This window comes from Acomys minous, assembly GCF_964271855.1.
Source record: "Acomys minous genome assembly, chromosome: 17".
NCBI classification, from domain to species: domain Eukaryota; kingdom Metazoa; phylum Chordata; class Mammalia; order Rodentia; family Muridae; genus Acomys; species Acomys minous.
Window position 1 is genome coordinate 53,260,135 of NC_140500.1, and position 505,207 is coordinate 53,765,341.

General features: G+C 49.8%; 3 protein-coding genes and 1 long non-coding RNA gene across 20 annotated transcripts; 1 reads left to right on the forward strand and 3 right to left on the reverse strand.

The window, feature by feature from the left end:
• Window positions 1-20,930: 20,930 nt before the first annotated feature.
• IQSEC1 (IQ motif and Sec7 domain ArfGEF 1) lies at window positions 20,931-358,489 on the forward strand. 14 transcript variants are annotated; one of them, XM_084765762.1, is made up of 16 exons: window positions 20,931-21,217; window positions 133,069-133,098; window positions 227,777-227,821; window positions 322,227-322,518; window positions 326,334-327,580; window positions 336,967-337,128; window positions 339,461-339,583; window positions 340,727-340,893; window positions 344,804-344,943; window positions 345,307-345,336; window positions 346,595-346,720; window positions 347,655-347,754; window positions 348,926-349,087; window positions 349,688-349,864; window positions 353,942-353,991; window positions 355,079-356,007. In XM_084765762.1, exons 1-16 carry the CDS (start codon window positions 20,958-20,960, stop codon window positions 355,577-355,579), a joined length of 3,612 nt encoding a protein of 1,203 aa, XP_084621888.1. In that variant the 5' UTR covers window positions 20,931-20,957; the 3' UTR covers window positions 355,580-356,007. The 14 variants fall into 14 exon arrangements, with proteins under 14 accessions (XP_084621888.1, XP_084621894.1, XP_084621889.1 ...); XM_084765775.1 differs by lacking the exon at window positions 355,079-356,007 and adding an exon at window positions 357,022-357,212 and having other exon boundaries at window positions 20,937-21,217; XM_084765768.1 differs by lacking the exon at window positions 227,777-227,821 and having other exon boundaries at window positions 20,932-21,217.
• On the reverse strand, window positions 344,964-355,072 carry LOC311588252. Its single transcript, XR_014776124.1, has 3 exons — window positions 354,363-355,072; window positions 353,833-353,973; window positions 344,964-345,062 (listed from the first exon to the last, which is right to left on the reverse strand). It is a non-coding gene; the product is annotated as an uncharacterized lncRNA (long non-coding RNA).
• Window positions 358,490-373,746: 15,257 nt separating the features above from the next.
• Window positions 373,747-410,856, reverse strand: SLC41A3 (solute carrier family 41 member 3). Of its 3 annotated transcripts, none has more exons than XM_084766157.1 (11): window positions 410,715-410,856; window positions 403,847-404,083; window positions 388,316-388,423; window positions 386,893-386,964; window positions 385,279-385,423; window positions 383,567-383,713; window positions 381,832-381,976; window positions 379,315-379,394; window positions 377,908-378,042; window positions 376,019-376,167; window positions 373,747-374,709 (listed from the first exon to the last, which is right to left on the reverse strand). In XM_084766157.1, the coding sequence occupies exons 2-11, from the start codon at window positions 404,051-404,053 to the stop codon at window positions 374,497-374,499; spliced, it is 1,401 nt and encodes a 466-aa protein (XP_084622283.1). In that variant the 5' UTR covers window positions 404,054-404,083; window positions 410,715-410,856; the 3' UTR covers window positions 373,747-374,496. The 3 variants fall into 3 exon arrangements, with proteins under 3 accessions (XP_084622283.1, XP_084622282.1, XP_084622284.1); XM_084766156.1 differs by having other exon boundaries at window positions 403,778-404,083; XM_084766158.1 differs by lacking the exons at window positions 403,847-404,083; window positions 410,715-410,856 and adding an exon at window positions 393,712-394,205.
• A 4,482-nt stretch (window positions 410,857-415,338) lies between these two features.
• ALDH1L1 (aldehyde dehydrogenase 1 family member L1) lies at window positions 415,339-468,728 on the reverse strand. Of its 2 annotated transcripts, none has more exons than XM_084765943.1 (23): window positions 468,624-468,728; window positions 463,541-463,690; window positions 461,182-461,416; window positions 460,362-460,527; window positions 458,541-458,642; window positions 457,814-457,903; window positions 456,859-456,996; window positions 454,144-454,269; window positions 451,033-451,124; window positions 446,752-446,899; window positions 445,815-445,934; window positions 444,470-444,597; window positions 440,205-440,355; window positions 438,887-438,957; window positions 436,175-436,280; window positions 433,284-433,371; window positions 426,156-426,249; window positions 424,164-424,263; window positions 422,754-422,852; window positions 420,033-420,198; window positions 417,491-417,596; window positions 416,134-416,333; window positions 415,339-415,617 (listed from the first exon to the last, which is right to left on the reverse strand). In XM_084765943.1, exons 2-23 carry the CDS (start codon window positions 463,665-463,667, stop codon window positions 415,562-415,564), a joined length of 2,709 nt encoding a protein of 902 aa, XP_084622069.1. In that variant the 5' UTR covers window positions 463,668-463,690; window positions 468,624-468,728; the 3' UTR covers window positions 415,339-415,561. The 2 variants fall into 2 exon arrangements, with proteins under 2 accessions (XP_084622069.1, XP_084622070.1); XM_084765944.1 differs by having other exon boundaries at window positions 468,589-468,721.
• Between the last annotated feature and the right edge of the window lie 36,479 nt (window positions 468,729-505,207).

Consider the following 505,207-nt stretch of genomic DNA (forward strand, 5'->3'; position numbering starts at 1 on the left):
AAAGCCTTGCTCTTTGCATGTTCACCTGTTAGATATATTTGGCCATATCTTGGTTTGCTTCCTATTGCTGTGATAAAATATGACTAAAACCAACTCGAGGAGGAACAGGTTTATTTTATTTTATAGGTTATAGTCCATCATAGAGGGAAGTCAGGGCAGGAACCCAAGGCCATGGAGGAATGATGCTACTGGCTTGTTTTCCAGGGCTTTCTCAGCCTACTTTTTTAAATGTACTTCAGGATCAAATGCCCAGGTGCCATCCCCCCGTGGGCTGGTCCCTTCCACATCAATCATCAATCAAGAAAATGGCCCCACAGGCTTGTCTACAGACAATCTGATGGAGGCGTTTTCTCAAGGTTTCCCTCTTCCCAGATGACTAATAAATATCACGTTGACAGAAAACCTGAACAGCACACAGGCTGGGTGGAAAACCCTTCGTTGTGAGTCTGAAATGTGGACACAGGTTGAGCAGAAGGACCTATGTTGAGGACACCTGAAACCTGGAGATGGGCAGCAGTGCTGGCCTGAATCCCTCTTCCCAGCCTCTTGGCCTCTGTGTGGCAGCCTCTGCAGAGAACGAAGGGCTTCCTACTCAGAGAAAGTGTGTGTTGGTCACGTGGCTTTCATTCGCACGCACAAGGTTTGTCCCAAGGTTCTGCCACGGGCAGGAATCCCCGTGGTGGTGGAATGGACAGATGGGACTCTGGTGTTCCCTCCTCATCCCATGAGCCTGCTTGCAGATAGTACCTCGGAAGAGAGGGTGGTTGCCCACAGATCCTGGCATAGAGTCTGTAGTTAGGCTGCTCAGGAGGACCATGTGGCCAGACGGGACAAGATTTTAATTTATGAAAGAAACAATTCCCCAAACATTTTCATGAAAAAATAAGAACATGTTGTTATTGTTAAATATATTTATTTGAGGGGGTCATAGGACAACTTAAATGGCAATGGTTCTGTCCTTTTATCATGTGAGTTCTGAGGGATCCAACCCAGGTCACCAAGGCTTTGCAGTGAGTACCTTCAGTCAAGGAGGATGAAAATTTTTCAATAAAACTCCACATTAAAATTCCTTTCAGTCAGGGCCAGGCATGGTGGCGCATGCCTTTAATCCCAGCACTCAGGAGGCAGAGACAGGCAGTTTGAAGCCAGCCTGGTCTACCGAGTGAAGTACTGGACAGCCAAGACTACACAGAGAAACCCTGTCTCGAAAATCGGGGGGAAAATCCTTTCAGCTTTGTTGTTTCATTGTTTTACTGAGACAGGGTCTCACTGTGTAGCCTTGCATAACCTGGAACTCTTTCTGTAGACCAGGCTGGCCTTGGACTCACAGAGATCCATCATTTTCATGAGTGCTTGGATAAAGGTGCGCACCACTACCCTTGGCAAATTTTTTTCATAAAAGAAAGTGACAGAAGAGCACACATACCGGCGTGATAGATTCAGTGTCCGTCACGCTCTGCAGACAGCTAATTGGTAGTACAACCTTGGGCTTCTGAGTTTTATGGGGTTTGGTTTGGTTTTGGCACTTTTTTTTTTTTTGCTTTTTTCCCCTAAAGGCAGATGAGAAACTATAACTTAAATCTCATTTAGCATCTGCCTTCTGTCTCATTTTTCTCATTAACTAATAAATTTGGAAAAAAAAATTTGGACCAAAATTACTAAAGCAACTTTTATTCTTTTTTTTCAAAGATTCATTTTATTATTTTAATTATTTTTTATGTGTATGGGTATTGTGCCTGGCTGCACTGTGGACATGCCCAGTGCCTGCAGAGGCCAGAAGCAGGCATTATTGGGTCCCCTGGAACTGGAGTTGGCATGTAGACACTAAGAATGGAATCCAGTTCCTCTGGAAAAGCATCCAGTGTTATTAATAACTGAGCCATCTTTCCAGCTTCTTCTTCTTCTTCTTTTTTTTTTTTTTTAATAGTGTGTGGGGTGGTGTGCGTGTGGCTGCAGGTGCTTGTGGAGGTCAGAGGTCAGATTCTTGGGAGCCTCCTGGTGGGCTTCTCTTTTCTTGCTCAGGGTCTAGAGCAGACCACAAACTAGTACCAATCAAAGAAACGAGAGAGGCAGAAGGAGAAAAGCTCAGCCTTTAGGGAGCGAGCTCTGCTCTGCAGCGGCACTGAGTTCTGATGAAGAGCTGAGGTCTGTGTTGGTTTGGGGTTTTTTGGCGGGCGGGTGTGGTTTGAGGCAGGGTTTCTCTGTGTAGCCCTGGCTCTCCTGGAACTTGCTTTGTAGACCAGGCTGGCCTAGAACTCAGAGATCCACTCGACTCTGCCTCCCAAGTGCTGGGACTAAAGGCATGCACCACCATGCCAGGCACAAGAGCTGAGTTCTTAATGTGGAGCCATTGCACAGGGAGCCAAAGCCGGGCAGTGGCTTGGGACTGGCTATTACTTTGTTGCATTTTATGTTGTATGTAGTTAGCAAATAAAAGTCTGTGGAGGATTTCAGCAGCCACCTCATCAGGTGACCACTTTCATTACTGAAATGAGTGGCTTAGTATTCACTGAAAGCAAATAAAAGCTAATTATAAGACCCAGGAAACTGAAATCTGAAGACCGGCCACTTACCCAGTCTCCCAGCACAGGGGCTTCTCTGGAGTCCTCAGTGAAGGCCAGGTGAACTGGGGCACAGGGCTGTGGGGCAGGCCACAAGGTGTGAGTAACAGTCTGGTCTCTGTTACCAGGTGGGTGTCCTTGAGCACTTTCTATCCGAGCCTTAGTTTCCCTCCTTTGTAAGTTTTCTGTGTGTGTCTCGTGGTTTGGATCCTAAACGTCCCACAAGAGCCCATGTGGTACGGGCTTGGTTGTCAGCCTGTGGCACTCACTTTCAGGAAGTAGTAGATCCACATGAGGTGAGGCCCAGAGGAAGTAAGCTAGGTCCCTGGGGATGTGCTCTGAATGGGCTGTTGGACCCTTGTTCCTCCCCCTCCCCTTCCCCTCAGTATGAGGTGAGCTACTTTGCTCTACCTCATGTTACCACAATGGGTCAAGTGACGTAGACTACAGCCATGAGCCCTCACAACCCTGCCTACCTTGTAAGCGGATGCATAGGGCTGTTTATGTGGTGACAGAGGAGCCTGTGTTGAATATGACTTTTTCTCTTTCCTCTTCCTTGGAGTTCCAGGACCATCATCCCCAGTTCCTGAGGCCTCAGTACCCTCTTCAGGACTTGTTCCTTGAGTGGTACCCTGAGCCACTTTCCAGACACACAGAAGTAAAACAGTAACCAATCCAGTCTTGACAAGGTGAGGTTGATGCGCCAGATACACACGCCCACAGAGCAGGTCAGCTGGAGAGGGAGCCTGTGCACGTTCTCAGAACACACGGCTGATAAGACCCGCTTGATAAAATTCCACATGATTTCAGACCAAGTGGGTTATTTAATTTGATAATTAAAACCTATTTTATCAAGTCACGTCATAAAATAATCTAATCACAGTTAATCCTCATTGTGTTTCAACTTGTCAATGGCTCAATAGTTTCTATTTCCTTTTAATAAAAATATACCACTAAACACAGGAAGAGAAATTACAGATGCCACTGAGAGGAGCTGTGAGGGGATGCAGTTTCATCAGAGTTCGGAGGGAGCAAACAAATGGTTGTTAAATCCCTCCTCTAGGCAAGAGGGAAGCACGGATGGTGCTGGAGCCTGCATGTGAAGTGTTTGTTGACAAGGGAGGAGGTGTGTGTGAAAGGGACCTCCTCAGTGGACAGCATGGATGGTCAGTTATGGGAAGAGGGACAGGGCTGTATTGCGGAAAATCTGAGTAGTTGTCTTCTCCTTGCCCGTTTGTTCTTTTAAAAAAAACTTTATCTTATTATTTTATATGTACAACTGTCTGCATGTATGTCTGTGCATCACTTGCATGCCTGATGCCGGTGGAAGCCAGAGAGGGCTTCTGGTCCCCTGGAACTGGAGTACAGATGCTTGTGAGCAGCCATGTAGGTACATGGAATTGAACTCTGGTCCTCTGCCAAAGCAGCACGTGCTCTTAACCACTGGCCATCCTCAGCTCCTGCCCTTATGTTCTTTTTTTCTTTTTCTTTTTCTTTTCTTTTCTTTTAAGATTTATTTGTTTATTATGTATGCAGTGTTTTTACCTGCCTGTTCCCCTGCATGCCAGAAGAGGGCACCAGATCTCATTCTAGATGGTTGTGAGCCATCATATGGTGGCTGGGAATTGAACTCAGGACCTCTGGAAGAGCAGACAGGGCTCTTAACTGCTGAGCCATCTCCCTAGCCCCGGCCCCTTATGCTCTTTAACCAGGTTCCCTTGTGCTCTCTGGGCAAAAGGAAGAGGCCAGGCTTCTGGTGTGGTATTGCCTGCCCTGCCAGGGCCTCCGTCTTGACCCTGAACTTCTGGGCTGAGGATGTAAGAGGGGACATAGCTCGTGGTCTGTGTATCCCTTCTCCCTTGGCCCAGTTAGCCCATCAGAAGAGGCATCAGAGACTTCTACCATTTTCTCCTCTTCTTTTCTCCCTTCTCCTCTCCACGCAGCCCTCCCTGTTCCACTGAGAGTCTTCCAATCGTCAGCTCACAGCATTCAGATAGTGCTCAAAGTTGATTGGAATAGAAAACAGATAAGCAGAGAGAAAATCGAGTGCCCACTGCCTCTGACACAGGCTGCCCATCACTTGGCATGACTGAACTTTAAACTGATATATCACTTACACAGTTTCATGGGGTTTGATGTTTCATTACATGAACACATTGAATACTGGAGATCATTAAAATTGTGGCACCTGCCACCTTCACCATCCATCATTTCTATGAGATGACAACACATAAGATTCCCTCTTTTGGCCTCTTTGGCTCAAGTACATTACTCTCAGCTATGGTCTTTCCAAGCAGACAACACCATAGAATAGTCTTCCTGACACACTGTAACTTTTCCTATTTGTTTGGTTTAGATTTATTGATACAGGGTTACTTGTTGTAGTCTGGCTGGCCAGGATCTCACTATGTAGCTCAAGCTGGCTTTAAATTTCCCAGTGCTGGCATTATAGATGTGAGCCACCATACCTGGGTTGTAACTTGTTTCTCTTTAACAACCTTTCCCACACCCACTCTAGTGACCCTCTACTTTCAATCTTTTGTACAATCTCTACACGAGATGGTTCACCTGGTACCTGGCCTATGCTTGGCTCATTTCACTTAACACAATGATCTCTAGCTTCTTCCACGATGTCACAGATGTCAGGGTTTTATCTTTTTTGTTTGTTTATTTTTGTTTGGCTGAGTTGTATTCCACTGCACAAATAGGCCACATTTTCTTCTGCAGTGCATTAACTGGCAGGTTACTTCCATGTCCTGAGTGCTGTGACCAGGGCTGCCAAGTATGCAGGTGGCTCTTCTCCATGCTGGCTTCACTTCCTGAGATGAATATCCAGGAGTAGGATTGCTGGGTCATGTGGTGCTTCTATTTTTAATTTTTGAGGAACTTCCATGCTGTTTTCCATAATGGCTGTACTAATTTACATTTGTTCTTCCAAGGTTTTTTCCTGTGTGAAAATCATTCATATATATATATATATTTCCCACAGAGAGGAATACATGTCACACAGATATGTCAGCAAGCTGTAGAAATAGTATAACCTGTGTTCATCATGAAAATGAAAATAGCCCATGGGCATTTGCTGTATCAATAAGTGTGGGTCCTTATCTTTCTGCCATTCTTAATGTTTATTTAACACCTACTGTGTGCATTATGTTTGCCTCTAGGCTTGCACTAGAGTGCAAAGGATCTGTTCTGGCCTTAAGAATGCCAACAGTCTTAGCCAGGCATGGTCTTGCACACCTTTAATCCCAGCACTCGGGAGGCAGAGGTTGGTGAATTGCTATGAGTTCTAGACCAGTCTGGTCTACAAAGTGAGTCTAGGACAGCCAAGGCTACACAGGGAAACCCTGTCTCAAAAGACAAAAAAACAAAACAAAACAAAACAAAAATGCCAACAATCTTAAGTGGAGAGAAAGGTAAATCAAGCTTCACAGCACTACCAGGACTCTGCAGACAGGATATACTCCCAGAAAAGCGTGTGATTAGGGAGGGACTTTGCCTGATCAGGAAGAGCTCTCCAGGGAAGCAATAGACAGTCTGGGATTTGACTGACAGGCAGCTATTAAGTAAGGACAGAGGGGAGGGGAGGGAGCTACAGACGGTGGGAAGAGCTTGGGCAGAGGCTTCTGTCTGGAGGGAGTTTGGCCACTGTGGCTGACTACAGAGTGAGGGAGAACATGGGAGAGGAAGCTGAGGTGTTAGCAGAGGCCAACTGCAGGGCACAGGTGCAGCCCAAGGCAATTCCCCCGCCCCCACTCATGAGCACTTAGCCCCACACAGGCAGTCTATACTTCTCTGCTTATTTCTCATCAACACCAACTCTTCAGACAGAGCCAAGGGTCTCCTCCATCGGGTCCCACCTCATGCCCTTGCGAAGACCCTCCTAAGCCAGCCACACCTACTCTAGGGTTCCTGACTATAGCATAGCAAGGTATCTGGTTAGCCAGGCCTAGCCTGGAGGGGACCAAAGCTGCTTTCCGCAAAGCCTAGGATGGTGGAAAGCAACTGAGCATCCGTGTGTGTGTGTGTGTATGTGTGTGTGTGTCTGGGGGTGCATCCTGGAACAGGATCTGGGAAGCCTCTGCTCCTCCCCAGCTTTCTGGAGCTCAGGGAGGATACAGACCAGACTCAGCTCAGGCCTGAGACAATTCTGAGAATGGCCTTTCTAGGGAAAGGAGAGGCCAAAGCCAGACATTTTGTTGGGGGCGGTAGCAGGAAGGGCTGAGGGCAAGAGAGTTCTGAGGCTGAGTGATTAGGTGGGCCAGGCCTTCTGCTGGGCTTTTAGAAACAATAAAGAAGGTGGTAAGGAGAAGCCTGGGCCAGGCTGCTGCTTCCAATCTGCAGGTTCCAGTCCTGGCTCCAATTCTTACAAGCTGTGTGACTCTGAACAAGTTGCTTGACCTCTCTGTGCCTGCTACCTCATCGAGGAAATAGCACTTCCATAAGATCTATGTATTTGAGCATTATATGGGTTAATTAAAAAGAGTGTCGGATGTGTGGAGAATACTCTAGAAAGAAGAATGGCTGTGGTTTTGGATCTTAGGTGTTCCCTGGAGGCACATGGGCTAAAAGCTTGGTTACCAGTCTTAGTGATGTGGAAAGGTATAGAAACCTTCCTTCCCACCATGATGCAACCACAGGCAGGACTGAGTGGCCAGGGACTGATCCCTCTGAGGTCATGAGCCAAGATAAACTCTTTCTCCTTTAAGCTAGTCTCCTCGGGCATTTTGTCACAGCAATGGAAAGCTGACTTGAGAATTAACAGTATCACTGATGTCTGTGCCGTCTGCAGCTTCATGGACATTCTGTGTTCTTTTCAATTGTTTTTTCAATTGTCATAAGAAAAATCATCTATGAAATCATACGTCTTGTGATTTGTACTTTCGTCTATCGTGTATTGAAACATACCTATAACCATTAAAGTGATAGAAGTGATATTCAAGGCCACCCGTGACATTGTCCCAGTGACACGTGGTGTCATGGGTGGAACCCTGCTTCCTTCCCACCATCTTCACTTTCTCCTTGGCTTCCTGCCCTTCCTACATTGCTTGACTGAACCTGTCCCCCCACCAATCCACGAATAGCTGCTTAAGTGAATGTGCGGCTGTGTTTGAAGGGTCTGATAGAGGCCTTGGGCCAGCCACTCGCTTGTATCTAAGCCTCAGTTTCCTTGGTTGCAGAAGGGGAAGAAGGGACACCCCAGGCAGAGGTACATAGAATTATTAAATGACATCACTCGTGTGCGCTGAGTACCTGCTAAGTGCCCACCCACTGCTAGGTAGACTCACAGGTCAACTTCTTCCCCAGGGTTGACATTCTAGTGGGGATGGGGTACATAATAGAAAAACTGGTTGAGAGGCTACACTCCATGCTACAAGAAACATCCAGCATGTGCAAAGGCCCAGAGGTAGAGAAGCAAGGAGCCTGGGTGCTTATGGACCAGCAGGGGGCAGTGTGGCTAGAGGACAGGACCCAGGTTAAGGAAATCCAGCTACACTGAAATCGCAGGTGGAAAACCAAGGGTTTTGTTTTGGTTTGTTTTTTTTGTTTTGTTTTGGTTTTTTAAGTACAAGTATGTTCCATGTTTCTGGGACACTCCTGTGCTTAAAAAGAAATCATTTGTTGTTTATTTGACATCCCCATTTAGCTGGGCATACCGTATTTCATCTGACAACTCTAGGCTGGAAGAGGGAGGGGGGGGGGACGTGGCTGAATCAGCAGCAGGCAGGGCCAGGCAGCTGGGGATGCAGCTAAATGTCCTTCTAAAGGTCTTGCTCACCAGGAACAGAGCCTGAAGCCTCCAGCAGGGCCAGGAGCTCCAGGAGGGGCTCAATGGGAGGACCCCACAATAAGCAGTTCCTGTCACCCACGTACAAACAGCCCCACAGAGGATGAGTCATCCCGAGCAACAGGCAGGAAAGCACTGCATCCTGCTTCCAGAGGCGGAACAGCCCTTCTCTAAGGGAAGGCAGGGAGGGTACTGAGGTAGTAGAGAGTGGTGTTAAAATTAGAATAACTGTGTTCTCATAATTAACGATGCAGTAGATGCCGGTGAGTGGTAATGGGCTGCTTCCTGGACTGCCAGGTCAGCTGCTTGAATATTCATGGGGAGTTGAGAAGGGTCCTCTGGGACTCCTCTGCCTGCTGGCTTCTAGGAGTGCTGTGCAGATCTCCCAGGCACCATTGGTAAACCTCAGGCCTGAGCTAACCTCCCTGGGCCTCAGTTTCCCCATGTGAAGAAAAGGGAACTCTGTCTCAGGGAAGGTGGAAGAGCGATCAAGTCCAGAGCAGGATCTGGAGAGGTGAGGGCTAGGGCAGGGGGGCCTAGCTGGTCCTTCTAGAATCCGGGGCTTGTCCGCAGGCAGATAGACTCATGAGTAACCATCCAGTGAATGGACACATGAAGGAGAGATTTTTGCAAACCTCTTGTTTTTTTTGAGGGCACAGCTATTTTAAGACCTTGTGCCTGGGCCCAGCTTGGCATTTCTATACCTCGTCACATCAAACATATTAAAAGGCACCCACTTGCCTCATTAAATAAAATTTATGTAGAGCTTCAGAAGACTGGAGTTGAGATGCAATTGACTAGTTGACTAATGTTACATTCCGTGGATATTTAATTAAACATTTATTCATTTTGACGTGTCAAAGTGGTATTTTTTTCCCTCCCTCCTTCCCTTACACCCCAACTCAGATGCATCTGTGGACTGATGACAAGTTCCTGGTGGAGCTGCAAGGCCCCAGGGCCCAAGGGAGGGGGGGCACTATGTGAAGCCTTGCTGTCCCCAGCTGTGCCTTAGGTGTGAGCAGCAGACCTGCAACCTTGGGCTTGTGGCTGGCACCTACCTGCAGAATAGGCTCCTGGGAGCAGAGTGGGGAAGCTGCTGCAGCCCCAGGCAGTGATTGGGAGGTGTGTGTCTCTCAGCATTTTATGCTGGAACCTTAGAGCCCAAGTTGATGGGACCATGAGGCATAGCTTTCGGAAGATGAGTGGGCCATGAGGCTACTACTCATTAGAAATTTGTCCCTTATCAAGAGGTGAAATCAGGGTGGCCCTGGCCCTTCACCCGAGTAAAGACATATAATTCATCCCGCCCACCTGTCTAGCTCCAGTGTCCTGCAATATACAGGGAGCTCTTCCCAGACACTGGCCAAACCAGTACTTGGATCCTTGACCTCCCAGCCTTCATAGCTGTGAATGGTGCATTTGGTTTTAAAGGACCTGTAGTCTAAGGTATTACCAATACGCAGGCGCCTTGCAGATGTAGGTGGCCTGGACTGAGAGCCAGAGTGGCAGCTGCAAATCTGCCCACCCGGTTTAATGTGAGCCAGGATACAAAAGAGTCACTGGGAGGTTCCTCCACCTGCCTGAGTGTCTGGGCTCATAGGCAGGGAGACATCTATGATGACTCTTAAAAGGCACACACGGCAAGACATTGTGGCTGCATGTTGTCCCCTTTAATTTCATGGCTTACAGTGCCCTGATGGTAGATATAATCATGCCTAATTTAAAGGTGTGCTAGCAGAGAGCTGATATACTAGGGGCTAGGACATGCCAAAGTCCCTTGAAATTATTTGAGGACAGAATTGCCTTAAATAGCATGGAAGGAGAAGGAGAAGCAAGCCACTCTTATCTTGTGTCTCTGGCAATCCTGTGATTGTGTGAAGGATGCGCCAGCAGGTCCCAGCCTCTGCTATCTCTCCAGCATCACAACGTCTAACTGGTTTTGTTTTTTTGAGATGGTGTCTGTGTGTGTGTGTGTGTGTATAGCCCTGGCTAACCTGGAACTTGCTATGTAGACCAGGCTGGCCTTGAATTCTTGGTGATCACCTTGCCTCTAAGCTTCTGCTATTGGGATTATAGATTATAATTGGGATTATAGATGCGTGCTACCACATCTAGTTTTATGTGGCACCGGGGAACTGAACTCAGGGCTTTGTGCACACGAGGCAAGCATTCTACCAAATTCAGCTACATTGCCAGCCCTTGAATCTCTCTCTTTTCAACCAAGAATGAAAAGGTCTCAAACAAGTCTAGGCTGATGGCATTTTCTAACAGAAAACATATCTCCTTTATCTTGGGCCACAGAATACCTTCAGTGTATGGCAAGGGACTTTAACTGCCATTATATACTAAGTACATATTGGTAAAAAAAAGGTGTTTTGACTGTTAGTTAATCTTATGTGCACATATTTGTGTGGGTGTGTGTGTACATATGCAGATATGTGGAGACAGAAAACCACCTAGAGTACCATTCTTCAGGAGCTGAACTCTAATCCCAGGGGAGCTCCTAAACTACTTTTCCTCTTCTCCACATGTACAGCTTTGTCTAAACTCTCTGCCTTTTTATTGCTTGTTTTGATTAACTATTTTTTTTTTTAGACAAGGTCTTGCTGTGCATTTCTGGCTAGTCTAGAACTCACTGTATAAACCAGGCTGGCCTAAAATTCAGAGATCCTCCTGCATCTGCTTCCAAAGTGCTGAGATTAAAAATATCTGCTACCCCACTTAGCTAGCTTTTCTTTTCTTTTTTCTTTTCTTTCTTTCTTTCTTTTTTTTTTCTTTTTGGTTTTTCAAGACAGAGTCTCTCTGTGTAGCCTTGGCTGTCCTGGACTCACTTTGTAGACCAGGCTGGCCTCAAACTCACAGCGATTAGCCTGCCTCTGCCTCCCGAGTGCTGGGATTAAGGGCGTGTGTCACCACCACCCAGTTACCTTTTCATGTTTTAATACAAGGCCTCACTATGTAGCCAGGCTGGCCTGGAACTGTGATCCAAATAGTCGGGATGACAAGTGTGCACTATTCACATCCAGCTATTAGTCTTTGCTTTTTTATAGGTGAAATGGAGACATTTACATTTATTGTAGTTATTGACCTGTTTGGGCTTCCTCATCTCATCTATCTGCCTTTTGTTTTCAAATAATCAAAATTTATGTTTTCATTATTTTTAAATCAGGCAAATTGTCCCTGTATCATCTTGGAAAAGATGGCGTCTATCTCTGCTCCTCTAGTGATTACTGTCATAGTTTTCAACACAGATGTACAGTTTTATACTCATGTTGATGGTGTAACAGTGTGTGTTTTATCACTTGGGCATGATGGGTCAAAGACAAGACAAGAGAAATGGGATATGTGCTAGCCCTGTGCTAGGCACTGTCTTTATGTGTCCAGATCTGGTCTCACTTTACTCTCAGAACAGCCTTGTGAGTGGAATTCAAGGTCTCATCTATAAAGGGGGAATGCTGGAGCTCAAAGAGATGAACAATATAAAGGCTCTTCAGCTGCTGTGACAAGGCGGGATGTCCCAGTGTTGCCTTTTTATGTGGCTCATTCATCCTCTATCATGTACATTTTCAGTATTCCTCAGGGAGAGTCAGGCACTCTGTACAGCAGAACAGAGTGTGAGGGGACGGGAACATCCATGTTGTGTCCTCTCATGCCTTCAACACCCCCTCTGTGTATGCATGTATGTGTATGTTTATTTGTGTGTAGGTGTATATATATGTGTGTGTGTTGTGTGTAAGTGTATATATCTGTATGTGCATATATGTATATGTATATTCACATATGTATATATATGTGCAAGTGTATATGTGTGTATATACATGTGTATGTGCATGTACATGTTTATGTGATGTGTGTATGTGTGTGTGCACATGTGTGTTCTAGGTGACTTGCAACCCCAGGAGCCTTGCATGATGCTTCCCTGAACACAGGCTTTACTGGTTCAGATCTCAACCAGAAATTCAGAGGTGCCATGGCCTGGTGATCTCACATGCTTCCCAGTCATTCCTTTCCTGATTTGCTCACTCCTTTATCTGCTGTTGAGCAGCTCTTGGCAGCAGTGGGCGGGAGCTATGAGTGCAAGATTAGTCAGCGTGGCCTTTGCTGCCTGAACCCAGTTCAGGAAGTGGGAGACAAGCACAGATCAGCAAGCTCAGGAGCAGGTCTTGCTTTGAAAAGTGACCTGTAAACACGGAAAGACAGCTTCTGGACTTCCTAAGCCGAGGCCTCTAGTCTATTGTTATTTTGTAAAAATGTGAAGTACTCATGAGGAACGTAGAATTATTTCCTCTGGATTGGACACGACCTTGGCCATCTTGGATCAGAGGGTCTGTGATCACTAGTGAGACTCTCAGGACATTGACTGTTAGCCTTCCCTCTTGGAGAAAGATCATAGCTCTTGGGCCTTCTGGAGATTCTCACAAGGCCTCTCCTTCCTGACTAGAGTGATAACTCTTTAAAGAAGTTGTCCTTGGGACTTCCTGGTGGCATAGTTGCATTCCTGTCCCTACGTTTCTATGAGTAAATCCAGTAAATCCACTGATTCACCACCCAGGTTTGGGCTTGTTGGTGCCCCAGTGGGTGAAGGTTTACTTTCTTCTGCAACCTCATCACCACCTGCCGTTGCCTGTAGTTTTAATTCTTGTCACCCTACTGTGTGCAAGGGTATTTTATGACTTAGTTTATATTAGTAATAGCCAGCTATACCAAGCACTTTTCCATGCTACTGTCTCTTCCTTTAGAAATATCTCTTCAGGTACTTTGTTCATTTTAAACTGGGTTGGCTGTTTTTTGTCTTTGTTTTATAAATTTTTATTGATTCTTTGTGAATTTCACACCATGCGCCCCCCAATACCACTCATCTCCCTGTTCCTTCATATCTACTCTCCACCCTTGCAACCTCCCCCAAGAAGAAAAATTTAAAAAAAAACTTGTTGTGGAAGCATCAGTGTGTCACCATGTGTCACACAGTATTTTTGTCCACACATCTTTACTTGCAGATGTTTACTGCAATGAGTCACTGGTCTGGTTGGGGCTTCTGGCTTCTGTTACACTATCAATACTGATCTTTATTGGACTCCTTTCGGATATCCTGTTGCTGCCCTGTGTCATGGAGGTTTTACGCCCTTGGATCTGCAGAACTGGACCCCTCACATGCTCCAGAAAGTCATAGATGGGGTGGGTGTTGGGGCGAGCCAAATCAACACCCTGGATCTGGTCCTAGTTGGTAGCTGAGTTGGTGTGCCCAGCTCTCTGGCACCCACACCACCGGGCCAAGCTCTCCAGACTGCCTAGGCTAGCTCACCCAATGCTGTAGCTGGCAAGGGGTGGGACCGCTTCTTCCATGCTCATGTGCTTCTCAGGTGCAGGCTGGCTCTCTCAAGTGTTGAGCCAGTGAGGGGCAGGGCCAGCTCTGCTCAACCCTTGGACATCAATGTGGTCCCAGGTAGCAGTCCAGACCAAGGACAGCCGAATGGCCTTTGGTGGTAATATGGCCATGAATGTGATACAGATGCCTGATGCTTCATGACCACAGATCCAGACATGGCCCTCAGCAGTAGCCCAGCCCAGGACTTCACCATGGCCTCAGGTGGCAGGACAGGCAACTCACAGTAGGCTGTCCCTCTTCACTCTCAGGTCTCCAGTTCCACTTCTCCTCACAGTGATCAAACCATTCTGCTTCTTTTTTCTCTCCACCACATAGCAGTGGGTCCCGCTGCAGGTGGGCCATGCAGCCAGCAGGCCTTTTGGGTTGTTTGGATTTTCTTTTCTTTTCTGTTCTTTTCTTTCTTTCTTTTTTTCTTTTCTTTTCTTTTTTTTTTTAGACAGGGCTTCTCTATGTAGCCCTGGCCTTCCTGAAACTCGATTTGTAGACCAGGCTAGCCTAGAACTTAGAGATCCTTCTGCCTCCTGAATTCTGGGATTAAAGGCATGTGCCATCACCACCCAGATGTCTGTTTTTGTTTTGTTTTGTTTTTTAAGAACGATTAGCCAGGTATACTGGTACACACCTGTAATCCTAGCGCTCAGGGGTCAGAGGCAGGCAGATCTCTGTGAGTTCAAGGCCAGCCTGGTCTACATAGTGAGTTTCAGGATAGTCAGATCTTCATGTGTGTGAGAATGTTGCCTGCATATATGTGTGCATGTGTACCATGTGCATGCCTGGTACTCAGGAGGCCAGAAGAGGACCTCAGATCCCAGGAAGCTGGAGTTACAGGACATGAGAGCTAGGAACTGAATTTGGGTCCTCTGGAAGAGAAGCAGGTGCTCATAACCTTTGAGCTGTCTCTTCAAGCCATTTTGCTCATTCTTCAATTAAGTGTTTGTTGGAGTGTAGTTTGGTGCTTTGTATTTGTTAATTGCTTGTGCCCCATCCCTCAAGATTCTTACTTCAGACTGTCACATGCCCCAAATATTGCTGTTTAACCTTGCCTCCTTGTTTGACTAATTAAGAAAGCCAGTACTAGGGCAGGGCATGGGGAAGGTAGGCGTGGCAAAGGGAGCCGGGAGACAGAACCACAGAGCTAAGTTTGGTGGAGAGAGCACATGGCCCGAGGGGTGTGGATGGAGGAAATGGACAACATTAACAAGTATTTTGGGAGGTAGCCAGATAGGAATTATTAGAAACAGATGTCATGGGGTAGAGGCTGGGAAATAATGGAAGGTAGTTTAGGGTATTACTATTTGCCTAGCCCAGGTGAACCAAGGCTACTCTAAAAAACATGACAGGTGTCTGTATCTTTTATTGACTGATAGACATTAGAAAATACTTCCATCATAATTATAAACCTAATAATAAACATTTATTAGACTATACTTTTAAATTAACAACAGTTGTTTGTATTACTTTCAGGTTATTAAAGTTCTGTAAATAGTCTACAGTCTACATGCAAGGTCTCTGTTAAATATATAGTTTGCTAGTATTTTTTTCAAGGCTAGGGCTTGCTATTTGCTTCCTTCTTATCTGTCTGTCTGTCTGTCTGTCTGCCTTTAGTGGCCTTTCACTGTGCTGCCTTGTCTGGCCTTGGAGCTTAGCTTCTCTAACATCAGCTCCTGAGTACAAGTATGTGCCATTAGACCTGGTTGCCTTTTCCTTTCTTTTAATTCCTTAAAAAAAAGTTTAAAATGTGTGTGTGTGTGTATGTGTGTGTGTGTGTGTGTGTGTGTGTGTGTGTTTGTCTGTGTGTTTGTCTGTGTGTGTGTGTGTGTGTGTGTCTGTGTTTGTTGGGAGTGGGTGGGTTTGTGTCTATAAGTACAGGTGCCTGAAGAGGCCATTGTTGGCCAATCCTGGAGCTGGATTCATAAGCACTTATGATCTGCCTGATGTGGGTGCTGGGAACTGAACTGACTTTGCAAGAGAAGGTCATACTTTTAAGGGCTGATCCGTTTCCTAGCAGCATCTTTTAAAGAACAAAGCTCATTTTGTGAGAGTTTAACTTATTGATTTTTTTTTCTTTAAAAATGTGGTTTTTGGTGGTATGTGCATTTGATGCTATGTTTGCCATTGCCAACCTCAAGGTCAATGATTTTCTTATTTTTGTCTAGAAGTTTGATATTCTTGCCATATATGTTCAGGTTTATGATGTAATCCAAGTTGAACTTTATAGAATGCGCATGCCTGTGCCATTCTTTGGCACAATATCTGCTGAAAGAATCCCCTTTCTCTTGGTTAGCTGAAGTAGCCTCTTTGTCAGATATTGGTCAGATATGCATAGGTCTACTTCTGAAAGGGCTTCTGTGTTTTTAATTTGTAGTCTATCTTCACACTCTTTATGATTATCCTTACTTATTATAAGTCTCAAAGTCAGGTAGTGTTTTTTACTTTTGGAAATTTGGGAGAGCAGTTTTAATTAGATGGGACGCTCCTGCATATCATTATCCATCAACAGAGTATCTATGGTCATTAGAATGACCAGATATCTAAATGTCCTGGTTAGGGACCATAGCACCCTTCCACCCAATGAGAATCTTCGGTTTAAAGGAAGGCTAGAATTAGCAACATTAAGTGAGACAAAAACAGAGCCAGCCTTTCCAGGTTCTGAGGAAATAGATTTTTAATCTGGAATTCTATACCCAGCCAAACTATCAATCAAAGGAAACTGCAAAATAAAGTTTTGCAAACTGCAAAATAAAGTTCAAAATACTTTCAGACACGTAAGGACTCAAAGACCTTCTCACAGGCTGTCTCTGGGAGAACTACTTTAGGATGTACATTGCAAAATAGAAAATGAATTCAAGAAGAGTACACAGGATCCAAGAAACAGTGGACCCAATCCAGAAGTATAATGCCAAGAAATCCCCAATGAACCATGTAGCAGGCCCAGAAAGCAGCCAGCTCAAGTTCTAACTGTGAGCCAGAGAGCTCCCAGAAGATTTTTAAGGAGCAAGATGTATTTTCCACTCCAAAGATAATATTGAAAGAATGGGTTTTTCTCGCTGCATAGGGATAAAAATTAATGATTACAAACAACCCATTTTCTTTGTCATCTCCTAAATCTTATTACCTTTATTTTCTTTGGCATGCTTACGTGTTCCTCCCCCTCCTCCTCCTCCTCCCCTCCTCCTCCTCCTCCTCCTCCTCTTTCTCCTTCAATTCAGTATTCACTACTTGGCCTTTCATTTACCCAATTATAATACTGAAAAAGGAAGTTATTGGTGTTTGGGATTTTATGCTTAAAGTGAGAGGACCTTAAGTCAAATTATAAGGTGGAATACATATCCTGTAAGTCCTAACAAGAAAAAAGTGAAGGTGTGACGGCAAAGATGGGAGAGTGGGTAAAGATGGATGCCCCCAGGTGACTCCCGGGAAAGACATTTAGATGTAGAGCTGGCTGTCCAGGTTCTTCTGGGCATGCTTTTGGGTGTGGCACCTACTAAGGATGGAGAGAGTTGTGCTGAATGTGCTGGTGCAGACCCTGCAGAGGCCCTGGTGGTCCTTTCAGGAGCTTTGGTGCTGGCATGGACCCGCAACATGGCCCATTGAGGCAAGAGGGCCTGAATGTGGAACTTTGTATGAACCAGTTTTGGGATAATAGTCACCTAGGAAGAGGAGATAATTTCTACTTAGACCTGTCATCATAGGGTGATTTCCCAAGGGAAACTGAGTTTGGAGCCATCAGCTGCCAGCACGTACCATGACTACAGCATTGTCCTAAGGTGCAATGCACTGTGGGTGGCCACAGCAGCCAGCATAGCGTGCTTGTGGGAAGCTGAGGGCTCTACTCTTTTTTCTGTGCACCATGGAATGTAAACAAGGGCTATTTCCTTTAGTTCATTATATTAGAACCCCTCTGTTTTTATCCTCACCTATCTGACCTGATGTTTGTCTAGGTCAAGGACAAGGGTATCGATATACGCCTACTGTCCTTGAGCTCAAAACATAGCTTGAAGTCAGCCAACATGGGAACATTACACAACAGGGATGGGCAAGTGCCCTCTACTGGGGCTTCTCTTTAGCTCTTGGAATGCTCACTAGAGTGTCATTGCACTCCTCCAAGATGGTCTCATTATTGGGAGCCCCAGACCATAATGAAATTTCTATGCCCCTGATAAAATATTAGGATATCTAGACAGCAACAGTGGGACACCAACCTACTCAAGGCTCTTCTGAGAACAGGCCCTGTGTGGCCACGCACGGCTTACCCCCTCACTCTCTGTCTCCACTGGAAAACATCAAGAAATCAGAGGCCATGTCTGTCTTGCTCTCTACCCCCAGATTCTAGCCAGAGTTGATACCCAGGAACATTTGCTAGGCGAATGTCTGGCGGATGCTCTTTGAGGGTAGGGTAGACTTTTCCTGAAAGTTGGTTCCTGCGTGACCCAGGACAATGGTATGTGTGCCCCTGTTGTCAGGCTCTCCATCACCTCCTTATGTACATCTTGCCTCGGAGCAAATGACCTGGAGAAGGTCAGGGTCCCACAGAGACCTGGGGTGTGTGGCTAGTTCCTCTCAACCCCTCTGAAGCTGCTGTCAACTTCTGCCCTGGTAATGCCTGAAGGCTCCCTATTTGTCAGTCTGTTCTATGTCTGTGTTATCACAGGGTGGCAAGTCTCAGAGAGCAGGGAGGCGTTGCAGAGACAGAAATGGAAGTCTGCTCTAACAAGAGCTGTTATTGGGGCACACAAACACGGGGAGACCACGTGGGCAGTGAGCATGGGGCACTGCTCCTCCCTTCACTGTTCCTCACTGATTGAGCCAGGGGTTAGAATTTGATTTCCTTTCACTCCCAGACACTGGTAGAGATACAAGCATGACTCCAAGGTTAGGTCTCCCTTAAAATAGAGTGAAACTGAGCCATCTTTTGGAGACACTCTTGATATATTAGAACACAATTGCAAAAATTGTTAGTGCATTTTAAATACAAAAATCAAAATGTTAAATGGGATGTAGCATGACATTGCTTTTCACAAGACTGTTACAAGATTTACAAAGGAAACATGATTTTTTTTTTTGGAGCATGTCAGTTAGCCTAGTAAAAAAAAGGACAACAATAAAGTTTTCATTTAGAGTGATGTATACATAGCATCAGGTTGAGGGAAGAGTCCTTGGTGACTTCGAGGAGCCCAGGGATGGCCCTATCATTCTCTCCTCTGTAGGCATGCTCAAGGAGCTTGCAAGGAGAGTTTAGAGATACGTCAACAAATATGAGTCAGTGAAGGCAGTGATGTGCCAGAGTAATGCCAGCCTTAACAAAACCATGCCCTCAAAGTGTAGATAATAAGGTTTAGAAATTTCGGAGATGCAGTTAAGGCTTTACCCAGAGGCAAATTAATAGCCTTAAAAGCATTTGCTAGACATCAAGAAACAAAGGAAATAACCTTTGAAACCAAGAAAACAAAACAGAAATGAATTTAGTTCAAAGAAATCAGGGATATGAAAATTATGAAGAGTTGAACAATCAAGAAGTAGTATTATTGCCTGTGAGGAAACTGAGCCTCAGATCAAGGTAAATTGCTGTCCTGTTCCAGTGCTTTCTGGCTACCTTTTGATTGCACAAGGAAGGGGCAGTTTGTGAGACTAGTGTCTGCAGTGGCAAAACAAATCTTGTGGTTTTTGCAGTTAGGCTTGTAAAATATGACAAGCTTCTCATGAGTTGCTTGTTTTTCTGTTCACCGGACCTAAAATCATGGGTCAGTAGCATGCAGGAAGGTAGTTTTCCTCATTTTTTAAAATTAACCTTTATACATCAGGGTGGCTGGCAAGAGTGGACCGGAAGTGCTGGGCTGGGGGCGGGAGGGCGGTGTCTCCTGGCTGAAGAGCTGAAGGTCTAGGGTCTCTGGGTTGGGTGGTGGGAGACTGAGGGACCAGGATGAAGAAGCTGGAGTGCTGAGAAGCTTGGGGCCAAGGTGCTCAAGCACACTGAAAGACAAAAGCTTGAGAAACTCTGAAAAGACACCGCCTGGCTTACTAAAGGGCTGAGGGGCGGGGCTGAAATGCTTGGAGTGCTAAGGTACCTGGGGCCTAGAGACTGAGGCACAAGGAAGGATGTCAGTCCCAGGAACTGAGTGAGGAAAAGGCAGAGAGGCTAAGGTGGAGGAGCTGAAGAGCTGAGGTGCTGCAGAACAGAAGGCTAAGAGTGGGCATGGGGTGGGAAACTGAGGGGCTTCACTGTAAGGGGGCAGCACTGAGGGACGGGGTCGGGAAATGCAAGGGGCCTTCTGGGGGGGGCACTGCTGAGAGTAAAGCGCTGAGGGACTAGAGGAGCCGAGGGGGCGTGGTTGAGCCCCAAAGGACTGGAACTTGGAGCCTTAGACGGCCCTGTTGAGACTAAGATGCAGGGCAGAAGAGCTGAGGTACCCATAGCTGAGGGGGCGGGTCCGAGGTGCTTAGTGGGCGGAGCTGAAGGGCAAAGTGCTGAAGAAGCGTGCACTGAAAGTGAGGGGCTGCTGTGCCGAGGGGGCGTGGCTGAGGGGCATAGGGGGCGGGACTGAGTGACTTGCTGGACAGAGCTGAGGCGCTGAAGGAAGCCGGGCTGAGGGACTAGAGGATAAGGGGGCGGGACTGAGGGATTTAGGGGATTGGGCTGAGGAGGCAAAGAGGCGGGGCTGAAGCTAAGAGTAACGTGCTGAGCCGAGGGACCCGCGCTGAGGGGGCGGGGTTCTGGGACCAGGGGCTTTGTGGGCGGGGCTGGGTCTAGGCCGAGGGGCTTAGGAGCTGTGGCTCTGAGTTGCTGAGGCACCGGAGAACCGGGCTAGCGGGGTGGAGAGGCGGGCCCGGCAGGCGGCGCCCTCCCTCACAGGCGCCTCCCCCGTCTGCGTTCGCAGGGCTCCCGCTCCTTCTCGCGTCGCAGCCGGCACTTTGCAAACTCCTCGTCTGCCCGCGGCGGCCGCAGCTCCGCGCCCTGCCGACCCCTGCGCGTCGGTGGGGCAGCAGGCAGCAGGGTGGCGGCGGCGCGGGGGAGCGGGAGGCGCCAAGGCACTGGGCGTCCGCCGGCGGAGGCGGGAGCCAAGGCGGAGCCGCGCCAGCCCCGCGCCGCCGCGCCCCCCGGGCCGAGCCCCGCTGCCGCGCCGCGCCGTGCCGCGCCTCCGTGCCCGCCGCGCAGCCATGGCTGCGCCGCCGCCGCCCCGCTGCCCGCTCGCCTGAGGAGCGGCCATCCGCCGCGGGGACCATGGCGAGCGCCGCCGAGCCCCCCGGCACGGCGGCCGAGTACCTGCAGGAGCTGACCCGGATCGTCGCGGCGCAGCAGGAGCTGCTGGCGCAAAGGCGGCGGCGCATCGAGGAGCTGGAGCGCCAAGTGGCGCGGCTGAGCCGCGAGAACGCCGGCCTGCTGGAGCGGCACCGGCGACACCTGGCCGCGTGCGCTCGGCGACCGGACCCGGGCCCTTCGCCTCTCGGGGCCATCCCAGAGCTCGGCAGCCGCCGCGACAAGTAAGTGCAGAGCGGCCGGATGTGCGGGCAACGCGCGCGAACTTCTCAGGGGGCTGTGGAGTGAGTCCCTCGGCCGGAGCCTGGCGCACCCGGGACCTCCCGGAACTGCCATCCGGCCTGGCCTCGTCGCGCGCGCGGCTGTCGCGTGCAGCGCCCGCCCGCCCGGGGCCACCGGGGCCGCCGGGGCCACTCTTGCTTAGTGCTCTCCACACCGACACTGCGCCGTCCAGCCCCGGGGCCTCGTCCTCCTCCCACAAGACACTAATTCCCCTGCCTCGACCCGAGATTACCCCAGCTATTTCAGACCAAGGATTAAGGAGCCGCCGAGGAGGCGCAGCCCCACCGCCCTGGCCCCTGGCGTCCCGGGAGCTCCAGCCTGCAGCAGCTTCGCCTCCTCTGGGTGTTGGTGCCAACCAAGCCTTGCTGGCAGTCTTCTGTGCTCTCCTGGGCGGGGCTGGGGGCTTAAGTGACGCTGGGGTGGAGTTGTCAGGTTTGCTGCTGTGAGCTTTCTGCCTATTCCTTCTGCGATTGCCTTTGAAACTGTCAGGGGTCGACTAGAAAAAGTGTTCAATGTGGTCAGTAGCTCTAGCACAAGCGACCTGAGAGGCTTTGAGCATGCAATGCTGGAGGAAGGAGTTACACTGATTCCAGATAGGGAATCTGATTCCTTGGAGTGGGAAACCAGTCATTGGGGACAACGTTTCCCCTACCCCGGGTCCGACTGCATCCTGCTATGGACAAAGGACAGAAGGCCTGTACAGCCTGCTTGGAACACTAGTTGTAGGCATTTGTGCTAGGGTTGGTCCACTCTTTGGTAGAGGAGAGTTGTGTTTGTAGGGTGGTGATGGTTGGTGTCTGAAGAGCCAGAGTACGGCTGAATTCCTTGGCTTTTTAGGAGGCAGGATGGAGTGTTACAATCAACCCTTCTTTCTGTTCACTTGAGAGGTAGAGGATTTGTGGCTAGCTTCTAACTGGGGTCACTGATGCAGAGCCTCCCCTGCTGCTTGAGAGAACAGAGAGGGAGCTCTTAGTTCTGAGGCTCTTCACTAGTCCCTTGCACAGAGGTCAGCCTATGCTATCTACAAGGATGCAGAAGAAAGTCTGGTCTGCCGAAATGAAGTCCCTCGCAGCTTAGGGAGGTGGCACCAGAGCAGGGACACACATTCCTGTTTTGATAGGGAACAGTGACACACGTTGGTCAACTGATGCCTCACATCACTATCCCGGGAGATACATATTTTTTCTTTCAAAGTCACCCCTACTGACCAATCTGAGTATGTGTAAAGGAGAACTCTGAAGGGGCAGAAGTTTCTCTCCCAGGCGTGGGGAATCTTCGTTGTCCCTCCAGTCCGTGGTCTTGACTGAGGAGGTCAGGGGGCACAAATGCGGAAATTTTATTTCATAAGCTTTCAGCCTTGAGACAATCCGGCTTCGCTTTCCCCCTATGAGAGGCATAACTAAAGCCCGTGTCACCTTAAAAAAGTATAGCGTCACCTTTAAGGAAAGCAAGTGGCAGCACAGTTCTTGTTCTATGGTCTAGGTCCAAGGCAGTTTGCAAACTTGAATATGCACACTAGGAATCTGGACTTGTTTGCTTAATGTGGATTCTGACCCAGCAGGTCTGGGGCAGCCTGGAGAATCTACTCTTCTCCCAAGCTCTGGGACATTTTATGTTACTGGCATGTAGACCTCATGATAAGGGACGAGGATAGGGAAAGGAACAGGAGGTTCCCTTCAAGACAGATCATACCAGCTCTGTTTTCCTGCCTGTACCCCATTTCCTAGCCCTTTAGGAAAAGGAACGCCAATTCCGTCCTCCCCTGGTAGGAGCCACCCAACATCCTCTAGATCTGTGAGATGGTATTTAACTCTTGTGTGCTTAGGGCCCTGGGGCGTTAGGGGCTGCTTTTCCAAACATAGTTTGGTTGTGTGAATAAAGTGACTGATGTGAAGGAGTGTGTGATGACTCATGCCCCCTTGAGAGCTTTTATTAAGTGCTGTTGTATACAGAACCATCAGAGATAATATCTGGAGAGACAAGAAGAACCACAGAAAAGAGGAGATAAATAACGCTACATAAGGAAAAGAATGTGGGAAGATGAACTTGGGGCTAAGGCTCAGCTCTGCATATCCCAGCTGGTGACCATGGGACAGGTCACAGCACCTTGCCTCATCTCAGCTTTTCTTAAATGCACACGAAGCAGGAATCAGCTTAGCTGCCTCCCATTCTTTTTCCCTAGGGTAGGAGAGAGAGAGAGAGAGAGAGAGAGAGAGAGAGAGAGAGAGAGAGAGAGAGAGAGAGAGAGAGAGGAAGGCAATGGGCACCCTATAGGTACTTCATGCTGGCGAGATTTTTCCCATGTCTATCAGTTTCTCAATTCTTTGGATTAGCTGAGCCCAGACAGGAGGTGGGAACTCAAAAAGCTAGGGACAGGAGATGTGCAACGGGGGAATATGGAACTGTGGAGAAGGGTTGCTGGAACGGACAACTGTTATTAAGCCTGAGTTTCCAGAGGTGACGGAGCAGTACAAGGCCATGGTCTGGGGGAAATGGAGCTGGAGGACTGGGCTCTACTTTTCCCTACCTTTGTGTGTGGATGATGTCATTCCCAGGCCTCCTTGTCTGTATATAGTGGCTCTTATAAGAGAGGGTCTGACAAGCACGCTGGCTGAGCAAGACCTGACTGACCTTTTCCTAAGTAGCTGGTAGCCACAGCAGCCCCTGAGTTAGGAGCTTCAGTGGTCCATTGCTTTTCGTGGGACAAGAGCCTCACCTCACCAGACACAAGATGCCTCAACGAGCTAGAAGCCTTCAATCCCAGCAAGCCTTAAGTTCTTTCTCAGAGGGCTTTCTTGCATTCCCGACAGTTAGTGCCAAGGATCACTACTGGTTCCCAGCACTGGGGGAGCCACTTGAAACAGGGAAGAATTTCAGTCGTTCGTGGGGCCTTTGCTAGCTGGCAGTTATTTATTTCTGTTGTTACTGATGCTGATTTTTTCCCCCTGACATCAGCACTCATATGCAGCGTGCAGTCAGCTGCATTCTAGTGATTAATTTCTGGAACCACATTCTCCTCACTAGAGCTTGGGTACCGAGTAGGTGTACAGAGGATGTTGCTTGAATGGGTAAAGCCTGGGAGGGGAAGGGTTACTGGAATCATCATGTGGCAGGTACTGATGGATATACTGAAGCAAGTTTAGGAGAGCATGACTGTATCCCGTAAGGGTTTGCTGCATGCTCACACCATGTGTGTCATCATCACTCCTGCCAGGCGGAGAAAGTTGCTGCTCCCATTGTACAGATGTGAAACGTAGGCTCAGAGTAGTCACGTGCCTTGTTTAAGCTCTGGTTGTAAGCCAGTGTTGAATCTCATGCTGCCTGGCTCCTGATCCTCCTCCCCTACTGCCTGCCTTTCACACTGTGGGATGATCAGACCACTTCTCAGGATTCTTTTTGGCCAGTGCTTATGGGCACGTAGCGTGTATGGATCCCTTCTACCCTATGAGATCTTGTCACCAAGGCAGCGCTGGTTGTGGTTTGTATAAAGGGGAAAAGGTAGGAGAAGGTGACCCGTTTTTAGCTTTTGATCTCCTCAGGTTTCTTGGCAGAAGTAAACACCAGCCTCAAGTGGCTGAGAGGCCCAGTGGAACGGCCTCTTCCGCCTTCTCATCTGCTCCAGCCCTCAAGGGCTGTCACATCACACATCACTTGGAGAGGGCATTTTTCTGAAGCTCTGAATCGGTGACTCACTCTGGGGGTGGTTTTCGGTGGCATTCAGTGTCTGTTGACTTACCAAACAAAGTGCTCTTCCTGGCTTTATGGTGACATTAACCGTGACGATGGTGCTTCATTTCAGGGGGCATGCTCAAGGGTGGCCGTGGAACAGGGGGCGGCAAGACGGAATTAGACTGTCCTAATTGGCAGCAGGCAGATGACACAGGGAGCACTACTTTGGATGGTCCTGGCAAGGAGCCTTTGAGTTGTGTTGTTCCTCAAAGTGGCTGGGAGGTACCAAAACTGAGGTGCAGGGGCCGGGAAGCTGAGTGCTCTTCTGTGCAGATTCTCTCCTCCCTCTGAGGAAAGACTAGAAGCCCGGGAGAGGATGCAGGGGCCTTTTTCTCCTCAGCTACGACGGTGGCTGAGAAACGGGTGGCAGGAGTCACTGTGTTTATGCTTCTATTAAATAATATTCTTGTTCTCTCAGCCGAGATAAAGCCTGTATCCAGTGCTGGGAAGATGTCCCTCTGTCAGGAACAAGCTGCACCACACTTTGGGACACTTGTCCTAGTTGGACAAAATGTATTAAACTGTAAGGGATCAGGGTGAGCCATTCTTATTTTTCCAGCAGATGGTAGAGTCCGCAGAAAAATGAGGGAGTGTTTCTCTGAAGCTCTCTCCCAGCCGTCTGACAAGCTAAGCAAATTATTATTTTACAACCCAGAAAATAAATCAGGGACTGCTTCTTTATCTAGCTGGCGCTGAGAAAAACAGTGAGCGGTGCAGTATGTGAAACGCAGTTGAGAGCTGCGGATGCTTCCCATGTGAGTGTTCACACTGGATACAGGCCACTGTGCCTGCAGACACCTCAGCCCCCAGGGCTCTGCCATGGGGAGGGAAGTGTGAGCACTTGGACACAGAAGTCAGGCATTTGGAGACATTCGTATGTTCGACCATCAGGATGGCTATCCATCAGTTCTTTTGTCTATGATGTTGTTTTGACAGCTGATCGAGTTGTCGGTGCTTTCCTAATTTTTTAAATATTTTATTTTTTATAGAAGAGCAACACTTGACTTAACTTGGGAAGTACACTGTTCTGTGCTTGTCAGGGTGTCAACAGGAATAATTACCACTAAGCAACTGGGGAAACAAACATAGACAAACTGGGAATTTGTCAAGAACTGGAACCCAAGGTGAAATTGACCTATCTGAAAAAGGGGGGAGGGCTACTGATGCAAACTTGAGTTTGAGTTCAGTAGGTCTCCTGCTTATAGCCCAGATCTCCGTAGACTGTAGACTTAAGTGTGACTGAGTGACGCAGATGGAATTCCTGTGTGCCAGGTCTTCTCTGTGGAGCTAATAACTTGGGGTTATGCAGAGTGCACTGGCCACTATTACCTATGGAAAGGACTTCTGTCTTCATTAATCAAGCATGGCAGCTTTGATATTGCAGCTCCCCCATCACCCCAACTGCCCTAGGCTTCTTCTAGAGGACCTTTAGGGCTTTCTTGTGACTAGTCCCTGGGCAGTTGGCCCTCCTCTAGCAGTGGGTTGGAAGGCCCAGCCCTTACTGTAGCTGTTTTCCAGTGGCTCAAACTGTCTAAGTCCCAGCCTCTCCGAGCCAGTCTTAGGACACATTTGAGAAGCCACTTCTCTAAGGGACCAGTTGTAGGAGCTGCCTGTGGTGTCTGCCACCAAGGACTCAATAGATGGTAGCTTTGGAGCAGGGCTAGCTCGGGCACCGAAATTGCCTTTGGGGATTGTTTAGCTCCAGTATTTTCACACATATAGAAGAGAAGAAAGAATCACGCAGAGCAGAACACTGCTTCCCCTTCCTTCCCTCTAGGTTCTGCAATTAAAGTTTTTCAATATTTGCTTTATTGCATACCTCTGTACCCTTGAGGGTGCTTAGAAGCACATGGATGGGAGTGAACATTTATGAAGTGCCTACTGTGGCCCAAGGATGGGGCTCAGTGAAACAGACATGTGATTGCCATGTCCTCTCTTCACCCTGTTCCTAGGCCGCAGAGGTAGGCAGGATTCTTGTTCTCTGTTAGGGCAGTTTCCCTACTGCCTTCAGTTGGAAACATGAACAGGGATAGAGCTTGGCTTGCTGTAGGAGGGGGGGACAAGCAGTGTACAGGCCCAGAGCATCTGAAATAAGTGCTCACCTGTGGCCATCAACATAGGCTTCCTGCAGGAAGTGTCATTTGAGCTATGGCCTTAGGAACAAGAGAGGAAGAAGAGAAGCATGCATGTACTATCTATCTACTACTACTTCTTCTTCTTCTTCTTCTTTTTTTTTTGTGTACTTAATACAACAGAGTTTGATTCAAACTCTTTGTGAGACATACTGTCTTCATCTGGTTAGCCTTTAGTTACAGACTTTTTGCATATTTTAAAGTGTCAGAGACTTAATATTATTAAAGCCAAATGGGTTCCCTAACCTGTCCCCCCTAGAGCAGAACTCTCTAGAATGTTCGGCTTCCCTCTTTTCACAACCCACCATATGCTTACATCTCTGATTAACCTTTCTGTGGCCTTCTTTTCACCTAGTGCTAACCCTGAGGGCCTCAGAGGCTATCTGGGAGGTGTCTTTGCATATTTTGTTTGATTTTTTTCACCCATACGCTGGCTTCCTTGTCCTCCCTGACACCTACAATGAACCCAAGGGCTGGGCTGAGGATTCAGCAGATGCCACTGTACTTGGATTTTGCCAACATTGTTTAATGGATGATCCAGTGGGGATGCAGAGAGTACCAGCTTAAATAAGGAGAGCAAAGGCATTCTTAGAGCTGCATGGCTGCGGTTCCTTACTCAAAAATGGGAGGAAACAGGGCTGGGCAGATGGTTAGTAGTTAGGCACAATTGTTGCTCTTATAGAGGACCTGAGTTTAGTTCCCAATACCTACCTAGGCAGGGTCATAACTATGTGTAACTTTAGCTCCAGGGAATTCAGTGAGGGATACCTACACCCATGTGAATGCACACTTACAGATACACATACCTACTCATAAAATAAATCTTTTTAAAGACTGGAATGTATTATTCACACCCTTAGTTATAATGTTCAGTCACTATTCACTATCACGATTGGCTGTTTATATTGTCAACACTTGCTACAACTCTATGGTACAAATGAGGAAATAATGCGGAGAGGCAAAGGTGGTGGAGGAGGTGGCAGTTTGAGGGGGAATCAGCCAAGGACATCAAATGAGAGGTATTATTTTTTAGAGACTACTTTGAATGTTAGTCCATTAGGTTTAAAAGGTAATCCATGTAATAGTAACCAAAAGAGAGATAGACTGGTTATACCAGCCAGGAATGCTGGTGAACATCTTTAATCCCAGAATTCAAGAGGCAGAGGCAGGCAGATTTCTGTGAGTTTGAGGCTAGCCTACTCAACAAAATGTGCTCCACTCCAGCCAGAGCTACACAGTGAGGCCTTGTTAAAAAAAAAAAAACTCAAATAGGAAAACAAAATATTAAAATTTGAGAAAAAGACTGCTACTGTAAATAAGGACATTCTAAGAGGGTTGGTCCCTCAACAAGACATAACCATAACAAACAAACATGCACTAGACAACAGAACCTCAAGATAGTTGAAACAAAAACTGACAGAAATAAAGGAGATACAAATAATTCAAGAGCCAGGCAGTGGTGGCGCACGCCTTTAATCCCAGCACTCGGGAGGCAGAGGCAGGTGGATCTCTGTAACTTCGAGGCCAGCCTGGTCTACAAAGTGAGTCCAGGACAGCCAAGGCTACATGGAGAAACCTTGTCTTGAAAAACCAACCAACAACCAAACAACAACCAACCAACCAACCAAAAACAATAACAAACAAATAAGAACAACCCAAATAATTCAAGAATAATAGGCAAGAACATCAGTACTTGACTTTCGACAGTGAATAGAACCAGACACAAAACACGTACTTCCTCCTTCCCCGGAGAGAATGGGTGCAGAAGCAGGAACTGGTCAAGGATGTTGGCAGTGAAACCCAGACTCTGGCGCAGAAGCTGAAAAACATGGATGCAGATCTATGACAAACTGTGTGGATACCAGGGAACCAGCCCAGAAACTCTGTGGGATCAAGTTGTCTTTATGTTTCTAAATGGAGCCCTGTCCCCAGCTTCACAGCTTCTCTCCCCCTCCCCCATCTCTTCTCTCTCTCCCTCCCTCCTCCCCCTTTCTTCTCTCTCTCCCCCTCTCTGTTTGTGCATGTGTGTATAGGTGTATGTGTTTGTGTGCATGCATGTGTATGCAAGCAGGGGTCAATGTTGCATGTCTTCATCAATCCCTTCTGTACCTTATTTTTAGGGACAGAATGGACTGGGTCTCTCACTGATGCGGGAGCTCACTATTTCAGCTAACCAATAATCCCGAGGTGCTCCTGTTTTTTACCTCTCCAGTCTTGGGGCCTATTTCTGATTTTTTTTAAGACATGGGTTCTATGGGTCTGAACTCAGGTCCTCATGATTGCACGTCAGGCACTTTACTGACTGTCCTACCTCTCCAGACCCTCACTAGACTTTAATGAATAATTAGCAAATGAAAGAGTCAATAATTCAATGACTCAACCAGCCATCCATCCACTTACTCTAAATGTTCTATTTGGTACTGTGTTCGCTAAGTTAAACTTATTTACTAAATTAAAATTTAGGCCTTAAGCCCAAACACTATTTTATTTTACCTCAAGACTTTTGAGTCCAGGTCTGTGCAAGGCCTGGGTAAGCTATTCTTTGCTGTACCATCAAGGGAAGTTGCTCTGTAGTATTTAATTGGAGATGAGCTTGTCTGGAGGATAACTAAATGGCTTAACTCACATGCCTGGAAGCTGTGGAAGGGTCTAGAAAACTGGGTTCAGCTGGAACCACTGACTGGAGTGTTCATATGAGGCCTCTCCACCATGGTAGACTCTGGGGAGTCAGTCTAGGCAGAGAATGTTCTGAAAGGCCTGGGAGGAAGATGTGAGACTCCTTTGGACATAACTATTGAAAGTTCCAGAAGGCCACCTCTGCTAGTCCTGTCAGTCAACCAGGTGGTAAGGCCAGCATAGAATCTTGAGCATGGCACTTGGCTGTGTCCTAGTTAAGGTTACTATTGCTGTGCTGAAACACCATGGCCAAAAGCAACATGGAGACAAAAGATTTTCCTTGGCTGACATTTCTATATCGCTGTTCATCACAGAAAGAAGTCAGGTCAGGAACTAAAGCAGGGCAGGAACCTGGAGGCAGAAACTGATGCGGAAGCCATGAAGGGGTTCTGCTTACTGGCTTGCTCCTCAAGGCTTGCTTCCTCCCTTATTATAGAATCCAGGAACATCAACCTAAGTTTTGCACCAATCACAGTGGGCTGCGCCCTCCCCATCCCTCACTAATTAAGAAAATGCCCTATAGGCTTGCCTACATCCCCTTCTGGAGGTATTTCCCTAATTGAGGTCCCCCCTCTCAGATGACTATACCTTGAGCCAAGTTAACGTGAAACTAACCAGCACAGCCCCTCTTTCTCTGTGTCTTTAGTTTCCCACAGTAGGTTTGTTTAGACCACACTCTGTTACTCCCTTTTCTCTAAGTTTAGTGATGGTTCCACTATGGCTTACTCTCAGATAGGACTCAGCTCTTGCCTCTCTGTGCGCGTATCCCTGTTCTGTTGTAGGGGCTTTTCCATGCAGAGCCATGGTGTTAGCTAGCTTTCTGTTACTGTGGCTCACTGTTTTTCTGAGGTTTCAACTCACAGCTGTTTGGGCCTATTGCTTTTGGGGTTGTGGTGAGGTAAAGCATGTGATAAAGGAAGCTGTGACACGTGCCATGTGCCAGGACGGCTGGCAAGAGAGGAAGAGACTGGAGTCCCTCAGTGTCCTCCATGGGCACTCTCAATGGCCTAGTGATATCGCACTAGGCCTCACCTCTGAAAACCTTCCTCATGGGCTGGGAGCAAAGCTCTTACCACATGGCCTCTGTGGGCGTTGCAGATGGAGGATATAACGGTCACTCAGAGAAGCTGGTCTGAAGAGGCTAGGGCCCACTGGGCTGAGGGTGCTTCCCATGTTTGGGATCTGACCCTTGCCCTGGATGAGGACTGGCTAGGGCAGGCAGGATCCTCTACCCAGTCACTCTGAGAGTGCTTACCCATCTCATCTTCATTTCCCACACTCAGAGCTGTATTTTTAACTCCTGCCATATGGTGAAGCAGCCAAAACACCCAGGAGGGAGTCTGGGGAAAATCATATTCATGGATGCAGTGTTGATAACGTCAGCCACGAGGGTCCCTGTTTTCATTCCTGCCTCTTCCCTCCTGTTACCTCATTGTGAGCAGCGCCATCCTGCTGAGCTGTCACCCAGCTAGGGACACGGGGAACATCTTCAAGACCTCTGGCCAACTGGTAGGCCCCATGTTGGAGAGGATGGCCACACATGATAGTGGGTCCTTGAGCTTTTAGGGACATGCTGTGGAGTGTTCTGAGTTCTGGCCTTCTGAGATGTAAACAGGCAGCAGGCTGTGTCCTCCTCCCATTTATCTTCCTCCTCCCGCTTTCTCTCTCCCTATTTTTGTCTCTTTATATCTGCCTTGGATAGTGCTGTGCTTTCTACTGTGTCTTCTGAAAGGTCTTGTGTTGCAGACCTAATTCCTAAGGTCATATATGCTAATAGTGCTTGAAGCTGTAGCCTTTGGGAGGTAGTTGGGATTAGGTGAGGTCTTGAGGGTGGGGCCCCATGATGGCTTTAGAGGCTCTGTAAGAAGTAGAGGAGACTCGAGATAGAGTGCTGCTCTGTTTCCCAAGTACTAGTCTCTGATGTGTTATAATCCAGCACTGGCCTCACTAGCTTCTCGCTATTATTATCTTGTACATGCCAGCTTCTAGAACATGATCCCAATGAACCTTTATTCTTTCTAAAGCAATTCAGTTTCTGGCTTGCTGATAGCAACTGAAGAGGGACCAAGTCAGCTACAGACACATATATTTGCTGACATGTTATCTGTTACTCACAAACATGCACCAGGCAGAGTGGCCGAGCATTGGTTGTATTTGTTCTGTGCTTTCCCACATGCCCAACACTATCACTTCTCTCAGACGTGCACCCTTTTTGTGTTTCACACCGTTCTCTCTGTCTAGAAAGCTCATCCCACACCCCTGTTCCTGCCTTTTGAACCATTTTTGAAGGACAAGGTCCTTATCTTAGCCTCTTTTCTGTTTTTTTCACATATTAGAATAAGTCTCCTCTTTATATGTATCCAGTTTCCACTTGAAGCACTGGGTTCTCCTGGCAGCTTCCCAGCTCTTATTCCTGTTTGCCTACCTCCTCTCTCTCCCAGGGTGGGGACCAGTCACACCCTAGTCACCTTTCAGTGCCTACTTCCAACCACTTGTGTTTACCGCAACATATTTCAAATATATTATGGTTGCTTTGTGTGCAAGACCAAGGGTTTCCAAAGTGGTTCATGCATGCCCCTGGTGTGAATATGTTGTTGAAGAACAGGATAAAACAAGACTGGAACTTTCGTTTCTGTGCATCATTGAGTCTAACTCCACAGCTTGTTTTTGCTGGGCTCCTCAGTGGTAAGTATCATGTCAGAGAAGTCACATCTTTTTTATTTTTTAAATTTATTTGTATTTTTTAATTTTTTTATTTAATTAACTTATTCAGATTACAACTCAACTGTTATCTCATCACTTGTATCCTCCCGTTCCTCCCTCCCTTCTTCCCGCTTTCACTCTATTCCTCTCCCCTGGGTCTATGACCGAGGGGGACCTCCTCCCCCACCATATGGTCACAGCCTGTCAGGTCTCATCTTGGTAGCCTGCTTATTCTTTCTCTGAGTGCCACCAGACCTCCCCATCAAGGAGAAGTGGTCAAATATGGGGCACCAGAGTTCATGTCCGAGTCAGTCCCCGCGCTCCACACAACTGTGGAGAATGTGCTGTCCGTTGGCTAGATCTGAGTAGGGGTTTGATGTTTACTGCTTCTATTGACCTTGGTTGATGCAGTAGTTTGAGCAGACCCCCTGGGCCATAGATCCACCTATCATGATGTTCTTCTTGTAGGTTTCTAAGATCCAAGAAGTCATATCTTCATGTCTCTTATAAATACATGAATTCATTTATTCACTGTCTCCTAAATTTTTCTTCTGTTTGGGGAATCTCATAAAACAATTCTATGGTTTGAACAAACAATGGTGGTGTATGCCTTTAATCCCAGTACTCTGAAGGCAGAAACTGGCAGATACTTGTGAGTCTAGGTCAGCCTGGTCTACATAGTAAGTTCCAGGTCAGCCAGGGCTACATAGTTAGATCCTGTCTCTAAAACAAGATCAAAAACAAAAACAAAAGGGAAAAGATGAAAAAGACTACAACTGTTGCAGTCTTGCATTCTACCTCCAGCACTACAAAACACTGCTGATAACAACAACAAAAACAACAACAACAACGTCTCTGACCTCCATTACAGCTCAGTTTTAGCTGCTTTCATCGTCTTTGCCAGCTGCTTTTCTGGCTTGAGGGTGCCATCAGGAGATGGTCTCAAGCACACATTGAGTACTGCCTCTGTTGACTGAGTAGTTTTATCCGCACAATTCCGCCTTATAGATGAGAACATGGAGACCCAAAGAAGTGAAGCCTCCCTCCTGCCTGGGCTGGGTATGGTACTGGTTTGTTTAACTCCCAACTAGTGCTGTTTGTCTTTTTACAATGTCTGGGGCCTACTGTACACCTATGGTCCAGCCCTTGGACTCTGCTTTGTAGCTGGGTGAGAGATGGCTTCTATTTCTGTGATTTCTTCAGAGGATAGTTCTGCTATCAATAGTCTCGTGGTTGTTCCCAGTAGACCCTCTAGTCACTTGAACCCCTGTGCAGGAGAGGTCAAGAGTGTGTCTGGGAGAGCTCAGTGAGAGGCTGACCCGAGGCACAGGGATGGGTCGGGGTGGGGTGGGGGGAGCTGGTTCACCACCCACTTCCCAGATTTTCAATTTACCACATGCAAACAACTCCGTCTTCTTCCACTGGAGACCAGGGAGATGGAAAAACACTTGCCCCTTCATCATGATGACAAGTTGTTGTGAAATGCAGTTTCTTTGATCCCTGTCCTAAGCTGGCTTTTCAGGTTGGACTTAGCCCTTTCTGGCTGTTCTAACAACCCTGTAGTCTGTGTGGCTGCTGAACCACAGTTGTTGCTTTCTTGAAGTCTAGAAGGCAGTTTAAGGCACTGACAGATTGGGAATTTGGTGGCCCTGCTCTCTGGTTCACAGACGGCAACGTCCCCCTGTCCTCACATGGCAGAAGGGGCAATGGAGGTCTCTGGTATTTTTTGTTTTTTGTTTTTGTTTTTGTTTTTGTTTTTGATAAGACCACCAATTCTGTTTGTGGGTGATCTGCTTTCCTGACCTTATCACCAACCATAGACCCCATTCTTAACTCCATCACATAGCCAGTTAGGACTTCAGCACATGAGTTTTGGGGTACTTAGACCATGGCAAGGCCCAACCTAATCGTCAGACCTTCCTGCCCCTCGGCCCTGCTACATGGTGAGGAAGCAAGTGCTTCTCTGAGCCTGTCACCTGTGGGGACTGGGGAAGGAGCTTGCTGGAACAACTACCCTGGCTGCAGAGGCAAGTGGATGTGGAGAAAGATAGCCCCAGGGTCTCAGCTCACACCTCTGTACTGCCCTTTGGGGACTCAGTCTGCTTGGCCTGTGTGATATTTGTGTGTTCAAGTGTGGCATCTTATGCCTAAATTCATCGCTTTTCTCCCTGAATAGTTCTCTGCTGGAACTTGACTGACATCCATCACTTCCTCTCCCACATGGAGGTTGGGGCTTTTGACTCTGCTGGCTCCTCACAACCTGCTCCGATCTCCAGAGTCTCCTGGTTTAAGAAGCACATCCCTGTCAGGATCTGGACCTTAGAAGCCTGCAAACTCAGCCTACCTGGCCACTTAGTTGGCCGACTTCTGCGTTGTGCCTTTGAAAGGTCAGGGCTTAGGTAGTTTCATGTGTGATTGGTCCTCGGAGATTTCCCAGTCATGAGACCTCAGGGATGTCTCAGGCTCAGGTTCTCGTTTCGCTTGGAGGTGAAGGGCTATGATGCTGAAATTGAACACTGTCACTTCTCGGACCCTAATTTGCCAAGTGTGGTTTGGGTTGAAACCGAATTGCTCAGGTGGGTGGGTGGGTGTTCAGAGAGCTGTGGCTGGAGGCTGGCTCCATCCTGCAGAGTCTAGGAAATGCTTCCTCATTTGGAACATGGTGACTCCCCGGCAGGCAGAGCCTGTGGTGAGCTATGTATGGAGAGGAGACAGAGAGATATGAATAAAATTAGAGGCAGAGATGAAGGAAGCTGGAGAGACAGAGGAGAGGTAGAGAAGGCAAGATAGAGAGACCCAAAGAAACAGGGAGGGAAACAAGGATAGAAAACAGAGGGGAGACAAAGATCTTAGATGGAGAGAAAGATGGAAAAGCAAAGAAACAGACAGAAGGAGGTAGCCTGGGAGACAGGCTCCGTAGAGGCAGAGGCTGACAGGCACCAGGCACTGTGTCTGGGTTCACCCTCCTTCCTCCCATCCTCCCTCCCTTCCTTCCCCCATGCTGAATTCGTCATTAATGCATTCATGTATTCCTTCACCTAACAAGCCCTCTCAGAGCACCTCCAAGTGCCAGCCTTCTTGCAGGGGGAGGCTCCATCCGTCCTCAGGGTGCCAGGCTGGTGGGGCAGGAAGGAGGTGGGTGAGTGGGGAGGGGGTGCCAGGCACATGTCAGAAAATGCCACACGTCTGAAGGTGATGCTCGTGCAGGTTGGCTTTGACACCGGTGAGACTCTGTACAAGAGTGAGTGAGCCTGGGGTGGAACGGAGGCCATAGACCTGCTTTTCCTGGGTGCCTCACACCTACCGTTTGCCCTGCTACCTGGGTGTGCCCATTCTGCCCCTGTGTGGGTTATTCTGAAGCCTAAAGCTTTCTGTAGGCAGGGGTGGGCCTGCTGCCGCTTGGATTTGAAAACCAATTTGTGTTTCAAAAGAGGAAGTGTGACAGGCAGTCAAGTGTCAGGCAGTGAGCCTGAACCTGAGACTGGGGTGGGGGTGAGGGGGAGGCAGAATGTGGCTGTCTTTGCTTACTTGCTGGGGCCTGGGCAGCTTGGACATACAGGAAAGCATGTTTCCAGCTGGCCTTGCAAAGGTCCCCCTGCATGGGCCCTGCTACAGGCCTACTCGGAAGCAGAGCTTTGGGGCTATTTATATCCACTCCAGCAAATCTTTTGATCGTGATGATCCCGGGCAAAGCTTCTGTGATGCTGGCTTTTGCATGCTGTCCTCCCAGACTGACGTGAGAAGGGAGAAAACACGATCCCAAGAGTGGCAAGGATAGGCGGCCTCCTGCCCACACCTCAGCTTGGGACCTGAGAGTCTGGCCAGCCAGCTCACACCCAGCCCTGTGTGACACTATCTTCTCACTGTTTCTCTGTACTTAGGGCAGGGGATGCTATCCAAAACTGACATTACTATGTCTCAGGTATCTTTGTTTATTTATTTATTTTACTCAGAGGAAGATTGTTTTAGTTTTAAAAATTGTGGAACCGAGAAAAATGCTCAGTGAGTAAAAGCACTTTCCCCTTATGCCTGACAACCCAAGTTTGAATCATCAGAACCCATGTAAAAGCCAGACTCGTACATAGCTCAGCTGTCTAATCCCAGTGGTCCTATGGGGTTGCAGAGACAAGAGACTTCTCAGATGCTTGTGGGCCAGTTAGCCTGCGTACACAGCATAAAAACAACAGAGAGACCGACCCTGTTTCAAGCAAGGTGGAAACTGGGGACTGACACCTGAGGTTGTCTTCTAACCTTCACATGTGTGTAGTGGCACACATACACTTGTCTGCATTCATATACGCACACATGCACACAACCCCAAATTGCGTCAAATCTATCCTGGACAAAATTTATAGAATTTTCGCTATCTTTAGCTGTGCGGCCCAGTGGTACCGAGCATGCTCACATTGTACAGCTCTCGGGATAACCAAGTGCTAGAGCTTGCCCGTCTTCCCAAATGGAAACCCTACACCTCCTGCTCTTGGCTCCCACTGTGCTACTCAGTGACTACTCTAGGGATGACGTGTAAGTGGGATTCTCAGCTTGTCTTCAGTTACTGGCTTATTCCACTGAGGAGCACAGCCTCGAGCTCTCTTCCCCTGTTACCATTCTTCTAGAAATGGAGTAAGACTCATGACATACCTCCACTAGAACTTGCTTCCTCCAAGGTCAGGGACTCTTGGAGTTCCCACCTACTGCTGTCGGGCATGCTGCAGCTGTGCAGGCAAGTAAAGACCCTCCTCTGAAGCCAGGCTTTCAGTGCTCAGGGTGGGTACCAGAGTGGGAGTGTGTTTGGGGGGTATATGCCAGGGGTATCAGATGTCACTCATCCCCACGTAACATAGGCATTGCTATCTGGATGAGGAGTTTGGATGAGGAACGGTGGATAAAGATAAAGGTGGGCTCAGGGCAGCCACTCGGTTGGTCAGTGGATGGGTAGTTATCCTGAGAGGCTTGTCACTCTCTCCTTCACTTCTTTCTTCAATAGGGAACTAATTATGACGTTTAAACCACATTGCCTTGGACTAGGGGCAAAAATAGAATGAGATCTATGGAACTGTCACCCAGCTTCTCAATCACCAGAACTTTACCTTTCTTACTTTATTTATTCCCTCTGCCTTTAGCACGTTCCCCCATCTTGGGGCTTTCCATGTGGTTGTAGCTATTCCCAGGCCTTTCCTAGTCCCGTCTCTCACCACTGTCCCCTTCTCATCCCTATTTTCCTCCTTAGCACCAGTCTCTGAGCCATATATGGATTTGTTTGCTTATTAGCTGTCTCTCAGGGGATGTGTGTCATTGGAGGACAGTTTTGTCTGTCTTGCTTACTCCCGTTTTCTCAGCAGGTGATATAGTAGGCCTTCGGAGCAGCCATTCATTGAGTGACTGCTTGCATACTGCTGGCATTCTCTCACTTCGCTGCTGGTTCTGCAAGACCTCACACTGCATCCAAGGAGCTGAGGGATACCTTGGCCTGGTCTTGACTTGTATAAGGGGAAGCCTATCTTAGTAGCCTTTTACCCTAACATGCGTGGCCCCATACTCTGGATGGATAGTGATGAAGTCTCCACTGCTGCCATTGTTAGCTGGGCTCTGCTGGGTCTCTGACTACTCCTAATGCAGGGTTCTTTGTGTTGGGTGGGGGCAGCTATGTTGACACTATGGTCCTAGCTGTAGTTTTCAGGTGTCTCGCCCTGACTACAGCAAATGATAATTTCACTCAATTGTTTCTTTTCCCTTTAACCCCTAGTGCAGAGGATCAAGCTAATCACACTGGTTGGTGCCAGGACATTCATCATTGCTGTCCAGCTAAGACCTCTTCATCCCTGTGTGGCCACTTATTTCCCATCACCATGTATATCTGCTCTACCCCCTGATGTCTAAGCTTTCTTTTCTGCTGGACACTGTCCTTGTTCGTTGTGTTCTCATTCTATGAGTACTGTCATTTGTATTTTGGCTTCCCGTGAGCTAGATCCCCCTTATTCACTGTTGTTTCCATTGGCTGCTATCTGGCTGTGCCCTTGGCTTGATGAAGGCTTCACTCAGTCAGGCCTGGAGTTCTTACCCTTACCCCAGGTGCAAATGACCTATGCTAGCTAGAAGTCCAGTGCCAGGCCACAGGCAGAACATTTCTTGCAAGCTTACTCTCTGGCCCCTGTGGGATTAGATCTGGTCAGACTTTCTTTTGAATCCCTTCTGTTATCTACACTGAATGGTGCTCCTCAGTTCATAGGGAACCCTTCCCCAAGGCTTTTCCTATTTCCTGCTTGTGCTGTGTGCTCAGGAGTGTTAGGTTCATTTCTGACCTGGCTCTGCATCCAACATTTGTTTTTCTACACGATCAGAACCCTAGGGAACCCTAGTATGCTACCTGACTCTACCATCCTATACCCCAGGGATAGATGCCTAGGTTACCTTTATTATGAGTTGTGTTCAGTGTGGCATCTTCCTGTATGGTGCCACAGGCAACAGTGTGTGGATGCCCTTGGGGCTCTGAGGGTACAGCATCTGGTCACCACAGGACCACAGACCGCATGAAGTCGATCATCTTGAAAATCATTACCAGGTGATGTTTTTGCCCATGTCCACATATGGCAGTGTTACCCCTCCCTTCACTCATTCAAAAGCAAAGACATGGCTCTTCTGGCTCTCAGATTTTCTGCAAGTGCCTGTTACTCCAGTTTATCTCTTGCCCTTCATCCCTGGTCCCCCTAGGGACTGCTCTTTCTAGCCCCAGGTGATAGCTCACCTTCCTGCTCTCCCACCTTTGTATGGACTATACCTCTGCCTCACCTATAGCTCGCAGTCAGTGACTAAGCCCAGATGTTTCCACTGGGAAGCCTTACTAGATATGGTTTGTCCAATGTATCAGATTATCCTCCTAAGGCTTCTGGAGACATTCATGTCTATAAAATAAGCAACAAAATAGCCTGGAGAGCCCTGTCTAGGTCTCTCTGCAAGGGAAACCTTATCCTCTATGCTTTCTACTTGGCTATGTAGTCCTCCTACAGGAGGCAGTATGAGAGGAAGTCATCCAAAGGGCCCTGCAGATTGATACCAGTGCCCAGATGGAAAAAGGCCTGGGAGTCACACAGCTGGCATCTCTAGCTCTGAAACAGTGACTTCTAGCCTAGGCCATGCTGGGGAAGCCCAGGTGTGGGCCTCAGTCCTCGCCTGGCTCTTTGTAGGTCTTTCCTTCTCTTGCCGCCTCAGTTTCCTCACGTGTGAAATGGGCTGATGACCTGCCTTTCAGGAGTCCAGAGTGTCAGGAGGGCTTGTCCTGTAATTCCTCAGCAAGGGCCCGGTTCCCCTGCCTTTGTTGCAGTGTCTGGTGACCCTTCCCCACCCCAGAGTGGCTAGGCTGGGGGTGGCACTAAGTGATTGGACAGTATGAGCCCAATCTGCTGGTGTGTGTGTGTGTGTGTGTGTGTGTGTGTGTCCCCACAACTCAACGTGTGTCCTCTGTACTTCACAGAGGCTTTCCGTGCCTCAGTTTACTTATTTGCAAAGAGGGGACAATGGGATTCCTTCTCAAGCTTGTTGAAAGTGAAGACCCCCCAAGATGCTGAGTAAAGAGACTCTGGGATTTAGTGTGGTCAGTAATTGGCTGTCCTTATTGTTGTATCCACCAGCATTACCATTGTTTACTCATGTGACTTTAGGCACCTGAGGAAGTGAGCCTAAGCCATGGAGGCCCATTGCCCTTTGTGCCCAGCACACCAAGGGGCAGGCCTGGTTGAGGTCCTGGTTGAGCCACAGGAAGGAAGTCTTGTTCTGGACACCTAAGTAGATGCATAAAGTGGCTTCATGCAGTGTCAAGAACTGTGGCTCTCCCCAACATGTAAAACACTCTGACTTATGAAATTTGCTAAAGGCAAAACTATCCAGATAGTCTGTAAATCCATAAAGCCCAAGGTAATTGGTTTTTATGCTGGGCCTGGATGCCCTGCCTGAGAGATAGTACACAGGGTCATGCTTAACAAGGCTTGTAGCACAGAGTGCCAAAGATTACAGAGGGAGCTGAGCTGTGAATTCCAGGGGTTTGTTATTCCAGAGGATGTATCTGGAATAATGGAGTGAGGTTCATAGGATATGAGGTCATCTTCTCTGCCCTAGAATTCCAGGGGCAGATGCATGAATACCTATCCCTGTAGCCCAGCCGAGAGCAAGGCAATGGAAGCAAATGGCAGAGAACTAAGTTCTGACAGGGGACCTGGGAGCGTTTTGTCTGAGATGAGAAAGAAAGTGGGTTCATTGAGAAGCTTTTGGGAATTATAAGAAGGCTTGTTATGGACATAGGTGACACTGGAGCATGGCAGCCTCAATAGAGGTCCCTCAGTCCATGTGTCCAAAGCTCTAGAGCTTGGGATGGCTCTGTAGGGTGGTCCCTATTCTAGATGAGAGGGCTAGCCTGTGTCCTTCTGGATTAGACACTGAACAAGTGTGTCCCTGTGGAGGAAACCTTGGTCTTGGCCTGTGGTAGCTCCTTCAGAGGCCTAGCTGAGTCTCCCAAGCTGGGCCCTGTTCCCTTAGCTGCCAGGAAGGGTGGCTGCTTCTTATCTAGTTCATGCCGCCTCATTTGCAGGGCTTTGGGCTTGAGGTCAAGGTCAGCCTCTGGGCCATGGGGTCTGCATGTCTCTGTATTCTCAGCCCATGTTCAATACCAGGCACAGAATAGAGATCTGATCTGGAGTCAGGGAAGAGTCAAGGGTGAACCTTGACCTTGGATGCAACTACTAGATCTTGTGCAATTCTCATTTACAGGGATGTACTCTTTGGCTGCCTTACCCGGATACACCCACTCTGAGTAAAATCAGTCCTTCAGTGAAAAGCAGGAAGTCCTTCCTCTTACTGGACAGAAATCAACAAGGAAGCTCATTGGTGGTTAATGTCAAGTGTAACGCATAGCTCGTTGCTATTGATTGGGGTTTCCGCATCACTGCATAGATGCTCCTCTTCTAGCTCCCCTCCAAATGTCAGCTCAGGAATTAGGGAACTCCATACCTTTCTGGTTGCCTTCCAAGAACGTGTCAGAAAATGTCAGACCAGGGAATGTAGTTAACTAGCATCATACAGATTAAGCCTTGGGGTCTGAGGATTGTACCTCTCTGTTGCCCGCTCCCCAGCTCCATCCACTCTTCTGCAACTCCTTCCCCTGCTCTCACTCCTATTCACCCTCCAGGCCCAGAGAGCTTGAAGCTGCACCCCGGGATCCTGCACCTGGCCAGCCTCTGGCAGGGGCAACTTTAGCTAGAGCAATGTGGCTTCCTACAGAAGTCTCCCTGCCAGCACGACTGTTCTAATTAGTCATATTTTGAAAGCAGATCTGCTTAATTGCAAGCAGTTCTAAATATTGGTATATAAATAAAGTCATTAATAACAGTATATGATGAAACTTCTCCCGCTGAGTACTACAACAAATAGGCCTATTGACCGTCTGGGGCATCTGCCTGCCAGAGGTTGTCCTGCTTGCCCCACTCCTGGCATCTGTTGATGATCAGAGGTAGAGATCAATGGAGTCTCACATAGAAGGGCAGGAGCAAGGAATGAGGGGCAGTAGACCTACAGAGATGGTTCCAGAGCAGTAGCATTGAACAGCAATAGTACCACCTGATAGATCATCTCCAGTCATCAAGTTAACATGTGCTTAGTGAAAACAGTTATGGCTTTAAGCACTCCATCCATCAGCCTGCCTCCACATCCTCCCCCATTCAGCTGCCTGGCCTCTGGGAGTGATAATGCTCCCTGTGAATACTGTGCCTTTTCAGTGACCTCTTTCTGTACGTGTACCATTGGAGTTTATGCAGGCTGGCTACTGGGCTGCTGGTGAGCATGGTGACATTGGGCTGTACCTTGGTTTCCTCCTTTGAAGATTACGTATGACTGTATCTGTCAGGCACAGTTTGGGATTGCTCATTTGAAGGTGTCCTCACCAAGTACTTACCATGTGCCAGGTTCTATTCTAATGGAAATCTTGAGTGTCCTGTATGGTGGAGGGTGTGGTAAGAGGGAGGCTGGCAAAGGCCTTGGGGAGGAATTAGAATTTTGTTCTAGATGCTGCTGGACATACTTGGAAATACCAGGCTTGGATAATAAGGTCCAGCTTGTCATTTTAGTAGCAGAGGGATGTGAATAGGCTGAGGGTGGTGAAGGGAAGCTGTGGTAGGGCCAGAGAGGGCTTGCGAGGGAGGGGGTGTCACTGGACAGAAGCATGGGTGTGGGGCTTTTGTAAGACAAGGCTTAGAAGCCTCCAGATGAGACTCATGTGATAGCATCATGAGGACTCCGGGGATGCTGGCTTGAGTAGCTGAGAGTGAGGTCGGCTACTGCCCAGTTGAGGGTGACAGGAGTATAATGAGTATAATGGGCACTCAGTGTGAGGTGTCTAATCTTTCTTTATTGGTTACATTTCATACTCCTGGTGTCCTCTGATTCTGACATCTCTCGTGTCTAGATATTTTTAAGTTCTCCTTGTTTCTTTTCTTTTCTTTTCCTTTCTTTTCTTTTCTTCTTCTTCTTCTTCTTCTTCTTCTTCTTCTTCTTCTTCTTCTTCTTCTTCTTCTTCTTCTTCTTCTTTCTGTAGATGCTATAAAGCACCTATGATGTACTGGAAACTTGTGTATGGGGTCTTTGCAGCAGTGCAGCACTTCTGTCATATGGATGGCTCTGTACTGGTGTGTCACTTTCACCAGTGCAGTCCACAGTTATGTGAGGGCTCACTTCTGGTGTTAGATGCACTGCTGATTGGATAGATGTATATAGAGCTATGTGCACACCATTACAGCTTCACTCAGAAGAGTGTCACTGCTCCTAAAATCCTCCGAGCGCCATCTGCTCACCCCTCCCTTCTTCTGAGCTCTGGCTGCCATGGGTCTTTTTTTTTTTTTAACTGTCCTGTGTTTTATCTTTTCCAGAATGTCAGCTAGCAGGACAGTATGTAACTTTTCAGAGTGCCTTCTTTCACTTAGTCATATGACCTAAATTGCTGTATGTTTCTGTGGCTTGATTGCTCTTTTCTTCCCAATGGCAAATGTCATTCTACTGTCTGGGTCTGCTACAATTTGTTTCTCCACTTGCCTGCTGAAGGACGTCTTCCTTGATTGTTTTGGCAATCATGATGAAAGCTGCTGCAAACATCCATGTGCAGGTTTCACTGTGACCCCAAATTCTTAGCTCCTTGGGGTAAACACTAGAGTGTGTTATTGTTGGTATGAGAAAGTTTAGTTTTGTTAGACACTGCCAAATGTCTTCTGAAGTGGCAATACCTGAGGTTCTAAATGTTGGATTCATTATAGGGCTCCGAGTTCACAGAACTTCACCAGCTCGAATGCCATTCCCTCATATCCTCAGCCTTCTCAGACTCAGAGGAGCACACAGAGTGCCCCCCTTCCCCCCAAAAAAACTGAGCACAGAGAAGATGTTCTCAAGGGTCTCTGAGCTTCACTAGACACCAGGCTATGCAGTATAGCCAGGAAGTATGCTGGTCTGGCTGGTCTGGGCTTAGTTGTTCTGGGAGCTGAGGTGGCATGTTTGGCTCAGCTAGGGGCCATGTAACATGGGAGCTAATGGACCTGACAAAAGTGTGACCCTGGTACTGTGGGGTTCAAGATAGTCTGGGAAAATGGGTGTGTCTTTAGAAATGATCTGTCTTGACATAATTTCAAGCCTTCTTGTGAGCATTTGCTTGCTTGTGTTTTTTTCTTATCTGTAAGGATGTATGTTTGGGCATGTTTGTCCCAAGTCCTCAGTACTTTGGGGTATATCTGTATAATTGTAACTTGTTCTTCTTACCGTGTCTACTTGTATTAACTTTAACCATTTTTATGTGCCAGCATAAAACGTTCACTGTATGCACGTACTGCCTCATTCTTGTGAAAACACTCCAAAGTAGGTTTTGCTTACCTCCTTTTGTAGGATAGAAAACTGGGCACAGAGAGGTTGAAGAGTGTGCCTGTGAATACCCAATTCTGTATGGCAATCTCAAGCCTGTTCTTGCTTGGGGAGCAGAGTCCAATTACTGCTGGTACCACATACTCTCCTTATTATGGCCCCCTCTCTTCCTCCTACCTTGCCTGTCTGATGAATACCCTCACTTTTGGTTCCTGTCCCTCTCTTATGATACCCTGTGTTTGCCACCTGACAGGCCTTACATGTTGTCTTCTGGGGCTTGTTTCTGTCCATTTTATTTTTCTCATTGTCACCTGGGCTCCCCGAGGGAGTGTTTCTGATTGGTTCTTTCTCACTCCAATGAAAGCTCACAATAGGACTGAAGTCCTGGGTGGTGATGGTGGTTGATACAGAGTAAACACTTGACATTATGAGCTGCAGCTGCCCCTTAACTTATAATGGGGTCACCTCTGGATAAACACAGCTTGAATTGAAAATACTGTTGGTTTGGAAAGAACATTGAATACATCCAGACTTCCACCCATCCTAGAACGGCAGCACAGTTCTCTGTGGAGAGTTTGTTGTTTTCCTCTGTGACTGTGTGACTGGGAACTGTGACTTGCTGCAACTGCACCACAGTTGAAAGAGTGTCATACTGCATAGCTCCAGCCAGGGAAGTATCCAGATGCTAAACTGCAAGCATGGCTTCTACTGAGTGTGTATTGTACCATCATAAACTTGAAATATTGAAAGCTGAGATCTCTAATTAATGTTATACCATTGTATCGAATGTATGATTATATGTGATGCAATTGTAAGCCATACATAATAGTTAAATTGCATTAAAATGCATATACTATGGAATTGACCATATTAACTATTTCAAGTGGACATTTAGTACAGTGTAGTCACAAGATCCTATTGATACAGTGACATTTGTAAAACCTTGTGTCATGTCACCATCACCACTTGCCACTTTAGCATGTTTTTGTCATTTTAGCTAGAAATTCCTCCCATCAAGCAGACACCTATTATTTATACATAGTCATGTTGATTCCCTCTAGACCACTGTGGGATCTACCTTTTCAGCCTCATCATTACTGGCTTTTTAGATTATGCATGATAGGCAGCACCTAGGTGCCAGTAGACTCTAGTGGCATCTGCTTTATGGTCCTAACAATTCAAAAGAAGCCTCTAGACCTTGCCCATCATCTATTCTTCTGATTGGGAGCACATGGTTTAAGGTTTGAAGCAAGTTGGAAACCCAAGTACCCTATTATTAAAACATCTAAAGCTTTTGCAGTCACTGGCTACTATGAGTTATCAAGTCACCTGACTTAGGTGGAACACCTGGCCTTGAGCTAACTGCATGGTACATGTAATTCAAGGAGATACCATGTGATTGTAGACACAAATAGTACCTTTCATGCACAGGGCCTTAGGTGTGGGTGACTGAACCCTGTCCATAGTTCAGTATAGTTTCTCAGAACCAAGACACCTCCTCTGGGCACTGTCTATCTCATAAGGCCACCCTGAAGGACCTGACATCCATTATCCTGTCTGCCTCCTCCAGGAGAGAGAAGCAATGTCCTTTGACTCTTTTACTGTCAGAACAAGCTAAGTCCTGTGTGGGCTCTGGTTAACTCTTTTTGGAGTTGCCACTTCCCCCGATGGCCAGTGTGTTGAAGGCTTGGATTCTACCTTAGTGCTATAGAAAGGTGGTGGAATCTTTAAGAGGTGGGGCCTGGTGAGAAGAAGTGAGATCACTTCAGGGATGGTAATCTCTCCTCTTGTTTTGCTTCTTGGCTACCATGTGGGGAGTAACTTTGCTTTGCTACATGCTCCTGACAGCCTGTGTGTGATGGTTTAAATAATGTCCCCAGAGGCTCATATATTTGAACTAGTCACCAAGGAGTAATACTATTTGAAAGGATTAGAAGGGTTAAGAGGTGTGGCATTGTTGGAGGAAGTGTGTCTCTGGGAGTGGGTTTTGGGGTTTCAAAAGATCATGCCAAGTCCAGAGTCTCTGCCTACTAGATCAGGATGTAGCTCTCAGCTATTGCTCCAGTGTCTGCCTGCATGCTGCCATGCTTCCTACCGTGATGATAATGGACTAAACCTCTGTAAGCCAGCCCCAATTAAATGCTTTCTTTTATTGTAGTTGCTTTGGTCATGATGTCTCTTCACAGCAATAGATCAGTGACTAAGAAACTACACTATCTTATCATAGGCCCAGAAACAATGGACTCAAACAATTATGGAACTGAGCCCAAACAAGACTTTTCTCCTCTTAAGTTGGTTAGCTCTGGTATTTTGTCACAGGGAGGGGAAGTTGACTAATAGTCTAGTCAAGCACATTTTGCATGGAAAGGAAATAATCTGCCCCTCCCCTATGCTATCTTCAGTACCAGAAAGCCAATCTTTAAGTGAAAAATTTAACATCCAAAGTACCCAGTGAGCATGTAGAAATTCTACTGAATTTCTGCATCCTCTACAGCCTTTCTGGATGTTTCTGAAAGCATGTGTGCTCTTATGATCTAGTGAATAGTGAAAGAAATCAGAGTGAAGCCATGTGGATGTGACTAGTTTTCTATGGAATTTTATCAGGATTCTGGAGTCACATGAAGAAGGCTATTTAGTGTGTAGAGGACACACAGGCTGCCCACAGTTCCTATCTAGGTACCCTGCACCAAGCCACACAGAAGTGGCTTACTCAGCAGCCTGGGACTCATGTACACAAATCTCTAAGGTAGAGGTGGGCAAGGGCCAAACAGGATTGCCAAGCAGGATCATCAAAGCATTCTTTCTGCCAAGGGTGGTAATATACACCTTTAATCCCAGTACCCAGGAGGCAGAGGCAGGTGGATCTCTGTGAGTTTGAGGCTAGCCTGGTGTACAAAGCAAGTCCAGGACAGCCAGGGCCCTGTTACACAGAGAAACTCTGTCTTAAAAAACAAAACAAAACAAACCAGAGGCAGGGATTCTCTCTGTTATGTGCAGGCAGTACAAGTTAGTACCACTTTTACATGGATGGAGGAAGGGAGTAGGGAGGAAAATGACTAGGAACAAGTTTAAAGTTCTCTTCACTTAGTGATAGGGAAGTGTCCTAAGGAACACATCATTAAGTGGCTCTGTCCTGTGAATGTTTAAAGAGACCTAGGTGGTGTGGGCAAGTCATACAGTGTGGTTTTCTTCTGTGGTCACCACAGGCTTTGCAGCTCGCTCTCTCTTGCTCCCTCTGTCTCTCTGTCTCTCTCTGTGTGTCTCTGTGTCTCTCTGTGTGATCTATATGAATGATATTTATGCATGCCTCAGTGCACTTGTAGAGGTCAGAAGCCAACCTCAAGTATTGGTCTTTCCCCTTTTCTTTGTTTAAAGCATGGTCTTTTGTTTGCCCTCACATGGCAGGATAGCTGGCATGGAAGCTTCCAGAGTCTGTTGTTTCTGCCTCCTTGCTATAGGAGTGCTACAGGAACACTGGGATTACAGATGTGCACTACTGTGCCCAGTTTTACATGGGCTCTGGGGGTTCATACTCAGGTCCTTGTGCTTGTGTGGTAAATGCCTTACCCACTGAGCCATCACCATCCCCCAACTTTGTTTTTATAATCAGAAGAGAAACACGCTAAAATAAAGATGCAAAGTGTAGACTTGTCAGTCATAAGCCAATAACACAACTGATTGCTCCCAGTTTTTAGGCACTCTCTGTACTTGTCTGTGCCAAGTGCCATATTTCTGTACAATGGCTAGGAGAGACAGGTAGGGGTGGCCATCCAAACCATAGGATGGGAAGAGTGCATCTCTCTCTGAGGAGGCATAAGAACCCTGTCAGCTCCACTGTAATCTTGGCTTTGTAGATAGGGCCCTTTGTGATTTTATGAACTCTCAGAGTGTGTTCTCCTGCTCTGGGGCTTGTACTGGTTTTTCTTCCAGCCTGATATAGTCTATGAGAACGCATGCTATCTGGCATCCTATGATTACCCTTTCCTGAGAGATTTGGCTACATTAGTGCTCAGAACCATGGCAGACATGTTTTGGAGGTCTTCCTGTTTTGGCAGAGCCAGGTATCCAGCTGGAGGTGTAGGGACCAAAGGAAGAGGTGGGTTACTGGGCGCTGGAGACAGGACCTGTCCATCACACCCTCATGACTGCCAGTCAAGCCTCCTTGCTCTACCCCAGCATCTCCAGGCAGAGACCAAGGAACCCTGATACATGCTACCTTCTTCTAAGGGAACAAGCTCGAGTCCATGTCCACTATGTGAGTAATTACACCAGGGCAGAGGTGTAGTCTCATGTGGGTGGAGTTTCCTTCCTAGTTTGGAAAGCAAGGAACTAGAGCAAAGAGAGACAAAAAGGCCACAGCAGAAGTCTGACTGGACCTCTACGTGCACACGCATGGAGACTGCTGTCAGAATCAGCCCCTCCATCCTCAGGTAACAGGGTGGAGGGATGCAGGACCCTGTGCAGGAGCTGCCAGGGGAGAGGTGAGAGAGGAGGAGCAGGCATGTCTGTTGTGGTCTGTCATATGCACACCTTTCTGCAGACTCCTGTCTTCAGCACCCTGCCTTCATGAGGCACCACTGCTTAGGAACTCTTGGTGTCAGCCCTGTCCATCTGTTATGACTACTGCCTTCAGTGGAAAAGTGTGGTGTTGCAGCAGCTTTTAGTCCAGTAAACCCTGGCTTTTGATTCCCTCCTAATTGAGCTTTTGTTGTGCAGCTGAGCTTCAGGCCTCTGTGTGTCTCCCACCTGCAGTAATCTCCCCAGAAAATGAGGCTATTGATACTTCAAAAATAGAGTTGCTTAAGACCATCATTACATGTATGCTCTCGCATTCCACGTTTAGAAAGCAACTGCTGACTGTTCCTTATCTAATATTTTGATGGATGGAATTTTTAGGAAAATGGCTTTGTATTTCGTTTTCTCTGTGGTAGCATAAAGACGGGTTTGTAACAATTACTGAAGCTTCGTTGAACCTTGATGTGAGCTTTTCCACCTCTCTCTTCACTATTACTGCACCACCCAAGCTGAGCTGGCAAAACGCACGTTTTAATGTTGCCCTGACTGAGGCAATTAAATTGAGAAGACTCAGCTGGCTAGTGGGTGCCTTTCCCCTTATGGGGGGACTTGCACTCTCAGCAGAGTCTTACACTCTGGGTTCAAATCTTGGCTGATGACGTTAGCTTCTGCACTATTTGGCAAATAGCTAGAATACCCTGTACCTCAATGTGTACACCTGTAAAATGAGATGGCAAAGATATCTATTATGTTATACCGTTTGGGCCTGAATGAGTTCATTGTTTTTAATCACTTTAAGTAGAATCTGGCCCTGCTCTTCAGCATTAAGAAATGCCAGTCAAAGCCACAGCGTAGAACCAATTCTCAGGCATTAGCTACTGTCAGAAACACTGAAAGCAAGTCTGTCAATAAAGCTGTGGAGAAAGCAGGAACCTTGTACATTGTAGTACGAATACAAATGGTGCATCTGCTTTGGAAAACAGCACAATGGTTCATCAAAAATTTAAACAGGGGTTGAAGGTGTTACTGTGATAGACATTTATTTAATGTGTGTGAGGATCTGGGATCAATCTCCTGCACATCATAACTAATACAACTGAAGACGGGAATGAGCCTGCACCCCAGCAATCCCACACCTGATTATTCACTCAGAGGAGCTAAATACAGAGGCTTGGAGAGTTATTTGAACACTCACATTCCTCATAGTGTCGTTTGCAATGGCTAACAGGTAGAAGCTGCTCAGATGGCCACTAATGGATGAAGAGCAAACAAAGCATATGCAGCAATGGAACATTACTCAGCTTTAAAAAGGAGCTCTTGACACAGGCTATAACATGGATGGACCTTGAGGATGTTATATTGAGTGAAACAAGCCACATATAAAAGGCATGTGTTATGCTGGGCGTGGTGGCACACACCTTTAATCCTAGCACTCAAGAGGCAGAGGCAGGCGGATCGCTGTGAGTTCAAGGCCAGCCTGGTTTACAAAGTGAGTCCAGGACAGCCAAGGTTACACAGAGAAACCCTGTCTCAAAAACAAACAAAACAAAACAACAACAACAACAACAATAAAATAAAATAAAATAAAATGGTGTGTGTTTTCTGGTTCCTCTTAGGTGAGGTCCCTTGAATGGTGACATTCACAGGTGTAGAAAGTAAGTAGCATGGTGGTTGCCGGGCCCTGGAGTGGGGATGTGTTTAATGGTGACAAAATTTCAATCTGGAAAGATGGGCAAGTCCCGGAGATGAGGATGGTGACAGTTGCACAGGGTAATAAATGTACTTGATGCCACGGAGCTGGACATTTCACAATGGCTACCGTAGGCTGGTGAGGTAGTCTGTGGGTGAAAACACTTGCCATGCAAGTTTGATGACACGAGTACATACCCAGATCCCATGGGAAAGAGAGAATCCAGCTCTTCATAGTTGTCCTCTAACCTCTGCTTGTGTGCCATGGCCATATTTTCATATACACTTTGTCCATGCCCACAGTAATAAAAGGAGAATTAAAAAAATAAGTCATGATGCTCAACCTCATGTTATGTGTATTTTATGTGCTGCATTTGTGGGTTTTCAAGCTGGTTCTGTTCATACATTGTGGACTACATGTCCCAGGCTCGTTTTTTTTTGGGGGGGGGGCATGATGGTCTTAGGAGATGAACCCTCTGGTCTTTAACCTTAAGGAGGGAGTGAGGTACTGCCCAACCCTGCTGATCTGGGGAGGCTGCCTTGCCCTGGCCTTGTTTCAGGAACCTTCTGTTGTGCTTTGATTCATTAGAGTGCAGCTGAGTGACAAGGGTCTCTGCCTGGGTATTGAGGCACATCCTTTTCACATGTATACCTTCTCAGTCTCCTCACTCTCCTCTGCCCTGCACTTGTTTAGTCTTTCAGACACTGTGTAAACATGATGGTTTCCTTCTTCTGTCCACTGAGATCTGTCTCTGATGGCTTCCTCAGGCGGGGAATTTAGTTCCTCAGTATATTCGTTAGAAGGTTCTTTTGACAAGCACCATCCACACCGTCCCTCACTCAGGAAACGCTTATTGCATCTCTACTTCTGCCATATCCTCTTCCAGCCACTGAGCGCTTACTGCTGTGCACAAAGTACTCCCGGACTTGCACTGCAGTGAGAAGTAGACAATAATGGAGATGAATATGGCTAATATTTAGTGCATTTGGTTGGAAGTGTGCTTACGAGATAAACAGAACAGGGGCAGGGAGAGCCGGAGGCTGGTGAGCACCGTTAGAGTCTTAGAGTCAAAGTGAAAAGTCATAGCGAGGAGGGGTGAGCAGTATGTATACCCAGGCAGAGGCCCTACCTATCAAGGCACAAGTTGAGGGAGGAGAGTTCACGCGGGTTCCTGGTGGACTCTGCCTTTCTCCTTACTGGCTGGCAGGATCCACAGCTGAACATAGAAAGGAGATCACTTGGATCCAGAGCCTCGTGAATGCTTTCAGAGGAGACTTGAAGGGTGTGTGGGCTACCAGAGATTCTACTGGAGTAGTCGAGGTAAAAGAGAACTGAGATATGGCTTAGCTGGTAGAAAACTTGCCTAGCATGCACAAAACCTGCAGGACCACCTATGCCAAGTATGGTGGCACATGTCTATAATCACAGCACTTGGGAGGTAGAGGCATGAGGATGAGAGGTTCAAGGTCATCCTTGGTGACAAGGAGAGAGTTTTTGGCCAACTTGGGATAATGAGAATCTGTCTCAAAAAGAAAAAAAAAAAGTAGAGGAAAGAGATGGCAGTGGCTTTATCAGAGGCAGCAGGGGAGGCTGGATTATTGACATCATGTGACGTAGTATCAACATCTCTGGCTGAAGCTGGTCGCACTCACTGTCTCCTGTACTGTTGTCGTTCCTATGGCTGCCGTCTGCAGGGGGCATGCGTTTGTTCTGGCCCTCATCTGCTGTCAGGCAGTGCATCCCATTTTGGTTGAGCCTTCATTTTTGCCACTTTGCTGACGCTTGGTTCCTGTTGCACTATAGGTTTTCCTCCATGGTTGGTCCAAATTTGGCTTGTCTTTTGAGTCATCAGATCTTTTGCTGTTTTCCATGTTCCCTGAAAGATTGTAACAAGCCCTAGAGAGGCCAAGGATGATTTCCGTGCCTGCATTGTATTGCTGGCAGTGTGAGCTGGGCTATGAAGTAGTAACCATGGCAGCAAGAGAGATGATGCGGAGTTGGTTAGTCTTGGTGGTCAACTTGATTGGATGGAGAAGTGCCCAGGAGATTGGTAGAGCACTCTTCTGGGTGTGTCTGTGAAGTGTTTCCAGAGCTGATTAGCTAAGGCTCCTGGAGTGTGGTGGCACCATCCCATAGTTTTGGGGTCATGATGGACTAAAAGGGGAAGAAAGCTTCCTATGAGCACAGGCATGTTCTCTGCTGCCATGTAATGGACAGCACTGCTCCACCCGGCTGTCTGCCAACAGGTCCTGCCTCACCTCAGCCTAGAAATGGCAGAGCCAGCCAATTATTGTCTACATCCTTTGAAGCCACAAACTCAGACAAACCTTTCCTCCTTTAAATTGTCAGGGTAAGTAGTCTAACATATGCCGCTGTGCATCACAAGCAAAGCCCCAGGACTTCAGATACCTAAGGAGAGATGAAGCTGGGCGCTCGTTATGTAAATGGGAAACTGAGCACTAGAATGGCTGTTTGCACTCATACTACAATCTTTCAGCAACAGAACTACTAAGGACACCCAGCTGTCTCAAGCCTTGTCCCATGGAGTGATGGTGGCAGCAGTTACCAGTCATCAGGAGTTCCTCAGCATCAGGTTTCTGGCTTGTGCCTCATGTCATTTCGTCCCACACTTCGCTGTGACCCAGAACCTCTAGATGGTTTTTTTTTTTAAAGGAGTTGAGTCTCAGAAAGATTGGGGTGATTTGCTTATGGTCACAGCAACACCTGGGATTAGAACCCAAGCCAAGGGCACTGATTCTTCATCACTGAAACATGCTGGGCTTCTGAAGTCAACCGGAGTCACTGAGCGATGGTGAAGCAAGCCGCTGAGATGTGTGGTTGAATACTCCGTGTGGAAGCCATTAGGAAACTGTTTTCTGCTCTAATCAGCAGTGTGAACCTGGGAGATGGGGCCCACAAATGAGGTGGGCTAAAGTCTCATGCAATAGCCAACTTTATTCAGAGCATCAGACAATTTATACTCTGAGTGTTAAGAAGAGTCACCAGAGTAAAGTGTACAATCACAAAGACAAACTGTGCCTGGCAAAAAAACAAACAAACAAAACACCCCGTATTTTTTTGTGTCATAGAGGCGTGTAAACAAATAACAACAGCCAGTTGTGATGAACAGTCTGAAGTGCACTCGCTGCTATCTTCTTCTCCCGGAAGGAACAGGAAAGCACATTCCTGAAACAATTCCGTGGTTTTGGAGAAAACTGAGATCACAAGACTTTTGTCTTGTTTTCTTGCAGTTCTCCCACAAGCACTCAGAATTCCCCTCACACAACTTTTCAGACTGTGTTCCAACAGGAAACCACAAGGAAATTCCAAAGGGGGATCTATTTCGTTTCAATACTGTGTGGTTGAAGTCTCACTCTTTGGGAAGCAGAGAGCATCAGAGAGTCAACACGCACTGTTAGCAGTGAGTGAGAGACAGGCCCTGCTGTTTGGGCAAGTCTGAAATAGAGCTTTTCATAGGGTAAAATGGATCAGGAACACAGACTCTGGAACTACGGTGGCTTGACTAGGAAAGTGATCTACCAGCTCGAGGCCCTTGGAAAGTCCCCTCTCTGTGCAACTGTGTGAGACCTCATTCCTAACATGTTAACCTCTTGAGTCCTGTTGAGCTGAATGAGTCTGTAAGATGCATGTATATGCAGAGTGTGTAGTGGTAAGCTGTTGTCACCTAGTCGCCAGGCTCTGAGGAGGCAGAACACGTGTGGGTTGCAGGTCTCAGGGAAGGCCTCCTGGAGAACAGGGCAGAGAGAACCAGAACGTGGAGAGAGGATAGTGTTTCCGTAGAAGGGAGGCTTGCAGCCGCCTCACAGGGTGCGCGTGTGAGCCTGCTCATAGTGCTGGGAGCTAGAAATCACACACTAGCCAAGAACAACTTGTGCAGTAAAGAGTTTATTTACCTTACAAGCTACAGTCCGTCATTGAGGGAAGCCAAGGCAGGAACTCCAACAGGGACCTGGATGCAGGAACTGAAGCAGAGGCCATGGAGGAGTGCTGCTTACTGGCTGTCTTTTCATAGGACCATGTGTCACCTGCCCAGAGGTGGCACTGCCAACTGTGGGGCTGAGCCTTCCCACATCAATCGTTAACCAAGAAAATGTCCCCACGCATGTGCCCAAATCTGATAGAGGCAGTTTTTCACTCGAGGTTCTCTTTTCCCAGGTAACTACAGTTTGTATCAAGTTAATTAAAAAAAAAAAAAAACCCAACCACCACACAAGGGTATTATGACATGAAAACTTAAACCCTTACAAACTTGAATTTGCCTCAGGCACAGTGCTGGGGATTGACTGTTGAACATATGACTTATGGTACAAAATGCTGCAGGGTCAATGCAAACACCTGGAAATAGAAGATAGCCCCTAACCATTTTAACAGGGCCTCCAGGACATAGTGACCCTGAGCATTCCCATGAGCCATGGAAAGTGCCGGGCTGGGACCCATAGCTCTGGAGATGACAGAGAGTTAGCAGAGGAAGCCCGGGGAGCCCCTAAAGATCAGCTCACTTATCACATTTGCACTTGATGTGGAACTGAGAGGGCGAGAAGGCCGCTAATGTGATGGAATCAAGATCATAAGTGATGTTGACACCCGCACTGCTGGGCAAAGGCTCTCAGAGCGAAAATTATTAGAGATAAATATCTGCTCCAGCTTGCCGCCAGAGAAAGGGAGAAGGCAGCTAAGTCCCAGGGGACGACAGGGAGGGCCGAAATGGAGATGGCAAAGGCAGGGCCTACACTTCCTCGGTGATCTGCCCCTCAGTGTAGAAGAGGGTGACAAGGGAGATGACACTGTGGGAGCCCAAGTTTTCATCTGTGTGCTCACCCAAGCCTGCTGCATGCGCTCGATGACATCCCTGGACTGAAGTGGGTACCTAAGAGGTCTCATAGGCAAGGCTGGGAACACACAGGATAACCCATGAGAATGGCAGCAGAACAATCCCAGTGCCTTCAGAGGGTAGGAGAGTCAGGTGTGGGGACCTACCCCAAGGCAGTGCCTGCAGGCAATGCGTTAGGCAGTTGTCTTTAGTACATTAGAGAGTAAAGGAGGGTGATGATGAATGGGTCAATAGCCATCCCCTGTAGGTCTCTCCAGGAGGTTCTAAGAAAAGTAGGTGTGGGACCAAGGTTTGCCTTGGGTAAAACAGCTGCTGGCAAGCAGGTACCTTCAGCCCCTGACTCTCAGCTGCTCCATAAGCACCATGTGGGTGTCTTAAGACATCTTTTATGAGGAGGGTGTATGGATCAGAGTTTTGGAGGAACAATACCCTGATCAGCCTTGGGAGCCAAGAATGGAAGAATTCTCCCCATTTGCTACAGTCGGGAGTTGGGACCCCAAAAGGACTCACTCTAAGGGTTCATTGGCTGTCCTATTCTAACTAGGGGAAAGGACCTATTGGGTTATAGAGGGCTACCACCACCTGACCATTTAGAAGCCATCTGTATATGTGCCATCGTATACTTAACAAGCCATATCTCGCCTTCATGAGAACCTGTTGTTCATATAATTAGCATTATGCTAATCATCATAGCCTGTGTACTAGACTGGGGACACAGAGCTGAGGGTGGCTTTTGATTGTGTGCCAGTTGGTCGTGCTATCCTGGGGATTCCCAAGTTAGGGCTGAGGGATTGCCCTAGGGCTGAGTGTGGTTTTAGCCACCTGTCACACAACAGGCTGTCTAAGGTGAAGGCTTGAAAGTGGAATACAGACACTGAAGCAAGAGGCGTCTCTGCCACTCCCAGTCTTGCATTCCTGTTTGCTTGGTTTTAGTCGTAATGTGCCTAACATGAAACCCACATTAAGTAGCACAGAGCACATTTGCTGTCCCTCTCCCGGACCTTTTCATCTTCTCAAGCTGACTTCTCACCCACCCTCCATCCAGTTTGGTGATCCCCATCCTAAAACACTGGAGACCTCCTGAGAGTGTCTTCTGCAGTATTTGTTCTCTTGTGCCTTGTTTCTCTCATGGTATGCCTTCCAGGTTCACCTGTAATGTAACGTGTACCAGGATTTCCTTAATAGGGCTGAATTACATTGTCTTATGTGTGTGCTGCATTTTGTTTATCTACCCATGCAGAGATAGGCCCTTAGATGTGGTACTATTTATTTAATGTTCTTTGTTGGTTATTTTTTAAAAAGAGGATTTATTTATTTATTTATTTATTTATTTATTTTTATATGCTGAGTGTTTTTTCTGAATGTATGTATATGTACCAAATGCATGCCCAGTATCCAGGACAGTCAGAAGAGGGCTTTAGATTTTATTGAACTGGTGTTGTAGATGGTTATGAGTTACCATGTAGGTGCAACCAGTGCTCTTAACCTCAGAGCTATTGCTCCATCTCCCTCTTCTTTTGAGGCAAGGTCTCACCATGCAGTCCTGGCTGGCCTGGAACTTGCTGTGTAGACCAGGCTGGTCTCAAACTCACAAAGAACTGTCTGCCTCTGCCTCCCCACCCAAGTCATGAGATTAAAGGCATTAGTCTGATATTTCTTTGGTCTCACTTTGTATTCCTACCTGACCAAAACTCAGTATGTAGTCTAGGCTGGCTTCAAACTCATGACAGTCCATCTGCTTTACAATCCTACGTGTGGGATTACAGGTGAGAGGCACCAGGTCTGTCTAGAAGAGGATATTTCTTTTGCCCCCCTGGTTATGGCATGTGTCATGCACTGAGACTTGGGGCCGGGATCAGTAAGGAATGTCTGGGCAGGTGGCTCATAACCGTGCCTAGAAGCCTGGGTCACGTATTTATAGAGTCAGCAGAGTGATCCATTCTTTGGGGCCATGCTTTTCTGAGCAGAATAGACATCCTCATTTGTCTTCTCGGCAGACATTTATTTACCACCACTGTTTGTCAAGCCCAGGGTGTCCTGTGTGAGTGACAGATGAATTGCATTTACTGGTAATTACTAGAATATCTGTAGATAATAGTTGCCATTTCTGTTGTTTTTATATTTTGCACTCTTTATAGAGGATGATTTCTAAGAGTTAAAAAAAACTTAGACATTGTGTTTAATTACTAGTTGCTTTTTTCCCCCCTATTTTGCTTTTAAGACAGGGTCCCTCTGTGTAGTCCAGGGTGGCCTGGAGCACTCATCTTCCTGCTTCTGCCTCCCAAGTGCTGGGATGGCAGGCATGTGCCACCACATCCAGACTTGCATTAAAAAAAATGCTTTTTGGGGGGGGGAGTGACAGTGGTCAGTGGAATCAGACCAAGAAGAAGTCAGATGAGCCAGTGGCTTGTCTTTAGCTCTGGTCACAAAGGGAGGCTACCTCTGTTTGTGGAACAGTGCCCGATGCAGCACAAATAAGTACCAAGCAATACATCCTACCTCACCTGATCTTTCTTGGTGCTGTGCAGGGATTGTCTCTACTCTGAAATTGAAGGGACACTGGCCTCAAGGGGCAATGGAGCTGCCAGGGGCAACCCAGCAATGGTGTAGAGCGAGAGCTCTTGACAACTGCCTGTGCTGTCAGACTGCCTTTTCTAGAAAATTGGATGGAGCTCTGGGAACAACTGTAAATCCAGATATTACTACCATAGACGGATGAGGGAACTGCCTCATTCCTTTATCCTTGACCATGGAGAGGGTCGCAGCTCCTGGTGGGCAGATCTGCCACGGGAGCACTTCCTCCTAATTCCTGAGAGCCAGAAGCTGTTTCCCACTGAAGCACACCTGCTTGACTCTGGCTCCTGCAGCAGCCTGGAGGCAGGCAGAGGCAAAGTGGGCTTCAGGCCAGCAGCACTTCCCTCCAGCCATCTGCAGCTGAGAGCCACCTTCAGGAGAAAGCTTTCGTTCCAGGAGGCTCTATTTGGAATGTGATCTCAAAGTTCTTTTCTCTCCTGGGATGGGGGACAGCTTGTGGCTGAGGGGCCCTGGCAGGCTCTCTGTTGTGCCCAGATCACACCATATGTAATAGGCTACCATGGAAGCCTTTGCTGGATACATCATGGCTTGCTCAGGGTATGATGGTCCACTTGGCTGTCCATATGACTGGATTGAGAGACACCTGGGAAAGTGGTAAAGCATACTTCTGGGAGTGTCCAGGGTCTGAATAGAAAAGCCACTCCCTGCATGTGGGTGGCAGCATCCACTAGGCTGGGGGCCTGGATGGGAGCAATCAGCAGAACACAGAGCTGCTGACATGTGTGACACTTAGTTCTTTTCCACCAAGTGATTGTTTGTTTTTTCCTGTTGCCAACACCCATGACATCAGCCTTTGGACTTGGGTTCACACCAGTGACTCTCCAGAGAACTTCCAGGCCTCCAGCCTTGGGATGGGGCTACACCATATGTCATTTTTATTCTGATTGTATTTACCTCCAGTTGATTCTGTTTTTCAGGAGTTAACAGTGGGCAGTGTTCTTGTGCACCACAGAGGATTACCCAGACCCTGTTGAGAATGTGCAGGCAGTGCCATGGGGGGAATGCTGTTAAAGATGGTATGCCATTGGGCCTGGTCCTACAAGATATAACTTCAAGTTAGGAGCATTTTTTTGCCTCTTGTATTCGGGCCTGTGCTAGGCTAGGGGCTCATGTATGCTTTCTTTTGTGCTCTTCAGTTTTAGACCAGCTCCTAATGTGTTTAGGACAGTTTTAAAAGCCACATTACCCAGCAGGAATGCACTGTATAGGTTAAAGGCCAGTAGACTCTCATGGTCTTAACATCCCTGTCCCTCCGAGGATTTAGAGTTTATGGGGGCCCCAAACTTGCCAAAAGGCACCCTCCCTCCCCACTGTTGATTCCTTTTTCTTTCTCCATTTGAACCAGCTATGTGGATCGCACTGTCCTGTGTGTGGGGTCAGTTATGCACTTCCCAAGCCCACATACGGTGCTCTGTTGGAACATAAGGTACTTCCAGGGCTCTTGTGGGATTTTTTGCCCCTTCTCGGGGTTTTATAAAGGCAAAAAAACCTTTTCCCCTCTTTAGTAAAGTGTCTATTCATAATCGTGAGTACTAGTCTCTAGATTGTGACAATTGTATTGTGACAAATCTATACTAGTTGTCACAACTGTATTGTGACAACCATACTAGTTGACCTTGTCCAGTACAAGAAGCAGGGTGTGACTGACATCCCTTGTGCCTTTCAGAGGAGACACTACACAGGGGTAGACAGTGGCACGATCATGGAAGAGGCAGGCTGGTGGGTGGAAGGACCTGGCTTGTTCTTGTTGGCTTTCCAGTCTGGGCAATCTGAGTGTCAGGGGATCCCCACATGCCAGTATTGCCTCTGGGCAACCCAGCAGCTAGGAGCCACTCAGGAAGCATCTGTACTTGAAGGACCACCTTGTGCTTGGTCATCCTGGAGATGGCCAGCCTATCTTCACAGTGCAGATGTTGGGATTCAGTCACCCAGTTCACAGCCACCAAGACAACAAGCTGAAGTGGCTCCCAACCGATCCAGACGGTCTCTCTTATGGGTATTCCCTGGTGTCCCCACGCCTAGCTCCACTTGGCCTGCAGCTCTTGGTTGGGAGTTGTACAGTCTTGCATTTTGCCCCTGTGGGTTGTTTCATTAATGCATCATAAAGTATATTCAACATATAATTGACACTGTAATAATTCTGAGGTGTCCAGCTCAGAGGCAGTAAGCCCAGTCAAACCATGGCGTCACCGTCAACTAAGCCACCTCCAGAACGTCTCTTTTCCCCTCCTACAGTTCTGTGTCTTTTTTACTTTTTAAAACATTTTAAAGCACTTGTTTACTTCTTTATTTAGTGTGTGCATGTGTATATACATGCATGTATGTGGGCATGCCTGTGCCATACCACACAGGGGTGGGAGGAGGTCAGAGGACAACTTGTAGAAGTCAGCTTTCGCCTAACCCTATGAGGGGCCTGGGAATCGAACTCAGGTTGTCAGGCTTGGTGGCAAGAGTCCTTCCTGCTGAGCCATCTCAGAGGCGCCCTCTTCACTTTCATCTGTAGGTTATTATTGGCTTCTGTGCTGAAGATTGCACATGGGTCTTGTACTTTACCACCGAGCCAACTTTCCTTGCCTCTTGTTGGCAAAAGTTCTACATACAGCTATTTCTCCTACCTTAGGCTCCCATGGGGTACTTGTGAGAGGGAGGCATCTGGTGGGGTCCTCTGCCCTCAAGGCGCTGCTTCTGATGGTCTGAGCTGCTAAGGGGCCTGATGTCCCATTTCTGAAGTGTAGAGCCACTGGAACTGGGTCAGAATGTATTGGGTCACCCTGTCCTGAATCTCACAGACCCACACTTCTCATGAGCAATAAGGACATTCAGGACACAGCTCGACCCCTTTGCTAATTCAGAAGAGGAAGGCAAAGTGCCAGAGAACTTGCTAGCCTGGAAAGCAGCTTAGGGGAGAGGCTATGACTTCAGGGGTTGGGGAAGGTGGCCCAGGCAAAGATTGCTACTAAAGGACATCAGAGCTGATTCACCTGCTCTTTGTTGTTGATAAAGGGCAGAAAGGAAGTTGTTCTAGGTCATTCTTGGTCAGGTAACAGAGCTTAGTCCAGGCATCACAGCAAAGGAGTTCAAGTAGGCCTTAGGAAACTCCCAGTGCTGGTAAAACATGCTTTCTCCAGCCTGCTCATGCGTGGCCTCTTTACATTTTCCAAACCTGATGTTTGTAAGGCCGCAAAACAAAATGTCTCATTGTTAGTGAAGCCACAGGACTGCTGGACCATCAGTTTTTGTGCTGCAGGCCCCTTTGGAGCCTCTCTGAACTAATAGACAGGGAAACGGACTAGTTTGATGTGGTTGGTATCTCTTGGGCCTGTGTTCTAGATTCTCTGAACCTGAAGTCCATCCATATACAGATGATCTCAGCTGTGTTACCATATTTTGATTTCTGAGGCCAAAGTGACATGTTCTTTACTTTTAGTATAACATCCCGCAACATGCACAGAGCTTTAGTGTGAAGTTGGCCTTGAGCTAGTGGAGTTCCCCAACCGGTGACTATGTAAGTGTTCTGAGCACATTCAAAGTGGGGAAGTCTGAGTTAGGATGTTGTGGTTAGGCCAGCTAAATGCATTTTTGCCTTCATGCTATTTCTAACTTATGATGGGTTTTCTGGTGGTGGTGGGGGGGCATGAATCCACTGTAACCCAAGTCATTTTGAAGATCTTTGCTTCACACTCGTCCGCCAGTAGTGTTTTTCTGGGTCATTTATGGCAGGTGTACTTGGTTCAGTTCAGTTGTGAGCGCTTCTCTAGTACCAGGCACTGGGTTTCTGTCTGGGTGCAGAGAGTGCAGGATGCCCTCGCCCTTTGGGTGGCCACAGCCCGTTCTTCCAGAGGGATAACGGTGCCGAAGCTGAGAATGGCACTGATCAGGCAGCTCATGGTCTGAAGCTGCTGCAACCCTTGGGACCCCTGCAACTGCCCCCAGGTTCCTCATCAGACTCCCTGTCTTCCTGCGTTGGAATCAGCCCCATGTTGTTGTGTGTCTGTGGCCCATCATATCCCTTCAGGCTCGAGAGGTCTAGCTTACTTTGTTTCCTGTATTTTGAGTGCCCTTCCGCTGGACAACCTCCAACAGTGACTCGGGTGTTTTTGTTTGTTTATCTAAATTATTTTTTGATTTATTGTAAAACACACAGGATCTAAAGTTAAGCATGTTCACCATTTATACATGTGCAACTCAGCAGCATGATGCACACTCAACTTCTTATGCAGCAGCCCCTGCAGCTTCTCTCCTAGACTTTGCCATCATCGTGGCCTGCAACTTTGACCATTTTGGTCACTGACTCCCCACCCTGGCCACTGATACTCATCACACTACTCTGGCTCTATAAAGGAGGTCTTTGGGACCTTCTTCAGGGAACCATGCAGTATTCTGCAGCCACCTTGCACAGTGCCCTCAAGTTCCAAGAATGAGGGAAGTGACCTTGCTCTTCTCAGAGACTCAGGATTTGTGGGATTAATTTCTCCTGAATCTTGAGTGGCAGGGAGACTAGAGAGCCTATGAAACAGGAAGTTCCCTTACCATTCCCAAACCAGTATGTTTCTATCTCACTTGTTTCCTCCAAGCCCATTCAGGTAAAGGCCCTAAGCCCTGAGCTGGCTCCTGGGTCCCAGTGCTGTGCAGGGCTGGAGCCTGCTTGGAGGCACACCAGGCCAAGACTGAACTTCTATCTGTGGTATGAGCCAGAGCCTCCCAGTGGGTGGCAGGGTTTCCAGGGAATTCCTCAGTTTTAATTTAATGCAACCACAGGAAATTCATAACTTACTCCAACGTTGTTCCTTTGAGACACTAATTGTGTTGCCTGCCTCTGCCCCAGCAGGGAAGATTTGCAAGGAGCAGTGGCTTCCTCCCAAGAGCCCCCACATCCTTAGGGCCAGACAGATGGAGAGGCTGGTGGGCAGAGTATATCCCTGTAAGATCCGCCCCTTCCTGGGACTAGAGATAGTAGACATTGGACATTTCACCACACCTGGTTTTGTCAGAGACCTAGGGGTCTATTCTTGGCTTGGGTGTGGTGCAGATCCACATGGTAGGGTCATCCTGGGGAAAGAGACCATCCCACCTGGATTAGACTTGGCAGGGAGGTCTGTACCTGGTACATCAGGAAATCAAGGCAGTGCAGAAGATGGCTCAGGCTCCTGAATGAGGATGTTTGTGTCATCAAGCAAGTGTTGATGAAATAATTAATTTAGATTCTGGAGTGTGGGGAGGCCAAGACCCAGCCCTAATCTTCTGTAGGAAGGAAGGATGGATCTAGTAAGAGTGAATAATTCAGAGAGAGAGAGAGAGAGAGAGAGAGAGAGAGAGAGAGAGAGAGAGAGAGAGAATATTGGCCTGAGACTAGGGACTATCTCTAAGGAGACTGTGGCTGAGCAGAAGCCTGATGGAAGAGACCAGTGAACCATGAGGATATCAGGAGAACATCTCTGCTCTCATGGCCCAGAGTTAGGAGCCTGGGGGTACACAAAGGTGAGGGGCCAGGCTGTGTGCGTGCTTGAGATCTGGGAGTCATGAAACATTATGCAGAAGAATAATGGGATCCTGTGTCTTTTTACTGGATCAGAATGTGGGCATTGGTGCTCTGGGCTGGCCTGCCCATCGTCAAGTGTCAGATGAGCATGTGGAGATATGAAAAGTTCCATTAGGCTGCTCAGAGCAGTGTGAGCCAGAATGTGACGCAGGCTTGTCTGACTACCCGTCCTTGTTCCCCCCTCTGCATGCAGTACAGGTATCATGGTGGTGCAGTAGGGCCACCCCTCAGTACTTCTCTGCAGTGGGTCCTGGGGTTGATACCAATGAAGCATTAAGGAAACAAAAGGGCATGACATTGGTTAGTCATGTGTCTATGACTTGGCAACTTCCAACTGCAGGGTCATGATGAGTTCTTGATATCATCCTAAAAGCTGAGCTCTGTGTGTGTGTGTGTGTGTGTGTGTGTGTGTGTGTGTGTGTGTTGTCTGCTTCCTTCTTAAAGCCATGGCAGGTGCTGCTTCTGGCCTCATTTCTATACAGCGTCTTGTGAGCTGGTACCGACCGATTTTACAGATGGGGGAACTGACCTTAGAGCTTAGTCTTACCCAGCTCACCCACCTCCAGGACAGGCTGGACCTGAATATATTCTGCTCATATGAATCCTGTGCTCTGCCCTTTAGCCTGGTCCCTTAGCCCAGAACAGTTTTATCCCAGCAAACTGACCGTGCACAGCTCTGTGTGCTGCTGTGTGCTGTGGACCAAGTTCTGTGGACACACCAGAGAATCTTGTGTCACTTGTCCACACCTTGATTCTGTTATCTGGATAAACTTAAATATAATCAGTGGCAGAAAACAAAGGAACAAGCTAGGCACTGGAGAAAACCCAGGACTGGGAGAAGGCTCTTTGTGCATTTCCTGAGTGATGAACCCCCATTACTCTGCTTTGTGTAAATAGAGGCCCTATCTGCCACCTAGATGCAGGGGAATTGGGTGTTGTCAGCTCCCACACCCATGTGGCTGTTGTCATGTCTTCTCTGTCCCATTCTAGCTCATGACCTCCTGGGTGGCCTTTGAATTGGCTGTGCAGCCCTTAAGGGGAGAGGGTTTTTCTAACAGGAATGTTTGGACCTTGTGTATGTTTTAAGTTTCACCAACGGGCCCCATTTCCCAGCAAACTCTTCTCTATGGAGGCAGCCGATGGAAAGTAGGGAAAGCAGGACCCCTTAGGAGCACCAGGCAAGTGCTCTTACACAGCCCTACCAGGACCTAGTATCTAGGGGAGCGGTCAAGTCCCCTTCTTGGTTCTCTATGCAGGGGCTGTGGGCAAGACCTGATGCCATTAAGAACACTCAAGACCAGACCTTGGCCTCCCAAAACCTGGCCAAGGGCTCTGTTTTGTTTTTACAAAGGCAGCCTTTGTGTAGGCCAAGAGGTTAGGGTAGGGATGGGACAGAATCCATTGCATCAGGGGAGCCCAAAGACCTGGTACAGAAACTACGAAGGCACATCCTGAGGAGGTTAGGTACAATAGCCCCATCCTTCCAGTTACTTCCTCAGCTCTACTAGGGTCTCCCTCATCCTCTTTGCCTCTGATGATATCATTGTCAGAGAAGATAGAGAAGGTTCTGGAGTCAGAAAGACCTGAAGATGGGTGAGGGCCCTTGTAAGGTAGTGAGCCCCTGTCCTGTATATGAGCAAAGCAGCAAGTCCAGTGTGCAGCATGAAAGTCAGGGAAGAATCAGGAGCCTTGGGCCTTTCTCTGCCCAGTGCCATGGCAGGCCACACACTGTGGCCACTTAGAACAGGGCTGTGGCACCAGAGCACCTGGGTACCGATCTCATCATCACACACCCCTGAGACTCCAGCTTCTTATCTGTCAAATGAAAGTGGACAATAGCACCTAGCTCATAGCAGTGTAGAGTGAAGTAAACTAATGTGCTAGGCCCAAGGCATTCAGCTTTCCTCTCTTCTGGATATTCTCCAGGCTGCTAAGGATGCGAGGATGGGAGGGCAACTTTGAGGCATCTTGGAACCACAGTTTACATACTAATGAAAGCATGGCAGAGGCCCCAGATGTTGATAGAGCTGGCAAGGTGGCTGATTGTATTTAGAGTACTATAAGAGTGTCAGGGTGTGGCTTAGTGCAGCACTTGCCGAGCATAATTGAAGCTTTGGTTTTAGTCCCCAGCACTGCCAACATATAAACCAACATACAAACAAATTCAGGAAGATTGGTGTTGTCAGAAAACTTTCTAATCAGCATGTCCAGGCTTGGGAGACAGTGACAATGGCTTGTGAGTATGTGGACACTGTGATCTAGTCATCCACCTTGTCTCCATCCCTGTCAGTCATGACCTTATTTCCCAGCCCAGCTAGAAGCTACGACCTTATTTCCCAACCCAGCTAGAAGCTGCATCCTTGCTCTCTTGCCCTTGAACTTCTTTGCAGCAGGAGCAGAGAGAACATCAGCTGTCCCGGCACTGTGCCAGGACTCTGAGCACACTCTCCCATCCATCCTCACAGGGAACATTGGAGTAAGATCTACTTGTCTTGCTTCCCAGGAAATAAAAACTCGAGAAAGCCGCATTTTAGGGCCCCACACCTAAAAGGTGGCAGAACCCGCTTAGGACCAGCTGTTGTAAGAAGGACACGCTTTCTCCCTGCTCTGCCCATTGGCAGAGTGCTCCATGAGATGGAGCTAGTGGCTACAGAGGAACCATGAAGGGGGTCTAAGGACAAGCGACAACAGTCTCCTGGGATTGCCCTTGTTCCTTGTTCTGTGCCTGTTTGCCCCTGCTGCCTCCTTTCCTCTTCCTACCCTACTCCCATCATTGTTCAGGGACCAGTGGCTTGAAGCATGAAGGAATATGCCTGGCCCTGCAGGGCTTCTTGGCATCAGCAGATGCACCTGCATCCTGAGTCCCTTTCAGGACTTTTTGACCAAGTCCCCTCCTCCTGCAGCAATAGCCTCATACCCCCAGTGATTCAGGTACCAGTGATTGTATTGATGTGTAGTGTGGGGTTTACAGATCCCAGCTGGAAGGAAACAGGGATGTTTCTAAAATCAGATGGAAGTACCAGCAATTGGATGTGCCACATAGTCCTGCTATGAGTCAGGTAAGGGATGTGGTTGTACCTCTCAGATGCCAGCACTGAGGGGGACATGGCAGTAGGGGGAACCCCTGGGGAGCAGCCCACAAGGCCTCTGTGTGATGAGCCAGGTAGTCCAGCCTTCTTCATTGGGACCCTTGCTGCTCATCTTCTGGGTTTCTAACTACACAGAGGAAACTGATGGATATCCTTGGTCAACAAAAATCAAATGGAGCCTGCCCCAGATCTGTGGGCTCTGTAGAAGCCTCATTCCATGCAGCTGCCCCCTCTACTTTCGTCTATTCCCAGGACCTCAGCAATAATCCGCCTCTCATAGCCGACTGTTGTCGAGCTCAAATCACATTTCAAAATAAACACCGTGCGGAGCAGTCGGGAGGAAAGAGAGATTTATTAGCTTTCATGGGGTGAGAGACCGCAAGGACCAGAATAATAGGATACATTTCTCATTAGTTGTAAACGCTGGGAAAGAATTAAAGGAACACTAATATTTTCTGTCTTGAACCAAGCACCGTGAGGGTTATGAAGTGCAGGGGAGAGAAGAGAAAGAAAAGCGATCTCACACGTGGGACTTGGGGTCAGGAAACCACCAAGCAATTTCACATGGTTTCTCTGCATTGCTCCAGATATAACCCGTTGTGTTCTAGCTGGCCCAGTCCTGAAAGTGTGTATCGGTATCTTCAGCAGTAAGATGAGATTAGAGGAAATTCAGAGTGCTGCCAGCAGGGAGGGTGGGAAAGGTCTCCTGGTGAGGCATGCACATCCTGTGTTGCTTCTTGTTTCTGTCCTTTCCCTGGAAGCTGCTGGCCCAGGTGACAGCAGTGTATAGAGGACACTCACACAGGGCAGAGTGCCTAGAGGATGCTCAGCAGCAGTGAAGAACATTATGGGAGGCCGAGGAAGGGAGGTGTCCTCGAGAGTGAGTGGAAGGGGAAACAGTTCAAGCTGTAGCCCACCATAGCAGGCAAAGCCTAGTCTGATAGTCCATTTGGGTTTGGGAGTTCTAGGGTGAAGGTTCAGGGGACAGATGGGAAGGATTGGTCCTGGAGGACCAAGGAGCACCTACAATGGCTTGTTTCAGATCTGCAGGTACTGGGTACATCCCAGAGCTGTCTCTCCTAGGGACAGACATTGCGTCTGTTTGTAGAAAGATGACAGGTGAGCTCTCTCTTGGAGACATGTGTGCATAGGCACACTGCCTCACACGCACAGATGCACGTGTGTACACAATCTGTTGTTCAAGTCCAGAAGTGTAAAATAAGACAAGCTCATGTTTAAGAGTTACAGCAAAGGGGCTAAAAAGATGGCACAGTGGTTAAGAGCACTCACTGTTCTTGCAGAGGACCCAGGTTCAATTCCCAGAACCCACATGGTGGCTTACAACATCTGTTGCTCCAATTCTAAGGGACCCAAGACCTCTTCTGTTCTCCACATGCACTGCATGCATTTGGTATACATAAATACATGTGACAAATAACCATATACATAAAATAAAAATAAATCTTTAAGGAAAGAATCTAGCATTTTTAATAATTGATAATTTTTATAATTTGTAATAATTTCAAAAAAAATGCCATCCAGATTTGAGCAGCACAGGCCTGAAAACAGTCTGCCTTGTGTTGTTGCTAACAACAGCAGGTGCCAGTTGTGAACCACAGCTGATTCAGCCTCTATCCTAAACACTGCACTAACACTTAGTGCTAGCCTTCTGACCACCTGCTGGGGAAAAGGGAACACACTTGCTTGGCACTAGAATCATTGCGTTTTACAGGGGTGGTACTAGGAAACAATGTGCCTTGCCTAAAGCCATCCGTTACAAAAGTGTGGAACCAGGACCCGGATCCTAGGAAGTTGCCTGGTGGCTCCTGCCCGTTTCTGGCACATGAGTGTCCTTAGGAAAGGGTTGACAAATCTGTAGATTAAAAGATGGAGGCAAATGTGACAATGTGGAAGAACTAGTGAGAGGCTTTGGAAAGAGAAGGGTACACAGGGACCAGGAAAGAAATGTGAGGGCTACTATGTGGAGTGGGAGTGAGAGGGCTGGGCCACAGTTAGAGGCTGCACAGTGGTGGACCAGTTATGCTGTGCTGACTCACACCGCTGTCCAGTCAGTACTAGGAAACACAGTCTGTGAAGCCATGCTGCCACCTGTTTCCAGAATTCACCCAGATAATCAGACAGAACTCTGTCCCCATTAAACTCCCTTCCTCTCTTCAGCTGTTGGGAGCTGCCACTCTACTTTCTGTCTCTATGAACTGATGCTCTGGGGACAGAGATTGTTTGGGTGGATCGTGGTTAGTCTGTCTATTCTGGTTGGTCTGTCTATTCTGTCCTGGAATTCTCGGGTAAGCTTCTGTTTATTATTAAATACTGAACATGTGATTGTCCATATGGTTCATCCAGTTGGTGTGTGAAGAGCTGCCTCTCTGTCTCTCTGTCTCTTTCTCTCTCACTGGCAGTCTTGGTCAGGAGGCCCTGACCCTAGTCCATCCTCTGTGTTTTTTCCCACTTAACCTCCCTCCTATTTTGTAGACCCTTAGCAGGCCAGGCTGGGATTTCTTGCTGCCAGTCACCACCCTCTTTAGTAGCCTCCCAGCCACTTTCCCTTCCTGGAAGGGACTGTTCCCATCACCAGCATTTCCTGAGGCAGCCTTCCTGTGAGGGGGTGACGGTGTTGGAGATGGTGGAGCTGGGCATCAAGCGGATGGCAGAACAGCAGACTAACACTCACTGGGAAGTCCCACCTCTTCTTTGTCTTTCTGGGCCTCTGTTTGCATCTATCCACATTAAGGAAGTGGAGAGACTGAGAGTGAGTGCAGGGCTGCTGTGGTCTGAATGTGCCCCCATGGTCCATTGTGTGTGAAGGCCAAGTCTTTCAGGCAGTTCTGTGGGAAGTGGTAGATCCTTTGGGAGCCTGGAGGAGCATGCTTGTGTCATGAGAGTGTGTCTGCAGAGAAGGTTGTATGCATGACAGCTTTTACACACATACACAGCCCCATTTACCCCACCTCATGATCCTGCTGGGTGTGCCATTACCTATTGCCCTCACTAGAGACTAAGCCAGTGTCCAACCCTTACCTGTCTTGCACTTCAGACCTCTAGGACAGTAAGGTAAATGCTCCTTTCAGAAGTTAGTTATCTCGGGTGACTTATAGTCAGACAACAATGGCTATTGCAAGGGGTGTCAGACAGCCTTTCTGAGATGGCAAATACCATGTAGCCTCTACAGTGACATCATAGCATCCCTCCACAACTTGTTAAAGACCTGCACAGACCTTCACTGTGCTAGAAGGTAGGGGAACAAGGTGTACAAGGAAGGAAGAATCAGAGCTGGGTAACTGATGTGTATCTGAAACATCCATATTTGTGACCACATTGACAGGGACAACAGTGAGACTTTGTACCTCAATTTACAGGGAATGGTGATGTGTTTGTGCCTCCTGGAGATTATGTCACTACACTGGTCTCCAGAGTTAAAGGCTTCCACTTCCATTTCTTATAATGGCAAAATCTGGCCCATTGTACACCTGGCAGGTGGCACTCCTGGGGAGGGGAGACCCAGAGGAGAAAGGACCTAGGGATATTCTAGCTGTGACTCACTGTGCTACCCTGGATCCAGTGAACGTGAACCGTGAGCCTCAGCAAACCTTTACTTTCTATAAGGTGATTGTCTCTGGTATGTGCTATAGCAGCAAGAAGCTGATGGGCATGCTTGGGAAACATCTGCAAACAGCTGCTGTGTGATCATCACTCTTACTTAGCAGCCAGCCTGGGCTAGGGTCCTGGCACCACAATGTCACATGATATCAGTGACAGACGGTGGTGATGTGAGACCTTGATGGCAGATTGCCATGATGATGGCGCTTTCTGTGCCTAGTTTATTTCATTTCTAAGGTATCCAGGCCTGTTAAAGGCATAGGCAGGACTTGAACTTGGGCTGTCCAGAATTTGATGCTGCTCTACTTTGCTGGCTCACTGTGTGAAAGCACATACCTAAGAGGGTATGTACCCCAGTGGCGCCAAATCATGTCACAGACCCATGTATTGATTATATGACATGTACTGTGTACCAGGCTCCATGGTGGGCTCTAGTGTTGGAGTCACAGACCGACAGACAAATTTGAGTTTCCAAAGAGGCAGCTGGAGGTTCTCCTAAGCACCAGAAGGAGAAAAGGTGCTAAAACTAGAGAGACTGAACTGCAGCAAACAGCCTGCAGCCTTGCTGAGTGGTTTGCACTGAAGTCTGAAGGCGGGCGCAGGAGCCTGTTGTCACTGGATGGAGCAAACTGTTTTCCAAGCAAAAAGCATCGTGTGCAAGGGCCCTAAATATCGGCATGCCTTTACCTAGTTGGAAAACTAAGATGTCAACAAGAGCCTGGAGAGATGGCTGTTTTTTAGAGGACCCAGGTTCCAGTCCCAGCATCCACATGGCAGCTCGCAAATGCCTGTATCTGTAGTTCCAAGGGAGCCAATGCCATCTTCTGGCCTTTGAGAGCACCAGGCATGCAAGGGGTGCACCAAAATACAGGCAGGCAAGACACCTCATATGCATAAAATAAAAACAAAAAATAATAAAAAAAAAAAGAAAAGAAAGAAAAGGCATCAGCAAGGCCAGAGCAGAGGCCAAGTGAGGAAAGAAGAGAGAAATGAGCAGGCTCAGATTCCACAGTGCTTCAGAGGGCATGTGAAGGGCTTGGGAAAGGTTTTCAAAGATTTCAGGTTTTTTTTTTCCTCAAAAGGAAATTAGGTCCTTTGTAAGCTAAATTAAGAGTTTGGCTTGTTTTCAACTTCACAGAATATTTCAATGTAAGATCATAAAATAATGATTATAATGCCTGTCGTTGCCAAGTGTCTGGTGCCTTTGTTTCTGTCTCACCTGAGGCCATTGCTAGTTCTACTTTTCTGCTGGGACTGTGGCTCACCTTGTGTCAGGGCAGCAGAGACTGCCTAAGAACCCCCAGGAACATATTGCCTTGTAGACTGTGTCTTGCCTCTTTTCCCTTTACCCTACCTTCCCACTCCACCCTGCTCAGTACTGTTTTATTCTGTTTCTGCAAACTGACTTTTTTTTTTGTTTGCTTCTTTTCATATATAAATTAGAATGTGCACCATTTGTCTTTCTGTGCCTAGTTTATTTCACTTAACATAATGTCCTCTGGGGCTCATCGCTGTGTGGCACAGGGCAAGAGCTCATTATTTTTAAAGCTGTATAATATTCCATACCTATATGGACCATTAGCATGAGTACTATAGGACATTAAATTGTGCTACCTTTAGGATTCACGATGAGCAGATTTTAGTCGCCCTAGCCACAAACAAAATAGGTGAAAGGTTTGGGTGGTGAGAGGTGCAGCTGAGAGATGGTGTATCTGTGAACTTGTTTCAGCTTCTAATCTTTTGACTATTTGCATGTATTCTGTATCGTCATGTGTGTATCTTTATATATACACATTATATGTCAGTTGCTTCTGCTTCTTCCATTAAGGATCTTTAGAAGAGTATCTGGCACTTCCTACTGTAATGAGTTCCATGAGCCTTATGAAGAAAGAGCAGCTCAGAGCCCCAGCTGTTCCCAGACTGTGGCAACTGTGATGCTCCCCTGGCTCCAGGCAAGAAGAAAACGATGTAGTTCATAGTTGCAGCTAGTGGAGCAAGGCGCCCTGCTCCTTAGTGGGGGTGTAACTCTGCTCATGCACAGCTGTACATGAGGGGATCCTGGACAATTAGGAAGGCAAGGAGGTTTCAGATACGTGTTGGGGAAGGCAGATAACAATGGGTTGGCTCCTGCCCTTTGCCAGGCTGCTAGGATCTCCAGGGCAATGGGACTTTTGGATGGGCAGCCCAAGCTGGGAGGTGGCTTCAGGCCTTGGCCTGCATCTGCCCGCACAAGTTTGAAGCTAGGCAGTCACACCTCAATGTGTCAATTGGTATGCCACGCTGTCTTATGGTTCTATCCTGCTGCCTGGCCTCCCTCAGTCTATCCCTTTGGGCCTATTGCAGTCTGCTCAAGAAACCTGTTCTCAACTCCTGAAGGAGTCCTCAGGACCCCTCAGTCGTTAGCACCTGCTCAGAGTGATGGCACCATAAAAGTGCCCTTCCGCACCCTGCATCTTGCTGTGTTCCTTCCACCGGCTCATCGTACGCAGACTTTGGAAGACTCAAGTGTTCTTCACAACTCCTGCACCTTTCAGCTGTCTGAGGGTCTTGGAAACTAACTTCTTTAGCATTGTCTACTTCCAGCCTCAGCTTTACTCCCTGTGCTTAGCTTCAGCCTGGCTCCTCCCTGGTGTGCTGTGCATAAGCAGGCTGCTGACAAAAGTCTGGATGGCACCACTCATGTCTCTCTCTTTTTGGCCTCTTGCTTCATTCAGGAACTGTTAAAGCCCTGTAAGATCTTGTCCCTACCACTCTGTTGATGTCACAGCACATTGCTCTTCGTTTTGAAACCACCCTCCACGTCCCCCATGAGTATATGGAGTACAGGAGTGGTTTTGGCCACTAGAGATGTTCAGTAATTATTTGCATGGTACAGCTATCACCAGCTTAAACATGGGTAGATTGAGGCAAAGAGATTAGGGATGTGTTCAGGTTTATGGCAGGCTCTGGACTCAAATCTAGGCAAATGGGTTAACAATCCATGTTCTTGGTTCCTGTATTGCCTCTCAATTAAAATTTAGTGACTTAGCTGGGCATGAAGGCACACGCCTCTAGTTCCAGCACTCAGGAGGCAGGGGCAGGCAGGTATCCGTGAGTTCCAGGACAGCCAAGCTACATAGTAAGTCAGCCCCCCTCCCTCCACAATTGAGGAGGTAATGAATCCCAACATCCTTCTAATTTCTTGCGTCCTATATCATAAAGTCTTTTCTTGCTTTTGATTTTCTTTCCTGTCTGTTTCTTTGCATTTTATGTTCCCTCTGATTAGGGAGCATCTCCACATTAGAAAAAAAAAACCCATTTCTATTTATTCTGTAAAACCCAACTGGAGGCCTAAGCAATGCCTCTGGGGAAGAGCAATGGCTGCTCTTGTGGAGGACCTACATGGGTCTGACAATGGACTGTAACTCCAGTCCTAGGGGATCAGACATCCTCTTTTGGTCTTTGAGGGTACTGTATTCATGCACTTAGTACACAGACATAAAATTAGCCAAAATACCTATATACACAAAATAATAGAATAATTTCAAAGATTAAAAAGCAACTGGAACGGCTCTCTACTAGGGAGTTTATGCCCCTCCCCTTGCTTTCACTACCATGTGGGTATGACTTGGTCATACTCCTTAAAATCTATTTTCTAGTCTTTTTAAATACTCATTTGGCCTTGAGTCTCTCGGTAGCAGAGGTCTATTTGTCATCTTAGACTCTCCCAGCCTATGCCTAACACATATGAGGAACATAATAAATATTTGTTGAGTGAGAGACTCCAGTGTTCCCTGGCATTTACCAGCCACCAAGTGATGCTATGCGTGTCAGACACTGTTTACACGATACATGCTCATTTTCATTCTGCTCATGTCTTCCAAAGGAGAACACACAGGGCCAAATCCGAAACCACTGAAAACAACAACATCTAGATGAGGCTTCCCACACCATTGCTGGGGAAGCCAGGCCTCTGGGAAAGGCTGTGTAGAGGGAGTTAAAACAGTTAACACTGATGTGCAGTTATATGGTGTCCCCAGCAGCAAAAGACATGGCAGAGACTAAAACTAACCGGTCACAGGAAGCTCTCCTTAGGTATTTCAGGCCAGCCATGCCCCTGGAGTGTACAGAGCCCCTGGTTATGTGATACATTGGCCTCTCTACAGAGGAACATCATTGGTAACTAACTCCCTGGCAAGGTCTCCTCCTGCTGTTTCCCTGGGACCAGCAGAAGGCTGATGTTACCTGTTGCTGGCAGTATTGTTAATGGTAAATAGTTCTGGCTGGTGAATGGCAGCTGGGAACATTAGTGGCCCCATACTTGGGTTCCTCAGAGCACAGTGGCTCTAGGCTGGGTTGTCTCTGCTTGGGTACCTGGATTCTTGCCTGGTGGAATTGTTACTGACGTACTGGCTACTAGGAGACAAAAAGGCTTTTGAGCCAGGGTGGCTCTCAGACCTGTGTAAGTGTGAAGTGGCTCTCTTTGTACCTGGATGGTTACAGTGGGGAAAGGAGTGACAGTGAGGATCATTCCCAGATAGCTGTGTGAGCGCTGTGGAAGATTCTTGATATGACCTTGCTGGCCAACATGCTCTTGGCCTCAGTAGGTGGCCCAAAGTAGCTATTTGTTTCTGAACATGTATTGAACACCAAATATACTCTGGTGGCCATAGTAGGAATAGGACACAATACCAGCCTGTGCTGGCATTGCAGGGAGAGGGGATGGTGGATATGTCACATAGAAGCATTGGGTAAGGGACACTCAAGACTAAAGACTTCCTCATGGTACACAGTGCCCTTTCTTCCATGGCCACAGAAATGTTCCTTACCCTGACTGACCCTGAGGCTACGGTCTTGAAGACCTGTGGTCTCAACAAAACTGGTACCCTTTCACCCTCTGTAGGGCCTGGCAACTGAGTCAGGTCTGCTTGCTTCCTGTTGATGGGAAGGGCTTGGGCAAGGTCTCTTTTCCCTTCCTCCAGCTGGGCTGGGCTGCAGAGAGGTCTTGTTGGCCACGTTGGGGTTAGTCAGTCACATGGTCTTGCCAGACTCTTACTTTGTAGAAGGCTGGTTTTGCCCAGTAGCCTCCTGACAGCCTGAGGAGTTTCTTATCTCTCCTTCTCAGATATGGAGCTAGAGGTTCAGAGAGGTGAAGTTAAGTTTTTCAAGGTCACCCAGCAGGTCTGTAGACTAGGAAGGACTCAGGCCCTGGAGCCGGCTGACTCATTGAATTGTGCTGACCTCTAGTTTCCTTCTAGAGCTAATTAGTATCCTGTGATTCCACATCATGGCCACCCTAGGAGGTGGCCCTGGGCAGTGAATTTCTAGGACACAAGATGTCCCCTCCTTCCTCCTTCTGCCTGAGCTTGTCAGTTCAGAAACACTGAACTGGGCCAGGTGTACAGACTGAAATGGGCCCCAAATTAATAACCTCTTCCTCCTCCCTCTCACACCTCTGTTTTGACTTCCTCTGCAGACAGCTTTGGCTTCCCAGTAGTTCAGTGTGTCGGATACTCAGATCCAGTGTGACAGCTGAGAACGTTGGTCGGGGCGGGGGTGAGGTGGGGGTGAGGTGAGGGTGGAAGCCTGTTTCTCCACCTTCTGCACAGCTGCTGGCACCTGCCACCTCACCGTCCTCCATCTCCCTGACATGAAAGGACGGTTAGCCCCTAAGTTCTGCCATGGCCCCTGGCAGAGGGAGGATTCTGCTCAGAATGCAGACTCTAACTGTTGCCTCTGAGGAAGGGGCTCGAAAAGGGTGCCAGCACTGCAGAGAAGGACAAGCAGAGCTAGAATGGTCTCTCGTCTACGAAAGGGACTGGGTGCTTATAGTCTTTAGGCTCCTATCCTCCCAGGGTGCCCTCTGTTGGTATCAGACTCCAGCTGGAGTGGGATGGTGTAGGGAGTAGAGAGCTCTGGTTTTCCACAGCATTGGCTTCCTGGAGAGCTGCAGAGGGCCAAGCAGGCCAGCTCTCTTCCCAGAAAGGCTGCAGGGTACAACTTAGGAGACTAGACCTTCCAGCCTTGGCCTATGCCACAGGCTTCTAGGGAATCCTTAGTCTTTTTTTTTTTTTTTTTTTTTTTTTTTCTGATGAAAGGTCCCTTTGTTATTCCCAGTCCAGCACAGGCAATGCCCAAATGGTGGAAGAAATCAGGTGTCTGTGACATGATCAGGAAAGACAAGTGTGGTCTGGCTCTATAGTAGAATATTATTTAGTCTTAAAAACAGATATCCTAATATATGCTACAGCATGGACTTTGAGGACACTCTAAGTAGTGTAAATTGCCTACTAATTCTGAGTGATTTACTTTGCAGGAGTAGTCAGATTTATGGAGACAGAAAGTGGAATGGCAAGTTCTGGGGACAGGAGAGGGAAAAGAAGAGTCAGAATCTAGTGGGGACAGAGTTCCAGTTTTGAAAATGGGAAAGGTCTGGAGATGGTAGGGGTGGCTACACAGTGTGAATTGTCTCAGGCCAGAAGTTCCACATGTAATGTGGTTAAGGTCCAGCTTAAGCAACATGTCTCTCACTGGTAAAAAAAGGAAGGCCCCTCTCTGGAGGCTGCAAGGCATAGGGTTGGGTACTTCTCTCCCTCCTGCCCTTCTACCCTGGGCCTTCTGTCTCTGGAATGGATGTCATCTTGGCTGAGGAAACTCATGCTTCCTGGGACATGTGATAAATGTGTAGATCCCGGAGCCATCTGGCCCCAGGTCATTTGTGAACCCAGTCTCGTTCTGCAGACTGCTAATTGCAAAGGGATCCTTGGGTCTCTAGCAGATGCTAGCACTGGCACCTCTGTGAGGAGGTCTAGCCCCTCCGATGCATGCAGTCACCAAGCCATATGCCACCACACTGGAGCTGCTGGAGTACCACTCGGAGGACCCAGAGCCAGGACACATTCTATGCATGTATTCTCAGGGCTATGGGACCCAGTGTGGTATTTGGGAGGTCTTCACTGGCAAAGTAAGACGGAAGGCAGTTGGGTGGGGAGATTCATGAAGATGGGCTTCCTATGTGGCCTCATCTATCAGGTTCTACACAGGCCTCCTGGGAGATACAGGCAGCAGAGAGGTGGCATCTGTGTGACAGCCAAAGAGCAGTCCTGAGGCCCTGTTCTAGCTTTACCATCTCTCTGGCTCTGGTCCTTTCTGAAGGATTCTTGGGTCTGTTAGAGAAACTGTGTCTTCTTCTGGTGCATCCCGAGGGCCACCGGCCAGAAAAGCAGCTGAGCAGCAGGCCAAGCAGAGGGGCCTTCTTTCATACTTAGGAAGGAACATCAGAGTGTTCTCAGCATGACGGGGGCTCTGGGACAGTCGCTTCAGAGGCAGAAAGGATGTCTGCTTTTGCAGCAGCTTCCTGCCACCTTTGTTTAAGGCCTCTCCTATGACGTCACTTTGTGTGGTCCTTCCTGCCCAGAGGTGGGTATGAACCACGGCCTCAGGGTCAGATGCACTGAGGTCATCCTGGCTGCCCTGCTCCCAAGCCGAAGACCCCATTGCTGCTCTTCTCCGGATATCCTTTATGCAACTGTAGGATGGAGTAGGCAGCTTGAGAAGCCAGTTTGAGAAATAAGTGGCATCCGTGCCGGAGGAGTGTCCCCAGAGCCAGGAGCTATTAATAGAAGCAGTCTTTGGCAGTGGACTGTGTCCATGCGGCTGTAGATGCAAGTGGCTCCAAGAGCAGTGCCAGGCTAGATTGTGAATGAGGCTGGGTGTCTGCGTAGCCTAATATATGGGTATCTGAGTGGGCTTTACGCTTTGACCATCTCTTTGGTGGGGGCACTCCTTAGGGTTTCAGGGGGTGGCATATGTGAGTGTTGGGGCTGCTCTTGAGGCCGTTATAAATCAGAGTAAGCCAGTAGTAGCAGCTGGAAAGCTGTACCTCATTTCTTAGCAGAAAAACATTCATTTATTAGTTATTTAATTTAGTAAGTACCAGGAAGGCTCCTCCTCCTTGAGTGTGCAGAAGTCCTACTTCAGGGAGCTCCCTATGACAGTCATAGATTGGGAGAAGCCTCCAGTAGAAGCTCATGGGGTACGAGGAGAGCAGCGAGATGTAGAGAAAAGGAACTGCCGAGAGCAAGCCTTTGCCATGGGACTGCCCTTCCCCAGCCCGAGTTTCAAGCTGACTGTATTGGTCACAAGCCACCCTTTTCATAAATGCCCAAAATGCTTCCAAGTTCAACATTTTTGGGCATTGAGAAATCCAGGTGAGCTGGGTGGACTGGGTTTTTTTTTTTAAAGGCCTCAGCCAGCCTACTCATTCCCCACCCCACCCCCACCCCCACCCCCCACTCCCATGCAGCAGGCACATGAGTGGCAAACCCCAGTCTTAGGTGTCTTTGAAGATTTAAACTGCGTTCTTAGCCTGTGTATGTTTTCAGCTTAGGATTTGTGCCCCAAAAGGAGTGAGTGAGGCCCAACCGCAGGGAGCTGCTGGTCCCCAGGTCTTTGTTCTGGGCTGCAAATGTCTGCTTCTTTTCAGATTTGTAGCAAGGAGTCACTGTGCTAGAACTAAGCAGCTAAGAAAGAACAGAAATAGGCAGATCCCAAAGATAAACCCCTGAGCACATGGACAGCACCAGGGTTGCTGAAGTGAGCTGTACACATGCCCAGGATCGTGTGAAAAGAGGTGCCATCTCCCCTTCTCACGACCAGAAGTCAGCACATAGTCCCCCATCCTCACTCCTGTGCTGTCCTGTAGAGATGGCCAGGCCTTGGGCAGGCATCACACTGCTGCCCAGCAAGTGCGAAGCCGCAGGGCGCATGGCAGGGTCTGCTTGTCGTTGAATTATTTAACATCTTAATGAGTCCATTTTTCACATCCTCCACTGGTCCCACAGGAAAGCAGGGCGGGCAGTTGGTAAAGTGGCAATGAATATTAATAGAGCCGCTGGGAGGTGTGTCTACTTAATACATCTCCCTACCAGAGCAGGGCTGCTTATCCTAACTTCCAACCATCAGGGTCCCAGAAATGTTTTTCTGGGGAGACCCCCTGAAGGCATGTGGGGATAATTTGTCACTGCTAGTACTTCCTGAGGCTCTTCTAGTACATTTGGAAATGGGCATTTTAAACATCCATGGTACCAGATGTGGGGACAGCAGCACCTGTGGTGCAGCAGCACCCATGGTAAAGGACTGTGAGTGTGTGTGTATGAGGGTGGTGAATCCCCTGGACCCGGAGTTAACAGACAGTTGTGAGCTGCCACATGGGTGCTGAGAACTGAACCTGGGTCCTCTGGAAGAACAGCCAGTGCTCTTAACTGCTGAGCCATCTTTCCAGCTCCAGGCTGGAGCCCGCTTAAGCACAAGTATGAAGTGGTTAGCAGAGGCGACAACCCTGGGGAAAGGGTGTGATGACTCAGGTTGGGGGAAATTCAGAGCTGGTGAGGTATAAATGGGTGTGGAGGTGCTCCACTTCTGCCCTTCTTGGAGAGTTATTTCCTCTTGGTTTCTGGATAGGAACATTCTGGAAAGCATTGTGACTGGATCTCCAGGTAGATTCATACAGTGAGACACTGCTTGGTCTAAGAAAGAAGAAGCTCCTTATGGAGCACCTGACAGGCAAAGCTGTGTCGTGGGTAAACTTAACACAGCATTGAATGAGAGAGCCAGGACTAAGGCTGCTGTCATGGAAGTTCTGTCCGTAGAGACAGGAGTGACTGACTGCTTGCCAAGGGTCAGGGATCATTAAAGAAAGTGCATCGTATGTCAATAGACTTGAAAGGTTTATCTTTAGAAGAAAATGTTTTCAAGCTGATTTATGATAGGGGTCACTACATAAGGATTCAGCTCAGTGGTAGAGCACCTTCCTAAAAATCTTGAGGTTTCCACCACCCAGGGGAAAAACTCCTAGCCAAACACACACACACACACGCACGCACGCACGCACGCACATGCACACACACGCATGTCTCAGATTATAAAACGGTGGTTCTCAACCTGTGGGTCATGACCCTTGTCACATATCAGTTATCCTGCATGTTAGATATCTAAGTTACACTTCATAATAGTAGCAAAATTAGTTATAAAGTAGCAATGAAATAATTTTATGGTTGGGTGTTACCACAACATGAAGAAATGTATTAGAGGATCACAGCATTAGGAAGGTTGAGAAACTTTGTTATAAAAACAAAAACAAAAACAAACAAACCTGAATCATGGTTACACTAGTTGGAAAATAATTTTTTAACCACAAAGAATAAAATAAAACTATCCCTAGTCATTTGCTGCTAGGGAGAGAGTTTCCTTTTGGGCTTTTCTCCATGTACAAATATATCAGGCCGTGCTGTCAGGTTTTCTAGTTAATTTCATCTGCTTGATGGTATGTTATGTCCTATACTTTTTTTTTTTAATCCTTGGGATGCTAGGGCCTTGTAAATGCTAGGCTAGTCCTTTACCACTGTGCCACAGACTCCAGCCCCAAAGTCCTACATCGTTATTAATTCTTCAGTGTAACCCAAAGTTACCAGAAAGAAAGATTAATACACGTGTAGATGAGTAGGGACAAGCAGAATTAACTATGTATGTGTAGGCTGCTTGTACAGATGTGTTTTGATGCTCTGAAGAGGAGGGAGTGTATTGGGTGTTTTGCCCATCTGTTCCTCAGGTTCCACTGTCTCCTGCTTTGCATGTCTCCTGTCTTGGAAGTCAGTCCCCCTTCACCTGTGCTCATGCTGCTGCCCAAGTCCACAGATGGCAGGGAAGCACAGCCGGAGACCAGTGAGCCAAATGGATGGGAGGCTGCGTTTCATTCTTCCAGCCCTATTTCTACTGTTCCTCTGTCCCCAACCACAGTTGGCTCCATGTAGCCCTTCTGGGTTCTGGGTTCAAGTGGATGTTCCCTCATCCGTCCTCTAGGATGGGGTGAGTTGGTCCTGCTGCAGTAGGCTGGGTGCTTTGATGTCTCTGCTTGAAATCCTGACCTGGCCTATGTTGCAAACTTGCTCACTCCAGTGACCCTTGCAGGGCTACTGGTCCCTGCTGGCCAATATGTCCTAAATGATGTGGCTACATGGAGCTAATGACCTGTGGGGCACCCATCCTGGAGGACATTGCTCTCTGGGAACCTTTCTGCAGTGTTGTAACTTCCTATGCTACGTGTGAGACCTGATTATGAACAGGGAGTCCTGCTGCTGAGCATCTGGCCACTGCAAATGCTACTTTGGATCAGTGTGATGGTGGTGCTCTTTAGATGTGTGGCCAGAGGACCTGTCCTGTCAGATGGATTTTCATTAGATACCAAACAGACAGACCTCTGAGCTCTGGCAAGGATGTAGCTGCACGGCTCTAGGGCACTGCATCTGGTGTCAAGGAATCATTAGGGGTAAAAAAACCAAAGCCCAACCCCCAAAACCTCAGTCTGTAAGAGCCAAAGACAGCAATTTGATCTGGAGGCCCCAAGATCAATTTCTTTCTGGGACACTGACTATGATTATTATTTTTGTTTATGTGTATGTATGTGTGCTTCAATGGGTTTGTGTACACCGTGTGTGTGCAGGTGCCTGCAAAGGCTAGAGGGTATCATATCCCCTGGAGTGGGGTTTCTGGTGGCTGTGAGCTGCCTTGTGGATGCTGGGAGCCTAACTCAGGTTCTCTGCAAGATCAGGAAGTGTTGTTAGCTGACAATGCTTATTTTGTGAGCTCTTGAACATGCCCTGCCTAAAGTCTCCTGGCCCAGATGGCATCCCAGCTCTGTCCCACTTCATTTGTGGCCATATCATTGCCCTCTGAGGTCTGCTGTTCTGAAGCTGTTTGTTGTGGGCTGGCACAGGAGGGGTTGAAATTGTCTGAACATACAAACCACTTAGGCTGCACAGGGGTGAAATACAGCAGCCTTGTCTTTCCTTCTCTAGGCACCATGGACACATCGATAAATCATCCATGCTGAGAACGTTTTATAATGTCTTGGTGCTTTATTATCTGTGTGCATTTGCCTCCCTGGCCCCAAAGAGGCGTTTATTAACTCCTCTAATTCAGCGAGTGCATCGTCTGGCTAATGATGTCTCTGCAGCCATATGGGGTCACAATATTTAAAGCATAAAGATCTTTAGGGGCCGAGAGGCAGCTCCGTGGGTAAGAGTGCTTGTTGTATGGGCATGAGGACCTGAGTCTGGATCCTCAGAAGCCTTGTAAAAAGCTGGGTGTGGCTGCATGTACTTATAACCTCAGGGTAGGGGTAGGGCAGGATTGTTGGTGTTTGCTGGCCAGCCAGCCTAGCTGAGAAGACATTAGAGATCATGTGTCAAGGGAATAAGGCTGGGCATGATTGAGGAGGGGACACACACACAGACATGCACACACACAGACATGCACACACACAAAGAAAATAAATATCTCCTGCCACCCTGCCACCCTTTGCCTTTCTGAAGGAGTTTGAAGGGTAACCTTTGCACAAACCTACCTGATGGACATCAGCTAGGACCTGGAAGATGGACACTGCTGCTTTGCTGTACATGGAATTCAGGCCCCAGGGGTTTATTCTGCTCATGCTGAAGACTGCCACTAATTTAATCAGTGTGTCCTTCTTGAGTCCATCAGGCAGCTGGCACGCAGCTTGCTCTGTCCTCCAGCAGGTCCTCAAGGCAGCCGTTCTGCACCTTGGCCAGTAGTTTATTTTGGAAACTTCCTTTCCCTAGATCAAGGGTTTTGTCTTCAGTCTCTTCAGGCTCTTTTCTTGCATGGTGTGAGACCCTATCTTTAGGACTTTCTGTCTGTCACAGAGACCATGCATCCTACTCTGATGGTACAAGGGGAGGTGACAGCTGATTGGAGAGTCACCTTTTCTTCATTTGCCAGATGGTGAAGGAGAAACCAAGTCCCCACCATCTGCATCTCCCTTCCCCCAGCCTTTGTGAAGCACAGCCAGCACCCACCAGCATTTATAAACAGTAGGTGCTCAGTCATTCTGCCAGTCCCCAAATACAGAGCAGAGCCCTGCCTCAGCTAGGCACTGGGGGCTCACAGTACACTGAGATGTCATTCAGCCAGACATAGGCCTGTCCACACTGTATGACTTTAAGACAACCAGAGTGCAGCATTTTGTAGAACCTGGAACACAGTGCTTAGTTGCAGATAATAAGTTTTATTCTTGTCAGTTCTGGCAGAAATAAACATTGCTCAAGGATACCAGTGATTGTGCTTCATCTGGAAGCCCAGAAAACCAGTGTACAGACACGCTCACCTGAGAGCTCAGGTCCACCCCATGTAGATAGGTGCGGGGTGGCTGCTGTCCTTGTGGGGTGGCATTGACAGGAGCCACTTCCCATCTCTTCAGACTAATAGCAGAGGTCCAGCCAAGGGCTCTCGGTGAGAAGCCTGCTGCATGCCTGCCACACAAGCAGTGACTTGGGTTTCCTTCTGGTAAACAGGGCTTGTCAGGAGGGCCTTACTCCAACTTTAGGGCCGTAGCTCAAGTTCACTGCAGTGCTTCTGTGTCCTGCTAGCTGGGGATTTAGAGTAAGAATGGACCACTCTTGTACCAGTGTGCAATGTGTATCACTTGTAAACCAGGACACAGTGTTCTACATCCTCAGTTGCTTTGGCTCATAGTCTAGGTGTGTTTAATGTGCTGAGGGATGATTGGGTTTATAAGGATCTTTTATGCCCCCAAACAACTCAAAGTGAAGGATATTTAAAGGAGGCCTGTTGTCGTGGTGTACACCTTTAATCCCAGCTCCGAGGAAGCAGAGGCAGGACGATTTCTGTGAGTTCAAGGCCAACCTAGTGTACATAATCAGTTCCAGGACAGCCTGGGGCTGCATAGCGAGACCATGGTGGTTTTGTTTATTTGTGGTTTTGTTGTTGTTGTTTTTTGTTTGTTTTCAAGTTTAAAGGAACTATGGATAAAACCCCACTGTAGGGTAATCAGCTGATTATACAATTCATTTGGAACTGTTAGTGCAAGGGCTCCTGGGGGAGAATGGAATTGATCTCATAATCCTACTTTCAGAACTCACAAAAAAGCATTAGTGATGGAGACGGTGCAGTGATGACCTGGGAGAAGGGCAGTGGTGAGTGGAGTAGGACTAAGTGTCCAGGAGGGACCCTCCATCTCTGGCCTCCTCTTGACAGGGAACCTGGGTCTGTCCAAGAGGGAAGAACAGCCATGAGGCCTCTGCAACAAATGGGGCTGGACACTTGGCTCTCTACTTGAAATGAACGGATTTACATTCTTTGCTTAGGCCGAAAACCAGAGCCTTAAAGTGTACCTGTAATTGAAAGAGCTAAAGATGATAAAGGTACTTGCATGATAGCTTCTTCAACAAATGGTGCTGGTCTAGCTGGATGTTTACAGATAGAAAAATGAAAGTAGATCCATATTTATCCCCCTGCACAAAACTGAAGTCCAAGTGGATTAAAGACCTCAACAAAAAACCAGATACACTAAATCTATTAGAAGAAAAAGTAGGGGAGAGCCTGAACTCATTGGCATAGGAGACAACTTCCTGAACAGAACACCAACAGCCCAGGGTCTAAGGTCAACAATTAATAAATGAGACCTCATGAGGCTGAGAAACTTCTATAAGGCAAAGCACACCATCAACAGACCAAAGCGACAGCCTACAGACTGGGGAAAGATCTTCCCCAACCCTACATCTAACAAAGGGCTAATATCCAAAATATATAAAGAACTCAAAAATTAAACACCACCAAACCAAATAACCCAATCAAGAAATGGGGTTCAGAGCTAAACAGAGAATTCTCAACAGAGGAATATTGAATGGCCGAGAAACACTTAAAGAAATGCTCAGCGTCTTTAGTCATCAGAGAAATGCAAATCAAAATGATTCTGAGATTCCATCTCACACCCATTAGAATGGCTAGATCAAAAATTCAAGTGACAGCACATGCTGTCAAGGATGTAGAGAAAGGGGAACACTCCTTCACTGTTGATGGAAGTGCAAACTTGTACAGCCACTTTGGAAATCAATCTGGTGCTTTCTTGGAAAATTAGAAATAGGGCTACGTCAAGACCCAGCTATTCCAGTCCTTGGAATATACCCGAAAGATGCTCCACCACACAACAACATGCTCAACTATGTTCATAGCAGTCTTATTTGTAATAGCCAGAATCTGAAATTAACCTAGATGTCCCTCAACTGAAGAATGGATAAAGAAACTGTGGCGCATTTACACAATGAAATAGTACTTATGAAATTGCAGACAAATGGATGAAACTAGAAAAGATTATTCTGAGTGAGTTAACCCAGACCCAGACAGATACACATGGTATATACTCACTTATGAATGTATATTAGCCTAACATGGATGTCCTCTGAGAGACTTCAGTTAGTGAGGGATCGGGACAGATCCTGGGACTCGTTATTGGACTCCAGGTGAGAGGGGTATGGAAGAATGAGGAGCTAGAAGGACCCAGAGGGCCTAGGAGCCTCACAAGAAGACCATCAAGACTGGCAGATCTGGACCCAGGGGCCCTGCACAAACTGCTGTACCAACCAAGGACAATGCATGCAGTAAACCTAGACCCCATATTCAGATCTAGTCAATGGACAGCACATTCGCCACGGTTGTAGAGAGAGCAGGAACTGCCTCTTACATGAACTGTGGTGCCCCTTATTTGACCCCTTCCCTTGGTGGGGAATCCTGGTGGCACTCAGAGAAAGGGGAAGCAGGCTATCAAGATGAGATCATATCGTGTGGGAAGAGGTCCCAGGCCTAGGGGAGGGGCATAGGGTGAAAATGGGAGAGCAGGAAGGTACAAGTGAGGGGATAACAATCAGGATGTAATCTGAATAGCTTGTAAGAAAAAATAAACTAAATTCAGTGTAAAAAAAAGTAAAATAAAAAAAAACAAGAATAATCTTCTTGACATGACACTTGGCAAATAACTTTTAGGTATCACATCAAAAGCATGATCAACAAGTACAGGAGACAAATTAAATTGGATTATTTAAAGTCTAAACCGTTGGCGCCTCAAGAAGTACTATTTAAAAATACACACATACATAAAACAAACAAACAAACAAAAACAAAAACAAAAAACTATCAAGAAAGTGAGAGGACAACACTCGGAAACCAAGGCCAGGTCCACAGGACCAGCAGGCCTATGGAATCTGTCACAGTGAAAGGGCTCTGGGAACTGGCAGGGACTGCCATCCCAGAGCCCTTTGGTTTTATGGCTCCCGTGAGGAGTAGACTTGTAGGGTAATTCTCATGTCCTCAGTCTGAGCTAGGGCACTAGGGACAGGGCTCCTCATTGTCTCTGCCTCCTGCATTCTGACTAGCTGCCTGGCTCCATTTAGAGTGCTTGGGCACTGCTGGGCTCCTTGGACACCTAGACTTTTTACAGCAGGCACTGGTTTGTCTGGGATTGCTGTAAAGTTCACTTATTGCCATTAAAATTTGTCAGGGAGGGTTGGAGAGATGGCTCAGAGGTTAAGAGCACTGGCTTCTCTTTCAGAGGTCCTGAGTTCAATTCCCAGCAACCATATGGTGGCTCACAATCATGATCTGATGCCCTCTTCTGGCATGTAGTCATACATGCAGACAGAACACTGCATATATAAATAATAAATAAATCTTACCTGGGTGTGATGACACACAGCTTAAAACACAGCACTCAGGAGCCAGAGGTAGGCGGATCTCTGTGAGTTTGAGGTTAGTCTGGTCTACAAAGAGAGTTCCAGGAAAGCTAGGGCTATTACACTGAGAAACCCTGTCTCAACAAACCAAACATACAAACAAAAAGTTTGCTAGAGATGCTGCTGGAGAGGTGGTTGAGTGGTTAAGATCACTGACTACTCTTCCAGAGGAGTTGGGTTCTATTCTTAGGACACACATGACAGCTCACAGCCATCTCCAGTTCTAAGAGATCTGATACCTTCTTCTGGCCTTCTCAGGCACAGCACACACGTGGTGCACATACAGACAAAACACCCATATACATGAAATAAAAATAATTAAAAAATTAAAATCTACCAGGTGTATGTGGAATGTTCTTGTCACCAGCATTGCTGTAATTCTTATTAATAACTATGACTTATTTGGACCTCTTCTGTATAAGGGTATGCCCTAGAAGTAGGAATCCTATTGCCTTGTTTAATGAAACTCTTAATTAGAAAATGTGGTTATTCTGCCTTACAGACAAGCAGAAAGAACCGAGAGAGGTTAAGGAACCTGCTCTTGCCCAGCTTGCCATAGTAGAATCTTTTTTTTGATTCCGTGCTGTGTGACTCCAAAGCCTCTGCTCATTTTGACACACAAAGCTGCAGGCACTCACAAGAGGGCAGGGTTCTGTGGGTGTCAGAGGTCTGCTGGTCAGTGTGGGCGGTGAGCATTTGGAACAAGAGCAGTGTGATAGTGTCTACCAGTATAGCAAGTGCTTCCTGAGGATCATGTGGTGGTTGTGGTTTCAAGAATTGTATCAGTCACCAGGGGGTGGGGTGAGCAAAAGGCATCCCAGGAGGAGGGGTGTTCAAGGGTAAGGCCTGGCACCTGGGTACCTCAGTTTGATTGAACATAGCTACTAAGCAGAGCCAGGTGGTAGCAGAGTATGGGAGTGAAGCCGATGGAGTTGGCTTACTGTGATACTGATGTCTGTCCTGGAGGTGAAGGAGATGGCTGGGACTTGCTCCTAAAAGCAGCAGTGGGGGATGGATGCCTAAGAGACCCTGGACTCTGAGTCTGCATCCTCAAAAGGCTGAGATGGGCCAGGAGAGATGGGGTCTTCGGGAACCTGGAAGGTGGAGTGAGAACCTCAGCAGGGTAGTGCTTCCTGCACCCATGCAGAAGTGTTGCGAACACTTTCCAGGGACTTCTGGGTTCTGGAACAGCAAGATGAACAGCTTACCACCAGAAGGGCCTTCCTTACTCAGAGCTGTGGAGGTGGTAGTGAGGTCCCTGTCACCACAATATGAAGGCAGAGGCTGGGTCTCCATTTTCCCAGGCTGTGCTCCTTGCACACAACAATTAATTCTGGGTACCCTGTTCTCCCCACCTTCTTTCTCTCCTTTCCTTCTCCCTCCCTTCCTTTATTACTTTCTTTTACAGGAACTATGAACTATGAAGTTAGAGGTCACTCAGCAAGCTTAACCATGTACCCACTGGGTGCCAGGCAGTTTGGGAGCAGAGCATAAAGGTTCCCAGTGCCCATTAGCACCTAGGAAAGTGATAATATTTGTTGAACGATTCTTATAGGGAGGGATGTAGCTGGGGACTTTCCATGGTATTTATGGATTTGAGGCCTTCTCCTTTCCATCAGCCAGGCAAAGGACCTTTGGGTTCCCAGCAAGCCACACCCTCTGCATATTCCCATAGACAACATATGTTGACAGAGATTTGGGGACTACTGACTTTCTCTTTCCCTAGGAATGTCCCCATCTGGGTCAAAGAAAAGTGAATACACTGCATATTAGCTAAGGGGCCTGAATGTTCACTTGGCTCCTCAGACGTCCACACTGCGATGTTGCTAGGGAAGTCAGGGAGAGATCTGGCCCTCACCTACAAGGCTTTGCATGTTGTGCTGTTTCTGCTGCCGCTTCTCTGTGTGAACTGGAATTCTCTAGAGTAGTTATTGGGGCTCCTGGGCCTGAACCCCTGAAATACTAATGAATCCCCTCCTTCCAAGGACGGCACATAGCACAAGAGAGTGTGGTGGCCTGGGATTTGGTATCTGTGTGGCTAGGAGTAGGTCTGGGATTCAAGACTGTCTTTCTCAGGGTGGCCCAGTAAGGCAAAAACAACTGCCCACATATGGATTTGTTCCAGAGTAGACTAGATGCAAAGCTAGAGGTTCCTGAAGGCATCAAAGCTGAGGGCAGCTTATGCCAGCTGACAACCTGCTCTGCGGTGGTGCCTCACATTCTAGCCATCTCACTGGGTCCTCATGGCTGCATGTGTTCCTGCAACTCCCACTGTACTCACAGGGAAACAAGTCTAGGGGTCAAAAAAAAGCACTAGTGGCATTGGTGGGGCTGGGATTCAAGCCTGGGGTGGTGGTCTCTGAGGCAGATAATCACTCACCAGTTTTTCCTGTCTTCCGTGGGGCTGAGGCTCCAAGAGGTGAAGTGATTGCTCACAGCTACACAGCAGGTATGTGATATCGCTGCACCTCATGAGCGTCTACTGCAGGATATTAAGTAGAGTGTGGGTAATAGCCTCATTCCATTCTGATGAGGGAAATGAGGGGGAGGGAAGGGGCATAGCTGCAGGGATCATGAGAAGGAAACAGCTTCAGACCTGGACTCAGGCTGCACCCAGCTTTGGGAACTGCGGCAAAGCTGCAGTGTCCAGTATAGGCCTGTACTTCTGGACTGCAGGTCGCTTGTGTGTGCTCAGTCTATGAGGAGTGAGCTATGGCTAGGACTTAGAAAAGCCCCAGGACATGAGATATCCGAAGTCCTGGATACCAGTGACCTTTGAGGGGGTGGGCTTATCTAACAGGGAACAGAAACAGCTGTGAGCTTCTAACAGATCCAGACCCTAGGCTCATGGAAGGTAATTAGGGTCTCGGGATACCTCTGGACTGCTAGAGCGACACCTCCTTGGAAACAGCAGACTGAACTGTCCAGAAGGAAGGCCCAACACAGCCTGCACTAAGGAGGTAGCATGCCTGCAGAAGTACCACAGGATGGATCTGCAGCTGGTCAGCAAATACTGGTTGGCACTTTGGGCCCAGGGGAAAAAATTCATTACAGGGAACTGCAGCACAGGCATGTTTAATCTCTGCTAATTTAACCATATTAGCTAGAGAAATGGAAGTAGAGGGTGAGGATAAGAGAGAAGAAGGGAGGGAGAGAATGAGGAGGAGGAGGAGAGACATAGACACACACACACACACACACACACACACACATACACACGGGGGGGGGGGAGGTGGGAGGGAGACGGAGAGGGTTAGAGGGAGAGAGAGAGGCGGGAGAGAGAGAGAAGGTTAGGAGGAGAGAGAGGGTTAGGGAGAGAAAGAGGGGGAGGGTTAGTGAGAGAGAGGGGGAAGAGGGAGAGGGGGTTAGGGAGAGAGAGATAGGGAGGGAGAGGGAGAGAGTTAGGGTTAAGGTGAGGGCAGAGGGTTGGGGAGGGAGGGATGGGGGGAGGGAGGGAAAGAGAGAGAGAGAGAGAGAGAGACAGAGAGACAGAGAGACAGAGAGAGACAGAGACAGACAGACAGACAGACAGACAGACAGACAGACAGAGACAGAGAGACAGAGAGAGAGAGCGCAAACAGCTGTGATGGTGGAAGCCATCTGCATCCACTTCCTAGCTCATGCTACCCAGTACGAACCAGGGTCAGGCAACAGAGTCCAGGATCTAAAGATACAAATTTTAGCCCTTGAGCACAAGCTGGTTGACTCTTCTGGGCTGCATGAAGAAGACAATAGCCATCTCTCTGAGGACAGATGGCACAGGAGACACCAGGCAGCTGACATGTCTCTGTGTTTCTCCCTCCAGTCTGGGGAGCTGCACCTTTTTAACCATACTCCTGCCGGGGGCCACCTTGAGAGTTTCCCATAAGTACTCTCACCCTGGCCACTGGTCAAGTGTGAACTGTGGTAGGCCTGGTCTTGCTTCTCTGTGTGACTTGAGGCCTTTTCATCCTGGGGTGCCTGTGGGTCCCCCAAGGGAAGGACGGTGAGACTCAGAGGGTAGATACTGCGTGCTCATATATATGAAGCAAGATGAGACCAGGGCCTGGGTCACTTCTGAAAATTCAGGAACTTGTAGCCATCCCTGGCTGGTGTCAAACATGAGCTGACCTGAAAAGCATCAGAAGTGACCCATGCATGGAATCATGGGCCAAGATTGAGCAAAAGTTGTATTTGAGGGACCGAGGAAGAGCTCAGACATGAGAGAAAGTGTCCCCAAGTGGGTTCTGAGCCAAGAATTTCCCAGGGGACAGTAATGGGCAGAGGAGCATCATGTGTAGAAGGCCCAAAGACTTCTAGGACCTGAGGTAAAGACAGTACTGTGGCCATATCCTAGATGGTGTCTGTGGGCCTCAGTACTCCTGTTTATCCCTACAGAGGTAAGTTTCAGAGAGGCTTCCTCCTTTAAGCCGTTTCCCAGACATCCCTGCTCAGTTACCCATTAAGTGCTGTCCTGTCCCTGGTTAGTGTATGGCCTCTGTTCAGCCTTTATATTACTATGTCCAACTGCACCCACCTCTCTTTACCATATTTATGTCTACCACAAACATTTACCTGGACCTTAAACCTGAGAGGTTTGGCAAATAAATTGAATGGCAAGTCACAGAAAGATATCCTTAGTAGAAATATTTGCTTATTCATTTACTCATGGTGCATTTATTGGGCAACTGCTGTGTGTAACTGGGGTACAGTAGTGAGAGTGCTCTTCTCTCTGGACCTTATGTCATGGTCGGGCAAGATGAATGTAGTAAGCAACAACTCAGAAGGCAAGAGAGGAGGTGGCTGAGGTACAAAGATCACACAGGGGGTCCTGAGAGCATAGCTTAGATATGATGATCGGAGAAGCTGCTGGGAAAGCCAGTGATTGCACAGTGAGTGGCAGAAATAACTTTAAGAGGGAGCTAAAAGAAGGCCATTCCAGAGGAATGAGCAGCCAGACAGCTGCTGTGAGTGCTGGGGTAGAAATGCTTGGGGGAACATCCTGGTGGCTGGTGTGGGCAGAGCAAGTATGGGGGACAGACCCAGATTGTGTCAAACTTTAATTTATGCAGAGTGTGAAGGCAGCCCATTGGCAGGTTGGAAGTAGGCGGTGACATTATCAAAGTGCTTTGTGGGAAGGATCCTGGAGCAGAGTTGAAATGGCAGCTGGGGGTGGGGCATCCAGAAGGGAGGATATTCTTGTGACCAGATAGAGACAGGCAGGCTTGGTCAGGGTGGTGACTGTGGGGAGAAGAGGAACATGGATGATGAGGTCTTCGGGATGAAGGTGCCAGAACTTGCTCATGGGGTTGGATGTGTCCCAGTAGGGAAAGAAACAGAGACTCCAAGGTGGGCTGGGAGGGGTGAGACATGAGATGAGGGCTTGGTTTGGGTATGGTTTGTAGGGATACCTACAGGATGCCAAGTGAAGGGGTCAGATGAGTGGTCAGGCACACAAGCTGGGCACTCATGGCTTCACAGCAGCTGAAATAGCAATGACAGGGGCTGCTACAACTGCACCCATCTATAGCAAGCTTAGGTGGGGTTCTCTAATTGCAGGCTAGATACAGAAATACCGAGGCTCCCAGTTTGCCCACCCAGAACCTCAGGGGCATGGGATACATTCATTAGTTTGGGTGTGTTGATGGCTTACTCCTGTCAGTGGTCCATGCCTGGCCTCATTTAGCTAGTATGATATTATGCAAAAATGCCCCACCCAGCTCAAAAGCTATATAATGTATCATGGGTCAGATGCATCTTGTCATGGGATTCAGGGTTGGTGTATAGCACCCCAGTGTAACTTGGAAATTTGGGCTTCAGCGTGTTGTAAATAGGCTAACCTAATATTGATGGTGTGCAGTCCCCCTGAGTGTTGTGCCTCCTGCTGCTGGCAGCAGCATCTGAGAGGATCTGAGTGCTAGTCCCCCAGACTCAGCCTTGTGATCAACCTTGTTTCCTCTCCCAGTGGTGATAGACAAACCAAGAAGCCATGCTAGCCCCATCAGAAAACATAGAACACCTGCATAGATCTGCCTCAGGAACAGGGCATGCAAATACACTGGAGGAGAAAATAAAGTGAGGCAGAAAGGAAGAAAGTTAGAGGGAAGGAAGGAGCAGAAATAAAGAGCCCAACATAGACTCGTGAATGTAGGACAGCTTCTTTTTAGGAAATGCATGCTGAAAATTTTAGGAGACATTATAATTCTGGTCACTTTTTTTTTTTAAAAAAGCAAAAACGTGCCAACATGTTTGCTGAGTGTGTTCTTAGTATTAGCTTGAAGTAGGCAATATTGCTACCTTTGTGAGTCGAAAATGGGTTACGTTGTTGACAATATGATATGATTCACCTTAAAGGTATCCTCATTGTAAGAAAGCAAAACAGCACCTTGGGGAAAAAAATCCTGAAAGAACAGAAGGCATTCCCTCATAATCATTTCACAGTCTAAGGCAATTAAAAGGAACTCCAATTGAGTAATTCAGAATTAGAAGATTTAAATAAAAGCCAGAACGAGATGAAAAGAAAGAGTGAAAACTGAAGGAGGAACCCGCAGTCAAAGCAATGCTCTTTAGGCGTTCAGACATAAATTAGTATGGACAGAGCATGTGCTCCTGCATAGGCAACAAGGAATGATCAGAAAGGGAGACAGTGTACTGAGTGAAGCCGGGCTGCGGTGGCGTGGGAAAAGCAGTCCACTTCCTCCAGGGGGGAAGCACAGGTGACCCCCTCAAGGGTTATAGCGTCCTGATATGGGAAGTTGTTAGGGGGACTGAAGTGATCTGCTCCAGAAGCCAAGAAACAATCAAGTTAATAGGTCAGATAAGCCCCTGCCTTTTGGATAAAATCCTCCACTTATCACACCCAAGGCAAGATGAAGGCAGGAACCATACCTGTAACTTCAAGTAGAGCAGGCTGGTCTCTCTTCTGCCAATGACAGTTTCAGAGGATGATGGAGGTGCGTGGGCAAGGCTGTGGGTGGTGGAGTGTCCCTGAGAACAACACCCACAGCCTAGATTTGGCTTATGCATAAAAGCAGCTAGCATGTTTTCACTGGGACTTGAAGAGAGGGAACTTCCTTGGAAAGTCCACTTAAAAGTGAGATGCATTTGTTTGGTAATTAAACCCAAATGAAGATCTGGGAAGGGAGAGGCTATGGATGAACGGGGCTTGAACTATTAACCAGTTCAAACCTGAAATGAAGGAGCAGGAAAAGGAAGAACGCACGTGTTTTAAAACACGAATGGTGTACAAATGATGATGTAGCCACAAAAATTGGGAAGTGGGCGGCTGGAGAGATGGCTCAGTGGTTAAGAGCACGACTGCAGACGGGGTGTGGTGGCACATGCCTTTAGTCCCAGTACTCAGGAGGCAGAGGCAGGCAGATTGATATGAGTTCAAAACCAGCCTGGTCTACAAAGTGATTCCAGGACAGCCAAGACTACACAAAGAAGCCCTGTCTTGGTCGGGGGAAGGGGGAAGAGCACTGACTGCTTTTCCAGAGGACAAGGATTTGATTCCAAGCACTCATATAGTTTCTCATAACCATCCGTAACTCTAGTCCTAGGGGATGAGACATCCTCTTGTGGCCTCCACAGATATTGCATGGCAAGCGTGTGGTACACAGGCAAACCCCTATACATGTAAAATTTAAAAAAAAATTAGAAGAAAAAAATTAATAAGTGGATGGAGCATGATGTCCTGTGTTCTCCCCTAAGCTTGGCTTTTATACCTACTCTGTAGCCTCCACTCTGCATATTTCCTTCCCTTCAGCACTATTCCACCAGGGGCCAAACTTCTAGCACATGACTATTTGGAGACAAACTGCATTCAAAGCACACTAGAAGAAGGTAGGGGTGCATGAGTTGAGTACAAAGATGGGAAAATATGTGGATGGATAGATGGATGGATAGTTGGATGAAGTGATGGAGGAATGATTGGATAGATGGATGGATAGTTAGATGGGTGAATGGAGAGATGGAGGGATAGTTGACTATATGGATGGGTAGAGAGGGCATGGATGAGCATATAGATGGATGAGTTGGCTGGATGGACAGGTGGATGCTGAGTGGATGGATAGAGGGATAGTTAGGTGGATGAATAGGGGAGAGAGGGATAGGTAGATTACTGGGTGGGGAGATGGATGGAGGGAAGATAGGTCCAGGCAGGAATCAGCTCAAGCAGCATTTCGTACAGATGACAGGCCGTGTTCAAGTTGTATCGCTGCCCTTTCATAACATTGGGACATGACCCTGAACATTTATATGCAGATTTATGATTCTGAGATTGGGACAAGTGACCGAACAAGTCTGTGCTACTCAAGTGCAGCTGGAGGTATCTTAGAATGGTCCCTGGTGTGGTGCGGGGGCTGATTCTGAGATAAATAATGTCTGCTTACTTCTATATTCAGGAAAGTGTCAGAAGTGTGTGCCGGGCTAGTCCTCTGAGGAGAGAGGCGGTAGCTAGGAAAAGCAGGAAAATAATTTCTGAAAATAAAGTTATGACTAAGGTGTATCTGGGAGATTAGAAAAGATTGGAGAGCTGGCTTGCCAAGCTGATACTGAGTGTGCTACACAGCACAAATGGGGTTTCACACCCAGCTGTCCTGTTCAATTTGCACAAAACTCCAAAATATTCTCCTGTAGACACTGGGAAACTGAGGTTCAGCATCCATACCCCTGCTCACTGTGGCCACCCTGAGGAGCCCAAACCTTACCCTGGAGATATGAGACCTGTTGCACATGCTTGCAAACTGTGCTCCACTGCGCACTGAGGTGGCTATCAATCAGGACTCAGCTGTTCTTTCTGTGCTTGGGATTCTAGCGTCATTGGTGGACACAGCTGCTCATTTCAACACAGTATTGGCTCTACCATGTCCCTGTAATGGCTCTGATGCCAGAGCTGCTTATTGACCTCCCCTCCAGTCCTGGTAGTCACCATGCTGCTCTTAGGGTTTGAGTAGTGACTTAGTCAGGGTTTCTGTTACTGTGAAGAGACACCATGACCATATCCACTCTTATAAAGGAAAACACTTAATTGGGGGCAAGCTTACAGTTCAGACGTTCAGTCTATTATAATCATGGCGGGGAGCATGGCAGCGTGCAGGCAGACATGATGCTGGAGAGGTAGTCGATAGTTCTACATCTGGATTGGTAGGTAGCAGAAAGAGTGAGTGACACTGGGTGTGGCTTGTCTGAAACCCCAAAGTCCACCCCAGTGACACTTCCTTAAGCAAGGCCATACCTACCCCAACAGAGACACACCTCCTAATAGTGTCACTCCCTAATGACCAAGCATTCAAAGATATGAGTCTACGGGGGCCATTCCTATTCAAACCACCACAGATAAGAAACATCTGCCCAAAAGGCTTTTATGTGCTATAACCTCCATTTTCATTGTTCAAATGTGAGGTTTTTATTTATTTTGTATGTGGGCATATGTAGCAGTGAATATGTGCATGTGTATGGGAGCCAAAAGTCAACTTCAAGTGTCATCCACCATCTCAAAAAAAAAATGTGTTTTTTGTTTTGTTTTGTTTTGTTTTTTTGAGATGGGGTTAGAGTCCTGGGGCTATGGGTTTGGCATAGCTAGCTGGCTGGCCAGTGATCTCTAAGGAGTCTCATTGTTTTAGCTACTTTTATATTGCAGTAAGTAGACACCATGACCAAGGAAATTTATAAAAGAGAACGTTTAATTTGGGAACTTGATTACAGTTTCAGAGAGTGAGTCCATGACCATCACAGCAGGGGGCATGGCAGCAGGCAGGCAGGCATGGCACTGGGGCAGTAGCTCAGAGCTTACATCCTGATCCCAAAATTGGGGGCATAAAGCAAGCCTGGGCTTTTGAAACTCCAAAATACACTCCCGGTGACATATTTTCTTCAAAAAGGACACACCTCCCTAACCTGTCCCCAAATTCCTCCACCTATTAGGCATTAAGCATTCAAATTCTATGAGTCTGTGAGAGCCACCCTCATTCAAATGACCACAGTCTTGTAGCCTCCTCCCAGTGCTGGGATTACAAGAGTGAACTACCATACCTGTCTTTTACATGGGCTCAGGTGCTCATGCTTGGGCAGCAAGAAGTTTACTGGTTGAGCCATTTCCCCAGCTTCTGGAGATAGGACTTTTAGCAAATGATTGAATTATAAATGCCCTGGCCTCATCAATGTATTCATTTGGTGGTGGATTAATTATTGGGAGGTCGTGGAAACTAGGAGGTGGGGCCTACCTGGAGGAAGTAGGTAAATGCTAGCGTGTTCTAGAATGATATGCTTTGTCATGCCCCTACCCCTCTTTGTTTTCTTCCTGGCTGCCATGAGAGGTCATTCTGCCTCATCTCAGGCCCGAAGGAGTAGATACAGCTAACCTAACCTCAGACAGAAGTCTCTATACCTGTTCTTGGAAATAAATCTGTTCTCCTTTCAGTAGTTTCTGTCAGGTATTTGCCAGTGACCAACAGTCTGAGGAGCACACTGTCTCTGTGGAGTGCTATGTCCTTTGTTTCTGGCTTATTTCATTTAGCACAGTGTACTGTATGCTAGAATACTTTTCCTTTGTAATGTTGAATTATACACTAATATGTGGATAGGCTACCGTGGGTTTATTTGTTGATGACATTTTGTTACTATGATTAATGCTATGTGAACACAGCTGTTCACATACCCTTGACACTCAGCTTTGAGTCTGTGGGTACATGGGAGAAGAGAAATCACTGATCCCACAATGAGTCTCTGTTGGAGTTTTTTAGGCACTGCCAATGGGGTTTCTGTAACAGTTGTACTGTATTCATTACTTTTCTCCTTGCTGTAACTGAATGCTTGACAAGTAACTTAAGGGGGCTAGCAAGATGACTCAGCAGGTAAAGTCACCTGATACCAAGCCAGAGGACCTGAGTTCGATCCCTGGGACCTACACCATACAAGGAGAGAACAGACCTAGAAGTTGTTCTCTGATTTGCACATGTGGATACACAAAATAGATACACAAATGAATGTAATAAAAAGTATACAACTTAAGGGAGGAGAGATTGACTTTGACTCTGCTTCAGGGGATACATGCAGACCATTATGGTGGGGAAGTCATGGAGGTCAGGGCAACTGATAACTGTGGCATGAGAATGGGAGGTGAGTGGGCATATCATCAATCAGAAAGCACAGAGATGGGACTAAACAATGCTATTCCTCCAATCAATCCATTTCCCCTAGAGAGGCTTCACCTCTTAACAGTTCCACAACCTCACCATTGTACCACCAGCTAAAGATCAAATGTTCAAGCACAGGAGCTTGTGGGAGATTTCACAGTCACAGTGCAACATGTATCATTTAGCCCTATCAACATTAGCATCTTAGCTAATACTAGTTACTGCCTTTGTTTTGTTTTGTTTTTGGTATATTCAAGACAGGGTTTCTCTGTGTAGCCTTGGCTGTCCTGGAACTTGCTTTGTAACCCAGACTGGCCTTGAACCTACAGAGATCCTGCCTGCCTCTGCCTCCCCGAGTGCTGGGATTACAGGCATGAGCCACTGCATCTGGCTGTTTTTTAAAAATTAGATTCAATTTATTTTATTTTTATGTCTTTGAGTGTTTTGCCTGCATGCGTGTATGTGCCAGGTACCTACAGAGGTCAGAAGAGGGCATAAGAATCTCTGGAACTGGGTTTAGGGATGGTTATGAGCCAGTGGGCATGCACACACACATACACACACACACATGCGCGCACTGGGAATTGAATCAAAATTCTCTGCAAAAATACTCTTAACTACTAAGCCATCTCTCTATCATCTATCATTTTTTAATAGTAGCTATCTTAGTAGTTAGAAGATTCTAACATAGACGTTTAAATGTGATAAATATGAGTAGATGGGTGAGTGGATGTGTAGATGGATGGAGGGTATATGGATGGATATACAGATGGTTGTTGGATGGATGGTTGGATGCATGAATACATGGTTGGGCAGATGGATGTGTGGATGGAGTATGGATGGGTAGAGGTGTGGATACAGATGTATGTATGGATGATGTATGGATGGGTAGATGGGTGGTCGCCTAAGTGAATGGATGAGTGGTTGGATGCACAGATGGATGGATGGGTATATGAGTGGTTGGCTGGATGAATGGATGGTGTATAGAGGGATACATGAGTGGATGGATGGTCGACTGGATGGGTGGATGGGAGGTTGGATGCATGGTTGGATGGATGGATGAATAGATGTATGGATGGATAATGGGTGAACGGGCTGATGGTTGGCTTTGTGATTGAGTGTATAGATGGACAGATGGATGAATAGCAGCAATACCTGTTTATTAAAGCAAGACTCCTCCTTATGGTGGTTTAAATGAGAATGTCCCTCATAGGATCATATGTTCGAATTGTTGGTCCTCAATGAGTGGGACTGTTTGGGAAAGATTAGTGGTGTGGCCTTGTTGGAGAAGACGTGTTAGTGGGGTTGTGCTTTGGGGTTTTAAAAAGTCTATACCACCCCCCCACCCCCCCGCCTCTGCTGTCTGTAGATTAGGGTATAAAGTTCTTAGCTACTACTCCAGCACCATGCCAGTCTGCTTCTCACATGATGGTTGTATACTAGCCTTTAAAACTGTAAGCAAGCCTCCAGTTAAATGCTTTCTTTGATAAGAGTTGCCTTGGTCATGGTGCCTCTTCACAGCAATAGAACAGTAACTAAGATATCCCTCTTTATAGAAACTTCAGGTGCTGGAGTGTGCATTAGAAAGTAATGGAGTATTTCTTTTAAGATATTTTGTAAAAAATTTTCTCATTTGTCTTAATTAGCAGGATATTTAAATTTGTGTGTATGTGTGTGTGCGCGTGTGTGCATGCGTGCGTGAGTGTGTGTGTGTGCATATACACCTGTTTGTGGAGGCCAGAAGTGAATGTTGAGTGTCTTCTTTGACGACTTTCTATCTTATGTTTTCAGGCAGGGTCTCTCATTGAACCTGGAGCTCTTCTTTTGTCTAGACTAGCTAGCTAGCGATCTTCAGTGATGTATCTGTCTCTACCTCTCCCAGTGCTGGGGTTATAGATGTGTCCATCATACCCAGCTATTATGTGGGTTCTGGGGATTTGAACTCAGGTCCTCCTCATACTTGTGCAGCATGTGCTTTACCAACTTAGTCATCTTGCCTGCTCCTAGGATGTTGACGTAATAAACCTCTTCAAAAGCCATAGCACTTATGGCTACAAATGACTTCTTAACATGGATGCACAGTATAGGGGCTGAAGAAGTGAATTAGTGTTTAGAGGACAGCCCACCTTATGGAATCCTGGGAGTGTAAATAGTGCTCTGTCAACAAAACCATCACTTGAAAACACACACACACACACACACACACACACACACACACACACACACACACACACTGCTGCTGCTGCTGCTGCTTCCCTTCAGGGTGCTGAAAGCTGTGGCTGTGACAGACACAAGGCATGTTATTACACCAGTCTCCCCAGTGTCTCTTCTCCTCATCTTTTTCCAGTAGGTACACAGGAATGACTTGCAGAGCTCAGGACTAATCAGTGATAAAGTGGACGCTCCAAGAGCTCAAGTTTAAGCATCACACACTCTATCGCTAGCCACGCGGCCATGAGCAAGAACACAGCTTCTTTGAGTATTAACAACCTCCCAATAAGAGTAAGAATAGTCAGCCTCCTTCTCTCTACACATCCTGCAGATTTGATGAGGCAACTCTTAGGCTGTCCCCCAGAGGTGAGTCCACATGGTTTCTTGTTACTGATGTTAAAATGAGAACTGTGGAAACCAGGCAAGCACTCTTACGGCCCCTTTTCTGGCATATGTCAAAGCCTTCTACAGTTAACTCAGCACTTTTACATCCATTATCTTTGTTAGCCCAGGTCTTTAATTATATTAGTTACTTTTCCTTTGTGCTAACTGACTAAAATGATTTAAGGAAGAAGGGGGGTTGGCTCACAGTTTGAGGATACACTGGGGGAGGTATCTTGCCAAGAATAGCTCTGTCTGTGGTATCAGGAGAGTGCTCACAGTTTGTCTATGATCATAACGTAGACATAAATGCTAGAGCCCGGCTTCCTTTTCTCTTTTTATTCAGTCTGGGACTCTAATCCATGGGATTGTGCTACTTATATTAAGAATAGGTCTTTTCTCTTTATTTAAACCTTTCTGGAAATACACTTATAGATACAGAGGTATGTTTCCTTGGTGATTTCAAAGTCTAATCACGTTGACAATGAGGCTTAGCCTCACAAGTACACCCTTATCAACTTGACATCCAAACACATCACTGGAAACCATGACATATTACCTTTTGCTCCTAAAATATCATTTTCATCTCATAATAAAAATGCATTCAGTCCATCTCTAAAAGTTCCCATAGTCTTTTAACAGTATCAACACTGTTCAGAAGTTCAAAGTCTCTTCTGAGACTGTGAGACTCCCAAGTAAAAATAAAAACCTAATTATATAGTTTGAGTATACAATGGTACAAAGGCAACAGTTCCATTCAAAACAAATATGAAAGGGAATATAGTAAGGAAATATTTGGCTAAAGGAAGACTGAAACTCAGCAAGGACAAACATTGACTCTTGGCATCTCCATGTTCAGCTGCTGTGACTCATGGAAGAGTCATCAGGTCTCCCAAGGACTAGGCTAGCCCCACCTCTAGCTCTGGTGACTTTAGCTTACACAGACATTCTTGGGTCAGCCCTACTCCATGCTTGCAGTTTTATTTAGCTGATAGCCTGTGGTCCTGGAATTGCCAACATCTTGGGGTCTCCATTACAACTTGCACAGCTTCACACAGTGATCTCTCAGGCCCTCCGTGCAGGAGCCCCAACTCTACAGCATACTTTGTGGCCTCAGCAGTATATGTGGTGTGTACAACATGTCAGGATGATATGTTTGGTGTGTGTAGTATGCATATGGTTTGTGATTATGGTGCATTTATGCTCTGTATGGTATATATAATGTTATGTGGTATGTATTGTGTGTGATATATGTGTATGTTTTATATGGTGTGTACAATATGTGTGGTATATGTATGACAATATGTCATGTGTAGTGTATGTATAATCTGTGTGGTGTGTTGGTGCATGGTGGCACTTGAGGTGATAGCATTGAGTAGAAATGGTTATAGTGGTTGTATCTGGTCCTAGTCCCAGTTACTTTCAGAGAAGCTGTTCATTTGAGGGACCATGACCCTGAGAAGCAGCAAGGTTGCCCTCAAGTGACCTTGGTTAGGAGATGTTCTATCATTTACAATAGCAGATTCCTAAGGGTAGCAGGTGGGACCCTAGGTGTCACTGCTTCTCTGGGCAAAGAAGTGTGGACCCCTGAGCAGATGATGCAGAGCAACCTCAAGTCCAGGACAGAAAAGGAAGCTGAAGACGATGGCAGGTGGGCCAGAGTGGCAGGCAGAAGACATGTGGTGAATAATAGGTGACTAGCTTGTTGGTACAACTTCAACAAGACATAGGGAGGATTGCGTGGGATGCCCTTGCAGTTCTTTGTGAGGAGTCTGCTTGGGGACAGGCTACTACCTGTAGAGTTTCATGGGTGAACCCCCTGCATGCCCAAAGTGAGGAAGTGGGGTGTGCCTCAGAGTGGCAGTTTGGCAAGCATGCATTTACTGAATCCCTAGCCCTTGTGTCCACTCATTTCCCAAAGAAGATAATACCATACAACTTTGTAGATATCACCTCTTCCAGGCTGTCTTCTTGTCCTTATATTCTATGCCTAAGCTGAGTTATACACCTCTGCTCAGTCCTAAAATATTTTGTGTTTCTTCAGAGTGTGTGTGTGTGTGTGTGTGTGTGTGTGAGAGAGAGAGAGGTGGGGAGGGGCAGGGGATGGAGAGAAAGAGAGGGAGAGAGGAGAGAGGATAGTTATGACTGTCATTCCTCAGGAACCATGCACCTTGTTTCTTGAGACAGAGTTTCTTACTAGTCTGGAGCTTGTCAAGTAGACTAGACTGGCTGGCCAATGAGCTCCAGGGTAGCTCCACCTCCCCAACATGGCATTGTAAGCACACACTGTCACAACAGCCATTTTCTTTTAACATGGGTGCTAAGGATCAAACTCTGGGTCCCTCATTTTGCAAGGCAAGCACACTTTACCAACTGAGCCATCTCCCCTGCTCCTGGTCTCACTCTTGACAGTGCCTAGTTTTGCCCCCTGCTTTTTAGATAGATCTCTGTCCCTGGTGCCACAGGCAGGCAATTCTTGGCTGTCGAATGCATGGAAGATTAAATACACTATTTTCATGTAAATGTGTTTTTATTATCCAAGCAAGAGAAAGCATTACAGGAAATCTGGATGGGAGAGGGTAAAAAAAAAAAATGACCCATCAGCTTTCCCAGGCACAGCTGTGGTCACAGTGTGCACTCCCCACTGTTCCGTTTTTTTCACAGTACCAGGAAATGTGGGCTTCTGCTTTTCTTTAGCTGGAGAAGCCACCCCACCGAGGGGCACTCTGGCAGGCTTAGGGCTCACCTATTTCAGTATGACAGAATGCTTTGAGGTAGGATCACAGCTGAGGAATGGAGGGTTACGTCAGATGGATAGGCTATGCCAAAGGTCACTCAAAAATGAGTATGCACAGCCAACAGGCACTGGAGCCAGGATTCCAAGTCTGTCTGGGTCCCAGCTTTAGGTTACCACTAAGTCTCCATAGCGTTTCCCTACAGGGCCAGAATGTCCCACTCCCAGGCTATTGCAGCCTGTAGTGTTCCAGGAGTCTGACACCATCAGGGGCTGAACTTCATGAAATGTGATTCTTACACTAAATAACATCCCTGGTCCCATGGTCTCATTGGTTGTCATGTTCTCAGGATGTGCGACTCATGGTGGCTTACTTTACACTGCACAAAATGTCCCATACAGATGATTCTCACTATAGTGCCCTAGTCTGTGAATTCATGAGATAATCAACAATTTCTTATAAAATGGGCTTCGGATCAATGGTTTGGTCATCATTAGCCAATAGGCTTAAGATATATTTAAGGGGGCTAGGCCAAATGTGTCATTGACTTGGTGGTATTTTTCAATTTATGTTGGGTTTACTGGGATGTAACCCCATTGTAAGTCAAAGAGCATCTGTAATTACTCTTCACTCTGACTCCTTGTGTTGAGCCACATGGGTACAGCTGCCTTCAGGGGAACAGTGAGCAGCAGTCTTTAGCTGTGCAATGGCTGTTTAAATGTTTTATGCATAGAAGGAGGATGCAGGCTTACGCTTTGGGGAGGGGGTGGGGGAGCCTACAAATGAGCTATTAGAATCAAGAGACGAGCAAGTAAATGAACTTTTAATGTCCAGATGAGCTTGCTGGCCACAGGACTAAATTGCAGAGGTCCTCTAGGGCGAAGAGCCGGAAATTGTCAGAGTCAGAGAAGACAATCAAGGTGAGCCTGGTAGCCCTCAGCTGCTTTGGCCCCCAGTTCAGCACTTCTTAGCAGGTTCTTCTCTATGTAAAATTCATTTCTTGTTTGAGACCATATATGGTAACAGTTTAGAAGCCCTGCCCTTAGGCCACCCAGAGGAGCACACATATCCAATCTGGGAACGCCATGCTCCACTCCCACCTATGACCTTGGTCAGGTCACTAGTATCCTCTGAGACTGGGGCTCCCTTTCCTCTGGACTGGGGAGCTTGCTACTAGCAATCTCATGGCTGGGTGACCTTGTGCTAAAGTGTAAGGAATTCACCTTCTCTGGGGCTTAGCATGAATATGGAAGGCAGAGCATTGTTTCACTTCTAGATCCCCAAGTGGATTCAGTTGGGAGAGTGGTGCTGGCAAGAAAAAGCCATCCCTAAAAGCCTTGATCTGGAGAGCATAGGGTAGTGGCCGCTTGGGGCTTACCTCAGCTTCCTATGGACTTGGCCTGATAAAATCACTAAATAAGTCACTAACTCTCCCTCTTGGAGCATTGGGGTTACAAGCATGAGTAACCTTGACTGCTTTCATAGGCCCCTCTGAACCTTAGTGTACTCACCTGTAAAAGGGACAGACAGATCGCCACTAGGTTAGGATGCTGATGCCTAGCTTATCCTGGCACTGTCAGAACCACAGTTTCATCATTGTAAGCTAGGACTTGCCTTAGTATCTCCTGAAGCAGTGGGGCCAGCAGAGCCTGTGGCGAGCAGCATCTGGATGCCATTGAACATGGCAGCTAGCATGGTTGTGGGAGTCTTGACTATCCTTCAGCACATGGAGCCCAGGCTGGCTTCCAACTCACCGTGTACCTAATGATCATCTTCAACTTCCGGTTCTCCTGTCTGTCTCCATCTCCTAAGTGCTGAGGTTGCAGGCATTCACCACCTTTTATCTGGTACTGAGGATAGAACCCAGGTCTTTGGGCATGCTCAGCAAGCACTCTGCCAAACACGCCATATCACCGCCCCAAACTGGGTTCCCCAGTCACATCTGCAGGTGTGACAGAGGGGCACGTAGGTGGTAAATGCTGGCTCTTGGCAGACTATGGAAGAATATCATGTGTTCCCTAGTTTGGGGGGCCATGTGGGTGCCACTTATCTAGACAGTGTCCTCAATTACTGGTCTGTTGCCACATCTTCAGGAAGATGATTATGAGCATCTGAGTAGTGGGTTGGAGTATCTGAAATTTTTTTTTAAGTCTCACTTGTGTGTAGGAACATATATTTTCCATGATGAAGAAGGAAGCTGTAGATTCATTTGTAGAAGGGACACTTTATTCATAATAAACCTCAAGACTTCTGCACGGTCCCTATAGAGGCAGGTGAATTCCCAGGCTTCTAGGAGGTGGTGGCCTTTGATATTCTTGCCACACTTATCCTAAGGCACCCAGGCCCTCTGAATGGAGGCTGCGCTCTTGAGAGTGCCCCATCTCTAGCCCTTCAACCCTCCCTACCATCTGTCCTGGAGAATACTTTCTTGGTTGTGAGCTAATCTGGGACTCCATGCCACCCCCACCTGACTTCTGCTGTCTATAATATGGGGCAACCCTGGTGAGGCACAGGGAATGGGCCCTGAGGCTGCTGGTTTCCAGCTTTCCACCTAGCCTGGCTTTCTTACCCTTCCCCTCAAAGGCTAGGGTTTGGAGGTAACCCCAGGACTCCAGAGCAGTTGTGGTCAAAGAAACCCTCCCACCTAGATGAGATCCTTTCCTCTGTACAGGACTCTCCAACAGGCTGTTGATAAACTCAAGGGACAGGGTTTGTTATGGAAAAGATGTCATATTCTCAAAGTGGGTAGAAAGTAAGCCTAATCACTGGGAATGAAGCAAGAAACACTGGTAAGCTGCTCACCTGCCAGCTCCCTGGCTGCTTACCAGCAGATGGGTCAATTGGTAGCAGACAAGTAAGTACACAGGGCCACCTGCATGTTAGTGCAGGCTGCAGGGTCAGAGACCTGGCTCCAAGGAGGGAGGGGAGAGAAGAAGGGAGAAGGAAGAGAGAGGAGGAAGGAAAGGAAAGAATGGAGGGGTATAGGAAGGGTGATGGAGGAAGGAAGAGATGGTTAGAGGAAGGAAGGAGAGAGAAAGGATGTGGGTGCGCAGAGGTAGCTTCTATCTCTCGTTTAGGGGCATCCTTTCACTTGTAGGCACTGTGGCCCCATACTTTGCTGGCTTTGAAAGGTAATACCACCTGTGCCATCTTTCGTACTCTCTGGGTGAGGACTGCTTGTTCTTGAACTACAGGGCTACCAGCTGGAACACTTGAAGGCTGAAGGTGACTCCATGCTTCCTGACTTCATCACTCATGTGTTTCGCTGTGTTGTTATTGTTGTTGTTGTTGGTGGTGCCTTGTCATGCCTAACTCAGATACTGGGCTGGAACATTCCCAGGTCTCCCCATGTGGGCTAGGATCCTTCAGGCATCATGACTGGGTTCCTGGGGTGAGGATCCTGACAGAAAGAAGGATCAGAGAGAATGAAAGACAAGGCAAGCAAAAGAAAGCAGTAAAAATCTCTTATTAAAAAGTAAGCCTTTCATTTGGAGACTATTATAGATTCATGTGGCCTAAGAAATAATACAGAGAGGTCCATGCACTCTGTACTCTGATTCTCTCAATGGTCACATCTTACAGAGCTAGGATGCCATCTTCCAACCTCCCCAACTTTGCTTGCCCTCATTTGTGTGTGTATTATGTGGAGCAGCTTTATCATATTCACCCTACCACCAGGGCACAGAACATTCCAGAAGCACAGAGCTGCCTCTTACAGCTACATTTACCTTTTTCCTACCCCATCTCCTGCAACTGCTGATCACCATATATATGGCATAGGCCTGGCACAGAGCACACCTCTGGTCTCCAGCTTACTTCAAACCAGCTCTAGAGGACTCAGAATGCCATTGTGACAAGCATGCTAAGCAGGTTTTACTGTGCCATATTTAGGGAAGGGCAAGAAAGAACAGTCATTGTTTTTGGTGCAGACATATTTTTTTCCTTAGCATTTTGGGTGACTGTTTCTCTGCATCCTCACTAGCCTTTGTTTGTGACACTAGTTTTCATTTGAGCCACCACATTGAGAATGCAGTGGCACCTCCTTGTGTGGTCCTTGTTTTTTTTTCTGGGATGGCTAATGATGCTCAACATGTCATGTGCTTAGTTGCCATCTGTGTGTCTCACAAACTGCCTGTTCATGTCTTTTGTCCATTTCTCAGCTGAGTTTCAGATATTCTTTATATATTTTAGATACAACTTCCTTGTCAGATATGTGGCTTGCAAATACTTTACCCAGTCAAATCTTGTGTTTTCATCCTTTTTGTAGTATCTTTCATTTAAAAAATATATTATAGGCTTAAATAAAATATGCAAAACTTTAAAATTTTATAAAAACAGGCTGGATATGGTGGTGCAAACCTTTGATCCCAGCACGAAGGAGGTAGAGACAGGGAGAGTCTGTGAGTTTAAAAGGCCAACCAGGGGTACACAGAGAGACCTTGTCTCAAATAAAATAACATAAAACTTTATTTAAAAAACAAATAGGAAAAACTTGTATTTATATCTCAGAGTTCATAGATACAAGGGCATAACCCACCAGAGGAGTACTGACAACTGCAGTTAGAGTGTGATAGTGTGATAGTACCTGCCGGGTTATCTAAACATGGGGTTCTGGGGATTCTGGGGATTGGTTAAAAGACCTAGTGTGTGTGTGTCTGTGTCTGTGTGTGTGTGTGTGTGTGTGTGTGTGTGTGTGTGTCTGTGTGTGTGTCTGTATGTGTGTGTCTGTGTGTGTCTGTGTGTGTGTGTGCGCGTGCGCGCTTCTAACAGTTTCTTCCCTTTCTAAGAAATAAGAATGACAAGCCAGCACAGGGTCTCGGATGACTGGACAAGCCGCTCTGATACTGAGTCTCAGATGTGAGTGTGAAGGAATAGTAGGGAGCTGAAGGGACATTGAATGAGTGCTCTTGACATTAGAGGGCATGCGAACTGCATACAAGGGGCACTGTGCAGGAAGGATAACCTTTCAGTGGTATCCCATGGCTCATGAGGAATTCCACATGGCTTGTGAGATGCCTGTGATCTGTTCTGTGTCATCTCACCAGCTGTGCTACTCCTGGGTTCCTGGGAATTACTTATGCACTCCAGCCGAACAGACTAGTTTGTCATTTGCTCAGTACAACCTGCGGGCCCTATCTTAGCTCCTTCTCTTCTCTATTCCTAAGAATTTCTGTCTGTCTGCTGAAGGCATATCAGGATGTCACCTGGTTCAGACAGCCCTCCCTCACCTCCAGGCTGAGTTAGTTTGTATCTTTGTTCCTCTGTGCATAGGCCCGCCACAGAATTTCAGAGTTGTAAGTTCATCCATCTCCCCAAGAGTGAGCAGGGCCTGGGTATCGCTCTGCAGTCAGCACACAGTAAGAGCTCTCCACACATCGGTGCGGTTTTGTGTGTAGTGCAAGGCACTATTAAAATGCAAGTTCCTATTAGCGATAAGAATGGTTACAGTAATTACCTTATGATCTTGGGCTCCCGGAGGCTGGTGGTTTGTTTATAAGGCTCATGTCTGCCTGAAGGGCCTCTTGCGTGCTGGTTAGAAATGGATGCTGATTACAGACAATTGGCTTCGTGTCTGAGCTGAGGTTTTGTTTCTCTGTGCTGTTCTAATGTATAGAATGAAGGTTAGGCTCTGTTTAGCCCATTACAGTTTTGTTCATAATCTGACGATTGTCCTTGGAGTTTCCTGTGCACAGACCCTCCATTCTGCCTCTGTTAGCCATTGTCCTCTGAGACACACCTCATTCTTGACCCTTCTTTGTGGCAACTGTGATAAGTAGCAGCGTTTTGGCAGGACAGAGGGTGTGTGCCCATAGTCAGCGCAAGGAAAACCTGATGCTGCTATGGTGGTTTGGGATGTGTGTTGTGAGTGAGAAAGGACCTGATGGGGCAGGCTGATCATGGAGGGGGTATGTGCAATGTCAGGGGGAGGAAGACCTGACAGAGGCATGTGGGTTAAGGAGAGGGAGAGATATGTGGACTTTGTCATCAGGAAAAGGCCCTAGCAGAGGTGTGGGGGGGGGCGGTCATAGAAGCATTGCGTGTATTATCATTAGGAAGTTATGGAGGAAGTGTGTACGTCATTAGTGGGAGGAAGACCTGGCAGAAGCTTGGAGCTTGGCGTACACTGGATCAGGAGGAGGTCAGAGATGGGTATGTACCTTAAGTAAGTGGCTATGGGAGGGTGTGTGTGCCATCAGTAGGAGGTTATGGGGTGTGTGTCGGGAGAATCAGTGGAAGGCTACAGAGGGGTGTATTTCCATCAGTGGAATATCACTGAGGGTGTGTGAACCATCAGGGGAGGTCATGGAGGGCATATGTGTGTCATCAGGGGGAGGTCAGGAGGACCAAGTGGGGACAGAGAGAGAGAGTAGAATCATCAGTGGGAGATCATGGAAGGGATGCATATAGGTCATCAGTGGGAGATCATAGAAGGTGGGTGTGTCATCAGTGGGAGGTCATGGAGGGGTATGCTGGTATTAGGGAGAGAGCACAGAAGGAGTCATGGTAACACTTATCCTTGCCCCACCTGCCGAACCTCACCTGTACTTGGCTGACAGAAGACTACAATGAGGGGCTGTGTATCAGAGGCCAGTGTGAACATAAACTGAGGGAAGAACTTTCTATGTTCTAGAATGGGTAGCCTGGGAGTTGGGGTCACTCACCCAGTACATGGGCAGCCAGTCTCTCAAGGAGAACTGCTCCTGTAAGTGCGGTCTTAGCAAATGCATGGCCAAGAGCATAAAGGTGTCGTCCCCTAGAAGCACATCTTTCATTTTGCTTATTTTTCTACCTCAAAAAGATTGAGTTTCTAAGGCAATTGTGTGAAGAAGGATGTTGCAGCTGGCAGGTAAGGATGGGAACAGTGATCCTAGCAACTGTCATCCCTGGGTGCAAATGCTCATTTGAAAGATAGAAGAGACTTGATAAAGAGCCAGGGAACCCTGTTTGTTTTTTAAGTAAAAGAAGCAGGGCTGGGCTCACCATTCCTTCTGTTACTAGGGTTGTTTGGGACAAAACCTAGGCCTTGGCAACATCAACATACTAATTGGGCAGCCTATTTTCTATAGGCCAGACAAGTAGCAGTGAAAAGCAGACAAGATGGATTTCTTCAAAGTGACCATAGTGGGAAAAGGAACAAAGAGATCCAATGACCACCTTCCTCCCAAGCCCATCTTCAGAGTCCCTGCCGTGAGGTTTAGGTTTAAAGAGAGGGCTAAGATATAGACCTGGCAATAAGCCCTAGTCAAAGTGTTGATGTTGACCCATCACTGTCTAGGCTCCAATCTCCTGCAAGGTGGTCTGCTGGTTGTCTACACTGTGTGAGACATCTGTCCGGGAGACAAAGTCCTCAGGCTGGCAGCGTTGCCCTAGGATGAGACTGCTGGGGAAATTCCAATTCCTAGGGCCCATTGTCTCAAGAATATGTTAAGTGGAAGGGAGGGACACAGGTGTCTCTTTAGCCTACCTTCAGCTCCTGGATGGTTTGGTGATTGCTTCAACTTCTTCCTATGGTGACTTTCTCCTTTGAGGCTCCAATAGCTACAGGCTTGCAGAAAGAAAAAAAACCTTTACTTTCTCTCTCTCTCTCTCTCTCTCTCTCTCTCTCTCTCTCTCTCTCTCTCTCTCTTTTTCGAGACAGGGTCTCTCTGTGTTAGCCTTGGCTGTCCTGTCCTCACTTTGTAGTTCAGGCCAGCCTCAAACTCACAGCGATCTATGTGCCTCTGCCTCCTGAGTGCTGGGATTAAAGGTGTGCACTACCACGCCTGGCTAAAAACCCTCTTCTTGATTCATACACTAATCCCAAAACTAGTCTGACCCTTACTTAGATGGCTGTCCCTTTTCCTCAAAGGGGCATGGCAGTTTGGAGCATGAACTTTGGAGCCAAATAATACTTGGAGCAGATTCAAACTTGACTTTGCCATTTAAGTCCTCTGTGACTTTGGGAAATTCCACAACCTTTCTGGACCTGTTTCCACACTTGTGAAGTGAGGCAAATGATGGTCTCTTTACTTGAAAGATTTTGTTGCCAAGATGAAAGGTATTAATAAATGAAATCTTAAACTACAACTAACACATTACCAAGTCATCTGCTATTCTTACCGTGATCACCCTGAGCCTTATTAGGTTTGGGATGTGGCGGTGGGGTTCAAGAGGACACCAAGATGGATAACTGAGAAATAGGAGTTTATTAGAAGAGTTATTAACCGCACAGATGGATAGAGGGGCAACACCATGGTGGGGCCTCTGAAGAGAATGAGAGTCAGTGTTAAGCTTGCTTCTCAAATGAGAGACCCTGACACCAGGATGTCTGTTAGCCGGTGAGTCACACACACACAGTGCCTCATTAGGGTGCCTATAGATATCTGTGAAAGGCAGAAGGGAGGCTGCTGCATTAATAGCAGCTGAATTCTAACATTACCTACCTTGGGAGGTATCAGGCTCCAAGAGCTGAGCTGAGAGGACACTTGCTGACTCCCGGAGTAGAGGAAGGGTTCAGCCCCATATGCGTATGCAAGACAGGCATGGGGGGCAAGTAGAATGGTTCTAATTGTAGCCTGCACAAGAGCACTGAAGGAAAAGCTGCGGTGAAGTATGGCTTTGTTCCTCGGCAAATACGGTGTCTGAAATGAGGGACAAGGCAGGCCAGTATGTTGATGCTTGTTTTATAAATTCTATTTTATTTGGGGTATTGAGGCCCCTACCCCCCTTTCACCAACCCCCTAACCCTAGGTAAAAGAGAAAGAAGGTTAGTAGAGAGAGGGGGCGCAGACCCCTTTACTTTTCCCGTGTGTTTAGGGTCAGTTGGGTTCTTTGGGGGCAATGCCAATCTCCAGCATCAGCAAATGCAGCAAGCAGTCTTCTCTGTGCCATTGGATTAAAATGTTTCTCTTAGTCTGTCTCCAAGTCACCACACCGTCTGTCTCTGGTCTCTCCAAACTGTTACACATCACACGCCACCACCACATGCCACACCTTCTCTCTCCAGGCTCTTCTATTTATCCTCCTCAGAGGATGCCCCTCTCCATGAGGCAAGCCATTACCAAATGGCAAAGACCACACCCTACACAAGACAATTATGAGCAGTGGACATACTAAAGCCCAAACTAAAAATCCTACACTTGGGATTAAAGAAAATTATATTTACAGAACACAACTGAGTTTATAAAGAAATCAAAACTTCCGTTACACCAGTGCCTTGTTGTTTGAAAGCTTTTTAGACTGGTCTCTGTACAGTGGCTCCAGAGGACTGAGGCGGTTGGTGCTCTGGTTCAGAGACCTTTGAGTTATGGGCTTAGTCCCCAGAACTAGCTGCTTCTAGATGATGCTGGACCTCTTGAGAGGTGGAGGCTAGCTGGATGTCTTCGGGCCACATGGTGCATTCATTGAAGTGGGTTTTGGTTCTCAGGCTACTCTTTGCCTCTTGACCACCAAAAGCTGAGTGGCATTTACTTTAAAGGGTCAGAGCTGTGATTAACTCCACCATGATGTTCTGCTTCACCAAAGGGCCAAATATGATAGGCCAGTTTGACTATGAACAGAAGTGGTCAAAGCCATTAATCAAAACAAACCTTTCTTCTTTTTAAGTTGGTTTATTGTAGGTTTGTGTTATAGCCATAAGGCTCTGACAAACACAGCATAGCTTCCTTTCCCTCTCTTTACTGGCTCTTGTTATGTAACCAAGGCTAGCTTTGAACTCATGATTCCCCTATCATGGTCTCCTGAGTCCCTAGATTATGGTAGTATACACCACTATACCTGTCCAGTGTCTTTGAAATAGACATGTCTATTGTCACCTACATTGTGCCAGACATCACCCTACTTCACAGGGCATGGCAGTGAATAAACTGGGAACAACCAATCACTGCTTTCATGGAAACTGCATTCTAGTAGGAGAGATAATGACCAAGTCAAATATAGTCATGATTCAAATGTTTGTGTTCCATAATGTTTCGTGTTAAAGCCATATTTAAAACATTCAAACAAGCAAAGCATATGTACTTGTCAGATAAGTACAGAAGGTGTTTGTTGCACCAGGTGCTGGGTATCTCTTCCTCCCCCTTTTCAGTGATTGTGTCTTGTAGATATGTCGATGACAGTGCCAGAAAGATACAGGAGAATTGAACTGTCTACAAGTCTAATCTATAAGCTCTTGGAGGGCCTACTATATCTTTAGCTAGCAGAGTGCCTAACTTGATCTAGAGCTCCAATATGGTCTGTGGATGACTGAGTGGGTGAGTGAGCAAATGCGTGATCTAATGAGTATGTGAATAGGTGTGTAGGATCTTGGATGTTCACCATAGGCTCATGTACTAAAAGGCAATTCCTCAAGGTGGTACTATTTATGCATAGAGTAGAACCTTTAAGAGGTGAGGCCTGGTAAGAGGTCCTTAAGTCACTGGGGGTGTGTTCTTGAAGTTTCCTGGTGACCCTGGTTCCTTCTTGTAGAGCAATTTCATCCATGTTAAAACATTCCATCCTGGGATGGAGAGATGGCTCAAAGGTTAAGAGCACTGTCTGTTTTTCCAAAGGTCCTAAGTTCCCACAACCACATGGTGGCTCACAATCATCTATAATGAGATCTGGTGCCCTCTTCTGGTGTGCAGGCACACATGTGGGCAGAATACTGTATAAATAATAAATAAATAAATCTTAGGAAAAAAATTCTATCTTTCAGGGAGCTCATAAGATTCAAAAAGTAAACAACCTTCTAAGTCCAGGAGAGCTATAACTCACAAGATTCATGAATTCCCCTCCTCAAGGCTGGAACACAGCAAAGGACTGCTGCTGAGCAGATCTTGAGGAGAGTCTCAGGCCCATGGAGATGCCTGCCTGTGTGCAGAGAGCTCGAGGGAGGCAGCTTCCATGAGTTGTCATCTGCGTTGGGGGTGGGCCTATTGGTGATGTAACTGCATTTGCTTCTGCTCCTGTAATTACCTCACTAAACTGAATGGCTTGCTGCGTTTGGTAAAATTGTTATGTTGATCTGTCCTCAGTTCCCAATGTGTGGAACATAGACATTGGTGTCACATGACTTTGATCTTTCATCACTTCCTAATATATAGTGCATAGACTTTGTATCATGTGTCCTCAGGAAAGGTCTGACAGCACTTCTCTCTCTTGTTTCCTAGCTGATAAAAGGGTTTTCCCCCCTCTATCCTGTGCTTCCACCATGATTTGCTCACAGGCTCAGAAGCAATGGTTCTTCCTTATAAGCGGATTGTTCTGGGTATTGTGTGACCATGATGGAGAGATGACTAGCAGACAGATAAATGGACGGAAGGGCAGATCGATGTGTGCATGAGTGATTAGGTGTGTAGATATATGGAGAGTGGTGAAGAGAGAGAGCATAGATGAAGGAGTGACACGTAGATACATTCTAGTCGATAAACATACTCTTCCACCTACATGTTTAGGTGTGAGGGGGAAGGTGGGTCCCTGTCCCTGTAAATTTGGTGGCGGAGCTCACACACAATTGAGGACCTGGGTCCCTTGCCTATTGGATGTCTCCTCTAGGGTTTGTCGCTTGGGATTCTCAGTTTCAGATAGATTCCATCCTGGCAGAACTCCTGCCTGGCAAAGGGTCAGAGCGGTTATGCTGGACATTGGGAATCAGGCCAGTTTCACTGTTAGGGCCTTTCACAGTAACTCATGCTCCACCAGAGAGTGGCCAGCTGAGATTTCGTGTAGGCTTCTGTGCATAGTGCTCAGCCTGTTGGTTTGGGCTGAGGATAGGGGGTCCTCTAGGAATAGGGAGGACATTCAGCCCTAGCTGGAGACTGGTTTTAAAGAAACTGCAAAGTAGGCAAGTTGCGGAAATGCCCAAGAGCCCGCTTTCCCAGCCCCTTCCCGCCTGCATGACTCCTTTCCAGGTGCTGGGTATTTTAAGCTGCTGTAAATACCATTTTTGTCAGACTTTCGTCTCTGGTAATGATCGTCTGTGTACAGATCTTCTTCTGCTCTTTCCTTGATCACAATTCATGTCTATGAAAAGACCGCTTCCGTACTCAAGCTTTGCGGTACTAACAGGACTTACATACTGAGACAGGCACGGTCCCCGGGCCCAGGGAAGAAAGAGTTGGCTGCCCCCGCCCGCAGGATGTCAGCATGCCATGGAAGATGGTGCATATGTTACAGACAGAACAGAATTTCAGGAGGTGTTAAGTGCAATTAAGGGAGATTTGCTAGAGTAAGAGCTTTGAATATGAAGCGCTCTTTGGCATGGCGTGTCTGAGAGTGGAGTTGTTGGCTGAAGAGCCAGGTCTGGCTCAAATCTGGATGGAAGGAAGGAAGGGAGAAAGGGAGAGATGTACAAAGGCTTTGCAGAACAGCCAGCAGGTGCGAAGGCAGGTGCAGAGGCCCTGGTAAGGAATGTGCCCAGTGCATCCAAAGCCCTGTGTTTGTTCATGGAACTGAGATTGCATTTCCAGGATAAGATCTCACTTATGAGTAAGGCTTCATCCAGGTCTGTAATGAGTCCTGGCTCCTATCTGTCCTGGCCTACCTGTGCCATTCTGACAGTCCTTGCTTCTCTTCCAAGGACCTCTGTACCCAGAAGCTAGGCTCCATCCCAAGAATGTGAAGATATCTAAGCTAGGCATTGTGATCCTCGACTGGACTGAAGGCTTGATTTTAGCTGCTGGGGCACGTGAACGCTTGTTGTACGGAAGACTTGGCTTAGATGTGGGCTATGTCAGTGACTGGTGAAAGCCCATACTTGGATCTGTATAAGCCTCAGTTTCCCCGCTGTGCACTCTGTCAGTGACTCCAGTAAGCCTTGGGTAGCTCATACCTCTGAAAGCTCCTGGCTAGGAGCTAGTTAAGTTCTACTTTCATTTCCATTAAGGATCAAGGAAGGGTGAAGAATGGAGGATGTGCTTGCTCCCCTGGTGAATGATTCATGAGCATAGGCAGCTGCTTAAAGACACACTTAAGGACAAAACTGGAATAGTCTCGTGAAATGAAATATTCCCCAAACAAGTACCAGTTCCCAGAAATGCACTGGCTGTGTGAACTTAGCCCCCAGAAGCAGTTCTGCCTGAGATGCTATTCTCCACACCTGAGGGGGATCCTTGGTAGCTGCCTGGTGCTCAGGGCTGGACTGTTGGTTAAAGCAGCTGTGGGAACCTTTGAGGAGCTGTGGCCATCATCTGTGCCTGTGGGACAGCTGAGGACAAAGCTCATCCCCCTGCCAGGAGTGAGATGAGGCATGTAACCAGTGCAAAACAGCCCAGGAGATAAAAGAGGCAGACCTGAGTAATGGTGTGAGGACCCATTGCTCATTGGCTCTTCTGCAGGGCAGCAACAAGAAGCTGCCACCATCTTAGGGTAGGAACCTGCTGCAGGTCTGCCCTGAAAAGGAGTGGAGGAAAACATCCCCAGAGACGTGGGCAGAGAGTTGGCGTTGAAGAGGAACCCCATCAGAAGCAGCTGATGCCTCTCCTTGGAAGATGAAGTGCAGCTAGGCCAAGGTGCTTCCCAGCAGCTAGGGTGCTATGGATATGGAGAATTTTCTCTAAGACACCCCTGCTTTCCCAGCTCCTCAGGTGACCGCTTCCTCTTGGAGCACATAACCCCCACAGTAGATCCCTACTGATTGTAACAGTCTAGCCCTTCTCCCAGGGTGTATCAACTATTTTTGGGGGAAATAAAGCAAAAACTCAAGAGATCAGTGAAAATGAAGCAGTTTTTAATACAAATCTCTGCAGAAAGGGATGCCACATAGAGAGAGAAACAAAAATAGCTGGCGTTCCCGATGGTGAGCAATTCCTGTCCTCTTCTCCCATAGGCCCAGACCTGCTCCTTTTCCAAAATCTCCATCTTATTGGTTTAGGACAATCTAATGACTATCTTGGGGCTTGAAACTGCTCCCTTTTCTGATCATAGTGGACAGCCCATAACTCTCCAGCCCTCAGAATTCTGAGACAAGCAGGCACTAGGCATCTAGTAGGGGAGAGATGGGCCTGGCACCTCCTGCTGTCTGTAACTGATGAAGAGTACTAAGCATAGTCCATAATGAAAATAGACGCTAACAAATTATTTCTATACCATGAGATGGCTGTCTCACTCAGGTAATGAGCTCCCTGTTTGTGGGCACCATCTAGTTGTTCTTTCGTCCATTATTACACTTTGTGCTTTCCTAACAAAGTGTTCAGTGAGGTGCCTCTGTATGTCAATCGAAGTTTCAAGCCCAGAGTCCTGCAGAGAATAAGCAAAGACGAGGCTCTATCCCTCCTGAAAACATTCAGGAATGAAAGCACAGCTCAGTTCTGGGGAGCATTTGACACCCCAATGACAGGAGAAGGTCAGGAACTGTTACAGGAAACTCTCTGAGGAGGCATCTTTTAGAGGAGGCTTCAAAGAGCCGCAGGCACCAGCTTCCTTCCAGAAGAGGGGAGAATGTTCTAAGGAAGGTAAGAACTGGCATTGTCCAGGGCCGTCCTGCAGGGTGGGGAGGTGGGACCCAGCAATGGCCTCAGAGAAGCTGGGTCAGATCTCAGTGAGGACGTGAGAAAGCAAGGACCCAGAGAAAGCCAGAATGGCCATGTGACTCCAACTTGGTCTTGCCAGCTGTGGTGGAGGTGGGGTGGGGACAGGAAAATGGAGGGGTGAGAACAGAAAGTCTGTTTTGAGGCTAGAGACTGAGGGGGTGATTCCTAGGGGAACTGTGTTGGAATTGGCTAAGGGCTACCTGAGTGGCCCTGTGGTGAGCAATCCCAGAGAACGGGGCTGCCCAGCAGGGACTGTGGTGACCCAACACATGCTACTTTTATGTTTATTGGTGATACTGATCCTGTGGCTGAGTGCTTGTGTCTAGCCCCTAGTTAACCCCAGAAACCTTATCTCAAAGCAAGGTATTGGAAGGCCAGGCTGCAGAGAGGGGGCCAAGGGCTGGGTCAGAGCTTTGATGTGTTGACTAGTGGCTCTGTAAAAGAGACTACCACAGAGAGCACTGGTGCCTTTGGTCATGCAAGGGCTGAGGTAGAAGGCTCCACTTCCATCTGTGAACCAGAAAGCAGGCTCTTGCCACACGCTGGATCTGCTGACACCCCGATTTAGCCTTGCAGCTTTCAGAACCGGGTGCAGTCAGTTGCCCTTGTTTATAAGCTGCCCAGCCTACCGCATTGTGTTAGAGAGCCCAAATGGACTAAGGCACGCAGAGAGCCACTAAGCCCAGAGAAGGTCTGGGAATGGAAGGGTTAGCCCCTCTATTTAGCTGGAGGAGTGTAGGAGATTTTGTGGGCATGCTCTTATCCACACGGGCTTCGGAGCCTTCCTGGCTAACACCCAGACTCTGCAGCCGGAGGACAAGTTTAAGGAAAAAAGACTTGCCCAAGGTCACACTGGTGGGGGAGGTGGACTAGAGCCCAAACTCTGGGCCGCTGCCCAGGAGCCCTTGGTCCATGGCACATAATGATTCTAATAATAACTGATTGGACACGTGCTACACTCGGGCAGTTTGTGCTCCCTTAATGAAGTGAGGGTTTGTTTCACAAATGAGGAAATAGAGGCACAGAAGTAAAGTATCTTGCCTAAAGTCCCCCCACCCCTGGTAAGAGGCTCAACAAGAATTTAAAATCATTGCTTATTGTGGGCAGCTCCTGAGTGATATGGGTAGCTGAGTGCAAGTGCATATTTGAACAGAAACCACATGGCGGGGGGGGGGGTCGTGCAGTGAGGGGAGGAGTGGGAAGCATGAGGGTGGGGAAGGGAGTCCCCCCACACAGGTGCACTTCTCTTGCTGAGAAGGGCCCCTGAAGCAGAGACCTGAAGAGCTAAAGAGATCCTGTGGATGTCGTCAGGAAGGGACCAGGAGGAAATGATGGAAAGAGCAAAGATGAGGTCAGATGGGGGTGGGGGTCATAGATCAACTAGGGTCCTTTTAGGTTACAGCTGCATGAGGGCCAGCCACGAGGTTGCTAAGCAGAGGAGAGCCGGGAGCAATCGTTTGCTGTGATTGCAGAGCAGATATGGGAGACAGATTAGAGAGATCATGGGGCAGCAGAGGGTGGGAGGATGACTGTGTGACTGTACAGGGGAGGCATTGTTACCTCATGGTGATAGTACTAGCTTCTGGCTGACCCATAGGACAAGGCCTCCCTGTAAGCCTCCCAGGAGGCCACACTGCCTAGCCGCCGTGATCTGGTCACATGCAGGTCCCTTGCCTGGCTCTTAGAGCAATATATACAAGAATTGGATTCAAATATGGGTTCTAACCAGGCCAGGAGCATGGGCCTCCTCCAGCCTGGAGGTGGGAGAAGCTTGGTGTCTTCTGCACACATCCCATATAGCACAGTGACAGGGTCATGGGCACTTAGCGTATGCTTGGACACATGATGTGTACCGTCCCTTCTGCCCCTCACAGATATCCAACAGGTGAGAGGGGAAGGATTTGGGGAGGCAGGCAGGTGGCCATCCAACTAGAGGTTTGTATTGATAGGCATGCTTCTGTCCTTGTCTGTCTGGACAGGTTATGCTGGTGAGCAGAGGCAGCTTCCTCTGAGGACCCACAGGACACATGGACTTAGATCCTGTGCACTAGGGCTGCCATACTTGAATAGCTTGCCTGAAGTTCCTCACTCAGATGGACTATGGGGCCGCAACACCTGCATTTCTAGTGAGTTCCCAGGTGATGCTACTATTGCAGCTTTTTCCAGACCCCACTTAGAAGCACCCCAAGGATGACAGTTGGAGAAACTTGAGGCCTCAAGTGATAGGACCCCCTCAAGGACCAGACCCATTGATTTTTCAGAGTGCCAGCTGTTGCCACAAAACTCTTTGAGTAATCAGGGATCCTCATAGCAGGGTCTGACGCAGGACTCTTCCCTGAAAGAGGCTTCTGGGATTTTCCAAGGCTTTTCATTTGTCAGAGCCAAGACAACCTCACCCTTGCAGAAGCCAGATTTCCCAGGAGCCTGCGGCCCTTTGTCCAGCAGGGTGAGGCTACTCCAAACCAGGTCTCAATGGCAGGTACTAAGCTAAGTCAGATTCTGGGGTGCCTCTGGGATGGTGACCACTGCCTGCGGCCTGTGGTGGGGAGAGGATGAGCTCAGATAGGTCTGCTTCTGTGTAGGCAAGGCCTTATCCAGCCAGTGGAGGGAACATGGGCCACTCAGTGTAGCCATGGCATGTTAAACACCCTCAACCAGGTGGCCATCCTAAGGGAACACTCGGTTGGATTTCAAGGTGACTGACTGATCCAGGGAAGAAATGGAAGGGTCTTGGCAGTATTTCAAGTTTTGTCCACACCAGTGGTTCCCTGAACTTCTTTTAGGGGAGAACAAAAGGTGAAGTAAAGCACTAGGGAAAGTTTGCAGGCACCAGGGCTGTCAGAGCCATCCTGTGAGGTTGCCACCTGTAGGAACTCAGTTGCAGAGGTTTGCCCCAGAATGCCTTTGCCTGCAGCCTAGGGGAAAGGCCTTGGTCTCTGGCTGAGGGTGAGCACTGGCAGAGGACTGTGCGCAGGGGACACTGGGATCCATAGCACAGTGTTCACCTTGGTGTCACTGGCCCTGAGCAGACTCTCTGGTTTGGGGCCCTGTGCCATCACTTCCCAGTCATGCTACCCCGAGCACCACTTCCCTCACCCCCACAGGGGACAGTAGCAGTTCCACCTCTCAAAGCGATCCTGTGTGGAGGGAGTGGATTTTAGACAAGTGGCTTTGAAGTCATCAACAGCTTTTGAGTCAGAGATTCATCACCACAGCTCGGTTCTTCTCTCTGGCTATACCGCTGTTCACTCTAGGAAGCTGATGTTACCCTTCAGGTATACTGTTTTTATCACTTCACCCTCTGCTCAGGAACCCGCTTCAGCTTCCTCTTGCTTGCATACGCAAGTGCCCTGACACCCTCACCTTCTCTTTCTTATCCTGCTCAGAGCTGGCTTGATGCATACAGCATAGCCATTCTTACCCCCTTCATTCGATACTTATTGAATGTGGACAGACTCCCCTGAGTTCCAGCCTTGCTCTCGTCCCTCCTGGCCAGTGTGGTAGCTGCTCCCCAGCCCTCGACTCACCCCTTACCGCAGCAGGCTGGAGGATGAGAGGCCACTGTCTTCAGAAGTTTCACCTGAAGTAGGAAGAAAGGAAGGAAGGGAGGGAGGGAGGGACGGAGGGAGGGAGGGAAGGAGAGAGGAAGGAGTAGCTATATTTCTTATCCCCACAGAGTCACTTGTAAGGAAGGTTGTGTCCTTTGCAGAAGGGAAGGTTCCTGCCTATTCCATGTTGAGGTGTATGGAACTGGCCTGGGCTAGTTGTTATGCCTAGAGCTCAGCCCAGGCTTCTGGAAAAGTGGACATAGTATAGTATGTTCCAATTTTCCTGGTGGGAGTGACTTCTTGTGGTTCTTCCAGGAGCTTCTTAGACTGTCCCCTGACCCTGAGGCTCAGGGCACTTGCTCTGTCTGGGCCCCACCAGGAGCTTCACACATGGAAATTTTAAGGCAGCTGTTATGGTTTGGATCTTGCCAGTTCCTTCCAAAGCCCATGTGTTAGAAGCTTGGTCTTCAGCAGGCAACACTAGTGAAAGATGGCTGAGCCTTTAAGAGGCCTAATAGAAGGAAGTGAGGTCACTAGACTGTGCCCTTAGTTCCTGGTCTTTCTAAGGAGCTTTTTTTGCTATGTGCTTCCGCGACAGGGTGCTGAGCTGCCACAGCCCCAAAGCAATACAGTTTAGCAGTTAGGGCTGAACCGTCTGAGGCTGAACTGTGGCTTTAAGAAGCCCTCTTGACAGAGTCATCCCAGGAAGAGATGAGGCAGAAGTACAGGTAGCCACTTTCCCTCCTTGAACTCATATGGGCTTCTTACAGGGTCTCAAACTGGCCACCACAGCCTTGCACAGCAGGCCTGCCCTCACAGTTAGGGCTAATGTGGCTTAGTGGGCCTGTTCCTCCTTAGTCCCACTGACTCAGTGAAGTCTCTCTGAGCCTCGTGGAGCCCTAGGGGAGTTAGTGCTCTGCTGGACTTTAGAGGCCTAGCAGCATAGCTGCTTGTGTGTCCACTGTCTTGTGATAAACATCAGGAGGGAAGGCTCTGGCTAGCCAAGATGACAGGCCGAGGGAGAGGTTTGCTGGAAAGGTTCAGATGCCTCAACAGGGCTAGACTCCAGGAACTCAGTGGGGATGGGTGGGCAGTGTGACAGGACAGAGGCTGAGTCCATGAATATATGTCCACCGAGGGAACTAGGTGCCTGGATGAACTCAGCATCTGTGGCCTGGTGAAGAACCGGACTGTGTGACCCCAAACCCACAGATGATGTGGCAAAGGCCACTTCCAAAGCAGAACCAGCCTGGTGACCACACTGCTTCCAGCTTCCCAGGGGGCTGCTGCCTGGAGAGCTTGAGTACAGAGCTCTTAGCTGCCCCTCTGCTAGGGACTGCCTTGGCAGGACCTGGTGAGTCTCATATCTCTTGACCTCTCCTGCTGTGAATTTAAGCAAATCTTACTCTGTCCCTGGTTAGACATGGACCTTTGAATGCAAGAAAGTGAGAGGGTTGGCTGAACTTTTCCCTCCTTGCAGTAATGGAGACCTGAGCCTCAGAGTCCTGACTGACAAGTGCTCCCTCACCAGCACCAGGTAGACTGGACTCCAGGGTCATGGGTATTAGAACTACCTCGGGAAGGAATGTCCTCTCTCCCACCCCTAAACCACCGTGGCTCTAGCACCAGTCACACATGTGTCTGGTGCCTAGGTGCAGGGGCCCATGCAGTGTGTCCCTCAGGGGTGCCTGTGTTTGTCACACAATCACTGAGGACTTTGTCCCTAGTGACTGCCTACATGGTTTCTCTCTATGAGTTTCAGAATAAGAGACATTTGTGGCCCTTGGGGCTAAAGATGGAGCAGGAACTCTGGGAATGACCTGAAATCATCTCTTTAGATGCCTCTGGAACCTCCTTATGAGAACTACAGATTTCTAAAGGCCACTGATTTTCAGACAAGGAGGATGGACTGAGAATGCGGCCCATACACCCTGGCCTCAGCCAGAGACCTCACAACAGTGCATTGTTTAGTATACTAATCACAGGAAGCTCCTCCCGTCATGACTACTCTAAAAACTTCTTTTATCTTTTAAGGCATATTTTTTTTTTCAGGTAACCTATATGAGCTTTGCCCAGAGTTAATGACTTCACCTGCCTGAAAGGGTACCCTGGTTAGGCCTAAAGTGGTAAGCAAGGGCAGACTGTATCCAGCATACAGCCTAGGCAGTGAGGAGAAGCTGGCCTTGCCTGCATTCTCACATGGCTCCCCCACACAGATGAGTTTGCGACTCAGCAAGGAGCCACAGCCAATGAAAAGAGACTGGCTTGGTAACAAAAGCCTTTTTTAAAAGTTCTGAGGTGCTACCAGGAAACGGGGATAGAGGTGAGGACATCCTATTGAGACTCTAGATGAGGAAAATATAGAGGATAGGCAAGTAGGGGGACCCAGAGGGTCCTAGAAACCTACAAGAAGAACATTATGATGGCTAGATCTGAGCCCAGGGATTCTGCTTGATCTAAGGCACCAACCATGGACAAAACGGGCAGTCATCATCAAACCCCTACCCAGATCTAGCCAAGGGACAGAACATTCTCCACAGCTAAGTGGAGACTGGGGACTGACTTTCACAGGATCTCTGGTGCCCCATATTTGGCCATGTCCCTTTGTGGGGGAGGCCCAATGGCACTCGGAAGAAGGATAAAGGACTACCAAGAAAAGACTTGATACCCTAGCACCATATTCAGGGGGAGGAGGTCCCCCACAGCCACAGTCATAGGGAAGGGGGATTGGGGTGAAAGTGGGAGGGAGGGAGGAATGGGAGGATGCATGGGATGGGATAGAAAATGAGATGTAATAGGAATTATTTTTAATTTTCAATAAAAATGTGTTAAAAAAAAAAGTTCTGAGGTGCTGGGGATGCAACCCAGGGCCTTTTATGCTCTAAGCATGTGCTCTTCTGCTGAGTAGGTCCCCAGCCCCAAGCTCTGCAGTAACCACATGCGTCTAAGATAGAAGGTTGAGTCACAAACCTAAGTCCAGCTGATGGGGCAATGTGCAGGTACCATCTCCAGGTCCCTCAGGTCACAAGAAAGGGCCAGGATCCTAAAGCCACATACTCCTCCTGCCACATTAGGAAGAAGGGTGTTTCCATGGCAGTACAACCAAACCTGGGTCCTATTCCTCTTTGGTGCCTCATCTCCCTGGTAGCAACCACCTCAAGGCTGAGTTCAGAGTCAAGGCCTGGTGGGGCTGTACTCCCCCACAGGGCCTTCCCTCCAGGGAACAGCAAGGCAAGAGTCACTGTGACTGTGCAAGCCAACTTTCTGTCACTATGAGGAAATAGCTAATATAATCAATGTCCATCTGTGTGACCTGAGCCTATGGTGTTCCTTCAGGAAAGGGAAGACACTCTTAGAGCTGTGATATCAGGAAGCAACTGTGACACAGGGAAGACTAGACAAATGTGGTGCGCCCCAAATGCTGCCATCTTTTTGTTGCTCAACTGTTTCTGCTTTTACTTACAGCTGTTGTTGATTTGTTGACTAGTGCAGTATACAGCTGCTGTCACAGGCTTTCACCTGAGACTTGGGAAACACAGTGTAGGTTCTTTTACTTGCCTGCTGTGTGGCCTGGGGCAAGTCACTGAACTTAATGGAGAGGATAGCACTGAGAGCCTCCTGCTGCATGTGGGGAGATGCTGGCATAAGAACAGAGTAGATATGGTGCTATTGATGCACCAGGAGAACAAGAACAAAGTGAGGACTGGGGAGAAGTGAGTGGCAGATATAGTGTAGCTGGGGATTGTGCCACACTGAGTGTGCACACAAGATACACACATGAATTCATATGCATACTATCACACACACATTTGTGCAAAATACAGACATAACCCGCTCACTCAGCCATATGAAGATAATCTCTAGAGCAGCAAGGTGGGGACAAGCTTGTGCTTCCTGCTGGGTCTGTAGCCAGTGGGCCAGGGAAGGCACTGGGGAGGGCAGAGGCATAGTACAGGAGGCTGTGTCAGTGTGTACCCCAGGCACTGACCACTGATGGAACCAGAAGGCAGCATGAGGATGGGATGCCAGAGGCCTGTTTTGGAAATTTGTTGGAAATCCACACATGGGACCGTTCAAGCTTTCTAGAATTGAGTCTGATCCCGGGATGATAACTGGATGCTGTTTAGTCATGGCCAGGGCTGGTGGGGCTGCTGTAATGTTTCTAGTTCAGACTCTTGGGGATGTAGCATGGAGATGCCTGTGAGCATCCAGCACAGCTTTCTTTGAGCTGTACTTCTGAGCCACTAGCTGAGGCCATCATTAGACACGGGGACTAGACTGCCAAGCACCAAGATGTTCTCTGCGTTGTATTTATGCTCAGAAAGTGGGGGTGCATCTACAAATGAGCAAGTTATACACAACATATTTTCACCTTCCTAAGGTCCCAATGACACACAGGCACAATCCCACCCACATTCACTCTGAGGAACCACTGAATTTATTGGGCTTCCTTATAGAGTATGGATGTGAGGTTACTTACAGAATTATGGGTTCTCCCACTCCAAGAAATCCACACTGGAAAGTCTTTACCCAGCAGGGATGGTGGCTTTCCTATTGCCACAAAGATGGAGCCCTCTTCCCTTAGTCTTCCTCACTTTATAAATTCTAGCCCCTTCCTGAGTCCCTGAGGCCACATGCTATTTGGGCAGAATTGCTGGCTGAGGGATGGGTGGGTGGGGAGTGCCTGGCTACACAGGTAAGGATCCAGTGACCCTCCCCACACCTCCTCTGCAGGAATGTCAGTAGTCCACAAGCCCAGCCGTGATAATCTTTAGCGAGTGGGTCCTGATGATCCCCAAGGTGGAGATGGTGGCGGTTTGGCTCAGAGGACAGTTCTGTACAATAGCAAGAAAAGGTGATATACCTACTGGCCTGTGACACTGCTGCTGCAATTTTCTGAAGCATTCCCCAGTGGATCCACAGGGAACATCCTGATAAGTAAGACAGACCCTGCCTGCCCTCTCTGAGCAGAAGGCAGTAAGCAGCCAAGACAGCTTGCTTCAGATCATGACGTGTCCCTGTAAAGATAGGTGGGGGAAACAAGGTAGGGAGTCATGGCTGGATGGACCAGGCTATTGAGAGGAGGACACCCAGAGGGTTCGTTTCCTAGGAAGTGGTATCTGAAGTGGAGTGTGCATGATGGGAGGGGAACATGTAATTCAAGAGCCAGGAACGGCTTTCAGGCAGGGGGCAGCAGTGTGGGTGCCTGGTAATGGGAGACATGGAGTGGAGTATATGTCGCTGAAACAGGCAGCCAGCAGTATATAAGACCGCTAAGAAGCTGGGGAAGAGGGGAGGGCAGACCTGCGTCCCCAGGCTGTGGGAATTAGGGTAGAATTTGGATTGAGATCTCAGGGCAAAGTGCTCCAGAGTGGATGGAGAGGGGTGTGCCTTGGTCTGGGAGGCTGAGGACCTCCAGATCAAGGTGAAAGGAATGCTGTTTTAATTCACATTAGGTGAGTGAGGCTGGCATAGGACATTGTCAACCATGTCCCTTCCACTACAGCAAAAGATGCATAGGAAAGCCAGTGTGCCATGGAATTCAAGAGTGTAACAGCAATGACCTCATGTGGCAGATTACACTTGATTTTTACTTGTTTTTCTTAGGCTTTTCTGCTTGTCACCATACAAGGCTGGTGGTGGCTTCAGATTTGAATTTATACTAATCCTGGCACTTCACTGCAGATGGCAGAATCCCTTCTTGCCTAAGGGGATTTATTTGTGGGTGTTAGGACTGAGATGCCAGTACTCAGGGGACCAAGTTTGGATCCCCCATAGTGGAGAACAGCCCAGCCTGAACAATTTACCCACCCGGCTGTTGCCATGGAATCCCACAGTCTGTGACGCACAAGGGTGGACCCTGGTGTCAGCTGCTGTGTGAGAAGCAGGCACTTGTATCCTCTGCCACCCAGAGTCTCTCTCTGCACTGCTGTGGGTCGCTCATGTGGACCTCCTTATTTGAGTAGGCACTTATTCAGAGTGGGAGAGCCCCGTGAAGACCCCAGTGTCTTGGAAATGAAGATTTCAGTTTGTAGAGGCTGAAGTCCAGTAAGGTCCGGAAGGACTGGGCGTGCCTCCTGCCAGTACCTGACCTTTGCTTGCTGAAGCCCCTGGCTCCCTGTGTAGCAGGTGAAGCAGAGACAACTTGACGCCAGCCAGGCTGATCCACCTCTCCACCTTGTCCTTGTCCTTCTTCCCCTTTCAAATCACTGCTCTCCTCCTGGTCTCTCAGACAACATGAACTGTAGCACCTGAGACCTCAGCATATATACAGTGAATGGATCATTTTGGCTTTGAAGACCTGTCAGCAAGTGTGAGGGTGGCCCCTCTAACCTCACACCTGTGCCCCTCTGTTTGGAAATCCACCCTATTCTGGGTGCTCATCTTCCTTAGAAGGAGCCAGAGAGGGTTCAGGGATGCTTTTGATCCTCTGCTTCCTCTTCTCATGCTCACATATGACAGAATCAGAGTCAAGTGCACACATACCACATTCCACACATGCAGCCCATGCAGCCATCAAACACATGGACATGAATTGGCACACATGCATGCCAACATGTGCATATTTATGTGAAATGAAGACATACACCCATACCCACACAGGCATACATGCCTACCTCTAAGCTCTCATATTACTCCCTGTGCATAGAAGGATGCCTCCATGGGCACGTGTGTGTACACACCTGCATACAGATCACAGAGAACTCTTCTTCCTCAGAGTTTCCACAGCTTTCTGCTTCTTGTTTCTATATTGGCTGCTTCTGTTCTTGAGCCAGCCAGCAATGCAAATCAATGGTGCTCAGGGACATCTTGTGAATGTGAGATCACTGCTTTGCCACAACTTCCCATCACAGACATGTCTTGACTTGCTCCATGTTAGGCCCATGTGTGGCTTAGCTCTTCAAATGCTGGAGCTGTTCCAGAAGGCTCCACTATCCATGTAAGCCTGTGGTCAGCTCAGAACATCCACAAAGCAGCCTCATGCCTGGGACACCATATAGTCTCCATTGTACCTGCAGACAGGTAGGGGGGAAAATGCAGCCTTGTTGGCAGCTAGTATATGCCGAGCACCTGGCTTTTTTATTTATAATATTCTTGAGAACTGTTGTTTTCCTATATAATCTGTAAGGAAGCTCAGGCACACGCTGGCTGAATGGCTTTAGAATCCACATGGAAGCCAGTCAGGAGTAGTACCAGGCTGTATCCTAGACAGATTGGCAGCTCAGGGCTCTGCTTTGTTTTCTGGCATCTCCTGCCCTTGCAGCATCCCAAGTTTTTAGGGATCCTGGCCGATCTGGCCTTGCTATAACTCAGCCACGTGGGAAGACGTCTGCCTGTGTGAGCCCTGAGGCAGCACAGTGGACATGATGGGCATTTACTGAGTGGACAGACAGCAGTGAGAGAACCTCATGTGGGGGCTAGGTAGAAGCTGCCTTCAGTGTGCTATGTAAGCCATCTATTGGTTGTATGATACAAGACCCCAAAATGATGAAGATAGCAAATGCCTGCCATTTCTATGTTTGTTGAACTGCACCCACAGTTGGTGGCATCCTAAAAGCAGTAGCAAGGAGTTCACATGAAAGCCTTCCCTACAGAGATCAGACTGGTTGTGATTTCAAAGAGAGTGGCCAAGTTCTCTGGCAGCCATACAAAGCAGTCACAGGAGGACTCACAAACACTAAAGGGAGCCAGGTTATGGAGATGTTCTTTCTAGTTTGCTTTCTGTTGCTATGATAAAACATTCTGATCAAAAGCACCTTGGGGAAGGAGTTTATTTCAGCTTACAACTCCCTGGTCACAATCCATCATCGAGAGAATTCAGAGCAAAAACTGAAGCAGAAACCATGAAAGAATGCTGCTTACTAGCTCGCTCACTGTCTCACACTCAACTAATTTTCTTATATAGTCGAGACCCACCTGCCTATCAATGGTACTGCCCACAATGGGCTGGGACCTCCTACATCAGTCATCAATCAAGACAGTTCCTCTCAGACTTTGGCCATAGGCCAGCCTGACTGGGCTATTTGTCGGTTGAGATTTCCAGTTGACTCTAGGTTGTACCAATTTGACAATAAAAACCAAGAAGCACACAGATCCAGACAAATTGACAGCTAAAATTAGCCACCACAGGAGGACATATGAAACTGCTCAGGGTCAGAGTTAGTTTTAATGTGTGGCAGCATCTAGGGCCATTTAGTGTTCGAGCAACAACTTAAACTACTTCCTCATGACTTGGTGGGGTTCAAGGCCCCAGCTTAGAGACCAGTCTGTTGGGGAAACAGGAAATTGTTGAGCTACAGGCGAGTCCAGTGCATTGTGTTTCTGGGTAAGGACACAGAAAAAAGAGGCATGGAAGAGGAGGCCATCTCAGTTTGTCAAGAGTCCAGTGGTAGCATGGCCAGGGCCTCTGTCTCTGTTCTTAGTCATTGTGCTATTGCTGTGAAGAGACACCATGACCAAGGAAAATCTTAGAAAAGAAAGCATTTACTTGATGGTTACTTACGGTTTCAGAGGTTTAGCCCATTACCATCGTGGGCAGGGAACATGGCGGCAGGCATGGCAAGCATGATGCTGGAAAAGTAGTTGAGAGCCACAACCTGATCCACAGGCAGAGCAATAAAGAGAGAAATGGGGTAAGAGAAAGAGGGAGAGAGGGAGGGAGAGAGGGAAAGAGGGAGAGAGGGAGGAAGAGAGGGAAAGAGGGAGGGAGGGAGGGAGGGATAGATAGATAGATAGATAGATAGATTGGCTGGGCCTGGTATGGGCTTTTGAAACCTCAAAACCTTTGGCCAGTGGCACGTGTCCTCCAACAAGGCCATGCCTACTCCAACAATCTACACCTTCTAATCTTTCTAATCCTTTTCAAACACTGCTACTCCCTGGTGACTAAGCATTCAAATATAAGCTTATGGAAGCCGCTCTTATCAAATCACCACAGTCTCCCAGGCCCTATGGAGAGGGTGTTGTCATGATGCTGGGGCTAGAGATAGCATGGAAAAACTTCTGAGCTCAGCCTTGAGGCTTTGATTGGAAGCCTCAGACCTTTCCCATATGTACCTCCCCAGAGGCTCCGAAGTCAGGCAGGGTTTCATAAGACAGGGCAACCTAGAAGGAAGTTAGGATTGAGAAATATGGCTGCACACGTGTGTGTATATGTCACACATTTGTTCTCTTTCTCACCCCGCTCCCCGTTTTGTCCCCTGCATACTTTCTCTTCTCTTCTAGCTGTGATCAAATGGAAACAAAGTGAAACACAGGAACTCTTGGTGTCTGCTCTTGGGGGTTGCCTTTCCCATAGCTGTGGTTGGTTTGTCTTCAGGCTGACAATGGCTTCATAGAGTCTTCAGCTGCCTGGTGCTCATCGGGACCTTGTCCCTAGTCCTCGGGGGCAAGGAGACCACTTGGGCCTTTTGGCCATTCCCACCTTCCGTGACCACCTCTCCTGCCTGTGGAGAGCAGTGTGACCCTTGCTTCATGCTCTGATACCCATGCTGAATTGCTACTGAGGAGGCCGGTGCCTTTTTGATAGTATTTATGCACTTGGAACGTTTATTGCTGGGAACCTCAGCTCTTCCTCCTTATCTAAGGCTGTGCTTTCTATGGTTTAGTTAGCTATGCTCAACCACAATCCAAAAATATTAAATGAAAATTTCCAGAAAAATATCATGTTGTTTATTAATAAGAAACGCTTGTCATTTAAAATATTTATTTTTATTTATGTGCCATGTGTGGAGGTGCCCACGTAGACCAGGTGAGGGGATTGTATCCCCTGGAGTTGGAGTTATGGGAGGTTATGAGCCACTTGATGTGGGTACTGGGAACTGCACTTGGGTACTCTGGAAGAGCAGCAGGTGCTCTTACCCACTTTGCCTTCTCTTCAGCCCTCATGCTGCGTTTATAATTACATGCTGATTAGTGTGATAAAATCTTATACCTTTCTCTTCCATCCTGCCTAGGACATGTCCATGCTCTGACCCCTTTGGACAGTATCCATGCTGTTTATGCTACCCCATTAGTCCCTCATAAGCTGTCCCACTTAATCAGTTCTACAGCAATATCACAGTTCTTGTACTCAAGTGACCCTCATTTAGCTAAACAGTGGTTTTGAAACATGAGAGTAGTGACACTGGCAACAGAGACGTACCAAGGAGCAGCTATTAAGTACTTGCTCTGAGTGCAAAGTTCTTGACGTACTAAGGAAAACCATAGCCAAGGTATGGTAAGAATGAACCATCTGTCTGCAGTCATGGAAAAGAAAAAGAAATTGGTGTGTTTTCTGTCATATCTCACACTTCAGAACTCATAAGGATGGAAAAGACACTAAGTTATAGCAAATGTTAGACTTCACATCCCCATGACAAATGTCGAAAGCCAACAGTTTAAAGGAAGGAAGACGTGTTCTGGCGCAGGGTTCCAGAGGGCTCCATCCATGGTGAGCTGGCTACTCTGTTCTGGACTGTGGTGAGGCAGAACATCATGGTTGAAAGGTGTGGTGGACCAAAACTGCTCACATCACAGTGGCACACAGGGGAGTAACGGGCCTGGGCCTGGGCAAGGGCCCACATACACCCTTCAAAAGCAGAGCCCTAGCAACCCACTCCCTCCAACCAGGCCCCACCTCTGCAGCCCCAGCAGCTCCCAAATTTGAATCCACCAGTGGATCAAGCCATGGATCAAGTCAGAGCTTTCAGAATCTAATCACCTCTGGAGACAGTTTCACAGACACCCTGGGGTGTGCCTTAGTAATCCCAGGCCTCTTGTTCCGGTCAACTGACAATCAAGATTAACTATCACATAGGAGCTGGTACCAGCTGCGGTGTCGGCCATCTTCTGGGGCCTTAGTACACATCTACCACAGAAGAAAGGGGACACTGTATCTGCTGTCCCTCTCATGGCTACTGCATAGTTCATGGAGAAGGCTGAGACTGGTCAGGAAGGCACAGTGCTAGAGAAGCTGTCTTGGTCCTGTGTGTGCTGAAGAGCTCTCCACTGATGCTCCAGCTTCTTCTGCTCACGTTGCTGGACAGGCCTTGGGCAAAAGGATAAGCTGTCTGACTTCAGTTAAGTACTTAAAAAAAATTCTCTTTGTTTTTTGGCAATAACACAGATTGGAGCATCCAACTATTAAATTCCTGACTGTGTACTGTGGTGTTTTCTCCTTAACCTGGGAAGCCTCCCCAGGGCTTCAGTCATTATGGGATTTAACCCCAAGTCTCCTTCTTTGAGTGGAGAAAGAAGGTGACTCTGTTGACACCTTGTGAGACTTGTGCCATAGAATCTAATGTCCAGCTGCTTGGCATTTAGTCTTGTCTGTTCTGAGAAGTGACTGTCATTGATTTCTGAGTTCTTGCAAGTAGAAGTGGCAATGGTAATCACTCAGGGTTCTTTCAGGGGACACAGGGGGGCCTTCAGCCTCCTCCTCACTTGTTCATTTACCTAGCTTCTTTGGTATGCACCTTGCGCAACATTTCCTTCTCTGAGCTTGCCACCAACTCCTGGGGTGACGTGGGTCCAAATAGTGAAGGGAATGAGATCCCAAGAGTTCTGGAGGGGTGACTATCAAGATGGAGTCAGGTGAAATGAACAGCCACCCATGCTGGGGCTGTGCTGGGGACAGGACTCAAGGATAGCTGAGATGCCTGTGTATCATATGGGTCCCTCGAGTGGAGGATCTAGTATCTAAGTGTGTGTTCTTCTCATTGCAGGTCTGAAGAAGAGAGTTCCCGCAGCATCAGGTATGTGCTCCATCTACCTGTTCTGTATTTCTGTCTCAAGAGTGGCCCTCAGAAACCATGTGCTTTAATTTCTTCCCTGTGGGTCCCTCTCCTACCCTGACCACTGCTCCATCTCTGGTTTGCCGTTCCAGGGGCCCTGGCATGCTGTATAGGAACACACAAACCTATGCTTAATGTGTGGGCTTTTCCTGGCTTAGAGTGAGTTCCAGGCTACATGCATTGGTGGTTGTCTGTCCTCATTAAAGTCTGCTAGTGTCCTACTGTACTTAAGCTGTGACTAGTTTAGAACCAGAAGTTTCTGTGCTGTCATGGCTGGGGCTGGGCTGGCCACAAAATGATGAATCTTTAAGATGTTGGTTTGATACAGACTCTCACCACTTGACTATCACATGCGTGCATCTCCATGGTGCAAGGAATACAAGGAGTTTGCTGTCCCTTCCTGCCTCGCCTAATGATCGTGTGGATGGACATGGTGTACTGTCTGCAGTAAGAACAGTGACTAGGGCTGGAGAGACGGCTCAGGGGTTAAGAGCACTGGTGCTGTTCCAGAGGTCCTGAGTTCAATTCCCAGCAACCATCTATACTGGGATCTGGTGCCCTCTTCTGGTGAGCATGAAGATAGAGCATGCATGTATATAAATAAATAAATCCTTAAAACAAAACGAAATGAAACAAAAAACCAGTGACTGGGCCAAAGGGTGGGGCAGGGCTGAGTAGGAGCTCTGTATGCCAGTGCCTCTGTCTCAGTCAGGGAAGCGAGAGGGTCATAGGGACCATCATGATGGGGAAGGAGAGACATCGAGGCAACGTAAGAGCCTGTGGCTCTGACCCCTTTGGACAGTTGATGCATTTCTAGGTGATGGCTTGGTGGAGCTGGAATGTCAGTTGAAGGGTTTTCAGGCACCCTGAAGATGAGACGTGGAGGGCAGATGGGCAGCAGCTAAGGAGAGAGTTTGAATGAAAGGACTGTCTCTAGAGCTTCTGAGCCATCCTCCATCAGGATGCAGAGGCACACCAAGAAGGGCCGAAGGGAGAGACCTAAAAGGGCTGTGTGTAGTGGTGAGGGGATTCACTTGGGACAGACAACACAGTATCCAGGCTTGCAGCAAAGGGAGCTGACATCAAAGAGGGGTAATATCCTGGGTGGCAGAGACAGGGTGGGGATGGAAGGGGGGATTAGGTAGGTGACTAGAGCAACTAGAGCAATCAGTGAGGCGGCTAAGTGGCCCTACTGTGAGAGGAACAAGGAAGCTCTTGTAGTGGGGGAGAAAGACCTCAGGAGGAGTGAGTGGTTAAGGAGATGGCAGGCAGAGAGAACCTGTGCATCTGTAGCTCCTTTTCCACAGGAAAGGGCAGATGGGAGAAGATAAAGGAGGTGGAAAGAAATAAAGGCAGCAGTAAGTTGACCTCTTGGGCAGCTAGGAGCAGGGGCCTCCTTGCCATGTACCTAGTGATCCTCCTGCATGAGCCATATTCTATACTAGTCACTCAAACAATTAGCTAAAACTAAAGAGCAGTCTCAGGAGGAAGGAACCCGACTATGGAGTCGGGACTGATTGATGTCTGGGGGTGTGGGTTTCTCCCATGGGCTGAGAGCTGGCTGCGTACTACCTGCTTAGGGTGCATGTAGCTTAAGGCAGATTCAATGGATGGCAAAAACCAGCTGTCTTTGCTCACAGTGAAGGTCACACACCCCCAGCCAGGACACTGCACCCTGTCAGGGGCCCTACTCGGTGGGGGTGCTCTTCCTGAATTCCCCTGATGCAAGCTGCCGCCTTCTGGCAGATTCTCCGAGCCTCTTTAGCAGGGAGCTGTTTAGGGCATAAGCGTGTTTGGGAATTCATGTGCACCACTTTTCCCCAGGCAAAAACGTTGCAAGATCAGATGTATTCATTTTGCACAAATGAAATGACTCATTTTTTTCTGAACAATTTTGCAAACGCAGGACTTTGGTCATTGTTCCTGGGACCATGTGTCTACTTTTGATTCCATTTAGAGAGCGTTCTGGAGGCCCTGAATTTGAATCCTCTAATGATGTTTTATTGGAGGGAGGGTGGCTTGGGAGAAAAGAGGGTTGTCGAATTTGGATTCTAGAGGAATGGAAAGATGCAGGCAGGCTGGGAAAAGGGGCCGAGGCTGTTTAAAATGCAAACATTTCGCACAGGTCAACCTTGCACTTTTTCTTTTACTGGCTGCTTGTCAAACCCTTGAGATGAACTTTGCTGTCTGTGTTCAGGAAGAGAATGAAATAGCATTCAGTGAGGGATATGCCTCATCTGCACAGCCCACCTGCCTTATTGTACAGCCCACCCCACCCTTCAGGCATCTGTGCTTGCTCTGCTCAGCTGTCATCAGCTCAGGGAAGTTGAGGGCAATGGCTGCCACATGACTCCTCTCAAAAACTGCAGCCTTCTGGTGCAGAGCACACTAGTGGTCCCACCACAGAGCCTTTGCATAGCAGTGCAGCCCATTGTGCCTGCTGAAAATTCAGACTCCCGAGTCTGGGGTGCCTAGTGGGACCCAAAAAAGTTGTACCAACAAACCCCTGCATAATTAATTCTAACAGGCAGCTCCTTGAGGGAGTGGCTGCACCAGCCCATCACAGGCATTGTCTAGGCTTGAGCATGTGCTTACTTCATAAGTCTAAGCTCATGGATATGTGGAAAATTTGCTTCTGACAGTGAAGAAAAAAATTTTTTTTCCTGAGACAGGGTTTTTCTGTGTAGCTTTGATTGGCCTAGACTCACTTTGTAGACCAGGCTGGCTTTGAACTCACAGTGATTTGCCTGCCTCTGCCTCTCGCCTGGTGGGATTACAGGCATGTGCCACCGCGCCCGGCAGGAAAATATTTACTAAGGTGGTTCTGTGCAGCTTGTCCCTCTTTCTTGGGCCTCTGAACTGTGACATGTTTTCCAAAGGCAGCATAGAGAAACTCGGAGTTGGGAACAGGGGCTGGAGGATTGCTCGCCTGGAGATTGAGCGAGTGGGCTCCGGGAGAAGCTGGACTTTGTGTGAGTGAAAGCAGTTGGGCAAAATGGATCTGGTTCTGGTGAGCATCCCTTTCTTCATCCACGATGGCCTTTTAAGTTACCTGGGCCCTTTTCTTCACCTCCAAACTCCAGGTGAGAATATATCTTTGTTTCCCTCAGGAGGACTTAGGAAACCTGCTATATGTTGTAGACAATTCAGGATGTATGTTAGTCAGTTTCCATTGGAGTGACGAGCACTTGAGAAAAGTAATTTAGAGGTAGGAAAGATTTGGTTTTGTTTGTGGTTTCAGAGGCTGCCATCCAGGGTACATGACCTCATTACTGTGGGCCTCTGACAAAACAGAACATTAAGGCAGTGCTTTAATGTGGTGGAGAGAGGGAGGGAAACACTCCACACAGAAGCATGCTGGAGTGACATTCTTCCTCCAACTAGGCCCCATGCCCTAAAGTTTCTACTACCTCTCAATATCCTATTAACTTTTGAATCCTTAAATGGATTAATCCATTGATGAGGTCACAGGTGTTATGATCCAATCACCCTCTGTCTTAGTTAGGGTTTTTATTGCTGTGATGAGACACTACAACCAAAAACATGTTGGGGAGGAAAAGGCTTATTTGACTTATACTTCCACGTTGTAGAAAGGAAGTCAGGGCAGGAACAAGGAAGGAACCTGGAGACAGGAGCTGTTGCAGAAGCCATAGAGGGGTGCTACTTATTGGATTGTCCCACATGGGTGGCTCAGACTGATTTCTTATAGAACCCAGAGTCACCACCCCAGAGATGGCACCACCCACAAATGGGCTGGGCCCTCCCACATCAATCACTAATTAAGAAAGTGCTCTACAGGCTTGCCTACAGCCTAATCTTTTCTTTCTTTCTTTCTTTCTTTCTTTCTTTCTTTCTTTCTATCTTTCTTTCTTTCTTTCTTTCTTTCTTTCTTTCTTTCTTTCTTTTCCTATAGCCTAATCTTATGGAGACATTTTCTTAATTGAAGCTCCCTCCTCTCAGATGACTTTAGGTTGTGTCAAGTTGACATAAAACTATCCATCACATCTTCTAAAGGCCCTATCTCTGAACCCTATCTGCCATGTTGGGACCAAATCTTGAATACATAAGCTGTCAGAATGCCTTTCAGACAAAAACTATAACATAGTGTACACAGACATAGCATAGCATTATGGAATGGATTCAGACAATTCTGAGTTTGTACCTGTTCTTCTCTTAAATTCTTTGTCAACTGGGGTCTGATGCTGAACAAATCTGAGTTCACACTCATTACGGAGTATTTATTGAGCACATAGCATGTGCATGCCTTATTCTCACCATGGTCATAGAAAGCAATGAATATAGTGTATGTGTGCTCCATGAAGGCATGGGAGCAAGGATTTCATTCTCAAGGCCAGTGGGCCAACTAAGACACACAAAAAGGGTGTAGGGAGCAGGTAGTATGTGTCATGTATAGTGGCTGTGTTACTTTCTCCTTTTCTTTTTATTTCTCTACTAGTCTTTCCTGGCACAACTCTCTGAATGTCCAAGCAGGGTTTGAGGGAGCCACTGTTGTCATGAACAGGAAGTAGAGCCTCATCTTGGAGAGTTTTTGTTTGTCTCTCCACCATGCAGTCTCCTTCCCCTCTGGGATTCTGATTGAAGTTTCTGGGGACAGTCTTGATTTCACAGCTTGGCTTTTCACCTTCTATCTTCTAGATTCTGAGTACCACACCCCAGGAAATTTCCTCAGGAAAGCCTCCCATTTTACTAATCTTCCTTTCAGTTGTATCTAGAGTGCTATAAGGCCAGAGCACTGTGGGTCTCCAACTGTGTTATGTGACTTCTCCTGGGGAGACATTAAAAAAAAAAAAGCAGCTATTCACTCCAGGTAGGACATTGATGACAACCCAAAGAAATTTCTATCCAAATCTCTTCCAGTGAGCCATTGAGTTTATTGGGTTCACCTATATAGGCTGGTGCTTGGGCAGCTTACTCACCTTAGCATGGATGGCCGATCACAGAAGCTACATCCCTGGAGCTCCCTGTGCAATGTGCAGGCAGCTGAGTAGTCTCAAATCATTTATCTCTTGTATATTTTTTAGGAGAACCTGATACGGAGGACCCATGTGTCTTGAAATGGTCTGAGCTTATCACATCATAGGTTTCTGTGCTTTCTGAGCCTTGTTGGTTTTGTTGGCTTCCTTGAGTCTTATGAGCCTCCTGCCTCCCTCCAGAAGGTAATGTTTCAACTAGAAGGAAATGACTGCAAGACACACACCCTGATGTACAACACACATGATGTACCCGTGTGTGTGTGTGTGTGTGTGTGTGTGTGTGTGTGTGTGTGTGTGTGTGTGTGTGATTTGCTTGATTTGGGGGACACCATTGGACCATTCCTTATACAAGTAGAAACATGTTATAGGAATCAGAATAGTCAGGTGCCTGCTTAGGATGTGGTCCAAAGACACTGGTGGTGTGGGAAGCTTACTGACATGCTCAGTGGGGAATTGACTGGGTTACTAAATCTGCCAAAGGAGCCTGTCTCTGAACCCTTGTAGCCCTCATTTTGAGTACATACTTAGAAAGTGATGTCTCTCTCTGTGACCCAAGATCAGGGGTTGAGCGCGTGAGGACTCCGGAGCCATATTGTGAAAGCATATGGGCTGCACTGGGAGGGCTTCATTTTCCAGAGCGTCAGTTTCCCCCACTTCACACAGAAACAAGAATGCCCTATTCTCAGAATGTCTCTGATCTTTCCGTTTGCTCTTGCTCCACCTCCCTGGTCATCACACTTTGGCCTTCTGGCCTTCCTGCTCTGAGCTCAGGAATGCCAAGTACCTCTGTTCTTGCCATTCCCTTTGCCTAGGACATGTTTCCTGAGATTCTACCCATGCTGGAGGTTCTTTGGTAGGCAGTTCTTCTAAACAGACAGCCAATACTGCTTTCGATTCATTCTGCCTGTCTTTTGTTATTGTTGCTTTAGATTTATTTTTTAATTATGTCTATGTCTGAGTGCGTGTGTATGTGGTGTGTGTGTGTGTGTATGTGTGTGTGTGTTTGTGTGTGTGTGTGCGCACATGAGTGCAAGGGCCTACAGAGACCATAGGCATTGAATTTCCTTGGAGCTGGAGTTTTAATGTGCACTGAGAACTAAACCTGGGTCCTCTACAAAAGCAGTATGTGCTCTCGACTACTGAGCTTTCTCTCCTGCTCATGTCTGTCTTTTGAGTAGAGTGTCAAATCTCTTTCCACTTATATCCATTCCTCATAAGGAAGGACTTCTGCCATTCACTTCTTGCTTTCTGTGTCTTTGCTTCTTTCTTCCGACGGGATTGTCTTCTGTTCTGTTCAGCTTATTTTTATAGTGAAACATTTTATTCCTATCCCTTTCATCTCAGATGTGTTGTATAGCTGTTTCTTTGTGGGTCCCACAAGGGCGCACTTAACATTCAGTGGTCATCACTCTGCAGTATAGCTTCAATAACACGGAACACTGCCCCTGTACAGCTACGTCCTGCCTTCTCACTTAACAATGTCAGAGAGTTACATGCATTTGCATTGGGCATTCAACATCAGCTTAACCCTGTTTCATTTTCTATACTATCTCCTAGATCACGTAAGAAAAAACAACTGCTATTCACCTTTGCCAGTGGCCGTTAATTATTTCTAGCTCTTAATTGCTGTCAAATGTCCTTCACTTTAACCTAAGGACTCCTTTCATTCAAGAGACAACTAGAGGAGGCCAAGCTCTTACTTATCTGGTGCTGTGGTTAGAATGACTGTAGTCCTCAAAATCTCCACTGAGACCTCTCCTCCAGCTTAAGAGTCCTGAGGTGAGGCTGTAGGAGGTAATGACACAATGATGCTTTGCCTTCTGGAATAGAATGTGTTGCCTTTGAGAAAGAGCTTGAGTTCAGTTCTTCTGCCTCATGAGGAAACAATGCCCTGTTAGAGAGAGAGAGTGTGTGTGTGAGCCTTCTCCATGCACTGAGTTCCTGGGTGCCATGGTCTTAGACTTACCAGCTCCTAAAATAGTGAGAGATAAATGTCTGATGCGTACAAAGTTCCCAATCTAGGGTATTTTGTTGTAGCAGCACAGAGGGAATAGGGTATCTGGACACGCGCCACCTCTCAGTCCTGTTGGGAGGACCATTTCTCCGGCAGTAGAATTCTTCCCTATTGCTTTTGTCTTTCATTACTGCTGCCTTCTGAGTAACAGGGCTTCTGGTAGGAACCTGATGGGGACCTTTTGAAGGAATTCAGAGAAAGCTCTTCCTTCCAGCCTCTTAGACGGCAATAACGCGCCCTGTGGTGTCTTAGGAGACAGGACATTTGTGATAGTAGCACAAGGTTCATGAAGTGCCACCATACTTTTGACACCCGTCAGGCTGGCATTAGAAGACAAACTGGATACTGTGCGTGTAGAGTGATGAGGTCTCAGAGTCAAGTCTTAAAGCGTCTCAGACTCAAAGGAACTAGGACACTGAAGCTGCCTACTGACATGAGTCTCCAAACAAGTGAATATCAATCTCCATGACACACTGATACAAAAGCTTCCATGGTCCATCATCACCACTACCACCTCCACCACCACCACCATCATCATCATCATCTTTATTATTATAGTTTAAAGGGTCTTTGATGCCAAAAGAGAAGATGACCACTATAGGATATACCAAGCTACTATTAGTATGTTTCCTGCTTTGCCTCCAGAAGCAAACAACCAGGGGATTACAAATACCGTTTATTGTAAGAGGCAGGCCAGGCTGAATTTCATCCATACAGTGGGAATTGTGGCTAACTTACTTCTTTGCTAGGTTGGGACTTTGGGTTTTATTTTTAGGGTTTTTATTTTCATTTTTTTCTTTCAGGTTTTAATTTGTTTATTGATATTTTTCTTTTTTCTCTTTATTTCATTAGCCTCAGTACCATGGCTAGGAATGATGTAGTTGGTGTTGGTGAAGCACACAGGTCAGGGAGACCACACCACTTTATAGGCTGCTCTCCTGCAGGAGACAGAGGCGGCTGCTAGAGGGTCTGCAGGCAGATAGTGGGCAGATACACTTGTAGATCTGAAGTCCAACAACATCCCCCTGTATGTTGGAGCAATGCCAAGGTCAGCAACTTTGGCCTGGACACCACGTGTATAGCCAGGTATAAGCTGCTCTGGTCCTGAGGAACAAAGCTATGAGCCCTTCATTTTCTTCATAGTTATAGAGTGTAGCCAATTTAAAGGGACTAGCAACAAGTCCTCTGTAGAGAACATAACATGCCATTTTCTGCACCATCAATTCTTAGGCTTGGGCCCCAGACATAAGCTCACACTGTCACAGCACATCATGGGCACTAGAGTTCAGGCACTTTTACCCAGTCAATCTAGCAAGATACTCACCAGCCACCCAAAACCCATAATCATGCTCATAATGATTGACATGGTTATGACCCTTGCAGGATCCAGGAACCTTTACCAAAAAACTGCATACCTTGTGCTCCAGCATGACACACAGAGAGTAACTAGACTAGCCCATTGAGGGAAGTGGAGAGGGTTGGGGAGGTTGGAAGGGGGTGGCTAAGAGGAATGCCACGTGTGTTCTGAGAATTTGCCACTGACTTCTGGCCTGAAAGGAACACCCTGGACTAGGGAACAAAGTGGTTTCAGTAAGAGAGGCAGACAATAGGAATAGCCACAGAACCAAGATGGCAGGTGGTCAGCTGTACGTGTGCATTTTAACTGCATGTTCTCAAGGCTAGTTTTGATTGGCAGTCATTTGAATGATTTATGAAGTGCACATGTTGTATAGATATATTTACATACTGTGGGATGGTCATCATGCAACATGCCTATCACCTCAGAAAGAAATCTTGCCTTGTGCCACTTATGCTGAACCTAGGAGGCTGAACCAGAAGTGAACAGCAGGCAATGGTGGCCAGAGGCTGGGGAAGGAGGAGACCTAGAGAGAGCGGCGTAAATGAAAGGGCACAGAGTTCCAGATAGGAAGAATCTGTTTGCAGAACTGTGCCACTGCAAGGTGACCACAGTTAAGAGTAATGTCCTGAATGTTTCAAAGTCACTTGAGGAAGTCCATTGAAGGAGACATAAACCTGTTTTTGTTATGGTCCCAAGTGTGGGATGGGGAATGGTCTTGTGAGAGAACAGGTGATGTTAATCCACTAGAAGACAAACTACCTCGTGCAGGAGTTTGATTGTTGCCAGCTGAAAAGATCCGTGAACCGACTCTGGGAGGAGATATATATGTGAGCCGAAAAGAAGAGGCGGAGCCTTTGAAGACTTGGGATAGTTTTAGCTGTTCATTGCTCCACTTGAAGACGCTCCTAGAGAGAACCACTCAAGGGAAGGCTTCAGGGCTCCGGGCTCCTGCTGAGGTCCCAGGTTCTGGTGCTCCAGGTTCCAGCAGAAGAAATCCTTCCGATTACGCCAGGAGAATCGTTCCTCGAAACGGTTATCCTTACAGTTTCATTATTGTATTCTTTAATCTTCTTTCCCGATTGTTTCGGTTAGTCGGGTTATAAGTGAGGTACTCTTGGTCAATAAGTTCGTATTAAAATATATTTGTTAAGAAAATTGAACCTACAGTCCATTCCACATGTTCCCTGCATTTTAAGTGTTAAAGTAGAGAATGCTGAGCTCTCCAAATCCTGACACCATAGTGTTGGGAATCAGCAGGCATAGTGGCAGGATGAGCCAGGCAGGAAGACTAGGCTTCTTTTGTGTATCTGGCGTGCCTGGGCCAGAGCTCTCCATCTAGTGCAGGAAAGAGGTATGCAGACTGCAGAGGGCATCAGCATGGTGCCCAGCCTTTCAAAGCACCCCATGCCAAGAGCACAAGCTGAAAGGTGCCTGAGATGAGGTCCTGCTGGAGCTGAGAAGTCATAGACCTGGGGCACTTCCTCTTCTCTGGCCTCCTGGATTACAGGGAGAGTGACGGTGGTCTTTGATGAATTCTGTTTCTTATAATGATGGAGCCAGTGCTCCTGAAAGACGATTAAAGGTTATTCTCATCCTCAGGCCACACTCCACTCTAGCAACTGGCCCTCCTGTGGTCAGTGGCTAGCACTGTAGTACTATGGAACTCCCAGAAAACTGAAGGAAAGGTGACTCGATCATGACTTACAGAGGAAGGCAGGCCCTGCAGGAACAGCTGGCCCAGTGGTGACTTGGCTGAGGGAATAAGAAGGACCAGGAACAGTTAGAGTTCCAACCTGAAGAATGGGGAGAGCATCATGCTTTTCACTAAGGAGGTGGGAAAGGGCAGCCATGCCTGAGAACCACAGGGCCCTTTAGAAACCAGGACGTCTGTTTAGACTCTCAGAAAGCCTTACTGCAAGTCATGCTCCTACTTCTAATACCAGAACTCAAAAGGTAGAGGGGACAAAGCTGCTCTGGAAGAAGGCCAGTTGCTTTCCCTTGACCTCTAAACTCCTGCTGTGATAGTTCTTGGAGGGCTCCTGCTTTGCTCTGCTGATTTCTATGCATAGGGCATTGAAAACAATGTGATTTGAGGCCATTTAAGTAATACTGCAGTGACTACTTGAGACCCAGTGGCCTGTCACCATCTCTGAGGCAAGTCGCCTGGAAAGGTTGCATACACTGGTTTCTAAACAGCTATGTGTACTAGGTGTATTGTATGCATCTACAAGGCATGCAGATGAGCCAGGACCCATGGCATCTTCTCTACCTATACTGTGGACACTGGTCTGACTCCCTGCTAGCAGAATATGAAGGAGATATTATTTGTGCCCGAATTGGACAGTGTCTGTGGGGCCTGCCTGTGAGGAGCAGGGATGAAGTATTCTTACCTCAGTGAGATTTCACTGTATCTAGAAAATACATGATTTTCTTTCTGATTTTACAAGGGCTTGCAGATAACAGTTAGTCTTGAGTCTTAATGGATACTTTGGAATCTTCTTACAGCGTCATTTGGGGGTGAGTATAGGCATTGAGACCCGCCTGTACCTCTACTTGTGTAGCTTGTCCCTGGCCTACCTAGGCCTAGTCTAAACTCTGCTTTCATTCTTACATTTCTCCGACCTGCCACTGAACCCGGGGGCTGGTGTGGAGTCCCGTCAGCCATGTGCTAGCATTGTTTAGTGAGTGGTGCCTTCTGGCCTATGGCCTTCAGCTGATCAGGAATGATGGATCATATACCCAATCGACTAGGCAGACAGACTATCACACGGTGGAGACTTCAGCAGGGGGCAGTTAGGAGTGGGAAAGGGCACCTGGTGATTCTCATTAGCAGTCTCCATTTCTCCCTTAGACCACTGTACTTGTCACCCTTCTGTGGTTGTGACAAATGCCCAGGGTGAGTAACCTAAAAGGAAGAATTTAATGTGGCTCTTGGTTTCAAAGGTCTCGGTCCAAGGTCTCCTGGCCCTATTGCTTTGAGCCTGTGGCAGCATAGTATGTCATGGTGTGAGTGTGCGATAGAGAGACCACTCATCTCCTGGGAAGCAAAGAGAGTAAAATTAGAAGCTAGGCTCTAATGCCCAGTCAAGGACAACTTTGTTATCTGTCTTCTACTAGGCCTTCTCTAGTGCCCACCACTCCCCGTAACACCTCAGGCTCAAACCCAGCCTTTAACACATGGATCTTTGAAGATCCAAACAATTATAAGCCCCACCTCCCACCCTAGCTGTCTTGTAGCTGTGAAACTGACTGTCAGAGACTGTAGCCTGCCCTCCTCCTCTGAACCATGTTGTAGTGAAGGCAAAACTTGCCCTGCATTGGCAGTGAGTATACTTCTGGTCTTCCTGTGGACAGAGGCAGATCTCCATCTTCCCTCTGCCTGTCTTGCTGCTAGAGAGAGGGGGTAGACTCAGATGCATCCATCTGGTAGGAGTGAGGGCAGCTTCTGATTGACAGTGCCATAGAGCGGAGGCATTTTCTGGCACAGCCTGGGAGGAACTGTCTGCCCCTGATAGACACAGGGGAGCTGCACACTTTCATTTATTGCTGTCTTCATCTTTTATCCTGGCTAGCCCTGCAGACTTGTTGGGACTTCTCTTCTGTCCTTTCCTTGGGACAGGCTACTCTATGGACTGTACTGCCTGCCATGCTCAGCTCTTGTTTCCGTGGGGTGATGACAGTGGGACTAGATCCTTCTTCACCCTTGTCCTGGCTCTCCCACAGAAGACTCACAGGTGAAAGCCAGTGTTTCCAGCACAGGGCATTTAACATCTTCTGGGGCAGTGGCTGCTTCCTCCTCCCATGCTGCTGTATCCCAGGCTCCCCTGGAGATGAAGCTGGATAACACCTGCAGTTCCTAATTAAATAACTGTGTGAGGGGGAGCAGGACAGGCTATGGTATTGTAGCATGACTAGATTATCGCTAGGGAGAAGCCATGCTCCCTGCTTAGCTGACAAGTTGAAGCACTTAATTAGAAAACTGACTGTGTTCTGTTCAGGGCCAGACTCAGAGGTAGCGCTCAGCCAGGCCAGTCCTCTATGGACATGGTGCTTCTGACCTCTAAGCACTTCCATTTTTTCTTGAAAGTTCTTGCTGGCCCTTCACCCCAGCATGCAGGTGCTTGGGAATGGGGGTGGTAGAATGTACTGGCGGAAATCTCTAGTCTCAGTGGTATAGGACTGTATTGTGCTGTGGACAATGGGTGACAGCGTGGTATCCATTGGTTCCTTGTCTCTTCATTCCCCAGTGTTTGCAAAAAGCTAACAGTATAGTGTATGGTTGGCAGAGTGTGGGCATGGCCCAGGAAGGGACTCTGGAGAGCAGTTTTCTACTCACAGTTCCAGGAAGGGACAGTGCATCCTCATAGGACCTCACAGAGTCTATAGCACGGTGCAAGGGAATGGAAGGCCCAGGACTGTTGCCATGTCCTGCGGGAAGGAATAGTAAAGGTGAGCGGCCTGAGGACAGGCTAGTTTGAGTGACTTCTCTGACCTCTGTAGTATAAACTGTTCTAGAGGATGGGACAGAAGAGACTGACCCTAGTGTGGCAAAGGAGGGGACTGGACAGATCAGCTTATATTTAGAAAGTGCATTCCCAAGAGGGTTCCTCTTACAAGGGATGGGTAGGTGATAGGGAGTCAAGAGGCCAAGGTCAGAGAATTCCCATCACTAGATTGCCTTTAATAAGCAGTATCTAGCATGGACACAGCGTGGAAACCAGAAACACTAGTGAGGACATGCCTCCAATGCCATCTCTTCAGAAGGTCTTCCTTTGCCTGTCCTATCAGCAGAGAGAGCCCCCAACTATCTGTCATCATCTCCTGCTTCCCACACCATATTCAATCCCATGCCCTAGTGTTTAGCACCTACCTATGCCTCTTGTACTACCAGAGAGAGAGTCCTCTACATTTTCCTGACATCATGTGGTCTGGGCCTCCAGACCTCCCTCACATCTCTCTCAACATCATCACCCGTGCTCTGGCCCATTCATCCCTATCCCCATCCGACTGTTCTTGGAGTTGCTTCCTCTATGGCATTAGCCCCTGATCACATTACCTATGTCTTAATTACTTTGATAAAATGTCATGACCAAGGCAACTTATAGAAGAATTTATTTTGGGCTTATAGTGTAAGGTCATCCATGATCATCATGGCCAAAAGTATAGCAGCAGGTAAGCAGACATGGCACCGGAGCAGTAGCTCAAAGCTCACATCTGGAGATGCACCCACAAGGCAGAGAGAGAGAGAGAGAGAGAGAGAGAGAGAGAGAGAGACAGAGACAGAGACAGAGACAGAGACAGAGACAGAGACAGACAGAGACAGAGACAGAGACAGAGACACACAGAGACAGACAGAGAGAGAGAGAGACAGACAGACAGACATTGGGAATGGCATGGATCTTCAGAAACTTCCTAACTTCATATCTTCCCACACCTCCTCCAACAAGGCCACACCTCTTAATCCTTCTCAAACAGTTCCACCAACTGGGAACCAAGCATTCAAATATATGCACCCGTGGGACCATTCTCAGCCAAACCATCACAGCCTGTCATGGTCATTGTCAAGTCTTGGAGAGCAGCAAGTGCTTCTTTCTTTCATTGCTGTTCCCACAGCCCATTCAGTAGCTGCATCCAATGTCAACTCAGTAAATATTGAGTGGAGAGCTTCCGTCACCCCTGGTGCGTGTGTTGTCTACAGTTCTGACTCACTGCAAGCATATCCACTGTGGTTCCAGAAACCTGCAAAGTGGGGAGAGAAGCAGGAGGAGAGCCCTAGTCTCAGGAGTTGACAGCCCAGTGGGGGAGATCTAGGAACATGAGCTAGGTGGCATCACCTAGAAGTAAAGAAAGTCACAAGAGACTTGTGGAGGCTCCTAAAGGTGTTCAGAGAATAGGCATTACCCAATGTCCTGGGTTGCGAGAACTACAAATGCAAAAGCCCTAAGGCCATGGCAAGCTACACACTGCAAAGTTTGAGGTTGGCATCTGGAGTCTCAGTTTTAGTTCAGTTATTTATTTTTGCTTTTCTTTGCAATCCTTTAAATTTTATCTCATCAACTAGTTAACCCAAATCCAGGCCAGAAGTCTGCTGAACTCAGCAAATTCTACATCAGGATACAAAGTGGGAAGTTGGGAAAGCTCACATTTAAGGAGAGGCCAGGTGGCCAGTTAGAACGAGGTGTGGCGGGTTGGATAAGGATGGTCTCTGTAGGCTCATATATTTGTCCCCAGTTGGTGGAACTGTTAGAAAAGATTACAAGGATTGAGAGGTACGGCTTTGTTGGAGGAAGTGTGTCACCATGGATGGACTTTGAGGTTACAAAAGCCCCGTGCTAGGCCTAGATCTCTCTCACTGCCTGCCTGCCTGCAGAACAGAATGTACTTCTCAACTGTTTTTCTGGTACCATGCCTGCCTGCATGCTGCCGAGCTCCTTACGATGATGATAATGGAATAAACCTCTGAAACTGTAAATGAGCCACCAATTAAATGCTTTCTTTCGTAGACTGTCAGGTAGCGAAGCCATCTCTCCAAATTGTCTTTTCCTCTCACAAGTTAGCACATGTCCCTGAGAACATCCTTGAGGAGCCAAACTAATGAGCACACAGCACATCCAGTCACTGCATGGGGGTCTTTCCCTCCTGAACGGCAGTGGCATGAGCATGTGAGTGAGGGACAGCCCTCTCCTAAAGTGGGTATTCTAAACCCTTGGCTCCCACTTTGGCAGAACTACCATAAAGGAGCCTTGATCACTTGCTACTGAAACCATGGTAGCCGGAAGGGAAGGAAGTTGGACATAGGTTATTATAGTAAGGTGATGGCTGAAGGGACAAGCTTATGCCTTGGTGCAAGGGCTGAGAGCATGGTCCCTGAGAGAAACAAGAGCTGAGGCTGAGGTTGGGAAGGATCAGGGGTCAGAGGAGACAGCGAGGCAGAGGACAAGCTTAACAAGCAAGCTTCTCTGGAGTGATCAGGTTGTCCTTTAAAACCAGGATAGGGCTGGTGAGATGTCTCAGGAGACAGGGGTCTTCGCTGTCTACCCCTGAAACTTGAGTTCAGTACCAGAACCTTACACAGTAGGAGAGAATCAATTCCCACAGTTTCTTCTGACTTCCATGTGGGTGTGCATATGTAAACCCCCACCTCCACAAACACGCTCTCTCTCAGGACTCTTTCAGTGGCCAATGGCATGGAGTTCAATACAAAGTGGCTTGGACAAGCAAACATGACCCAATTATCTCACTCCTGGCCACTTACCTAAGGAACTCCACACCTTACCATAGAGACATTTACACTCCCATGTCCAACACTGTTTTATTCACCAGAGCGAGAAAATGAAACCAACCTAGTCGTCTATCAACAGATGGATAACGAATCTGGTACATATATAAAATAGGATAGTATAGCTATTTGATATATTTAGCTATAAAAGAAAGTTAAATCACAAAATTTGTATGAAAAATGGATGGGTGTAGAATGTATAATATTAATTAAGGCCATACAATCTCAGGAAAAAATCTGTATGTTCTCTCTCATATATGGATCTTAACCTATAATATATTATACATGTTATAGTATACAATATTTATAATATAACAATACATATATTTAAATGTATACATGGTACAGTATATAATGTAGAAAGAAGAAAGATATTAAATATTAGGTGATGAAGAAGGACTGAATGTAAATGAACACTTGAGTCATGAAAGGATATAAAGGAAATTGTTTTTCTAGTTTTAACTGTGTCATGGAATTTGAGGGGTAGGTGGTGAATAAATGCATAAAATATATATTTGATAGTGAAAGTGTAAAATCCAGCATGAAGCTGTACAGCCTCAGAATGGCTGTTCTAACTGTGCAACTCACTGAGCTATAGTGACTTGAGATCTGGTAATTTCACTATGTGATTTTTTTAAAATCTTAAAGTTACTTTTAAAAACAATAAAGTTGTAACAAATCTTCATAAAACAAAACAACTTAACCTGAACATGGTGGCCCAACTCTATAACCCCAGCACTCTAGCAGAGGAAACAGTTGGATCAGGCATTCAAGTAAAACTTTTTGCTCTGTAGTGAGTTTGGAGCCAGTCTGAGCTGTGTTCAGGCCTGTTTCAAATAAATGAATAAATGAGTGAATGAATGAGGAGAGAACGAAAGGCTGAAGAGATAGGTCAGTCTGTAAAGTGTTTGTATTACTAGCAGAAGAACCTTACTTTAAGTCTCAGAACCCACATTTAAAAAAAAGAAACGCGCGCACACACACACACACACACACACACACACACACACACACACACACACACGCCAAGCAAGCAAACAAAACAAAAACCAGGTTGTGGTGCATGTTTGTAATCCCTGAACTGGGAGGCAGAGGCAGGAGGATGCCCGCAGTGGCTGGCCAGCCAGCCTACCCTAGTCCATGAGCCCTAGGTCACTGAGAGATCCTCCTGAAAGACAGTATTAAAAATCCTGAGGAATAATACCCAACATTATACTCTGCCTTCTTGTGCACATTACACATGGGTGTATATATGCACAGACTCATACACAAGCAAAAAGGAACTGTAAACACTCTTCCGAACTAACAATGTTTCTGTAAACCATTCAGGACCCAGGCTACAATATGCACACCCTATGTGCAGTGGCTACAAAGGTGCCTGGGGGACAGAAAGAATGCGAGAAAAACAGTCATAGATCTGACTAGAAAAGGGAAACAGACAACAGGGCCCAACTTTGGTGCCACCCTCCAGCTTTGGGAGGTACTCATCTGCACTGTCAGAGCTGGCAGGGATTCTGGGACAGTGGGCATCACCTGTCAAGCTCTCCAGGAGCTGAGTCACGGCTGAGTCCATGCTAAGAGTTGGTTGTGTCCTTCTCAGACACTTGTGTGTGGCTTTGAGCATATCCTTTCTGCTGATGGGTGGAGAAGAGCTTCCAGAACCCTCTGAACTGTAGAGCACCATAACTCCACTTCTCTCCGGCACGAGGCGGCCTTCAGCACTGTGGACAGCGACCACATCTCTGTCATGGTGCTGTTCAGGCCTCTTAAATCCCAGATGTGGCAGTACTGCCTCTGTGGCTCTGCCCTTCACAGCTCCCAAGCTACACACAGACAGCATCTGAGGACTCAAGCCTTTTGTTCCTTCTGGCTGGCTAATGCTGCCACTGCCACTAAAGCAGCCCAATGGGCTGTTCATGGATTTCCAAGCTCTCCCATCTCTGATGGCAAATCTTGGGTCTCTGAGAAGGGAGTGGACGAAGGCTACATCAGGCACAGTGAGGAAGATGGAAAGGACCCACAGGATCGCCACCATGTACATCCCTGTCTCTGACCGCCTTCATTCCTTCTTTCTTCCTCACCCATCTTTCTCTGTCCCAGCTGAGGCAGACAGTGGCTCTGGGAGAGAAGAGGCCCAATAGTGTGGTGTTTGGAACCCCTCTGAGATAAACCTGTTAGATGGGAATACATTCTCTCCTCACTCTGACATTCATGTTAGCTCACTTGACTGCTCATCACCTTATTAACTCATCACTTCCCCCATATCTTTCCTTTTAAAGATGTGCGTGCACACGTTCATGTATGTGGAAGCCAGATGGCAACCTCAGGTACTATCATCAGAAAACATCATCCACCACCCTTGTTTGAGACAGGGTCTTTCATTGGCCAGCAGCTCATCAATTGGCCAGCAAGTCCCAGGACCCACCTGTCTCTTCTTTCCTCATGCTGTGATTCCAACCATCTACTTGCAGGGTTTTAAAAAAATTTTTTTATTATTAATTTATTCTTGTTACATCTCGATGGTTATCCTATCCCTTGTATCCTCCCATTCTTCCCTCCCTCCCATTTTCCCCTTATTCCCCTCCCCTATGACTGTTCCTGAGGGGGATTACCTCCCCCTGTATATGCTCATAGGGTATCAAGTCTCATCTCGGTAACCTGCTGTCCTTCCTCTGAGTGCCACCAGTTCTCCCCCTCCAGGAAACATGGTCAAATGTGAGGCACCAGAGTACGTGAGAAAGTCATATCCCACTCTCCACTCAAGTGTGGAGACTGTTCTGACCATTGGCTAGATCTGGGTAGGGGTTTAAAGTTTACCGCCTGTATTGTCCTTGGCTGGTGCCTTAGTTTGAGCGGGACCCCTGGGCCCAAATCTGCCTTTCATAATGTTCTACTTGTAGGTTTCTAGGACCCTCTGGATCCTTCTACTTTGCTATTCTCCCATGTGTCTCTCATCTAGAGTCCCAATAGAATGTCCTCCTCTTTGTCCCAGTTTCCTGGTAAGTGAAGGCTTTCGTGGGACATGCCCCTTGGGCTAGTATGCAGATTTAAGTGAGTATATACCATTTGAGTCCTTCTGCTTCTGGGTTAACTCGCTCATTATGATCATTTCTAGCTCAATCCATTGATCCACAAATTTCGGGAATTCCTTGTTTTTAATAGCTGAGTAGTATTCCATAGTGTATATGTACCACAGTTTCTTTATCCATTCTTCTACTGAGGGACACTTAGGCTGTTTCCATGATCTGGCTATTATGAATAAGGCTGCTATGAACATGGTTGAGCAAATTTTCTTGTTGTTCTGGGTATATTCCAAGGAGTGGAATAGCTGGGTCTTGAGGAAGCCCTAGTCCCAGTTTTCTGAGATAGCACCAGATAGATTTCCAAAGTGGCTGTACTAGTTTGCATTCCCACCAGCAATGAAGGAGTGTTCCTCTCTCCCCACATCCTTGCCAGCATGTGGTGTCGCTTGAATTTTTGATCTTAGCCATTCTGATGGGTGTTAGATGGAATCTCAGAGTTGTTTTGATTACTTGCAGGATTTTTAATGTGGGTTCTGAGCATAGAACTCAGGTCCTCATGCTAGTGTGGTAAGCACTTCGCAGGCTGAGCCATCTCCCCATCTCTCTCTTTTCTTTAGTGTGTGATCCTTCTCTTTTAGCAGTAGGAATGTTTGCTAGGGGAGTGCAGGGAACTCAGGAACAGTGCAGAGAGTGGCTAAGTTCCCAGAATCTTAGAGCATGGCATCTGGAGCCCAGCCTGCCTCACTTTCTTGCCTCCTTGGGCCACATAGTCTCTCATGTCCTCTCTATACACAACACTGTGTCCTCCTGTCTTCATGTTCCTTGGCTCTTCTCCATGGCCATTGCCTGACCCTAGTCTGAAGTGCTGTCTTCTTTTGCCAGGAAAACTGAAAGCCTCACTTTGCTTGCCAAATCCACCCTGGCCACTTCCCTCCCTTGTTCTTGACACTGTGTCCAAAGACATTTGCACATGTTGGAAAATGCGTGTATTAGCTTGTTTTCTATTGCTGTGATAACATACCATGACCTAGAAGCAACTTGAGGAGGAAGGGGTTTATTTCAGCTGTGGGTGACAATCACAGCCCATCATGAGTGGTTGTGAGAGCAGGAGTGCAAGCTGGAATCTGGGAGCTAGAACTGAAGCAGAGGCCATGGAGGAATACTGCTTACTGGCTTGCTCAGCTAACTCTTTTAAACACCCAGGACCACCTGCCTGGGGATGGCACCACCCATAGTGAGCTGCCCCATCCACCATCAGTTAAGAAACTGACCCTGCAGACTTGCCCACAGAACAGTCTGATAGAGGCAATTCCTCCACTGAAGCTCCCCCTCCCCAGATGATTCCCACTGTGTAAGCTGACAAAACAAACAAACAAACAAACAAACAACAACAACCCTAACCAGTACATTGGGTTTGGTGGTTTTCTGTGTTCCTGGGAGTTGGACATGGTAGGATATGGCCTTGGGGCTTGGGCCTTTTGAAAGGGTTGTACAATCTTTTTCCCTGTGTCAGTTGTTCCTAGCAAAGGGTTGAGAACTTGTGCTTGGGATCGGAAGCATTAGAGACGTCCTGTCCATCAGCCATCATGACATGCAGCCACTTGTTGCTCAGAGTAACCTGTCTTGCTGCATGCCACACACAGCCTGAGAGTGCTAGTTTGTGACCCATCTGTTGGGGGCCCTCTGGTCACAAAAGCATCTTTTCTTCTTGAGAACATTTGCCTGTGCAACCGTATCATTGAGAAGTCCCCTTCCCGTCCAGTTCACGCATCCCTCACCTCAGGGCTATCTCAATGTCAGTGTGACGCTCTCAGAGAGGGATGGTTCAGCTTGGGCTCAAGGCTCCTGGGGTTTACCCTCACTGCTGTCACATGGCCTAGTAGAGTAGTCCCACAAAGTCAGTGGCCAACAGCTCGTTGAGGTTTGATGAGACCTGCTCCTTCTTAGCTATGTGCCAAATCCCATGTTGCGGGGCTAGTCTCAGGGAAAGTGTCAGACATGAGCCTGCTTCTGTAGACCCGCCTCTAGTCAGGGAAACAGAGAAGCAAGCATCAACATTCAATCCCACAGCTGCCGTTCTAGCAGGAATGTGTGTGTACAAGGTGCCAAGCAGAAGGGAGGCAAGAGATATTGCCAGGGCCAGGAATGTTGGGGTGGCCTTTAAGGAAAACTTGGAATCTTCCAGAAGGGGAGTTCATGGGATGGGTAGTGGGGTAAGCAAGGATTAAGGTGCATGGCTTATATTTCTAAGGCTTGCAAAAGGTGAGGGTTGGGAGCAAGGGGACCTCTACATCCTGTCCCTGAGAACCGGAACTCACTCAGTCTTAGCATCTAAATGAGGAGTAATGGGGCTGTTCATACACTTTGTGAGAAGAAGTACCTGCCTAGTTCACTTCCTAGGGAGGAAGGCTGTGGGCAGGTGTGAGTATGATCTTTCTCAACTGGGTGTGAGGCAAGAATGGGGAGCACACTCAGAAAGGGCACAGTATGGAAGACTGTGTGAAGGTCCTTTCTGTCTGCCCCATCACAGGAAGGCCAACTCAGGGCAGGTCAGCTGCATGTGCTCATGGAGCCATAGTCGGGGTGCCCTACGTTAATGCATGAGCTGTGCCTGACATGTGGGCCAAATAGGTTGTTCTCAGGGACAGAAAAGGTCACCAACATAAGGCAGGTAGGAGCCTGCCCTCCCCGAGTCAGGAATGGGGAGAGTTAGTGGCAATGCACAGCAAGGGCCTAGTCAGCTCTAGGAACTTGAGTTGTGAAGTAGACATGGAAGAGCCAAGGCTGCACACCATAAGCATCAGGCCTTCTCGTCAGAGTGGACTCTAGACAGAGGGGGCCTGCTTCTTGGAGTCATTAGTGCTTGCTTGCTGTACCTAGGTTCCTAGGCCCCAGCTGATGGATCGTCTGGGTCAGTGGTGTGCTTTGTTTTCTGACCTATGAGAGTGGCTGGGGTTAGGTAAGGAACTAAATCTTGATTTGCTCGTGATTCGCAAGGCTAGGAAGTCCAAGAAGGTAGTGTAAACATTTAGTGTGGATTTTGTGCTGTAACATCGCATGGAGAGAGGCTGAGGGGCAGGAGAATAAGCCAACAAGTGGGGCTGAACTCACTCTCATTAACACATCTATCCTTGTGATAACTAACCTACCCCTCTCAGGGAGCTGTGCGTCCACTCATGAGAGCAGAGCCTTCAGGGCCTAGTCACCTCCTGACACTATTGCACTGGGAATTAAGTTTCCAGTAACTGAACTTGGAGTACATGCATGTTCAACCTTAGCAATCAACAACAAGGGAGCGTCACTTAGTTCATAGTATCTTATCACTATTAGCACCCTACAGTGCCACAACTGAGGACTCAAAACAAGTGCTGCTTACCATAAGATTCAGTCATGGATTAACAATGTCTATAGTGGACGAGGAAGACATGTTATGCCTATTGGCCATTTGTCATGCATGTTGTAGAACATAGCCTCATTTTTCATATGATTTTGCTCTGTCTGTCTATCTGTCTCTGTCTCTGTCTATCTGTGTCTGTCTCTGTGTCTGTCTGTCTGTCTGTCTGTCTGTCTGTCTGTCTGTCTGTCTCTGTCTCTCTCTCTCTGTCTGTCTGTCTGTCTCTCTCTCTCTCTCTCTCTCTCTCTCTCTCTGTGTGTGTGTGTGTGTGTGTGTGTGTGTGTGTGTGTGTGCCCAGTTCTGATCCTTCTGCCTTCTGGTCTGCTCACTCTACAGACCTCCTGGTGCTTGTTGTAATGTGTAATGAAGAGTGTCAACACAGAGAAAATGCACGTGCCACATGTCTCCTTTGCTTCTCTGTAGCTAGTGTATTCTCCACACTGCATTTGTGTATTATAAAGTATAATAAAAAACATCAGGGATTCCCTACCCAGCTCCACAGCCGTAGCACCCCTAAGCACTCAAATCTCCCCGTGTGTTCACATCTTGTCCTAGCCCAGAGGTCTTTCTTTGCCTTTCTTGTGTTAATGTGCTGCCTCCAAGTGTCTAACCATCTATTGTTGGGCTGTTACCGGGCGTTATAAAAATGGCAGCCTCAAGGCAACTTCTAAGGTTTGCAGTTTTACTAAGTATCTTACTGTTCTAGGCTTCATCTGTGCCCTTGCGTGGTGCTGTGGTTTCCTTTTACCAGTGTAAAAGTTTATGGTGAGAATTTGCATTTTCCTGTTGGTGGAGATTTGAATCATATCATGCGGGTTTTCCCCCTGTTGCTAAGAGTGTGGTAGTGAGGTATTCCCTGTGTGCCTTGAGCACTATGTGAGAATGGACCTGCAAAGTCAACACACATGTGAATGGTAAAGCTGCGGGAATGATTTTTCAGAGCAGCCCTACTGTGTTGGTTAGTTTTTGTCACTTGACACAAACCTAGACATATCTGGGAAGAGGATGCTTCAGCTGAGGGGCATTTTCTTGATTAATGATTGATGTGGGAGAGTCCAGCCCTCTGTGAATGGTGCCAACCCTGGGCTGGTGGTCCTGAGTTACATAACAAACTGAGCATGCCATGGTGAGAAAGCTGGTAGGCAGCATTCCTCCATGGCCTCTGCTTCACTCCCTGCCTCCAGATTCCTGCCTTAAGTTCTTGCGGTGATTTTCCTCAATGGTGATTTACAACTGTAATCTGAAATGAGCCTTTTCCTCACCAACTTGCTTTTGGTCATGTGTTTTTCACAGCAATAGAAAGCAAACTAGGATGCTTACCATCTGCGCTGACAAAGGCACTTGACCTGTGTCCTCTCAAGCGAGATTAATGGGGTAAAAGGCATGTCATTGAGATCTTCATTCTCAATTTCCTGCTTGCTAGAGATAATGGGTGTCCCTTCTGGTGCTTGTTTGCTGTGTCCTTTTCCTTCTCTTGAGAAGTGCCTATTCCACCCTTTTGATTTCTTATGTGTCTGTCTGCAGGAGCTCTTTGTGTATACTGGATACTGCTCTTCACTGCTTCCCTGTTCCAGAACTCTGCTTGCTTGCTTGCTTACTTTCTTTCTTTTTCTTTCTTTCTCCTTTCCTTCCTTCCTTCCTGTCCTTCCTTTGTATGTATGCATGCTTGTGCCTCAGGATGCACATGAAGTCAGAGCATAACTTGTGGTCATGGATTCTCCTTTTTTTTACCTTTATGTTGACTGTGGGGATTGAGTTCAGGCCTTTAGGCTTAGTAGCAAGTCCCTTTACTACCTGAGCCACCTTGCTGGCCCTGTTTGGTGAATATAAAATTTTAACTTAACTGCGGTTAGATTTATTGATTGGTTTCTGCTGTGTGAGCTCTATATTCTTCATTGAGAAGTCATCCCAGCCTCAACTGTATCTCCCCCTCACTTGCTTCTCCACATATTTTTGTCTTTACCTTTCACCTTAATGTGTCTGGAATTGGTTTTGAGTGTAGAAGGAAGCCAAAATCTACTGTAATTTCCCCCATGTGGCCATACAGGGGTCCCAGGAGCATTTGCAGCATGGGCCTTCTTTCTTCAGCTACATATCAAGTCATCTTAAAATCCCAGGTCTCAGGTCCTTGGATCTTTCATGAGCTATACAGCACTTTCTGTGTCCCTTCCCATCTCCCTTTTCTTCCCATTGTGATTTCTGGCTTATGTGAATCTTGTTGTAGGCTAGTGTGACCTTTCTTAAGCATTTATGTGAGGATGGAGTGGAGGAGGGGTGGCTGTGTGCTGATAGCTGTCCTGGTCGAGCTTGATCAATACATGGAGACACAGGTCTGAACCTCTGCTATGTCTGCACACTTGGCCCAGAGGCTGTACACAGTTGGACTAATCCAGTCACTCTATTGTTTTCTGTCTCCCTAGCTCCTACATCTCTGCTCAACATGGAAGCCATTTTGGCTTATTTCTCCAAGATTCTGAATGCCTGTTTGTAGGTCCTCTTTCTTTGTCTCCTGTCTCCTTTCTACGTATTATAGCCTCCTTCCTTTCCTTTCCTAATCTCCTTGATTGCTAGCAAGATGGAGGACTCAGGGACAGAATCTTGACATCCTGGAGTGTGGAACAGAGGTCTGTCCATGCCAGTGCCCAGTGATGGACAGAGCTTAGGCCTCTGATGACATATTCCCCAGGCCATCAGCTCTCTCAGTTCTTTCTACACTCCGCTTTTTCCTGGTGTGAACAGTATTCTAGGCTGAAGATACTATATATGCAAAGGTCCTAATGCAGGGTGGGATTTTGTAGGTTGGAAAGTGCTATGGCTACAACAGAGCTGAGAGAGAGAGGGGAACAGCAAAGTGGGTATTGCTGGGTGAAAGTAGGTGTCAGCTTGTGTCACAGGAAACTCCTAGAAGGGCTGTGGAGTCTTCATTAAGGCTCAAGAGTGGGCCTCTGTGGGCCTGGGGTTAGGTAGGTCAGACTTGCTCTACTAAGCTTCCCTGTTAGCCAGGCCCCAGTGCAGTCCAGGCTGGACCATGACATCTCCCTTGGGCCAGAAATTTAAAGTGTTTGCAGTTTGTAACTGTCTGTTGTATTTAGAGACTGAAGCATCCCAAAGTCATAAATTACCTTGAACTAGTTTGCCAGTTCCATGTGACTTGGGGCAGCAGTTCTTCTAAGGCAGCCACTTATGTAACTGGCTATATGAGGCCTAGTCCTTTCAGCGAGGCTGGGCAGAGCTAGGCCTGGCAAGGGCACTGGCCACACAGCACCTGAGGGGCTGACACAAGGAGATGCTGCAGGTTTCCTCAGTCCCTGTCAGCCTCACTGATGTTGCCATGGAAACTTACTTCCTGCAAAGATGTTTTGTGAATTAAGTAGGCTGGTACTCCTTCTTGTGTGGTATGAAGAAGCAGAGTGTGTCTGGCCCAGGGCCTGGATGGCATCCCGTCTGAGGCATCACCCAGCATCCATTTGTACCCTCCCAAAGATGGGGAGCTCAGCACCACTTCCTGCTGACTCAGCTCTGGGGACACTGTTGGAATTCAGGCACATGAGACAGCCTGGGCAGAGTGGAAGACAGTTCTAGGGGTCCTGACCAGCTAAAACCAGTCTGGCTGCTTCAGCCTTTCTTCCACTGTCACAGTGCCTCACATCAGCCCGGTGTGACAAGGTTACCATAGCTGCTGCACTTTAAGCCCACCAAGGCCAAGACAGTGCTGACACCACATGTCATTACCAAATCTGGCAAGAGAGCTGTAGCTCAGTTTCCTGTCCCCCAACAGAACTGCCTGCTTGTTGCCCTCTGATACAAAAAGGTGACTTGTCATTCTTGGGATAGCAGGGGTGGGTGGGAGGAAGTAAGACAAAAATAGTCTTTGCTTGTAACATGGGGTCAAGTTGGAATCTCCAGGGTTCTTTTTTATTTCCTGGAAAAACAAAACCCATCTGGTATTCAAATCCAGGCTTCAGATCAAATGGGACTCTTGAAACCTCCAAAAAAGGACAAAATTATGAATCAAATTCTCAAGACACTTGCCATCAGGCAGTAACCGTCAGTGGCTCCTGAAAGGTGGGAAGCCGACACAGGACCTCTGTTTTGCCATGCATCTACCCTGGAGAACATCCAGACAACATCCCAGAAGAGCCAGGCTGAGCTCAGAGACCACTGCTGATTGGGAAACTGGGATCCAGAGTCTGGGAAGTCTATGGCAGGAAGGTTCTCTAAACCAAGAGCCAAAGAGAACCACACTCCTGGAGAAACCAAAGGTGCATAGGTTTACCCAAGGAGTCAGCAGATGCTGTGTGTGTGTGTGTGTGTGTGTGTGTGTGTGTGTGTGAGAGAGAGAGAGAGAGAGAGAGAGAGAGAGAGAGAGAGAGAGAGAGAGAGAGAGAGAGAGAGCGAGCATGCCATTGGAGCCCTAGAGCTGAAGGATCATCTAGATTAACTGTCTCAAAGATATCACAGTACCTGACAGTCACAGACAGACAAAGTACCAACCTGGAAAAAAAAAATCTCAGGATTCACAGAACCCTAGTATAGGTATTCTGGAAATCTCTCCTAGTGGCAGGAAATGCTGTCCCTTAAACAAAGCACAGATCAGTTCCACTAGGTATCTTGATGGCAGGACCCTACAGATGCATCTGTTTCCACGTGCCTCACTGTGACAAAGGTCAAGATGTAGCCGGATACAGAATAGTCAGGCAGGTAAAATGCATGATGGCTGTGACTAGAGAGTTCTCAGGCGCGCGCGCGCGCACACACACACACACACACACACACACACAAATGGTGAGACAGCACAACCCATATAAAGAGCTGTTAGACAGTCAAGACTGACCCCAAATGGGCATTGCTGCTATAGTCGTTGAAATATAGGTAATGCTTCTTTCTGTATGGAAATCAACACCTAGAGATTAAAAATACAATGATATTATTTTAAAACCCAAGTAATCTTTTTTGGTGTGTTTCTTTTTAAATTTATTTAATTATATCTCAATTGTTATCCCATCCCTTGTATCCTCCCATTCCTCCCTCCCTCCCGCTTTTACCCTATTCCCTTCCCTTATGTCTGTGACTGTGGGGGACCTCCCCCCCCCCACTATATGCTCATAGGCTATCAAGTCTCATCCTGTTAGCCTACTCATCCTTTCTCTGAATGCCACCAGGCCTCCCCACCAAGGGGAAGTGGTTAAGTATAGGGCACCAGAGTTTGTGTCAGAGTCAGTCCCTACTCTCCACTCAACTGTGGAGAATGTCCTGTCCATTGGCTAGATCTGAGTAGGGGTTTGATGTTTACTGCAAGTATTGTCCTTGGTTGGTGCCTTAGTTTGAGCAGAACCCCTGGGCCCAGATCCACCCATCATGATGTTCTTCTTGTAGGTTTTTAGGACCCTCTGGATCCTTCTATTTCCCCATTCTCCCATACTTCTCTCACCTAGAGTCTCAATAGGATGTCCTCACATCTATCCCAATCTCCTGGTAAGTGAAGACTTTCATGGGACATGCCTTTTAGGCTAGTGTCCAATTATAAGTGAGTATATATCATGTGAGTCTTTCTGCTTCTGGGTTAACTCACTCAGTATGATTTCTAGTTCCATCCATTTTTAGTTCCATCCACTTGTCAACAAATTTCAGGGTTTCCTTGTTTTTAATAGCTGAGTAGTATCCCATAGCGTAAATATACCACAGTTTCTTTATCCATTCTTCGACGGAGGGGCATTTAGGTTATTTATAGGTTCTGGCTATTATGAATAAGGCCTCTATGAACATGGTTGAGCATATGTCTTTGTTGTGTGGTGGAGTATCTTCTGGGTATATTCCAAGGAGCTGAGTAGCTGGGTCTTGAGGAAGCCCTATTCCCAGTTTTCTGAGATAGCGCCAGATAGATTTCCAAAGTGGTTGTACAAATTTGCATTCCCACCAGCAATAAAGGAGTGTTCCCCTTTTTCCACATCCTCGCCAGCATGTGCTGTCACTTGAGTTTTTGATCTTAGCCATTCTGATGGGTGTAAGATGGAATCTCAGAGTTGTTTTGATTTGCATTTCTATGATGACTAAAGACGTTGAGCATTTGTTCTGTTTCTCAGTCATTCGATATTCCTCTGTTGAAAATTCTCTTTTTAGTTCTGAGCCCCATTCTTAATTGGGTTATTGGGTTTGGTGGTATTTAATTTCTTGAGTTCTTTATATATTTTGGATATTAGCCCTTTGTCAGATGTAGGCTTGGTGAAGATCTTTTCCCAGTTTGTGGGCTATTGCTTTGTTCTGTTGACAGTGTCTCCTGCCTTACAGAATTTTCTCAGCCTCATGAGATCCCATTTATTGATTGCTGACGTTAAGGCCTGGGCTGTTGGTGTTCTGTTCAGAAAGTTGTCTCCTATGCCACGGTGTTCCAGGCTCTTCCCCACTTTTTCTTCTAACCAATTTAGTGTCTCTGGTTTTATGTTGAGGTCTTTATTCCATTTGGACTTGAATTTTGTGCATGGTGATAAATATGGATCTACTTGCATTTTTCTACATGTAGACATCCAGTGAGACTAGCACCATTTGTTGAATATACTATCCTTGTTCCATTGAATAGATTTGGCTTCTTTGTCAAAAATCAAGTGACCATATGTGTGTGTATTCATTTCTGGGTCTTTGATTCGATTCCATGGATCAACCAGCCTATTGCTGTGCCAGTGCCATGCTGTTTTAATTACTGTTGCTCTATAGTACAGCTTGAGATCAGGTGTGGAGATGCCTCCGGAGGATCTTTTATTGTGTACTGCTGACTGGCAGGAGGTCAGTGAGGTGGAAAGAGGGAAGGTGGATTTAAACCTTAATTCATTCCAGCAATCCCATTAAATATAAATTACCTAAGTACTCTAAAGGTAGTGGGAAAAAAAAATATATATATATATTTAGGACAGGGTTCTAGCTTATGTAGCCTTGCTTGGCCCAGAACACATATAGACTAGGATGGCATTGATTTCAGTAATCCTCTTGCCTTTGCCTCCCCATGCTGAGATTATAGGCTTGTACCCCCAGGCCAGACCAGAGTAGACTTGCTTTTGTTTTTTAAGAAAACTAAAATAAAACAAAATAAGAACTATATACTGTCTATAAGAGCCAGTCTTTACGTATGAAAAGATACAAACAGGTTAAAAGTAGAAGGCTGGGGAAAGTGTCATATTAACACTGATCAAGAGGAAGTGGAATGGTCATATTAATGTCAGATAAAGTAGACATTAGAGATGTCCAGATATACAGGATATGACTAGAGATGAAGGGTTATCCCATGATCATTAAGGAGTCAACTTATGCAAACAAGAGTGGCAGTTCTGAAATCTTAACAAGTGCTAGACATATAGGAGAGAAGCTGGTAGGAAAGCAAAGCTACAGTCACGGTTTGAGACTGCAGTTCCAGCTTTTCAATATTTGCTAGAACAAATATAGAAAATACAAGTCAGTGGGGATGTGGAAGGCTCAAACAGTACCACCAACCTGCTTGATGCAGCTGCCACCCCACCCAATAGTAGTGGACACATTCTTCTCAGGTGTACTGGGAGCACCTGTGCCAGGGTGATGGCTAGTACTGTCACCTTGACAAGGTCTAGAATCACCATAGAAACAAGCCACTGCCTGTGTTTATGAAGGATTATCTAGATTGGGTTAATTGATTTGGGAAGGCTTATCGTAAGTGTGGGTAGCATCATCCTGTGGGCTGGAGTCCCTGACTGAGTAGACAGGAGAAAGCAAGCTGAGCACCAGCATTCATCCCTCTCTGATTCCTGACTGCAGATGCAGTGTCACCAGCTGCCTCGTGTCCTGCTGTCATGACTTCTTCAGAATGATGGACTGTCCCTCAAACTGTCAGGTAAAACTGATCCTTCCTTGAATTGCTGTGTCAAGTATTCGATTACAGCAAAATAGGAAAGGGTTACCAGACCCTGTGTGGCAAAATAAAACTCACTGCATTTAATAGGAGTCATCATACAGAGTATGTGCTCTGGCCACAGTTAAGGAAAATTAAAAATTAATAACACAATATTTGGAGATTTGAAATTTTGACAACCTATTTTAAATTATCCATAGATCAAAGATGAAAGCAAAAAAAAAAAAAAAAAGAATTGTGAGCTAAATGATAATACAAAGTATACCAAAAGTGGTAGGATTCTGGGCTTAATGTTAGAGGCTTTCTTAGCATGTGCAAAGGCCTTGGGTTTCATTCCCCACACTACAATAATGATAATAATATATGTGAATATATATGCACACGCGCGCGCGCGCGCGCACACACACACGTAAAATGGACAGGCTTCCACTGAAGCATTTGAGAGCACCAAATGGCAATGTTGTAAAAGAAAAATGATGTTAAATCAACAAGCTTAATTTTCACCTTAAGAAATTGTTCTTTGAGTGGGATATGACTTTCTCACATACTCTGGTGCCTCACCTTTGACCATGTCCCCTGGACGGGGAGACCTGGTGGCAATCAGAGGAAGGACAGCAAGTTACCAAGAAGAGACTTGATACCCTATGAGCATATAGAGGGGGAGGTAATCCCCCTCAGGAACAGTCATAGGGGTGGGGAATAAGGGGAAATTGGGAGGGAGGGAAGAATGGGAGGATACAAGGGATGGGATAACCATTGAGATGTAACAAGAATAAATTAATAAAGGAGGAAAAAAAACAATAAAAAAAATAAAAAATAAAATAAAATAAAATTGCATTGCAAAAAAAAGAATATATTAAACGTAAAGAAATAGAAGAAAGATTAATATGACAGCATAAATCAATGCAACTGAAAGAAATACAGAAGTTTAGTAAAATCGAGCCTAGTTCTTCCCTTATCTTTTCCTCCTTTCAACCATTCCCGTGTAACCACACATTTGCTCTTTCTCTCTCTCTCTCTCTCTCTCTCTCTCTCAAATTCATGGTCTTGGGCCTTGTTTTTAAAATGCCATACACATGCTCCTATACACCTACATATGTAAATATATTCTGTTCACTCAGTCTCTATAATGTTACTTGTATGTCTGTATATGATTCCAAGGCTGACCGCTAAGTATCAGATAACCAATTTGAGAACTCTTCCCAAAAAAGACTATTTTCTCCCACCTCAGCATTCCTTATTTGTTAGTAGTTGTTTGTCTAGGATTGAAGCTCCACGGAATTTCCACCTTCCATGTTTGTCGGTGTACGTTTCCAGGTCGTGTTTAGGCAGCCAGATTTGGGGACTTCCTGAGTGTAGCTCCTCTGACAGTTCTAGGAGTTGTATTCTTCTATCAGACATCTTGTTCTTCTGTGTTCCTTTGGCTCTCTTGATCTTTCTGTTTCCCTTTCCAAGAGGTTTCCTGAGACCTAGGTGAACTAGTTGTGTTGTAGATGGATCAGTGGGGCTGGGCACGTGTGCAGACACAGACACACACACACACTCACACACACACTCTCTCTCTCTCTCTCACACACACACACACACACACACACACATACACACACACACACACACACACACACACACACACACACACACACACACACACGTTCTCTGCATTTTGGTCAGTTGGTTTTCTGTAATAATCTCCATCTGTTGCAGAGAGCGGTTTCTTTGTTCAGTGAGAGCTCCACTTATCTGTGGGTATAAGCATAAATATTTAGATTGCAGTTAGCAATTAAGCTGTGTTCATAAAGTAGCTGTTGTAGGTTTCCCTCCAAGAGCTATGACTTCCCTAGCCCTGGGTAGTTGCTTAGGTTTCCAGGACCGGCTATGATTTCCTTCTTGTTGAGCAGGTCTTAAATTCAGTTAGAGAGCTGTTAGTTACTGTCAAGATCTAAGTGCCACTACTGCACCCTTAGAGTTATCATGCCGTGCCGATCGTCACTGTGGTTCGGAGGCATCATAGCTGGGAAGGACTATTGGTTGCTTCTCTCTTTTGGAAGCTTGCATGGCATCTTCTGGTACTATAAAAGCTAGCTGATCCTCAGGGAGAAGGCTTTCAGGTCAGATCAGCTCAGATCCTCCAGATTCTGTGTCCAAAGCACATAGTGTCTTCAGTAGCCTTGTCTCTCCTGGACTTGCTGTGTAGACCATGCTGGCCTCGAACGCAGAGATCTGCCTGCCTCTCTGAGTGCTGGGACTACAGGTGTGGACCACCATACCAGGTAGTTATTTAAAATTAGTCAACATAAAATACTTTTGTTTCTGGGTGTTGTTGTTGTTGTTGTTGTTGTTGTTGCTTTTACTCCCAGCACTCAGGAGGCAGATGCAGGTGGATCTCTGAGTTTGAGGCCAGCCTGGTCTACAGAGTGAGTTTCAGGACAGCCAGGGCTACACAGAGAAACCCTGTCTCAGGTGTGGAGGAAGGGAAAAACAAAAACAAGCAAGCAAACAAAAAAAACCTTCCTGTTAGACTGATCTAGACCAGAAGGAAAATAGAAAAAGGAAATATACAGACAGCAATATCAGAGATCAGACCAGTGTAACAGCAGAGTGTAGTAGAACTTTAAAGTCTAATCATGGAGGATTCTAAACACATTCATGCTTAAAAACTTAGAGGCAGCTGGACATGGTGGTACACACCTTTAATCCCAGCACTCAAGAGGCAGAGGATCTCTGTGTCCAAGGCCAGTGTGTTTTATATAGTAAGTTACGGGCCAGCCAGGGCCACACAGTGAGATATTTTCTAAAACAAAACAAAACAAAAAAACCCAAACAGCAGCAGCAGCAACAATAACAACAACAAAACTCTCTTTAGACAACCATATAATGAACCATATAGTGAACACTTGCAGTCAACCTACAGCTGCTGTCAGACTTGCAGGGGACAGGCAGGAGTTTCTTCTGAAGTCTGGGAGCAAAGCAAGCATGTCTTTCTCCACTGTGAGTCAGTAGATCGCCGGAAAGCAAAAGAGAAATTCAAAAGGAAGACGTAATCCGTGTCTATGTTTAGCCAGCATGATTGTGTGCCCTGAAAATCCCAAGGAATCTTCCAAAAATAACTCTGAGAACAAATAAATGAATTCAGTAACATTACATAATACATGATTATTGCAAAAAATGAATTATATTTTGTGTAACAATTAAAATGTTTAAACTTTGAGCATTGAGATGGCTCTGCAGGTAAAGGTCCTTTCTTCATAATATCAAGACACCTGAGTCAAACTCTGGAACCCATGAAAAGATTGAAGGAGAGGACTGCCTCCACAAAATTATCCTCTGACCTCCAAATGTACACTGTGGCACATGCACCTCCCCTCCCCTGACACGTGCTTTCATGTATTTCCATACTCATAAAATAATAAATGGAAAGGGCTTAGGCCTTTGGAAACCAAAATTAAAAGGCATATGTGAGCTTGTCAGTGGTGTACACTATAATCCCAGCACTCGGGAAGCTAAGGTAGAAGGATTGCTTGAGCTCAAATATTTAAGACCTGTCTGAGCAGTATAGTGAGGCATAGTCTCAAACAACAACAAAATAACAACATTTGTAATTGCTTCTAAGAAAACAACATACTTACACACAGAACTAGTGGGGCATGTTCAGGGTCAGTACACAAGGCATGTTCTGAGTTTGAATGTTTAACAACGAAGATTTTAAAAAATGCAAAAAGAGTTGGGGCTAGAGAGATGACTCAGTGATGACAAGCAACTGTTGAAGAGCCAGGAATGATTTCCAGTACTTACATGGTGGCTCACAACTGTCTGAAACTCCAGTTCCAAAGCATCTCACCCCTTATTCTGGCTTCCCTGGGCATCAGACACATTTGAGGTACACAGACAATTAAAAAAAAAAAAGCAAGCAAGCAAAGAAATGCTAGTGACATGGGCAGGCATACCTTTTGCATAGATGGAGTGAATGCAAGATGGTGTGGGTGTCAGTTCTCACCAGTCGGGTTGTAGTTGTTTGTGGTCTAGGTGGAACCATCCAGAGCCCAGGTTCCTCCTATAGCACCAAATGCCAGCATGTGGTGAGCGGATGTCTCCTACCCCATAATTCTGAGAGGCAGGGACTGTTGTGAGGAATCTACAGATGAAGGATCTGGAAATGGATGGCTGTTCGGGGACACAGCTTCAGAGGCATGAGTGGGATTTGAAGGAGACTCTGTTCTAAGACTTTCCTCTGTGGGGGGCGGGGGGCAGACTCTGCTGACTGCACAGCCCTCCACCAGAACTCCCAGGCATCGCAGAGAGTGGATACAGGCTTGTGAGTGACAGGGAATACCAAAGTGCCCTCCTGTTGGCTGAAGACAGGGAAGGTCTCTGAGGAGTGCTTTGAGTGACAGGGAGTCACTGCCACGGAAAGAGCTGGGGTGATGTGTTCCAGAAAGCAACAGAGAGCAAGGGCTTCTTTGGCATTTTTGAGGAGGACATGAGAGTGGACGCTAGGCAGAAGATTTGGTGAATAAACAAGGCTGGAGTGGAGCCAGGCTAGAAATGCTGCGCTAAGTGCAGCAAGGAGCAGTGAACTGTGACAAGCAGCCAGTAATGGCATCTGAATTCCTGCTAAGAGCCCTCTAGTTTGTGTTGCTTAGGTAAGGAGGCAAGGGGACCTTTTGGATACATCTGAAGAGCCCTGGCCAAATATGAGGCCTCTGGGACAGGATATGATGTGGAATGGTGAGGGCCACATGTGGACTTGGGGGACTGTATTATGGTGCTGTGGAAGAACAGTACTTGAGGGTGGTGCTGGGAGGAGCAAAAGCTGAGTAGGGTGGGGGAGGCACATTTCCACTGGAGGCCTGGCTGGAGTTGCCCTACAGTATAAGGGATAAGCAGTTCCTTCACTCTACAGAAGAGCTCCAGTTTTCCCAGGTGTCAGATGGAGAGCTCGGAGCCTGCCGAGCTTGTTGAGTTCACAGGTTATCCTTGTCAGAGCAGAGGCTCAGAACCCATCAGATATGTTTCACTCTTCCAGAAGGAGAGACAGGCCCTGGGGCAGGGTGAAGCAAGACTTCCCATGGCCAACGTACTATCTGATATCATAGACGTCTGGTTAGAGTTCAACATGCTGATTTAGTGTGAGCTCCAGGGAACTCCAGGAGGCTGGACCCTGAAGCAGTTCCTATGTCCTAACACAGACAGGTGACCTGGTCTGTGACTTGGCGGCCCCTGTGCTCTGCAGTCATGGCTATGGCCCAGTCCTAAGAGGCATCTAGCTCGCAGCCTCATTTAGCAAGGCCTGTCCTGTATTACGGATAGAGGAGATGCCATATAGGGGACCACACTGGACCTGTGCTTCACACAGCCAGGTGGGGCTTGCTTGGCAGTGTTCCTTAGACTGCTGTGGTTCTCAGAGCTGCAACCCTCAATGCAGAAACAAATGGGCCATGTTCCAATATAACTTTATTTACAGAAGCGAGCTAAGGGCCATGGGGTTGCGTTGTTGTTGTTTTTAATCTGTTCTGCATACACCAAAATCTGATAACCTGAAATCTGGTGGAGGGTGACTAGAGGCTACAGAGTACTCATCTGGTTTGAGCCCTTGCTTTCCTCCCTACTGTTGACCTTTCTTATCTCTGGGCTGAGTCAGAGATCTGCAATGACTTTCAGCCCTTTGACTGAGAAAGGCTGACCAAGGGATGTGTGCATACCCACACAGGCTGAGCCAGTCACTGCCGCTGGCTGTTGTGACCAGACTTCCTAAAATACCAGCAGTCCCACAGCCTTGGATGATTCGGAGTCAGAGGAGGTCCTAAGGTGGACACTGAGCCAGGCCAGGCTATCATAGCCTTGGGTGTCACTTTCTACTGTGCTGGCCCCCAACGATATTGCTAATGCCCTTCATTAGAAGATGACAGGTGCCGAAATAGACTTGAAATGCTAGCGTTGGGAGAGAGCTCCTCCCGTCTACTGGACACAGTCTTCATTACCTTGTGGCAGTGACCTTTGAAGGCCTTTCGTGGAATTAACCGGGGCAGATCCCTCTCTGCTGGGTTTTTATCTTAATCATTTGCTCAGCGGGTGTATATTTGACATGTAATTGTCTTCCTAGGGGAAATTAATTTTCAGGGCTTTGAATAGTCTTTATTAAAATAGAGAGAACAGTCAATTCCTGCTTTGCCCCAGAGCTTGAGGGCACTCAGCAAACCTCTGGAGGGACTTGTGTTCCTAGAGTGGCACAGGGTGGCCAGTCTATGTATGCCACACCCACAAGGATGTGATTTGAGTCCTGACACTGAAGAATAACCCTGTGTGACTTTGAAAGGCCTGTTCCTCTCAGAGCCTTGGGGTCCTGGAGAAGAAAGTGAAGCCTGTTTGCATGGGCCTGCTCATATGTCAATGCTTCCAGCTGTGAGGGGACCAGCCTGCAGACCTCAGCCCCATCAGGCCATTATGCTGCCTCCCCTGCCCCACGCCTCCTGTCTGTAGGTCCCATACAGGCTCAGGTCCTCCCTCCAACACATACAAAATGAGCTTACTCTACTGACTAGCCAGAGGGGTCTTGATAAAACCTGGACCATTCATGCCTCTCCTCTGTTCAGTACCCTGCTGCCATTTCCTCCTCATTCAAAGTCCTTACAGTGACCTCCATGGTCTTGGTCCTTAGTCCCTTCCTTTCCTTAGTCTCAACTCTTTCTTGTTCCCTTTATTGCCCCAGGGCCTTTGCTTTAGTTGTGCCCTCTGTTTCCTCATGGCTCCCTCACCTCCTGCAGTTTTTGCTCACATTTTTTTTTTTTAAATCTCAAGGAGGCCTTTCCCCACACACTTACCTGCATCTGTAACGTGGCCCCTCCCTTGCAGAGGACTGACTAGTCTTTACCTTGCAGATTAAGTCAGCCTGGAATGGAAGCTGAGCTCTGTACAGGCCTGAACCAGGGTAGACGTTGTGACCACTCAACCTCCTCTTGTCTCCTGAGCTTAGGGAAGGGGACAGTTCTGAGGCTGCATGCCTGTTACTCAAATCCAGATGGTCACCTGATCTGTCCCCTTGGTGGTCAGAGTCAGCTTCAGCAGGCCTGGCTCACCATCCCTTCCTGGGTTGTGCTTGGCTGATCCAGCACCCTGCAGCACCTCCTTGCTGCAGAGTAGAAATGACAGACTCCCTCTCTCTGCCTTCTTCAGCACCTTGTTTGTTTTTGGTTTGGTTTGGTTTTGGTTTTGGTTTTTCGAGACAGGGTTTCTCTGTGTAGCTTTGGCTGTCCTGAGTTCACTTTGTAAACCAGGCTGGCCTCCAATACACAGAGATCCACCTCCCTCTGCCTCATGAGTGCTGCTTCAGCATCTTGTAATTGGCTATTGTTTTAAAAGAAAATCCCAATTGTTCAATTTTACCAATAAAGACTCAGGAGCCAGATGCTGGGTAAAAAAAAAAAAACCTACTAGCTCAGAGAGGCAGAGAAAGCACCCAGCTGACCTTCCTACTTGGCTTACGTATGCCCCAAAAGGCTCACTAGCTCTGCCAGGTTTTTCTTAAGTTAACGTTACCTCCTTTTGGACTAAGCTGCTCTCATGAAGGAAAAATGAATTGATATTAATCAAAGCGTACCACTTGGGAGCTTTGAGAAACAGCTAAGCCCAGAGATGTTACTTTGCCAGCCAAGGGCCACACTGACAGACAGCAGCAGACTGGGCCTGTCACTGCCCTCCTGCCTCATGTACTACCTAGTGTTGAGGGAGGGAGGGCAGAGTCAAAGACCACAGGTTTTGGAGGCAGAGAATCCTTGGCTGAGAGTGGCCTGCCCCTGTAGAGCCTCAGTTTTTATAAGCTGCAAACTGCAACAGTGACAGACACTCTATAGTGGTTCAAAGGATCTAGAGATGTGGAGAGGGTGGAGAGGGAAAGAGGGTCTGTGCTGGAATGAGAATGGTTCTCAAAGCCCAGTAAAACTGAATGCTTAGTCCCGAGTTGGTGGAACTGTATTGGGAAGGATTAGCAGGTATGGCCTTTTTGGAAGAGGTGTGTCAATGAGGGTGGGCTTTGAGGTTTCAAAAGCCCAATCCAAGGCCATCCTCTCTCTTTCTGTTTCCAACTTGCCAATAAGCTGTAAACTCTCAGCTACTGTTCTAGCACCATGCCCGCCTGCCCGCCTGCCTGCTGCCTTGCTACCCACCGTGATGGCCTCAACCTCTGAAACTGTAAGCAGACTCCAATTAAATGCTTTCTTTATAAGTTGCCTTGGCCATGGTGTCTCTTCAGGGAAATAGAAAAGTAACTAATCCAGGGTCTGAAGGTCACTGCTGCTGCAGACTCCTGGCTGTCTCAAGCAGCCAGGTCCCTAAGCACAGCAGCTGGCGGCAGTTCCGTGTGCTCAGTGCCTCATAGTGTCCCTGTGCCAAGGGAATGTCTTCTGAGGAACACACAGCAGAGCCAGAAACTGTTTTCACAGCTTTGGGGGGAAAGCAACGGATCCACTAGGGACAAGTCACTGGGGATGTCCCTCTCGCTGCCCAACAGAGCTCTGGGAGGTTGAAGAGGCTGCCATGGATGACATCCCTTCCTAGGGGGAGGTTGGCAGAAGGTCAACATAACAGACCATATCATGTCCCAGATGCCCTCCAAAGTTTGGCTCCATTGTAGGGTCAACACCCAGGTCCTAGCCAGACTGCTTTGCCCCTTCCTCTGCAACCACCGGGAGCCAGGCTGTGTTAGAACATACTGAAGAGAGAACCCCAGCCCTCTCCACATCAGCCTGTTGTCTACATTGTGGGTATATGAAAGGTTTACCAATTATTTCCTAAAAGGCAGCAACACAGGGGAAAAAAACTAAAGCGAAAACAGCTTTGTTGGCCTTTCTTAAAGTTTGTCTTAGTATGTTTGCATTGCTGGAATAAAATACTAGAGGCTCAGTAACTTACATAGGAAAGGGGGTTACTAGGCTCGATTCTGGCAGCAAAAGGTCCAGCTAACATAGTACTGGCATCTTTGTGAGGGTGCCTCACTGCATCATTGCATGGAAAAGAAACTGAAAGAAAGGCAGCCTCGTGTAGAAGGAGGCAAAGAGTGAGTAGTTCACTTTGAAACAACCCATGGTGTGAAAACTGATATAGCCACTGGGAGCCCCAGAGAAACACCATCCATTGTGAGTGTGGCACCTGTGACTCCAACAGCCTATTAGGCCTCACCTTTTGAGGACTACCAGATCAGTGTTGCCTCACTGGGGAACAGGCATACACACCTCTGCGGGACAAACCATATCCAAGCCACAGTAAAGCCACTTTGTAGTTTATTACTGTCTGTAGAGTGTATTGTGGATTATATGGAGATGGGGGGGCATGTAATCTAACATCAGGATATGTGACACAACTAACTAACTATAGTTAGTTTTATACATATATAGTTATAGCAGGGAGTTAGGGAATGTAAAACAAGTAACTAACTATAGTTAGTTTTGCAAACGCGCACACGCACACACACACACACACACACACACACACACACACACACACACACACAGTTAGTTAGCTAGCTAGCTAGCTATTAGTTGGTTATTGAGATAAAGTCTCACTGTATAGCCTGGAACTTACTATATAGACCACGAAGGCTGTACCTGCCCACCCCAAGTGTTGAGATAAAAAATATACATCCACATCTGGCTATTTATTTATTGTATGTGCATGTGTGCATGTGCGCAGGTCAGAGGAAAATTAGCAGGCGTTGGTTCTCTCCTACCATGTAGGATCTAGGGATTGGCTTGAACTCAGGCATGGGGCTTAGTGACAAGCACCTTTCCTGCTAAACTGTCTAGCCTAAATTATTTCAGTTTTAATGTATTGCCAGTGTGGTGGTGTACTTCTGCAATCCTGTCTCTTGGGAAGCTGAGAGAAAGACTGACTATAGCAAGTTTGAGGCTAGCCTAGGCTACACAAAACTTTGTTTCTCTCTCTCTCTCTCTCTCTCTCTCTCTCTCTCTCTCTCTCTCTCTCTCTCTCTCTCTCTCTCTCTCACACACACACACACACACACACACACACACACACACACACACACCCCAAGCCCATAAAACAACAATAACACAGAATTTTTAGCAGAAACAAGTTTGTAGCTGAAGAAACCAGATTTAAGCTCGTTTTTCCCTGGGATTCTTTTAAAGGTAGAATGGCAAAGACAGCTTCCTGATCAGTCATTACATGGCCAGATGCTTTAAGGCATTTTTCCTTAGCTTTTAAAAACCACAGTAAAATGTCATGACCATACAGTTACCATTTTAGCCAGCTATAGTGTGCATACATATAATATTAATATTTCGAAGGAAGAGACAGGCAGATCTCTTGTATGGGACCAGCCTGGGCTTCATAGTAAGACCCTATCTCAAAAGGAAGGAAGGAAGGAGAAAAACAATTTTTAACTATATTTAAGTTCAGTGGTGTGGTAGTTAATATTGTCAATTTGACAGGATCTCAAATCATCTTGGAGACATTTCTAGATTAAGTTCATTGAGATGGGAAGATTCACCCTAACTGCCAGCTGAATAAAAAGGAGGAAGCAAGCTGAGCACCAGCATCCTGGTCACATGAATGTCCTGTTTTCCCAGCACAATTCATGCCAGACTGTCTTTTCCTTCATGAACAGCCTCCTTACCTTTGTCAGGACTCACTGGACCCTGTTTGTGGAGGGGCTCCTTGCTTTCCTGTGCTCTGTCTTTCTATAATTAGCAAGGCTGCTCTGGCCACAACCACATCTTTTTGCACATGGCTACAAGGAAGGGCAACTCTACAGGGAACAGTATCATTCACGTTCCCAGCTCCAAAAGGGCTGCCTTCCCTCTGCATCCTCAGCTGCATGGTGGGGCTCTGAGGCATGTCTCCTCTTAGAACAGTAATTCCATATGTAATGTCACCTTTATGACCTCCTTCAAAACTCATCTGGTCCCTAAAGCCCTGTCTCCAAGCATCATGTTCCTGGGTCCGAGGGTTCCCTGTCTGAACCCTAAGTTCCATCTACAGGAGGCAGTTGCTCACCACAGAGGGAAAACTGGGGTGCAGGCTCTCAATGAGTCAGCAATGCTCCCAGAACAACACTGCCAGGGAAGGCGAGGCTCTGGGAGCTGCCAACCATTCTTTCACCAAGAAGGGGCCAAGCAGCAGCTAGGTGCCTCCCTCCCTCCCTCGGTCTTCCAGTTTAATGTAACAAGAGTCAAAGGCCTGGGCCAAGTGGTGTAGGGGTCCCTCACTGTGCTGCAAATAAGCGCTGCAGGAGCTAGAAGGCTACATTCAGACCCAACTGCAGGGAGTTTAAATGAAGCCCCGAGGGACAGAAGTAGGAGTGGAGGGTCATTGGTACTGTTGTGTCTTGGTGTGCCTCACTAGGCAGCCCATGCTTCTTGGCTCTCGTCCTTCTGTTATTCCACAGCCAACTACTCCCTGCTTGCAAGTGACAGTTGGATTCAGCGTCCTTCAGGATGTCAGAAGGGGGCTGTTCCTGATGCTCACTCTTAAAATGGGTTCAAAGGGGACACTGAGGTAGACTGACCTCTTGAAAAATGTGACGTATTAGAAGAGTTGCTAGTGCCATAGACAGATAGCAGCATGGTAGAGGCTCTGAGGAGAGTCCAGCTCCATGTGGCAGAGTGGGAGTCAGAGAGAAAAGGTTCTGTGCCACGTGACTGATGAACAGTCTGTGTAGTACTGCACACAGTCAAACTGTCTCTGATTGCTGGATGGCAGGGGAATAAAAACAGGCCTTGCATTTTAGGAATGAATGTGTGACCTTGAGGATATAGGGGAAGTAGGGAGGAGAGCTACTTCAGTTTGTATGCACCCATCCTATGGGGTGAATCACAGTCTGTTAACCTAGGGCCTGTACACAGAATCAGCTACAAGGGTGGGAAGACCAGCAGCTTGGTCTGGGTTATTTTGATTTGTCCAGTGGCTGAGGTAGGGGACACTGGTCCTCACTCTGCATCTGTCCAATTATTGGGTCCCATGGTACTTCATAGTGAGATCACATGGCAAAATCACATCACTTGCATAGAGTCTAAGTGATGAGGGAAAAAAACGCAGAAAGAGAGGAAGAGGCTGGCACGCCATAGTCCCTGTAGGGAGCCACACCCCCCAGTGACCTTTAGTCCTCACTCTGGGTCCATATCTAAGGTTCCACCACTCCCGTCGGCATCAGTGGGGACCATACTAGGACCATTGTGCCTCTGGAGACTTTCCAGAGCTAAACAGTTATGTCCATTTCAACTGAGTCTAATCCTAAGACTGTTTGTGTTGGGTGTGCAAGGGGCACCCACATAGCTGCATGGACAAGGCCCATAGTAGGACGACATATGGTCTTGTCTGGATACCTCTGTTGGAGTCATTTAGTACCTGTCTGGAATTTTTGAAATTCCAAAATATTTTAGATTTACAGGAAATCAAAGCAGCAGTGCAAACAAGAAGAATACCTCCTATATGCCCAGAACATTCCAAATGCCCAGAAAACAAACCTGAACAGGCCCTCAGAACTGCCCTGCATGTGGCTACAGTTGCTTCTCCTGAAGCAAACAAACTGTAGAGCAGCAGTGTTCTTAGTAAGTGGCAGAGTATGGATTTGAACCTGGGTGGTAGGGGTCCCAAATGTCACATGCAGCCCACCTTGGTATCCTGATTGTGATGTATATTTACCTTACTAATGCTAAAAAGCCTGGTGCCTGGTATGGGGGAAGAAAGGGAAGTGGATAGTGGATAATCATAATACTATGCCCTTCCCCAGCCGCATAGGCCCTCTTGTTACCTGTGAATGCATTTACCATGCTGTCTCCAGGTAGGCCAGCACCTCAGGAGCTGTCATTCCTACCACTCCTCAATCCTTGACTCCCCAAGGAATATGCTTTGTCCATACTCTGGGCATCAACTTCCGTGCTGGCAGTGGCCCTGCAACAGCTTCCAGTTTAGAATTGGCATCTGTGGTCAGGACCTTGAAGGATGGACATGTTTGAACTTGAAGAAGGCCTTGCCTTTGTCGCCTGCATCCCTTTCTGTGTCTACTGTATTGGCTTTCTGCAGAGTTGCTGAATGAGGCTTTGTTCCACAATCCAACAGAATTCTTTTCTTTTCATTTATTTTTTATTTTTATATATACATTTATATTATTACACATATATAAAATAAACTACATATAGCAAGAAGAACCACGAGCCGGGCATGGTGGTGCATGCCTTTAATCCCAGCACTTAGGAGGCAGAGGCAGGAGTTTGAGGCCAACCTGGTCTACAGAGAGAGTCCAGGACAGCCAAGGCTACACAGAGAAACCCTGTCTTGGAAACAGCAGCAACAACAAAAAACCAAACAAACAAACAAAACAAAACAAAACAAAACAAAACAAAAAAAAAAAGAAAGAAAGAAAGAAAAAGAAAAGAAAAAAGAAAAAAAGAAGGACAAGAAGAATCACAAAACAATCAGGATTTTTTTTTTTTGTTTGCTTTTAACTTGGCTTTTTTTTTTTTTACTTTTTAAATAATTTATTTGGATTACATCCCAATTGTTATCCCCTACTTGTATCTTCCCATTACCCCCTCCCCCTTTCATGCTCTTCCCCTCCCCTAGATCTGTGACAGAGACCTCCTCCCCCACCATATGATCACATACTATTAGGTCTCATTTAGATAGCCTCCTTCCCCTTCCTCTGAGTGCCATCAGGGCTCCCCACCAAGGGGAAGTAGTCAAATAGGGGGCATCTGAGTTCATGTCAGAGGCATTTCCCGCTCTCCCCATAACCATAGAGAATGCTCTGTCCATTGGCTAGATCAGAATAGGGGGTCTAGGTTTACTGCACGCATTGTCCTTGGTTGGTACAGCAGTTTGTGTAGGACCCCCTGGGTCCAGATCTGCCAGCCTTGATGGTCTTCTTGTTGGACTCCTGGACCCTCTGTGTCTTCTATATCCCCATCTTTCCATACCCCTCTCACCCAGAGTCCAATAGCAAGCCCCAGGCTCTGTTCCTAACCCCTGCTGAGTAAGGCTCTCAGAGGACATCCATGTTGGGATAATATGCACTCATAAGTGAGTATATACAATGTGTGTCTTTCTGGGTCTCAGTTACCTCACTCAGAATGATCTTTTCTAGTTCCATCCACTTTCATGCAATTTCATGATTTCCTTGTTTTTAATTGGTGAATAATATTTCATTGTGTAAACATACCACAGTAAATTTCTTTATCCATTCTTCAGTTGAGGGACATCTAGGTTATTTTCAGATTCTGGCTATTACAAATAAGGCTGTTATGAACATAGTAGAGCATGTATGTGTTGTGTTGTGTGGTGGAGCATCTTTCTGTTATATGCCAAGGAGTGAAATAGCTGGATCTTGAGGTAGCCCTATTCCCAATTTTCTGAGAAAGCACCAGACTGATTTCCAAAGTGGCTGTACAAGTTTGCACTCCCACCAGCAATTTTCTCCACAACATGTGCTGTCACTTGAGTTTTTTGTCTTAGCCATTCTGATGGGTATGAGATGGAATCTCAGAGTCGTTTTGATTTGCATTTCTCTGATGACTAAGGACGTTGAGCATTTCTTTAAGTGTTTCTCAGCCTTTTGATATTCCTCTGTGGAGAATTCTCTGTTTGGCTCTAAACCCCATTTCTTAATTGGGTTATTTGGTTTGGTGGTGTTTAATTTCTTAAGTTCTTTATATATTTTGGATATTAGCCCTTTGTCAGATGTAGGGTTGGTGAAGATCTTTTCCCAGACTGTAGGCTGTCACTTAGTTCTGTTGATGGTGTCCTTTGCCTTACAGAAGCTTTTCGGTTTCATGAGGTCCCATTTATTAATTGTTGACTTTAGAGCCTGAGCTGTTGGTGTTCTGTTCAGGAAGTTGTCTCCTATGCCAATAAATTCCAGACTCTTCCCTACTTTTTCTTCTAACAGATTTAGTGTATCAGGTTTTATATTGAGGTTTTTAATCCATTTGGAATTGAGTTTTATGCATGGATCTACTTGCTGTTTTCTACATGTGGACATCCAGTTAGACCAGCACCATTTGTTCAAGACGCTATCTTTTTTCCATTGTACAGAGTTGGTTTCTTTGTCAAAAATCAAGTGCCCATAAGTGTATGGATTTATTTCTAGGTCTTCAATTTGATTCCATTCATCAACCAGCCTATTGCTATGCTAGTGATGTTGCTATGCCAATTACTGTTGCTCTATAGTACAGCTTGAGATCTGGGATGGAGATTCCTCCAGAGGATCTTTTATTGTACAGGAATGTTTTAAGTATTTTTTTCTTTTTCCATATGAAGTTGAGAATTGATCTTTCAAGGTCTTTAAAAAATTGTATAGGTGTTTTGATAGGGATTGCATTGAATCTGTACATTGCTTTTGGTAAAATGGCCATTTTTACTATGTTAATTCTCCCAATCCATACACAAGGGAGATCTTTCCATCTTCTGATATCATCTTCAATTTCCTTCTTCAGAGACTTGAAGTTTTTTTTCATACAAGTATTTCACTTGCTTATTTACAGTTACACCTAGGTACTTTATATTATTTGTGGCTATTATGAAGGGTGTAGTTTCCCTAATTTCTTTCTCAGTACAATTGTCATTTGTATACAGGAGGGCTGCTGACTTTCTTGAGTTGATTTTGTATCCAGCCACTTTGCTGAAGGTGTTTATCAGCTGCAGGAGTTCTCTGGTGGAATTTTGGGGTCACTTATGTATGCTGTCATATCATGTATGAATAGGGATAATTTGACTTCATCCTTTCTGATGTGGATCCCCTTGATCTCCTTTTGTTGTCTTATAGCTCTAGCTAGAACTTCAAGTCCTATATTAAAGAGATATGGAGAGAGTGGGCAGCCTTGTCTAGTCTCTGACTTTAGTGGAATTTCCTTGAGTTTTTCTCCATTTAATTGGATGTTGGCTATTGGCTTGCTGTATATATCCTTCATTATGTTTAGTGATGTGCCTTAAAATTCTCTCCAAGACTTTTAACATTCATGGGTGTTGGATTTTGTCAAACGATTTTCAACTTCTATGGAGATGATCATGTAGGTTTTTTTCTTTCAGTTTGTTTATATGGTAGATTACATTGATAGATTTCTTTATATTGAACCATCCCTGCATGCCTGGGATGAAGCCTATTTGGTCATGGTGAATGATATCTTTGTTGTGCCTTGGATTTTTTGTGAGTATTTTTCCATCAATGTTCATAAGAGAAATTAGTCTGAAATTCTCTTTCTTTATTGGGTCTTTGTGAAGTTTAGGTATCAAGGTGACTGTGGCCTCATAGAATGAGTTTGGTGATGTTTCATCCATTTCTATTTTGTGGAGTAGCTTGAAGAGTATTGGTATTAGCTCTGCTTTGAAGGTCTGGTAGAATTCTGCGCTAAAACCATCTGGCCCTGGGATTCTTTTGGTTGAGAGACTTTTGATGACTGCTTCTATTTCTGTAGGAGAACTAGGACTGTTTAATTTGTTTATCTGATCTTGAGTCAACTTTGGCTAGTGGAATCCATAAAAAAAAACATATCCTTTAGATTTTCAAATTTTGTGGCAAATCAGCTTTTCAAGCAAGGCCTAATGATTCTTTGTATTTCTTCAGTGTGTTGTTATGTCTCCCTTTTTATTTCTGGTTTTGTAGATTTGGATAGTGTCTCTCTGCCTTTTGGTTAGTTTAGCCAATGGTTTGTCTAGCTTGTTGACTTTCTCAAAGAATCAACTCTTGGTTTTGTTGATTCCTTGAGCTGTTCTCTTTGTTTCTAATTTATTGATTTTAGCCCTGAGTTTGATTATTTCCACCTGTTTACTCCTCTTGGGTGTTTCTGTTTCTTTTTTTCCTAGGGCTTCCAGTTGTGTCATTAAGTTGTTTCCAACCTCTTTATGAAGACACTTAGTGCTATGGACTTTGCTCTTAGCACTGCTTTCAATATGTCCCATAAATTTGGGTATGTTGAACCTTCATTTTCATTGGATTTTAGGAAGTCCCTAATTTATTTATTTCCTCCCTGACCCAGTTGCTATTGAGTACAGAGTTGTTCAGTTTGCATGTGTGGGTAGGCTTTTTCTTATTTCTGTTTTTGAAGTACAGCTTTAGTCCATAGTGGTCTGATAGGATACAAGGTATTATTTCAGTCTTCTTGTATCTGTTGAGGCTTGCTTTGTGACCTACTATATGGTCAGTTTTGGAGAAAGTTCTATGAGGTGCTGAGAAGAAGGTATAGTCTTTTGGGTTTGAATGAAAAGTTCTGTAGATATCTGTTAGATATTTGATTCATGACATTGGTTAGTGTCATTATTTCTCAGTTTAGCTTCTGTTTTGTTGCCCTATCCTTTGGTGAAAGTGGGGTGTTGAAGTCTCCCACTATTAATATATGGGGAATCAATGTGTGGTTTAAGCTTTATTAATGTTTCTTTTACAAATGTGGGTGCCCTTGTATTGGGGGCATAGATGTTCAGAATTGTGGTGTCATCTTGGTTGCATTTTCTTTTGATGAATATGAAGTGTCCTTCCTCATCTCTTTTGATTAATTTTGATTGAAAGTCTATTTTGTTAGATATTATAATGGCTACACCAGCTTGCTCTTTGTGTCTGTTTGCTTGGAAGATCTTTTTCTAGCCTTTTACCCTGAGGTAATGTCTATTCTTCTGGTTGAGATGTGTTTCTTGAATACAGCCGAGTATTGGGTCTTGTTTATGCATCCATTCTTTGAGTCTGTGTCTCTTTATTGCAGAGGTGAGAGCATTGATGTTGAGAGAGATTAATGACCAGTGACTGTGACGTCCCTTGATTTTGATGTTGGTTCTGGTAGTGTGTTTGTGTGTTTGTCTGGGTTTTGTTTTGCTACAGTGAAGTTCTCTATTTCCTGTGCTATCCTGGTTGTAGTTAGCCACTTTGTGTTGGAGTTTTCCTTCTAGTAACTTCTTTCGGGCAGGATTTGTGGATAGGTACTGTTTGAATTTGTTTTTGTCATGGAATATCCTCTTTTCGCCATCTATGGTTATTGAAAGTTTCGATGGATGTAGTAGAGTGGACTGGCATCTGTGTTCTCTTAGGGTTTGCAAGACCTCTACCCAGGCCTTTCTGGCTTTTATAGTCTCTTCTGAGAAGTTGGCCTTTTTCTCTTTCCACTATTAATATTTTTTCTTTGTTCTGTACATTTTGTGTTTTGATTATTATGTGGTGAGTGGATTTTCTTTTCTGGTCTATTCTATTTGGCATTCTGTAGATGTTTTGTATGTTTATATGCATCTCTTTCTTTAAATTGGGTAAATCTTCTTCTATGATTTTGTTGAAAATATTTTCTGGGCCTTGGAGCCAGGCATCTTCTCTTTCCTCAATTCCTGTTATCCTTAGGTTTCATCTTTTCATTGTGTCCTTGATTTCTTAGGATGTTTTGTGTCAGTAATTTTCCAGATTTACCATTTTCATTGATGGTTGCATCAAATTCTTCTATCGTATCTTCTATACCTGCTATTCTTTCCTCCATCTCTTGTATTCTATTGGCAATGCTTACCTCTGTAGTTCCTGTTTTCTTCTCTAAGTTCTCTCTTTCCTGGATTTCCTCTGTTTGTGTTTTTATCATTGTTTCCATTTTCATCTTCAGAATATGAACCATTTTGTTTATTTCCTTTACCTGATTGTTTGCATTTTCTGAATTTCTTGCAGTGATTTCTTCATTTCCTCTCTATAGGCCTCTGTCATGGCCTCTCTATGGTCCTAATCTGTTTGGCTGCACTTCCTGTATTTGTTTACAAATTTTATTCATTTCCTCCATTATCGTCTTCATTATGAAGGACTTGAGATCATTTTCTTGTGCTTCAGTTGCATTTGAGTTTCCAGGGTTGACTTCTTTAGGATAACTGGGTTCCAGAGATGCCATATTATTTTGGCTGCTGTTGTTTGTGGTTTTTACGCTGGCCTTTAATTATCTTCCTGTTTCTGACGCTGGATGGTAGTTTCTGGTGTTCTTTGCTGGTTGTTGAGAGCAGTTCATTGATGAGTGTCTACAGGTCAAGACTCCTCACCAGTGGGAATCAGGGCACCCTTCCCAGCATCAGGCAGGTGACCTGGGTTCAGCTCCAGGGGACTTTGCTCCACACCCAGGGCTCCCCACTGGGCCAACAGATGCTGGTTCAATCCAAGAGAGTATATGTACAACCTGCTGTCCTCTATTTGGCTGGGCTCTGGAGACCCTGTCCATAGCCACTGGAGCCCTGGGACCTTGGTTCAGTCTGCCAGAGAGTGTGGGTACCAAGTGCTAGCCTGTGGCATTTGGCTGGGCTTTAGTGTGTGAGTCTGGGCCTGCTCAGGCCCTGGGGCCTTGGTTCAGTCTGCCAGAGAGTGTGGGTACCACACCCTAGTCTGCTGTGTTTAGCTGGACTTTGGAGAATGTGTTCACAGCCACCTGCTCCCCTCCCCTGACAGCTGGGCCCTGGGTCCCTCTGTGGACTGGTGGGGTGATCAGAAGTCAGATCTATCCCAGATCCATACTCTGGTCCCTCCCCTGGGCCAGTAGACACTGATGCTGGTGCTCTATAGCCCACAGTTCAGTCAGAGAGAGAGAGAGAGAGAGAGAGAGAGAGAGAGAGAGAGAGTGTTCAGGTACTGCCCAATAGCCTGCGTTTGCTTGGGCTTTGGAGACCTTGCCCAAGGCCACCAGACCCTGAGGCTTTCTATGGATTGCCAGGGTGATCTTGAGGTCAGATCCACCCGTTCTCCTGGGTTCTTCCCTGGGCCAGCAGATCCAGGCTCTGGCGCTTCACCACCCACAGTTCAGTTCCAGATACAGAATCTGAGACATAGATTGCAGATGCAGCTCACAGGCGGGTATGTGTCCAGACTCTGGGTACTGGGCACCGGTCCTCAGTTGGATGGCCTGAGGCCAGACCCACCTGTGCTCTGCACCATATGGACCCCTCTCTCTAAGGGCTGTCCAGGTCTTGTGGTTCGTAGCTCCCAGCCAGGTCCCTAGGTTCCATCCTGCCAATCAGACACTGCATGGTCGGTGCCACCATCTTGGATCTCCCCAACAGAGTTCTTGAAGAGACTCTAGCTGGCCTGAGCATGGCAAGCATGGCAAGCATGGCTCTGGCAGACCTTGCCCTTCACCCCCATTCCCTCTGCCTTGCTAAAAAAAACATTAGATTACATTCCTAAAGCTAATCACCAAGATCTATTCTGTTATTTGGCCAATTCTTCCTCCTAAGGCTATTATGGCCCAGCTATAAAAGTATTGAAGGCAGAGGCAGAGGCAGATAGATCACTGTGAGTTCGAGGCCAGCTTTGTCTACGAAGCGAGTCCAGGACATCCAAGGCAACACAGAGAAACCCTGCCTCAAAAAACAAAACAAAAACAAACAAACGAAAAGATATGCGCATGTTCAAACACTGCACTACTCTTTCCAGCTTGGCCTTGCCCCCCTTGTTTGTTTTGCTTTGTTTTTTCTGATACAGTCTCACTATGTAGCCTCAGCCACAGCCTCCTAGGCTCAAGCAGTCTTTCTGCCCCAGCTTCTCAAGTAGCTGGATCTTGAGGTACTTAACATCCCAATGTGGAACAGCCTGCCCTTATTGACTGCGGTTGTGAAGCTCTGTTCGTGCCAATAAGTCCTGACTAGCTAGTGCATATATTTAATGAGGTCTCTAGCAGGCTTTCTACCTGGAGCTGCTGAGATCCTATCCTATTCTAGCCCTGATGGACAAGGCTCTTCTCCTTGGGGACCTCCCCTCACATCACCGAGGCTGGCTTCCCAATTTGTAGGAATTCTCTGGAGGTCATCTGCAGGAAGGAGGAGGGGACTGGGAGACCTAGTGTTCAGTAAGGAGCTCACAGATGGCAGCCTGTGGAAGTGCCAACCCAGCTGATGTCTGGGCAGTGTGGGCGTCCATGTGGATTGAGTCAAGATATGCATACGTTTCCACCCATAACTCTTCTGCCCAGAATATTCCTGAGGTAAACTCTCTGGGACTTAAATCAAGCAAATGTCTCATGGCATTGCTTTATGACTAAAAAATGTTGGCAATAGTCTTGACATCCCAAAATAGGGGCTTTGCCTTATAATGCACATTATAACACATGTAGAGAGGAACCATTAAAATTAGGGTTGTGGAGACTTGAGAGGTGGCTCAGCAGTTAACCATATGTTCTGTTCTTGGAGAGGACTTGAGGTCTATTCCCAGTACCATGTTGGGTGGCTGGTAACAGTTTGTAATGCCAGCTTCATGCAGTCCAACACCTCTGGCTTCTGTAGGCATCTAGAGCACTCTTGTGCACAAATCCATACAGACACACATGCATGCACACAATTGGTTAGACATGTAGCACATGGCTGTACTTCCAACATTGGAATCCGGAGACAGGAGTATTGCCACAAGGCCAAGGCAAGCTATGGCTACATGGTGAGAACTTATCTTAAAAGAGAAAAACAATAGAATTTTTAGTAGATGCTAAAGGATACTCATGAAATAATGGATAATGGGAGAAGCATAGCTGATGGAAGCTAAGGTGTCAAACCGACAGGACAGGACAGGACAGGACAGGACAGGACAGGACAGGACAAATGTTATGGGAGGCAGCTGGCCCTAGGTGTGGGCTGTGGGTGGTTTGGATTTCTTAGAACTTTTTGTCAGTTCTATTACCCACCCTCCCCCCACCCCCACTATGTGTGTAGGCGAAAGAACAACGTCAGGTGCTATTCCTCGGGCACTTTCTACCTTATTTTTTTGAGACAGGTCCTCTCACAGACTTGGAGCTCATCAGGTCAGCTAGATGGGCCATCCAGGCTTGAGAGAGCCTCCTGTCTCCGCCTTCCTAGCACTGGAATTACAGGCACATGACATGATGCCTGGGTGCTGGGGACTGAACTCGGTTCCTCATTTTAGCACTCCTCACCTCTATTTTCTGGGTCTAGTTATACATAAAGCATCGGGTGGCATGAAGCACCGGTTCTCAGTGCCCACAGCTCAGTATGGCGCTGACCACATAGGCATGGTGTGACCTTATTCAGTGCTGTAGGGAGGGAACAGGATGCGGTGGGTCCCCATAGGTCTTTCAGGTCAGAATCAGAGGCCAGCTGACAGGGTTAGGGACCATATCCCATTCCATGCCCCCCCCCCAGACTTGAACCAGGGCACTAGAGCTGGAAGACCAGGGTTTGACTGAGTAGGACTCTAGATTTAGGTGGTCATCATCAGGGCCCAGGGCTGAGGAAGTAGCATCCAGTGAGAAGTAGAAAGAGAAGAGAGGAAGCCAAGATACAATGAGGGCCTTTACCAGCCAGGTGCTCAGCAAACCCTCCTCTTAAAAATCAGTACAGAAACAACTGCATTCAAATCCTAAATGTGTCCCGTAGCTGCTGGGTGGCCTCAAGCAAGTGACTTAAGCTCTCCAAGGTTCAGTTTCTTCACATGGAATATAGAAAAGTCAGTGAATTGGTCACTGGCAAGATGAGACAGAAAACGCCTAGTGGAGGAGCTAAGGAGGCCTAGGGTGCAAAAGACATGAGTTTGCTTTTTCTGTAATCAAGATTGGCTGTTCCTTGCCGAGTGTAAGGTGCTGGTAACCCTGCCTGCCTGACCCGGCAGTCCTGCAGTGTCTGAAGGCCTCCTGCACTCTACTGCTGGTGCCTCAGCCCTGGCCCTTCATCTGGCTGTCCTGGTGTGCCGCGTCTCCTCTCTGGTGCTCCGTTTTCATCACATGTGGAGGATCCAGCACTTTCTCCAAGGTTAGAGAGGACAGCAGGGCACAGGTACGGGGGCATCCAGATGGTAGAGGCAGCTGCTCTGTGGTAACAGGAACGTAATGGCGTGGCTTTAAACAAACCTGCCATTCCCTGGCCAGAGAGCCAGGAGCTTGTGGTCTGCTTCCAAGCCTGAGGAGGAGGGAGGACATGATCTATTGTGCTGCTGAGTACTGGAGGGGGGTTAATTAAAAAGGTGGCTGGAAGATGAATTTCTGGAGACACAAATTGGAAACCAGTGGAAGCTATTGATCTGCTTAATGGGAAGCCGATGGAGTCAGAACAGGCGGTGGCCAGACTGAGGGCGGGCACGTGGACGAGTCCTTCCCCTCAGCTGCCTTCTGAGTGGGGGCATGAGCAGGAGGGTTGGGGCAGGGCCGGTCCTGACATCCTGGTAGGGAGCTCAGAGATGTCATCCCACCCCCTTGTCACCTCCAATGGCCTGATTCTTGACAAGTTGACGAATGTCTTCATGCTTTGGCCCTGTCATCTGGAAGCTCCTGATTCCTGGGGTGGTGGAAGGTACCGGGAAGGGATGAAGGAAGGCGAGCATGGCAGGCGTTAAAGTTCTCAGTGCTAAGGGAAGACCATGGGGACCCTAATTGCTGCCCTCCATGTTCACGTGTGTAATGCCAGGAAAGTCAGAGGGCAGGGGATCTGATGGCCAAAGGTACCAATAACAGCTGAATGTGAGAGGCATCAGCCACTCCCTGAGTCCCTGTCACCCTGAGCAGGCCCACAACAACATGGTGGGATGCCACCTGCCTGGCCTATGTTCTCCAGAGCCCTGGAACGGGTAGGACCCAGGCTTCATAGGAATCCTCTGAGACAGGAAGGATTACAGAAGGCTGCAGTCAAGCCACTCTCCTCTCCTAATCCCTGCTGGACACAAGCTCCTAAGACAGAACTTGCAGGAGAAACTTGCCCCAGGGAAGGAGGCTACTTCTGGCCTCTGTGTGTTGGCTCCTGGACTTCACAGGGTTTGGCTCTAAGACAGAATTGGCAGCTGGGTGGGCTGCATCAGTGTCCTTCATAGATCCCCTTGGTCTGACTCCTTTTTCTCCCTTGCCCCACAAGTCCCCTGTGAGAGCCTGATGCTCCTTACTGATGCCCACCTCCTGTGCCTGGCTGTCACCTAGTGGGGCACTATTGCCAGTTCCCGCCCCTCTGCTTCTGGGCCCCACCCTAACTCTGATCTGCCCTCCCAGCAGCAGAGGGAGCTTTTAAACACTAAATCACCCTGTCACTGTCTGGCTTGAGACCCTCACATAGCTTGCTGCTACAGTTAGTATAATACCAAACTTCTTTACGGCCTCACACCAATGGCCTCTCAACCTCATGGTCTCCCCGGCTCTCAACGTACCCTGCCTCCTTCTTCGTCTCCTTTTGCTCAGCTTAGGCCCTTTTTGCCAGCACACCAGCCGTTCTTCATCCTCAGGATCTTTGTACCTACTGTCCCTGCTACCTGGACCACTTTTATCCAGGTCTTCCCATGTTGGCTGGTCTTCTTCAGGTCTCTGATAAGGCTGCCTCCTCATGGAGGTTCTCCCTGACCACTCCTGGAAGCTTCCAAGCTGACTGAACTCCCTCTCAAGGCAACCTTTACATGCACTTATTAATTGGTTTTCTGTCTGTCCCTCTCCCTGCTCAATCCCCAGGGCCAGGGTTCAATAAACATTTGTAGAATGAATCAATGAACAACTGCAGATCTGCAGGAATTCTGCTGGGAAGGAACCTGGCTTGCCTGCAGCCCTGGGCCCTGCAGGAGTCACCAGTTCTTGGTGGCACTGTGCTAAGTCCCCAGATCTGACCTGAGAATCTGCATGCCTGGAGCACCCTCAGCTCCTGGCTCCATCTAGCTCCAAGCCTCACAGATAGAGTTCCCAGAGATGTCCTCGAAACCTGACACCCATGGGTGAATGGGAGGAAAGCCCCCAGGGTGCCGACTCCCATGGAGGTTGTGACTTCCTTTCCCCAGCATTGGGGCCAGAGGATACAGCATGTGCAAAGGCTCCTGCCCAGGAAGAGTATTGTGTGCAAGAGCCTATTTTAGAAGGAGGGACGGAGGGAGACATAGAGGTCTGGACCCTATTCTCTGCATGTTCTGTCCTAAGGAATGACAGACCAAGAATATGGACATTTTGCCCCCACTCCTTGCTCCTGCGCTTGTTGTCTGCTGTAAAGCCCACAGGATCATCCTACTCTGTGCCGAATCCTCCAGCTTCCGGTGCCCCATATTTGACCACTTCCCCATGGTGGGGAGGCCTCGTGACACTCAGAGAAAGAATAAGCAAGCTACCAAGATGAGACCTGATAGCCTATGACCATACAGTGGGGGAGGAGGTCCCAGGAGGTCATAGACATAGGGGAGAGGAATAGGGTGAAAGGGAGGGAGGGAGAAACGGGAGGATACAAAGGATGGGATAACAATTGAGATGTAATCTGAATAAATAAATTTAAAAAAAAAGAATCTTCCAGCTTCACCCAGAGTACAGGCCAAGTCACCCATGTCACCCTACTATCCCTGTCATATGCCACCTCCTCACCTTTCCACTAGCTCTGCTCTTAAACTTCCCCCGCCCCCCCACTGCCTTGTCACACTGGCCTTATACTGTCCTCCAGTACTGCAGGCATGTCTCAGGGCCTTTACATACACTGTGCCCTCTGCTAGGAATGCTGGCACAACACATAAGGGCCTACCTCATGAATATTCTGCTTTTTTTTGGCCAAGGTGAGTGGGCGGGGTTAGGGGCGGGGCTTTGATGCTGTGATGCAAAGGAGACTTCCTGCCATTTGGGGGAGTGGTCAGAACTCTGCTATATTATGGTCACCTGCTGGAAATGGAGCCTGCCGGTTCCTCTGAGCCCTTCTAAGAGCCACTTTCAATTCTAGGGTGGTGGCAGCTTTAACCAGAACTTAAAAATGTTCATCTTGTTCTTCTGAGGTGATGGTACTCTAGGCAATGACCTGTGACCTTGCTTACTACCTAAGTCATTCCCTGTAGTGACGTGGAGACTAACACTGTGCACTGTATTACCCACGAGTCTCTGCAGCCCTTGCCCGCCATTTGTGGGACACAGCAGTTGTGGGACACAGTTTGTGGGGTACCTCTTTTGGACTCACGTCTTGGCTCCTTAGGGACCTGTTGTCTTTGTCCCTGACATAATGGTCATTTTCTGGTATCTGAAGAGGTTGTGTAGTAATTGCATGTCTGGTTCCTAATCTGCATCCTGTGGTATGGCTGTTGAAAGTGGGCTATTGAGGGGATTTTAGTATATGCACAGGAGAATCATCTCAGGCCAACTTTAGAGCTGTCTCCCAAAAAGAAACCCTGTGGGTATCAGCTGCCACTCTTGTCTCCCGCCTCTAGATTGCTGGGAACCAGGAACAATATTTTTTGTGGATTTGACTGTTTTAGGAGTTTCATGAAAATGGAGACATCTACTCTGATCTTCAGAGAAGACTTCTTCCATGCTGTGTGGTGTGAGTTTTAAAAAAATACTTATTTTTAGTTTACATGTATGGGTGTTTTGCCTGCATACATGCCTGTGCATACATTCCAGGAGGCCAGGAGAGAGCACTGGATCCCCTGGAACTGGAGTTACAGACATTGTAAGCTGCCATGTGGGTGCTGAGAATCAGACCTGGGTCCTCTGCAAGAATAGGAAGGCTGTTAACCGCTGGGGCATCTCTCTACTAACCACTGAGCTCTGATGTGATTTTTAACTCTCCATTTCCACTACCTCAGGCCCTCTGCACACTGCCCACCACCTCAAACACCCTTCCCTGATGTCTCCATGGCTCTTTGCTACCCACATCAGTGTGGCCTTCCCTACTCTGACACTCTCTCTCCTCCCCATCCTCCCAATTTATACTTGATTTACTTTTATTCATAAACTTTTCCTTGTTTAGAACAGTCTTCACATCTTCCCCTATCTTATGAACTCCTGTGCATCCTTTAGGACCCACTTTCCATGGCAGCTTCTCTATGGTGCTATCAGTTTCCTGCCTTCTATGCCCCCAGTTACCTAATTCCTATTAGATTTTAACTTGTCTGCTCCCTTGTCGATACTGTTGCTAGTTGGCCTCCCTGAATACTCAGGGACTAGGTGGTATTATTATTATTATTATTATTATTATTATTATTATTATTATTATTATTAATTTACATCCTAATCATAGCCCCCTCCCTCCTCTCCTCCTTGTCCCACCCTCCTTCCCTCTTCCCCTCCCCCTCCCCTACCCCTCAGAAAAGGGGACACTTACCCCTCCCAGCACACCAGGACTGAACGCATCCTCTTCCACAGTGGCCTGGCAAGGCAGACCCAATACAGGGAAGTGATGGAAAAGGGTGCAACAGAATCCTTGTCAGAGACAGCCCCAGCTCCCGTTACTCAGGGACCCACTTGGTGACCAAGTTGCTGATGGGGTACATATGAGTAGGGGGCCTAGGTCCTTGGTTGATGCTTCAGTATCCACAAGTCCCCCCCCCCCCCGCCCGTGCCCAGGTTAATTGGTTCTGTTGGTCTTCTTGTGGAGATCCTGCAGGGACTATGTCTTATCCTCCACTCTGTTCTCAGTGCCCAGAAAGATGGCTATGCATAATGAATGCTTCTTCAGAGAATGACTGTTAAGTGAGTGAAGAAATGCTGGGGTCTTCTGAACCTCCTTACTGTTCTGACCCAGCCCAGAGTGCAGTGAGGCATGAGCCACTTTGTGTCGGTGTGGACATAAAGGACATTCTGGGGTCAGCTCAGGGACGCTCAGCTTTGGTCTCCAGAGCTTGCATGGATTTGGAGCACTCTGGGCTGAGCCCCTTCAAGATGTATAGTATGCAGGACACTGGAGCAGATGGACACAAATAACAGACTCGCCCAGCTTCCCAGTGACAAATGGCGGGTGATGAATGTTGGGTCTGTGCGTTATTCATCAGTTTAAAGTTGACTGCACAGCCAGAGCGATTCCCGAGGTGGGGTAAGGATGCCCCCTCCTTCCTCATCAATCATCGGCCCTGCAGGCAGCTACTGAAGTGGAAAGAAAGTGGGGCCTTCAAGGCCCAGTGATGTTTCCTTAGGCCTGTGACCTAGCAGTGGTATGAGCATGTAGATGGGGGTGGGCCAGCTCCTAGGGGAACAATGAGGCTCCAGCTGGCCAAGTGGCAAATGCACAGGGAGCCTGGTGCTGGGTCTGGACATGCACAGCAGGTAGCCAGGCTAAGGCCAGCCCCAAGCTGTGGGCTGAGATGTGGATTTGAACTCAGCACCCCCCCCCACACCCCACCCCAAGGCACTGTGAGGAGTGAATTTCCTTACCCTGGTCTAACTGTATTCTCTGTGTATGGGCCAGCAGCCAGGGTGCCCTCCCAGGGTCTGAGAGGTAGAGGGCAGCCCAGGACATTGCCTGGCATGGATGGGGGAGGGGGAAGAGTTCTATTAGGGGGAATCTAGCTGTTGGACACAAGAGCCCAGTACCTGTCCAGGAGGGTGACGGGGCTAGGACTAAAGCAGTGCCTCCTTGCTGGGACAATCTTCTCAAGCATCAGGGAGATGGCCGTGCCTCTGCACAGGCTATTTCTCTTAAGAACATGACACCTTAGTTATCACTCCCAGAAAACTCTTATGCACCTATCAAAGCCCACCTCCCATAGCACCTGCTCTGCAGTGTCTTCCTAGTGATAGGTCAGCATCCTGCCTTCAGGCTTGATTCTTGCTAGACTCAATCTCTAGTGAGAGGGTCCATGCCAGTCACCCAGTGTGATGATAATCAGTTATGTCGAGTGACTGAGTGAAGAAGCAGGTAACTCGATGGATGAGTATGTCTCCCACACTTGCCCTTGCTTTGAGGTTATTGAGAGACCACTGTTTCCCACACTTAAGACTACACTCCTGAGGGACGGAGTCGTGGGTGCAGTCCATTTCTTTGTCTCTCATTGCCCAGGTCAGACTTTGGTACACACTTGGTGCTCAATAAATGTCTGCATGAATGGGAAGAAAACAAGAACTGGAGGCTGATGCCACTCTCAGGAGGCTGGTCCACACTTACTGTTCAATAGGTGTCTGCACAAGTGAGAAGGAAACACAGTGACAGCAGGCTGAGCCCACACTTGGGAGGTCCCGTTGTGTCAGGCATGCTCCAGGCACTTCTGCCTACTGCTTTGCCTTGTGATAGCTGGCATCAAAAAAATGGTGCCAGCTATGAGGCAGAAGGTCTGGAGAAGTTGGAGCCAGGATGGGAACTGTCTAACTGGGGACTCAGAGCTTGCACTGCCCTGTCGCAAGCCTCCTGGGGATGGAAATACAGTGAGCATGGCCTTACTCTGGCCTCCCCTCCAGCCTCCCTCCATGCAGCTGGCTCAGCACTTTTCCTTTGGGGCTGCAGACACCCCACCTTCCCAGCTCCTCCAAGTGCAGCTGCAGCCCCTCCCACCCTGCCAATCAGACTCCCATTGTCTCCACATCTGCCTGTGCTGCAAATTGCCAGCATGAGTCTCACTCAGCATCCTCCACGGGAGGACATCCCGGCTCTTTTCCACAGTACCAGTTCCTAAAAGGCTGGTGATTGCGTCCTCAGTGTCCCACCAGGCCTACCAGAGGGGAAGGCGATGGAAAAAGCCCCAGGTGTCTGTGGAGAGGGATGAGGCAGTTGACGAACACCCAGCAGGAAGGGGTTGTGGCTGGAGATGGTTCTGGGTGCATCAAACAGGGAGCATTTAGGAATGTCCTCTGCTCCATCTTCCTCTCCTGCTGCTGCTGTAGCCAGAAGGCAGCACATCCCTAATGTAGCTCATCAGAGATGCGTTCCCAGAGGGCCAGGCTCATTCCAAAGGTTCTGGGCCAGGAAGTCTAGATAGACCCAAGAGGGTGCTCACAAGTCCCCTGAAGAGCACATGGTGATTGGAGACCAAATACATACAGTATTCAGGCCCCAGGGGGCTGCAGGAAGAACAGAAATGGGCTATACTAGGGCTACCTCCAGGGAGGAAGTACAGCAGTGGTCAGACCTGCCCAAGGAAAACCTTCAGGCCTGCTTTCCTGTGGGGTATAGCTATCAAGCTGTGTGAGCCATGAATGAATTGTAGAGGGAGGGAGACTACTCAGAGAAGTTTAGCCCCACCCAGATCCTGCCCTGGGATCAAACTAACTATGCACCTACATCGCTACTAAGTAATGAGCACAGCCAGCCCTGGGGGACATGCTGCACCCAGGATAGATGGGTGATACTGAGAAGCCTGCTAGATGCTGAACTCTAATCTCCTGCTACCCTAGAGTCCCATTTAGATCCAGAGAAGTCCAGTGCTTTCTGAAGGTCACACAGCTGAACAGGCCCTGCAGGGCTCTATAGAAGACCAGGAGCTTACATTTGAGGCATCCAGTGAACCTGGGTCTGACCCTGGGCCCTCTGTTGGCAGTATGCAAGAGGCCAGTTCCCTAACCACAGGGCTTTGTTTCTGCATCTGTGCTGTGAGGCAGTAGTGGAGCCTTCCTTTCTGGGCTGTCCGTTGGAAGTACCTAACACAAGCCTGCCCCAAGGTGAGTCAGGGAAGAAGCTGAGCCAGATATGATCTTGGGCTAGGATGCTCATATTCAGGTGGGAACAGAATGAAAGGTCCAGGAACTCCAGCTCCCACTGCTGCATCTAGCAAGCCCTTTGACTCATAGGTGAACACACCAAGCAGGGATGCGGCTTTGAGGTACCTCCTCTAGCCTGTGTTCCTGCATGTGTCAGTGGGAGGTACTGTCCGGAGGAGCAAGTGGTCCAGTCCATGAGCCTTTAGGCTTAGCTGATGGGACATAAGATGACATCACAGTTAGCACCATCTGGGGTCTCAGCCTTGTATACTTCCCTGTCCTCATTCTCAAGAAATCTGTAGCTTAGTGACAAGGTGGCCCCCATCTTCCACACCCACATTTCTGAATCCCAGAACCCAGAAGATCCTGCCTGGGATGCTTCTCATTGGCCAGATTCAGGTCATACCCCCATCTCTGAGTCAATCATTGAGCCCAGAAGGCATGGAGGCTTTAGCCAGACTAGATAGATCTCGTGCACATCTTAGGCCTGCAAGGGGGTGGGGGTGGACCTAGGAACAAGAGGTGACCCAGCTGAGCCCTTGGATAGGATGTGGCAAGAGTTCTAAGTATCGGGGGCCTGGAAGCATGCCTGCAGAGGATCCAATCACAACTGGAGCCTAGATGCAAGGAGAGGATCCAGCCTTAGCTGCCTACATAGTCCTCAGTGCCTGTATCAGAACCACTAGGCATCAGTGCTTCCTAGGTGCCCTTGGCCACTAGCTACACACCACATGCTGGATGAAGGAGCCTCCTGTGGGGCAAAATTACATCATCTATGGGTCATCCCAAGGTAGCCCTGTCTTCCTGTGTCTCTACTTATCCATGGGCCTCAGGATAAGGTCTGCCCAGGAAGAAGCCTCTCATTCCAAAGCAGGAGGGCTGGCAGCTTTTTTTTTTTTTTTTGTGGTCGTGCCTTGTACATATGGGGCCTAGGCTTTCCACCTTCAAGGACCCACTAGGCGCCTATAGGCAAGCAGGACTGGAAACCTCCTGTTCTCTCTGTCCCTAAGCCTGGACAGTCTTAGGAGTTATAAGGACAGAGACTCTGACTACTACCCAAAGAGGCTCTTTTATTATGTAGAGTTTGCTACAATAATGCCAGGGGTTGAGATGCCACTGAGCATTTAGGGCACAGAGGACTGGGAGTTGGAACTCCAAAGTGTTCAACAGGCTTATTTGAGAAAGTTACATTTGAGATCATAGCTTTGGGGAAGGGAAAGGACACCATGGACATCAGACAGGATAAGCACAAAGGCCCTGAGGCTTGATAAAGCCCTCTGCTTGCTAGTGTGCCTGTAGCAGAGTAAAGGGACCCAGCATCTGGACTTGAGTACAGAGGAGTGGGCCAGGGCCTGAAGGCCTATTGTCTTCCCCGTTATGTGTTCCCTGATCCATGTCTTGTCTGGATGACAGGCCCCACTGAGGGTTTGGAGGAGGAGGTAACAGAAGGCATTGAAGTTATCAGAGAGTGGCCAGTAAAATAACCTGAGCATGGGGGAGGCTGGCTGCAGGCTGGTGGAGGAGCCCAGCTGCTGGAACCCAGCAGCCTGGCTGCTGTGGAACCAGCCTTGGGGTTTCTGACTTTCAATGAGACTGAGGCAGCCAAACACTGCCCTCTGCTGGGGTACCCGTGTATAACACTCAGGGAGTTCCTGGGAACTGACAGACCTCAGACCCTTCAAGCTTCTGCAGCTGCTCAGCCTTTTTTGTCTCTCTTAGCCCTAGAACAAGATTCTCATACCCTCCACCCTATTCTAAGCAGTTTCTTCTGATCCGGCACAGTCCAGAGTGGCTTGACCCTAGAGCAACGCGTGTCATCGTGACCTCTGTCTTGTCTATGAGCCTCAAGGCTGCCTTGGGGGGGAAGAGCAGGGCGGGGAAACACAAAATAACCACCTTGCTTCCACCCTGCTTCAGGGTGGCACAGTCAGGAGTCCCCAGGCCCTGCCCATCTTTATCAACCTAAGCCATCTCTTCCTGCTCATCTTCTGTGGGGGAGCTGAAGTTCAGAGAATGCCCCCAGGGGAGTGACAAAGTCTACCCCCCACCATGTGACTCACAGGAGTCACCCTCTGCTTGCCCACACCTCTATCCTAGACGTGTCTACAGCATCTAGGTTAGAGGAGAGGGCAGGGATCTAGACATGGAACAGAGTAGGGCAGGCAGTCCACCAGGCCACAGAGCCAGGGTATAGCCCAGCAGGAGTGACTCAGCTGAAACAACTCAGCTTTGCTAAGGGATTCCAGGACCCTCCAAGCACTGACCTACCTCTGCAGTAACTGCAAAGGTTTTCATCAGCGAGGGCAGGAAGCCAGGAAAGGAGTGAAGGGGTAGGGGTAATAGGTGGGCCCACGGTACAAGCATGAGACCATGAATATTCATCCCTTGGTACAAAGTGAACACCTTTGTACATCAAAAGCCTTGCCACTCGAGCCCCACATGTGAACAGCCCCTAGTTCCACAGCACCTCTGTAGGCCTGGATGGACTGTAGATATCTTGTAGTATCTAGTATGAACGGTTGTTCTGCTGTTTAGGTTAGGGTAAGGATAGGAACCTGGCTTGCTCTGCACAGGTGCACTGTATTTAGGCAGTATGTCCAGTCGGGCTGAGTCCAAGGTTGCAGAGCCTGCTCCAGGCCTTAACCAGCCTGGGTCACAGGATGCATTATATGTTCATCTCTCCAGTGTCCTGGAGGACCAGCTGTGTGCTGGATGTGTGCGTAGGGGGAGGGGGCACGCGCAGCTTTGGATCCAGCCAGTGAATTCAGACATGGTCCTCCAGCCCCCATCAACTCAAGGTGACACCCTCTGAGAATGACAATGGGCCTGTGGGTAGTGCCACAGAGAGGGATTGTGAGGGGCTGCAGGGGCACAGGTGGGAAGGGGACTTTGCCGGGCCCATGTTGAATGAACCTGAGACTCAAATGACAAGTGGGAATTAAATGAAGGGAGTTGTGTTGGGCCAGGGGATCTAATGATTACGGCAGCCTGTGAGCAGAAGAGGTTCAAGTCAGCCAGAGGGCACACTTGAGTTATCTGCCAGCATACCCACCGAGTTTCTCTGTGATGAACGTGCCCCAGTATGAACATGCTCGTGTGTGGTCTAGGGCTAGTGGTGCTATGCACCTGGGCTTCATTCATCCTGCCTGGTGTGTCCAAGTGCTAGTGGGAGAGGGTTATGTGTTTGAACTTGGGATCCTAGTCTGAGATCTTCAGAGTGCACTGGTTGATAGGACATGGGGTCTCCAGCTGTGCCAGACACCTGAATATGCCGAGAGGAAGAACACAGTGGGAAGCAGGAACCGAAAGGATTTGGAGACCTGGCTGCCCTGCAGACCCCATGAGTTTTGTCCTTATAGCACGCATGGCAGCCGTGGGAGAGAGAAATGAAGACAGGGAGTGTGACAATAAAGGGGAGTGGGCCCTAGTGCAAGGACTCAGTGTGAGACTGTACTTGGGACCCATGTCACATTTATTCACTCTCCTCTCATTCATCAATTCACAGCATTTATTGATTAACTGCAGTATCCCAGGCACTAGGGTCACAGTCTTGAACAGAAAGGATCAAGACCCTCTCTTATGAGGCTGGGGCCTGAGCTTTCTGTGCCCTCAAAGCCTTCCCCCTACCTGGCCCACCAGCAAAACTCCCATGGAAGAAGGGCAGAGAGGTAGGACACTGGCTTACCCAGGTAGTAAAGTGTGTGCTCTCCTGGGCAAGATCCTGGCATAGAGATGGTGGAAGGAATTCACCCCAGACAAACTGCCTGAGCTCCTCCAGCAGAAACCTGCTCTAGGCACCAGAGAGACAAAGACCGTTGGACTCTGGCCTGTCAGGCCCTAAGTGCCATCCTCACCAAGCACCACAAGTCCCCTTCCTCAATCTGTCAAGGTTTAGAAAGGAGGTAGCATCCATGCCTTAGACAGAGAAACCAGTGACCTGCTGGATTCCCAGAGCCCAAAAGACTCTGGAACCATGCCCACTGCCTATCATTACATTACACGGATTCTTTCTGCAAAAGGTTGTGCAGCCTACACATCTCTGGGACACTGTTGGCATCAGTGACTAACAGCTACTCCATGCAATTGTGCAGTGCACAGGCTATACCACTTGCCCTGCCCAGTGGCCCTGTCCTCACCTACCTCATTGCACACACCCCTGGTGACACTGGTGAACATTAGTCATAGGTCACTCTGTTCTAACTGGACCACTGTACATATTCATTCATCTGGTTTTCTTTTTTAAATATTTTTTTATTTGTGTGTGTGTGTGTGTGTGTGTGTGTGTGTGTGTGTGTGTGTGTGTGAGAGTGTAGGTGCCCTCTGAGGCCAGAAGAGGGTGCTGCATCTCATGGAGGTACAGGTGCTTGTGAGCTGCTTAACATGAGTGCTGGGATCTGAACCCCTGTCCTCTGTAAATAGCAAGTGCTCTGGATCACTGAGCCGTCTCTCTAGCCCCACTGAACTGATTTTCGGTTAAGTCACTTTCAACCTCATAGACCACAGGACCTAAATAGGTCCCCATCTGCTTCCTAAATAAACCAACAGGCTTAATAATTGTTAGATGGCTGAATATTTTTGTAATGACGCATTTTTGTGTGTGAGAGAGTGGCTCTCACAACAGAAAGTTGGTTTATCTTTTTTCTTTGGTGGAGAGTGAGGTGAACTAGGGATTAAAACCAGGGCCCAGCCCATGCTAGGCAAGTACTCGGCCACTGAGCATCACCCTGACTACGCTGTAGAACATTTGAAAAAGAAGGCATGTAGTTCTGCAGTTGACCAGTAATCCCATAGCTGAGAGATGGCAACTTTTCACTGTGTCATGTCTCATCATGTGCCTTTCCAGAAGTTTCTACAGCCTGAATTTTTGTGGCATTGTGATGTTCAGACTGAGCATACACCTTGCTAACTTCCTTTTTTTTTTTTTTTTTTTAAATTGGTGGTTGTTGCTGAGAGTGCCCCCAAGGAGGGCCCTGTGCTAGCATCCTGCAGTGGTGTTTATGGTAACATCCGGGAACCCACTCTGCTGTTGTCCATACTGCTGGGCAGGTGGCAGTGAGTATCAGGCAGGCGCGCTCACACACACACACACACACTCACTCACACACTCACCAATTTTTGTTCCTGTTTTGTTTGCTTGCTTTTTCTGAGAGTGTTCTAGTGTTATCTCGGATTCTAGAGAAGAGAATCAGGGCCTGAGTCACCCTGGCAGTAGGGAACAGTGACAGGTCCCTGGGAAAGGGGTGGTGGGGCTGGGAGCATGTGCCTTCTGTCTGGCAGCGGCCATCAGAGGACAGGAGCAGCACAGCCTGGGGCCAGGATGCCTGCTTTCTTCCCTCCATTCTAGCAGCCTCACTTCTGCCCCTTCCCTTCCAAGGTCCATTTCTCCATCATTGTCCCCCACTTTCCTAGAGCCAAGGTTCCACAAGCCCTCGTGACTTCCTGATATTCATGTCCCTCATCTCATACTTGCCGGTCACTACCAAAAGGAGGGGCCGTCCCACCTCTTACCTTGTACCACCCAAGTGTCTCATAAAGGTACATGAGGTCACTGTCCACTCAGAAGCCCACAGGAACCTCTGTCTTCTCTATGTTTCTGGTCATGTAGGCCTAACCTGCTTTGGGTAGCCCATGCAGTACTGGGTAGCCCTGGTTGGGGAGAAAAACATGTTGGTTGGTGTTGGCCTGGACTGGATGCTGCAGCCTCCATGGGAGAATAAGTGAGTATGCCAGGCGCTGGCTTAAGAGGACCTGCCTGAGAGGTGGGGTAAATGGGAAAAAGAGGGGGTGTTACTGAGTGCTTAATTGTAGGAGCCTGAATTGGGGGTATGGGGCAATTCAGGCATCCACCCTATCTGGCACCCTCACACCAGCCCAGGGTTCTATGACTGGCACTCGGCTCCCCATGCTGTGTGAGACCATAGGGATCAAGTTTGTTCCATGGCAGTGTTTATGTGGATGTCTGTCAGTGGAGGGGACCGGCTGACACATGAGGTACATTGACCGTAAAAAGCATGCAGGAAGTCCTGAATGTGACCCTCAGGACCCCATAAACCAGGTATAGTAGTGCACACCTATAGGCTAAGCACTGGGGATGTGGAGGCAGGAAGATCAGAAGTTCAAGGTTACCTACATCTCTACTGCATTAGAGGCCAACCTTGGCTACATGAGCCTCTGCCTAGAAAAATTTAAAAAGTAATTGAAAAATCCTTCAAACTTAAAGCCCTCAGACAAGTTCAGTTCAGGAAGCAGAGCTCCCGGGCCATGGACAAAGCTTGAGGTCACTGCCTCACAGCTGTGACAACTGGGGAGCAGCACAGCCCTGTTCAAGGTTGAGAACTTCCCAACCCAAAGTCCACAGCTGATGGTAGAGGTGGCTCCGAGTCTTGACCACTGGACTCACTGCCTCATGAGAGATGGGGCTTAGAGCATGAATGGGAAGACCCCCAGCCTAGAACCACTGCATCTCAGGTGTGGTCCTATATCATTCCGTGCTCCAGCCTAAGTTCTTGGAACTTAACACTCAGCAACACCCCCTCTTGTTCCAATTCACCCCACCTCCCAGACTGGGCCCTTCACGCCAGCTCCCGGCTCTGGGCATGCCCTCTTATTCCCTCTGGAGGCTGCAGCGTCCAGTCCAGGGCAACACTAACCAACTTGTTTCTGTCCCCAGTCAGGGTTACCCAGTACAACTGGGCTTTTTCAGGTGTGCCTATGAAGCACCATCACCAGCCTTGGCAAGCTGGGTCCAGCCTTGACAATCTGGGTGCACCTCGGAGGCATGCCTGGCAAGGGAGGAACTGATGCCAGCCCTTGTGTTCTCAGATGCGCACTCCTTCCCAAGGGTGCCCTGAAGACCTTCCTTAGCTATCTCAGAGTAGGAATCTGATCTCCCCTAAGCTAGGGGTCGGAGCACCCAGTGATATCTGCTGTACTGTGTTTGCTGAGAATCCAGAAGCCCACTGAGCATTTCCAGAGGTAATTGCTTAGAGGCCCTGCTCCTTTCTCTTGCATGTGAGGGGACGGGCTGTAAACAGTGGAATCCCTATCTCAGCCTGCCCCACAAGGTCTCCTGCATTTAGAACACTGGCCACAACTATGTTTTGGGAGGCATGTGATGCGCAACTGCAGCATGAAAGGGCCTATGCTTTGCAGAGTCTGTGATTCAGCCTTCCAAATGTGATGTTGAGCAGAGAGCTGGCTGCAGAAAAAGGACACACAGTATGAGGCCACTTACGTACAGCTCCAAATACTCACAGTCAACTACAACTGCTCAGGAGGCCTGTGTGTGGACAACTGAGTGGGGAAGGTTCCCTACAGATCATTCATGCACACATGGGAGGTTGGGAGCTGGGCTGGGGAGAGGATGTTACAGGGTGTGACCCCCACCCCTACCCCGCAAGGCTTCCAGTATATTTATCAAGTGTTTTTTCATTACAGGCAGCTGATGCATCTGAGTTCACAGTGTTCATCTTTATGTCTTTCGGAGATTTTAAAATATTTTAATGTCATAACCATTTTCAGGATCCATGAAGTACTTTCTATTTCCTGCATGCATGCATATGTGCATGAACACATAGGAAAAGAGCTAGATGGATATGCTTTGGACGGATGAGAACCATTTCCTCTGCAGAGATGAGCAAGAGTAGCAACCCTGGGGCTGAGGGGAAGAGGAATGTACGTACTTCATGAATAGTCTTGGGGGGGGGGTTCGAGACAGGATTTCTCTGTGTAGCCTTGGCTATCCTGGACTCACTTTGTACACCAGGCTGGCCCCGAACTCACAGCAATCCCCCTGCCTCTGCCTTCCCCAGTGCTGGGATTAAAGATGTGCACCACCACGCTTGTTCATTCTTGATGGGCCTGGTGAAGCACACCTTTATTCCCAGCATTCTGAGAGGTGGAGACAAGCAGATTTCTGTGAATTTTAAGCCAGCCTGGTCTAAACAGTGAGATTCAGGTCAGCCAATGTTACACAGACTCTGTCTCAAAAGAAAAGATGTTCTTCTTATTTTTCTGCAATTTTCATCTTACTTACTGAAAGTGTAAAGCTTCAGAAAAGGGGAAATACAATGCTGGGGCTTGAAGCATTTGTGTTCTGGTGGCTGGTACTGGTAAAGGGGTACAGACACTGTAGCTGCACAGTTAGGCCTGTGATCACCTGAAAGGGGGATGGGCTGCTGTCCCTGTGAAGATGGTGCAACACTGAGATGCATGTCTGCCTGCCTGGAATGACAGACTGGCAGATCTCCTTGTCACGTGCCAGCAGCCTTCTCCCTCTTCCCAAATGCTGTTTTGCTCCTGCCTAGGGGACAGATGGCCACAGGTTAGAAGACAGAGACACTCTGCCTGAATGTCCCTGTCAGCCTGCAGGTTGGAATTTTCCAGTCTATGAGGTAAAGTCCTAAGACAGGAAGTTTCTGGAATCAGCCCTAGAAGCTGCTTCTTCTCCCAGACTGCAGGGATGAGATGGGGACATGAGTCCAGAGCCTGGCTATGGCGTGCCTGGTGTCAGCCTCAACTAGGTGGACTGATGGGTGGTCCTGTCTTACTGTCCTAGCCAGGGGCAGTCATGCCAAGGCTGACTGTCACTCTCTCCCACCTCAGGCATCTGGTCACAGCTGAAGTGGACAGGCGCAGTCTGCCGCAGCACTTCTGTGACTTTGAAACCTCTTGTGCCCTTGAGCTTCACACCACCACACTAAGACTAAGCAGTCTGACCCTCACTTGGAGATAGCATACTTTTGACTCCCTGTTACTTCCTTGAACTCAGGAACTTCTGGGGTCTCAAGTTAGAGATCAGCTGGAATGCCAACTGTCTGGCTTTTGGAGTCTCTTTTACCTGACCAGACCTAACTTGGTGCCAGGCAGAAAGCGCCAGGTGTGAGAACAACTGCTGAGAGCTGTCCTCAATGCTTTGTCAAAGTCTGAAAGCCTCGGTAGCTTGTTTCTGAGTGTGGAGGTCTTTATCACTTACTCTACTTTAAAATCGAGTATAACCGAGATGTGTGTGCCTCTCTGGAAGAAGGGCCAGAAAAGATACAGGTGTGTAATGGATGTCATGGGTCCAAAGAGAGGACGAGAAGGAGCCCATAATGAGGACTTCATAGCAGAGTGCACTCAAGGTAGCCAGTTCTCCATCACAGCCTCAGTTTACTTATCTGTGAAATGAGAGTGGGAAAAGAAGCTCCTCTTTAAGAAGGTTGAAAAGGCATTGCTTAGGCACAAGCACACTGGTGGGCTTGTATTACCTCAGTGTTAGTGCCATCTTCCCACTGCCTCTCTGAGAGACTGTGATTAATTACACATCTTTCTGATATGTTCTCAGCTATGAAAACAACAGGACTCCTTCTGATGCTGTGGCAGTATTTTGACCTTGATAAACTATAGTGCAGCTCATTCAAGAAAGAGAGATTGGGACCATTTACTATGTGCTAAGCTTACATAAATCTGAATTATTCCTATGGCAGCATTCTTCTGAAAGGGGCAGGCCATGGGAAGACTGGCTATTTCCAGAGTCCCCTGCATTTGGCCACCCTGCTACCTCAGCAGTTACTATGCTGCACACAAGGATACTCTGCCCAGAGAATGAAGTCCTCCTTATCTGGCCTCTGTCCCTCTTTGCTGTGCAGCTTTCTGTAAGTTGCTCCCTGCCTCTGAGATCCGTTACCTCCCTAATAAAAAAACAGAACTCAAGAGTGAAGCACCCCTCTTGCCCTAACTTCAGTCGATCTGAGAGGCTAAGAGAAAGAAGAAAATAGAGTCAGCCTGGCAACTGCCACCCCCAGCCACAGGAGTCACACTCTCACTGCCTCATCTTTCCCTGTGCCCCTCCTCTGGACTCAGGCCAGACAAAGTGCTGGCTGTGCCACCCTCTGTCTGTTAGTCCTGAATGAGCTCAGCAAGGGCCCCTTGCCCCAAGGTGTGTGAGTTAAAAAGCATCCCTTATGTACAGACTCAGCTGGGTTTGAGATTCCTGACTGACACTTGGTAACTAAGCAGCCTGCTCAAGGAGGTGTGAGGTACACAGAGGGGAGAGAAGGTGAATGTGCCGGAGAAGAGAAGCAGGCATTTCTCACCTTCATCTCCTCTTTGCCACGTTGCTTGTGCTAATGTCTCTCAAATCCGTCTAGCTTCTTTCTGCCTCAGGGCCTTAGCACAAATTTTTTGACCAGAAACTGCCCACCGTAACAGTCCACTGGGTGAGGGTTCGTGGAGAGGCCTTCTTTTCTCTGCCCACAGGTCAAGAAGATGGTTCCTACCTCCCCCTTTTCTCTTCTGCTTGGTTGAAGCCTGGTCTGATTGTCAGGCACAATTCACATTCCGACTTTCATCCCTCCCCCACCCGCACCCATCCCCACCCCCGCAGCCACCGGTTAGAATGTATCCTTGATGAAGGCAGATGCTCCGCAGGCACACTGGAGTTGATGGGAAGAGGAGGAGGAGGAGCGAGGAGGGGCACCACAGCTAGAACAGACTGGCCCCAGCCCCGGCCCCACTCCCTTTAGGTCATGACTGGCAGCAGTGACCCAAGCTATGTCATCTGCTATGCAGTTACTGTATGTGGTCAGCCCTCCAGAACCAGTTACACAACTGTTATGATCCCATTTTACAGTAGCGCATCTGAGAATCACAGGAGACACTGTGCTTGCCTGAAGTCTCATGGCCCCTAACTCCAGGGCACAAGATCTCCCGAGCGCTTAGTTTATTTAGTGGCTTCTATGTTTCCATGCCAAGAACGAAAAGCTGCCCTGGAAAGCAGTGCCATCATTACATTCTTTGGGCTGTGAGCGCATTTTAGCAACGGATTTCCAGGTTTCCAATAAGGGCCAGAAAGAGCTACCTTGGTCTCAGCGCCAAGGCTCTTGATTTTGCAGCGGCACCGCAGGGCGGCCCTGTTTGATGCTGCAGTTGCCGTGGCAACGAGCACTTTGGCGATTGGTCCAGCGAGGCCGCACTACGTTGCTCCTGGAGGGAGGGGGGCGCTCCTGCACTCCTGTCCCTCCTCCGGATGCTGCGAGAGCAAACCGGCACAGACACCCCCCTCCCCCAGCTCTCCCCTCCTCATCCCAGCGCACTGCCACCCCGGATGTGCAGGAGGGAAAAATCCCAAGGAAGTCCCAGGTAGCAGCGAGGCAGACGCCCCCGCCCAACCTGGCGACCATGGTGACTTGCCGTCTTCCCAGGCTTCTGGGCACAGTGTAAACCCTGCGTGGGAGGACCCGTTTGGAGCCCCCTGCCACACATTACACCAGCTTTTCTAGTTGAACCTGCTAGTCCTGGGAAAGTGACTGCCCTTGGCTTTCATTTTCTTCCTTTCCACCTCGCTTGAGCATCCTGCTCCTCCTCTGAGCCACCTTGAGCCTCCTCAGCCCAGGCGGGAGAGAGAGAAAGAGAAGGAAATCAGACTTGGGCAGGATGGCTTGCCGAAGACGCTATTTGTGAGTATGGGAGACAGGTTTATACTAACGCCTGAGGCAGAAAGGACCGCAACTCTTTGGAGCGAGGGGCTTGGTTGAGGGTGGGCGGGTGGCTGCTCTGCAGGTGGCTTCAAGGGGGAGCAGGCTTGCCTCCAGTGTTTGTCCCCTGCGGCAGAGGCAGAGGCAGTGTTGTTGGTGATGAGGAGAAAAAGGATCTTAGTCAGCAAGTCTTCCTTGAGCTGTGAAAGTCCCCTGCTGAAGCAGGCACCCACCTTCTAATCCATAAACGAGGGTCCCAGACTCATGGCCATGGTCTAGACTTTTGGCAGTGTCCCTGGCAGGCCTGTTAGGGAAAGCTTTGATGTTGAGAAGCCCATGGCCTGCAGCCAAGCCAGGTGGAAGGCCATCAGCAGTCTGAGACAGTGGCAGGAGATGGCATCTTCCATAGACAGGTGAAGGTGACAGCAGTGTCCAGCTGTCAAGTGCAGGTGTAATTTGCTGGTACCGGTACCAAGCACCCGTCTGCTGGGCCTGATGCCAGCAGCGGAGGTGGAGAAAGTCGGGCTTAAGGTGGTGACATCACGGGACTAGGTATTTATGGAAGCAAAGCTGTGTTTGGTGAAGCCAGGCTTCCCAGGGGGCAGTGGGATTCAAATGCTAGTTTCCTTCTAGGCTCTCTGGGGGCTGTGCAGCTGCTGTTCTGGGAAGAACAACCTTTTCCCCTTGTGGGCGCTCTAGGCCCGGGAGACTAGATGAGGTTTGAGTCTGGTCTCTACCTGCCCTAGGCTATCTGTTTAGTGCTTGGATGCTTCTAGGGACAGTTAAGTGATCTTGGATCTTGTGAGGTTAGAAAGCAAGGTATGGTATTCTTGAATTGGGATCAGCCACCAGGGCTGGGAGAGGGGGCTTGCAACAATTTGTAGGAAGTCATCTGGGGGATTCAAACTCTCTCAAACATTCCTTGAACTCGCAGAGGCCCCAAGCCCCACAGTAATCCTCCAAGCCCTCCTTAGGCCTTGCCTCCTCCCCTCCTGCGAGGGGTGGTTCCCATGCTAATGAGCCTGAAAGAAAGTAAACATAGCCCGTGGCTGCAGCAGCAGGCTGAGCTGCTAGGCCCTTGCTGGAGCCAGACCATGGCTGCTGCTGGCTCTTGGTCTGCGTTTTTCAGTGGAAAAGGCTGTGAGTTGTTGGGTTTTTTGTTTTGTTTTGCTTTTTGTTTTTGGTATGAGGGAACGATACAGGGTCTTTGCTGTCCGTGACAAGGCCAGAAAATAGTAACGCTTTCCCCAACATGGGACTTTGCCTCACCTTTGGAGAAGGTGCTTGCCAGGCAGCAGACTTCTTTCTACCTGCTGGTATAGGAGTCTCTGGTGTCGGAGAAACCGACAACTTGCAGGGGCCACTAAGCTGCTTGTGGAGGGAAGATGTCATTAGCATGAAATCTGACAATTGTCAAGGAGAGCAGCTGGGCCCAGGGCCACCTGAAAGGCTTTACTTGGGCCGGAAGGAAGATAACTCCGCCCCTATTTTGAAATAGGGGAAGCTGAGGCTGCAGGAGTCACCCGTGGAAACTTGGCATGCACTGGCCTAGGCATGGGGCCTGGGCTTTTCATGGAAACCGTTTTGCCAGGATCACTGCTTCGTCGCATAGAGTCCACTATGCGTCCAAGGTTCACTCAGCCTGTCGAGGGCCAGGGACTTGTGCCTGAACACACAATCTTAGGCAGCCCTGTTGGCAGCACCTGTCTGGAGATCAGTGGTCCCCACCTCCCTTCCTTGGAGGTCTCTCCATTTTTCTATAACTCTTGGGGCTCTGTAGGCCGAGCTATCTCTAACCCCACCTCCTCCTACATTTTGATGCTGTCAGCCATCCCAAACAGATTGGCTGCAGAGGACTGAAGATCAGTTATGGCCTCTGCCCTTGCAGAGGGTGTGGAGTCAAGCAGGCCTTGCTGGTTTACCTGCTAGGCACTCAGCAGTCTCTCTGCCCACCATTAAATTCCACTCGACCAGGGCAGGGTCCAGCCCGGCACAGGGACTCTCACTAACTGCTGCTCCAAACTACTGGTTCCCCAGGCCAGTCGTGTAGAATGAGCTGATGGCTGTCAGCTCAGAGCAGTCTTGTGCCTGGCCCTGCCTCCCTCAACGGCTGCAAATTAATATGATCATTCCCTTTATATAGAGCAAGAAACTGAGGTACAGAGAGGAAGGAACCCGACTGGGGCTCCTGGAGCTATGTGCTACTGTGGCTTTAGCAATTCTGCCCCTCCCCCAATATGCGGCATCCCAGACCTGAGCAGCCATGTGTTCCTATGTGTCACTCAATCAAGGTGTCCATTGGCCTAGAAGTGCTGCCCCCCACCCCCGTCAAACAGACACACTGTGTGTCCTATTCCACCTTCCCACCCATTCTCATTCCTTTTGCCCCCTGAATATCCTACTGTGTGTCACTCTGAAAGGTAAACATATCACCTAGAGAAGTGGGTCCTCAGTCGCCTATGGAGGTGCCCTGGTGATGGGATAAAGGTAACAAAAGCAACACATATAGCATCTGAGTAGAGAAGTCACAAGGCCTACACTCCTTGACCAGGCTGCCTCTGACAGTTTAATCAGCTTAGTAGCACTGTGAGGAAGGTACCCCACCCTGACTGACCACAGCAGCATCTTCACCATCACAGCTGAGCTGGAGTGTTGGCTAGGCACATCCAGGGGCTCCAGCTTTATGCAGTAGGGTTGTAAGGATTTGGAGAGCAAGGTGCTGGCTGCCTCTTCCCATGCTGTGGTCCACCCATCTGTCCACTAACTGGATCATTTATTCACTGCCTGGAACTTCCTGGCACCTCAGGACTAAAGCTGCAGACCTCCCATCCTTCCATTCTCTAACTTCCCCACTGGTCTTCCATCTACCTTGCCACCATGTTCAGCTTGTTGGGTGGCCAGTCTGCCAGTCTGCCTTACTACTAGAATATCAGCTTACCTGATAGCGTTAAGCCTCAGGGACCTCCAGCACCTAGAAAAGTGCCAAGTATATCACATGCCCAAAGGATAAATGGTCAAGTCCTGGGTGGTGCCACACATTGTCCTAAATGGGGACTACAGAGCTGTGAACTACAGGCTCTTGGTATGCATTACCTCAGTCCCAAAACAGAGTGGTCTCCACAGTTGGCTGAGCCCTGAAGACTGCAACTGGCATTTGCTACACAATCAAAGAGAGCAGGAGCCTCAGAATATGCAAATGTCATGTCCCTTAGCTCATTGGACCACATCCCTTAACCCTAGGAGGTTGGGCTATTCTTACCTGCATTGTGCAGACCATTCAACTGAGTCATAGGACAACTTGTCCCAGGCAGGGGTGAACCTGGGCAGTCTTCACCCCAAAGCCAAGCTCCAACCTATTATCATGCTGAAGGGAGTTGCTGAAATGGCAAACACTGACTGAGTGTGAGGAAAAGGGACAGATGAACTAGCAGCATGGGTAGGGCCCTGTGGCCTGGTTCCCAGTGTCACAGCTCAGTGTGGACTGAGCAGAGCCACGGAGGGTGGGGCTAAGGTTGCAGGAAAGTAGAGGAGCAGGATCCTGACTTGCCCCTTGGCCACAGTGAGCAGTTGGGGCAAGCTGCAGGAGTCAGGCTAGGCTGAGTAGCTGTACGTTCTTCCTTGCAGTTAACAGTGACCCCATGTTTCTCAGGATGAGGCACTTTGCTTATGGGGTTTTGGCTTAGCTCGCTCTCGGATAACTTAAGGCTTGTACTCTTGTCCAGCCCCTACACCTCTGCCATGTTGAGTCTGTGGTTGGCCCATTCTGCAGGGAAGTGACTTGCTCAGGTTCATAGCCAGGAATTTGCCTGGCTCCAAACCCAATACCCTCCTCACCAATTGTCATCTGTGCATCCTTGGGGCCAGGGCTGGTAGGTAGGATTCAAAGGAAAGGAAGGGTCCAAGGGTGGCCAAAAGGCCTAGGTGGCAGGACACTGGTCAGGTGCCCCTAAGAAGTACCTGCACGTCATGCCCTTACCATCACTTTCAATAAATCTTTGTCCAGATCAGCTCTATAGAACACAGGATTTAAAATATTTATTTGTTTCTTCATTCATTTATCCATGCATGCATTCGTTTGTTTATTTATTACTGTATGTATGATGGGGAGGCACGTGCCATGGCACATAAGTGGAGGTAAGAGGACAACTTTGTGGAGTCAGTTCTCCCCCTTCCACCTCCTCTTTGTGGTTTTGAGGGTTCAACTCAGGGGGAGCTGTCACTGAGTTGAGGCCAGCCTGAGCAAGATGTCGAGCCCCCTGCCTGTGTTAACCAAGATAGATGTCCAAATGTGTTTTGTGTGACTTGGTTATACATTGAGTTTTCTAGGAATGTGACTGCTTTCGAAGTCAAGGGAAGATCAGATTGTGATATGTTGGGAGCTCTGCCAAGAGCTGTCACCACCCAGGGCATTATGTCCCCAAGGGCAGCAGCCTTCCTGGGAACAAGGTTACCCCAGCAGGTGCCTGTGGGATCAGTTGGCTAAGAGTGGCCACTGCTTGGCAAATGGCTGTTCACTTGACTCTAGGTCTTCCCCTGCCTGCAGTGTTCACGTGGAACAGGCTATGGTTTTGAGGTGGTGTGGGAATGGGCAAGCTTTATTGTGTCTGCACTTCCTTTCAGAACACAAATGGGCAATGCAAATTGAGGTGGCATAGAGTAAGGGGTCTTTGCAGTGATAAGGTTATTGTGTTTAGTCTGGTTTCATAGCCTTGGATTCAACCACCTGTAGATAGAAATTGGTGGTGGTGTGGGGTGTGTGTGTGTGTGTGTGTGTGTGTGTGTGTGTGTGTGTGTGTGTGTGTGTGTGTGTGTATTTGGGGGAGGGTGTCATTTCCAGAAAGTTCCAAAGAGAAAATCTCAGATGTGCCTGGCCCTATACCAAGCACTTCATTGCACCCACAGGAATCCATCGATGTGCAGACACTCTGCTGTGGCTTCCTCTCCTCCACAGGTCTTCTATCCCTGCAAACCTGGCTCTTTACTGTTAGTTACCTCAAGTGTGTGGGCCTGTGATGGTCACATCTGCAAACAGGCTTGCTCCTGATGTATGGACTTTTCACACCATTGTTCTTCCAAACAGCACAGTGTCACCACTATTTCCACAGCATCTTCCCAGCATTTGACATGTTGTATTACCTGGAGATGGTTTTAAAGTATTTGGGATATTAGGCATGGTAGTGTATGCTTGTAATTTTAACATTCAAGATGCTGAGGCAGGGGGATGGAACGTCTAGGGCTAGGTATCTGAAGGGGTCCTGCAAGCCACTCCTTTTGAGTACCAAGGGAACAACCATTCTTGATCTCACACCTCCACTGTCTTCCTGACTTCTCTTATCCCTCCTGTCATTTCCTCTATGCTCCCCATCCTTTCTAGCAACCCACTCTGGGGCTGCTACAGAACCAAGCCAGGCTGTAGAAGGTCCTGGAAGCACAGAATGGAGCCCAAACTACTATAGAGAAATCACCCCTGCTAAGGGCAGCCTGGCCCTCTAGTCTCTCTGGCTGCTCTTTCCTGCCCTGCTCCGTGTAGGCACTCCATTTGGCTCCTCTGTTTCCTGATACCCATTGTCTCCTCTCTTCACCCCAGGACAGCAAGAGGTGCTGGAGGGCACAGAGGTCTGGATGGACAGGACAAGCAGACAGGCTGGCCATCTGCAGGGTGACTCCTGAGAGCCACATGCTCCATGGAGGCCTGCGCTGGGGCACTTCTCCCAGTCTCTAGGATGAGAAACTTGTTTCCGTGTGCTCCTGGAGGCTGTGCCTTGATGTGTGTGTGTGTGTGTGTGTGTGTGTGTGTGTGTGTGTGTGTGTGTTCGTTCGTTCGTTCGTTATTAGTGCTTTGCCATTCTACCACATGGACACTCTACTCAAGGGATGAGCAAGACTGAGGAGCTTGTGCGCTATGGAGTTCTGAGGTATTACTGTTTGGAGAAATGACTACAGTGTTGGCAGGAACTCGCAATATTATTTTTCCGTAACTGCAGATGAGTCTAAAATTATCTCAGAGTCACACATTTGATTTATCTGGTTTTTGTTTTGTTGTTTGGAGAGGTTGGTGCTGGGAATGGGATAAGTGTGTGATATAATACCACGCTGCACACAAGCCCCAACAAATTCACCCTTTAAAAAAAACTGAGGCTCTGAGGACTGGAAAGATACCAGAGACCTTAGTTTGGTTCCCAGCACCCATCTCAGGCAGCTCAAAACTACTTGTAACTCCAGCCCTTTTCTGTCCTCCACAGGTACCTGCACCCACATGGCATACACTCATACAGAAACTGTGCTGGGTGGCTTTTATGTCAACTTGACACAAACTAGGATAGTCATTTGGGAAGAAGAAACTTCAGTTTAGAAATGTATTTACCAGATTAGCCTATGGTGCATTTTCTTAATTGGTGGTGATGTAGGAGGGCCCAGCACATTGTAGGTGGCTCCACACCTTGACAGGTGGTCGTGGGTTGTATAAGAAAGCAGACTGATCAAGCCATTAGGAGCAAGACAGTTAGCAACATTCCTCCATGGCCTCTGCATCAGCTCCTGCCTCCAGATTTGAGCTCCTGCCCTGCCTTCTTTTGATAATGGACTATAAGTTGCTTTTGGTCATGGTGTTTACCACAGTGGTAGGAGCCCTTACTAAGACAGACACATACACATATAAGTCAGTAAAAATTTTTAAGAAAAATATTTTTTTTAAGAGTTGAGGCTCAGATGAAGGGTCTATTGGCTCAGACCCTGGTGACTGTGGAACAGAGGCTGGCTGCCTCTTGCTCTCTGTCCCCTAAGATACCCTGTGGTTACCACTCTTTGCTACCCTCTTCCCTATCAGCTGAGACTACTTTACCCTCTTTTCCAAGGCTCAAGCAGTCCCAGCCCTTAAAGGAAATAGTATAAGCCCCTCTGGAGGCTAGTAGATCTGACTATCAGTCAGCTACTGGAGCAGGATCTGGCCCACTGTCCTTGGGCACTTCCCAGAATTCCCAGCCCAGCCCAGCCTGAGGGTTCCTCTCAAGAAAGCCTCCCCTCTCCCCTGGGCCTGTGAGTCTGCCTGGCTGTCAGCCATGCCTGCTCTCCCTCTGCCCAGAGCCACATATGCTAGTGATGGTACAGTCCCCACGCTCTCCTGAGCCTGCTGCCGCCACAGCAGGCGGCGGGGACAGAGACAAACTGAACACTCCCGCAAATGCCATTTTGAAGACAAAAATGGAAACCAGTCAGCTAAAACGAAAAGGTTACGGGAAACAAGGCCTTTTGATGGTTTTGGTGTTCTACAAATTGACTATTCTGTGAATTGGCTTTCGGCAAATTGCCTTGTCTCAAACTAAGAGGGAGGCGAAGCAGGGCCAGTGAGCTGGACTGGATTGGGGTTGTCAAAGCCAGGTGGGTGTGGTATGGGTTAGGACAAGGCTCGCTGGACGTCTGCAGCCATGCCCTACCTCCCCACTTTGTCTCGCATCCTGGGATCTACTTGAGGTGTGTGCAGAGCGGGAGCACAAGTGCCTATGTTTCACACAGCCTGGCCTCAGAGGGGTGGAAGCCAACTGGGGTTGAAAGATAGGGAGGCTGAAGCATGTCCGGCCGCAGGATGTCTCATTTGCCCCAGCAGCTCCATTCCTCAGCACAAAGACATCTATTTGGAGCGGCTCGAGAGGGGCATGATACATTTTTAATTGCCGTGGTGCTTGCTGACATTCAAAGCCTGTCTCTTGGCAGCTACTGCATACCACTTAGTATTTCCTCCATTTGTTCTCCAGTGCCATTAAGAGAAATGTCCCCAGATGTCTCAGACCCCTCACTCTTGGTGGGACTTCAGTCCCTGACTGTCTCCAGAGCCGAAGAGTGATTAGGCCACCTTGGCAGAGCTCCCAGGACCAGATGGGGTCCAGTATGTGGGGATAACTCAGACCGCTCCTCTTCTCTCCAGGAAGCCGTTCTCAAGGACCTTGAATCTGTTGCCTGTTGGCAGTTGACTTCAGTAGGGGTCTTAACTTTTCTGAATCCATTTCCTCTTCTGAGTTTCCACCTTTGTGGGGTGGCTGTCAGAGCCTGTAAATAATGTCCTTGCCTGGCTGTCCCCTGGCATCTCCTTAGGTCCCTCCCCAGTGTAGCATGGTTTAGGAAATACTAGGCCATAAGAAACATGAGTATCTATTGAGCTGAGGGAACAGATGTATTAACCAGGGGTCTTTGGGTTGCAAATGATCAACTCAAGTAAAAAGCAATTCAAATGGATGCCACTAGTAGGCAAAGACCTGGCTCTTATAATGGCTGGGCTACGCACAGCAACTCCCAAGGCTTGGCAACTGTCCCATGAAGGTTCTTAGCAACTTCGAGCCCACTGGCCAGCCCTGGGACAAATTGGCTCCCCCAAAACAACCCCAAGGCTGAAAGCCAGAAAGTCGTGGACTGGCTGCTTCTGCCATCCGAGAACTAGATGCCTGGGCAGCCCTGCCTGAACCACTGGACTGGAAATATCAGTTAGAAGGGAGCCAGGGGAGTTTGGGCACATCAGAACTGAGCCTGCAGCTTGCAACCTGCCTCCCTGGCCCCACCCTGGGCCCCATGTGGAGTCGGAAAGTTAGGCTACAAGGCAGCAAAGCTTGGGACCCCATGCTGCCTCCAAAGTACCACAACTTCCTCTCCTCTGCTGGCTGGGGCCTATACACAAGAACCCTTTTCTTTCTGATTCATCTTTTCCATTGGTATTTCTACAACTCTAAGCCATGCCAAGGGTTGTATGTTCCTCAAGAAAACTCATCGTTTATTCTAGACAGACCTCAAACCCTTCCTGGCGTCTTACATCGGGAAGCCCCTCCCAGCAGGGTTGAACCTTCCTGATGAAAAACAGAGGAGAAGAGAGGTGGCATGCCCCCCTGCTGACTGCCTAGGCCTGAGGCTGTTCCTGGAGTCTTAAGGAAGAAGACTTCTTGAATAGTGAGGTCACAGGCAGCCTAGGGCACTGTGGCTGGCGTTAACATCCCCCATGCCTGACCAGGCGGGGAGAGCAAGAGGGACTCAGGCTGACCCTGGAGCATCTACAGAGAAGAATGGAAATTCAAAAGGGGCAGGATCCCCTCGGATTCATACCCTTTTAGAGTGAGGACCCCTGTCATCAGAACTCCCACTTCTTCTGGAGCATTAGTGAGGGGTCCCATGGACAGGGCAGATGCTGGCCTGGCTGACGCCCTGCAGCATTCCAGGTTAGGCTATGCACAAGGCCGCTGGACACGTACCCTTGCCTCCCTTCTGTTCTTGTTCTTCAATCATATCCTTGGCTTTGCCATTGGCCTTGGGAAGGTGATTTGTCCAGTGAGTCCCTTAGAGAGTAGGGACTCTTCCCCAGGATCACCTGCTGTAGTGGGAGGCCAGGTTATGGGGCTGAGCTTGAGACTTGTGTCTGTAGGGCTCTCAGATACAGACTCAGCATGCCAATCACCCCTGATTCTAAGCATATCTAAGGCTTACTCCCTGCTCTCAAGGACCAGCCCCCAGCCACCCTACACCTTGCCCTGCTTCTAGCCACACCTGTCTCCTTTGGGACCTTTGAGTCTTTCCTTTTTACTTCTGGGACTGCTGCCCCCAAGGCCAACTCTGGCTTTGAGGCTGCTGCTGAGTCTTTTTTTTTTTTTTTTTTTTTTTTTTTTGGTCTTTTGAGACAGGGTTTCTCTGTGTAGCCTTGGCTGTCCTGGACTCGCTCTGTAGACCAGGCTGGCCTCGAACTCACAGTGATCCGCCTGCCTCTGCCTCCCGAGTGCTGGGATTAAAGGCGAGCGCCACCACGCCCGGCTCTGCTGCTGAGTCTTAACCAGTCCTCCTGCAGTGACTTTGGACCACCTCAGTCCCTCAGGTTCCAACTGGTTTTTTCCTGAAAGTTCCTAGTTGGCACACAGCACCTGGAGTTACTGTTCTGCTTGTAGATGTCTCCGGACCAGTGGAGCCATTGGAGAACATAGGATGCTTCCTGCGAAGGGAAGTGTGGTGGATTCAGTACACATGTGTTGAGTGAGCGCAGGATAGTCTATGGGTCTCTTGCAGCCTGTAGCCTGCATGTCATCTCTTTCTTTTTCACACATGCTTGTCTATTGATACATGTGGATCAGGCCTAGGCTGGAGGTGAATCTTGGTAGAAAAAGCCAGAGGGACTCTGGTGGAGACTAAGGCAGCTGTTGAGGCTGAGGATACCAGTACCCCACTGTGGTTGAACTCAAGGTGAGGAGTGAGAGAAAAGAAATCCCAAAGACCTCACTGACCCTGGTACCCATAAGTACCCATGGCAGTACTATCCTGATCTCATTGACAGAGTGTAAGGAGATTCCAGGAAGAGTCTGCCTGTCTGGGACTGTCCTCCCCTTCTCACTGGACTCCGTAAAGATGCCCCTACCCCTGGCTCAGGACAGGTTCTCCTCTCTAGTGCTACCAGCCTCCCTGAGGCCAAGGGCACCTGGGGACCTCTGCCAAGGCCACTGCCATCTGCTAAGAGAAGCTCTGCCTCTTGAACAGAGCAGATACTGGGGAACAGTGCCTGCTGCCACACCATCTTGCACCCCAAAATAGAAGTGTATGCACCCCACTAGCTTGGCATGTAAGGCTTGATCTTCCTGCATCTGCTCCTTCCTTCTGGTTCCAGTCAGGGTGCTTGTTTATCTTGAGAACACATTAGCATTAGGGTGTGAGACTCAGAGGGCCTGGCCCCTGCAATCCCATGCACGTTTTCCCTTGGATACTGTTGACTTGGCAGGAGAAGGACCATTTAACCCAGAACTGGGCGTCTTCTACTAGACATAACTGTATGTTCCTTCCTCCTTAGTTTTGAACCATGAGGATCCATTAGCTATTAAAGAATTCAAGGGTAAAACTCACGAGTTGGCCTGAGGTGAGTAGTGTAGATTTCTGAAGCTTCTAGAGCCCAGGAAGCCTGCTTATAACAGCAGATGGTCTTGGAGTTAAGGCTGGCTACCTGGCTGACTATGAGTGGTAGGGTGGCTTCCTCACCTATCAGCTGGCTAGGGAGCCTTGGAGAGGCCTCTGACTCTCTGAGCATTGGTTTCCTCAATCTGCAGTGTGGGAGTCAGAAACTCCAGTTCTGCTCAGCGACTGAATAGGGCCATCTCAGCATCTCAGAGTCTAAGCAAACCTTGTGAAAGGCCAAGAAGACCCAGTGAGTTGGTGCCTATGTATTTGCTCTGCTGCTGGGTGGCACCTGAAGGTTTGACATGTCAGAGCGTAGTGGTCTGAGTGAGCTGACAAGCAAGGCCTTTTCTTCCCTGCACTACATCTGGTGTCTTGTGGCTCCTCCTATCAGTCAGTAGACTAGGCCTGGAAAAAGCAGGATGTGGTAGTTCCAGGTATGGGGACTACCAAGGCCACTGGGGCACAAGCCTTGCAAGGCCCTGCGATCTATGGGAAGGCCTCTACTACTGTAAGCCTGGGAAGGGACTGGATGTATCTCAAGCCCTGGGCAGTGAGGGGATTTGGATTCCTTGCGAGTGGACCTAGCCATGTGGGCCTGCCTGTTCAAGCCTAGCCCAGGAGTCCCAGCACAGAGCCCTCTTCTCAGCTGACCACCTATTCTCAGAGCTCAGTGAAGGCTCCCCTTTCTGGGACTTTCCTAGGTCTGTTTATTGAAAGTGGGTGTCTTCTATTCACTTAGGGTCCCAGTGTTCTGTGGCCACCTTGCTGTGTGCTCTTTTGGCTATGCACCTGTCTACAGGGTAGAGGTTATATCTCACCCACTCTGGCTTTGCCTATTGAGTGGGGTTGTTGAGTCATACTAGATACTCTGCTCAGATGGGTATTTGCGGTCTTCTGTGTCACTGGGTGGCTGGGATGGTGAAGTGCACTGTCTTAGTTACTTTTAAATCACTGCAATAAGATGCCATGATCAAAGCGACTTACAGAATAAAGACTTGATTCGGGGGCTTACAGTTTCAGAGGGTGAATCCTTGACCATCATGACAGGAAGCACGGAAACAGGCAGGCAAGCATGACACTAGAGTAGTGGCTTAGAGCTTATATCTTGATCCACACATGTGAGGCAGAGATCTAACAGGGAATGGTGTGGGTTTTTGAAACCTCAAAGCCCACCCTTATCCCCAGTGACACACCTCCTCCAACAAGGCCACATCTCCTAATCCTTCCCAAAAAGTTCCACCAACTGGGGACCAAGCACTCAACTATATGAGCCTATGGGGCCGTTGTCATTCACACTACCGTATGTACTCTCAGCAGTCCCTGCCCATGGCATTTGCTTTCTGTGCTTTTAGTTTTTCATGAACAATCAAGGCTTGAAAATATTTTTTAATTAATTAAGTAAGTAAGTAAGTACTTTTGTTTTTTCTGTGATGACTTGGCTGTCCTGGGCTCACTCTGTAGACCAGGCTGACCTCAAACTCACAGAGACCCATCTGCCTCTGCCTCCCTGAGTGCTAGGATTACAGGTGTGCACCACCACGCCCAGCTAAGGCTTGAAAATATTAAATGAAAAACCCCAGAAATAATTTGGTAGGTTTTCTGTGACTTCTGTTATAGTATGTCGTGGTCATTTCTGAGTGTTTCGCCTGGATCTAATGGCCAGAAGAGGGCACCAGATACCCTAGAACTAGAGTGACAGGTGGTTGTAATAATGTGGGTACCAGGAACTGAACTTCTGGAAGAGCAACCAGTGCTTTTACCCACTGTGCCATCCCTCCAGCCCCAGTAATCATGGCTCTTAACCCTGTCTGCACATGTTCTATATACTATGTGTTGAACGTGTGCAAATAGGAACACCCAACACCTTGGCTGTGTGGACAATGTCCCTGTGTATAAGAGGCTGCTTTGGCACTGTGTAGGTACTAGGCTGGACAAATAAAGTGACTCACTGTCTAAAATTGAACCCTCCCATAGCTGATGACCACTACCCTAGGCTAATCTCTTCTCAGCGTAAAAGAGAGACCCAGGCCCATTGTCCAGATGCTGCCCTGTCTCCCTGGGATCCCTGCCTCTTGCCACATACCCAGTCTAGGGGTATCTAGAGGTGTCCTCCTCGGAGGTTAGACTTTTCCAGACTCTGGCTGAACTCTGGGCAGGGCAGCCTGGCGGCAACAAGTAGTGTAGAGGCCAACCTAGGGACAATCATCTCCCTGTGCCTGTGGTAGGGCCCCCTAGCTGGTAGGCAGGGCTGTCTATGAGCCAGAGCCAGCACAGGAAAGCCAATAAGTCCTCTTTGGCTGTCTTACCCGGAGGCCTGAGGATGAGGCTCAGGGCCAGGCAGGATGAAGGATGAGTCTGCCCATTGGCACCTCAGACTCCCTGTCCAAGGCATGAAGAAGAGCCTGTTTACAGCTGAGGAAAGAGAGGCATGGACAAAGGCTCATAGTTCACAAGACCAGCACTGGTGCCAGCCCATGCTGAATCCCAGTGCACTGACCGAGGTCATATCCAGCCCCAGTATGTGACACTGGGCCAGAGGCCTAGGGTATGGGATTGTGAGGTGCCCACCCAGCCTGGTGTAGGCCATGGAACCATGATTCCCTGTTGTGTCTGCACCTCGGAAGTCCTGGGGACGGAGTGACAGTACCTACCTTGTGTCCCTAGCAAAGGGGCAACTGACCTCTATGCTAGGCTATCAGCTCTCCTGTAGCCACAGAATGGCCAGGAACACAGGCTCTTGACTGCCTTGTCTCAGCATAGCTAAATAGTTCTGTAGAATGCCGGCACCTGGTACCTATATGGAGGGCCTAGGGCCTGGCAAGGAGGAGATTTGGGGCAGGATGGCACATAAACAAGGAAACTTCTAGAGCCCTGGAAAACACTAGGCTTGCTGGAAGGGGTGGGTCTGACCTTTTATGCAGCCATGTGAGTTACCCAGGGCCATAAAAAACATCTCCACCCTGTGCCCACAGTTCCAGGGACGGCCCTGAGGGAGCCCTGGCTGAACACAGGCACCGCATTGAGTTGTCGCCATGACCTGTTGACCAGGGAGGTAAGGGAGCTAAGCCAAGCCCACAGCCACCCCAGTGGGCTAGGAACTTTGCCGCACACCCCATAGCCACAAAGGGTGGGAAGGAATGTGCCTCCAACCCCTAAGCATACAGTCAGTGGGGGGCATAGTGTCATAGAATGGACATCACAAACATCACAAGTATTCACAGCCCCATGTGGCTCCCTGAGACCAAAGCCAGGAGAAACATCCTGAAGCAGTCACACTGTGTCTCTAGGGAGTTGGGGCGCAGGGGGACTGATCTTCTCATGTGCTTCGTAGTGTGTGTGTGTGTGTGTGTGTGTGTGTGTGTGTGTGCATGTGGAATCCAAAGGTTGACATGGGGGCTCTTCCTCTCTCCTTCTCCACCTTAGTTTTTGAGACAGAGTCTCTCTCATGGAACCTGAAGGTCATCTGTTGGTCAAGAGCAGCTGGCCAGTGAGGCTAAGGGTCCTCTGGTGTCTGCCTCCCCAGCACTAGGATTCCAGGGCTCTGCCACCATATCCGGCTTTTTACATGCATGTTGAGGGTCTGGACCCAGGTCCTCATGCTTGTATACAAGCACTTTGAAAGCCAGGGCCTTGTATGTTCCTCGGGATCTAGTAGGAAGTAGGGGAGGCGCTGGAGAGATGCCTCAGGGGTGAAGAGCACCGGCTGCTCTTCCAGAGGACCCGGGTTCAGTCCCCAGCAGCCACATGGTGGCTCACAATTGTCTGTAACTCCAGTTCCAGGGGATCTGACACCTTCTCACAAGCACATGCCGGCAAAGCACCAATGCACATAAAATAAAAATAAATAAATTGAAAAAATAAGAAGTAAGGGAACGAGTTACAGGAGGCAGTGGCCTCCCTTCCCTCTGGAAACTGAAGCAAATTCCCTCTATACAACCATCTTCTGTGGTCTGACTGAATCTTTCTTGCTTTTAGCATTCTCTGAAATAAAGATTCAGCTTGAATAAGCATCAGCCACTTGGAGTTTCCACAGGTGTGCTTTGAGCCAGTACTTAAGGGGAGGGAGCTCAAAGTCGGCCCCTCTCTCTCTCTCTCTCTCTCTCTCTCTCTCTCTCTCTCTCTCTCTCTCTCTCTCTCTCTCACACACACACACACACACACACACACACACACCTACCTACCTACCACCACCACCACTGCTGCCACCACCACCAGCCATCACCCATAGTGGGCCAGCATTGGCCAGTGGGCCTTCTTCCTGCTTCCTGGCCTCTTCTTCCCAATTGCTTTCCATGGGCTCCCTGTCTATTTCAGGAACAAGCTCCATCCTCTCTCCACCTGACACCCCACAGCTCAGAGCTTCTACCCAAAGGAAATGAACTGAAATAAGGAATACTGCTAGTGCAGTACCAGTCTTGCGGGGGAATGAGGTCCTTCACCCCGTTGCCATGGGGTGCACAGAGCAGGCAGCAGCTCTGGAGTCAGTGTGGTTTGTTGTAATAATAAACATACTCTCCCATAGCAGCCAGCGGAGGCACCCTTGGGCTGCCTCTCCCAGAGAATGGAAGCTCTGTGCTCACAGTCTGTATCCACAGGCTCATTTGCCACAGATGCTGCTGGACATGGCCCAGATGCTCCTGCTGTTAGTCAGCTTTCGAGGCTACAATAAAACTGAAACCGTCAGCTTCTAAAGAAAAGCAGGCTATTTTGGCTCATGGTTTTGGAGTCTCAGTCCAAGGTCACTTGACCCCATTACTTTGTTTTATGGGTTTTTTTTTTTAGATTTATTTACTATGTATACAATGTTCCACCCACATGTATGCCTGCACACCAGAAGAGGGTACCAGATCCAACATGTGGTTGCTGGGAATTGAACTCCGGGCCTTTGGAAGAGCAGCCTGTGCTCTTAACCTCTTAGCCATCTCTCCAGCCCCTGTTTTATTTTATTTTCCTGTATTTTTATTGTTTATTTTTAACTTTATGGGTATAGGTAGTTTACCTGTATGTATGTCTATGTACCATGTGTATGCCTGGTGCCCATGGAGGCCAGAAGAGGGTATTGGATCCTCTGGAACTGGAGGTACAGATGGTTTTAAGCTGCCCAATATGGCTTCTGGGAATCAAACCCAGGTCCTCTTCTTTGAGAGTAGTAAGTGCTCTTAGCTGTTGAGCTGCCTCCAGCCCGTTTTGTGATGAGGCAGTGTGGCATGGTGGGAAGTCTTTGATAGAACAAAATAATTTGCCTCATAGACAAGAAGCAAGATAAAAAGAAAAAAAAAAAAGGGAAGAGCCCAGTGTCCCAAAGACCCCTTTGAGGGCACACTCCAGGAAAATGCAAAAATTCTATCACCTCTGAATTACACTAAGCTGGCACCAAGCCTTTATAGATGGGCGTTGAGGGGCATTCAGTCACCAAACTATTGTATCCTACAATGGTTAAGTCAACTGTGGCACATCCATGTCATGGAATAGAATTCAATAGTGAAAAGAAATGTGACATCTGGATCAGTAAGTGAGGAAGCCAGCCTTAGCAGTCACATCCACATATCTGTGTAATATTCTCAATAACACAGTTACAGAGATGAGCAGTGGCCAGGGGTCTAGGATAATGGAGAGGCAGCATGATGGGCCTTTTCATATAAGGCCACCCAGATGACAGGATTACACAGCCATACACACATGCATGCACTCATGCATGCACAGAGGCTTGTATACCATCATAAGTTCTGTGGACTGACTGATGTCCTTTTTACAGTGACGGTGACACTCTGCAGCTAAGCAAGGTATTCTTACTGGGATACCCAAGGTGTGCATGCAGGGACTCCCTGTATATTCTGTGAGTCTGGGGCACCAAGGCTCAGGAATTGTCCCTGAGGACCCAGAGCATTCTGTCAGGGACAGAAGCATTGTCCACTCCTACACTTGGTGAAGGAGACTAAGGCCAGTGAGGACATCTATGAGAGGTGACACTAGCTCCTTGGCACCCAAGACCTGGGCTCTTGGCTGCTGCCAGTTGGAGGCTGGAGTCCCCACACTGGTTTTCACCTGTAACATAAACAATGAGCTGTTATGTACATATAGGAAGTGGTGCACTGTAAGTTTGAGGCTTATAGACCCATCACAAATGAACAAGTGTGTTACCAGCATCCAGACCCCAGAGCACACCAGCCCTATGCCCCATCCCCCGTCCAGTTCCTGGAAGCCTCTCTGACTCCCAACCACAGAACTGCCTGGTGTGCTTTTGAACTGTGTCCATGGCTGGTGCCTCTTACCAGAGAAGAAACATCCAGTAGGTTCTGGAAAAGAAATAGATGCTGCCTTCCCAGGGTGCTGAAGAGCAGGGTTGGGGACAGAGCATGGAGCAACAGTGCTTAGGATAGGAGCTGGGGCCTCAGGCTGGCCTGGATGCCTTCTCCAGGCTTGCAGGAAAGGGGCTGCAGAACCGGACTAAACTGACTTGGAGCCTGGTCCAGGAATCCTCAAAGACTCTGGAGTCCCCAGGGTAGGAAGCAGCAGCTCTGAGGGTGGGGGCAGGGAGTAGAAGGAGCTCTGAACAGGGGCTGGAAGGGATATGGGCTTCCCCTACTCCCTGGCTCCATATACAAACAAAGAGTGTGCACATACAGGTAAAACAAATCTCCATTCAACAGAATTAATGTGCTGGTAGAATGTGTTAATTTGTATTTTATTGTAGACATTGTTATCATAATTAACATATGCATGACTTATTTTCATATGTGTCAGCCTTTGGAATTCTGCCTTCTCAATTGTGAAATTTAGACTTCCTGGCATTGTTCTGAGTCCTTAAAGAATATTAAGCCATTTAATATTTCCCAACACTACCAAGGGGGAAGCTATGTGGAGGCACAAACAGGTTAGCAACCTAGCCTAAGGTCATACAACTAATGCGGAACAGCTGGGATCCGAACACTGACCTGCCCCTAGGCTCTGGAGTTTAAGGCCTCAACCTTGCAGGACTGACATCTTGATATTTTAAGCACGTCATAGTGATCAAGACATTGTAAGGTCTCTTAGATGCCTTTAATGGCACTTAGAGCCAGCTTGTCACTTCCCCCTCCACAATCCCAAAAGACTTAGATGAATTCATATCTCATTCAGGGTCTAGGCTGGGGTCCTAAATGCGTGCATGCTGAAGAGGAAGCAGTAAGGAAGGAAAGGCAGGAATGGGCCCCCAGACCCAGGACCTCAGGGCAGTCTGGCCACAGGGTGGGGGACAGAGGCTTTCAGGTTGGGATCCTCTCAGAGCTGGGCCTGGTTGCATGCCAGAGGTCACCAAGACATGTATGGGCTGTGGAATGGTCAAACCAACCCCTGAGGAATCTTCTGAGGGGAAAGGACATGGGTTGAAGAAGTCAAGCAGAAAGCTGTGTGTAAAGATGACAGCAAGGGTCATGATTCCTTGCTAAGTAAGCTCTTGGCCCTGTGTCTTGTCCCACAGTTCCCTTGTTATATAGGGACTTTGCTGACTGAGCTTTCTGGTGGGAGGGTATTGCCAAGTCCATGTCTATGTGATTCTAGGACCAAATACATCCCTAGAAAAAGAAGTGAGAAGGGAACAAATAAAAGTCTTCCTGGCGTGGAAGCAAGGTAGGCAGTAGGAGAGGGCTGCATAAGGGAGTTACCATTTGATATGTGAGTGGGGCTTTCAAGAGTGAATAAGAGTGTACTGCTGGATGGACGGGAGAGTAGAGTGGTGGTGCTGTAAATATACTGCTCCCAAGACTCTCCTCACCTACAAAAAGAGAAAATGACTCCTGTGCTTTATAAGGCTCACAGGGGGATTGGATTAAATGGTTGACAATGGAACCCCTGGTGAGATGGACTTCCCACTGAAAGCTAGATGTTGCTGTGGTCTCAGCAGAGGCAATGATGGGGTTAGAATCAGCTGTAAGGGTGGAATTCCTGTCCCATGTCTAGGTGACCAGGGGACCTGGCACCATTGGAAGCATCTTGTTACCTCACCGTGGTATTACTTTACATGGGGTGCCTGCAGCTGATCAGCCAGACTTGGGGAATGGGGACTGGTCCCCCATTTAGGTAAGGCTCCTGAAGGCCAACTTGCCACCCAGCCACCCATGTCATCATGGATCCTGTTTACCAGCCCTGCCCACTGCTTCCTCAATGCCCTGCTGGCCATTCTGGAACCCATATGGACTGTGAGCATTCTAGAAAATTCTGGACACTCTGACACTGCCCTTCATGGTTCCTCCTCTGCTTGGAATGTTCAGTGCACCTTTGACACTGTGGTAAGGCTGTCCTAGGGCTGGTAGTGTGTAGACCCAGGAAGATCTGGCTCCAGGGCAGAGATAGCTGTCATTGGCCTTCAGCAGAGAAGAGGTTCCAGCAAGGCCCTAGTGCAAGGACAGTAGGAAAACTGAGGCTGAAACTTGGATTGCTGATATAGGCACCCAGTATTTGGAATGCCCTAGCCCCTGGTAGTCACACATAGCCTCACATAAGAGCAGTAGGGAGGTCCTGGCCAGGAAATATGTATAGTGCCCACTGCAGCAGAAGAAGGTATCCTGTGAGGGAAGGCAGCATGGCATTAAAGGCAAAGTCAGTCCCAGGAAGTCTTAGTCAATGTTCTGTTGTTGTGAAGAAACATCATGATCAAGGCAACTCTTATAAAGGAAAGCATTTAATTGAGGGCTTAGTCCATTATCGTCAAGGCAGGGAGCATGGCAACAGGCTTGCACGGTGCTGGAGAAGTAGCTAAGAGCAACATCACACACACATGCCCACACACACACACACACACACACACACACACACACACACACACACGCATGCACTCACGCACACACTCATGCACATACACAGAAAAAGAGTGGGAGAGAATAGTCATTGGGTCTGGGCACATAGGCTTTTGAAACCTCAAGAGCCACTTGCAGTGACACACTTTCTCCAACAAGGCCATACCTCCTCACACCCCAGTGACAAAGCATTCAAATATATGAGCTTATGGGGGCTATTCTTATTCAAACCACCACATTCCACTCCATGGCCCCAAAAGGCTTAATAGCCATATCATAATGCAAAATGTACTCAAAAGCCCCCATAGTCTTTCACAGTCTCAACATTGTTTAAAAGTCCAAAGTCCAAGTCTCTGAGACTCATGACCATCTTTTAACTGTAAGCCCCTGCAAAATCAAAATAAAAAAATATCATATACTTTAAAAAAAAGATTTATTTACTATGTAAACAATGTTCTGCCTGATGTGTGCCTGCCCACCAGAAGAGGGCACCTGATCTCATTATATAGATGGTTATAAGCCTCCATGGGGTTGCTGGGAATTGAACTCAGGACCTCTGGAAGATCAGACAGTGAGTGCTCTTAACCTCTGAGCCATCTCTCCAGCCCAAGATCACATGATACAGAATATGCATTATGATTCCCAAAGGGAGGAAAGGGAGCATAGTGAGGAAATACTGGATCAAACCAAGAATGAAACCCAACAGAGCAAACCCCAAATTCTGTATATCTCTGTCTGTTGTCAAACCACACTTTCAGATCTCCGACTCCTTTTAGCTTTGTTGACTGCAACACACTTATCTCTCTTGGGCTGGCTTCACAACAGGTCTATTTCTCTTCTTGGCAAGTCTTTCACGACTTTAGCATCTCCAACATCTTGGGGTCTCCAACACAATCCAGCAATCCAGACTTTACCTTCACAGCTTGGCCTTGGCCTCTCTAGGCCTCTATACAGGGACACCTTCGATACATGTGTGGCCTCAGCAGCTTTCTTTAGTCCAGTGCAAAGACTGCACACCTCTTTCTTTTAACCTTGACTCTGAAGCCAGAACCACCAGGTGGAAGCTACCAGGTTCTGCTGCGGGAATGTGGCCCCCCTCCTTCAATTACATTGTATCAGCTTTCTGTTGCTGGCTGTTTACTTCGCTGCTTAAGCTTTTCTTTAATTCTTTCTCACAAGTTGGAAGCTTAGCCCAGTAGGGTCGTGCCCTGAGGTCACCACTCTATTCCATTTATCATTAGGCTTTTCTTTAAACTTTTTCTTTTCTAGAGCACTGAGCGTGTCTCCGACGTTACATTTCTTGGTGCTACTTTTCTCCTCAAACTACATTTTGTGTTTTTCTTGCTCAGTTTACTTCTTTTCATGATAGATATACATAAGAGAGACCACAAATAACCATGCAACACAGACAATACTAAGTTATCTTGAAATCTCTTCTGCCAATGTCTTCAATTTGGCTTCAGGCAGATTTTTTTAGGACAAGGGCAAAAGCAGCTACAATCTTTGCCAAAATATCATTAAGGATGGTCTTTAGACCACTTAGTGATATCTTTCCCCTCTGAAATATCTTGAAATGAGCTGTTGTAATTCACATTGCTGTCTGCACCACTGTTTTCCGTGTTCCTACTAGTGTGACCCATTAAAACCCATGAAAAGCATTCAACCGCTTTCCTAAAACAAACCCACATTCCTACAACAAGCAGCATGGTCAGGCCGGTCACAGCAATCCCCAGTCACTATTCTGTTGCTGTGAAGAAACACCATGACCAAGGTAACTCTTAGGAAGGAAGGCATTTAATTGAGGGCTTATGTTAATTCCATCATGCGAGAATAAGATCACTGCTACAGCTTTTGAACCAATTTTGAAGCAAGCTTTAATTAAATACTGGTCAGGAAGATGGACTCTGGCCAGGTCCATTTCAAGGTTCGCAGAAAATGGCCACAAGTCACATTTTGCAAAGGCTTATAATGGCAGGCTATGTATTTCCCATCAGGTCCAGTCAGGGGCAAGCATGTATGCTGACATACTTCCAACTGTATACCTCCCGCCTACATCCATTCAAGGGAAAGCAGATATCCTGTTGTATTTCCTTGCCTACGTACCTCCTATCTATGCACGATCAAGCACATCTTGTCAGTTGGGTCAAACAAACTTATTTATGAGAGTGAAAACTTGTGGCTTGTTATCTTATATAAATAGCCTCCAGGACTTCAGGAAGTATCTGTCCTTGGGCAAGGGGCTTACAGGTTGGAGGCATTTTTGTTTTATGGATCTCTTAGGCACAGTAATTAAAGCATAAAACATAATTTTGGCTCTCACATTTGCTTACAGTTTCAGGAGCTTAGGTCATTATCATCATGGCAGGAAGCATGTTAGCAGGCAGGTGTGGTGCTGGAGAAGTCACTAAGAGCTACATCCTGGGGGGGGGGGGGTGTGGTGGCGCACACCTTTAATCCCACTTGCAGGTGACCAGTAGAAGGTACCAACTGAACCCCCTCGTCTGATGTTGTAGGACACAGGGGAGCATCTAGAGTATGGTTCTGGGCAGGCAGGGCAAGCTTGCCTCCTTACTGTTTACTTTTTACACACAGGGAAACTGAGACGGGATGGAAAATTATACCAAATTTATTTCACAGCTGGTCCACGATGGGGTCAAGATATGATACTAGTGTGGTCAGTCCCTAGTGTTACCCCATTAGCACAACTGCAGTTTGATCAAAGAAAGAAGTTGGGAACCAGGCTTTGGGGCCCAGAGCTAGAAGGCAGGGCTGTGGGGAGAAGTGGGGGAGGGGGGCATGGGCTTCTGCTTTCAATATGGAGGTTGTAAAGCTTGGGCAGGACTCTTTAGGGAAGGACCATGGCAGTGTCCTGTCGGCTATATGCAAGTTTTAATCCTAGCCCAGGGCTGGATGTAGCTCAGCAGCCTACTTATGTATGCCTTGCTTATGTATGCACTAGGACGTCCATCATGGTTACCAACATCCACATTCTTTCTTTGGGGGTAAATATCCCATTCCTGAGAGCTGTTGGACCTTGCCTGCAGTACGTCCTCTTCCCAGCCTTGGTTTCCCCATCCGAGAAGGGAGCGGATAGACTGACCTTGCCAAACACCCTTTGTGCTAGCACCAGGCTGAGGCATGGGTAGCGGCACAACCTCTGGGCACAGCAGAGGGAGGTTAAAGCACATGGTTTCTTGTCTGAGGCCACCCATGTGACCTGAGCGGGCTGGGTGCCAAGGGGCTTGCCGTTGGGACTATTAGTAACCCTGTCTCGCTTTTACCACCCCAGGAGCTCCCTGGAGACCGGAAGCAGCCTCTCCACTGACCGATACAGGTACTGTCCTGCATCTGCCTCTCCTGTCTCAGGGCCACCAAGGCCTGCATTTTCTGAATGAATGCTCTTGGGGTGGAGAAGAAGCCTTGGAGGTGGTGAAAGTTGACCTTCCCAGTAGGAGGTCCCCCAGCTCTCCTAGACACCAGAGGAAAATACACCTCCAGAAAATACATACAGTTAAAGCAGACCCCCCCAACAAGGGCTTAACCCAAGGCCTCCCCAAGAACAGAACTGAGGTTCCCCTGGAGGTCAGCCTGTGCTGAGGCTGATTGCTGCAAGATCCATGGCTGGAGTCCCCTGAGGAGCAGCCTAGAGCAGGCAGTTCCCATGACAACCAAAGCTGGAGTCGGTGAGAGCCAGGGATTTCCATTGATTGGCAGTGTGTGCGAGCTGGGGGCATGGCGCTGCTGCCTCTGTATGCTTCAGACCCCAGTGTTCTTATCCAGGGTCTTCAAAAAGAGTGCACTCCATCTTCACCCACAGAGCTTAGATACTCAGCTGAGCATGCAGCGCAGTTGGTAATGGTTGCTTAGCATGCGGAAGGCCTGATCTTCATAAATCAAGAGTGGTAGTGCACACTTGCAATCCCTGTATTTGAAAAATGGAGGCAGAGGAGCTAAAGTCCCAGATCCTTCTCGGCTGCACAGCAAGCCTGAGGCCAGCCTGGGCTACTTGAGACTCTGCCTCAAAAACAAACAAATAAATCCAACACCTACCCAAAGAAGGATTAGATATTTGTCCCCTGCCCTTGCCAGGGCCTGAAGAACATTGCTCCCTGTATCATGTGCAGAAGAGACTCTGAGAACTGTGTGTGCGTCGGGGGCGGGGGGGGGGTCGTGTTTTAATGTGATGTGACTAGGGTTGGGGTCCATATGTACTGTATTACAGAATTTGAAGTTGGCTGTCCCATTTGGAGTTGTATTGTGAGCCACTCCCAGAAAAAGACCCAGTGTGCAGGACTGAAGGTGCAAGGTGGGGGTGGGGATGGCCACTCAGGAACTGGCCTTCTGGAAGAAGAGAGGAGACTCATGGGGTGTGAACCCATCACTGGGCACACTAAGTAGGGTCAGACCTGTATGTCAGGATACAGACAATGTTATATAGAAATGTGAAAGCTACAGTAAGCAATTCCTGGCCCTTGAGTGTGCACATAGCAACGGGGTAGTCTCTGTTCACATTTTCAGATTTGAGCATTGCCCCAAGATGTGAGGATCAAGAGCTGTGTGGTACACACCATAATGTACGCAATCCTGTTATGTACACTCCAGTGACACCTGCTACTATAGCAGATTTATTTAATGAAAGCCAGTGAGATAGGACAGTCGTGTCCCTTTGAGGGACACTTCTTGTTCAGTGTCTGCCAGGAAGACAGAGCTGGGATCTGAGCCTTGGGGTCCTTGTGTACATGCTGTCCCAATTCCACCCACATGTGTGACACACTTGACACACCAGTATCTCATGCACTTATCAGACTCTTGCATACATGAGATCCAGAACGTTTTCAGTATCCTCACACTTGCCCATGGGCTTCCACACACCAGTACCAGGGCATGCCAGGACTATAACCCACTTTGGGACATACACAGTCCATGCTCACACTTGCATGCACTCACAGTTCCCACTCCAGGCTGACTCGGGGTACCCTCATGTCTGTGTGTATCATGGCACAGCTGTGCCTGGCCCCAGAGAAAAAGCATCAAGAAACTCCTGTGAGCAGCTGAGCCTCTGTCACTTTCTCAAACCCAGTAGAGTTGCTAAGAGCAGTATCTTCATCTGCATGATCCACTTTGCCATCCCAGCAGTCATGGGGTGCCTACTAGAGGAAGAGCCAGAAAGCTCTGGAATGAAGGGAGAAAGGGTGGATGGAGCTCTTGATTCAGAATATGTGAGAACTGGGTGAGGCCGGCCGAGTCCCCCACTGACTCAGTATGGCTGTACAGTTCACATCAAAGCTAGCCCGAGCTCTCTCCAGACCAGACAGAGCCATGGCTGGGTTAGCCCTTTGCTCCCTAGAGAGCAGAGCTGGAGATCAAAGGAAGGCTAAGGCAGTCAACTCCCCCCCCCCAAAATCCGGTTCCTAAGTATCTGTAGGTGTCAAACCCTTAGGATACCACAGCCGAGGTCCTGTCACCCTTGCAGAGCTTCTGTGTGTGTGTGTGTGTGTGTGTGTGTGTGTGTGTGTGTGTGTGTGGCCTGGCAACAAAGACACAAACTCCTCTCTTAGTGTAATATACTGGGGAGGGAGTGACGGGGGCTGTGAAGGAAAAGGGTAAATGGCAGAGTGACCAGAGGGCAGCTAGAGGAAGTGGTTCTGAGGAATGCTGGTTAGCCTTGGAGGGGGGGGCATGGGGAAGGGGAATCTGGGCAGGATCAGCATCTCTGCTGGGAACAGCTAGTACAAAGGCCCTGAGGTGGGGTGTGTTCAGCATGTTTGTAGCACAGCAACAAAACAGGTACAAAATGACATCTGCCGGAGTGTCTGCCACCTGGCTGTGGCATATGACCTGCTTTGGAATCCTCACAGCCCCCTTGGGTCTGCCAGAGCCAGCTCCCTGTGCCAATTCCGAACATGAGAAAGATGGACCCAGAGAGATCAGAAACACTGGACCGGATGCATGACTCGGACCCAGGGCCCATGACTGCACCCCTCCAGCTGCCTGGCTTCTGTGGCCTTCTTAAGTGACACAAGTCTGCAAGTCCCTGAGAAAGTGTGTTTCAAGCTCTGGTGGAGGGGTGCCACAGGCCTCTCCCCGCCCCACCCTCCCCACCAAGGTTCTGAAGGCTCCCTCAAGCCTGGGAAATCAGAAACAAAGGTCCCAGCCAGCAATTGCCGCCTTTCACAGGCAGAGCCAGCTTCCTCTGCCACACACGTGAGAGGGAAGCCAATGTCCTTGTCCCAAGGAGGGGCTGGTGGTACTCCGGGTGGGGGAAGGGAAAAGCATAAACCACCTTGGCAAACAGGCTCATCTCTCAGGCAGATGGCCACCTCGCCTTCCCTGCCTGCCCCCCAGCTGTCTTCCTGCTTAGGAAGCAGAAGGTCCTGCTCAGCTCTGAGAATGCTGGTGTAACCCTCCCCCTCCCCCAGCCACAGGCCAGTGCATGCAGTGGAACTTGCTCTGGCTCCTGCAGCCCAATAGCTCCAGGGACCCACTCTCTAGACCCACTTTCTCAGCCCAGCACTCCCAACAAGGGAGTCAGGGCCTAGGATCCTTGTTCTGAACCGAGTAACATAATTGATAGCATCTAATCCGGTAGCATAATTTGGTAGCACTGCTGGTGACTACCAAACATTTCTCCAGGCATTACCCAGTCATCTCTGGTTGAGAACCACTGTTCTAGATGCAAAGCTTGCTGGTGGCCTCAGGTGAAAACACCCTGCCAGGACAGGTGCCTTGCTTGGCTTTGTACAGGATGGATCTCCCCTAGGAGCCAGGCCTGTAGCTCAGGGTGCACAGAGCTCAGACTCTTCGAGCATCAGGTCTCTCCTGGCTGCTGGACCCGGAACTCGGTGTATACATCTTGACCACAGGATGTTCCCTGAGCCTCTGTTCCATCATCTGTAGGGAGAAAGTGACCTTCTTTGTAAAGATGTGAGTTGATACAGATTTGGAGCCTAAGGTGGCCAAGTGAGTGTGGCACTTAGGAAAGTCCCTTGGGTTCTGAGATTGTCCCAGTCGCCTTCTAAGGTCCTTATACTTCACCCTGCTGGTGGTGGAGCAGCTGCTGGTGCAGACATTGATTGAAAGATGTGGTCCCTCCTGGGGGGGGCGGGGTGCACTCCAAGCTGATAAAGGAAGCTGTGGGTCAGATATAAAGAGGCAGGCATCCAGGAGGAATCACACATGGCGACAAGGGAGGCGGTGCTGCTTTATTGAGACATCTATGAAAGGTAGGCATCTGAGAAGTGATGGGGGTAAGATCTGGTGGGAGGCATTCCTAGCAGAGAGAACCGCACGCTAGGCTAAAATGCTGCATCAAGAGGGAAAAGGGGGACAGCTAGGCTGCGTGTCTGGGTATCAGAGGAGTCAGACCACTGGCAGAGTCACGAACAGTTGCTTGGTAAGGAACACTGCCTTTATTCTGAGTGTAGCAGTGAGAGTGGGGGTGGGGGTGGGATCATGTTGGTGTCTGAACCAAAATGATGCATTAAGGTCCCTGGCTGGTATGTGAGGAATAGGCCACTGGGGTTGGTATAGAAACCAGCCAACCAGCTAAGGGGCAAGAAAGGAGACAAGACAGAGGGTGGATTCTGTTTCTGGGCTGTAGCTACCAGGCCTCATGGTCCACGGAGTCCTCCACTCAGCCTGGGAAACAATGCCTCTGTTTGGCCATGGCCCCCTCAACTCAGCCACTGCCCTCCCACCCTCCCTCATTAGCCACAGGAGTCTCTTCCAGCAGCCAATGAGCAGCTGTCATTGCGGTTCCATTTTAGATTTTATCAATGTGTTCCTGTCGCCTGGGCAACGGAGCTGGCGGCCTTGTCAGTCTTTTCTACTGCCTTTCAGAGCCCAGTTACCCCCACCACAAGCACCATGTGGCTACGTGGTGAGTTTTCAGTCTTGCAGGCCAGGCAGGGATTCCTCCACACGTAATTTATCTGGCAGCAGAGGCCACTATCTGTCTGTCACCTGGACCCCTCCCTCCCTGTTCCCCTCAGCCTGTCCTGTCCCTGCCATTCAGCCAAGGCAGGTGGGTGGACACTGGCTCGCCATCAGAACCCTGGCCTAGTTGGAAGAAGAGCTGGCAGAGAAGCTGCAGAAGCCACCGTACACAGGCTCCTCGGGAAGATGGGCAGGGGGTCCCCGCAGCTTAGCATAGCCAAGGATACCCTGGCTTGCTCTGGGGACCCCCACGGGAGCCCCCAGAAGCACTGGGCACAAGAGAAAGCAGCAGCGTGAGCCTACCCAGTGAGAGCGTGCACGCGGATGAGCTGCAGGCTTTTGTGCTTGCTGCTCTTTGTATTGGAAGCGCGCACTGTGTGAGCTGCACCAGGCAGGGCTGGGCCATGTGAGTGGGGGCCGTGGCAGGGACCAGCAGCCAGGCCTCCACCTCCCAGCAGCCCCTTGCTGTGTCTCTCTGGAGACACCACTGCAGTCCACTAGAGACTGGAAAGTGAAAATGCTCAAGTTCAAGGCCTTCTGCCTGGATTACTGGCAGTTCCTGTGCCTGCAGCCGTTGCATGGGGCCTATAAAAGGTAAGCAGACCCTTCTTTGCAGAGGACCTGGGCCTTGAGGGCATTGGGACCTAGAAAGTTTACCCCGAGTCTGTGCAGCTGCAAGACTGTCTTAGCTCAGCTCAGGGTCCCCGTCACTGGCCAGGAATGTTGGTGGCACTTATCACGGTCCACTCTGAAACTTGCCTTAACAACTTGGCTCCTTTCCCTCTAGCCTGCCACTAGAAAGGGTTCTGCAAAGGCATGGTTCTTTGACTTTGCTAAAGTACAGCACTGCAGCACAATTCTTGCTTCTGGGTCAGCCCAGGGAGCCGGTGAGGTGCTGAACAGGTCTGACTCCCAGGAAAGCAATGACAGGAGCCAGAAGCCCCTAGCCTGTAAACATAGTATTGGCTGACTCCACCACTGAGCACAGAGGGCACACTGGGGGATACCTGGCCTGGAGGTACTAAAGTTGAAGCATCTTCCCTCCAAGTGCCACCAGGGGCAGGTCATCACTTTTCCTCTTTGAGTGCCAGTTTCCCCATCAGCAGGGATTTGGACCTGACAACTGTAGTGAGCAGGACTTGAGTGTTGTCTTCTTATAGTGACAAGGACTGCAGAGGCTGCAAGCCTCTGTGTGTGTGTGTGTGTGTGTGTGTGTGTGTGTGTGTGTGTGTGTGTGTTTACAATGGCTGTGAGTATGTGTATAGGGGGATTGTAAGTCTTTGTGAATATCTGTGTAAAGTATATATAAAGCATTTAAATGTGCTTGTGTGCGTGTGTGTGGTCTCCATGCACACCTTCCTTGAGTCACTCATGCTGTGTCCTGCAGGAGGGTACCCTGTGGCCATGGAAGGGTCATCTGAATGGCTATAATTACAGACTTCGAGGAACAAACTATCTCATCTACTCTAGGGGGATTACTTTCTGATCTCACCCTGTGAAGTCCATGGCCATTAGTATGCACACAGTTCTGGGAAAGTGTGGGAGCTTTACTTTCACTCCCAGAGTGCTTTCTTGGAGGAGGGTACTGAGGGTCCCACAACCACCACAGAAAGGAAGTCTGCATACTTGGGTGAGTGCCAAGCAGTGAGGCCTTTCCTGCATCTGATTACTCTAGCCACATTAGCTCTAGGTGCCCATGCCAGGGCCTCAGCACACAGCACATGCAGCTGGAAAGACTTTTGTCTCTCAGGTTGTATGTGTAGCCCCTCCAGGGCTGAATGCCCTGTGTGCCCAGTACCACCTGTGCCTGATCCTCACCGTGTGTGTGTGTGTGTGTGTGTGTGTGTGTGTGTGTGTGTGTGTGTGTGTGTGTGTATGTAACATTATACTCTGTTGCTAATCTCAGCCAGAAAAATGTAGTAAAGCCCTTCATGAAAGGGAGTCAAGTGAGACACAAACACAGAGCTGTGGCCTATGGCCTGGGGATTAAAACTCAGGTCTCTCTGTTCTGAGGCAAACTTTCTCAGTTATCTTTAGCTTCAGGCCATGCAGATGCCAGGGCCCTGGGACAGGTAGAGAGGAAGGGGATCAGATCCTGTCAGCTATAGAAGGTATGTGGTCAGAGCTCTGACAGAGTAGAGGGTCTGGGCCTGAGTTGGGTTTCCAGAAGTGACCTCTTAGAGTGGGGGCCATGTCTGAGGGTTTATGCTGGGGGTCCCCAGCACAACACAGGACAGGCCTAAGGACTTTGAAAGAGCAGAGGGTCTTCAGGACATGACAAAAGCCACAGGGTATCATCAAGGATGGATGTTGTACTATAATCACTGGAGAGCCCATTAAGGATCTTGGGTGTGGCCAACCCAGGTTTACACTCAGGGCCACATGGTCCAAGAGCAAAAGACCAAGCCAACAGCAGCCCCTCCCACCCATCTGTGTGGCAGGCTCTTATTCCTCCAGGGCTCCCAGCCTGCCAAGGGAGACCCACTTACAACAGCTGCAAGAGTCTGCAACATGAGGGAGGCCTCCAGGAGGATCTGGGAAGGCTTAGTGTTGGCGATGACATCTGAACTGCACCTGGGGGTAGGCACTGGATTTGGTTGCCAGGACAGGGACAGCACCGGACTGGGAAGTACTTGTGTGTTTAGAGTAATCAAAGGTGAGGTGGGAGCACTGGGGAATTTCAGGGAAGGAGGTTATAAAGAAAGGCAGGATGGCCATTTCAACGCTTAGGCCCTGACACCTGCTCCATTGCAGGCACTGACTCTGAGCACCGACTCCATGTAGTGGGGAATGGGTACATCCCACTTTCTAGGTGAGAAAACTGAGGTATAGGGAGATAGATATACTGGGGCTGTAGTTGCAAGGCTGGTCAGTAGTACAGCCATAAGCTGCTTGCTGCTCACCGAGTGCTGGTGGCCATCACTTTGGTGACCACCATGCCCAGGGCAGGGGGTTAGTCCTCTCTCCTTCTACTGCTCACCACACCAGGATATGGTGTATCATTAAAATGGGCAGGAACTTTGGATGCAGCCAGCTCCTGCCTGGGCTGGAGCTTTGGGAAGTCGCCCTTTCATTCTCTGATGCTCTTTCTACTGGGGAGACTCTAAAGTGGCCAGGTCTGCTACAGCTACCTCTAAAAACTCTTTGGGGACTATGGAAAAGAGCATGAGAGTGCCGGAGGCTATGTACCTAGTGGGGCTTAGCAAGTAGCTGCGCAGCCCCAGGGGCTCTCCTCACAGAGGCTTTGAGCACAGCCGCTTGGCGGTTTGCCTGATGCCATATTTCCTTGTTTAAAACTGCGACCCAAAACTTAAAGAGTATGAAAAGGGTGTTGTGCAGACAATGCATAATTAACCACTTCTAAACACAGGGTGTGCCAGGCTCCCTTGAAGCTGTTAATTATTCTTCATTAGTGATCTTAAATTAATGTAGACTGATTCTGGAGCCCCGCCAGTGGCTGGGCCTGGTTGGAGTTTGTGACTTCTTTCAGCCAGAAACCATATCGCGCTGTTCAGGAATGCTTCTGCTGTCTGCTGCCGTGGGTAGGGAGTTACAGACCCTTCATCCATGATAAGAGAAGGACCTTCTCCTCCCAAGTCCTCTGGCTGGTCAGATCTGGGGCCACTGTTAATGAAATAAGCCAGATACAGGGAAAACAAAGGAAGAGCTTTCTGTCCCCCAGCTTCCACAGGATGGCCCTGTGCGTACTCTCAAGTCTCATCTTGCCTACACCCAGACCCCAACAGGACCTCAGGTCAGGAGCCTGCATTTCCAGGCACAGTTGGTAGCTTTGCTAAAACAAAAGATGAGTTTCCACATTTTAAACTTGAAATACAGAGCACTGTGCTCTGCTATTTGCTTTAAACGTTTTATCGTAAAGTATATTAACATAAAACTTGCTATTCCAAAGAAAAATAGGTGGCCTAGTGGCAGTGCACACCTTTAACCCCAGTACTCAGGAGGCAGAGGCAGGCATATCTCTGTAAGTTCAAGATCCACATAGTGAGTTCTAGGACATCCAGAGCTACTTGGTGAGACTCTGTCTCAAAAACAAACAAACAAACAAACAAACAGTTTTTATTATTTCATCATGAACTGGGCTCAAAACACCATCCTGCCTTAGCCTTCAAGTGCTAGGACTATAGATGTGCATCACTGTAAATGCCGCCATGATAATCAATTCACTGTGCCCTGTGGAGCACATTCACACTTGTGCAGCCATCCCCTCCCCCATCTCTAGAATGTTCCCAGTTTCCCAAATCAAAACTCTGTCCCCATTAAACGCTGATCCCCATCCCCTCCCATGGCCCCATAGTGCTACTTTCTATTATTGGGCAACCCCCCTACACACTGTTTTGAGGGTTTCCATTGCTATGAAGAGACATCATGACCAAAGCAACTCTTATAAAGGACATTTAAACTGGGGCTGGCTTACAGTTTCAGAGGTTTAGTCCATTATCAGCATGGCAGAAAGCATGGCAGTGTCCAGGCAGGCATGGTGCTGGATGAGCCAAGAGTTGTACATCTTAATCTGAAGACAGCCAGGAGGAGACTAGAGTTCCACACTAGGCGGAACCTGAACATAGGAGACCTCAAAGCCACACACCCTCCCCACCCCCCAACCCCGCAATGATACACTTCCTTTAACAAGGCCACAACTCCTAAGCATTCAAACACATGAATCTGTGGGGGCCATATCTACTCAAACCACCACACCCACCCACGTTTTTATCCTTGAGAGGCTTCTTTTTTATATATATATAAATTACTCCACATTTTTTTAAATACATTTTTATTAATTTATACATATTACATCTCAGTTGTTAGCCCATCCCATGTATCCTCCCATTCCTCCCTTCCTCCCACTTCCCCCCTACTCCCCTCCCCTCCCCTAAGTCTGTGTCTGAGGGGGACCTCCTCCCCCTGAATATGCTCATACGGTATCAAGTCTCTCCTTGGTGACCTATTATCTTTCCTCTGAGTGCCAACAGGCATCTCCGTCCAAGGGAGATGTTCAAATATGGGGCACCAGAGTTTGTGTGAAAGTTAGATCTCCTTCTCCACTCAACGGGACATATGCTCAACCATGTTCATAGCTGCCTTATTCATAATAGCCAGAACTTGGAAACAACCTACGTGTCCCTCTATAGAAGAATGGATAAAGAAACTGTGGTACATTTACACTATGGAATACTACTCAGCTATTAAAAACAAGGAATTTCCAAAATTTGTGGACAAATGGATTGAACTAGAAATTGTCATAATGAGTGAGTTCACACAGAAGCAAAAAGAGCTAAATGGTATATACTCACTTATATCGAGACACTAGTCCAAGGTGTACGTCCCCATGAAAAACTGTACCTACCAGAATAGTGGGTAAGAGGGGAGGACATCCTATTGAAACTTTAGGTGTGAGAAGCCTGGGAGAAAGAGGAAATGGAAGGATCCAGTGGGTCCTGGAAAACTACAGGCGAGTCTGGGCCCTGGGGTCCTCCGCAAACTGTGGCAACAGCCAAGGAAAAAATAGGCAGTAAAAACCTTGAACCCCTACCTTGAGAGGCTTCTTATTCCATTCGTTATACTGTCTTCAAGGCCTTTCTACAGTCTAAAATATGCAACTGCTGCCTTCCTTTCTAACGCTGAATCTACTGGACGTCTCCACCCTGTTTGCTTCTATCTCCTGCGAAATTCACTCTTAGTTATGAGGCATGGGGGCAAATGCAAGTCCCAGGACTTGGGAGGTAGAGGCAGAGGCAGAGGAGTATCTGTAAGTTCAAAGCCAGCCAGGGCTATATAGGGAGGCTTTGTGTTAAAAAAATAAATAAAATTGCAACTTGTTTTTGCATTCAGTATTTTGAGGGTTTGTTTATTCAATAGCAGAGAGAAAATTCCTTGTGTGCACTAGGCAAGTGTTGTTCTACCACTGAGTTCTAACCCCAACCCATTCATTCAACAAAATAGCTGCACATTTAAAGTTATAGTCAGGGCAGTGATTCACTCTTGCTTGTGCTTCCTAGCTCTTGAGCTGTGGCATTCCTGCGCATGTATGCTGGGTGTGTGAGTGAGAGCCTTCAACTTTGCTGGGCTTAGCAAGGTCACTTTCTAAAGCGGTTGTGGCGGCATGTGGGTGAGCGTTAGCTCCACATTCTTGCTAAGCTGGGTATTAAAAGCCTCGTGATGTTTTTATTGTAAAAGTTAAGAGGAAGAGTGAGATGAAAAGTGTGTCAACGGTGTGGAATTGCCTCAGGGGCTCTCAGCATTCAGCAGAGTGGTGTAATGTCACTCGCTTAAGCTTCTGCTGTGGGATTCCAGTTCCCTAGGAGAGGGACCTCAAGGGCCCCCCTCCCTGTTACATGCTGATCTTGTAGCCTCTCCTCTAAACACACTGGTTAGGGGGACGAACTCACAGCATACCAATTGTCCACTTACTTCCTGAAGGCTGGCTTCACAAGACAGAACACTAAGGTGTAAGGTTGCTCCCCAAACTATGGTCACCATATAGGGCTCAGAGGCTCCTGGGGCATGGCTGAAAAGGGGCTTGACAGGGCCTTAAGGGAACACAAGCACTTCCAGCTCACCAGGTCTCAGCGCTTGGCTCCCACTATCCAACCCAAGGGCCCCTGCGGCTCATGGTAATCCGTCATGATAAGAACTCTCCCTGGCACTGAGATGTAGGTGTTATGTGTTGGTGCTACTTGAATGAATGACCGCTTGTCTAGTAAATACTGCTGGGTTGGACTTGTGGCTCGGTGGCAGAGAGCTTGCTTAGCATGCCCAAGGCCAAGATTCCATCCCCACAACTGCATGGCAGATGGGTGGGTGGGGACCACAAAGTGGTGGTTGCTGCTCTTCTGGAGGACCTGAGTTAGGGGGCTGGAGAGATGGCTCAGAGGTTAAGGGCACTGACCGCTCCTCCAGAGGTCCTGAGTTCCATTCCCGACAACCACATGGTAGCTCACAGCCATCTAGAATCTGATCTGATGCCCTCTTCTGGCCCGCATGTGTACATGCAGGTAGAGCACTGTATACATAGTAAATAAATAAATCTTTTTTTAAAAAGAGGGCCTAAGTTAGGTGCCAAGCACCCATGTTGGGAGGCTTACAATAGCTGTTAACTCTAGCTCCAAGTGATCTAACACCCTCCTTTGGACTCCACAGACAACAGAACACGCACACATGCGGGGTGGGGGAGGGGGAGAAGAAGGAGAAGGAAGAAGAGGAGAGGAACGGAGGGAGAGAGTTCTTATTGCTTTGAAGAGACATAAAGACCAAGGCAACTTATAAAGGAAAGCATTTAACTGGGGGTTTACTTACAGTTTCAGAGGGTGAGCCCATGGCCATGATGGCCAGGAGCAAGGCAGCAGGCAGGCATGGCACGGGAACAGTAGCTGAGAGCTTACATCTTATCTTTTAACTGGAGGCAGAGACAGGGCCTAGTGTGGGCTTTTGAAACCTCAATACCCACCCTCAGTTGCATACTTTCTCCACCAAGGCCACACCCCCTAGTCCTTCCCCAAACAGTTCCACCAATAGAGAGCAAGCATTCAAGTGTATGAGCATATGGAAGCCGTTCTCATTCATACTACAATACACACACAGAGACAGATGCACACACACGAGCTCGTGCATATTCCCCCCCCCCCTCTCAAAAACTTACAAAAAAGAAAGAAAAGAAAGCCTAGCAGTGGTGGCGCATGCCTTTAATCCCAGCACTCAGGAGGCAGAGGCAAGCGGATCGCTGTGAGTTCAAGGCCGGCCTGGTCTACAAAGCGAGTCCAGGACAGCCGAGGCTACACAGAGAAACCCTGTCTCAAAAAACAAAAAACAAAAAACAAAAAAACAAAAAAAAAAAAAAGAAAGAAAGAAAGAAAAAGAAAAGAAAGAAAGAAAGTGGGCACTTAGGCACATGCCTGTAATCCCAGCACTTGGGTGGGAAGGCAGAGACAGGCAGATTGCTGTGAGTTCGAAGCCAGCGTGGTCCACTAAGCGAGTCCAGAACAGCCAAAGCTACACAGAGAAACCTTGTCTCAAAAAGAGCAATAAGTATATTTAAAAGAAAAGAAAGACAGACAGATAATTGCGGTCCCCATATTTCAGACCCGAAAGAAGATTGAGTCTAGAGAGACTAAATTACTTCCCTGATGTTACAGAGGTGTCGTACAATCAGCTTGCCCAGGCTAGGCTGCTTTAGTCGTTATCCATACTGATTAAACTCCCTGGATCTCTGTAATATTGCCGTTGCTGTTACTACATAGCAAATGAATGCAGAGCCTAGTAGTTTAAACCAACAGTTCTTGTCTTTTGAGCAGGGACTGTTTTATGTACTGTCCCCTGGGGCGTCTTGAGGCCTGTGGTTGGATTCCTAGAAGCACCCCATACCCCATACCTACCCCATCTTGCCTATTTGGTTCTCTCCTCGTAATCCAGGCTTCCTCACACCTTAATGCAGCAGTTCTCAACCCGTGGGTCCCAACCCCTTTGGCAAACCCCATCTTCAAAAATATTTATGCTATGATTCATAACAGTAGCAAAATTACAGTTATGAAGTAGCGATGAGAATTTTATGGCTGGAGGTCATGACAACATGACGATCTGTATTAAAGAGCAGCAGCATTAGAAAGGTTGAGTAATGCTGCATGAGAAAGTAGTACAAAGGGGCGACTGAGAGGAACAGCCCAGTAGAATCTTTGTCACTTTGTGTGTCCAGACTTTAGAAGACACCTGTGTCACATTGCACTGTCACAAAGTCCTCCCCACTGGCCTGGTGCATGGCGGTGGGCATTTTTGGAAACAGAGTTATCCATGTTGATTGCAGCAAGTCACTTTCTTACCGTGATGTTCAGGTCCCTGAGCTGAAATGAGCTTAGGAAGGTTGCTGATGCGGAGAAAGGGAAAAGGTACTGGAAACCCAGTTGGTCCTATGCAAGTGCAGGTGCTCTTATCAATGAAGTTCTAAGTTCAGACCAAGGTGATTATTGAGGAGAGAAATCACTTCCTCCAAGAGAGGGAAGGAGCTGAGTTATACTGTGGAGCTGGGAGAGGGCTAACCAGGCTCACAAGGAAAGGCAGTGTGCCCTGGGGAAGGATTTAAGAAGAAGAGTGTGAACAGGACACTTGTTAAGGGCTGTGGAGAATGCCCAAAGGCACCAGTCATGGTGACCCACACCTTTAATCCCAGCTCCGGGAGGCAGAAACAGGTGGATCTCTGAGTTTGAGGCCAGCCTGATCTATAGAGCAAGTTTCAGGACAGCCAGGGCTGTCCAGAGAAACTCTCTCAAAAAAGAGAAAGAAAAGGAAAGAAGGAAGGAAGGAAGGGAAGGAAAAAGAAAGGCTACAGGCAAGGGAACAGAGGATTATGGAGGCCCTTGGGAGTTCAGGGACTCCACAGGAAGTTAGGAAAGTAGAGCCAGGGTAGGGAAACTTCACTCTGGATGGTCAAGTGCAGCCTCACAGCACTGAACAAGACCTGCACAGCTGTGTTCCTTCACTTGGGTGGTTAAGTCTTAGGGCAGTTTGATTATTGGTGTTCAGGCAGTGTCCCACGACTTCACACACAGGAACAGAAGCAGGAAGAAGCCTCCATGAGTGACAGCCTTCTGGTTTCATGCCATATCCCTGCTCTATGTGGGGGATATAGAGTCTGCTCACTAGGGCTGAAGAGGGGCTCCTCAGAGGGAGTCTGCTGCAGGGCAGTGTCAAGTGCTTTGGGCTCTTGCCAGCTGCCCTCTCACTTGAGGGACTTTGGCTAGTTGTCTGGCCAGTATGTGTCAGAGGCAGGGGAGTGGGCAAGTGGGAAATCCAGCCGAGGGTCAGTTTGACTGAACTGCCAGGGTCTGGGAAAAGCTGATGCAGGCACCGCTCCAGCCTAATGAGGGAATACAAGAGAGGCAAAGGACAGAGAGGGGAACCCACATCCTCTGGGGACACAAGGATCTCCTGGCCTCGCTAGTCTTACCAGCTTACCCAGTTATACATGGAACCAGCCCCTGGGGTGAGGCACTGTAGTCCAGTCCAGGCTCTGGCAGTGTACTCTGGGTTGGCAATTTCCCTGTGGTGGTGAGGTGGAAAGGTGGTATTGAATTCAGGGAGATCTGATGCATGGGGGCATTGTTGCTGGCCAAGAACTCACTGAGTTACCACAAGAGACGCTTGGTGCCTTTGGCCACTGCCAAATTGAGCAGAGGGAAGACCATGCTAGCCCAGATACCCAGCTGGTGCAGAGAAGGAGGACCCTTCCCCTCCTGGGGCCTGCTCTGTGCTGAATTATCATCCTCCTAACTTCTCATATCGGAAGCATAACCCCAGCTCCTTCAAAATGTGACCTGGTTTGGAAATCAAGTCTTTAGAGAGTTAAAGTAAGAAGGGGGTCGGGCGGTGGTGGCACACAGCTTTAATCTTAGCACTTGGAGGCAGAGGCAGGTGATTGCTATGAGTTCAAGGCCAGCCTCGTCTACAAAGTGAGTCCAGGACAGCCAATGCTACACAGAGAAACCCTGTCTCAAAAAAAAAGGGGGGGGGAGGGTGATTAGAATGGGCCCTAGTCCATCTCCCTATAGGAGGAAACATGGCACAGATGCACACAGGGAACACTGCTGTGAGGGTTGGCTGCAGCCACTGCAATGGGCCACAGGTGCCAGGAGTTTACATTAGAAGTATTTGGACACCCCTTCAAGGACACACTACATGAAGTTAGTATCTGATCTGTGGGACAAAAAAAGCAGGTGGCCTTTCTTATTCGGTGGCCTCACCTTGTCCGTTGAAGGCCTGAATAGAGAAAGCTCAGTAAAGGGGACTCTTGCCTGCCTACCCATCAGCTGGGATGTCATCATTTTCCTGTCTGACATGCTGACTGAAACATGGACTCTGGGGCCTGCACTTGTTGGCTTTGTAATCCTGTGAGTAGGTCAGTGGATGGATGGATGGATGGGTCTATTAGATAGATAGATAGATAGATAGATAGATAGATAGGCAGATAGATTCATACATACATACATATATACACATATAAAAATACAGACATATACAGTACATATGCATATAAATAATAATGATGCTATACACAAAGCAGGCAGAAAGGTTCCAGGGGAAAAAAAACAAAACAAAACAGCCCCACTGGCACCTTGATTTGAATTCTATAGAACTCAGGAAAGGGGCTTTTTTCATGTCAACCTCCAGGCTGTACTAGATCAGGATCATTATGAAAAACAGAGCCATGCCTCTTAGACTCCTGGCTGAGGGGCCACAGCCAGCACCCACCTCATGGCAGACAGCAGCAGGGCAAGGAAAAGTGAGAATGGAGCTCATCTTTTTCTCAGGCGTACACTCCCAATATACTCACCCTGTCCCCACAATGATAACAGTGTTGCTCCATTGAGAGGCCAGGCCTGCAGGAGGCATCACTTCTCCCAGACCCAAACACTATTGCTCTAGGGATGGGACATGAACTTGGGAAACACATTCAAACCATAGCTCAGTCCTTCTAAACCGGTCCTGGGCTTACATCTGACTCCGTGAAGTGGGCATGAGGCCCCATCTCCAGCATATCCTGAGGCTGTGGAGCACAGGGCACGTGTACAGACCCAGTCACTGCAGACTCCACGTGCCCTGTGTGTAGAGGCATTAGGGACGTGGTAGAACATTCACCCAAACATGGAATTTAGGGGGATGCCAAAATACCCAGCCACGAAGTAAACAACACCATGGCCTGAAGCAAGCACAGGCTGTGGCTTGTCTCACCACCCTATCATTGTGTAATGGGAACAGTTGAAGAGGCCACAGTGTGCAGGCCTGAGGCCCTCGTGTGCCTGCAGGGCTGGCTTCTGAGGGGTGCTAGTGACATGTGAGCAAATCCATCCTGTAGGCTATACAGAGCTTCATGAACTCAGTTCCCTTGGCTTAGAGCATGAGAGGCATCTTGGTGAGTGGTGTGTAGGGAGGGGTATGTAGTACATAGGGGTATGTGGTGCCTAAGTATGCACAGTATAGAGGAATGTATAGGACAGAGAGATGTAGTACCACAGTACTTGGTCTATAGGTGTATGCAGAGATGCATATTTTCCTTATGTCTAAGGCTCCAGTGTGGCCTCACCTCATGTTCTGGCTGGCCCTAAGCTGACCCATATGTCCTGCCTGCAGGACCAAAATGACAGGCCACAAATAGGGCCCATGCCCATAGGATCAGCTGACTGTTCTCCTTGGAAGGCCACTCTGGAAATGCATAGTACCCTTCATGTTTGTGTGCTTGATAGATGAGTCAGGAGTGGGGGCAGAAACACTAGGTCAGTCAGCAGCTCTTCTGAGATCTGAAGAGGAGCTGGCCTCCTTGAATCAGTACAGATGTCCTGCTGTGAGTATGTCCTAGCATGCCCTTGCTTTATGAAAGACACTCTACAACAAGAGGGTCTTGGAGAGAGAGAGAGAGAGAGAGAGAGAGAGAGTGTATGTGTGTGTGTAGTGGTGGTGGTGGTGGTGGTGGTGATAATAGTAGCAGCAGCAGCAGCAGCAGCAGTGCCCCCTGCTAAGTACATGGCTAGAACACTGCCCAGGGAGAGCACCTGAGAGGAAGTTCCCGGAGTTAAGCTTAGCCCTGAGTCTTTGTGCAACTTTCCCAAATCTGCACTTACCAAAGCTTACGACAGAGGATAGAGCTCAGAGAGTGGGTGGCACCTGCTCTTATGTTCTGATCCTGCTAGAGGCCTGTAGCTCATACCTTCTCTCCTTCAGGCCTCAGATCCAGGGCCTTCTTTGTCACCCTGTCCCAGGCAGTGCCACTTTCCACTCCCCTTCCACATTGCCCTCCTTTGTTTTCTTGCTTGCCTTCTCCACCCTGGCAAGTTACCTAACCTGCTTGCTTAGCACCTGTGATATTTGTGCGCTGCTTCCTGATGTCAGTTCCAGAAACAACGGATGGGCTAACCGGAACCTGGAATCTGGCCTACACTTGCCTCATGCCCCGCCCTACTGAGAACTTTCGTGTTGTCATCTGTATCCAGCTGGGAAGCTTTTGAGTTGTACAGAAGGCTCTGAGGTGCTGCAAAGGAGTGGCCCCACTAAGCCCCTTCTGCTGCCTGACAGAGCCACTTTAAGCCCCTGAGCCAGGTTGAAATGACCCCCCCCCCCACTCCCTCATCTCAAGCTGGTCGCTGCTCTTTGGTCAGCAGAAAACGTGTGGCCTTTCTAGGCAGTGCTGCAGGAGGAGATGGCTGTGGTCGGGTTGTCAGCAGCACCTGCAGGTGATGCGGTCCGGGGAAGTCAGCAAAACGTGGATGTGGCCATGGTCAAGTCAGTAGTAAGCTGGCAGGAAACGTATGTGCTGAAACTCAGTAGCGTCTTCTAGTTTTCATGGTAACCTTCTACTTGCAGCAAGGACACTCGTTTTTTCCACTGAGAGGAGGGAGGTAAAGTTTCTTTTTAACATAAACATGTTCAGTTGGGAAGGCTAGCTCCCTTGCAGCTTTGTCTACTGTTGTTAACTTCATTATGAGAGCTTGGAAGCTGCATGGCAGAGTCTGCACAGGACTCCAAAGTGAATCAAGCAGCTACCTGCCGGCTAACGTGGCTCGCCATACCAGGGCTCCTCCACTCACTCCACACCACACTTTTGTTTTTGTTTTTGTTTTTGTTTTTGTTCTTGTTTTTGTTTTTGTTCCACTTTCCAAATCATCTCTGAAATGTCTCCACTGTCCCTGTGGTTTCTGTTCATTCTAATTAGGTAGTGGGAGCACAGACAGTTCTCTTCCCTTCCCCTCGCCTCTTCTCCCTTCCCCTCCCCTTGTCTCTCCACATTTCCTCACCCTCCTTGTCCCAGGCTGACATGGACTCACTGCGTAGCCAAGGCTAGCCCTGAACTTGGAAGAGTATTCCTGACAGTCTCCTGAGTGCCAAGTGCTGAGAGTCTGGGCTTGCTTTTGTTTTGTTTTTTGTTTTTGTTTTTTTGGTTTTTTGTTTTGTTCTTGTTTTTGTTTTTTTGTCTTGATCCTTACATGTTGCCACCTCCCTTCAGCACACCCCACCTTCTGGATTGACAGGATTGGCAGTTCATCTTCCACAGATGTCCTTTAACCTGTGTCTGTCTGGATAGCTCCTGCCAACATGAGAGATGATGGGCCCAGTCTCAGGCCAGTGTTGTAAGTGATGTGGTTTTAAATAAAACATGAAATCACCAGGATGGTCTACTGAGTGTCAGTGTCTGAAAGGACGCTGAGCACTGAAAGGACAGTGAGGAGAAGGAGGTTGCAGAGGAGCCTTTACCAGCCGGCTGATGTGTGTGTTGGTGTGTGTGTGTGTGTGTGTGTGTGTGTGTGTGTGTGTGTGTGAGAGAGAGAGAGGGGGGGGGGAGAGAGGGAGAGAGAGAGGGAGAGAGGGAGAGATGGGAAAGAGAGAGAGAAACAGAGCAGTAGATGGGAGAAACAGAAGGCAAGGAGGCCAGGCAGGATGCAGCAGCCCTCTTAGAAGGGGGCTTACACACACATACACGCACATGCACGCACGCACACAAACACACACACAAGTACACAAACCAGAAGGTGGTTCCTATCTGGGTCCCTTAACTTTCATGACCTCTAAGGACCAAAGAATTTAGACTCCTCAACACAGATCAGAACCAGAAGAGTGGCTTTTCTCTTTTACCTACTCGTGGGCAATGGAGTGAGTGCTGGCAACAAGACAGATCAGGGCAGACACTGAGAAGAGGCTTCCACGGTGACTGTGTTGCATGGTGGCTGTCTTAGAGCAAAATCCGTAGGCTTATGTGCATGTGTCCAGACCTTTCTACGCCTTAGTCTCTTTGCTCTATAGCAAAGTAATAGTGCCACTTCTGGCATGAGCTGGAGCGTGTGAGGTTGTGGCACAGAGCACTGGCTACAGTGAGCCAGCAGTGAGTGCTCAGGGGAGAGGCAGTGCTGCTGTTACCCTGGCATGGCTAAAACTCAATCCCTGGGAGTTTCAAAGAGCTGCAGGGGTGGGGCTGGTCAGGCTTTTGAGACAGAATTCCTAATTCATGTAGAGAAGGTTGCCCATGCCTCAGCCCCTCCTACTGGCTTTAGTTCCCACAAGGCCCCTGGATCCATCTCTCTCCTTGTTTTATGGGTGAAGATTCAGGCAGACAAGGGGCTCTGAGGACCTCATGGCAATATAGCTCAGCAGCATGACAGGACCAAGGTCTCAGATCCAGGGTCCTGCCAGCAACTAGAGCTGCATGTGTCCTTGCTGTGTGACCTTGAGCAAGTCAGAGCACCTCTCTAGGCCTCTCTCTGCCTCCACATCCAGCAGAGTTGAGTTGGACTAGGCCCCCTGTGGCTTGGGACGCCTTATTTCCCTGTTTGGAAAATGGAGAGAACCAGAAGGGCTAGCTCCTGTTTCCACTGATGCCTCATGGCAGGCTCTGCCTCCCAGGTTCCAGCTGCTGGTGAGTCCAGTCGGTCCTGGGCTCTGGTTCTATCCTGACACTAGGTAGCACGGTTCTGTTACCAAATCTCTAAGTGACTATGGCCCAAGCTCCCTTGTGTGCTCATCGCTGTCTGTGCTGCTGCTCTCTCCCAGTGACAGAACGCCATCTGACCATGCAGTTGTCCTCAAACTTCCTGCCTGACCAGCCCTTGGGGACAGCTTGAAAATAGCTCAGATTGTGAGTAGGCCTCGGCTCCAGACCCCACCCCAGATCCACGCTAGTCAGGCCATGTGTCCTCACTGGCAAAATGAAAGGCAGAGGGGATCAAGTGAGAGAACTGTCCGTTTGTTACTTCAGCTGTCACTGACTCATTAGCCCCTGCTCTGGGCTACCCGCTCAGCTAGGGCAAGAAGAACTGAAGCATAGCCCCCTCTTTGCCCTAACTCTCCCAGTCCAGTATTTTCAATTGTGCAGTGTGTTCCAGAGGGGCCCCCAGGCATTCCTAGAGCTGGAGCAATCAAGGGTGGCTTCGGGGTGGTGATGGTGGTGGCACCTAGGTCAAGAAGCCGCAGAGAATACAGGTGACTGGCTTACATGTTTATTATCTCACTTAATGGGAATCACTATATCTGTGAATTGAAATGAGAGTTTATTGTCTACACTTGAAAATCAGCTCTGTTACCCTTAGCCCCTGCATAGGATGCTCACCCCTCATCCTCCCTGGCCTGTTCAGCCTACCAGTGTGTATGTACGATCCCTGAGCCAAAATCTGCCCTTAGGCTCAGTTCCTGGTGGTGCCCACCCCTCAGGGAACAAACAGGACATTTTCTGTGCCTGGGTGGTGGTGACTCCATGGGCCATGTGAGTCAGGGTTGAGGGTGAGGGCAGCTCTCCACAGAGTTTCCATGCAGACCTGCCCTCCTTCCCCACCTCATGCTATGCCGTGACTCCCCCATGCCTTCCGGAGGATTGAGGGAGGACTCCTTCCCGAGCACCACCCGCCCTCAATCTTCAATCTTCTGTGACAGCCAACCCTCATGGAGGACACCACACTCCAGCCCACACTGCCCTGGGCCATAACAGTGAGAGGTTACCTTACATCCCCAGGGTCACTCAGTTCTGTGTTGCCCTCTGCCTCGTGGCCAGGATGGTGGGATTCCTGCTCCCATACTTCAGGGGGCCAAACTGAGGTGCATAGAGGCAGGGTACCTCAGATATGGACTAGGAAGTCCATGATGAGTAAAGCGTCTGTCCTGTTCCTAGAAACAAGCCTCTGCAGGGCAGGGGTAGTATCCATGGTCAAGTGGGTACCCTCAGTTTCCTTATCCCTAGCATGTCATGTCTGGGGTAGAGACCAGTACAGTGTGCACAGTCCCTGAAAGAGAGGGGAGGGCAAACTGTCACCAACTGCCCAGGCTGAAGAGTACAAGGAAGGCAGGTATGGAAATGGTCAGGGAGCCCAGCATACCCCAGATTGTGCTCCTGGGTGCTCCCCGTAACAGCTGCTACCCTACTCAGTTACTTTGCACAGAGGCATGGATGTCCATAGATACGAAAGGAGCTCCTGACCCAGGCTGGACAAGAGTGGTGTCTGTAAGCAGGTGAAGTTGAGTGGCAGAGCATGCTCAAGGCCATCCCCAACACATAGGAAAGAAGGAAGATGGGCCCTCCTGGTAGACTTACTAAGTTCCTCTCTGTCTTCAGTCTCAGCCTGACTTTCCCTCAGGCACTCTTAGCTCCTCAAATAGTCTCCTGCAGCCCCTAAGCCAAGCAAGCAGCCTTCAGAAAAGCTGGGGATGTGGTGGCCTTGGGCAGCCGTGCTTCCTGGCTATAAATCGGGCAGATGTGGAACTCATGGTCAGGAGGAGGACAGAGTATAAAGAAGAATGCAGTGGCCCCAAACCTCTAGGGTATTGATGCCAGCCCCCCACCCCGCAGGGTCCTGGCCTCTGGTACCTGACAATGGCATCATCTGTCTAACCAGCTCTTGGGCACAAGATGCTTCCTGCCCTCTTCAGCAGGTAGCTACCCTGGATAGCATCTGCTACATAGCAGGTGTGTAAGGTACAGGTAACTAATACCTGTACCCCCAGCTAGTGACAAGGGTCCATGGTGCTAAGTAAGCCTAGGACCAAAGCATCTGTGCCTGAGCTGAGGGGCTAGGAGACATAGGAAAGTCAAGCCCAACAGACAGTCTGGGCAACACAGGGCCTCAAATTTGTCAAGAGACACAACAGATTCCTATCTATGGATGGAAACAGGGAGTGGGGACCACATGAGATACAAAGTACTGATAGGCTGGGAGGAAGCTCAGCAAGGAAGCTGAGCGATTGACATCCCTTGTTCCTGGGCAGTGTGTGGACCAGAGGCTGGCCTGGGGCAAAGGAGAGAGAGGGAGGGTGCTGGACAGAGAAATGGATGGGTGATAGACAAATGGGAGATGGCTAAATGGATGGATGGGAGGGGGATGGATGGAGGATAGGGGGTAGTTCGTGGGTGGATGGATAGATATTGGGTAGATGCATAGATAGAAGACGGATGATGAATAGGTGGGTGGATGATTGGCAGATGGAGGATGACGGGTGGGTAGATAGATAAGGCATGAAGGAGGGGGTGATGGGTGAGTAGGGGGAGGATGGATTGGTGGCAAGATGATGGATAGATATATGGATGATCCTAAGGAAGGAAAAGAAAGAAGAGGAAATCAGCAGATGAAGAGCACATTGAGTGGTGATAAATGGAAGGAAGGGAGGAGGGGAGGGGACAGAGGGAGGAAGGTGAGATGTGTTGGATAACTTAACCCAAGAGCCTACAGGTGGCACACTGGAAAGACAGGTGGGTAGATAGAGAACTGAAAACAGAAGCTGCTTTGCCTCTACCCCATAAGGCCCTGAGAAAACTCAGCTGTCAAGCATTCCCACCATGATGTGAGCGCTGCGGAGAGTGAGGCTGAGAAGAGCCATGAACTCAGAATGTCCTGAGATCGGGCTCCGTAAGGTTTGGGCAGCCTTAAAGGGCAGTGAGCCTGCCTTCGCTGGCGCTCAGTAGAGACCGGCCAGGGCCTTTTGTGAGCTCCGATGTCACACCGGGCCTGTAAGAATGGTTTATGAAGCTTCCTATGGCAAAAAGGAGAGAACTTCTGTTGTTGTTGTTGTTGTTGTTGTTGTTGTTGTTGTTGTTGTTGTTGTTTTGGGGTTCTTTTTGGCTTCCAGAACTCCAAGGGAAGCCGTTGTTGAGAGCCATCTTGTTTTCAGATTAAAAGTTTAGGGAACGAACGGTCGGCAGCTGCAGAAACTCTGCTGTGGGAATCAGGCTGGAATCAAGGCAGGATTGTGATGTGTGTAGGACAGAGCCCTAGGGACAGCAACAGCGGTGCAGAACAGTGTCTGCCCCTGAGCCTCCAGGGACTTGGTGCTCTGGTGCCCACTGGACAGGACAGTTATTTGCAGGCCCTGGGCCCCTTGCCCTTTGGGGTCTTCCTGGGGGCCCTGAGTAGAAAAAAGCCCTCCAAGTGGGCGGTACCCTGTGAGTCACTGTCCCCAGGGGCCCCTGCCTGGGAAGCCCCAGCTGCCAGGCCTAGGCCAGGCCCTGAGCAGCTGTCAGGTGGGTGGGGCTCCAGCTGGGCCTGGTCTGGAAAGGCCCCAGGGGCTCAGCCCCCCCATGGTCCACTACCCAGAGGAGCCTAGCCTCACCCCTGGCTCTATAGAATAGTTGGTTGGCATTCAGAATCTAGTGTCCAGCACTCAGGCTCAGTCCCCTTTCCAGGCCTGTGACCTGTATGCCTTAGCTTCCGTGCATGGTCCACAAAGCTATTGAAATCCACTTTATGAGCTATGAAGAAAATCAGATGGTTTTGCTCGTAAATGTTGGGAATTCCTGTGTCCAGGCTCCTAGAGATCATGGAAATCAGGGGAACATGGGCCAGAGAGGAGAAGACACAGCCAGTGAGTGACACATAACAAAGGATAGCCCGACAGGAGCTGGAAACTCTCAGGGTCCAGTGGAATCCCTGTGAGCAGACTGCTATCCTGAGACACAGTCCCAGTTTGGATTTCTTTTCCTCTCTATCCAGGCTTCTTCCGGAGCCAGCAGCAGAGCAGACCCTTCTCCGTCGTTGTGCAGGCAGGGCTGTAGCCACGGGGCGGTGTTGGGTTTAGGCCTCTGGGGACTGGTGGAGGATGTGGGCCCGCCCTCGCCTCCACAACCTCCCTCCCTCAGCATTGCCTCTCCAGTCCCACCCTGGCCTCTGGATGAACAGGGCGGCCCCTAGGCTGTCAGAGCCCCCACTTTCCCTCACAGTGGACGCCCCCTCTGTCCCGCCCCAGTGACTCACTGCTCCCCTGGCCCTCCGCCACCCCTGTCTCTTGGCAGGCAGCAGGCAAGGTTGTGCTGAAGCCACAGGGTCTGGAGTGTGAGGGCCGCTCAGCCGCCAGGGTCTGGAGCTGAGTCCTCCAGCAGCAACAGAGGCCAGCCTGGGATCGCGCCTGTCAGGAACCTGCAGTGACCTGAGGGAGTCAGGGCCTCCCTTCTCCCCGTCTTTGGACCTTTTGTTTTTCATCGTCATGAAGAAAGAAGTGACCTGAGAGCCCAAGACAAGAGCCAACCCCTCACTGGGAGGAGGCCCAGGGTCCAGGGCAGTGCCAAAGCCCCTCAGACACTGCACCTCGCTGATCCAGGCATGAAAGGTGATGGTGGTGCTGTGTGGGGCCTCATGTGGAAGTACTGCATCTCCGTGAGGACCCTCAGGTACCAGGGACAGGGTGTGGAGGCGGCTTTGCCCTAAGTGGGCCAGGTGAGGGAACCTGTGTGGCTTGGAGGTTCAGGAAGGAGCAGGAATGGATGACAGGAAAGGCTGAATCTGGCTGTCATCCTCCAGATAAATGTGGAGTCTAGTGGTAAGGAGGGAGGCAGGAAGGAGAGTGGACCAACTATCAGGGCTGGCGGCTGCCGCCTTGGGAAGGCCACTGGGGGTACAGTGAACAGGAAGCACTTGTTGCATAACAACCACTGGCTTTGAAGTGGGACTTGGGTGCCCCCCACTCCCAGCCTGTTAAGTGTGGGGAAACAGGGATGGTACTCTCTCCCCCAATGTGTAGTGGACGATAGTTTCTCTACCTTCCATGTCAGTTACCCCATGGCAAGGAGCAAAGTCCAGAATCAGGTGCAAGGCTGCCGGTGTCAATCTTAGACCTATGTGCACACTGACTCAACCTCTCAGGTAAATCATCCTGTCTGGAGAGGCTATTAGGATTGGTGTGAGGATTAAATGTGACCCAGCCCCAAGTGCCAGCAGCTGCCAGCTAGTATCAAGTGTAATCACCTGCAGCTGCCTTTTACATCCATCACCCTATCTCCTCAGAACCGCCTGGAAAGTGTCCCTGTTTAGAAAGGTAGAGGAAGGTAGAGCAGAGTTTTAAGAACCCCCGGAGAGAGAGCCTAGGGACAGGGTTCACCTGGGCAGAGGGTGGAATGCCTGGGCTTGGCTCCACCTTCTGCCGCATCTGATAGAACCTGGCTGGAGCAGGAGGGAGGAAGACACAGGATCTTAGGCAAGGCTGGGCTGTGTCCTCTGAGGATGGAACCAGAGGGTCTGTAATTTGCATGCAGGAGGACCTAGAAGCGCCACCCAGTGGGGATATGCCTTGGAGTTTTGAATACTTCCTATCAGTGCGCATCTTCCTTAAAGAGAATGTTTTATAAAGAATAAAGGAGTAAAGGGCCCTTTCTCTTTCCAGGCTCACTGTCTGGTATATCAACTGTACAAAATCCTCCTCCCATTCTCCTCTTTTCCTCTTTTCCCTTCCTTCTTCTGTTTCTTCTTTCCCCTTCTTTTCTACCTTTCTGCCTTCTTTCCTCCACAAAGTATTTGTGCTATCATATAGGAAACACTAGTTAGTTAAAAAAGAGCATAATTCAGAATAAGATGTCATGTTGATAATGATGATGGCAGTTAATAATGGACAAAAAAGGTATTCAGGTACCTGGGGGTACTTCAGCTGAGGTAAAACCTGCTGAGCTCCCTAGAAGCCCATGGGAAAGGGAAATGCTGCTGCACAGTTCACTCCCACTTTAATAAGAAGCACATGTACAGTAGCCACAGTTGCTCTGCTACAAGGCAAGACTTGTCTAGAGCCCTGGATGGTGGGCCTTGGGCCCAGACAGATTTATCATTTCCAGGCCAACAGTGAGAGGCATTCTGCTTGGACAAGGATGCCAACTGGTTGTGGGAACGGAGAGACAGAGTCCAGTCCCAGAGTGAGTCACTGGCCACCTTCCCCTGCTTTGGTCTATGGTGGACTTCCTGGGTGGGTAGCTCAGAGGCCAGGCCAGGCAGGGCTGAGACAGGGCCCGATCAAGTGCCCAGTGTTCTGGCTGCACCAGCTGCAGTAGGCTTTCCTGCTTTGTTCTCTCCTGGGGTTTCTAGGGGTTGGCTCACTGGAGGATACTCAGGACTTGTTTGAAAATGTAGTGGGCCAGCATGAGGATGGCCCTGTGCCTTGCACTTCTGAGTAGCTGTTTGTACAAGTAGTCGCTCTGTGCCTCAATCTCCTCACCCACAGAATGGGAATAATGTAGAACTCTGTGGGAAGGTAGGAAGTGCTTGTGGCCACTGATAGTTAACCCTGATGGGTGGTCATTTTCCCATTGGTGATGGAAGAGCAGCTTGGACTGGGGGTGGGCACTGTGATCTGCTCTGGCATGCCCAGTCCTACACTCAGCCCCCATAGGTACCATGTGTCCTGTGCTTAGCTGAGGAGGATGGGCTGGGGGTGGGGTGGAGTGAGGCTAGGGGGTTATTCAGGAATAGTGTATTCTTTCCATATCCCTCCCTCCCCTTCCCCCAGAAAGTGAGGCCACTCCCCAGAGCCAGATACGAGGTGAGCCAGCCCAAGCAGGCTCTGGGGCAATCCCAACCCCAGATTACCAGGGGAGACCCAAATCCACAAATCTGTGGTGGGGCAGAACTGGCAGATGCTGGAGGACAAATTGAAGGGTTGTGATGGGACAGCACATACTTTTCCACTTGCGTCTTCAGATTTCCCTCCGCATGAGCCCGTCATCCCTGGCTGAGTCCCACTCACATCTGGAAAAGCGTGAGGTGTACATAGAGCTGTTACTGCTGCCGGCCCTGGTTCCCTGCCAAGGGGATCGAAGGCTCCAAGACAAGGTCTCTGTGGGGACCATGCTGGCTCCTATTGGCTCCTAGGCAGGACAGCAGGGGGTACAGGGCCATCTGGGTCCAATGCCTCAACACTTAAAAGATGAATCTTTAACTGTTGCTGGACTTTGCTAGGCTGTTTCCATACCCAGGGAGGGGAGCAAACTGAGCCAGGCTCCAGGGCAAGATTAGCAACGGGCTCTCTCTGGTAGACGGTGCCAGTGGAGCAAATAGGTGTGACTCCTCCCTTCCCCTCCCCTCCTTTCCTTGAGTCTCCGTGGTAGCTGAGGCAGTGGGCAAAGAAGAAGAGGAGGGAACACAGGCTCAGGAGGGGCTCACTTGACTTAGAAACTTGGCTTAGCCTTGTGAAAATCACTTTGAAGACATTTGGAAGCCAGTGACAGGATGCCTGCAAGAAGCTGGCCCAAGTGAAAAGGTACCTGTAGCTATCAGTTGTCAGGTTTTTTTGGTGGTTGCGGTGGTGGTGGTTTTTTGGGGGGTGTTTTGTTTGTTTGTTTTGTTTTGTTTTGTTGACAACTTTAACTCCAAGTTGCTTCACCAATGAGCTTCATCTGGTGACATTAGTACTGTAAGTGTCCTTCAGCAAGTGCTTAATCCCTCCCCCTTTCTCTGTGGGTCACCCTTGCCCTATACCTCACCTGGGTTTGTCCACATAAGGTTGCATCCCCAGCCTGTCTCCCACGGGCCATATCTTCAGTATGTTTCCCATCAGGCCATATCTTTAGTAGTGTGTTTAGCTTTAGCTGTCAACATAAATGTAGAGTCACTTGGGAAGAGGGAACCTCAACTAAAGTATTGCCCAGGTCGAACTGGCCTGTGCTCATGTCCGTGGAACATTTCCTTTATTGCTAATTGACACAGGAGGGCCCAGCCCTCCTGTGGGGGGGGGGTCAGTGTCACCCCCAGGAAGGTGGGCCTGAGCTGTGTAAGGAAAGTAGCTGAGCAAGCCAGTGCGAACAAACCAGTAAGCAGTGTTCCTCCACGGTCTCGGCTTTAGTTCTTGCCTCCACTTGAGTTCCCACCTCGACTTCTCCCATTGATAGAAAGTGACATAGAAGTGTATCCCAAATAACCCCTTTAGTTCCTTCACGTTGCTTTTGGTCAGAATGTTTTTATTACAACAACAGAAAGCAAACTAGCACACTCAGCCAGTTCCCCAAAGACCTTATTATTCTCACCCTGTCTCCCATCAGACTGAATCCTCAGTCTCCATCAAGCTCAAGAATGAATGACACATATTAGTATATCTGGGAGAGAAAGATGAATTTGTCCCATGAGAGCCCAAAATGCAGTCACATCGTCTAGGCCAGGCTGCCTCTGGGCACACAAGTGCTGACTAGGGTAGGCTCAGAGGAGTAGACGTGCCCTGAGCCTTGTAGGCCCATCTCCCCTCCTGCTACAGCTGTCTCTGGCCAGAAGGGCTGGGAGCAGATGGCACCTAGGCCCTGAAAGCATCCCAGGAGCTCTCTGGACAATCAGCCATCTGGTGCCCCCCACAGGAGGCCCTGAGCCTGTGCTCTTCCCATCCTGCCCTATGCTTGCCCAAGGAACCAATGACAAAGGGAATCTCTTTCCCACTTGGAGCCTCCTCCTGCCTTGCTGTTGTGCTCCTTCTCCTTGCGGGGTGGTTGGCTCTGCACTATGGATCCCAGCCTACCTGCTGATCCAGCCTGCTGAGCCCACACTGGCCAGAATTCCCCTAACTCCTCCCTTCCTAGATACAGATTAGGCAGTCCTGTGCCCCTGAGCAGGACATAGAGCTCAGTGTGGGGCAGGAGAGGAGACTGGAGGCCGAGTGAAGCCACCTTCTCCTTTCCCCCTCTGGGTGCTGCCCCCATGGTACTTACCCTCCATTGTTCCCTGGGTTCAGCCTTGCAGGTCCCCCTGTGCTGCAATGTTCCACTCTCTACTTCTCTGCTTTGTCTTTAGTTTTGAGACATACACTTACTTCATAGCCCATGCTGGCTTGGAACCCCCTGGATTTTAGGGCTGTGTTCCAAGATAGGTCCTAATGAATCTCAGTACACAAGTGCAATCCCCTCTAAGCCATGGCACCAGACCAGCACCTCAGGAGAGGTTCTCACAGGAAACAACAGCCAACATTACTCTAAGAAGGCCACTGTTCACTCTGCAGAGGACCCACTGGGGCCTGAAGTCAACCTTTTTTCCTTTGCCCAAGGCCATATTAGGTGGCCGTTATTCCCAGAGTGTACCACTGGGGAGGCCAGGAGCAGCCACTGCATGTGGGGGTGCCCCTTCTTTCCATACAGAGCATTTGCTGAGTACCCACTATGTGCCAGCTCAGTGCATGCCAGGAGCTTGACTGTAGCAGTGAGCAAGGTGGAACAGCCAGGCCTCAAGGAGCAGACAAGTGGGAGAGACAGGAAACAGACAAGTGAAGATGTCATCAGATAGGGAGGAGGGTCACTACCAAGAATGCAAAAGTGGGGGAGTGACAGTGACAATCGAGCCAGCCAGGAAATCCTCGTTAGGGCTTCTGTCAGGATAAATGGACCCAAGATGTGGCAGGCCTACACAGTGAAATGCCTCTGGCCATAGAAGGAGTGAAATCTCATCCCTAGCTACAGCCTGGCTGACCCTGGAAAGATGTGCCAAGTGAAAGAGGCCCATCACAAAGGCCACATGCTGGCTGACTCCATGCATAGAAGTTTCTAGAACAGACATGTCTACAGAGACAGAAAGCAGAGTGGGGGCTGCCCTGGCCATGGAGAGGCTCAGAGAAGCAGGTATGGGCTTGTTGTGGAAGGAAGGTCAGTCTGAACCAGGATGTGGTGACAAGCAGGAAGATTCTGAAGCATCCATTGGCTCACTTTAACCGGGTGAATTACATGACACAGGAATTGCCACTGAATAAAATGCCTTCTACAAAATGAAGTGGGGGGAAAAAGAGAATATTGGTCTGAGCAGGTGGCCTTGAATGGAGCTTGACCAAGTGAGTGAACTGAAGAAGACCTTTGGGCAGAGGGCACAGCAAGTACAGTGGCCCTGAGGCTCAAGCCACCTGTATGTTTGCAGATGTAGTTGGAAGCCAGGCAGTCAAGGAGGAGTAAGGAAAGAAGTGGGCAGGGCCAGCCCCTATGGAGGACATGTATATTTTGGGGTTGGAGAGACAATTCATGGGGTTTTCTAGACAATCACTCTTCCATGAAGAAATGAGATCACTGCAGGGCGGGAGGCAGATAGCAATAAGGAGATGATGGCCATTGTCGAGATAGGTGACACTGTCACTCAAGAGAGGCAGTGAAGGCTGCAGATGGCAACAGTGAGAATTCAGACAGGAACAACTGCATTCCCCACTGGAGTGGGAATATGGGGGTTGTGGTGTGAAGTGAAAGCTTCCTGGATGCTAGGCCTGGATGTGGCCTCAAGGAAGTGGGCACAGTTAGCTGAAGCAATGGAGAGGACTCGCCAGTGTGGCCTTGAGTGGGGCTGGGCCCCAGAGAACCCTCCTGACCCCAGAAGATGAGGATGGCCACCCAGCCTTGGCAAAGTGGCACCCCACTGCATCCCACTTAGCCCGAGCTGGCTTCAAAGTAAGTAGGGCATTCTCTTAAGGATAGCCACCTTACTTAGCCTTTGTCGGGCAGGCTCAAACTGGCCCTCAGTGGGACCATAGTACCCACGTGGCCAGAAACCCAGCCGGGGTTTGGCATTCTGAACAAAGCAGGCTGGCCGAAACTCGAGTGTCCCGAAACGCGATAGGTCACAGGAGGCTGGCCAGTGAGCAGCTGCATTATTTATTGTCTGTCCAGTGAGGCTGTTTGAACCAGCCAGGCCTTGAAGGAACCCTCTGGGCAGTATCTTGTACAAAGTAGGTGTGGGCCCCAGGGTGCTGGCCCCCTCACCCTGGGCGGAGCTTCCTGGATGCTTGCTGAGCAGAGAGGAAGTTAAACGTCAGGGCTGTGGTAGGGAGGTCCCCTGGTAGGGAGGGCCTAAGGTCCTTCGTCCCCAGGGCCCAAAGAGGCAGGCCAGACACTGGCTCCAGGGAGATCTCCAGTCTTCCCCTGTGACACCGTGAGTACCACTTGCCTCTTCTGGGAGCCTGTGAGGGGCTGGTGACTCTCAGAAGTCTATGGGGTTAGCAGTCAGGACCTCTTTCGAAGGCTCACCCTGTTTCTAGTAGCTGTTTTGAGTAACTACTTTTCTCTGCCTGAGAGACACAGTCTCAACCAGGCCCTGGAACCCCAGGTGCTTCCCCACAACTACCAGAGGGCAACATCAACTGCTGGGGAACTTCAGGGACGTTAGGCCAGCATGGGCCTGGAGCTACACACGGCCCCCTTGGCCTACCCGTCTATAGGCGTGTACAGGTTCCTCACAGCCTCCTGAGAAAAGGCCATTGGCCACACCTACTCCACAGCTGAGTAAACTGAGTCCCTTAGGACACAGTGGCTCAGGGCTTCTGGTATGTGGCCTAATGTGCTTTCTGCCCCCACTGTCACCTTTCCTTGACCTCTCGGAGCATAGTTTGGAGTCTTGGGGCAGAAGGAGACCCAGCCAGGCCCAATCTGGGGTTCCTGCCTATTAGGGGAAATCCATGCTGGGAAGATCCTGCCTCGGGCAGTCCCAACCCACACCCTGGAGTATTTTCTCCAGGTGCCACATATGGTTCCCACCTCCACCCCAATCAGAAGCCACCTGACCAAAGGCAGTTTAGCCTGTTTCATTTCTTCATTTCTTTCTGAGCCAGTCCAGGATAGAGCCTGAGGTTCTCAATCCCAGGGCTGGGAGAGTGTTGGAGGACAGTCCCTGAGTAGTACTGTACCCAGGGAAATACATTTTGGTGTGGGGGCTACCTGGGCTCATCTACGTCTCTTCCCTGATCCTATCCAGACCCAGGACACCCCAGAAAGGGAGGCTTTCAGTGTTGGTTACCTGTGAAACCACCCTCAGAGACATGGGGACATCTGTCTGGTGTCATTTGGCTAGGGGAATGTTCAGGAGCTAGAGTGCAAATCTGGAAAGATTCTAGGCCTTCACTTGTGTGCAGTCTTCTGTTTGGGTGCCAGGAAAGGAGAGAATGTTCCATCATTCCCCTGTTGTTGGGTCTGTTTTTCCATATGCCAGTGGCTGGGCTCCCATCTGAAGATCCGGGCTGGATGGTGGAAGCTGGGCTGAAGGAGTAAGGATATCCTCGCAGCTCTTGGAGCTTAGCCAGCTAGCAAGAGCCTGCTGATGATGCCAAGGACCCTCAATGGTCAGGCTCTTCCTTACAGCCTTTGTGGGACTCCAGGGCCCAAGCCGGATGCAGGCTTCTGTGCCCAAGTCCCATGTCAGTCCAATCCAAAAGACCTTCCAAGCACAAGTCAGAAAAAATGTGACTAGGAGCTAGGACAACCAAGTACCCACAGGGCACTCAGACAATTGCCTCACCCTTCTGTCATCTGTGAGCTAGCCAAGTTGGATCCAGAGCCTTTCAGCACTTGGTGACTGTGACTCCAGGCAAAGTTGTTTGTACATTATTTGTTTACATTTATTAAATCACATATTAAGCATTTACTGGGTATGTACTGAATGCTAAGGCACTGTCTTGTCTGTGAGACCACAAAAGGTGATAAATTTGACCTAACCAGTTTCTCACCTGGCATAGGGTCCTCAAACAGAACTAAACATAGCAGTGTGGTGGGTTTGAGAAGGCAGGTGGCACCGGGCAAGGGAGGGCAGGATGGTAGGGTCAGTTTTATTTTTGATGGAGCCACATTGCCTTTGAGAAAGCACCTGCGAGGCATTAGCTGCTGAATCCAGTTAGAGGTATGGGGTTGGGGGGTCCTGGGCTAGGCTGCTTTGAACAAACCTGTGCCCCAAATTCAAACCAGCATGACTCCGGAAATTCCGGGACAGGTAGCAGGACTGGCTAAGTAGAAGGTGAGTCCAGGCTGTGTCCAGCAAGTGGGGCACTGAGGCGGGTGCCAGCTGGCACACAAAGTAGGGTGCTGGGGTGTGGTCAGGCTGCAGGTTAGCAGCCCAGACTCAGGGTGTCAGCTCTTCTATTTTATTGGTTATATGACCTTGTTACAAACCACATCCCTGGGCTTAAGCTTGCCATGAGGACCTTGTTACTTCTAAGGGAGGACAGGTCTAAACCAAACAGCCTTAAACAGAAAGAGGTGGAAGAAACTAAAAGGTGAAAGAGTGATTGTTTCAGGAGCAGCAGGATCCAGTGGCTCAGATGCTGGATTGGGTGTTTTCCATATTTACCTACTGTGTTCACCCTGAGGCAGGCTATCATCACCTGGGGTCCCTGGCATATAGCAAGTGTTCAGAAAACCTTAGCCACCTCCCCACCTCCTTCCATTCACTGTCACCACCCTGTGACAAGCCAGCTGCAGTGACAACACACTTTATTCTCATGAGGTTCTTTGCTGTGCCCTTGGGGAGGTGGGATGGAAAAAAAAAAAAAGAGGAAATTGCCACACAGGCCAGTCAGGGCTGAGGAAGAGGTGAGCTAGCAGGCCAGAGAAGGAACATCAGAGTTCTTCACAGGGGCTCCCCAAGGGTTTCCTGGGGGGAGGTTAGCAACTGTGTTATATTTTAACTCAATCGGTGGGGGAAGAGGCTTGGCCTGGCCATTGAGAACCAAGGGAGCAGGTTCCTTAGAGTCTGGTCAGATCTTAGGGTGGGCTGGCCAGCCTGGGCTGAATCAGGAGCCCTGCTTCATCTGTACCACAGCTGGTGTGGGACTATTAAACCCTCATGGGAGTGAAAATGAGCCCTGGGCCCAGGTGCTATGTAACGATAGAGCATTAGCCCGGCAGGTACCAGGCCATGGATTCAGGCCCCATCTTTGAGAGTAAGGGGAGGGAGGGCTCCAGCTGCAGCTGTGAAAAGAGAACAAATATCCAGTGGGCATCAACTGCATGCAAGACAATATCTAGCACTCTATAAGTTGCCTTGTTGCGTCATGTGGCCACTGCTGAAGGCTCCTCGCTCCTTTGTGGAAATGGGCAGCTGTGTCTGGATGCAGGGCTGGATTTGGCCGGGGCTCAAGCTTTGGGTAGGCTCTGTGGCCTTGACTGTTATCAGGTGGCTGCTGGGATGTCACCCATGAAGATGACACATAGGGAAGTCATCATGCGCAGAAAGGAGTGTGTCGAAATAACCTTCCCAGCAGGCTAACTGCAGAACCTCTGTCAACAGCTGCAGCGAAGGCAGCCACAGTTGGTCTGAAACCAGGGCCTGGAGACAACCATGTCCCAGCCAAGCCTGCTGAAGGGTGAAGTGAATGGCCTTGGCTCAAGTGACAAAGGGCTGCTACTTGCTTTCGAGCACCAGGGTATTTGAATCCTGTGTAGGAATTGCTTCCTAGTATTGGCTCCTATCGGGGGATGGGAGGGGATGATGGGAAGAACGCAGGTGTGTTCCATGGCTGAGACCCACTTCACAGAGGGTGGGCAAGCCTGGGCCCTATACCTCTTGGAGCCTGTTTCCTCATCTGGGAAATGAGGTTAACTCTCCCAAAGTTAGGATTATATAACACCAAGGGGGTCTGTCAGGGGTGATACCATGACAACAGCTCAGTAAACACCTGGATTATTAACTCCCAAAAAGAGGCAGGGTCTCAATTTGAACTAAAGACCTTTTTTTGATTTTTGGTTTTTTGAGACAGGGTTTCTCTGCGTAACAGCTCTGGCTGTCCTGGACACACTCTATAGACCAGGCTGGCCTCAAACTCACAAAGATCCACCTGCCTCTGCCTCTCAAGCACTGGGATTAAAGGTGTGCGCCACCGCACCTGGCTTGAACTAAAGTCTTTAAATGCTGTCATTTTGCAACCCTGGACTTCAGGCCCCTGGGAAGCTGGTTCAGGCCTAGTGCCTTGAGATAGGTACCAACTTGGCCTGTGTAGTGAGTGGTCAGGCCTGATGTTTGGCAAACACTGAAGTGAAAGCAGAGTTTCCAGTATGTCACCTCCCGGATGTTCTTGACAGTGAGACAAAGGGACCTGAGAGGAAAAAAGAAAGCAACTAGTGCCCTTTTGCCCTAAAGTTACAGCCCTTCCTGGGAAGCCAAGTAGATGCCTAAAATTCTTCAGGGTGCCTGGGAAGAAGTTCTGGAAGGTTCCGGAAGGAAGTGGTGTTGACAGCAGGAATATTTGCACAAGGGGCGGGTGGTTAGAAGTAGATATAGAAATAGCTGGTTAAGAAAGGAAAAGTGATCAGAGGATAGAAGTGGGCTTAGGAGCCCTGATTACGACCTTTATTTATTGTCCTGCCTCGCCTGTTTGTATTTTCTGGGCTTTTCTCCCACATGCACTGTTGGTTATAAAGCCCAGATAAAGGCTTCCAGTCCTCTTCTGCAAGCTGACTTATTTCCTAAGTAAATGTTGTCTTTTTTTCAGGGTCCCTATTTTGGCACAGTAACGTTTCAAGCTTTTCAGATTCACCCACTGTCTTCTCAGGGACATAAAATATTTTTTATCTAATCCACAGTATCTGTAGATACAGGTTGTGTGGACCTTTGGATTGTTACACCTTGTGGAAATCTTGGGGGAGGGTGCCAGGTTGAGCACCCAACTTAGAAGCTGCAGCATCACTGGACTATGGCACCAGGGGCATTTCAGGGGGAGTTTCCCAGTGGGGGGATGGGACTGGTTCCAGAGAGGTGCTACCCACCAGGTGCTGGGGCAGGGTGGGGCTGATGAGATGAGGAAACAGCTACTCCCTCACTTCCTCTTTCAGTCCTGTGTGGAAGGTGTGACAGGCCTGCCTCCCTAATCACCTCATGTCCTGTCAACAGTCACCCTGCCCACACCCCCAGTGCACAAGGGGAAACTGAAGTTTCCTTGGTGTGTTTCATTCTCCTGTCACCACACAGGGAAGTCTGTTGGTGGGGGTTCCACTGCTCTATGGTCTACTGCCTCGCTGTGTGATCTAGAAAAAGTTACTGAGCCACTCTAGGCCTTAGGTTAGCATTTTCAAAACTAAACTGTGTTTCTTCCCAGAGCAGAAAAGGAGGCTCATGGGAAGACTCTGGCCCAGTGCCTGGGACTTCAAGCACTTAGGATTCCTTTCTTTGGGTGGTAGACTCCAAGGGTCACACCCTCTGTGCCTCAGAGTGAGAGAAAGCTGTAGGTCTTAGAAAACTGGCCCAGACTCCACTCTGCCCTGAGCAAGCTGGGTGGTCTTTGGCCAGTCATTCTGCATTTCTGGGCCTTGGTTAGCTCATCTGGAAATGGCCTGATAACCATCCTGGCATAGGTGAGAAAGGCTAACCAATGCCTGGCCGAGATGACTTTGCCTAGGCTGGGCACCTAAGCATCTTTTCCCCACTGACACCTTCCTGCCCCAGGAGCTGGGCTGAGTGAGTTGTCTGGCTAACAATATGGGCAGCTAATATCTCCTAAGTGCTCTCTGTGTGCTGGGCATTGCCCAGAGTGGTGAGGGATCGACATTGGAACTCCTTCCTCCTGCAATGTCTGGGGCTCAGGAAACAGACCACAGAGTGAGATGGGGCAGTGTGGTTTTAAATGGCCTCTAGATGCTCACAGGGAACCTGAGGCCAGGAAGAAGGAGGCTACCAGGTGAAGGACCAGCTGGGGATTCAGGCTGTAAGGACAGACAGATGGAGACTTCCAGTTACATTCTTTTGGGTGATGTCTGGCTGGGCACAGAATCTGAGCCACTCCACCATTGGATAGCACTCACCTTGTTGCCTTAGCACAGGCTGGAAAAGGACGAGCTTCAGAGAGAGGGAGGTAGCCTAGCAGGGCCTGGAGCCCCAGAGTGAAGGTGATGAGGGCAGTGGAGATCATCCTAATGTCAGAATCCCTGAGAACACATAAGCACCCCTGGAGTCAAACTTAGACTCCAGAAGTCACCTGACCCAGCTCTAGTTCCAGGTCACGTGCCCAAGACAGGTCACAATTCCTTCCTAATGCTGGCCTCCTGCAGTATAGCAAGAGTCATGGCTGTGGCTGGGCAGCCTGTGTGTCCCAGGTACTGTGGGCTCTTTTTTACCCCTTCTTTGTGGTAACATCATGTGGGACTTTTTGGCATGTAAGGTCTGCTGGACATGTTGAGAACTGGTCTGAGAAGACTGACTAGATTTGAGAAGGAGTTTGTGTCAGAAATGCTGGGCATTTGTTGTCCAACAAGAAAACCCAGACCTGAAGTACTAGAATCTTCTTCATGAGTTCAGGTTCCTCTTGGATGCCGTGGATGCGGCTGGATCCAGCCTGTGAAAGAAGAGTCCAACCCTTCCCAAGGCAGTGTCACACCTGCACATGCTAAGGGGGCCTGTTTGGCTACCTTTATGTTGAGGAAAAGGAGAATTCCCTTGGCCTCAAGTAAGACAGATAGGAACCAGAGTCCATACAAAGACCTAAAGATGGAGCCCTGTGCTGTCCGCTAACGTGGCAAAATATGGCCTTCCAGGAAGGATTTCACTTACTCTTCTACTGGACAGAATTGGCAGGGTTTGCAGACTACAGAGTCTGTTCCCAGCTAGCTTTCCTAGGATACATCCCAAGAAGCCAGGGCTAAACGGGTTTTGAGAAGCCTCCCAGCCATTCTCCCATCAAGCATAGCAGAGTTTCTCAACCCATGGGTCTCAACCCCTTAAGGAGCGAATAACCCTTTTTCAGGGGTCACCTAAGACCACAGGAAAACATAAACCTCTACATAACAATTTTTAACAGTAGCAACATTACAGTTATGAAGTGGCAATGAAAATAATTTTATGGTTGGGGCTCACCACAACACGACCACAGTTGATCAAAAGATCGCAGAATTAGGAAAGTTGAGGGTCCATTTTGTTAGAGGGTCCTGTGAGGGTTTTTGGGGGTGGGGTGGGGGGAGCAAGCTGAGTACTTATAACAAGCAGAGCATGATGAGTCCCAAGCCAAAAGGATGAGGTCAGGGGCGGGGGCCCCAGAACAGGGAACGGCATGCAGCCCAGCCTCAGCTCCAATCTTGTTGCTTCATCTGCCTACAGAGACCTAGCAGAGATAAGGGCGAACTCCACCCGCTGGGCCACTAGGGAGGAGGGCAGGGCAGGGGCAGGGCAGGGGCAAGGGGCCTCCTGGCAGGGTGTAGAGAACCTGGGGTATTAGCTTTTGTTTTCAGTTTTCAGGGTTTTTTGGGGGGAGGGGTGTTGTATTTGTTTTTTGTTTTTTGTTTTTGTTTTTGTTTTTTAGCAGTGTTGAAAGTAGAACCCAGGCCCTTAGGCGTGATAGGTGAGCATTCTACCACTGAGCCACATGACCTCGAGTTCTTGGCAGCCCTTTTGCCCTCCCTACACCATCAGGCCGGGCTCTTTTCTGTTCCTGACTTTCTCCTTTTCCTCTCCCCCTTTTTTTCTGCCCTCAAACCACCTTCTCCCTCAGCCTTGTCCATAGCTAGAAGGGCTAGAGCTGGCAAGTGCCACTCCACTCTGCGTCCTGCATTGAGTTCTCATCTGTTTAAGGATTAGTGCAGAGCACAACTTCACTGAGGTCCTGGGCATTGATGGCTCACCAAGTTCTTTGGAAGCTGAGGCAGGAGAATTGCTTTGAGTTTAAGGCCAAAACTGAAAAAAAAAAAAGCCTCATTGATTTATCACAGCAAATCCTGCAAGCAGGGGTGTAAGTCTCATTTTTTTATTGCTGTTTGGTTGTTGTTGTTGTTTCAGTAGTGGGGGGGGGTTGAATTTAGGGCCTCATGTATTCTTGGCAAGTGCTCTCACTGATGTATTGAGACTGGCCTTGAACTCTTTTTGTAGCCCATTCTGGTCTTGGACTTGTAATTCTTCAACTACAGGCCCACACTGCCAGTACTGGCTATGACCTTATCTTGCAGCTAGGGAAACTGAGGCAGCCAGGTGTGCTGACAGAATTCTTTTCTAATTTCTGCAAAGTAGCAGCATCAGAATTGGAATTTAGAACTGATTTTTTTTCTTTGCCTTTGAGGGTGTGTGACTCAAACACCAACTTAAAGAGACTCCAGTATTTTCTATCTTCTTGGAAGCCAAGCTCATTGTTTTCACCCCTACCCTCAGACAACAGCTGGCCATTCCACCCTCTCCCGCATCTGCATTATCACAATGGTACAACTTCTGAGAGTTGGCCCAGTGCTGGTTCCCCTCTGATCTGCCAGATGACCCCCACACCCTTTTGCTAGCAGCTCTCCAGTCTTCTCCACAGTAGTCAGCATCCCCGGCAAGCTCAGTACATCAGAAACCTGGGTGTGATGATACACTATCCCTCACCTCTTCTGGCCTCTTTTTGTGTGCACAGCTGTGAACTGGAGGAATGTCTGCCCTTTCAGGGAAGACCAGAAAGGCCTAACCCTTGCAAGGATGACTGTGGACAGGGTCTCCTGCCTCTCGGACTGTTTCTTCACCTATGAGGTGGACAAAAGATTCTCATTAAGACAGGAGCTGTGTCATTTACTTAGGAGGCTCCAGGAGAATCTGGCCCATGAGGCTGCTGCCCACCAGAAACTCAGAGCACAACCCTAACATTTTCCTCAGCACTTTCTTGCTGTGTGGGTCTATTGTCTATCTGAAAAGTCCTGAGTTTCCTGGGGGTTGTGTCTCAGTTCTACAAACAGGTGCCCTGGCCTGGGTACCACAGGAAGTCAGTGGTGAATTCTCAGGTGCTAATTGCTGCTATGTAACAGGCTGTGTGCTGCTATGGCTTGAAACAGCAGTGGTCTGTGATGTGGGATCTGTGTGTTAGGGGATCTGCCAGTTTCTGCTGGTCTCCCAGGAAAGACAGATAGGTTAGAAGTCAGGAGACCCCCAAACTCTCATATCTGCCAAAGGATAGTGTCTTCCAGCCCAAACTTTTGGATCCCTATTGAGATGAAAGAAGGGTCTCTGCCATAAAAGGGCTTATAGAGAGCCAATATTGATATTCACCAGAAAATGAAAGGGCTGAGTCCTGGGGTAAGTTCCCAGAACATCAGCCACAGGCCAAGGAGGCAGGTGGAAGCCATCCACCAGACCAAAGCCGAGAGTCTTGCTTAGGAACATGAGGTGGAAGGCACTGGAAGCCATGGTGGCTAACATAGGATGGGGAGGGGAAAGGCAAACAACAGGTAGAGAGTGGGACTCCTTGGGGCTGGAAGACAGTCCATAAAAGAATCCTTTGCTTCTGGGTGAGGGAGGGTGAAGTAGGGTAGGATGCACCCTACCCTACCCCATGCTTTTGGGGGGGGGGTACTTTTGGTGGCACTGGAGTCATGTCCATGCTCAGTAAATGTTCTACCAATAAGATGTGCCCTGGGCTTCAACATAGTTTTAGGAGTATGGAGCAGTTTGTGTTTGTTGGGAGTGGTAGGAGTTTTGTTTTACTCAGAACTGTCATCACTAAGTCTAAGTCTAAGGCATCTAAGACTTTTTTCCTTGTTGCCTTCCACATGGCCTCTCAGTGGCAAATGAGCCCCTTTACATGGCAGCCCCCCTCCCCATTCCCTTCTGTGTGGTCTCCTAAAGGCAAACCAGTCTCTACCTTCTGAATCTACAGCCATAGGGCAGCATGCAGAGAAGTATATGCTACAAGATCCTGGTAAGAGCCCATGGATCTGTCAAGACTAGAACTTCTACCACATTCTAGAACTTGGCCCCACCTCTGGATTGCAGGAGAGGTCAGCTCCCACCATGGGGAGACATGGGTGCCAGGAGGGAGAATCTGTGGCCATAATTTACAGTCATGGAACTCCTTTCAGTAGGATGTTGTTAGAGCCTCATGTCACATGGGTTAAGGAAAGCCATTGTTCCAAAACTAAGTCTTAATCTGGTGAGATTACACTTCAGTCACCCAAATCTTAGCACATCCATGCTGTGTGCTGTTCCACACAGCAGCATGGCGAATCTGCTGGGGTGTGTCAGTGCCAGGTACTACAGCTTCTGCCGGGAGGAGGGGACCCCAGGCTCCCATTGGGGTGAGTACAACATTTAACAGCCATTTATCTCCAGGCCTCTTCACTCCTCAGTTTCTTCAGCTCAGCTACTGGGTAGTCCTATGTTGATATTTAAATGAAATTAAATTAAAACCTCTGTTTCTGGGTCACGTGCTGAGAGGTAGAGGGAGAAGGAAGGTGTGGCATGGAATGTCAGCTCTGGCCACTTAGCCAGTGACCACCTGGGCTGGGCACTGACTAAAGAGATGCTGGGTTTGCTGGGGGCAAGTTGGGTACCAGGTTCCCAAATTCCTCAGGGTTCCAGTGCCTCAGCTGCAGCCTCTCACCACCCATCCTGGATGTCTGGCCTCACCCACCACAGCAAACCTTCCCTTTGATTCTTTACTGCCCTGCAGTGGAGCAAGTAGGCCTCCATCTGCCTGCCAGACTTTTCCAGGAAGGGCATTTGACTGCTCTTCATAAGAAACTGTGAGATGCCCCCTCCTCTCCCACATAGAGCTTAACTGAGGACCCAGTTTAGGGAGACTGCAGCTGGCAAGGCAGCGGGCGTGTTTGGGTTTGAAGGATGTCAGCATGTGAAAAGCAGTGTTTGTTTGGTCTGCCACAGTGTTGCCTCTACATATGGGATGCAAGGTCCCTTAAAATAAGTCAAGACTCCCAGCAGCTTGGGAATCCCCAAAACCTCCAGGAGCTGGAAGCTCTGAGAAGCATCAGTTGTGTGGTAGGGGAGAGGCCCGGTGGGGTCCTTGGGAGGTCAGAACTGAGGCCCTGCACTGTGCTTTGTGCAGGGAGGAGGGTGAGGGGTCCTCTCCCACCACTGCCCAACCCTGCCCTGCCACATGATGTCACACCTCATCTCTCAGCCCTTAACTGGTGGCCCAGCTACCTCTGTGTTCGCTCTCACAGGCACGGTTCTCAGCTTTGCTGGCCAGAAGATGGTCCTGTGCACGTGCTCTCCCTGTGCAGTGCCTTTGTTTGGATCGGTATAACCAAATAGCCGAAATGAGATACTTTATAAAGAAAAGGGGGGTGTTTGTTTGAGAAAAGAGGCTTATTTAGTTCAGAATTCTAGTGGTAGAAGATCCAAGCATCCTGAGGCCAGTGTCTGGTAAGGGCCTCAGTTTGGTCACAGTGTGGTGGACAAGTGGATAGGGAGTTGGCCGGAGTGCAGAAAGGCCAAGGACCTCGCTCTACAAAGCACAAGCTGATTTCTGATAACCACAGCCCCGTGTGAACGTTAGCCTCTTCCTAGAGCTATCCTCCCATACCAAATGTCAAAGGTCCTTTCCACCTCTTGGTGCTGTCACAAAGGGAACTGCATTTCTACCTTGTGCTCCTTTGGGAAATAAACCAGAAACAAATTACCAAAGGCCCTCACTAGGTGTGTGGTCCCAAGGCTCAACAACTGGAAGAGGTCTACAAAAATCTGACTTCCTTATAATCTTGGGCCATGGGGCAGAGATGAGAAGAGTCACTACTATGCAGAAGAGTGGGCTGGTGTTGGCCTGGGGCAAGGTGCTGCTGTGGGGTGCCCATGTTCTGTTCCTGCTACCCAACCTTCCAGACTAGGCTGCATCTTAGCATCAGAAGGGCACGGCAGAATGTGTATGTGTTTTGGCAGGGGGAGGGGGGATGTTACGAATTCCCTGCACACAGAAGGCTCTCAAATATTCTCTAAGTGGAAGAATGAATGCAAGCTGTGGCAGCCATAAGTGTATCACCACAATGACCTCTGACCATGTCTCCTAAGGACCTATCAGACAAGTGGAGTGATAAGCTGAGTCCCCACCCCCACCCCAGGACCTTTGCTCATCACCAGATTTAAATCCAGCAACACACGGATTTTACCAAGTTGTTTGTTGTTGTTGTTGTTGTTTGGGGGGGTTGTTTATTTGTTTGTTTTTTTACCCTTGAATTCTTTAAGAATTTTGACTTACTTTTGTTTTGTTTTCCTTTTGATTTTGGTTCTTCAAGACAGGGTTTCTCTGTGTAGCCTTGACTGTCCTGGACTTACTTTGTAGACCAGACTGGCTTAAACTCAGAGATCCACCTGCCTCTGCCTCCTTGAGTACTAGGATTACAGACATGCACCACCACACCTGGCTTGGGTATTTTGGGGGGAGGATGTTTCCATACAGGGTTTCTCTGTAACCCTGGTGGACCTTGAACTCACAATGATCCTCCTGCTTCTGCCTCCCTGAGTGCTGGGGTTAAAGGCATGTGCTACCACATCTGGCTTGAATTAATTATTTTGAGCAATATTATATTTAATTATTTTGAACTATATTATTTTGAGTAATATTATATTTAATTATTTTGAAGTATATTGTTTTGAACTAATTAATTTGAAGCTTTTTTCATTGTGTGTGTATGTGTGCGTGAACACACATGTCTGCACTTTATTTCCATGTGTTGCTGAGTAACAGTCTATTGTTCATTTCTGGCTTGCCTGGTCCTAGAAGATGGACACTAGTGGTTGGGTACTTTGGGCAGTGACAGTGCTGTGGAGTTTTGCTGGCACGTGGATGTGGACCCGGACTTCCATTTCTCAAACAGCTAACTATTGGTGTAGTCCTGGGTTGCATGAAAAGAAATAGGCAAGCTGTTCTCCAAAGCAGAAGTCCCTCTCCCCACCATTCTGTGCCATTGAGGGTGTGCTTTGTGCCTTCTCCAACATTAGCTGTCATACACAGCAATCCCAGCATCCTCTTTGGTGTGAAGGGCTGCCCTCTGTAGCTGTGATTTGCGTGTTATCTGCAACCAGTGCTGCTGGGGGTCTTTTCTTACATTCACAGGCATCATATTATCTCTGTGAGTGAAGTATTTCTCCAATCTTGATCTTGTTTTTTATTCTATCATCTTGTTGGGTCATTAATTTTCTTTATGCTCCAAATATAAGCACTTCACAGTGGTTACAAGGCTCACAGTTATTTTTTTCCTGTGAATGCGCATCTTTTCACTTTGGGGGAGGGTAGTTTGAGATAGAATCTCTCTATATAAACCTGGCTGGCCTGGAACTCACAGAGATCCACCTGCCTTAAGTGCTGGGGTTAAAGGCATGTGCCACCATCCCTGGCTCTTCCCACTTTTTTGATGATCTTTTTTGATATGCAAAAGTTTCTCCTTGTGATAAGGTCTTGTTTACTGATTTTTATTTTATCCTTTGCATTTTAGTGCGGTGTAAGAAATCATGGCCTAACTCACATCACTCCTGTGATTTATCTGAGAGTTTTAGAGCTGTCTGTCTCTCATTCAGATCTTTGATTGTTTTGAGCCAAAGTTCTATGCAGTAGGTCAGTGTTCAAAGTGTCCTGTTGCATATAGACAGCCAGCTGTCACAAGGAAGAAGTAAGGGCCAATGAATTACCTCAGCACCTTGGATAAAGTTACAACTCACTTTACAGTACTTAGTTTTGTTTTTGCCTTTGTTTTGTTTTGTTTTTCACGGCACTAGGAATAGAACCCAGCCCCTGAGCCCCTGAGAGATGCCAAGGAAGTGCCCTGCCACTGAGCCCTCTTTTTCATTGAGAGGCAGGGACTCACTGAAGGGCTTAGGCTACTTACCCAGTAGCCCAGGCAGTCCTTGACCTTGCAACCCTTTTACCCCAGCCTACTAAGCTAAGTGGCTAGGCTTATAGGCCGACACTACCAACTTGGCTCTTTTGGGGAGTCAGGGGACTGAGGATGGAGCAAGAGGTTTATGTGTGCTAGAAAGCACCAAGCCACTGAGCCACACTCCAAACCTGACTATACTTTTTGTTTGTTTGTTTGTTTTTGGTTTTTCAAGACAGGGTCTCTCTGTGTAGTCTTGGCTGTTCTGGACTCACTTTGTAGACCAGGCTGGCCTCAAACTCACAACAATCTGCCTGCCTCTGCCTCCTGAGTGCTAGGATTAAAGGTATGCACCACCACATCCTGCTTCTGACCGTACATTTTAAAATGTTATTTTCATGATGTTAAAACTCTTCCCCCCATTTTAAAGGGTTATCTAGGTGACTCTCCAAAAAGAGGAGAAAAAAAGAGAGTTTGTAAGGTTAGGGGTGTATCTTCGGGCAGAATGCTTGTCTACCATGTAAGAGGCCCTGGGTCTAGGCCAGAACCCAGTCATAATCTTGTTGCTCATATACTGAACCCATGCCTGTCGTGGGGTCCTCCGTTGTGGCAGGAGGGCTAAACAGTGGAAGTGATGGTTATTAGCTGGAAAGGTAGCAGGAGGTTCAGGCTAGGTAAAGGAAGTGTCCCATGTCCCATGCCATGGTTCCCAGCAGGAGAGAGATAGGATTGAATCAGCTTTTTGAAAATTATTCTGAATAAGGGACAATGACTGGTAGATGGAGGAGCTAGAAGTGTGGACAGAGGCTGGGAAGGACAGCCCATGGCTGGTTGAAGAGTGCCTTGTTTAAGCCACAGGAGGAAGGCACAGACATGCTGGCTGCTGATGGAGCGGTGTGAGGGAGGGGGAGGAGTAGCCACACGGGCATGCGGGATGGATGGCTTCTGCCACACACACTTCCTGTGCTGTTAGCATCTACACTGTTGTGAGCATACTAGTTTGTTTCTTGTGGTCTCCCCCATATCCGTCCCCTGGCTGCTTCTACATAGAGGGGGCAGGGCAGGAGAGAACCCAGGCTGTTCTCTGGGTGAGTAGGTTTGGTTGCCCAATAGGAGGCTCTGTCCCAGACATCTCAGACTCACATGGTATGCAGCGTTTGCTCATCTGTCCCATGCCACAGGACTGACCTCCAACCCAGTTACATGACAGAGCTGTTGCCAGGGTAACAACCCCAGGCAGGAAAGATGAACCAAGTATTTCCAGGCAGGATATGGACATGGGAAAAGTAGGTAGGAGTGGCCCTGAGGGAGCCAGGGGCATCTCAGAAGTCACTTGGGGCCCCTGACACTCAACCCCATCTCCCTTTGAGACACTTCAACACCCAGTTAGCTCTTCTGTTGAGAAGGTTCTGAACTAGCAGTGTGAGCTTGGCACTTGTCTTATGCTTCCTGTCCGCTTGGTAGAGGGAACTGTAGGGTTCAGAAGAGACACCCTCCATACTAAGGTCACATGGGCAATCATCCCAAGCCTGTGTCAGCGCAGACTCTAGACACCATACCTCCTAATGCTTTGTCTAGGATCAGAAATTGCTATTTTCTTTTTAATTTTTACGTTTATTTTATGTTTTGCCTACATGTGTGTATGTGTACTATGTGTGTGCCTGGTGCTTATGGATCCTCTGGGACTGTGGTTATGAGCCACTACGTGGGTGCTAGGAATTGAACCCAGATCCTCTTCAAGAGCAACAAGTGCTCTCAAGCACTGAGCTATCTTTACAGCCCCAGAAATCTATTATTTGTGTAGAGAATTCTAAAAACAGCAATACATTCAAGCTAGATGTAGTGGCACATGCCTTTAATCCCAGCACTAGGGAGATAAAGGCAAGCAGATCTCTGAGTTTGAGGCCAGCCTGGTCTACAAAGACAGTTCCTGGACAGCCAGGGCTACACAGGAAGAAAAAAAAAAACAATAACACAAATACATAATGAGATATATACCTATACATACTATACATATATGTTTGTGTGTATATAGATAGAAATAAGTAGAAAGTAGAATGTTTTCAGGGGAAAGCCAGTTGTGCCCCACCCTCACCCCAACCTCACCCCCACCCCCTTCCTGTTCTCAACTCTCCTTGCCCTCCCCAGGGAGTTGCTGTGCCCGTCCTGGCTCGCTCTTTTTTTTTCTTCTCTTTCTTTTCTTCTTCTTTTTTTTGGGGAGGGGGGGCAGGGTTTCTTTGTGTAATAGAAAGGCTATCCTGGAACTCTTTTTGTAGACCAGGCTGGCCTTGAACTTACTGCCTCCCAAGTGCTGGGATTAAAGGTGTGTGCCACCACACCTGGCTTCCCTGGGCCAGCAGATATTCTGTGCCCCTCTTACCTCCAGAGATATAAATACTTAACATGAGCATGCAGGTCAGCCTTCCAATACTGTAACAAACATCTTGTTTAGGCTTACAGTTGTAGAGGTTTCTGTCCATGGTTGCTTGGCTTCATTTTTGGGGCACCCATGGAAGCACAGCACATCAGGGCAGGATCAGGAGGCAGAAGGAGCTACCAACCAAGGCATGAGAAAGAAAATTGAAGTAGCAGATACAACCACCACCCCAATACTGCCACCCTGGAGGGCAAGTCTATTTCACAAGGACCTTGGGGGGTGGATATTTAAGATCCAAACAACCACATTCAACAAACCCATCATGAACTAAAAGTGTCGGGTATAAAATTCAATATAGCTGCTGACTGGCTGTCCAGCACTGTCCAGCTGGGCAGCACCTGTTGTGCAAAGTGGGCTGGTGTCATCTTAATGTTCCCCCACAGCCACCCCTGTGGGACATCTGTTCAATGCCTCATCCCTGCATCTTGGACGATGGTCAGATTGGATCTCACTAGATCAGAACTCAAGTCTGGAGTGCGTGTTTCACTGACATATCACAATATGTATCACTCAGCATTGTAAAGTGAGGAAAATGTAAGTTGAACCATCAGAGCTTGGGGACTATCTGTACTTGACTTCTTGAGACACACAAGAGAAATGTGGGTGCGGGAAAATAAACTTGGGTTCTCTACAAGAACAGCAAGCATATTTTAACCACTAAGCCATTTTTTCCAGCCCCCTAAATAGGTAGTTTTTTTTTAAGCAAGTGAATTGAATTGTATTTTGATTGCATTTCTTTAATTGCATTTAATTACAAGCAGGAGTGAGTATTTTTCCTGAATGGTTTTCATAGCCTTGGCTGTTTTCTAATGGGTTAGTCATCCTATCGATTGGAAGGAGCACTTTCTGTGTTAGGGAAATTAACTTTCCTTTCATTTTCCTCATTAATGTGTCCTATGTGCAGCAGATATTGTTTTCAGGGTGCCATTATTTTTTTACCTTGTTTGTGGTATTCTGATTCCATTTATATAGTCTAATTTGAAATAGTTCAATACATCAACGTTTGCTTCCTCGGCTTCTGGGAATGAAGCATCTACACAGTGTCCTTTGCACACATTGCACACATCAGCGCAGCTGACATGCCCAGCAGCCTTGAAGGAGGCAGGGTAGGGATGCCATCACTTCCACCTTACAGTTTATATGGGGCTCAGAGAGGTGATGGACCTGGCTGAGGTCACACAGCTGCCACAGTCCTAGTTAGCCTATCTTCTATCACCTGCCCTCCTGCCAACCCAGCAACTGACCTCCACACTAGCAATATTAGTTATAAAAACTACACAAGAATCTTCCTCCTTGAAGGGCTGCTTTTAAAAATATTTATTTAAACTAGCAAAGTAGACTGAGCATGGTGGTACACACTTTTAATCCCAGAACTAGAGAGGCAGAGGCAGGAGAGTCTCTATGAGTTTGTGGTTAGCCTAGTCTTCCAAGGGAGTCCCAGGCTAGCTCAGGCCATATAGCAAGACCTTGTCTTAAACAAACTAAAACAATAGTTGATTGCTCTAACAATGTACAAGGCTATAACTAGGTTTGGGGGAGGGTACACTCACACCTTGGCCTGTGAGTCCATCCTAGTGCTGTGTTATGGGCGCTAGCAGGGTGCCATGGGTTTATTTTTGCAGGCAGGGAAAGGTCTCAAATATAATCTCCCAAGTACTTGGGGTTGCAGGAGTGGTCCACCAGGACTGGGTTTACGATTTCTAGGGGTAGGGAAGGCACATCAGGAGCTAGACTGCCCCTTAGCTTTGCCATCAATACCCTATATTTTAGGGTTCAGTGAATTCTGAAAGAGTTGGGTGTCAGCATAGCAGCCAACACTTGTAATCACAGGGGCTAAGGCAAGGCTGTCATGAGTTCAAGACTGTCGTGGGCTACATAATTCCATGCAAACCTGGGCTAGAGTGAGAATCTGTCTCAAATAAAAAGCACGGGATAAAATAAAATGGAAGTATAGAAAGAGGAAGAGCCTTGTCCAAGGTCACACAGCTTAATGGCGGCCCTGTCCAGCCCCATCTGCTCACACATGACATCACTCTGCCAGATTCCTCCGGGCTGGACCGCGGCAGCTAAATCCTTCCTGCCTCTCGCCTCGCCGCTGCTAGGCACCAGGGGGCGCTGCTTGGATGCAGTGCCCTCTCCTGGCGCCCTTGCTCCACCTGGTCCGGGGCGCTCAGCCTCTGCCTAGGAAGGACAGCCCTCTTTTTAGGGTCGGCTGCAGTGTCCCCCACGCTTTGGCTCTTTTCTATAAAGCCGGCAACGCGGTCCCATCCTTGTATTTTCCTTAGGCATAGCCCTGTTCACGCACCTTCCCCGGTCCTATCCCTTCCAGGCCCAACTCCCTTATCCAGGCCATTTCTTTCCCAAACTTAAGATCCCCGGTTCAGACTAAACTACCCCATTCTCAAAGACAGTTGCCAGGCTACTTGAGGCCCATCCCAGTATTTATTTGGTGCAGAGTCCATTGCGCTAGCGGGATGAGGGGTGCAGCCTCCAGGCCCAGATCGTCCGTCCTCCCTTCACCCAACTGAAGAGCATGGGTCTTAGGGGGGAAGCAGAGGGGCGTGGTGCCTGGGTAAACCTCAGCAGCCCAGACCCTGTGCGACTCGGAGCCAGTGGCTTGCCCTCTCTGGCCTATCTCAGCGAACTGCGGACGAGTGCGGGAGGAGCAGCACTGGCCGCAGGGGATGCGGTTCTCCTTGGGAGGCCCGGAGAGCGTGGGCCTGAGCTGCTTTTTGGCTGGGTGTTGATTTTGGGGATCTTGAGGTGCGTAGGGAAAAGGCAAGTAGCTGCTGTGCCGACGACTCCACGCTGGTTTTCTGCGTGCCGGGCCACCTGGCCTATCCGCTGCGGCGGCCCCAACGGCCTCCAGCGCCCTCCACTCGCCCGGGCTCCGGTGACGTCGTTGGTTGGGGCGGCACCCTTCCTCCCCGCCCCCCGACACACGCGCGCGCGCGCACACACCTTCGGAAGGGGGAAACTGAGGCCAGCCACAGAGAGGACCCCCGCCAAGGTCACGTCGGGCGGGGGCGCGGGGTCAGGCTCTGGTTCTGTGCGTCCCTGGACCCCGCGCCCCGCCGGCCCGACGCTTAGGGGCCGCGCTCTCGGCAGGTCGGCGCGCGCTCGGCGACTGCGGGCACCGAGAGGTAGGAGCGGGCGGGCAGGGCGCAGGGGGCCCCCTCCCGGGGCCGGGCTGTGCGGACCCCGGAGGACTGATGGAGCCGCGGTGGTTTTGCGCGCGCGCGGTGCGGTTTTGCAGGCTCTGGGGACCCAGCTTGCAAGCGGGCGGTATGGGGCGGCCCCTGGGACGCGCGGAGGACGCGACCGAACAGCTACTGCACTCTGCGGACAGCGCAGCGAGGTGCCGGCAATCCGGGTGGGGGCGGGCGCCTTTCACGCCAATGCGGTGCCTCCCGCTATGCGGGGACCAAACCCGGGGGTCGTCCTGTGCCCCTCGCCCCCTTTCCCTTCCCCCTCTCCAGCACCTGGAGAAATCCAGCCAGTGCTTCCCAGTCCTGAGCCTGCGGGCGCGGGAGGGAGGTAGAAGCATCTCAGGAATTCGCTCTAGCCTGCTGGACGCGCCCGGGAGTGGGTGAAAGCTAGTTCGTGCTGAGGGGCCTGGGCCAGAGGGATCGGATCCAAAATTGGCCGTTTGTGTGGCCTCCTGCAGCTCCTCCTGTTGGATCCCGGTCTCTGGGGTCCTCCTGGTAGGTTCTCCCAGTGAAATCAGTTCAAGGGTCAAGGCTTAGGAGCAGGGCATCATGAAACCTCTGGACCCAGTTCTGTATGGGACAAGAGGCAGGCTGTGTTGTAGGCTTGTGAAATGCACGGGGGCGCGGGACGGGGGGAGAATGGTAAAGGAAACCCCATTCGTATCTAGCAGGCAGGACCCAGGACCTTTGGGTGAGGCTTCCCACCCTGAGCACAGCAGCAGCCTTAAGTCTGTGCCTTGGCAGGCTTGCTCAGCAGAGATACACAAAGACCTCTCACACCTTCAGGAGTCCCAGGGAAAACCCCCTTCCATGCTTCTGCTGAGTAGTAGCCACTATAAATTGCCAAGCTGTAAACTGTCACAGCTGATCTGTCACTGTAGCAAACTGAGCAGAAAGATCATAGTGGGTGTCCTCTCTCCTGGCTCTGTCCACTCCATAAGGCACCCCCAGGGGCAGCAGTGGGCTCTGCCTGGTCAGTTGTGTGCATTGCTCTGAGCATGTTTGGTATCCTACCTGGTGGCCGGAAGCAGGTGGTCTGGCTGTGCACATTGCTGAGCCACTGTTCCATTTCACGGCCAGCATCTGCCTGACTGTGTTCATACTGTCCAGTGTAGCCCCCCTCCAACTCCAGAGGTGACATGAGTAGGATAGCCTTCTAGTCACTCCTCCCTGCCCCTAGCATTGTACTCATGGACTGGCAAGGTGTCCAGGCCTCACTTGCCCATAAAAGCCGTGGAGTTGAGTTTGAAAACCAGCTGCGCTCCCTACACACTTAGAGGTGGCCAAGTGTGCCATAGTGCCCACAGCCCAGCCACTGAGCATTGTTGTGCTGGAGAGAGCACCCAAGAGTCTCAATGCCAGAGAGAGGCAGGGACATGTCCAAGGTCACACACAGCACATTCAGGGTTTAGGGGCCTGCACCCATCTCCCAAGCACCCCAGGCATTCTTGGGTAGCTGCTGCCTTGGGAAGGTGCCACAGGACTGGGGGCCACCACAGAGGTCTGTGCAAGGGAGGAATAAAGAAAGAGACCAGTGCCCCCCCTTTCCCTCCCCCCCTGTAAAGGACTCTGGCTCCTGCAGCTTGCACACATTAAGTAATCTTAGGTCTTATGACTAAAGTTTCCACTAGTCTCAAGGCCACTTAAAGGGCCCATAGCAGTCACTGCAATGGCCACTCTGCCTGCCATCCTACAGCTGGCCACTTCCCCAGTGTCTAGAGACAAGAACCAAGGCTGTGGCTGGAGAGCTGATCCCCCATGTCCTCAGCCATCCTTTATACCAGCCTTCTGACACTGGCATGTGGTATATCTAAGCTCTTAAGTGTTCCTAGACAGGAACAGCTCTTGATGTAAGCTACCAGCACATCATAGTATATGTGTGACACCGTTCTGTTTGGGGGCAGTATCATTTGGTGCCCCTACTCACCCACCCCAAGCCCTACCCTTTGTTCTGGCTTGGTTCCTAAAGGAATGAGCCCGCCCCCTATTCCTGCCACCTAGAAGACAGTTATTCTTCTGTGTTCTCTTCTTTGTCACTTCTGTGTCCTTTGCGGGGCACCATCATCATCACTATGGCAGGATGCCATGGCTTTAGACTGATGGTGGTACACTGGCTTTCAGTCCTCTAGCCCCAGGCTGTCACAGCAAGTCAGCTGGGGATAGCAGGCAGTGAGAAGGCAAGTTCTTAGTGACTCTGAAGAACTGTGTGACTTTCCAATCCCGCCTTGTGCAGTTGAAGCCCCAGGCAAACATTTCTGAGGCACCTGCTACATGACAGGCAGGTCACAGAGGCCTCCCAGGTAGCATCCATCCCATCCGCAAAACCCCAGGCTGGCCCATTAGCTCGCACGGTGGTTCTGGAAGCTTCATCTTAAAACAATATTACCCCCCCCCAAAGAAGAAGAAGAAGAAGAAGAAGAAGAAGAAGAAGAAGAAGAAGAAGAAGAAGAAGCAGCAGCTTTATATAGCTGGGCGTGGTGGCGCACGCCTATAATCCCAGCACTCGGGAGGCAGAGGCAGGTAGATTGCTGTGAGTTCTAGGCCAGCCTGGTCTACAAAGCGGGTCCAGGACAGCCAAGGCTACACAGAGAAACCCTGTCTAGAAAAACAAAACAACAACAAAAAAACCAATATTACCCTTGCAGACCACCAGCAGGAAGAATATGGAACCTACTCCCTCCACCCTATAACCCAGTGATGTTTTCAAAGTGAGTTGGTCACCCTAGAGCACCAGTGGTCTGTCAGTCTGTGGGCCCGGACTCCCTCAGGGAGGGTGTCCTTGGGACAGGATGGTTGCACATATGAGGCTGACCCACATGGGTCTCTGTGTACTGTGTGTGACAGTGGATACTGTGTGGAGGCTGGTGAGGTCCTGCTGCCCAGGGGGAAGGGAGCCCATGTGTATGTGTTCCTCCTCTACAGTGATGGTGTAGGAAGGGAAGGAGACCTTGCCTGTCCCCAATGCTTGGGACTACTGTAAGTTTTGTCATGAGCTACACCTGGGGAGGAGGGAACGCCCTGCCTTAGAAAGTAATGAGTTCCTTTTTTTTTTTTTTTTTTTTTTTTTTTTACCAGTAGTATATAAGATAGGTTAAGCTTTGATGCCCACCCCCGGGGGGATACTTAACTTCAAGTCTCCAGCACCAATGGTGTGTTTTGTACCTTGTATTTAATTCTTCCAAGGACTTTGTGGCACACTTTAAGGGGATGGCAAGAATCCTGAAGGTGTTTCAGCATAGCCAGGGGCAGGGCAAGGCTTTCTTCCTGCAGCTCAGTCAGATTTGGGTTTTGTCCTGAAACAACACAGGAAGGAAGGTGAGTACCTTCCAGCACATTCAGGGACAGCGACTGGCAGCCCTGTTACCTTGGAGAGTTTGGCAATCCTAGAGCTGCCCTTCTTGCTCCTAAGCTAAAGAAGCATCCCTCAGTTTAACCTGTCATCACCCAGGCATCCCCACAGCAGGCAGCAGCCGGAAGAGATAAATGGATTGTGTCTTAGTCAGGGTTACAATTGCCGTGATGAAACACCATGAGCAAAAGCAACTTGGAGATGAAAGGGTTTATTTCACTCACAGTTCCATATAACAGTTTATCATCCAAAAGCAGTGAAGGCAGGAACTCACGCAGGGCAGGAACCTGGAGGCAGGAGCTGATGCAGAGGCTATGGAGGGGTGCTGCTCACTGGCTTGCTCCTCATGGTTTGCTCAGCCTGCTTTCTTATAGAACCCAGGACTACCAGCCCAGGGGTGGCCCTCCCACTTCAGGCACTAATTTTAAAAATATCTTACAGGCTTGCTTTCCTACAGCCAATTCTTGTGGAGGCATATTCTCAATTGAGCCTCTCTCCTTTCTGGTGATGCTAACTTGGGTCAAGTTGACATAAAACCAGTCAGCACAGTTTGGACGTTACAGGAGGTGGGGATAAGTAGCAACTAGAGGGACTGAAAGGTGATGAGCTTGGATGCATGCTCCAGAGGCTTCAGAGGCAGGATATGGAGATAGCTGTCCGTGTCTTCCATCCTGAGGGGGTTTAGACCCAGTTCTCAGTTTCCTAGCTTTGAACAGGACTTGGCACAAGTCACTAGACCTCTCAGAGTCTGTTTCCCTGTATGTATGTATGTATGTATGTATGTATGTATGTATGTATGTATGTTTCCATTTTTGCCTTTTTGAGACAGGGTCTTGCTGTGTGCCTCAAGCTGCCCAGAACACACACACACACACACACACTCTCTCTCTCTCTCTCTCTCTCTCTCTCTCTCTCTCTCTCTCTCTCTCTCTGTGTGTGTGTGTGTGTGTGTGTGTGTGTGTGTGTGTGTATCTCAGGCTGGCCTCTTGACTCAGCAATCCTGCTTTAGCCTCCAGAGTGTTGAGATTGCAGGTTGCAACACCATACCCAGCTTTCTTTCTCCCTGGGGCGATGACAACACTGACCACCCGCTAAGGCACAGAGAGGAGTAATTATGTGCAAGCATACTGCGTCTTATGGTTATTCCTAAGTACTTCCTTTGGGGGAGATGGCAGGAACTAGCTAGAACCTCGTGGTCCAAGCAGCAATGTCAGGTCCACATTTACAGATTGATAGATGTGATCGATTTTGTGGTCAGAGCTGAGGTCAGTTACCACAGGAGCAAAACTACATGTCTGAAAGGATGGAGTAGAATGAGCTCCACTTTTGTCTGATGGCCCTAAGTCCCAACTTAGGGCCATGCCTGTTCCCATTCCTGCTACACAGAACCGATGTACGCATACAGAAAAATAAGAAGGAAAAAGAATGCGGGTGTGGCTCCGTTAGATGTGTTTTGTCTTTTTTAAAATATTTTTTTATTAATTTGTTCATATTACATCTTGATTGTTAGCCCTTCCCCTGTTTCCTCCCATTCTTCCCTCCCTCCCACTTCCCCCCTTCTCCCCTCCCCTATGTCTGTGATTGAGGGAGACCTCCTCTCCCTATATATGCTCTTAGAATATCGAGTCTCTTCTTGGTAACTTGCTAATCCTTCCTCTGAGTGCCTCCAGGCCTTCCCATCCAGGGGACGTGGTCAGAAAAGGGGCACCAGGTTTCCTGTGAGAGTCAGATCGCACTCTCCACTCAACGGTGGAGAATATCATGTTCGTCGGCTAGGTCTTGGTAGGGGTTCGAAGTTTACTGCCTATTTCTCCTTGGCTGGTGCCTTAGTTTGAGGAGGACCCCAGGACCCAGATCTGATTGATTCACCTCCTCTCATTGGCGAAGCACCTTTTAAAGTCAACGCCATCCCAGTGTTTTCATTTCCTTCTTCATTTGTGGAATTTGAATTTGGATAATTCCGGTCCTACTCCTTCCTGATCTGTACCCCTTGGTCTGTTGATCGGTTTGTCTCCCCATCCCATTGGTCCCCTCTGATGAGGCCTTGGGAGGGATTTTATGGTTTCAGTTCCTCCTTTAACTCTCCACCCCATCTTCATCTTTTTTGTTGGCCTCTCACACATTTGAGGAATTCAGTCCTACCCACAATCTGCCTTTCATAGTAGGACTCAACCCCACCTGGAACAGATTTGTGTGCAGTTAGGTCCCCTGGCAGATACCTCCCAGGCAGCTCCGCATCTCCAAGTGAGGCCTCCTTAGTCCCTAGCCTGTATGTTTCCCTGTCCCCCGCATCCCTCCTACTCCCCACCCTCACCCTCCAACTCTTGGTCCTAGAACCAGCTGCAAGCTCTAGGCAATAAGGCCCTTTAGGGGAAAATGGCCAGAAGCAACCAGAGGGCAGAAACTGCCCCTCCCCGCCCCACCCCACCAGCTGCTGCTCCTGCCAAACAGGTCCTGGGGCCTCAGGTCACATGTCCAGCCAGTCTGGCTGTGGTGGATTAAGTGGGGGCTCAAGGTTTATGACCTGTGCTGGCCTCTGACTGGGCAGAGGGCTGGAAAAGCTCAGCTGTGGGGGGTGTAGGGGCTCCTCAGAGGCTGCTGTCACCACTTTTCAGCAAGAGTCCCCATCTAACAATAGAGCCAGGTAAGGAAAGTGATGCCCCACCCAGCTCTGGGTGCTTGGAAATTGAACTATTCCATCCCATGTTTTTTGTTTGTTTTGTTTTGTTTTGTTTGCTTAATCTAGGTGTTTGAGGAGGGGGGCGGGTGACTCTGGCTTCAGCCTTCAGTACTTGCGTGGCCCAGGGACTTGCCAGAGCTTGCACATGGCACAGGATTTCTACCCACTTCTTAAATGTGTCCCCTGCACTTGGAGGGAGTCTGGCCCTAGGACCCCTCTTAGATCCATGGTCAGTTCCTAGCCTGATAGGACATGTTTCCTTCATTTCCCACAAGAGGGGAGGAAAGGCTGAGGACTAGGCATTTCACTGCTGCCTCTTCTATTACCTTACAAAGTAGGGAAGAGCCACCCAATTCACAGCTATGGAAACTGGGACTCCAAGCTGTTCTTCTGTACCGGGCCCCACCCAGCATTTCAGTGGCCTGCCCACAGGCACTTGTACGTTACAGGCTCTGCTACTGCTCCTCAGGGGATTTCCTGGGTTGTGTGACAAAGGGCGGTTCCCCTAGTGCAGAGAACCCAAGGTTTGGGGGAGAAAGTCAGGGAAAAGGCAGCACCTGGGGTCCCATTCAGTCATTCACAAACCCTCCCCACAACGTGCAGTTAGCCTGGTACTGTAGTCGTCACAGTGGTACCTTACTGTTAGTTTCCCAGAGACTCTGAAATGCTGTGCCTTGAGACCTGCACCCTACACCCCTCAGGCACTTAGTCAACCTAGGCTGTTTTCACAGATGAATAACTGAGGTCCCTTAGTCTTCTCGAGGTCTTAGCTCTTGTCTCCTTCCTCCTGGGGCTTTCTGTGTCGTATGTATGCATGTCTAGAGACCCAGTGCTTGCTAGGAAGTGCAGACCGTGGTCAAGAACTAGATCCTGGAACAGTGTGCAGAGGAGAGTATGTATGACCCTCCCCAGAGCATGTATGAAAAGCATTTTGGGGTACCCATTAGGTATATATTGATCGGCCACCATGAGTGTATTTTAAAGTGCCCCTGGCAGCTTGCTGTGACTTTGTGTCCACCCTCTCTGAACCAGGCCTCTGGCGGTCACCTCCCTCCAGAAGGCACACAGATTGTCAACTCTGGCACCAGATTGCCCTCGTCAGCAGGGCTGGAGGGAGGCTGCAGCCTGGCACGGGGCAAACAGCAGGAATTGTGAGCAGGAAGAACGGCTCCTCTGTACCCAGTAAGGCCCTGGGGCAGAGACTGACCCCCTACCCCACCACCAGCTGATTCTGGGTTGGGGGGGGGGGTGAGGCCTAGGGACCTGGCTCAGGCCCAGCCTGGCTGCCAGCTGGCCACTGTATGACCTTGAGCCAGCTCTGGCGACTGTCCTCCAGGCTCCTGACTCAGTGGAGAGCCTTGGCTGTGGCAGCTGCTGGATTCAGAAGAGGCTGTGTTCCCTTGAGGAACCAGGCAAACTGTACATTGTCACCTGAGCCACCAGGACTGAGGCTTGAGATATGGGAGTGGGGTTATTGCATTCAGCATTTAGTTGCTTATAAGCATCTTATAGGCTTTTGTGGCACACCAAAGAAAACTGAAGGCAAAGCTAAGCCTGGCCTTGTGATTTCTGGGCCTGCAGGCTTCTTTTCTCTGTCCATTTCTATATCTCCCAGAAGGCTGGGATAGGTAGGACTTTAGCAGGTGGCTTCATGGGGCTATGAGTCATATATTTTAGCCCTCACCTGCATTCCCTGCTCCCTCCCAGAAAAGCAGGTCAGTTGGCCTGGGGACAGGTGGCAGGGACCAGAACTCATAGCCATTTGGTGGGCCAGAACTTTAAACTCCTTCAGATGCTGGGTTTATGCACCCACACAGTGGAGGCCTGCATTCCTGCCCCACCCTGGACCTGAGGTCTGTGTCCACCAGAGAGGGCCTTCGAGTTCTCTCAAAGGAACCCTGGGAAACTGCCTTGAGAATTCTGGTCAACAAGAGATGTGCATCTACTGGGTGGTGGTGGCGCACGCCTTTAATCCCAGCACTCGGGAGGCAGAGACAGGTGGATCCCTGTGAGTTCGAGGCCAGCCTGGTCTACAAAGCGAGTCCAGGACAGCCAAGACCACACAGAGAAACCCTGTCTCTAAAAACAAATGAGAGAGAGAGAGAGAGAGAGAGAGAGAGAGGGAGGGAGGGAGGGAGGGAGGGAGGGAGGGAGGGGGAGGAGGAGGGAGGGAGGGAAACTTGTTTCCAACCAGTAGCACTAAACTTGTGCTGAACCTAGGAACAGGTACACAGACAACCTACCCTGATCCAGAGAAAGGGCATGTCTGCCCCTTCCCCCCCCCCCCCCCATCACCACACACACACACAGGTCACCCACGAGCTGACGTGAGCTAACTCATATTTTCCCAAAGGATCTGATGCACAAAGGTGGGTTTGGGGTTAGTCAGGGCCTAAGGCAGCATCTCTTGGTTCAACCACAGCCTCCAGGCTGGGCCCGTCCGGCTGCAGTCCCCCAGCAAGGCAGCAGGTGGCACTAGCCCCCCAGCAGTGGTGGGTGGTCTGGCCTAGCAGGACTAGAACAAATATAGCTGGAGACTGCTCCCTCCTGACTGGTTAGGCTTCTCTGCCCGTCACCCACACACCATCCCTGGGCCCCAAATGCAGTTATCAACCCCCCCCCCCATCTTTCATCCCCTCTGAGGATTGGTCCACTAACTGTGCCCTGAATGTTTTCTTAAGCCAATATAAATCTGCCACCAGAGCCTGACCTCCTGGAGACAGCTGGTGGTGCCTCTTTTTGCAGGCAGTGGAGCTCAAGAGCTAGAGTCTGAGCGCTTAGATTTAGATCCCAGCTTTGCAGACTTCCAGATGAAATGCTGGTTACAAGAGAGGGAGCACAAGGGCCCTGGTGAGTGAGTAGGTGTCAGGCAGGGAGTGCTGGATGAGGCCATGTCATTCTGTCTGTGCACAGAGAGAATAGGTGACCACCCCTGCTGAACTCATTGACCATGGTCAGGGCTTCCCTTCTTAGCTGCAGCATTAGGGCATCTGGTCCAACAGCCTCTTGCAAGCTGTGCACATTTGGGTTGAATTTCGGTTCCTAAGGCACCTGGCAGGGGCACATAACTGTATGTACATGCCAGAGGCTCAGATTGTATGTATGGGTGGGGTGGGCAAGATGAGTGAGTGGAGGGGTGCCCCACTGACTCTGCCTATAGACCCAGAGTACACTCACCCCTTTCTAGACAGTCAGACAGACCTGTCAGTCGGGGCTAGGCATAGGTGAAGCCGTATGGGCTTCTTTGAGGAGGCTGAGGGCATTCCTTGCCAGCCATGTTTCTCAAGTATGATCCCAAGAGTTGCAAGTTCAGGTCATTTTTAATAACAGCTGCTGTCTTGTCTGTTTCCCTTCATTTTCTCTCAGTGGAATTTTCTGGAGGCTATATGCCATGTTGGTTAATGGAATGGCACTGTTGTCTTTGTGTGCTAAAAGAATGTCTCCTAATTTTTGATATGGTAAATATTGACAGCCCTCATGAACAATTTGCAGAGCAATAAAGAATGAAAAGCAAGGTGGTCATGGTGGTACAATTCCAGCACCTGGGAGGCTGAGCAATAGGGTTACTGTGAATTCAAGGCTAAACTGCAAAATCAGTATTTAAAAAAAAAAAAGATCTTATAACTGAAAAGTTTGGGTATCACCTGCCTATATTGAAAACACTAAAAACTTAAGAGTACTTAATAGGGAAAGGATAGATGACAGTTGTTTCAACATGGGACAACAGGACTGGTGGAAATTACAGCCAGATTGTGCTCAATCACTTGCAGGGCCCAGCTTTGATTCAGTACCAAGTTCTAGTTACCAAGTAGTCCAGGGTCTGTGATGAAGCCTGGGGCCCAGCTCAGACAAGCCAGGCCATTTTGGTTCAGAACCACCCATGTCCCCAGTGGCAGCTGCTGGCTTGGAGTCTCAGCATCTCCTTATGTGTAGGCAACTCTGCAGGCAATATTGGAAGTCAGACACTTGGATGCCCTCATGGGGAGAATGAGAGCAGGTCTGAAGTCTGACCTCCCAGGCCTCTCTACCCATGGGGTGAGCTCCCAATGCCGATGAGGTTGCCACCTGGTGGTCAGTTGCAGGTTACTGTCCAGAGCTTATTACTGGTGGTCAGTTGCAGGTTACTGTCCAGTTTCTTGTTCTGGGCCTGCTTTCCCCACATAGCATGTGCAAGAAGAGGTCAAGGAGAATTCCAGACAGCACCTCAGCAGTTCCCCTCAAATATAAAGAACAGCTCTGTATGAGAACCTTTTTGTTTGTTTGTTTTTTCGGACAGGGTTTCTCTGTGAAACCTTGGCTGTCCTGGATTTGCTTTGTAGACTAGGCTGTCCTCGAACTCACAGAAGTCCACCTGCCTCTGCCTCCCGAGTTCTGGGATTAAAGGTGTGTGCCACCACCACCTGGCCTGTGTATAAGAACCTTTAATTCAAGCCTTGTGTTGTCACTTATATAATGTTTATTTACATGGTTAAGAATTCAAAATATTCCAGAGGACACTGGGGGATGTCCCCTCCCTGTATCTCTCCATGTAGCAAAGCTTGTAGTTTCCAGCTGCCTGGCTCTCTCCTCTAGATTTTGCTCATCATGGCTCTGTTTCTTGTGTCTTATTCAACTTTCGTGTTTATATAAGCAAGTATATATAAATATTATTCCCCTCAACTTTGTTTTGCCTTGCTGGAGTTGGCCCCAGGACCTCACCCATGCTAAGCAAGCACTCTGTTGATGAGCCACAGCCGAGTCCCTCAGCCTCCCATTTTTCAACACAGACTGTTGCAATGAGATCAGACAGTGTCTGACACCTTGTGTAGCCCGCTGTTCTCACTTGGCCCTAGGACGTTGACATCATTATCTTCTATGTGGAGAGGGTTTGAAGTTCAGAGAGGTCCTTAATTTGCCCAAGTTGCACAGCTAGAAAACGGCAGAGCCAGGAATCAAAAGCTGAGCTGGCAGACGCCAGATGTCCCACTTTCTGGCTGCACCCCACATAGCCTTACCCCCAGGACAGCCCTGGGAGTGGCTGTAGCCTTGTTTATTCCCTTACTGTGCTGACTCGCACCCTGTTTTTCTGTGGTTGGAACTCAACCTGAAACAGATCTGCTGGAGCCAAAGGGGGAGGACCCTGCGATGAGCTTCACACACAAAGGGCAGGTTCCGGGAGGGATGGGGGCACACTGCTTGTTTTCTCTCTTTTCATCTCTTGTCTAGGTATCTCCATCCTGCAGCAGAACTTGGCCCCAGCATCTCATGCACACACGCCCTGCTTGCTCCTCAAGAACCTGTGTGCCCTGCCCAGCTTTGCCTGGATCAGCTCTGTGACCCTGGGCAAGGGAATTAACCTCTCTGCCTCCACTGCCTGTTGAATACATGGCACTGGCCAAGATTAGCTGAGGTCACACGCCATAAGCATTTACATACTGTAGCTCTGGTTTTCTTGGTTTGTTTGTTGTTGTTGCTTTTGCAGAACACACACACACACACACACACACACACACACACACACACACACACACCATACACACATAGGTATTTGCCCTGGAGCCACTGCTGTAGTTTCCTATTGGCTTTGTTTATTTTTATTATTTGGTTATCCATCATTTGAGATGCTGCACACATACTTAGCCCATGGTTCAGGAGGTACCATACGCCCCTTAGGAAGGGCCTCAGGCTGTAGCCACTGCCATTGAACCTATCCATCCCCCATGTCTCCTATGGCCGCTCTTGATTGTTCCCACACTAAGAGGTAAGCCTGTAGCCATAAGCCCCAGGCAGTCCCAGCCCTGCTGTGGAGTACTTGTGGCTCTTAAGTGGTTGGATACAACTGTGTGACCTTGGGTCTTTTGCAGGTGTTCTGGCCTGTCTGAGCCTCTGTCAGTCCAGTATTAGGGGAGTCATAGTCATAGAGAATAGCCACCTTAGAAGGCATGCCCAGGATGGCAGTGCTGGCTCTGCTGGTTCAATTTTCTTTCTTTTTTTATTTCGACCCCCCCCCCCCCCCCGCCTCCAGACAAGGTTTCTCTGTTACACAGAGCTCTAGCTATCCTGGACTCTCTTTGTAGACCAGGCTGACCTCAAACTCCCAGAAATCTGCCTGCTTCTGCCTCCCGAGTACTGGAATAAAAGGTGTGTGCCACCATGCTGGGCTTGCTGGTTCAGTTTTCATCCTGTGTGTGGAAGGCAGATGGTCTCTCATGGAGGCTCAGCCGTACACCAGGGCACCCTGGGAACAACAGGGTGTAGCTGACTGGACACTAAGGAGAAAATGCAAATAGTGGAAAGTAGTCATCATCCCTGGCTTGTGAGGCGGGTGGGTGGCAGGCTAATTAGCCAGTATGGCTCAGTTGTCAGGCTCCCCTCAGTGTCCTCAAAGGATGGAATGGTGAGCGAGCCAGGAAGACAACCCAGACAGCCCAGACACTCTCCTGACTGTATGGTATGCTCAGTGTGAATTACCAGTAACCAGGGAGGTAGTCTCTGAGGTGACGCAGCTGGTGTCTGGCACTCGGAGCAAACACTGTGTGCTAGAAAATATAAATCGCCTTCCCAGCACCCCAGGGGGCCTATCCCTTGATACCGTTGCTGTTAAACATAAATTAGAGTTGATTATGAAAATTGCTAGAGGCCAGAAAGGTCTGTGGGTTGTGTCACTTGGAAGATGCAGGCCACAGGAGCTGAGTGGCTCCTTAGTGTATTCTGGGCCACTCTTGCACTAGCCCAAGGCTTAAAAGCTTGCAAAGCTCTGAGGTTTCTCCCTGGGCAGCAGCAGGCCTGTGGTTAAATCCTGGCTCTGCCACACTGGCTGAACAGCCTCAAAGCAATTAATTTGGCTTCCTAGGGTCTCAGTTTCTCCATAAACTGAAGAGTAGGTGCTGGGAGGGTTTCAGAAACTGCACAGGTCTCTGTCTAGGGCAGCAGCACTTCTGGAGCACTGAGCTCCTCCACTCGGCCTGCAGGGGGCAGCAGGGGGCTGGAGTAGAACCCAGTTCTTGATTTCAGTGGGTATGAGAGTTGGAGGCTTCCCTTGCCCAGCCCCTACAGCCTCCTCACTTGTCTTGGGTAGCCCTGACTGAGTTCTTTGACCGGACTTCACTGTGTCATTTCTTATAGCGTATGGTGTGTGCTCAGATTTACAGAGCTGGTATCATAAGACTCAGGTGACAGCTGAGCTTCTGGGCAGGCTACAGCCTCCAGACCAGGGACACACTGGAGGAGTCACTCTCCTTCCACTGTCCTCTCAACCCTTCTGGTTGCTTTAAGACCAAGGTGTCCATCAGAGAGGACATGTCTCCAAGTGCCTGTCTCCAAAAAAGGCTTAGTTCCCTTTCCTGATTGTACGAATAGTAACATTATTACATGCTCTGCAGCTAAAAGCTATCAACGCATGCACATGAGCATGGAGTCCCCACCGGTGTCACATTCTCCTCACCAGGGATGACCACTCCCTTTCTGTTTTCTTTCTGCCTTGCTGCATATGGATCCTCCAGCCTCATGCATGCTAAGCAAATGCTCCACTGAGCCACACCTCCAGCTCCCCCCACCCCCATTTTTTTTTCTATCTCAGTGTAGCACTCTTCAACTTGCTCTTCATTTAGGAAGGTTTCTCAAAGGTCAGCTCCTATCAGGTGTGAAAAACATCCTTCTGTTTGAATGGTTGATGAGCAAGCAGCCTTTCATCAGCTGGATTCTCCCCCCTTGCCCATCTCCAGCCTAGAGCAGGTAGAGCAGGCTTCTGCAGCGATGTCTGGTTCTGTTGACTTCTTAACATGTGAGCATGCATGAGGAAAGCAATTAAACTGGCTTGCGACAAAGATGATGCTGGTGGAGGCCGGGCAGCTGCCCTGTGACCCTGAAGAGCAGTAGTCACCTAGTGAGGAGCTGCATCCTGCTGCTGGCTGCTAGCCAGCATGCATGTGTGACTCACCTTACTGGTTTGAGGTGGGTCCATCACTCACAAGTGTATTTCTTAGAATGACTTAGAAAAGTCAACTTCTGGGTGCCGAGGTCTCTGTGATCAAGCTGGAAAACAAGCCCCATGTTGTACAATTGCTGTCAGGATCAAGTGAACTGGCTGATGCCAAGAAACTATACCTTGTCTCCACTCTTCTCACCTAGCCTCCTGAAGGCTCCCCTGTATCTGCATCCTGAGAGGTCTAGGCAGGGCCTGCCTTGGAGCAGGTGGAGATAATGCTGGGGCAGTCAGTGTGCATGATCAGTTTCAGGTTCATCCCAAATGTACCTCCGCCCTCCCAGGATCCCACCTCAGTCATCCCAGCCGGTGTCCCACTGGTCGAAGTCTTTCTCCCCACAGGGACAAAAGAAGGTGTTGTTTAAATCAATTACATAGAGAAGATTGCAGGGGGAATGTTAACTCACTTAAAAGTGGCTGGTGTCTCAGGAGCCCTTAATGGCATCCATTTGCCAGGCAGGCGCCCCAGCCCTTGTTATAAAGGAACACATCTATTCATTAAACTGAGGCTGCCAGGCCCAGGCCTGGCACCACCCAGCCAGCTGCTCTTGGCCGTGAATTCGGTGCTTAGGAATAAATGGGCCTGCTCTGCTCTGCCATGGCCCCTGCAGTGGGTAAAATCAAGTGAGACATTGCTGGCGGGCAAGCCCTTGCAGCTTTCCAGATAGGTTTTTCTAGATTCTCTATATTTCTCTACCTACTTTGTTGTTGTTGTTGTTGTTGTTGTTGTTGTTGTTGTTGTTGTTGTTTGCTTTTCAAGACAGGGTTTCTCTGTGTAGTTTTGGCTGTCCTGGACTTACTTTGTAGACCAGGCTGGCCTCGAACTCACAGAGATCCACCTGCCTTTGCCTCCCTGAGTGCTGGGAATCCAAGGCATGCAACACCATGCCTGGCCCTGCCTGCTTTAATAGGCAGGTGAGCCCATGTTTCTGTAGGGCTGGAAGGAAAGAAGTCCATACCAACAGTGGCCATGGTGTCAGTTTATTTTGTCTTGTTTATAAATTCAGCCAGCGGGCTTCCTTTCATGTTGGGCCCTCCCAGCACACTGCACACGGAACCAGCAGTTTTTGTTTCACCTGGCTTTTCTAGAATCTTCAGAGTACAGAGTGGTGAAGGAATCACTCAACAATATTTATTGATCACCTACTATAGGCAAGGAGCAGAGGTAAGCCAACAATTTCAGAATGTCGCTCTGGTAGAAGTGACCACCAGACAAGTGCTGTGCAAGGTGATTATGGACCAGGGTGAATTAATTAATTGATTAATTAATTCATCCATCCATTTATTCTTATCACAGGATCTTCTTATATAGCCCAGGCTGGCCCTTGACTACGCAGTAATCTTCCTCTGCCTCATGAGCCTTGATAGTTAGATGAACTTCAGAAGTCAGATTAGGGAGATAGGATGGGGTGTGCTTACTGCCAAGGTACTGGGGGGGGGTCCCCTGTCAATTGGAGTATATGGCTGCTGTCTTTGAGATCTGTAACTTATCTTCCATCCGAACCTAAACTCATCCCTTGTCCCAGCTCCCTGAAAGGGCTCACCCCTACGTCCTCCTCCTAGTGTTGGCTTGACCTGAAGACCCACATATTAAAGAAAATATGGAGAGGTACTAGCAGCTGGGAAATGAAGGGAAAGGTAAGGGTGGCCTCTGCTGGGATTCTACCTACATTTGCAGGATGGCTGCTGCCTTCTGTGACAGGGTAAAGCAGGGCATGCTGGGAAGTAGCAGTGTAAAGGAGGCTGCATATGGGCAGAGCACCCCAGATTGCAGATGGGGGGGGCTGCAACTGCTGAGTTCTTACTGAGACGTCTAGGGTGCATGTTGTCGTGTTACAGAGGAGCCTGGGACTGATTAGGCTTTGTCCGTGACTACACTCATTGCAAGGACAGAGTTGGAGTCTGACCTGTACCAATATGATAATCAGCCAGAAGGAGACAGTCCCTTGAAAGAGCTTTCAGAGCCCAGCAATGAATGCTCAGTGGAACATTTAGCAAGCACAGACTCAAGACACCAGCACTGGGTTCAAATTCTTTACTCACTTTTGCTCTTAACACTGCCAAGCTCAGATCGCTTTCCTCTGAATCATGGTACACTTAGTCCAGGGCCTTCATCCAATTAGTACCTGGGTTCTAGCTTTACAGTTAAGTTCATGACTGGGAGCCAGATGTTCCCAGCTTATCCCTGATCAGCCAGGCTCTAGCTGCATGTCCTGAGATAACGTTCTCAAGCTCTTGTGTCTCAGTTTATCTGCGAAACGAAGGCTTGCTGAGGATTCAGTCCAAAGGCTTCTCTAAAGTTTGACATGAGAGCCATTCATCTGTTCATCTTGCCCAAGATCCAAGATCACACACTAAACCCTTTGAACCATACCAAAGCTGTGAGCATCTCCACGGTAGGAAGCAGGAAGGTTAGAAAGGGTTCTTACTCACTTAACTTGACTGCTTTCAAGTTCTTGCCCAGCAGGAGGTACTGATGGAGGAGGAAGGGAGGAGCTTTCAGGCTCCAGTAGGCAGCCTTGTATTGGCCCTGGCTAAGTGCTGTAGGGTCACTACTTATGCTTCCCAGGCACCTTTGGACTGAAGGTCCTATGGGCCTGAGGAGTACGGTGGGGCTGGGGTGGCTGTGGTCATCCTATGCCTTCCCCAAAGACCTGCTGTAGCTCCCTTCTGGCTGGAACAAGGTGCTAAAATCAATACTTTTCCTTGTTTGCTGAGCTTATGGGCAAGGAATAGAAGAGTGCCAGGCAATGTGGCTACAGTGTTCGTAAGTGTGTGTGTGTGTGTGTGTGTGTGTGTGTGTGTGTGTGTAAAAAGATAGCTGGTGCCTGACAGAGGTAGCGGATGGCTGCATTTCCTCCTGAAGCTGGTGGGTCCCTGGTCCAGCAGGAAGTCTGGCCTTGAGCCATTTCCTTTGCCCTTGGACACAAGTATATAGTTCATATGGCTATTCTCCTGAAGCCTCAAGCCCATCCCCCTGGGTTCCCGTTCATCTGACCAGGACAGCATGGGGACCAGGAAACTGGGGTATTTAACAGGTACATGAGGGATATGGGGCACACTACCATCACCTTCTTACACTGATGTGTGGCAAGGTAGCAGTGGGCACCGGGGACCTGGAAATGCACAGGCACCCAAGCATATCCTGGAAGAGACCATCTTGGCCTCTTCATGCAGGAAAGCTCTTCCTCAGCTGCTGCAGGTGTGTTGGTGTCCGGGAACCTCTAGAGTCAGGATTGTGTCGCACAGCTCCTAGCCCAGGGTCTCTGTGAGTTACCATGTCCTCAGACTTCATGTTCATTTAAAGGCTCCAGAGCAAGAGCCTTGAAGTCCCCTTATTCTCAAGCTCATCCATCCTACCTTACTTAGGGAGAGAGGGGAAGCTTCCTCTGTGAAAACAGCTGAAGTTCTGAAATGTGAAGTTGACCCCTGACAGAGAGACCCTTGTTAACCTGGAAGTGTTTCTGTCCTAGCAGACATGTTACCTGGCTCCCTGAGAGGTCACAGCCCAGACCTCTGGGTCTGTCTTTGTTCTGTGTCTCCCTAGTTTGGGTGGGTTTTATTTGTTTGGTTTTGAAACAAGCTCTCATTTCCTGCCTCAGGCTAGGCTTGTCTCAGATTCAGAGGTGCAGGGCAATCTTCCTGCTTCAACCTCCCGAGGAGCAGGAACCATAGCTGTGTAGCCACAGTGGCTCTATACCCCCCTCCTCACTTCAGCCAAGTCACAAGACTCAGCCCCACTCCATGCCTAAGCCAGAATGGAGGACTTGAAAGCCATCCACTTTGGCTCATCTGCTCTACTGTCCAGGTCCTTGTGCTACGAAGACAGTGATACCGGTGGACAGTGTGACAGAAAGCCTGTGGTGTCAGTGACAGTGTGTCTAGTACAAGCCCACACAGTCCCTTTGTGCCTAAGTTTCCTGTTCATACTTGAGGGTTTGAGCTCAGGGAAGACACTGAACCTCCTTCCCTCTCAGCCGGAACCTGGCTGTGACAGGAAGTTTCCAGCAGAGTGGTCAGTCACGTGTTAATGATTAACCGGCAGGGAGGGAGCAGCTTGAGTCTGTGAAGAAGCTCCAGGTGATCTTCCTGGCCACCTGCAAGATACAAGCAGGTGACATCCTCACTGTGGCCCAGCTCTAATGGCCTTGAAGACCTTTCTTGAGGTTGCTAAATCAACTAGCATTACTCCTGTCCTTTGAAGTACAATGCATTTTATTGATTTCTTTGCTGTGCTAGGTTTTTACAAAGTAATGAGCATGGTTTAAATTTTCGAATTTTTTAACTGGGCTGGAGAGATGGCCCAACATTAAGATCCTGTACTGTTCTTTCTGAAGACCTGTGTTCAGTTCCCAACACCCATGTCAGACGGCCATAGCTTACCTGTAACTCTAGCTCCAGCGTATCCAGTGCCCTCTCTTGGTCTCTGTGGACACCTGCATTCATATGTACATATCTCCACACACAAACACGCACATGCGCGCGCGCGCGCGCGCACACACACACACACACACACACACCTAAAAATAAATATTAATGTTTTTGAAAACTATCAGAGATCAGACAGTGTAAGTCTCTTCGTCTTTCCTACCACTGTCCCATCCAGGCTTCAGGTGCAGGGAACCAGGACTGTCTGGGATCCCAGGTTCCCTTCTCATGGCAGCCACTGGACCTCTTCCTTGTGTCTCTTGTAAACAATGGTCTGGGAGGGCTGTGATGTGACTCGTGGCGGAGTGCTTGCCTAGCATGACCCAAGCCTTGGATTCATCCCCAGCAAAGCAAAAAGCAAGCACAATCTCAGCATCGTGTGAACGCAGTCCTGTGGAAGCATGCTCCCGTGCCCATCTGACTAAAAACAGCATGGTTTTTATGGCCTTCGTCCTATAATGCTACCTATATCTTGCGGTGCCCGCCTCCCCAGGCTCCCTGCACTGCCATCACTACCAGAGCATTGCAATGCCATGGCCACTGTCTGTTTTGTGTGAGCTTCCATTGAGGGGTCAGGCAGAATTGCAGGATTCATTTCTGGGAATAAAGATTAGACTCTCATGTGCACTGGCTACCTGACCTACCTAGCCTGTTGATTTCATTGCTGTCTTCCCCCATAGTGTTTGCATTCTACTTTGGCAGTTCCTGCCCAGGCACAAGGTATGGTTGGATGGGTAGACAGAGTTCACCACCTGGCTAGGGCCACTGTGAGTCTCCTGATGGGGAGTTGAGATCCTTTTGGGAAGGGCTGGGTAGCTTTGCAGGCCACATGTCCCCTTGCAACTATTTAGCTAGTCGATGTAAGACCTCAGTAGAATGAGCATGGCTCCCTTCTGTAAAATTGTATTAAGACAAAGGTCTCAGCCAAACCTTTTGATCTATGCAACTGCTAGTACCTTGGGACCCATGCTCCCCAGAGGAGGCACAGGGGTGGCTGCAGAAAAGATAGAGCCAGCCTCTCCTTGCATCTATGACATAACTTACTCAAATAAAGAAGGGGGCTCAGTAGAGTAACTGGAGTAAACAGGGAGGTTCTGACTTGGGCCAGGAGCTGGTCTGATGGCTGTCTGGGAAAAGGCACACGGAATTTGAACACCAACATCTCTGTCATGGGGGTTAGGACTGAGTAAAGCTTAGCAGTAAGAAGCTTACTATTGCTTACTGTTGGGGGGGGGAGGCATAGGAGGGAGAGTGGGGGCAGTGCTGGGGAGATGGCATATAGCCAGGCCACATGAGCCACAGCCAGCTGTAGGGAGGAGCTGGGTTTCACCCTGACAGCTTGGGATGTCACATGTCTGGCCAAGGAGAGCTGAGAGACTGTCAGAAGCCAAGAGGATGGTAATATATTGTGATTATGCTATGTAAAACAGGCCAAAAGCAGTCAGCTCAGGACTAAAACTCAGGCCCAAGCTGTGGAGCTAAACAGTTTTATGACATAGTTGTTTCTGTATCCCTTAGAGAAGCTCCTACTTATCCCTCAAGGCCTAATCCAAAATGTCCCCATCATTCTGACCTTTCCAGGGGATACTTGTTGCCGTAGTGTCTCCTCATTGAGACTTTGTAAGATGGGGACAGAGTGCCGCCTTCTTCTTCTTCTTCTTCTTCTTCTTCTTCTTCTTCTTCTTCTTCTTCTTCTTCTTCTTCTTCTTTTTTTGAGACAGGGTTTCTCTGTGTAGCCTTGGCTGTCCTAGACTCACTTTGTAGACCAGGCTGGCCTCGAACTCACAAGATCCGCCTGCTTCTGTTTCCCCGAGTGCTGGGATTAAAGGCGTGCACCACCATGCCCGGCTAACCAGAGTGCATGCTTCTTAATGCAGGGTAAATTAAACAGTATATTGAATCAGTTGGGGTAGAGATGCCTGATGAGCCAACACTTTGAGGAAGCTGATACTCTGGGGGCTAATAAAATTGCCCAAAATGGCAGGCGTGACAACTGGCTCTGTCTGGGCTAGTCATTTCTGCAGAAGTCAGTGTTCCCTGTGTCCCCCAGCCAGGGCTTTTCTTGTTCCCATTCAGGCTGGTTTGTTATGAATCTTCCCAGGCAGTTACTGGAGTACGAGCAAGACACACTGTGTTCAGGAAGATGAAGCTGGGAAACAGAGGCGTTTGGTTTCCAGGGACTCACCCCACCTCCATGCCACATACTCATGGGAAAGCTCACCCCATCTAAATCCCAGCCTGAACTTTGGTGCCCAGAGCGGCCTGGCTAGGAGTGTGCCCTGGCCCTGGGAGGATGCCTGGGATTCCTGGCTCATCTGGATGGTGAAGCTGCAGCCCGCTTCCACAGAATTCCTGAAGCCGGGCTTGGGGGATCCTCTTGGTTCTATTTAGTGTCACCTATTTTTAGAGGGCAGCTTGGGCAGAGTTGGGAGTTTTCTTCTGACATCCCCACACGTAGCTACCTCAGTCCCATTTCCTGCCGCCTCCCTACCTCACCCTAGCCAAGCAGACAGTGCATGTGGCCACTGTGTCTGTGCATGGGGACTTTTGTAGCTTCCTAAAGTGAATGAGGAGTAGTGTGACCTCCCTGGTGGTCACTGGTGCCAGGCATCTTTCAGCATTCTCACTGGCCATTGGTGTGTATTCTTTGCAGAAGTGTTCATTCTCATCCTTTGCCTTTTGCTGGAAATCATCCTTCTTACTGATGAGCAGGAGTTCTTTTTGGGAGATGACACTAGAGTATTATCAGATCCAATATACAAGTATCTCTTCCTACAGTCTAGGCCTCACAGCCTAGCCCAGGCTGGGGTTGAACCCAGGATCCTCCATACTCACTCTCCTAGGTTCTGGAATTACAAAGACTTGTGTCACCGTGTATAGCCTGTATATTTTTAACACTATCAATGGATAGGTGGGTACAAGATGCCCCCACATTCGTGGCTCCTGCAGCTGTCTTGCTGGCTCCCTGTATATGTGGGCATTCTACCAGTGTGGGTACTGGGCACCTTGCCTGCCTCATTTGTTAAGTATACAAGAGATCTGCAAGCTATGAGAGCTTGTAGATGAGGGGAGAAGAAGGCTAGGAAGGATGCTCAGCTTTAGTCTCATCAGTGAGTGGAGCCTGGAATAACCCTGTCCAACTTCACAGTGTTACCCTCTGGCCTCGGTGACAGTAAAGTCCTCCACGATGCTGATCATTTTGCTTCTAGCGTGTTGCTGGCTGTAAAGGATGTGTGAGTACGTTTGGAGTGAAACCTCTTTCCACTAGATCTGCAATAGGCGCGCTAAAGCCGGGGAACCACTTGTTGCTTGGCTGTTTAAGGGTGCAAAGTTGTGTATACTGAAGCCAGTCGTGATTGGCGCAGACTGAAGGTTTTGGCGCGTTCTACCTGTCGTGCTTACACGTGTGTGGTGGGGTGGGGTGGGGGCTGGAGTTAAGGGCTTGCAGTCCCACAGTCGGTGCAGCAAACCTGGGATTCTGCTGCGGCGCTGGCAAGAGCAAAATCTATGCTCCTCCCGGAACTCACGGTTCTGACCACGCCCCCGCAAGGGCCCCACCCCCTCTCTATGGCACCGCCCCCTCCGGACCACATTCCTCCGGCCGGACTTGCGCTGCGCTTGGCGGGCGGCGGCGGCAGCGGCGGCGGGAGGGTCGCACAGGGCCGGCGATTGGACTCGTGGGCCTAAGGGCTAACGTGAACCTGCGAGCGCCTGGCCAGAGGAACCGGCGAGGGCGCGTGACGAACGGACGGGTTGTCGGGGATAGGATCTGCGGTCCGGCGGCCTCGGGGGAAGTCGCGGGAGCACGGCTCGGCCTGGGTCCCCGGGCGCCGGCCCGGGCCGCTCCCGCGGCGGCCGTCATGTGGTGCCTGCACTGCAACTCAGAGAGGACACAGTCCCTGCTGGAGCTGGAGCTTGACAGCGGGTAAGGCGGGGCGGGCGAGGGCGGAGGCCGGCGTGGGGAGGTGGGCCCCAGGCCGGGGTTGGATCGCCAGCAGTAGGGGATCCTTGCAAGTGTGTGCCAGAGCTGGGCTGCGGGGATTTGTGTCACTGTTGGGGCAGAGTGCCCGGCCTGCCTGCCTGGAACAGGTCTGTTAGTGAGGTAGTGTAAGAAGAGAAGTGGGTTGTAGGGACAAGAGTTCTGTGGGGATGAGTGGGAAACTAGATTCAGTGTGTATGTGAAAGGCGAGACAGCAAATGGCCAGGAGTCTGTGTCAGGGTGGGTACTGAGCTCTGTCTGTGTCTTGTGTCTGATTTCAGTGCACAGTCTGCTAGGGGCCTCTTCTACAAGTCTGATTGTTGGAAACCCTGGGTCTGTCTGCAGGGTCTGTCTGTATCTACTCTGTCAGGGGCACACATGCTGCATGTGTGTGTGCGCGTGTGCGTAGATACTGCACACCTGGAAGACCACCTGGGTGGGTTCTGTGGCGCCTGGAGTTTGCGTGGCTGCTGGTTTTAACCAAGTACAGATGTGAGTGGGGCTGCTGGCTGGGAGGATATGTGTTGTTTACCTGCTGGAGTGAAGCTTGTGCCTGGTCCAGGAAGGAGTCTGATGACCAAGAGAAGCCAGCCCCTCTTGTTTTCAGTGGCCTATGGGAGGCTGTCTGAGTACCCGAGGCCTGTGTTTATGGAGAGAGGGAGACTGTGTGTGTATGTGCTAGGAATATTGATTTCCTCTTGCTCAGCAGCACAGCTGCCCCTGAGCTGTCTGCAGGCCCCTCCATGAGCAGGGGTTTGGGGCTGAGAGGATTTGTCGACAAGTGGACTGGGCCTCTCTGTGGGGAGGGGGGAGGCCCTTCAGTCTTTCATTTAAAGATTTCACAAAGCCTGACTGGTAGTTGCAATGAGAACGTGAGTGTATTCTGCCGTACCCCATCCCTACCCTAAGCCTGGGGTCTGGGCCTGTAGCTTCTGTGGGGCTGTGGGAAGGGGAATCATTCCCTTAGACCCAGCACTCCTAGCATCTGAGGCAAAGGGCAGCAGCTGCAGAACCATCTGTCTATAATTATGGGCATCATTTGGGACTGGGGGTCACCATCAGACCCCACAGGTGCTCAACACCCTGCACACTTCCTCAGCTGCCCCATCCAGTGTCTGCATTCTTGTCCTATGGTACCAGCACCCCCATGTTGAAAGAGAACAAAGAGTTTGGGCCTTCAGTCTCATCAGTACTAAAGGTCTGTGGTCTATTGAGTGCCTAGTGTACATATACTAGTCTATACCCTAGGGACCAGAAAGGGCACAGCAGTGAACATAGCTCAGAGATGTGGTTTTTGTCCCCATGCAGCCAGCAGTCTAGGGGTGACCATGGTCACAGCATGACCATGAGAAATGGGTCAGTGCTTTCTGGCCATACCTCTTTTTCCCCAGAGCTGAAGAAGATTAAGGATATTTTTTTCTCTCCGTTAGAACCTCTCAGTGTTGCCACTTTAGTTGGTGTGTCCATGGCTGCCTCCATTGTATTTCTGTTCCACACCCATCAGCAGAAGTTGCTCTGTGTCTCTCTGATGGAAGTCTTCCAGCTGCAGGGGCTCCTGCCTAGACCCTGGAAGTAGGTTAGGTTGCTGCTTGACAGCTGCTCTGCAGCCACAGTGGGGCCAGGTGTCCTGAAGAGCAAGGAGCCCTGCTCAGGTGCAGCCCATCATCACAGAACAGACGGGCAATCCCCCACATTACAACTTGGTTTCTTTTTTTTTCTTTTTTTCTTTCTTTTTTTAAGATTTATTTATTATGTATACAATGCTCTGCCTGCAGGCCAGAAGAGGGCACCAGATCACATTATAGATGGTTGTGAGCCACCATGTGGTTGCTGGGAATTGAACTCAGGACCTCTAGAAGAGCAGTCAGTGCTCTTAACCTCTGAGCCATCTCTCCAGGCCCCTACAGCTTGGTTTCTAAGGAAGCCTGGAAAAGGCTGGAGAGGCTCATGGGTGCTGCAGGGGCTTAGCTAGGTGCACCTTTGGCTACAGAACCTTTTGGGGACTTCGTTGCATCTTCCCTTTTGCCTGGCCATCCCCTGCTCCCAAAACTCACATAGCAGCCAGCATGCTCCAGAGACTCACAGAACCCCAGCCTCTGTCGCCACAGGGCCTCAGGTCTCTCTCAGGCTGACACACTACCCTGCGCGCACAGGCTTCTTGGATAGCATAGGTCACCTGATGTTTCACTGTTTTCCCACATCACAGCAGCCCAGGATTGATTATCTTTGACTTCTGAAAGAGCACAAGCAAAAACAGAGAGCGCAGTGGCCATACCTGAACCACAGCAACTCAAGGGGCTCAGGTCCAGATGTTGGGATAGAGGCTAGGCCTCTGGAGGCCCCTGTCAGGACTTTAGGCTTTTGTTTAAGGAAGTCGGACTATGAACTAGTTGTGCTAATATTTACACAGCTTTGGCTTAAAACGCGGACAAGACTGACAGCTGCAGGGTTGAATAGCCTGATGACTAGGCAGATGGGTGTTTGTGGAGGGGATTGGACAGGCACTCAGGGTGCGTGTGTGTGTGTGTGTGTGTGTGTGTGTGTGTGTGTGTGAATTTGTGGATGTGTACATGCGCATGTGCAAGCATATTCACCTAGCTACATTGTACAGACATGGAATCCTGGTTTTCTGGAGTTCCAGGAGTTCAGGGCAGCTCAGGGCAGCAAGAAGATGATGGCTCAGGAAGACTAGTTCTTTCAAATCACAGCGCATGTTGTGATTCTATTCAACTTAACCACAGCCCTCTGGGCCTCAGTTTCCCATTTAATGATAGGGCATGACAGTAGTGCCTGGCAGGGACTTTGTGGGTGTGGATGGCCTTCCATGTCTGGCCAGTCCTGGAGCCTCCAGTCTGCTGTCCGGTTTGTCCAAGTCAGCACAGTGCACTTCCCAGCTGCCGGTGGCCCGCTGAGTTTTCTTCCTTCCTCTTTTGTAAATTTCCTTTGAATAATGATGACGTGTGAAATATCCGCCCAGTAAGCACAGAGGCAAGGCAACCACCAAACTCTAGTGGGCTGGGACTGGGCCATGGCTGGAGGCCTGGGAGAGGTTCTCTGTGGAGGTGCTTGTCTGGGGAGAGGAGGCTCAAGGCTGTTGAATGTGATTTACCCTGAGTCCTCAAAAGCAGATCCTAATGACTTTAAAGGCCATTAAGGCTCTTGAAGAATTAATTGCTGTGGCCTTAGAGGATCTGGCTGATCTACTGTGGGAGCTGCTGCAGAGAGAAAATTGACAGCAATTATGGGGAAAATATGGCACGGTGCCAGCTGGACCTATCCCAACTCTGGCTTCCCTGGCGGTACCCTTATTGAGTGATAGCCCATGGCATGTGCCCCTACCTAGCACAGCACTTGCCCGACCCGTGATTAGACTGGCCACTGCATCCAAGAATACAAGTGTGAACAGGTATGGCAATGCTCTCCTGACCTGGAGGCCAAGGGGTACTCAGCCCCAGACTTGCCTGTGCTCTTTGATTCATATGACATCTACTAAGCATCTCCTTGGCCAGGCCTTGAGCTGATAGGGGAACCAAGGTTACTCTTTAGGTCACAGAGCCTTGACTTTGGCCCTTCCCACTGAGCTGTATTGGGTATGTTGTCTCCTCTCTCTGAGTCTTGATGGTCTCACCCTTGAAATGAGACTGTAACTGTGAGGTGGGGGTCGGGGTGGAGATGAGGCGAGTAGCCCAGTGAGTGCTTGCTGCTGTCATTGTCCAGCTTTTCCCTTCTGTGATTAAAATGGCCCCCACCATCTTCTCTTCTGTTGTAGGCTGAAGACTGGTTTGGGGACCCTTACGTGGAAATTCTCTCTCTGAGGCCACTCACTTAGAGTTTGTTGTCTGTGTTATCCGTACACGGCCACAGCTTCTCTGCTCATCATGGAAGTGGGGCCCTTCACGTTTTATTCCCTTGGTGCAAGGTCTCTCACCACAGTGACAGTTCAGTTTGAACTGTCGGGGGTTCAGGTACTCTGTGGAGCTCTAATGAGACTTCCTCCCTGCTTGCAAAGCTGGGAGACTCTCTGTGTTTGCTTTTCCTTTCTGTTCAAAGGTCAGCGCAGTGATAGTTACAGCCACATGGCTGTGCATAGCGGTGTGCTGTGCGCATGTGTTTCTTCATTTAGGAGTGCAGGCTTCTATCCCTCAGTTCAGATGCGGAGGAAGCGGTGCAGTGTCCCTAGCCAGGGAGAGCTGAGCTAGGATTTGCGCCCTGTCTGCCTGGCTTCAGGGCCTGAGTACATCACAGCCAGGATCTATTTCCTTTGGGATTAACTCATGTCTGGCAAAATGTCACTAGTGTAAATAGATCTGGTATCCCCTGGTGTCTGGATTCCCAAAATTTTCCCAAGTGTCCCAGCCTGTATCCTGGTCAGTGACAATATGCCAGGCTCTCCTGAAGTCTCTTTCCCCACATACCAGAAGAACCACTTCTCTAGACTCCACTGGGGGTATGTGGGCAGCACTGCTTTTTTTAACACTTTCATCTTGTCTGCAGCTCCGGCTCCAGCTATTTATGGCCTGGGGTCTCAGGGACAAAAACTGGCTCTTCCCCGAATCAGGCTTCCACATGGTGAGGAAACCCGTGGCTTCTGACTTGAAAGGACAGATGGCTGTGGGCAGTGAACTTAATCCCCTGGAGGGGAGGGGGGAAGGTTAATAAACTGGAAGATTTGGAAGAGGCCCCAGCTGGGAGCAGTCTCTCATGCACACAAACAGAAAGGGCTCCCCCAAATGCCTGCTGCCCAGGCTGGATTGGAATCTGTCAGCAACCTGAATACATTCTCCCAGAGACCCTCTGCTTTTTAAAAAAAAAAAAAAAGTGTGTGGTATTGTTTCTCTTTTGACTGAAAGCTGAGAGGTATGAACACTCAGATACAGGGAGAGCATTTGGACCAGAGCTTGTGGTCCCACTAACCCCTTTCCAGACAGTACCTATAATTGTCCCTTATTCTGATCGTTTTTGTTGTTGTGTTGTATGTGTTTATTAATACGCTTTGAAGGTCACCTATCCCTCAAGATGAGACTGCCTAGAAAGGCCTGGCCCTCACTGGCTGTTGACTTCCCTCTCTGGCTTCCTGTTTCCATCTCTGTGAAGACCCGTGTGGTCACCTGTAGATGAGGATGCTCAGCCCTTTTGTTGGGAGCAGACTTGTCAATGGACCGATCACCTGTGCCCTGACCCCAACCTCAGCTCTGCTCCCCACTGTCTCTGTGATTTCATCACGTCCCCATAGCCTTTCTTCACCCCAGGCTCCCCATTTATGAAGTATAGATGATGGCAGGTGGTTGCGGAGTAACTGTGAGGACAGGAGACACTGATTCACATGGCACTTTGCAGAGGTGCACAGAAACCAGGGCTGACAAAGTGTTGGCACTGAGTATTCAGGCTGGTGCGTCTCTCTAACACTAGGACAGAACCGTGTTGCTTGTTCAGGGAAAATGCCTTGCTGGACAGGAGTAGTTAACTTCACTTTCTGAGAAAGTGAAACCTTTAAGTGAGACTTTCTCAGAGGAAACTAGTTTTAAAAGAGGGAGAGGGAGGCAGGCATAGCAGTGAGGGGGCCCAGAACTGCCATGCATTTGATGAGGCAGAGTGGGACTAGGCCAGACCAGGAGAAACTGACGAAGGTCCACAGTCTTGTATGCATGCAGTGCTGTTACCAGCTGCTAAGAAGCACACAGAAGGGAATTGCTTTGCCTACAGACTGGAAGGAGGGCCAGCAAGGTGGCTTGCCATTCAGCTAAGGTGGAGAGAGAGGCTTGGCCTGTATGCTTTAGGAGGCAGAATCCTAAAGCCAGGGATACTGGGCACTGCAGACCTTGCGGAGAGTGCCCATCCCAGATGTAGATGGAGTAGGGCCGTAGGGCTTTGCTCTCAGTTGGTGGCCTGTGTTGGGTGGAGCTTTGGGCCAACCTACTGGTTCTGGTGCTATCTCTTCTGCTTCTGGTGCCTCAGACCCAGGGCTCAGGGCTTGGCTTAGTCCTGGTGTGGGGAGGGAGGGGAGCACTCCTTAGCTACCCTACCACCACCACAGGTTGAAATCGATGTCAGTGGCTAGAGGATGGCAATAAGAACTGGAGGAACCAGGCCAGAGTCCCAGATCTGCCCCTTTCTAGATGTGTTACTTGGGGCAAGTGGTCACCGCTCTGAGCTGCTACTGCCACTGCCTTATCTGTCAGTGAGGACTGTGCAGAGAGAGGGAACTTGGATATCACACACAACAGGTACCCAGTCCTTGACAACAGGAAAGAAAGAGGGTGCTGGGCTTAGGCAAAGCCCCAGCCACTTTTAGTGGGTCTGACTGTTAGCTCAGGCTTGTGACTGAGATGTGGCCAGTTGACAGAATAAGAACAACAGAAGCTGCACTCCAGGGCCTTTGAGTGTCACACACACTCGTTGGAACTGCCCATGAACACTGTGGAATGGCTGCCTTCATTCCATTTTACAGGCAAGGACACTGAGGCTGGACATAAATACTGAGCTTTGCTGTATACAGGCAAGGGTTTCTGGTTGGTGAGAGAGCCAGCCTCTGGTTCTGTGGGGATGTGGCACGCAGCCATAGAACCCTGGATGAAGACGGACAGAAGGGTGGCGGTGGCAGCTATGGAGAGGCCAGAGCCCATAGGACCCTTCTGGGTTCATCCAGCCCCCTTTGACAGTATGGGGCTCCTTAGTACCCCCACGGAATGGCCGCTGGGGTGTATTCCTAGTTTGCAGAGGATGAAAGGGCCTTGAGTGCCCAGTGGTCTTGTCTCTCTGGACCCATTTGCCAGGTGCAAGTAGTTATTTGTTGTTTCTCAGGATTACCCTATGGGTTCCATGACAGTATAGGTTCATCTCTCTACTTGCCATGACAGGAGGGAAAAGGTGGAGCAGTCCAAGCAGGTAGTGGGAGTTCAGTGCCTGCTAAATACTCTGTAATCCCTGCTAAAATGCTTGAGTCCAGCCATCACACTTGGTCATGGCTGTGTCCCCCCAAGCTTTGAGTCCTGGTAGGATTAGGAAGGGGGAAATAGCTCTTTGCTGCTGGAGAGCAACCCGCCTGCTCAGGGCCCCTCTGGGCCTGACTCTCAGCCAGGGTTTAAGTGTATGCACTTTGAGTTTGTTCTGTTTTGAGGTAAAATGACCCCAAAGGGTAAGAGACCTTGATGTAAATGGCAAGTCTTTTAACTAAGCCTTTATTGTAGAAAATTTCTTTCTTTCTTTCTTTCTTTCTTTTTAAGATTTATTAACTTTATGTGTGTGAGTGCTTGCCTGCGTGTATGTATGTACATTGTGTGTGTGGTACCAAGGAGGCCAGAAGGCGGCTTTGGTTTTGTAAGCTTCCATGTGAGTGCTGGGAATCAAATTCATTTCCTCCGCAGGAACAGCTAGTGATCCTACCTGCTGAGCCACATCTCCAGCCTCTGTTACAGAAAATTTCAAATGCCTACAGAAATAGAGAATAGTATTAATGAATAGATAATAAAATTAATGAATCTCAAGGACAGTTCTTCTTATTGCCATATTATTTTGAAGCAAATCCCTCTGGTTTTGAATCTTGGATCTGTCTCTTGGTCAGCCTTATCCTGCCCTTGGAGATATGCTGTCCCTGGGGTGGGTGCCTTGTACAGCCCCTGGCCGTGCTGGCTCCATTCGAAGAACCTTAGGCTTGGCTCAGCACCCAATCAGTGATGTGCTGATGCCTGACCCATTTGGGAGGCCTGGTGTCTGGAGGAGGCTGTGCCTGTAGCTCCCTCATTGGATGTATGTAAGGCTTGTTTGTCTGTCACCACAGGACCCCTGAGAGTGAGGCCATGGAAATGGACCCTTGGCTTCTCCTATGAGATCTATTCACTCAGGTTCTCAGCTGAGTGTAGCCTGCTGTGAGCTAGGCTGTGGCTCTCACCTCCCTCTTCTTGCCTAACCTGTTATTTTCCTTTGACATGCTGTCATTTAGTGTCGGGGTCTCTGGCCTTTGCCCAGCCCCTTTCTCCTTCACCCTGGATTTGTAGTTCCACCTCGTCCAGGCCCAACTAACAGCAAGCAGCCAACACCACACCTCTCCCAAGGGAGTCTGATGTGTCCTACAGCCCAAATTCTGGAGAAGTTTTGTTCCCTTATCAGCTCTACTGCCTCTCCCTGTCTGAGTCTGTCCCACTAAGGCTCCCTTGACCACCTCCCTTGGCCTGCACTCTTGAGAGTTGGCCAGCCCTCAGTGCTGGGTTTGAAGCCCAGCACACAGTAGGTCCATAGTAATGAGACACACACAGTAGGTGTTCTAGATGTTAGTTGCTGTCATTATTCTGAATGTCTTATGACTGTTCTTGGAGCCTACCATAGTTCTTGGCACATAAGGGAATAGGGCTCAACCAAGTTAGGTCAGAAAAGGCCCAAATTGTCTCTGACTCTGTCTCGGTGCAGGGAGCATACTCAGGTCAGACTCTCACTCCCACCCTGGGTATGTATGTCGCTGCTTTCATAGGGCTCTCCGCCTCCTTGAGCCTCTTCCTGTTCATCACCTCTCACCTGTTGACAGGGTGTGATGCAGTGATAAGACTCCCAGAAGCACCTCCTGGCCTGCAAGCGCCAGTTGAGGATTGCGGGTGTGTCATCACCAGGCCCTGTGTGATCGGTAGTATTCCCACCTTATTTTGCTTTGTTTTGGAGACAGGGTCTTATTCCATATGTATGGTAGTTCTGGAACTCACTGTGTAGACCAGGCTGGCCTTGTACTCACAGGGTGCTGGGGTTAAAGGCATGTGCCACTGTGCCTGGCTGGTATTCCCACCTTATGGCTGAGACGTGCAAGCCTCGAGAGTCCCAGCCCCTAACCTGTGTCCACAATCCCTGCCTGAGGACGATGCAGTCATTGGGAGAAGGCCCTGTGTGCCAGTGATGTGGGGAGTCAGGGGTGGTGCTGTCTGCCTGCTGGGCTTGCAAGGGTCTCGGGGAACTGAAAACACAGCAAGATCCTGCTGGCTGTTCTTCCCTGAGTGACTAGCAGTAGTGGGCTGGCCCCAGAGGCACCCAGATGACATAGGCAGAGAAGCATCCCAGTCTTGGGGGGTGGTCTATACCCCAGCTAGCACGCCCCCAAGGCATATGGCCTTGGTTACATTTTCACCTCTGTGCCTTGGTTTTTTTCCCTCAACAAAATGGTAAGGAAGACAATCTGGTGTGTCTTCAGCAGTGTGCCATTTGTACTATCTAGGCGCTCCTCATTGCAGGTGCTGAGTGGTCACTGTGTGGCAGCTGTGATACACTGTCCCTTGGAGTCCACGTTAAGTAAGGTGGGCTACCCATGTGTCAGGTGGGGTGGGAGTAGTTTACTGTGCTTTCTGCCCACTCCTGCGATGTACTCGGCGCCTCTGGGAGCAGGCAGAGTGGGCCGAGAGGTTGCCCGTCACACAGGCCTCTTTCTCTCTGGCACAGCCCATACTCTCCAGGGCTGCCTCCCCAGCTTGTGCCTCCTCCCAGCCCCAGCCCTCCCAGGGTGTCCCTGGGGCCCAGCCTGGCCCTGTCTGCTGGAGCCTGCCACAGAGAGCTGCTTTATTTAAGTCCATTTTGCGCGTATGGAAATAACTAGAGGACTCTGTATTTAATTTGGCTCAGCCGGGAAGATTTTTGGCTCTGTGTGTGTATGTGTATTCTGAAAAATCTTTCCGAGCAAGCCCCGGGGTCGGAAGCTTCTGGTCATCTTTGTGCATTCAAAAACCAACAAGAGCCGCCCTGCTAGCTGGGGTAAGCTAGCAGAGGGCGGGCTGCAGGGAGTGGTCCATGAAAGGCAGAAGGGAGGAGGAAGGGGGAAGGCTAGATAAGAAAATGGTGGCAACTGTGGGGAACTTTGCTCCGGGACCCAGTAGGGGGTGATTTGGAGTGAACAGAGCTTTTCCAGCTCTCTCGGACTGGCTCCAGAGCCATCAAAGATTCAGCTGGGTGGTGGCATGGGAGCATTCTTCATGTCCCTTTTCTGTCTTGGACAAGTAGAACAGAGCCCTGGGGTTGAGCTCTTCTCATGTCAACGGCACAGAGCAGGACAGCCCACTATGGGAGCTATTGTTGGCAAGGGTTGTCTTTGCTTGACCTCGTGTTCCCAGTGGTCAGGGGCACTAGCCCATGCGAGCCCAGAGAGGTACGGTCACTTGCCTCAGGCCATGCAGCACTTTACCTGCTCAGTAGTGGGTACCTCTGGAGCTATGAGATGCCATCCCAAACATGGGCTTACGTTCTGGGTGGGCAGGGAAGGCCACCTGATAGTTTGAAATAAATACTGCCATCTGGTGACTTCTTAAATTGTGTCCTGATTCTTTGAGTCCCAGACCCAAGATTGCCTGGTACACAGAGGCACACTGGCTCTCTTGACCTACCATGAGTCAGCTGTAATCCATATAGTGAGGTGGCCTCTGTGGAGTCTGATAAAACCCACACCAAAGGCCTGCGGAGCTGTGCCCTGGGGACTGTGCATTTTGAATGAGGCTTCTTGGGAATGACGCACAGGTCTCGCATTCCAGCCTTACACAGCTCTCCTTCACAGACAGGAAGGAAGTTTGTGACAGGAGTTGAAGGCTGGATGTGAGGAGGTGGGAACTGTGGCAGAGTAGAGGTCAAGCACCTTAAAGCTGACTGCGGCTTCCACCCCTGGGTTGTCGGCCCAGGGTGGCAGGGTTCTTAGCTGATCTCCCCTCTCAGAAGTCAGAATTTTTGTATCTAATCTCTAGATGTTAAAATGGTGCCAACTTACTCTTCATTTTCCTTTGTTTATTTAGTTCATCGGTTGGTTGGTTGATTTTGAGACAAGAGCTCTCTGTTGTACCCTAGGCTGGCCTTGAACTTGTGATTGTCCTACTTCAGACTCCCAAGTGCTGAGATATGGGCATGTAGCATCATGGCCAGTTTATTCTAATTTTAAGACAAAACATTGTGGGGAACCAGACAGCATGCTGCCAGTCTGTGCTGGAATAATTTACTGAGAGCCCTGTGGCCTCAGAGGCTTCCTATGAGCAGGGACTGCCCAACCTCCCAGCCAGGTGGATGGGCCTTACCCTTACCCTGGCCTTGGTCAAGAGTCTCTGGAAAGGCTGCCCACAGTGGGCCGTTAGTGTAGGGTTTCCTCTGAGTTTAGGTTTGTGCCTTGTTTGGTAACTACGGCCCTGTGATATGGGACAGCATCCTCAGACATGATGGGGCATTCTGCAGAATGATAATGGTGACTGTGTGAATGACACCTTGCCAGACTGAGGCCTGGCTGGGCTTGATTGCAGGGTGTTTGCTTCTGCCCCCTCCCCCCCCCCCACCAGAGCCTCCTTTCCCTTTGCCAGCTGGCTCTCTTCCCAAGTGAGGGTGTGTGTTGCCAGCCTGTGTCAGGGACTCTGCTCCTACTGCCTTTGTCTAGCCTGCTAAGGCACAGCTCCTAGAGGCATCCTGGGTTTGTGAGAAGTGGGTTGGAGCAGATTCAATGGCCCTAAAGCTGAGCCCAGTGTGTCCCCCAAAGGGTGTGTCTGCATTGTCCTCCAAACTTGGTGGCTTGAAGCCAAGGAACTATCCTATAATGTGATGGGTTTGTGCCTTGTATGGAGTCTATGGCATTTCCACAATGTAGCTTCCTAGCATGTGTGTGACCTGCAAGCCTCTCACTCATGAGAGGCAGGGGGCAGGGGAGGGGAATGCTCTAGACCATGTCCTTGCCTTTTCTGGCCTCACTATGTTTTGGCTCTGCCTGTTCACTAGGCTCTGGGTCAGAAGAGCAGGTCCCGCTTACTTAAGTCCTTCACCACCAGCATCGTTCACCTATTTCACCTGCTGTGCCCAGCCCTGTTTAGGTACTGGGGTTGTCTTGTCAGCAAATGGATTCCTCTGCCCTCTAAACTAAAGCGATCCCACGTGGTGGTAATTGTAGGTGTATGTACTCTTTCCTCACTCCTGCATGCTGCTGAGAGGGGGCTTGCTCATGGTTAGGTTCCCAAGACACCTGCACTGTTCACTTGGGTGCCAGGCTTTACCGTGGCCCTGGGCTAAGGACTGTTTATGCATAGCCAAGACCCTTGTGTTCCTTTTGATGGGAGCCTCCGAGGCTGCAGATGGACAAGGCTGGCTGGTTTCAATGTCTGGGGCTGGCTCAAAGCCTAAGTTGATCCTTGGAACTCTCTGGGAGTAAGCCACTCCAACAGAGCTAGGAGCCTGTCCACTCTGCCCCACTCCCCGACCCATGTACCCACTCCTGCTTACAGTGGGAGGGAGGGCTGGCTTGGAGGCCGGAAGGATGACCAGCCTTCTAGAACATGTTGTTGACAGGACAGGACACTGTGAGGACCTGACTGCAGGGTCTGGGTCAAGGGACACAGAGCCCTTTCTTCCTTCCCTGTGGTGATGGACTGATGAGCAGACTTGGTCTGTCTTGGTCAGTTGCCCAGGACACTGAGGAAACAGTTCCTGCTCAGCCCACCCTCTGGACTCCAGAACATTCTCACCAACTCCTCTGTGTTGTCACAGAAGGGAAACGTTGCCCTACATGAGGAAGAGAAACTGAGGCTCAGAAAAACCTGGTATTCAATCCCGGATGTACAACTCCAACCCAGAGCACACTGGATAAAAGGAACAGTTGTTGGGAGGGCAGGTGCCATGCTGAACTGGGCAGGGCACAGAGGCAGGCTGCTAGCCATGCCTCCTATTAGCCTGGGGCAGCCCCAAACTGACATCTGCCTCTGCACACCAGAACGGCTCCCAAATGGCTCAAGAAGCCCCCAGATCCTGACCCCTGTTCCTCCTGTCGCCTGCCTGGCTCTGGACAGCAGCTGACAACTTAGGGAAATGCTGAGTGTTAGTTCGGTAAGCAGAGCTCTAAAAATAGCCACTGCTCTGAAAAGCCCATTGTTTGGAGACCCATATTTTTCTACATATATAAAGGTGGCTTCTGGCGGTCTGGTGCGGGCAGTCAGAGAATGCCACAGGCTGTGGGCTGGAGCAGGGCTGCAGCGTATCTTTCTCCAGCTGGGACCAGTCACAAGTCAGTAAGTCTGTGAAGCCGGACAGGCCAGCATCTCCATGAAGGTGGTAGTTGGTTTGTGCTAGAGTAGCCCCACGGTATCCCAAGTGCCCAGGACATCTATGGCCACAGAAGCCATGAGTCCTGGACCCCACCGTCTATAGTAAGCATGGGCCAGAGTTATCCTGAACCACCCAGTGTACAGTTCAGGCTGTAGCTTGTTGGGGTATGGAGGAGTAGGCAGCTGACTGGCCTAAGAGAGCCCAGCCTTGCCCAGAGCCCTGCTTCTGACAGCTCCTTCTAGAACTCTGCTCCTGCCTCTGTCCCACTGCCCTGCCTGAAGTCCAGCACCTTGACTCCCACCCTGTCTTTCGTTTTCTTTCTTAGCCACAGTCTTCCACAGGTACCTCCAGCCCCCATTCCTCCTCCTCACCCCACCAGGGCCCGCAGCTGCTGTGCAAATATATAAAAAGGTTCTGGGGTGCAAGCTGGGTTGTAGATGAACAGTCAGGAGACTAGTAGGATTAAGCCGAGCTTGGTGGTCCTTTGGGGCAGTAGAGGTGGGCAGGAGGCATGGCTGGGTCTATGAGCCTTCTGGGTCACAGTGATGACACGATTTCCCAGTCCTGGGTGGGAGCTGAGGCGGGATGTGGTCGGAGCTATGCTTTGATTATATCACTGCTGTTGTAGGAAGGGGGCCATGTAACAGGAGGCTCTGAGGGGCCTGCGGGACAGGCAGTGTGAGAAGGCCAAGGGTAAGGGCCACGTCTACTGGTTGGTGGCAGGGAGGCCAGTCAAGTGGTCAGAGTTGGCTCTGTTTTAAGGGTGCCAACAGACGGGCAGGAGAAAGTGTGTGTGTGAGAGAGGCCAAGAGGATAAGCTGCCCTCCTGCAGGTGAGAGGGGTAGAATGTAGCTCCACCCCCTGCCTCTGAGGGCTCCGGCTTTGCTGGGCCACAGGATGTTGGGTCCTCATTAATGCAAACTTGGGAACAGGATAAAAGCAGAAATCCACCTGATACCCTCCCTACTCCACATCCATCCAGACCTGCAGGGGAAGTCTCTGCACTGTTAGAAGTGCATGTATTCAACTTTCAATCTGAGAGCTGTGCTCCCGGTTACCCAGCTGGAGCCCGGGCAATGTGGTCGAATGGTTGTCAGGGCCCATGTGCCCCCTGAAGACTCGGGCCCTATTTTTTTTTTTTTCTTTTACTCTGGCTGCATCTAGAGCTTTGAGCACAGGGCTCACACTCTGCTCTCTCATGGGCTCTCTGTGCCATCGGTCCCCTGCCCAGATCCCTGGATATGTCAGCACCCTTCATACATGATCTCTCTCCCAAATCATACTCATTTCAGCTCTACTGGGTCAGTCTTAGATGCCTCTGCCCTCCTCCGTAGGAGGGACTCCATCAGGTCTCTAGACTTCTCCATCCCCAGCAGTTCACAGTCCTCTCCAGGAACCACTTACCAGTGGGGTGGGGGCATACCCAGCAGTCCCCCCCCACCACCACTGCTCTCTTTTCCCTTAACCTATACTCTTGTGTCTTTGCACTCTGCTCCTGGGGCACATCAGCCTGGGAACATTCCTGAGTGAAAGGACTAAGTACTGCCCTGACTAAAGTCTAGACTCAGCTGAAGCCTCCATGAGCCACAGAATAGAGAACAGTGTGTCCTGATGGTTTGCCTGAGCTGGCTCTGGCCTACACACAGACAGTGGGCTAGACCAGAGCCACTCAGGAGACTAATTTTCCTAACCCAGTGAGCACCCACACCTCCAGCAATCCCTCCAAGTCACTGCCTCTCTTCTGCTCCTGCCACTTGTCCCACGGGCCCTGTCCCCTTGGCCCCAGAACTTCCTTACAGAGACATACAGTGATAGCCTCTCCTCTTGAGCTTCACCAGCCCTTCCCATGCATAGAGGACACACAGTCTTCTTACTTTCTCCCCAGACCCTGCCCTGGCCTGTAATTAACAACCCCAGTGAGCCAACCTGAGGCTGTGATGGAGTGCATGGGACCCCAGGCCAGTAACCAGGACTGTCCTCTGTTTTTGATCAGCCTCAGTTAATGCCACCCAAGCAACTAGGAGCCATACAGAAGCTGTCATGGGAGCCTGTGAGGCGTAAGACTGGTTGGCCCAGCTGTGTGTGGTGGGCATGCCTGTAATCCCAGCACTCGGGGAGGCAGAGGCAAGAGGATCTCTGTGAGTTCAAGTCTACAAAGCGAGTCCAGGACAGCCAAGACTACACAGAAAAACCCTGTCTCAAAAACAAACAAACAACAAACAACAAAAGAAGAATGGTTGGCCTAACCTACTCCACTCCAGCCTCCTGTTTTGGAAATCAGAAAACCCTGTGTAGGGAGGCACGCGCACACACACACACACACACACACACACACACACACACACACACACACAGAGGCACACACATGTCAGGAAGCTGTTTGGCTCTGGCAGGTGCAGACTGCCTAGAATCTGGCGCAAGACACTTTAGTGCGGATGTTTAACCACAGCTGGGCCTCTCAGATAGTTTGGGTACCCTAGCCCAGTCCTAGCCTACCCTGAAGAGGGTGGTGGTTCTTGAGATGCAGGCTCCTCCTTGTTCTCCAAACATTATAGTGTTCGGAGTCTTTTCTTAGCACTGCCTTTGGGTTACATGTTCTGAGTCCTCTCTGGGTGGTTGATAATGTGGGTGGGCATGGGTAGGACCTGTGTTGTTGCATCTCAGGTAAGACTGAGTATGACCCTCACTCTCAAGAAGGAAATACTAAGTACGAGTGGGTCAGTGCTGGCCTTAAGCCAGCTTGCCTGAGTTTTGGTTTCCCCGGCTTACTGTGTGGGGTAGGAGATGAGGCTGAGTTGCATGTGACGCTTAGAACATTCCTAGGTGTATAGCTCTTAGCTTGCTTCCACCACCGCCGTCATCGGCCCTGGTGGTAAACAGCAGGCCCCTGCCCCTGCCTCTGCTATGACAGCACTGCTGCCTGGAGCCACCTCTGACTAACATTTTTCTTGAGAAAACGTCATTCATGACTTCACAGACCATAATTAGAGATATCCAAGGCAGAAAGGTCAAGGCCTTTACCCTGACTGACCCTGACCCTGACTCTGACTCACACACAGCTAGAACTAGAGCCAAGGCCAGAGCCAGGAGGTGGCATCTTAGTTGTCCTGTGGGGCCTGGTCAGAGTCCTGCTTCCCCATCAGCTTTTGAGTCCAGAGATGCAGACTTTCTCTCTGACCTGTAGTCAGGGCCTCAGAGATCCCAGTCACGAGGTTGTCCTGAGCAGCTGGGCCCCTCCCACTTCCAGTCAGAGTAACTAACCAGCCTTTAGAAAGTGTGTTTCCCTCATGAGTGGAGCCCACACTGCACAGGCTGGCGCTGTATCAACACTGCTGTGCACAGCAACAGCCACTCTCTGTTCTCATTGCATTGGAGTGAAAAAGTGAGCCACCACTATCCTGGCTCATGTCACTGTGCCAGCAGAAAAACAGTAAGCCGGGTTTCCCTGCGTCCCAGGGCACTGGAGCAGCAGGGACCCTGGGGTTTCTAGAGTGATCTCTGCCTCACTCGGTCTGGAAAAATAACAAGCTATCTCTTGTGAGGCAGAAATGTTTGAGACTGGAGAGGGTGGGAAGCTGATTTCCTGAGTTCCCAGGTAGGAAGGAGGCCCTGGGGCAGAGCATGCACCTGTCCATGGATAGCACCAGGCCTGCCCAACCACCATGACCCTATCTGCTGAAGAACCATACATGCACACACTTCAGTTGCTATACAGGGGGGAAGTGACAGGGGCCTCCAAAAGTAGTGGGGATTGAGATCAGATGAGAGCATGGCACTCAGACACCATGACAGGTAACTAAAGGCTACAGATGGAGACCAGCCCTGCGGGCCTAAGGAGCCTTCCAGTCAGGCAAGCAGATAACCCGTGCTGCTCATACACCTCCAGAGGGCGAGTGCTCATCATCTCCTTTCTCATACTACGACTACATGGGACATACATAGTATTTTCTTTTCCCCATGGGGAAATCCATTTCAGCCTCAGTTTATCATTCTTTAGGACCTAGGCAAAGAAATCATATACCCTGAGAGGAGCTGTTTCTGGCCTAATTGGCCCAGCTGACCCAGCTTGCCGTAATTTGGGTCTGACCCACAGGGTCCATCTCCCATGCCAGATCAGATGTGGGGAACCCAGCTGAGGCTCCACCCACGATCAGCAGGAGGGAGTCAGTGATAGATTAGCAATGTCTGCAGGGGACTGGTGAGGGAAAGATGAAAGGTCTGCCACCTCCAGCCTAGCTCCGAGATGCAGAGGCTTCTGCTGTGATCTGACAACTGTACCAGGGCTATTTTTGCTTCTGGCTTTCTGTTGAGCGCGGTGCCAGGCCTCAGCTGTGTGGCGGCATCAGCTCACATCAATCTTATAGTCAGCTGAAACCTCTCCAGGTCTCTTCACAAGAACAGCTGTCAGGTCAAATCTTCCCCATCTCAACGTTACTTCCCTTGTGTGGGTTTAAAAGTAATTGCAGTCAGTCCTTTTTAGGTGGGTGTCTACATTTATTTCTAATCTTGTATGCTTAGGGACCACAGCTCTGTGAAATCTTTGTAGCTACCCTCTTTGTGTGTCGGTCTTTCCTTAGCATGTGCCTAGAAGGATTGTTGAACCACAAGCATCTTCTGAGACATGTGACAGGCAGCAACCACCTCACTGCCATAGAACATTCTAGAAACAACAGTTAGGGACTGTCGGGGATGTGGAATACATGTCTCGTGCCATTCATTCCTTGATTTGCCTGTAATCTAGGAGTCTGGAAGAGACGGGGCAGATTGAGGGGTATCATTGAAGATACACTGTGAAGCGCTCAGCTCTGACAGGCCTGGATTTAGGAAGATGAACCTGGGTGGAGGAATAGTAAGACACAGAACCAGGGCTCAGAAGGCAGGAGGAGGTGCCGGGTCAGGAGGCAGGGCCTGGTCTGGCTGTTGCCACCCCCAGAGTCCAGGCTGAAGACTAACATTCTGAACACCCCTGCACTTACAGCATGGTGATGTCCTGGTATCCTAAGTGGAAATATCATCCCTCAAACTCATTGCACTGTAGAAAAAATGTCAGTGCAAATGGCTGTATCCCAGGACACTGTGAGCCTCTGAGGCTGTTTTGCAATAGGGACAGTTTCTGGCCCCACTCTACCCCCAAAGAATGTGTGGGGGAGCTGAATCAACCTTGTGAAGAAGCTTTGGGGGTATGCTGCAGAGAAAAGTCATCCTAGGGCTCTCCCTGAATGTCCAGGTGTCCACCAGAGCAGAGGGGGGACCAGCTCTGCTCATGTGCCCTAGCAGTGGGTCTAAGAGTATCTTTGCTAATTGGCGTGGCAGCATGGGCCTTTCCACTTAGAAGCATTCTTTGCCCTTCTCAAATGAGAAACACTCAGATCAAGAAAAGCCTCTTCTGTTCGTGTCTGACACTTTGGATTTGTATTGTCATGATAGGTCCTTGAGATACATGGGGAAGGTCCTGGATGCTGGCTTTGCCCTCACATCTGCAGCAGGGGCCCATGAAGTTGTTTACTTTTGGGGTAGGGGAATGGAGGGGTGGTTAGACCAGGATCTAGATTTTATTAATTATTTTATTTTCTTTGTGTGTGTGTGTGTGTACACATGCCACAGCATGTGAATAGGGATCAAAGGACATAGGAAAAGTAAGGCCTCCTTGTACCATGTAGACCCTGGGGATCACACTCATGTTGTCAGCGTTAGCAAGCAAGCACCTTTACCTGCTGAGCCATCTCTCTGGTCCTGAGTATGGGTTTTCTGGACTGTGGAAAGTCTGCTCCACCACACAGTCCAGGGCTGCCATTCACATAGACTTGACAGACGGTGACCGCAGTTGAGTGAGGTGAGGCTGAGTTGGCTCTGGAAGAGGCACTGATGAGCTGCCTTTTGGTGACCTCACCCCTTCCTGCTTACGGGGGAAGCTCTGGAGAGACCTGGCCTTCTCTCCCCAGCACATTCTGAAAACCTGTTGGTCCCCAGCTGCCCAGAACAGTAGCACACTCCAGAAAGCTCCCGTCTGTTCCTCACTTCTTTCATCCTAGACTCATCACAAAGGTACTCCTCTCCAAGGCAGACACCCACTTTGGTGTCTTATCCATGGAGGCAAAGCCCGCTGGCCTCAGCTCCTCTCTCCCAAGCTGAGGCCTACTGTGTAGGCTGGAATTCCCAGGCTCTCGGGCAGCCTTAGGCCCTGCTCTCTCCCCATGGCCAGGAGCAGAATGCCCTGCCCTTGAAGCTGTTTCTTGTGCTAGATGAGAGAAGACTGAATCCCTCTGGCCACTGCTCCTGCACCCTGAGCTTTTGAGGGTCAGGGACAGCACCATGAGCCAACCCTAGTTCACTGTCCTCTGATGGAGCCCATGGCTCTAGTGCAGCCTGTTAGCCACCAAGGGGCTTCAGGCTCTGCCCCAGTGATAATGGTGGCTACATATATTCTCCACCTTCCAGTCCAGTGCTCAGCTGGTTTGAAACCCCCTACAAAGGCACCAGCTATATCTCTTCCAGTTTAGTACACACAGATCCAGCTCCAACCCGAACGTGCATTCAGTTGAGGGGCATACATCCCTGCGTGTGCTGGCCCACATGAGTGATGTGGGGCCCAGCTTTTGTGTCAGAGAGCCAAGGTGGGCTTTCCCAATGGAGGCTGCTATTCTGTATTCTGGGTGGCCCAATTCTAATGGGACTTGTTCCCTCCTTCTCATGACAGTTGGTTGAAGTTCTGAGCACTTAATGAAAAGTGCTAGTCCAAGCTTCAGTGGAAGAATTTTCAGATTAACATTCCCTGCCTCCCCCCTCCTTACACACACCACATGCATACACATGCATACTACACACACATGTGCACACAAATGTACCCACACATGCGCACACACATGTACCCACACATGCGCACACACATGTACCCACACATGCACACACACATGTACCCACACATGTGCACTCTGGGCCCGGTGGCTCTGTGGTAACCAGAGACACTTGAAGTGTGGTGGGTTTTTGTTTTTGTTTTTTTTGTTGTTGTTTTTTTTTTTTTTTTTTTTTTTTGACTAAGCTACTAATACTACTGAAAGGAAAACCATAGGCAGAGCCAGGCAAAGCATGTATCTCCCAACTCCTGATCAAGGTCCTCCTCAAAGAATGATTGTCACACCTTAGCCACTGGCACTTATTCCATTGCCTGTCCCTGGAGCCAGTGGCAGTTGCTGCCTCACAAGCCCTGTTTCTAAGCTATGAGCCAGAAAGCAAGTCCTGAGATTTGCTGCTGTCCCTGATACAGAGTGGTCAGAGTCCAAGGACTGGGAGCTTTGGTCCTCCCTGCTCCAGGCTCCCTTCCGCAGGCCCCACCCTGGGATGGACCCTCCAGGGTCTGTTCTAGCCCTGGACAACAAACAACAGGACTCTAGCAGAACCGGGCAGGGGGAGCCTGTCTGCCAGGCTGCTTGGTGCAAGACATTCCTCATTGGTCTGAAGAGCGGACACTGGAAAGAACTGCAGCCTGGGTGGGGCCCTTCTCTTTTCTCTCTGTGCCCCATTCTAGAGACTCTCCGCCCTGCCCCAGGGACCACAGGCCTTTAAAGTCCCTGCCAGTGCCTGGATGTCTGGTCTCACAGGAACAAGGAGCCTGGCAAAGGATGAGGGCTTGTGTTAGAAACTCTGTAAATCAGTGTCTCCTTTTTCTCTCCATCCCTCACCAAAACGCAACTGCAGAGGAAACCAGTGTCTGTGCAGAATAGAATGTTCCAGACCCAGAGCTGGGATGAGTCAGCAGCCAGTCCCTCTGTCCCCACTAGTTGGCCTTGCTCCTGGCTGGCATGAAGGTGCTCTGTGGGAGGAGGGCAGTGAGGTGGAGGGGGATCCGTTTCCTGCTGTGGTACCTGGGACAGTGTTTATGCATGCCCCAGTTTCCTCACCTGTACGGGGAGCTACAGTTCCTCTGTGCAGGGAGTGTTAAAACTTATAACACGTGTGCAACATCATGTTTGCTTCTAAGCCTGCTATGGAAAATACCAGAGGTGGACCTCGCTCACAGGCCTTCATTATCTGCAGGCTCTGGAGGCTGCCAGTCTGCAATGGAAGCGTGGCCTGTCTTCTCCTGAGCCTCTTTCCTTGGTGTGCTGCCTTCTCCCGTGTCTTCATATCATCTTCCCCTGTGCATGTCGTATGCTACATCCCCCTTCTTAGAAGGGTACTAGTTCAGTTACGCTAGTGTCTCCCATCTCCAGGGATCTAAAGAGATGGCTCGCTCAGCTGTTAAGAACATTTGTTCTTGCAGAGGACCTAGGTTCAGTTCCCAGCACCCACATGCTAGCTCCCAACTGCCTACAACTCTGGTTCCAGGAGATATGCAGGCACAGACAACTACATATAAAATAAAGAAAAATTAATTTTAAAAGGTCATGGGGATATGGGGGTACAAAACTAGCCCTACATTTAATTCAGGTGGCAGGGGAAGTGCTGGTCTTGTTCATTCAAAACACACTGAGCACCCAGCACAGGCCAGGCTGTGTTCTAAGTGCTGGGGGCCATCAACACAGTGGGTCAAATCCTCTCTTTGGAGGGCTAATGTTCTTGGTTGGGAAGCCAGCCCCTTTACTACAGTATGCCAGATGTTAGAACATGCAAGTTGTTCAGAAACTCCAGAAAGATGCAGAGCAGAGGGCTCTGCACAGTCTCTGGCTACCTGGGGAGGTCTCTTCCCTGCCCTACTCCCTAGGCCTGGCTTTCCCATTCAGCATGTGTCTCTCCTCTCTCTCTCCTCTGCAGTGTTGAGGGCGAGGCCCCCAGCAGCGAGACTGGCACATCGCTGGACAGCCCGTCAGCCTACCACCAGGGTCCCCTGGTGCCTGGTTCCAGCCTGAGCCCAGACCACTACGAGCACACATCAGTGGGCGCCTATGGGCTGTACGCAGGGCCAGGACCACAACAGCGCACACGGAGGCCCCGGCTGCAGCACTCGACCTCAGTCCTGCGTAAGCAGGCTGAGGAGGAGGCCATCAAGCGCTCTCGGTCACTCTCTGAGAGCTATGAGCTCTCTTCAGATCTGCAAGATAAGCAGGTAGGTGGCCAGTGCCCCCCCTCCCCCTGCCCACTATGCATGGTCTCCCAAGTGACAGGTTTCAGCTGTGAGATGCTCAGCTGCTATGCACATCTGAGGATGAGGGGACCCCTGGCTCCACTTGTTTCAAAGCCTTTCCCAGCCCAGCTCTGTAGAAATGTGGGAAGGGACTTACACTGATGACTTGGGGCATTGGCATCCTTTCTGGGGTCTTATATAAAGTCCTCTTCAAATGTTGGCTTTGTAGGTATCAGTATCCCTCACTGCCAGGATATGGGGATCTGAGTATCATAGCCCACTGCCATTAGGGGACAGGTTGTAAGGTGGCCATGGAGAGGTTCGTAGGGCCCAAGAAAGGCCTGAGGGATGGGGCTACTTACTATATCCCTTTGTGGCTTGTGGCTCCACAGTCTCTAGACTCAAGATATCTGCATTGAATGTTGCAGCTCTTCCTCAGGCCTCAGACCCAATGGTCAGATGGCCTGGCCAACTTTTGGGGTTGCTGTGAGCAGAGCAAATCCTCCTGGTACAGGTGCCCAGCAATGAAGAGGACAATGTGGGAGTGAGTGTCTGCTGTCTGACTGAATCCTGAGCCAGGCTTCAGGAGAGCCCTGAGCTGCAGGGATGTGTAGCGACAAGCAGAACATCTGGCTGGGATTCCATAGCTCTGGGCCTTGCGCTTTGGGCAGGCTCCCATGTCTCCCAGGCAGTCCCATGGGCTGACCCCTTCCCACAGCCACAGATGCTGTGCTCTCTCTCCTGTTCATGTCTGCTGGTTACTTTGTTCCATTTGCTCTCCAAGGACCAATGTCCTTGAACAGAGGGTCTAACCTTACACAGCCCAATCTTCCTGAGGGCGTGGTGGGGTGCCCTGAGGCAGATCTTCTCCCTTGTCAGATACCACTCAGTCTTGATCTCCCATACTTGGGGTGATTCTCTGTGACACAGGATAGCCCTGCCCGCTTCCACTCACATGCTTCATCCTCCTTCCTGTTAGTTGAGATTCACAAGGGGACTGGTAGGAGTTATTCTCCCGCAGCTGTGGGCCCTTGATTCCTTTGCCAGGCCAGCAGCAGGCGGAACAGCCTACATTGAGTTTCTCAGCTCTGCCTAGATCCAGAGTGATCCCTGAAGAGTTTGCTATAAAAGTCATGTGCACAGGACCATGAAATAGAATTGGGCAAGGTTGAGATGGCATACAGGCTGTAGGGATGATTACATGCCACAAATACGCAGCCGTTCACCTTCATCCCACCCATAGCTGAATTTCCCCTTGTGCCAGATAATGGGGTGGGGACAGCCTGCAAAATGAAGCTGCTGTGTCTGAGTGGCATTCCTGGACAGTGGATGGACAAGCAAGTCAGCAGTTAAGACATTTTCACTGCGGGAAGTGACACAGACCCTGGAGGTTATAATTCTGGAGGAGGAAGTAGAGGGACTCTGAGCATTGGCTGTATCAGATGGTGGTGGCTGGCCTGAAGACTAGGCATTTGGAGAAGAGCTAACAGTATGTCCCAAGGCTCTGGGACAAGAATGGCCTTGGTGTGTGTGAGAGAGAAAAAAGATGGCAGGGAAGAGTTGGAATAGAAGCAAAGGGGATTAACATTAGCTGCCGTGTAGTGCCACATTTTTCACCGAGCTTCCTGGCAAGCAAGTCAAAAGTAGGAGTACATGGGTTCCATGAAAATTGTGACAGGAAGGTGGAGTCCCATCTTAGTGAAGAGAACCACTGGCAAATCAGATGCATTCTCCTTAACCCAACCCTCTGCACCTTCTCCATCCCTGTTCCCGAGAGCAAGAGGCCAGGATAGAGATCAGGGAATGACCTCAAATCTCTGAGTGGTGCCAGTTGTGCTTTGTAGGAAGAAATTCCTCTGGATCCTCACGCATGCTGCATGAGAGAATCCTCAGCAAGTAAGGGCGAGTCCTGACCCCAGGGCCATCCTCTCTGGCACTGACTGGAGCCTTGCTGCTGGCTTCCCTCCTGCCATCCTAGAGCAGGGATCACAGAGTACCTCGGTAACTTAAGAACTGTATAATGGTGTGGTTTGGTCCCTGGCATCCCGTGGGTTAGCAAGTATTTGTTGCTTTTCCTTCCTCTGGGTCCCAGAAGAGCTATAAATGGGGCCTCATGTCACTTCCAGGCCAGAAGACAGGATAGCTATGGAGAGTTCAGGAGTAAGAGAGAGGGGGGCTAGGTCAGCATGTGCCCACTGAGGGGCTTTCTCTGGTGACTCATCACGGAGCCCATTTCTGCCCTCCTAATGAGCCAGTATCCACCACAATACACACAAACTTGGGGAACTTGGAAAGCAAGGTGATTGCCTAGTCCCCAAGGTCCAGGGCATCAGGGAAGGCCATGGAACAAGCTTTGGTGACTCGGATGTTTTCAAAATCCTTGGCAGGGATTCCAGGCCAAGGCCTTCTTAGGTGGGGCATTGAGGGAAGAAAGGGGGTTTCCCAGACTCAGGCCCGTTCCTGATCCTGAGCTCTCTGACCACTTAGCCAGTAGTAGTTTTGCTTGTTGATATAGCAGTACAGCCATCTTTGGATGGCATGGAAAGAAACCCGGAGCCTCCGTGGCTGTCCCTGGAGCCCCTCCTCTGCTTAGCTGGGCCTGGTGTCCTGAGAGTTCTCTGAGCCAGCTTCCTGGAGGCCCTGAGATGGTGTGCAAAGGGGCCTCTCCCAGACTTGGGCCACAGACTTGGGCTTTGCTCAGTGTCTCCAGTGCTCTGTATCTGACTGTACATCTGTCTAACCTCACACATTCTCTGTTTCCCCAAGGCATGGACCTTATGCTTGGACCTTTTGCACTACCATGCATGATGAGATGCTGGCTCATGGTGCCAGACAATTGGAATCAGGGTTTCGCCTCCTCCTGGGGGCCTGAACCCTCTCCTCATTCCCCGCATAGATAAAGCCCTGCCCCAGTGGCCAGAGGCAGATTGCTGATCCCTGCAGAGCAGGCTATAGCTGAAGGAGTATGTTTCCTACTTACCCAGGATTCAGACTCTGGATTAGCCCTCAGGCTGGGCAGTCTGTGAGGCCTGGGACTTTAGGAGGCCATGGCTTATTCTGAGAGACGTTGAGCTGAGGTGCCTGAGAGCTTACCTAGCACCCTCCCACCTCACAGCCGTGCCCCTCTGACTTACAGCTGCGCACCCATCTGCGCTCATGGAGCCGTAGGGTAAAGAAGGATAGCCAGCCCTCCCAGTGGTCCCCCAAATCTCAGCTTGGCCCTCTGTGTAGCAAGGAGGACAGGCACCTCACAACTTCAGCTGCGAACTGGAAGTGCGTGGGTCTTTAGCCAGCTGCCCTGGCCTGTGCCAAGCAGTTGGCTTTCATCACTGTGAACTTACCAAAGCACTGGAAAGTGGATCCTACTGCTGCCCCACATCACAGATAAGGAAGTGGGGAGCTTCATGGTTCCAGGGTTCATCCAGAGCTAATGAGAGGCAGAGCCAAGGTCTAGCCAGGCCCTCTCGCTGGGTCCTGACCTGCTCGCGCCTCAGGCTCTCCAGCTCTGGGGTCACATCTGTAGATACGCCTCCAGAAAAACCTCAGGGCCCAGAGCTTCTATGACCAGAAGGTGTTGGGATGCTCAGCTTATGTGCACCACCGCCTTCACCCCCACTTCACCCAGTCCTGGCACTTATCTGTCCCATTTGACATTGAAAACCCCCAGCAGCCCCAAGCTTCTGTTCTAAGCAACTTGGAGATGTGGTGAGACCCTCCCAGGTTACATCCCTACGGAGCACAGGTATCTGTCTCTGTGCCATCACACGGCCCACATTCTCCTTTCCTTACCCCACCAGGTGGAAATGCTAGAACGCAAGTATGGGGGACGCCTCGTGACCCGCCATGCAGCCCGCACCATCCAGACGGCGTTCCGCCAGTACCAAATGAACAAGAACTTTGAGCGCCTGCGCAGCTCCATGTCGGAGAACCGTATGTCACGCCGCATTGTGCTGTCCAACATGAGGATGCAGTTCTCCTTCGAGGGCCCCGAGAAGGTGCATAGCTCCTACTTTGAGGGCAAGCAGGTCTCTATGACCAATGATGGCTCCCAGCTGGGGGCCCTGGTGCCGTCAGAATGTGGAGACCTCAGCGACCCAGCCCTCAAGTCTCCGGCCCCCTCCAGTGACTTTGCAGACGCCATCACAGAACTGGAGGATGCCTTCTCCCGGCAGGTGAAGTCCCTGGCTGAGTCCATCGATGATGCCCTCAACTGCCGCAGCCTACACAGTGAGGAGGTACCAGCCTCTGACACAGCCCGGGCTCGGGATACTGAGCCCAAGCCAGGCCTGCATAGCATGGACCACCGCAAATTGGATGAGATGACAGCCTCATATAGTGATGTCACCCTCTACATTGATGAGGAAGAGTTGTCACCACCTCTACCGCTCTCACAGGCTGGTGATAGGCCTTCCAGCACAGAGTCAGACCTGCGGCTGAGGTCTGGGGGTGCAGCCCAGGACTACTGGGCCTTGGCCCACAAAGAGGACAAGGCTGACACGGACACGAGCTGCCGAAGCACACCATCACTGGAGCGGCCAGAGCCAAGGCTCCGGGTGGAGCACCTTCCCCTGCTTACCATTGAGCCACCCAGCGACAGCTCTGTGGAACTCAGTGACCGCTCGGATCGCAGCTCACTCAAGAGGCAGAGTGCCTATGAGCGCAGCCTCGGTGGGCAGCAGGGCAGCCCTAAGCATGGCCCCCACGGTGGCCCCCCCAAAGGCCTCCCCCGGGAGGAGCCTGAATTGCGGCCTCGGCCCCCCAGACCTCTCGAGAGCCACCTAGCCATCAATGGTTCAGCAAACCGGCAGAGCAAATCTGAGTCTGACTACTCAGATGGGGACAATGATAGCATCAACAGCACGTCCAACTCCAATGACACCATAAACTGCAGCTCTGAGTCCTCATCTCGGGACAGCCTTCGGGAACAGACACTCAGCAAGCAGACATACCACAAAGAGACCCGCAATAGCTGGGACTCACCGGCCTTCAGCAATGATGTCATCCGTAAGAGGCATTACCGAATTGGCCTGAATCTCTTCAACAAGTGAGTTCCCCTTTCATGCATGGAGGAAGGACCCACAGGGCCTTTACAGTCATACCCTTAGGCCCAGGCAAGGGCCGACAAGAGTTGATCCATCTTCCCTCCTGCCATGAGCTTCTGCCCACATCCTCACCAAGGCTGAAGTTTAAGGCAGCCTTCGTAAGGCTAAGGCAGGATGCTGCGCCATGTTTATGGTTAGAGCAGCTTTGAATCTCAGCTCCTTCCAAGAGCCATTTGTGGAGGTAGCAGATGTTCATGAGCTAGACAGCAGAATGGGGGCTTTTCTATGGTAAACCCCTAGCCATCGTGCTCACACTTGTGTCCCCGTAGCTGGCTCAGCCTCAAAGGCCAAGTTCAGGGCTGATATGAAGCACAAAGATCTTGGAACAAGCCGGTGGCAGGTCTGTGTCTGTAGGGGTGCAGGGGGAAAGACGAGATCTGGGGAGCTGTGGACAAGGCCACTTGGGTGACTGCTCTGAAGGGGCTCGGAGAAGGTGCAGCTGGCCAAGAGCCAACCCATGGTAAGAGGTGGATATTTAAAGCAAGCTATTCTTAGCAGGGTCAAAAATAGCACGGGACATGGGGAGGGCTGAGCACACCCTCAGAGGGGACCTTGGCAGCTCTTGTTTAACCTGAGATTTTTACATTATTTCCTTCCCCGGGGCCTCTGGGATGTGGGGTCATCAGACGCCAGCCTCGTCTGGTCTCCCTGGGAGTTGTGGACCTGGAAAGCATGTGACCAGCCTGCCTGCTGGTTACAAGCGTACACCCCAGGAATTTCCCAGAAGGGCCACAGGAGGGTAGTGGGGCACAGTGGGGGCCAGCCACATCTGAGCCGCCACACCTCACTGTTCCTGCTGCTCCTCCGAAACTAGGATGGCATGTTTTTGAGCTTCCCTGGCAGTGCACATGGAGTGGGGAAGAGGGGCCTTGTGGGAAGGGTGTGCTGCATAGCCCTCCTTGAGGCCTTCAGGAGCTGACTGAGTCTTCAACCCCTCACATTTGCCAAAAAAGGGAGCTCCTGTAACCTCTTCCCTTACCTGTGGCCTGCTGCACGTAAGAGCCAGCCCACCACTGTGCAAGCCACAATCGGAGCCCACAGGTCACTGATGAACATGTTGCGCTTAGTTCATCTGTCCTACTTGCTACTCCTGCACACTGCCCTGCTCCAGGACTGCCTCTCAGCCCTGGGGAATGGGGGCTGCAACCGAGTGGGTGGGCAGAGGCCAGCAGTAGGGTGCAAGAGGCAAAAGAAACCTGCTTTGGCCTTTGTAGATTCTTTCTCAGTCCATCATTACCTAATTACATGTGCAACACACAGCACACCCTGCCTGACAACAAAAGCCTTACAGTTCAGGATGCATCATCTTTGCCTGCGGGAGCCTCTCCTTTGTCTGTGTGCACATGTGTGTGCACAGGTAAGTACAGTCAGGGTGTCTTCTTTTATTCTTCAGCTTACTTTTTGATACAGGGTCTCTCGCTGACCCTGGGAATGAGTGAGTCAGCTAGGCTGGCTGACTAGTGAGCCCTAAAGTCCTGTCTCTGCCTTCCCAGGGCTGGGGTGATAGGCTGCTTGCCTGGGTGCTGGTCGTCAAACTCAGGTCCCCGTAACTGCACAACAAACTCTTTATGACTGAACTGCCTCCCCAGCCCATCCAGGTCTTTTTGTCTGTCAACCTACTATGTGTTCTCCACATCTGTGAAACAGGGCTGGTGCTGAGGGCGCCTCCTTCCGGGCTCTAAGCATGCAAGCTTGGAGTGTGAAGAGTACGAGAACTGACACGCACTGCTGTTACATGGCCCCGCTCTCATCACTGTGGACCGTGCGAGATGACTTTGACCTAGGACCTCTCCATCTTTGTTGTCATTCCCGTGTGCCACCTGGGGTGGATCCCAGCACTGTTCTCTCAGGGTTATGTGGCTGTTGCTTCAGCCTCTTTTTGTCTCTGGAAACATGACACTGTGTTTAACTGTCCATGGTGCCTTCTGGGGATGATAGCTGAATGGGATTGTAGGCTCATGGGTAGAGACTGTCTTCAGCGTCAGAGCTGTTACGGTCATGTTTAAAGGGGCTATTCCTACCTGTTTCCCACTCCTGGATCTGACAGTGCCTGCTCCCGCCTACTCTATTTAGTATTGGTCTGCTTCCCCCAGGCAGGGTATAGATTGTCATTGCAATGTGCACTTTCTGCTTACTTTAAAAGCACCATCTGTAGCACATGACTATTTGGTTTCTATAACATGCATTGGCTGTCTCACACACACACACAAACACATACACACACACACACACACACACACACACACACACACACACACGGCTGTCACATGCACACGGCTCACACACACACACACACACACCCCAGTTCTAGGTCTTGATCTTAGAGCCACTGGTAAGTGCTTTGTCACCAAGCTACATCCCCAGCCCTCATATTTTGAGACAGGACCTCACTAAATTGCTTAGGCTGGCCTGGAACTCACTGTACAGCCCCAGCAGGCCTTGAACTTATGACCCTCCTGCCTCAGCCTCCTGATGTTCCATGTTTGTCACTTCTGAGGATGTGTCATCATGAGGCCTTCTTAAGGATGGCTCTTTCAGAATTACAAGTATGTCCCCTGCTGACTACTTGTCTTTCTATTAGAGTTTTTCTTTCTAGATATAATTTGAACACAATGAAAGGGACACTGTGAGGAATCTAATTAGCTTTAACTGCACTGCTCTTATCTAATGGAAGTGTTTAATTTTATTTAGTGCGGTAACCAATGCCTTTGTATTTGAAATTGCTTTTTTTTCTTTTTTATGTTTTGTTTTCTATTCTTCTAATTATTTTGCCCTGCTGGGGATTGAACCCAGGGCCTTGCAAAGGCTAGGCAAATGCTCACTGCTGAGCCACATACCAACCCTTATTATCAGCTTTAACCATTACACTTTCATGTACCTGCTATGCATGTGTGTATTCATGAGTGGGCAGGTGCTGATACACATGTGTGTGCCGATACATAAATATGAATGCCATCTCCCCAGCCCCACATGTGTCATGGTTCTCATGGATAGTTGTTCCTCATGAATTTTAGAATCAACTCATTGAGACCCTTCAGGGAAACTGGAGCCACCTCCAGATTGGAAGAGAATTTGGACAGACAGTCCCTTTGTACTACCAGAGACAGGATTGGAAGGCCCAACCTAGGGGCATGCATTAATTAAACCTGATGAAAATTAACTCGGGTCTCCAGGGGCAGTCGCTACATGTGATTACTGGAGACCAGGCTAGGCGCATAGCTGTGAAACAGGCTAGCCCAGCCTAGAGCCCAAAGGGGCAGCCTGCAGCAGCTCTGGTTCTGAGAGATCTAGCCAGTGGCCACTGGTAGGAACCAGTAAGGTTCCATATGGAACAGACCCCAAGGTTCTGGCTAATGCCCAACTCAGGCCCCAACAAGCAAGCACCCAGCCTCAATTCCCTCCTTCACTCAGATTGTGATGCCAGGTCGGGGAGTGTTAGAGATTCCGAGTTGCTATAACTTTGCCAGCTAATCAAGCCAGAAACTCTTTGCCAGTCTCAGAGCTGAGATAGGTCCCTTTCTAAGGCTCTTCCCTTCCATAGATGTGAGGAAGAGCTCTGGGGCTCAGAACTGGATGGTGGCTCCAGGTTTAATAGAACCCCAGGGCCCCTCCAGGGACAGATCTGAGAGCCTAGCCTTGGTGGCCTTGGCTGAACTATAACTGCTTTGCCCTAGGTGAAATACGAAATATATGCCACACAACAGATATGACCCCACAGAGAAGAGAGACAGAGAGATAGAAAGGGATAGATACAGGTAAGAGAGCAAGAGGAGAGAGAAAGAGAGAGAGAGAGAGAGAGAGAGAGAGAGAGAGAGAGAGAGAGAGAGAGAGAGAGAGGCGCGCAGTAGGGGAGAGAAAGATGAGGTGGGTTTGTCCTTTTCTATACTGGGTAGCTGGCCTACCTAGTGGCAGGCAGGTAATGACGTCATAGGTTGCTAGGCAGACTGGGGCAATATCCTAACACTAGGGCCCTGGAGTTTTGAGCCAGGCCTCCACTGGTTCTCAGCAGTCCCAGTACCATGCTGGGTCCCTATCCATGAGATCCAGCCTTCATCCCAGTCTCTGCTTCTTGTTTATCTCCTCTACCACTGCTCATGGCTCTCCCAAGCATCTCTGGTCTCCTCCTCTCACTACTGCCATCCCTCCAGGCCCCACCTTTGCCTGCATCCCTTCTGAGAACCCTCTGGGATATGTAGGTCCTACCACCTCTCTAACACGTGAGCTACCTATCTGTCCAGAGCACCGATCCAGGGGTCTGCAAAGGGTTGCATGGTGACCTACAGTGAGAGACCCAGAAAAAGAAAATGAAACAGGAGAGCTGAGAAAATAAGGCAAGTGGTGAGGACCTCACTATAAGGAGCCTCTGCCACCTCCTGGTGTCCTCAGGCCCCTGGTGTCTCAGCCTCCAGGATGCTCAGCCCCTTGTCCAGGCCCCAGCTGCACATCTGGTAGGCAGCTCTCGGAGAGGGCCCGAATCCAGAAACCCCAGGCGGAAGGGACCAGCTATACCACCGATCTACCCCAAGACCCGAAGTGTATCCCTGTGTCTCCGAGCCTCACTTAGCATGATTGAAAAGTGAGTGTGGGTCCCTGCTCCCAGGACTTGGGCAGGATCTGAGACAAAGGGGCCAAGGCCTGGCTTGCAGCTGCCATCCCACGAGGTACTAAGGGTGGCTGCTCTCAGGCTCAGCTCAGCCTTGGAGGCTCTTGGCCCTGTGCAGCTGGCTGTGGGAGGGGCAGATGAGCATTCATGCTCTGTAAGGTCATTTCACAGCCTCATTCTTGTCCTCACTCAGAGCTCTCCATAGCTGCTATTGCCACTGAAAGCTTGTAGTGGAATGGCGAGAGACCAGAGAGACCGGTGGGGGAAAGTGACTACGGCAAATGTGGACTCCTAGTCACTCTGGAGTCTGAATCAACACGGTGTCTAGGAAAGCTGGCTTAGCCAGACTTAGAGGAGGCAAGCATGCCAGACCTGGAAGTAGACAGCAGGGTGGAACTGCGTGTGTGTGGGCTCACTGTTAACCTCCTGCCTGATTCAGAAAGACCTCCTTGTCCAGACACAGAAGTGGGTGAAACATAGAGGCAGAAGTTAACACTTTCTGATGCTGAGTCCTTGCAGTATATACTGGTTTTCCCTTGTGGCATCTGGTGGTGGCTCAGGGAGGCTTGGAGGCTCCCTGAGGGAACAGATTATTCAAAGACCTGGCACTACCTTGCTGGGCATCCTGGAGCTGAATGACTTGACTCTTCTGGCCTCTCATTTCGATGTCTCTAAAAGGAGTGGGTCCTTCCACCAGGAGCCCTCCTGACTCCTACACAGCTCCCCTTCAAAAGGCTGTAGTCTCTCCAGCCATGTAGTTGAAGCCATACTTTGCCCCAGCTACTGTGGTGTCCCTCTGGTTCAGACCTGGCCTGCTCCCTCTTTAGAGTCTGCAGTTTCCAGGGGCTTGATGGAAGCTTCCAGCTTGAACTTCCTACTTCATTCTTGCCAGGTGACCCAGTCGTTCCTAGGATACAAAGGCCCCTGAGAGGTTAGATAAGTTGCTTCAGGCTCCCCAACCAGTAACTGGAACTGAGATTTAAACCCACAGCCAGATCCTTCCCTGTCTCACGCACCAATGAAAAAACATGGTTTTTAGAGGGTGGGGGACTTGAGTAGCCTATGGCAGGTAGCCAACGAGGACTGTGGCACGCCCCTCTGCTTACAATTCAAAGATCAAAGCAAACTCTTGGCTTCTCTCCTGCAAGGAAACGTGAATAGAGGCCACCATGTCCACACAGGGCAGGGATTGCCTCACTCACGGTGGGGGAAGGACTGCAAAGTTGTTCATAGCAGGGGCTACAGAGCATGTACATCCGGCAAAATGTCTGTCTGTCCACCTGGATGGAGGCCAGTGTGAGGTAGTCACTCCTGCAGGAAGCCTCTTAGAGGCTGTCATCGGGCCCTGGAGCTACCCCTCATTGCAGTCTGTCCCTTCTGTCTACCTGCCCCTCAAAGTGGCTTACACTTACTAGTACCTCCCCCTCAGCCCCAGGGACTGTGGCTTCCTCTCTTCTGTGACATCCAGACATCCAGGTGGGGACAGTACCCTGGGCTTGGGTCACCAGCAGTAGTTACGTATCATGGGTTTCAGCTTTTCTGCCTGTAGAGACCAGATCCGAAGTTGTCTTCCACCTTGCTCCTCCTCTGTGCAGTGACTGGGTGCCAGAGTGCCCCTAGCTTGGCTAGTATGTTGCCCTGTCTCTGATCCCCTCAGACCAGTTGGAGAAGCTACTAGAATCCAGAAACCGGCTCTTATGCATGCTGTTTCAAGCATGCAGGCCTCTATGCCCGCTCATCCCACTATCTGTCTACTTTTCCCTTTCCACTGCCGACTGACCTGGGAGAGCCTGTGGGCCTCAGCCTGCAACCCCTCTATGGGCCTCTACCTAGAGAGAATCCCTAGGCCTTGCTTAGAAAGACCCATTCTGGTGCAAATTAAAGGCCTATCCCCACTTAGGCTTCCAGCTCCCATGACCATGCCAGCAACTCAGTGTCCACTTCAGGCTCTGTTCCCGGCACCTTAGCCCCTGAAGACGTGTATGTGCCCTGGGAGATGCCACAGGCCTCGTACCTTATAGAACATCCCCGCTTCCCTGAGCAGAGAAGCCTGTCTAAGGACCCTGATACCATGGCCTGTGTATAATATGAAGGGGGTGGAGGTGGGGGCGCACAGGGCCAGAGTACCATGGAGGTAGGAATGGACCAGGTCATCTTGAGCTACTTCATTACCAACTATGCCAGGCCCTAGCTGGCCTGCTTCATGAGCTTAGCACATCTGTAGGACACTGCTGTGGAGGGGCCAGTAGGCACTGAAACTTGTTTTGTCCTATCCAGGAGACAGAAGAATAGGTCTGTGCCCACTGGGATAAGGGAATGTGCCTGGTCTCCCCATGTAATGGCACAGGGCCGGGTGTGCTTGGGCTGACTCTAGGGGACACCTCACTCTTCAACAGCTCTCAGTGACCGCAGACAGAGTGGAAGGGAAAGGGAGCCCCTCTGACCCAATGGCTCAGCCTGGCCCTACGGGTTCCACACAGCTCCAAGTAGTCTGCCAGACCCTCCAGAGCAGGACACGTATCCTGAGAGTCACCTGTCCAGTTATTTTCAAACTCACTCATGTGACAACAGGGCCTCCTCCCTGCCAGGTGAGCTAAGAGCTCGGGAGTACACAAGGACAGACAGGAAGTCAGAGGCCAAGAGCAGGAAGAAGCCTGTCTGCATCAGAGGACACCCCTCCCCTCCCTTACCTTCCCTGGACCCTCAGTTGCCCCCTTCACAGCCAGCCAGATGTGGAAAGTAACATGCTCTGCCCTGGAGTCAGGGCAGGGTATAGTCTCTGTCTATACCTGCTGTGTCTGGCCTGTACATTCCCTGAGCACCTGAGGACCTAGCTATGAGACCACACCCTAGCAGGGGATGGGGCTCACTTAACCAGTAGTGCTGCCCCAGACACCTTCCCAGGGTCTTGGCCTCCCCAACAAGGCCAGTGTTACAGCCTCTGCCTGTTTCTGCAGCACAGTGGTCTCAGCACAAAGCAACCTAGTGCTCAGTAGGTACTTCTTTTTTATTTATTTATTTTTATTTATTTATTTATTTATTTATTTTTGGGTTTTTCGAGACAGGGTCTCTCTGTGTTAGCCTTGGCTGTCCTGGACTCGCTTTGTAGACTAGGCTGGCCTCGAATTCACAGCGATCCGCCTGCCTCTGCCTCCCGAGTGCGGGGATTAAAGGCATGCACCACCATGCCCAGCTTGTAGGTACTTCTTTTAAAGGTTTATTTATTTATTATTTATACAGTATTCTGCCTGCATGTGTGCCTGCACTCCACAAGAGGGCACCAGATCTCATTATAGACGGTTGTAAGCCACCATGTGGTTGCTGGGAATTGAACTCAGGACCTTTGGAAGAACAGACAGTGCTCGTAACCTCTGAGCCATTTCTCCAGCCCTCAGTAGGTACTTCTTTACAGGGCTTGGATGGTCCTGTTTGAGCTGTCAGTAGGTAGAGAGACCATTTCCTGTCTACAGCTGGCTTCTTGTCCTGCTTCCCTCCCAGAAAAAAAAGTACAGATACAGAAGGGAAAACAAGGAAACTATTTGCTGTGGGAGTGACAGTTTGGATGGGACAGTAGGAGGGCTGGTGCAGTTGGCAAGAGGTTTGTAGTGTTTCACCTCTGGGTCTGCAGTGAGCTTGGCTTCTGCATGCCAAGCCCAGAGATAGCAAGAGTTACATGTCTATGTTCCCAGCAGGCTTTGGGTGTCAGCTAAGAGACTTACAGTTTGGGATTCTCAGAGGACTCTGGGGGGGCATCCAGGAGTAGCCCTTTTGCCATGCAAGTCAGCAGGTCACTGACAGGAGGAACAGGAACAGGCATCAAAGCTGGAGTCCCATGAATCTGGTATCTGAGGCTGAAGTGAGTCCCCTGCTTACTAGCGGCTTTCTCTGATCCTGGAGGCTGCCTCTAGGCAACTCTCTTTCCTTTCTGTGGCAGTCTTCTGTCTCCTCCCCCTCCTCCTCCTCCATTGAGCCCTCACTAAGTCTTTTGTTTGTACAGCCCTGGAAGGTCCAGATTTATGGGATGTCAGCTAGGCCCTGATTGGATGAATGTGTACATACAAAATAAGGTTAGAGAGGAGACCAATCAGGGAAGAGCTGTGGTTGTCTTTACGGGCTGCTTGCTGCTTTTCCAGCCTAGTAAAGCCCTGGGACACTGGCTGTCAAACTGGGACCCTGGTGCAGCTGAGATTTGTAGCTCCCTTGCCTTCAGGGGTCCGATTTAGCTGTCCAAGGCAGGCCATGCAGGGGGGGGGGGGGAAGAGAGGCATGCTTTGAATTGGTGGGGGTGAGTCTTCCACAGGGACTGCACATAGTAATCATGGCCAGGTGTTAGGCTCCCTACTCATTACCTGTCAGCAGCAGCTTCCATGTAGAAGAGCAAGCAGCAAATCTGGCACTGTGTGGTGTAGTTCATGCTTGCACAAATGTCTATAGTCAATTGTGGGAATTATGTGTCTTATCACCAACAAAAGCCTCCCCAGTGTCAGCATGGAATCTAGGCAAGTGAGTGAAGGGCTTGGAGCCAGACAAGGCAGGCTGTCATTTTGAACTCTGAAGTCAGCACCCATGCCACCATAGGAGGAGGAGACAAGGCGACAAGGGCTAGGGGCTGGCCTAGATAAGCAGAGCGGGAAGCTGTGGAACACATTACAAGACCCAGCCCCTGCCCCTGCTTCAGGAGTCAAGCAGTCACTACTGAGCACTCTTCTTGTCCATCCCACCCAGGAAGCCTGAGAAGGGCATCCAGTATCTCATTGAGCGCGGCTTCGTGCCTGACACGCCAGTGGGGGTGGCCCACTTCCTGCTGCAGCGCAAGGGCCTCAGCCGCCAGATGATTGGTGAGTTCCTGGGAAACCGGCAGAAGCAGTTCAACCGTGATGTGCTCGAGTAAGTCTGGGGGGTCAGGGCCCCATTCCACATGCACAACACGCTATAGCCATGGAATCCGTCATATGCCACACCACCTGCATTCACTCGTGTAGCATCAGCCATGCTGTTTGCTGGGTCAGAAAGTTGTCTCTTGCTTTCCTGGGATGAGCCCTAGCTCTCCCTGCAGAGATCGAAACCCCAGGATGCTTAGGGCACAGCCTAAAATGTCCATTTGTCCAACATCTTCCTACAGACTTGAGTATCTCAGAGTTACTGATCATCCCCATATGACACCAATGCACTGTACAGACACTTGTATACCGTACAGTTTTGGTGGCAATGACAAAAGCAAGTCATTTGTCCACCATGAACAAAATTTGTTTTTTTCCAACTATTATGGGTCCATAGTGGTGACTCTGAGGTTGGGGAGCCCAGGAGAGCTGCATGAACTGACCCCCACCCCAGCCGCCACTCAAGTCTTATTTGCCCAAACCAACACCCTGATACCGTTTCCCATATCCCTACCCTACCACATACACATGGCCAGCTGTGTCTAATATAGATTCTATTGCCTTCCCCAGTCCTTCCATCTACCCGCCTAGAGCCTCTTGCCATCACACACACATGGCCTGCAGGTGGCCCACGTTTGTGTTGCCACCTTGACCTGACAATTATCCATCCAACATAAAGAAGTAGCCATGCCTGTGCCCAACCCATAATCCCACCTCCCTGGTGGACAGCACTCAGTCACATGCCAACATCCCTGAAAGCTAGTGCGTACCTGTGCTATGGGAAGCCCTGCCGAGAGGAGGGCTCCTGGGCCCGTCCTCCAGCTGCTCTCTGTTTTGTGTAGTGCCGCCCAGGGCTTACTGTCTCCCCTAGCAGAAGGGCACACAGTTTCTCTGTGTCTTTTCCCTGTGCAGATGGCTAGATATCTCTGCTAGGATTGTATCAAGGCCTGTGACTGAGGGATCCCACAACTGGCAGAAATACTGAAATGCTGAGCCCTGCGAAGTCAGTACTGGGGAGGGCACACGTAGTTACCCCTGCCATGTGCTGCACAGAGGACAGCAGCAGCTGGCGAGCAGAGATGGAACAGGCTCACCAGTTTGGGTGTTCTGCAGTGAGTGTTCTGCAGTGTGGTCCCAGGCAGCTTGGCAAGAGCTACTATTCCTGCCCCTCCATCCCAGAGAGATGGCGGCCAGCACTGTACCTTTCTCACACAGGGCACCGGCTCTGAAGGGGTGGGCCTGGGTGCAGACATACCCACACAATCACTCCTGCAGAAACCTTTCCTGCATTTACACATGTGCACATAAACGTGACCAGGCGCACAAATCAAAGGACGAAAGCTTGTGTGGAGGCTGGTGCAGAGCAGTCACCTTCATCAGGTTGGCGCTTCTTAGCCAAGGGCATGCCGCACACCTCTCGGATACTCCTCCGGTCCTCACGTGTTTCTTCTCCTTCCTCTCACTAACAAGCATGGAGAGCAAGGTGCAGGGAAAGCAGATCCGTCCCCACCGTGATGTTAGTCCCCACCACCAACCCCCCATTCACTGGGTTTCTGGTCTCAGGAAATCCTTGCATTGTTCTCCACCCGTTAGAAAATAGCCCTGGCTTCAGGAAGTAGCCAGGCCCCCAGCCCGCCTCCTAGGCCTCCTGGAGGGCAGCTGGATTGCCCAGATTCTGCCAGTCTGCTGCCCTCCTTGGGTCCCAGGATGGGCCCAGGAGTGAAGACAGGCACCTGGGTGATGACACCACCACAGTCCACTCAAGCTTTGTGGCTACAGCTGCTTTTCAGAGGTGACGTAGACACCAGGCCATCCTGGGAAATGCCTCCTGGGCCCCATCCTCTCTACTCAGGCCTCATCACAGAGAGAATTGAAGGTGTGCCTAGCTCCTGCCCTACCCCCTCACACTAGGAGTGGCTCAGTCTTCAAGGTGGCTCTTGAGAGGCTCTTACCAAGCCCTGCCAGTCATGTTCCCTCTACATGAGAGCAAGACTACTGCGTGGGTGCACATCCTGGTCTGGCACCTGAGGGCTCTCTCTTCATGGGCTGTGGACTATGGGAACTGCAGTGCTGATCTCTCTGTTGGAGAACAACCACATCTTTGGGCTCCTCTGTAAAGAATGACATACATGCAGAAAACATATTTCTCCTACTTTGGGGTCTCTAGATGCCTCAGGAACCTGGGACTATGAGGGGCAGGCTTCCCAGAGGCAGTCTGTCTGTCCCCATAGATTTAAGGACCCTTGGCTCTTGAGGCCCAAGCCCCATCATGTGATTAAACTGGATGTGCCACTCCTGTGGGCCTGGCTGCTCTCAGAAGCCATGCATCTCTGTTCCAGCTGCGTTGTGGACGAGATGGACTTCTCTGCCATGGAGCTAGATGAAGCCCTCCGGAAGTTCCAAGCACACATCCGAGTCCAGGGGGAAGCTCAGAAAGTGGAACGGCTCATCGAGGCATTCAGGTCAGGCCCCGTGTCAGGTGAAGTGGGATATGCCACATCAGTGGAGGGACAATACCCCACATGGCTGTGTGAGGATCCGGTACCATAACAGGACAGGCACCCATGCATAAATGGTTCCCTGTGTCCCAGGCACTGGGCAGGACCTCAGTTTGAAAGCACAGACCTTATTATGATTTTTTTTCAGATGAGGAAACTGAGCCTCAGATGTTAATGTCTCCACTGTTAACATTCTGATCACTGTCTCAAAGGCCACTGGCTTTCCGGAGGCAGTTTCCCATATCTGGGCTTACAGTGTCTTATGGTAACCCATTACAGAAGCTATAAAGCCATGTGACCTAGGCTACTCACTGAATCCACCATTTCCCTATTGTGTGAATTTACACCAATTTTGTAGTTTCCCTGTGCCTCCCTTTCCCACCTATGAGAGAGGGGTGGCAGGATGAAGCGGCCCACTTATCCCAACACCTGACATGACAGTGAACTCCTAGTCATTCCTTTGGGACAGTGTACAGAGCTGCCATGTTGGTGCCTCCATGCTTGAGGCTGAGTAAAGCAGACTTCTATCCACTGCTTAGTGGGGTCAGGAGGAATGATGTCATGGAAGGTGGACCACTCCAGGGTGGCTTCCTGGAGGGAGCAGCACTCAGCTGGGCCTGGTTGGAGAAGGCTGGATTGCATACAGAGCTTTTCTGCATACAGACACCATGATCTGCTCTGACCTTGGCCTCCGTAGATCTCCAGTAGAGAAATTGCTAGGGTAGGATGGCTGTGGTGACGAGTGCCAGTGAGGCAGAGCAAGTGAGTGGAACATTGGGTCAGCAGTAGAAGGCAGCGGTCTCAGGCAGGAACCGAGGCCATAGTGAAGGTACCCTGCGGTCCTAGATGGCCTATGTTACCCCACTGGGATGTCCTCGCTTCAGGCAAGAGAATGAGGGACACAGCCTTGAAGCTTTCCTGCTTCTACCCGCCCTCCCTTGAGTGAACTGGACCTCAGGTAGCTGCACTGGGCAGTCTGGACAGCCAGCAATCAATTGCACTGGGATGAGGATGGGAAAGGCTGCAGCAGCCAGAGGTTAGGGTTGGTTAGCAGAGGGTGCAAGCGCAAGGCTTAGGTGATCTCTGACCAGCTCCCTGTCCTCCCAGCCAGCGGTACTGTGTCTGCAACCCTGGGGTGGTGCGACAGTTCCGGAACCCAGACACCATCTTCATCCTGGCCTTTGCCATCATCCTGCTCAACACAGACATGTACAGCCCCAATGTCAAGCCTGAGCGCAAGATGAAGCTGGAAGACTTTGTCAAGAACCTCCGAGGTGAGCCAGGAGCAGGACACACTGCTGTCTAGCCCCGCTCCCCTCTGCCCCGAGGCCCTAGACACACTGAGGGGAGACATGCGTACCTGAGGTCTAGGTTCTGGTAAGCCTGGCACAGAGGGCCCTTCAGGGAGCCCAGCACTACACATGCTCAACCAAGGTAGCTTGTGATTCCTAAGTTGTGCCACCAGGATGGAGACAGAAGTGCAGGGGACAACTTCCTGAGCCCCAGAGTGCTAATGGCTGCCGTTGTTGATGGCCCCAGGCCCTGTCCTCCTTAGCCTCTCTTGCTGGGCCAGCTTTTATGGCCACAGAGTCCCATGTGACCCTTAACAGAAAAGCCAGAACTGAAGGAGGAGGCTCCAGGAGAGACAGGGTGACCAGATCAGATGTTTGAGGTTGGCTGCCTTCAAGCTCCCTCTTTCCCCCTCTCCCTCTCTCTCTGTCCTTTGCAATGTATACCCAGGTGTTTGGGGTGAGATTCCTGTTGTACTCTCTAGGCAGAGGGGAGCTGAGTACCCTCAGTCCTAGGGAGGCCGCTGCTCCATCGGCTCTAGCCACCTCTCTTCCAGCCAGAAACTTGTGTGCCTTTGTTCCCATCAGGCCTTGTGCTTCCGAGGTGGGGGCCAAGGCTTAGAGGGATGGATGGTCCCAGGGTCACAGCAGGTAATTGGCAGGGGCAGGACTCAAGTCAAAGAGCTTTTTGAAGGAAGAACTCCTGCAGCACATGTTTCCTCAGCAGTTTGCCTCAGTTTACCCAACAGTGCCAGTAGCTGGGCGGGCGGGGGGGGGGGAGAGGGATTAAAAAAATTGGTAAAGGGACTTGCTCAGCAGCTTGGAGTCTTTCCCTTTAGCTAAAACTTTAAACATGTTTCCATTCGTCAGATGGGCATTATACTCAAACCTCCAGAAGCCAAGGAAGTTAAATAGTGCAGCCATCTCACTTACACGGACACTCAACTCCTTGGTCACCCCAGAACCTTGGAACATTCACATTTATTCATATATGTATGAATGTTTTAGCATATATGTATGTGTGCCTCGTGTGTGCTTGATGCCCACAGAGGTCAGATGAGGGGGGCATCAGACTCCTTGGAAATGGAGTGATAGCTGAATGTGAACCACCATGTGGGTGCTGGGACTCAAAGCCAGATCCTCTGCAAGAGCAGCAAGTGCTCTAAACTACTGAGTCATCTGTGCTCCAGCTCAACGTTTAGAGCATCAAATTCATAAGCACCAGGCAGGGGCAAGGAGCCGCAGTGGGAGAGCAGATGCAGGGCACCCACACAGTGGGTCAGCCGGTCAGCAGAGACACCAGCTGTGGGTCCCGGGGAACCATGGACCGTATGTTAAGAGAAACCAGCCAGTGTGCAAGGCTTCCTGCCAACCTACCTGTGTGGCTGCTCAGAAAGACCAGAGAGGTGGGCAACCAGGGGAAGGAAGATAGGGGGAAACTAGATTAATGCAATGGCATTATTCTGTGTGACAGTCTAATGTTGGGGTTTTTGTCTGTTTGAAGATATATTCATTTTTTCATTTTTATTTATTTAATATGTGTTGGTGTTTTGCCTATACATATGGCTTTGCAGCACATGCAATGAGTTAGAGACATTTGTGAGCCTCCATGTGGGTGCTGGATACTGAGCCTGGGTCCCCTGGAAGAGCCAGTTGGTGCTCTCAACCTTTATGCCATATATCCAGCACCATCTTTATTTATGTGTTATGAGTGGTCTTTTTGGCTCCACACCCCCATGTATGTTTATGCACCATGTGTGTGCCTGGTGCCCATGAAGGGCAGAAGAGGGCCTTGGAACCCCTATAGTTGGAGCTACAGACAGTGTGAGCTGCCCTGTGGGTGCTGGGAACCAAGCCCAGGTCATCTGTAAGAGCAGCAAGTTTTAACTGCTGAGCCATCTCTCCAGAACCTTCTTGTACACACTTGCCCAAGACTGTGGGAGGCCAGACACCAAAACTGTGTCTGCCACGGCCTTGGTGAAGGTCATAGCCATTTACAAGCATGTTTCTGGGGTTATTGCCAGGGAAGCTGGGTACAGGAAGCTCCAGGTACCTCCCTGTCTTCTGCTAAATTTTCCTTGCACCTAAACCTGCTCTAAAAAACAGTCTATATTTTTGTGGTTTTCTTTAAATTACATCGTATGTATGTGTGTGTGAGTATATGTACAAGCACTCAGGTGGCAGGAGGAAACTAGTTCCCGGTCCCGAGGAGCCAGGGCCTCCAAACATTTTTTTTTTTAACCATGCTTAGAATTTATTGAAGGCATCTGTTATCTAAACATTGCAACTGGTGAGGGGAGGTTTAAAGATGGATGGGGGGACAGGGCATTGTGAAAGAGCTACCAGGACCACAGTGTACAGTGTGCAACTTGGGACAGGGTGGAGAGGAGAAATGTGACAAAAGAAAGGCCTTTGTTTCAAGATCAATTCTTGTTGTTCCATCCAAGATGAACACTCCTATTCTTGTGTCCCTCCTCAACCCAGAGATAGTGTAAAATACTGAGATTATGATTTTTCCTTTCCACATCTTGCACTAGCATCTGTGATCAGCCCTGTGCTGCCAGGGCACGTATGTGGGGGTCAGACAGAGGATAATTTTGGCAGAGTCGGTTCTCTCCCACCATGAGGGTCTCATAAAACAAACTTAGGTCATCAGACTCGGCAGCTAACATATCCATTGAGCCATATTGCCATATAGTCTATCTTTGAAAAACAGAAAATCAAAACTCTCCACTGTGTCCCCTGTCTCACCGGGCCACACCTCCTCCCTGAAGGGCTTGGGCTCAGTGCTTAGAGTTCCTGCTGCGGCGGCTCTTCTCACGCCGTGTGGCTCAGTGGCTTGTGTAGCGTGTGAGTGGGAACTTGGGCCTCTCTGCCTCTGAGGGGGAAGCAGTAATGCCACCACTTGGCTGGCACGTGTGTCACCTCCCATGAGACAAGCTTCTCAAAGGCAGTCAGTGGAAAGGTGGTTAGAAGTGATGATTCTGGTGGGCATGTCCAGTGGGAGGCCACAGACCTAACAGTTCCAGTCCTGTGCAGGCTGAGGGCTGACTCACTGCAGAAAGCTTGCTCTCTGTAGGGTTTCTGTTCCCCAAAAAATGTTTTGCTGTAGGGAAAAAGGTGGTTTATGTGCTTGTGGTTACAGTGGCCCGGTTATAGCCTGGCCTAGGCCTCTGCTGTGGGATGTCAGACACCATGGATGGCCACAGCTGTGTAGAGGTTGCTTAGACATACCATGAGTCTCATTTCTCTATGACAAGCCCGTGTAGCACTGATGCTTTCGGTGAGCTGCTATACAAAGGAGGACACCAAACCCAGGAGACTGGACCACTTACCTATAGTTATGAGCTGGGAAGAGACATAAATCGGGCTTAGTTTCAAGTCCCTCAGAGCCTGACTCACACTTCATTGTGCATAGCCTGTGCATACCCTAGCCCAGAGGCTCTCAACCTGTAGGTCATAACCCCTGTAGGGGTCACATATCAGATTTCCTGCATGTCTGATAGTTATATTTTGATTTATAAATGTAGAAATTTCTCAGTTATGAAGTAACAACAAAATAATGTTATGGTTGGGGTCATCACAGCATGAGAAACTGTACTAAAGGGTCACGAGTTTAGGAAGGCTGAGAACCACTGCCTCACCTATGGAGTCAGGGCCACTGTGGCCACTGTGGCCATGTCGAAGGCCTTGGCTTAATTTGTAAACCATGTTTACAAAGGCCTGTGGACGTAGCTTAGGAGACGGCACAGCCTCATCCTGGTTCTGGTGTGAGGACTTGAAGGGACCCGTAACTGGGGCCTAGAAGGGCTGTGACTCTGTTGGTTCTGGCTGACGGAGCCACTGCTGCCCACACCCCAGCCACTCTCATGTCCGATCGCTGTCGCTTGACCAGGTGTGGATGATGGTGAAGACATTCCCCGGGAGACGCTGATCGGGATCTATGAGCGGATACGTAAGCGGGAACTGAAGACCAACGAGGACCATGTGTCCCAGGTGCAGAAGGTTGAGAAGCTCATCGTGGGCAAGAAGCCGGTAAGCAGCGGGCCTGGTCCTCCTCCCCGGGGTAACCGCGGGTCAGCTCTGCCTCCACTGGAAGGGCCCGCCTAGCCTGGGCTGGAACGTGTCTGAGTACTCCTCTTGCAGCTGCTTACCTGAGAACATGAGGTCTTGGTGACGGATAGGTGACAATGGCATGGTATCTGTGCCTGCTCAACACTGGCCTAGGGGTGCCCTTAGATCCTCCTAGAGACCTCGGGAAACCAAGGCCTCTTTTGGCCATACTTCTGGTCACCCTGGTGACTGGAGGGAAAGAACACGTGTTCCGGGCAGAGGGAGGGACAGAAGCTACCTTTGGGAAAGTCAGTTCACTTTTTGTGTGTTTTGTTTTTCCTACAGATTGGATCCCTGCACCACGGGCTTGGCTGTGTGAGTACTTCTGCTCTTCCATCACCACAGGGCTGCTGCAGAGTCCAGCTTCACTTCCAGAGAGAGCCAGATCGCAATTTCATAGTTACCCAGCCTCACACTTCTATGAGTCCTGAGACCTTAGCCATACAAGAAAGGTGATGGTGGCAAGACAAGGGGCCTTGCCCTTCCTGTGGCGAGGTCTTACTGGCCCCAGACCTACATCCTGTGCCTGAGAGGACATACATGTGGCCACTAAGGGCCTTCCTGTGTCTCCCACTCCTCTCCATGAATTCTTTCTTCTGCCCAGCTCTGTCCCTGTCCCTTACACTTCATACCTCTGCTATCCCAGCCACTCCATGTTTGGCCTCCCATGTCCCAGAGTACACAAGCAGGCACATGCCTGGCAGTCTTCCAGTATGCTCAGTTACCTGTCCTCAGCCCTCCTAGGGCAGCCCCTTCCCCCTTTCCAGACCACCAAGGAAAGACTCCAAAACCTTTGTCCTCTTGCTCCTCCTCTGGCTGCCTGCAGCCTTCATCTTCTATTGTACTGGGCTCCCCGAGCATACCAGACTGGCCATGCTGTCTGCTCTCACTCCTTGAAATGAGGTCCCAAACTTAACAACTCCACCAAGCACCTGGCAGCTAAGTGACTGCCCGTGATCAGTCCCAGAGGGATGACACGGTGACACTACAAAACCATCTGTGTCTTGCGAGAGCCAGGACTCCCAGAGCAGAGCTGGGCCTTGCTGATGACTTGTCATCTCTGCCTTGGAGTCTTGGCTTGCAGTATGGCCTGGAGCGTGATAGCTTGGCTATGGTTCAGTTGTGGGGTACTCCTGTGACCCAATGGCCATGTGTGTAGCAGAATGGGTTCAGAGTACAGGACAAGGCCCTGGCCAAATCCACAGAGTGGCTCAGGACTATCTATGAGGCATCAGAAGGCTCCAGAGGGGCAGGGTTTTGGTAGGTGTCCCTGGGATTCAAGTCAAAGCAAGGTCCGCAGTGTCTGCTCTAAATTCTACATGCCTCAGTCTTTTCAGCCAGAGTGGACTCTGGGAAGGTTGCCTGCAGAAACAGGGCTGACAAGGGAAGGTGGTTTTGGAAGAGTCAGAACACACAGCTTCCTCTCTGGCAGTGAGTTCTCTGAGACATGATAGGGAGCCATCTGAATACATGGGAAGGGGGTGTGCAGAGGTCAAGTCTCAGGGTGGTTGCAGTGCTTTCATACAGGCCCCTGAGGGCAGCTGACCATAGTCAGGTGTCTTTCCCTGCACAGGTGCTCTCTCTTCCCCATCGTCGGCTGGTCTGCTACTGCCGGCTTTTTGAAGTTCCAGACCCCAACAAACCACAGAAGCTGGGGCTGCACCAACGAGAGATCTTCCTGTTCAATGACCTCCTGGTGGTATGTGGTGGGGAGGAGAGGGGGTTGGGGGGCCCAGGTATCCTTATGCCCGTGCTTGAGCAAAGGGCATTGGCCCAGAGTCTTGAAGTCCAGACTCCGACTCAATACCCATGAACAGGAGTGTTCCTTGGCCCATGTGAACAGCCGGGGCGCTGACTCCAGAGTGCCTCAGTGTTGCAGGACTCTACATCCTGAGCAGGACAGGCCCCATTCTGCTGCTCCATAAAACTCTGAGGCGTCTAGTGGAACAGCCTCTAAGTAACACGTGCCACTCCCAAGTGTGTTGCTGCCACTTGGCAGCATAGGACTCTGCCCTGCTCACCAGGTCACACACCCCGAAGCTGGCAGGAAAGCTCCGCCCCCACTCCAGTCTTGCTTTCTACTGCTGTGACATACACCATGATCAAAAGCAGCCTGATGAGGGAAGGGTTTACTTTAGCTTATAGTCCATCATGAAGGGAAGTCAGGACAGGAGCCAAAACCAAACAGAGACCATGGAGAAATGCTGCTTACAAGTTTCCTCAGTTTGATTTTTTTAATACACCCCAGGACCATCTGCCCAGGGGGTGGCACCACCTACCTCAGTTAAGAAAATGCCCCACTGACTTGCCTAATTGAAGAATTTTCTCCATCGAGATTCTTCTCAGATGATTCTAGTGTGTCAACATGTCATAAGCTCACCAGCACATTACCCCACTGGCTGGCCTCTGGTCCCTTTGGTAACAGTGCCTAGTCTCAAGGGCAGGGACCTCACTCAGATATAAAGGTGCAAACTCTTGAGCAAGTTGCCCCTAGCTCTAAGTGCCCATCCGCAGGTATGGGCCTCTGCCCCTCTGTTGTGTTTTGGGCTTTTGGCGCCTACCAACATGACATGAGGACCCCAGTCTCCACTCCACACAGACACTGCAGCTCAGCTCTGCCTCTGCTGCCCTAGGTTACCAAGATCTTCCAGAAGAAGAAGAACTCAGTGACGTACAGCTTCCGGCAGTCCTTCTCCCTCTACGGCATGCAGGTCCTGCTCTTCGAGAACCAGTGTGAGTCTCTGGGATCTGTGGGATGTGAGAGGGCCTGTTTCTTCCCTCATCCCTGTCACCTCCAGCTGGGATGTAAGGCTTCTGGGTACACACTCCTTCCCTCTCAAACTAGACAGATCGAATGGTACCTTGTTGAGGGCCAGGGTTTTAACAGGCAGAAGTGGGTGCATCTGTGACATGTCCAAGAGCAGCATTCAGTGGCTCATCTGATGGCATGCAGAAGCCGAGAGTTCATTCCTCTCGGACCAGCCCCTCGTCTGTGATGTGGGCACCGCACTGCCAACCCTTTGGGCACTCTCCACAGAGTAGTGTAGTTGGACCCAGATCTGGCTCACACCTGTGGACCCATTATTTCTTATGCCTGGCCCTTTCTCCCCAGCCTGCTGTTTTCCTTCTCCTTTTTGTCTATTCTGTCAGAAGTCCCTGAGCTGAGACAGTTGCCCTGCTTAGTGCATGTGACAGGGCTGAGATGTCTGTATAGTGGAGAACCCCTCCTCTTTTCAGGATAGGCTGGTACCATCTTCTGACCAGTTTTTGAACCTGCAGGTTTCTGTAAGGCTGCCAGCCACATCTGGCCACAAGAACCACAGTCCTAGCAACCAGCATTTGAGGCTTTCAGCCCTTCTATTCTCAGACTGAGGGCTCAGGAGCAGAAAGATACTTTCCCCTGTCCCCTCACAACCCTTTCTTACCTTGGTGCTGGCAAGGTTTCTGTCAATTTAGTCTACACTCTACGGGTGATGAACTCAGCCTGCTCAGGCCAGAGCCCGGGAATGAAGCGGGGCTGTGAATACTGATGGCTGTGTTCATAAACCCTCCAGCCCAGATGCCAGATGGGAGCACCACACCCTGCAGTGGAAATGCCTCCCTCAGGCACATACGTGACGGTAACCGCTGAATCCATACCTAAATCTTCACATCCGATTTAAATACCTTGGAGCACTCAGTGCTCACTTCCATGTGCCTCAGGGAGATGCTCATCCAGAGGCCTCTCTTCCAAGAGAGCCATGCCACTGAGAGAGATTGTTTGATAGGGCACAGGGGATATGGTAACCCCACGGAAGCCTGTCATGATTGAAGGCCATTCAGGAGTAAATGGTTTTGCTGTCCAGAGTTCAGTGGACCATACAGTGACTGCTGACTCCATGGCCCTTCCTTTCCTCCCCTGCAGACTACCCCAATGGCATCCGGCTAACGTCTGCTGTCCCTGGAGCAGACATCAAAGTGCTAATAAACTTCAACGCTCCCAATCCTCAGGACCGGAAGAAGTTCACTGATGACCTGCGGGAGTCTGTCGCTGAAGTGCAGGAGATGGAGAAACACCGGATAGAATGTAAGTCCCAAGCAGGACACTGGGAAGCACTCCATAGCACATAAGTCCTAAGTGCTCTTCCCACGGAGCTGTCCTGTCTCATGGCAATGGCAGTGTCCAGAAGTGGTTGGTGCCAAAACTCCGAGGCCCAACAATGAGGTCTAGGTCTTTGTCTCCCCCACACTGGGGCCAGGGCAGCCCTTGGGGAGCCATCCTTCCCCTCAGCACACTGCTTGTCTTAGCTCAGCCCTCGTTTCTGGTCACTGTGGAGTTGGCTTATGCCATTCAATCCTTACACTAATTCTAGCCCAGTAACTTCTGGGGTTCTGGGTCTAGGTCTCTGCAGTGTCCCCACCTCTTCTATAGACGGGTATTCCTTCTTTCCCAAACCAGGCCTAACCTGCAGCCCTCCTGAGCTGAAAGAGTTAGTCTTTGTTATCACAGGCAGCCTGGCCTTCAGGCACTGCTCAGGGCTCATTTCTTGTTCAGGATGCCATCATCCCCCCCCCCCCTACACACACACACACACACCCTTTCCCAGGAATCTCCCTCCCTGTTCCCAGGAGCTAGGGCCCAGGACATTGGCCACTGCCACTCACTGGTTCTCCTGCTCTGTTCCAGCGGAGCTCGAGAAGCAGAAGGGTGTCGTACGGCCCAGCATGTCACAGTGCTCCAGCCTCAAAAAGGAGTCAGGCAACGGGACGCTGAGCAGGGCCTGCCTGGATGACAGCTATGCCAGTGGCGAGGGCCTCAAGCGCAGCGCCCTCAGCAGCTCCCTGAGAGACCTCTCAGAAGCGGGTAAGAGCTGGGCTGAGAAGCACCCTCCCAGCTGGTGCATGCAGGACTGAGGCCTGGCGTCCACAGGCAGACATGGTGCTGGAAAGGGCTGCTTGGGCATGGACACAATGCTCTTGGAGGTCCATGAGCCCCCCCAGGATGGTAGCGGAACACAGAAGTGTCCAGGAGACAGTCTGTGCAAGACAGCCAGGGGATGGCACCCCGTTTCCCTACTTCTCCCAGGGTCTTTATCGCTTTCCCCTGTACCAATTGCTCTAAAGCTAAGAGCATCAGGCTGGTGCGCCCCAAGTGCTCTCTGCTGCTGTGTGTTCTATACTAATGAATGAAATGGAGCAAAGCCTACTGAGCTGTCTGAGAACCCTCTTTGCCACTCACTGTCCTGGTTTTGCTTTGTGTAGGGCTCCTTTCCTGAGAATCCAGGGCCTCTGTCTACCCAGAAGCCACTGCCACAGTAGGTGTGGCTAGGTCCAGGGTGTGGGGAAACCCTGGCGGAAGCTGTTCACTGTCAGTGGTGTTTCCTTGTTTCTGTGGTTTAATTTGCTGCCAGCCATTTAGCCTCAGAGAACAGGCCCCCTCCCCAGGCTTCCTAGATTTCTTAGAGGTAGAGAGCACCATGAGCCTCAGGAAGCTGCTACCAATGGCCTCATCCAGCCTTGGAGTAGAAGCAGATGCTGTCAGAGCAGCAGCCCCTTAGTTACCACGAGTGTCTAGCCAGTCAGTGTGCATGGAGCAGTGTGAGCTGGGCTGATTATCCCTCAGGAGGCACCTGGGCTCCTAAGCCTGCCTCAGTCCTTGAGTAGGTGGGGCCCTCAGAGCCTGCCCAGCACGCCCTCCCAGCCCTCCCGCCACAGCTCTGCCTCATACTGCTTTCTCATTTCTCAGGAATTTTTTTTTTCCTTTTTGAGTTTTCTTTGCTTTTGTCATTCTTTTTTTTTTTTTTTTTCCATAGTGAAAATCTGATACTCACCACCAGCATGAGGGTTTAAGCCAGGGCTTCTCAACCTGGGCACTGGAGACACTCTGGGGCAAACAACTGCTTGCCATTGCACTGTGCCTGGGTTCACTGAGGCCAGCAGCACTTGTCCAGTTTTGACAACCTGATGCATCTCCAGAAATGCCAGGTGTCAGATCACTCCTGGTTGAGAACCACTAGCTTCCCAGTGGCCTGTTCAACCCAGCCCATGTCACTCGACTGCTTGGGCCCTGGGGTGGTTTGAGTCTGTGCAGTGACTGAGGCCCAGGGCAGCAGGCTCAGACATGAGGTAGAATAACCATCTGGTTGCATCCCTGCAAGGATGGAGCTACTTGATGCAGCTGCTCTCTGAATTGTTACTGGTACTTTCTTGGCCAAAGCAAGGATTCCAGGGGCAAAAAACTCAGAGGGGCATCCCAGGCATCTGAGTCCAGACCAAGACCACCTGTGATGTCCAGTGAAGCAGCAGCTTACCCTGGAAGACGTTGGCAGGGCACCTGGAGAGGCAACCAGCCCCCAACGGGCAGCAAAGCCGTCCTCACTCTCCACTACATTAAGCCTGAGGTGATGAAAGTCATGCGCACTATCGTGAAGATGCAGGCCTTTGACATTATTCTGGGGCAGGGTACCCTGAGAGCAGCTGCCTCTGATCTGCAGTAGCCCATCCACCATGGACAAGGCCTGAGCTCAGCAGGAGCCTGGGTTGGCTCACAGGCAAGCCCATCTATAGACACCTCCCTTTGGGAGAGGGAAGGAGACCCAGCTCTAGGCCTGTCCTCTTCCCTGAGCTACAAGAGCTAAGGCTGTCACAGCAGACACCGTAGTAGCTGTGCCCAGCCTGGCCTCCCTGCCTACTGACAAGAACCAAGTTCCCACAGAGAGATCATCCCTGGAATCACAGAGGCTTTGTATCCTGGACCAGGGCAGTCCATCTGTGAGAACTGGTGGCAGATGGAGTGCTAGATAACCTCCTACTGCGCAGTGTCCAGCAGAGACTGTGGATGGCATGGGCTCTGGAGTCAGCTGTCTGAAGTTCATGCCATTACTGTTACCATTCTTGAACAGTCAGTTTTTGCCCTCAGTTTCCCCAGCGACAATGACAAGTCAATGCATGTGAAGAATTTAGAACTGGTCTGTTGTCCTCAATCGTGAGTGAGGTTTGAGAGCCACAATGCAAGAAGAGGAGCTCATCCTACCTCTGAAATGCAGCAGAGGTTTTGAGGGCCATATGAGACCCTTTAAGATGAACCATGCACCCAGCAGCATGCCTTGCTCTCGTGGGCCCAAGTTTTTGAACAGGCTCTTGAGGGTACAGCAGTGAACAGAGAGAGAGAGAGAGAGAGAGAGAGAGAGAGAGAGAGAGAGAGAGAGAGAGAGAGAGAGAGAGAGACAGGAGGAGAGAGAAGAGGGAGAAGAGAGAGACAGGAGGAGAGAGAAGAGGGAGAAGAGAGAGACAGGAGGAGAGAGAAGAGAAGAGGGAGGGGGAGAGAGAGAGAGAGAGAGAGAGAGAGAGAGAGAGAGAGAGAGCGCTGAGAAGTGGAAAAGGTGAAATTGAAGAAGCTATAGCCTCCACTGGGCAGTACAGCTTCTCTCTGCTCCAGTTTGGGCTGCAGGATATATGCTACCTGACCTTTTCTGGAGAGCCACAAGCATGAGAGAGCCTTGAGAGCCTGTTTGAAAAATAACACTCATCATGCCTATGTGGTGCCACACTGTCCTGGCCACCCAAGAGCAATTTGGAGGCAGGAGATATCCATCTCACAGATGGGGAAATGGAGGCCAAGCGCAGTTTTGAATGTACCTTTTGCAGTTCAAACGTCTACGTCTGCCATGTCCCTGGACCTCACTGGGAAGCCTCTTTTGTATCTTCAGATGGGCAAACAACCTTTCTTCTCACCAAGGGAAGGGGCCATCTCCCCAGGATGCCCTGCAGCTGATGTCTATATGGCCTTTCCCTGCCTTATATTCTCCCATGAATCTGAGACTTGGGGACAACAGACAAAGAAGGAACTAGATCTCTTCCACATCTGTTTGTCACTGCTAGTCCTCTCAGTGGTCATGTCAAAGGCTGAAAGACCCATAGCTGTCTCTATCTGATACCTCTGTGCAGTCCGGTCTCCTTTGAAGAACAGCAGCTTTCAGACCCCTGACGATAGGCCACAGCCACCTGAGAGGCACACAGAAGTCTATTTATCTTCCAGTGCCCATCAACACTTTTGTAAGTGGGGGCAACCCATGCCTTGCCTTGGTGCTTCCCTCTGACATGTACTCTGGCATGGTGCTCAACTCACAGCTAGTGCATACCCGAAGAATTGTACTGGAGATCCAGAAGAGAGCGCCATGCCTCTGCACTCTCATACAAGAAGTCAAGGAGCGGCTTTGAAGGGACCACTGAGGCATGAGTGGGCTATTGGAAGATCCAGCCTCCCTTTGACATAAACAGCATACATTGAAGAGTAACTACTGTGTGTTGTGTCCTTATTGTAGACACTTCTGGACTTAATACTGCACTGCAGTATTCTGGGTCAGGGAGCTAGACTCAGGAGCCAAGGGCACTGCACAAACCAAACCTACAACCCCAGAGGCACCAAGGGGACAAGGGGCCCAAGACTCAGTTTCCCCAACTGCTCTGCCCCAGAAGGCAAGGAGGGGAATATATATATGTGAACATGCATGTGGATATGCATATATATATATATATGAAATCCACTGGGGATCAGGGGCATTGTGCTGTTGGAGAAGCTATACCCCCAGACCCCAGCTGAGGCTGGCTACTGAGTCAAGTGAGCAGGCAAGAGTTTGAGGTGGTGATACACACATCCTCACCTCAGGCTCCCCTCCCCGCAAACCACAGCTCAGGATAAGCATTACAAAGTTGGACCTAGTTTTAAAAACATTTTCTCCCTTCCACTGAGCATCCGTTCACACCATTGTTTTTAAAACTCCTCACTGCACTGCTGCCAACCTCCCCACTGAGCCCATTCGAGCCCCTTACCTGGCAGACACATGGGCCAGCCCCAGCTCTGGGCAGTGGCAGCGGCAGGCGGCAGTGGCACCAGGCCTGGTGTGCGTGTCTAACCTCTGGTATTGCATGTTCTGGGCAGGGAAGCGAGGGCGTCGCAGCAGTGCGGGATCGCTAGAGAGCAATGTGGAAGTAAGTAGGAAGCGCCCGGTCCAGCTGGCCATCCTGTGTCACCCACCCTTGGTTTCTATGTTGTCTTTTTTTGCTCTTCCCTCCCCTTCCTGCAGAGACACAGACTTGGCCCTCCCGCCCTGCCTGCCTCCGCCCTGCATGCAGCTTCTCTGCCTAGAAGCATCCATGCCTCTCACTGCTTGTTCTGACCCAAGGGCCGGGGGGGCGGGGGGAGGGTGAGGATTTTGTGTTCTCATTCCACTTAACCCCTGTTCCCTGTGGTCCCTGAGCATGATGACCGTCCTGGCTTTCAGGTCCTGCCCCAGGCGCAAGCGCCACCCGCCCCTCACTCATCCTCAGCTCTCACTGTTGGATGTGTTAGCCCCACTCGCCTGTTCCTATGCTCCACCATCCATCGCTTCCTTCCTGGAGTTTTACTGGCTGTGTGTCTGGGGTCAGGACACAATGGAATCACTTCAGTAGTTCACAGGAGGAGTTTCTGAGAGAAAGGAAGAGTCAGTGTGGATTTCATGAGCTCTCATTCATCCCCCACCCCACCCCATTGCTCCCTGCTGCCCACACCTTGACTTAACCTGCAGACCTTTTTACTCCTCCTGGGTTTGTAGCAGGTAGCAGCTGTGAGGAAAGTCTTAGGCCATGCCCCACACCCCAAAGGATAAGTTTATAAGTCCTACCTGTCTGGTACCACTTTCCCAGACACCTCTGGACCACCCCACACACACACATGGGCAGAGGTCCCAGGAGAGTTCCTTTTCCACACTCACTGCCATTCCTTGGCCTCACGTGCTCACAACACCCTCCCCTCCCCTGTCATGTGGGCTGATGGCTCAGTCTGACAGCAGCACAGCATGAGCAGAAGCATCCTTGTACTGTTGCACAGAAAGGAATGCACAGAAAGGAAATGGCCCCCTCACCTCCATTAGGACCAGCCCCCAGCTGCACCCACACAGTGGCTGTCAGGCCAAGCCCGCATCCTTCCCACCCTCAGGCCCAGCAGTCAGTGGGTGACTTCTGAATTTGGAAAACTTGGTCTGGCCTGTGTGCTTTGAGATCTTTTAATTTTGGTTTCTATGAATTTCCTTTTTAGGGCTCCATCATTAGCAGTCCTCACATGCGCCGGAGAGCGACCTCAACACGAGAGTGCCCATCTCGCCCCCCCCAGCCCGTGCCTAACTCCTCCTCTCTCCTGGGTTCTTTGTTTGGGAGCAGGAGAGGGAAGCCCCCTCCCCAGGCCCACCCCCCGTCAGCCCCTCCCCCAGCACCCCCTCATGCCCATCACCCCGGGCCCTCAGAGGGCCCACTGCATGGGCACCATGCACAGTACTGCCATGCGCAGCAGAACCCACCCCCCTATCACCACCACCACCACTACCACCCACCTCCCCACCTGCAGCACACCCACCAGTACCACCACGGCCCACACGGCGGGCACCCCCCATATGGGGCCCATGTGCACAGCCACCCACCTCTGCCCACAGCTCACCCTGGTCATGCAGGGCATGCAGCCCATCACCATGGGCAGCCCCCTGCCCCACCACCCCCTACCAGCAGCAAGGCCAAGCCCAGCGGCATCAGCACAGTCGTGTAGACAGCATAGGCAGCCGCCTCCCACACACCAGACACATGAGGGCCTACCAGGCAACAGCCTCAGACCGGCCCAAGGCACTGGTGTTTTCCTTCCCTCTGCCCCCATAGCATGGGTGGGCCCATGGGCTTGCCTTCCATGGAGCAGAGCTGCTACTCCAGCTTAGCCCTGGCACCCAGTCCTCCCTCGGCCCGAGGCTGGGCCTCAGCCACCATTGGCCTTGAGATGGCACTGACCAAGGAGAAGTGGAAACTGCCTCCCACCCTGTCAGTCCTCAGCCCCTTACTCTACACACATCTGAAAACCTAACCTAGCAAAGAAAATAGGAGCTAGAAAGGTCAGACACAACAGAACCAACCCCCAGACTGGCTGTGTTATTGTTCTGTTATTGGCAGAGGGCAAAATAATAATAATAATAAGTAGATCTGATATGGGTGATGAAAATACGTAAGTAAACTTTATATAATATAAATATATAAATATATAAATATATATATATACATACTGTATAGGTAGTGTTTGTGTGTGGAAGATAAGCATTTCATCCACAAAGCTAGCACTAGGGACCTCCTAAGGACTGCCACCTAACTGGCAGGAAGTCAATCTAGATAAATGTGTGAGTAGACCAAAATCCCTGCTAAAACAAACCCAGATCCTTCCATATTTTCATACGAAGAGACTCCCTCTAGCCTGGCTGAAACCTTACACGCTCATGACTCACTGTGCCAAGTAACACAGCACCTGACTGTCTAATACCCCTCTCTGCTCTGTATAGCCCCCTATTTTATTAACAGAGTACTATCCTAAGTAACCAGTATTATAACTGCTGTTATCTCCAGTAAGCAACTAGGCAAAGCGCAGTCACCTCTACCCTAGCTCTTGGGCAGCCAGTCTAAAGCTGGCTGTCTCAGGACCTCAGCCTCTCAGATCCCTAGACACTTTATACTGGCTGCCGTAACTTTGAACTCCCATGATCTACATTCCTTCCCTCTGTACATGATGAGCCACACTCCCCCTCCCCCACAATCCTCCCAGGGCCCACATGGCAGAGGGACCCATCCCCAACACAGTGACCACTCATCTTCGTTAACCCAATGCCATAACTCCCTCATCCAGTTCCCAGCCCCAGCAGGCGGGTGGCGTGAGCGCTGGGCGGCCCAGGGCAGTGTGTGTGTCCCGTGTTGTGTTCTGAGTGGCAACAGCGATCACTGTAATTCCATGCAGCCATGTGCTCGTGACCCCTGTGTCATCACCGCGCCTGGCCAGTGAGTGCTTGGCCCCAGCCAAGTGAAGCCCCCACTGCCTCTCATGGTCCAGTGAGCTGCCAGGCCCCACATGCCCCAGCTGTGTTCTTGTCGCTTCCGTGTGTGACACCATGCACTCCCCTGGGGCCACATGCTGCCCACGTTCCCGTGCCTGAGTCACCCACGGGCTGTACTTTACAGTTTCAGCCCTTCCAGCCACCACAGCCTCCAGTGCTGTGCTCCTAAGCCCAGGACCTGAGGACTGCCTGTGGCCTCTGCCTTCGCGGAGGCCCTTTCAGAAAGGAAGGAGCTGCCGCCTAGAACTTTGTGAGCCAGCGGGGCCTGCCCAACCACAAGAGATCAGGAGCCTGATCTGGCCCATTACCACCCTGCTGGCCTGCTGGGGTCACCCATTTCCCTTCTGTCACCCCCGTCATGTCGTCATCGTTGAGGTCACGTACCAGCAGATCTGCAAACTGAGCACTTTGAATCTCTGCAGAGAGCAAATCCTGCAACATGGAGGTCAGCCTTCTTGTCTCACAGTGGCTTGGCCTGCCTGCCCCATCCTCTCTTCGGCATGGCTCATCTTTCTCTCGTCATCTGCACAGAAAGAGAACTGATAAGCATAGTGTATCTGACTGGGGCCAGCTGGTGAGGAGCTGCCTGCCTCATGGTGCCCCGAGTCCCTTGCTTTCCTTATGATCCATGCACTGTCTGTCCTCTGTTGAAGGGCGCTGTCTGACAAGGAAAGAAAACTGCTGCATGTCACCTGGCACCAGTCATGTGGGGCTGTGCTCTCTGTATTGTACATTTACAAAATACACCAGTGTTACTGTTGGCAAATAGTTGGAGTGGTAACATTAAATATACCGGCTTTTTTTCCCCACCCTCTTCTGAGCCAGTGGTAAGTCAGCCGTGAGCCCAAGAGTGTTGTGAAAAAGACGTGGCTGCTAGATACACTTTCACTCCTTTTGAAGGAACACCACTCAGGAACAAACCTGAAGGCAGGCCCAGTTTATCTGGTGGAGTGGGACAGGGCCTCCTCGTCTCCACAGTCTCTTGCAGTCAGTCCCCTGGCTAGCCAGAGCGCTGGGCTCCTCCTGTGCTACCTTCCAAGTGTCCTGGAGACAAGCTGAGGATAGTGGGGTAGGTTCTAGGGACCAGACTTCTAAGCATGCTTAGTCTTCTTTTCTGGGTCCCAACTCCATGGCTTATTGGGTCAGGGTGATGAGACTCTGCAATTCTGTGGTGTTTTCCGGACAGAGAATTATCTTCAGAGAATGTGGCTGGGCCTGCGAGTTACAAAGCAGAACTAGCTTGGAAAGCACAAACCACTAGCATACTGGTGTCCCATGTTGCCTGTTGTTCAGCCAGGGCGTCGAGACACTCTGCTCCTTGTCTGGGGAGAGGAGAGGCAGGAAGAGGCAAGGCCCCTGAGTATACACACTTCCTTTCACCACTGTCAGGATGCACGTAGGGCCTTCTCTAATGACACGAGTCATTCTGGTCATCTGTGGAACTGGCAACAGATGGGATACCTTAAGGGAGGCAGCTGTGAACATCATAAAGGGCTTTCCAGGGACAACAGTGAAGTTGTGGATTTGTATTTTTTGACGCTCCCAAGTGAGTTGTATAGTAACGTGAAAATAAAGTTCACCTTAATGTGCCATGAGTGTGTCCCCAGCCACTCAGTGTGGAGCATGCTCTTTAGTGCATTTTAAAGCCTCCTGGTTTGTTTTGTTTTGTTTTGTTTTGTTTTGTTTGTTTTTGTTTTTGGGTTTTTTTTTGGTTTTGGTTTTGGGTTTTTTTGTTTTGTTTTGTTTTGTTTTTTTTTTGTTTTTTTTTTTGCTTTTTTTTTTTTTTTTTTTTGCTTTTTTAAGGGTCAAACATTAGGGCTTGCATCTTTGCTGCTCAGAGACCTAAGAGCCACTCTATCCCTGTGTGGTGGGGGAGGGGGCTGCACTTTGAGGAAGGCTCAGCCAAGTTATAACTGAGCCTGGGGTCCTTTGGGAGATCCCATAAGTCCTGTGCCTGGCTCAGGGTCCCACTTCCTCACCATTCTACTCTGGTCTCTGGGGCTTGGTCAGAAGATGATGTGGACAGACTTGTCCTGTCTGGACACAGCTTTCCCAAAGACCCTTGACTAACCACCTGAGGGTGCTTCTGAGAGAGTTGACTGAGGAGCCAGGAGTGTTCAGCAATGTCCCTCTCTGCAAACGCTGGGGCTTGAGACTCTCACTGAACTGGAGAAGAGATGGGTAATAGTAAGTTCCAGGGGCTGAGAGCAACATAAGGGAAGGGGGGAAGTAAATAAAAACCTAGGGAACCCAGTCCCCAGATATTTAAGAGGGGCTGTGACTCAAGGCAAACCCTGCCCATCCTCCACATTGGTTAATGTGATGTATGAAGCTGGCTTGTGTGGGCTATCATTTCTTTGCCCAGGCTATCCCTAGCCCAGACATGCCCAGAGGAGCCTCTGTTGGTCACCTTCAAAGCCGCCATACTCATCCACATGGAAGTGAGCACGCTTATCTGTGCAGTCTGTGTCTGCAGCAGGGTGTCTGTCCATCCTGCTCCGGACCATTCTGGTCCCCTTCCCAAGTTAGACCTGATTCATTCAGGCTGCAGGCTATGGCTCTCTGGAAGGGCTGAGCTACAGAGCGAGTTTCCCAAAGCTGTCCTGGCCATTTGTCTCCCTTGGGGAAAAGGGTTGTGCCTGACTGTAGGCCAGCCTAGAGCTAGACTGGACAAAATGCCCCTGACAAATAAGCTCATGTCGGGAGATGGGGATGCTGGGCCACCACCACTAGCAGTTGTGTCCAGAATGTGCCCTTCCTCATGCTCTCACCATCCTCAACTGTGTGTCCAGCCCCTGCCACCCTTGCCAGTACAAAGCATGACTAGGGAGACATAGAAGACCTGGGGCAGGCATTTAGTTTTTTCCTGCTCCAGCCTCTCAGCCCCAGAAGTATACGGTCGTACCTCTGGCTTCAGCAGCTCTGTGCCTTACACATTTCTTCCTAGAGCTCTGCATGGCCCCACGATCCTACCAGCCTTTCCTCTCTGGACTCCTTTGCAGGTCCTCTGGGATGGGCAGTTTTTCACAGAGCTATGAGATGCCCTTGGAGGCCAAGTTAGGCCCATCTTTTCCTGCTCTTCCTAGGCCATGTCACAGAGCCTATAACTCCAAAGTGGTGTTTCTTGACAGCAAGTGCATCATGTGCTGTGAAGGCCGCCTACCTTCACCTCTAGTGTAGGTTCATGCGTGTAAGGCTTCTAGAGAAAGCTTTTCTTCCCTCTGTTCCAGTTAAAGCAATATGACCAGAGTCATAAGGGAGAAAAACTCCCATTTAGATCTGAAAGATACCCAGGCTTGATGGCATAAACTTGGAATCCTGGAATCCAAGAGGCTGAGGCAGGAAGGGTGCCCTGAATTCACGGCCAGCCTGGGTTTTGGTAGCAAGTATCTCAAAAAGACGAGCCAAGGCCAAGCACAGCAGGGCATACCTGCAGTCTCAGCACTTGGGAGGTCAAGGCAGGAGAACTGCCACAGGTTCAAGGTCAGCCTGGGCAACATAGTTCCAGGGCTACATAGCAAGAGTCTGTCTATAAAATAAGATATAAAACCAATCAGCAGTCCAGAGATACCCCATTTAAATCTGAAAGGTGGGCTACTGCAATTATCATAGGTCACCCTCAGAGACACCAGGGAAGATCACATAGTGCATTAAAATAACAGGCAGCAGAGGCCTCCATACTTGGAGTTTCCCATGGCCTCTGTGCTCTATCCTGGAGGAAACAACAGGCAACTCCATGTGCAGCTTGGCTATGCACAGCATTCAGGAGAGCAAAAGCCACAAATAGCACAGGTCAGCGGGAGGACAGTCCCATGAGGCCAGCAGAGTCCAGATGAACCTCCACATCAAAATACAATCAAAGGATACAGTGGGAGAATGCTGCTGACCTCAGCCAGCACCACAGAGCCTGAAAAAGGCCCCTCATCTGTAAAGGCTGTAAAGATGAGGAGTCAAACCTCCACAAGCAAGCTTTATCATGGGGTTTTGCCTGCTTCCTGATTACAAACCCAAAGAAACATGTGAACACAGACAGGTGCAGAGGTCAAACGTGTGGGATCTGAGTTCAGCTGCCCAGCAGCCATGCAGAAGGTGGGCATAGGGTTACTCATCTGCCCAGCATTGCAGAGGAAGGGACACAGACACAAGTGGACCTTCAGAACTCAGGCAGGCCAACCTGGCCAAATGGGTGAGCTCCATGTACAACAAGACACTCTGAAAGGATCCATACCCGTATGCACACACCCACATGAACATGCTCCTACTCCATAGACACAGAACAGCAGAAGGTAACTATAAGTCAGTCTGTCTGTGCTGGGTGTTGTTATCAGTGTGACAGCACCCAGAGTCACGTGGAAGAAGAACCTCAGTTGAGGAATGACCTGGTCAGACTCACCTGTGGCCATGTCTGTGTTAGACAATATTGATTGATGCTTGATATGGGAGAGTCCAGCCCACTGTGGGCGGCACTGTCACTCTGCCTGTGGTGCTGGGCTGAATAAGAAAGTCATCTGAGGGCTGGAGAGATGGCTCAGCAGTTAAGAGCACTGACTGTTCTTCCAGAGGTCCTGAGTTCAATTCCCAGCAACTACATGGTGGCTCATAACCGTCTATAATGTGATCTGGTGCTTTCTTCTGGCTTGCAGGTGTCCCTGCAGGCAGAACAGTGTGTGTGTGTGTGTGTGTGTGTGTGTGTGTGTGTGTGTGTGTGTGTGTGTGTGTGTGTGTGTACATATATATATTTAAAAAAAAAAAAAAGAAAGTTAGTTGAGAGAGGAATCAACCAGGGAGCAACTTAAGAGGCATTCTTCCCTGGTTCCTGCTTCCATTTTCTGCCTTGAGTTCCTTCCCTCAGTGACGGGCTACCATCTGGAAGTGTAAGCGGAAATAAACTCTTGCCCCAAAATTGCTTTTGGTCACAGTGTTCTATCACAGCAACAAAAAAAGTAAGCAGAGCCCATCCCTTTATGACGCTTAAGTAAACAAGCAGGAATTTGAAGATAGTCAAAGCCAAAGCACCAGCCCATTGTAAGAAAAACTGAAGGGGGAAAAAGCGTCACCTCAGGAACAGTAAAGCCGTTATCACCAAGGGAAGAACTGATAATTGAAAGGAGCCAAATGAGTGAAGCTAAAGGGAGGAATCTGAGATCAGAGCACAGCTGAGACATGGGGACACCTGGCGGTCTGTAGCTGGTGTCCCTGAAGGAGAGCCATGAAACAGTGAGCTAGAACAGCGCCATAAAGCCACTGTCCTGAGCAGTCACCTCACCAGCCTGCAGGAGTGGACCGGGATTCTCTCATGGAGAGAAGGTAGAAAATCATCGACCTGGTTTTTTTTGTTTGTTTGTTTGGTTGGTTGGTTTTTGTTTTTCGAGACAGGGTTTTTCTGTGTAGCCTTGGCTGTCCTGGACTCACTTTGTAGACCAGGCTGGCCTCGAACTCACAGTGACTGGCCTGCCTCTGCCTCCCAAGTGCTGAGATTAAAGGTGTGCGCCACCACGCCCTGCGTAATCATTGACCTTTGAAGATACAGAGGGCATCGACTGAACCACCAAATAGTGAAGATGGACTGGCACTGTGAGATAAAGAAACAAGAGTGAGGAGACTGTGGGCAGCCAGCACACTCGGATAACCCCTGTGACGGGTGATGGGGTGTGGGTTGACTGGGCTGAGGAATGCCTACATGACTGGGTTTTTTCTGGGTGTCCTGAGAGAATTCTCAAAAAGGAACCAACATTTGACATGGTGAAAGCCTGCAGCTGATCTGCCTTGCCCTGACAAGGCGCCATCAACAGTCCATGGACAGCCAGGACACAGCAGGTGAGACCAAACTTTGGCCTGGCTTCAGCTGGAGCACACATCTGCCCTCAGACAGACTCCAGATTCTTGCATCTGGAATTCTGCATCTTACTCCAGAGACACCTCCCAGCCAAAGCTCAGGACCATGAGTCACACACCTCAGGCTCCCCATGGTCTCAGGCATGTGGTTTACAGCTGTCCTGGGTCTCCAGTCTGCACGTGCCACACCATGTCTCAGGCCCTCAAGTATCACAAACCAATCCCTTTAATAAGCCCCCTCCCACACATCTCTGCAGGCTCCGGAGACCAGGGCGCCCTGTAGGACAGCAGAGTGGAATAAGTGCACAATTTAAAACAGCAGCCAAGCCACTGTGTCTGCATGGAAAAGAGCTCAACTCTCACCAAAAGGAACATGCTGTAGGATTTGCTTGTATCTTATCATATGTTTGCCAAGTAATTCTGATCAAGACCTCAAACTCAGTGACACTGAGCACTTGGGATCAGGAGATGCTGAGCCAGTGAAGTGGTTTCTATATAACCATGAGGACATGAGTTCAATAGCTAGAACCCACAAAATATTAAAAAAGTAAATAAAAATAAATTTTAAAAAAGCTAGGCTTGGGCGTGTGTGCTGGGGAAACTGAATGAAGCATAGGTCCCTGGGCACTCACTGGCTAGCGGACTTGGCTATTTGGTGAGTTCGTGAACAGTGGAGGGCCCTATCTCAAAAACAAGGTGCACGATACCTAAGAAGTGACACTTGAGTTTGACCTTTGACCTCTACGTGCACACGTGTATGCGTGCAACACACACATACACCGCATGCATTCATTTCCAAGCCGTGCACCTGCAAGCTGATGGGGGTTCAACAGGTTTGGACTGGAGTCTCCTTTGACCTGTTTGAGACCTATCCCGAAGGGCAGCTAGCACCCCGAGACCTCAGTTGTGACTCTCCATTTAAACTTCCGCTGGCCACATTGAGACTGTGGTCCAATCCTGAAGTCAAGGGTTGGGGCAGTCATCCAGCTTTCTATGAAATCGTGACAGGTGTGGACTGGAACTCCATTCAGTCTGTGCTGGATCAGAGAGCCAAACCCAAACCCAGCCAGTCCTGCCCCTATTAGGTACACATAAGGTGGTCTGTGGAAAGGTTTGATAGCCCTGGCTGCCCTGGGCTTGCTTTGTAGACCAGGCTGGCCTCAAACTCACAGAGCTCTGCCTGCATCTGCCTCCCGTGTGCTGGGATGACAGGCATATGCCACTGCACCTGGCTTAGAATCTTTTTTTTTTTAATGGTGCCATCTGGGACTGGCAAGATGGCTCAGTGGGTCAAAGCCTGATGCCAAATTCAATCTCCAGGACCCACAAAGCGGGGGGGGGGGGGGGGGGCAGGGGGAGGGGGGCAGCTCCTGAAAGTTGTTTCTCTGACCTCTACATACACACTGTGGCACATGCACACCACACACACACACACACACACACACACACACACACACACACACTATAATAAAAAAGAAATACCATCAGTTAAAACCTAGCTCTTTAGAGAAACAGACAACACTGTAGTTGAGCAAGTGGCAAAGAGAGCACAGAGGCAGAAGTGCAAGGCAGGAGGGACATGCAAGCAGCAGTATTCTTTTCAACTATGATGCTACTTTAAATGACCTCATGCAGATAAATGTAAAAACACTGATGAAGTGGACAGTGGGCCTCAAGTAAACAGAAGAGAGTGAGGTTCCATAGACTCCTGTCAGAGGAGCAGAGGATACATTCAACCTTCAAGTCCTTTGTGTTTTGTGGGGGAATGTCCCCAAACTTAAGAACCACATGGTCTCGATGCTGTCAGCTTGTTTCTGACCCTAGCAGAGGGGCACATCAGTGTTTTCCAGGCTTGGTCAAAGTTGCTAGAACACACATCTACAGAGCAGCCATGCAGAACTGCCCGTCAAGTTACAGCGAACGTCAGTGAGAACATTACAAACAAACCAGACCAAACCAGCTTATTTCAATAATGCAAGAATGGTTTGATATTAGAATTTTTTGGTAAAAATCACACATGCGCACACACACACACACACATATACAGAAACACAGACAGACAACCAAACACACACACACACACACACACACACACACACACACACACAGGGGGCCCTGCTGTTAAGGTCAAAGTCTGGTATTTCCAGATAGCCTCTGAGCTTGGTACAAGATGACAGACTCCCTTTCTCAGCCAGGTTCCCTCTATGCCTGATCTGGGGAACCCCAGATCCTCTAAGGAACATCACATACTCACATAGTCCTCAGGGAGATTACAAGCCCAGCCTTTTCCTGATAAGAAACTCAGTATGCACCTGGGCATGGTAATGAGATGTCTTAGTGTCTTGGCTTTCAATCAATGACCCTTGACCATACCTGAAGTTCTTCCCCCACCCATAGGATAATTAACTATTACTTTCCCCCTCTAATGATAGGGCTGTTTTGTTACGTGTGGATGAAGTATCCCTGGCACCCCTAGCCCAAGTGAATCAAACTCATCCACCCTCAAAGCCCCTCCCACTGCCCAAAGTTTATAAATAACTGTTTCGCACAAAATAAACAGGCTGCCATCATCTTTTCCCCACGACTATCTGAAGCGTCATCATTTATCCTGGGTAAGGAAGGGTCCTCCTCCTCTGTGAAGAATTTGTTGCTGGACCCTCCGGGCTTGGCTGTTGGCCAGGCAGCCGCGCACTACTGGCTGCTGGGAGCTTCCGCCATTCGCCACTCACTAGCATGTCAGCACAGATCGCTGCCAGCATCTTTCTAGTGCCACTCTGCCAACCATGGTGCCCTGTGCTCTGTGGGAGGAAGCAGCTAGCTGTTCTTGGAGCAGCCATTTTGTCCACCTGAACAAAACTGGGCTCCAGCCTCTGTCTCTCTCGGTTTCAGAGCTTAAGGCAAGCCTCAGTTACCGACGTGTCCAAGTCAGGCTGGGCCTAGCTTGGGTTTCTGAAGCCCTTCGTTCCTTGACCCTCTGCTTTACCCTTTTCCACCCAGAGTGTGCACTTCTGGTTTGGTGTTTGACAGGGCCTGAGCTTCCTGCAGAGTACTCAACAAAGCCCAGGCTCCTGACAGACATGGGACCATACACACACCACCAACAACAGCAACAGCAGCAACAGCAGCAACAACAAAAACTCTTCAACGAAAAGCAAAGCCTGATCCCTAAGATGCTAATAAATGGACATGTTCCCCATATAACAAACCAGCACTGAAGACAGTGGCGGAGTGGAAAGTGCAGTCTGCACTCACAGGGAAGGGACAAGGGTGACACTGGCAATGGTCTGAATGTGTCCCTAGCCCACACACGTCTACCATCTCACCACCCTTCTATACGGAAAAAAAAAAGTTTCTAGACATTTCCAAGTGGCTACGGGACAAAACTGTGCCCCGGGAATCACTGCTGTGGGAGTAAAAGGCCAGGAGGGAGGGAGAGGACCGAGGCCCACTACACTGAGCTTACTTTGTATTTGATTTTCAACTTGCAGGGGTGGCTGAGGAGCCTTATGCCCATCTTACAGATGACACATTGAATCTAAGGTCATGCTGTCACCAACTACACAGCAGAACTAACCTTGACCCCTTGGCATGAGGGTACATACAAGAGAAGGTGCTCCAGCCGGAAGACAGGCTCCTGCTGACACCTCACCCTGGGCCACACTGAAGTTTTAACCTCTTCTGCCCAGCTTGGGTTTAGCCAAAACACTTTCCCGCCTCTTCCTTTTATATGGCGAGGGAACCAGCGTCCTTTAAAAAATATCAAATAGAATAGGCCCTTCCTTCCCCACTTTGAAAAAAATCAAATAGGCCCTTCCCCCCTGAAGAGCATGAGTATGGAGGCAGGGACGAGCTAACGGGGTGCAGCTGGGAAGTGGGCGTGGCACTCTGAAGCAATGAGGAGCCAATGCTGGCCACACTACTGGGCACAGGCAGCATAGCCAGGCTCAGTCAGCACAAAAGCCTGATCCCAGCACTGGACTCTCTGACCAGTCTAGAATCTTCCAGGCCAGGAACATTCTCCCAATCTCCCCCGGACATGGCAAAGTGACTGAACCCTCTCCTTCTGAGGAAAGTTTAAAATCACCTTGACCCTCCCCCCCCCCCCAAGCAATAGTGAGCACCTCAACACAGAGAAGGAAAAGCTGGGTGGGACAGGTGTGCATGCACAGATGGACACATCCCTATGTGTACACATGCACAAACACGCATCACGCATACACGTACACAGTGCACACTCACACAGAAATAGATCCTAAGGTTTCGGTTCTAAAGCCTGACACCTCTGTGCCTTCAGCTTCCACCGTTGTCCTGGCCTAGGCCAGCTGGCACAGACAGACTCCAGGGCTATCCTCAGTGGCACAGACAGAGGCCGGCCTCACTCAGGCTTTAGCCTTTGGACAAGGCCAAGCAGCCACAACAGCAAGAAAAGCTCCCCCTACTGGTTTGCTGTCCAAACTCCTACTTAGAATGTCAGCAGGCAACAGTTCAGTTGTAGGCTTAAGAGAGCAGCTGTACTCACTCACAAAACCACTGTCTTCAGCAAGAAAACTCTCCCTTTCCCATCAGAGGCCTCCTGTGCTGATGAGCCTGTCTGTCCTGTGAGTGCAGGTCTCTGTGATCCTCTGACTGGTAGGGAGTACAGCTATTTGCATTTTTGTTTTATGTAAATAATTCACAGAGTGTGTTCTCTATGGACAGGGAGTAATGCAGGAGCCATGGGGGTGGATGCTACTAACTGGCTTGTCCCTCATGGGCTGCTCAACCTGCTTTCTTATACCATCCAAGACCACAGGCCAAGGGGGTAGCTCCACTCACAATCTGGGCCCACACACACATCATCAACTGAGATGCAGCCCAGGCTTGCCCACGGGCTAATCAGGTGGGGGCATTTTCCCAAGGTTCTCCTTTACCAAATGACTTCAGTTTGTGTTGAGTTGACACAATAAACCAGACAGCACAATTGACCCATTATCAACTTGACACACAAACACATAACCACTCAACCAGAACCTTTTCTTTACCATGTCTCTCCAAGATGGCACATTAACATTACTATCACAGTATAAAACATTGCAACCTTTAAAAGTCTCACAGTCTTTAAAATTTCAAACATTTTAAGTATTCAATCTCTTTAAAATAGCCAAAGCTTTCTAAAATATCCAGAAGTACTTTGAAAGTTCAAAGGCTTTCCATAGTTCCAAAGTCTGTGGGATTCTGTAAAAATTTAAAAAAAAAAAAAAAGTTACTTACTCTCTTACTCCAAGAGGGAAAAGCCAGGCACAGACACAATCAGATCAAAGCAAAACCAAAATCCAGAGGTGGAAAGCTCAGTGTCAGGCGGAGGGACTCACAATCTCTGGGCTCCAAAGAGCTTACCTCAGTACGCACAGCTTGTCTCGAAAGACCAGATCAGCTCGACTCCACAGCTGCTGCCACCCTTGGCAGATTTTCATCTCCACGACTCGGCTTTACCTTTGCCAGTCTTCACTTCTGGGGTGACACCGCTACTGAGGCTTCGCATTTGCCAGTGGCCTCTCCCAGTCTCTCAGGGTGCCAAGCCTCAGCTGCTCTCCATGACCCCTCATGCCGTCAAAACCAGTTCCACCTGGGAAGTTTTCACATGTCATCAACACAAGGAAGCCTTGGGCTCCTTTGAACCACAGCTTTTGTGTTCCGACCCTGAGGAAATCTTCTCATGTTTATGATCCTCAGTGATTCTGGTCTCTTCTTAACTACGGCTGATTCTTCAGCCCCAGCTGGCCAGCATCGGTTGTCCCAGCGAAGCAAGTTTCATTTTACTGGCGTTAATCGCGATCAGTTCTTCGGCCCCAGACAGCCGGAACTTCAAATTCTTTTTGCTTTGTTTGTTTTTGTTTTTCAAGACAGGGTTTCTCTGTGTATCCTTGGCTGTCCTGGACTTGCTTTGTAGACCAGGTTGGCCTTGAACTCATTCGGCCTCCAAGTGCTGGGATTAAAGGCGTGTGCCACCATGCCCGGTCTCAAATTCTTAATTTAAAAACAATCAATCTGAGCACCTGGGAGGCAAAGGCAGGCAGATCTCTGTGAGATCGAGGCTAGCCTGGTCTAAAAGTAAGTCCAGGACAGTCAAGGCTACACAGAGAAGCCCTGTCTCAAAACAAAACAAAACAAAAAATCACATAATAAAGTCTCTGAAAAAACTCTCAAACTTCCCTATGAAGCCTCACAAGGCAGGCCCCTGCCAGCTACACTGCTCTCAGCGTTATTTCCAAGCTCCTGCAGAATGCCTCACCGATCTCTCTACACTCAACAGCTTCTTTCCAGCCCAAAGTCCAGATGCTTCACAGTGCTCCAGAAAACACAGCTAGGCCTGTCCCAGCCTGACCCCGTGAGCCGATGCCAACTTCTGTCTTAGGATTTCTGTTGCTTGCTTACTGGTTTATGCCTCCTGGCTTGCTCAACCTGCTTTCTCACAGCACCTAGGACCACCTCTCAAGGGTGGCCCCACCTACACTGAGCCAGGCCCTCCCACATCAATCCTCAATCAAGAAAATGTACCACAGGCTTGCCCAAAGGCAAATCTTGGTGGGGCATTTTCTCAATTGAGGTTCTATCTTCCCAAATGACTCTAGCTCATGTCAAGGTGACAAAAAACTAGCCAGTTTCCTATAACACAATGACCAAGAATTGGAAGATGAAGTTTACCTAAACAGGCACAGCCGATTAACCTCAGGCTAGTAATAAAAAGTTAGGCCGGGGGCAGATGGAGGGATTAACAAGATGGAGTCAGCTGTCCTGCTTACAAACACCTGGCAGAACAGGGGTTAGAATCTAACATTTCACACATGCTGGGCAAGCACTCTACCACTGAGTGTTATCTCCTGCTTTTTAAAATTACTTTTAAAAATTTATTATTCATCTATTATTGATTTGAAGGAGGTACAGTGCATGTGTGTAGGTCGGAGAACTTGGGGAAATTGGTTTTCGCCTTCTATCATACAGGTCCAAAGAACGAACTCAGGTCATCTTCTCTGCTGAGCCACTTCCCTGACCCCTTTTTTCCACTTTAAGACAGGGTCTTGCTAAGTTGTCCAGGCTGACCTTGAGCTTGCAATTCTCTAGCCTCAGATTCCCAAATATCTAGGGTCACAGGCCTGAATCACTCGGACTGAATTATTTTAAATGTTTTATTATTTTGTTCTAAACGGTATTTTATTTTTAATTATCTTTATAACATCCTCTGTGAGTTTGAGTGTGTGTGTGTGTGTGTGTGTGTGTGTGTGTGTGTGCGCGCGCGCGTGCACGCGCACGCATGTACCTAAGGAAGCCAACAGAGGGTGTCAAATCCTCTAGAGCTAGAGACATAGTCAGTTGTGGGAACAAAGCTCAGCTCCTCTGGAAGAGCTGCAAGTGATCTTAACCACCAAGTCGCCTCTCCAGGCCCTTAAACCTTTTATTTTGAGGTGATTTTGAATGTAGGAAAAGTTGCTACATAGTATTGAGTTGCTGCAAACCTTTTGCTTGGGCTTGTGGGACAGACTATAACCGAGCCACGGTAATGTTATCAAAGCTAAGACATCTCCAATGGTAACAGCAGCCGCACTGCTGCAGTCGCACAGGCTTTGTGTTCTCTCCTGGTGTCGACACTGTGTTGTCGTGTCTTTCATCTCCCTCAGGCTATAACTGTTTTCCAGGCTTTGTTGGTGGTGGGTGTGGCCCTTAGAGAATCCTGGTTCCTTTGACTGAGGCACAGTGTCTGAGCAATATTGAAAAGAAGCCATGTACACGCTGGTGAGGACGTGAAACCACTGGAACTTTCTGCACTGAGGTGAGACTTAACATCCTGGCAAATAGCTGGGCACCATCCGTGTCAAGGCATGTGCACGCAACATGGAAGTTCAACAAGGAGTGCCTGCAGACACCATTCTGTGGCAGCTAGTCTGCATCCATAGATGTCTATTCCTTTGTGTGCATCACTAATTCCAGCCCCCGGGAGGCTGAGCTGGGATAATGCAAATCCCAGGCCTGTCTGGGATATGCAGTAAGATCTTGTCTTTAAAAAAAGAAAGGGAGAGAGGCAGGCAGATCTCTGTGAGTCTGAGATCCAGCCTAGTCTTCAAAGTGAGTTCCAGGACTGCCAGGGCTCCACAGAGAAAACCTGTCTCAAACCAGCCCGAATGAATGAATGAATGAATGAATGAATGAATGAATGAATGAATAGACAAGGAAAGGGGTGAGCTAGAGAGATGGCTCGGTGGTTAAGAGCTCTCATTTTTGCAAAGAACCCAGGTTCAGTTTCTTTTTCTTCTTCTTCTTTGTCGTCGTCGTCTTCTTCTTCTTCTTCTTCTTCTTCTTCTTCTTCTTCTTCTTCTTCTTCTTCTTCTTCTTCTTTTGTTTGTTTTTCGAGACAGGGTTTCTCTGTGTAGCCTTGGCTGTCCTGGCCTCGCTTTGTAGACCAGGCTGGCCTCGAACTCACAGCAATCCACCTGCCTCTGCCTCCCGAGTCCTGGGATTAAAGGCGTGCGCCACCACGCCCAGCCAGGTTCAGTTTCTTATATCCACATGGAGGCTCACCACCTCCTTAGGCACCAGGAATACACATGGTGCAGACATACATGCAAGATGTCTCTGGAGGCATCTCTTCATGTGGGTCCCAGCTCAGCTCTGTCTGGATGGAGCACTGGTCCAGCAGGGGACAGGGTTTCATGGCCTTCGTTAGTCAGGCCCCCTCTTCCCTTCTCTTCTGGGAGAGCCACTTGCTGACCGATGCCCTTCGTCCCCTAAGGTCAAGCTAAACGCTCATCAAATACTGAAGGTTCTGAGGCTTCTGTCCTGTGGGTCCCACACCCCCAGTTCACCTCTGGCCACATCTGCTTAATCCAGACCCTCTCAGGTCTGCATCTCCCTTAACAGCAGCCTCAAGACAGTTTGGGCTCCTGTCTCACTCACCTCTCCACCACACACAAGCTGACTGCATCATTCAAATTTTGGAAGCTCCTGCTCAGCAGCTGTAGGGCTTGAAGGGTAAGAAGCCTCGCAAAGCCTGTCTCCTCTTCTCTGCTGAGGATGGTCAGAGCCCACCTTCTTAATAAATGTGGCTGTGCCACACGTTTTAATATATTCCTTTTTTTTTTCTAATGACTTCTTGTGTGGCCCTTTGAATGAGAACGGCCTCCACAGGCTCATATATTTGGATACTTGGTCTCCAGTTGGTGGAATTATTTGGGAAGGATTAGGAGGCGTGGCCTTGTTAGAGGAGGTGTGTCACTTGGGGGTGGGCTTTAAGGTTTCAAAAGACCAAGCCATTTCCAGCTAGCTCTCTCCATCTCTTGCTTGTGGATTAAGATGAATGCCCTCACATACTGCTCTAGCACCAGGCATGCCTGCCTGCTGCCATGCTACCTGTCACGATGGTCATGGACTTTAACCCACTAAAACCGTCCCCCAAATACACTCTTAAGTTGCCTTGGTCGTGGTATCTTTATCACAGCAATTCAAAAGTAATTAAGACCATTTGTTTATTTTTGTTTGTTCTAGACTATGGAGATAGACACAAAGCAACTTTGTACAATCTTCTTATTCAAGTTCAAAATAAGTCATAAAGGTCAGATCAGTTTGCGGCACCCATGTCCTTTGGCCCAGGAGCTGCTAAGAATGCACAGTGCGGTGGCCAAGAAGCTCTGTAGGAGGAAGGGAGCCTTGAAGATGAGGAGCGAAGGTTGGCCACCCTGGGAGCTGACAGTGACCAACTGAGGCCAACAGCAAGTGTCAAAGTAGATTCTCCTACAGCTACCAAGAAGTCACCAAAGAATTCAGCCCGATTGTTCCATCAGTCAGCACTTGAGATGAATTAGGAATGTGAATGGTTGCTAAGTGGGCACCTCAGGAGCTGCTAGAATTAGACAGTGGTGTGGTTTGGGGCTAGTTCTTTGCCACAATAAAGAACCATTTCTCAACGGATCACGGCGTGTGGTGAAAGTGGAGTGTCTAGAGCAGTGCTCCTCAACCTTCCTAATGCTGTGACGCTCTGATAAACATGTTGTGGTGTCTCTCAACCATAAAATTATTTCATTGCTACTTCATAACTGGAATTTTGCTGTTATGAGTTATAATGTAAATATGATAATATGAGCCCCAAAGGGGTCATGACCCACAGGTTGAGAATCACTGGGCTAGACCCAGAAAGATTTCCTAAAGTCTATCTTGTATCGTACCTAGGGAAGGCTATGGTTGTTGTTTGGAGACTGCTGCCAGTCTAATCTGTCACTTTCTCAATCCGGTGAAACCATTACACCTATGACAAGTGACTCCATGAGACACCAAACACCTCACCACTTCCAGCTTGTACCGTCACCAGAAAGGGCGTGGTTCTCCTCCACATCTGACTGCACGCCACACAACCAACGCTTCTGACGTTGAGCAAGCCGAGCGTCAGTGTGTGGCCTGGTCCAACACACCCACCCTCCCTCTTACTGAACAAAGATGCGTTTGAGGCGAGTTAGGATTTAAAATTCAGTCAGAAAACTAATATGTAAACGACCGCACTCAGCATGTACAACGGAAGCTCTGCTCTCCTTACCATATTATTCTACGGCTCCATCTGCTTCCTTCACAGAACTGATGAGAGCCAGTGCTCAATGCCTCTGTGACATTGACTGTCTCCATCAGAGCCTCCGCACAGAGACTCTGCCCAGGTAGCCTGGGGCCTAGCCCACACTGGTGCTAGACAGTCCCCAACCTCCTTCAGCCATTCGCACTCTGACTTGGCTCTGTGCCCACAAGGACGGAGACCTCGTGGGCCATCAACTTGCTCCCTGGGCCCGGAACTTCTTCCTGAGATTGGCCAATGGGAGACAGGCTGGAGATGGAAGGGCACAGCGTGGGGTCAGTGCCCTTTCTTCCCTTAAGCAGCTGGCAGGTGACATGCACATTCAACCAAACCCTGAGAAACACTGCCCTAGAGAGATGTCATCTCCTGCTCGGAGACTGAGCCTCACAGCATCCCTGACAGCCTTGAAGGAAGCAGGACACCAAGTGCAGGGTCAGCTATGTTTTATTATACATCTCTTGATTGCCAGAACCGGAACAGAAGGTTCTGCTATAAAATAGAGGGGGGGAAAAAAAGGAAAGCAGCCACAAGATTAAATGCTAGGGTACAGATGAAGGGTATGCAGGGCCTGCCTGGGGTGAGGGGCATGGTCCCTAGGCCGAGAGCACTAGCAGTGTGGGCCTAAGGAGCTGAGTGAGCCCAGTGATGGCAGCTAAGTCAGGACATAGACAGTCCTGAGACCTGGGGATGCAGAGGAGTTTCATCCTGCTCCATCCAATCCATGTTGCACCAACAGGCTTCTTTCTCAGTGTCTTCAGGTTAGAAGAGCCTGTCCGACACACACACACACACATACACACACACACACACACACACCATACACACACACACACCACACATACACACACACACACCATACACACACACCACACACCACACACATACACCACACACACACAGCCCATACACACACACAGCCCATACACACACACACACACACACACACACACACCAGGCACATATATTCACTCATACACTTGCAAGCACAGCTCCTGATGTCAGGGCTCCACCTCAGGCTCAGCTACCAACTTCAGAATCAAGGTGTGTGCTTGTCTCCCTGGTGGACTGATGCCCAGGTAGATGTCTAGCAGCTTGAAGCCTCGGCAGGAGAACAGCCTGCCAGACACTGTGGGCTTGAGGGAAAGTTCCATGGAGACCTCCAGGTGGCAGGCTCCGTCAGGGAGGCACAGAAACCAGCTCTGAAACTAGCTCTGCGAGACCAGCTTTGGCCCTCAGCAGCCAGTCCAGCATGAAGCACAGTGCTAGGAGGCTAGTACCCAGCAGGTCCCCCAGGCCTGTGAGGTAGGGTATACAGTGGTTGTCAGGATCCAGGGCCTGGTGCCAGGTCAGCCGAACCATCACTTCTGCCATGTACAGCAGGATTACCACCTGCCAGAAGAGCAGAGAGATGGAAAAAAACAAATCAGAAGCCCAAGAACACCAGCCAGTTTCCAGAGACACTACCAGGGCAGACAAATCGACCCCAACAAGTTCTCTTTCTCCAGCTTTGCTTGGGGCCTGCAGTATCTTAGACATGGGCTAGGAATCTGGATCCCACTGCAGTGGCATTGAAGTGGGGTGAGGACCTTTCTAAGCAGCGGCCTAGTTAGATAGACTTAAACTTCTTGTCTGACTCAGTTCTCAAAACAGGTCGTCAACGAGCAAGGCTGGGCCGTTGCTGCTGACTGGCTGCTGACACTCACGGCTAGTTCCTGGTCCAGTTTCCCACACCTGTCACATGCTGGTTGGACCCCCCAGAAACGTTAAGTGTGAGCAAATCAACTTCTTTTATTTGTCAGCTACCCAGGCATACAGAAGAGGGCAGGGTAGAGTCTAAAGAATACTGCGAACTGGTGGCGCACACCTTTAATCCCAGCATTTGGGAGGCAGAGGCAGGAGGATCGCTGTGAGTTCAATGCCAGCTTGGTCTACAAAGCGAGTCCAGGGCAGCCAAGGCTAACACAAAGAAACCTTGTCTTGGAAAAAAAAAAGGGGGGGGGGCGGCTCTGGACTCAACTATTAAATGCTTTTCCTACCAGTTGGGTCCTTTCCTGGCCTCTAAAGTGCTATAGGGACCTGCTACCACTCACCAGCCAGGACCCTCCTTTGTTGAACCCCTCCCCCTTGGAAGGCTTGGTGAGCCCCTCAGGAGGTTTCCAGGGAGCGGTCCACAGTGTCTATAGGCCTCTCTGCTGATACTCTTAAGCCAGCAGGGACATTAGCCAGTTGACGTACCAGAGGTGCCGAGTGGCCACTCTCAAAGCAGCAGCAGCTTAATCTCTTTCGCATTGTCCACACGCCGCCCTGCCTGGAAGGGAGGCTACACATGCCCTTAAGCACCGTGCAAAGCAGGGGCTTCTGTGAGGGGGTGGACAGCCAGCTCAGCCTCCTCCACAGATCACCAGCTGCTCTCCCAGCATTCTGTGTGGCATGTGGAGTGCAGTGCCAAGTGAGCGAAGTACGGGGTTTGAGGTGCCAACCACGCAACATGCAGTGTGCGGTGGAGGTGCGGTGGGAGGTGTGTGGGCGGCACACGGCACGGTGGCCTCTGTTTCTAGTCCACGCCGCTGGGCTTGAGCATGTCGGCTGCATCTTTGTCTCATGGGAACTTTTCTCAGTTATCTCCCACAGGACAAGGAGCTCTGATGTTGCCTGAGAAGCCATGAAGGTTGTGTGTCTCTGTCACTGTCACCCTCACCTGGATCGTGCCTGCCACCACGTACAACACCACGAAGGTCTTGCTGCTTGTCACGGACTGGCCTTCCACCAGGCAGATGAGGTAGAAGAAGATCAGATGTCCTGGGACCACCAGGAAGAGCAGGACTCGAGCTGACACAGAATTGATTTCTAGAAAGGATGAAACGCAGAGGATCACAACACCCGCCTACTTGGCAAAGAGGCCACTTTGGTAAAGGAAGAGTCCCCAGTGAGGCACCCGGGTTCTTTCACCTACAAACACCTATGATGCGGCACACTCTATTAAGTGGGAGCTCAGCTGGCCTTCCCTTCCTTGAGGGAAGAGATTGGAATCATGTAAGTGGCCCAATTCAGAAGGTCAGAAATACCAAAACAAAACAAACAAACAAAAACCCCTCAGATCAGGAAGTGTGTACAAGTGGGATCAGCTCCCCTGAAGACTCCTGGATGAAGAGGACATAGGCTGAGGTGGAGGAGAGATTGTGGAAAGAGCCTGTGGTGCCTGTGGAGTGTGATACTCGCAGGCCCCTGGTGGCTCCTCCTACCTCGGCCCTGTCAGTGCAGCTGGGCCATCAGCGAGCTCTCAGCTCTGGTTTCCTCTGTTCTCTGAGTTTAAGGGTCGTAGTGAGCGTGCTTCGCCCCGCCCAGGCCCAAAGGCAAACCCTTGGAAACTACAGCAAGTGAATGTAACCCCCTTCTCAAACACAGTGGTACAGTAAAAGTCATCTCTGTCCTCCTGAGACAGTCAGGAAAAGACACGGAGTCACAGAAGTCACACGTCAAACTCAGAAACCCCAGGAGCAAAATGAACTACAGGACTCAGAGCTAAGGCGGTTTTGTTTGCTTTTGGCTGTTAGGATAGAGTGTAGCTCGGTGACACAGCATTTGCTGAGCATGCTCAAGGCCCTGGGCTTCCATTCCAAGCTCCACAGAAACCACTTTGGGGGGGCGGGGAAGAGGAGGAGGGTATCATATAGCCCATGATGGCCTTCAGATTTGATCCTTCTGCCTCCACCTCCTGAGTACCAGGATTACAGGTGTGGGCTACCATGCCCACTTTTACATGCTGCTGGGACTCGAACACAGTCAATTGAGCTACACTCCCAGGCAACTCGTGTGTGTGTGTGTGTGTGTGTGTGTGTGTGTGTGTGTGTGTACACGCGCACTCATGTACATACTACATGTATGTGCATATTATCCTCAGGAGCTATCTGTTAGCTTTTCATGGTGTCTCTTATTGACTGGCCTGAAGCTCACTTGTGGGGTGAAGCCAGCTGGCCAATAAACCCCAGGAATTCACTTGGCTCCGCCCCCCCAGCACTGGAGTCACAAGTGGGTGTCACCATGCCTGTTCTTTGCGGTTGCTGCTGGGTTTTGCTGTTGTTGATGTTGGGTTTTAATGTGTGTTCTAGGGACTGAATTTGGGTCCTCACACTTGTACAGTAAGCATTTTCTCCTGACCCGGCCATCTCCTCAGCCCCAGATCGTTTTTTTTTTTAAAGCATGTAAAGAAAACCTAAAAGGGAAGCTGTGGAGTGGGTGAATACCCGGCATTTGTGGCTTGTAGGAGCAGAGTGCCAAGTGGGGCAGCCGGGCTGAGCACTCAAGACAATTTGTAGGGAAACTATGTGTGAACGGTAAGAATTAAGTAAATGCGTGATGCATAAATAACATAGGAGAAGGGTTTCTAATTTGTAAATGGTGTTAGAAAACATGGGGGCATGCACGTGTGGTCACCACTACTTGCATAGCTGAGGTGAGAGAAATGCCACCTGAGCCCAGGGGTTCAAGGCCAGCCTGGGCAGCATAGTGAGACCCATTACAAACGTTAAGAACAAGGGGCGTGGGGAGTAAAGAAGGGCACGTGGCCTCAGCAGACAGCATACTGACCCGAGGAGCAGAAAGTGAAGCATGGGTTAGGCCAGAATCTTTTCATCTGGACGGGGAGGACGCCAGGTGTGCTCCACATGTGCAGGTAGGTGGAAATGCGGCTGGTCTGAATGGCCACCAGGTTGCCACCAACACCTGTGAGGAGAGAGGGCAAGGCACGCTCCAACCTCTGGCTTCTAGCTCTTTTATCTCCTCTTTCCTTGCCACTCAGCTTTGCTATGCACCCAGCGATGGATGTCTTCAGGGGGAGGGGCATGGTATATAGACTGGCAACAGGACCGGGCTACCACCAAGAGCCCAGAGGACCAAGAGCATGTCCGCACCCTGGAATTCTGAGACATCTCGCTGAGGCTGTGATCCCTGCAGGATGGGATGGTCCAGCTGGACACGGCCTTCTCTTGGGAGCTGGCAGAGGACAGGCCTGTCCCTGACAGGGGTCCACAGCCCCACAGGACCTTTCTCTAGCTAGGCCAGGGACACCCAGGGTCTGAGATCAGCCACACGGGTGGTCCCAGGGAGAAAGACGTTGACCTGCAGGCAGAGGGTGGCTGGATGTTTATTCCTCTGGGCTATACACAACTTTAAAAAGAAGAAAGCGAAGACATGAGTTATGTTTTATAGATCCGGCTCTTTACCCCAATTCACTGTCTCTCTTAACCTGTCAGCTCCCTGGTGACCAGAATCCAGCTTCCACAGCTACCACAGCTGGAAGGACAGAGCAGGTAGCACTTCCTTTAGGCCAGCAATGGCCTCCAGCTGGCCCCATTGCCCATCTTGCTTGCCTGACATCTCTGCCCAGCTAGGAGAAGAGTCAGGGTGTGGGCAACCCAAAGCCTGAAGACCAATGGCAGTAAGGCAATGAAAGAAAATCAGTCAGTGCAGGACAGCGGGGAACTGTGGGGGCTGAGTGCCACACAGGTAGTGCTGGCTGGTACCAGATCCAGAGAGCAAGAAAACCCACTCCTGTTGTGAGCTTTATTTTTAAGGTGAAGACAGAAATCTGGAGTCTCCTGTGTAAATGTCTGAGTTTTAATAGCACCAATGACTCTAAAATAAACTAAGAGAACCTTGCCTGGTGCTCACACCTGTAATGTCAGTGCTTGGGAGGCTGAAGTAGGAACATCATCACCGTGGGTTCAAGGCCAACCTGGGCTACACAGAGTTCCAGGGAAGCCTCATCTACAAAACAAGACCCTCTCAGAAATGGTAAGATAGGTGCGCTCCATCCCTCACATGCTCTGGGGTCCCTTCAGATCCTTTGCCACTAAGAAAATCAAGCCTGACAGACCCTATAGGCTGTGCAAGCTCAGCTTGCCCAGCCACCTCAGAAACTGAGGCTACATGCTGGTGTTCAGTACCCACCTACCTAGGCCAGGGTCCCCAAGAGGAGCAGTACCCAGGACTCACCACATATGACGGGAGTCAGGACAGCCATGCCTTTAAAATGATGTTTAGAGATGGTTTTGCTCAGGATGAGGCCTCCGAAACTGGGGAGAGAATGGAGCTGACATTAGAGTGGCACGCCCAACTGCCCACTGGCCACGCCCTGGGCTTGGTAAACGCCATCTCTCTCCTGCACAGAATGTCTGTTGCAGCCACAGAACGGACCGTCCTGGTCCCAGTCAAGGTTTCCTACCAGAAGACATGGTGGACCAACCCCTCAGCCCTCCAGATACCACCAGCAGCTATGCGGGGACAGGGACCAGGGTGAGAACTGTTCCCCTGGGGCCATGATGAGGGACTCTGAAGCCTACTGTGCTGAGTGGCTTTTGTCAACCTGACACAAACTTAGACACATCTGGGAAGAAGGATCCTTAATTGAGAAAGCATCTCAGTCAGACTGGCCAGGAGGCAAGTCTGTGGTGCATTTTCTTGATGGACAACTGATGCAGGAGGGCCCAGCCCACAGAGAGTGGTGCCATCCTTGGACAGGTCATCTTGGGGTATATAAGAAAGCAACATGAAGCCGGGCATGGTGGTACACGCCTTTACTCGCAGCACTCAGGAGGCAGAGGCAGGCAGATCTCTGTGAGTTCGAGGCCAGCCTGGTCTAAAATGACTCTAGGACAGCCAGGGCTACACAGAGAAATTCTGTCTTGAAAAACGAAACAAAACAAAAACCCCAACAACAACAACAACAACAACAACAACAACAACAACAACAACAAGAAGAAAGCACAAGCAAAGGGGGGGCAAGCCAGTTAGCAGGCCCCTGCTTCAGTTTTTATCTTCAGAGTCCTGTTTTGAACTCCTGCCTTGACTTCTCTTAGTGATGGGCTGTGATTTCTAGGCTGAAATAAACCCTTTCCTCCCCAAGCCATTTTTGGTCACTGTGTTCTATCACAGCAATAGTGACCCTAAGATGCCTGCGCAGGGGTCTCAATACAATCAATGTCCCATAGTATAGGGACCACACGGAGCTGGGTTGTGTGCCTCTCACTTGCTCTTCCCAGCTTCAGCCCTCCCAGCTGACAGCACTCCCGTGAGAGATTCAGAGAGCACAGTGTGTGAGGCTCGCTCATACCAGAATGCAAGTGCCATGACAAGGCCAGGCCAGCCAGGGCTCTTAGGAGGGAGGAGGTTGCTGGGCAATTTGACTGCATTAAGAAACACCTGTAAACGGAGCACGGTGGCACATGCCTGTCATCTCAGCACTCAGGGAGGCAGAGGCAGGCGGATCTCGGTGAGTTCGAGGCCAGCCTGGTCTACAAAGGGAGTCCTGAATAGCCGAGGCTACACAGAGAAAGCCTGTCTCAAAAAAACAAAAACCAAAAAAACAAACAAAAAGAAGAAGGAGAAGAAGAAGAAGAAGAAGAAGGAGGAGGAGGAGGAGGAGGAGGAGAAGGAGAAGGAGAAGGAGAAGGAGAAGAAGAAGAAGAAGAAGAAGAAGAAGAAGAAGAAGAAGAAGAAGAAGAAGAAGAAGAGAGGAAGGAGAAACAGGGAGGTTAACACTTACACAAAGCTCAATGCCCTTTTCCATTACATACTGTACCTTGACCTCCTACACAAAACAATCTGGAAGATACTGCAGATTGAGGCCCTGCCTTGCCATGTTGCAGTCTTACTTTGGTCTACTATGTCTTCTCTGAGCCACTGTGTGTGGGAGGCATGCAACTTGTTTTTGACTTGCAGAGTCTAGTGTCTCAGAAGAGACCTTGAGCTTAGATTGCTGGGTGGTGTGGGAGTTGTTAGCACCATGGAGGATGCTCGACGTTAAACTGCACACATTTCGCACTGTAAGACAGAGGTGAGATTTTGGGAATGACAGCGGGATGTTATGGCCTGAAGTGGTTTGTCTGTGCGTCAGTTTGAAAGGGGTAGACTGTGATGTGGGTGGATGCTATTTTATTTTAAAGGTCTCACTGTGTAGCCCCTGGTCAGCCTTGAACTTGTATAGTAGACCAGGCTTGGCCTCAGACTCAAAGAGATCCGCCTGCCTCTGCCTCCACAGTGCTGGGATTGAAGGCGTGTGCCACCTTGCCTGGCCTGTAATGGCTCATCCTGGCTGTTTGTTTGACAGGTTTGGAATCACTAGTTATCAGTACTGCATGTGTCTGTCAGGACATTTCTGGAGAGGGTTTGATTAGGACTGATGACTGGGGCTTGAGCTGGATGGATACCTTGATGGATTAATAATCTTGTTGGTGGGTGGTGAAAGGCAGGAGGAGGAGGCCACTAGGGATGTGACTCCCTGAGGCCACATCTTGGCCCAGCCTCTCCCCGTATCCCGGTTACCTCTGAAGTGAACAGCATTTCTCTGTGATGTGCTCCTGGGGCCACATTCTACCCGCAAAGCACATGGCCAAATGATCACAGACTGAATCCTCTGCACCAGAGAGAAAATTAAACCTTCCCACCCCTGAAGCTGTCTCTGTCGGGCACTTCTGTCCCAGTGCGGAGGGGTCATTGTCCCACGCCGCTCACCTGCTGATGACCATAGCCAGGATGATGGGAAACCAGCCGAACTTCAGGATCTTCATGACGGGCGGGTTCTGCTTGGCGATGAAGATCCACAGAGGGGTGAGAGCCATGAAGCCGGCGCAGACCAGCGGCGACAGGTACCACGTGTCTGAGGGAAAGCAGACATATGTAGCTCGTATATGGTCAAGGCTGGCACACAGGAGCTGGTTGAGGTGCGGCCCTTCACAGGTGAGAGGTTAAGTTGGGAACCAAGGTCACTTGGCATTTAGAGGGGCTGTCCTACCACACCTTCCAGAGAGCAACAGTTAAGTAACGGGGAAAGCCCCTCTCTGTCCTGCCATGCCCCTGCTCTTCTCTGATGTCCTGGCAATTGTCGAGACCCTTGACCAGTCTTCCCCTACCCAATATTATAATAAACAGCAGGTTCTGAGCAGGTGGCAGCCTTGCATGTGCACCACCGTTCTCTGAAGCCCTGCTTTGAGGTGCCAAAAATAAACCAAAACAAGCAAACAAACAAAAACCCAGAAGAACAAGGAGACCGCTACCAGGGCACAGGGGTGGAAATCAGGAGGAACCTTTCTCTTGGCTGAGACACTCTGTATTACTATGGGGTATGGATCGAGCTGACCCAGTAGCTAACATATCCCAGAACCACCTCCAGCTGGGAAGTCAGTGAGCTGCTTAGCCAGGGCCCACGCCCTCAAAGCAACCCCTGCCCCTGCTCCCTTTCAGCCCCATGCTCTGACTCCACTTCCCACATGTGCGCACAACCATCGACTTGCTTTAGAATGAGCTCTGCATCCTGTTCCTACCCTCCTGAGCAGCCCCAGTGCTAGGTGGCCATGCATGGTGTGTGCCACTGGGTGCTATCTTCGGGTACGGTGTCATACCCCCCACCTCATCCTCCACAGGTCCTCCAGGCTAGCTACAGACAAAGTGCTTCGTGGTAGATACGGCCAGCTTCTGCGAAGGCAAACCCCTCCATCCCTAAGCAGGCCCCTAACACTCAGGACACAGCCTGTGCTTAGGAGGGCGGTCCGGGTGGTCTCTAACTTCTGACAGGAGCCACCCAGCTCCCACCTCACATTCATGCATCTTCCTGACCGCTCCTGGCAGGTGTAAGCCAGCTCACTTCCCAGTAAGTGAAGACCTCTCTCTTGGCGCCAGGGCCATTGGTTCCCCAAACACAAGGCAGAGAGATGTGAGAGGCTTTGCAAATCAGATGCAGATAGCAAATTCCCACAAATCTTGTTTTAAACTCAGTCCGGCCTAAAATTACAACTAGTTCATCATAACCGGTTCCAAGGCTCCTCACTGTCACCTAAGAGGGGAGGACAGGGATCAGAGCAGACGGGACAGAGGTGTCCCGGGTACAGTGGAGGCCACCCTGAGGGGTTTTATCTGCACCTGCTGCTCATTTCTCAACCCTCTCAATCCTCTCCACAGGGTGCTGAGCTCTGCCAGACATTTCCTCTAACAACTGTCGCCATATGCCCACCCTTCCCCCTGGCCAGCCTCGTCCTCAAGGACGGGCACATCCGGCTCCGGAGCAGAAACTGACACCCACACCTATAGACCTGAGCTGCTCATCTCATCCCACACTCAGTTTCTCCAGCTAGCCTGGAGTTGCTGAGTGACTGCAGGTGTCCGCCATGTGCAGGGAGGACTTGGGTCCCCATGGCACCCCAGCTCCTTTCCTTGCGGATGGTGCTCCAGGTCCCACTGGAGCCTTCCCTACCTTTATGCTTGTAGAAGAAGCTGCTTATCAGGGCCAGGATGGACAGTGTGATGAGGTCTCCCAGGCTGGCTGCAATGGGCGTGGCGATGTTGTCAGGGTTGACCCCGAATTTCCGAGCACTAACTACTATGCAGATCATTAGAATTCCTGTTTGGGGGGGGGGGAGAGGAAGCAGTTGGTGGTGACATGGCTTAGAGTCCATCAGTCCAGTCCTGTCCCAACCCTGCCCCACCCCCCACCTCCTGTTCCTCATCCCCAACCCCCACTCCCAGCACCGTGAAGGGTCAAGCAGGTGGCCATAAACTCAGCAAATAGCTATGTCTATGAAAAGTCTGGATGCTTGGCAGGCTGCCTACCTCTCAGACCAGCTGGAACTACAGGGACACAGCACTCACAGCCTCTGCAGCACGGAGGCAGGGCTGCTCCAAGGATGCTGTGAGCATCAGGAGGCTGAAGGGCAGGAAGGGGGGATGGGGGGAGGAACCTGACCTCCAGTGTCTTCTGGCTCCTCTAAGCAACCAGTATGTGAGCCATTTCTCAGGTCAAAGTACCAATGGAGGACAGGGCAGGCGGGTAGGGGGATGTGTGTCCTAATACCGTTGCCATGGATTGCGCAGCCCATATATCTGAGATATCCTGGGGGGTCCCTTATCCCTGGAGCCCAGCTATGCTGTCCATGGGTCACGTGGATGAAACACGTGACCCTGACACACATGACCCTGACTTGCAGCCAGCGATGGGCTTCATAGCTCGGCTGGGAGACCAGAGAGGCACGTCTCCAGGGTCTCAGCCCCAGGGCCCTCTGTTCGGTCTGAGGGCACCTGCGCTGTAGTCTCGCAAGCCTCGTCACTACCAGCTAGGGCCTTCGCCTACTTCAGCAGACCCCCCTTAGTTCTTCAAAACGTTCTGCGTCTTGGCTTTTAGAATTTAACACTACTTAGAATCCCGTGACTCTAGGAATAACTACAACGAGGCCCTGAGCTTGGTCCCTAGCACCACGAAACTAACGAAGTTAAAAATAAAAGATGACGACATTCATTCTCGAGGATGTCCTAAAGTTGCAGCCACCTGCCAGGTTGTGTCCTAAGTGTGACCAAACCAGAGCCCTGCCTATCTACACTCCAGCTCCAAGTGGGCCTGAATTTACACAGCCGAGCCAACGGGTCCCACCAAAGCCCCATAAAGGGTATGTCTGGCTTGGGGACGCTCATTATTAAAAACCATTATGGATGCTTGTAATCCCAGCACTCAGGAAGCTGAGGCAGGAGGCTTATTATAATTGTGAGCCAATCTGCCCATAGCTCTCTACATCACACTCTTGACACACGTCAAGGCCAACAAAGTAATGAAGAGAGCTGCCATGCTCAGATGTCTGACCTCAGCAAAGAGTGTTAACTAAAGTCTGTCCAGGCTGAGACAAGGGACAACAGAGCTCCCTTAGGCATGCACATGCTCCCTGCACACGCACACGCACAAACACACACACACACACACACACACACACACACACACACACACACACACACACACACACACCTTACAGAGGGCACCAGAGGGCAGGCTGAGGACCTAATGGGCTCTTTTCACCCACTTCCAGACCCCTGAAATTCCATATTAGCTCCTCAGCAGCCTCACTGCTCACCTCTCCGGGAACCTTAACAAAACAGCAGAGAAGCAGCCCTGGGGCCTGGGGTGCATGAGGCAAGGCTCACCTAGGGCCAAGGCAGCAAGGAAGGCGGTGATGACGCTGCTCGTACACAGCAACGCCACCTTGGCCCAATCGAACTCCTCTCTGGACACTGAGCCAAGCAGGAGGGCGGCCAGTGCAGCCAGGAGCCCTACGACAGTCGCCTGCACCTGCCAAGACAGAATTCACACCCATGAGAAGGGTCCCTGACAACTGTCATCATCTCATCTCCGTCCTGACTTTTGGGCACCCCAAGGGTCAAACAAGGTCCTCATCACTACCTGATACCCTTCACCCTGGGCCCTGCTTACAGTTTTCCTTCCCAGCACTTCCCTCTCCAAGGTGATAAGAGTTGCCTTAGTTGTGTTGGCTTTTCACAGCAATAGAACAGTGACTAGGACAGGAACTTTGCCTCCATCAGCTTGGCCTGTAGGCAAGTCTATGTGGACATTTTCTACATTAATTATTGATGTAAGAGGGTCCAGCCCATTGTGGGCAGTGCCACATCTGGAAGACATTCCTGGGTCGGGTAAGAAATCAGGCTGGGCAAGCCAGTGAGTAGAGCTCTTCCGTGGTCTCTGCTTCAGTTCCTGCCTCCAGGTTCCTGCCTCCAGGTTCCTGCCCTGACTTCCCCTCAGTCTTTTCTTTCTCATGTCACTTTTGGTCATGCTGTTTATCACAGCAACAGAAATGTGGCTGAGACAGAGGGGCTCCATAGGCAGCATTTTCCCACCACAGTGGACCAGGCTGGTGCCTTCAGAAGAGTTGATCGAGGAGGGGATCGTGAAGCCAGTTCTAACTGGCTGCTCGGGGGAAGCCTCTGGGAGAGGCAACCTTCCGACGTGGACAACGGGAAGAATAGGTGCCACTGATGGACAAGGACACACAGCCCTGGCCAGGGCTGCCCAGTGGACAGGTGATGTAGAGTCTGAACCCAGTCCATATTCCTTGTGCCACCAGGGGCCGCCAGTACCCAGAAAAGTTCAGTAGGTCCTAGACTACAGCACAAAAGAGTCAGCTGTACGCCCAGCCTTCCTTCTTGTCCGAGCCTACCCCGCCCTCATCTGTCCCTGCCTTGGGGGCTCTGGCTTTAGTTCACTGTGAAAGGGGCATAAATAGAGCTGAGCCCACAGAGGACTGGCAGAGGAGGCCTGGTGTGAGAGGGCATGAAGGCCTCTTGCAAAGGTTGAGATGGGACAGGTTAAGCAGAAGGGGCAGGGCTAATGGGGGAATCTTTCAAGCAGGGACGCTCCAATGGTCTGGGGAAGATTAAGTGGGGTCACTGGAAGAAAGCAAGTTGGGGTGTGTCCATCTCGGGAACGCCAGTGACCCAGGGAAACATGATGCTGCTCTAAATGTGGGAAGAAGCTCACCAGCCCTTGAGTGCACTTGGCCCCTCTAAGGCCGTGGAGCAGCTGCAGGGACCACAGACCTAGAGGCATCTCTGGCAGGGATGTGGCTCCCTGTGATTCTCTTCATTATGCCACAGATGTGGCAGAGCGACACCCATCCTCCTAGTTCAGTCCAGAGCCAAGGGGGCAAGGCTCACGTGGCCCCCTCTTGCTACCCAGAAAGAGGCAGGCTGCAGATCCACGGGGGAGGGGCGGGAGAGGCACTGCTGCGATGCTCCAAGACTCACCTGAACCACGGCGAGGTTGCTGCTGATGATTTTGTACCTCTCCTGGCGGTCATCGATTTGCCCAGTGTTGGCCTAGCACAAAGAGATAAGGGCAGTGTCAGTCTGGCAGGGCTGGAGAAGCCAGCCCCTCTGGCCATAGCCAGCCTCTCTCTCAGGAAACAAACCAGGACTCAGAACAGACTGTGCCACTAGGCTTTCTAGACAGTGACCTGCCTCCCCCCCCCACCCCCCCCACCCCCGCTTTAAGATTTATTTTCGTTTTAACTATGGGTGTGTGTCTGTGCACGAGAATGTGCACATGTGAGTACAGATGCCTGAGGAGTCCAGAAGAGGGCGTCAGATCCCCTAGAGCTAGAGGTACAGGTGGTGGTGAGCTACCCAATGTGGGTACTGGGAACTAAACTTGGGTCCTCTCCAGGAGCAAGAGAGTGTGTTCTCTTAACTAAGTCAGCTTTCCAGCCACATGTACACTTCACCTTTTATGAATTGACCTGGGCTCCTCCTCCTCCTCCCATGTTTGCTTATTTTAATTTTCCACTTATGGCTGTTTTGCCTGTGTTATGTCTGTGCACTGTGCATGTGTAGTGCCTGTGAAGGCTAGAAGAGGGTGTCGGGTTCTATATAGGTGTCAGGAACCAAACCCAGGTACTCTGGGGTCTTCTGGACCCCATCTCTTCAGTTCCTGACCTGGCCTCTTTTGTGGAGAAAATAATTTTAGTTGGAGATGCCAACACTCCACAGTGAACAATGCACACTACAGGTCTCCACCCCTGACTGTTCATCATCAGCTTTGGGACTTTTTTCGCAGGCCCTTGAACACGATATATCTCCTCTGGCTTCCATCCTTTTCACATGCAGGATGCCAAGTGGTCACTGGACAAAGAAAGCCCTTCTGTGTTAACAGGAGGGGAAGAACACAAACATGGGGGTAGAGAAGAGCTGGCCGGGGCAGCACCTGTGTTGGCTCCAGATTAAGTATAGACAGCCATAATGACAGGGGGCAGGGGAGTTCTGGAGACCTCTCCTTGTTCCCTCCCCAGCATCCTCCTTTGAACCTATACTGCCCACTGAAGCTTTCATGTGTATGTGCCAGGGAGTGAGGGAGTTGTGGCCAACGGTTTAGGCTGCATCGTGTAGCCTCTGGGGAAGGGAGGACACAGAAAGTCAACTGACACTCAGGCTGCGGAAGAACGAAGGCACTGGGGCACTGGGCTGGTCCCTCAGCAGCTCAGGGTAGCCATGGCAAAACAGTACAGAAAGCAGGGAGGAGAGACAGGAACAGCCTGGGAGACACCAAAGCCCAACAACGCCTGTGTGGGTGGAGACGCCAGCCGCCACCCACAAGCCACTGGGAGGGGCTGAATGAAAGGCATATCCTGTCCCCCAAGTTGCAGGTGACCCGAGACACCCAGCTGCCACTCACAGATGTGGAGAGCCGAGACGCCAGCGTCATCTCCAGGTTTCCCTTCAGACCCACCAGGGGCGGCACCAACGTCAGCAGGTCCTGAACCTCACTGAACACTGGCCAGTGCTGGAAAAAGAAGGAATGAGGTCATGAAGCCAAACAGTGGGCAGGGCTCTGCAAATGGCTGCAGGGGACCTTCTGTCAATGACCTTGAGCCCCTGGAAGTGAACCTGGGAGACCAAACAGTGTGCTAGGTGCTTCTTATCTTGTTTTTGAGACAGGGTCTCAGTATGTAGCCATGGCCGTCCTGGAACTCGCTCTGTAGACCAGGCTGGTTTTGAACTCACGGAGATCCACCTGCCTCTGCTTCCTGAGTGCTGGATTAAAGATGTGCACCACTCCATACCCAGCCTAAATGGTTTCATTTGTTTGTTTGTTTGTTTGTTTGTTTGTTGTTTCGAGACAGGGTTTCTCCGTGTAGCCCTGGCTGTCCTGAACTCACTTTGTATACCACGCTGACTTTGAATTCACAGCTATCCCCCTGCCTCTGCCTCCCTGAGTGGTGGGATTACAGGCGTACACCACCATGCCTGGCTGCCTAAATGGTTCTAAGTGAAACATCAAACAGGACGTGTTAAATGCCATTAATCCAATCAGCAGCAGTGGCCTCCAGCAAGCCCCCTCCCGCCTGCCATTCTCAGAGGCCAGGAAAAAGGCAGGGCTACACTGGGTGCCAGTGGTCGGGCCCAGCCTAGCCTGAAAATGTGTCGTTTAGTGCGCACCAACAGTTTTGTAGTCACTGGAATGCGTCACCAATTCAGGGTTATTTCTCCTAATTTAGGAGGCCTGGAAATACTCGGCAAAACTAGCTGGTGGGGGCACTCTGACAGGGTCTCTCAGTTGCTACCCTGCTGGGCTCTGGACTTTCCAAAATGGAGAAGTCCATTCAATGGAGACCCTGCGTCTCCTTCACACACAAACACAATAAAAACTGAAAGGCAGAGTAGCAGGGATGTGCCAAGGAAGCTGGGAAAGAGAGGAGATGTTAGGAGTGATGGAAACCACTTTCCCCCCTAAACCCCCGCAGATCTGATATAAGCAGGGTCATGATAGAGTAAGATCTTAGGGCTGTGGGGTTTTTGGTTCTAGGTCTAAAGAGAGATTCCTTCTTTTCTGCAGGGGCCTGGGCTCTATTCCCCATTTTCTCCTGGTGAGGGTAGTGAGAGGCACACAGACATGTCACCTCTGCGGAAAGCAGGAGTCACCCTCAAGCAGTAGTACTCTTGGGGTTGCCTTGGAGGAACGGAGGAGAAGGACCAGTTGGAGGCTCTACAGAGCAAGTCTTACCTGTGTTTCTCAACTGTGTAGGAGCAAAATGTGGTGGTCTTAACATGCATGGCTGTTTAATACAAAGTCTGAACCTTTTACCCTGTTCATAATGTATTCCCTCTTGAAAATGATGGTTTGTTTTTTTGTTTTTTTTTTTTTGCATTTGACCAAATTCACACATTTGTTTGGGTCTTTGATAATATAGACATTAGCCCTTTAAGAAATATGAGCTAGTTCCTGCTCTTAGATGAAGGGCTATGTTGGAGGCAGAGGCCCACCTGCAGGGGCCCTCCTTATCAGTCCAGCTGCTGCCTCCCCCTTCTCTTGAGCAGGGGCCTCAGGCCTGTGAGCAGTTGCCTATCAGCCCTGCGCACCTCGAGGCACACACCACCCACACCATCAGACATAAACTCCTATCCCTGGCCGGGATTGTCTGGCACACCCTGTCCTTTCCCTGTGTGTCCTCTGCCCCAGCCCTCAGCCACCGTCCTCTGCCTCCCTCACAGCCTGGCGCACATCCTCCCGGCCACACACACAAGGCCAGGCATCTACTAAGCCCACACAGAAAAAACTCCCTCTCTCTCTGCCTTACGCCCTTCCCCTGCCTCAGTGCCAGGAACTCCAGACAAAGTTTCCTTGTCACAGCTCAGTGCCCTGCCTGCTGGCTGAGGCATTCTCTTCCTCAGTGACCTGTCATGTGTGACTCCGTCTGCCGCCCCCTCCTCTGTCTCTGAACTTGTTCTCTGCCCCCCCCCCCATGATGCTGCCTAGCTCACTGCCTAATGACTCCACTGTGGCCCCACTTCCTTCTCCTGACTGATTCTCACATCTGATTAGTCTTTCTTTTTACACCCCGCCCCCCTTTTCAAGGCTGGAGTTACTTCCAACATCCAGGCCTCTAAGGGGGGCTGAGTTAAGAAGGTCCTTCGTGATGATCCCCAATCCCACTAGCAGAGAGGAGCGACCACGTGGGGCGCAGGGGGAAACGGCCTTACTGGCTTGGGATATCAGCCCTGCCAACAGCCGATATCTCAGGCTTCTAACCCCCGGAGCCGTGACAATGTCAACGTCTGTTGGGCACACTGCCTGGCCTCTGCCACTCTGCAGCAGCCCTGGCAGACTGAGGCAGATGACAAAGAGGTGAATGTTGATGTCACTGTCATCCGGCTCAAGAATGGCACTGCCTCCAGGCTGCTTTCGTGTGTCCTCGGTGCCAGACATTTCTGGCTGACTGACACCCTGAGCTCATTAACATTTCCAGGATCCTTAACCACCGTATGACTGTAAGCTGAGCACACTGGAACCTCAGCTTGCCTGTCTCCAGACTCCCCACCCCCTTCCCCTCACCCCCCCATCCCCCCACCTCTCCCTTGGCCCTGTTCTCTCCTGCCCACTTCCTGGTCTACTTCCTGGGATTTTACCCCTTGTCCCTATCCGACTTCAAGTCATCCTGACTGCTAAATTCTGCCATTGATCTCTCACTTTAAAGGTGTCTGCTGCTGACATAGGTGGTAGAAGCGTGTGTGGGAGGGTAAGATTTATCGGCAATGGTAGCCTGTGGTACTGGGGGAAAGCCTCCCCTGCTCTCTCTTCCCCCACGGCGTTGATACTGCTGCCAGGACTGAGCTTTGTGACATAAATATAATCACATCACCCAGTCACTTCTGAGCCTGCACTGCCGACTCCACTCCTGAGTATTCGCCCAACTTGGGGCCATTAAACTTGTTCAAGAATGTGGCTGGCGGCATCACACTTCGCGCACAGCCAAACACCGGCACAGGCTGTGAGAGGGGCCCTCTGGGCAGCACGGCTAGGCAGGCAACGCTTGGACTGGTGTCCCCGCCATGCGGTATGCGCCAATCAGACTGTTTGCACAAGGCTAGAATATACTCCAGCAGCTCAAAGCCAACACTCACTGTAAGCAGAATGCCAAGCCCCTTCGCCCTCAGGGTAAAGTCCAGCTCCTGGCAGAGTGGACAGAGGTCCTCACAGATAGCAGTTGTCTACACTCAGGACAGAAGCCGCCTACTGTCCCTCTCTGCACCAACACATCCTCCCACACATCCACAGACCTCAGTCAGGCCTGGAGCTCACAGGCCTTTCCCAGTGTGGCAATGACCACATTGTCCTCCCTGACCTGCAGGAGGAAGGAGCTGCCTCCCCTTCACATAGGCTGCTCACCGCATCCGCTGCCCAGTCCTGACTGACTGACAGGCGAGCCTTCTGGGGGCCTACAGCAACTGACTGTGCGGAGTGAGCCCAGGGCTGGCTGGGGTGGAGGACCTCATGCTGTGCAGTCTGGCAAAGCTCGGTCTCTGGGGATTAGCATGGTGGCCTCAGGTAGGGGCAGAGGACATCACAGAAGAAGAAGGCTGCACAGACCCTCTAGGAACAGACTGATCCCAGCATCCGGAAGAGGCAGTGTCCCATTCGCTGTCTGAGGTGAATAAGCAAGCGTCCTGCTGACACTCCCTCCAACTTCAGGAAGTTGGACACGCAGGTTCCCGGGGAGATCCGTGCATCATGGAGGAAATGCTGAGTACACGTAGGAACAGGAAACACTACCTGAGACACCCTTGTGGGTTTAACCTTAAATGTACTTTTTGTTGTTGTTTTTCTGTGTAACCCTGACTGCCCTGGACTCACTTTGTAGATCAGGTTGGCCTTGAACTCACAGAGATCTGCCTGCCTCTGCCTCCAGAGTGCTGGGATTACAGTCATGGGCCACTGTGCCTGGCCAATTAAATGTAATTTTGATGTTTAGAAAAAAAGCGTTGGGGCTGGGTGGGGTATTGTGGTATTGTGTAATGCCCAGCATGATTCCATCCCTAGCACTACAGCCACACACGCAGGTTAACTTTAAAAAAATAACCAACTACAGCATTATGCTATGACTCGTGCATTTGTGTTTATACGCATATCAAAAATAACTTTGGTAACCTTCAAATTCATAAGACGGCAACCCTAACTCCCAGGACCTTCAGATGCAAGATTTTAGGGACAGTCTTGAGAGGGGAGCTGAGCTAAGAAGGTCCCGGGTGGGTGAGCCCCAATTCTATAGGACTGGTATCGCACAAGCACAGTTAGGGCACAGACCTGCCAAGGGGTGACCTGTAAAGCACTCGGAGAAGACGGCCCCAATGGATGACCACACCAACCCTGACAATGCCATCTCAGACTTCTGGAAAGCTTCCAGAACAATGGCAACTTTGCCAGGCGGTGGTGGTGCACGCCTTTAATCCCAGCACTTGGGAGGCAGGGGTAGGTGGATGGCTGTGAGTTCGAGGCCAGCCTGGTCTACAAAGGGAGTCCAGGACAGTCAAGGTTACACAGAGAAACCCTGTCTCGAAAAATAAAACAAAACAAAAAACCAAAAACAGAACAAGGGCAACTTCTGATGGGCATCCTTCCTCCATGACTGATGACACTTAATCTAGTTTTCCTAAAACAACAGGCTGGAGGCAACAGACAGTGCAAATCACTCAACAGTACAGCGTCCCCTACACCAGACTCTGGGTGCCTGCGAATACTGGGAGAGGATTTGTCCTTTAGCAAGTACCCAGCAGACAGAGACTATCACCCTTGTGGGGAGATCTGGGGGCATACGGGACTCCCATGCCTGGCCCTGTGCCTTTCCCCTCCCCCAAAGAGCTACACAGGGTCTCTAGACAGATGGCGGGTCTGCCCATCACCCAGACCACAGAGACCAGCAGCCATGTGCCCAGACATCTGGTCCTTACAACAACTCAGAGAGGCAGGTGCTCTCATTATTACTGATTTGCAAAAAGGGGAAACCGATGCAGAGATACACTAAAGACTCATGTTCTGAATAGTAGCTTTGCCCAATTGGCTCACACTCAGTGGCAAGAAGGAGAGAGAGGCTCCTGTGGGCTCACACAGGCTGCCTTTGAAGGCCGCAAACGTCATCACTGTGATTCTTAAGATGCTGGGAGCCCAATGTGCCATGCTTTCTCACCAGTACCGCTGACTCTAGAACCCCAGCTCAGAGCTGCCACTCAGGGGAGCCCCATGGCTCCTGCCCTCCACCCTGCCTGCCCCCTCTCCCCCCGGAGCCCTGCACATACTTGGACAGTGTTCATCACAAAGCCGGCCGTCATCATGCCCAGGCCCGACAGTAGGATGGGTATGGCGACCTGGCACGTGGTGGTGAGGACCGACTCGGGGAGGACCCCATGAGGGGAACGGGTGAGCTCGCAGCTGAAGCCTCGAAGCTTCTTGCCCTGAAAGCGGAACTCGAGGCTGAGTTGAGTGACGACCATGGCTGGGTCCCAGTCGATCCTGTCCTCTCTCTCCCCTGCCCTCCAAGGCTCTCTTCTACAGAGGTCCACACCGACAGAAGCTTTCCAGGAAGCGCCACAGTGGGTCCCTGAGAGTCCCTTGGCTGAGGGCCACAGCAAACAAGGCCAGACCTGCTCAGGGCCTCATTCAGGAAGGTTCCAGTGTCCTCTGTCCATTCCACTGCTCAGTTTCTCCTTAGAATGTGGCTGTGTGTCTGCCGGGACCTCCCTCTGCCAGCCTGCCAGAGAGGCTCGCTGTCCCTCAGCAGCGACCTTGACAGTGTCCACTAGTCCAGCCCACGCTAGCCAGGCTGGGCAGGGACAGGATCTGCATGGGCCTGGCCCTGCTGAGTGCCCACGCAGAGGTCAGCACCACCCTCCGTACCCTCTGCACGAGTGCCGTGGGCTGCTGTGCCCTGCCTGAGAAGGGCCAGACCACCACAGATCCAGGAATACTCACGCAGGCCCACGCGTGGGGTTCTGTACTGCGAGGTCAAGGACTCTCTGGGACCGCAAGATGAAAGCGGCACCTGTAGTCAGCTCTATGTGTGTCCGGGGGGTGGGGGGGAGGGCGGGGGCTCACGGCCGCGGTATTGCTCACAGAGGAAATGTAGCCCTGCTCTCCCTCAAAGGCCTGGAAAGACCTGTCTAGCTGTTTCCACGAAGGAAGATTAGAACAGGCCTGCTGACCCCACCCTCGGCCCAGAGCGAAGGGGCCCGCCTGGAGGCCACATTAGAGTTTCTGAATGCTGAGGGTGCCCCTCGTGCATGCCACGGGGCCAGGAAGAGCATTTCCAGGCCCCAGAGCTGACAGAATGCAAAGAGAGGACCCGACCAGCAAAAGGCCCAAGCTGAGGGTCTGACTGACTCCCACCAACCCAGGGTCCACCTCAGGGTCCCGGCCTCCTCTTTGTCCCATTTCTACCGTACCACCCTCTGGGACACCTCTTCTCCTTCTCCTCTCACAGATCACCCATCCCATGCACAAGCCCAAACTCCTTTATCTCCCCAGGCAGAACTTCCTCACTAGCTAACTGCCTCCCACCTTGCCCCACCCCCCACCCCCGCCACACAACATGCCCGCGCCTCGGAAATCCTCACCGCGTCTTCAACTCATTTGTCTGGAGTTTTAAGTCTGTCACAGGAGCCAGATGTGCAGGCTTTACACTTTGGTCCTGGTTCCAGCAGGTCATCCCTATATATCCTGACTAGCCAGCAGCTCGCAGTGCAGAAGCCACCACAGAGAGCAGTTTCCGGGCTTGTCTGTCTCTTGGCACACTCATGTTTCCAAGCCGAGTGAGTGGTCAGGCCACACGGGGAGGCTGCGTGAGGTGAGTGAGGTTACCTTGGGCCAGGAGCTGCACATGGCAATAGGTGATGCCATGAGATGCTTAAACCAAAGATTAGTGAGCAGAGTGGGTGATATGAGAGGAGTTTCCAAGTTTGGGATGCTGAGCCATACAGCTGCCTAGAATTAGACCTCAGAACCTTGTCCATGTGCCAGATTTTCTTCACCCCAGATGCACCAACCTCTCCACCAGCCCCCAGCCCCCAGGCAAGTTTCTAGACTGTCCCTCAGTGTCCTATGCAGGAGGCACCCTAAACTCCCCCATTTTTTCATGGTAGTTTCTTCCATAGTGCCTCTGTCAAGCCCTGCGCCTCAGGGATCCTCTGCCAGAAAAGCAAGCTGAACCCCGACACCCTCACTGTGGCCCTGCATCCATATGTTGCTCTCAAAGCTTTACCCCGTCTGTCCCCGCAGCTCCAGCATGGGGGACCACCTGAGTCACGACCCTGTGGCCTCTCACCCATCTCCTGCAACAACCAACACTTGCTCTTCATATCAGCAACCCACATAACCATTCTAACGAGGTTCTTTCGTGACAGGAGAGTGGTGTGTGAGCAAGCCCCACCTTCTGAAACACACCTACACCTGAGCCATCTCTGTCCTAGCACACAGCCACTTTACCCTGTACACCCCCAGAAGAACTCATGAACCCCCCTCTGTCAGGTCCTCACACCTTCGGGTGGCCTCAATAGTGACTATCCTTGTGGCCAGCTGAGGTGCTTCTTGATCTCTGAGCCACACCAGTTTTCAGCCAAGGCCTCACCTAAGTGCAAGGAAGTACCGGTGGCCCTGTGGAAGTATGCACAGGGATATGTAACCATTCTTCCCAAGAAAGGGCCTGTCCGGGCAGCCCTGCTGTGGTTTGAGAGTGAGGAAGTCACTCTGGACCCTATGAAGCCCTTTCATAGCCATTCAGGGGACAAACACCTCCAATGACACTTACTTTTTGGAATTTAAGGCCCCAGGAGGGCTCACCTTCAATCGCAACGTGTGCTGACACTCAGGAGGACAAAGGCCATCCCCACCACCCTCCCCACCACAGAGGTGCAGTTTAATGAGAGAACACACGCCCAGCGTCTGGTCTGGTTTGGCCTGGTCTAAACACACACGGGTTAGTGTGAAACAGCTAAAACAGTGAAGGGACTGTAGAAGCCACTGGTATCCAGGGCACTGGCCAGGCTGAGACAATCCCTGCAGGCCGGTCAGCGCGGTCAGCGCTTTATGCGGGTTCTGGCATCTTCCACAAGGTCACTCTCGCTCGGGATCATACAGGTACACAGAACCCACTGTGTCACACATCAGCTCCCTGAAACAGTCTCATCAGTATAGGAGAGAAACGACCTGAGTAAGCTCATCAGCACACAGGAGGAGAGAAAGGAAGGGGGGGGGGAGGAAGAGGAGGAGAAGGAGGGGGAGGAAGAAGAGGAAGAGGAGAGAGAGGGGGAGAGGGAGGTGTTTTGTAGGTTATTAAAACCAAATGCCAAAGTGGCCACCTTTGGCGGGCAGGATTACAATGGCCCTTTTTGGTTTCTGTGTGTGCTGACTATTGTAATCACTTGCTTTTAGGACCATTAAGCTTTCAGCAGAAATAAATAAGAGAGCGTACTCATGTGAGAAAAAGCACTTCCCGGAGAAAGCCGAGAACAACATACATCAGCGCGGCTTACTGGGTCACTACAGAACATCTCAATGTGATTTTAAAAATAGTCCCAGCACAGTGGAAAATCTCAGAGCCTGACTGGGCATCGTTCGGATCTGGGTCAAGCATCAAGTGGCTTCCTGGGTGACCTTGCACAGTCCTTCCAATCTCTGGGCCTCTGGCCTGTCCTAGAGTCCTAGATATGAGGGACTGGGGCCCATCGGCAGCTCTCAACCTTTATGTACGACGACACCCGACTCCCAGGGGTAGTGTGGTGAGTGCGCCATGTGTGAGGTCAGGTTCTGTCACAGTGGGAGGGAGAGCACAGGGCTTTGGCATGCTCACCACCCACCTTGCTTCCGGGGCTGACACCACAGCCGAACTCTGCATCGTCCCAGGAGCAGTTTCCAGGTGCCATGCTCTCGGCTACCTTGCACCTGGGCAGGACAGGCTAGTTAGCTGTGAAAATACCCTCACTGCTCAGGCCGCAGATGTCAGGCCGAGTCCTTCATTTTCTGATTTGGGTCAGCAGAACCCAGGGGGGAAGTGAAAGCCTACAGCAGCTTCTCAGGTGCTGTCTAGAATCAGGCCTCCTCACCAGCATCTCCTCCAGGGGACCTTGGGCAACCACACCCCCACACTCCTCCCACACAGCAAGCTGTCCTGGCATCGCTCAGCTATTTTCTGTCTGGCCTTGCTGCTGTCTGGCACAAACAAATGCATCTGCTGGCTCTCCGCACTCAGTCCCGAGTGTCCCAGGAGCACGGCCTGTTTGTCTATCTTGTTCACCACGGTCCTATGCATGGTGTCTGGCGTGTGCACGCACAGTATTTGCTGCCAGAACGAACAAATGGATGAACTAACGAGTGGATGAGCAGAATGGCGGAAACAAGGAAAAGTAACCTGGTCAGGGGACCCAGGTGTGTATAAGTCAGCAGGAAAGGACCGGGCCTCATGTGCTCGTGGCCCTTGGTGCCAGCCTCAGCACCACAAGACAGAGAGGAAGCCCCTGCCCCTTCCCACAGGCAGAGTGCTGACAACACACTGCCCCCACCACTTACTCAAGCCAGAAGGGTTCTGAGTGGAAGAACCAGGGGTTCCCCTGTGGCTCTTGCTCTTGTGGGCAACGTCCCCAGCCAAAAGCCCTCCTCAGCAACTGGTCCAGGAGCACGCCCTCCGCAGTGCGGTTCTCCAGGGAAATGTCTTTCACAGTGAGGAGTCTGGGCCTTGAGCCTGCCTGTGTCTGAATGACGGTTTCAATCGGCTAGCCCAAGGGACTTTCCAAGAGAGCTCTTCTTCCTTCCTGTAGGAAGTGGCTCCCACCCTTCCATTCCATGGAGCAGGGCCTGCCTCCTCATCCCAGATGGCAGTGACCGCCCCCCTCCCCCCAGGCTGTGAGTGTGGGAGACTAAGAAATGTGGCTATGGCTTGCCTGGCTCCGGGTGTCAGAATCACTATCTCCACTGCCTAGAGTGGCATCCCTCTGTCACCAGTGGGATGGGAGGGGCTGGCCAGTCAGTCTCATGCAGGGAGGATCCCAGGATGACCCAGGGGACCTGCCCAGCTCTTCTGTTGTACTCACTGCTAATTGCTAGAGATGAGTGAGACCCGCTGCAGCCAGCTGGAGCCTGCCCTCTCCTGCTCTCTTCATACAGCGCCCCCTCCTCGCACCCCAAAGCTGTTCTCAGCTAGTGAGTACTACCCTGACTGGCTCTGCTCAGGGTGGGGCAGCAAGATCTGGTAGGCACTCCCTGGTGCTCCTACCAACTGGCTGGACTTATGAACTGCTTGAGAAATGGGGCTCCAGCGACATGTGCTCCACCCCCAACTCAGCGAGTGCTGCCCAACGTAGGTTCAAATCGGGCCTCTGAAGAGTGAGGCTCGTTTTCAAGACTTAGGAAGGATGAGGACCCCCCCCCCGCCCCGCTTCTCCTCGGAGAAGGTCAGCTTGGCCTGTGTCCAAAGCTGGGAAGCGTGATAGGGCTCAGGATGGGTGACCACGTGTTAATGCGTTCCTGTCATTGAGACCCTATTCACCACCACCCACCAGTACTGAATGGGTGGCTGCTGAGAGGTGGGTGCCCTGTGCTCCGGTCATGGTGGGTCCCACGCCTCCAGCCACAGTGCACCTCAGCATCCCAGAGTTCAGCATAATGGACCGGACCTGCACTAGCCCTCAGGAGTGAAGGTACGACATCCTTCTGCCCGGGAGTCCTTTCTACACACCCTTAATGGACAGACAAGTCACCTACTGAGCAACTTGCAGAGAAGGAAAAAAAAAAAGGGACACTGACCCACAGCTCTGCAAGCCAGGCCACAAGAGCTGGTCTGTCTAAGTGGAAATCAATACAGATCCTTATGGGGCCCCTGTTCACTGAGGTGGGGGCATGATGACCACCAACTGCCCACTGGCTGCTTGTCCTGTCCTGTCCAGTGTACAGCTTCAATGGCCAGCCACAGACAGCATCTCCCAGAAGTCCCAGCCTGTGACCCTTGCTGCTCCTTAGAGTTCAAATCTATTTCATTCAAAATCTGCATGGCAGTTGGTTTCGTTTTGTCCTGTTGGAGGCTTTTAATCAGAACTCGCGAGAAATGCCTCCCATCTGTACTCTTCAGTGTCTGCACATGCTACTTTTAGAGGAGACAGGAACCCGGTTTGGGACAGAAGCCAAGTTCAGGGCCCTGGGGACAGGGCCCCTGCTCCTCTGACCAGCTCCAGGAGACCCCGTTCCTCTAAGCATCCCCACCCAGATTTCAGGCCACTGCATCCAACTCTTCTAAAGACTCTGACGTAGTTGTCTGACCTGTGCTTCCAAGCAGTGATTCTGTTGGGCTTTAAGGGAGACAGATGAAGGGGAGTCTGGCCTTGTCAAGACAAACCTGGGTTGTTCCTGGGTGAACAGGCACTCCCAGGAACTTCCCACGGTTAGTCCCGAAACTGGAAGAGCCACCTGGTCAATAAATTGGAGTGATTTCATACGTGATTTTTTAATGTGCCAGGTTGAAAATTAAAACGTGGAGGAAAGGTAGGAAGATGACCTCAAGAAGCTAAGGGCAGTGTGAAGCTGATGACCAGCTGAGCCTCAGCTCCGTAACCACAGGAAGATGAACTGGTGGCAGTGATGAGCCGGGCCAGAACCAGGCCATTGGCCACACTGAGCAGAAACCTGGGTACCCTGCCTTAGTGTTTCTATTGCTGTGATAAACACCATGACCAAAAGCAACGCAGGGGGAAGAGACAGAGTTTTATTTTATGCGTCTAGGTAACAGTCCATCGCAGAGGGAGGGCAGGGCAGGGACTCAAGCAGGCAGGAACCTGAAGGCAGGAGCTGAAGAAGAGACCACAGAGGGGTGCTGCTGCTCACTGGCTTGCTCAGCTGGCTTCCTTATGCTTAGGGTGGCATCCCCCCCCACACAGTGGGCTGCCCCCACCATCATTACTCGAGGAGGAGCATGCAGATGTGCACAAGACAATGCCCCCGCAGACTTGCCCACAGGGCAATCTTACGGTGGCAGCTCCTCAACTGAGCTTCCCCGCCTTCCCATACGTGTTTAGGTTTGTGTTGACAAGGCCAGCTAGCACATGCCGTGTGCCTGCCCTTCTGGGTTAGAGAATCATGAGCTAATAATGGCTGCTAAGCTTGTGGCTAGGCCTGTGTATCAGAAAGCTGATGCACAGACCATGGGTTCCTGAGACTGCTAAACCTATGGATGCCTACAGAAAGCCTTTGTTTTTATTTATGTATTTTTTATTTTTATTTTTTTTTGAGACACAGTCTCTCTGTGTAGCCTTGGCTGTCCTGGCCTCCTTTGTAGACCAGGCTGGCCTTGAACTCACAGAGATCTGCCTGCCTCTGGCCTTGAACTCATAGAGATCTGCCTGCCTCTGTCTCCTGAGTGCTGGAGTTAAAAGTGTGCACCACCAGGCCTGCTGCCTTTGTTTTTTAAATGTTTGCAATTAACAGCAATTGATTCATCAAACTCTTGTCAAACAGCACAGTCTCTGCAGACGGCCAGTGTGAACTTCTGGAACACGCAACAGGCAACTCACAGGGCCCCTTCCCGTGAGAAGATCATCTCAGTCCTGGCGTCCTTGTTTGCTCACATGTGGGGCCTCAGAGGAAGGCTATGGTAGAAGAGGCAGGGCTTGAGGGGGACACAGGCTCTGAGCCATTATAAGAAAGATGATATCAGACTATACACGCTCTAAAATGAGCACGTCTGGGGCTGGAGAGTTGGCTCAGTGGTGAAGAACACTGGCTGCTCTTCCAGAGGACCCAGGCTTGAGTCCTAGCGTCTACGTGGGGGCTTATAACTTTAACTCCAGATCCGGGGGATCCAACACCCTCTTCTGGCCTCTGCAGGCATTGAACACATATGGTGCGTGTACATACATGCAGGCAAAACACCTCGACACATAAAACAATAAAACATGCACAGTAAAAATAAGCCATCAGAAGTAGAAGATCGAGACAGAGAATGAAAAAGAGAAACATCTTTCAACGTCTATGAGAAATCCTTTGCATTCTTTGTCACAACTGACACACAGAGTCCCTAAGGATCAACCAGAAATACAATATCTTTGTTGACTTCTTTTCTTAAAACTTATGTGTGTGTGTGTGTCCATGGTGCACACATGTGTGATGCTTCTCTGTATCTTGAGGCCATGGTTGACATCAGGTGTCTTCCTCAAGTTCACGAAGCCTGGTGCTTACCAAGCCGGCTGGATTGGCAGCTAGCAGTAAGCCCTGGGATCCTCCTGACTCCACACTGCCACCAGATTTTGTTTGCTGGAGACAGGGTTTCTCTGTGTAGCCTTGGATGTCCTGGAATTTGCTCTGCAGACCAGACTGGCCTCCAACTCCTAGAGATCCTCCTGCCTCTGCCTCCTGAGTGCTGGGACTAAGGACACGTGCCCACCACTGCCTGGCCCTTGCCACCACATTTTTCTATGGTGTAGGGGATCCAAACGTAAGTTCTCATGCTTGCATGGAGAACATTTTACTAATGGGGTCATTGTCCCAAGCACCCTCCAACCCCGGTCCTGTAATAGAACCCTGCAGTCTATAGCTAATGTAGGAAGGGGAAAGTGTTCACTTCAGTTTGTGGTTCTGGAATTCTGAGAGCTCAGTGCCATACAGTCAGCTTCTGGGACTCCACTGGCTGCATCGTGTCACGGTGGAAAGGCAGAGAAGGAGGTTGTGCACCAACAAGACAGGATGCATGAGAAAGCCAAGGAAGCCAAAGTGACTTTATAACAATCTGGTCTTGGGATAAAATGACCCACTCTGAGAGCACTACACCAAAGCCTTTGTGATCCAAAGTGCCTCTTGACAGCGCCCCCCGCCGCCCCCCCCCCACCTCTCGACAGAGCTACGTTAGGGACTAAGCCTCAATAGGACCTGTGGTGGGGACAAGCCACATTCAAATACAGCATGTGAGCCAAGATTATAAGCCAGTAAGGAGACACCCATCACTCAGTGCAAACCACACCATAATGCATGTGGCCGCAGCCTTTGCCACGCCCCTCCCCCAGTATTCCTGCTGCTCACTACTGATGCTCTTTACACAACCCCTCCTGCTGCACTGGGGACAGAACCTACTGACCTGGCTTGCAAGCGAGAGCAGCAAAGCCTCTGCGATCAGGTGACCCAGATGGTGTCACCACCATAGGCTTCTTCGGCACACTGCACATAAAGGAATCAGGTGCCCCGTGGACAGAGTGAGGAGCAGGGGCCTGGGACAAGCAGCCGCTCAGGCAGTGAGAAGGAAAACAACCTGAGCCTCAGGAGAGACGGGTCCTAGTGTACAGGCGCCCTGAGCTTTTAAAGAAATGATGCTGTAATCTGCTGAGTTTTAGGCGGCAATAGCAACTAACACATGAAATGCAGTTTCTATCTAGCAGGTGCGTGCATGCGTGCATGCGTGCGTGCGTGCATATGTGTGTGTGTGTGTACGCAGCTGTGTATGCAGGTACTTGAAGGTCAAAGGAAGATGTGGGCGTCCTTCTCTATCACATTTCTTTGAGAGAGGGTTTGTTTTTGAACCTGTAAGCTTGCAATGCCAGCTAGGACAGCTGACCAGTGCGCTCCCAGGCTCTGTCTCTGTTGCCCTATTCTAGGGCTTTCTGGAGGTGCACAGCTTCTACGGGGCTTCATTCTCACCCACAGAGCGGCCCCTCCCATCCCCTGGCAGACTGTTAAGGATGAGAAAGGCCGGCAGCGATCTGCCCACAAGTTTTGGGAGATGGGGCATCTCCTACAGTTTCCCTGGACTGGGAAGGAGGTTTAGTGACAGCCATCCAAGCCAGATGCAGGCCCTTGCACCTGGCAGGTTCTATTTGCAGCAATGCACCACTGGCTGCCGCAGGTGTTGGGGACATGGCTTCTTAATGCTACTCACAGCAGCATTCGGCAGCAATGTTACACTAGGCATACACATAAGGCTTGGTCTTCTATAACATGGGATGGGATTATGGCTGGATTCAGGGCCTTTAAAGGGGAAGTGAACATGAGGTCACACAGAGCGAGGGTACAAGAGAGGCCCAGAGGGAAATCACTTTGCAACACCTTGGCATTGGGCTTCCAAGTGTCTGCAACAGGAACAAATCCGCTTTTCTGCGCCTTACTCCCTCACTAGAACATGAGGCAGAGGTGGTTCGGAGAATCTGGCTGTACCTGTAGGGTGGGTGGGGGGGCAAAGTTCCCTGAGCCCAGCCACTATCTTGCTGTGCTTAAACCTGGGTTATGCTGAAAGACCCATAAGACATAAAAAAAGACAGCGAGCAGAGTCTGCAGACAGTTCTCGCCCCTTTTGCAGACCCCACCAGTCCACTCCTCAGGCTCCCCAGCCCCCAGGTCTCTCACCTGGAAATAGTTCAGAAGCAAACCAGCCCAGGACAGCCCCAGGCCTGCAAGCAGGAAGGGTATTAACACCTGAAAGCAGATGACCAGGGCGGTCTCCTCGCTGCTGTGCTCGGCTTCCAGGGATTTGATGTCCTCGCTCTGGCTCTCAGAGACCTCTGGGTGTCCATCTTTGGAAGCCTCTGGGAGTCTTCCTGCCTCGTGGTTGGGTGGTGGCCCCAGCTCCTTCTGCCTGCCACAGCCTTCCAGCCTCCGCTGTCGGGCCTCAGTCCCTTCCATCAGCACACGGCTGAGCCCAGCAGCCCTGACCTGGGAGACACAAAGAGACAGGGCTGAAGGGCACTACTTGCTCCCCAGGACCTCTCAGACTCTGTCTGTCCATCCACCTGGCAAGCCGCCCACGCAGAGCTGGCCTTCACGCCCTCCGAGACCCCGATTTTCTGCAGTTTAATGTTGTATGCACAGGCCTGAGGATGGCGCGTTACCTACTGAGGGATCACTAAACCTGCATTGGTGCCAGCGAGGAGTGAGGCTCCCTACCAGCCATGCAAAAACCTGACCCAGAGCTGATGGGGACCACAACACTCGATACCAGCATCCAGTGCGAGCGAGTGAGTGAGTGAATGTGCAGCGAGAAATATGGTCCAAACTGCCCTTGTCAGGATTCTGGGGATTAAGCCAAGGCTTGTAGCAACCCAAGGACTATGAGGAACACCGTGACCTCCATCATATTAGTGACATTCCGACTGCTCCGCTCTTGTTGCCTTTAGCCTCGAAGATGGGTAGCTGGGAGGGCTCATTCTGTGTGCCAGTGTGATTAGATTAAGAGGTGCCCAAGGCATTGCTGAGGCATGCGAGAAGTTTAAGCCTCTCTGTGGGCTGGGGTCTAAGACAGGATAGGAACAGAGAAGGGTGCTTTCCGGGCTGCCCAGATACAAGCAAGCTCCTGCCTGCAGCCCACGACACGCCTTCCACCGTGATAGGCTGTACTCTCTTACTCCTGAGCAAGAAATAAATGTCCCTTAAGGTGCTTCTGTCAGGCAATTTTTCAGAACAACGAGAAAATAAACTAACACCCAGTCTACACCTTGGGGAGGGAGGGCCAGCATCTGCAGCTCATTGGTTGTCCGGAAAGACCCTGGTCTTTCTACCCATATGAGGGTCTGGGGACATTCCCTCTGTAGATCATCTGGAGACCCCTAGCGCTGAAGGCCTCTGCCTTCAACAATAACAGACTGATAAAAATGTCCAAAAGCAACAGTTTGGGAATGAGGCGTCCACGGGTGCAGGAGACGTTCCAAGGCCATCTGGGAATGCAGTAGGGCTCGTGCCCAGTGTGGGACACAGTTCAGAAAGTGGCTGAGCAGCACAGGGTGAAGGCTGGGGGGTGGTTCACTATGGGCTCTAGGATGGGAGGGGCTCTGGGGTTCCCAGATAACCCCTTAGTGGGGACCGTGGACTGGGTGGTGAGTCATAATGGATCACTTGGCAAAAGTGACACGCGCAGCACAGACTGGTGTTTGGTGACTTCAGAAGTCACCAGGCAGCAAGTGGCCACAGCAAGTCTTCCTGATAGGAGAGAGACTCAGTCCCAGGAATGGTTCACTCTTTAGAGAGTCCAGTTTTCCAAAGAGACATAAAAACAAATTCACTCTAACACATGAAACAGAGAAGCCAGACATCTCCAACAGGAAAAAGCAAACAGAAAGCATCCCTAAAGAAAGACCAGACGCTGGCCTGGAGAAAACTACAATGTGGTTCTGTTACCACGTTTAAAGAACTCAAGGAAACCCTTAGCTCAAGCTGACAAAACTGGTGGCAGGCGTGCACAAGCTTGAAGATGCAGGGCCACGGAATACAGTCTGCATGCTTCGGAAGGCAGGCCAAAGCTGTGAAGACAGTGAGGCAGACGTGACTGCAGAGCAGTGGGTGGGGATGTCTGTCACACAGGTCCTCACTAGAGCATCGGGGAGGCACTGGAGGCTCTTGGAGGAGGGAGGTTGGACTCAGGGCCAGTCAGTGATCCCAGCAAGCCCTCCTGGGGCTGGGGTTTGCCCAGTACCCCAGAACACTGAAAAACAATGAGTCACCAGTGTAGAATGTGTTGGCCGCTACAACAGAATGACCAAGCTGACTCTGTGATTCCAAAATAGCCCATCCAGTCTTCCCCAGGGGACAGGGCTGAGAGCAGAAGAATGCCCGTGTGGGACAAAAAGTCCTCTGCCATATGCTTAGAGGACACCCAGGTTCACAGCATCAGAGGACTAAAACCTAACATGGACCTTAATGGAAACAACACAACTCTAAAAAGTAGCCCCAAGTGTAGGCCTTCTCCCACGATTCTGGGATAATGTGTCGCATCACTTGGAGCAAGAAACTTTTTAAGAAATAGAGATAATGAGATGACCACAGGACCACGGGAAAGCAAAGTGCTTTCAGGACACAAGTGGAGTGTCTACAGTGAGTGGGACATTAGACCATCACGGTCCTACAGCAGCAGTGTCAGCATCAAACAGTAGCGAACACAGTGCAAATGAGATGCACACAGCCCAGGCTAGCCTCAAACTGGATGTGTAGCCAAGGATGACCTTGAACGTCTCCTGCCTCCTACCTCTGGAGTGCTGGGATTACAGGTATGCACTGCCAGTGGGGACCGAATCCAGAGTTTCACCCGTGCCAGGCAAGCACTTTACCAACTGAGCCACGTCTGAGGGGGATTCCTGGGCGCATCCTGTTTGTAAGCAGGAGTCTGTGAACCAGGCCACATACGCTAGGAAAATAAGAACTGCACAGGAAAGCTGAACTAACCTCCTGCAATAGGAATACCAGGTGGAGGGAAGCACTTACAGCTGCTGGGCACGTGTGGCCGAGAGAGATAAGCAATTAGAGCCCCCCCCCCCCGAACTATTTCTTTTCTAAGGAGTAGGCAACCAGAGGAGCAGAGCCACACTCTGCTGTGGTGCTCGGTAAGCTCAGTGGCCCCGCTCGATGGTCAGTACCTGTAGTCACTCAGGAAGCTGATTCGTGTTCATCAGTCCAGCCCAAGAATTCAGGGCGAAACAAGCTCACTATCACTCCTGGCTGACCACTAATTGAGATGAAGGTTAGGCATGAATGAGCTTCCAAATATACAAAGGAACGGGTCACAATGGCGGGGCGGGGCTTTCTCGACAGGCTGACCCAGAGTCCCTCACTGGATTCCATGGTCAGGCCCAAGATCCCAGCCCAGAATAAGCCATGGATGGCCAGACATCTACCACTACTGCTCAGCAAGATTGCAATTTCATTCCCTGCTTGAATTTGGTGAGGCTCCTAACACTCTAGGAAACACACACACACACACACACACACACACACACACACACACACACACGTACGTAACAAAATTACAGAATTAAGGAAATGGAAAGGATTTTTCTGTTTTCCTAGGTACGTGTGGTGGTGGTGCTGGGGTGTTCTGGAACGGCCTGTAGGTGTCAGAACCCTGCAGTGTTCAAGTTCCTTATAGATAGCATGGCACCCACCTACGGCCTCTGCATGCCTGCTAGTTGTAACAATACCAGATACAGGCACAGGCCTGTGCTATATAAATGGCTGTGGGCCATTCAGCTCATATGACAAGCACAAGGTCTGTGGGTATTCAACAGATACAATGGTTTCTGATGAATATTTTCAGGTCCAAGCTCAGCTGACTCTACAAACGGGGAACTGGGGAACCCACAGATACAGAGGGTGACTGGATAGGCACTCCTACCATGATGCTTAAGTCTTTCTAGCCAGTTTTACAGTGAGCAGATTACCAGTGGGAGCAGCTACAACTGTGGACACATTAAAACCATTACAGGAGTCGGATTACCAATTATGGCTGTAAAGAAGTGTTCAGAATAGTAAGAGATCCAGTCAATGCTTAAATGTCTCCAGGAGAATAATGTATAATGTACCATTCTTAGTAAAATCGCAAATGTTTGAGGAATTTGGGCAACGTGCATATCTCATTAGCTGTGCAAATAAATGGAGTGCATCCACCGAGGACAGCAGAGTGTCAAACCCAGTCAACACACAGGAGGAATCTGAAGAAGCCTCTCTACAGGCAGACAGCCCCAGGTCTCAGGAACAGAAGCAGAGGGCTCCTGCTTTATTTAGGCTCCCTCTGCTGGCAGAGTGGAGCTTGAACATGTGCAACAGCCAGAGAGCTGTCAGAAGGACCAAACAAACAAGGAAAAAAAATATTGTAAAACCTTTTAGTGCTCTCTTTGGCAGCACATAAAGAAAGAAAGAAAGAAAGAAAGAAAGAAAGAAAGAAAGAAAGAAAGAGAAAGAGAGAGAAAGAAAGAAAGAAAGAAAGAGAGAGAAAGAAAGAAAGAAAGAGAGAAAGAAGGAAAGAAAGAAAGAGAAAGAGAGAAAGAAAGAGAGAGAGAAAGAAAGAAAGAAAGAAGGAAAGAAGGGAACTCCTAGAGAGTAGGGAAAAGAAAAGAGAAGGGAAAATTCAAGAGCATCAAAGTTTAAACATATTACAAGAGCAAAATCCTGAACAAAGTTTACAAGGCAGTAAATTTGGAATCAGCGAGATGGCTCAGCAGGTAAAGGCGTTGGAAGCCAGGCCCGACAGACTGAGTTCGATCCCTGGGACCCACATTGGTGGAAGGAGAGAGCTGACTCTCCAAAGTTATCCTCTGACTTTCACAAGTGCACTGTGCCCTAAACACACACACACACACACACACACACACAAGAATTAATTAAAAACGCTCAAAGAAAGTCTAGGAGAAAACATCTGGTGCCAATAAAAAAGACATGGTTGAGTGTGGAAGATGAAAGTCATGGAGTTCACCTGGGGAAAGTGAAGCTAAAACAGAAAGCAGCCAACTGCAACCCCAATGAAGTGCCTCATTCTCCATCAGAGGGCCCCGAGGCCCACACAGACAAAAGGCCACCCGTCTGCCAACTGGCAGTGACCATTTGGCCTCACAATCCTGAACCCACATGCACATATGTGGGTGCCAGACACAGTGATGGCCAGGGTGAACACTGGGGATCAAGCCAGTCACCTTGGGCAGCCCAGCCTAGCAGCCAGCAGTCATCTGCATCAGCTGGGGACATCCTGACCCATGAGCAGTAACCTCTCACCCTGCGAAGGTAGCTGGAGGCCCCTCAGGTTCACTGGGAATGTTCGAGGGTTTAATGAGGTTAACGTCACTGGTGTCATTAAAAATGAGACAGGCGAGGAAGCCAGGCCCCGTGAGACAAAAGAGAGGTGGCACCTATGAAGAATGGGCAGTAGATCCAGGAAAAACTTCTTTTTTTTTTTTTTTAGCCCAAGGTATGCTGGGGGCTTGGTGGAGGAGGGTACTGACTGAGGGTGGATCCTAGGGTAGGCTCAGGCTCAGGCAGTGCTTGGTGGCCTTGAGAAAGGGGCTGCTATACACCAGCCTCAGAGTACTGGATGACAGCAGTGAAAAGACCCTCCCATGGGTCAGCTGGCTTTGAAAGGGATGGGACAGGGCTGACTGTGGCCAGAGCCTGTGTGAAGCCTAAGGTGGCAACAGAGGCGGTCTGTCACTCAGACACTAAACACCACCATTCAGAAGTCTCCTACTACCCTGGGAAACCAGCCTTAGCACAGGCTGTGAGCACCCGTACAGTCCCAACACCCCTCTGTGAGGCCCGGTTCTGGACCAGCATGCAAACTGATGGTCACCCAACCGGGACAGGGAGGTTCTAACCAGGAGGTGGGTGGCCTGAGTTTCTGGGCTGGATGGGCTGCCTCTTAGCTGCCCACTGTGTGGCGACAAGGAAAGCACGTCTGGGCTTCACATCCCAGTGGGAATGTCCAGGAACCCAAACTCGGGCTTAGGATCCCGGTCTCTCCCCCTTGTGTAGCCGTGTGACCTTGGATGGGTGATTAAATACTGCGGTGCCTGAATGGAGCGCAGCTACCCAGTTATGCCCTCAGAGGTGCTGGTTATCAGCAACCATTTTTTTTTTTTTTTTGCTCCAAAATACTAAGAGAACATTCTCAGAAATAAACAGTTTGCAAGTTTTAAATTGTGTTGGGTTCTGAGCAGCCTGGTGGGCCGATCCAGTTGCCACCACATTCTGTCCCCCCAAGGGACGTGTACCATCCCTTTGTCCAGTGTGTCCATGCTGCAGATGTGCCCACCTGCTGACTACCCTCTCCACAGTTGTTAGGGTAGCAGTCGGCCAAGCAACCCCTATTCTACTTAACAATGGCACAAGAGTAGTGCTGGTGATCGTCCTATCACAGTATACCTTTATACCTGTCCTGTCTTACTGGTTGGTCATCTTTTACTGTCTAGTTTACAGAAAAATTCTACCATAGGTGTGGATATTTGGAAAACAATCTGTATGTCTGGGTATCACATCCCAGGACTGAGACACCCTTTGGGGAACATGTTCACACCTCCTTCAGATAAAGGGAGATTACTATAACCTTCTGTAATGTATTTTCCTTACAGAACACTTGGCCTGTCTCCGGGCCCCTCTGTACTCCTTTACATCCGTCTCTGGCAAAGAAGCAGTTTGAGACCCCGAGTTTTTAAAGCTTTCTAGAAAGGGTCTGGTGGACTGAGGTGTCCTCTCAAGTCGGAACGACCTCTAGCTTGGCAACCTCCGGGTGGGGGATTTCCACTGAGCGCAGGATAGCTCGCTTAGCCTGCTGTAGGGTGGGTAGGGATGCTCTTGGCGGTGCTGGAGTCAGCAATGACTCCTAAAGTCAGGCGCCCCGGGGTTCAGCACCGGTAAAGGAAGGGAATGAGCGGGGGCGGTCCTTGCAGACCTTTGGAGCGAGGGAGCAACGAACTGACCCGCCCCGGTGTGCCGCCCAACAGACCCTGCGCCCCATGCCCCTTCCCGAGGCCCGTAGGCGTCCCGCTTTCCCTCGGTTTCCCCGGTTCCCGGTCCAGATCCGGCCCGCGCTTACCGGTCCTCTCCAGGCCGGCGGCGAAAGCGAGGCGGCAGGGCGCGCGCTGGGCACCGCGAAGGCCTGCGGCGAGAGGAAGCGGGAAGGGCGGGCAGCGGGGCAGCCCCGCCCTGCCCAGGCGCCGGCACCGAGGGGCGGGGTCACAGAGGAGGTGGGGCCACATCAAGGGAGGGGCTTGTTGGGCGGGTCTTGTGGGCGGGGCCAAATCATGGGTTGCGAAGCTTGAAAAACTCAATTTTTAAAGCCTTCTAGTAAGGGTCTGGTGGGCTGAGGTATCCATTTAACTCCCAAAGTCGCCTAGCTTGGCAACCCCAGAGGTTTTCAATGAGCACAGGACAGCTCCCTGAACCTGCCCTGGGGTGCGTAGGTATGCTCCCTCGGTGCTGAAGGAGCCAACGACACGCCTTATAAGCGGGAGGGGCCGGGGGGCGGGGAATAAACAGGCCTTGGGAGCAGGACTATGAATACGGCTGGACCATTGGTAGGCGGGATTGGGGGAGTGAGGGGGTGGGAAGCAGGGCGGGGCTGCGGAGCTAAGTGCCACGCCCCTCCAGCAGCACCTGCAAGGGCTAGCTTCCCTCAGCGTCCACATCTGCCTGTTTTGTTTTCAAGCTTTTCCAGATGTTTCACCTTTAAACACTCGGGCAAGTATCATGAAAGTTCTGTCCTTCAACGTGGCTGTGATGCTCTCATACTTAACAAGAGTGGTAGCGATCCACCTGCCTCTGCCTCCTGAATGAGGAGATTAAAGGCGTGCACCACCATGCCCGGCTTTTAGATTTTGCTTGTTTGTTGTTTGTTTTTCTCTCTTTTATTTTGAAATATGGCCTCACTGTGTAGTGCTGGCTGACCCGAAAGTTGCTATGTAAACCAGGCTGGCCTCAAGCCCATAAAATCTGTCTCTGACTCCCAAGTACAGGAATTACAGCTCTGTAACACCACACCTGCCATCCATCTCCTCTCAAACATTACGTTTAAAGCATCAATTTCATGCACACACCGGGAAGAAAACGCCACAAAACAAAACTTGCTTTCTGACCAATTAGAAGATGCTTGGAGTCCACCCAGGGCAGCTCCTCAGCACTCCCCTCCTGATACCCAAGAGCTAGCGAAGGACACCCCACCAGCAGCCTGTCCATCTAGGACACAATGGCTTTTCACTGCTGTCCTGTCAGGTCAGCTGGCCTCCCAGGGATCTCTGCAGACAGCTGAGACCCATGAGAGGCCCTGACTGGCATTGGGCTAGGCCAAGGCTGAAGCAGTTCCCATACCCTACCCCACCCCAGCCCTTCCTGGTGGCTGTGCAATGTGGCCGAGTGCTACCAGGAAGACAAGGTCGTCATTGGAAACCCACTAGCAATTTCCAAAACCGTAAGCGTGAGCAAAATTTTCATGCGGCAATGGTCCTAGCACTTGGCCTTCATGGCACCCACTGACACCATGGGAGGCTGGAGCAGGCAGAGCAGGCATTGCATTTGCTATTTTCCAGCAGGAAATTAAGGCTTGCCCACTGGAGTGTGTCGGGAAGTGCCAGATTTAAAGTTGGGGTATGTTCCTGGCCTGTTAGCAAGCCTCTCCCTACCACTCCTGGACCAGCCTCAAACTAACTCCCAGAGACAACTACTTACAGCACTTCTCGGTGTGGACTCTGTGGTGACCTCAGCACTGAGGCTACTCTGGAGGAGGACAATGGGAAATCAGGAGCAGGTGGGCAGCTTGTGGGCCCACAGCGGGGACAGCTCACACACAAGTACCTCTGCGATCCTCAGGGACGGCACCCAGGCAGCTAAAACCCCCTCCTCTCAGGACTGACCCAAGGCCATGAGGAAACTGACCTGATGCTAAAGATAGGTTTAGCTGACTGCACACGAGGAGGAGCTGGCAAGAGGAGGGTATCCCAGGCAGCTGGGAGAGCCAGTGCATAGGGTCTCCTCACAGGACACAGATCTTACCCCTCAGGACCTTGCAAAGAACCTGGATTATCTCCTGTTTGAAGGAGGGCAGAAATAAGAAAAGAAAAGCCAGAACCAGAAGACAAACCTTGTGGTATATTTTAAGTATTACCTAGAGCACATACAACAGACATACAACATGCTAGAAGAATGACTGCGGATTATTAACGTGTGTGTGTGTGTGTGTGTGTGCATGTAGAACCCAGAGCTTCACACATCTAGATGACCGCTCTCCCACTGAGCTCTCCCCACCCCAGGAAGACCTTTAGATGGCTGTGGGGCATATGGTAAAGGGTGCAGATTTGGGGGTGTTTTTTCTTTCCATCCCAGCTGAATGTGAAGTCCGCATTCACAGACTCAGCTTGCCTTCCCTGAGAATGAAAAGCCTGTGGTGGAAAGCAGAAAGAGCCCGAGCTCTGAAAGATGAAGAAGTTCTGGGAGGTGGCAGTTGGAAACGACAGGGTGGTATTTAATGTCATTACACTACACACTTAAAATGGGCACAGTGACATGTCCTTAACTCACTTGAAAATGGACAGTGGAGGTAAAGCACATCTTCCCCTTCTGTGGGCACCAGGGAGCAAGGATGGATATGCCCAGAGCTCTTCAGCAGGGGAGGGGAGGGGGATGCTGGGGAACCAGGAAAGAGACAATCCAGAAACATCTCCCTCCCACACATACACAATGGGGCCCAGAACAAGATTCAAAGAGGGAGCCACACGTCGTACATAGACCTGTAGGACACTCTCTGGTGCACAGCCCATTTCACCCCTATATAGGACAGAGCATCACACAGAGGGCCTGGTCTGAAGGCTCTGAAACCATTCCCAGGGATGCAGGACTTGGGTTGCTGGGTCACTGCAGAGCGTGGGCTTCAAGGGTCTCATGGTTTGGGATGGGCAAAGGCGCTTCATAACAGCAAGCTGGTGTCTGTGCCTCAGCCAATGAGTTGATCCTCCCTTGCAGGACCACAGCATGTGCAATACAAATGTGTGGAGAGGATTTCAAAGCCTGTGTGACGTGCAGCACTGGCCAAGCTATTGTGGCTACCATTGCTGCTACCAGTGTTCACACATGAGAGGTTACACAACCTACAGTCCCTGTGGCACTTTTTGAAACTGGGATAAGGTCCAAGAACTGTGCTGTCAGGCAATGTCACTGTGCACGTCACAGCAGTGTACATGAGTGTAACCTAGATGGTCAAGGTCACTCACTGGCCATGATCTGCCGGTGACATCACACCACACACACCTGATAGATGAGCATGCTGCAGGTATAATATCATAACTGGACTCAGCCAACACATAGACAGACAGACAGACAGACAGACAGACAGACAGACACACACACACACACACACACACACACACACACACACACACACACGGTGCTCTGCATGAACTAGAAAGATGACTCAGGAAATGAGAGCTTGCTGCTTTTGCAGATGACACGAGTTTATCCTACCACCCATATCTGTCAGCTTTCAACTGCCTGTTACTCCAGTTTCAGAGGATCTGGCACCCCCTTCTGGTCTCTTCTTGTACCTGCATGCATGTGCACATACACACAAATTCACAGACAAAAAAAAAAAAACCCGAAGAAAATCTTTTTTAAAATGTATATACTGACGCTGATTGTCACTTAGTGAACACATGGCCAGTGTCAGTGTCACTGTGACCACTGCAGTTTCTTACTTCAGCAGCTATGCAGTAGGGTTTACACAGCCCCATCACAGATACAGGAGTGATGTGTTTACATCACATCACTTATGACATCATAGGTGATAGGAATTCTCAGATCTGCTATCTTCTGGGACCACTATTAGGTATGTGGCTTCTCCTGGACCAAAATGTCATTCTGAGGCATGTGTGGCATTTAGGAGAAGGGCAGGGATGTGGGAGAAGGTGGGAATACCATATAAGCCTGAAATCTTTGCCACACAAGCATAGGGTGATCCAGGTCACCCCCTGCCTGGCTAGAGGAGTTGCGGAAGGACAGAGAGTCCTTCAAAGACTTCTGGACCTAGAGAGGTAGAGCCAGAGAAAGGTGGGTAGTGGTTGGCATGCCAAAAAGAGAATGAGCATGCTGGGTAAACCAAGGCCACAACAAAGCTGCTGGGGTGTGGTGTGTGTGGGACCTCCAGGATGAGGGTATGGAAGGAAGGTCGCAGGCACCCATGGGTGAGCACACAGGAGGCAGATGCCTGCCAAGGGTTGTGTGCTCTTGGTTGGGGTGCGGTGGTGGAAGATGACAAGGAAATACAGATGGTAGGAGAAGGGAGTTCTGCCCAGGGAAATGCCAGGCAGGGTGGAACCCCTGCTGCAGGCTCCAGGCTGCCATGGAGACTGTCCACGTCAACTGAGTGGCTGGAGAAGACTTGGTCGGGGTCCTCGCAGAGGCGACCAGGCTGCTTCGTGGCTCAGGACTCACTGCCTCTCCTCCGCCCCAAGTCCCATTTCCTGTTTCTGGACAGTTACCCTTTTCCACGGCCTTTTGCACCTATCTCAGTTTCTGCCTTTGGAAGTGTGTGTTGACACATTTCCTCCTGTGTCCCCATAAAGAGTCTCATGCTCTGAAAGTCAAGTGATGCTAAATGCCCCGGACTCAGGGTGACCATTTCTTCTGGGACCATCCGGGCCCCCTATAGACAGAACGGTGACACAAAGCCCAAGTGGCTTATGCTCACACTTTTTATTCATCCTGGACATGACTGCTCACTTGACTTGGAGCCACTTCTGATTGTCTGGAGGCTGTCCTGTCACCAGCAGGGGTCCAGACTCAGCAGCTGAAGGGAGCAGTGCTGGGGACAGGAAGGTGCTAAGCCACCAGACAGGGGCCAGGACCCCCTGAGAGGAAGCCAACAGGGCACAGGAGAGGCAGCATGGAGACCTGGCTTCAGTACTCGAAAGTCACCGTCTTGACTCGCAGGTACTCATTCAGGGCCGCCTCTCCTGCAAGACAGCACATGCTCCTGCAACGCTGATGGCTGTACAGGGTCCATCTCTAGCGACTGCTGAAGCACACCTGTGGGCAGCCTGGCGCTCTCCACAGAGGAGAAACCAAGACCCAGGGAAACTACATACCCAACCCAGGCCATCCCTGACTTGGGCTCCAGTGCAGGCAGAACAATTGGGAGCAGCCATTCTAGAACCCTGGCCCCTTCGACACTGCGGGTAGAGGTGGTGGGATGGGTGCCCTGCTGGCTATCGGCAGCCAAGACGTCGTCTTCCTGCGTGCCTGTGGCTGGAACCTGCTGTGCACATCTTTTGGGCTGTTGCCTGCTGACTCAGCAATAACAGCCCCAAGAGTCTCTCCCCTCCCAGCAAGAACTGATCAGCTACCAGCTATCTTGTTCAATGTGACCATCCCCTGTCCCGCCCCCAGCCCTGGGGACAGAACCTGGCACTTGGTAGCCTTTGACAGGTGTTTGTTGAATGAATACATAGAAACAGACAGGGGTTAGTTACCCAGGTCTTTGCCAAATCCAGACTGTTTGAATCCTCCGAAAGGTGCGGCCACATCAGTCTTGTTGTAGGTGTTGACGAACACAGTGCCCGCCTGGAGTTTGTCACTGACATACAAGGCCTTGTTGATATCCCGTGTAAAAACACCAGAGGCCAGGCCAAATTCTGTGGCATTGGCCCGAGACAGCACCGCATCCACATCCCTGTGAGGGGGGAGGGAATCCAAGAGCTGCCTGAGGGATGATCAGAGCACCCATTTCTGACTTGGGGCCAAAGCAAGATTTAGAATCTACCCCCCCCAAAAGAATTCCTAGCTCCATCACTGACCACCCATGAGACCTTAAGGGGGAAAAACTGTGCTGAGGCCACAGCAGGACTGGAGAAGGGGGACAGGAGAGAGTAGAGCAGAGGCCAGAAGGGACAGGCGTGTAGGAGGTTCACAAAGCAGAACTGGGCATGGGACCTCAGACTACAGGCAGGAACGGAGCCCAGAAAGGTGGCTTTGGGCGTAAGTGGACTGAGCATTCAGCAGACATCAGACCTAAGAGCTAGGGTCGTGCCTGCTTGCAGAGACAGTGAAGTCTGTCTAATACTGTTAGCATAAGATGGGGTCCTACAGTGACCACTGGTTGGAAAAGTGGAAGTGGAAGGTGTCATTTTGCTTTAAAATGAGTCAGAAAAAGGTATATCTGGCCAAATGTGTACAAAGATATGTAGTCCTTTCCTTTGAGTGGACCCTTCTCTTTAGCCTGATGGCCTGGATGACTGCTGAGCCATGGGGTGTGCTCTGAGGCACGCTCCTGAGGATGCTTGCTACCTCTAGCTAGTTTCCACGGGGCCCAGGCTCCGGGCAGTGTCCCGTGGCTGTCATAGAAAAAGCCTGAGCCCATGTGAGTGAGCGCAGCTACTTCCTCTGTACCCAGCAAGGCCAGATGTGACCCAGAGCAGAGAGAGGCTTACTTCACCCAACCGACCCTAAGCAGAGGCTCACTCATGAGTGAGACCCAAGTTGGCCCAGGCCACTTGGTTAGAGTCAGTTTAGTACTCAGCGGGACACCATGAGAACAGGACCTGGCAGGCTGCGAGGGACACCAGAGAGATGCAGCGCAAACAAGGGGAAGCAGGGACGCGCGAGGCAATTGCTTTTGCTCATCTGGGTCTGGAGACCATCCTGGCCCAGGAGTAGGGGAGGCAAAGGGAGGTCAGAGGTCCCCTGTGTTTCAAGAGGCAAGGAAGCCCAGGCATTGTGTACAGGTTCTTCAGTGACTCAGTTTCCTCCTCAGGGAGCATCTCTTACAGCTCATGTCAAGACTTCAGGCACATAGAGAAAAATCCCCGGTGGGCGTGGTAACTCACATACCCATCAGCAAACCGAGAGATGATCATAACGGGCCCAAAGGACTCCTCCTTAGCGATGTACATGTGGTCCTCCACGTCTGTGAAGATGGTTGGCTGAAAGAAGAAGCCTGTAGAGGAGAAGTGGCCTGAGGTATGGAGGAAGTGTAGAACCACGGCAGTCTCCCCCCTCCCCTGGCTAGGGCCTGGCTCACATAGCATTCTGATCAGTGCTGGTTCACTATAGACCACCCAGGCACCTCAGCCTCAGCCTTCCAGGTAAAAATGGCCCAAAAGAGTCATCCCTGCTCTGTCCTGTTCTTGACTGAGTTCTAGAAAGTTCTCCACCTCCTAGTTCAGAGAGCAGATGTGCTGCCCCATGTTTCTGGGGGCTGCACTGGCCCTACCGGGTCCCTCTCTCTGCTCTGTGAACAGTGCTCACCCTAAACCTTGCCATCCACGCCCTGCTAGGGCTTGCCACTCTGTCCAAGCCTTAAAGAACTCCCACTGTGGTGACGGAGGGAAATTTGTGCTTGATGCCACTTGAGCTGAGTGACAAGTTGTTCTCTGGGTAGGACACTGGGGAGCTATTCACTAAGCTGAGGAGCAGCCAATACAGATAGTAGAAGAGGAGAAGCATCCAGAAGGAATACAAGAGAGGGTGGGCAGGGGTCAAGGGCAAGTCACACCGTTCATGAATAAACACCTAGAGACAGTCAGGGAACTTGCCCTGAAGCAGGAGGGCATTTCTGAATATCGGACCCGAGAGCTCTCGGAGGGTGAGTAAAAGAAGCATCAGTGGCTTACGGGACACTTGGCAGGGCGAGGTGCAGAAGGTGGCAGCAGTGCAGGGGAGCCACAGCATAAACGAGGTGCCAGACTTAACAGAACCAGGAGGAAATTAAAATCAAGGGGTCAGAAAAGGAAGTACATTCTCCGCCCCCATTTCCATCCATTAATGAGAGCCTCCTCTCTGCAGGGTTCCATACAGAGTGTAAAAGGACAAGCAAAGGCAGGTAGGGCGTGGGGCTGCCGTGCTGTGGGTAGGCACCACAAAGCTCCATCCTTGTGCCTTCTGATTTCCTGGTTTGGGTGGCTAGACTTGAGAGTAGATTCCAGAGCAGCAAGTATGTCTGGGGTCAGACTACACTGTGCTGGTTTCATTGAGAATGACCCCCATAGGCTAATGCATTGAAATGTTCTGTCCTCAGTTGGTGGAACTGCTTGGGAAGGATTGGTAGGTGTGGCCTTGTTGGGTGTTGGGGGAAGGCTGTAAGTTTTCAAAAGGCCACATCAGCTGGGCGGTGGTGGCGCTCGCCTTTAATCCCAGCACTTGGGAGGCAGAGGCAGGTGGATCGCTGTGAGTTCAAGGGCAGCCTGGTCTACAAAGTGAGTCCAGGACAGCCAAGGCTATACAGGCTATACAGAGAAACCTTGTTTTAAAAAAGCCACATCATTCCCAGTTAGCTTTCCTTGCCTCATAGTTGTCTCAAGATGTGAGCTCTCAGCTACTGCTCCATCGCTGCCATCACTGCCCGCCTGCTGCCATGCTCACTGCTGTCATGGTCACGGACTCACCCCCTGAAACTGTAAGCTCCCAATAAACTCTTCTATAAGTGGCTCTTATCATGGTGTCTTTGCAGCAACAGAGAAGTAACTAAGATGGGCTGTGAGATGATTGCCCGGGACCATGCAGCTGGATGTGCCTAGCGCTGGCTGTGCCAAGAGCTCTAGTGAGTGACCCGAGGCACGTGTTGTCTGTGAAGATCGGCACCATTTCAAGGATTGCCTGGCCCAGACAAAGGCTCACTCCCGGCCAAGGGCAAGCTGGCCATCGCTGAAGGACACGGTGGAGTTTCCACCTGTTGCCTAGCTACTTCCTCCGAACTGAAACATTCCCCCGAGGGAGGAGAGAGGCTCATAACACTCAAGTAAATGACGCAAGATACTAAAGGCCCCAGCCACCTGCTCACTGAGCAGCGACGGTTGCTAAGGGAGAAGACGTGGAGTGGAGAATGGAGCTGCCTCCAAGTTGTTGTTGGGGGTGGGTGGGTGGGGGCGAAGGAGGTTCAGGACTCAGATTTTGGGAGTCATCACCCAAGCTCTGACATGGCTTCCTTTGAGCCATTCATGTGCTGTCAGTGACCCCAATAAACTCACTGGCTCACTAAGCTAGACATGGGTATGTCCATCTCTTTTGGTCAGTCACTGGTGCTCTACCTGGGGTGAACAGGCTTTAGTTCATGTCTCCCCAGAAGTCACACAACACCCCAAACTAAAGGAGGACCCTGAAATCAAGTCAGAGGAGACATACCATGGTGGAGTGAAGCCAACAGGAACACCCTGCACCTCAGATTATGCCAGCACTGAGGAATGTTCTGGAGTCCTCTCCTTCTCAGACCCAGACCCCATCAAATGGGGGTGACCCATTATTTCTAAGATCCCAATTTGATCCTGACCGCAATGGTGCTCGGCCTTCAGCTACACCCAGTTAGGGCCAGGTCAGAAACTAGAGGCCCAGAATTTGCTGTCAGATTACCAAAGTGAGCTGGAGAACTCTGACTGACCTGGCCTTGGGACTTGGTTCCCACCACAGACCAGCGTGGCCCCTTCCTTCACACCACGCTGGCAGTACTCCACCAGCTTCCTCAGGTGGGCCTCGTGGTTCTGTGGGCCGTGGTTGGTGTCTCTGTCCAGGGGGTTGCCGATTTTCATCTTCCCCACCTCCTCCACCTGCAGAAAGTCCTCGGGTCAGGCCCTGCTCCGGGCTACCACAGCATCCTACGATGGCTAACACTGGGGCATCTCCCAGCTTTGCAGTTTTGTACTGATCACAGTCCCTGAAGAAGATGTTGGGGCCATTTCCTGGCTAACGGGGCTTTTCCAGCCTGACTCTAAACCTACTACAGTAGTCTCAGGGACAGACACTGAACAGAGAAAAGGGTCCCAAGACTCAAATCTACCCATCTCTGCTCTCATTTTTTCTCTGCTTCAGCAAATACCTTGAGAGGAGCCTCCTCCAGGAAGCCTTCCCCCTGCCTCAGCCAGCTTCAAGCCAGTCTAGGCTTTGCAGCTTGGAGATACTTCCTGCAGTTTCACCAGGAGGTGACCTAATGACTCTGGGACTTGGGATGGCAAGGGGACAGAAAATGAATTGGGAGCTGAAGGGATGGCTCATGGGTTAAAAGCATTGGCTGCTCTTCCAGAGGACCAGGGTTTGGTTCCCAGACACACACATGGGCTCACAGTCATCTCTAATTCCATTTCCAGGGTACTCAATGCCCTCTTCTGACGTCTGCAGATACCAAGCATGCAGTGTGTGCATACACAGATGTGGAAGAAACACTTATCCATGTTAAATAATTTTTTTTTTAAAAAAAATGAGCCAGGATATAGGATGAGAAAAGGAAACATAGGTGAACAGAACCAGGGGCCAATGAGACAGATCTGCTGGCCTCTGGAGAGTGGCCCCAGTCACTTGCTTGTGTGGCCTGGCACCCAGGCACCTGCTCCAGAGTCTTTAAGATCAGGTAAAGTTGTCTCCACTGTGGTCAGGATGGGCTGTGGGCCAGGCGAACTCAGCTACTGGGTGTTGTGCGCCATTTGTTACGCAGCAAAGCCACCCAGTGCTTTCCTATCCTTGTCACCTTTTGTACTTAGATCCCTTCCTGACTATTCTGGTTTGGCACTGGTGTCCTCCCGAGGCCCATGCGCTAAAGGCTTGGTTGCCAGGCCTTGGGGTGGAGATGGGGGGGTTGCTGTTGGGATGTGATGTTGGGAAGTGATGGGACCTTTAGGACCTAGGACGTAGTAGGAAGGAGTGAGGTCACTGGAGTTGTTCCCTTGAAGGAGGATAGCGGGATCCTGGCCCCTGCCTGTCTTCTTCCCAGAGTCATGAAATGATAGCTTTTGCTCTGCTGTGTACTCCATCACGTGACAACTCTGCCCTAAGACAGGCCCAGTGCAGTAGGACCAAGTGACCATGTACTCTGAAACCATGAGCAAGAACAAGCCTTCTTCCGTATGAATCATTTATCCCGGGTATCCCATTACACAGGCCTTCCCCCAGGAAATGCCCTACATGGCAATGTCGTCCCATCCTTTTCTCAGGGTGTTCTAGCTGCAGTGTATGGAAAGCGACAGGTAGACTCTCCACCTCTCAGCGTCCCTGCACATTTCTGTTGCCTTCCTGCCTCATCTCCAGGACCTAAGATGGCCTCAGAGGCCATCACTTTGACACCGTTGTCTAGACTGAGGATGGGGGGTGGGGATCCGGCTGGGCCCATCCGCATCCCACCTGTAACTTCATTCCTACAGCTGGAGTTTTTCCTTCTCTGGTTTTATGTTAGAAAAGTGTCATTCTACAGCTGTCAATCTCACATGATGAAGCTGGTCATGAGCCAATCCACAGAGAAACCTGGAAGTCGGGCATTAGAAACATGCCCGGGCGTGTTGCTTAACCGGGCGGTGGTGGCACATGCCTTTAATCCCAGCACTTGGGAGGCAGAGGCAGGAGGATCTCTGTGAGTTCGAGGCCAGCCTGGTCTACAGAGAGAGTTCTAGGACAGCCAGGGCTGTTACACAAAGAAACCCTGTCTTGAAAAACAAAAACAAAACAACAAAACATCTTTTGCTGGTGCTGGTGCTCAGCAACAGACCAATAATCTCACTAGCTAAGGCCCTGCGCTCCACTCTAGCACCACAAACAAACAAACAACAAGCAAACAAGACAGCCCCTTCGCAGTTTGGTTAAATCAGCCAGTAACTCAAGAGGGAGCTGATGCTTGGCACCTGCCAGGCCCCTAGAGGCTCTGACAGGCTGCTGCCGCCAGTCTTGTGAGCCTGCAGATGCTGCATACCCCCTCACTCCATGGCCAACACTAAGGGCCAGGGACAAAGCCTGGCCTCTTGTCTCTGGGCACCTGCACAGAATACTTCCTGCTCTTGAGATGCTGCTAGAGGGTCCTGAGGCCCTGGCCTCTCCTGGTCCCTCCTATAGCCTCACCGAAGGAGGTCAGCCTGTGAATCCTGTACATCCTGTACATATTTCCAGAGAGCCCTCCTTTTTGGTGGTGCTAAGGCTGGAACCCCAAGCCTGGGCAAGTGCTAGGCCACTGCGACACCCTCAGCCCACAGGCCCTTTCGGTCATGCCAGTTTGAGCTAAAGACTCAGCGGGTTCCCCAAGGGTCCTCTGAACAGGTGGGTGGTACCTAGCCACTGCTCGCTCGGCAGCCACCGCCTCTCTTGCATCCCGCCCCTCCAGCTCAGACTCTAGCCTCGAACTTACCACTCTCTGCACAAACTGGTCATGGATGGAGTCCTCCACAAAGAGCCGGCCCGCCGCAATGCAGTTCTCCCCTTTGTTGAAGAAAACGGAGCTCATGCCCTTCAGAGAAGGACAGAAACGCCAGGTCACAGATCTCCACAGTGCTTCTGCCCCAGTGCCCACCAGGACTGTTAATCCTCAGGGAAGAGGGTGTGTGTGCCTGCATCCTGCCTTCCTCCCATGGGTCAGGCTTGACCAACACTGGACACATATGTCCTGTGCAATCCTCAGCCTGCGGAGGCAAGAGGTGGCAGTGGCAAATGAGGACACAAAGCTGCATGGTAAGAGGAAGCCACACAGAGACTCTAGTCCCATTGCCACAGAACAGTGCTTTCCACACAACAAACAACAGAGAACAATATGGGGTGAGTTTGAGCCTGGGCCCCAACCCCAGGCCATAGGCAGGCTCACTGGGGGGCGGGGGCCCAAAGGTACCAGACTGCATGTTTAGCAGGGAGCTGAGAGCAGGGCTGGGAGGGGCGGCCATGGGTCCAGGGAAGGCCCTGCAGGAGTGCAGCAAACCTGGGGGTTACACTAGGATCCAAGATAATGGCACAAGCCTCCTGCTATGTGCAGGGCTCAGCAGCATCTTGCATTAAGCCCAGACCTTGGGCTGTTGAGCTCATAGGGAACATGAACAAGGTCCTGGCCTCCCTCAGCTTCCTGTTGAACAAGGCTGGACTCCCTCAGTCCCTTAGGACTATGCTGGGTATCATGGCCTCCTCCAGGGAAGAATGAGGCGTAGGCAGGCTGCTATGACAGTTGGATGTCTGGTTGACTGGGCCTGACTGATGTGTTCCCACAGGAGTGGAAAGGGGACCAAGGCACGTGACTGACAAGACCTATGCTAAGAACCACTCCCGCTGCCATGGTGTGTGCCACACGCAGGCACTGTCCTGAGTCCTCAGGGGTATCTAAGAGGCCACCACAGATGGGTACTTCCTTGGCCCAGTTTCAGATAGATGTGCTGAGGTCTAGCCTGTGGACTTCCCAGTGGTGGAGAGCCGGGCACGTGTGCACAGGGTCATCAGCAGAGCGGTGGCTGCCAGCAGGGTCATGCCCAAGAGATCCAGGGATATTTCGCTTCCCAAACACAACAAGACAGGCAGCCTGCTCACGTCCCCAATCTGTGTAGCTGGTTCAATGGGATGGCAGTTAGGGCATGCTGGGGAATACATGGTGGCAAGGACATGCCATCTTTTCTCCAAGGGTGCCTCTTGCTGTGCTGCCCACGCTTGTGGCAACATCATGGATGGCTGTACACGTTATGCTGACCTTTTGGAGCTGAGAGGTCCTCCCCTCCCATCTCTCTGCCTCCCACCCCGTCCTCCCATCTGTTCCCGCCCACCCCTGCCTCAGGCCCAGCCTCACCATCTGCACGGCCTTGCTGAGGTCACAGTCAGCAAAGATGATAAGGGGTGACTTCCCGCCCAGCTCCAGGGACACTTTCTTCACATTACTCAGGGCACAGCTGGAAGGAACAGAGGGGTGGAGCTTGCAGGGGGGAGACAAATCCAGAGCAACCAGACCCACTTTCTCCCCACAAGCCACGCCCACCTCCTACCATTGAGCCCATTTCTAGTCTCCCAACACCCAGCGTCCGGCCCTTCACACTCACCGGTGTCCTCCTCGGCTCCACTGTCCCCTTCTTGGAGTCTTTTTCTGATTCTCCCACATGAACCTCCCTCCCCTTACTCCTGGCAGATAGATGCTATGCTCCACTGTGTGTTTATGGATGGCCGCATCAGCAGGAAGGCAGGCCTCCCTACAGCAGCATGCACTTGTCTGGTTCCTATGATATCCCAGTGCCCAGCACACATCTGGTGCCCCCGAGATGCACACTGAGTATATCCTAAAGAGAACCATCCTTGGGCGGGGCTAGCTGTGGCCAGAGAGCTGTGTTGACCAGAGAGGGGATATCACAGTTTTAGTGACCAAGCAGAAAGATGCCGGGAATCACAGACTGCGTCCATGGGCAAGAAACATACTTGAGTGATGCCACCCTCAAGTAGGTGTCAAGCATGGCCTGGGAGAAGTCTTGTTCTGGACCTCCCAAGGGGAAGGGCTCCCCTGATCCAGCACTGCCCACAGGTGACTCAGAGGAGCTTTGTGGTACCAAAACCCTCAGTGGCCGAGGCTTCTCATGGAAAACAAGGTATGTGCACAGAGGCTACAGCCATCCTCTTGCACACACAGCCCACTCCATGATGCTGAGGCCTAGCGCCATGTAAGCATGGTGCGAATACTTATATTGGCCAGGTACATGTAAAGCTGTACATGTTCAGCACAGGCAAATTGACTTCCCAACTACTTCCAACCTGCCTTGTGGACACCAAGGATACAGAGAGCCAACTATAATAGATTCCATTTAATCTATCAAAAAATATTGCCAGGTCAGCTTGTAATTGATGTAAAAGTTATAAATGAGTGTATTTTAAAAGCATGTGCTGCCAGGCGATGGTGGCACATGTCTTTTAATCCCAGCACTTGGGAGACAGAGGCAGGTGGATCTCTGTGAGTTTGAGGCCAGCATGGACTACAGAGCAAGTTCCAGGACAGCCAGAGCTGTTACATAGAGAAACCCTGTCTCGAAAAACCAAAAAACCAAAAAGTATGTGTTAAGGTGCCCACAACTTGATCCTGCCCCTTGGTGGAGAAGCCCTGTGGGCACACAGAGGAAGGGGATGCAGGCTATCCAGATGAGACCTAATAGGGTGTGGTCAGATGGTGGGGGCAGGACTGGTCAGAGATCTAAGGGAAGGGAAGGGAGTAGGGTGGAAGAGGGAGGGTGGGTGGGAACAGGAAGAGAAGAGCAAGGGAATTACAATCAAGATGTAATGTAAACATTGTAATTTTTTTAAAAAAAGTATGTGTTAAGGGGCTGGAGAGATGGCTCAGAGGTTAAGAGCACTGCCTGCTGTTCCAAAGATCCTGAGTTATTCCCAGCAACCACACGATGGTTCACAACCATCTATGAGATCTGGAGCCCTATTCTGGTGTATAGGAAGAACACTGTATACTTAATAAATAAATTTTTTTTGTAAAAAAAAAAAGTATGTGTTGCGATTTTAAAATCAGTGCCTAGTGTCTACCCATGGCACTCTCACATCAGGGTCGTTGATTTCTAGCCCTGCTGGGTTTGAAGGCAACATGGTACCAGGACCCTGCAGAGTTGTGTAGCCTCCACTGAGCAGCCTGCCAGGCCTCTCAAGGGCTTATGGAAATTCAGCATCTGTATCAACATGGCTGCTGGGGTGACTATGCCCCACCAAACCCCAAGAAGCAGGACCCAGCTTGTGAGATCCATCATCTGGGCCCAGATGCCATAGCCTGAGTGACCTGTCCTCCCTGTGTCCCACTTACCTTTTCATGATGTGTTTTCCCACCTCCGTGGAGCCCGTGAACCCTATTTTCCTCACATCAGGGTGGTCTGAGAGTCTCTGGCCAACCAGTGAGCCTGTGGTAGGATAGGTGAGGAAGTCAAGGAGGCCTCTGGGGTCTGGTCAAAGCAGTCACCTGTCCCTCACATGTCCATCAGAGGCCTCTCTCTCTCTCTCTCTCTCTCTCTCTCTCTCTCTCTCTCTCTCTCTCTCTCTCTCTCTCTCTCTCCCCCCCCCCGTGTGTGTGTGTGTGTGTGTGTGTGTGTGTGTGTGTGTGTGTGTGTGTTTTGGGGGACTGGTCATGGGGCCTTGCCCTCCTATGGGCTGAAATATGTCTTTCCAAATTATAATGCTAAAGTACTTAACCCTATGGCATCTGAGTGTTGAGTGTCCCTGGAGGCAGTCTCTGAAGGAGTCATAGGATGGACCCTACCCTCTATGACTGGTGTTCTTATTAAAAAAAAAAAGGACACTAGGGCACAGATACAATGGCATCTTCAAGGCAGGGAGAGAGGTATCAGAGCATGCCACCCAACCAACTCTCCTTGCTCTTGAGCTGTCTGAGGAGGAAGCCCCGGGGCTCAGCACTTCATCATGGCAGCACTTGGCATGAAGTGTAGAAGTCAGGGGTGACTGCAGGTCGCCTATGCTCAGTGGCTTCCAAACGTCAGAGTCAACACTGCATGTGGTCCACAGAGGAGCATCGCAGACTCCAAAGCCCCCACCCTTGGCATGCTGCTACCTTAGAGTCTTGCCACTTCTGCTTGCACTGCTGATCTCCAGCCCACCCACACTGCACCTTCCTCCAGCCGAGTTCTTGGTGTCCCTTCAGTCCCTGATTCAGCGAGACCACAGGGTGGGTTGCCCTGCAGCTACCTTTTCTCAAGCTCAATAGAATCCCCTCCCCCAAGTCCCCAGGTTCTTTCTGGACTTGGTTTCTGCTCTCACGGCTTGTTCTTATCCCGGACTGCTCCTTCCCATCCACAGGTTTACGCAACCCTCAAACACCCAGGGCCCTAGGCTCAGACTTCTCAGTTTACAGCGCTTCCTCAGCAGATCGTGGCCCGACCTCCAAAGGCCACCCTTACGTACGTCATCTCCTAAAGCTGCCTCTGCAGCCAAGCTCCCTGGAATCTGGAACCATCCATCATCCTCAGCTTACTTAGCCTCATGCTCAGGTGGGTTAGGGCCTCTCAAATCCAGTGCCTTTGAAGAGATGCTCTTAATCTTCACCAGCCTTGGTCCCTTCTCACAGTCCTGGGGCTCTACTCAGGAAAAATGTATACTCCGTGCAGCCAGCTTGCTTAAGAGGAGAACCTGGGAGTTACTGACCTTGATGCTAATTCCATTTGACATGCCTGTTAAGTCACTACTTAGAGGAGAAGGTATTTGTAAAGATGTATGTGACAAAGTATGTGACAATGGACTCATATCCAAAATATGCAAAGATTTTTTTAAAAAACACTACAGTAAGAAGCAAATAAGCCACTAAAAACCAGGGAAAGATATGCAGAGATGCCTCCCCAGGCATACAGAAAGCAAGCAAGCTTGAAAAACAATAACACTGCCCATGGCAAGGCCTTGCTGGTAGCCTAGGGTCTCAAACTCATAGTAACCCTCCTGGCTCAGCCTGCCAAGCACTGAGACTACAGTGTGTGTCACCCCACCCATTTCAATAGCGTGTGTCATCAGGGAAATGCCCTGCTCTGTGGCTTTGCCACAGCCACCCTGTCACACTGATAACATGGCTGCGTACTTGGATGGTAAGATAGGGCAAAGACAAACTTCAGGAACGACACTCTTTAAAACATATGTGGCAAACTCTGGAATTGCTCTTAATGTATAGGGTCAAAGAGAAGTTGAAATTGGGAGAAATAAAACACAACACAAAAGAGCCTGACAGCTAGCTTAGTGGAAAAAGGCACCCAATGCCAAGCCTGAAAACCTGAGCGGAACTCCTGGGAACTCACCCAGTGGAAGGAGAGAACCGGCCCCCTTAAGTTGCTCTCTGACTTGTGCATGCAGCAGTTCACCAGCAGAGTTGGCCACTTGGTGAATGGAGCTGAGGGGTTGGGGATCGCTTCCTCATCAAGCCCTTTATAAAGGAAAACTCCAGAACATCATCCACCTGCCCCACTCCTTCACAAGAGAGACTTTGACCGTACGGAAGCTTTCTGTGAGAGCAGAGAACTCTAACACTCCCAAAAGGAACCAACGTTATGGGTACCCAAAAACAAGAGATTCAAGGGTAAAGCAGGTTAAAAGGAGCAGGTCCAGTGGGTCACATGATACCCAAGAGGATGAGGGGGAGGCCCTTCAAATGTCAAAGACTGACATTAAAAATTACCCTTCACAAGCCGGGCGTGGTGGCGCACGCCTTTAATCCCAGCACCTGGGAGGCAGAGGCAGGCGATCGCTGTGAGTTCGAGGCCAGCCTGGTCTACAAAAACGAGCCTAGGACAGCCAAGGCTACACAGAGAAACCCTGTCTCGAAAAACAAAACAACACAAAACAAAACAAAATCACCCCTTCACAGGCTGAAGACATGGCTCAGCAGTCAAGAGCACCGGTTGATTCCCAGTACCATCTGAGTGTCTAATAAAACACCTGTAACTCCAGCTTCCTGGGGGAGTCCAAAGCTGCTGACTCCATGGGCACCTACACTCATGTGCACATTGCCCTCCACACATAATTTAAAACAATAAACTAAATCATTAAAAATGTCCTTCTTCAAATGGCTTGAAGTTGCAGAATGCCATGGAATACTGTCAAAAAATGAGGAGCAGGGGCTAGGGAGATGGCCAGTGGTTAGACGGCTGACACAGGTTTGATTCCCAGCACCCACGTGGTGGCGCACAACCATCTGTACCTCCAGTTCCAAGGGTCTGATGCCCTCTTCTGGCTTCCTTGGTACCAGGCATGCACATGGTCCACCAACACATATGCAGAAAAAAAAAATCTGCAATCAATGGGCTAAATAGCCAAGTGACATTGACAGAGGCAGATGGCTTAACAGCAGCCAGAGATATCCAGTCAAGTGACCCCAGCTGAGATTGCTGTCCAGCCAGGTGCCTGTGGCAACCAGGCTCCAGCTCAACCCTCTGGGAAACGATAGTAAAGCTACATGCTTTGGGAAAGAGGTTTTTATTGGAAGAATCTAATGAAGTCACTAAACAAGCAAAGAAAAACAAGTTGGAAAGGGGAGAGGAAAACAGCATTCAAAGTTGCTACAAAATATTGTTTAAAATGTTTACTTTTGGATCCTTCTACTTTGCCATTCTCCCATGATTCTCTCATCTAGAGTCCCACTAGAATGTCCTCCCCTCTGTCTCAGTTTCCTGGTAAGTGAAGGCTTTCGTGGGACATGCCCCTTGGGCTAATATGCAGATATAAGTGAGTATATACCATTTGAGTCTTTCTGCTTCTGGGTTAACTCACTAGAAGCCTACAAGTAGAACATTATGATAGGCAGATTTGGGCACAGGGGTCCCGCTCAAACTAAGGCACCAGCCGAGGACAATACAGGCGGTAAACCTTAAACCCCTACCCAGATCTAGACAATGGACAGAACACTCTCCACAGTAGAGTGGAGAGTGGGATATGACTTTCTCACATACTCTGGTGCCTCACCTTTGACCATGCCCCCTGGAGGGGGAGACCTGGTGGCACTCAGAGGAAGGACAGCAGGTTACCAAGAAGAGACTTGATACCCTATGAACATATACAGGGGGAGGTAATCCCCCTCAGGAACAGTCATAGGGGAGGGGAATAAGGGGAAAATGGGAGGGAGGGAAGAATGGGAGGATACAAGGGATAGGATAACCATTGAGATGTAACAAGAATAAATTAATAAAGGAGAAAAAAATATTTACTTTTGGCAAAAGGGGCCAAAGGAAGAAAGAGGCGTGCAAAGAAACAACTGAGGTACATTACAAAGAACTGACCAGCAGGAGACAGAGGAAAGCACACGAGAAAACCCCCACAGGAAAATATTAAAAGTAAATGAAAGGGCTCCACATCAGAAATGAGTTGACAGAAGAACCAGTGAATGTGAAAATGAATCAACAGAGATGGTACAACCTAAGGAAAGAAGAGGGAAAATGGTTGAAAAAACCAGCCAGAGCCTCTGGGGGAAAGCAGGGCGCTGTTAGCTGTAGCAATGTATACCTCACAGGAGTACCAAAAGGAGATGGTGAGGCAGTGGCTGCAAAGCAACTGTAATGAATACAGTAAAAAAAAAACTCTGAGAAAAATACTAACCTGTAATCTAAGAAGGTGAAAGAGTTTCTACTAAGAAATGGATACGATGATGCCCACACACTGACACACAGGGCCACACACTGAGGCCAACAGTGAGGGAGGGAGGAATGGCCTGCCAGACACACGGGAACTCCAGTCAGACTAACTGCTGATTTCTCATCAGAAACCAGAGGTCAGAGGCACATGGGGTAAGAGTAAAGGCACATGGGTGACACAGAAAGGCATGTGGGGTCACATGGCGACAGCATGTAGGGTGACATGGAAAGGCTGTGAGGTGACATACTGAAAATAATGCAGAAAGCATTTTCACATCTAGCAAAGCCATCTAAATCGTCAAACAATGGGGAGAAATAGGACATTGCCACACAGACAACTGGGAAATTTGTGGCAAGCCGAAGAACTACTGAAGGAAGCTCTCAGAGATGAAAGCAAGTGCTCTAGGGTCAGTTTCTGGCGGTACTCAGAATCTCGAGGGTGAGGGTGGGGGAGGGGCGGGAGCGAGAACTGAGAATATGGTTCTCAAACAACATGATGCGCACACTTCATTTCTCTTTCGTCTTTTAAGTGATTTTAAAAGCAACCGTATAAAGCATCTATACAGTTTCGTTGTTGCATCTAAAACTGGTTGACATGTAACAGTTTGAACACCAAGAACAGAAGTGAGGGACTAACTAAGGAAAGGGTAGACAGAGACTTGGGTCCGCAAGGTCAGAAAAGAGGGGCTGATAAGAACTGCAGAAGCTAGGCCCCCTCTTCCAGTGTCACTAGAGCCATGAAGTGACGCAAAGTAACATCTGTAGCTATGCAGGTTGTCACATAACTGCACTGATGATACATTTGTATATCCCCAAAATGTAACAGCACAAAAGGAGGTCACAGAGTGGCATAAACTGAGTTCTGCTTGCCCAGAGTCAGTATAAAGTAGATTTTCATGAATTAAGGAGTAAATGGTAAGTCCTAGAGAAGCTGCTAAGAAGAGGAGTAAAAAACATACAAATGGCTTCCACAGGTCCCTGTGCTCATATGCGCACACACATGGATAGACACAGAAGAACACAATCAAAATAATTTAGGTCCGTATGGTGGCTCATGCCTCTAATACTAGCACTCAGGAGGCAGAGTCAGGAAAGCCAGGACAGCCTGTTCTAAATAGTGAGCTCCAAGCCAGCCATGACTACATAGCGAGGCCCTGTCTCAAAGCAAAACCAAAAGTAAATACACAAGTCTTAATTTAGAAAAAATCTTTTAAAAAAAGATTTACTTATTTATTATGTATACAATGTTCTGCCTGCATGTGTACCTGCATGTCAGAAGAAGGCACCAGATCTTATTATAAATGGTCATGAGCCACCATGTGGTTGCTAGGAATTGAATTTAGGAACTTTGGAAGACCAGATAGTGCTCTTAACCTCTGAGCCGTTTCTCCAGCCCCATTTAGAAAAATCTAACAAAAAAATTTAACACACATATATGTGTGTATGTACTTATATGTATATACATACATGCCAGAAAAAAATCATTATTAAAAATCTAAAATGTGGGCTGGAGAGATGGCTCAGAGGTTCAGAGCACTGGCTGCTCTTCCAGAGGTCCTGAGTTCAATTCCCAGCAACCACATGGTGGCTCACAACCATCTATAATGTGATCTGATGCCCTCTTCTGGCCTGCAGGTGAACATACAGCCAGAGCACTGTCTACATAATAATAAATAAATAAACCTTTAAAAAAAAAAAAAAGCTAAAATGTTAGTCAGGTGCAATGACTCAAACCTATAGTTTTAGTATTCAAGAGGCTGAGGCAAGAGGATCACTTAAGTACAGGAGTTTGAGACAATCTTTAGTAACACAACAAGATTCCATATAAAAAATTAAAACATAACACCATCCAATAAAGCAGTAAAAGAGAGATTGACAGAAGACAGAAAGTAAAAGGTAAAATGACAAATATAACTATAGAAAAATAACATTAAATGTGAATGGATTAAGCCATCTACCAAAAAAAGCAAAGAACAGGCCTAGAGAGATGGCTTAGCAATTAAGAAAGCGTGCTGTTCTTCAGAAGACCTGGTGCCTCACAATTATCTGTAATTCCAGTTCCAGGGGACCAACCCCCTCTTCTGGCATCTACAGCCACTGCACATATGTGATGCACAACATACATACAGGTAGGCACTCAGACACATAAAATAAAAAATGAATCTTCTTTTTAAAAACATCAAATAATGCAAGACTGGAATAAAAAGTAACAGCTCCCAGGTTTGACCATGCATACTGTTCCATACATACTGTCCCATGGAGAGTGTTTAGGATTCAAAGGTATACATAGGTTGAAAGTAAAAGTACAGGTAAGAAAAGTCATGAAATCATAGGTGTCTATGTCAACACAAGACGAAACCTAAGCAGAATGCACTGATTGAGGGGAAAGGCAAAGGAAATCGCAGTAACAGGAGACAAAATGATAAAAGAAGATCACAGACAGCTCTGCCTAGATTTTGAATCTGCACGAGACAATTTTGTCTATAAACTGGATCACTAAACACAGAATTAAGGAAATAATACTGCATCCCCCCAAGTGCTCTAAGCCTGGAACGTTCTATGGATGAATTCTCATGTATGTCCAAGGGCAGACAATTCCCAAGCCACCTAGATTATCCAGAGTGTAGACAAGAACAAAACAGAAAGCCTCAAGACAGTATCGGAAGCTTAAGACCCTTCTGGGCACTGTGCCTTCCCCACGATGTGACCTTTTCCACCACAGGCTGGTCATGAGCGCTGCCCTCCCCACACTCCTCTGGCCATGTGTGTACCTGAAAGCTCTGAGCCCCCAGCCCGTTCCTCACCCCAGTCCTTACCAGATCCTGGGAGGATGTTGACCACACCCTTGGGAATGCCGGCCTTCAGCGTTAGCTCTGCAAACTTCAGGGCTGTGAGTGGGGTCACCTGAAGGGAGAACAGGGAAGGAGTCTGCGTGTGGAGGGATTTGGAAGCAAGGTGCAGACAGATCTCCACTCATAGCCTTCTCTCTCTGTGCTCCTCTCCCAGAAGCTAGCTGTCTGAAGCAGCCGTGCCTAGGGCAGCAGGAAGACCAGAGGGAGGCCATGTTCTTGGCCAACCATAGGAACTGCCTACCCAGTTAGCATCCCCAACATCTCCTGCGGGCAGCTCCTCAGCCAGGCCTGGATCCCTTCCCACCCCCTGCTTGTCCCTTCTCAATATCTTTGCGCTTAGTGCTGAATTAGCAATATCCAATGGGACTGACTAGCAGGTTCAACAAGCTGAACCTCACTAGCCCCTCAGCATGAGACCAGCTTCGGCTCAGAGAACTGCAGGTGTCAGCCTATGGAGGAGGCTGCCCATAGCTGCTCTCCATCCCTCTGTGTAATCTGAATATTGCTCCACTTCTGGAAACCAAAGGGAGGCCATTTTCCAGCCTTTCCAGTTCCCAGCAACCTCCCACTCCCCGGCTCCTGGAAGCTGCTGAGTCAGTTTCTTCCAGTCAAGGGTAGGTCATTTCTCACCTCGACACTGCCTCGCCTGAATGGCTGGCTGTGACTCTGGGGCCTCAGTCCTTGTCAGTGGCCTTTCTTAGGACCAAGTGTACCTAAGGACAAGGAAGACCTGACCCAAAGCAATGACCATGACCTGGAGCAGCAGGAAATCAAGGTCCACCTCAGAGGACCTCAATCCTAAAGAAACTGTCACATGCAAATGCTAATTTGTCGATTGTGTTAGTGATTTCAAGGACAGCCAGGGCTACATTGGGAGATTCTATTTCAAAAAACAAAACAAAACAAAACAAAAAACCCCCCAAAGGTAAATAAGAAAATAGGAGGCTGGAGAGATGGCTCAGAGGTTAAGAGCACTGGCTGCTCTTCCAGAGGTTCTGAGTTCCATTCCCAGAAACCACATGGTGACTCACAACCATCTATAATGTGGTCTGATGCCCTCTTCTGGCCTGCAGGTGTACATGCAGGCAGAGCACTGTATACATAATAATAAATAAATACATCTTTAAAAAATAGTACAAATAAAACAAATAATAATAAATAAGCATAATTAATAAAATAATAAACATCATTAATTTGGAAAAAACAATAAGGGAAAGCAGTCCTGGGGATCTGGCGTAAGTGTGTGTGGGATGTGGGGAGTCCTGACCTAGGGTACCCATAGGCCTGGACTCCATACTCAGTTCAGAATAAACTGGGTGTGCTGGCCCATGCCTGGAATCCCAGCACTCAGCAGCTGGAAAGAAGGGGAGCTGAAGATCTTCCTCCACAACACAGACAGCAAGAGTCAGCCTCAGGGAAGGAGACCCTCTTTTAAAAGTAAATAAAAAAGGAGAGAAGAAATAGAAAGAGCCCAGTCAAGCTGGAGTGTGTGTGTGTGTGCGTGCGCGTGCGTGTGTATCTGTGTGTGTCTGTGTGTATGTATTTGTGTGTGTGTGTCTCTCTGTGTGTGTGCACCTCTGTGTCTGGATCTGGAATCACAGACAGTTGGCAGCAGCTCGATTTGGTGCTGGGAAGTGAACCCGGGACCTCTGGAATAGCAGCTAACTTTCTTACCTACTGCTCCACCTCTCAGTCCAACCATCTTCTTTTCTCTCTGGTGTTCTATTTTCACAGAAGACAGGTTTTTTTTTTTCTGACCCAATTGCATTTTTAAAACAAATCACCCTGAAAAGGTGTTTCCAGAAATAAAATAAAATGGGAATGTAACTGTTTGATTGCAGTTCTAATTCTGTATTTAGTTTTAGGGAGAAAAAAAAAAAAGAAAGAAACCAAACCACCACTCCCCCAAGTGCTAAAATGCAGGGGAGTGTGGACTCTGGCACACACTGTGCGGAATCCTCACTGGGTTTAGTGTTGCAGCCCTCAAGGCTGACGTGCTTCAAAGGACCTGGAGAGGCAGCATCTCCTGGGCACCGGCCACTACAAAGATGGCACCCGGTGCCCAGTTCCTCCCATTTAGGAGGCAAGCAGTGGATGAATGGTGATTAATGCCCAAATGAAACTGAAACTGGGTGTGCTGTCATCACCCCTGCGAGGTCACCTGTGGCCCCCCAAAATCCCACCTCTACTCTCCTACCATCTGTAGCTGCTTGCTGAGGGCTGGAAGGTTCCTAAATCTCACTGCCCCACACTTCCTCCTTCTAAGGCAGTGGTTCTCAGCCTTCCTAATGCCGCGCCCCTTTGATGCAGTTCCTCAGGTTATGGTGACCCCAACCATAAAGTTATTTTCCTTGCTACTTCATAACTGTAATTTTTGGTACTGCTATAAATCTTAATGTGACTATCTCATATGTGACCCCTGTGAAAAGGTGGTATGACCCCTAAAGAGGTGGCAACCCAGAGGCTAAGAACCACTCAGGACTTCTGGTCTCTGAAACCAGACAAGAGACAAGGAACTGAATTTACTGACATCAGATGCTTGTCCTGAGCACGGGATAGGCAAAGGACACAGAACGAGATCCAGGGTGTGGGTTCAGAGTGTCGGTAGAAGCCCTGTCCCTCTGCCCACTGAGCAGTGACACGTGCCAGCACAGTCTCCAGGTCCCCATTACTGATAGGTAGACAAAGTCTGCTCAGTCAACTAGCTCTCATCCCACACGTGGTGTCTCTATCCATGGTAGCCAGGGCCAGCTCCTGGTAGCAATGTGGTGTAGGTGAAGGACAGCCTGTCTGCTGACAGTGAGTTCTCCATCGCCTTCATGGACCACAGCCTGGTCCTGAGAGCGTGCACTCACCTGGGCGGGCTTGATCACCACAGTGTTGCCAGCAGCCAGGCAGGCTGCGGTCTTCCAGGACAACATCATCAGGGGATAGTTCCAGGGGATGACAATGCCACAGACCCTGCAAACAAAAGCAGAGGGGGCCTTTGTCCCTTGTCAGCCAGGCTGCCCAGAATGGACCTGCCAACTCCAGCCCCTCGCTTAGGACTGGCTGCCACTGCCCAAGCTAGGCTTTCCAGAAAAGGCAATGGTGCTGCTGAGGTAGCCCATGCCTCCGAAGCTGAGGTACAGACTGGATGGGGTGGAGGTCAGTGTCTGAGGGACGCTGTCTAGGGAGGAAGGGAAGTTGAGGGTGGGTACAGTGAGCAGACACAGGTGTGCACTCAGGCTAGAACGTCCTGAGAGGGTCATGGGCCATACAGCTGGTTCAGGAAGACCGAGAACAGGGCTCTTCAGTATGTGAGGCTGGAAGCCAATCCCACAGGAGGAAAAGATAGGGATCTATGTGAGAGGCCTGGTGAGGTCAGTCATCCTTGGGAACGTCTGGCTTGGTGTGTGAGCCTCACACTCAGATCAGTGTGGGTGGAGGAGCAGGTGTAGGGCACAGCTTAATCCTGTGTGTCTCTGCCTCCCTTGACGTTTGTTACCACTGTCACTACCATTAGGGGACCAGAAATAAAGCTTCTTAGTTGGGCCCAGGTACTGAAAAAGTACATGCAGAAGCCAGTGGGCAGGATGGCTGTGAGGCATCTTAAGAGAGGCATGGTAAGTGTCAGCTAGTCTCTGCATGGAAAAGCACCAATTGAGAGCCTGTACATCACACTGGGAGTGGTAGAAAATTCTGGGGCTTAGGAGGCTACACCCATTTGTCCAACATACACCCAGCATAACAGAGGTCTAGGTGGGTAGCGGAGAGCAGAGCCCGAAGCTGCTGGGTGATGACCATCAGGAGAAGTAGGGTTTTAGGGGATCCCAAAGAAGGAAAATGTCACAAGAGTCCCCCTGCCATAGGGTGAACGGTGTCCCCTCTCCAAACCCACACCTTCAGAATCACAAAGGGAATGAATGTGACATGGCCATGGAGACAGAGGTCAGGGTGGCAGTTCTGTAAGAAATGCTGAAGGCTGTCAGCGGCCACAAGCATGCCACGCAAATGTGGATGCCCCAATGCGCTGAAGGCTTCCTGGTTGCTATGAGGTGAGCAGCTTTACGTGCCGTGCCGTGTGCTCCAGCTGTGATGTGGTGCAGCCACGGACCCAAAGCAACAGGGCCACGTGGCCATGTGCCTCAGACCCATGGGAATGGCAAAGCCTTTCTCTCGTCGTGTGTAGATGTCGGCAGTGTATGCACAAATGTCCGCTACAGTTTCCTCCTTTAGGATATTTACAGCCTGAGGCTGCTTTCCTACAGAGACCACACCCCCTTACTGAGATTAGTAAGCTTGCCTCCTTAATTTAGCTGTATATAATAAACCCACTCCTTTGATTCAGATGATTAAAATACACTGAGTTTCTGGTTTGCTATTGGCGGGTCTCCATGAGAACACAAAGCCTGCTCAACCCCAGCTTTTCTGTAAGTATGCTGTCATTTCTTCATTCCCTGTCACTCCAGTTAGGTCAGTCCCCAAGCCATGCCATGCAGGTCACAGTCATTCTTAGTGGCTCTCTCGGTGGGAGTCTGTGTCCTCCCTCCCTCCCTCCCTCCCTCCTTCCCTCCTTTCCTCTTTAGGGCTTCAGGAGACTGTTAAGACCATAACAATTTAAGTGTCTTTGATAGAGCCCCTGTTCCTATAGAGCCACGTGCAGGCTCCTAAGTCCTCCATACACCTGTGAGGGACTTGCCAGGTGTGTGACCCAAGGACTCTAAATGCTTATGGCCAAGATGCCTCACCCTGCTTTCTCTTTCCCGCCCACCCTCTGTGGGTGAGATGAGGTGCAGAGGGGCCAGGTTTCCTCCACCTCTGCACTTCCCCTGAGCTCTGCCCTGCACTGTCATCATGGTTAACCTTGGCTCCCTACTTGACGGGACCGAGAGACACTTGGGAAAAGGGTGAGCCATACTTCGGGGAGCACCTGGGAACTGAGCGGGGAGGCCACTCCCTGAATGCGGGTGGCAGCACCCACCAGGCTGATGGCCTGGGTGGCACCATCGGCAGAGCACAGAGCAGCTAACATGCACCGCATTCCGTTCTTCCCCAGCAAGTGTGTTCTTGCTGTTGCCACCATCTATGTCATCAGACCCCCAGTTTCCTCACCCTTTGAAGCCAGAGTCACAGCAGCACCTCTCCAGGAAAATTCCAGGCCTTCAGCCTTGGAACGCCCCGTGTCCCTCCTGTTCTGAGCCTTCCAGCTTCTCAGATGGAGTGGCTGTGTCTCCCCAGCCCTCCAGCTTGCAGGTGACCGTGTGGGCTATGGAACCCCTGATGGTGGAGGCCAAGCCACCTGGTCTTTTAATTATAGGCACATCCTGTTGGCTCTGCTCCTCTGGCCTACACCAACTCACTTGTATATGTACAGTTCCTTCACAATCATTTTGGGTGGAGCCCTCCTGTTTACCATCATGGCTCTGATTGACAGCCACCATGCATTTAGATAAAGACACAGTGACTACAGCACTGCTGGGCCGAGCAACTACTTTAGACGTGAATGGAACAGCCGCCCGTGGATATGCGCAGGATGGTGTGTGGTGTCCCGGAACACACCAGCACACCCGTGCCTTGTCACTCACCCAACAGGTTCCTTCTTGGTTAAGGTCAGGTTGCGGTTGGGTCTAGCCTGGTTGATGGGGATGGTGGCACCCTAGAGGAAGCACAGCAGTGTCACCAGGGTGGGGGGGGGGCACATGGGTATGCCCATCCTCTCTCCTTGGCCAGCCAGTCCCTGTAGGAGACCCAGGAGAAGCAGGGTCTTGTGTAGGTACTGACTGTCCCACGCTGAGCTGGGTTGGAGGCCAAAGCCGCCAGCTTACACTTGACAGGGACATGACAGAAGTCCATGGGTATCAGGATGGACAAGCAGGGGGAACAAAGCAACAGTTCCATGTCAGGCACAGCCCTTGGAAAGGAGACCAGTCCTGGCAGGGACAAGGCCTCTTTCTCTGATATCTGGGCAGAGAAAGGATGAGGTGGCACCTGGAGAAGGCCAGGTTGCCCCTAGAGCCATTAGTGCTGAGGTGGCCCAGGGCAGTCACAAGGAGGCAGAATGGGGCTGATGCCTGGTGGCGCACCTCACATGGCCATCATGATCCGTAGTTCTCAGCCCCTAGTAGGGGAGAAGAGGGGCCTTGAACCCTTCTCTCCCCGGGGGAACCTTAGGAGGTAGAGAGGACCATGCATGGGCCTAGGGCCACCACAGGAACTCCCAGAACCACATCCCACAGTTATAAGACATCAGCAGATACTCAAAGCTCACAGATGACATGTCGTCACTGGGAAATGGAGACCTCAGATGAGGACTAGGGAGAGATGCCCTTGCCTGTAGCCAGCACAGACACAGGTCCTGCAACACTCGATGGTCCTGAGAATAAGCCCACCTCAGAGCCTCAAGATGAGGCCCAGTCATCACATGTATTTGTCAGACTTGGGTTTTGAGTGTCTCCCAAAGGCATGCCAATGTCTTATTATTCAGAGGAGCACTACTGGGAGGTAGAGGGATTCTTAAGAGGAAGGTGGTGGAGGTTAGGTCTTGGGGGCGCCCTTCTTGTACCTGCTTGTCACTCTAGTACCATGACGTGTGCCCAAGAGCAATGGAGTCAACAGACTGTACACGAGCCAAAACACACCCATTCATTTTTACAAGTTGACTCTCTAGGTGTATCTCACTACAGCAGGAAGCTGACTGGCATCCTTGTGACATCCCGGCACAAAACTGGCCAGGCCTGCTGCACTCCCACCTGCAGAGTCTTGAGTCGCCACCTAGCTTAAGCCACAGCTGTGGTAGCTCTTGAGCAGCACCCCTGACAGGGCACCACCCTTCAGGTGTCCTCCCTGGGGACCTGCCTGTACACATGCGAGTGTGTACAGGGAGGAGGGAGCCCAACACCCCACCTGGATCTTGTCACACCAGCCAGCGAAGTAGCGGAAGGTCTGGATGGACATGCCCACGTGGGTCTTCAGGGCCAGCGTGTAGACAGCACCTGCATCCAGGGCCTCGATGGTGGCTAGCTCTTCCTGGTGCTGTTCCATGAGATCCGCCAACCTGACCAACGGCAAGAGAGGCGTAGGAGACGGGCTTAGGCTTGGCTCTGTCTTACTTGCTATTCAAATGCCATTCCTCATAGAGTCTGCCCTCCACTACCCAGGACTGTCACTCGGATGTGCTGGTGTCACTTTTCTCATCTGTCAGATGGGACAATAGGTTTACCTTCCTGGACGGGTGTGAGAATGACATCCTCTGTCCCTGCCTTTCCTCCTCCTTCCTGGGAGACCTATGGATTGACCACTTAACAATGTCCCCATGAAGTTAGTCTGAAGAGGACTTGGCCTGCCTGTGGCTGATGTCGGAGAGGCCACTACCCTGGGCTACCCTTCCTGTTTTTGGATAGCTCCAAAAGAGTGAAAGTATATCCAACTCAGTGAGCAGCTCAGCCCAGGAACCATGTTCTTAAGACTGAGGTCTGTGGAGGCTCAGAGGCTCAGCCCTGTAAGTGGGAGAGACGGTGTGGGGAAGGTGTGGGTCTACTCTCACCAGCATCTGGCCGCCTTGCTCTGCTTCTGATGGCTGCTTCAAGCATCCTGGAGTTATAATGGTGTCCCCCTCACTGACAGGAGGGTCTGTTGCTAGGGGAGCAGGCCTCAGTCTTACAGAGGCACTTGCGTCCAAGTTTGAATGTAACGACTGAAGGGTCAATTTCCCACCCTGCTCCTCTCTGCACACAGTCCCTGGCTGCTCGTGACCAAGCCACTGACACCCTCCAGGGCACCCCCATCCTCACCCTCTTAGGATTCAGCCACAATCTATTCATGGCTGGGTTGCCCTGAGGTCTCGTACCAACTTCCCATCCCTTCTGCGGGCCTTGCCTGTTACTCAAATGACTCAGGCCTCCAACCTCCGGACCTTTACCAGGGGCGCGCTACAGCTCCTTGTCCAGAAGGACTGTCCTGCCAGCCCCAGGGCCTGCTGATCTGAGTTGAGCACAACAGTCAAGGGCACACACACACACATAGCTGGGACCCTTGGAGATGGTCGGAGATGGTCATTCTACCCAGTGAGAGTATCCTCTTAGCCATGGTGAGCTAGCAAGGGTTAGTATAACAGTGGCCACCAGATGGCAGCAGATCATCTAACGGAGGATGCTTCCCCATTGTTTAATGGCCAAAGGCGACGGGAGTGTCACAGCTGAGACCATTGCCAGCTCTGGGAACCATGAGGCCCGCTAGCTGACTCTTTTCTAAAATCTATGGCTTCAGGGAGTCTGGACACCTCAGCAGGCAGTGTGTGGCTGACCTCCTCAGCCTTGTCCAATTCCACTCCTCAGTCCTGTCCTACCCCACAGGCCACACAGAGCTCACTCTGGTTCCTTGCTGCTATACCACCGGAAATATCTGGTTTTAGGAGATAAAAACACCATTCATACTGCAGGGCCACGTTTTCCCACCAGTCACCAGAAAAACCTTGGGAGGCCTGCATCAAACCTGAGCTCCGCAGTGTTCAAGGTCTTCCCAGGACACTGAGGAAAAAAGCCAGGCAGATTCTACTGGCTTCTTCTGAGTCAGCTTGGCTTATCTGCCCATTACCTCCTGCTTCTAGAAACATCACTCTCCAACTCAAAATGTGAACTGAAGTTCTGGAGGGTGGAGTGGGGGTTGGGGACGGCCATGCCCGATGGTCGTGGAAGGCTAGAAAGCTGTAGCTCCCAAGCCAAACTGTCACAAATTTGGCCCCCTCATTAGGCATTCACTGCCTGCCTAACATCCCATGACTCTCAGGTGAAACCTTCTAAAATGTCTGAATATTTATTTATTTATTTATTTGGCTTTTCCAGACAAGGTTTCTCTGTGTAGTCTTGGCTGTCCTGAAACTCACTCTGTAGACCAGGCTGGCCTTCAGCTCACAGAGATCCGCCTGCCTCTGCCTCCTGAGTGCTGGGATTAAAGGTGTGCACCACCACTGCCAGGGTAATTTATCTATTTTTATCTATATGCAATGGTATTTTGCCTGCATGTATATCTATGTGAGAGTGGAGTTACAGACAGTTGTGAGCTGACATGCGGGTACTGAGATTTGAACCTGGGTCCTCTGGAAGAACAATCGGTGTTCTTAACTGCTGAACCATCTCTCCAGTCCCTGAAATGTCTGAATTTATCAGACTGCTAGCTCCCATCAACTCCAAAGCTAGGGATATCATCAGAGAGCACCTGAGACTTACACCAGAGATTTCCCCACTTTGCTGCCCACCCCTTCACCTGGTGCTTCTACTCCTGTGGGTTTTTTGTTTTTTTTTAAGATTTACTTATTTTTATTTTATGTGTATGTTTGCCTGTAGGTATGTATGTGCACCATGCGTGTGCAGTACCCTCAGAGGCCAGAAGAGGGCATCAGGCTCCCTGGAATTGGAGTTGTAGTAGTTGTGAGCTGCCATGGGAACTGAACTTGGGTCCTTTGCAAGAACAGCATGTGCACTTAACGGCAGAGCCACCTGTCTGGCACTTTTTCTGTATTTAAAAAAATGTCTTGATTTCTGGCTCTCTGTTATGGTGTAGTTGTAAAGCCTTAGGAAGGGCTCAGTGCATAAAGGACTTGTTGTGCAAGTGTGATCACCTGAGTTCATATCCTCAGAATCAATATAAGGCAAGATCCCAGCATGCCTGTGGTGAGAAGGGAAGCAGAAACAGGAGAGTTCCCAGAGCTTGAGAGCGAGCTAGCCTGGCACACACAATTACAAAATAACAAGAGACTCTGTCTCGAACAAGGTAGAAGACCTGCACTAACACTTGACGTTGCCCTCTGATCTCCTACCCACACATCACACACATGAACGTGCACATACAAACAGAGATAAAACACAAAAACACTAAAAACTCATGGAACTGCTGTCATGTTGGAACACATTGTTATTTGGGGCAACCTGGACCCATGTTCCCTAGACATGATCCCTCCTGTTAGCTCAAGTGTTCTCTTGTCCCTTTGGAAATGAGAGCTATGTGTTGCACCAAGGGGCACTGCTATGTCCCCCAAACTGTGGCCCACGGCTCTAGGGGCTCAGGATGTCATCCAAGCTCCCTTTATAGCTGCATCCTTTGGTCACAAGCTCAAGCAACCAGAAATCCAAAACTTTTAGCTGGCACTATAGGGAGAGGCCCCTCCCTTTTACTAAAACACATTACTAAGAGGAAGATGTGGGCCAGCAAGATGGCTCAGTGGCTAACAGCCCTGCTGTGCACGCCTGACAACTTGAGTTTGGTATCTGGAAGCCACGGTAGGAGGAGAGAACTGGCTATGGAAAGGTGTCCTCTAACCTCCACGTACACGATGTGGCATATGTACGCACATACACAGACACCACACCATACACACACACACACACACACACACACACACACACACACCCCACCACCACCACAGATCACACATACATCATGCACACACCTCACACCACACACACCACACCATTCTCACACACATATACACACATGCACGCGCACGCACACACGTGCACATATACACATATACATCACACCATTCACACACATACACACACCACACATCACACATACATACATTGTACACACACCTCACATCACACACACACACCACACCATGCACACACACCACACCATTCATACACACATACACACACCACACATCACACATCATACATACATCATACACACACCTCACACCACACACACACACACACACACACACACACACACACTACACATACACCACACACTGCAATAGTAACTTTTTTTTTTTAATCTTGAAAGACATGGCACCAGTAGATTCCAGCTGCTAGTAGCCAGGCTGAGCAGTGAGAAGCAGACAGGACCAGCCACACCTCCCTCTGTTGTCCTCTGCTGACAGAAGCCCCTAGTCCCTGCTGGCTCACATCTGAGCCTGGCTCTCAGGCATCCCAGCCTGTGGTCCCTCTGCAGCTTCTCACTGTCCCCAGCAACTTTCCTCTAAGGCCACAGCTAGCTGTGGACACCTCAGCTGCCTCTCCAAGCCTTCTGCAAGACATCTAAGCCATAGGCTGCAGTGCCCCGGGCGGGACCCCATGTATAGGGTCTCCTCTATAGGGGTCCCACCCTGGCCCTGCTGTACTCTTAGCTGAAGATGGTGAGGGCAGCCGGTGTTCCTCAACTCTCACCTGTATAGCAGCCGGCCCCGGTCACGTGCGTTGATCTTTCCCCACAGTCCGTTCTCAAAGGCCTCCTTCGCTGCCGCCACTGCTTTGTCGACATCACTCACCTGGGCCAGGGACACCTGGCAGATGACCTGTGTGGAAGGGACAAAGCCATGGTAGACTTCTCTGGCTCCTCATCTCATCCTGAGGCCACCCGGAGACCGAGGGAAAGTGCCTCCACTGGTGGACGAGGAGGAGTCAGACAGCAAAGGAGGGCGAGGCCTTAAGGTCCACACATCCCTCTCATGTTCCCATGGGGGCAACCAAAGGGGCTGGTAGCCCGTCTTCATCAGAGGGGCCCAGACAGTCCAGCACTGTTCAAAATGGAAGCCAAGATCCACCAGCTCAGGGAGCCAAGGCAGAAAGGCTTCTACACACAGGACTCTGTACCCATGTCCCAGTCCCATTCCTGGCCTGCTAGGTCCTGTGGGATGTGGCTGTAGCCAAGGGGAACCAGAGGGGCTGGGCAGAAGAGTGAGGCCAGCATCTTCTTGTAGGCTACCACGGACAGTCTTGCCCTTCCCACCCAAGGTCCCAGGATGTAGCAGGCAGCACTGTCCATATCACACTGTTGTCATCCTGAAGGCAACAACGCCCATTCTTCCTGCCCCTTGGAATTTACTTTGTCAACTCCCCCCCCCAGATGACCCATTTTAAGTTATTCTATTTCCTGTGGGACTTAGTGGGTACCAGCAGATGGAAGGTCATCCCTGTGGCTGGGTCTTGTCTGGAAGACCCTGAGGTGTGTGATCTGTTGTGTCATGTAGCATGTGCATTGGGTCATGATGTGAGAGATTCACAGTCAAGGGCTGGAGTGATGGCTCAAGAGGTTGAGAGCACTAGCTGCTCTCCCAGAGGTCCTAAGTTCAATTCCCAGCAATCACATGGTTGCTCACAACCATCTATAATGGAATCTGATTCCCTCTTCTGGTGTGTATGAAAACAGAGCACTCATAGAATAAATAAATAAGTCTTTTTTAAAAGGCAATGTTTGGCAAATATAGGGTTCTATTTCAGGAAGACTTGCTGTCAGTGGTCTCCACACAGGAGGACTGGCTGCCGTGTGGAGGGGGAACAGTGGCTCTTAAGTATCCTCATCTCTAAAGCAGATTCTGGTTCTTCAATGCCTTCCTGCCTCCCCTCACCTCTCCCCTCAACACCCTGCTCTACTCCACTCTTATGGCCTAGCTTGGACCCTTGCATATCTGCAACAAAGACACACACACATCCAAGCACAGGCCCCTGGCTAGTGTCCCTAGAAGGCAGGTTGGAGGCGGCTGGGAAAGACGGGGCTGCAGGGTGCACTCACATTTCCATCCGTTGGGTTGATGGTATTGTAGGTCTTGGAGCCTTCAGCATCCACAAACTCGCCCCCGATGAAGAGCTGGTAGGGCATTTGGAGAGCCAGCTTGTTCACTGTCCTTTCCACCTGGGATGGAAGGCTCAGTTACAGGGAGCCTCTCACACAAAGGCATCTGTGACAAGTACACGCCCAAGGACACACAGAGGGGTGTGTAACCACATGAAGGCTGGGGCTCCAGAAACTGGCCTAGACAGTGGGGCTCCCGAGTGGTAAGGAGAGCCAAGGCACATAGACTCAGGCAGAGTGCCAGGACTGCCAGATCCCCAGGGGACACTGGGCTAGGTGGGGGGGGGGGCTCTTGGTGGTAGCTTGCCGTGGATGGCAACTTCCTCTTATCCTCAACCACGTTGCCTACCACCCCAACACTGACTTCTTCACCCTGAACCCAGGAGTCCCGGGAACACTATTCTATCCTGAAGTCTGTTCACTGGCTGTTTGTCCACTCTCCTGTGGGTGACCTCGAGTCCACCCTGGCTACCTATATGCTTCGCCAGCTTTTGTTCTAAACCACCAGGTAAATAAAGCACTCAGAAACCCACCCCTCTGCCAATGGTAGGCTGCCCGGCTACCCTTACGGAAATGAGCAAGAACTTCTCAGAAATGGACTTACAGTCACTGTGGCCCCTCCCCTTGCACAAGCTGAACACAGAGTCTACCGCCCTCCTCACTGGGACAGAAGCCTCCCCTCTCTAGCCCCTCTAGAGCTTTGGAACGTAGCAGCATTTGCCACACTGTGTGCATAGGTCAGCACTGTCCTCTGTGGAAAATGTAATAATCCAGGTGGGGGTGAGACAGGAGGGTGAGTGCCAGGCTTCCCGGCTTCCCGGTGCTCAGGTGTCCTGTGGTATCACAGAAGGTCTCCAGGCCCCGGGGTAGGACTCACGTAGTTAATGACGCACTCGCTCTCTTCGTCCTCCCCTCTCAGCTTTCTCACTAGGAGCTGGATGAAGTCCTTAAAGGTGGTGGCCATGTAAACGTCTTCATTTTCTAACTCCAGGCCATCACACAGCTCCTTTACCTCCTCCACCAGCCTGAGGGGAAGAGAAGAACAACGGGGGGGGGGGGTGAGTGGGGGGTGGGGGGGTGAGTGGGGGGGTGCAGAGAGTCAGCAGACCCGTGGGGATCCCGTGTGAGAGGCGGTGGTCTGAACAGTCACCTAGCGGGGCTCAGGAGCTGGGACTAGGGTGTGTGTGGGGGGCCCAGCCTGTGGATGCAGAAGGCCTTGGTTTCAAACTCTCACTCTGCTGGGTACTAAGCAGCGATGTTGAACAAGGGGCTGACTCATTTGAGCCTTCAACATTGTTGTCCATAAGGCAGAGACAAGAATAGAACAGCCTCTCTCAGATTTCACTGTGACTGTATGAAGACCACACCCCGAGTGACGGCGCTAGCTAACGGATTAATAATAACCCTCAAAGGACACAGATTGGGAGGAAGTATGTCCAAATCAAATATATGATAAAGGACTTGGGCTTAGAATATTCAGAGAACTTTCCAAACCTAAACCTCGGAAAGCAAAGCCCAGTTAGAAATGGGCTTAATCCCAGAGAGAGGAGCAGCAGCCCAGAGCAGCTAAGAACTCAATGAGATGCTCAACGCCATTAGGGGAATGCGAGCAGCAAGGAGCCAGATCGACACACTTAGGACAGTGTTTAAAAAGAGCAGGTCTGGGCCAGGATGCAGCTGCGGTGGGGTGGATGGGGTGGGCACTCTCTTTGCTTTAGGACTTGGGGTCCCTCCCCAGCATCATCGTTGCTGGCTGGGGTTTGTGTTGGTTTTTTGTCAACTTGACACACGCTGCATTTGGTAGTGGTTTGAATGGAATGTCCCCCAGTAGTCTCGGGCATTTGAATACTTGGTCCCCAGAGGGTAGGGCTAGGAAATGTGGCCTTGCTGGAGGAGGTGTGTCACTGGGGGCAGGCTTTGTGGTTTCAAAAGACTAGCTGTCTCTGCTTCCTGTTTGTCATTGGTCTGTTGTTACTGCCACCAGGCCTCTGTTAGGCCATCATGGACCATTATCCCCCTGGAACTGAAGGTCCCAAATAAACCTTCCTTCTATAAGTTGTCTTGGTTATGGTGTTTTATCACAGAAAACCAACGAATACATTAGTTATCTGGAGAGAGCAACCTCAACTGAGAAGATTCCTCCATCAGGCTGGCCTGTAGGCAAGTCTGTGTGGGTTTATTTTCTTAGTTAAAGATTGATGGGAAAGAACCCAGGCCACTGTGGGAAGTGCCATCCCTGGGCAGGTGGCCCTGAGTAAAAGAAAGCAGGTTGAGCAAGTCTTGGGGAGCAAGCCAGTAAGCAGCACTCCTTCACGGCCTCTGCTTCAGGTTTCTGCCGTGAGCTTGGGCTTCCTTCAGTGACAGAATATGACCTGTAATCATATAAACTCTTTCCTACACAAGCTGCCTTTGGTTATGGTGTTTGTCCCCCAACCAAGACAACAGAGGAACAAAGAATCAAGTCTACAAGACTCCAAGTCCAAAGCCCCTTTAACAGCATGCACATAAAATCCTCCATGGAACACAAGACTCCCAGATCTGTCGAACACACAGACCCAATTAATCCCTTTAAATACACATGGTAGGCATGCGGAACACACCAGGCAGTACTGATGCCCCACCTCTTCACTCACGCCCCGCCCCTCTGTTGAGGCTCCACCCCTCCACTGGTTGATGGCCTCTCCTACCATAAGGGAATTCCTTACCCCTTGAAGCTGCCTACGTCCTAGGACACACTTCATGTGGCAGAATATGGTGGGACATGATGTGTCCACACTGCCCCCATGAATACGTCATACTTCTGGCCTACTGGGACCCTGTCACTAGCCCAGGGACAAATGAGGACTGCTGCCTGTGGGCATCCCTATCTATCTGTACATGAGCCCAGTGGCACTGGTCAAGCCTGTCCAAATCAGCTGAACACGGTACAAACTTTTGACCCAGAGAACAGGGGCAAAGAAATGGTGTCAGTTCAGGCTACTGTTTGGGGGTGATGTTACCCAGAAAATGGGTCTGGCACGTGGCCAACATCTCATGACTCATTCACCCCTCTGTCCCCAGTTCCTAGCCATGACTTCCTTCAGGAGCACTCCAGGCACCCTGCCTTTCCCCAGAGTGTAGGTGACAGAGACAGAGGAACCTCCAGGGCCAGCTGCCATCTGTACCCATGCTCCACCACTCACTAGCAATGCCTTCCCCATGGAAGTAAGTAGAAGAGCCCGGAGGGGGCTTCCTGGGGATGCCTATGCACACAGCACTAAACGACACGCCCTTCTCCTTGGGCACAAGCCTTTCCCCACCTGGACTCCTCATCTTCTCTTGAACATTATTCAAAGATAAGCGGCTCCTCCCCAACACATGACAGACAGCTCTGTGTCTGCCGCTTCAGGCTGTACCTGCTTTTCACAAAAGCATCTGCACTTCCCAGGGGAGCAGCCTTGGCCCTTGTCTCCCAAATGTGGAAATGAAGGCACATGACCAGCCTTGGACCCAGAAGTAATTATATGACCAGCCTTGGCCAATCCCTTCCTGGCTTGGGTCCTTACTGGGGTGTATGGCTGCGAAAAAGCCAATAAATTGACATCTGAAATATGTTGAAACCATAAGGAAAGCAAAAGCCCATTTCACTAGGATTGTAGCAAGATATGGAGTCAGAGTACAGCAACTATGCAGCCATATTGTCACCATGAAGACAAGTCCTACCTGAAAATGGGTCAGTCTCGAAGTAAGAGATAATGCCAGTCTGATGTAGTGTGAGCCTCTGTGATCACCAGCTACGCCTCAGGACAGCTGACTGTGGGCTTGGTTGCTGTTTCCTGGTTGTTTTGTTTGTTTGTTTTTGTTTGTTTTGTTTTGTTTAATACAGGGTTTCTCTATGTAACCTTGTTTTAAAAGATTATTTTTTATGTCTATGTGTATTTGTCTGTCTGCCTGTCTGTGCACCATGTGTGTGCCTGGTGACTTCAGAAGAGGGCACTGGATTCCCTGAAACTGGAGGTAAAGAGACTTGTGAGCCACTGTGTGGGTCCTGGGAACTGAGCCCAGGTCCTCTGCAAGAGCAGTAAGTGGTCTTAACTACTGGGCCATTCCTCTGGGGCCTTGTTTTGCCTTTGTAAGCCAATCTGGATCAAATTACTCTTTTTGGGCCCATGCAGCACAGGCCACCTTGAACTTGTTATGTTGCTAAGACTAGGTTTGAGGGGCTGGAGAGGTGGCTCAGAGGTTAAGAGCACTGGCTGCTCTTCCAAAGGTCCTGAGTTCAAGCCCTATCATCCACATGGTGGCTCATAACCATGCATACTGAGATCTGATGCCTTCTTCTGGCATGCAGGCATACATGCAGAGAAAACACTGTATACATAACAACTAACACACACACACACACACACACACACACACACACACACACACACAGTACTAGCTAATCCTAGTAGCCACAGCATGGCTACCCCCTCCCCCAGCCTCAAGTTACACTTCCTTAAAAGGTAAAGCAATATGTCCTGCTTCCTTGTTTTTGTTATAGTTAGAACTTGCCACTGTTGAATGACAAGCAAGGCCACTGTAGCAAAGTCAAAGGACAGGCAAAGGGGTCTAAGTGGTAGATTCTCTCACCGGTCACTAATGAAGGATAAGTGCCACTCGTGGTATGTATACTGCACCCTAGTGTTCAGTACAGCAATTGCACCTCCCCTCCCTAACTCCCACACCATTGAACACACAAACATACAGATAGGCTGTCAGCCCTGGAAATATGGTCACATCTTCCTTTTGAGGAGAAGAAGAGTCAGTTTCCTGTCCCCACTCTTGGGATGGGATGTCTGAGAATCATCTAGAGAGCAGCTGCGACACAGTCAGCCTCCCAGGTCACCACATACGCCTCCCTGGCTGGTACTAATGCTTTTGGGACTATGAGTCACTATATGTCCCAAATCTGCAGTAGCCAACATCAGCCAAGGGTTAGCAGTGACAGCTGGGCACCAGCAGCCCTCCTGAGATGAGAGGCCAGCTTGGAACAGACATTTGGGCCCAGCGTCTACAGCAATTCAGATCTGCCCGTACGGCCCTTTCTGATCTCCCCGTGATACACAAATACAACCAACAGTGGCCTCAGTGGCCCACAGTGGATACCCAGAAAGGACCTCCTTGCCCCTGGGCTCACCTCACAACATCTACCGATGCAGCTCCCGACTTGAAGAAATCTGTAGAGTCTTCCACCTCTGGCACATTGGGTAGGATTCGCATCCAAGAGCTCTGAAAGACAAAGGCCAGGAGGTGTTGGGTGAAGCAGGCTGCTGTTCTCACTGCTGCCTGGGGGCTCCAACTCTATGGTTTCCAAGGCACTGTCCCTACCCAAGGGCCCAGAGTGGGCCACAGCTCTGACTACCGTGACACTAGGCTGTTGGCATGCTGCCACATGTTTGGTCTCCCTGTACAGTGCAGGCGGTGGAAAGTAGCTGGGTACCAGAAGGCTCGTGCTTGGCCTTGTTGTGGCTGTCAGGGTCCTAGTGTCCCCAGCACAGCACTGACATGGTAGCATGGATGCTTATGGTGGCGAAGGCCAGACACAGTCTGGCCTCATGGATCTGAATCTTGTCCACTCTGAGATACTGGCTGGCTAGCACACCTCTGACCTGGGCCCTCTGAAGTATAGCAGAACCCGCTGCTGGCCTAGTGGGTAAGTGAGGAGAGGCCAGGGCCAGCAGCCCAGTGGCCAGCACTCCCACTTACAGGAGGCCAACCAGTGGTCATTGTAGGATGGCGATTCCTAACAGATGCCAGACTGCACTATCCACTCACCATCCACTGAGATGACTTCTACCCCATCGCACAGGCCTCCACAGCAGCCATTGTGAGCAGGCATCTTTGGCTCAGAGCCTATTGGTTCAACTGGCCTAGTAACCTCAGGCAGGCTCAAAGGCAGGACCATAGCCACTGCAGCTCCAGAAACATTCTGGAAATTTCTTTGTTCTGACTCATGTTTTGGAGGGAGGGGGCTAAAGTCAGCAAATGCAGAGCTGCTTCCTCCCTTCTCTTCTCTCTGCTCTCTTCCCTCTCAGACATTTAAAGTGTCCAGCATTCCTAGAGAAGATGCTGGCTCTCTGCCACCCTGGACCACATGGACCTCATGTCTGTCCCTTGTGGTGTCTTGCTCTTCATTGCTGTAACATCATCTGTGATATACCTCCATTCAGCTCCCTCTTTTGTGCCTGGGTCATGGCAGTAGTGACCTCCTCAAATGGGGCTGTCCCTGCACCTGTGATGTCCCTGCACCTGTGGTATCCTGGCACCTGTGGAGTCCCTGCACCTGTGGTGTCCCTGCACCTGTGGTGTTCCTGCACCTGTGGTGTTCCTGCACCTGTGATATCCTGGCACCTGTGGAGTCCCTGCACCTGTGGTGTCCCTGCACCTGTGGTATCCTGGCACCTGTGGAGTCCCTGCACCTGTGATGTCCCTGCACCTGTGGTATCCTGGCACCTGTGGAGTCCCTGCACCTGTGGTGTCCCTGCACCTGTGGTGTTCCTGCACTTGTGGTATCCTGGCACCTGTGGAGTCCCTGCATCTGTGGTGTCCCTGCACCTGTGGACTCTCTGTACCTATGGTGTCCCTACACTTATGGTCCTGTACCATAAGGTTTATCCAGACCTTTTCTCTGTACCCAGCTCTCATCTTCACTTCATCCAATGCTAACCCCAGCTCGGAGGCCTTGTCTCATGGCCCCTGTTCTGTGCAGACTGTTTTCTGATGGTGTCTTTCTGTCTGCATCACTGGGAGCTCTACACGTACAGCGACTTCACCTGCCACTGCCTGGCAATCAGGAGGAGCTCAGCAAGTATCCCCAAATCCCTTAGCTTGTGGGGCCTTGCCACTCTTCTTCACATGGTGTGAGGGTGGTACTTGTTAAGTTGGGGACACACATGGATTCCTCGTGAGCTGTTAAGCCCATGTGGAATGTTGCTTTTAGAGCTCTTTTTCAGGCTACCCATATGGTAGGATCCTCTCTGGATGCCTAGAGTGAGGTGAGCTGTAGCCCCAAGGCCACATCAACATGCTCCACTGCGCATGCTGCTGCTGAGCTCTGTGTGCTCAGAGCTGATTCAACTTACAAGGCTTGCCTCTCAGGCAGGGTTACCTGGCTAGAGCCATCCCAGGCAGAGCAGCAGCTGTCCTTGAAATCCTGACTGAATAGATGACTAAACTGAAATCCTTCAGTGTCATCTGCTCAACAAGGCTCAGTACTGCTCATGGCTCTGGGGCCCGGGAGACAAAAGGGGAGCGGCCGGGAACAGATCCTGAGAAGTGGCTGCTCCCAGCTTCAGGCTAGACAACCAGAGAAGGAAGCTGCCTGTAGACCATGTAGGGACTGAGATGGAGGGGAACCAGGTAGGAAGCTTGTGCTGGTCACTGCCTGGGTGTTACTGTGGGAGAACCCACTCTGGACCAGTTCCAGACCACTCACTCATCACAGGCGATAGGGGTAAGCCCTGCCTCCTTTACCTATCCCAAAGCCAATAGTTTCATTTGTTAACTGTTGGGACTGAGTCCCTAGAAAAGCCAGATTCATCTGACTCAAGTCCCAGGGGCCCAGGGACAATGGAAGAAGGGCCCTGGGACATTAGCAAGTGCCAACACAGGACAGAGGCAATCATTGCAGGATATTTGATTCCAATGTGATCCTTGAGATTGTGAACTGTAAAAACATGTCTTTGGTTTGTGATTGAGCACTAATATTCACCTTTAATCCAAGAGCTATCTGTACACGGGCTTTAATCTAGTCAAGAGGTGGAGAAAGAAACCAGCTGACAGGGATTAAAGAGTAGGAGGGACTTTGAGTTGAGGGGTATTTAAGACAGTGTGTAGAAGCAGAAAGGGCCTTTAGTTTTAGCTCTTGATCTCTTCAGCTCCTTGGCCTTTGGCTTTTTGGGCCATGAGCTAGGAAGCCTTTGTTTGGCCTTGGGTTTTTGGGCCTTTTCCTTCTGAGTGGTCAGCTGAGCTAGTGAGCCTTTTGAGCCTTTCCCATTGGGACAAGAGATAAGTAGGAAGGTCAGCTGGGTGCTTGCTCTGCCTCTCTGAGCTAGCAGGTTTTCACTCCAGCATCTGGCTCCTGTGTCTTTATTGGTAACATGAAATGATGGGACTGTCTTTTAAAACAATAGGCAATGCTGTCCCTAAGGCCAGTGCATAGTCCCAATTCCAGGGAATGTGAACTCACAAAACATACGTGCAGTACACAACCTGCCCGACTGGACAGAGCATGGAAGGTGTCTCTTACCCGCACGGCCTCTGCAGTGGCCAGCTCCGCCTCTGTCAGCTCCAGGGCACTGCTAGCAGACCCCTTGAAGAACTGGGAGGCTGGCATCATCTTGCCATCCTCCAGCTGGATGTTCTTCACCAACAGCTGCAAAATGGAGAACTTTAGTAGGACCAGGGCAGGATGGGGAGCTAAGGAGGGCGTTCACACCTTCCCTCCAACCCTCACAGCCAAAAGGGAGCAGGGAGCACACAGTGAGACATGCTGTCCTGGGGACACGGAAGAAACCACACAGCCTGTGTCCATCCTTTATCCTAATTGTCCATCACCTGCTACACCGTGCTTATTGCTTGCTTTCTAGGCTCTGTGTGTGTACATGCATGTGTATGTGGGTGCACATGTATGTGTGCTTGCGTATGTGTATACGTGTGCATGTGTGTGTGTATGCCTGTGTGTGTGCATGTGTGTGTATGCCTGTGTGTGTGTGCATGTGCATGTATGCATATACCCATGCATGTGTATGCCTGTGTGTGTGCATGTGTGTGTGTATGCCTGTGTGTGTGCATGTGTGCGTATGCCCGTACATGTGTATGTATGACACAGGGCCTTCCCTGTGCCAGGCATAGGCCAAGTGCTTTCTTTTGTTGGGTAATGGTGCTATTTCTATTAAAAGGACAGCCTCTTATGAGAAAAAAAATGCTTGCAGAATTACTTTGAGAGTCAGCTGAGTAAACAGTGGATCATGGGATCACTTCCAGAAGCTCATGGAAACTTCTAGAGGACAAATGTTTGTCTGGGACGTAGGTGGAGAGAGGAAAGGATACAAAGAGAGTCTGGTAGGCCTAGCCTGCATCCTTGTGTACAGTATTCCAAGCAGAGCCTTAGCCTGCATCCTTGTGTCCAGTATTGCAGGCAGAGCCTTAGCCTGCATCCTCATGGACAGCATTCTAGGCAGAGCCTGGCTCCAGCCCTGTGGAGCTTGTGCAGAGTGTGCAATGCCAGCTGAGTCACCCTTCTCAATGGAGACATGCCAGCCCATGCAAAATTATTTATCTTGTCTCTCCCTGCCCAACCTTCTAACATTTATTAAACAATTATTTATGAGTTAACAGGGTTCAAACAACCCCTACAATACATTACAGAATCTGGCAAATATGAGGTAGATATAAGAATATTCTGAAGCCAGGTGGTGGTGGCACACACCTTTAATCTCAACACTCGGGAGGCAGAGGCAGGTGGATCGCTGTGAGTTTGAGGCCAGCCTGGTCTATAAAGTGATTCTAGGACAGCCAAGGCTACAAAAAACAATGTCTTGGGGGGGGAAAAAAAAGAATATTCTAGAGCCACAATCAGGGCTGGACGCAGAGTCTATAGAGCCAATTCAGTTGCCTTTGAAGATGTTCTAGAACTTTCAGCAAGCAGAAGGCCAGCTAGACCCAGTGACAAGCCTGAGACACGCTTCCTGAAGGCATCTGTGCTCTGCTGTTTATATGGTTGCAGTGGCAGAGGCAGCCAGGACATTTGGGAACCTGCTCCTCCCAAATGATAACAGCAGCCTCCAGCTGCTGCAAGGAACTGGCCACTGGCAGCATACTGCACACTTCCCTCATGCTGCGCCTGATGGGAAAGTACCTGTGGCTAGAGAGGCCAAGGGCTCCACCCTCCCCCAAGGATGAGAACATCAGATGCAAAGTCAGTGCATCTGCAGAAACACCTGGATCAGACAAGCCCAGTCCCTGACCTCATGACTTTGCTGAGCCTGTCCCTCTGGCCTCACAGCTTTTGGGGATTTTTCCTACAGTGCTCCTGAATATCATTTGTGGGAGAATTCTCCTCTCAGATGCTATTTCTAGGGACCTCTATAACAGACAGATAGCATCGATCTGCACATATCCACTATGCACATCTAAACGCCCATCCACTGTTAAGTGGCAGTTGTCAACCAGCCTTGTTCTCTCTGGAGGCATAATACTGTGAACACTGAGAGAGAGCCGTGTGGCTCATTCACAACTCTCCACACTCCACCCTGTCCACACTCACACAGCCAAAGTGTTGGAGGCCCTGCCTCTCCCTAGCTCAGTATCTCCTGTGAGAAAACCCCCAGAGTTGAGTCTCAGGGCCACAGAGTAGTCTCGGAGCCAGAATTTAGGGTCTGAAGCCCAGCTCTGTCCCTGACTAGTTTGAGTGGCCTTGGGCAGACTTTTTAAGTCTTTGTATTGCAACCTGCTCCTCTGAAATATGCAAACAATATCTGTAATTATCTCCTAGGGTTGTCTGAGGGATGAAATGTAATGCCTCTTCATTGTTTTAAAATAGTAGTTGGTGCCTAAGTACACTCCATTCAATTCAGCCGCTATTCTGGTGTGCAAAACCCAATAATATCTACCTAAGCCTAGCACTGCCTGTACCAAGTCATGTGCCACGCCCATTCAGGGAGAGGGACACTGAGGCCTAAAGGGTTCATGGACCTGGCCTTGATAACATATATGAAGCCCAAGGCCAGGGCTACTAGAAAGGATTTCTGTCACACAGGGTGTTCAGCCTATCAGACAAGGTACAGGCCCACCTGACAGCCTGTGCTCATGTTGGGGGCCTACACCCTTGACTCTTGGTTCTTTCTGTTTCTTTGAGGGCTGCCTGGGGTCTTCCTGAAGGGCCGAGTCCTAGAACAGCAATGTGGGTGACCTTGAAACTGTGACGCAGGCAATGGCTCACAGCAGTGTGTTGTCACCTTACCATCCTATTGTCATTCCCGAAGAGGATGAGTCCTGCTTTGGTGACCATGCCTGGGCGATGGGCTCCTGGGATGGCTAAAGCTTCTCCCTGGGCCACCAGGCCTGAAGTGTTGAGTGTCGAGTTGAAAAATGTCAGCTTCTACGGAGGGAGAGAAGCCAAGTGACAACGGGTAAGATGAGGCCCTGCAATCTGCGGCCCAGCTGGTGCTCCACAGGCCTGAGAAAACCAAGGGTACAAAGGGTGTGACCCTAGAGTGTGCAAGGCTGAGTGGGCCTGAGAGAAGCCTCCAGGGGGAGAAAGAGCGACCTCGTGGGGCTGTGATCTACACACAAGGCTGAGGAGAACCTAGACCCAGTCTTTGAGGCCACAGATGAGACGCAGGAGATCTGAGGGCCCCCAGATATTAAGCCTCCTGCATCTTTGCACTGACTCAGAGCCTTAGACCTTAGGGGCACAGACCCCCAGAAAAGTCTGCTCTAAGTACGCCACAGGGTCACTAACCCTTGCTGGCCACTGCTGCAGAAGAACGGGTCAGAGCAAAGGGTCACATGTCAATGCAGGAAGTGAAGTGAGCGGGGGGTCAGGGACATCAGATGGACCTTGAGGGGTGCACAAAACCTTCATTTCCCTATTATAAGTCCACTGCTTCCCTTGAGCCAAAGTCAGAGCTGGGCCTGTGGCGTTTGAGAGCATAGAGGTGAGGCTCAAGGTAACCAAATCCAGCAAGGTTACAGGATTGCATCAGATGCCCGGGGCCACCAATGGGCAGTAGACGTCTTATTTTAGCTCTTAATGGTACAGGATCTCCTAGTCCTGGAGGAGGGGGCATTTGGGAGGGGGTAGAGCCGGGGCTGGAGAATTCATCAAGCATTTTAAAGCTGGCGGGCGGTTTTCCAGCTGGCAGGCTGGAGGCATACAGCACCTCCCGCCCAACGCCAACCTTGTGGGAACATACCTGGCCGCAAGCTTCTGTCCAAGCGCCTGGCACCTTGTCATTCCCACGGATCCAGTTGTGAATGGCCTCTGCTGGCTGGTCCCAGTTGATCTGTGGGGACCAAGATGTTAGGTGCTCAGCTAGCCTCTCCTAGTCCTGAAGACGGCTGCACAGTGGGCCTAGCCTTGCAGGTATGACCTGGGCATCCTCCTGGGCATGGGTCTGAGTGCAGAGGGGTTGTCTTGGTTGGGCGCCCTGACTCCAGGTCTCTCTACCTGAACAGCCTGTAGAATGGCTTTGAGAAGAGGGTACTCCACTGTTGTCAAGGTGGCTGAGGCCCCACAGAGTCCCTTGGAAGAGTGCCAAGGTCCACCCTGTAGAGTCCCAGCACTGTGTCTTCATGCACACGGGGCTCATGCAGACCTCCTTACAGAGATAACCAGCCCCAAGCAGAGGCAGCCACGGGACCACACCCACTGTTGCTGCAGGGAGCCTCAAGGACAACATCCTGGAGATACATGCACCTAGCCCCAGTTATGCTCCACCCCTGGAGTGATGCTCCTTCTACTTAAAGAGAAATGGGAAGAACATGACGCCTGAAGGGACCTCGTTCCTTCCACGTTCTGATGCTCTGAAGTAACCCCACTGTCTGTTGCTCTATAACTGTCAGTTGAGCCTTGTTTCCCTGAGCCATGTCTGCACTCCAGCCACTCACAAGCGATGCTGGGTAGCTGGGGTTGGTACCCACCCTGGCCGTCTCCTTCTTCTGAATGCCCTCATAGGTGGCTCCTTCCTCAGGCTGGGGGAGGCGGGGTGCTCTGCCCTCTGCGATCAGCCGCACAGCCTGCACCTGCAAAGAGACTCTACAAGTCAGCTTCCCCAGCATCGGGGCACCTGCTCACACCCAGCTCACACCTTCCACTGCAGGCACCCAAGAAACCCTACAGCACGGACACAGGATGTGGGTGACAGGGTTTGGGGGCTAGAATGACACACAGACCACCAGCACGTCACGGCCTTAAATTATATAGACTTTCTAGATCTCTAGGCGAGGGAACTGCCAAGCCCCATTAGAAATAACAGACACACGAGCCTGTGGGTTGCTGTCTAGAATCTGCTTAAAGAAGTATAGAGCCTGAGCCCTGGGGTGGGCTTGGGCACCTGTAATAAAGCAACTTATCTGGGATCTGAAACAAGGCGTGACAAAGGGCCTGCAACCCACCCTGAGCGGGGGACCCAGAAGAGCTGTTGTTGACAAGAAATAGAGTGGGGCTGGAGAGGTGGCTCAGCAGTTAAGGGCACTGGTTGGTCTTGTAAGAAGACCTGGGCTCAATTCTCAGCGCTCGCATGGCAGCTTACAACCTCCTGTAACTCCACTGACATCCATGGTGCACATACGTACATGCAGGCCGACACACACACACATAAAATTAATTAATTAAAGAAAAGAAATAGGGCATCAGAAATTGTAATACAGGGTTGGCTGCTGGAATATGCTATGGTGATAAACATGGACTGTGTTTGCACAGTTCCGTACAATGGCCCGGAACCCTGCAATTCTTGAGGTCCTCAAGTGTGTCTGTGTGTGTGTGTGTGTGTGTGTGTGTGTGTGTGTGTGTGTGTTGTAATGCAGGGGATGAAACCCAGAGCCTCCCTTATACAAAATAATCACTATACTACAGAGGTATACCCCACCGCCAAACTCCTAAATGGAAATTAACCAAAGTTAATTTAAGTGGGCACTTATGGGCAGTGGTTGCCATGGACACTCCAGCTCCGATGGCCATCTGAGCCATTTGCGATGGAATGTGAAGTCCTTTTGTCTCAGGTTAAGTATCTCACAAGGTAGCTTTGCTCACTACTGTTCAACGCAATGAAAACATTAAAGACAAAAGGACAGCTGATATTAAAGGGGACTGAGGCGAGGGGGCAGATGGCCCAGGGCTTGCGGGTATCTAATGGATGACACCTTGCTCATTTGACATGGCAAAGCTCTTTGTCTGGAAACTTCCTGGCCTGATTATTAACGGCTTTGGTCCTCTTACCAGCCTAACCCTCCAAGAACAGCAGTAGCCTGCACAGACACACACGGCCTGTAAGACCTTCCTGGTACCCACGGAGGAGGGAACTGAAAGCTTAGATTTAGGAGTCAATCATCTTTCATCTCATGCAGGGCACCTGACCTGAGGATAAAATGCACTAAAGAGAAAAGGGGCCAAACTGAGGTGTGAGAACCCAGCGATACAGATGTGGCTTTTGGGTTCAACCACACCTGGCTCATCCTGCCTCTAGGCTTGTCTAGTCAAAGACCCCAACCAAAAAACATGCCCTTTTGGGCTAACACCCTCTTGGATTGGGCTCTGCCCACACCGCCCATGGTTCCTTCACCGTCTTCACTGCATCTCTTTGAGAGACTTAAGGAGTGAGTAGCCTCTTTCACAAATCCTAAAATTGGGGACGGGTCCCTGGCCAGTGGGGACCAGGGAGGGGCAGCGGAGCCTAGCATAGAGAGCCTGTGTCAGGGCAGGCAGGGGATGGGAGGGTGGGCCCGGCCAGCCCTCAGCCTTACCATCCCTTTGATGCCCTCTGGGAAGAGGAACCGGTTGTACAGGGTGCTCACGGTATCATCTGGAAGCACCTCACACTCCTTCTGGAGCAGCAGGTCCCCAGTGTCCAGACCATCGTCAGCCCAGAAGATAGTGAAGCCGCCTTTCTTATCTCCATGTATGAGGGTCCTGGAGGAACGAGGGAAATGTCAGTCTGATGGAAAGTGTCATCCCAGAGGACACCCTGGGAGCTGCCCCTTGGCCTCTGCCACTCTGCAGGAGGCCACCGGGAGTTTCCTAGGAGTCCTAGGAGGGCTGACATCTGATCCCATAGGAAAGGGAAGAGAGGAAACAGTGTTTATGATCTCCAACCTTGCCAGCTACGTGTCCAAAGCATTCTTGCTTCCGCGACAGCCCCCAGGGCAGGTGAAATGAGGATACAGAATCCCGGCTTTTTGCAGCCTCCGAGATACCCTAGAACGAGCCCCCTGCACCCTCTACCCTCCTGCAGGTGCAACACCAGCACAGTCCCTGATCCCATTGCTGCAAAGCATGTTGTTTTGTTTTTGTGTTTGGAGGCAGGATTTCTCTGCCTAGCCCTGGCTGTCCTAGAACTCATTCTGTAGACCAGGCTGGCCTCGAACTCAGAGATCTCTTGCCTCTGCCTCCCGAGTTCTGGGATTAAAGGTGTGTGCCACAACCAGCCAGAAAGCATGCTGTTTTAACACTCCCCCACTGGGGTTCTGGGAAAAGCACCTGTGCACTGCACTTGACTGCCCCCAGAGAGATGTCTCAGGCTGAGGGTGCCATGCCAGGCAGTTTGGAGGGTGGACCTCATCTTACCAGTTGATGGCTGAAGCCCCTCGGTGCCTGGGTAGCAGGGACGGGTGGTAGATGATGGAGCCGTGCTGAGGGGCGTTGATGACCTCCATAGGTATGAACTGGCTGCAGAAAGGCAGCACGTTTAGTTCTGCTCCCAGAGCCTGGTATTTGGCCACCACCTCGGGCAGAGCCTGTCCTCGATTCCGCCACCGAGGGAACTTGAACACCGGCACGCCGTCCTTCTCAGCCTCCATGCCTGGAAAGAGCAGGTGAGAAAAACTGTCATCTCTTCGCCACCCACACACCGTCAGCTGGGCTTACCACGGGGCTCCTGGGCTGTTCTTGGTGTCCTTTCCAGTTCCCACTGCCCAACAAGGTTCTACTAGGGCGTGGGTGGGGCACTGCTGGCCAAGGGTGAGTGATGGGCAGGGACCTTCCTGCCCGTATGCTGCCTCCTGCCAAGCACTAAGGCCTCTACGTGTCTCTCTTACTCAGATCCTACAGGTCCTCACTGTCCTCTCCAGAGGCCCATCCATGTCTAACACTGTGTCTTTCTCCTTTCCCTCACCTCTCTCCTTTTCCTCTCCCTTTCTTCCTTTTCTCTCCCTCTCCACCCCAGATATCTCTCTCTCTCTCTCTCTCTCTCTCTCTCTCTCTCTCTCTCTCTCTCTCTCTCTCTCTCTCTCCTCTCTCCCTCTCTCCCTCTCAGACACTAGTGTGTCCGGCCTTGTCAGCTGTTCCCGTGCCAGGAGGAGGTGAAGAGGCTGGAGGGAGGAGGAGAAGAAGGGCAGGGAAAGGGTTTGGTTCTTCCTGGGAGCATCCTGGCCTTTGGCCACCAGCTTAGCTGGATGTCTCACCCCAGCTACAGGTTCCTTCCCAGAGCTGAACCCCTGCTCCCAGCCTGCGCACGTGGCCCCAATGTTCACACTCTGTTTCACACACCTGGAGCCTGAAGGCCCAGGCGCAGCCTGCAGGGCCCCTCCTGCCTTCTCACAGGCCCAGTTTCCTACACAGCCCCATCCCTTCCTACCCTCAGCTTGGTGGTAGCACCTGCCTCTGGAAGGCACGACCCTGACCTTGCAGGGCTCTCTTTGGCCTTCTGTTCTTCAGTGCTTATGATCATCCTGAGCAATTCTCCTGAAAGACCTATTGTGATGTCTTCCTTTGACTGGCTTGACCCCTACTGTCTGTCCTCATCCTGGCCACCATGTCCCGATGCAAGGACTAATCTACATTGTTAAAGTCACTAGTGCTGGCCTCAGTAGGAGGCACACTTCTGGTGTGCCTATGAGGCTGTTTCCAAGGTGCTAACTGAAAAAGAGGAGACTCCTCAGAATGTGGATGACACCATCCCATGAACTGGGGTCTGAGGGTAAATAAAAAGGGAAACAAGAGGAAGACAGGGCAAATCTCTGCTTTGCAATGTGACTGGCTACGATGCCAGTAGGGTCAGACTGTACATCCAAAGTATCCTCAATGTGTCCAGGCAGACACTCCTGTAGGCCATCTGAGGTCTGGGCTGTGTGTAAGGATGTATGAGGCCTGGGCTGGCCCCGGGAGCAGAAATCGTCTGGTCATTCCTAGTGTCTATTTGCAGAGCTCAGGCTATGGGGTCATGTGTATCAATGTGTGGTCAGTTGCATGCAGGCTGAGGCCTGGCAGACATCAGTAGTGGTAAAACAGAGTCCAGGGGTCACTGTGGCTGGCTTGCTCTGCTCTGGATCTGGCTGGTCCCACAAAGCTGCCTTCCCATTCTCAGTCTTTCATCTTTAAGCCGTGCCCTCTAGTGCTTCTCCATCAGGCCTGATAAGGGTCTGATCATCTTATGGAGGCCCCAGCATCCTGGGTGCTCAGGCTCCTGCTCCAAGTCAAAGGTCTAGGACTGTGACTCTTCCCCAAGTGGCCCCTCCCCAAGGAGATAGCAGCACCCAGAAGACGCTAAAAGGAAAACCCTTTCAGCTCCGCCCACTCTGCTACACCAGGAACCCTAGAGTGAGCTGAGCAGTCAAGGCTAACGGAGCCTCCAAGATGGTAGTCTGAAGCTTGCCCACTTTGGGGGCTGACAACCCCAGGTGCCCACCCCCCAGGAGCCCTTCAGAGCTTAGATGCCTGGGTCAGAGAAGTTAGGAGAAGAACACGGGACAAGCTGGGCTTCTCCACGGCTCTTGGTTAGGACACGGATCCCACCCTACAGTCACTTGGCGTCAGTGTGGATTCAGGGTGGAAGGTATGAAAGTACTCTCTAGCAACAGTTGCATCATGAGACCGCACCCCACCCCACCCCCGTGAGACTTTACCTACCTGCCCACTGTAGTGCCTCTGCCCCAGCAGGTGGGTTTCCCTCCCCCTCCTTCTCCCTGTCCCTGAGCTGCTCACTCACCCAGGGGGTCTGCCTTCCCATCCTTGTCTGGGATGGTGAACACCCCCACCACCTCGTGGCCCTCTTTCCTCAGCTGGCAGTAAACCTCCTGGCCGAACAGGCTCTGTCCGATGACTGCAATCTTCATGGCAACAGAAGGCTGGAAGGCACCTGGTGAGGAAGCAGCCGGAGGGTTACAAAGGGCTCTCTGGAGTCAGGGGAAAACACTCCGGTTTCTGCCTTGGTCATGCCTGGGGCTCCACGAACAGCAGTCTGTTTGGGGGAGATTGCCACCAGTGCAAAGGAGCCAGGGGACACGGGTAATCCTGACCTCTGTGAGTGTGAAGACTCTTGTGGCAGCTGGGGGGATCAGTGGCTGTAGTTTTAGGGGCCCTGCCATTAGTCCTTGGAATTGTTCGCAAACCTGGTGCGGGTCCTCAGTGACATTTTAGAACATACCCTGGAGTTGACCAGTCCCAGTGACCTTGGCCAAACCACGTTAAGCCTCTGTTCCCTCACTGTTCGTAAGAAAGTCATCACAGGGCTGGAGAGATGATAGCTCAGCAGTTAAGAGCACTGACTGCTCTTCCAAAGGACCTGGGTTCAATTCCCAGCACCCACATGGCAGCTCACAACTCTCTGTAACTCCAAGATCTGACACCCTCACACAGACATACATGAATACCAATGCAACATTTTTTTTAAAAAGGGGCCTTGCTTAACACCAGCCTCCACAGCGCAGGGGACTGGGTTGGGAGGAGGGTACCAATGGGAAAGGCTTAGGAAAGAGCAGATGGGACAAAGCAGAACTCAGAGTGAATGGCTACTAAGTCCAGTGCATTCCTATAGAACCTGGGATCTCACTGGTACCTTTCCTTAAATTGCCCATTTACCACAAATGCATGGGTTAGGGGAAAAAAACAGAAGCAATGTGTACTTTACACACTCAGAAGCCCGGAAACCATAGGTGTGATGCAGCCTCATGAATTTCCATATGGTTCACACATGTGCTTTCCGTGGCGTGCTGCTGCAACCAGCACCCTGAAATGCCTGCTGGTCATCAGACACGCAGAGCTCACTCAGCACAGAGCAGTGATGCCTGTCTGCCTTGGCCAACCTCACACATGTGCCTTTCAGACCCAAACCCGTGCCTGCTGCCCACCCAGTCTCACTAGCCTGTGGCCATGTGAACTCTCAGGGGTCAGTGTGTGAATATGCCATAGGAAGCCACGCTGGCTCAAATGTTGCACAACCCTCACAAAAACTAAGTCCAAATGGACCACAGACCTGAGGTTATAAGCCTCTCGGAGTTAACAAGAGGATTCATCAATAACTTTCAAAGCACAGTACCGGAGGGCTCATGAAAAGGACAATTAAGTCCTACTTCATTCAGTTAAATATTTCTTCTTTTAAAGGACTCCATCAAGAAAATAAAACGAGAATCCATAAACTGGGAGATCTGAGAAAGAACAGCAGACCCTCAAAACCCAGTCAGAAAGGAAACAATTCAAACAGGAGTTAATAAAGATTTAAATCATCAAACTGCAGAGCCCATAGAGGCCAGAAGGTGGCAGCAGAGTCTCCTGGGGCTAGAACTGAAGGAGCTGCCTGGCTTGGGTGCTGGTAACAGAATTCCGGTCCTCTGCAAGAGCAGCAAGCGCTCTTAGCCAGCGAGCCCCTCTCCAGTTCCCGAAAGCATTCTTGTCCTATGTAATGCAAAGCTCACTTTAACTATGGGTTCCGGAACCCACTCTGCGCCTGCTCCTTTTATGTGTCAGCTTACCACAAGCTAGAATATTGAAGAGCAGGAAACCTCAATTAAGAAAATGCCTCCATCAGATCAGGCTGTGGGCAAGCCTATGGAGGCATTTTATTAATTAGTGATTGACTGGGGAGGGCCCAGCTCATTGTGGGTGGGGCCGCGCCTGGGCTCGTGGTCCTGGGTTCTGTAAGAAAGCAGGCTGAGCAAGCCATGTGGAGCACGCCAGTAAGCACTCCTCTATGACCTCTGCACCTGCTCCCGTCTCCAGGTTCCTGTCTTGCTTGCGTTCTTAACTTCCTTTGATGATGAACAGTGATGATGAGCGAAGGCCAAATAAACCCTTTCCTCCCAAGCTGCTCTTGGTCCTGGCGTTTCATCACAGAAATAAAGCCCATCCTCACTGGTATGTCTTCAAGTGGACAGAAAAACCAATGTCCACTTAAAGCCCACATGCAAACATTGACAGCAGCATTACTTAGACCTGAACAAACCAGGAAGCGACTGTGACACCCCTTAGCGAGTGAATCAGAAGAAAAGAATCCTGTGGTGGTGGGGTTCAGATAATGGAACATAAGCCAGAATTGAGAGGACACGTGCTAGGAAGTTGTGAAAAGGTACTCAGGACACCTAAGTGAAACCGCTGAGGGAAAGACGCTAACCTGCAGAGGAGCCATCCCCTATGATCGCAACTGCCACAGCACTCTGAGAAGTCAAACCAGGGAGCCAGAGACAGTGAAGAAAAAAAAAATGAGTGGTTGCCAGGGCTGAGGAGGGGATGGTGGGATAGGGAAGACTACAAGGGTGGCTGTATGCCCTTACACACTGCCCAAACCTGGAGACCACAAACAGCTCAAGAGAGCCCCGCCGCAGAGCATGGATTTGAAGCCATCACTGCATCTGTACCAGCCTGTGCAGTGTGGTAAATGTTTAACAGGGCATGGCATGGGCAGAGCGAACATATGGGGACCCAGCTCTGGCCTCGGCTTTTCCATAAACCCAAAACAAACTCTGAAAGTTGATTATTAATTTAAGGAAACGAATATGGCTCTCCAGCCTACATTTTGCTCCAAAAAGGTAAGGGTGCAGCTCAGCCGGTAGAATGCCAACCTAGTGTGCAGCTCCACAGAAACCACGTGCACCCGTGAAGGCTGCTAGCACAGCTCTCGTGTGTGTGTGTGTGTGTGTGTGTGTGTGTGTGTGTGTGTGTGTGTGTGTGTTGGGGGGGAGGGAGGCAGAAGCAGGAGGATGAGAGTTCGAGGTCATCCTCAGTGACACAGAGAGTTTGGGGCCAGCCTGGGCTACATGAGATCCTGTCTCAAAGATGGAGGAGAAGGAGGAGAAGGAGGAGGAGGAGGAGAAAGGGAGGGAGAAGAGGAAGAGAGAGGTTTATGTTAGAAAGTATCGGCAAACAGTGGCCTTTACAGGCCTGGCTCTAACAGTGGAAATAACAAAGCAATTTACTAAAAGGAAAAACTTACAGCCAACAGACAAAAACATGTCCAAATCACAACCAATGAGAAGAACACAGAGTCAAACACGGTACATATTCCCCCTGTAATATTTGCAGGTACTGAAAATTAATATGAATACCCTGTGCTGGTGAGGCTATGGGAAGACAGTAAGTAGGCACAAATTCTCTGCAGGGAGCATGGAAAAATAGCTCAGCCCTGCCTTGGTATCACTCTTATGAACTATGGGAGGGCCAGAGGACAACAGGTGGGTTTTACACTGTGGTGTATTGTCGTTTGTAGGCCATGCCATTAGGATGTAGCAAACTGTTGCTGTCTGGGAATATATGAGCCAAAATGTTCCAGCAGATAACAGCTCAGTGCAATTTCCCAAAGCAGTAATGTGTGTGTGTGTGTGTGGGGTGTCTGTGGTATGATGTATGTTTCCCCTTTCAAGGGAGTTTCAGTGCACAGCCCAGGTTGCCCTTGACTTTTCCATCCTCCCACCTCAGCCTCTTGAGTACTGAGATTTCAGATCTGTGCTACCATGCCTGCTTCCATCCCCCGTGGACATCTATTACTCACAGAAAGATTTAAGGAGTAAAAACAAGCAAACAAAACCCCACTTTTGGCTGCAGAGGGGCAATCAGGACAGCTGCAGACCGGCTGTGTATCAGGGTTCAGGGAGAAGAAGACAGAGAGAGGAAGGGACAAGAGGTGAGGACCCTCACTGAAAATTTGCCTTTAGCCACACAGATAGCAGGATAGAGGCCGGAGGGCCTACTGACCCCCAAGGATAGGGAGTGCAGCCTCCCAGCCCTGACTTCTTATGATGTGGCACCCCCAGGGGCTGCTGTGGCCTTTGCAGGACCCCTCTTCCAGCCCCCTGATGCTGCAGTCCCAGGCTGGGAGCCGACCCGGTGGTGGTCATGGTTCACTCCATGGGCAGGCATTCTGTTAGAATATAAGGGCCCCCCTTTCCAGAACTGTCCAAGGCTGACCCTTTGCCCTGACTCCAGGTTAGGGATGGATATGTCTTTCAGAGAGCCAAGATCAATCAGGCACTTCCATGATCCTGGGTGTGGCTACAGGTTAAAGTAGAGTGAGCCTGCAGACTTCAGTTAGGCTGAAGTGAGTGTCACCTTCCCTGGGTCTTAAGTGCCTCTGTAAAATATGACCCTATTGTCTCCTGGGCAGGAGAACTTATCTTGATAAAGGATAGTGCCAACACTCACCAGCAGCTTCCTAGGACCAGAATTCTCCAGGAACTTCAGGAGAGGGCCAGTGTTAGCTACCAAACCTCTGCATTTTACAGACCGGAAGCCGAGATTCAGCTGCACTTAAATTTCCCAGGGAAGCCGGGCGGCAGTGGCGCACGCCTTTAATCCCAGCACGCAGGAGGCAGATTGCTGTGAGTTCGAGGACAGCCTGGTCTGCAAAGCGAGTCCAGGATAATCAAGGCTACACAGAGAAACCCTGTCTCGAAAAACCAAAAAACAAAAAAGAAGAAAAGAGGAGGAGGAGGAGGAGGAGGAAGAAATTTCCCAGGGCATGAGCCTAACGCGGTGATGAACACCTTTAATTCCGGCATTCTGGAGACCTGGCAGACGGATTTTTTAGTTCAAGGCCAGCCTAGTCTACAGAGCTAGTTCCAGGACAGCCAGGGCTACTCAAGGAAATTCTCCCTCAAAAACGGAGAGAGAAAAAAAAAAAGTGGAGGAGGAGGGCAGAAGCTATGGTTCCCAGGCTCAGCCCCTGCCTGCAGCAGAGAGGTTCTGGGCGCCACACTCAAAACAATAACAAAAGCAAAAAGAAACTTATCCAAGGTCAAAGAAGGGGAGTAGGGAGAAGAGGCTCACCGTCCCAGAGCCCTGGGGTTGCAAGTCTGAAGTACCTGCTGGCTGCGAAGGTCCGAATGTCCGTCTGTACTCCGGGAAGCGGCTCCCAAACCAGTGCACGAGCTGCGGTCTTGTGGGTAGCTGGTTGGGGTCAGCGCTCCTCCTCCTCCTCCTCCTACTCGCAGAGAGGAGGGGCGGACACCAGGGGCCGCCCAGCCCGGACCTCTCCAATCATAGGAGGCCCTCAGGCCAGGCCCCCAGATGTGACCAATCAGGGGAGTCTCCCCTAGTCCCAAGAATGGGGTGAGGGCTTTCGGAAGTAGGCTAGCAGAACCCAACGCAAGACGTCTGTCAGTTTACAGGTGTCTTGGTTTCCCTACCGAGCACCATGCAGCCACGGGCCCCGCCTCTAAAGGCTGAGTACACTATTCCGACAAGGGTTCCACGACCCGCATCCCCGGAGCCCAGTTGGTCACCCGCTGTCCAGAGCCAGCCGCTGACTCACCAGACCAGACCAGAGAGCCTCTGAGACTGGAGTTGGCTTAGCCCAACCGGCAAGGAGGCGAGGAGGCCGACCCACCGCATCTAGTGCGGGAGGAGAGACCCATGGAAAGCCCAGCTCCCAGAGGAGTCAAAGGGCTAGCCCTGGCTATGTGGCCTGGTCCCTGCACTCATGGTGACACAGGCCATCCATAACGCATTCCCAGGATGTTAAAGAGGGCTTTACAGTTACCTGGGTCATTTCCCTCACCCAGGAATGATAAGCAAGCGGCACTCCTGCGCTGTGGGCTGAGACAAGCAAGGTCACCACCCATCGGCTGTGGATCTGGGCTTGTGTCTTGGTGGGCCTGAGGTTCTGAACCTCACTTATGCCCTTACCCTTCTTCACAGCGTCTGGTCTTCTTAGAAGTTCCCCTCTCTGGTGGCTCTTCCACCTTGTCTAGGTGCCACAGACCCCTCCCTGGGCTGGGTCATTGTCCTCCCAGTTGAGGCAAGTCAGGAGGAGAGAATACAGCGCCCAGTAACATGTCCATCAAATTGCAGACCAGAGCTCTGCCCTGCAGGTTCTTTCGTTGGATTCCCCCCCCCCCCCCACTTCTGAGACCCCTTCCTACCCAAGCTCAGCCCCTGCCCCTTCGGTACACCAGCCAGGCACTAAGCACAACTGGCTCTGCCTTGAGCTGTCCCTCGGATTGTGATATCAGGCAGCCTGCCAATGTCAGGCTCTGGGTGCTCAGCCCAATCACGCTGTATCCCTCCGCACAACCTAAGAACCTTCTGGGCTCCTTCACGTCCTGCCACTCCCAGTTACGGCCCACATAGAACTAACCATGACCCTGGCACCCCCTGCCCTCTCTCCTACCATGTAAGCTCTCTGAGGGCAGGAAATGCAACAGTTGTCTTTACTGCTTCCTTCCCAAGGCACATAGTAGCTGCTCAACAAATGTTTGTTGAATGATTTAATGCATATACTTTGCCCTTGAACCAGCCCAGGCAGGATTATGGTGGTTCCTAGCTGAATCCTGTGGCCTTGATCTCCAGGCCTCTACTGTCCCTCATTATCCACCGACCTTCAGGAACCATGGACTTTTGTGTGCTGTTCACTATCTCCATGAGTTAGGATGCTCCTACCTACACGGCACATCTTCAGGGGAGCGGTCCCTAGCTGCAGCCCCTGGGGTGGGGCCTCTGAGTCTCAGGTTACATGATTAAATGTCGGGGTCTTGGCATGCTCTGCACTCTGGTGCTGGAATAGACACTGCAGAAAGGGCAGGGGAGGGGAACCCCCAAGGAGCAGTCTGGAGGCTGACTGTCCCAAAGAGGCCTCAGGAGATCTGAGCAGATCCATTCTATTAGAAGTCCTGAGCAGAAGGGGCACATAAGCAGAATTCCCTGTAGTAATAGGGAGACCTCCATGTTACTTTTCTCATAAAAAAAAAAAAAGACCCACAAAAGCAATGGAAGGAAGGGAGGGAGGAAGGGAGGGAGGGAGGGAGGGAAGGAGGGAGGGAGGGAGAAAGAGAGAAAGGGAGGGAGAAGGAAAGAAGGAAGGGAGGAGGAAAGGGAGGGAGGAAGGGAGGGAGGAAGGGAGGGAGGGAGAGAGGGAGGGAAGGAGGAAGAGAGAGAGGGAGAGAGAGAAGGAGGGAGTGAAGGACGGAGTGAGAGAGGAGGGAGGGGAGGCCCACCCACCCTCTCCCCCCCCACAGTTAGGGTGGGTCTTCAGTAAGCTTCAATCTAGAGCATCCTTCACAGTTGTGCCCAGAGGTTTGTTTCCACAGAGACCTGAAATCCCATCCCATAAAGTCGGCAATTGAGATCAGCTGCCACATGAAGTTCAGAAAAGACACAGAGTGTTTAGAAGACTCACAGTGGAGAGACGGCCGATGCATGCGGACGCGCAGGGTTAGCAAGGGCACTGGATGAAGATGCCACCGACTCCCCAGGTTTACCTGACAGGAAGTGTCACAGATGCAGACAACCTTTCCTAGAGGCTGACTGAGGGAGGAGCTCAAAAAGCAAGAGAGCAGGCTCAGTCTCTTTCACCTTTTGCTTAGAACAGCAAAGTGCTTGTCCCAGGCCTGTCCCCAGGCTAGGATTCCTGCCCCCAGGAGCCTGTCCCCACCGCTAGCACATAGGCTCTCAGAGATTGCACCAAGATGCCAGGCAGCATCTGAGCCCTGAGTAGATGCAGGCTTTGGCTATGGGGTGGGCTCAGCTCTTGTTCCTGCCTTTTGAGCTCCTCGCTGTCATCCCTCATGGAAAGCAGCCCTGGTTTGCAACCACACTTCCTGCCAGCTGATGGGGTTTAGGGGAAGTGAGGGGGCGGGGGTGGATGGGGAATGTTTGTTTTCTGAATTAGAGTTGCCCAGGCTGGCCTTGAACTAAGCATCTTCCTGCTTCTGCCTCCCAAGTTTGGGATTATGGTCCCCTTCATAGTGCCCAGACCCATGAGTTGGTTCTGTATGAGGGGGAAACGTAAATGACAGGGTCTGGGACACAGGTCCCGGCAGTTTAAAAAACTTTGGAACTCTTTTTGTTTGTTTGTTTTTTGTTTGTTTGTTTTTCGAGACAGGGTTTCTCTGTGTAGCCTTGGCTGTCCTAAACTCACTTGGTAGACCAGGCTGGCCTCAAACTCATATCGATCCACCTGCCTCTGCCTCCCGAGTGCTGGGATTAAAGGCGCCACCACACCTGGCTGGAACTCCTTCTTTAGGGCCTATGGGTGTCATTTCTTCCCATGAGTATGTTTCTAAGCAATGAAAAATGGCACCCATGCCATTCTGCCATGCCTTCACAGGCGGACAGAGAAACAGGTTTGAGGGCAGAGAGCTACAGAACCAGCCTGTGGCCCAGTCCTGTGTGGTACTCACAGAACTACCACCCGACTCCACCATGCCAGCAGTGCCCAGCAGTTGCACGCGAGGGTGGCACCCGTGTCCTAGCACACTCCAATGTCATAGTTTTCATGTTTCTTTTTCCTCTTTCTATGGGAGCAGGGATGCAGGTTTTGTCTTAAACCCACCGTCTCTACTAAGGATGCTGAAGAGGCCTTGTGGAGGGTGTGGGTGAACAGGCAGTGTCAGGACAACAGCTGGAGCTCCCTGCAGGGCCCTGGGGAAGGTCCCTGGGAAGAATGGCGCGCACTGGCCAGCCTCTAGGCTGTGGGTAAGGGGATGGAGGGAACAGAGGGGTAGGGGTGGAGGGGACAGGGGTGGGGGAGGTCTGCTGTTTAAATCTGTGGTGGTTAGGAGGGGCTGTCTGGCTCAGAGGCCGGGGCACAGGTGAGCAGATGGGCAGAACAGCATTTCGTTCTGTTGTATAAGCATGATTCAGCCGGTTCTGGAATCCACCAAATACAAGGAAACATTAACCTGGCCTGGACTGTGGCCTTGGGAAGTCAAGGTGAGCAGGGTAAGTGACCCACACTTTGTTTTGTTTTATGGAGACAGGGTCTCACTATCTGTGCCCAGGCTAGCCTGGACCTTGAGACTGATCCCTTAACTCAGCTTCCTGAGAGTGGGATGGCAGGTGTGTGCAGCACCAAACACAGCTACAAACATTCTTTTCGGGGGTGGGGTAGGGTGGGGTGGGGGCAGGGTTCTCCTCTATTGGAATCTCCTATTCAGTCAACCACGTCCCACACTGTGAGACGTAGTTGACCCCCACTTCTTGGGACTTTTTTTTCCCCAGAGTTCACAGTGGTCCACTGTATTTCCTCCTGGGAGGGCCCAACATGCACTGTTGACATAGAAAGTAAAAAGGGGTGTCGGTGTCAGGCCCCACTCTAGCTCCACCTTGAACCCGAACCCATGTGACCCAAAAACACATCATCATTCCTTCTGAAGAGGTGTGTTCAGAAAGTTCAAGGCCCTTTCACTCCATACCCCTGCAGCCTTGGGCGGAGCCTGCGGGCCGCCTCAGGTCAAACCCTGAGGTGGAGAGAGGCAGGTGCTGCTTCCCCAACCCAGGGGGACACACAGCATGGTCAAAGAGAGAGGAGTGCTAAGAAAGAGGCCTGCCTTACAGGTTTGGGGAGGCTGCAATATACTGAATCAGGCAGAAATGAGGCCATCCCAGGCAGGGGAGCAGAGGGTGTGCAGGGAGGGGCGGGGTCAGCTGGGAGGGATGGAGCTCAGCTTACCAGACAGCAGTGGAGGAGCCGGAAAGGTCAGGGGTCACCAGCAGCAGTGTCACTGGACACTGTGTCCCAGTGGTAACCAGACCTTATGATTTTGTAAGACAATTTGCAAAGCATCTCGGGAACTCGCATTAGATTCCCAGTCGTCTTTTTTTTTTTTTTTTAAACAAAATTTGAAGGGACACAGTTGAGATTGTAAAAGGAGGAAAATCAGACCAGTGATGACATGGAGGAGTCCTACTGAATGTGGTTAAGTCATGCTAACTGAAATACCATGGAATAAGCCAGAAACAAAAGGATCTGCCTACTCCACATAGGTGAGCACCCCTGAGCAATCAGAGTCACCAGAAGAGAGTGTGGTGAAAGCTGGGACTAGAGAGGCTCTGGGCTTGGTGTTTAATGTGGAAAACTTAAAAGCCCTGCTGATAGGTAGAGCAGGATGGCGGGTGGGGTGGGGGTGTGGGGGCATTGGGGGAGGGGTGTTGGGGAGGGGACTGGGGAGGGGGGAGGCTCAGGGGGATGGGTAGTGCAGGCAGGATGACAGAGGGTGAGTAAGGGGATGACAAAGGGTGGCACGGACTACTCCATAACTGTGACGTCACCAAGTGTGGCAGAACTGGAAGTTTGGAAATGCTGGAGTCAGGATTAAGATTTCAAGGTCGTCCTTGGTTTCTTAGAGTTCAAGGATAGCCTGAGCTACTTGAGATACATTCCATAAAACTAAACAAATTGAAAAGGTAATTTCCACTGACCATCACGTTAACTTCATTAAACAAACAAACAAACAAACCATTTGGCATTAAACAAACAAACAAAGCAGAAAGGATTTATTTGACCTCGCGTTCCTGCACCTGGATCAGAAGAGGCGGGAAGCTGGCAAGTAGAGACAAGACACAGCACCAGCACCGGAGCCCAGGATGGCACCCTTCCACAGCCAGAAGCAGAGCTGTGGTTCCCTAGACCTCAAGGCCCCCGGGGGCAGAGCTTGGAGCATTAGAGCACTTGGAGGACAGCACGTGGGGTGGTCATAGCCAAGTGACACAAGCTGCCGTAGGGGAGCCAGGGGACACCCAGCTCCTCTAGTTCCGCCATAGCGTGTACCCAAGGTTTGGTGCTCAGAATGACATCACTGGCAGGTGGAGGGACCTCTGTGAGGTGGACTCTTACGGTAAGTCTAGAAACACTGGCTCAAAGAGGACTGTTGGACCCTGGTTCCCATCTTTTCCCTGTGCTCCCTGTCCCTCGATACAAGCTCTTTCCTCTCCTATGCTCCTGCCATGCTGTGCTATCCTCACCAAAAACCCAAGGGGCCAAGTGGTCACAGGCTGAAACTTCCAAAGGCGTGAGCTGGAATAATCCTCTCTCCGATTCATTCAACTGCTTCACTCCAGTGGTGGCAGCTAGCCTACCACACCTCCCTCCCTCTCTCCTCTGATTAGCCAGGACTTTCTGTTGGAACTCAGCTGTAGGCACAGGCCTTGCAGGTCAGTCAGTGCCCTGGCACATGCCCAGGGAGGGCTAGGAATGGACATAGCACAGGAGGATGCCCTCAGGGTCAGGAGGGAACCCAACTCCAGCGACACAATGGAGGCAGCTCACATGAGGCTGTAGTGACAGGCATGTGGTAGAGTTTAGGACAGAACAGAGCCAATGCCACCCACAAGGCTAGAAGCTCAAGGATGAAGGGGCCAGGCAAGGTACATGGTGCAGGCACACCTGGACATATACCTGGCGTGTGGCTCTGTGGTACAGCATTTACCTGCCCCATGATGTCCTTGGGAGGCAGGCCCATCCGTTCAGCTCACTCTTCCTTGCACTCAGGATTCCCAGGGGCTGAATTAGCTGGAAGCCAGCTGCTAGGCGAAGGAGACTGGGCAGCATGGTCAGAGGTCTGCAGCATGCAGCATGGGGCAAGAGTGAGGGCTGGGACTGTGTTAGCTGTAGGTTCCTCCGGAATCCCAGAGAGGCGACTGTGTGTTCCAATGATGGGCAGAGCCAGTGCAGGGGCTGAGCACAAGTGTTTGACCTGGGAGAGGAAGGTAAAGAGAAGACGTGTGAGGAGAAGGGGGGATGGGTGCAAGGAAGGGGTGTGAGAGGTTAAAAGCCACAGGGAAGAACTCAGCTGAGAAGGGAAAGCTAGATTGTAAGGGTCTGAAAATTGCAGAAGGAAGACCCCAGACTCAAATAGTGTGTAGAAACAAAGAGCATTGATTCTGCAGAAACAGCCTGCATGCAGGGGTCAGCCATCCATACAAAATGGCAGCGCCCCTGAGGAGGAGCTGGCAGGCTCTTTTATTTTTTTTATTTTTTTAAAGATATATTTATTTGTGTATTATGTATACAATCTTCTGCCTGCATGTGTGCCTACATGACAGAAGAGGGCACCAGATCGCGTTATAGATGGTTGTGAGCCACCATGTGGTTGCTGGGAATTGAGCTCAGGGCCTCTGGAGGAGCAGTCAGTGCTCTTAACCTCTGAGTCATCTCTCCAGCCCATGGCAGGCTCTTTTAAAGGCTTCTAGGGAAATCCCATCTGTGGCTCTAACTGGGATTGGCGGGTGCCTTGTGGAGGCTAAGTGACTCTAGCCACAAGCCTTTTAGCAATGTCTGGTGCTCTCAAGATATATAAGAAAAAAGGAAGGGGGGGAAAAAGGCAAGACTCTGCAGCTCCTGAGAAGGGTGGGGTGCTAAGAACAGGAGTGGGGAAGCCTTTAGCCAAGCCAGAACCCAATGCTGTGTTGCCAGGCTATGAGACGTGGGTCTAAAACAAAGGCACGGGCTGGAAGTGTGAGTTCAATGTCACGTTTCTGAAACTTTTTCAAGTTAAAATAAGGGCTGATGAGATGGCTCTGTAGGTAAGTGCTTCCCGTCCAAGCCTGACACAACTTGAGTTCAATTCCTAAAGCCTACATTAAAAAAAGCAAGCTGTGGGGCTGGAGAGATGGCTCAGTGGTTAAGAGCACTGTCTGCTCTTCCAGAGGTCCTGAGTTCAATTCCCAGCAACCACATGGTGGTTCATAACTATCTCTAATATGATCTGAAGCTCTCTTCTGAGGTGTACATGCAGATAGAACACTCATCTACATAAATATATATAAATAAATCTTTAAAAAAAAAAGAATGCTGACTACACCAGTGTGGTGTGGTGGCCTTAAAAAAAAAAAAGCTACCTACAAATTGCCCATTGTGGCAAACACCTTTAATCCCCCAACATGGGGAGGTGGAAATAGGTGGATCTCTGTGTGTTCAAGGCCATCCAGGTCTACAAAGTGAGTCCAGGACAGCCAGGGCTACTCAGAGAAACTGTCTCAAAACAAAACAAAATGCTAGCTACAGTACAGCACACCTTCGACCCCAGCATTCTTACAGTGAGATGGGAGGTAGAGCCTGGAGAATTACCTAGAAGCTGGTGGGCTGGTTAGCCTGGAGTGCACAGCACCACAGAAACAACCTTAGAGACCCTGCCTCAACATAAAGAGAGAACAGATCACAAAAGTTGTCCTCTGACCTCCATGCCCCGCCGCAGCATGTGTGCACCCACACTCACACACACACTAGTGAAGGCTTGGGACCGTTGCACTTCTCTGCAGATGACTTTGAGTGCCTTTGCTTTCAAGAGCTTCCTGACCTGTACCCATCTTGATTTCCTTTCCAGAACATTCTGGTAAGAACCAGAAGCCTTATTTATTTTATTTTATTTTTTTACTTTTTGCCTTGTGTACTGGTCAGTTCCAATCAGGCCTGCTGGGGAAGAGCAGCCTGTGGAGAGTCACCGTGCTTTGCTGGAGACCTTACCTGCACAGTGGCTGTCCATTTCTGTCTGGCTTAGGGACACTGTACCAGTCAACTCCCAGCTCCCACAGGTGCAGAGGCCCTGCCTTAGCCTAGGGGCTTTCTTGACACCCCAGCAAGAGGTCAGTCAGAAGAGTGAAGGGGCTCCACAGTCAAGACAGCCTTTGACCATCGGAGATGGAGAAGGAAACAGGTAGAACATTCCAGAACTAGCAGACTCGTTTAAATGGCTCCTGAGAAGGTAACGGGATGAAGCACAAGCCACATGCTATGGGGCAGGCTATTTTCTCTGCTCCAGCTTCAGCAGCAGCAGAGGCTCTCTCTCCTGGATGCTGTGACAGACTTTGGTGGCTCCGCCCTCCCAGTTACTTGTCACTCATGAATATGAATGCCCCCGCTAGATCCCTTTCTATGAGCAAACCCACCCTATGGATACTGATGGCTCCTTCTGCCCACCCCAGCTCCCACAGAGACCAGAGATGCTGAAAGGGACTGGCCAGCTTGTCACGCGACTGATCCCATCGTAAGCTATTACTTAGCTAAAAGGCCACTAGGCTGATGCCAGCCACAGCCAAGCTGAAGTCCTATTGGACAGTTCAGAGGCCACTCAATCATCTCTGCCTGGACTCTTCCCAGAGCGGCAGGGGCTGGTGTGCTGCCTTGTTCTGACCTCTTGAGTTTTCCACAGTTGTGATCTTCCTCTTCCTTGAGGGCCGTGAGGTGTTAGCTTATTTTGTATGCAGGGTGGTGGTAGGAGAGATGTTTGCACACTAAGTGCCCAGCTGCCTCCTCACATCTCCCTGGAAACCCTTCTTCTCTGTAGTCCATCCTCTGCCAGAAGCTCTGAGGACAACCCCTTCTGGGCTGCAGCACTTACAAATGCCAACGGCGAGACTCTCTATCTCCCTCACTCCAGTGGGCAGATGGTGGAGTGTTGCAGTAGTCGGTCCACTGCTCGGAAGGGCACACTGTCCTGGAGAAACAGGCCCTGAGGCAGATTGAGAGCAGGTGGGAAACAAGCCGCCGAAATGTGTGGATTCCTCTGTTTTGTCACTCAGTCTCGCCTCTCCTGACTGAGGCCTGTGTCAAGGAGCCTGGCAGACAGCTCTTCAGACGTCTCCTCAGCACAGGGAGCTCAGAGAACAAAGGCATCCAAGGAGATACAAGTGGTGGGAGTTGCCATGCTTCCTGTGGCCCTTTATGAGCTGCCTGATTCCTGATTCTCGCTCCTGTGGCAGAAGCCAGAAAGGGCCTCTTGTCAGTTCCCCTCAGGCTCCTCCGTAACACTGATGTCTTTTTGCAGTAAGATGAACTCATTCATTCTATAGATAGATGCATGACCTCAGCAAGTCCCAGCAAGTCGTAATGCTTCCACTTGCACCCAGCCCTGAGGGACAGTCAGGGAAGGGCACAGCCAGTTACCCCTAGTAGGTCCTGCTGCCTCGGGAAGCTGGGACTCAGCTGAGGAATGGAGGAAGGGCGAGCGGCAGACTCTGGTTTCCAAGCCAGGCTAGACCCTGGTAGGCCATGTTGAGCAACCACTGGTGCATATCTACCATGTATCAAAGTCTCCGGGCTCTCCTACTCCGTGTCAAAGGCTGTTCCTATAAGGGTGGCTGTGGGACTTGGCTTCCTGTGTGGGAATCTGTGGGTTCCCTATGGAACCCATGCTGTGGCCTTATGGATTGTTACCACTGGTCAGATGACACAAATCCAGTCAAGTCACCCTCCAGTGTTCACAGGCACCAAGTTTGTAATTGGTGCAGGAAGTCAGTTCCCTGTTAAGTGAGGGCCCCTGAGAGGAACACTCCTGTTGTCGCTGTCATCATGAGGTGGCAGATAGACCAGCGGACTCAGCCAGCATGGAAACAAGCAAGCACTGTGGAACCAGTGGGCACTCTGTAGTCCAGAAGCTCAGAGCAGAGAACGAAAACAAGAGCACTCTGGGTAAGGTCTGAGCACCTGGGATATGTCGGCACTGCTTTGGGTTTTGAAGATACAGTGAAGAATATAGTTTTGAAAAAATTGCACCTTAAGAAACATATATGACCAGACCTGAATAAGGAACCAAATATTGTTGGAGCTTTGGCCACAAGGCAGAGGGAGACGGCCGGGGGTGGGGGTGGAGCTGTGCTTTAACCGTGGTGAGGAGAGTGTGACAGTGGGAGCTGGACAGAATCCTAAAGGGAGTTCAGAGCCAGGTGCCCTGGGAATGGGGGACCCTTTAGGATAGGGGTGCCTGGGCAGAGGTCACCTGGGTGAAAGGGGACCTGGAGAAGGATACAGCATACTCAGACAAAGACAAACTTGGGGAAACACACACCTGGGAGAAGGGTGCACCCCATGAAATAACACAGTGAAGGTAAGATTAGAGGGCCCGTTTGCCAGGAAAGCTCCAGAACAGCAAGGAGGGCACAGGCTGAGTGATGGAGAACATGGGCTACACAGGAGTTACGTGCGACACATTGCGTCCCGTCTTTCCCTCCTGTTGTATGGCTGTCACCATCTGTTCTGGCCTTTTGGCAGTGAGCCTACTGCAGAGAGCAAATGCTCAGCCTGGGGCCCCACAGGGCTCTGTCTCCTCTCTCTGGTGCTTTGTGGGTTCCTCTCAATTAGCTCTCTGCACTCACCCAGGGTGACTGCTCAGGTAGGCCTCCTGGGTACCGGCTTTGACACGCTGCCTCTGCTCTTTTGCTCTCCACCTGGCACTGCCCTCAGCCACTCCACAAGCTGCTGGCATTACCAAGCATTGTGGTGAACAGCTTTAATCCCAGCACTTGGTAGATGGGATCCATATGAGTTCAAGGCTAGCATGGTCTATATAGTGAGTTCCAGGCCAGCCAGAGCTTTGTAGTGAAATCATAGCTCAGAGAAGAAGAAGAAGAAGAAGAAGAAGAAGAAGAAGAAGAAGAAGAAGAAGAAGAAGAAGAAGAAGAAGAGGAGGAGGAGGAGGGGGAGGAGGAGGAGGAGGAGGAGATGAAGAAGAAGAAGAAAAGGAGGAGGAGATGAAGAAGAAGAAGAAAAGGAGGAGGAGATGAAGAAGTGGAAGAAGAGGAGGAGGAGGAGAAGATGAAGAAGAAGAAGAAGAAGAAGAAGAAGAAGAAGAAGAAGAACGCTGCCTGTTAATGACATGTTCTGACTTCATGAGGTAGAGTGGAGGCTCCTAGAACAGCACCAACACTCACAGGCCTGTTTAGTGAGTACCCTGCTCTATATCTGCAGGTGGCTGGGCCTGAAAGAGGACATGTGCATAAGAGGTCAGCACAGGACCCACTCACTCCCTCCTTTGTTCTCCTAAGTTCCAGGAGGAAAAAAAATCCTTGTGCCTCCTGCCTCCGGCCTCCTGTGCAGGCTCAGGTGCTCAGAGGTCTCTTTTGACCACTGTCTATTTCCACTCTGCCCGTCCCTGGCACATCCTGCATGCCATGGCCCTGGAAACCTGACTGGGCCAATGCAGGACTGAAGAGACAGCAGACACACAAATGGAGAAGCTGGGCTAGGGCGGCTGAGCACGCTCTGCTGGGGCCTGGGGAAGAGGGGTTAGGTAGTTTCATTAGGGGGCCTCTGCAGGGGAGCAGTCCCAGGTTGCAGTCGCTGTGGAGGAGGAAGCTACAGTTGCTAGTTTTTGCACCCACTGGTCGATAATGTATAAATACTGACTCTTGGATCAGATGAAGACTTTGTCATCCCTCTGAGCCTCACTGCGGGGAGGCTTTGCCACTCTGCTAGATCTGAGGCATTAGGGTCCTTGACATGGCTGTGCCTGTGTCAACAATAGACGTTCGCTTAGGACTTCATCCGATCCATCCACATCCCTCACTACAAATTCATGCCTTGGTCACCTCCATCCTAAAACACATCCCCCCTTTATTTTCGTCTCATGCTGCATCTCCGCCACCCTGTTTCAAACCTCTAACACAGACCCCTTTCCCCTAAGCTTTGGGGAGAAGACCCGCAGTCAGGCCACTGTAATTTGCACATCTTGAGCACAATGGAGGTTTTGCCTAGAGGCAAGTGGTGCCTGGAGGTAGCAGCTCCCTTCCAAAGGCTGAGGTACCTTTGCCTTGGCCAATGTCACTCATGAATTCGGTGATTTGCGAACATCTATAAAGGAAAGGGTGGTCAGAGACTTTTGCCAGGCCAGTCAGGATCATGGGGGCTGCTGGCCTCTCCTGGGAGCTCATCTGGCCATCTAGGCTGGGCACTCAGAGAATACAGGCTTGGCAGATCTGCCCTCTGTCAGCTGTGGGCTGACATGAACAGAACTGAAGCAACTTGCTTACTTGGCATTGATATGGTCCTCCACTACCACCACCTTTGGCACAGAGCTGGAGTGAGTCACTCGTTTGGCAGTGACATGTTTCTCCTCTGCCGCCACCATTGGCATGTACCCGAAAGTCTCCCTTACAGACCCACCAGACCTGCCACCCTGTGCTGCCATTTTACATCAAGTGCAGTGTGCAACAGCGTGAGAGAACATGTCCAGTCCTTTGAAGACAGTATCACATTTCCAACTTTCCTGGAAGCTTCCCAGTACACAGGGTCTACACCAATGAGCTCACTGTGGAGCCTCTCCTGGCCTCCCTGGAGGGCTGTACCAGGAGCTGGATGTACCCAAGAAGTTGATGCTGTTTCTCGATTTTTTTCTTATTGTGGCTACAAGAAGGGTCTATACTCGTTTGGTTTACAGTGGTTGCTAAGATACACAAGCAACTCCTGTGTGTGCTGGTACCCTGTCATGGTCCTTTGCTCTTATTGTGACTTGGGAATACCTGCTGCTTCTCTGAGGGAGGGCTATACATCTCTTCTCTCTTCTTTGAGGACACTAGCTCTTGGCCAGTGGATTGTGGGTTTGTGAGTTTCTCTAGGTGTCTACTCCTGCTTTTTTTATTATTATTATTATTATTATTATTATTATTATTATTATTATTATTATTATTATTATATTTATTATTATTATTATTATTATTATTATTATTATTATTATTATTATTATTATTATTATTATGTATAAAGTGTTCTGCTTGTATGTACACCTGCAGGCCAGAAGAGGGCACCAGATCTCATTGTGGATGGTTGTGAGCCACCATGTGGTTGCTGGGGATTGAACTCAGGACCTCTGGAAGAGCAGTCAGTGCTCTTAACCGCTGAGCCATCTCTCCAGCCCTACTCCTGCTTTTTAAACATGGTACTACAGGCTTATGTGGGCTACAAGCCTATGTGTGTGGCTGAGTGCACTTGCTTTTCTTCGGGTTTCTTCTGTGGTGACTTCTGGGGCTGCCAGTTAACTGAGGACAGCTGGCTGGGTTTTTTGTTTTTGTTTTGTTTTGTTTGTTTTTTGAGACAGAGGTTCTCTTATAGTATAGTCCTGGCTGTCCTGGACTCACTTTGTAGACTAGGCTGGCCTCAAACTCACAGAGATCCATCTACCTGCCTCTGCCTCCCAGGTGCTGGAATTACAGCCATGTACCACGATGCCTGGCCAACTGGCTGTCTTGAGATGGCTGGGCCACTGTCACTAGGAACCTCAGCAGATTCCTGACTGCGCCACGGTCGGGAGACGCAGGCAGGAGCTATGACTCCTTGTACCTTGGCCTCAGAACAGCTCTTCTATCTTGATCCCTTGGCAATGCACGTCACCAAGGCTAGGACCGAGAAGCAAGGTAGGAGGAGCTGAGGGTAACATGGAGAGGGAGCAGCACCAGAGGGGATGCTGGTGTGGAGCATCACACCGCACACATGTGATAACTACAAAGCCACTAAAAATAAGGATGAGATGACAAGAAGGCATATAAATACCCCTTAGACACCCTTCACAGATGACAGTCTCCAACAGAGTCACATGACTCCATCATGCTGGTCACTTTATTGCTGTGATTTGGAACCAACCCTGCAGTGTGGTGGAGGTCATGCCCACGAGTATTTGCTTTCACAAAGCTAGGCCTTGGGTTTTTTTTGTTTTTGTTTTTGTTTTGTTTTGTTTTTTTAATAATTTCATTGCCAGAAAATTCTCCATTCTAATCCTAGTCTCCCCCAAAACTCACCATTCCCATCCCGTATTGCCCTGCTGGGACGCATGCTCTGTAAGGCTCCAGCTGGCTTGCTTGTGCACATTACCCATTGATCATTCATAGCAAGCCAGGAGGCATTTCCAGAAATCGCCAAAGCACTTACTAGGACCGTTTGAGAAAGATGGGAAGGGATGTCTTGCCTCATGCAGGTGATGTAGAGTGGGCACACGCAGCAGCAGTACTGGCCACTAGAGGGAGCCCTGGGCTCTCCGCCAGGTACTGGTGCTGGACTCAGCGTCTGAGGCTTCTAATCCAGTGCTCTGTGGCCAGAGGGAGCCCTGGGCTGGGCTCTGCCACTCCTTCTCTTCTATTGCAGGGGGTGGGAGAGGGGGGTGGTGGGAGGGAGGGATGTACCTTGGGCATGCTAGGCAAGCCAGGAATTTACATCTCATATCTGTGTCATCCATTTTTAATTATATCGTGGGTATAATTATTAAGATCAAATCACTGTTTTGTTTTGTTTTTTTAATTTGCATGCTTCATCGCTGAAAACAGGGACAATTCATGTGTCATAAACAGAAGGGCACTGACATCAACAGGACAGCCCAACCCTGTGCTCTGGCAATGTCCTCTCAGCTGAGCTGTGAACCAGTGCTCACACAGACCTCAAAGGCTCCAAGCCCTCGATTATCTGGAGTTTCTCTTTTGGCAATTTAAAACAAACACCCTGGATTAAGTGTGGTGGTACCACCTGCATTTCTCAAAGGCAGGACGATCGTGAGTTGGAGGGTAGCCTGGGCTATGTGGACGCACCCTGAGGAGCCTCCTGTCTATGTGTTGCAGCGGACACCTCCAGCTGTGTCTCCCTCCTAACACTCCTGTGGATTTCCCCAGTGCCTGGCTCCTAACTGACAACCCAGGCTCCATGCATTGCATGTGTCCACCCTAAACCCTGTCCTGAGTGGCAGAATCCTACATCCAGCCTCACAGCTGGCAATGCCTTTAGGAGGTCTTCCCAGTCGAGGTGGTATTTTGCCGTTAGGAGGTCTGATTGGCGCCCTGGCTTTAGCATATTGACAACACAACTCTCCGTCTCCCCAGTCGAGGTGGTATTTAGTCCTTGGACCTCAGGTGGGCAGAGGTCACACTTAGCCTGTCACTACTTGGTTTCCTCTGCATAGATCACTGTTCCACACACAGCGTACTCTACAGCGCTATGGTGACTGAACAACTGTTTCCATCCCAATCATGTTTATGTGGCCCTCAGCCCAGCTGCGTCTCTGTTCATGTTGTCTTTATGCCAAAAGCAAAGCCAAAGCATTGGCCCTTACTGAGCTGGCAGGTCATGGCAGGAGGGAAAGAGCAGTGACAACCCCCCCCCCCAGCCCCTAACCTACTCTGTGACAGTGAAAGGCCCTGCCCAGGCTGGTGGGCAGCTGTCTCCTTATGAACCACTGGGGACAGTGGCACCCACCTCAGCTCTTCACAGATGTGTATGCGATGTTGACAAGGCAGGCGCCTGGCACAGCAGCTTCCCTCTGGGTCAAGGATCTGAACGACTTAGGAGGGCCAAAGAGTAGTATGATGCTGGAGGTGTTGCCTTAGTTACCTTTACACTGTTGTGACAAGACACGTTATCAGGGCAGCTTATGGAAGAGTTTGTTGGCAAAGGGCAAGTCCATGACATCGTGGCAGGAAACATGGCAGCAGGTGGACGGGCATGATGCTGGAGCAGTAGCTGAGAGCTTACATGTTGAGACAACAGCCATAAGGCAGGGAGAGAGAGGGGAGAGAGAGAGAGAGAGAGAGAGAGAGAGAGAGAGAGAGAGAGAGAGAGAGACAGAGACAGAGACAGAGAGACAGAGACAGAGAGACAGAGACAGAGACAGGGAGACAGAGACAGAGAGACAGACAGAGAGAGACAGAGAGAGAGAGCTAATTGGCAATGGTATGAGTTTTGAAACTTAAAAGTCCACCCCTGTGACATAGATCTTCCAACAAGGCCCTCTCTCTCTCTCTCTCTCTCTCTCTCTCTCTCTCTCTCTCTCTCTCTCTCTCTCATATTTGAGACAGGGTTTATCTGTGAAGCTCTGACTGTCCTGGACTCATTTGTAGGCCAGGCTGGCCTCAAACAGATCTGCCTCCAGAGTGCTGGAATTAAAGGTGTGCGCCCTCACGCTTGGCTAAGGCCACACCTCTTAACATTTCCCAAACAGTTCCACCAACTGGGGACCAAGTACTCAAACATATGAGCCTATTGAGATTGGGACATTCTCATTGAAACCACACATCTGGAAAAATATCAAAAGGGACAGGAGAGATACCTCAGTGGGTAGGGGCACTGGCTGCTCTTGCAGATGACCTGGGCTCAATTCCCAGGACCCACATGATAGCTCACAACTGTCCATTACTATAATCCCAGGGGGTCTGAGACTTTTTTATGGCCTCTACAGGCACCTGGCATTCACAAGATGTACAGACATACATGTAGGCAAAACACCCATAGTCGCTAAAGAACAAATAAACAGGCAGACAGACAAACAAGAAAATCGGGACCATATGACCTGTAGCCCAGGCAAGTCCTTAGGATGTGAGGCTGAGGACACAGCTATCGTGGGAGAAAGGGGTCAGAATAGTGTGAGAATCACAAAAAGGACATGCAAGCTCCCCACTCCCTCCCACCCCCACGGGAGCACAGGAGGACAAGGAGGAAGGGGGTGGGTTTTTTCAAAGCATTTTTAAAAATCATCTTGACTTTTAAACCATGTAAGTGTATTATTCCTTTCTTTACCAGATAAATGTATTATATATAGAGAGAGGTCATGCTGAGTACAACGTCATCAGACTCTGGATTTGCAGCAAGGAACAGTCCCCATGACAGCCCACCTCCACGTCTTCCCTTTGCCACTTCTGTGGCTCTGCAGAGCAAACCTTCCTCACCCCAACACACACACACACACACACACACACACACACACACACACACACACTCTTCCAGGGACGAATGGCACTGGGCTGAGATCATCATCCCCACGGGTCTTGGCAAAGCCAAGCTGCAGGTCTAATTTGCATGGCAGGGGCATCCTGCTCCCTGGCCATAATCCTGGCATGGCAGCTCTCCCAGGAAAGCAGAAAACAAGGAGCTTTGTCCTGTCAAAAATGGGGGCACAAAGGCCCGGAAACATGGGATGACTATAAGAAAGGGGGGAACCTGCATGGCCACTTGGCCTGCCTGGGGACCCCGGTCTTTTGCCAAGAAGCCTGTGGCCTCTCACCTGCCTGGACCCTGGGACCACAAGCCCCAGGGTGCAGAGAGCTTTTGCTTTATAACCAAGTGCATGCAGTCTTGACTCAAAAGACCCATCTCTAAGGAAATAGGCTTTCCTGCCCATGGGCCCCAATGTCTAAAGTGAAAAGGAGGTGTCGTGTGGATATGGAAGGATCCACACTCATCAGTATGAAAGTACAGAGAAGGAGCTCCGTGTCACCCTCTCTCACCCAGGAAACTGTGCTTTCAAAACATGGTGGTGCGTTAGGCTTGCACACATTTGCTGTCATGGGGGTGGAGGCATTAAACAAAAACAGCACCACAACCCTCTTGCCCAGTCCCTTGCCACACTGTGGCACTTCCAGGTCATTCTGTCACCAAGGGACTACAGGCATGGAGCTGCAGCTGTACGTCCTTTTGGGCATGGCCATTGAGCTGGTCTTTCTAACTATTGCATAGCCACTGCAAAGGTAAGCCAGGCCTCTGCTCTTCCTGTGTCCAGGGCCACTTGTTTGGCCCTGATAGCACTGATGCCACAAGGTGGTCCCCCTAAGCTTCTCTGAGCTCCAAGCTGCGCACACGCGCACACACACACACACACACACACACACACGCACGCACGCACGCACGCACGCACGCACACACACACACACACCTCTTCAGAGCCATCCTAGGAGTCTATGATGCCAGCATCACATTCTTTGCCCCTGTGACTTCCTCATGCCTTTTCCTGAGAGCTGCATCTTTCTACTTATGGATTTCTTAGAGCCAGTATGTTTGGCAGTCCTCTTTGTTCATTTAGGTAGCTTGTTTGGGGGTCTTTTTGAGAAAGGGGTTGGCTATGCAGTCAGGCTGGACCACCTGCTCAGCCTCTTGAGCACTAGTATGTCAGGCATATGATAGCGGCACTGGTCTTGGTTGGAAGTGCTTCCTGTGGCCAGGTGTGGTGGCGCGCGCCTGTAATCCCAGCACTCAGGGAGGCAGAGCAGGTGGATCTTTGTGAGTTCGAGGCCAGTCTGATGTACAAAGTGAGTCCAGGACAGCTAAGGCTACACAGAGAAATCCTGTCTTGAGAAACAAAACAACAACAACAACAACAACAACAACAACAACAACAACAACAACAAAATAAGTGCTTCCTGTATACTGTGACCTTTTTTAATGGTGTATTTAGATTATTCACACATAAAGTCATTACTGATGCTGCGTGCATTTAATCTCAGCAGTTGGGAGGCATAGGCAGGAAGAACCCTGAGAGTTTGAGCTCAGCCTGGTCTACAAAGTGAGTTCCAGGACATCCCAGATGTATCATTAGACCCTGTCTCAAAAAGATTATTACTATATAACTGAACTGACCCTGCTGCTCATTTCTCTCACTCTATTTTTTATGCTTTTTAAATTCAGCTATTTAGCATTTATATCAGTCAATTTTTTCTTCTTTCACAGTATATCCATATTTTCTTAAGTTAGTGGCTGTCTAAGATTCTGAGCAATAAACATTAGGACTATTTTAAAGGCACCGTGCTTTCTTGCAGTTCAAGACAGGGCCCCAGGCCTGTGTGCATCAGGCAAGGGCTCTGCTGTGGAGCTGCCCCAGCCCCAAAGCTCCTGTGTGCACTTGTGACAATGCTCTCGCCACTCTCCATGCATACGCACTGTGCTCCCACAGCCAATAAAGCCAGCATCCTTGGTAGCAAGTGGTCATCTATCAGCTCAGTGGGAGCAAGAAAATTAAACCTATGTTCTACCTTCTTCTAACCCTCCAGGGATTTCCCTGTCTTCTGCACAGCAGTTTCTGACCTATATACTTTCCTTCCTAGGGGAACTTTAAATTTTTCTTTCTTTCTTTTTAGAGTTATATATTTCATGTGATGGTTGTAAGCTACAAGTGGGTGCTGGCACGTGAACCCAGGGTCCCTGCAAGAGCAGCATGTGCTCTTAACCCCTGAGCCGTCTCCCCAACATATCCAGCCGGATGAGTCTGTTGACAATAAATTCCCTCAGCTTTTATCTGGCAGAATCTTTCTCTTTTACTTCTAAAAAATAATTTTATGTATAATTCAAGTCACTGGCTGTGCTTTCAGTGTTTGAAATATTTATCCACTCTCTTATTTTTTTACTTAAAGATTTACTTGTTTATTTTTAAGATTTATTTTTTTTATGTAGATGAATGCTCTATCTGAATATGTCTGCATGCCAGAAGAAGGCAACTTGTCCCAGTATAGATGACTGTGAGCCACCATGTGGCTTCTGGGATTTGAGCTCAGGACTTCTAGAGGAAACTGCTGAGCCATCTCTCCAGCCCCTTAATATTTATTTTAAATTATGTGTATGTTGTCTGCATCTATGTGAGTTTATGCCATGCAAGTATAGTGAATGCGCGAGCCATAAGAGGGCATTAGATCCCCTGGTACTGGAGCTACAGACAGTTGTGAGAGGTCAGACATGGGTGCTGAGAGTAAAACCTCTGGAAGAGCAGCAATTCAGGATCCTAACCACTGAGCCTTCTTGCCAGCCCCTACCCTACTCTCTCTTTGCTCACTCTGTCGCTGATGGAAAAATCAATGGCTTCTCCCTTTATGAGTAGTTTTTTTTTTTCAGATTTTTTTTTCTAGTTTTTCTTGTAGTAGAATTTTAATTCAGAACATGGCTACTCTGGCAAGAGATCACATCCAAATACCTTCTAGGTCTGTGTGATCCGGCTGGAATATAGACGGATACCCCTTTAATCCCAGGAGATAGAGGCAAGGACATCTCTGAGTTCAAGGCCAGTCTGGTATAGAGCAAATTTCAGGTAAAGAAAAGCTTAGGTCCAGGTGTGGTGATATATATACCTTTAATCCCAGAGCTCAGGAGATAGATGCATGCAGATCTCTTGAGTTCTTGTGAGTGCTGTTCAGGCAGTTTGCTTGAGTCAGTGAGTTGGGAGGCAGTGCAGTGGAGCTGAGTTTGTGGCGGTGCTGTTTGTGGGATTCAGAGGCAGCTTTACCTGCCGAGTTTTACAGTGGCAGGATGAAGAGAGAACAAGCTGGACACGGATGAAAGACAGGAAGTGAGAAGGAGCCGGAAGATGAGAACAGGTTGCCAGAGTTAGTTTGAGGCCAAAGCAGAGCAATTAAGTGAGAAACTGAGGGAAAACAGACTGAATCAGTCAGCTTGGAGAGAAGTTTGAGAAAGAACAGCTGAGTTGAACCAGCCAGCCAGAGTTTAGAAAGAACAAGAAAGGGTGAGCTTACTCAGCAGTAAGTTTCAGAGGCTGAAAACAGTCTAGGCCTAGATTAGGTTGTATGGAGGCTAGAAGCTTCCAGGACTAGGCCTAGGTTAGCAGATGGAGGCAGTGAGCCTCCAAGATGACAATTAAATCAGGCAAATAAAAGGCACTTTAACGTTTTCTCTGATTCTCTGCTAATATATGAAATGGCCACACAGGTGAGCTTTCATATTGCCGCCCTCCCTCCCCATCGCTGCTCCCCCCACCCTGCCCCCTATTGCTGTCCTCTGAGATTCCCAGCCTGGTTCACTCTGCTGATCCCAGGAGTCCCAGCCATTGCTGCCTGGAGCTCTTCTCTCCTTTTCATCCTGCATCCACAGCGTGCCCCGCCTGATGGATTTGTCTGAACCTCGTAGCTACTACGCTCTGCGCATCAAACCTGTATTCTTTTTTTTTCCTCTTCAGTTACAGAGCTTCTGTTGGCCTCCGGCCACATGCAGTCTTGTTTCACCCACTGGGGATATCTGTCGGTTAATGTTTTTTGGATTTCCGTCATCTTGTTTTGATGTTTAAGATCTGCATCCCATTGTTCCTTCTCTCAACACTTCTGTCTGTCTTCTCCACCTAGCCAGTCTGTTCTGGCTGCCTGTCCAGTCACCTGAGTCATGTCCTGTCTGGGTCTTTTCTTCATCCTTCAGAAGATGCTTTTTCCTGTAGGATATTTTGAACCTCTTTTTGCTGAAAGCCAGACATGAGGTATTGGTTAACAGGAATAGAGTTTGGTATTAAATTTTATATGAACCTGGCTGGGGAACTGAGGCGTGTTTAACTTTTGCTGAATGTCTTAGGGTTTCCACTGCTGTGAAGAGACACCATGACCATGGCAACTCTTAGAAAGGAAAACATCTCCTTGGGGCTGGCTCACAGTCTCAGAGGTTTGGGCCATTACGGTCATGGAGTGGAGCATGGCTGCGTGTAGGCAGCCATGGGATGGCGAGGTAGCTGAGGGGTCTATGTCTTGATCGGCAGCAACAGGTAGACCTGGCTTGTGCTTCTGAAACCTCAAGGCCCACTGCCAGTGACACATTTCTTCCAACAAGGCCACATGTCCAATAGTGCCACTCCCTATGAGTGTAAAAAATTTAAAAATATATATATATATATTTTAAATTTCAAGACAGGGTTTTTTTATGTAGCCTTGACTGTCCTGGACTCACTTTGTAGACCAGGCTGGCCTTGAACTCACAGACAGATATCCACCTGTCTATGCCTCCCAAGTGCTGGGATTAAAGGTATGTGCCACCCCCTGGCCTAAAGGGGGCCGTTTTTATTCAAACCACCATACTGATGATTCCAGTAGCTTCAAATTCTTATATTCTCTCTCTCTCTCTCTCTCTCTCTCTCTCTCTCTCTCTCTCTCTCTCTCTGTGTGTGTGTGTGTGTGTGTGTGTGTGTGTGTGTGTATGTACGTGTATCTGTCTGTCTATCTGTTTCTGGACATCTCAACAGTGGTAGTCGTGACTGTCCTGGAACTCACTATGGACCAGGTTGGCCTCAGGAAGATCCTCCTGAGATTAAAGGTGTGTGCTGCCATCACACACTCTGTTCTTTTGAGTCCTCTGTTATCTTTGTGCTTCTCTAAGAACTTTTAAAAATGATGGTTTTATTTATTTAGTGTCTGTATATGTATGGCTTCACACTGTACCACGTGTGGGGCATGTTGGAGGTCAGAGGTCAGTCTGCGGCAGTCAATTCTCTCTTTCCACTTGGTATAGAGTTCAGGTCGTCAAACTTGGCAGCAGGCACCTTTCCCCACCAGGGCATCTATCTCACTGGCCCTCCAAAATACTTCTGAAAGAGACTCTTTGTCTTGTAGATCTTTCAACTGTAACCCCTGGCCCCAGACTGGAGCCTGCTCAGCGTGGGAAGAGGGGGAGGGCACAGAAGGCCTGTCTATATTCCCATAACTAAATCTGTCTTCTGGAAAAGATGTCCTGGGCTGTGACCATCAGAGATCTTTCTGGAAAAAAAAAGTCTGCTCTCTCTCCAGCATAGGTGAAATAGGAAGCCAGATTTGGGGACTGGAAGGCTGGTTTCATGCTGTACAAGATGACACTCTGGCAAAGTCCTGGCAGGGTTGCCTTCCATCACGGAGAATCCACTAGGAGGGTTTATAAATGGCTACTGTTTTCCTCCCTCTGTCAGAGGCACAAGACTGTGTTTGTATTGTTGAAACAGGGTCTCTTTTGTAGCCCAGATGCCTTGAACTTGTATCTAGCCTCAGGTTCCCAAGCCCTGGATGTATAGGCTTTTGCTACCATGCCAGGCCACAAGGTAAACATTTTTATGGCTCTTCACCATGAAAAACAGTGGGCTTCCTGGACATCAAAGTGTGGGGATTTTACCCATGACTGTGGCTTAGGAACGTCTCACCCTCAATTCCAGTGAGACACCAGAATGTCCTGTGTTTCCAATGGTCCACAGCCTCCGCCCCACTAAGCTGGCCTTGGCTGTTGTCGCTGCTCCGGAGTCTCCACCCTAGGCTTCTGTTTCTCTATCCCAGGGCTGCGGTAACACAATGCTGCTGCAAACCAGCTAACTGAAAGCAGAAAAGCATGCACTTGCAACCCTTGAAGGTTGGAAGTCCACAGAGGCAGTTGTGACGTCTCATTGCTTTTGAGACATGAGGAGAGAGTCCTTCACTTTCTCCCGGCTTCTGGGAGATTCTACAAATTGCCTGGCCCTGGCTTGCAGTTGTCACTACCTGGCCTCTGCCTCCACTGTCACATGAACCACACACACACATGACCCCACCCATCCTGTGTCTCTTCACTTCCCACAAGGACGCCATTTGTCCTGGATGAAGAGCCCAGCTCATCGTAAGTAATTTAAGTAAGTCTATCTTCAGTACTGTTCTTTCCCACAAGGCCATGGGCTGACTGATTTAATCTGGGCACTAGTTCCTTTAGCATAGCCTTAAGCAGAGATGTGGGGGCGTGGCTAATTCCTCAACTTCCTGCCTCTACTTCCTGTCTCAACTTCCAAAGTCTGGCCCTCTTACCCATATCCTTAGTTCTTAGAGAGCTGGACAAAAATTCAATGTTGTCCAGTTTTGCTCACTGTAGGATGCAGCCAATGACCTCTGAGCTCTTTATCCACAGAGGCAGAAAACGGACGCCAGTTGCTGAGTTTGCAGGGGACATTTGTGATTTAACTTATTTCATAAACTCTTGAGTCCCAGGTGAAATCAGTATGGAAGGCCCTCTGTGTTGCATAGGCCACTGCACACTTGATACCTGCTACCTGGCTTCAGCACTGGGTCTTTTATCAAGCACCTCTGTGGCTGGCTGGACTCAGTCCAGCTTTGTGTTTAGCACTGGGTCACTGCTGTGGTGCTATGTACACAGTGTAAGCCAAGCACACAGTGGTAGGGTGTGATAATCAAGAAAAAGAAATGAGCTGGGTGGTGGTGCACATCTTTAATCCCAGCTCTGGGGAGGCAGAGGCAGGTAGATCTCCGAGTTGCAGGCCAGCCTGGTCTACAGAGTGAGTTACAGGGCAGCCAGGCTACACAGAGAAACCCTGTCTTGAAAATCAAACACACATCAACAAAAAGAAACCCAACAACAGTCTTTAAAAATTGTTTCAAAAGTGTAGGAAAATGTAGTGGAATTTTAGTTCAGAACATGCGTATTCTGGCAAGAGATCACATCCAAAGACCTTCTAAGTCTCTGTGACCCGCTGGAAGACAGACAAACCTTTAATCAAGGAGACAGAGGCAAGCAGATCTCTGGGTTCAAGGCCAGCCTGGTATAAAGCAAGTTTCAGGTAAAGAAAAGCTTAGGTCCAGGTATGGTGATATATATACCTTTAATCCCAGAGCTCAGGAGACAGAGGCGTGCAGATCTCTTGAGTTCTAGTGAGTGCTGTTCAGGCAGTTTGCTTGAGTCAGTGAGTTGGGAGGCAGTGCAGTGGAGCTGAGTTCGTGGCGGTGCGGTTTGTGGGATTCAGAGGCAGCTTTACCTGCCGAGTTTTACAGTGGCAGGATGAAGAGAGGACTAGCTGGACACGGATGAAAGACAGGAAGTGAGAAGGAGCCGGAAGATGAGAACAGGTTGCCAGAGTTAGTTTGAGGCCAAAGCAGAGCAATTCTGTCAGAGGCTGAGAGAGAAGCCAGATTGAATCAGTCAGCCTGGAGAGCAGTTTGAGCCAGAACAGCTGGGTTGAACCAGCCAGTCGGAGCTCAGAAAGAACAAATACGCGTGAGCTTATTCAGCAGTAAGTCTCAGAGGCTGAAAGCATTTTAGGCCTAGATTAGATTGTATGGAGGCTAGAAGCTTCCAGAACTAGGCCTAGGTTAGCAGATGGAGGCGGTAAGCCTCCAAGACAACAATTCCAACAGGACACTAAAAGTTACTTTAAGGGAAAAATCATGAGTATTGCTTAAAACCGTCGAGAGGATCTCCCTGTGTCATCAAACTGTGCTTATTAAGCCACTGATATGAACCTTGCCTGACTTTGACAAAGCTAGACGGTGAGAAAAAGCAAGTCTGGAAGCCAAGAAAGGCAGATGAGGAGATGGAGAGATGGCTAAGAAGTAAAGAGCACTGGCTGCTCTTCCAGAGGTACTGCATTCAATTCCCAGAAACCACATGGTGGTTCACAATCCTCTGTAATAAGATCTGGTGCCCTCTTCTGGCCTGAAGGTGCACATGCAGGCAGAACCCTGTATACATAATAATTAAAACTTTTTTTTTTTTGGTTTTTCGAGACAGGGTTTCTCTGGGTAGTCCTGGCTATCCTGGCCTCACTTTTGTAGACCAGCCTGGCCTCACACTTACAGAGATCCACCTGCCTCTGCCTCCCAAGTGCTGGGATTAAAGGTGTGGGCCACCATGCCCAGCTATAAATAAATAAAAAAAAAAAAACCCAGAAAGAAAGGCAGAAGAGGAGGAGGCAGCTGTGAGTGACAGCTGTCATCTAAGGCAAGATTTCTTAACCTTTGACTGCTTATGATTCTGTTACCCATGAGGGTTTTACATGGCCCCGGGAACGGAAATATATAAGAGAGATGTGCAAATCAAACATAGTGTGAAGACAAATGGTAAACACGTTTCTTCTGAAACAAGCCCTTGGTGTGCATGTGATCTCGCCACTTATTAAAGATCAAAGCAAATAAGCACACTGATGAGTCGGTGAGCTTGTTTGCTTTTAAACAATTAAGTCTTGGCTGGACACGTGCGGCTGCAGGGTGCAGAGCAGTTTTCCGAGTTGATTGCTAGTTTGATTTTTTAAGCTCTTGTGCAGAGAGTGCCGCTTTGCATGAACGTGTAAAGCAACTTGGCAGAAGTATGTTTGGGGACGTCTCAGATCTGGATGAAAAATGTCGTAATCTCAGGCCAAAAGTCGTGTAATGAATTTTCATAAACTCAACTCAGCAACTCAAGCTGCCACTTTAAAAGTCAAACACGTGAGGCTGGAGAGATGGTTCAGCTGCTAAGAGCTCTGGCTGCTCTTGCTGAGGCCTTTGGTTCAGTTTCCAGCATCCACTTGGTGGCTCACACCCATCCGCAACTTCAGTTCCGGGGGGTCTGACGCCATCTCTGGCTGCAACAGGCAACGCACATGGATGATACACAAACACACATGCAGGCAAAAACATCGATATGTATTAAACAAGGATCGGTATAAATCAGTCTTTTTAAATAGCTTAAATTTTAAAATCTTGACTGTTTACATTTGGGGAGTAAGTATTTCTTTTCCTTCTTTTCTTCAAGTTAATTTTATTTTTTTTAAAAAAAAAACCTTGGAAATGAAAAATATCAAATGTCTAAATTAATCAGACCTGACGTCAATACATCTCAATAACTCTATTATGCTATATATAGTTAGAATAGCCATTCTGAAGATGTGGAGCCTAGTGCTCAATTCTCTGTCTCTGTCTCTGTCTCTGTCTCTCTCTCTCTCTCTCTCTCTCTCTCTCTCTCTCTCTCCCTCCTTCTCTCTAACTGAAAAACAAAGTGATATATATTCCCAGTGTGGTTTTGTATGTCTGCCAAGGAATCTTGTCACTGTGCAAAACAGTTTGGTGTTTCGTCAAACAGTTAGACAAAGAGCCTGCTATGCCCAGCAGATCCACCCGCAGGTAATGCCCAGGAGAACTGACAACAGAGAAGAGCTTATGCAGCTTAAAGTTGAAGCTGCGACACCCTCCGTGGGCCAATCAATAGACAAGCAAGCGCTGGTGCAGCCACACAGAGAACACTTCAGGGAGGACTGAGCCTGTGTGAATGCCAATGCTGGGCCAAGGGGAAGAAGCTGGCATGGAGGTCACACTGACTGGTTCCATTTCCATCTGGAACGGGTAAACCACAGACACAGGAAGCAGCGGTGGCTGTTGGGTGAAGGAGAACAGGTGCACGTGGGCAAACATTTGGCGCTTACCCTGGGTGTTACTAAGTTACACACTTTATTAAAATGTACAAGTGACAGCATTTTATTGCCCAATATCTAATTAGAAAGAATCTATGTTCTGATAAAGCTGTTTAAGAAACATCTACTGAGCTGGGTGTGGTGGAGCCCATTTGTAATCCCAGCACTCAGGAGGCAGAGGCAGGCGGATCTCTGTGAGTTCCAGGCCAGGTTGGTCTACAAAGCAAGTCCAGGACAGCTAGGACTACAAGAGAAACCCTGTCTTGAAAAACAAAAACAGAAAGAAAGAAAGAAAGAAAAAATAAGGAAGGAAGGAAGGAAGGAAGGAAGGAAGAGGAAAGAAAGAAACATCTACTGTGGGGCTGGAGATTTGACTCAATGGTTAAGAGCACTTGCTGCTCTATCAGAGGCCCTGGGTTCAGTTCCCAGCACCCCCATAGTGTCTTATTGTAATTCCCGTTTCAAGGGTGTGAAATTCTCCTAGACTCTGAAGCACTTCACACATATGATGCACATGTACACAACAAGCAGCCAATACATACATACATACATACATACATACATAGCTACATACATACTATACAAATAAACAAATCTTAAAGAAAACCTGCTATGAACAAGATAATTCAAGATGGGTGTGGGGGTGATGGGCAGCTCAGTAGGTAAATATGATAGCTGAACAACTCTGGAGACCTCAGTTTAATCCCCAGAACCCACAAAAAGTTGGAGGGAGCGAGGGGGGAGGGGAATCCACAAAGTTCTCTGACCTTTGCACATGACACATGGCACACACGCCTTCCCCCACATCACACACACACATACACACACACACACACACACACACAAATTTAAGCTTAAAGAAAATTTAAAATGTATGATAAATATACATTAAAGAAAACATTTCCCTTGGAAGAATATTTTTTAAATGAATAAACTTATAAGGAAATCACAGTACATTCAGAGAAAAACTGCAAAATTTCAATGAAAGTTACAGAAAACAAATTGTTTTAAATGGAAAACTTAATAGCATTAATATTTAAACTGTTAGCTAGGCACAGTGGCACATACCTGTAATCTCAGCACTCAGGTAGGCAGAGGCAGGCAGATCTCTGAGTTTGAGGCCGGCCTGGTCTAAAAGCAAATCCTGGGGAGGGGGCGGGGAGGGGGGAAAGGACTAAAACTGTCAATTACCCTAAAATTAGTGTAATTATCTTGTTTGTTTTCAGACAAGGGCTCACTATGTGGCCCTGCATGGCCTGCAACTCACCATGCAGCTTGTCCCAGCCTCATACCCCGGGCAGTCCTCCAGCCTCTCCCTCCCGGCGCACATGCCACCTGCCCAGCTCAAGGCCGGGTAATTCCTGGTAACTAATGGAAAATAAAAGGTGCTGGAATTAAGGGAAGAATGCAGCTCAAATGCCAAGAATGGACAGGAAAAGTTAAGAAAGGGCCAGGGTATGGCTCAGTGTGCAGTACATGCCTAGCGTCTGCTCTGTGTTAGGGTCACCAGATCCAATGCACACAAAAGGGTGACAGGAAAGACCAAGATGGACAAGGGAATTTGCATAAGGAAATGAAAAGAAACCAGAGTACAGAGCTAGGATAAGGTCACAGTAAGTCAATGTGGCTGATCAGTAGGAGCCAGGAACAGACCAGAGGAACAGTGCAGAACCAGCGAGCACAGAGCACAGGGAAGGCACACCCAGAACTACCACTCTGTGTGGCAGGAAAGTGAGGACTTAATTGTTTAATGACGTCCAGGCCCAACAGACTCTTGGACCACACGCAAAGTGCATGCCCAGTATACTAACCAAAGGGCCAAGTGAGGAGGGCTGGGGCACGCTTCAGTGGTAGAGTGTTCACTGCGAACCGTGCTGAGCTCAGTAGCTCAAACTCAGCCCCATGTTCCCCACAGAGGAGGAAGGGGTGGAGGAGGAAGAGGAGGTGGAGGAAGAGGAAGAAGAAGAGGAGGCAGAGGAAGAGGAAGAAGAAGAAACAGTGTGAACGCTGAAGGCCAGTGGTTCTCAGCTTCCTAATGTTGCGACCCTTTAATGCAGCTCCTCATGTTGTGGTGACCCCCTAAGCGTAATTTTGCTACTGTTATGAACCACAATGTAAAGATGCATGTTTCCCCCATGCTCTTAGGTGACCCCCATAAAGGGGTCATAACCCACAAGTTGAGAGACACTGCCTTAGAGGATGGGAGAAAAGCCCCCCCCTTTTAGGTTTATCTACTTTTATTTTATGAGTATGAGTGTCCACCTGCATAGCTATCTGACACCACATGTACCCAGTTTCCACAAAAGCCAGAAGACGGTGTTGGGTCCTCTGGAGCTGGAGTTACAGACAGTTGTGAGCTGCCGTGTGAGTGCTGGAGACCCCTGAGCCTTGTCTCTAGGCCTGTGGGGAGAGCTAAGCTACTGTAGATGACTAACTAGTTATCTATTCTAAAAGAAATATATTGGAAAATAGAAAGGAAAAAGGGTGAGATAGGAATTTTCTGTCAATGAAAGATGACATCCAATGAGTAGATAATCTCTAGATTTCAGAATCGGAGCACAAAGCTGTTCCCAGTGGCGGATGTGGCATATTTTCACAAGGCTAGCGAGAAAGAACAATCCCACAGAAAAATAGGTGGAGCCAGGGGCAGATGGGAATCTAAAATACAGTTATTCGTGCTCAGTGGGGGCATACTTCAGAAGACGATAAGCCCATTGTGTACGGTGTCGGGGGCCAGGGGTGAGGATGACTTTGGGAGGGTCATACAGGATGGCTAGGGGACCAAGCTGTCCTGGAGAGGCCAGTGGTGGAAGATCATGCAGAGGTGGCCACATTTCTCAGATGGTTTCTCTAATAGATGATGAACTTTAGAGTGGGGGTGGGGAGACCCTAAAGTCAGGGTGAGAGAATTCCAAACAGGGGCTCCCTGCTCTTTCTGGGTGAGAAGGGCTCTGGTGTTTTGGTTTGTTTTGTTTTTTGGAGACAGGGTTTCTCTACGTAGCCTTGCTGTCTGTCCTGGACTCAATTTGTAGAACAGGCTGGCCTCGACCTCACAGAGATCCGCCCCCCCCCCCACTTTGCCTCTGCCTCTCTGAGTGCTGGGATTACAGTCATATGTGCCACACTCTGGCTTGAGATTTTGTTTTTTAAGCCTTTAATGTCAATTAGATGCAGTTGTTCGGGTTGACACAAGCCGCCGTGTTTTGGGTTATCACTCCCCAACCCACAGGCGCACGTGCATACGCAGTCTCCTCTCCGTTGCTCACTTTGTCAACAGTGAAATGATATCATCGCCTGAGAGTCTGCGGCATCCAGCACTTCCAAGGCACCTGGTCTATCTCCAGCTGAGACAGAACGCTAGGGAAGGGCAGACTCCCCATCCTTGGCCCGGCGATGATCGGCTTGTATGGCTGCCTCTGTGCGTGTTATAAACTGGTGGGGTTTTTTTTTCTCAAATTAATCTATTTTAGACACCTTATTTGGCTAAACCTCAGAGGATATTTGTGATGTTTGCCTTTGCTCAACACTGCACATGTGTATGAGCCCATATGTGCACGTGTGGGTATGTCTACAACACCGCACATGTGTATGAACTTATATGTGCCCGTATGGGTATGTCTACAACACCGCACATGTGTATGAACCTATATGTGCCCGTGTGGGTATGTCTACATTGGCCTTGACCCTATCTTGGAAAAATGACAGAGAAAGAGAGAGAGAGAGAGAGAGAGAGAGAGAGAGAGAGAGAGAGAGAGAGAGAGAAGAGAGAGAAAGAAAGAAAGAAAGAAAGAAAGAAAGAAAGAAAGAAAGAAAGAAAGAGAAAGAACAGAAAAAGTCCTCCTTAGAGATTTTGGAACCTAAACCTTTTGCAGCCACCTGCACAGGGCATGCTCAGGAGAAGGTGCTTGCCAATATGGAAAGAAAGATACTATATTGGTGAGAAAGAAAACAAACAAAAAGCACCGGGTTCTTGATACATATAGAGATATTTTTTGTTTATTTCTATGCCTTTTTTTTTTTTTTTTTTTTTTTTTTTGGTTTTCAGTTTTGGGTTTTTGGTTTTTTGAGACAGGATTTCTCTATGTATCACTGGCTGTCCTGGACTAGCATTGTAAACCAGGTTGGCCTGCCTCTGCCTCCCGAGTGCTGAGATTAAAGGCGTGGGCCACCACCTCCTGGCTAATTTCTACAACTTTAAATTGCATAACACACACCCTCAGAGTGGCAATGTGGAAATCAGCTGGGCCACTCTCTCCTTTACTATGCATGGGGGGACAGCAGGCCTGCAATCCCTCTTTGTAAAAGGGTGGTTGGAACTGCTGTGATGACACGCTGAGGCAGAGTGGCCCTACACCTTGTTTGTGCAAATAAAGTCATCATCTTTCCGGTGAAAATCGTGGTCCACGGTGAGAATGTGTGTAACGAAAACAACACCACTTAGCAAGGTACATCAGGGGCATGTAGGCACATTAAAACTCTATGGGACACACGTACTGAGTGTCCCAGACCAACAAATATTGTGACCACCTTGCTGGGACCATGCAGTGCCACCACACACCCACCATCAGACTGTTGGGTATGTGTGCCCGATCAATCAGGGATGGGCCCTCAATGTTTCTTCATCCCAGCACAAGCCCCCTGCCTGATGTGGCCATGTCTCTGCCACTGCCATCCATCTGGACTTGCATTGATACTTTGGGTTTAGTTAATCCCAGATGTAGTCAAGTTGACAACCAAGAGCAGCCATCACAGTCTTCCAGCCTGTCAGCCTGGAACAGTCCCCTCTGCCTTTAAGAAGATGGGTATTGACTTGAGCAGAGATCTTATAAAATGTCCCACATTCTGATCTGTCTGTTTCTCCAAAAGGAAACACACACACACACACACACACACACACACACACACACCCCTACAAGTGTGCGCACACGCATACACTTGTATACACCTATATCTCTTATAAACTGAAAATTAACTACTGAGGATTGAGTTCAGGTGAAGGAATGCTGGCAGAGACACTTGCAGGACTCCCGTTTTTGTATGCCCTAGCAGAGGCATGCAATATAAACGTTGCTCTACCAATCACACTTGGGTAAGGTGGTGCTGGGCCGAACACTCTCTTTCACTGGGAAGAATCCAGGTCTCCCTTGGTACACATTGGCAAAGGAGATCTGGGTAGGTACCAACACTGCCTACAAACAACAAATGGATAGTGCCTAAAAAGTGTAGGGCGCCCCCACACTACAACACCACACAGCTGTTAAGAAGGCCTGAGTCAGGGTCTGAGAGCACTTACTGCTTTGTCAAAAGATCAGAGTTCGGATCCTGCCACCCAACTTAAGAGGCTCGTGAATGCCTGTAATTGTAGCTCAGGTGACTTAATGATCCTTTCTGGACTCCATGACATCTACACACACACACACACACACACACACACACACACACACACACACACACACACACACTCCTAAACTAAATTAAATCTTCTTTAAAAGGAGGCCTCTGTGGAGCAAACTCTGAGCTCACAGGGCAATTTTGTGAAGGTTTTCCTAAGCAGAATAAATGAAAAGCTCGGTAGTTTTCGCTATTTGTTACATTACCCCAGGAATGCAAGAACTCAACAGAAGAAAACCAACCAGTATAAAAGGCACCACCAGTATGGAGGGTAGGAACTGGGTGACCTTCCTAAGAGATGCTGATAAAATATCTGAACAAGGCCAGTCTTTTGTAATAACGCAAGTCACCCAAGAGCTACCCACGCACAGCCGGGAGTGCCCCGGACACCATAAGGGGCATTATGAGAGGCCCACACTGCCATCACACACAAAGGGTGAAGGGGCTGGCCATGGCCCTTCTAAGAACAGGATCAATCTGGGGGTGATCGTGGAACATTATATTAGAAATTCTAGCCAGAGAAAGAGAAGCAAGAAGAGAAATAAGCCAGGCGTGGTGGCGCACGCCTTTAATCCCAGCACTAAGGAGGCAGAGGCAGGCGGATCTCTGTGAGTTCAAGGCTAGCCTGATCTACAAAGTGAGTCCAGGAGAGCCAAGGCAGGACAGAGAAACCCTGTCTCGAAACAAACAAACAAACAAACAAAACCCCAAAAACAACAAAACAAAACAAAACAAAAAAAAAAAAAAAAGAAAGAAAGAAAGAAAAAGAAGAGAAATAAAAAGTGTCAGGAGAGCAAACACAGAACAGAAACATGAAACTAAAGACAAACTAAGGCCAAGGACAGAGGCAAACACTTTCTAGAAACTGGAGGTTTTTTGTTTGTTTGTTTGTTTTTCGAGACAGGGTTTGTCTGTTTTAGCCCTGGCTGTCCTGGAATTCACTCTGTAGCCAGGCTGGCCTCCAACTCAAGAGATCCAATTGCTTCTGTGTTCAAGTGCTGGGATTAAAGGTGGGTGCCACCGCCTTGTCTTTATCCCAGCACAGGAGGCAGGGGCAGAGGCAGGAGGATTTCTATAGATTGGAGGGCAGCCTGGTTTACATAGTGAGACTCTGTCTCAGAAGAACGAAGGAGTGGGGATGAGAGGGGAGAAGTGGGAGGAGAGGGGAGGAGAGGGGAGGAGAGGGGAGGAGAGGGGAGGACAGGGGAGGAGAGGGGAGGAGAGGGGAGGAGGGGGGAGGAGGGGGGAGGAGGGGGGAGGAGGGGGGAGGAGGGGGGAGGAGGGGGGAGGAGGGGGGAGGAGGGGGGAGGAGAGGGGAGGAGAGGGGAGGAGAGGAGAGGAGAGGGGAGGAGGGGGGAGGAGGGGGGAGGAGGGGGAGGAGGGAGGAGGAGAGGGGAGGAGGGGGGAGGAGGGGGGAGGAGAGGAGAGGAGAGGGGAGGAGAGCGGAGGAGGGGGGAGGAGAGGGGAGGAGAGGGGAGGAGAGGAGAGGAGAGGGAGGAGAGGGGAGGAGAGGAGAGGAGAGGGGAGGAGAGGAGAGGAGAGGGGAGGAGAGGGGAGGAGTGGGGAGGAGTGGGGAGGAGAGGGGAGGAGAGGGGAGGAGAGGGGAGGAGGGGGGAGGAGAGGGGAGGAGAGGGGAGGAGGGGGGAGGAGGGGGGAGGAGGGGGAGGAGAGGGGAGGAGAGGAGAGGAGAGGGGAGGAGAGGGGAGGAGAGGGGAGGAGAGGGGAGGAGAGGGGAGGAGAGGGGAGGAGAGGGGAGGAGTGGGGAGGAGTGGGGAGGAGAGGGGAGGAGAGGGGAGGAGTGGGGAGGAGAGGGGAGGAGAGGGGAGGAGTGGGGAGGAGAGGGGAGGAGAGGAAAGGAGAGGAGAGGAGTGGGGAGGAGAGGGGAGGAGTGGGGAGGAGAGGGGAGGAGAGGGGAGGAGAGGGGAGGGGAGGGGAGAGGAGGGGAGGAGAGGGGAGGAGAGGGGAGGAGAGGAGGAGGAGTGGGGAGGAGAGGGGAGGAGTGGGGAGGAGAGGGGAGGAGAGGAGGAGGAGTGGGGAGGAGAGGGGAGGAGTGGGGAGGAGAGGGGAGGAGAGGGGAGGAGAGGGGAGGAGAGGGGAGGAATGGGGAGGAGTGGGGAGGAGAGGGGAGGAATGGGGAGGAGTGGGGAGGAGAGGGGAGGAATGGGGAGGAGAGGGGAGGAGAGGGGAGGAGTGGGGAGGAGAGGGGAGGAGAGGGGAGGAGAGGGAGGAATGGGGAGGAGTGGGGAGGAGAGGGGAGGAATGGGGAGGAGAGGGGAGGAGTGGGGAGGAGAGGGGAGGAGAGGGGAGGAAAGGGGAGGAATGGGGAGGAGGGGGGAGAGGGGAGGAATGGGGAGGAGAGGGAGGAGAGGGGAGGAGAGGGGAGGAGAGGGGAGGAGAGGGGAGGAATGGGGAGGAGTGGGAAGGAGAGGGGAGGAGAGGGGAGGAGAGGGGAGGAGAGGGGAGGAGGGGGAGAATGGGGAGGAGAGGGGAGGAGAGAGGAGGAGTGGAGAGGAGAGAGGAGGAGAGGGAGGAATGGGGAGGAGTGGGGAGGAGAGGGGAGGAATGGGGAGGAGAGGGGAGGAGAGGGGAGGAGAGAGGAGGAGAGGGGAGGAATGGGGAGGAGTGGGGAGGAGAGGGGAGGAGAGGGGAGGAATGGGGAGGAGTGGGGAGGAGAGGGGAGGAATGGGGAGGAGTGGGGAGGAGAGGGGAGGAATGGGGAGGAGAGGGGAGGGAGAGGGGAGGAGAGGGGAGGAGAGGGGAGGAGGGGGAGGGAGAGGGGAGGAGAGGGGAGGAGAGGGGAGGAGAGGGGAGGAGAGGGGAGGAGAGGGGAGGAGAGGGGAGGAGAGAGGAGGAAAGAGGAGGAGTGGGGAGGACTGGGGAGGAGAGGAGAGGAGTGGGGAGGAGAGGGGAGGAGAGGGGAGGAGTGGGAGGAGTGGGAGGAGAGGGGAGGGAGAGGGGAGGAGAGGGGAGGAGAGAGGAGGAGAGGGGAGGAGTGGGGAGGAGAGGGGAGGAGAGGGGAGGAGAGGGGAGGAGTGGGGAGGAGAGGGGAGGAGTGGGAGGATAGGGGAGGAGTGGGGAGGAGAGGGGAGAGAGGGGAGGAGAGGGGAGGAGAGGGGAGGAATGGGGAGGGTGAGGGAGGAGAGGGGAGGAGAGGGAGGAGAGGGGAGGAGTGGGGAGGAGAGGGGAGGAGTGGGGAGGATAGGGGAGGAGTGGGGAGGAGAGGGGAGGAGAGGGGAGGAGAGGGGAGGAGAGGGGAGGAATGGGGAGGAGAGGGGAGGAGAGGGGAGGAATGGGGAGGAGTGGGGAGGAGAGGGGAGGAGTGGGGAGGAGAGGGGAGGAGTGGGGAGGAGAGGGGAGGAGAGGGGAGGAATGGGGAGGAGAGGGGAGGAGAGGGGAGAATGGGGAGGAGTGGGGAGGAGGAGGGGAGGAGAGGGGAGGAGTGGGGAGGATAGGGGAGGAGTGGGGAGGAGAGGGGAGGAGAGGGGAGGGAGAGGGGAGGAGAGGGGGGAGGAGGGGAGGAGGGGGGAGGAGAGGGGAGGAGAGGGGAGGAGAGGGGGGAGAGGGGAGGAGTGGGGAGGAGAGGGGAGGAGTGGGGAGGTAGGGGAGGAGTGGGGAGGAGAGGGGAGGAGAGGGGAGGAGAGGGGAGGAGAGGGAGGAATGGGGAGGAGAGGGGAGGAGAGGGGAGGAATGGGGAGGAGTGGGGAGGAGAGGAGAGGAGTGGGGAGGAGAGGGGAGGAGAGGGGAGGAGAGGGGAGGAGAGGGGAGGAGAGGGGAGGGAGGAGTGGGGAGGAGGGGGGAGGAAGGGGGAGGAGTGGGGAGGAGTGGGGAGGAGAGGAGAGGAGTGGGAGGGAGAGGGGAGGAGAGGGAGGAGTGGGGAGGAGAGGGTAGGAGAGAGG

Excerpts from the sequence above, each read along its gene's own strand:
- IQSEC1 (XM_084765762.1), top strand. The coding sequence starts at position 20,958 with ATGGCGAGCGCCGCCGAGCCCCCCGGCACGGCGGCCGAGTACCTGCAG. Across the intron at positions 133,099-227,776 it reads GAGAGTTCCCGCAGCATCAG|GAGCTCCCTGGAGACCGGAA; the intron begins GTATGTGCTCCA and ends TTACCACCCCAG. Across the intron at positions 339,584-340,726 it reads CGGCTCATCGAGGCATTCAG|CCAGCGGTACTGTGTCTGCA; the intron begins GTCAGGCCCCGT and ends CTGTCCTCCCAG.
- SLC41A3 (XM_084766156.1), bottom strand. The coding sequence starts at position 404,053 with ATGGAAGGGACTGAGGCCCGACAGCGGAGGCTGGAAGGCTGTGGCAGG. Across the intron at positions 388,424-403,777 it reads TGCTTCTGAACTATTTCCAG|CACTGGCCAGTGTTCAGTGA; the intron begins GTGAGAGACCTG and ends TTCTTTTTCCAG. Across the intron at positions 386,965-388,315 it reads CGTCTCGGCTCTCCACATCT|GCCAACACTGGGCAAATCGA; the intron begins GTGAGTGGCAGC and ends TCTTTGTGCTAG.
- ALDH1L1 (XM_084765943.1), bottom strand. The coding sequence starts at position 463,667 with ATGAAGATTGCAGTCATCGGACAGAGCCTGTTCGGCCAGGAGGTTTAC. Across the intron at positions 458,643-460,361 it reads CAGAGGGCATCAAAGGGATG|GTGCAGGCTGTGCGGCTGAT; the intron begins GTAAGGCTGAGG and ends GTCTCTTTGCAG. Across the intron at positions 440,356-444,469 it reads CGGGGCCGGCTGCTATACAG|GTTGGCGGATCTCATGGAAC; the intron begins GTGAGAGTTGAG and ends GCCGTTGGTCAG.